Source organism: Chionomys nivalis, chromosome 5 (genome assembly GCF_950005125.1).
Source record: "Chionomys nivalis chromosome 5, mChiNiv1.1, whole genome shotgun sequence".
Classification (NCBI taxonomy): Eukaryota; Metazoa; Chordata; class Mammalia; order Rodentia; family Cricetidae; genus Chionomys; species Chionomys nivalis.
Window position 1 is genome coordinate 61,051,377 of NC_080090.1, and position 576,716 is coordinate 61,628,092.

The 576,716-nt window shown below is 43.6% G+C and overlaps 1 protein-coding gene across 4 annotated transcripts; it reads right to left on the minus strand.

The window, feature by feature from the left end:
- Positions 1-23,099: 23,099 nt before the first annotated feature.
- Positions 23,100-430,064, minus strand: Tnr (tenascin R). Of its 4 annotated transcripts, XM_057769768.1 has the most exons (23): positions 429,644-430,064; positions 219,040-219,141; positions 104,793-105,352; positions 101,916-102,392; positions 95,722-95,985; positions 92,893-93,008; positions 90,627-90,777; positions 85,840-86,109; positions 79,916-80,101; positions 68,842-68,931; positions 67,384-67,647; positions 66,531-66,800; positions 65,305-65,424; positions 64,266-64,412; positions 61,551-61,670; positions 57,785-57,928; positions 57,035-57,165; positions 56,030-56,162; positions 41,936-42,087; positions 40,134-40,230; positions 35,487-35,648; positions 31,045-31,208; positions 23,100-30,400 (listed from the first exon to the last, which is right to left on the minus strand). In XM_057769768.1, the coding sequence occupies exons 3-23, from the start codon at positions 105,289-105,291 to the stop codon at positions 30,281-30,283; spliced, it is 4,077 nt and encodes a 1,358-aa protein (XP_057625751.1). In that variant the 5' UTR covers positions 105,292-105,352; positions 219,040-219,141; positions 429,644-430,064; the 3' UTR covers positions 23,100-30,280. The 4 variants fall into 4 exon arrangements, with proteins under 4 accessions (XP_057625751.1, XP_057625754.1, XP_057625753.1 ...); XM_057769771.1 differs by lacking the exon at positions 95,722-95,985; XM_057769770.1 differs by lacking the exon at positions 65,305-65,424.
- Between the last annotated feature and the right edge of the window lie 146,652 nt (positions 430,065-576,716).

The window sequence follows — 576,716 nt, forward strand, 5'->3', positions numbered from 1 at the left end:
GCCCCTATCTCCAGATGCTGAGATTACAGGGATGCACCATCATACCTGGGTTTATGTGGTGCTAGAAGTTTACGTTTTTTAAAAATTGCTTGACACTTTCATACATTTTTGTTATTTTCAATCTATTCCGTTTCTTTCTTTCCCTTCAGAACCCTTCATCACACTGTGTTCCTCCTATTTTTGTATATTCTTTTAGTGTGCGTGATCCCCTGAGTTTGATTAGAGTTCCTTGCCAGATCATGGGTGGAAGGTTATTTTCTGGAGCAAGGGAAATATCTCAGTTGCTAGGCCATAGAGGAAGGTGACACTTCCTCCCCTAACAACCACTAATTGCCGATATTCCTCATGGAGAATGGGACCTCATGGGTCCCTCCTCCATCCATAATGAAGTGTTAATGGAGCCCAGACTTTTTGTACTAAGTTCGTGAGTGCACTGGCTGTGTCAGGTTAAGATGATGGCTTTTTGGCTCTTGCTGGTGTTGGGAAGTGAACCCAGTGCTTTCTCCATAGCAGACAAGTACTTTACTGAGTGATTCTCCAAGCCCTCACAAATGTGGTCTAAGAGTCTTCACTGAAGAAGGTGGGAGAAGAGGAGCAGGCCTAGTTGCTTTGGAAATGATAATGGCTGTAAAGACTGAAGGCAAAAATAATTGAACGCAGGCAACATATTCTAGTTAAAAATGCTTTCGCGCAAGTATAAAGTATCCATTCTGGTGCTACTGTGCTCGTACAGTAGAGCAGAGTTAGTGAATGGATGACAATGGTATAGATAGGTTTCTCAATATTAGAGTTGGACCTTACACTTAAGCAAGAAGAGGAGGATGCGGTGGTTGGTTAGGATAGGAAAAGACTGGAGCTGGAAGCATTAGGGCTGAAACTAGATCAAAATGATTGCCTATTAGGGCTCTAGAGACGGCTCGCCGCTTAAGAGGACATGTACTGCTCTTCCACAGGCCCTAAGTTCAGTTCCAAGCACCAGTGTTAGGTGGTTCACAATTGTCTACAACTTCAGATCTAGGGGATCCAACGTCTCTGTTCTCTGTGGGCACCTGCACTCATGTACATATAACCCTCTACACACACACGAGGGGTGTGCACATACATGTACACATAAAAAATTAAAAGGAAATCTTAAAAATAATTGCTGACAAGTTATTACAAATATATTTATTTCTTTGCTAGCTGAAAGAACCTAGCAGAAGTGACACCCCAGTAGCAATGAGCAAATCTTACCTTGTACTACCATTATCCCAGAGTAGCCATCAAATGCTATGGACAAATGGCTGATTCTGAGGTTGGGGTAGGAAATATGAAGAATGAGAATGAAACATCTCCTGGTCCCAGAAAGGATTCACGATGTACAAAACAGATGTCAAGTGCTCAAAAGAAAACACACACAAATTAAAACTCCTCAGGCATGTACGCAGACCAGACTGGTGTAGAGGCGAGGAAGAACTCTCAACACCCCAAAACAGCGATTTGAGAACGACAGTTAAAAATAATATTGGTTTATAACCCAAAGTACAAAATAAATGCCCACAAGCCTGTAAACATATAAATAAATTATTGGATGAATAAATAGATGAGAGATAAAGACAATTTTCTCATGCAGAAACATTTCAAATAATTTATGTGCTATTTTTCCTTCAGGGAGGTGAGTCATAAATCTCTATTGCCTACATTACTCTGCATACAGTGGCTCCCTTTCAAAGTGTGTGGTATGGATAGAGGGAGAGAAAAGGATAACCAAGTAGTGGGAAAACCTGATACACAACATTCCAACCAATTCAGGTCAGCATCAATGAATGAAAATAACGTCTTGCCTGTGTGGATTTCTGTTCCCAGACAATGGATCCAATAATTATGAGAAAAACAGCTGGTATGACTCTGAGATAATCTTGAAAAATACATGACTCTTAATCCTCAAAATTGTAAAGGTAATCAAAACCAAAGGAAACCAAGGAATCACCACAGACAGCAGGAACCAGAGAAGACATTATGGTTTAGTAGGGGAGGTTCAGTAGATGAAGCTTGGCTCTGAAGCATGGCTCTCAAGCACAAGGACTCAAGTTCACTCCCCTGAACCCTTGTTAAAAGCCAGGCAAGAACCAGGCAGGCTGTGGTGCCAGTGCAGAGGCCAGAGAGACAGAAGATCCTTCAGTTCACTGGCCAGACAACCTAGTCTACTTTGGGAATTCCAGGTAAAAGACAGACCTTGTCTCAAAATACAAGGTGACTCAGTTCCAAAAAAAACAACACTCTGGCCCATATGCAAGCACATATGTATGCACATGCATGCACATATGCAACTTGTGTGCACACAAATACACATATATGCATGCACACATGCACACATGCAGGAATGCAGGAATGCACGCATACATCCATCCCTCTCACATAGAAATATGCACGTGAATATACACTAACAGGATATTTTTGTTGAAAGATATAGACATTGTTATTAAATGTAATATGGTATTCCAGCTAGTATCTTCTTGTAGAAAAGGAAGATTGGGTGAAAACTATAAAAATATGATTTTAATAAGTAACAAGATGGATCCACATTGCTTTAATATTACAATAAATACAGAAAATTCATGTAAGATGTTAATAATAAGAGAAACTGGGTATGGAACTTGTGAGGATCTACTGTATTTGAAACTTTTCTCTAAACCTGACACTTTAAAAATGAAGTCAATTAATTTCCAAAAGAAGAAATGCTATATATGTTATATATGAGAAAAATGTAATCCACTTGAATAAAATAAAAATCCAAATATATTTTAGTTATAAAAGAAACATCTAAAATGTAAGAGCATTACAAGGATGAAATAAAAAAGTGAAAAATGATATATCAGGCAAAATCTCACCAAAATGAAACTGATACAGTTATTTTAAGATTAGAAAAGCTAACATCCTGACTGGAGACAAAGGGGTCCACTTCATAAAAATGATAAGTTCAGGAGAGAGAGGAAGAGAGAGTGAGAGAGAGAGGCACACAGAGAGATTAAAAATCCTGACTGGAGACAAAGGGGTCCACTTCATAAAAATGATAAGTTCAGGAGAGAGAGGAAGAGAGAGAGACACACAGAGAGATTAAAATTATAATACCTACCTTAATAGGAGGATTTCCAAATGGTCAAGAAAATGGAATTTTAAGGGGAAATAGACACAACCATAAATCATAGTTGGTATCTAACAACCTTCCCTATAATTTATTAACAAACTGATAAGACCAGCATTGGAATATAGAATATTTGAACAACACGATGAAAAGTTTTGACTTAATAAATATATATTATCTTGACCAGCATAGTGTATGAAGTCTTTCAAAATATATGGAATATTAACTAACGGTGGTTATGTTGTGAGCCATAAAGTAAGCCTTAACAAAATTATAGAGGACGCTTCTATTTTTTATTTTTTTTTGAGTCAGGTTCTCACAGTGTAGTCCAGGCTAGCCTTGACTTACAGAGAACCACCTGCCTACCCTTCCAGAGTGCTAGGATTCAAGATGCACCATAATGCCTGATAAACAACATTACATAGTGAGTCTTCAGAGTGCTAGTCAAATAAGCTAGACATCAACAAAAAAAGTGTGTGGGGGGGATAACCAAATGAACTGTCATCTAACTAGAATCAGAAAGTACTTCTGCATAAGCCAGGTCTTAATAGAAATTAGAAAACATTTAACTGAATTATAATAAAAATACTACAACCCAAAATGTGTGAGAATTGTGTAGCTAAACTATTTACATAATTAAAAAGAAAGGTGAATCAGAGGAATGCAAATCAAAACAACTCTGAGATTCCATCTTACACCTGTAAGAATGGCCAATATCAAAAACACTGATGACAGATTATGTTGGAGAGGATATGGGCTAAAGGGAACACTCCTGCATTGCTGGTGGGAGTGCAAACTGGTACAGCCCCTTTGGATATCAGTATGGCGATTTCTCAGAAAATTAAAAAAGAAAAACCTAACTCAAGACCCAGCAATACCACTTTTGTGTATATATCCAAAGGATGCTCAATCATACCACAAGGACATGTGCTCAACACTTGTTTAAAGCAGCATTATTTGTCATAGTCAGAACCTAGAAACAACCTAAGTGCCCCTCGACTGAAGAATGGATAAGGAAAATGTGGTACATTTACACAATGGAGTACTACACAGTGGAAAAAAATAACAACATCTTGAAATTTGTATGCAAATGGATGGATCTAGAAAACATATTGAGAGAGATAACCCAGACCCAGAAAGACAAATATCACATGTATTCACTCATAAGTGGCTTTTAGATATAAAGCAAGGAAAAGCCAGCCTACAATCCACAAATCCAGAGAACCTAGACAACAATGAGGACCCTAAGAGAGACATACATGGATCTAATTTACATGGGAAGTAGAAAAAGACAAGGTCTCCTGAGTAAATTGGGAGCATGGGGGCTATGAGGGGGGTAGAAAGGGAGTGGGGAGGGAAGAAGGGGTGTAGAGAAAAATATATAGCTCAATAAAAACAATGAAAAAGACCCTAAATAGAAAAGAAGAATGAATCAAACTTAGAAGTATAAAAGTGCTAGCACACCATGGTGGTTTTGCCACAAGAATATAGTATTTTAGTGCAGGAAATGTAATATATTTTTGCATTACTAGATATGTAGAGGGAAATTATGTAGTAATCTCAATGGGAGCAAGAAAAGACATTATTTACTTTCTGTAAATGTTTAGCAACTAACTAGTAAGGAACCTTTTTAATTTAATATGGAGAATCTTCAATAAGAAAAGGAGTAGGAAAAAATATCACTCATAATGGTCAAACATAAAGAACTTTCCCTTCAAAGTAAACAATTAGATAAGAAAATATGATGGGAAAGGGCAGTGGGAATGAATAAGAATAAAGTATAATTATGCATATTTATTGACATGTCATAATTAAACCAATTTCTGTACATGCTTATACCCCAAATTAGTGGAAAATAAAATAACCTATAAAAGATAAGAATGCTATCTCTTAGCACTTTCTAAACTTTACCCCAAAGCCTAAAGAGTTCAGTCAATGAAATAAAGCCAAATATATATAGATACGGTAGAACTAAAGCCCTAACACTGCGTTATTCAAAAATATAAATAATATAGAGAGTTCTATAGAATCTCAGGTTAAATTATTAGAATTAATGGGCTGAATAACATTGCTAAAGAGATAATTAATATAAAACATTCTATTATATTTTTGTGTGCCAGCAACAGTTAGGAAATAAAACGTTCACACACAAGATTACATGAAGTATTGTTTTAATAATTTACAATATTGTGAATCACTGTGTAAAAGGGAGTAATTTACAAGACTGTGGGAATTACTGAGTCTGTTGTCCAGTGGATGTATGAAGAATTTGAGACCCTGAGAATTCTTCCCATGGGCCACATCTTAGGGTTGTATTTTTGCAGTGAAGCCTTAGGTGAGATGCCTTCCTCTTGGAAAGGCTTCAAGTGTGTTTATTTCTTGCAATAGAACAGTTGGTTTCCCAAGATTGTTCCTCTGCTGTAAAGTAGACCCACTCTGTGAATAGCATCCACTGGCCAGACCTGGGAAAGCCAACATGCAGGCTGCTTGCTATGCCTGAGTGATAGCGCTTTCATCTCTGCAGGAGCCTCGTGTCTCCTGCCAGCATCACAGAGCAAAAACAGCCAAACGTATTAACTGGTAAGTAGTGTAAAATCAAATCTCAATCCCAAAAAGGACCCAGCAGTTAATCTAATAAAAGATGTGTAAAAATCTCTTAGAAGAAAACTATAATCCTTCATTGGGAGATGTAAAAGAAGACAGAAAAAGCTGAGATCCTCGTTGATTGGAGGATTCCCCATAGTGAGGAGGCCTGTGCTTGAGGTGATATATAGTTTCAATGCAATTCCTTTAAAAAATTCTTATGGATCTTTGGTAGATTAGATAATTAATTTAGAAATACACAGTCATGTACAGTCAAATTTATATAAAGGAAAAGAACAAGGTAAGAGATCCTGTCATGCAGATATCAGTAATTATCTTATAACCACAATAGTTACTATGGTGTGGTGTTGAGACAAGATTGGCAGGAAGGCTACATGAGAAAGGTGACATTGAAAATCATCGGGTAAGGATAGATTTTCAAGTAAATCTTAATGGGATAATGGCTCAGAATGAAGCTGGGCATTGTGTATTCTATGGCACCATATAAAATTGTATGCTTCTGTGAAGACAGACAAATAGAGGTGATATCACAGAAGCTTCTCAATAAAAAAACAAAAACACCCAGATAGATTAAAATCCCCAAATGGGACAGACAAGCCCACAAAGCTGCTGAAAGTGGAGAAGAGATTCATGTTTGAAAGCAAGACCAGCAGTCAATTATTATTTGACTGCTCTGAAACCAAGGACGTGCTTCCATTAAAGACGCTGTAAAGAAGGGAGAGAGGCAGACACAAACCACAGTGAGATCTTTGCAATGCACACAGCTGACAAGCGCTTCCTATGCAGATGTACAAAAATAACTCACGTCAACAAAGAAGCCACAAGCAACCCAGTAGAAAACGCCTTAATGAGTTACCCAGATCTTCCAGATTTGACATGTTTTATTATACAATATCAAGAAGCCACATTCCTAACATCAAGCCGATCTCCTCAGAAGGTTCTTAAGTATTAGGAAACTGTCAAGGCTACGGTGGCAGATCGATGTCTTTCAACATTCTAATTTTCTCCAGAGAGCTCGGATTTCTATCATTGGCGACAAAATCAAATACTGTTGATTATTCCCCTTGAAGTGACAGGCTCAGTTGGCTTGTCTTTGAAGAAGTGCCTGCCAAATACCCAGTCTGAAACACCGTAGTTTGCCTGTCATGCGTCCTTTCAAGTGAAAATAGTGTTTCTTTCAAAAGCCATAGCTAGCACAGCTGGTGACTCAGACAGTGGCCTAGGTTCTTTGCCTTGAGATGGTCATTCTGCTTGGGTGAGCTCTAGAAGAGCTTTACTGTTCTCTCCATTTGCTCATAGGTAAGAGATGCCCTGTGGGTTACCGTGTAACGATTTTGCTTCTTCATTAAGGTCTTTGTTGGTTTGTTGTCCGAGATAGGGTCTCTCTATTACAAAGCTCTAACTGTCCTGGAACTCACTGTGTAGCTGATACTGGCCTCGAACTTGCAAAGATCTGCCTGCCCCTGCCTCCTGAGTGCTAGGATCAAAGGCATGTACCACTATGTCAGGCTCAAGGTCATTCTTAAATAAAACTAACTTTGTATTTCCTCCAAATAAAGACTATAATCATTTTAAGTTTGTCATCATTGCCTTTATCTGTCCTAAGAGCCCTGCTGTTTGACCTGCTATACTACAAATGTTAAAACAGTGAAATAATATCTTAAATTACTGCAAACATAGTTTGTGGATTTCCTGAAAATGTGGATCTGCAGTCCTGCCTAGGTGGGTGATTCTCCCCGCCCCCCCACCCATCCACACAATATGGTGGCAAGAAAAGTCTTTGAAATCCAAATGTTCTTTGGCTCAATTTTCTGCAGTGGAATGACCTAGAATTATTCTGGCTGATCTGGTAATGTGGGCACTTTTATTTTTATTTTTTTGAGACAGGGTCTTTTTCCAGACTTGTCAGGTTTAGAACTTGCTTTAGTTTAGACCAGGTTGACCTGGAACTCACAGAGATCCACTTGCCTCAGACTCTCATACAGAGATTCTCAATCTGTGGGTTGTGACCTTTTTGGGGGTAGTGTGATTGGGCATCTCTTGGGTATATTCCCAAGAGTGGTATTGCTGGATCCTGAGGTAGGTTGATTCCCAATTTCCTGAGCAAAGACTCTTTTATGAAGATCACCCAAGATCATCAGAAAACATAGATATTTATGTTACAATTTACAACAGTATCAAAATTATGAAGTAGCAATGAAAATAATTTTATGCTTGGGGTCACCACAACGTGAGGAACTGTATTAAAGGGTTGCAGCATTAGGAAGGTTGAAAACCACTGGTTTTAAATGCTGGGATTAAAGGTATGCACCACAATGCCTGGGTAATGTGTGCCTTTTAATGGAGCTTTCTTAACATATCCTATTTGAATATATGGTAGATAGGATTTAGGGATGAATATAGTAAGGTCAAAATGGGGGGAAAACTCAGCCAGGTTTCAACTTTTCCTTACCCCCACCTTAAAATTTCCTGGCCAAAAATATGATTAACCTACTTTTTGTACTATATATTTTATAGATTAAAAATGCTTTTAGTGTTTTAAGCTAAATTTAGCCTGAGGATATTTCAGAACTTTGAGTCCTTGTATAACAAATTATATTTTAATCTAGAACATGAATGAATTGAATCCTTTAGTCAGAAGGATTCTTCAGGAAGATGGCTCAGCATCTGTCAATTCAGGCAGTGGTGATATGGGATTCCCCTCTGTATGCTATGAATACCATTGGTGAATAAAGAAACTGCCTTGGCCTGTTGATAGGGCAGAACTTAGGTAGGTGGGAAAAATTAAATTGAATGCTGGGAGAAAGGAGGCAGAGTCAGACAGAAGCCATGTAGCCCTGCTGGAACTTTAGCTGGTAAGCCACAGCCATGTGACGATACACAGATTAATAGAAATGGGTTAAATTAAGATGTAAGAGTTAGCCAATAATAATCTAGAGCTAAGGGGCCAAGCGGTGATTTAGTTAATACAGTTTCTGTGTGTTTATTTCGGGTCTGAGCTGCTGAGCAGCTGGGAACCAACAAGCGGCTCCTTACTACATGGTGTAGATTTAGTTCATCGCTGGTGGCTATCAGACCATGTTCAAATACAGCAGAGTCTGAGCACTGTGCAGCTCTTTCTGACACTGGCTTCCCGTCTTTGTCCATAAATCCTGCTGCCTGTGTTTGTAGCAAAGTTATCTGAGCCTCATCTGGTTCTGAGAGCTGCCTACTTTGTGAATTGTCCTTTATTCAAACTCTGTTAATGTATTTGAACCTCTCTCTAAAATTCCCGGGAACAGAAAACTCCACAGGAACTGGCTTTAACAAGCAAAGGACAAAAAAGGTGGGGATGTATTAAAAAATCCAGGTGAGACCTCATCTAGCCACTTAACGATGTAATCAAAGCCCAACTTCTTTGCTGTCTCCTTTGAGCCTCACGCAGTGTCTGCTTCCTTCTGAGCCTATTTTGTTTTTGTTTTTCACTGAGAGAAAATGTATGCCCTTGGTTCTACACACCAAAAATTTATAGGTAGTTAGAATATCATTTCTTGAGGCCAACCAAAAACATTTGGTGTAATAAATATTCTTGGACTGAATAGGGGTATGTGATCATTGCTGAATTGGTCCAAAATGGGATCCTGCTGATTGACTTAAGATTGGGCAACTGTGCCCCTAGGCTATACTTGTAAAGAAGGTATGGTCTTTTCTCAAGTGGATTTCTTGTTGTTGTTTTTTAAATTGTTTTATTGAGCTATACATTTTTTCCTACTCCTCTTCCTTCCTCCCCTCTCCACTCTCACCCTCTTCCTCCTCCCACCCCATCCCCCATACTTCCAATTTATTCAGGAGATCTTGTCTTTTTCTCCTTCCTAAGTGGATCCATGTATGTCTCTCTTAGGGTTCTCTTTGTTGTCTAGGTTCTCTGGGGTTGTGGACTGTAGGCTGGTTATCCTTTATGTTATATCTAAAAGCCACTTATGAACAAGTACACGTTCTTTTTGTCTTTTTTAGGTCTGGGCTACCTCACTCAATATGTTTTCTTTTCTATATCCATTCATTTGCCTGCAATTTTCAAGATGTCATTATTTTTTTTTGCCGCTGAGTAGTACTCTGTTGTGTAAATGTACCACATTTTCTTTTTCCATTCTTCAGTTGAGGGGCATCTAGGTTGTTTCCATGTTCTGGCTATTACAAATAATGTTGATATGAACATAGTTGAGCACATGTCCTTGTGGCATGATTGAGCATCCTTTGGGTGTAGACCCAAAAGTGGTATTAGTGGGTCTTGAGGTAGGTTTTTTCCCTAATTTTTTGAGAAATCACTGTACTGATGTCCAAAGTGGCTGTACCTGTTTGTACTCCCACCAGCAAGGGAGGAGTGTTCCCTTTACCCCACATTCCCTCCAGCATAAGCTGTCATCAGTGTTTTTGATCTTGGCCATTCTTACAGGTAGGTGTAAGATAGAATCTCAGAGTTCCATCTCTTGTTTTCTGTTGTTTATGCTTGCTTCTGTAGTTCTTAATTATTTACTCAGATTTTCCATTTCAAGATTTTCCTCAGTTTGTGTTTTCTTTATTGCCTCTATTTCAGCTTTGAAATCTTGAACCATTTCTTTCACCTGTTTGTTTTTTTTTTCTTGGTTTTCCTTAAGGGATTTGTTGATTTCTTCCAATTTTTTGTTTGTCTTTTCCTCCACTTTTTATTTATTTATTTGATTATTAAAGATTTCTGCCTCCTCCCCGCCACCACCTCCCATTTCCCTCCCCCTCCCCCAATCAAGTCCCCCTCCCTCATCAGCCCGAAGAGCAGTCAGGGTTCCCTGCCCTGTGGGAAGTCCAAGGACCCCCCACCTCCTTCCAGGTCTAGAAAGGTGAGCATCCAAACTGCCTAGGCTCCCACAAAGCCAGTACGTGCAGTAGGATCAAAACCCAGTGCCATTGTTTTCCTCCACTTCTTTAAGGGAATTTTTCATTTTGTCTTTAAGGGCCTCAATCATCTTCATAAAGTTATTTTTGGGGTTGTTTTCTTCTGCTTCATCTGCTTTTGGATATTTGGGTCTTGCTGTTGAAAACCCACAAGTTTCTGGTGCTTCTGTATTGCTCTTAATGTTACTGAATGTATTCTTACCCTGTTGTCTACCCATCTTTTCCTCCAATCAGGTTTTTCAGGTGGGGTCTCTTGTCCTCCAATTGGTGTAGTTGGGGGGCTATGGCTCCTCTGGACGCTCCTTCAGATGTAAGGAGGGCAGAGCCTTTGGTGATGGATCCTCCAGGTACCCCTACTGGACCAAGGCTCAGATGATGACTATTCCAGGTGAAGGTGTGGCTATGGCTCTGATGGTCACTCCTCCAGGTGCAGGCGGGGCTGAGGCTGAGGCTCTGGTGGGCAGATAATTTCTGGAGGGTCACTGTTGTCACCACAGCCCACTGTTCTGCTGAGGCGTCTTCCGTCAGCCTGACCTGCCCACCTTGCTGCTGAGGCTTTTCCTGGTGGCCTTGGATTTCTTGGTTTTAACTGGAGGGGGTTCATACTACTGGCATCTAGTTGGTAGAATCCAGGCGTAATAATGAAACACCCTACAGTTCACAGTACCACCTGCCCTGTTGTTCATAACGCCGTGTAGTAACCAGTGTATGATCACAGAGAGCTGTCTTGTTCAGAATGTCAATAATGCCAAGAATGAGAAATGCTGCCCCAGAGGAAGATGTGGAATTCAAAACAAAAATGGAGAATCCAGAAAAAAAGAAAGGAAATGGACATGGGGAGATAAGAATAAGTCTGTCCATTTCCCCAGTTCTGAGCCACTGGAAATTTCTCCGGAAACCTAACTACCATTTATCTGGTCTCAAATCCCACTTGGGAAAGCAGAAAGTATTTTTTCCTTTTCATGGAAATATGAAGGGTATTGAAATGTTGATTGCCTCTGAATAGTATAATATTATCTGAAATAGAAGTTTATACAAACTTATCTTGCATAGACACCAAAGAATTATGATTTCCCCGAATTAGTAGGTAGTGTCTCTGGTCTTCTTGCCTCCCAGCTCCCCAGCTAACTATGCAGCAAGCCAACTTCAGACTCACACCTCATTTTATTATATTACTAGGTTCTGTGGGATGAAATGCCCGAAATATTTACAGAGGTCTGCACGATGCTATCTAGACAAGTGAGAGAAGACCCAGACTGCTGCAAATATCCTTTCAATCCTTCCCATTCTCTAGGCAAAGGAAGATTTTCCATTTTGATCTCAATTCTTAGGGGAAAAAGAGGCAAGGACCTTAAAATACCCTTTCCTTTTTTATTTTTACTTTTTTTCCTCTTGAATATAAATATAGATTCTTCTCTCACCCCATAAGTATTTGAGTTTCACCCATTTTATTTAGATCCCCACATCAGGGTCTCACCTCTGCCCCAGTGGTGAGATTAGAGACCCAGGATTGGCCTTTCCCTAGCCCACAGTGAGCACTTTGCCTCCCGTCTTTCAGTAGCATTCAACACAGCTGATCTCTTTCTCTGCACTGGTTCTTCCTTTGGTTGGTTTTCAGGCCATCTCCCTCTCCTGGGCTTCTTCTCTCTTTCCTGCCTTCTCCTTTTCATGTTCTTTTCCCCTCAACGTCTTAAAGTTGGAGTACTCAAGCACTCATTCTAATCCCCAGGGTTTCCAGGAAGAAAATAACCCCAAATGCAATAATAGAAACAATAAGCCAATAAAAATGATACATTAGAAAATAATCGGCACAAAAGAAATCTGTAATGGAAGAATCAAAAAATGTAAAAGAAATCAGGTGTGGTGGTGAACAACTTTAATCTCAGTGCTTGGGAGGCAGAGGCAGGTGGATCTCTGTGAGCATAGCCTGTTCTACACAGTGAGTTTCAGGCCAGTCATGGCTATGTAGAGCTGCCCTGTCTCAAAAAAAAAAAAAAAAAAAAAAAACAAACAAACAAAAAAAACAAAAACAAAAACAAAAAATAAAAACCCGAACAAAGAGAACTGTAAAAGATAAGGTGTATAGAAATGCTCATAAGTGATTCTTACCTCATCAGTAGTTTCGTTAAATATAAAGGGATAAAACACTCAAATCAAAATTGAAGAAACATTACACAACTTTGCTGTTTAAAAAATATGTTTTAGACTCAGACAAGTAATAGGTTGAAATTTAAAATATGATCAAAGCTAGACTGTGAAAAGAATAATGAACACAGCTGGCATCAATATTAGACTTTAGGATGAGAATTGATATTTCATATCAAAATTCAGGAAAAGAAAAATGTTTTATAAGATCAAAAGGCCAATATACCAATCAAATAGAATAACTGTAAACATATATACATTCAATAATGAATATCAAAATATATGGAAACAAGCAAATACAATCATAATGAGAAATAAGTATTTCAACAATAGCAATTGTAGAACTCTATTTTCCATAATGGATAGATCAATCAGTACAAAGTCAAAAACAGAAAACTTTCATGCCTCACAGGTGATATGTCTCTAACAGACATCCATAGAGCAGTCTACTTCAAATTAGAAAAATGCTCATTCATCTCACGTGTACATGTGATATTCTCCAATAGAGAGTACACAACAGTCCCCAAACTAATCTTTATGACCTGAAACATTATTTGAGTCAGAAAGCACACTCTGTCTTCAGTGTAAATCAATAACTATAGGAAGTTGGGAAACTTGCAAACTCACGAGGATTAAAACACCCCGAAATAACAGATACTTTAAAGAAATAAGTACAAAGGAAAATAGAGAACACTTTGAATTCAGTGAAAATGGAGGCTCACCATGTCAAAACTCACGGGGTGTAGCTAAATCTGTGCTCAGAGGGAAATTTATAGCTACAAGAAGCAAAGAACTGCGAGGTCCCCTATTCAAACTGTTAATACTGTATTGAGGCCATCCAAGTCTTACTGAAGCATGTGACCCTTCTGTGATGATTAAGGTCTCAAGCCCATGCAGCTGTCCCTGCATGTGATACCCTGCCATATCTAGCCCAGGCCTCTCCTTTGGACTCCAATCCTACACATGCAGCTGCTACTCTGTCTCTTTCTGGCAGTGCTGAGTATGGACCCCTGGGCCTTATACATGCCAGGCAAGCCCTCTACCAGCGAACTATGTTCCCAGGCCCTGCTATAATGTCTCTTGCTTATGTATCTAAAGGTGTCTACAGTTGATAGTCAAAATGAGTTCTTCCCCACCTTATTCTTCCTTCTTGGCAAGGTGATCAAAATCTACCCAAGGATGCTGTTCAGAGGTCATATTCCATTCTTGCTATTTCGTTGCCTTTCAAATTCTACCTTACAACTGTACTAAAATCTGTACTTTAAAATCTACCTTACAACTGTACTAAAATCACTTGAGTTCAAGCTACCTTAATATCGATCCTGAACCATGCGAGACTTCCCTCCAGAATCTTGTTTATCCCCCACCCCACCATTTTACGGCGTCTCACGCTCTTGCTCAGAACCCCATGTGGCCTTCCACTCACTTGAAAAACAATCACAATTCATGTGTGGATAAGCAGGGTTCTATCTGAGCCGTCACTGGCCTCTTTTTCAGCTGCATCTCTGTTCCCATCCCCATCCATCATGTTCATGCTTCGCTGGCTTTCCGCTTGTATTAGCACATGGTACCAACAGACAGGGAGTGTTTCTGATGAGTGAGCAAATGACCACATGGGCTACATGGGAGGAATATCTTTCTGGGTTGGGAGAATTTAGCTCAGGCACGATGCTGCATTTGGAGGACATGGTTTTCTTTCTTGCCCTGCCAGAAGTCTTTGGCAGATGTTCTGCATGAGATAATGCTCTCTCATTTTCAGTCTGTAAATCTCAGTAGGGAGAACTGTAGTGGAGAGCCTCAGTGCTTTTGTCTCTGTTACAGTGGCTGGGAGAGAGTGAAAACAAGAGACACAGTCAGCCTCGAAGGCACCAGTGCCATCTGGTGCAAGCAGGGGTGAGGATAGGTTCTGCTGTTTTTCTTTTTTCAGTTAGCACTTAGCATGGATGAGTATCTATAGATGATGGCCAAAGATACAGATGAGAAGTGAGCCTTTCCCAAGCTGTATTTATTGCGTTTTTATAGCTGTTAGCCTTAGGCCTCTTTACAAGACCAGACAGAATGAAGAGGACTCATGGCTGGTGTGTGTGACAGTTGTTTCCCCATGCTGGCACACTGGAGCAAGGTGAGGGATAAAGGTGAGTGCCCAGCACCTGTGTCACCTACAGTGAGGGAGAAATGGGAGCAAGGTTGTAATATTCTTAAGAGGCTACGCTTCTACCAGTGGGGTATTTTGGGTGCATGGGGTGTAGAAACACATGTTTTCCCTATGTGAGCTTTCTGTGCAGACTGAGGGCAAGATTCTGCTGGGGCATGAGAAGAATCCAGAATAGCTTTGTGAATGAAGGTTCTTAAACATCTGGTTCACATTTATGCAGAAGTGGGACTAAGGCTATAAGCTCCATGGAGGGGGTTGGGCAGGATGGTACTCTCTGCCAGTTGAGCAATACAGTGCTAACTCTAGACACCCCACCAAACGCATCGGAAATCCTCACTCCTCAGAAGTCAGATGGAACCCCTTCCCTAGAAGTTCTCTTTTGTCTTTAACCAGGCAAAGATACATTTGTTTATGCTGCAGAATATTTCTTTAACTGTGTAAAGGTGTGTTACATTTATTTATGCTGCAGAATGTTTCTTTAACTGTGTAAAGGTGTGTTACAATTGCTTATGCTGCCTTTGTTTAATTATGTAAAGATGTGTTGCATTTGTTTCCTCTTGCCTGCCTAAGGTACCTGATTGGTCTAATAAAAATTGAACAGCCAATAGTTAGGCAGAGAAAGGATAGGTGGGGCTGGCAGGCAAAAAGAATAAATAGGGAGAGAAATGTAGACTCAAAAAGAAAGAAAGGAACGAGAGAAGAAGGAGGAGAGAATAAGGAACACGCCTGGGGCAAAAGCCAGGCAGCCATCAGTCAGCCAGACACTAGAAACAGAGAAAGTGAGGTAATAATCCCCAAGGAAAAAGGTAGATAAAGAGACACAGGTTAATTTAAGCTAAAAGAGCTAGCCAGAAATGAGCCTATGCTAGGCTGAGCATTCGAAACTAATAATCTCCATGTCATGATTTGGGAGCTGGTTGGTGGCCTAAAAGAAAGAGCCTGGTACAGTTCTCAGCCGTGCTGTAGAAGCATACACTTTAGTAGTTTCCTAATATTGGACACTCAGGCCTTTTCACAGGCGTAGCCTCCTGTGAATTTTCATAATCGTGCAGTCTCTGGCTGGCTCACTTCTCATCACCATCACTTCCTCCACTCTCACCCCTCTTGTTCTCAAGGAACTATCAGCTAACTACTGACAGCAAATGCTTTGCAGTTAGGTTGCTTACGGGAACTCTGTTAGTGCGGATTCAGGTTATCACGCGCTGTGACAATGTGACGGTGTTTGTGATTTAAGGCTCATTTTCTCTATTCGTGATCAAACCATGCCCCTCCCCCTCCTCCCCCTCCTCCTTCCCCCTCCTTCTCCCCCCCCCCATGAGTGTACACATGTGTAGAGGTCAGAGGGCAACTTTTAGGCATTGTCCCTTGATCTCTCTCCTTTTACCTCGTGGAGGCAGGCTCTCTTGTCACTTCTGACTGCCCCCTGCTTTTGGGAAATTCTCTTTCTTTGTCCCCATCTCAACTAGGAATGCTGGCATTACAGTGAACATCACTATATTTGGCTTTTATTTTTCAGTCTAAATAGATTGTCAGGTTGGTATGGTAAGCTCTTTTACGCATCGAGCCATCTCTCTGGCCATCATTTGGCTTTTTGTTACCGTTGTTTGTTTCTTTTGTTGTTTCTGGCTCTGCACTCACAGTTTAGCTGAGGATGACCTGGAATTCCTGGTCACATTGCCTGAAGTGGTGGCCTGTGCCATCATGGCTGGCTGTATGTGATACTGGGCCTTGCACACGCTAAGCAAGTACTTTACCAATTGTCTACAGCCCTAGGCCATGAGCTGGTTTCTGATATCTTTTTATTTCTACCAAATTATCACATCCTCAGTTATAACAAAGCCCCTTGCAAAGGCTTCCTACATATTACAATGCTTGCCAGCACGGAGTCTGTGGGCGGCCATCTTCACTCATTTTACAGAGAAGAAGACTGCATTTCAGGGAGTCAGTGAGGGAAGCCACCCTGGACATACTACCAGCAGTAGTGGTTTAGCCAGACGCCCTTTGACCTTGAGATCAAAAAGCTATCAAATGTCTTATTTTGAAGCTAAGCAATAGATTTAATTCAGTTCAAGTAGATTTTTCTGCAACTGGCAGAGTTCTAGGCTAAATATTGAGATTAGAAGTGGGAAAGTTCAAGCTCTGCCTTCATAGAGCTCATACATGAGGGAGGTTTTCTTCTCAGTGATGTCTTTCCAACCCTATCCCAATGACTCTCAGTCCTTTAGAAAGAAAAGAAACCATATCTTTTGCCAAACTGGAGGTCTTGCCTTTTCAGACTGGCTTGATCTGGGGAGAGAAAAAAATATATGCTTCTGGAAATTCGAGAATGGGCTTCAGCCAGACCCTGACAGGAGTGAGCTGCTTTGGTGGCTATCCATCTGGACCAAGATCGTATGGCAGCAAAGAGTGTGATGAGAGACAGCATGCATAGCATCAAGATGTAGACCCCCAATTTTCCATGCCTTGAGCTTGGTAGCTATTTACTCCCTAGCAGGAAGAGACACCATCATATTCTCTTGGGAGCTAGATCGGTCATCGGAACTAAGAGAAACAAATGGCCATTGCCTCTAGTCCCACTGACATATTGACTGTCTCCACTGTCTCCTATTTACGTAACACCTTCACAGCTAGTTCAGCACCACGGAGGACTGCACAGCTAGGCATAATAGAACATCCCCAGCTGTGGTAGTGGCAGGAAGATCATGAGTTCAAGATTAACTTTAGCTTTGTATATGTAGTAAATTCAAGGCTAGACTGAGACTTGTGGGACCTTGTATAAAACATAAATAAATATAAATAGATAGATAGATAGATAGATAGATAATAAATAAAAAGGAAAAGGGAAGAAAAACATGAGAGCTGCAGTGGTGATGGTTTTTTTCCCAGAGCACAGCACTGGACCCAAGCAGCCCTGAAGGCATGGCTGAGTCAATAGGAAAGAAAATATCTCAAACTCCTACAAAATCTTCAAGTAAGAATTGTGCCTCCCTCCCACCCCCGTTGCCCACAGTACTTGCTGGAAGATTGAGCTGGGGAAGAGGATCAGAGAGGAGAAAGTCTCTCTCTAAGGGCAGTGGGCTTTTTTGCACCGTCAATGACTTTATTACTGTTTTTTATTCTTCTCCACTCCTGGGACACAATGAACAGCACTTGTGGGCTGGGCAATCCTTCTCTTTCCCCTCTCATCATGGAGACATTTCTAGGAATGTTACTGAATGTGACTCCCTCTCTAGGCACGTTCCTGGGATATATTCTATCTGGAGATCAGAGGCAGGGGACACATTGTCCTTCCTGGCTCAACTGAGCAGAATCTTGGATGTAGGTCCCATTCGTAGGCAAGATTTTGAGAATTTAAAATGGAAAAACAATCTTTTCTTCTAACTTTAGAGCTGAACTTTCATTTCCTTCTTTTAAAGAAACAGTGCATAAGGGATTGTGAGGTATTTGGGGCCCTCAAACAACCTCTACCGTTTATTGTTTGTCAGATAAAGCAACCGAGCCAAAGGTCTAATCTACAAGGAACTCTTGGTTTGAAACCCAATTGACTCCAGGAGAACCATGGTAAATTGAAGGAGTCTAAGTCAAATACATTCTGTAAGCACATTCTTCCAAATTCTACCCCAACCCCAGAATCTAATCTTGGACCATAAAAATACCCAGAGAAATTCCCAAAAAGGGAAGTAAAAATAAACAAAACAAAACACAGCTATATATTTTTCAAACATTTATAAACTCTATAAAAATTTAATAGAAAAACTGTAACAATATTCCACTGGTATGCCTTTTGTGTTTGAGCTGAAGTAGACTGACTGGTGCTTCCTAACATGTTGCTTCCATAGAGTCTGGAATGAAGTTATTTTCTTTCCTCCATAAGTGCTGGAGACTAGTGTCTCTCAGTAGAGGGGTAATCTGGGCACATTTGGCCATGGCAGATTTTGTTGTTACTACTTAGTGGGATGGAGACGGCCTTACCAGAACTTGGTGAGTAGCTGCCTGGGATACTGCTAAATACCTTTTGATACAGGACAGTTCCCTACGGCAAAGAAACATATGACCAAACATCAACATCACCATCTCAGTGAATGTCAACTCTTTGATAAGCCTGGGCATTTAAAACTGAGTTAGTATTTGAATCTTTTTTTTTTTTTTTTTTTTTTTTTGTTGCTTAGGGGTGCATGAATTGCAGATACATCTACTCAAATATTTTCTATTTTAAATGGGCTGTAATGGGGTCTGGGAATGGGTCGGGGGGCAGTAACAGCTCTCTGTGGTCGTCTTTAATAACTCCTCCTGACAATAGGTCCACCAAGCTGCCTTTAAGAGCATGGATTGGCATTGTTGCCAAGACTGTCAGGGTAGCTACTCTGTGAATTTTAGTTAAGCCATAAAAAGTGAGCATGTGGGTCCCAAATCAAGCAAGGTGTTGATTGAATCTATGTAGTACCCACATTGCCTCTCCCAGTTCTCACTTTCCTTTTTTAAAATCTTAATATCTTCTGTACAGCGAACAAATTGAATTTTCATAATTGCTACAATGGTACTGGTAATGGCTATTTGTTTCCCATAAGCCTCTAAAGAGCCAATTGTCACAAAGAGCAGACCCAAAGACTTCATGCAGCTATGAAGGGACATTCAGCAGTAATCTCTGGTGACAGCATCTTTAGTTTAAAGCTTTAAAAGCCATCAACATTAACAGTGTCATCACCTTTCAGGACACCTCCTCTTTCCCCTCAGGAGGATGTGGGAGCAATCAGTCCTTTGGGAAGGTTCTGCTGGCTCTCAGAGACAAGGAGCTCCTTAATTGCCACTTTTCTTAGTGTTTGAAATGTTTGAAATGTGTCTGAGTTTAAAAAAGAAGTTTCAATATTGAAATGACAACGCTTATCCTAATTAGTTGAGATCTTTTGCTGCATGTCTCTTTCCAGTTTCTCATGAACACATAAACATAAGTTTGAAAAATTTGCTCTATTTTATTTGACAAGCTTTGAATGAGGGGGGCTTACATACGTGTGAAATATCTGCGTCAGGAAGAATGGATTTCAGGAAAAATGAGCAGAAAAGGGAAGAGGCAAAAAGAGTAAGTGTATGAACCGCAAACCAGCCTGCTCAAACTTCAGTTTGCACTATGATGTTCCCATGAGAGAGACATCTATGGGAAAGGAGCCATTCCTATGTGGTTTACTCCAGTCAGGAGTGTGATGGTTAATTTTGTGTGTCAGCTTGATCATGCCATGCAGTGCCCAGATTAAAGGTTATTTCCATGTGTGCCTGTGAGGGTGCTCCTGCAGGAGACAGGTTGGGCAGGTAGCTAGGTAAGTTTCCAGTGTGGGTGGGTATCATTTCATCAGTTGAACATAGGACTAGGACAGAAAAGCAGAGGAAGGAGGACTTTGCCTCCTGTTTCTTTGTTTGCTGATGTGAGACCTAGGCTGGTTCTTGTCTGTCTGTCTTCTGTCATCATCAATCACCACACTCTATCACATTAGTTCTGTTTCTTAGGAGAACTTTAAGATGCCGGTACCAAAGTCCCAGCAATTAATATAAACTTAATCAATCAGTATCTAGTGAGGGAATAAATGAAAGAATTTCTTTTCACTGAGAAAGGAGAAAGAGAGAGAGAGAGAGAGAGAGAGAGAGAGAGAGAGTGAGAGAAAGCATGCATACATAAATCTCTTCAAGGAGGTAGGGATGGGAGGCCTTTTGAAGTTACTAGGAAGTCTCTATCATTTAAAAACATGATTTATTTTTAAGTGTGTGTGTGTGTGTGTGTGTGTATGTGTATGTGTGTGTATGCACGCACACGCTCAAGAGTGCAGGGACCAGAAAAGGGCACTGAGTTTCCTGAGTCTGGAGTTATATAGGCGGCTGTGAGCTGCCTGATGTGGGTGCTGGATAACTCAGGAAAGACACAAGTGCTCTTAACTATTGAGGTGCCTCTCCAGCCCATGGTCCCCATCTGTTTAACTGAAGTCGGCATCGGCTTTGCTATGTAACAGGAATTCATTGAATGACAGAGATGAGATGGGTGAAGAAGAATGAGATACACATTGATGTGTTTAAGAGTGTACTGCACATTCATTTTCTAATTCCCTGCAGACTGAGGCAGTGGGGTACATTCTACTGCAGTGCTTCTCAACCTTCCTAGTGTTGCCATCCTTAAATCGGTTCCTCATGTGTGGTGACCCCTAAACCATAAAATCATAAAACTACTTCATTGTTACTTTATAACTGTAATTTTTATATTGCCATGAATCCCAGTGTAAATATCTGATATGTGATCCTCCAAAGGGGTCACCCCCAGATGATGAGAACTGCTATTCTCCTTGTTATAGGAAAGGAGAGATGCAGTCCTGGAGGCCTCTCATTCTGGGATGCTGTCTTATTGCTGACTGGCAGAAGGACCACTGCTGAAGCACAGGTCCCCAGGGCCACTCAGGGCATTATGGGAAAGAAGATGATACAGGCTAATTGCGCTGATTACTAATGCCGTGAACATTTCTCTTGCTTTAATTTTACTTTTAATTTTACCCGTGGCAGTTTGTAGTTCCCACAACACAGCAATAATTAAATCTGTGTTCAGATGGTTGTAAATGTACCCAGAGGTCTTAAGCAATGGGTGAATTATACCCATTTAAGTTAGAACATAATGCTAGCATTCAGCCCTCTCAGAGTAAATACTAATTACTGAAGTTCCCTTCAGTTCCACTAGATCCCTTTAGTTTCTACTTCTGTTTCCAGAGAGCAAGAGGGATGAGATTCAAATGGCAGGTTTTCATCTCAATATTATAGTCATCACTCCTCTGGTACAAAAGTCTGAGGCGGTTTGTTCAAAGCAGGGCAAGGAAATGTGGCTGCTTCTAAAGGCTTTCCTTCCAGAAGCTGCGGGGAGGAGGAAGGAGTAGCGTTTATGAAATGACACACAGGGAAAGGGCTGAGAAAGTGCCCCCACACCCCCATCTTGTTCATGAAGGGCTCCTGCTTCAATGGCTAACAATGGCCCAGATGTGTCAAGAAGCATGTTGGGGGGGGGGGGGGAAGCAATGAATCCTTTCTCATGGCTCCTTCTCAGTAATGTAATTCAGTCCCTTCTTTCAAACACTATTTCTCCATTTTAACAAGGGACATGAAGAAAGTTTGTTTTTCCTTAGGGGTTTGGGGATTTCACAAGGTTTGGCCTGTGGTGGTTGCCTGTGGGGAGCTAAGGCTTTTTGCGCTCTCGCGCTCTCTCTCTCTCTCTCTCTCTCTCTCTCTCTCTCTCTCTCTCTCGCGCTCTCTCTCTCTCTCTCTCTCTCTCTCTCTCTCTCTCTCTCTCTCTCTCTCTCTCTCGGTCCCAGGGACTCAGCAAACGTTTGTATTGAATCCCTTCTGGCTTGGTATCTATACACCGCCTCGGGCCCCTTGGCATTTTCCCACTTTGATAATTTGCATTATCATGGGACCTGGCCACTTTGCCCTCCCCTAACCAGGTTCCTCCAAACCCCCCTCCTATCAGTGGGGCAGAGCTCTTCTGTTTTACTGTGCTTGGTGCCATCTACTGCTCAGTTACCCTGAGACTTTCCGACCTTGTGACCTTATGCTATTGAACAAGACGAGCGTTTCTCTTGTCATCCTCTTGGGACTATTCCCCAGCTTGCCTTGTATAACCTGGGGTTAGAGTACATTAGCAGAAAGATAAAGGGAGGAGGCCTTCATGGGTGACCAAGTTGAGGAAGAGTTGACCACCAGAGCCACCATTAGAAGGGCTGGTGGCAAACTGACTGAGCTAGTTCCAAGCTGGAGGGATCAGGGCAGGGTGCAAAGGGAAGGCAGGGAGGCTTAGAAAGTTGGGTCTGTCAAATAGTCTCAGCCAACACCCATAGGTGGCACTAGAGATTTGGAGATGGGGCTGTCACAGGGCACGCCAGGGTTGAGGGTGCCAGGAGAGAAGCAGGAGTGAGGCAGATTGGACCACTGTCACAGAGTGGATCTGGGACACAGAAAAGGGAGCAGGGACACTAGGGACAAGGACAGCTCACTTAAAAGGGTGATGCAGAGGAGGCATGTGGGTAGAAGTGGGCTGGTAACTGCTGGGAAAAACCCAGAAAAACCAGGGTTAAAAAGGCACCCCACCCCATAATTCCCCCAAAGAATGGAGAAGACATATCTTTCCTTCAGGATCTTTTATTAACGTATAGAAAATGTGTTTAAAAAAGGAACTATACAGAGGCTAAAAGCAACCGGGACTAAAAATACTAGTTAACAATGGTTAACAAGCAGATTCCAGTCTTTGAGCTACAGTGCCATGAAGGGATGGGACCAGCTGGCTCTCCCTCTTCCTTCCTCTCTGGCTGTTTATTTTCGTTCATCAGAGGGTACATAACCTGAGGAGCATAGTCATACACCCCTTTTCTTCGTCTTTTTCTTCCTTTTGGCCTTTCTTTTACGTAAGAGCCTTTTCAAGTACAGTGTAGCTACAAAGTCAGTAAATTGGTCTTGGTTATTTTTTTTTTTTTCCTGAAAAGGCTATTAAAGGTTAAAACCACAAATTCAATTTCGGAGGGATTGAGGGATTTGGTGCTTAGGATTTCTCAGGATGACAAATGAGAGACCACCGGGTTGAGTTTCATCCACTTGGAGCCCCAGGTAGTAATCCCTCAGGGTCACAGTGACTTGTTTAGGGCACCTGGGAATTCCTGTAGGCTTGAGGATACTTGGGTTTGGAATTGTGTGTGTGTGTGTGTGTGTGTGTAACTATAGGGAAGAGTATGTATGTTGAGGAGCGGCAGGAGGGAATAGACTCTTACAGATTCTGACCCCTGTTTGTGAGCCCCCACAGTGGAACTAGGCCTTGAAGGGTGGTAGCGAAGAAAGGAGTCTGCATAAGATTGCTCCCCTCGAGGATGATTTTTTTGCAGGAACTGCAGTGTTTGCTGTAGCTAATGTATGTCTGAGGTGCTGCCAAGGAGCCACCACACTGAGGGGACTTGAATTCCCTCTTGGGAAATCTAGTTCTTTTAACATAAACTTTCAAGGAGAGGAAAAGTGGGTTCAGTGTTGGAGTTTTTGCCTGATGGTTGAAACCACCAAGTTTCTGATATCTTTCTAAAGTGACAAAGTTAGTCAGGGTTGAAGCACATTTTTCTGGTTCAGTGGGGTGAGGAGTGGGAGAAAGACCTGAGGGAACGAATACATAGAGCTCCTCTCCCACCTTCTTGTAGCTCGTCTTCACGGATGTCCTCAGATGTGCTCCTTCAGGGAGCCTTGAGAGTCTGGGAGGGGGTTATGAGAATTTGGCCTGCACCTGCTGATCTCAGCCTAGAAATTCATAGGATGTTTGCAATTGCTGCTATTTGTAGCTTGTTTGAACACACTTCATAACTCTTTGCAAATTCTGGGGTCAAACTGATACCCTAGGAACTTAATCCTGTGGTCCCACCTTCCTTGATCCTGGTTCTGTTTGGAGGCTGCTGTGCTGCCCCAGGACTGGGGTGGGAAACCACATTTGTGTCCTGGCCTTATCTTCAAAATTTTTAACAGAAAGAATTGCTGCAAGGCTATTTCTTACTACTTCTGACTGCTGGGGTTGAGGATCCCCTGGAGTACTTAGCAGGAGGCGGGGTTGGGGTAGAGCAAGAATTTCCATTTGTTAAAAGGAAATGGAGAGAAGGATGGAATTAGAAAGGCCTCCATGAGAATGTTACTGAGATCCAAGATGGCAGCTGTGTGGTTCACTGTGCCAGCTGCTTTACACACAGAAAAAGTCAAGGACATTTTTATCAGAGATGATGGCTCTCCTCAGAGACTGTGTGACTTCAGGCATGTTACTTAAGAATCCTGTGCTTCCATTTCCCTCATTTATAAAACTGATTCTGGATTTTGGTTAGGATTAAATAAAGTTATTGACGTGAAGCCCCTTGCACAGAATCTGATCAATAGGTGTGCAATAAGAACTATTTTTCTCAGTCTCTACTAAAGGAAAAACAAAATCTAAATAAAAAATATTGTACCAGGCCTGCCCCTAGCTCTATGCCTCATTGGCTGTGCAAACTAGGAAAGCTGCTTGTCTGTTTTGGCCTTGCTTTACTTGAGCATGAAGTGAGAGGGTCATGTTAGGTGATCTCAAGAATTTCCTTTGGCTCCAAAGGAGTGTTTTTTTAACATTTGCCTAGGAGACAGGGTTGAGCATGTTAGTTCAGAATGATGGATTGTTTAAAGGCAATAGGTTTCTCTGGGGGCCGTGAAGCCACTGACTAGAAGAAAACAGCTTCCATCCATGTATCTGTCCCCCAATGCTACCCTCTCCCAGGGTCTCTCAGTATGGTGTGCCTGCATCTCAAGGTTTCTTGTACTTTTTCCACCAGAGCAAGTAGTCATTGACCATGCTCAGGAAAGGATCCATAAGGGGGCTTTGAAAGAGTTAAATATTTCTAAATTAGAAACTGAGCATCAGCCCAGCCTCACAGCTCGGATAATAGGGTGCTGTTCTGTTAACAGAGGCCCTCTTAGGAACAAGGGCTGTGTTAAACCGATACTCTGCAGTAGCCTTCTTAAGCTGTGGAAGGAGAGAGGATTTCCTGTTTAGAAAAAAAAAAAAGTAACACTGTCCAAAGACTGTGAGGTTTGCCAAGGACATTTGGATAACCAAGCACTGCAGGTGCAATGAAGTCATGTTTCAGGAGTAGAGTGACCTTGAAAAATAAATCAGAAATGCTTCCGATGACAAACCAGGCTGTGCCAGCTTGGGAAGGAAAAGAGAGGTTGAGGCAAGATTGGTGTAGCAACAAAGAAAACCCTACTGCTTCTTGCTTCTGCACAGTACGGCTTCCGGTGACTTCCTGATGCAGGCAAAGGACTGAATCCATGGGAACCTTGTCTAGAGGCCAGAACTAGAGAAGCCAGTGCTGTCATCTTGACCATGGCCACTCGCCCGGTTTCTGTGTTTCTGTTGTGGGACCATCTCTAAGATTTGCTTCTGTTTTATGAGTCTCCATTGGCTTCTTTTATTTAACTTACACCCCCCTCCCTTCTTCCTAGCTATTTTCTCAGAGCTTGAAGAATACAAAACTGGCTTTATCTAAATCCAGCATGGATTTAGTTAGGCTGAACTAAAGTCACTCTTTCCAAAGGGACCCAGGTCTGCATCAACTCATCCCCGAAAACAGGAATGTTCCCTGATTCTCATGGCATCTCTTACTAATGGAGTTGGTTTTCCTGCTTAATTGGAGCAGTTTTCATTTGTTCTGTGAGTCCCCATTTTGCCTGGCAGGGCCAAAATACTGCAATATTATCAGGAGAGATGCTACCACATATGGGAGAGTTGGGCTGTGGAAGAAACAAAGACTAAGGGAAGCAGTTAGTCAAAGAACTTTAGAAATTTGTTCTGAGGACTCAGCGGGACAATAAAGAGAAGCCCCAAACCATGGGGCCAGGAGCCAACTAACTCTGCCCCCTTCTTCCCAGAGGGGAACCTTGACTCCTTTACTATTAGAATGAAAGCTGGCCACTCAGGGAGGATGGATGAGAGACTGAACCCCAGACCTTAAAGGTCCACCCCATCTCTGGGGCTCCTAAGCCCCTTCTTGTAGCCTAGGCAAGTTTGAGGTAAGCTAAGCATTATCCCATTTCCTCTAAGATTGGAATTGGGTTGAGTCTATCAGAGTCTTGTTATAGACATTTCAGAGTAGCTGGTAAAATGTAAATAGAGGTGGGAAATGATCTCCACTCCTCCATACAATCCTGGGGAAGTATCTCAGCTTCTGGAAATCCTGGAGGAAAAAGCAAATGCTAAGCCTCAGGAGCATTTTCAAGTGTGGTCACTGACTGCCCTCTCAGCTTGGTGCATCCGCTGTTCTCACGGGTCCCATTCACCCCCTCCCCTGAGAAAAGGACGAAGGGGAACTTACCAAACCTTTCTCAACCCATGCTTTGAAAAGATTCTCTAATGACCTCTTGTCCTGTAATCTATAGCTCTGCCCTGACGCTGGACTTTTGAAGGTAAAAATGTGTTTAGGGTAGTTTGTTTAGGCATCCAGCTCGCTGGCAAGGCAACCTGGGTACTATACATTCGCCTTTGAAATGAGTGTTCTGTCTGTGAGGAGCTGATTGGCTCCCCAGTGGAAGGCAACGAGATATTAGGGGTGAACCTCACCTCTTTAGAGATAGGGTGTTGGTAGCTGGGAGAGGGGAAGTCTAAACCCATAGACATTTGCTTCACTTTTCCCTGCTGCCATGTTGCTATTCTTTTACAAACCAATCTCCTGTTTAATGAGCTCTGGGTTCTTCGTTGGCCCGAGGTCACCTGGAACCAGAGGTTTGTCATCCCAGACGAAGAGTCTTCACAGTCAATCTCTTCCAGAGCCAGCCCTTGGAAAATGTGAATTCAATATGCTGGAAACAATCAGCAACAGGGCATGCAAAGAGGAGGAGCAGAGCCCCCTGGCTCTCTATTCTCGGTCATGAATCCGTGGCGGTCACTAGTGACTGGTTGTTATTGTTTGGGTTTTCCTGTAAGTGTGTATTCTAAAGTGTCTGCAATTACACTCATCTTCTTAACAGGGTCCACTTCAAGTCAATCCTAGTCCTTTATGGGTAAGTTGGGTGCTTAGGATGGGTGCTGAGTATTGTTGCCTGCCTCGTCAGGAACAAAACCAGGTGTGGGAAGGAGCGGATAAGATAGGAATCTTTAAGAAGCCCAGTGCAGAGGTGCAGAGGTTAAGTCAGTCAAGTTCACACGTTTTGCATCAAGCTGGCCATGGATCTTGGGAAGACAGTGGACTGCACAGTCTCTTAAAAACATAGTTTGGTGTGGGTCTCTCTCTCTCTCCTTAACAAAAGGAATCTAGAAACCCTTTTACAGAGGGTCGGATGAGCTGATCTTTGAAGTCCCTTCCTTCCTTTACAATTCCTTTAAACGATTCTAGGTGATGCTGCCAATACTATTTATAAAAAATGTTCCACAGGATAAAATAGTTCCCATGAAAGGCAGGTTTAGATTTCCATTGATGTTTCTTGATTTTTCCCTGGAACTGATGACATGCAATCTTGTTCCATTTCAGCTTCCTTGATGAGGTGGGCTGTACGGGCACACCCAGGTCCTTGGCTCTCTTGCACAGACATAATACATAATGACTTCAGCTTCTCTTGGCATTGTCCCCCCCCCCCACCGTGTGTGTGTGAGAGAGAGTTCTGAAACTGTCTCCTTCCCTTCCTTTTTTTCCTTCCCTTCCTCCATCTCCTCTGTGTGAATTCTGACTTTTCCTTAATTGTGATGGTGAACCAAGGTCAACTTGGATTTTGCGTTCCCTATCACAGATTCATATTATGGGCTGAAAACTGAAGGGGTGTTAGAAATCGTTTTGGTCTAAGCTCCGATTCAATAGGTGAGGAACCTGAGGCCCAAAGATGTGAATAAACCCATCAAGGTCTTAGAGGTGGCCCTATATCACAGCCCTCAAGTCCCTAACTGAGTGTTGTTTACCTCCAATGCTGCATGGTTGGGCTATATAGTTAAATCTCATATAACTTATAGGTTCCTCTTTATTCTTCTTTCTCTTAGCTGTTTGAAGTACATGTTGGAAATAAAAACTCTACTTGTATTGTTTGGCTGTGAGTGTGGCAATGAGTCTCCACCACAAAGATGGAGAAGGCTACAGAAAATGGCAAGCTGACTCCAACTTCACAATGCTAGGCGTGTGATTGTCCTCCAAGAGGCCTGTTGCTTCTGGTCCTAAGCTTGGTTAGATAGTGTCTGTTAGATCCTGTAACTTGGTTGGCAAAGGTACAAGATGCCCCAGATGGCAGCCATGGGCCCTGTAGCGGACACAGTGGGGCCTCGGGGAGGAGTGGGGACAGGGAGAGACCAGCTGAGAACCTTGGTGCAGTTTGGGCAGATGCTGCAGGGAAGACTGCCTGGGTTTTGATTTGAGGAGAAGCTGAGAGGTCATGGCTTCTATAGCCTCCAGTTCCCCGGGGCTTAAAAATCAAATCATGTGGGGGTGGAGAGTTCACTCCTCTCACCTTTGGAGTTCTAAATGCAATTTCCTCTGGCACTTTTCATTTTTCTTCTCAAAGCAGAATAATAAAGGGGTGAGGAAAATGTTTCTCATGATCTCACCTCTTGGAGGGGTTGGCTCTACCTACCACAGGACCAAAACAAAAGACCAGAACAACCATTCTCTCTCCTCCTAGGGCGATATATTAGTCAGCAGAATAGCTGATGCTCATACAACTTTTTTTTGATTATTGCTAAGCCACTTGCACTGAGGGTAGCCCGACTGAAGACAGAACTAGAGACCTTCATAGGACATCAGGGGAAGGAATGCATAGTAACTTTGATCAGAAATGCAAAAAAGAATCTCTAAGTAAGGTCAGTTTCCAGTGGGACTTACAGACTCCCTGATAGGTGCCCTGATTTCTACTCCTGTCCCTTCGCAATGCCTGATGTAAGCTAAAAACAAAACCCTTCTCCAAGTCTCACCACCAAAGTTATTCCATGACAGTGGCTTATGACACCTAGGGGCATGGGCAGACAGCTTTGGCAAATGGAGTTTTTTTTTTTTTTTTTTTTTTTTTGGTTTTTCGAGACAGGGTTTCTCTGTAGCTTTGGAGCCTGTCCTGGAACTAGCTCTGTAGACCAGGCTGGCCTCGAACTCACAGAGATCCGCCTGCCTCTGCCTCCCGAGTGCTGGGATTAAAAGCGTGCGCCACCACCGCCCGGCCTGGCAACAATGATTGGGTTGTTAGGTCTATAGGCTCTAAGGGATAGAACTAGGGAAGGGGTGGGGCTGGAAGAGAAGCCACTCCTCCTGCGTGTTAAGTGTCAGAATGTGAAAATCTTTATCCCATTTCAGTGAACTTGGGCTGTTGTGTTGGGGTGTGGCAGGTGTCTTCCCTCTTAAGAGGAGACTGGCCAAGCTTTCTTACTGGAGCTCCCCTGCGCTGGTGTGGTCACCTGGCCATGGTTGGCTGTGACCAGTTTACTATTATTTAGAAGAGGAAGGTGTCTCAGAAGAGAGTAGAGGAAGAAGGTGTGTGTGTGTGTGTGTGTGTGTGTGCCTGTCACCATAACAATCTGTATTTTATGGTCTGTTTTTGAATTGTGTTTTCAACTCCCCAGTTTTCCTCCTCTGTGAGAAAAGAGGGGATGATTATGGAGGAATGATTAGCAGGGAGCGTGTAGCCCGAGGGTCAGGCTCCAAGGCAGCAGAAACTATGGGTAGATGGTACCTAACTGATCCCTGCTTCCTTCAGATGCTCTGAGTATGTTGTGAAGCACGTTACTGTTGCCCCTCCCCCCTTGTCTCATATTATAAAATACAAACAAATGACAGAAAAGATCGTCTGGCTGGTAGCTGGCTGCCCAGTGCTCAGAATTTCAAGGCTCGCCGTTTCCTCCCAGCCATGAGCCGGTGGTTGTAGGGCCGCATCTTCATTTCTACAAAGGGGATGGAGAATTCATGGCCTTTCCAGTGGTACCAGTTGATCCCCTGCGTGGGAGAGAGGAACATGTCAGATCCCCCTGCCCCCACAGCTGGAGAAGAAGAGAATGGCTGGATCAAGAGAGATCCACTATGGACTTAGCTCTTCTCGGTCAACAAGCAGTTTATGGCAGGGTTCCCAGTGTGACAAAGAGAGCTGGGTCTCCTTCCAGCTTTCCCTTTTAACAGTTTGGGGCTTTATATAAGGCAAGTTGTGGGACATTTCTTATTGCCAGCAGGGGTTTCTTGCACTAGGGTGACTATGACAAGTGTCAAGATCCCAACCAGGAGGAAGCATTTTGAATAGTGTAATTGTGGACAGCTCCTTTGTGACGCAGAGACTTGGGTGGTTTCCACCTGGGGTGAGCAACCTCTGGGTTTGCCAAGAACTTTAAGGGGGCTTCCCTGAGTGTGTTCCACTGTTTATCACCTAGCCCAGACTGTAGACTTGCAGTCTTTGGGAAATAGCCTTGGTTACTTTAGGTTTCTGCTCTCTTCCTTTTGGGGCCCCCTTTTAGAGTGCCACTAAGCCTGTGATGAATTGATCTCCCACAAAATGCTCTTTGCGTGGTCTTTTCTCAGGCTCCTAGTACTTCTTTTTAAACGGGTTCTGTCCTCTGAACCACTCTGACCACAGCCAGAACATGGCCTACCTGGCTGTGCCTGGACTCCCCGTACTTCCCGTTGAGGTTGGTCCGGTGGCAGTTCTTATACCACCAAGCACCCTTGTATGACATGGCACAGTTGGTGACTGCAACATCGTTGTCTCTGTCCTCCGTGGAGAAAGGGCGTCCCTGGTGATAGCTGAGGGAGTCTCCTGCAAAAACGAAAATCAGAAGCATTTAGGAGTCCGTTTCCACATGGAACCCTGGCTTAACTCTCCTGCTCCTTCTGAGCCGCAACACGGCTAGGCTGAGCCTTCCTTCCATGTTACCTCACGGGGGGGGGGTCACTGTTTCCCTCTCTAATCCACTTCTTTGTGCTGGGAACTTTATCCATATAGCTTTATCTTAACACTACTGTCTATTTCCCCTAGGCTTTTCTGGGACTCATAACACTCAGGTCCCCATTGTGTCCTTTGGAGACAGCAGGGAGCCACGATGATTTGGACCATTCTGGATCTCCACTGTGTAAGTTATCCTGCCTTTCCCCTGTGCTTGCTGGCCCTGATCAGCCTGCACTCAGTACCCCACACCTGAGAACTTGGCTCTGCCTGTGAAGAGGAACAAGGGCACCAAGAGTTACAATCTACAACAACAAGGGTGACGGAGGCATCATAACCAATGCCAGAGAAGCAGTGGGTAGGAGCATGAGCTATGTCTTAGGGGGAAGCAGGTTTAGGTGGGGAGAAAGTACCCATGGTCACTATTGCCAAATACATGATGAGCTGTTGAAAAAGAAGAACATATAAATAAACTCTGTGGGGAAATGGGAGGGGGGATGCGCAGAGACTGCAAAGAGGAAAATTGTGGCTACATAGGAAAAGGGAAATTCCTAATACCACCAGATAGGCTGCCTAACATCGCAGTGAGATTTTCTCTCAGAGACAAATGGGGACTGAGTGTTCCCTTGTCAGTGATGTTGTGTATTGGCTTAGGTGAACTGATTATTCAAGGTGAGAATCAGACTATCATTCGCTTATAATGATTGGTAAAACCTGTGGTTGGATTTGTGGCTGGAGATGCTGGGGAGTAACTCACATTGTTTGTCGAATGAAAATTGTCTTAGATATGTTTAAGATCGCTTTCCTCTAAGAGGGGCATAGTTCTGACTCTATGGCAGCCAACGTGTGCTCCTGGCGTCCACTCAGTACTTCTGTGAACTCTGGCCACGGAGGAAAATGCTTCATACCCATCCCATCTCCATATAATTTTGAAGGATTCAGATGTTGTACTCATCCAGAGCCAACCCCACCGACTGAAACAGTTTTTCTTTCTATTCCTTCTTGATAAAGGCAGGAAATATATTTTCCTCTTCCCCTCTTAAATATCACCTTCACCTCTTTTATCCCAAGTTCTACTCAAACCCATTACCTTAAAAGTTCTGGGTTCAATTTTACCCTCCAGTGCCCCATTGCTGACATCAGTTCACTGACGGGTTTGTGTCTGCTCACGTTCATGTCATCTCACCTTGTACACGCTGGAGTAATTGCATCCTTATTCTCCCACCAGTTCTTTCTGGTTTCTACTTTGATGCTGCTGACCAATAGTTTCAGACGTGGTCCCCTTGGTCTTTGTACCCTCCCTCCTCACACATTCACCTCATATATTCAAGATGTGAGGACGTGAGCTAAGCCCTGACTTTCTCTCTTGTGCCGCTGTTCAGATTCATACCTTTCCCACGGCTCTGACATTAGCGAGGGCTCCTGTTATCTCCCATCAGGATTAATACAGCAGCCACCAGTTGGTCTCTCTGTTCTTCCCTCAGATTTCCGGTATCCTGCTTGGGGCTGTCCTAGAGATCTTTCTAAAACCCAAATCCCATTATGTCACTATGGACTTACAAGACCTCCCTCCATGTAAAGACTCAATTTCTCCTTCAGTGCCAAGACTTTCCGGAATTAATCTTTCTGTCTCCTTTCTTCTCTCTGCTCCTCTCTCCCTCCCTCCCTCTTCTCTTCCACTGCCCTCCCTTTTTTACTCTGTCTTCTTATATAGTCCAGGTTAGCCTTAGTGCTCAATCTGTCCATCTCAACCTTTGGTATGCTCTAATAGGTATGTGTCACTGCCCTCCGGTCTTGTTCCTTGCAACCATACAGCTGACCCAAGGGAGTCCATCAAGTCTTCCCCTCCACTGTTCCTAGTCTTTCTGCAACTTCTTGCTTTTTGGTCGTGATTTCAGACTAATAGGCAGATTTTAAAGATCCTTTGTGTACAATACAGACACCCTTATATGAGTATCCTTAACCTAAGAGTACCATTTATTATGCAGAAAGCTACTTTCCAGCGTTTTCTGTTTTAAACTAGGTGGTTACTCTGTAAGAGTCCCCTGAAACCAGGCAGGAAGAGTTGCTCTGCCCTTACTGATGGCACGGTTTGGAAGTCTCAGGTTGAATCTCAGTAGATAGTCTTGGAGCTTGAGGGCCATCAGAAATGCTGGAGGCCCTGGGGTGGCTGGTTGCCAGTGGAGCCAGGAGAAGTGGTAAGAGCCAGAGGAACTGGGAAGTGTTACAAATGCCAGGAAGAAGTGGGGCATGGTTTTGTATCCCAACATGAACTGTGTGCAGCTGCCTAGAAATGGTGTAGCCTAAATAAACCCAGGGTTTTATCAATTGAAGAGGATGAATCACCATTAATTTGACCAGCCAAGCTTTAGGAAGCACTGGCCTCTGACCCAGGGGAGGGGCATGCAGTCTAACAGTTCTGCCCTCTGGGGTGCAGCAGAGAAATTGGCCTGGGAGAAAGGTTTCCAGGGCTGGAACCCAAGGTAGACAGACAACAAACCAGATTGAAGAGAGAAAGATGGAGTGGAGGGATGAGGGGAGACGGAAACTGAGGTAGGCGGCTTGTTTCTCTTCCTGTAGGAGAAGCATGAAAGGCTTCTCTGTAGGTGCAATTCTAACTCTAGGGAGTGAATAGTAAATGGTTAGTTTTTGAAATGATTTAGTCTGACATCTTGTTTAATGTCCATTTCAATGGCTGTTTTATGCTCAAAGTGTGGCAAATTGGACCTTTTGTTGGGGCTCTTCAGGCTTCTCTGATTGCTCCTGTGAGTGACTCAGCTGTGAACAATAGCAAAGGGACGCGTGTTTTCTCTGTAGAGTAACAATACCTGGCTGAGAACGGAAACAATGGAGCAGATGCAGTAATTGGAGGGGTAACACCTCGAGGTTCATTTTAATTCCAAGAGTCATAGGAAAGGCCGCCAAAATCAAACACCAGCATTTAACTCTAAAATCAGAGAACTGAGATGTCCAGTAACCCCATGTACCAAACAGGAGCGTACCCAGTAGAACAGGCTTCATGAAATATGCTGTAATAGGGCACATTAGGCAACGGCTAAGGGCTAGCTCGGGCGAGGTGTTCTCATGGAACTGTGAGTACGTGGCGCTGAAACAGATGGTTGTTCTGCTTGGTAAAAATGCCATAAAAATCAACACTGGAAACCCGACCAGGTACACTTGGGAGAACAAAGGCAGCATGGCCAGTGAAACACTTGAGCAACATCCTTTGCTCCTTCATGAGGTGCTAGGGTGATTGCTGATGTTTGGGGGAGGGGGACTGTACTGGCTGGTTTTTGTGTGTCAGCTTGACCTGAGAAAGTCATCAGAGAGGACAGAGCCTCAGTTGAGGAAATGCCTCCATGAAACCCAGCTGTAAAACATTTTCTCAATTAGTGATCAATGTGGAAGGACCCAGCCCATGGTGGGTGGTGCCATCCCTGGGCTGGTGGTCCTGGTTTCTATAGAAAAGCAGGCTAAACAAGCCAGTAAGCAGTACCCCTCCATGGCCTCTGCATTAGGTTCTAGCCCTGGCTGAGTTTCTGTTCTGACCTTCTCCAGTGATGGCCAGTGATCTGGAAGTGTAAGCCAAAGAAACTCTTTTCCTCTACAACTAACTTTTTGGTCATGGTGTTTCATTGCAGCAATAGAAACCCTAAGACAGGGAGCATCTTAAAGATTGGGGAATCTGAATTGTTTCCTTAGTTCAAAGGTCATTTTCCTAGTTGCCATTGGAAGGAGATGCCTACTAAGATGAGAAATAGTTCTGCCCTCTTCAAATGGAAGCCCACACAGGATAATCTAGATAAGCAACCCTTTGCTCTCCCATGACATTCTTTCCAAGTAAACTTTACAGACATATTGCACTTACAGCCAAATTTCTGACTATTCTGTAAAATGGGACAGACATCACTACCATAATTTTCTAGATGCTATCACTATTTATTATACTTTTCCACGGGAGAAAACTAAAGCCCTAAAAAATTGATTCCTGGTCTCCTGAATGGATAGGAGGAATCAGTGTGAATGGCCCAACTGTCTCCTTCACGGCTACCAGATAGTTCACGAACTTGGTGAGTTCTGCTGCTTCTTCTGCAGCTCAGGACTGGAACACACACCCACTGCCCATGGAGTCAGGAAGGGGCCCCCAGGTACCTGCAGTGCCATTGTAGCCTCCTATGCGGAGCTTGTAGAGACTTCTGCTGTCCTCTACAGCGAACTTGTCATAGTAGGCGAAGGCTGTCTCCTGCCCATCCCTCATATCAACTCGCAGCTCGTAGCGGCCCTGGGCTGTTATCCTGTGGATGTTATCTAGCCCTGTGGGGAAAAAAAAATACTGTGTACTGCATCTTGCCCCAGCAGCTTTGGCAATGGGAGGGAAACATGCTATGGAGAAGGGCTTGGTTATCCACATCGTTCTGCCCTCCACCCTAAGGCTGGTTTCAAACAGATCCCGGCAGGCTCTAACTGTCCTCTTGTGAGGAGTCACCCCAGGTCTGTCACCGGTGACAACATTGGTTCCTACCATCTAATCTTGACCTAGTAACTGACAAGCCCCCAAACTCAAAATTCTTGGCCATGTTCCCCCAAATCTTCTATGTCAAATGATGGTAGCAAAAACTCAAGAAGTCTTGAAAAGGTGTGATCCTTTTGGTGTGTGCTGTACGAAGCAACAGGTAGAAACATGTGGTCAAGAGAATCCAAGATACCCAGACACAGAAGGGGTTCCTTGCAGCTTCAAGACTCAGGCCACACTGCATTGTGCTGCCCTTTCCCTCCTGCCCAGGATTCCTGGGGCCACAAGAGACAGGTCAGAGAAATGGAGAGTCCTGCGTTCGTGATAACTGAACTTTTGAATTTTCCATCTTATGATGGTGATAAAGCTATCTGCATTTGTTAGTTTCTGCACTTTGCATTTGGGCCTTTCTCTAGGCTAGAGATTCACCATGCTATACTGTCTCCTTAGGCTGGGCATGTGCTCCGCCGAGCACAGCTGCCAGTCAATCATGTGACCACAAGGGCAGAACACTGTGTAGCTAACCTGTGATGCTTAGTAGGTTAGTATATTAAACAACCTTTCAGCTTACCAGGAATTTTCACTGGAGATGTGCCACCCCCTATTATAAGTTGGGGAGCATCTCTGTTGCTAGTTGCCTCCTGGCTCCATTTCTTTTTTTGTGTCATCATATGCTACATGTTTATCTGCTATGGCTACTCTTCACTGGTCCTTCTAAACTCCCACTCACTTGCCCTCTCAGCATCCCAGGCCTTGGGATAGGAAACTCTTATAAGGTACAAAACTCTTTAAATCAGAGTTCAGGCAGAGCCCTGAACTGATATTTTCTCATATCCCCTTCCTCTGATTTTGACCTAGCTACCTAAACTTTGAGCCATTGGCCTTGTATTGCTGAGGACGCTGAGCCTTCCAGATTTCTATCTGCCCTGGGAAGCTGGATCCTTTTCGATTTGATGTGACGCCAGCTATCTTAGCGTGCCATGATTTAGAAATAAAAAGTGGTATAGGTACTAGGAAATTTAGACATGACTTAAACCTCCCTCTTCCTTTTGTGGGAGAGGGTTCAGAGGGTGAAGTGGGCAGCCAAGGGCCTAGGTCTTTGGTTCATTTACCTGCTTAAGATTTAAAGCTTTACCTTGATTGCAAGCAGAAGGCTTTCAAATATTGTTTGTGGAGCTGCGGACCCACAGCCTGTCCTTGACTTGTGCAGGTGCTGTTTGCTGGTGATGTTGTGCCTGGATGCTCTTTAGCATCTAGGAAGCCCGACCCTTAGCTGCTAGACAGGTGGACTGCTGTGGCTTACAGCTGCCTCTCTGAGGGTTGAGTTACTTCTTCCTTCTCCTTATACCTCAGAGCAGATTCTGGGCAGTGACTGAAGTCGGGGTACAGAAGACTAGCTTCTTTGCCCGACAATTCGTCCTCCAGAGCATCTCTTGGACTCCATATAAAGGGAGTGTATGGTTTTTCTGGATCTCTCCTTGTTTTTTCAATCCTCTTCTCAGTATCCCACTTAAATAAGAACTCACCCCAGTAAATAACTTGAACGAGAATCCCTCTTTAGGATCTGGTCCCAGAAAACCTAACTTAGAACAAAAGCTGTGGGGGTGCCTAGAGTTACTGGCCGTAGAGTATTGCTGCTCAGCTACATAGCCTCAGGTCTCTGTTAGCAAACCCTCCTATGGGGGGACATCTTCATTGTCACGTTGACTGGATTTAGAAGTGCCTTTGAACAGAAACCTCTGGATCTGTCTGAGGGACTGTCTAGATTAGACTAATTGTGGTAGGAAGAACCTCCCAGAATGCTAGCTGGATAATCAATTGGGATGGGAGCCTGGACTGAAGAAATAGGAGAAAGGGCGCTGAGTTCCAGCTCTTTTTGCAGTTTCTATTCCGGATGCCACATGACTGACTGCCTCCTTTGCCCCCATCAGGCCTGATGCCATGGTGGCCTGGATCCTCCAGCTAGGAGCCAAAATAAGACCTCCTGTCTTTAAGTTGCTTTTGTTGGTTACTTTGCTGCAGTGGTTGGGGAGAAATAACTAACACGCCTCATTTACCTTATGTCAAGGCTTCCCTTTCCAGCTTCTGGGTTCTGTAACAAGCTTCTCAGGCAGCCAACCTGACCACATTTCCTTCCTTCTCTGGCTTATTCCTTGCATCTGTTCAGAGGGTTTCCCCCCGTCCCCGATTTGCATGTGTCAGAAGGATTCCTGCTCTCCCTCTTCTACCCCTCCTCTTTCCTATTCCCTGATCTTTCCACCTCTGATCCCTGGGGCTTGTCAGTCGTCTATCAGTTAGTCTGGGGGTGAAAGGGCGTCTCTAGTGAGAGGACACACGAGTGGGAACAAAGCTCTAAGTAACCTTGAACAAACAGGGATGGTTCCACATTCCAACTCAGCTTTTCTTAAATTAAGATGGAAGCGAAACCCTAACCTTGACCCTAATCTCAACTCCCAGTCCCAGTTTATTCTAGTATTTCACGGTTGACTGAACACAGAGCCCTTTCTGATCATCATTCAACAGCAGCAGCTGCTGCAGCCGCGGCAATAGACCTGGTATTCTTGCATGTAACTGTCATTTAATCATATTAATATTGGTCTCTTCTCGTTCTTCAGTTTTAAATGATACTTTTACTTTCGAGGCATCTTTTTATTTATGGCACACAACAACTAGCTTTCCATTTTTTTAGCAGCGGATAAAGCTTCTTTAAAACAAATATTTAATTAAATAGAAAGTGATATATAGAACATTTAAGTGCTGAATAGTTCACATGTTTCACAGAAATGATAGAAACTGTGAACCGGGTGCACAGAGGCTTAGGTTTTTGTAGCCATGAGTCGTGACTACTTATGTCTACATTGATTCATGGGTATTACTGGCTCCCAAGCTATTTGAAAATGTTGTAAATCAAAGCACATTTTTCTGCTTGTTTGAATTCTCTGAGTGTTTTTATAAGGTTCTTACCAAACATTTTTATTTCCTATATTGACAAACACAGATTTGGCTATCTAACAAATACTCAATGAATTCTTATCATTAATTAATATTTACACTTGAGATACATGTATCTCCGGCAGTTTTAGGTAGTGATGTCTAAAGAGGAATTATGAGACCCTAAGACAAATACAATATAGTCTAAACTGATAAAGTAAAATAGATACCATGATTCAGGCCATATGGGAACTTGGCCAATGATCTCACAGGCAATGGAAGAAAAAAGTCAGTATGGCTTCTACGGAGGAAGAGGTACTTAACTTGGCTTTTGGATATAAGTAAGTAGATACCAAGGTGAGGAAGGGAAAATTGGCTAAAGGAATGTTTCTTGCAGAGGAAACTTCTGTGGTTGTGCAGGTTCGAAGGTGGGTGCTGGGGAAGTGGGATGGGATAAAAGAAGGTGGAAAGAAGGATCCAGAAAGAAGGAGATTAAAAGGTCTTGCACCTTGGCTGAGGAACTTGTTACCCTTCCCTCAGATTCAGGACAGGAGGAAGATCATTCTAGAGCCATGTAGGCAATGAGGTTACCCTGAGGGTAGGGAGCTCACCACCCTCGAAAGACTGTGAGGCTTGAACAAGAATGTGGCAGGAATGGGAGAGAGAAGAGTGCAAGTATCTAACACTATCATTTATTTGTTTCTCTCTGCCTCCCTTTATCAACCATTAGGAAAATCTTACAGAGAAATGTGGGCATTCACACTCTGTCTGCTTTATGAGCTGGCATCAGCACCATCAGTCTGACGTGAGTGTGTCTATCTTCCTGTACCCACCTAAACCTCCATCTAAGCTTCCTGCTGTGTCACACCTCTAGGAAACCACCTCTAATGTCACTCTCATTTCCCCCCCCCCCGTCCCCTCCCATGGCAGATAATAACAGTCTCCCAGGAACCCAGCAGACTCTCATTTCTCTCTCGACCCTGCAGGCTGGCTAGCTGGTTGTCTAGCTTCAGAGACAGGGCCAGCCTGCCCATTGCTTCCTTCCTGTGCTCCGTTCCCTACCAGGCCCATACCAGGCAGATCCTTGTCTTTGTACTTGCCTCATGTCAAGATCCATCAGCATAAAAGACTATTAATGAGGATGGGAAGAGACAGAGCAAAGAGGAAAACACCACAGTCAGATAAAAACAGATCAATAGCGGGGCCAAACGGAGCAAGAGGCACAAAAGCAATTCACATGCTGTCAACTGCTCAATGGACACACACTTCTGACAATCCCAGGCAGACACAGAAGGGATAGAGATGGACAGAACCCCAGGGCAGCCTGTGCAGAGAAAACACAAAATGGGTGTTACCTAGCCAAAACTCATCCTCCAGATTCCCAAAGCCAACGCGATAATCAGCCCATTTCCGGAAAAAATCAGTTTGGCCGTTCTGCCGCCTCTGGAACACCTATGAAGGAAAAGAGGGGAGACGCTCCATATGACTGTATCGGCTAGCATCAGGACCATTTCAGAAGTGAGCTTAATATTTCCGTGGTAGCTTTCGCAGGGGATGCTCAGAGCCCTTTTCTTGAAGTGCTGATGCCCCTGACAAATAGGCCGAGGGTGTGATATCGACATTAATTTGCACCCCTGCAATATAGAAAAGATTCAGGATACAAATCAAGCTACAAATAGTCAGGGGAAATGGGCTTGATTCTCAAATTAATCTTTTTGCACCACAGAGAGTAGCAGAAAGCATTTCTCACCAAAGGACTGGGACCAACTTCAAATCACGCAGTCACTGTCATCATCTTATTGCAGGCAAAGCAATTGCCTATCATTCACTTCCCAAGCTGTTTAAGTGCTAATTTCATTTAACCTCCAATACATCAGCCTTGGCTTCAATTTCCAATTATGCTTTAAGAAGGAGGCACAAATATGTCAGAAACATAAAAGAAAATGTCTCCCCAGAGTATTATGCATGTAGTCAACATTTAACTCTTCCAAGCCTTCCCATTGTGGAGCATTAAAGCTCCGGTGCTGTATCTAGTCAGTGCTAAGGGTGTGTATGGGGGGGAGGGGGTGTAGGGCTGCTTCTGTTCCAATCAACCCCTGTTGCTCTGCCTAGAGCCAGCTTCAGGAACTTGCTCAGTGTGTAGTGGCTAGCATCTCCAGCTGCCCTGTTTCTTCTGCTCTGCACTGGCCTATCAGGTATGAGAGAAGGTGGTGTCAGCAAGTAGTGTCTCTCCCAACCACTGTTGCTCCCTGAAGGCTATGACAGCTCTGGGGAAGAATCTGGGATCCAGAACAGGATGAAGACAAAAGCAGCTCTTGTAACTAGAGGGTCATCCACATTCTGTCCAGATCTGAGCTACCAGATGCTACCCTCTAAGATTAAGAAACTAGCTACCTCACCATGGGAGGCTAAAGTGCTTCTGTGAGGTGGCTGCCTCCTCTTGGTTTTAGCTCCAGGGCAAGCAGGATCTTTGTGCCTCACTCCTTTTCTTTTCCCAGCAGCCCCTGCATTCACTTGGTTTGCAGAAGGTGCCCAAGGCAAGGAAGGCAGCCATCTCACATCCCTTGTTTGGGATAGGCCACTGCACCCTTCGTATGTGTCCTGCTTAGTTTTTATTGTCAACTTGACCCAATACAGAGTCACCTTGGAAGAGGAAACCTTAGGTGAAGAATTGCTGCCAGTAGATTGGCAAGTAGCCATGTCTATGAAGAATTATCTTGACTGAAGTGGGAAGGGCCATCTCACTGAGTGTAGCAGCATCCTGAGGGAGGTGGGCCTGGGCTATATAAGAAATAGCTGAACATAAGCCACTGAGCCAGTAAGTAACTTTCCTCTGTGCTTTCTGCTTTAGCTTCTGTTTGTGTTCAGCTCTGACCTCCCTCAATGATGGACTAGGGACTGAAAGTGTAAGTCAAACACTTTTCTCCCCTGTGCTGCTTTTGGTCGTGGTGTTTATCATAGCAACAAAATGGAACAAACGAACAGTGGTCATTCCTTTCTCTGCTTATGAGTGGGCTCCTGAATGAGGGCCTTGAAGGCAGTGAGGAGACCAAGACCCAAGTGAAGGGGGTAGAGAAAAGGACAGTTCAAAGGATGGTAACATTGCCATCCTCAGGGAGACTAGAAGCCTGAAGATGTGCCTACAGCATGTACTTACAATCCAGCCGCCCCCATCTGTGGTCATGTCACAGTACACTTGCAGCTTGTGGCTTAGCTCTCCATTGAGGAAGATGGTGTAAACTCCACTCAGAGTATCTCCATTCATCAAGTGCTGGGCACAGTCTTGAGGATGAGAGAACAGCCGGCCCCCTGCAGAAGAAAGCAATTGAAAATTTTAGATTTATTACATGTGTGTATGCGTGCCACAGCATCCATTTGGAGTCAGAGGGCAACTTGAGGGAGCCAGTTCTTTCTTTCCACCTTGGGTCCTGGGGATGGAACTCAGATTGCTAAGCATGGGCAGCAAATGCCTTTTACCTGCTGCCCATCTTATCAGCCCCAAGGCAATTTTTAAAAAATGGTTCCTTTCTCCATTATACACAAGGGCCCTTGGGTCAGAGGATGTTTTAAAGAGTCTTATGGTTGGTACTTCATCAGGAGTAAAATTCATGATGCGTGGGTGTGAAACTTGAACGCATGCTGGCTCTGAGGACTAACGGCTGAGTCTATGGTCTGGATTCTCTTCTTCTCAGTTTGCTTGACTAAAAGCTAAAAGTCTTGAGCATCCACGTCCTCATCAGTAAAATGGGGGTAATAAAGTCTTCTCCCTTGCAGCAGGCAAGATGATGCCACTGATTGTTCAGAGACGGGCCAGTAGATCACTATCTGGACCACCTTTTCAATGAATGAACGGCATCTGAACAAAGTCTTTGTCATCCACAGGGTAGCCATTAAGGAGGGCCCAAATAAGCTCAGCATTAGCATAGAGATGGATGTCTATTCCCTGTGCAAAGCAATCTCTTGATTGTACTAAACAATCAAACAGCCATATTTTACAGTTCGGTTTAAATTTAAGGAGAGGGCAGGGGAAGTAAATTGCAGCTCATCTTTCAGAAGGAACAACCCAATCTGTAAAACAATACCTAATTAGCTGTAAGAGAATCTTAAATCCTCAAGCACTTTTCTCTGAGATAAGTTTTGTGCTTATCAGGCAAGCCGAGAGCAGTCTTCACTGGAGGACCCTGCCTAGAGGGCAAGTTAAAGGCACAGCCTGCCACAGGCGTGGTGGAGCTCTGTAAGTGTGGGCTTCTGGGCCAGTGAAGAACACGGCCACATGATACAGCTATGTTTCTATATGGAACCGAGATAGACAGGAAGAGAGTTTGAAGCCAGATAGCAGGTTCCAGCAAACACAGCGCCTCCTGGTGGTGTTACACACTACAGCTGTGACATCCTGCCACTTGGAAAGTCAGGACAGTGGATGGCTTGGGCAGGGCATGTCACACAAGGAAGATGGCACACTAAAATTCCTGAGAGTCCCCATCATAGGTTATCTGTAAAACATTCTGTGTTAGGAAGAGGCTACTGGGCTTCATCAAGTCCCCACCCCCAACCCACCTGACCCAGAGATATGTTAACTCCGAGGACCATACTCCAGATCGCTACCACAGGTTTGCCAAAGGTTGGTGGAACAGGGCACTTTCAAGAATAGTCACACCAATGATTGGTGATATGATTCTGTAAAACTCATGCTTTACGAAGAGAATTTGTTTTTCTGTTTAATTCTTGTGAGAAACTTTAGAAAAAGGCAGGTTGATAGAGATCTGACACTTACTTTAACAGAGAAGGAAAACTGCTCAGAAAGATTACAAGACTCAAAATTTCAGAACCCACATCAAGTGTACTGTAAAATCTATTAAAACCAGGAATCCATCCACGGATGGAGAAGATGACTCAGTGTTTAAGAGCTTTTGCTGCTCTTTCGGAAGACCCAAGTTTGGTTCCCAGCCCCACCTCAGGCGACTCACAACTGTCTGCAATTCCAGACCCAGGGACTCTGATAGCTTCTTCAGTCCTTGTGGGCACCTGCGTACATGCGGTGTATATACACACACAAAAATACACATATAGATACATGCATATACAAATAAAATATGAAGTCTTTAAAAAGCAAACCTTAAAAAAATATAACCTATACTCCAGTTTGTCGAGGACCTTCATCTATGTAATGAGTAAGTGATTTTTGTATTTGATGTATAGGTACAAAATACTGCAGGTACAATATATGTTCCAATTAAATGCTTCCCTTCAAAACTGATTTCAGGAGTCACAGGAGAAGAGCTATTGACTTTTTTTTTATGGCATGTCCCAGACCTTCTGAAAACTCATGTCTTACCTCTCCTTGAAGGTTAGTTTCTTTTCTGGGGACAGCCATGAATGACTTCTGTCCCCTCTCTGTATTGCTTTGGGGACACTGGCCTTGTTTCCAGCAAGCTAGGCTATCTTTGACTCTGGTCTTGAAAGCAGTTTCTTAGAGAGACAAAACTCGTTTTTTTCAGTACTCCATGGATCCCTCACGAAAATCTCTCCCCCAAACCCAGCACAACAACTCATTCAAATACACATATAAAATCAAACTCAATTTGAGACTATAGAAGTAAACAATTTTACATAAGCTCCTTCTTCATTGATAATGACTAAAATTTATGTTAAGGATACTTTGAGAGGGTATCAAGTCCATTCTTAATTATTCTAAAGTTAGACCTACTGTAGGTGCATGCAATAAATTAAGATAAAATAAAAATGGTTTGCTTTGGGGAAGGAGAATTTTAAGTATCTAAGTAGCTGTCACACACACACAAACCATTTACTTATTTTTAAAGTTGGAAGATAAGAATAAGATCAGCTGAAGGAATAAGCGTCTAAGGGATGCCAAAGATGGATGGGATAAAGGTCTCAGATGAGTCCTGGGAGAGGAAGGCCATATGCTCCTTCTTTTGAGCTCCCATAGTAAGCTGGCAGGTGGAGGCACTGTCCAAGTGTGTGGGAGGTTGATGCATGGTTGCTGGGTGCACTTGCCTTACCCTTGACAAATTACAAGGCCATCTGGTTGTTAAGAGATTCGATTTACTGTAATTTCGTCTATGGCATTAGTGGGAAAGGCAATCAAGAAGCATTTTGCTTTTATAGATGATCAGAAGCAGCAACCTGGGATTTTCGGTCCCTGGGAATTTGGAGAAGATGTGGCATGAAGCTTCCCTCCATCCTGCTCCAGCCTTGAAAGCATCCCAAGTTTGTCTCAAACCCACTAGTCCTGATCAACCTACCAGTCCCTTTACTCTGCCAAGAGAAAGCAGAGGCTTGCTGAGAGCTCTCAAGTCATGTACTTCATTATTGTTCAGATTCCGGTGTTCCATCCCCGCTCCACCACACAGTGTCAAGCAGGGAGACAGGCTCAGAGGTCAGTATCTTACCATAGTGCTTCAGATAGAGTTGCTATCTGTAGTTTACATGTTTCTCTTCTCAGAATCCAAGAGGTGGAGAGAGTAAATGCGATGGTACCTTGGAGGCTTCTAGGCCAGCCCTCCCTGCTTAGATCCAGATGACTATGTGGATAATGAAGTTTTTCTCTCCCTCCTCTCTCACACACATCTCCCTGTCTCCCCTCTTCTCTCTCTTTCTCCCTTTCCTTCTCATGTTCTTTCTGCCTCGATAACCACATTCTGGACATTCCAACTTTCAGTTTGGGTGAAGAGGAGAGGGGCTATTTCACCTTGAGGGTAAGCCTTCTGACCCAGCCTTTACCATGTCACCATGTTTCTCTGGAGGTATTGGACTTTGGCTCAGTTAGCAATTATAAAAACTCTCTCATGCTCTGATTGACCTCTTGGGTCAATGTCCACAGCGTGACCTTGTATGTTTTCGAGGATTATCGGGGCTGATCACAGGCACCCTCTGCTCCCTGGATGCCATCTCATCAGAGGCCCACCTTTAACCCTAAAACTTATCATCCTAATAATTTTTCTGACCGTGCACATAACCTAGGAGGCTTTTCTTCCTTTTGGTGCAATAATTTAAGCCTGACTGAATAAAGTAGCATTTTTCTTAAAAGCACAGACTATGGTGATTTACCAAGTTAGAAGGAAAGCAATGCCAAGTGATCAGTACGCTGAAATGTCTCCTGGTTAAGTATTTCTAGATGTAATTGTGTGATCCGCAGGCCCAGGGCATTCACCGGAAGAATTGCTCTGAAATTGGTTTGTGTTGGGCATCAAAGGCTGCACGCTGAGTGGAGAGCAGCTATCTTCACAACACACAGGGCACTCGGATGGCTCTTTGCCAGTGGGGGGTGAGCGGAAGAGCTCTCTCTGTCCCTTTCCAGCCCTCGCTTGTTTTGTGTCCTTGGGCACACACAGTCTTTAAAATGGTCAGATTTAATAGCGCTAGAGAGCCTCTGCCTGCTGTCCACTCCGATGGACTCAGCACAATAGCTCTAGAGAGCTCTACCTTCTGCTTTCTCTGATGGGCTCAGCCTAATCGTTGTAGAGAGCCTCCGCCTGCCGTCCAGCCTGATGGACTCAGCATCAGAACCAAAACTGTGACATCAGAGTGTTCCTCTGCGAGCGGCGACAGCAGGTTTCTCAGTAAATGCAGAACAATGTATATTTCTCCACAGAATCATCCACTATGTTAAAACTAACAACCCATATTTGCAAAGTAACTGACAAAACTTTGGGGTACTGCCGAAGTCTGTGGACAGAGCCTAGCTGTCAATCAGCTCATATGAGCTTACTTTTCCACTTTGACTTTCTCAGAGAATCTTCAAATTTACCACCTTGTCTTGTTATTCACTTAACAAACACATGGGAAAGTGTGTCTTGGTTTCTAAATACCAGGATAAGTGGTGGGGATATATAAGGGGAGAGAAGACATCTTTCGGTTGGCTCATGGTTTTGTGGAAGAAACAAATGAGATCTCAAGTTCTTAGTGCTCTGCGACAGAGACAGACATGGGAGGTTAGGAGGGCATCAACGTGGGTATGCTGTGAAGCTGGCAGCTGGTGAAGAGGGGCTGAGAAGTGAGGTTGGGGGATGGAGTAGAATTTGACAAGCGCTAATCAGGAAGCTTTCTTACTTTAGGAATTGACAGAGATCCCCCTTGATCTTGTGGAGAAGGGTACTCCAGCCATGTGGAAATTCACAGACCTTTGGAAAAGTAAAGATTTAGCTAACAGCAAACAAGCATTGGGTTGGAGGGATGTGATACCAGTAACCAGATCATGCTGTGTAAGGAGACAGACATTCTACTGAAGGCAAGCGATGCCCTACTGTTTATCTTTGCAGACATAGCATTGCTTAAACCAGCTAGTTTCCTTTTGTTTGTGTGGATATTTTTTTTTGGTGCCTCCATCCTTTGAGTAAAAATTTTATAAATTCTTAACCCCTCCACTGTGATACAGTCATTGTTGAACTTCCCAGACTATATCATGTAAGTCAATATAACAAATCTCCTTTTATTACTTAAAAAAAAAATCACAGGGATAGGCATCTGACATGTCAAACACGACTTTGTCCTTAGCATTCAGAACAGAGCCTGACAACAAGTACCTACCCCGTCGGTATTGATTAGATGTTTAGTGCTGTGTGAGCGCTAACACCCATCCCTATGATAACGACAGAGGACACAAAATTAGATTTTTCTGTAAACATTGGCGATGATACAATTTAAAATGGGCCAAATCAAATCCTGTGACTAGCGATATATAAGCTCGATATAAGTTCTTTCTGGAGCACTTATGAGGTCATCGTATAAGCCACAGTAAATAGTAGCACTGCTCAATGAGACCTACAACCTCCCCAAAGGGCGGCCACACGTCCCCGTTCTGCCCAGTAGCGCAACAACTCTATTTAAATAAGTTCAGCAACATGGATGACAGGGACCACTCCTCGAACACCACCGTCTACTAGAGGTCCCCCAAGGTGACATATGATAATGTATTGAGTATCGCGACTATTCTTCAAAGCTTATTTTGAAGTTAAAAATCTCAAACTACAAAGACTCTCCAGGCTCAGGTGTGGCATCATTAGTGACAGGAGACTGAGAATTTGATGATGATCAGTTTTATACAACCCTCTTCAGGAAACAGAAGAGGTAAAATCAAATAAATTTCTCAGCTTTCTCAGCAAGGACAGAATTATTCTTATTAAAATGTGCAGCAAGACCAAACAGTACTAAAAGGGACAGCACAGGTTGTAGGATACTTTTGAAATCTATTCTTCTCTATGCTGCCACAGAGAACTCATTGCCTGGCCAGTTTCATCTGCAATTGATCTTTCTTGATCACATCCACTACCAGAAGGAGGGTCTGATAACCTCGAAGGAGCACAGGCTTACGAACCCAAGTATCCATGCACTGAGGGACAAGGCTATTCTGGAAGGACGGTCACAATCAATATGACATTGATTACCTAGTTCAGTTTATCAGAACAACACTAATTAGGGAAGTTAACTTTATTTAAAGGGGTAAGAAAAAATAGCAACACCATGAGGAAAAACTAAGAAATTAAAACACAGCAGAAATATTTAATTTGGATAATAAGGTTTAAAATAATAGTGCAACAGGAAGGACTAGAAAGGGATTTAGATACAGTTAGAATATGAGCAATGGATTGGAATATATGACTGAGAACCTCAAGAAAAGAGGAAAGAATAAAGAGGAAGCAAACTAGGAGATTTGGAGTACAGCACACACAGTCTAACATTCAATTAATAGAAGTTCCAAAAAGAAAAGAAAATGCAAATAGAAGGAAATGCTTAACTAAATAATAAAGACAAATGTGAGAAGTACAGATAAAATGCTGCCAACTTAAAAGCCTCATTGAATGTCAAACTGGAGATAAAAAGATAAAAGGGCTCTAAGATGGAATGAACTATAAGACTGTCAAAAAGAGAAAAATACGGGTCTGGGGAGATGGCTTAATGGGATGGCCACACAAGCACGAGGACCTAGCGACCATGTTTTCCTACGTCCATAATCGCAGCATTGCAGAAGCAGAGACAGGCAGACCCCTGGAGATCACAGGATAGCCTTTCCAGCCACTCTGGCAAGCTCTTCAGTGAGAGACCCAGACTCAAAACATAAGCTAGAAGAGTAATCAAAGAAGATACCTGGCTGGGCGTGGTGGCGCACGCCTTTAATCCCAGGACCCTGGAGGCAGAGGCAGGCGGATCTCTCTGAGTTTGAGACCAGCCTGGTCTACAGAGTGAGTTCCAGGACAGCCAAGGCTGTTACATAGAGATACCTTGTCTCTAAAACAAACGAACAAAACAAAGCAACCCCCCACATACCAAAAGATACCTGATGTTAACTTCTGGACTCTACATGCACAGATGTGCACATACTTATGAATGCACTTGAGCACACATGGTCCCCCAGCCATATTCTAAAAGATTCCAGACAGAAAAATGCAGTCACCTACAGAACAAAGTCAACAGACATTGGGCATCAGTCTACTTGAAGGTCATACTGAATGTGGAAAGACAGTAGATGCCAAGTGTGGCGGCACACGCCTTTAATCCCAGTATTTGGGAGGCAGAATCAGGTAGAGCTCTGGGAGTTTGAGATCAGCCTGCTCTACAGAGTGAGTTCCAGGACAGTCACAAGATACACGGTGAGTCTCTGTCTCAGAAAAAAATAAATAAAAATAGGAAATACTTCCCCATGAAGTTGGTAAAACATGCTAATTTTCTTTACGATTATAGATGTAAAATGTCTAAATAGAGCTAACTAAATCTGTATGCATAAAAAACATATTCAGGTGAATTTTGTCAATGATAGTAAATCACATATTTAAAAAGCCATCAATGTAAGTCACCTCATTAGTAAGAAGAAGTATAAAAACCATGACTTATTAAACTATCATTTGATAAAATTCATCACAAAACCTAACTTAAAGTAGAAGAAAACTCTATAACTTAATGAATGTTTCATACCACCAGTCTTAGTAATATTTTTGTTTATTTGTGGCTAGCCAATTATGTATTTATTTTAGAAAGCAAGTACAGTGCTGAAGAGGGTCGGTGAATGAGGAATTAGTGAGGTTATACATCTGAAGTGTTAAATGTGCTCCTTTCAAGAATGTGAACAAGTCAAGGTTAACTCACCTCACTGTCACGGATAGCTTCAGCGGATCCAGTTAATGTGGAGTACAGAAATGAAACTTGTCTATAGATCTAGCTAACTCTGTTACTCTCCACCTTACTTTTTCTGACCCTGGAACTCCTGTATTCACCTAGACCGGCTAGCTGGGAAAAACCCTGACATTCCTTTCTCTGTCTCATTAGTGACAGGATGCAGGCTTGGGTTGTCACTCTCCAACCCTGCCAATGCCTTGGGCGCTGGGGATTGGAACTGGTCCTCATAGGGGCAGATCAAGCAACACTTTCCTTTTACTATCTCCCCAGCTTTATATTTACCTAAAATATTAATAAAAACAATAGATAATTACAATCAGTAAGAAAGTCAGCAGGGCCGCTAGATGCTGGATCAATATATAAAATCAATTGTATTTTTCTGCATCAGCAATAATCAACTAGAAAATATTTTTTTAATTAGGTACAAGTCACAAAGCAATAAAAATAATAAAAGTTCCAGAAATTAACCAAGAACACTGGAATGCTATGGGGGAAAATTTAACATTCTGAGAAACATATGGATTCTTTAAATAAATGAAGACATAGTCTATGCATTTTAGAAGGGATAACTTACCATCATAAAGATGTCTGTTCTTCTCAAATTAACTTATAAGTACGTTGCAATTCTAGTATAAATTTAATTTGGAGGACTTCATACCTAAATGGGATAATTCAGATGACATGACACCCATGGAGAATTCAATGCCATCAAATAGCCAAATAAACCTTGAAAACGGGAGCCAAGGAAACTTATCTTACCATGTGGAAATGTATTAAAATTAACTCTAGATATAAACGCACAGTGTAGGCTTTGAGAGAAAAAAAAAAACCTCAGATGAATAGAGCATGGAATAAAATAGATAATTCAAAGTTCAGAGACAGATTATGTGTATGGATGAACTTAATATACAGGAAAGCATCACAAATCAATGAACAGATGGCTTACTTAGTGCATGATGCTGGCAAAACTGGTTAACTTTATAAAGAAAAATGAAACAGTATCCCAAATGAATGCCACACATAAAATAGACTAAGTAAGATAATAAATCACAAAGTGAACTGAAGAATATCGAAAAATAGCTCTGGGGTCTATTGACAGGAAAAACCTTTTTACCATAGATGTTAGCGGCTCAAGTAATACTGGATAATATATATTACCAGGAAGCCTGATTTTAAAAAATGAGCAAATGGTATGAACAGGTAAGTTAAACATAAAAAGTCTAAGAGATACTTAAATTCAAACTTACTGTTACCAAATACAATGAATCAATCTTATTTGACTGTCAAAAATTCCAAGGCTGGACAAGGCTGGACTGTGTCAAGTCATCAGGACTGATGTGTGCTTCCAGAGAACAAGGGCATTCCTGTGTACCCAATCTGTAAGTACTTAAACGACATACCCTGTACCTGGCCATTCATTTTCTGCATGCTTCCCTGGCCCATAGGTGGATACATTGAGGATATATACTACAGCACCATTTGGGATTGTGAAAGGCTGGAGACAATGTGATGCCCGTCTTTGAGAGAGTGGAAAGGCAAATGTGATGGGCACACATCAAGTAATATTTTACAATAATTAGAAGTAAAAGACTGACGAATCTAAAAGTGCCCAAGTGCAAACATTTGTAATGAGTTATATAATACAAAACACCTTACACACCTTTAAATCATTCATAATCAAAACAATTCTGTAAGAATATGTTCTTCAAAGGCTACCCATTCGATATGTTGGGATGGCTGTATATGGATGACAGAAAAAGAGCTGGGGCAAAAGAAAATAAACGAGTGAATGCAAACAGGGACCTCGCTGAAGGCTGATATTGATAACACAATAAAGTGGGCAGTTTAAGTAATACAAGCCTTGGATCTGACATTTAGACATGCTTGGGAAGGTATATTCTTACGGTATGATTAGGTGCCAGTTCCTTCTCCACAGTCAGATCTCAGAGGAGCGTGAAGGCAGACCTCCCTCTGTGTGTGTCTGTCTGTCTGCCCTGTCTCCCTGCCCCTTTTTAAGTGGCAGAGCAGTGGGAAATCCCGCAGCTCCTGGGTGGAAGTCGGGGCAGATGATGCCCTGGTTTGCAGATAACACAGGCTTTCCTTTCCAATAGAAATTCTGGTAACCATGTGTGTTTTTCTAGAATCCACTACTCACTGTGTTGGAGTCTAGGATTTGCCAATTTTCACTCATTTTTACAACCTAAAAAACTGAGTATTATATCAAAGGAGACCCCAGAGTTTTCCTGGAGAGAGTCACAGAGCAGCCTGACCTGGAAGGGAGATAGCAGGGGGCAAAGGCAATACAAAAAGAATAAAAATACAAAAGCAAAATAAACAAAACATCAACCTCCTCATTACTCATCTCTAGCTATCTCTTCGCTTAACCTCAAGGTCAAGACAACCCTTTTATAGTGTTCACTGTCTCTGAGGATGAGCTTTACCGCAAGTCTTGTTTGCCTTTTACAGTATTAAAAGAGACAATGAAATCTGCCTCTCAGAAGATCATTTCACCAAGTCCCTGTGGCTCTGCGGGGAATAGATTTGTTTCCTCATTTAAATTCATGTCTCTAAAAGACAAGTAGACCTTGGATGAAATTTCAGGAGACAGCAAATTATAAATAATGTATCCATATTTTTTCTCTCCCATATGACTTGTATATAATTCCCCCAGAGCCTTGTGCAAACACCAGAGACAAGAGGACAGGAAGCTATTAACATGATGGAAAGATTGGAATGGGCTCATGTGTGATATGAACCTAAGAAAAGGCATCTTGATCAAAGGAGGTTTTGAGGCCAGATCTATTCTATAATAATGATGACGGGGAGGAATCGAGAGGAGTAAAGAAAGGGAAAACTATAATCAGGATATATTATGTGAGAAAAAACTATTTTCAATAAAAGGGAAAAAATTATTGATTATTATTATTAGCATCTCAACTATTTCCCAGACCATTAGATAAGCACCCGCTTGAGTGACTCCTTTATCTTGGTCACCCCAGGGCTAGATGAATGTTTGTTAGTGATGGAGGCTACTTTGAAGCCAAAAACTCTGTTGTCCATCAGAGAAGGCACAGAAAACTCACAATCAGTGCATCCTCAGAATAGGACGATGCTAAGTGGAAAATGCAGATGCTGTCAATTAAGCTGAAAGGATGGTAGCAGCATAAAGGAAATTAGCCTCTAACTCTTTCAGCCCTGGTGTACTGTCATGTGGACTTTCAGTGTCCCCCAGACTTGCTCAGCAGGATTAGCTTGTGCCCATGGGGTCTAGACAAGCAACCCCTTCAGTCTTGGATTGGTAAAGATGCTGTTTTCCACTTTGGCTACTTTCCCTTTGGCACTTTCCCCACCCCCGCCTTTAGGAAGCAAATGCACTTGTATTCTCTTCTCTGGTAAAATTTCCTCTTGGCAGGGGGCAGAGACTGTGGCAGTAAGTAAGTAATTATTAATATTAACTGGCCAATGACAGTGTAGCCCGGTGTAATGTACCCTGGAAGGCAGACAGAACCTGACATTAGAGGGGGACTTCAGCCTTCATACTCTGCAAGCTGCACACATTTGTAGCATCCTTGCATAGGGTATTAAGAATCTTAGTTCTCTTCTCTTCAGTTTTGTTTTATCACAAGACCTCACTTCTGCACTCTGAAGCTGAGATTTAACTCTTTAGTTCATCTATCATGTCTGAATATACCAGGCTTTGTCCATGGGACTTGGTCATACATTATTTCTTGCCCAAGAAATTTTCACTCAGCATCTAGGTCTCAGTGGGTTCTGATAAATCTCCAAAACAAAGCCAGCAGGTTTTGGGATGCATCTGTGACTTAAATTTCAGCTTTAAAACCACAACTCCCAAACCTGCACACTCTTTTGCTACATATTAGGGGATATTGGTGAATTCATTGCTGGTACCCTAAACTCTATATGGAATGAGTAGCTCAGTTGGTAGCTATGTTCACTGATTAGAAGCTGGGCTCTTTAGTTTTTTTCTTTTCTTTCTTTTTTTTTTTTCTGACTTGACATTGAATATGTTTAAGGAGCCCATTGTCAACTTGAGTCCTGTAAGAACAATAAACCAACCTAAATAGACACCAACAGTCACCTGAACTGCCCATCAAACCAAGTCTTTTGCCAGCTTCCTCTCCAGATTGCCAAGTAAGCTGTCAATTACCTGATTTAATCCTCCCAAGACCCTGGCTAGATCTGGAGTCCCACATCCAAACTATTGCTTCTAAGACAAGGCAGTGATGGTCACAGAAAAGTTGCACTTCTCAGTTCAGAGGGATCTGGAAAGGGGCTGTAGCTGTAGATACCACAGAAACATCAGACATTTGATACACGGCTCAGTACTGCCAACTGTGACATCCATCAGCAGGGTGAGAATGAAAAGCTCATCTAACACTGAGCATTTGGGTGACAAAATGATTCTTTTAATCCAATAAACGTGCAAACCGGGAGATCCGTGCATCTATTAGCTGTGTTCTTTTTATGCTGAAAAAATTCTTAATTCAGCAGAAAACTCCTCCCAGTGGGTCTTTAAGTGGTGGCTTCATAAAGGACCCTTTAATTACCCTATGAATGTGCAGGGCTGAGTTTGAACAAGAGGTAACACCCTAGTTCTTAATAAGGTATCTTTGAGATCGCAAAAATAAACTTCAGCCTCAGAAGAGACATCAAGCATTCTCTAAGTTCCACTTGGTAAGAATATGTCATGGATTCATGTCTTGGTTCTGTGAGCAGTTTATTTTTATTTTCCCATTAAAATATTTGCTTCTGACTAATGAACTCATTGGAGACACTGTTTAAAGTATTGAAAAGTATTAAAAACAATGGAAAGGGACTTGTTCATTATTTCACTGTCCAGGTCTTTGTTATCTAGAATGACTATAGTGAGAGAAGGGAAGTGGGGGGTGATTTCTGTTGCTTCTTATGAGATGGAGGGCAGGCTCTGGGATATGGAGGAGGACCCAGTCATCCTGGTACTCTGAAATTCAGGAAACCAAGGTTTAGGGGTGAGGGATATGCTCATAGTGGTCCCACTGATATACTCATCCCTAAAACATAAAAGTCAAAAGTCTGGGTGGAGAGTTACACATCACAGACTAAAAAGGGATGCCAGGGAGGTGGCAGAGAGCAGAATTAACAGTTCAGGTCCAGAGCTGGACTGTTTGGAGTCAAATCTCAGCTGTCTTACTTAAAAGCCATAGAATCTTGAATGAGTGCTCTCATTTCTGCTGTGCCCTACTTTCCTTGCCTGTAAAACAAATAAAGTAGAGGTAATAGTCTATAGTACAGAGGCTATTGTGAAGATGAAATTAAATACTGTTCAATATGCACATAATGTATTTAGGACAGTGCTCGCCAGAAAACCATGTAAGGTTTTGATTTCTGAAACCCTTCTCTTTTTCTTCTTTCTATAGAGCCAGGAATCAAACCTAGGACCTTGAACATATTAGGTAAAAATATTGTATTAAGTCACACTCCTATTCCTGGGCTTTTTATTTTTATCCATCCATCCATCCATCCATCCACCCATCCATCTATTCATTAATCCATCTATCTATCTATCTTTATTTTGTGGAGTTGGAGTTGAATCTGGGACCTCATGCATGCTAAGCAAATGCTCTGCCAGTGAGTTACGTGCTAACTCATATTCCTTCCCTTTAAAATGGTATTATCAGTGGTTTTAAAGATTGAGTGAGACACTGAATGCATAAAAGAACTTTGTGCTTGCAAAAGTGTGAGGGTTTGTGAAGTTCAGTACTGAAGGTTTCTGCTGTTATGCTTACTAGAAGTGCTACTGAAGACAGGCATCAAGGGAAGGACAGAGAAAGAAAGAAGACTTTTTGCAGAGAAACAGGCAGGAAATTGGAATGAGAAGCAAACTGACATCTCTACTTCGTGCCCTTAGTTGGTCCACATGGACCACCTATTTGGGCTGATGTTTCCATGATCACCTCAGTGGTGGGGATTTTCCTGGCAGGGCCTTGGGAAAAGGGAAGGAAGGAAGAGGAAGCTGAGTGTTTTTAATAGGCTCCTTCCAGGCCAGGGCTCAGCAGAGGTGCTGAGGAGGCAGGCGCCATGCAGGGAGAAAGTATCCAAGTGATGGCAAGTCCCTCACCTGTGGTGAAGACAGTAGAGGTGAGGCTGCTCCTTGTGGCTTCCTGAGCTGCCTGCAGGAGCACTGTGTAGTCTGTGTTCTCTGACAGGCCCTCCAGTCGGATCCATGTGTCCTCAGCATCCACAATCAGCTCCTGCAGAGGGCAAGAATAAAGAAAGCCGGGGGTGGGGGGACAGTAGGGAAGCTGGGTCAGCAATGCCGCCTTCTCCATCCCACAGTAAAAAGAAAACTGCCAATGGGCACGGGGGGGGGGGGGGTGGGCAGCTCCCACATGAGGTTTAGGGTTCCTATCTCACAAATGCACATGGGATAAATTTAGGTACCTGAGTTATGGAGTCAGTGGCTTCAGGCTGCATTGGGCTTACTGTGGAGGAGAAGCAGCTGAGAAAGCAGAACCCTAGACCTCTCTACCACCATCAATAGACTTGCTTTTCATCACTTGATCTCTAGATTTGACTTTATATATGACTTTCACTTTTTAAAGGATCACACCGCAAGAGAAGGTTTGCCAGCTAGTGCTCTTTTGGTGGATCGCTGAGACCGATGACACAAAACCAGAATGTATCATCTCATTATTGTAGGCTACAGAGATGGTGCTTTTATGATGTTTATCAAGGCATAAAGGACTCTGGGTTTATTATCTGCCTCATGTTTGCTTCTGATAACACAGGATTAGGAGCTTGTCATGTTTTGTCACCATGATGCCCAGAGCACCACCACACCTAATAATGATCCAGAGAGGACACCGGCACTGAGAAAGGGTTACTGCTTTACCACAGTATGGGCAGTGAGCAGTAGCAAAGCCACAGCTTGGCATTTCCTGCTTTGTAAACCTGGGCTCTCTCCTCCATCGTAGGCTGTGTATCCAGGATCTGGAACCCCATTGGTTGCCTGTGAACTGGTTCCTTCTCCATCCCTGCAGTTTCCATGGGTCATTCCACTGGTCAGTTTCCACATGGCCTCATGTGGGAAAAAAGGGTTTTCCTCTTTCCAGGTAATACTTACCTTGCGGCTACCATCGGAGGACTTGTATGTCAAGACATAGTTTTCAATATCTGCTCTGGGTGGTTGCCAGGAGATCAGTGCACTTTGCCTGGTGACTTCGCTGGCTGTCAGGTTGGCAGGAGGGTCCAGGACTGCAAGGAAGAGAAAATGCCAGGATGTCCCTATCTCTCCAGCTCTTCCTTGTTTGACTTCAGGCATGGCAATCTTGCTCACAGGGCTGCCCCTGTGCCGACTCTAGTTCTGGCTTGCATGGGAACATAAAGGGTGCTAGTATCCTTCTTTGAAATGACTCCCACCCCCACAAGCAGGATGCTGAGCTTAGGCATGGCATCTCCAATACAACTCTTTATGCTTAGGCTCCTAATCCATTAACCATGGTCTACTTGAATTGTAACCACCTTGTATCTTCTCTTGTCCTAATGTTCCGGTCATGATTTTACCCAACAGCTCCTCATTACCATATCGAGCTTTCTAATATTCAGAGTTTCCCGTACCAGATATAGTCTAGTACCAGATTTTCTTGTATGGCTCTGCTCTGGTCACCTAGATCCTGGATGTAGAGACATAAGTGCTAATTGATAGCAATACAGTATTTTTACCACATTCAATCGAATCATCTTTGGATCACCAAAAACCTATAGCTTATTACCTACTCCATTACAAGAAAGTATCTTTTTTTTTTTTTTTTTTTTTTTTGGTTCCACATAATCCTGCAGGGTTTATACCAGCCATGCAGGAGCTTGTACTCACGGGTAGAGAAGTTGGTGGCAATGGTGCCACTCACGAGAGGCCCACTGGTGGCATACATGGTGACAGTATAATGGGTGCTAGGAAGCAGATCAACAAGCTGGAATTCTTCACTGACTCCATCAACCAGGATGGTCTCTCCTGCAACTGAAATCAGATCCGTATAGATAAGGAAAGATCTACCATGTCTAAAGGCATTTCACATGGACTCAATATCTGAGAAATCTGGGAGAACTACACATAATGGAGTTACTGCTCTGTACAAGGTCCCCTTTTATCTTTATTTCTCCAGAAAGACTATTCTGTACACGGAGGCCACACTGTGTCTCTACCTTTTACTCAGGTCTCTGTAATCAGAGAGTAAGAAGAGTCCTTGTTTATTTGACTGTTTCCTTCCATCCACTTTCCCCATCAAGTGTTCCCTCTTTTATCCCATGAATAATGCCTCTCATTACATTTATATGACAACTCCAAAGTTCCTATAGTCCTGACTGCTTCTCTTTGGACAAGAAAGTTCATCAAGCTCTTTGCTGAAATGCAGATCTTGGGAGAGAACTGAGAACAAGAATCAGTGCCACTGATCAGTGGTGTGAACTGGGTCAGCCCGTTTCTGTGCCTGCTATTTGTATCACTCCGGGCTGTGAGACAGCCATGAATCATTGCCATTACAAGCTGGATTTATTATCCATCAATGACTTTGTTTATCACCACTGCCTTAGTTGATCATTTTGACCTGTGGGCTGAGTTTTGCTTGTATTTCTATCATCTTTCACCTTGGTTGAGTTTTTGGATCACAGTTTCAGTTTATTAAAACATTTTTAATGTGGATTCAATCAATCACGGTTTTGTTTTATATACAAGTTTTGTAAGCACATCTTCTCGGGGCTCACTCAAGCTGTTAATAAAACTGTTCATTAGTTCAGAGCCAAGCCCTCTGTTAGACAATTAGAATATTTCCGAATCATTCAGCATTTAACAAAGTTTATTAGGTACAGCTCCAAACTAGGTCAGACCTGAAGCTTGAAGTTTGTTGTGATTTAAAGACAAACGAAACAAGGCATATAAATATGCCTTTGAAAACAACCTGCAACTCCTTAGAAGAATGTACATCATGGCCATCTTTTTGCTATCTACTTTGTGATATCCTGCCATCCCTCAAAGCTCTACTCAACTAAACTATGGCATGTCCTACATGCTCATCTCTTTCTAAATACAGGAAGGCTGTATGTTTCCTTAGAATTCCCTCATCATTTTTCCTTTCTCTGAGATCTTGTTCCTTTCTTCCCCTTCAATATCCTGATTCTAAATTATGGTGGCCCATTGGGTGTAGCTCACGATGCTCTGTCTTGCATAGTTCATGCCACAGCTCATGCCAGGCTGTATTTACTTCCCTGCACCATCACTAGAGGTAAGTTCCATAATAATAAGAACACAAGCATTGCTTCTGAGCTTTTCTAGGCTTAGTGAGTACATAACCTATGGGAGGTTATCAAAAGCATTTGGTGAATGGAGAGGATGGATCTGTATGCCTTGTCATTGTGAGCAGGTGTGTTGACTGCCTTAGGGGAATGGGGGATACTTTGTCGGAAAAGATAGGGCTGTAGCTAAGACCTGAAAGACAGACTTACTAGGTTGACTCTTGGGGAGAGAAGTTCCTGATGAAGAAAATGGCGCATGGGCAAATGCAGAGAGACTTGAAGGCTTAGAAAGGTATGCTGATTTAAGAAGTGCTGGACCATGATGCACACCAAGGGACAGTAGGAGTTGAGAAGGGCTTGGCAAGAGCATAGAGGAGTTGGGATGTATCCATGGTATCTTTCTTTGAGAAGGACTATGCAATCAGCTATAGTTCCGATCAACTCAAACTCATGGTTTATCATGTGTTTTTTCATCTCAGTCAAAGACAAAATGATATTCAGCTTTCTAATGCTGCGCTGAAATGTAAATGTACTAATAGAGTTGCAAAACCAAAACAACTTGAAATCAACGAGGAGGCTCCGTGATCCTGAGCTGGTACATAGTACTGACTAATGCCGTTTCCGTTTTGTTCGATAGTGTGTGTTAGTTTTCATTTTCCCCAACTTTGATGACAAATTATTCTTCGCAGCTTGTAGAACTAGCTTTCTCTTTCGTCTCTGAACATCAAGTCGTCTGCCTGCCTTCTGTTCTCTGGTATCTTTGTTCCTTAGATTATTGAATATAACTCACAAATAATTCTGTTATCATATGTTTAATTTTGGACAAGAAAAAAATTTCCCTAAGCCTAGATATTTGGAATATGCTTCTGTTTTGCTTTGAGTTTCTCTAGTCAGTGAGTATGATGAAAACAGCACTGATATTCAAATTTTTGTGTTGATTTAAAGTTTTGGGCCGGATGTACAGCCAGTACAACAGAAACATTGCTTAGCAGTTCTAAATCAATTGTCACCTGTTGTGGTGGCTTTGAAATAAAATGGCCCCCTAAGAGAGTGGCACTATTAGGAGGTGTGGCCTTGTTGGAGGAAGTGTGTCACTGTGAATGCAGGCTTCAAAGTCTCATATGTGCTCAAGATACCACCCAGGGTCTCAGATCATTTCCTGTTACCTGTGAGTCAAGATGTAAGAACTCTCAGCTGGTACCGGAGAATTGTCTGTATTCTGTCAATTACATTTTGAATAAATGCTGATTGGCCAGGCAAGAAGTATAGGTGGGTCAACCAGACAGGAAGTAGAGGTGGGGTGATGAGTTCTAGGGAAGGAGGAAGCCCATTCCTCCCAGTCCTGCCCAGACCATGGAAGAAGCAAGATGTCAGCTACCAGGCTGAGAAAGGTACCGAGTCATGTGGCTAACATAGATGAGAACAATGGGTTAATATAAGCTATAAGAGCTAATAAGAAGCCTGAGCTAATGGGCCAATCAGTTTTATAACTTATGGAGATCTCTGTGTGATTTTCTTTGGGGCTTGCCAGCTGTGGGGAACCAGGCAGGACATAAACTCCAACAGCAGGCCCCTTCATGTTACACTCAGCTGCTTCTCTAGCTCCATGTCTGCCTGTGTGCCACCCTGCTTCCTGCCATGATGCTAACAGAATAAACAAACCTCTAAAAATGTAAGCCACTGCAATTAAATCTTTTTCTTTTTAAGAGTTGTCACCGTCCTGGTGCCTCTTCACAACAATAGATACGTAACTAAGACACCTGTTAGCATGTTATTTCTGCCAAGTTTGATCCTGTAACTTTTGGTTCTCAACCTTCCTAATGCTGTGATCCTTTAAAATAGTTCCTCATATTGTGGTGACCCAAAATCATAAAATTATTTTCATTGCTACTTCATAACTGTAATTTTTACTGTTGTAAATTGTAATGTAAATATCTATGTATTATGATGATCTTAGGCGATCCCTGCGAAAGGGTTGTTCCATCTCCAATGGCGTCTCAACACACAGGTTGAGAACTGCTGTTCTAGAAACTTCTTTTTATCTGTAGCCCTTTGGTGAAAATCTTAGCTCAGTTCTAAGTTTTGTCTTCTCACTGTTAGCTCCGATTTTGTGTTTGTTCTTGGTTGCTCCCCTTTTTTGAGCCTTTCAAACTGGGCTTGTGTGATTCTCATCAACTGTTTACAGGAGTTGGGGGATTTCTTGAGGACTTTATACAGCTTGGGAGCTACATAATTTCCCCAACCTGAGGCAAATTCTGATTGGACGTTCAGCTGGGAAAAATGAATTACTTCTTCACTTCCATACTGGCTTGCAGCTCCAGTCCCTACGACCCCCACCCATAGACACTCACTTGCAAAGTGTGTGAGGACAATGACATAGTTCTCCACTTCACCCATGGGTGCTTTCCACTGAAGCAGAGCTTCTGTGGGGGTGATGTTGGTAGCAGTCAGATCCGTAGGGCTATCCATGGCTGAAACAGAACAGGAGAGTGTCAGGTTAAAGAAAGAGCAACTGCAGGGTAGAAGTACCATAAGCCATCAGAATTTTCTTGTGTGGTGCCATATCTGTCACTCTTCTGGATAAAACTTCTGGAGTGCAGACTGATTCTTTTTCTAGCTGTCTGGCTCCATCCATCCCTTTCTTTCTCCCCCATTCCAGTATCCACTTCTCTCCTAATTGCCCTAAATCCTTCTTTTAAATTGGTAATTTATTTTGTGCAGAATTCTTTGACAGGTTCAATGGGAAGTAGAAAATTCAAAATACTTTCTGTTGTATTTTAGATATTTTAATGTAGATGGTGTGAAGAGCCTATTGAAAATGTTATGATTCTTTAGTTACTGGGATAATTCTGTTTTCCAGTCCACTTGTTCTTTTACATATGCAAGGGTGACCTTTATGGAAAGATCTCTGTGAAGCCCAGGAAGTGTGGAGGAAGTGCAGAGCACCCACACCAATAGCTTGGTCACAGAATCATATCCATTTCCTGAATTCTTACGTCACCATTGACAAGCTTCACTCTCGACTGTGTTCAGGGCTTCCTTTTTGGTGCATAGAGAACCTAGGGGATTCACACAAACTTAGGGGAGCCAAGAGTGCCTATCAGGGTAAGAAAGTTTGCTTGTGAATGAATTATGATTTTACTCACCTGTGCTGTAACTCTTGGATTCACTTATGTGTATCCTTTTCATAAGGTTGGAATTGATTTATAAAGTGGATGCTATTATAATAATTTAAGTGTTAATTCATTCTGAGTCATACAATTTATGTTTGGGAACCAAATTCCACTGTTAGTCTACCCATGTTCTTTACTTAAGTGAGTTGTGTTTGGTGTTTTTTTCTTTCTCTCTCCTTTTTGCTTGTTTCTCATCATAAAGTAGCAATCAAAAGCCCTTATATAATTTAATGTTTTGAATTTTATCTATAACCTGTGCTTTCAAAAACCTCTTTAAATGCTGTTCTTACTAGAGTATATTTGGGAGATTTCTGAGGTGTGGATGGTGTCTTGAAGGGGTTCTCATTTCTGAAAGATTTAAGATCATCGTGATTACTTTAAAACAATAAACCAAGATACTCGAGTATAGCACAGTTCCTTACTAACTTGGAGGGCCATGTGACTTGATGCACTGCGGAGTTTCTGCTTTTGAGATGTTTGCTGGCCAAGAATGCCAGGAGTTAGCCTTTGGGCCCAGTCACAGCCCTCTTATCATGGGAGCAAGATGCTCTAGAAAGCCATTTTATGATCCTCAATGAGAAAATATGGCAGAATTGTCAGGAGGGCATGAAAGGGGCTTTCTTGGCTCAGTGGACATTACTTCTGATCAACATTTATTAACCAGATGCTTTAATAATCACAGATAATTAGAGGATTAGTACCAGACTGAATGATAAACCATAGCTCATGCCTCTACCGTCACAGACCTGGAAGGAGGAAGGCTAGGAGATGTCAGAACACCCTGTGCTGTCCTGAGAAGGCTGCTTTATGTTTCTGAAAGACATGTTTGCCACTGTGTAAAGAGATGCCGTTACAGCAATTGTGAGAGTATCTACAAAGCAGTGAGAAATCTTAGGCACATTTCCCTCCTTCAGGAAACTCCAGGGAAATTAAGAGGTCTCGGGAAATCCAGGTGTTTGCTTAATGAGGCAGGCTGAATGTTTTCCTACATGTAAAAACTACGCTTTCACAAGAAGGTCTGTTCTCGAGGTTGAGGATGAAAACTGACGGCTGTGGCTTCCAGTGACATCTATAGGAATCTTTGCTGACTCTACCAATACAATTGCTTAAGGACCAGAGAGGAAAGATTAGGGGAGCTGCTGAAAGGGGGCCTGTTTCCAGGCTTATCCAAAGAGCTAGTTTTCTGAAGAAGGCATGGAAAGGGGGCTTCTTTTCCTACTTTCCAATATTGTAAAATGTTCTATCTCCCCCACCTTCCTTCCTCTGTAGCTTCCTCTGTGAAGGGACTTGGGGATACAGGGGACACTTGGATCTGATTAGATAGCCTATAAGAGGACAGGGACTATATAGTGTTCTTGTTGGTGACTGAGGATGTTATGTGGGGTCAACCTCACCTCACTGCCTTCATACGAGTGAAGGATTTAGAACCTTTTTCTTGGAGCATAAAGCGAAGGCACAGGGTGACTGTCTAAGATGAATAATCTCACCCCCGATTTCCTGTAACTGAAATAACAACTCTTCCCTGAGGTTCTCCCCTCCCCACCGCCAAGTCTTAAAGAGATCCTGTTATCCAAATGTCTGCTGCAGAATGTGTCTCCACCAGGCGTCTTTGAAGGGCATTCTTCACAGTGGAAATTCCATGGAAATTCCTAACCTGAAGCAGCAAGGGTCCTCGAGTGTGACTCACTGAATTCCTATAATTAGACAGTCTGGGGAGAGAAATCACAACTTGTCCCACAGGACATGGTGAGTCAGAGGAGACCAAGAAATGGTGCCTCAGGCCCTGGAGCCGATATCCGCTATGTGAAATGAAATAATTTCACCCTGCTTCCTGTGTTTGTTTCAAACCTGCTGCTCGTGTTCTGACCTGACACTCAAGGGAGCCGTGTTTACCTGTGTGCACCAGGGTACAGACGCGCTCACTCTCCTCCCTGCCCCTCACACTGTTGAGGCTTATTTCATATTCAGTAGCTGGATACAGCCTGGTGATGGTGAACTCTGTCACAGTGTTGGGCACCACGGAGCTGTCCAGCCGTCCCACTGAAGAAGAACAAAACCCATCGTTAGAAGTTCAACAGCTCTCTCACCCATGGGCCATTGGCTCAGTGTGCATTGGGACATTGGGTCATGAAGCTCAGATGGATGTGGGCTCAACATGCAATAGGGAAGGCAGATCAATAATTCATAAGATGGTAAATGGTGGAGTTTAAATAAATCTTAGATGCTGGCCTCACTCTTTCATTTTATTGGCTCCTTAGAACAAAAGTAAATGAATTATTTACTATGTCGGTTTCTACCAGACTGGTCTTTTCCGAGGTAACCATATCAAGGCAGTGTAGTGGGCAGAGCTGCAAAAAGTGCTTATGCAGTCCAGAGAAAGGTAGCCTGGAAAACTGTCCTACCCAGCGGGAAGTGGGCATGCCTTCCTCACTGTTAACAACGCCTCATGCACCAGCAAGAGCTGGCACTGTGCGTGCAAGGTGTCAGTCAACATCTCTGACTCACACATTGGCTACAACAGCAGGATTAAGATCACATCACTGTGGTCCCCTCCAGGGCTCCATCTGGATCTGCTGGGCCTCCATCCATGTCCTGAATTCTAGCCTTAGACTTTATGCTCAGGCGAGCACATGTAGCCCCAGCTCCAGGCAAAGTCTTTTAAGGTTCATTGTTTCTCATTGCACAGTTTAGCTAATGGTGTCCAGTTACTTCCACTAGTGAAGTGTCTGGCTTCCACAGTCATGTAACCAAGCCTATTTTGAGAGGAGGTGGTGAGTTCATGGTTCCCCAGAAATTCTTTACTGACACCCTCTCATTTTGAGAGAGTATGCTGCAGAGAGATGCCAGTGTCCCGTGGATGTGATAGGAGCCCCATATTACTCTCTACCCAGCTTCAGACCTCATTTGTGTTTAATTAAAATCATTTCGTTACCTTGTGTGGGTCGATATGACACACGGTAGTAATCAAAAGGTGCGACAGGAGAGCTCCAGGAAACCGTCACCGAGTCCTTAGTCACATTGCTAATTGTGATGTTTTTGGGGGGATCAATTCCTACAAAGATCAGGGAGTTGTGGGAAAAAGAAGCGTAGTTTGAAACTGGAATTTCTACTCCTAGTTTGCATTGATCCAGTAGTGTCCCATAGGCAGGCACAATCCTATATAACTAATGACACATCCCTAATTGGTTGGTTGTGTGATGTCTCACCTGAAACATTGTAGCTATGGCTGAAACCAGTTCAGAACATTCTAACAACAGGAATTAAGTTGGAAAGATCTGTGCTTCTGTGCAAAAATTACTACCTATCTAGACCAACCAGAAACTTCCTTTTAAGTTCCTGTATTATATTTCAAATAGGGAATTATACAGCTATCTTCTCTGAGGGAGACTTCTTTTGGAAAGACTCAATGCTACTACTGTCTTTTTTTTTTTTTTAACCACCTTTGGTTCAATATGGGAAAACTACCTATTAACTGTAGAGGGATTTCAGAGCACAAATCCCAAACAAATATACTTTCCTAAGTTGTATTTTATTTGTGGTGCATACTTAAATTGTGGGACTGAATCAGTTGATGACATAATATACTTTTTCAATGTGTGAGTTCTTGTCAGTACCTAGGGAACCATCTAAACACAGGTGTTCTTATGTACACTCATATCATATTTGGGATGGCATTTGCAAGCCACCAAATGGAAATGACCCAATTCATCTCAGAGTGCTGTGCAAAATCAGCCCTAGTCTCTGAGTGCCAGGTCACTTCATGATTGCTTGCTAGCTCTGTGTTGATTCTGAGGAAGAATCACTTGTTTGGCAGTCAAGAGATGGCTCTCCGGAACAGAAACACCATCTCTTCACTTAGAAGGATTCCTTTGGAGACTAGCTTTTTCCAGGGCTTCTTCCAAGGTTGGTAGATCTAGGACCAAATGCATTTATGATTTGAGCTCTCCAAGCATTGGGTCTATCCTGCTTTCCAAGTGGGGGTTTCTCATGGTAAGTCTCTTACACAGCCTTGGAAGAAGTAGCTGTTTCAGAATAACTCACAGAGGCCTGTAAGCCATAGATTCAGTTTGCTATTCCTTGATGTTTCCCTTTTATAAATTGCACTGGCTTGTCAAGGGCTACTGTGAGAACCCTCTTCACCATCTCTTTCAGCCTCACCTGTAGTGATGGAACCCACTATGGGCTCAGAAGTTACGGTCCCATGGACAGCTACAAGGTTCACTATATATTCAGTGGCTGGCTGTAGCCCCATGAGGACAGCGTGTCTCTTGGTGGCATCCAGGACGACCTCCATCGTGTCTTCCTCGTCATTCCTGGGGCTGTAGTTGAGGATAAGCCTGTCTGCTGGGGGAGATGGGTCACTCCAGGTGATGTTGACACTGGAGGAGGTCACGTGAGAAAAGTGCAGATGGGAGATAGGGCGGAAGCCTGCAAAGTAGAGAAGATTGACTGCTCTGAAGCACATGCGTGGCCGTTGGTCATGGGGCAGAAGAAACTCTTGACTTCCTTCTTTGTCATTGAGGGCTGCACTCTCACCTGCTGGCTGGCTCAAAGGGCCTACCTCCCTACACTCTGGTCCAGCCTAGCCTATTTTTCCCAAGCCATATACGGAACAGCCAGTTCTAAGAAGACTAGAAGTATTTCTGTGAAATATTTGTAACACTGATCCGAAATTTAGAAATCTCTAACTTGAAAAACAAAATGTATCATAGAGCTTTAGCATTCCCACGGATTTAATGAAGGAAGGGTGAGATGGACAAACCAACTACTGTGCCTAGGTTGTAAAAAAAAAAAAAAAATCAATCGTAAGATTTCAGACGTGTGGCATCCTCGCTCACCCCTTCCCTTTACTTCCAAACATTTCCTTTCCATGCATGTATTCGTTTTCCCTCTCATTCCCCTCCACATCTCCTTTAGTTTTCTCTTTTGGCAGACTGGGGCTTCTGGATGACCATCTCACATTGGGATCTGTTTATTGCCGAGTCTCACTGAGATGTCTGCTCCCCGGTACCTGTGAAAGCATCCACAGTGGACTCCAGGCTCTGCTGCCGACCCCTCTCAGCCGTGATAGAGATGATGTATTCTGCTCCGGGCTCTAGATCTGTCAGAGTATATGAAGTCCTGTCCCTAGGCACAGTGACTTCTGAGGAGATCCCAGAAGATGGGGTGAAAGTAATTCGGTAGTGATCAATGGGACCGCTGGCCTTGGACCAGATGAGAGAGATAGAGGTCTCTGATGAGGCTGTTACCATAAGGTCTCGGGGACTGTCAAGCTCTGTAGATTAAAATAAGCTTCGTTTATTTACTTATTTATTCATTCATTCATTCAAGATCTTATGTAGAACTAGACAGGTCTTGAACTCATTATGTATCAGAGGTTGATCCTGAACTTCTGATCCTCTTGCCTCTGCCTCCCAAGGGTAAGGTTCAGGCATGTACCACCTCAGTTGGCAGTTAGCCTATTTCACCCTGGCTCTGTAGGGCAGCCACTGGTTACTGGACTACCCTGTGTGTTTACAGGCTGTCGCTAGACCTGCTGACCATGAGCTCTAGACTGTCATGGCTGTTACTCTTCATATTTTGTTAAGCAGCTCCCCTTTGATGGCCAGAGCCAGGCAAACAGATGGACAATCTGCAGAATGAGGGTAGTAGCAGCGACATACTGGAATACATCCACCACCGGGACAGATCTAGTAGCTGACCTGCCAGCATTCTATACTTGTTTCCATTCACTGTCCCTTGGTAGGCCAAACATGCAGAGAGGAGCCCGCATCATGTGGGAGAAAAGAGTTCACAGCAACTAAGTTTCCCATCTTCTCCTCCCTGACTCGGAGGTTATTTTGGGTTGTCCTAACCTCAAGTGAACAGGTCTAAAGACTTCTGAGACTCTTGAAAGTGTGCTCCCCTAGCAAGTTCATTTATGCTAGGCTGAATCTTGGGGATGGGAATTGGTCCAAACCCCTAGCCTTGCCCAGCCCCAGATGCTTATGTTTCAGCTTACTGGAGTGACTTTGAAACTTCCCAGGCACGTGGAATGGAAGCTTCTGAATCCAGAGTATAGTAAGAATCTCAAGTGGACTTTTTCTGCTGCTCTGGAATGGTATAGGAAGCAGGCCTTCATTGTGGTGGCCTCTTTGAGTGTTCATGGAACGCAGACCAAAGACACACATTCTGCCTGCTATGAGGGGGCTTAGACAGAAATGCTGTCTCCTTTGGCATCAGCCTGGTGGGGAGTTTTCATACCTTCTCTGCACAATCCTTCAGATTGTGGGTCAAACTTGGGGTGACAGGGTGGGACTTCAGCTGTCAGGGCAGACACAGGGTAGATGCTGACACTAGGCAAGGGTTCTCAACAGGGTCTCATTCCCTGGGAGGGCTACCACATGTCTGATTCTGACAGAACTCGCCTCCATACACCCTCAGTCTTACATGCTTGCAGGCTAGCCATCTTCTTCATTCTTGTACTTACCAGTCCTGGCATTCATGGTAGCGGGAATACTTTGTTTTGAGTTCATTACCGCAGATATTCCAACTCCGTATTCTGTGCCTGGTACCAGATCTGTGTAGATGCAGAAACAAACAATATTCTGTGCTCTCTCTCTCTCTCTGGGCATGTGTGTGTGTGTGTGTGTGTGTGTGTGTGCTCGCGCGCGCATATGAACACATATCTAAACACACAAGTGTCAGTGATGAGGAAGGCTAAACAAAGAGAAGAAAATGGTCATAGATTCCTGCTTAGAGTTCATGCTTAGTCTACCTTCAGTTTGCTCCTAATTTTATCTGTTAATTTTTGCTACTTGAAAAAGCCATGTGAAGTCAGTAGGATGAACTGGCCAGCGCCAAGTAACTGCTTGTTATGGGTCTCTGAAAGGCAGTGAGGCTGCCCCCATCAGTGTCCTTGGGGAAGATGGTCGTGTCTAGGATGGGTTTTTTGGGCACATGAGTCTCATGTAGGCTAAAACAGTGAAGCGGTTTCTTGCTTAAACTGTGAGATGTGAAGAAACCGCAATCAAATAGGGACCTTGTAGACATGAGCCTTGGAGGAGTCTCTTGCGTGTGTATGAAGATTATATTACATGTTTTGCAAATAGGTCCTGAGACTATATAGGGATTTTTGGGTTGCTTCTAGAAGGCCACAATGTATAGAATTTTCCTTTGAACAAGGGACTACCAGGCTTTTAACACAGATGTGTGCAGAAGTCCAGGACTTGTGAATTCCCCAGCAAGGTCACTCACTCAGTCCAGGTAACTTAAGCTATGGATCAGTTACAGTTTACAGTGGCTTCAGGTGGACTCAGAGTTTGGAAGAAATTCAGAATTAAAGGGTGTAAGCCTCGTGGGAAATCCTTCGGGAGTTCATTACAAAGGATCACTGACAGGTTCCTGGAGCATCTGGAATTCTCTGGAGTCTTTCTCTCCACTGTTTTACATTCATTTTCAGATCAACTGGTTTGATTGATGTAATAGTTTCCTACGGCTACTGTGACAAATTACCATGATTTAGTAGCTCACAACAATACAAATTAATGATCCTCTAACTCAGGCCTGGAATCTAAGATGGCTCAGCAAGGTTGCATTCCTTCTGGTGGTCCCAAGAGAGGACCCATGTCTTTGCTTTTTCAGCTTCTAGGGGCTACGTGCATTTCTTGTCTTTTGTTTCTTAATTTCCCTTCAAAGCCTGAAGCTTAACATTATCAAGCCCCTTTGGCTCTCTTTGATCTTAACATTCCATTGTCAGAACTACTTTGACTCTGACCTCCCTGCATGTAACTTATAGCAACTGAGATCAGTAAGTTGGACCCACCTAGATAGTGCAGGACCATTTCCCTATTTAAAGATTTTTAATTGCGTGAGCAAAGTCCCTTTCACCACAGAAGGTGACATGGTCACAGATGCCAGGGATTAGGATATGGATACCTTTGGGGACCATTATTCTTCTACTATAACGAGCTTCACATTCACCCTCACTTATTAAGACTTAGATTATAGAAAATGCAGCAATCTTCCATACGTGGGGGCCTCAGTGGTCAGGCTAAATCCTTACAGCAGGCTGGAAGGAGGTCTGGCTTCCTGAGCACTGTGGATTGTAAGACACTCTTGCATTTGTGCAATGCATTTTTACAAGCATGAATGTGCTTGGAGCTTCATCACGATACTGTGAAGGTGGATGGGAAGTCTGCTATCCATCCTAATGAATTACCCGTGGCTGCTGCCGTAAACTGCTACAAACTGGTGACTTAAAACAACAACATATTCTCTCCCAGATCTGGAATCCAAATGTCAGACAACAAGGGACTATGTTCCCTCCTAAGGCTTTAAGAGGTCTTGTCTTGCCTTTTCCTGGCTTCTGGCAGCAATGCTTAGCTTTCTTTCTCTGGCTTGCAAATCCACCACTGCCCTCTCTGCCTCTTCAGTCTGAGATTCCTATGCTTCCTCATTTGGAAAGGACATTGGTCACACTGGATTTGAGTTTAAGACAAATTTATTTTAAACTGATCACATAACCACAGACCCTTTGCCAAATACTGTCATTTCTGTAGCTTCTGGGTGGACGTGGACTTTAAGGAAAACACCATTCAACCTGGTGTAACATTTATTAAAAAAAAAATGAGACATTGAGGCAATGGGAATAAATCTGTGACTGCTTTGAGAAGATTCCCAGATTTCTAGCCTCCAAGTTCAAGGCCTGTGTGCCTTCTCCCATCCTAACTGCATCTGATCCTCTGGGCTATTGTGGCTGCTCTAAGGTAACACAAATTGTTTTTATAGAGAATTCTTTGAGTAACTTCTCCTGAATCAATGGCTTGTTTTAACAAAAGGGAATGCTGTATGGAAATCAGAAGGTCCCACCCTTTAGTTCAGTTCAAACTCTATACAATTACAGCAGACTCTTAGGTAAGGGTCTTATCCAGAAGTCTCCCTTGAAAGAATGCAGTTGGGTCCTTTCTGGGCAGAATTAGAATTAGGCCCCATTTTCCTACCTCAAACCAACTTGTCCCGTCTCTAAAACCCTTACTTGGTTCTCACCTAAGAAGAGGTAAAGTTTGAAGTCTAGAAGGCTTTAGAGTCTGGTGGACATTTGTATTCAGGCCTAGCCACTTTCCACATATATTACGTTGACTACTTAATATCTTTAGGCTTCAGTTTCTGAAGAATGGGGATAATAAGCTTGGCTGTCAGTGGGTCATTGTAGGGATCCAATGAATTTTCTGTGTACTGGTTCTTCCTGTCTATGATTGTTGTCAATATTATTATTACCCAGCACAGAGAAGTATGCTAGGATTTTTTAAAAACTTTTTCTTGTAGGTGGTCTTATTATCAAAAAGTGTCCAGACAGGCACTAATTGGTTTTAGGTACATTTTTTTTTTTTCGTTTGTGGAAGCTCAGACCCTGACTCTGATGTAGATAGATGGATGGATGGATGGATGGATGGATGGATAGATAGATAGATAGATAGATAGATAGATAGATAGATAGATAGATAGATAGATAGATAGATAAATGGCTCATTGAGTCAGATGTTAGTGGGGGTGCTCCCTGGCTGGTCTTATCACCTGCCTCTAGACTGAGTGGGTGATTTTGCCATGCATACAGACCTGTTTAAAACCCACCTTCAGTGCATCAAAATAGCCCACTATCCTCAGAACAGCTTCACTGCCCTCAGTATAATCCACTATCCTCAGAACACCCCTTGTTGGAGGAATCAGGTTACCTTTGGGGGCACAAACTGCTTTTCTCAGGCAACCGTTTGAGACCTTCAATTGCCTATAATGAAGTAGAAATTTTCCAACGTATGCAAAGGGTGACAGATCAAGGGAGTAAGACAGAAATTATACGTTGCCAAACGGATCTAGCTTGTAATGTTTTCATCCCAGTTTCTTATTTATGAAGCTTAAATGAAACGTTCAATAATTTACAGCAGAATTGCCTTCTCCCAGAAAACAGCAGATGTTAAAGCTCGCGTCCCAGGCTTTCTGTCTAGGGGACAGGGAAGTGGGAGTCTCTTACAGGGCTGCGCCTGCTGCTTCCCTTTGATTTTCAGCAGCTTTCTTCCTGCGCTGCGAGTGAATTGTTGCTCTTTGCCTGCAGGTAAAGAACGGTTCTGCTGGAGAAGAAAATGTGTTTCCGAGGCAGATCTGGTGCTCTTTCCGCTCAGCACACAGGGCACTCTGAGGAATTTCTCACTTTAAAGACCCCATTGCTCTCCATCAACGCTCCCTTTATTTTTCCGTCCAACTCTTGCTAGTGAGAGCATAAAAATGGCTCTGTTCCCTTTCTTAACAAAAGCTCAGACAATTCATCCCCCAGGACGTCACTATCCTCTATCCCTTATAGAACTTCCTTTGTTTGGCTTGAGGGTTGACACTTCCCTAAACTCTTTCGCTACGTGCCCATTCTTCTCCGAATCCCCAAAGCACACAGCTCATCCGGTCCTCAAGTATTACCCAGGGTCCCCTTTGTATCAGGCACAAGGCTGTGGATATGAAGTGAGCTGATAAGACATCACCTTGTCCCTTTGAGGGTCAAAAAGCATTTGTACTGGCAAAGTAAATTAATTACTTATTGAGTATTCGTGCTATGCCAAACACTGAGCTGCAAGTAATAGGTGACCTAGAAGAATAAGAAAGATGAGGCTAAAAGAAGGATTTTGAGTGTGTATGAAGAAGACAATTCCAACTGTACCTTTTAGAGAGACTCGGGGATGCTGTTAGGTCCGTGAACAATGGGCTCAGAAAAGTTCATCCCTTGACCACAAAGCTAGTACAGGACAAATAAGGTTTAGAACTTAGTATCTTTCCCTAATTGTCATACACGTTGGCTTTGAGGACTGGTGTGAACAAACCGGAATCTGAGAGTCGTTTATGGCAATACTGTGCACTGTTAAGTAAGAGTGACTTCAGAGAATGGACTGAGCTTGGCTGTAGCAGTCAGAGAGGGGATTTGGGATAGGTCTTGAAATGCAGCTAAGATGAAGAAAGATTGTGGCAAAGAAAGTGGAGTTCTTCTTGTGAGCAGAACTGGCCATGGCCAGCACCAGCGGGTTAGTGAGGGCTGGAAGGCAGCGGGCATGCACCAGTGCTGAGCTGCAAGGATGGCCACAGTGAAGGCAGAATAACTCCCTTGTCTCTGCTAAGGAAACCTATGCTTGCAGCTACTGGTAGGGAACAATGAGTGTGGGGAGGAGGCCTAGGGAGCCGTCTCCTGCCAACAAAACCTAAGGAAGTCACCTGGCATCTGCAGGCGTGATCGGCTTCAAGTGGGCATGATTACAATGGAGCTTTTTCATCTCTAAATACCCGGTCTCTCTCCCACACACCTATGAAACTCAAGGCCACCAAACTGGGAACAAGGGTTTAGTTAGTCCTAGGCCACGGGTTGTTTTCACAGAGAGGGACAAACCATGAACCCTTTCCTTAAGGAGCTTACAGTCATTTTCTTAATTTTGACAGCATATGTCAAAATTACTTATGAAAACAAGACCAGATGCCATGTCCCAGAAAGCAAAATTCCTCGGTCATAGAATTTTGAGGCCGAGTTGTCACAGATGGAGAGAGGTCTGGAGACAGGGGACCTTCTCAGATGTCCTGAAGTCACACCTCACAATGGTCTGCTTTTCAGCCAGGTTAGCTAAATGGAGAGCCAAGCTCCCTGGCACTGCGCTCCCATCTTGGATAAGAAGGGGCTTCTCCAGGGAGTCAGCCTTTCACGGGGATTGCTCTGCCGCTGGGGAATATGGATGAGGTTAAAGCACTAAAAGAGGCAGTAACTCCATCTTGACTTTAAAGCCACATTTAAAAAGAAAGTAATATTAAACAGCTTTCTCTCCGATGGAACTATCTTGTTGCCAGTGAGATTAATGGGGAGTATGTTTCATCACCATAGCGATACCCTATTTCTGCTTTTTATTCTGTAAATAAGTGTTCCCTGTTGAAGGAACCAAAGAAGAAGCAATCATTCTGATCCCTCATCTCCTGGCTACTCTTGCCCTGGACTTCTCACACATGTGAGAGACCTGGTTCTTCAGTTCTATGAGGAGACTTGTGCTTTTGTGTTCCCTGACAGGCCACACTTTTTAAAGGGTGCCTTACCAAAGTGGCCACTTGGGGTCACTATGACCTTGCCCAAAGGAGTCTGAACTTGGTCTTGTCCAGGCCCCTAGACCCTTAGCCCATACCCCTCCCAGTCAAAGTGCCCAAGGACAAGCACTGTTGATGGTGTTTGCACCAACATGGAAGGGAAGTACAGACAAGGTGGAGTGGACACAAATGCCTTGGGCACTGTTGAGTCGACAGCTGTCCTCCCTTTGAAGTCTCAAATCCCTCCATGGGAAATCTCCCCTGAACGGTATATCTGCACATATATCCTGTAGAGCTCACTTTCCCATCTCTGGACCCACATCTGGTCCCCGAGGAAGAATGATGGGTTTGGTAGGTAAGCCTCCATCCAAAGTTCCCCGCCAATAAGAAGCCGTGAAGAAGGCTAGTCATACTGATGAGGCATGCTTGCAGATACTAGCTGTGTGTGTGTGTGCCTGCATGAGTGTGAATACAAATGTGTTAGTATTTGTGTATATAGGTACATATGTAGTATGAGTGTGTATATGGGCCTATATAGTTGTATGTAATTGTGTATGTGAAAGTCTATGAGTGCATATAGTGTATCAATGGTATGTATATATACACAAATGAGTGTGTAATTCTGTGTATTTGTGCAAGAGTATTTAAGTTTGTGTATATATTTATGAGTCAATGTTATTTCATGTGAAAATATGAAAGTGTGATTGTGTGAGTGTATATGTATGCATATAAGCATGGGTGAGTGTTCCTGCATGTGGGTATGAATGCATGGCTATGTGTATTTTTTGGTACATGTGTGGGTACTTGTGTACTTATTTGCATTTGGGTGTACATGATATGTGCGTGTGGGAGTTGAGATGGGCGGTGGCTGTAACTCTGCTCTCTCTACAACTTAGGTTATGGTACAATGTCTATGGGCTCTAGGTTTTCTTTATTGATGGATGTTCTGATTATCAGCTTGCTGATTAAGGATTGAAATACCAGTGCAGAGCATCAGCAGGCTGGCTAGGAAGGACTCGTGAGGAACTGTGGAGACCAGCTCCTTTTACTTTGTCTCCTGGCCAAAGTGTCGGAGGAAAAGAGAGGCTTGGGGAAGATGCGCAGGGGCCAAAAGCCTGTTTCTTTATGACTGAGCATGCTTTTCTGGCCTCTCTGAGAACAGAGCAGAGGAGTCACCTCAGACACAAAGACCAGAGCATGGATTATTATTATTATTAATTTTCCATAGTCTCTAGCAGGAGGGCATTTCTTTGACCTCATCCCAGTCAAGAATGCAGAATCTCCCCCCCTTCTCCTTTTTCCCTTTCCTTCTTCCTTCTTCTCCTTCCTCCACCAGGAGTGGGCTTGTGCGCTCAGTCTTTTCAGAGTGCCAGGGTCTAACCTGGAGAGGCCTTAACAAGCCTGTGAATCTGTTGTACTTTGGAATCCTGTGGAGGAGACTCTAGGCATAAAACATTGACCAAGCAGACACCGTAGAGACTCAAAGACTAAGTCTAAAAGAAACGACCTAGCATCTAAGATTCAGAAGCCACCCAAGCAAGGGAAAAGGAAAAAAAAAAAAAAAAACAAACAAAAAAAAAACACTGCAGATGCATCATATGATATTTCGAAGCAAACTTGTATCCCAGAGGGAATTATCTGGGCATTGCCTCACAGAGAGTAATGAGAGACTGTCTGGGATTCTAGACCTGAGCCTGGGTTCTGTGCTGTAATGAGCAAAGCTCGTGGAAGAGGAATGATAGGTATGGACTTGGTGTAGGCCCTTTAAATGACTCAGAACCCTCAAAGCCAAGAAGGTCCTGGGTTTTAGAGCCAAAGGGTCATGGTAACTCCAGACAAGGGCTTCTGTCAAGAACAGTAAACACAGGTACCGCTGTTTCCTGTGGTAGCAATCACCTGTGAGAATAAAGGAGGCCTAAAGTTGTGCTAGCGAAAGCTCAGACTGCGATGGGTCTAGGGCTGAACTTTGCGGAGAGGCAAACATTAAACTCCAATGGCTAATGCGCAGTCAGTGTGATCCAGGTTCCAAATGCAGCACTTAGACGCAATGGTGCTTGTGGTTTTGTGTAATACCCTTGAGAGCTCTGTGGTAGACATCAGGAAGCTGAACAACAGAAAATATCGGAAAACCTGATCAAAGATGCATGGCCATGGAGCTGTGCACCTCCAGTCTGAATAGGGTGACATCAAAAGCCATGCTCCAAAAGAGTGCTCTATTTCCTCCAATGTGTATGTGTCCATGTGTCCCCAAGCTTCCTGAGGCTCTGACATATAGACTGTGACTCAGTGGGTCAGGCAGAAAAGGCCTCTAACATTCGCTCAGTGACACCTCTGTAGCTGGGGTCAATATCCATTTAGGGCATCACCCTGATCAGGAAGTCATCCTAAATCAGCTAGCAGACCTCAGCATCTCCTTTCCCTCTCGCTATCATTTACTTTCAGTCCCCCTGTTAGCAGCGCTAACTGGAACTCATTAAATTTACGACTCTCTGTAAGAGCCAGAGGGGAAGGAGGACACCAGTGAAACAGGACCTTCTAAACCAACATGATCAAGGCTCCTGGGCCTCAGAGGGACCGAGGCAGCATGCACAGGGCCTGCACGTGTGTGCACCAGGACTCTGGGTAAGCTTTCAGTGTTCTTCTGCAGTTCCTGGTGTGCCAATGAGTGGGTCTCTTGTGCCTTCCTTCTCATGGGTTCTTTTCCTTCTCTTTGTCTCGTCCCACTCCAGTGTGATAAGTTTTGTTTATATCTTATTCTAATTTGTTATATTTTATTATTTAAAAAGAGTAAAAGCATTAAATATATGATTCTCACGATGGCTCAACGGGGTGAGTGGTGTCGCTTACACATAAAGACTAGAAGCCTTAGAAAGGGGTCAGCTGACCCAGGCTCATGGAAAGCAATGAGTCTGGGTCCCAGTCAAATAAGAGGTTTCTGAAGGCCCACACAGGGCATAGAAACTGAGAAATGCCTCTTCAGGGCCCAATTAGGGCAATGAATGAGAAGATACAGTTATTTAGAACTGGGACCAATCATTTTCCCTTCCCCCGTCTCTCCTTCCTGGGCCTGCCTTCCCCCAGATACTTCAGAAAGAGAACAATAAGCCTTGGACTTAGACGTGTACTTGGCTTCCTTATATGACTATAATCCCTCCTTAAATCATGCAGTGGTTTGCATTTATAAATTTCTCAGCAGTGAATTTCCTAAGACAATTATAGGAGATGCATATTATACATACATATACATACATACATACATATGTGTAATATATATATATTATATATATATATAAGCACTACTCAAATACAAAATATCAACCTGTTTGAGCCCATTACTCAATAATAAATCTCCCATGGCCCTACAGGCTTGCAGCACTTAAATTTGGATATTCATTTACATTTTACTTCTGCAGTGGCAGCAGCTGACAGGGAAAGAAGGCCTGTACAGTGGGTTCAGAAGCTGCTCTGAGTCACCAGGTCCCTTGTCCCTTGCTACTTTTGTAAGCTTGTACAAGCTTCCAGAATCTCTGAGCCTTGGCTTTCTCATCTAGACAATGGGAATGCTCATAGCTGCAAATCTGTGGTATGAGACAGGTACCAGTGAACACAAAGTCTTCTCTCTCCACCCCACCATAGTGGGGGTAATAACTACGCTGTGGCTGCTTCTCTATGATTTTACAGGGTAGCTTCTATCCAGACAATTAGCCATCATTTTTATAAAACTGTTACTTGACAAATCACCCTGTAGCTGTAGGCAGAGATGCCGTTTCCTCTTGTATCATTCAGTTTTTTTATTAAAGGATTTTTTTTTTTAAATAAATGCCACCAGTTCTCAGCAAGGCTCTTGTGCCAGCTTGCGGCCCCTTCTGTGCCTAATTCCCTCCTGCTAGTTTGCTTTATCAGCACATTTCCCATCTCCTTGTTGTGTTTCTAATTGTGTATCTGTTTGGAAAAGGTGTTCTTTAATATCTACTTTAACTAGCTTCATTTGGCGAGGAGATCTGGGAGTTCAGCTCAGGAAGAAGAAAGCTTTGATCATCCTGTTCCCGTTTGCTGTTCTCACTCTTGCTGAGCACTCCTGGACTAGTAAGATAGCAAATGCTTTTGTAAGCTAAGACATAAATTAGATAAAGTCTGTGGACCCATGGACAGCCTCTGGACCAAAGCATTTTGTGCAGTTCACTTGTCATATAAAAAGCACATGGCGCACTTCAAGCTCCCACCTTTTGGTGAAGTTTAGCAGGTGTGTTTTCTTAGATGGATGTGTTGTGGCATCAGGAGGAGCCATGACTGGGTCCCATTTCTTCTAAGGTCTGTCCCCAGCTCCCCAGCCCCAGTCATGCATTGTGGTGACCTAGAGTATGGCCTTATCCATATACCATCTTGCCTTCTTTGACATCATGGACAGATTCTTGCCAGTCTGTCTCAGCCTTGACCCCTGTCTGTACATACCTACTCATTGCACTGCCTTGCTTAAAATTCCTTACCCAGCTAGCATGATGCTTTTTACTTATAACTTATCACTCAGGAGGCTGAGGCAGGTGGACCATGGATTAGAGGCCAGCCTAGGCTACAAAGCAACACCCTCAGAAAGCAAGCTAGAAAATGCAAAACTACTTAAAGCCCCTCAATAGTTCCTTATTTTTTTCTACCACAGCTCAAACTCTTTATAGGATATAAAAGGAATGGCCAGGCTCTCACTTTAAGTTTTTGCAGCTTCATTCATTCACTTAGCCATTCATTTATTCAAAAAGTACTGATCTAGGATCCAGTACATGGTAGGTACTGCGCTAAACCATGATTCAACAATGAACAAAACAAATGTGGACTGACTTTTATGGAGCTTTAGGTGCAGGATCAAGGTCAAACGATCCTGCCCAAATGTACCAGAATGGTGCAGAGAGGTGACTGTTTGACCTTGTTCCTCATCAAGTAACGTGTCAATTCTGCTGCTGAAAGAAGCTGGCATGAGCTAAGCAATGATAATGCCCTGGGGCAGGAGGCACAGTGTGTTGTGTTTGCGAAAATGAAGGAAGCAGAGCCATGGGCTAGGAGCACAGAGACCACCAGAACATCAGGAGGAGGTGGCCTGGGGAAAGTAGAGAAAAGCAGGCCAGCCTCGGGGGTTGTTCATCCTGAAGGCATTGCTAGATGCCTCAGATGTATATGTAATATAATGGCATAATAAAAATGTGCTCTGAAAAATTATTCAGTGTTGCTGGGATGAAGAGTAGATTAGATAGAGTTTTTAAAAAAGTAGATTATTGCCACGGTTAAAGCAAGAGAGAACCAAGTTTAGAATGATCGATAGCAGTGCATGCAGGAATATATTTGGTAGATACGTAACATATTAAGTCAGTAGGATTTGTGGGTGGAGTAGATGTGAGATAAATCAGTTGAGGGGAGAGAGCTTTGAGGATACAGAGCCAATAAACATCCCAAGAGACAACAAACATGCTACTCACCCGTGAGGGTGGTCCTGGTAGTTGGACCAATGCCCTTGGGGACCAGCACTTCATGGTACTGCTCACCCGCTAGGGTGCTGTACACAACCTTGTACTCCTGAGCTTCTGCCTCGCTGTTATCCCACTCAAGGTCAAGGCTAGTTGCTGTGCGGGAACCCACTCTCAAATTCTTGGGAGCATCAATCTCTAAAAATAAACAAATATCACCAAATCACATGTAATTCCATACATTTATGGTACAGCTTGAATTCTAACCATCTTTGAGGTGAAAGCCACACCCCGACCCTCTGCCTCATATCTGAATAAAGTCTGAAGATGGCACTTCATCTTTTGGTTCTACCATGACAAGTCCTTGGGTAGAGTATGGGCTTTGCAGTCAGGCCTCAGTGTGAACCAGTTCTGATACCCACAGTAGTAGGACCACAGACAAATCATTCAAGCTCTGAATGACCGTCTCCTGAAAAGGGGGAAACAATCCAAGTTGCCATTTGGGTTATATTACATACTTGATGTGCACAGCATGACACCAGGTACAAAAGTTGGGTGTCTGAGTCTGGGGTAGCTTGTTATCTCTGACGAGCTTCCTGAATCCAATAGTATGGCACCTGAATGTGTCTTCTGGGCTTCCTAGAGTTCCCATGACTATGGGCATTTCCTCCCATAATCTCCAGATTTCTCTCACCCAGGGCTGACCAACTCAACAGGCTCACTACAACTTGTAGTGTAATACAAGGTTGTCTTGAAAGTCTGTCACTTAAAAAGTCCAAGATAGTTCCAGTCCTGGGGACTTGGATATAGCATGGGAATTGCCGTTGCTTGTTCTAAGTAGATTGTATCAATCTGCCACCACCAGGCAAGTAGCCTACCCTATTTGTCCCCATGGAAGAGACTGCATTCCTGTGAAATCAGAGGCTTCTGTTTTCTGATGTAAAGTGGGGTGGGGTGGGGTGGAGAGTCTTGAACACATGGATGTCTTTGCAACTTATTTTCCTGAGAAATTGGCCTTCATTCAATGTGTGCTACCATATGGGATACTATTCATTCTTGATGTCTTGTACGTTATCTCTCCGGGGGTTGGATCGATGGAGGAGCATGGGGGCAGATGCATGGGAGGCAGATCTCATACAGGAAGAAAGATCTGGCAGAGTCCAGGGCCTGAACTGAGTCTGTACTTAACTTTTCTCTTTGCTGGGGCTGACAGAATCAACTTAAGGAAGGAAGAGTTTGTTGTGGTTCACAGTTCTGGGGCGCAGTGTAGCAGACAGCTGGTCCCTTTGTATCCATCTATAACCAGCAAGCAGCAAGGGTGAAGGCTGGACACTGACTCTCAGCTTGCTTTCTCTGTCTGATGCATCCAGAACACCAGTACGAGTCCCACCTCAGTTAACCGGATGTAGAAACTCCTTCATCCACATGCCCAGAAGTGCGTCTCCTAGGTGGTTCTAAACCCTGTCAAGTTGAGTATTAACCATCGCAGAGGTAAAGATAGCTAATCAAGTAAAGGTGGGGACCTATGCCTATACTTGGAAAATATTTTCAAGATTTCCTCTTTTCATAGGGCAGAGAGAACAATCGAACGGCCATGGACCTGTACTCTATGGGAAGAGGACAGTGTTTTATCAGAAAGGAATGGGTGTTTCTGACCTCGGTAATTACAAAAGAGTTCATTGATAGAAAGAGGACTTGGACAGTGAGTCTCAAAACTTGGCTGAGATAAAAGCAATGTTCTCTGGGTCAGAGAGAAAGAACAGCTGGAGGACATCCATGTAGATGGGGACTTAGCAGGTCTCTGAAACATGTCAGCTAAGACAGATGGCTAATGGAGCCTTTCTGGAGGGCCTTGGGTCTGTGAACTCTAGCACTGGCCTGTCTAGTCTCGATAATATTAGTTAGATCAGATTTTTCTTTGTTTAAAACCTTCTCTTGCTCAATGCTAAATGCTCCTTTAATTGCAAGTGTGGGGGTCTAACTGGGTACTGAGTGAGCAGACCATTTTAAACATTTCTATTCTTTATTATTCTTGAGACACATCACCTTGCATTCCAAGGCCTTTGAACCAGCTGCTTTGATTGCCTGGAATGTTCTGTAGCTCTTACATGACTTAAGTCATGTAGTTCTTAGTGAGAATACCACTTTCTCTAAGAGGTAGACCTCATCCATTGGAGCTCTCCTTCTGCCTTATCTATTTCACCCTCTATCTCAGAACTCATGGCTGAAATGATCTCTCATGTTCCTTTTCCCTGTGCCACCCAGTTCTCCCCACTGGGGGACCATTCGTGTGAAATAGGCTCTTATCTGTCCACAGCTTTGGTGCTTAGAGCAGTGACTGTGGGCCTCGGAGATGTTAAAAAAGTACATGGTAAGTAATTGAAACATGTTTCATCCACTTTTCAATCTTTTCATTCCCTCCAAGCCTTTAGAAATGACTTGTTAAATATTTTAGCTGCGGCCTGGAGCGAGGGGGTGCAGGAAACAGAGCAGCTGTGAGACAGACAGCCTTGCAGAAGCAGGAACTCTCTGCCGTCTATAACTAGTGTCTTGACTGAAGCGCTTCCATGCTGAACTTTGAAGTAACTTGCTGGAGAATCCCAGGAGTCACCAGTGAGGAGGGAGGAGAATGAAGCTCTGGCTTGGATGTTTGTTATCCGAGGCTGCCACACATGGCGGCCCAAGCTGGGGTCTGAGTAGGAAAGCAATGTCTGGAATCTTGAGATGCAGGTGCTGGCAGGGTGGCTTCCCTCTGAGAGCTGGGAGGGAGTCTGTTACATTTCTCTCAGCATCTTGTGAGTTTCCTGGCCATCTTGGGTATCTACCGACTTATTTCTACCTTAATTTTCTTATGGCATTCTCCCGGTAATTGCCATCTCGGTCCTGCTTCCCCACTTTGGTAAGGACACAGTTGTTGGATTAGAGCCCATCCCAATGCCTTCCCCACAACTAGCCCATCAGCAAGGACCCTAGTTCCACATTCGGAAAACATACGGGGGAAGGGGGAGGAGTCAGGGCCTTAGTATCTTTTCAACCCATGAGAGCACTAAGCCTAAGTGAGGGTCATTCAGATCAGAGGCACTGGTGACTAAGGGCTCTTTGAGGACTCTGCTCAGAGTGAAGTCCTCCATTGTAAGGGAAACTGTCCCCAAAGTCTCTTTGAGGCCGCTGAAGTAGGAGGGGACTCCAGGTTTCCTAGTCTGGCTCCCTTCTAACTACCGGCCTCTGTGTGCTTCCGCCATGGTCTCTGCTTTCAGAGCAGCTCTACGACCCAGACTAACTTCCTACTCACCATGCAGGAAGCAAATCTCAGTCTTAATTGCCTGTGCAATTAGTGCACTCCTAGTGTCGAAGCCATCACCTGGAAAAACACTTTACTTAATTTGAATTTAAGCAGAATTCTGAAACGACTGAGGGCCCCACCGTGAGGTTCTGCATACCCTTTCATCATTCAACTGACATCTGCCAACTCTGGACTTGGAGAATCTGTCTGCAAAGCCCTTTGTCTCTTACCATCCCCGCTTCCCCCTCCCCTCTAGGAGCCTAAGAGAGCAGACTTGGGTCTGAGGCACAGGCTGAAGGCTGCATGGAGAAGCAGCCACCTAACAGCTGCCAATCCACCAGGCAACCTGCAGCTCCTGCTGCAGTGAACAGAAATGCAGGGGGAGCTCTCTCCAAGGAGGCAGGATGTAATTGTCTTGATTGGAATTTTCCCGGGCCGGCAGCCAGCGCTGCTCCATCTTGCCGACCTGAGCATAAAGAATTCACTTTTCATCATGCTGCCTGAGAGGCCCCTCCTCTTTTCTTGCCTCTTCAAACTCCTTATCAGAGCAGAGCACAAAGAAACCACTTTCAAATACAAACTATCTTGAAATTAAGAGAAGAATGCTGAACATACATGGCCCAGCACAAATACCACCAGCCTGAGCAAGTCATGCTGCCTGTGTGGTGTGTGTGTGTGTGCGCGCGCGCGCGTGCGTGCATGGACGTGCACACATTGGAGGTTGGCCGCAAATTTTCAGACCAAAAATGGATATTACAGGACCATCTTTCCTCATGCTCTTACATAAACATTCTTGCCTAGGTGGGGGAGAAAGGAAGAGAAACGAGAACAATTTGATTGTCTTTTCTAAGAAGTACACTTAGTCTTTGGAAATCTCAGGATAGGTTTACTAAAGCAGCCCACTGGCTATTCCCCAGGCAAGGAAGTGGAGTCTGCACCAAGGATTGACAGAAGAACTTAGAGTGGCTGGCAGACTTTAGCCTGCCTCCTGGAGCTTGCCAGAGTCCACACATTTCTAAAGGGAAATTTACCAGTGCACTTGCTTGCTTCTATAGAGGAGCCCATTGTGAGACTCTTGGATGTGCTCTCTTACTGGGGAAAGTGGGCTTAAGTGGCGAGTTGTGAAGCAAAGCCTGGGCACTGAGAGTCCACTCCCCTCTCTCGTGGTACAGGCTGCCATAGCGGTCAACTGCTCCCTATTTCTTCATAGTCTGAATTCTAACCTAAGTAGTCCAGGACGTCCCCACTGGCGGTCTAGCACAATCTTCCCCAGTAATTCAATTTGTTCACTTCTCAAATCTGTCTACCTGTAACACTGATCCATCTGCTATACTTGAGGTCATATTTTAGGGGAGCATATATCTTACTGTTGTTGATCAATAATTCAAAGTCTAGGTAGAGAAGGTGTGCTAATTGTTGCATGTTCTTGGAGTCTTTGACTCTCTCCATCTTGTAGCAGACTCTCAAGCTCCAACCCATGGTGGGACACGGAGATTCATGTTTCTTCAGAAGTCAATGGTTCTGAGATCTTCCATGTGTTAGCAGTTTTCTTTGATCCTTGGGACAACTTGGAGCTAGCAGAAGCATTCTTTGACATGTAACCTCCCCAAGGAAGAGAGCCAAGACCAAAATTCTAGATTAACAGGGACTCAGACTTTGTCCTGTGATCAGGCCCTTGCCAGGAAGCCTGACCTTGGAGTGGGGCCTGTTGTTCTTACCCACGGACTGGTCAGGCTGCGGGACTCCAAGTCAGGAAGTGAGTCACTCTGAGGCCTGGCTTCTCTGACTATTGCTAAGTTTGAGGAAGTTCTCTTGTGGGCATTATTGCAAGATTGGAAAAAAGTATAATGGGTTTAGCTCAGTTTCCTATCCATGGCTGTGTCTATGGCCTGTCTTCTACTAATTAGCCTTGTTGTTAGAGGTTACACATGGCAGCATGACTCAGGGACCTCAGTTGGAAGGTTTGCTGGTGGCTATGCAAGTTGTGCTTTGCACAAGACTGAGGTGTCTTCGATGTAATGACGTCACTTCAGGCTTAGAGAATTTCTAGTTTCCAGTAAATGGCAGTGAAGTGTCTTAAGAAAGAGATACCTTGGCCGGGCGGTGGTGGCGCACGTCTTTAATCCCAGCACTTGGGAGGCAGAGGCAGGTGGATCTCTGAGTTCGAGACCAGCCTGGTCTATAAGAGCTAGTTCCAGGATAGGCTCCAAAACCACAGAGAAACCCTGTCTTGAAAAACCAGAAAAAAAAAGAAAGAAAGAAAGAAAGAAAGAAAGAAAGAAAGAAAGAAAGAAAGAGATACCTTCTCTGAACTCTCACAGATTTGTCATTTCGGCCAATAACATGGATATTCAAATGTCTTTGGGATAAGCGTAATACTTCTGAAAGGAAGGGAGTTATATTAAGTCACAGGTCTGGCTAGCAGAGTTAGGTTGAGAACCCAGTTCTCCTTACTTGAGGGGGGAACGCTATTTTTCTTAATGTTGGAATAGCAATACCAGCAGGAGCCCCTAAGACCTCTAATTTATTTCTTGTAGCCTCTGTATAAACAGCGTTGCCTAGCACCATTTCATTTTTCTTTAATGTTCTCTGGCCTGATAGCATCATCGTGTTGCCTCCCACCCCTGCCTTCTTCCCCCCCAGTCTCACTCACCTGTTGTAAATTGGGTACTTGTGGCATCGCTTTCATTGGTTCCTCGGACTGCACTGACTGAGACCTCATAGCGAGAGCCAGGTCTAAGGGCTTGCACTGAGTACTGGCTTAGGGGAGGCTGCAGCCGGAAGGTCGTCTTCCCGCCTTCTCCACCCACTAAGCCATATTTCAAGAGAATGAAGTCGACTTTGGCTCGAGGTGGGGTCCACTCTACAAAGGCCACAGTGTCAGAGACATCTCGAACCAGGATCTGCGTGGGCCCATCAATGACTGCATGAGAAATAGAACACAATGTTGATTCAGAAGTAAGCATTCTTTGGCATCTGTTTACCCCTTTACCTAATATACTAGCTTGTTCAATGGGATGGGTTTCCTTGCCCCATTGTACTGATATGGGAGAATAGTGGGTATTTGCTCAGTCTATGATCTTGGGCTATCTGGCATGACAGAAGTAGTGTTTCTTGTCTGCCAATGTGACCTTTTATAAGGAAGGAGGGAGAGGGTCATGTTCTTCTTGGGTGGTAATGACTGAGTCAGACTGTATGTGATTGGTTCCTAGCTATCCAAGGACTATGCAACTGGATTTACCAGATCCTGTGTTCATGAGTGTATTTCCCCCTTTCATATCTTAATAAATCCTTGATACCCCTTAAACAGATTCATGTGGATTTCTCTTAATGAGTGGCACCCAACATGGGGCTCAAACCCACAACCTTGAGATTAAGAGTCTCATGCTCTATTGACTGAGCTAGCAGTGCACTTTGTTTAAGGCATATCAAGAATTTGTTAAGATATGAAAGGGGGGAATACACTCACAGAATACAGGATATGGTAAATCCAGTTGCAGAGTCTTTGGAAAGGGAGAACTGATCACCTGTTGATTCAGGCAGCCTGACTCAGTCTTCACCACCCAAGAGAGAGCAGGGCCCTCTCCCTCCTTCCTTATAAGAGAGTACTGGCAGACAAGAAGCACCACCTCTATCAGGCCAGATAGCTCAAGGTCATGGGCAGAGTGAATTACAATGTGTGTGTGTGTGTGTGTGTGTGGGGGGGGGTTATAGAAAGAAGAAGTCTCCTCCTTGAGCAAACATTTGCTGACACTGAGGACAATGATAATCAGCTTTCCCTGGGGACTTGGTCTCTTTCTCCATTCAGTGACTATAAGTTTCTAGTGCTGGCATTTCCCAATCTGGGCAGGGGAAGGTGACCTATTTCTTTCAGAGGTAATGACACAAGAGGAGAGAAGCAACTTCTGCCCGTTGCCCAGCTCTTACCTTCACTGAACCCAGAGGAAAACTCAATGAGATAATGGAGATAAATGAGACCCAGACTTGTTTGCCAAAAGTCTCATCATGAGTATTCACAAGTTATTCCTATCTAGCTTTATTCAGCCTGGCCAACCAGGCTGGCATTTGCATATGTGGACATGAAACATGGCATTCAGGAAAATGTGCTCATCTGAATACAAAGAACTCTAACTCTAGAGTGGTTATTGTAAGCCAACCCCACCCCACGCACATCCTCCCCACCTGACAAGTGCCTACATGTTACTGAGCCTGAGGATGCTGGATACAAAGGGTACCCCAGGGTACCCCAGGTTCTCTGGCAGTAGACATTGACTCTAGAGTTAGCCTGTGTAGAGTCAGGGCTGATGTGGTGATTCTCTACCACACTTATGGGTAAATAGGGAATATTTGATATAGGGGTGAGTAGTGGAGAGCTGAAGAGGGGAGTGGGGAGGAGAGGGAGGCACAGGTACATAGATAAGCAGAAATAGGTGACCATGTGAGATTATGAAAAGAGATAAAGAGTAACTCAATTTCTTACATTCCATTTTATGGTTAAAATTTTTTATGAGGCTCAGGTATGTTTCTGGTCCTGGGCTTCTAGGAAACGATTTATGTTCCTTCCAGTAAATTTTCTTTTGCTTCAGTTTAAGTAATCTTCCATAGATTCTTCTGGAATCTTCGGATAAGATTTTATTTTTAAATCAGTAGAAACTGGACACTTAAATCTGTCTATAGTGTGGTTGTCTCCATCAGGACTCCCACATGCTAACCTCGAGTTCCTCAACTTTTCAGAGCTGGAACATTTGCCGGGTCCTCCACTCTCAGCCCATTGCTGTGTCCTATTAAGCAGCTTAGGACTTTTGGTCTACTATCATCTAAAATGAAAATAACTAGTCTATTTTGGTATTACCTGGTTTGGAATTAAAATGAATTTCAACTTTTCGTACTTGAGGTAGTCATGTGTTTAAAAAGAAAATAGCCATACGGTTTCTTTGCAGCATGCCACAGCTTTAGGTACCTCAGACCGTTGTTATTTCACTTAATTTAATTACAGGGTGTCCAAATGCCGTCCTAGCTATGGCATAAGTTTGCTGTCTGGAGACACTCAATGAGTGCTGAGTGAATGAACTGAATTGATGAGCCTCTTCATCCCTGAGAACAGGGTAGAAAAGCATTTCATTGAACTGCAGCTTTTTCAGAGAAAAAAAAAATGCCATCAGAGGAAATCAGATAATCACATAAAGCTTTTGTCCTTCAACTCTTTAGATCCAAAAACCCTAATCATAATGGATTGGCCATATTAGAATGTGATTATGTAGCTCCGAGGGCGTTAGCTGCAGGAGGTCTTGTATTTGCATTCATAAAATAGCCTGCCCTGAAAAAGCCAGTCTCAGTGCAGAAGAGGGATCAGAGCTTCACAGGAGGGGGTCGGTGTAGGTCAGAGCTTAGCAGAAGGAAAGAATCAAATGATTGTTTCTTAAGAGCAGCAGACAGGGATGGGAGTCAGCCATCTTTCCTGCTGCACCTTGGATTCTGCCCTTTGCTAGTCAATTGGTCATAATGTCCTGTTCCAATCAAGGTTCTAGCAGCTTGCTTTCAATTTTAGCACTAATTTCTAAATGAATACAAGTCCTTTCAAAAAAATGGAACGCATGTATGCATGTGTTTTTTTTCTTGTTTTTCTTTTTTACTTTTTTTTTTTTAAATAATTTTGTCCATGACACTACTTCATTGAGTAGGACTTTTCTTAATTGCCTAGCATTCCCATGGTTTTCTAATTCTGAAACTTTTCATTTGAATTTTAAGGGATCTTCAAAAAGTACTTCAAATTTTATTTCAAAAGTTGGTTTGGCTATAAGACCAAGGCAGGGTTGGATTGCTTCTTTAAGTGCCCTCGATACTCTGGAAGTGAATTACTCCACTGGAATGATCTCTCTCCTCTTCAGAGCCATCTTTTCTTGCCAGCCTTTTACCTATGCTTTCTTAACGTCAGTCATAGGAATGGTCTGGAGATACTCGATATCAGAAGGGAATAATCAATGTCTGTTAGCAGAAGCCCAGTCTTCAGAATCCAGCATAACCTTGGGGAACAAACTTGTGCCTTTTGCCTTCTGGAGAGTCCTCCAGAGCTCCAAGGCTTTGCGTGCATAGAATTTCTTCTGAAGTTCACTGGATTATAACAGTGTTTTAATGAGCCTACTCCCCATAATGAAACTGGTTTGTTTGTTTTTTTTTTTGGTGGGGGGGTTGTTGTTGTCTAAATCTTAAATGGATGCACAAAATATAAAACAGGTCAAAGCAGGACTTCCCTGGCTGGCAGTAATGGAAGAGAAGAAATTAGAAGTGTGAATCTCTACCATCCCCATCCTGACATTGAGACATGGTTCTAGAATTCTGGTGCACCAATGCAAGACAAGCTAATACCAAAAAAAAAAAAGGGCGGGGGGGGGTTTGCTCAAATTTTTCTAGACTGAACCTAAGTCTCAGAATCTGATGCTATTAGTTTGGATATGAATATCTAAACCATTAATACATAAACATTGCTTTATTGCATATTGCTGTAGTTCCCTTTTCTACCCAAGTCAACCTTTTGTTTTGGACTTAAGAGTGGCTTTCTAGGATTTTGATTTCTGTTTATGAAAAAGAAAACTGTATTAGTATTCACCTGGCTCAGTTTTTGTTGCTAACAGGGAAAGTTGCTTAAACTCTACATCTCGGCTTCTTCCCCATCGATAAATGAGAGCCCCCAAATGAATACCAGACACTACTCATCAATTTTGAGCAAGTCTGAGGAGTCGCACACATGCGTATCACAGTGGCTAAATTACAGCAATCAGATTGAACATCCTTTGCCAGATAATAGTACAATAAGGCAAAATATGACATGATTAATGAACTGATCTTGAAAATATATTTCTGAGTGAGATAAACTGTGGGCACAAAATAATAACTTGAGACATTGTTTTGATCACTGGGCAACTCTGGTTTCAAGTAGTCTGCCCCGTATTGCCTTTACTTCTAGCATGTGTTGTGTGCATGTATGTATACCAAGTATTAAGCACTGATCAGTATAGTGCTAATTATGTTGTGTATTATATTTAATCTAATCCTCAACTCAATAGAGAAAGTGTTATAAAACAGATGGAGGTTTAGAAAGGTTTAAATTTCTTCAAGTCTTAAGTAGGTGAGAATGACTTGGTTCTTGCTGGTTTCAAAGTTTATGACAGTAGGAGGCTGATGAATGAGGCTTCTCAATGAGTGAGATTAGTAAAACATACTGGAACTACTAATAGAGAATTTCCTCAGTGGAACAGTTTCCCAGGTTTCTGTGCTTGCAATGATGAGCACTAAGGGAGATGATCTGCTAAGGAACTGGCAGATTATGTCCCTTTTGAAGTTGCTACATCATTTCGCTCTGCCATGAATCCTAGCATCTTTCTTAGTTGTCCATCCCTTGCAGTTCTTTGGGCAGCCATGGAAAGAGTTGGAGGCACTTACCAGTAGAGACGCTGGCGGAGGTAGGGAGGCTCCGGGCTTGTTCCTTCAGAGCCACAACATTCACAATGTACTCCTCTCCGGGCTTCAGCCCTGTCTGGTTGAAGGAGGTAACGTCGCTGGGAAGCTGAGCAATCACCCCTCCTTCATTGTTCTGGAGAGTAGGGCAAAAGAGTGATCAGAGGGGTCACTGGGAAATACATATGATGAGAAAAAGATAAAGGAGCAGGATGCTGATTCTGCACATTGAAATTAAAAGCAGATTATATCTGTTCCCTACACACTAGCGGCCAACTGCTTGGGACCAGGAACATACCTAACAGACTCAAAAGAACCAGCCTGCCCTGACTTTTCTGAGCTTGCCCACACCCCCAAACCTAGTGATTCAGATAGACTCTTGTCAAAGATTTAATATTTGATGGTCATGATCAATGTCCATAAGATTTTTTGGCACCTATTGTAATGAATACACCCTTAGCTGTTTATAATAATGCACTTGCATGGATATGTAATATTACAGTCCAAGACATGATCAGATATTTTTAAAACCCAGAAGGATTGTCTCACTCTGTTTTCTTTCTCATGGTGCCGCCTTGGTTGCCAATCTGTCACCATCATGTTTTCCCTTCACTCACACCATGTAGAAACGGGAAGGAGAGAGAAAGGAAACACATGTGGGGAAAAACGTGAAAAAGCAATTTCATGATGTTGGGTCCAGGATTTTCAATTGGAATCTACCCATCATCATGTATGCATGTATGTATGTATCTACCTACCTACCTCCATCCTTCTATCATTTATCTATCTACTTTATTTTCTAATGTGTTCTTTGGAAATAGCAGAAGCAGAGGTTCTTTTTGTAACCCTGCCATTCTTATGTGTTCTTTGTTCTCTATTTATGTCACCTGGGTGTTCCATATATAACTTATAGCCATGCTCTTATAAATCAATATGATGAATGTTCCCTTCCTGTGGCTTCAACCTATATATTACAGCATGTAGTCCATGCAGCCATGTATTTGATCTTGGCTTGCCCTGACTAGCTCATCTCTCATTCAAAGTTTTATAGATTATGTGCAGAGCAGAACATCACAGTTATTTTTTTTTTTCCTGCCTGAACAGCAGGATGACATGATTCTTCCTGCCTTGTTATAAACCCAGTTGCCTGCAATTCTTTCTTGGCCATTTAAATCAGGCAAGACATATCCTAACAGATTTGTGTAGAACATCTGTTTAGGTGTATTTAGCTTGCTGTGACTAAATCCACATAAGGGTGTGAGAGCGCTGGAGTAGAGCCTGAGATTCAGGTTTTTGTCTTAAACCTGGCAGGTGATGTCACTTAAGATCTCTGAGTTCTGGTGTCCTTTGACTAAGCAAAACTAAATGTAAAATGAAGGCTCACATTCCATTTGCTTGCAGGTCTTTTGTAGCTACAACAGTCAAAGCTCCAGGAATTCTGGAGTAAAAGAACAGTAAAACCACAGTCTTGTTAGCCAAAAATGTGTCAGTTGTCATTAGGTCTGATGAATGACTCAAAAAATGGTTTTTGATGGTGAAGGATGCAGACAGAGGAAAGGAGTGTGCTGCACTCCGTATCCATGGATGATGCTCGGGGAGAGTGTGAGCAGAGCCAGCAGAGCCTGGAAAGCGGGACAGCACCGGCGGCTTCCAGACAGTTCCCCGACTCACTAGATCAAACGCCACTCTAAAGACCGCATAGGACTCTCAGGATACTTCTAACTCTCAAGTTATAATAATGAATTTGTCTAAGGAAAAACTTGCTGAATGGATTATAAATTCATTTTGACTAATTCAGGAAAACCAAGACACGTTTTATATCTCTAATTTTCAGAGGTTGAAGGCCACAAGCTAACTTTTTAACTTTTTCTGAATTTATCTGTAGGCTGCCTGTGTGACTGGTTCCATCTGTCTGTTCTTTTGTGCAAAGTGGAGGACTCGACTCTTTGAAGGCTTGGTTTTCAGGCTCTCCAAACACTGGCGCTCCCCTCAGCAGACAGCTGGATCCTGGCACTACTTCCCACATGTCCCATCATCCAAGGCCTGGAGCTGAGCTCAGGTTGTATTTGTTAAGCAGTCCTCTGGCCTTTGTGAGGACAGTGCCCTGTAGCCCAGACACAACATTTCTCCCTGCGTCTTCAGTGGCTTTGGAAGTTACGTCAGTTAGTACCCTCCTGCCGCCCCCAAATCTAAGTTGAGGATAGGGATATACCGAATCAGGCTTGTTTAAGTGAGCTCAGAGTTGTGTTACCTTTGGAATGAAGCTGATCTCCCACCCATCGAAGGGGAATGAGAAGGGCTCCCACTGCACCTCCACGGTGGTCTCTGTGATCGTCTTGAACTGTAGCCCTTGAGGAGTGGAGACATCTGGAACACAGCAATGTGGGTGGTAATGTCATGGCCATCCCTGGCAGGGGCAGTGATCGCTTCCTGGTGCTTTGTCTTGTGACCTCGCTTGGTGTCCTGGGTGAGGAGAGGTGTGGTGGGCACTCCCAGTCCTGCTGTAGACAGAGTCTCAGTGGCAGGGTCAGCACACTGTCATGTGGCCCTGGTACTCGGTGTGTGTGAATGCATGAGCAGACTTAACACATGTAATCATTTAGTTTTGTGCTTTATATTACATAATAGAAAATGTTAATGTTAAAAATTTTTAAATCGTGTTTTCTTTTCCTTACTCATGTGGTAGATCCTGGCATTGAATAAAAATCTTTCTCGGAGGACTCATATAGAAACCATGCGGGTTTCCTGGAAGGCAAGATAGTAGCCAGTATTGGTGTTCCTATTTTATATCCAGGAAAAGGGAGACACAGGGGAGACTGGCCAGCTTCAGAATAAAACTAAATGCTTTCCATAAGTATCTGAGGTGTGTTGAAAGTATGGAGACTCAAATCACTACAGCTCGGATGGTCAGAATTTGCCACTTTGTATTTACGAGAAAAGCACAGGCATAAACAGTGTTGCTCCCATTTCCTTGTCTCTAAATTCCCTCCTCTTCTCTTGCTCACCTTTGCCTCGCTTATCTGGTTTTACTTTGCTTAGTCTTCCTCTTCTTCTCTCCGTTCCCCACCCACAACACGCACACACACACACATACATATACACAGGTTTAGTGAGGTGGAAATATGTTTGTCCTGATGGAGTGCCAGTCACCAGCCCTGAAATACAGCAGTGTGATTTTTCACAGTTCTCTAGGAAGCCTGCTCCCATGTTCGTGTTGCTCCTCAGGCTATTCCCACTGGAAAAGGACAGATTTTTGTTTCATTTTGTTTTATTTTTTTTTTTCCTGTGAAGAAGCTTCTTTTGCTCCTTGGTGGAAAGGCAGAGTCAGTTGTGAAGTCACGTGAAGGAATGGCAGGTGAGTTTACCAGAGTTAACACTTGGTAAGCTATCTCTCATCTTTTTCTATGATGAACTATGCCTATAGTTCACCTAGGAGTGAGCCTGAGGGGATGCCCTGCATTGGCACAGTAAATGCCACCAGAGGTGGAACCCATATCAGGGCATGGGTGTGGATCAGAAAGGAGCAGCTTCTGGATCCGCCAGGCACTCCAGGGGTTGACTCATCCCTCAGTACAATGGGAAAAGCAGCAGATGGTGACCTGCCTTTACACAGTCACTAAAGATATTTAAAACTAGTTCTCAGGCACCCGATTTTTTTAAGGGTCAAATATAAACAGAGATAATTATAGGCAGATTAACACACTCAACATTTATGGAGGAGCCCAATAGTATCATAAGACTTTAGTCACCTACAAGTGGGGCAAGGGGACTTTCTTAAGCCTGTGTCCCTATCTTTGCATCTTTCCAATTTCAGTCTTTGACCTCTTTGGGGTCCCCAAGACCAATGCTTTTATTTTGACATTTTCTTTTTCTGAAATTTTCTGGCATTTGTTATCCAAATGCCATTTGTCATTTGAGACCCACATAAAAATGGGCTCAAATCTTTTATTCCCTATTTGGTCATAAATTCTCTTTACAGACCCCAAGGGCTTTCTGAATTCTAAGGGTCCCTGTTTCCATGGCCACGGTCTTGTTCCAGTCTCTTCTTTCAGCCCTCATCCTTCAGATGTTCTCTGTGTAAAATGGAGTAAAGCACAGCCCCTTTTCATTGATGTCTCTATGAGGTGTCCAGATTCTGCACTGGATTTGGGGCAGTACGAATGCAGGCTGCTGCCCAACTACTGGAAATTTCTTTCGGGAGATTGCTCATCTTAGTTTCGGAAAGTTGAAAGTAATACAGACACTTCATAATTATTTAAGAATACAGAAGTATAAAGGAAAAGAAACAGTGTTTCTTTTCTCGTTCTATTTTTGGGCAGATTCAGTGTTAACACTTGGTAAGCTATCTCTTATTTCATCTTTTTCTATGATGAACTATGCATATACAGACCATAGATACAGATCTAGAGGAGGTCTTCCTTGTTCTAAAGAAACAACAAAGACTTTCCAGAGATTATGCATCCCAGAGACGGCTCAGCTTGCTTTCTGTCTGTGTCTTTACTATCACTCTCCACTGCAATTTTCTGAATTATCTTCTAGAACCTCAACTTCTATTACTAAAGTGACTATCAAGATATTTTGCTAAAATAAGAAGTTGTAAAGAAATTATGCCACTTATAGAAATAGACGTTGTCAGCTGTGACTTAAACTAATGTTATCATCGTATTTTTTCTCACTCTGTTTAGTTCTTACCACCTGTAATGTAACATTAGCCCTTGTTATACTTCATAGCTGCTAGTTTTGAGTCCCTAACTAGATTAAAAATCTGTATAAATCTCACACTTTGCTTGACTTCTATCAGAATCCAGCTTATAACAAATCCAGTGCTCAATAATTAAAGTATTGTTTGTTCTAGAATTCATGGATATTGCCTGAATTTGGAAGCTCTCATAATCAGAAGTGCCTGTTTAATGGTGGGCCTTTTGTTTTTTAAAATGGGTCACTTCTAAAGCCCTTTCCCTCAAGAGCAAACGATTGCAGGCATCCCTAACGAACTAAGAAAAGACACTACCATCATGAATGCCCATGATCTCATGAAGGAGAAAACAAAAATGAAGCAGGACGGGGAAATGGTACGTACGAGTGGCCACCTTGGCAGTGATGGGAAGGCTGAGGATGTTGCTAATGACAGCGTAGACGCTGATGTTGTAGGTGAGACCTGGCTCCAGCTCCGTGATGGTGACACCACTCCAATCTCCAGGCACCCGCTGCTGGAGCTGGAGGCCCCCCAGGGCCATCGGCTGGTAAGAGATCACATATTCCGTCACTGCCATCGGCCCGTCCCATTCCAGCTCAATGGACCTGTCGCTGATACCAGCCACTCGCAAGTCCTCTGGAGGGGCAACTACCAGGAGGCAATACACAGACAGCATGAGCTCAGAGGATTGCCTGTCCCAGTGCGGACTCGACTTTCTTGCTCGCATCTCACCCCCTAATTACACGTCTGGAGTGCTCCATGGCTCATGGCTTTATGGCTTTATGGCTCCATGGCTCCCGGCTCCATGGCTTGGTTCTCTACTGAAAGACGCCACACTCCACAAGACCATCAATGACTGTGGGGCTGGAGCCGGTCCCTTACTGCCTTGCGAAGGCTGACTGCCAAACTGCCAGGAATCCTGCCTGACTGTTCACGGGTATTGCCACTGTTAAAGATGAAATGCTATGAAACAGTAATTAAATAATTATCTTTTAGATGCAATTTGCTTAAGACCTGTCACTTTAAAGTCATTTCACTGCGTTTTACAGTTAACTATGCCTGTAAGGTGACTTTTGTGTGTTGCATCTCTGGTAGGAATACTACATCACTATGCCCCGTTGCCTATCTGTTCCCAACCCCATGTTTAATGACGTCATATGAGCTGCTTGAAACTGGCCAAGGAGGTGTTTCCCCCATGGAAATTTGCCAAAGCTATGAGTGAGAGCTTACTAGTCTGTTTTCCTTCAGAGAGTCAATGGTTAGATTTTTCACAGCACACTGTGACCAGCTAAACAGTTTGGTAGTTTAATAAATTACTTCCGTCAGACTGTCCTGACAGCCAGGGTCTGATTTAGCAAGTAGAAATAAAGACTAATTCCTGTTTTTCCTACAAATTATAAGAAGCCAAAACAACATGTCCTGTATCTCACAGCCTAATGAAGATGCCCAGAAAGTATTACAGCACCCTCCCCTTCTTTAAAACGGACAACATTTAAGCTCTGAAGCGAATGTAACTTGTTTCAAACTAATTTTCATTAGCCTTGACCTTGGAGATGATGATCAGGGAGCATTCTTGAGAGCTTTGCTTTTCTCACTTGTCCAGCTTCGCAAATGCTATGCAGAGCTGCCAAAGGTTAAACCGTATTGAGATAGCCTTTCTTGGATAGCTCCCTTGGGAAGCGAAGCTTCACCGTGGGGTGGGCATCAAATCATTGAACCTTTAAGACTAATTAGAAGGCTAACACTCGTGTCTATAATTGGACCTGCTCAAAGATTACAGCAGAGAACAGGCCAAGATTTAAGTGATTCTAATTAACTTTCATGTTTGTATGTAGTGGAGGTTCCCACTGGTCTCAGACTTGCCATTGGTTTTGAATTTTTCTGCTGGGTAACCTCACCCTTTACAAACAAGCAGGGCCAGGCCAGGTGCTTTTCACAGGAACATGGGAGCGTGAGAGGAGAGTGCCTGCCACCTTGGACTCACACCACAAACCTCAAGTTCCTGTCTAAGAGAACTGAGGAACCCTTATCTGGTCCACAGTTCATGGGAATGAATAACATCACAGGTCTGTAATACCGGCTATTTACTTTGCTTCTGCCCCCAACCAATCTCTGCATCAAACAGCTGAAAAAATACAGTTTCTTCTGACCAAAGAGGGAGGATGTTATCAGAGGCAGGAAGTCTGCACTTTCTTCTTATTTAGACAATTTATTTGTTCCCACAATGTTGCCTAGGCTATACTAAGACAGACAGTCTTCCTGCCTCGCCCCATCTCCCCGATTGCTTGGATTATAGCTCTGGACCATTATTACCATGCATGTCTTAAAATTTACTCCAAAAACTTTCAAAACTGAAGTAAGTATAAATAAAATTTAATTAAACCCTTAAATGCCCAGTTTATGGCTCTGACATTATAAACACTGAAGTGCACTGGTAGAAAACCTGCCCCTATGTGTTATGGCTTTTTTGGTGAAGATTTCTATGTCCCAGACAAAATGCTAACACTTTACCCTGGGTTATTCCCTTTCAAGCTCCCACCAGCACAGCAGGAGAGGTTTTATTATTACTCCTAATCCATGTGTAAGGAAACTGAGGCACACAGCAAGCCAAGACAGGAGCGAGGATTTGAACCTCAGGGACAATGGCTCAAGAAACTGTCAGCCAACATATAATCCTAGATTAAGCTATAAAACATCTCAATGATAAAATATGTCAGACACACCATTTAACTAATTAAAAATCCTTCTGCAGCAGCCCTGCAAGGTAGTTTAGTAAGGTGGAGTAATCTGAACGCCACAAAGGAGGTCTGAGTGGAGGGAGGTATTCAACCCCAGGGTGCTGAATTAGAAAGGGTTTTCAAACTCAGCTCTTTCGTGGAGTGCGCTATGCATTGTACCTGCTACCTTCTTTCATTTATGCCCAGCTCCTCAAAGACTGTGTAGAAGCTCCACGAGAAACAGTCCAGATGACCTACACTTGTGTTCTACTGAGTTTTCCTTGTGCCCCTTTCTGCGAATCAACACTTTTACTCTGAGACTTATTGACCGGACTCCTCCCTTCTGGCAAAAATGGTCTCTCCAAATTTCAAGTCGTGCACAACTCTTGGGACCTGTAGGACAAGTCAGGGTATTCCTTCTTCCAGAAAAATGGAGCTAAAGGTGACAGTAGTGGGTGATCTGAGCTCAAGATTTAGAATCTTAAAGCAAATAAGATGCAGATAACTTTTCACCTTGCCACCTTAGACTTGCTAATTCTCCCTTCACATCTGCCTGAGAGAACGGCACTTGCTGTCACCTGTGGTGGAAGCGCTCTGGTGAGTGTTAGGCCCATGAAGGTGTCAGAAATCACTATCAAATAAAATACTGAACTATAAAGCAACCTACAAAAGAGATGCAAGCAGTGAGTGCGTGGTGGGCGCAAAGCGTTTGCAGTAGTACTCTTTGCCGCTTGCATTTTGAGCTGCAGAAAAGCAAGGGGCTAGAAAGGAAAAGGCTGGCTGGAGGATCCAGGACTGTTTATTTCCAAAGCAGCCTAGCCATTTCACGTTGGCACTTAGTGAGCACGCAGGGAGGCAGTTCCAGTCTGAGTTTTGCACCATAGAGCAAGGGGTTCCTGGAGCCAGAGGTGGGGCAGCCTCTCTCGACAGAGCTGAGCGATGATGTTGATGGATCTACACACACCTCATTGAATTCCAGGGAACCTTGTCCTGCTCACTCTTAGGAAGCCTCCAACAACTCTTTCCCCAGCTCCTGCCCTAACACCGTCGCTGGATGGGTATGCACAAATGATTCCAGGTGCTTCTATTCAAAACAAAACAAAACACAGTTGCTGCTCTCAGCATTTATGCAGAAAGACTTCTCCTTGTGTATTTGATGTGAAAGATTTTATTTTTATTAACCGTTTGGCTTAGCATCTCAAAGAGGTTTAGGGAATGCTAGGAGTTGGTGGGTGGCCAGAATTCCCATTCTTACTCCATTTTTAATGAGCTCTTGGCTCTAGGGAAACTGGTCTCTGACTACTGCTTTTCAAATCTATAGAAGGAGAGGCCCAAAGCAGCATTTTTCTAAGGCCTCTTTTAAGTGCCCAGACTCAGGAGGTTTTGCTGTCTTCTCTCTACACGGGCAGAGCACGAGGCAGAAAGACATACCATGAGCAAAGGTCAGGGCTAGGAGTCAACTGTAATGGCCTTGCTGTCACTAGACACTTGTACTGATGCTGGGCTCTAGGGGGCCTCATAATGAAATCCGTATGGTGGGCAGCTAGCCTCCATGTCCTGCGAAAGAAAAAACGGTGACCTGCAAGGAAGTGGCTGTCCATGTTTCCCCCTTTCTGACCCTTCTCGGTCCTCTCTTTGCATTCCTTGGAGCTGTCTTGCCTGCACCTGGCCAGAAATGTCAAACAGTGAGTAAATAGGCCCCTCTCCTACATCCTCTTCACAGAGAGCTAGTAAAACAGCACTTTAGATAATGACACACATCCCTTTCTGGAAGAGACCTGTGGCATTTGGTTTTAAAGGCAGGCACTAAGAGCACCTCCTGCAATGAGAGGTGGCTCCAGGGTTGCTATAGAAACAGGAGATTATGCAACTGTCCTTGCTCATGGACTTTGAACTAGTAAAGAAAATTTATCTGGGTTTGCAGCCGTCTTCCTCAAGCAGCGCCGAGCCGACATGTCAGAAGCAGCACGCATGCTAGGCTTGGGCTTGACCCAGTTACAGCTGTGTTACCAGCTGGTGAATCTTGCCTGATGTGATCAAGGCATCGGATCTCCAGTTCAGCTGGAACATTGTATCAGATTAAAGTTTTGTTGTTGTTTGTTTTGTTTTGTGTGGAAAAGCATGTCTAGATCATAACAAGTATATGCGAGTTCACGACCATTGATTGCATTAAGAAGCATGTGCGCTGTAGTATAGCATTAAACCAGCAATGACTCAAGCTGACCCTTGGTAGCCACTGGATGGGGTCTCCAGGAACCTCATACTCTTGTTGGGAACAAGGTTCTGCTTCAGGTTTGCAGCAATTGTCCCAGAGATTCAGATTCAAAGCACTGAAGGCTAATGTCTGCTTCAGTTTCGCTTTGAAATAATTGGTGTAATGACTATACTTTTAGAGAGGAATTTCAATTCAGTAAACAAAATTGAAGGGCTAGATGAAATAATTGAATATAGAAGAAATGTAGCATAGGAAAAAAATCTACGCAGTGAGCTATTGTCCCTACTTCGTTGCCATTAATCCTTTAGAAGGGTTCACTTTGAAGCCACATATGCAGATGCTAAATGACAGAAAGCTGTGGAAGCTGGCTTCCCAGGATTTGTCCTTTAGAAATTGCTAGAATTGCTCAATTAGAAAGCTTAAAAATGTTGTTTATTTTTATTTATTTAAAAAAATCCCCAGGAGGAATTCTGAGCTCACAACGGAAAGGATCAATTACTTAACCTATACTTGTAAGAACACAGATGTATCAGCAATAGTTTCTGATTTAGTCAGAGGAGGATGAACAATAGAGAAACAATGAAAATAATATGATCTGGGGGGATAAACGTAAAATCACCACCAGCCCCTCACTGCTGGATTTAGGTTTTAGAATACCGTGGCAGGACATGAGCGTCCGATCGTTTTCTATTATGTAGGTTACATATGGAGTTGGTTCCTGTCTGTGCTATAGTCATATGGAACAGAATGAGTCATATCTGCTTAATATTCTATATTAATTGTTAAAATGTCAGCTCCTTGGTAATTTCATAAATAAAATCTCATCCTGCAATCTGTAAGCTAACCAGATAAATAAAGAACCAGAGCCATCAAACAGTGATGTAAGATGCTGAGACACAGTAATGGGTGGGGAGATGCTTTTAAGCAGGTGCAATTTGTGGACTCCCATGAGTTAAAGACCACCCTTATCTCGCATGGTCCCCTGACCTTTTGCTGCTTGCTGTGATTTTAATACTGTTTGTGTATGGCCCTCTACACTTCAGGAGCTGAAGTTTGATTCCCATTCTGAGTTATTCAAAAGAGTACAAAGTTAATCCGACAATGGTGTATAGAGATGGGGTCATTGGTAAGTAAATCAGACTAGCTGAGTCATCAGAGTGAACCCCTGTGGTCGAATTCTAGCTACTTAATAAGAGAGATGGGAGGATATACATGCATGCTCCTCCTTGTCTCTTGTCACGTGACTTCTTGTGCTACTTTGCTACTCTACCAGCAAGAAGGCGATCATTAGATGTAGCTGCGCAATCTCGAACTTCTAGAACTGAGATCCCAAGTAAACCTCGTTATAATGCATCCACATTGTTTTATGTTATTTGGCAAGAAGCTAATAAGATCAAGCTAATAAGCCAACCACCCCTACCTTAGGGACAGTAAGGCTTTGTCATCTCTATTATTGTCTTTGCTCTAGTCTCAGGACTAGAGATCTAGATCTCATCAGGATGTGACCTCACCAATTGTTATGGACTCAAAAACAGTTACCACAGAAAGCAAATGAGTACAACCAAACTGGGAATTATTTTGTTCCGTCCCCTCTGCTCGTCCTCCCCAACCAACTGGCACTAGCCCCAGAGTGTTCCCCTTCCTACCTGTTGAGCAATCGGGGCCCTGGTAGCCCTCCTCACAGACGCAGAGTCCCTCCTGGCAGTGTCCTCGCCCACTGCAGGCGTTCAGACACCGGCGCTGGCTGCAGTCTTCCCCAGCATAGCCCTCTTGGCACAGGCACGTACCGTTGGCACACTGCCCCTTCCCTGAACAGTCCTCGGGGCACCGCAGCTCCCTGCAGTCCTCGCCTGTGTAGGGCTCTTCACAGACACATTCTCCATCCACGCAGAGCCCCCGGGAGCTGCAGTCCGTTGGGCACCGCAGCTCAGAGCAGTCATCGCCACTGTATTCACTGTCGCAAATGCACTGGCCATCGACACACACCCCCCGACTGGAGCAGCCCAGTGGGCAGTAGGGCTCTGAGCAGTTCTTGCCAAACCAGCCTTCATTGCAGATGCAGCCACAGGACTCAAAGCTAAAGTTGCCATGGCCGCTGCAGTGAGGGACATAGTCCAGTTGTCCTAGAATGGCCAAGGAGAAGGTCAAAGGGCAGCAGTGGCCTCTCATAAAATCATACTGGGGAGGGTTGAGCAGAGACCTATTCTCATCTCTTGTTCACATTGGTGCTGCTGAGAGTAAACTACAACATAATTTGGTACAAATTCCACATAATAAATGTTTCCACGTAGTGCAATTGTCTATGCCTAACACCACACTGAAGGTGAAGACGGGTAAGACCTGGGCTATTGTCCTCCTTCAGATCACCTGCAGAGCATCTTAGCTTAGGTTTCCTAGAAGCTGATAAGAACACTTGTTAAAAAGTGTTCCCACGCTGGGCAGTGGTGGCACACCACTTTAATCCCAGCACTCAGGAGTCAGAGACAGGTGGATTTCTGTGAGTTTGAGGTCAGCCTGGTCTACAAGAGTGAGTTCCAGGATAGGCTCCAAAGCTACAGAGAAACCCTGTCTTGAAAAACAAAAGCAACAGCAGCAATAAAAAAGTGTTCCCAGAAGAAATTTGCCATAGCGTGTTGGATGAGGGGATCAGGAAAGAGTGTGGCTGAACCAGAACATGATTATGCAACGTCCCAGGAAGAGTGACTCAGATTCCTGCAGTATTCTAGAACCAGTGTGAGCCATACTTGCTCATGGGCTGAGGTCCTTCTCTGAGCACATGCAAGTTCTAGGGCCTTCTATGTCTCTGAGCATGTTGAGTGTTCTGCTAGGCTAGGATCATCCCTCTGACAAAGATGTTCAGGTGCCAGGTACAGGTATGGGAGGGATTGGAGGGGATGTAGGCCAAGCACTGGACCAACTGTGCAGATGGAAATTACATGTGTTACAGACCTGTCCCATCTTCTCCCTTCCTCCACTGACTACTGCACACTTAACCCCATGGCTTCTTCAAAGATTTCCTGAAGCATGCTTTCAGTTACTGTCTGCTAGGATACCTTCAGGATTTCCTGCATAGATCTTGCCCCAGCCTTTTTGTATAAAGTTTTATGGCTAAATAATAAAGTCTAAGTTCAATCTAGTAAGTTCTGTTAATGTGGTCCACATTGCCTAAAAAATATACTACACTGACTTGCTTAACATATCTTACCCTAATAGATTTTCCTAATCAGCCAATGCTCTGAGTGACAAGATGGTAGATTCTGCAAGCAGGAGAGACCATACCTATGAAAACCTATGGCTTTTTCTTGTTTTTAAACTCCACCAAAAAGACAAACCAACCTATCAGGACTCACGAAAGAACAGGAACATGGACATCTTGATTTCCTTGTCCAGTCATCACACTGCTTGTCTATAAGCTGAGGAAATTCTACAAAATGCTTCATTGGTCAGATTGGCCCCTATCTTACTATGGCTCTGGGAGAATTGGTCTCATCTCTGAAGCTATGGGCCCAGGGTTTGATAAAATTTCCCTCCACTTTCATCTTGAACTATAGGATCGTATGCAGTAAACACTTGCACCCAAGATATGATGGTTGTTCCGTGTCATCCAGGGCCACAGCTACATGAGTCTGAGGGATCCTTTGGGTGGAGAAACCTGGCCACAAGACTGACTGGGGGCGGCTAACGGTCGCCCTTACTCATGAGACGCTTACTAGGGGTCAGGCTCTCATCCGACTAGGTGAGTTAAGAGTTGATAGCTCCTTATTGCTCTAGTCTATCACAGTTTGTAGATGAAGGAAAGGCATGGGCTATGTGACTTGCTTAGATCACAAGCCAAGGGTGGCCGAGCAGATCTGAAGTCAAAGTCTGACTTTGAAGTCTTGATCACATCTTACAGTAAGGAGGCAAATGAACAAAGACAGAAGCAAATCCACTGAATGTTCGGCCTTTTGGAGAACAGGGAAAGGTTTTGTGTGTGTGTGTGTGTGTGAATGCACATGCCTATATTTAGGGAGTAGGTCAGGATAAAACTCCCATCTTGATGGAGGAGAGGGGAACAGGTCACCTGAGACCTTAATGACTTCCATTTGCTCAGAGGGGAGCAAGGCTGCGAGTGAAGGGGCAGAGCACTGCATGCCCTAGTCAGTCAGGTTAACTTGAACGGATATCAACTCAACAGCCTGTGAAAAGCAAAGATGAATGAAGGCAGACATCAAATTCTCTGCCTGCTATCAAAGTTGCTGTGCCGAGCCGATGTCCCATTACCTGACTCGTCCCTCCAAAATCAGGTTAATATATTTCAAACTAGGTAAGCAGTGTTGAGAATCTGTGAACCGAATCCCCAGGGAATGGCTGCATTTAGATCTTACAGATGACACATTAACTGAGAGCTATATACCAGACACTTTTTTCTCTTTGACCCTGTGAAGAGATGCTGGGTTTTGCTTCCTCTCATCCCACCTCCCTCTCCACTCAGCTCTCTCCTTCCCCACCAGGGACCAGGCTGCAAGTGCTTCAAACTCTACCTGTGGCCGCACTTTCCTGACAGCAGTTGGTGCTGCACTGGTCTCGCAGCAACGACACCTCCCTCTCCAGCATCTCGATCCGGCTTAGGAGCTCCTGCAGCACCTGGGTAGAACTGGCGCAGGGGCAGGCTTTTTTGGGGAGGTTGATCTTGTGGGTAAAGGTGACCTGGCTTTCGTGATCTGAGGTTTGACCTATGTATTCTGCCAGAGTATCATCTTCAGCGCTCACTTCCTGTTCAGCTGAGGCCTCCAGCCCTGAGGAGCAGAGGCTCTCCAGCGGGACATTGATGTTATACACATGGTTGAAGACCATAGGCTGTTCCTTGCTGGATGTGTTGTAGCTGGAAGCGCCTCCTTCCTCCTCCACAGTTTGTCTCTGGCCCCTTTCTGTGGTCACCTCCAGCCTACACTCAGAAGGTTTGAGCATGGATCCCAGGAGGATCAGGTTGACACCAATGAGCATGTTCTTCAAGACCACCGTTTCCCCGTCGATCCCCATCCTCTCAGCCAGGGCTTGGTTCAAGAGCTCCCGGTAGTAGCTGGCATGGAGTAATAGGAATCTGCAAGAGGAAGCAAGGGGCAAAGGCTCAGCTGGCCTCTGAAACCGGTACCTGGGCACCATGGCTCTCACTCTGTAAAGCCAGAACATATGTAGATAGAAGTTCTCTGGGGCTGTGGAGAAAATTGGGAAGAAATGGTGGCTCTAAGTCAGAAAGCTGCACCTTTGTTCTCTCAAAGACTGGATTCTTGATAATGGATAGGACCTCTACATCAGGGTATTGTTATGGCTTTATTACCAAATGGCCCCCTCTCAAAATTTGTTGACAGATGAAGGTATGTGAGAAATGTTTGGATCATAAGGGTTTTGATTTTGTCAATAGATTAATCCATTGGTGGATTTGTATATTCACAACATTTCATGTTAGAAGGAGCAGGCTGCTAGAGGCATACCTTTGAAGAGTTGTGGTGATTTAAATAACAGTCTCCATAGGCTCACATATTTGAATGACTAGTCACCAGGGAGTGACTATTTGAAAGGATTAGAAGGATTAGGAGGTGTGGCCTTGTTGGAGGTGTTTGGAACCCTGACCTCAGGGTGCCAAGCAATAGGCCCTCCCCTGGAGTTGCCTCATTCCAGACTCCACCCCTGAAAAAGCCCACCATTAGTGGCCCTTCCTCTCCTGGAGATGCCCAGGACCATGCTTACCAGCTATTTAAGACCCGGCCCATAGGTTGGCCACATGTGCTCTCGTGTTTTATCCCCTGCCTTCCTGAGGGCCACCTGGGAGTGCTCTGCTTGCTTGCCTTGTTTATTAAATCTAGATTTATTAATTCTATTTGATTTGCTTACTGCATCAGCAGCAGAGGAATCCAGCAACCAGGGATCTAATACTTAAGAGGAGGAAGTATGGGGTTGGGCTTTGAGGTTTTAAAAGCCCACTCCAAGCCCAGAGTCTTTCTCTGTCTCTGCTTGTGAATCAGGATGTAGCTCTCAGCTACTGCTCCAGCACCTGCCTGCATGGAGGCCACCATGTTCTTCACCACAATGATAATAAACTAAACCTCCGGAACTGTGAGCAAGCCCCCAACTAAATGCTTTCTTGTGTAAGAGTTTTCTTAGTCATTGTGTCTCTTCACAGAAATAGAACAGCGACTAACACAGGGGTATATTGATAGAGGAAGGTGACCAGGAGCTGGGGCGGCAGGAACACAGCCCGCAGCTCCCACTACAGTATATCTTATCCCGAGTCTTTTCTGTCTTCTCCCTGCTTCCCAGCCACCATGAGGTGAGCAACTTTGCCCTGTCACTTCTGCCACAATGGACTGAAACCTTTGAAATCACAAAACAAAAAGTCCTTCCCTGAGGTTTTTTTTTTTTTTTTTGTCTTTTGTTAAGCACTGAAATGTCAGCCTCGTGTCACCATTTAGGCACAGGATCCAATGCTCTGTCTCCACAGAGCACAAGGAACTTCTAGAACACATGGCAGGAGAGGTGGCTCTGTGAACAGCCTCTTCCAGTGAGGCGAGCTCACTTCTAAAGGAAAATTAGGATGAAGCAGACCACAGAAACTCAGGGGCGCTCCAATGTCTCCTCAGATATTTATTATGAAGGGGCCCTACTGGGCATGTCAAATAACTATTCATCAGCTCCTTTAAGCTCACCTATTCAATAAAGGTTGACTTTACAATAACCAACCAGCCAAATAATGTAGTTCCAGGCAGTTTGTGATTGTTAATTATCCTTGGGTACATTTGTGATTTATCTGGGATGATGTGAGCCAAGCTTTGTTTTAATCTTCTCATTAATATAGTCCCCGTGCTCTGTGACCACAGGGTGCCTTTCTTCTGAGGTCCTGTTTAAATAGCTAAAATAATGAATTAGCTACTCCGTTGGTTACCTAGTCACCAAGAACCATGCAGTATAATAAATTCACAGTAATAAAAATCAGTTTTACAAAAATTATATTTCCTTCCTATTCCCTGTGTAAAAGAAAAAAGGAGACTTAGACACTTCGGTTCTTAAATAAAGTCAGAGCTACTAAGAAGATTAAGGACTAAGGAACCAAGTAGCTGAAATTGTGAGCCTGAGAGGAAGGTGACAAATGTCAGTTGATAGTCACTGGCTGTGCACAGGGCACAGATGGTGCTGAGCTCTCACGCACGATCTTATCTGACCCCTAGGAGAATCTTGAGATGGTACTCATCTTACCGGAACAGTTTCCGCTTGAAATAGAAAAGCTTGCCAGGCTGATCCCAAACCTGTGTTCTTAACAGCTATGCTTCAATGCCTTTTTCAAACCTGGGGTTGGCAGCATATGTTCTCAATGCTAGTATATGAGAAGCAGAGGAGGAAGAAGATTAGAGGTTCAGGGCCAGACTCCCCCACATAGCAAGTTTAACCTGGAATACACAAGACTCTGTTTTTATCTTTTGTTTTTAAAGAAAATGTTCATTTTTTTCTTGTTATTGATGGAAACTGTACATTCTAGAACTTTCTCAGGAATACTAAAGTTAGAAAATTTGCTTGGGTGTGGTTTTTTTTTCCTTCATGAACATTCTTCTCTTACACGTCCTTCCTGTCCCCTCATGCATTCCCCAAATATAGTTGAATTGCCTGTCTCCACACTCTGCAGTGAGCATCTTTCCAGTGCTGGCCACACTAGACCATGGACTCCCTACACCTGATTTCCCCGCCTGGCTTGCTGAGTTGTTTGAGGCAGACCATGTATTATCTGCCATACATGACTGTGTGTTTATCACATGAAAGCGCTCAGTATTTGGTTGAATGAATGGGTGGGCAGATGCATGAAAGAATGAATAAATCGATGATTTAATGAGTAAATGCGCAGTGGGCAAAAGGTTGAATCATTCTCCGATTCATTTAATCTCTCTCCATTAACCCTAAGTTACTTACTGCTCGCTTCAGTTTCAACTCTGGACAATGTCTGAGACTTCATTGAATTAGGAATAACTGGTATTAGTGACTAGCATGAAATCATATCTTATTACTCAGCTCTTATAGTATATATTATATTACTTTCTGTCCCTGTTTCTAATACTGAGAGGAAGTAGGGCAGACCAGAGATGCTGAGACTGCCAGGCTGTCTGGGATCAAACCTCATCCCCATAAATGTTTATCTACGGGAAGACCACTTAACCTCTCTGTCAGCTTTGCTGTCTGTGAAGAGGAGATAAGTAATGGTGCCAACTTTATAGGGTTAGAGTGATGATTCTGCCATTATCTATATAATACTTTTTAAGTGCCTAGCGTTGATTGAAGTAAATAAATACTGTTTTCAGACCATTTGATTCTTTTTCTATTTAAAGACTACCCTGAATTTGCAGAGGCATGTAAAATGTCTTACTAGTTGGCATCAGGAAATCCCAGTTTATAGTTTATCCTTGAACAACAATAATGGAGTTCCAGAAATATTATAAGAGATGACAACTCACAGCCACATCTAGATAAGGTACATCCACCTTGGGACTAGATCGACTGACATGTCTAAGCTAAATGGACCATAGCTGTAAGCTCTTGCCACGCCCCTCCATCTGAGGCTGGACTTGGCTTCCCACTTTGAGCTGCTCCAGTCATTTCTCTCTTAGATTTCACTTCTGTGCTTCTACCACGGCAACAGCCTCGCGGTGGCTTTGGCAACAGTCCTTCATACATACACAAGACCTTGCTCTCTTTATTAAACTACCTTTGTCTACCTGCTTATAGTGATATTGCTGAATAATGTTTTCTTATGGCAGGTGTGAATTGTTACATAATACTCTAAAGCACTTAATATAGATTTTTTGACCATTTGTACATAGGAAATAAATAAAAGAATAAAGGATATTGTGAAGGAAAAGGAGGACCAGCGACAGGGCAATTATGCGGGAGAAAGATGTTAGGTTCTATGTGTATGTCTAAAACAACTACTAAAAATTAGAGAAAGGAAAAGTTAGAATTTTATATGAGAAACATGGTCAAAATTTAGTCAATAACTAACCTTATGTAAGTAACTCAACCATGTAATTTTTGTAAGCCCAGATTCTTTTTTTTTAAACTTAGGCTTTATTAATTGAAATACAGAGTGAAAAATAAACAAGGGGCCTGTCTGTCCTTACAGCTCCAACAATTGATTATTTCTGGGTTACTAGCATGCTGAAAAAATGTAAATCTCATCATATGAGGAAGAGAAGTTCAGCATTTTATTCAAAGAGGTAAGAACATGGGAGGTTCCCATGTTATTTTTCTCTCATTCATTTGAGAGATATTTATTGAGTAGAAATTACTGCCCTGTGTTTATGGAAATCACATCCATATGTATGGATTTAGAAGGGTGGGATATAAGGAAACAGAGTAAATGAATACCGAGCTTAATACCATATATACAAATAAGTTACTTGATATTTGTCATGTGGTAATATCATATGATACCTGTGTCTGTGTTATTGTCAGTTAGGGATAGATCACTGTTGTGGAGGAAAAAAAAATAAATGAACAGAGGTTTTTTTTTTTTTTCGAGTTAAGAAGGCAAGAAGAGTTCGTGGTCATCTTTATAGAGTGATACCTCAAAGGCTTGTCTGATCGGATCACAGCTGAAACCTGAGATCTTGAAAAGAATGGGATAGAGTGTCTAGCAAAAGAGACATGGTGCAACCACGAGGAATAGAAAATGCAGGGGTTCGGGATGGGGTGGGATGAGGGAGTGGACGTGGGAAGGTCCTGCAAAGCACAGACAGGACTTGGTGTCTCACTGCAGAGAATCGTCACAGTTGTCAAATGTTTCCCATGTCACCTGCTCCTATTCCTTATGCCAGTGCATGATGGTGACCATGACTGTGGAGCATGCTGGCTGTCCTGAGAGGATGGTTACAGGGCAGCTCTTTAGAGGGAAAGTGACCCAGAGAAGGTCAGGACAAAGGTTATAGGGCAGTTCTGTAGCAGGGAAAGTGACCCAGAGAACATCAGGACGCTTGCCAACAACAGAAAAGGTGCTGTTTGCCAAGTATTTCTGACTTGGCTTTCAGGCACACAGTAGGACTAGATTTTCTAACCTTCCTTTGGATATGTAAGACCATATCTCTAGTTCTGTCCAGCGAATCATGAAAGGCAACGCTGAGTGTCCCCTCCAGGCTGAGGCATCCAGGTGCTCAGAGGACACTTGTCAGAGAATTTTCCCTTCTGTGGTGGCTGGTTGTGTGTGAGATGATGGCTGTGGGGTGTCACCTGGGTCCCCAGGAGACGGCATGAAACAGAGCCCCCAGCTCCAGTCTAGTCTAGTTACAGCACATCCTTTGGTTTTTGAAACACAGCTTTTGGGACTGATTTTTCTCACACATAACTCAGTCTACCCAGAGATCACATGGGCATGGATCTTAAGAGATTCTCTAGTTTAGAAGGGAAAGGAGGAGGAGGAAAGTTGTTCAATCTAGAGCTGCACTTGCTGAAACTGATATTCAGAACATGGTTTGTTCAATGAGTGGGTTTAAAAGACTGCCTGGTGTTAATGGGTCAGACCTTCCCATGGCACAAGGGTCTGGAGAGGCAGTTTCCATGTGTAAGCAATAGCTTTCCTAGTAGGGTGAGCCATGGCAGGTAGTGAATTTCTGCTGCTCACTGGAGGTATCCAGGTACAGGCCGAAACACTCCCTTCTGAGGATGCTGAAGAAGGGTTTTCATTCATCAGGGGAGACCACACAGGACTAAAATCAATGTTAAGCATCTTCCTGGTATTTTACTAGTCCATGGTCTTAGTGGGTTTTTAGGGACACACCCACTATCACATTGTGCTGGTCTCTTAAGGGTTTCTATAAACATGCAGCTTAGAACAGCACTTCAGCACCAAGCTATCTTCAAGGTTGTCTCTTACCGGGGGCTCTGCATGGTTGTGCTCATTCCTCTTTTTGAGCTCAGGTGATGGCCTGCACACCTTGGTATTGCTTGCCTAGAAGCTGTATCAGTACAACCTGTCTGCCGGCATAGTGTGCTCTGAGTCATCTGAGATGCACACTGCTGTGCTATATGGGGGCCTCAGCCTATTCCAGCTTGACCTCCTCTTAACTAGCTATATCTGTAACAGGCTCACTTCCAAGTAGGGCCGCATTTTTGAGGTGCTGGGGGTTAGGGCTTCAACTGAGACACAATGAGAGGCCAAGACTCAACCTATAACCAATACCAACAGTAATTGGAACAAGCTATGCATCCGCCTTGTGTTACTTTGTGTATTCTTGCAGTAACACTTGTAAGCTAGAAAGATGTGATATTTAGGACATTTAAGATATTTATGGCATGAGAATGATTTGGGAAGTAACCAATCGAAATGAGACGTCTACACAATGACATGAGATATTAATCACTCTAGTTCATTATGGACAGGTGAGCTCCGATGGCGATTTTCTGTGATGGTAGGTCCTCTTTTTATTTTCTGGTTCTTAAAGATGGAGAAAATGAGCATCAGAAAAGGCCAAGTAGCTTGACCAAGACTGACGGCTAATGGATAGAGGAGCTGGGCTGGACCCAGATCTTGCTGAAGGGAGCCTGGGTCTTCTCTGCTGTTCTACAAGCAGCTCAGTTAGCGGCCACATACTGTTCTCGTGAAAAGAAAGACTCGGGGCTCTTACATTATCAACGCTTTCTTCTCCCAGGTTCAGATTTAGGGCTTTTTGACAGCCATGACTTTTAGTTTAATGTTTTCTCCACAAATCCAGGCCATTCCCCTAGAAATTGCTTCAGTCTCGCCTCCTTGGGGGAAAACCTTTTCCCATGGCTTTTGATTTATTAGTGCCCAGCCTCCACTTTGTCCCAAGCATCGGGGAAAATATCTCTACAAGTAAAGTTTGCCACTAGAGGAGGGATAGGGAGGCAGCTTGGAGACCTGCCCCTTTCCAGGAAGAGCCTGGCTCAGACAGCCATTACAGAGAGCCAGACCCTGGTTGCTTGACGCCTTCTGGCTTCCTTGCATACTCTGAGCTTCCCCTGGAGCTCCCAAGTCACAAGCCATCATGGACCAAACCATGGGTGGGGTTGCTTCTCCCTTAATCTGAGTTTTTATGACAAGGCAGAAAAGGGGGATGGGAGATAATGACTTCTAGCCAAAGTCAGCTATAGCAGGAGAGGACAGAAAGTAAGATATACAAAGTGCCTGCTCACCAAATATGTGCTTAGCTTTTGCCAAACTCATGCCAGTAAGTATTTCGAAGTGACTTTTTCTCCTGTGTCCCTGGAAACTTCCCTTCCCTGGCTCCACTCTCCTGCCCTCCTGTCCCCTACTCCTGCTGTTCCCAAGCATGCTGGCCATTGTGCAGGCAGTTGCTTTTGCCCACAGTTTTCAGTGATCACAGTGGACAGAATTTTGCAAATGTTTCTAGGAGGAGTCAGCCTGCTGCAGCATGCCTGAGAATGTTGCGCTAGTCAGTTTTGTCTCCTCTGAGATCTCGTACCTGCTCTGACAGCCGCATCCTGTCTTCAGTAGAAGCCAGATGCACGATCTCTCCTTTCTAAAGGTGGCTCATTGACTCCTACTTTCCTTATTTTTTCCTGTATATCAGAAATTGGTCAGACAAACTAGCAAGAGTCAAAAACTGGAACCCAGAGGGTCTGTTAATGATATGGACTAGTGGTAGGAGACAGGGACAGCGTGGTCTGAATGTGTGCATTTTCCTCCCTGATCCACAAATTTAATATTGAAATCCTCACTTCCAAAGTGGTGGCATTGGGAGTCATGGGACATTGCCCCCATAAGTAGGATCAGTGAGCTCATAGAAGTCCCTGGAGGGAGACCCCTCAGTCATTCCGCCATGTAAAGACATGGCTAGAAGGGGCCCCAGAAAAGCCAGGGACCAAGCTTTGCCAACACCTTGATCTCGGCTTCCTGGCCCCTCGAATGGTAGGAAATGACTTTCTGTTGTTTATAAACTACCCAGTCTGTGTTATTATTTCACTGTAGTTGCCCAGTAGGCCCAGGCAATGCAAAAGAAGGGAAACTAGAGGAGGAAGGCACAGAAAGGAAGACAGAGAAGGAATTAGGAAGGCACCTGGTTAGCAAGAGAAAAAGGTGGGAATTCTATGGGTAGGGGGAGAAAACCTAAACCCAAGGGGAAGATGATACACCTCAGCCTCAATGACATGCTAGCAGCTCTGAACAAGATAGATAGCCGATGACCCTACAAATGGGAGTGCAAAGGAGTTGTGGTAATTCGATAGATTGATACTCCAGAAATCCTGTGCGCCTATTGATTTCATTTCCTCTGCTCCAGCTTCCTTATCAATATAATTATCATGGCCAGTAGCAGAGGTGTCTCCAGGCAATTTGTAAGGGGTGGATAATGGCATGTCCTTAAGGCTGATTTAGTGCTGAGTTAATGAGGTGCGCACTTGTCTCTAGGGAGGTCTGTGGGGAGGCTGGGTTGGCCTAGCTGGGTTGAAGCCTCTTCTACTACTTAAAGTCCTTCTGACAGGGCTCTTCTTTTCCTGCCCCTCCCCCAACACCCTCCTCTGGCTTTATTTCTTCACACTGAAGAGATCTTTGAAGGTTACAGAAAATATTCTGAGTCATCAGCTTTCATAGACACAGTTAAGGAAGGGAAGAACTGGTGACAGAAGCCGGGACATGGTTGGGGACAGGAGTGGAGGAAAGACAGACAGACAGACAGACAGACAGACAGACAGACAGACAGACAGACAGACAGAGGGGAAGAGAAGCAGCCAGGAGGCAGGTGCATGGATGACAACAGACCTCTCTATAGCTCTTCCCCATGCTTCCTTCTCTTTTTCCTTGGTCAGAGATGATGGTGGGGCAGAGGGACCTCAGGGTGGAAACGGGAAGGAGTGTATAGGTTGCTGGGCAGGCATGGGCTGAGCATTCCCTTGGGGGTGGGTAGCCAGTGCTCTGCTTGAATTTTTCTAGCTTCTGCCAACATTAGTCTCCACTCAGTCCCTAGGGATGATTTATAAACCAGTAGCATATCTGTGGGAAAATGACACTTTTTGTGCTTTTTCTTGTTTCCTGTAAGTTAGAATTAGTTTAAAAATAGTCGCCTCTCTGCCATTGGGATGCTCTGTCACTCAGAGAAAGAGGGTAATTATGAAAGACGAGGGTGTAATGTGATTACAGCCGGCCCCATTGTGTCAGTGGAGGCAGTGCTGGGCTGCTGGGAGAAGGCAGGACTGGCTGTCTCCATCAGCACTGGGCCTTTATTGGGCCTGTCAGATTTCTGAAAAGAACCTGAGGGCAGAAAACTCCCAGCAGACAGGACTCTGGCTGGCCAGGAGTTGATAGACGGAGTAGGGGTTGGGTAAGATGATACACTGGGCCTAGCTGGGATGTTACCACCCACCAGGTCTGGCTTCCCAGAGCCCCCAACAATGCGCACTTTGATGTGTCCACATGTGGGAATCTGTAGGGAGAGTCTTCGGTTCAGCACCTAATGCGCCCACCTTCATTTGTTGGCACATGTCTAGAGCCCGGGATGCACCAGGCTTTGTGACAGCATGGATTACAGGTACTGCAGTGATTCGGAGGGGAATCTGGCTGCTCTTGTCCTCTGGCTCCATTTTGTACTATCTGGGAGAACTCTAATTGCCCTGACTTCCCAGAGCAGCCACTTCTTCATCTGAAAGAATGGGATCTTGAATAGCAATTATGGGAATGATAAAAAGAGGGATCGGAATCTCCAGACCGGAAGTGCAAGTGAGGGGAAGGTCATCCAGGTTTGAATCCCTGCCTCAAAAAGCATAAGTGGCAGGGCTGGACAGAAGCTAATAGTAGGGACACATTCCTTTTGGGCCATTGTGGCAGACAGAAAGTCTTGTCTGTTCATTTCAGCTTCAAAATTTTATGATGTATGATCTTGGTTTTTTTTGTGACTTTTTTTTGTAGATATCCTATTTATGTGAGAATTTATCCAAATTTGTAGACTCTGGAGATTTCTTTTGAGACTTCTTAATGTCTGTCAAGCAACTGACCATCCTATATTACACATGACCCTATCTGATCCTCACAGTGCTTGACAGAATTATTCCAGTTTTATAGGTGAAGCTTCTGTCTGGGGGGCACTTTGCATAGTTACCCACAATGAGTTAGAGCCAACCAAAATGCTGGGCCATAGCTCTGGCTCTTAATTCAGCTATGAAAAAGTAAGCAAATCTTAATTCAGTAATGCCGGTTCTTAATTCAGGTACAGTCTCCCTTCCCCAGCAGGTGCCCCCATCCTTTAGAAATAGGTGGAGCATAAATAATGGATTACTAATTAATCTTGACCATTTTGGTCAGAAGTTCTTTCAAAGAGCCTGACCTTTCTCTATCATTAATGACTATTTTCCATCTGTGTTTCTTCAGCTTGGAGAACAGCATGTCACCATTTGCTGTTCAATTATTCTTCTTGAAGGCTCACATGACCTTTCATCTTTCTCTTCCCCCCCTTTAACAAACTGCCAAGAAAGTTCTACTGCAAGAGAGATCGCCAGCCAGCGTGCAGCCCAAACTTACCATTTTCCTGCCTAAGATTTCTCTTAAAACATATCGAGCAATTGGCTTAGAATATAAGAAGTGGCCTCTGGGCACATGCAATTTTTAGTCTAGTTGAGGTGAAACGATACATATGAACCTAAAGAGCAAGATTAGGTACTCAGTTTTAGTGTATTAAACTGAAGACCACTCATGTTAAGTTTAGTAAGCCACCCACAGCAAGTAGCGATCAGTGTGGGAGGAGGCTTTCCCTATCCAGGTAGAAGGGTTGTGGGTAGGAGAGGTGAAGCAGGTGAGGCCAAATGGTAGCATGAGCAGAAAGGATTAGAGCCTGAACGCAAGGAAGTCTGGCCTCCAAAAGCATCAGCTTTGTCTTCATGAAGGCTTAAAACCCAGTGCCTATATACATGTGTAAGCCTACAGAAGAGGGGCTGGCCACGCGTTAGTGGTGTTTCCAGAGACTCTTTTGCACGGAATAGAGGGCCTTGGGGGCCAAACTGGGACCATGACTTTTAATAATTATAATATAACTAGAGGAATAAACAGCTTAATTTTTAAGACTACAAAACTCTTTAGAAAAACAAATCTTAGAAGTTACTTTTTAAAATGATACCTACTGTATCCAGAATACCACAGGAATTCATCTGCTCCAAAACTACCCAACGACAAGCTCACATATCAAGTTCACACTGTTTCCAATTATATGGCATAGCTATATTGGAGTTGATCTTTCTAGCAGGAACCAAATAATTATACTCACTTTGGCTATCCATTAATTTCTTCAGATGACTTGAATGTTGGTGGTAGCAACATTATTAAAGTTTGGCTGCAGTGGTCTATGGGTATTATTGACTTCCTTGTGTAAATTATGCCTTTCAGAGCATGAAATAGCACTATCCTGACCCAGAGAGTACAAGCAGGTGAAGTATGTCTTCTAGTGCATGAAATAACACAATCATTTTCCACTTGAAATTTGAAGAAGCTCTGAGAGTAGTGGTATTTAGAGCACAACTTGCTTAATTCAATTTAGCTACATGCTGGTTACATGCCAGGAACTGGGCTAGGATCCATTTGAGATGCCAAGGGCCAGCTCGAGAAGTGTCAGGCAGCTCCTTGTGTGTTTGGAATAAAGGTATTCGCATAGCAAGGATAAAGATCAGACCATAGTGAGTACCATGCCAGAGACAAGGACAGTTCTTCTAGGAGCTCAGCAGAAGGCAGCATCTCACTCACTATAGGATTAGCTATAGAAAGGTCAATGGGAAAGGTAACCTTTGAACTTGGGCTTGAAGACTACTAAAGATTTTGAGAAGATAGGGCAATGAAAGATAGGTAAAAACAAGAGGCATAGAGAATGAGGAAAACAATACTCATGGTTCCTGCAGTGTTGGGATACTTGGGGACTCTGTTTTCAGAGGTGAAGGGCGCTAAAATGTCTGATCACCTTGACTGGAATCTTCAGAAGATTGCCTGGAAGTTTTACTCAGTCATAAGAAGAATGAAATCGAGCTGTTTGTAGGAAAATGGACAGAAACAGAGGTCATCGCATTTAGCGGAATCGGTCAGTCCCACAGAGACAATTATTGTATGTGCGCTCTCCTATGCAGAAGATGAGAGAACAGAATGTGGCGCTAAAGGGGGCACTGATGTGGGAGTCCCCTCTGTGTGTTGCTTATATTGGTTAATGAATAAAGAAAACTGCTTTGGCTTGATAGGGCAGAACTTAGGTAGGCAGAGAAGACAGAGCTGAATGCTGGAAGAAAGCAGAGTCAGGGAGAAGCCATGGATCCTCCGCCTGAGACGGATGCTGGTTAGAATCTTTCCTGGTAAGGCATTGCCATGTGGCAATATATATATATATAAATAAATGGGTTAAATTAGCCAATAAGAAACTAGAGCTAATGGGCCAAAAAGTGTTTTAATGAATACAATTTCTCTGTGGTTATTTTGGAGCTAAGCTAGCTGGGTGGCCAGTACAAACAAGTGGCTCTCTTCCTTGCAACATGGCTCTACTGGGAACATGGAGGGAAAGGGAAAAGGGGGTGACAGGGATAAGAAAGAGTAACACTGAGTAAAAATAATCAGGTTATATGTATCTGTGGAACTTGAAATATCATAATGAAACACCTTCGTATGATTTGTATGTGCCAACAAAAATAAATTAAATTTAAAATAAGCAGTAAACAAATGAATTCTCTCTGTGTCTGTGGAACTGATGAGTCACTAGCATTTTTTTTTCTTTCTGGAGCCTGACATGTTTAAGAAATCACATGACATTTGTACTTACAATTGGCCTCAAAGATAAAGTCCAAATTGAACAAGGATTTTTTAAAATTGCAGTTATTCAATTTGTAAGGTTCAGATTAGGCTTCCTCATTATTTTAGGGAGTGGTTTTTTCAGGGCATATAATTCCTTTAATTGCTTTTCTCCCACTCTTTTTCTGATAAAAAGCATTTTGGTCTCCATTAAGGGACAGCACATCATCTTTGTTCATTATTGTTAAAAGGGGGCACCTGAGGAATTCAAATGTCGTTTCTATTAACTGGTAAATCCAGGGTACATATTGCACAGTATTGGGCTTTTAAATGCGTTCGATCAGAACAAAGACAAGAATTGACCATTTAGCTGTGAGGAACTGCTTTGCTGACAAATAAGATGGATGCCATGGAGTGATTTCTGAGTGTAGCTGTCCAGGGGGTTCAGAGTTCATGGGTGATGGAATAGGGTATAAAAACTGCTCACTACAAGGATGTGGAATGCTTCAAGGAGATTCAGGCTTTTGCCTGAAATGCCTTGATGTCCAACTATCTTCACGCAGCATCCTCCTTCCTTCCCAGCCGTTGCTGTACTCCGCTATACAGTCCTTTCTGCAGTCCTGGAGATCTTCCATTGCCCATCCATGGCTCCCCTTCACCTTTCTTCCCTTCATCCTGCCAAGAGGGATCCCTGCCCAGCAGGAGCTCAGTGAAGAGTGTGGTAAGGTCCCTGTTCCTTCTTCAGGAAGGCCTCCTAGGTAGCTCTAGGAGGCCACCTAGAGCTAGCTGTGCCCCCAAGATGAAGGGTATAGCACTTGCTTTTCTTCATGGGTCTGTCCCTCTAATTTCCTGCTCCGTCGCTTTGCCCCTTTGTGGGCTTACAGACGCTAACATTTTAGCTTCTGTGGGCCACAGACATGTGTGAAGTACCCTCAGTGACGAGCTTGTCTCTGCATATCCATGCAAGGACTTGGCTTGCTGGGAAGGGCTTTTAAATCCGGATGTTTCTTCTTAGCTAGGCTCTGCTAAAAACTCATTTTCTCCATGTTTCCTCCCTTCCTCTGGTAGTCAAATGCCAAAGTCATACCAAATGCAGTACTGGTGATAAATGAATGCCTTCTGAAAACCTATTTGGAAACAGGTAAGCCTTAAACCATAAATAACCATGACATTTTCATTGGAACTACAGCCTTCAACAAACCTAACAGTGGACATGGTTCAGCATGGCTTCCTATTATAGCAGAGAGCAAGATTCATGGGCTGTAAAAGGTCTCCACATTTTCTCTCACAGTGATCTTTCTGCCTTTTCCCCTTTGAAAACTGTTAGAATGAGGAAGAGTAGGAGAACACCTGGCATTTGTAGTGCTCATTAGAGTTTCCAAGATGTTTCCAAGTACGTCAGTCAGCGTGGTTGGTCCTTCTACCAATTTTGTGAGAAAGGCAGCGTGAGTGGATGCTCCTTATCAGAGAGGAAGGGAGGCTCATCCCAGTGAACAACAGGCCACAAAATTACTGCTGAAGAAATCCAGCTTTCTGAGGGCAGTCTCCACTATTTCCAGGAAATTCACTGTCTGACTGTCTGAAAAGAAATGGAGTCCCTGTTTTTATAAAGTTGTTTACCTCACAGGGAGACTAGAAAAATATAGTGACATTAAAATAAAGAAACCACAATCTTACTTGTTTTTATGTCTCTGTAAGAAAGTGTTTCTATATATATACACATAATACACACACACACACACACATATATATATATACATATACACACACATAAGTCTGTATATATGTATATCCATATACCTACTGGGGTATCCTACCTGTTCTCACCAGTTTGTCTTTCCTGTTTCTCAACTTTCTAACATGTACCTCTCTGCACTGATGGAGGGTGGGAAATGCTCCTGAGTGTGGGTAACCTGGGCAGATCAGAGCACATTGTCCTGATAGCCATATACATGTATATGTATTCATCTATCTATCTGTCTGTCTGTCTATCTATGTATCTATGTATCTATCTATCCATACATCCATCCATTCATCCATCCATCCATCCATCCATCCATCCATCCATATATACATATATTCATACACACACACACACACACACACAAATTTCCAACAACTTTAGACTTGGGTTTTTCCCTATCATGGCACTTAGGTGCTTAAATGAACAGCTGGATGAGGTGGAGGCGGGAAGAAGGCTCATTAACATGGACTCTAAATCCCAGAACTGATAGTGTAGTGGTGCCTGGGCAGTGAGCAAGGCATAAGCAGCTAGACCCATGTACATCTGTCAGAGCAGAGAGCAACCTTGTCCTCTCTTCTCTCTCTAAGGAATTCACTCAACAATACTCCTGCTCCAGAGTGCAGAGCTATGCCCTTCAAGGTTTGTAGATTTCCCTAGTAGCAGCTCAGAGCATGGGTCCTTCTTGGGAGTTTGCATGGGGAAAGCCATCCTTTTGGTCCTTGTTTGCCTTGTCAAGCAGGATTCCCGCTGGGAAATCATTAGAGTACTATTCCCTCTACTGAGCAAGGCATCCTCTTGATTCACTAAATGGAGAGCCCAGAGTAGGTGAGCCATTTCCCAATATGACGATGACAATTTTCCATGCGTTATTTATCAGGTGTCGTATTTGAAGATAATTATGAAATAGACAATGATAGGTCCTTAGATTATTCTGGAATATTAGACCTCCATTTGCCTATGTCTACAAATGTGTCTAGAATAATCCAAACCTTTTATTTGCAAGATACATCTACAGTATTAAGTTAGCAATAAATATTTATTGCTTTTCTCTAAAATAATAAAATCACTGGGCTTCTCCTAGAAGACCGACGCCCTCAGAATAGTCGCTAGCTTTGCATTTGATTTAGGAAGGGAAAATCCTCCTCACCTTCCCAGAAAACCAATCAGACAGAATTGCTCAACTCAGAGCCTGTGCATCCTGCCCTCCTGCAGAACCCGTGAAGAACTCTGCTCCGAGGAGCAGGGAGGGCTTTCTTTGCCAGATGCACGCTTAGTCTAGGCACATTTCAGGCTGTCCGCAAGGGTTTATGTATGTGCTCATTTAATTCTCAAAGCAACTGTGCAAACCGTTTTACTGTCCTAATTTGACATCTGGAGAAATGGGGGTACTGGGAGGTTAAGTGATTAGTCTACAAAAATCACAAAGCCCTTAGATGTGGGTGCCAAGATTTCGACACCTTACCCCAAAGTCTCTGAATCTCAAGTGGACTGGGAATCCGTCCTTTAGGAAAAAAAAATAACTGTGACAATCACTTCCTTTTCTGAACTCCAGCAGAACTTGTTCCTATACTTATCATCACAGCTATCTGTGGTTGTTTCCTCTGAAGCTCCCTAGAGGGCAGGGTTATAAATAAGGTATGTTTTATTCCAGCATCTGGCACAGAGCCTGAAAGTCGGATGTATAGTACCACCCCACACACCCCCGTCTTATATACAATGCACACAATATATTTTCAGGCAGACTTACCTACTGGGGTATTTTTTCTGTTCTCACCAGTTTGTCTTTCCTGCTTCTAAACTTTCTAACATGCACCTCTCTGCACTGATGGGAGTGAGGGCTGCTCCTGAGTGTGGGTATCCTGGGAGGACCAGGACACATTGTCCTGATAGCCGTTGGCACTGCTGAACTTTAGAGTGAGCGTGCTCTACAGACCCTGATCCAGCCTCTCTCAATGACAGCTCCAGGATTACAGGTCTCCCACCCTTCCTTTTGTTTTGATTGCTGCTGCCTGCCACATCGTGGCTTATTATTGACCTCGGTAACCGCCAGACTGTCCACATCTCGTAATTGTCTTTATCCATCAGATATCCATCTTCACTGAAAGGCTCCTTTCTCTGATTACACAACCCTGTCAGTCTTCTATGAATTTAGTTGTTTCTTCTCAGAAATTGAAGAAGTGAGCTCTGTCTTCTTTGTCCTTAGATGTGATGGAGGCTGTTGTCTATTGGGTGATTGTGATTGGTTCCCTCCAAGGGGCCACCTCAGGGAGGCTTTGGAGATGAGGAGGACACTCTGCTTTGGAGATCCTGAGTCCGTGTCTTCTATCATGTATGTTCATTGGCTTCATGAGCTTGGGCAGTCATGTAACTACTTTGAATCTTACTTTCCATACCTGTGAATGAGGAATTTCTTCTACAGGGAGTCAAACACATATGAAAGTATTTTATTACATGAACTAGGTTATAGCATGTCATTGATTGGAAGGTGAGACCAGCTGTTAACAGATAAAAATAAAAGAGCATGTGTTCTCCATTGGTTTGCACATCAGAGGTTCATCTGGGGACATCCAGCTGTGGAGTCATCGTTCCTCCTCCTTCTCTCCGCACGAGCATTTGAGACTGTGCAAGGGGGACAAGTGAGTCATCACTGTCTGCTAAATTAATCACAGTGTTGAGCAGAACTGAGATTACTTGGGTGACTTTAGGAGACAAATCTCTTGGTGGCACTTGTGGCATTGCTTCCTGACCCACAAGTAAAGGAACACTGTTTCATGCAGATGATTGACAACCCTCAGGGAACAGTCAACTTGCCTTCTAATCAGTGGGACTGGTTAGAGTGTAGATCAAGACCACAATCCCTTAGGAGTCCCAAGGATGCCTATATGATTCACTGGTTCTTGGGCTCTGTGACCTCTGAAAAGGGAAGCCATAAAGCACTGGGAGTTGAAGCTACTCACTGAGATATAGCAATTACATGTAGGGCCTCAGGGTTCAGTGCCATGAGTTTGCCCTGAGCTTGATGAGAGCTTGATCCTAGGCAGGACTGAGGGGGTGAATGTGCTTTGTTTTGAATGTGATCACTTAGAGTTCACACTTTGAAAACTTAATCCCCACATTAGCATGGAAGTAGGGCTTTGGGAGGTTTAGTATTAGATGGGGTCATGAGGGTTGGGTTCCCATGATGGCAAAGCTGGCTTTTTAACATGAGGCAGAGAGATGGCACTAACATAGTTCCTGAGACACCTGTGTAATGAGGCAATAAGAGGCTCACAGCAAATGCTGGCAGATGCCTGATCTTCGCTCTTGGACTTCCTAGCCACCATCACTGTTAGCCAAGTAAACGTTTATTCAATATAAACTTCTCATCTTGAATTTTTTTATAGCAACAGAAAATGAGAAAATAATGTAATAAATCCAAGGTGAAGCCAGGATCCATTAACGTTCAGGGAGTTGGATTAGAGCTGGAGGATCAGAACTAAAAGAAGAGGCAGCAAACCAAGAGAACCAGTGTAGGAACCCCAAAAGTCAAAGGGTTCAAGATATGTGCATGCCAAGCAAACACTGTAGGCCCTGGGCGTAAGATTTTGGCACTAATGGCATCAGTGTGTATATATTGTTAAAGTAAAAATTCTGATTAGAAAAACAATACCCTCTCTAATACCTGAGGTAGGTGGGAGAGCTGGTGCTGAGGCTGTAAGAGTGGGAGTGTTCTCCCCTGTCCCCACCAGCAGCAGCACTTTGGAGAACAGGCTCTGCACCTACCCTGGGCAGTGCAATAGAGCCAGTTCTGTTGGCAGATGTGTGGGCAAGTCAGCCCTGAAGCTGTGAGCATGAGAGAGTTGTCCTCATTACTTATTTTCATGTGGAAGCATAGGCAGGGGAGAGATGCCCCCATCAATGCCTGAAGCAGGTGAGAGAGCTGGCCCTGAGGTCAGAAGAGCTGGAGAGCTGACCCTGTCCCTTATCAGCTGCAGCACTCAGGAGAGTGGCTCCTACCCCATGTCTGGGCAACATAGTGAACTGGCCCTGATGGTACAGGTGGGAAAAACAAGCCTGAGCACATGAAAACAGGAGAATAGACCCCATCCCTTGCTCATTGGAGCAAGGGATGAACTAGTCAGGGCAATTCAGGAGAGTTCACCCTGGTGGTGAGGACAAGGGAGAACTGGCCAGCGGACCGACCCTGCAAATACCCTTGTCCGGAACCAGGGTTGTAAGTTTTGATCCATGCCAACATCCACCCCATCTGTGATCTACTGGAGTATGTGAAGGGACCTGACCTGAAGACCCAAAGCTTTAGGATCTTCATGGCACAGGGCAACAATAGGCTAACCAAGAGGAGTTCCAGTGAGGGCTCAGCATTAATCGTGTAGCAGAAACCAGAGGCCTTGAACCAGACCAGGGACTCCTTGCAATAAACACGATATGCAATAAACAAGATATGTGGATTCGCTTTTTTCTTTTCCTTTTTTATCATTCTCTTCTTTTTATTGGAGGTGAGAAACTGGAAGGGCAGAGGGTGGATATGAAGGGTTGGGAAAATGAATGGGATGGAGATGCATGTGAAAGACATGAAGAATAAACAAAAACAAAAATGAAAAACAATATATATTCATTGTAGTATAACAACAGCTATGGAAAGGTTATATTTTTAGTACTCTGGCCAAGTCAAAGTCATTGATTTGGTATATTTCTTTGTATTTTTTACTGTGTTTATTTCCATAATTGAAATTGTGCCCTTTCGGCGATTGATAGTTTAAACATTAAGTCTTTGGACTTGCTATCTTTAGGGAAGCATTGCCCAGTGACTCTAAGCTTAGGCAGGCTTGGGTTTACATCAGCAGCTAAGCTGAGCCAAGATCTTAGCAGATCACACAGAATATCGGCCTGCTCAGGCAAAGAAGAGAGCTGTACCAGTCTCTAAAAGAGAATGATCATTCCATTTTCCCTCTTTGGTAGCACATGTACATTTGTGCCAGTTGTAAAACTTTGGCATGTATCTGTAGAATTATATTTCTCATTGAGATAAATATGTATGGAATTATGCAAACCCATAGCTATGCTATATAACCCAAATACACACACACACACACACACCCCACACACATTGAACTAATGCACTAGGTGTGCTAAAGAAAGCGCTATAGAAGATAAGGCACGTTTCCCCTTAGGACTCTGTCCTTTCTGACCAACCCGGGCAGCAGTATCCTCAGGCAGGTGGACCTCAGAGTGTACAGAAGAGACATTCAGTAGCAATGGAAATACTTGCAGTCTGAGGTCAGTGGGGGTGAAGGAAGAAAGTCCTTGGGCTCACACTGTCAACCCGGGGCCATTGATTTTCACAGAGAAGGGATGATTTGAAGGGAGTTAGCAAGAGATGTGGCCATGTCTCAGTGAGACATGAACTGCCTACGAGGATGCAAGGTCTACTCAGAAAGAATCTCAAGCACTTAGAGACCAAGGAAAAATGCCATTTCAAAGACCCCTGGAGGATGAGTCAAACCAAGAGCTCTGGGAGGATGCAACTATCTTCCAAACTCCCTGTGTCCAGAACAGGATGGATCCAGATCCCCTAGAAAAATTCTGAGCACATTCTCACCCTACGTGCTACAAACACACCTCAGGGCTCAGGCTCGTTTGGGATGATTAAAGCATTTTCTAGGGCCTGATTTTAAGAATACTCATCCCACTCGGGGTGTTTCCCCATAGAGGTGATAAACTAGCAAAAATCATAATGCCAAGCATGAGAGTCCCCCCTCTGAGTTATTGTTCAAGAGAGTCCAAGAGACTCCCCAACAATATGGACTATTGCTGTTGCCTTTACTGTCTCACAGAGGATGAAAGTAAGCCTCTGTTGCTGAAGAAGCAGTTTGCTCTGGGCACAGGACTCTAAGGGTCTGAGCTGGATTTGACCTGAAGGTCTCCTCTCTGAGGACTAGTTTTCAAAGTGCCAGAAGATGCTGTTCAAGTTGCCAAAGAAGGGAAACATCCAATAGTCTTACCCACCTATGAACCACAATAACGACCACAATGTCACAATAACCCTATAGCTGCAATAGTAGCTATATGGTAGCACTCATATCTTGGTGATAGCCAGCAACTGTCGAACTGGTCTTAAGGCCTGCTCAACAGGTGGGGACTCATGCCTGGTGCTGGAAACCCAGCCAATACCTGGAGTTCGTATGGCCGTGGATCTTAGAGGAGGACCTACTAACACCAATATTTATTCTAAACGCACCAATAATTGTAGCCCTCACCCTTCCTCAAGGAAGATCATTGCAGAAAACCACAATTGGTCAAAATGCAGAGAACAAGCGATTAAGGGAAGCCCATCCACAAACAACAATCTACAATCAACAGCTGCTATCATGGAAGAGGGAAATGTCAGGGCCTCAGCCCTAGACAAGAGCTCCAAACAACTAAGGACTGCTGAGGGAGGGAGAAACATCTTCCCGGAGAGGGGCTCCCTAACTGGTTATCTAACACCGCATAATCAGCCCAGAAACCATATACATACAAATAACACTAAACTGACTGAGAAGGCTGTGTTTATATATTTAGGCACACAACACATAAATACATATAATGTAGCAAAAGCAAAGAACAAAGAACTCATGGACTTGAGAGGGAGCAAATGGGGCACATGGGAGGAGTTAGAGGGAGGAAAGAAGGGGGAAATGTAGTTATATTTTAATTTAAAATAAAAATATTTTAAAAAATTAAGAAAAAATACTTGAAGAAAGGGACAAGACACTGCCATAACGATAAGGTTTGGGGATTGTGTAGAGCTGATGTCCTCAGACTGTGCTGGCTGCCTAGATGTGTGAGAATGATGCATTTTTGAATTCTCATCTCCAACATGAAAGTAAGCATAACATTCATCCTATGAGGTTATCTGAAGCATTAATATATGATGGGAACTAAGCATTTAACAAAGGTCTTACCATAAAATATTCTCTCGTAAAATTGTTGGAGCCCATCCGACAAGGTCCTTTCAGGTGCTCTGTGGGACTCAAGGTGAATGAACATTTTTTTCTAGTCATGCTCAATACAAACTTCTCAGGTCATTTAAGAGCATGGGAACAGAATTGGCTTTTGCCAAAACCTGTGATGTTAGTTCCTGAAGAAGTGTTCTTACAAACTATGGACATGTCCCCTAGTGACAATGATGGCAGTCGGAGCAATGAGCTGTGTTTGCCTCCCTTCTCCCCATGCAGTGTCTACTGCCTCTGCACTTGGATTTGCAAGGCCGAGCATCAATCAGCATTGCATCAGCGTAGACTTGTGCTTATAAACAGAGAGCTCCACTGTTAAATGTTCCAAGGCAATGTGGAGGGCAAGTAGGTGTCATAATGCAGGCGGCTCTAATTTCTGTGGCCTGGCATCCACAGGGGAAGGTCAGGACCACTGTCTTAGATGACCTCAGTCCCTGCCCCTGTAAGGCAGAGGTTATTTAATCATGGATTAGCACAGTGCTACTGGGTCCTATGTCAGTGAGGAACAGGGCCTTCGACTCCCCAAAGGGAGCTCCTTGGGAGCCTGCTGTGATCAGTGAGACAGACACAGCCTCCTGAGAGGTACAGCTATCTCATTTTTCTAATATAATTACCTAGAGGGACAGGGAACTTGGAGCTATAAATTCATGAATTGTCTGCAGAGGTTTGTTTCCTGCTATGCAGGGATGAAGTGAAGGAAGAAAAACATCTCCATGGATAAAAGCAGCAACCCACGGTCTAATTTGCTTCTGAGATGCTCGCTGGGCAATTTGATGCTGGGATGTGGTGTTGGCTCACTGAATCATCTACCAGGGCTCCTCCTGTAGGTACTTGGCTAGTTTGGACAATGGTGCTGTAGCTGCTTTCTGAGCTGGCCTCTGTAATTTTGTGACTCATGGATGGATTAACAGATAGAAAAGAGCAGCTCTGTTGCTATTCAGTGCAACCCCAGGAGAAGCTGCATATTTTCTGTGGGCTGAACTTGAAAGCTACAGCATTAACCTGGCTTTTCTTCCCATCTCCCTAGTCGGACACAAATCATAGCCTTTTGGTTTTATGTGAGAACATACTGATCTAAGGAAGTCTTGCCTCATCACAGATAATTTAGAAAAAGGATGTTCAAACACCTTCACTCTATTGGTTGTAAAAATGCACTATCTTTGAAATATACTAACACATCTGTACTGATATGTAAATATTATACATGTGTATATACATGTATAGTTTAATTGAAACCAAAGTTTCATACAGAAAGTCTTAACCAAATGTCATAATTCAATTTCAATCTATTTATTCTGTACTTCTTTTAAAAACACAAATTGTAACCCACTAAATTGATTTTATGTTTCTTGGATATATCACACAATCTTAAATCTTATTTTAAGAGGAGTGTTGTCCAATAAACATACAGTACAAACCACTGAATGTGAGCTATACATGCAACTTTCAATTGTCTAGGAGCAACACTAAGTGGATAAAAACGAGCAGGTACAATTCATTTAAATAATATATTTTACATTGAGAAAATACTTTCTCTAGTTAGAATATCTTTTAGTATAGAGTACACATAAAAATGACCAGTATGATATTTTTCTTCTGTTGTTATCTGAAGTCTTTGAAACCTGGTGTATATCTTACTGTACTTAGAACAAGGACTTGCCATACCTTAAGAGCCCAAAAGTCCTACAGAGTTTGTGGCTGTGTTGTGAAGTAGGGTGGCTTCTAGTAGTAGCGACACTTCTAGAAGAGGAGTCAAGCATTTATTGTGCTCTTTACAGTGGGGTGAGGGATTGGCAACATATTTTTTCTTTTCTTTTATGTTATTGAAACAGTTCCCAGGCACCTCTGCCCTAGCACCAAGAAATGCATTACATGCATTACAATAGAACAGACTTTGGACTGGAGTCTATATTTACTAGTAGATGCCGTATCTGTGTGTCTGTGTGTCTGTTTGGAGAACAGTGTGGGGAAGGGTAAGAAGGAGGACATTGTTCCTTTACAAATAAACTCAAGATGGAGATGGGAGCAAAGCCTTTCAGACAGCAACTGTGTCCTAATAGAGAATCATTAAGTTGGCATCTAAGGTTTTAAAAATTATAGTGTGTGTGTGCTCTTTCCACAGCATGTTTGTGGGTGTCAGAGAGTAAGATGCAGAAGTTCTCTCCTTTAACTATGTAGATCCCAGGGATCAAACTCAGGTCTTCAGTCTTGGTGTCAAGTGCCTTTAGTCAATGACCCATCTCCCTGGCTCCCTGAAGGATTTTTGAGACTATCTTTTTCTCCCTGCCAAAAGCTTAAATTGATCAGGGTTGTCTCTCTTTTATTAGCCTTTCTTTGACCTCCTTCTGTATTGTGGAGTAGCTCATGTATCCCTGCATGGCCATGCTGGCCAGCATCCCCTATTCTCTGTTCAAGCACTGGAGACATGACTGGGAGAATTGATGGAACTAGCATGGCTGTGTTTCAAATGCTGCTAAGATCATTATTGTTGATGATGACAGGACTAGCAGCTGATATTTACACCAGTCTTTAAAATTAAAACTTGCTTACAAATACATCATCTGGTTTAATTTTCTGAGCAGCCATGGGAGTTGACATTGTTACTATCGTCTTCATTTTATATTGAGGAAACTAAGGTTCCAGGTGGTTAAGTAAATTGCTCAAGATTGTACATTTGCTTTAATTAGCAAATAGTTTTTGAACACTTATCCGGCACAACATCACATGGTGGTCATATAACTGGAGATAAATTTACTGCTGTTGTGTAAAGTTTAATTCAAATGCAGGTCTCTTCTGTCAGAATTTCAAGCCATTCCACTTGATGCATTTCATGTACTTGGAAATGCTCACTACCTTCTTAGTTTATTCTTGACTCATATAATCAATCATTAGTTATGTAGGCAACTAATTGGATATCCAAAGACAGAATGCTTGCTTTCCATATTTACCAACTTACTTTAAAGTCATTTTAGTACCTGGAAATGAACAACTCTTCTCTAGATTTTGAGCGATCGCTATTTAAACTGGTAGACATAAAACAGAAAACTGAACCTGGCCTTTGTAAGTCCCAACCTTCAGTATTCAAAGCTGAGTCCTCACTTTATTTTTCAGAATGATCTATACCTTGTGTGTCTATAGCACAGCTCTTGACTTAAACTAAGTAAACAAACAAAAATAAAAGAAGTGCCTAAAGGAGGTTCTTCGGCTCCGATAAATTTAAGAATCTATTAAGTCAGCAGAGTTCAATAGATTTCTATATAGAAATTTTCAGAGTCCCTAATATGCAAACATGATTTGTGAATCAGCAAGATCCATAAAGCTATAAATGCACATTTAGAATAGAGAGGTAGATGAAGATACAGATTATACATATAGGTAAAGAAATAGGAGGTGACCATTATTACATTGTGGTTAAGTGAGCAAATTCAAGATTTGGATTGCCATGAACTCTGACCACAACACTTGCTGGTTGGGTTACTTCTTTTGTATCAGGTTTTTCTTCTGTGAAATGGACGTACAGATGGGGTTGTATGGTGGATACAGACTTCAAATCATGGAATTAGAGAGCAGTGTTTGGGATTACCTTAGGAGGTGAAGAAACTCTTAGTCAAGGAGTTGAGAGTAACACAGTCTTATGGGCCTATGTTTACTCCCCTGCAGAATATAACCGCCCTTCTCCTGGGCGGATTGGTACTTTTCCTTTGTGTCTGAAGAACGATGTGTTTCTCATCCCCCAAATCCTTCAAATATTTTCCCTGCTTTCTTTTCATTGTCTTTGGATAAAGTTTATTTGTATCTATCACATAGTGAAGAGGACTCACTGAAACACAGTTAGAGAAAAATGAATACCAGAATAAAGGTTTCTTTCATAACTTGTCACAAAAAAATACTGTTGTTTTTTTGTTTTAAGAGAAGAGAAAATTTCACTTTAATTCTACTTAGCATTTTGCAGTCTCTCTGGGGTCCAATTTGAGAACCCTTATTTTGCAGGTATGTATCTGAGCTGGGGGAGGTGTTCGACCTCATCATCTAGCTTTTTCTCATCAGAGTGCCTATTTCAAGAGTGAAGATCCCATAAGGCCTGCATCCCGTATATGCATTTGCATGACATTTAGCATGAGCATTCTCCAAACTGCTTTTCATTTAGAGGCTGTAACAAATGGACCTTTAGGGAGAAGACGACTGAGGGAAACATCAGAATTTGAAGCTCTTCCTTGGATGCTTTTTTGCACAGATTTGTTGAAAAGATATTTAGGTTTGCATTGCAACTATGTGATTCTGAGCAATAACAGACATTTTCTTCTTTGGTTAGCAAGACTTATTAGTTGCCTAGCATGTGCAGAGAGCAATGCATTTGGTGTTAATGATAATGTAAAACAGATTTGAGCACACAATCTGCTCTACATGAGCTTAAATTCCAAGTTGCTACTGTGGACAGCACACTCTTTTTACTCCCTTCCCTTCTCTTGCTACTGTGGAGGGATGAACTAGAACTGTCCCAGCAGTATAGGTTCTAGAAAGGTCCAGAATAAGAGTCATCTCATTGGAGTGGGTATCTGTCTTGGTTAGGTTTCTGTTGTTGCAGTAAAACACCATGACCAGAAGCAACATGGGGGAAAAAAAGAGTTTATTTGGCCCTCCCACATTAATCATTAAAGAAGAAAATGCCCTAAAGGCTTGCCTACAGCTAATCTTATGGAGGCATTTTCTCAATTAAGATTTCTTCTTTCCAGATCCAGCTAGGTTTGTGTCAGCTTGACAAAAACAACCAGCACAGCATCTTTCCCTCTACACGGCCAGGAAAACACTGTCTGGTTGTAATTTCTCTTGTAGTGGTGCAAGATCCCAGGTAAAAGAGGAGGACCCAGTGCTTCTGGCAGAGTCCCACAGGGCAGTGGTGGCTCTGGTGGTGATTTTCTGTTTCCTAAAATTCAGGACACAAGGCTGGGGAACACAAATGCTTGCCTCTGCTACAGGTGATTACTCCATAGGTAAGTCATAAAGAGACCAACTACTCTAAGCTCTCCCAGGGGAGTCCACTGTCCTCTTGCTCTTTCTGCAGGACTGTGGAAGTCACTTAACTTGACAGCCCTGTCAACACTTGTGATGCACCTGACCTTATGGTAAAGATCTCTGAATATTGATCGGTGAAAGTTGATGGGCAAGGTGGCCCAGAGATAGAGGACCATGGATCCTGTCTTCTGGGTATTATAGAAGGGGCTGGAATACTTTTAATTTGTAAGGAGAAGTAGGGACTGGGAAAGCATATGGAAAAACAGAACAGAACAGGACAAAACAAACAGCCCTAGAAAAAGAAAGCAAAAATTTACCTAGCTAGCAAACATCTCTCATAAAGGAAGGAAACGCCTGGCATTTCAGGTCATCTAAAATATCTGAGTTATATTTTTCTTCCTTTGTTTTCTGTAGCTTTCTCTTTATCTCTCCATTTTGTTCTTATTCCCCGTTGTCTTTTCCACTCTCCTTTCATCCTTTCCTTCTTGGCTTCTTTCTCTTTTCCTTTTCTCTAAAGTTTTTTTATTTCCCTTCCATCTTTTTAGGCTTCACATTGCCTGTGTTTGCTGCCGTCACTGTTTTTATAGTGATATACTATATAATAGAGTTATATTATGGGCCTCGCTCATGTCCTCTGTTCCTTACCTGATTGCGGTATAATGGGAGCCAAGGCTGCAAGGCTCATTCTCATCTTTCCTTGTGCTCATTCACACATAATATTTGGGGCCATTCACTGCATGCACTATTTCTCATTAGGAGTGGCCAGATGATCAGGTAGGGGCAGTAATATGGAAGAGCATGTGAGAATGTAGGTTGCACATACATGGGGCTCACCAACTGAGATTCAGAGCCACTTTGCTATTTTGCTGTCCTTCCTGCTGCTGTTGACTGGACGTGAACATGGGGTCTGGAGATATAGGAGCCGTCTTGGACTCCCAGAGGACTTGCAAGTGGAAATTACACACCAACAAGTCTGGAGTGGAGACAGCAAGAGCCTGAGCTCACAGGAATGCTGTGTCCACAAGGCCAGCCATGGCCTGGATGTGTCTAGACTCCGTCGCATGAAAAACAAGCAAATTTCAATATTGTATAGGCCATTGCTATTTCCAATTTCTGTAGATGAATTCAGTGCCAAGTGATCCACTAACCTCATAAAAAAATACTTCACAGACTTCATTATTCCCTCTTTGTCATTTATTCTTTCATTTTTTTCTCTCAAGGAGAATGTGGAACTTTGAGGGCTGCCTGAGTGCCATCACGTGTGATTGTACATCATAAGCAATGAGGCATTTCTGACTCTTTTTTATGTTCAACATCCCCTCACCCCCAGGTTCAATGCAGAACTTTGGGGGTCTGTATAGTAGCCGAGAGCCCCAACCTGAGTCTCCCACAGATACTGTGTATGGAGAAGCAAGGCAATCTGTCTGAGCTGTCAGCTACTGGCCAGGAGTCTACGCAAGGCAACAATTTACGAGATGCCTTTGACACTGAGTGTAAGGGAAGGCTTCATCAAACAGATTTTGCTGGCTGTGTTGTATGTACATTCACAAAGTAATTTACAGTTCCCTTGGAAACACAGAAGAGTGTGGGTCTAAATTTAGAGTGTTCATTCTGAGCCAATGTAATAAGCTCAAAGAATATTCAGAATGAAGAAATGTGGGGCAATTTAATCTATAAACTTCAAGCTCATCGGTTGGGTCACCCAGACCATAGCTGCTCTATTAGGAGGCTACTAAAAGGGCAGCGGGAAGTGACCACTTCTGTGCCTGCTCTAAGACCCCCCCATCCTTGATGGATTGCTTTTTTAGTTTTCTCCTTTGTCTTTTCAGTTGTGTGAGGCCCCATGGCATTTGCCATCTGTCTTCTGCTAAATTTTCTTGCAAAGTGTCTCAGTGTGTGGTATCAAAGAACCAGCATGAGAAGCTCTCAGGATGGAGCCAGATCACATTTTCAAAAATCCATCAACATGTTGGTTTCCCAGGAAGGTTCTGGCAGCTTATGTGGTAAGGTGCATCCATTTCTGGACAACAGGTATGAGGCAGGGTACCTTCTAGAAGCAGAGGTTCCAGATAAGCTCCACCTTTTATGATGACAACATCTGAGATGACAACTGCCCCTGGAAACTCAGGTTCTTTTCTTGGACCAAGCAATCGATTATCTCTTGCCTCCAGTGAATCTTGCATCCATCAGAATATGGCTCCCGGACACCCTCCATAGGGCCGTGGAGGAGACCTGACCAGCATCAAACTCCATTCCTACTGCATGGGAGCTGCTTCCTGGCATCCTCTACTGAACTACAACACTGTAACTTCTCTGCCATTTTCCTAGAAGTTAGCACCTTTCCTACGCTTATTCTGCTTACTTCAGAATCTAAGGGCAAGTGCCTTGGCACAGCGACATTTAGAGATTTGATGGGGGAGAAGGAACTAGCCACAAAGATTGAGAAGAGGCACCTGCTTAGGAAAGAGCAGAATCAAGAGAGTAGAGCCTAATGTCAAGTAAATGATAATGCACAGAGGATGGGGAGCCTGTTTGCATTAGGAACTGTAAGCAGATCAGGTAGGGTGAACCTCAGAACTGATCACTGGGTTTGGCTGCATGGAAGTCATAAATACTGTCAGAGCAGAGGAAAATAGATGTAGAAAGGATGTTCTCTTCACTGGACTGAGGTCCTGAGTAGGCACGGGAGGGTGGACCTAGTATTCAGGTAGAAGGGTCTGCTTTCCAAGAAAAGCCAAGTCTCTGGAGTGGAGGGAGAGGTTACAGCCGTGAAAGCAAGTTGGTCAGCAGGTGAGTTATTGGAAACAGCATAATCACACTTATGATTCTTCTTGTTTCCCAAAGAGTTAGGTGACCAGCAGAGGGTGAAGGTGACTATCATTTGGATTACTTACTTTGCTTATTGCTATGACACAATATCTGACCTGATGAAGGATTTACTTTGGCTCACAGATTGAGGCAAGGAAGGCATGAGGTTAAGAGCTACAATGACGAGTGAGGCCAGTCAATGGTGCTGGCCACATTTAGTGTGGGTTCTGGTCCTGAGTTCAGTATCTCTAGAACCACCCTAGAGATATCATCAGAGGGGTGTGTGTCCTCTGCCTTCTGGGTGCTCCAAATCCTGTCAAGTTGGCAATGAATTCTCTCTCTCTCTCTCTCTCTCTCTCTCTCTCTCTCTCTCTCTCTCTCTCTCTCTCTCTCTCTCCCCCTCCCTCTTTTCAATTACTTTCTTCCTCTCCTTCCTTCTTCCCTTCCCTTTCCTTCCCTTCCTCCCTTCCTTTCTGTTTGAATGGAAGCTTCACCCCAGCCCCTGGCATCCATATAACCAAAGAGTTTATAATGTTTGGGTGGAAGCTCCATCCCAAGCCACCTCCCCTGGAGTTGCCTCAGTTCAGACTCCGCCCCTGAGAAAGTCTGCCAAATGATGACCCCTTCCCTAGAGATGCTCAAGACCATACCCACAGGGTATTTAAACTGCCCCCTCCAGAGAATAGGCACATGGTTTTTCAGTCTCTGGGGTCTAGAAAGCCTTCCAGGAGCATGGTATACATTAAACCTGGACCTTTTCTAATTCGGTTTGATTTGGTCTCATTTGGATTATTATGTCTGTGGAGAGGCTTATTGGGGTGCAGAAACTTTCCTCTTTCTTTCTTTTCTTTCTTTCTTTCTTTCTTTCTTTCTTTCTTTCTTTCTTTCTTTCTTTCTTTCGGTCTTTCATTCTTTCTGTCAGGCTCTCTATAGCCCATGTTGACTCTGAACTTGCTATGTAGCCAAGGATAATCTTGAACTTATGATCTCCTTGCCTTAGCCCCAGCCTGCTGGAGTCACAAGTACCATATGTCCCTCTGCCTGGTTTATATGGTACTAGAGTTCAGATTTAGGCTTCATGTATATACTAAAACTAGCACCCTATCAACCAAGTCACACCCCAGCGCCAAAATGAATATTAGCAATCATGTATAGTTTATTCATCTCAGTGTTATCTTTGTGTCTCTAGCAATTAGCATTGTGCCTGAAACATGGCTGGCATTAACACAGGTTGGCAAATAGGTTGAACCGAGGCTCTGAGGAGTGACTTGACATTAGGGTCATTTATCCTAGTTTATATTTTCCAGAAAATATGAGCTCCTTTTGATTTTGAACTGCTTATTAACCCTTCTAGGTCAGTCCCAGCCTCGAATGCAGGTGTAACCTCTCAGCTCTACACCATCCTTTTTCTTCTGTTCAGAAGTCACTCAGGACTTTCACTTTACCACATCTCGGGGCTAATTCTCAGTTCTTGTTAGGTTATTCAGTACATGCACACCCTACACACACACACACACACACACACGCACACAGAGCAGATGTTTGCACACCTTGTGCATAGTTTAAAGATGGTGGGAATGCAGGTCTATGGGCGATCCATGGAGGGTCTGAAGTGGCTGGTGGCAGAGGGAGCCTCCAGGTTTCCTCTCTAGCTGTTTAGGGAACGTGCCACGGCAGTCTAGTCCTAAGATTGTCTAGGTACAGCCATACTGTTCTCCCTTTCTTAGGAACTCAGCATCCACTCTCATGTAATACTCTATTGCTTAGACAAAAAATTAAAAAAGCAATTCCTAAAACCAAGGCAGTGGGGATTCACCAAGCAGAGAAGAGGAGTGTGAATTACTAAACAGAACTGTAGAGTGATGTAGCAGCATGGTACATTTTGCATTTGGAAGTCTTCCCAGCCGGAAACTGTGGTGAGGACATAATAGGCAGGGCAGGCATCTGTCAAGAGGTTTCTCTGGGCTGTGGCTTTACTCTACTGTAGCTGCAAGCTGTCTTCCGAGTTGGGGGAGTTCTATAGTAGGGCACAGGTAGACAGCATGGTAAGTCTGAGTTTGCTTCACTGACCTCTTCTTTTATATATTGTTTTCTCTTGTCTCCCACCCCATCCCCATTCACCTGTTATAGCCATTTTCAAACAATTTGTAGGCACTGCTATACATAAAAGCCAGCAGGACGCATAAAATAGCATCATAAATTAGGACAAGACCGAGAGCTCTACAAGTGATTGGAGACGTCTGCAAAGACAAGAAGACCCTGAGTTAGAATGAAGAGCCCCGGGGTCACACCTGAGGGGGTGTTCAAAGATGGATAGAGGAGAGAGGTGGTTCTAACACTTGTTCTGAGATCCGGGACTCTACTGTTACATCCAGTGGCTCACTGGATGTTGAGAGTGAGAACACGTTTTTAGGGCTGACTCAAGGGTAAAGAAGAAAGTATTCAAGAATCCTGAAACCACAACAAATGCATTTTTCCATGGAGACGGATGCACACAGAGTGCAGAGAAGGAAGTGGAGAAAGCTTTTGCTCACATCACCTTGGCTGGCCTCAGCCATTAGTCATTCTGTTTCCAAGCATTAAAATGCAATAAATATAAAAAGTCCTGTCAACTGCCCCAGACTGTATTTATTCAAATCAGTCAGAACAGGTTCCTAAAAACAAATGCCACCATATCAGAAAGATCCAAGGAGTCTGAGAACATGTCCGGAAGCAACTCCCAAACAGGTTATCATGCTTACAGCCATTTTGTCTGTCTCCAGGCACTACGGATTCACCTATGGTGGACATTGATTGCAAAGTCCCCACCCCCTTCCCAGTGCTCAGTGCTAGTTTGTTTTTCGAAGGCCAGTGAAAAGTAGGCTGTAAAGATAGTAACATATTCATCCACAAATATTTACAACACTTTCCTACGGGCAACTTGTAGCTCAATGGAACATTTACTCTGTAGTATAATTTTTCAATAATATTACATGCATTAATAAAGGTAATTTAGAAGAAGCCCCCATAAAGTCATCTGACTTTTTTTTTTTTTTGCGATTGCCAAAGCAATAAAATGGCCTTTGCATTATGCTGCCGTAGGAAAGCTGTGCCCTTTTGCTTGATTAAGTAAAGTCCCTTCAGCATTTACAACCACACATTTGTGTGGCACTTTATTGCCATCTTATTTTAATCTGAGCTATGCATTTCCTGACTCTGGATGGCTCTACCCTGAGAGTTTTGAAGAATATTGTTCTCTGCTACAGCAGAAAGATTGGGGTGTGGGCACATGGTTTTACTCTGTCAAAGGTTTGCCACATTTAACCTACCCTTAGGATGCCAGGCTAACCAGGTCCTTTTTTTAATGGTTTGAAAGTGTTTTCTGGTTATCAACTGTGTGTAAAACTTAGTGGCAGGACTGTGGGGAAATTCAAAGTCAAGGTTTGGGATAAACAGTTTTTTAAAAGTGTAGCTAAGAGGATGAGACTTCTAGTGTGTCCTTCGACTCCCCTCCATGGTGACATTTCCTTATCAGAGCTAAGGAGGGTTGTTTTATCATCAAGAAGAGGGGAGAAAAGATGGGAATGAGAAGAAGGGGGACTCATAAAAGCTGATGATAATGAAGTAGGGTGAAGGGGTTGAGAAGAAATGAATGCAGAAAGGTGCATTCTGGGGCTGATTGCTCTTTGGTTTGAGATATGATTTCCTTTGTGACTGCAAGTGTTTCAGAAAGCATTGCTGACTGTACAAGTGCTGTGTTTAGGGGTTGATCTTCTATAGCAGAGGGTCTTTGCAGAGGGCTACAGTAGCAGGCTGTGTCTCTAGAAGTACAAGTTTGAGTAGTGGTATTTCCACAGCCATAAGTCAATAGGCGATCCTGAGCTTCATCACCATGAACTTGGGAATTCGTGTCCACTAAATCTGCATCTCTTGGGACAGACAGATTCTAGCCAACTTCTGTGTTATGCCAGACTTAGAAATTCCAATGTACTTAAACCTGGCAGGAAATCCAAAACCAACATCAAAGTTAAAACCCGTGATAGAAACAGTATGCAGTGGAGCGACAGTGTGAGAGCTATGACGCTGGCTGGTTGGAAGCAGGAAGAGTCCCTCATAGTAAGGAATGTCTGGAAGGAGGTGCTTTAGTTTTTGCCCAAGCAGTCTGAGACCTTTGCAGGGAAGATGCAGGATTTAAAAGAGTTCTTAGAGGTTTGGGTCTGTTGAAGGGAATAGGTAGAAAGGTACCCAAGCCCATCCCAGGCGGTACAGCAAATGTGACTGGCTCCCCATTTGAGACCTTACCTTGTGGTCTATGAACAAAACTTCCTGTGAGCCATCTCTGCAGAATCAAGCCTACCTTCCACAAACCACAGCCAGGAAATAATAGAAAATGGAAATCATCCACGCAAGCAGCCAGTAGAGGGCAGGGAGCAGGGTTTTCATCCCTGGGATTGCCATGGTAAGTAAAGCCTCTGCCATCCTGTGCCCTGGGAGACACAGCAACCTAACATGCAGATGTACAACCAAATAGCTCTACGTGGTGATCAGTGCCCTGGGGGAGATTAACAGGATGCTGAGATGATTGTGAAGGAGGCAGAAGCTACTAAAGAAAACATATTCAGGGGAAGCCTCGCCTAGGTGATGCTTAAACCGGGACATGAAAAAAAAAACCGATAAAATTACACAGAGAGACAGTGATGGCACGGGGGTGGGGGTGGGGCAGGGGAACATGTGTAAAGGCTTTGTATTGGGAAAGAATTTGGCCCTTTTGAAGACTCTGGGCAAACAGCCTCACTGAAGCACTGTTAGGAGGGTAACAGAAAGCATGTGTCCCAGGTGCAGAGAGAGCTGGACCAGATCATTTAAGGTACTAGACACCAAAAAGAAAAAAGAGAAAAAGACCTTAGATTGTATCACAGCTATGATAGAAATCCACTAAAAGTCTGTGAGGCTAATAAACTTGTTCAAGGAATTTTTCATTTCTTGGTTTCTTTCTGCAAAGATTTTTAATAATAAATTCCTAACCCTTCACAGGCACGTGTAGGCCCCAGCCATGTATGCTGTAGATGATGGTCTGGCCGTTCAGGTTTACTCACTGCAGGTTCCCAGCAGCCAACAGATGGAGAATAGCATTTAGTTGGCGGCAGTGGCTGGTAATTACAGTGTATATTTAAAGAAGAAATAACTACATTTCCTGCTTCAAGCTCTCTCTTATGAAATGGAGAACCAATATCTCCCAAATTATATAGCGGAGATGCGATCCACAGTTCCAGGAACTGATAGAAAACTCCCCGAGGTTAATAATTCATGCATGACCTGTGATTGCGGTTGTACGTTTTATCTGTTTTCATTAGATGTTCTCTTTTATTGAGTTTTCACAGTGTACATTGGTAGCCTGGATGTGCCCCTGTTTGAAATAAGCTTTTGCTTTTGAAATGTTCTGGACTATATAATTTCATTTGAACCATTATGGGGGGCACATGGTTCCTGTGTGTCAGGCTTTTTAAATTGTTTCACACTGCTGTCTAAGACTGTGGTTTGGAGATCAATTCCAAACTTTCTAGGTCCAAGCATCAAGAGTCTCACTTTCTTATGGGTTAATCTGTACCCCTGGTTCTCAACAAAAAGCTACCTGATTCTGAGAATAGAGTTCCAAATTCAAAATATGCTGCAAGAAGGCACCACATTCTCTTCAGCATTAATTGTATCCCTGTTCTATGCACTGCAGAAGGAAAATGACATTTCAGCCATTTGGCTTGATGCTGGCCCGCAGGGAGCTATGTGCAGGATCTGGCTTGCCTCTGTCACTTTATTGCTTGGAACACCCTTCCTCTTCCATGAAATGCCTGTTAGTTTAACGTCCTAAAACTATGTAGAAATTCCTGAAGTAACGGATACCCTATAGCTGTTGATGGATCATCTGATTTATACCTATGTTCTTTCCTATCTGATTTTTAAAATGAACTCAAAATGGTATTACTAGAAATAACATACATCATTTGTGTGTATTTATGGATATATATTTGTACATATATACATGTAAAATATTAGTAGTGACTCTCTCTGAATTTTAATTATTCCTTTCGTTTATATTTTCTAACTTTTGCAATGGATCTGAATTGCTTGTCTAATGCAAAGGTGCCTAGAGCAAGGGAACTGGCAGTCATGGTAAATTGGGGGAGGAAGAGAAACAATAAACATGAAACTAGGTTGCCAAGTCTGGGAGATGGCTTAGTGGTTAGGGCGCTTGCTGTGCAAGCATAGGTATCCAAGTTCTGGTCCCTAGCACTCATATAGAGGTCCTTAGGAGGTAACATATGCCTGCAATTCCAGGGCTGGGAGTTAGAGACAGAAGGATTGTGGAGGATCACTAGCCAGCCAGTCCAGTCAACTGGTGAACTCCAGGTTCAGTGAGAGATTGTCTCAAAGGGCAGGGAGGGAAGAGATGAAGGGGAATACCTGACAACAATCTCTGACCTCCACAGGGTGCACCCCTCCCAGTCTGTAGGGGCCTTCAACTTCAAGGTAAGTAGAATGTAAGTGCCTAGGATATTCATATGTGCATATGTGCGTGTGTGCACATGTATGCATGTGTACCTTGCATATGTGCATGCCTGTTTGTGCCTGTGCATGTGTGTGTCTGTGCATGTGTGCATACATGTGCATGTGTGTGCCTGTGTGTGCCTCTGTGTGTGTGTGTGTGTGCGTGCATGTGTATTACAGAGGCACAGAACCCTCTCAGGATTCTCCCAAAGATATACACTGCAAACTAGGATGCATCATCAGGATTCCTTCACATTTAACTTGGATTCTTATCTTTTGGAAGAGATGGTGGACAGTACAGGGTACTGATAGGTGCTGAGGGTATGAGGAGAGGAGAGATCTGGTCTTCTCAGATACCAGCAGTGAGTTTAACTCCCTCTCTCTCCTTCTCATTCCTTAGCTGCTCTTCAAGTTGTCCATCTCTTCATCTGCTTCCTTATTTCATCCTTGCTTCTTTTGAGGAGGGAGGCATGGCTCTTACATCATTCATGGATTTTCCTTTGTCTCTTCTGATAGCTATGGATTAGTAACATTTGTCTCCATGATCTTACTGAGACAGTTAAAGGGAATCAGTTTTATTTTAGCTCATGGTTCCAAAGGTTCAGCCCAGAACCACTTGACTTCATTTCTGGGCTTGTGGTGAGGTAAAGTACCATGGTGGCAGGGGTATGTGGAGGAGAAACTGTTTACCTCATGGTAGACAGAAAGTAGATAGAAGGGGAGGGGCTAAGAACAGGTCCAACCTTCAAAACTGTGCTGCTTCCTGAGACTACTTCCTGACCCTGGGATCTTCCTCTTGGAGTTTTCAGAACCTTTAAAATTAGTGTTGTCATCCCAGAATCAAGTACGTGAGTCTGTGGGAGGGTATTTCATATCAAACCATCCCAGAACCAAGTACGTGAGTCTGTGGGAGGGTATTTCATATCAAACCATCCCAGAACCAAGTACGTGAGTCTAGGGGAGGGTATTTCATATCAAACCATCCCAGAACCAAGTACGTGAGTCTAGGGGAGGGTATTTCATATCAAACCATCCCAGAACCAAGTACGTGAGTCTAGGGGAGGGTATTTCATATCAAACCATCCCAGAACCAAGTACGTGAGTCTAGGGGAGGGTATTTCATATCAAACCATCCCAGAACCAAGTACGTGAGTCTAGGGGAGGGTATTTCATATCAAACCATCCCAGAACCAAGTACGTGAGTCTAGGGGAGGGTATTTCATATCAAACCATAGCAAAAGGAAACCTTTAGTCTCCTCCATTTCTTTCTCTTTAATGTTATTTTATTTTTTACAGGTATGTGAAGATCATAACCATGTGCTGCAGAATATTACTTTTGTACACTGTGAAGACATGTTGCCCTCATTGTTAATAAAAAGCTGATTAGCCTCTGGCGAGGCAGGACTTTAAGGGCAGAAAGGATGCTGGGGGAAAGAAGGATGGAGTCAGAGGAATTGCCAGCCAGCCAGAGAGGAAGCAGGACATGCAGGAGAGGCAAAAGCTATGAGCCCTGGGGCAGCACATAAATTAATAGAAATGAGTTCATTTAAGTTGTAAGAGCTAGTTAGTAGTAAGCCTTAGCAATCAGGCAAGCATTTAAGTTTAATAAGTCTCTGCGTGGTTATTTGGGGAGTGGTCCGACAGGATAGAAGAGTCCACCTACAGTCATGTATGCTGCTGCTGCAGTCCTGGCATACATCTTTGTGTGTATGGACATATGTAGTTGTGTATATGTGTGTGTGCTCATGCACCAGTAGAGGTCAGAGGTCAACTTGGGTGTCATTTCTCAGGAGCCAGCCACATTATTTTTTGAGATAAGCACTTCAGAATCATCACTTCAGCTAGGCTGGCCGGCCGGGGATCCCCAGAAATCTACTGCCCATCCCAATGGTGGATTAGAAGCATGTGCTACCATGCGAGCTTGAGGTTAAACTCAGGCCTTCACACTGGCACAGCTAGTACTCCACTCAACTCTTCCACTCCCAGCTCCCAATAAACAAGTCAAGCTTTCAGAAGTCAGAAAACATTTTCTCAAACAGCAAAACTCTTCCTGGAATCAAAGCATGAGACTTCAAGCCTATGTTGTGTGTTTTACAACACCTTTTGGGAGACCCTAGTGATCTCCCTCTCTCTCTCCTCTTACTGTTCTTATTCTCTTTTAGTTGTTATTTATTCTTGATTTTTTTTTTTTTAAAAATTCCTCTCTACTTATGGACAAAGAATAATTTCTTGGGCAAGAAAGGCTTTTGTCTCTGCGTGGTCAGGGCTGTGTGCAAGTGCTCAAAGGAAAATTCCTCAGTTAATACCACTAAATTTCATCCTAACACGTGTAATGTGGAGCCAATTATGTATCTATCTTGTAAGCTTGTTATGAGAATTTAATGAGAGAATCTAGGAGAAACACTTAACATGCAGGCCGGGCAGTAAGTGGTAAGGGCTCAGTAAATGTTGCTGATTGTAGCAGGTGTTAGTATCGCTCCTGCTACTTTGGTTTCTTGCTGTCCACTGGGAATAAAGAAGGCAGCCTCCAGAATTCAGCCACGCCCTCCTACTGGATTCAGCCACACCTCTCCTCTTGAGCAACACCCTTCTCAGCCACGCCCTCCTACTGGATTTAGCCACACCTCTCCTCTTGAACCACACCCTTCTCAGCCACGCCCTCCTACTGGATTTAGCCACACCTCTCCTCTTGAACCACGCCTTTCTCCTCAGCTACGCCCTCCTTCTAGCAGAGCTGATCAATCACGTGTCCTTCCAGGTGGGAAGCAGGTAAGATACTTCTAGGTTCAAGGTTCTTCATGTTCAGTTGGTGGCCCCTGGAAGTCTCCAGTGAACCTGTAGTGCAGAACTGAACCTGGAGCTGTTACTGTCCCTAAGGTGGGCAGAGGATCATGGGAAAGAATGGAGTGTAAGTATAAGCTAGCAGGCTTTCTACAACAAGAAAGGATTGGCCTGTCATTATGCCAACACAATAGGCAGCCTAGGAAATGCTACAATTGCTTGGACACACTTCGGCATTACTGGGTCAGGGAAGACCTGGCTCCAGGGCCTGAGGATCAGATTTTATAAGTTCCTGACTTCTGATATAATGATCAGCCTGCTGGTGTAGCTACTTGATGACATATTTAAGTGATGGCAGATAATAGGAAGTTTTGCAAAGGCTTTAAACCTTTGTGCTCAACAGTAAGGACCAAATGGGGCTTTAGAAGACACTGGAAAATGCTGCTTGACCAAGCACCTTGACCCTATTCCATTTGCAGACTTATATTGAACCAGGTAGAGAAACTTGTATTTTTCCAGGAAACTTTGCTGTCCCTTCCTCTCTTATATAGACACACACAGGCATTCACAGATATGTACAAAGGAGCACACACATGCAGATATACACACAAATATACAAACATGTATGCATGCACATTAATATACACATTTCTATGCCCCCTCATAGAAAGCTAATCCTGCAGGATGCCTTGAGGGCATCATTCTCTCCCTTTCCTTCTTTCCCTATCTCCTCTGTACATCCTGGATTCTTGAATATATTGGGTGGTTCTGCAGACCACTTAGGAGAAATTTACATTGTGTGCTTGGTCAGCATTAAATGAGCCCTGAGAGCTAGATACTCAAGGTGGCCTCACATCCCTGAAAGGATATCTGTGAAGATGAAGTTGAATCGTAGAGGAAAGCAAAATGCTGTAAGGAAAAAAATACAGCTTCATAGATGCGCCAGAAGAAGCAGGGGCTCCTGTAGAGGGAAGTTTCTGTCCTGCCCAGTCCCACAGCTGTTCAGTCCCATAGAAACACACAGAGTCTTATATTAATTATAAACTATTTGGCCTATTAGCTCAGACTTGTTGTTAACTAGCTCTTAGAAATTAACTTAACCCATAATTCTTGTATGTGGCTTGGCACCTTTTCTCAGTAAAGCATTCTCATCTTGTTTCCTCTGTGTCTTGCTGGTGACTGACTCTGCCTTTCCTCTTCCCAGAATTCTTAGTCTGGTTGCCTCATCTATACTTCCTGCTTGGCTACTGGCCAATCAATGTTTTATTAAACTGATAAGAGTGACAAATCTTTACAGCATCCAACAGCATTATCCCACAGCAGACTCCCCTCTGCTACTTAGCACATTAGATTCCCAGTAAACTGGGCTGACTTTCTGACCAGTCTCCTTTAACCTGGTCACAGGAGACAATGGGATTCTGTTACTTTGTATTTGAGATCTGCCTGTCAGGGCATCTCTGCTCCAGGCTTCCTTCTTTTTAACCCTAGAAGTGTCACATTTTCTGTTGATACAAATCAACCTCAGCCACACCCTCATAGCTCCCTGAGTTGCTTTCTTGAGTACCCACTCATCCACCCCCACAGGTTCCCTGTTACATCAATTATGTCTCCATTTTCTTCCCCTGCTCACATCCTTCTGGAGTCTATTCCCTCTTCACCAGGTGTCTCGGGATTCTGGTGAGAAAGTTATTTCTTCCACTCTCTCATTTGGCTTGAGCATCTCTGGGACAAACCTCAGTCCACCAAGGGGACCCTCTGCCTCATGTGACACCAGAGAGGAAAAGTGATTGTCTAGCCTTCTAATTTGTACCAATTTCTGCTGGGTCCTTGGCAGAGCTTCATAAGCTTTGTTTCTCTGTCCCTCCCCCATCAGATACTCCTCTCACCAAGACACTGTGGACCATCTTCTCAGAGTCTCCTGCAGCTGTGGGCTGATCTTTTAGGAATGACGTACAGAGACCTTTAGACCCTCTAAGTCAGAGCTTAGAGATCACCTCTTCCAGAGAGACCCACCTCACAGGCAAAGATACCTTTCAACTTTGGGTTAAATTCTCTGTTCTGGGATCCTATTACAGCCTGTAGCTTCTAGCATGGATCCCTGCAGAATGGCCCATTCATCCTATTTCCTTAGTTTTCTGGAAATCAAGCCCCTAAAGAATGAAGCCCATCTTTAACCTCTGTAGCTGGTGGGACTGGCACAAATAGGTGGTACTCAGCATGTTATGTTTGATGAGTGAACAACTGATGTTCATCCCCTATGGAAACATGACTCTGACTGTGTGCAGGGTATGGACAGAGCCGCGAGGGTCAGGGGTCTGCCCTGAACAATCAGGAACACCTGAAGAATCAATTGCTGCACGGGAATCTGAAAGCATGGCCAGCCGCATCCTATGACAAGAGACTGTTGCCACTCACTGGCGTTTTATGGATTTACAAATATAAATTTTAGCAGGAGGAGGACTTTTTATTCTGTTCTCTCCACTCCCCCACCCTGACTAAGAAGTGTACTCCCAGAAGTGAGCTGTTGGGAGTCAGGACCATGAAGGCCATGGAAGCTTTTCTGTCCCACTCTCTCACTCTTTGCATCCTTTAACTGAACCTGACCGCCATCTCTAAGGTTATCTAGAGCATCCTTTCCCATTAACTTACTCTTGCCTTTGCAGAAACCGAGGTCTAAAGAGCTTGAAAGTCATCTCAAGATCCCATAGGACGAAAAGGGAGTAATCTAGAAGGCATTCAGTCTCCAACCTGTCCTCTACCCTACCTTGCATGCCTCTTCCAAGGGGGATTTTTGTTGCCATGATACCACGATAGAGAACACGTTTCCTGATAGGTGATAGAGAGGACATTTCCTGATAGGCTATCCCAGCCTAAGAGTAGGCTCTGGAGCTGCTGAGCTGCTGGACATTGTACAGTGGCTGGTGTTCTCCTAGCTGTTCATGAAGCCTTCCTTGACAGGAAGGAGAGCTACCTGTTGCCAGTGTGGCAGGACTGTCACTCTTACTGAAGAAGGAGAAATCAAGCCCAGCCTGAAAAATGACATAGCATTTTGAATGTGGAGAGACACAGACTCATCTCAGAAATGATCCGTCAGCCCTGTTCTCCTGGTCTCCAGTCATTTTTCCTAGCCAGATATCACCACATCTTTTAGGCTCCATCTGAATTTCCCAACCCATAGGTTCTGTGGGAAAAATGGAATGGCTAGCATTGCATTCCCAATGTTTGGGAAGGTTCGATACCCTGATACTCAGAATGGGGCTGATACTGCATTTCTTAGGATGAACGTGAACTTTAAGTGGAAAGTGAAGGGCATTACACAACATCCTGCCTGCTTTATGGCCACAATGAACAGGAATTTCACTGTTCAAAAGAGAGTCTTACTTTCTAGCAGAAGTTGACATACTACTGACTAATGGCTAAACATAACCTGCAAACACAATAGAGTTGGAAGCAAAATACTCAAAATATCAATCAAGAAGCCCTTTAATTTTATAAGCATTTGGGACAGTGGAACTGTTCCAAGGGTGATGTTGGAAGGAGGAAATATTTAAATCATATACTCAAAGATCAGCAGTTGTCACCAGCTGGCAAAATGGAAGAGTGAGGTTGTAGGAATAAAGGGGACAATCTGAGTGTGACACAGGTGTCTGAAATAACTCATTACTCCTGCTGCAGCTCCTGCTGAGGATCTTCTAGACAGAACAGAGGACTCACAGGAGTATCTGATATTGACATTACAACATGGTGCTGTCATATACAAATGTGTTGAGACTCGCTCATAGCCATTCTTGGAGGTGTGTGTTCCACAAGCTGCCAGTTGGACAAGCATAAACCAACACAAGTCACTTAGTTGAAGTTATCCCTGTTCCAACTCCCAGGGTTCCCATCTTGCTCAAAATAAAATCCAATGTCCTAAATGTGATTCCAGAGTCAGGAGTGCATATATAATTTATCACCCAAATGGAGACACTTTGAAAGTGAGCAGGGCGCTACTGATATGACTTCCAGGAAAACAGGCTTATTGTAGGGTTGTCTTGGACATTCAAGAAGTCTGGTTACCCTGCTTGTACCAGCTCTTTGGCTCGCAGCCCCACTTTAGTCATACCTCCATCTGATTAATCTCATAGGCTCATCTGCACTCATAACCCATGATGTGTTACTGACGATTCTCTGACTTTAGCTTCTGCAGCTCTGGGTTCCTCTGCCTGGAATTCTTTGGCACTGGTGGGGCATGCAGTTTGTTCTCTCACTTCCTTATCAACCTTCACTTAGTGTTGCTCATTTGTGGGCTTGCTCTGTATACAGTGGAGTCTCCCAATGGCCTCCTCTTCCTTGATTTGGCTTTCTTTATAGAAGTACTAACTTCTTCTTTGCTCTACAACCTACTATTTATTTGGGGCCTACTTTTGCTTGCCCTTTGCCAGAGTGAAAGTTCCAGTAAGGCAAAGGCTTTGGATTGTTTCAGTTGCTTCTTTGCCCCTAAGTGCCTATAGCAGTGACTGACACAGAACATAGTCCAACACTGGATGGTTCAAGCAATTGGGTTTAAGTGTGTAGAAGAATGTTTTGCATGAGAACTTTGTTTTGTTTTGTTTGTAGCTCTTGAAAACAGCCAAGAGCCATGTCTAAAAGAAAATGGATGGCCCATGTTCAACACAGTTTGCTCTTATACACTCTCCCTTCACAGTTCTTAGAATCATAAATTATTATAGCTGGAAGAAATCAACTCTAAAATTCTATGATTCTAAGTGACAAGCTCAATTATATCTTCAAAAAATTGAGGTGATATATTTCCTGGAAAGCAAAGAAAACCGGAGGTCAAGGCAATAAGGGGAAACTGAGGATTTGTACAATTTATGAGTCAATTTCTTGGGCTGGCAGACTATTGGGATTTCTCCCGATTGCTGTGGGGGGCTATTTCAATCCTGCGGCTAGCTGCTAGAATAATACTTCTTCCATTTCTTTAACTCCCCTCGAAAGTCTACAGATTTTGGTAGATAAATTGTCAGCAGTCCTTCCCATTTCTGAGGCATTAAGCTTAAATCCTGTTAAGGTTCCTCATATATTAAAAATAAAACTTCGATTAACTTTTCCTCTGTTGGTATGATCAGAGTTAAATTAATTTTTAACACTTGTGTAGAGCAATAAGAAAGAAACATAGCCCAAGAGCTGTCAAAAGCAGGCTGCTGGGTGGTGAAGGAGGCCTGGTCTACTGATGACCTTCACAAGCGTCCACATCGGATAACTGTGTTGGGGAGACTTTGTGCTCATAGACAGTCAGAAGGATGGGAGTGGCCTTCCTGGCTTTGCCATTGCTGTGGTACAAGTGGTTTGCTGGCTAAGACTCTGCGTTATGTTGAGTGAGCTCGCTGTTAAACCAGTCTGCCTATTTTGTTGTCACAGGGTCATATGACATTCACATTCCTAGTGCTGCCCCAGAATTCACTCTCTGTGCCTAGGGACAAAGCTCACTTTTGAGTCTGCATGTACCACATGGGAGAGCATGAGCTTTACAATCGGATCTGTACTCAAACCTGTTTCCATCACATAAAAGCTAGAGACCCTTAAGCAGAAAAACAGAGAGAAAAAAGAGCTACTGCCTACTGAGCAATTTATTTTTATGTTGGTCAAAGAACACAGAGACGTGTATATGTATATACAAAATTTATAATATTACATCAGTTATGCATTTCTAATCATTATTGTGTATAAGAAAGAAGGATTTTCCTTTTAATTCTTCCCCCTGAAGTTCAGTGTCATATTTCCACTTTTCAGGTACAGATACAGAGATTCAGAGATGAGAATTGGTCTAATAGAGGCCATGTAAGTGGTAAGTGTCAGTTATTATTTAACTTATATCTGACTCTAAATCAAAAGTATAGTGGATCATGAGATTATAATACAAATTATCTCAAATCTCCAAGTGTTCCATTTTGAAGCTCATATCCACTTCATAGGCACTATGTGACTCTATATGATAATTAAAGAAGATGATGCATGTGCAGGGTTTAGCATAGTACCTGACATGGCTCAGTGATTGTGGACTGTTACAATAGTATAGTTGTAATTTACTTTCTTCTTTCTTATAAGAAAGAAGATGTTTGTGCTTATATTAGTTACTTTTGCACATGCACAGTGACCAAAGCATGTGACACAAACATTTCAGGGAGAAAAGATTTGTTTTGGCTTATATTTTCAGGGCATTATGATAAAGAAAGCATGGCAGACCAGTTCCATTCATGTAAAATAGAATGTGTAGCAGAGTCTGTTCACATTGTGGTAGACCAGAAAGCAGAACGAACAATAAGAACCAGTGATGGGTTTATTTTCAAAGACCCACTCCTAGTGACCTACTTCTTACCGCTAGGCCCTATATCCTAAATGTTGCACAGACTTCAAAATTATGGCACTACCTGGAGAATGAGCATTCAAAACGTGAGCCTGTCTTTTAGTGTAAGCATAGACATTTAGAAGAAGGTAGTTTGATGCTGCATCAATTTAGTTAAACAAAAATAAATTTCTCCCTTGAGCCTATGATTTCTCCAGAAATGAGTGATTGACCAGGCTTATAGAACCAGGCATAGATGGTGCAATGGGTATAAAATCCAGGTAGGTGGCAATTGGTTATTTCTATAACAACTGTGCCATTATTGCAGGTAAGTATTGTAGTTCATACAGTTCATAGCCAAATAAGACAGATTAAAATTGTAACAATGCTTAATCTAATTTCTCAACTATTTTAGATGACTGTGTGTCATGTATTTTAAGGAAAAACTGTAATACCACCCATCTGTTCATTGATCTATCCATCCATTCATTTGTTTAATATATATTTATTTAAAGGGTGTGAAATTGAAGAAAGATAAAGCATGTACCCTACTTTGAAGAACATTCAGATGTGGTAGGGGTGGCCAAACTCATACAAACTAAACTAAGTAATATTATTTGGTTATTGGTTATAATAACCAATGAACCGGCTTTGAACAGGGTATAACCAAGCTCAAGAGGGGTGGATCTGAGTTACAGCTGGGTTCTGAAACACACAGGATTTGGGTTTTAGGAGAGAAAATGATTGAGATACCCAGTGCTTAAGTTGAGAAAGCATTTTTACTACCTGCAGGCAGATAGTCCCTCAGAAATGGACATTTTATTGTCTAATTTCTGCTGACAGACACAAATCAGATACATTAATAGCAGAGGTTCTTTAGAGTTCTAATATGATGCAGGAGTACTGTGCCTTCGTTTTGAAGATGTATCCTATTGAAAACTTCATAAACCATCACACTCTACCATAGTACACATAAAATACAATCGTCATCACCACACATGACAGTGCTACAAGCCTTTCCCCTTGTACCTTCACCATAGTCAATGCTATCATCACTGCCCCCATCTCCTCCACCATTCCCACCACTATCATTTCTGATAACATCCCCATTATTATTTTTATCATTTCCAATGCCATCATTATTGCCTTTAACACGACTAACATCTCAAATACCACCATTACCACTACCATGTTTACAAGCTAAAACTAACTTTCAGCCTACATAATTATGAAGATCAGTGGTCTTCATTATAAGGCTCACACCAATCAAAACCGAGTGGAAGATATTCCCTTTTCTCTGTTCTGACAATGATCTCTAAAAGACTTGAGGGTTTCTTCTCTATCTTATATTTTGTTAAAATTTATGTCACCAAGAAAATACACTAAGAAGTTATTTGCCTAGCTCTGAGTCAAGGTTCTCATCTTCTCAAATGCACGTGGAAGAGAAATAGAACTATTCAAATCCAGGAGATGAAATAGGGTGCGGGTGGTGGCCATTGACAGGGGAGCATGCCTGGTCTACTCCACTCAAGCGACAGTCAGGGCTGACTTTACACCCTCACAAAGGATACTGCCGCATGAGTAATACCCGGAAGGATCCTTTAAATGGTTCCTTTCATCTTCTATTGAAATGAAAGAACAAGAGAGAGAAAGAGAGAGTAGAAATGAATTGTATTCCTGCTGCAGAGAGTACATTTGATAAATAATGCATATAGAGTTTGCAGTAGTAACTGCTCTTTTTCAATTCAGCCTGTGCCAGTGGGTTTTGACATATACTCTCCGTATTTCTAACAGACGGTTACTGACTGGTGCCTGGACTGGCATTACGAGAGGTAAGGCAGACGGTTAACATTTGCTGTAGTGCTAGAAAGGTTAACTTGGCGTTTCCCTTGAGCTGGAAGCCCGGTATTTTTGCCTTTCAGAGGAAGTATGGTGTGGAGGCAGGGGATGGAGGGAGAACTTGCTTTGCTCTGGGCTCCTAGGAATGGTTGGCAGGACAGTGTATGTTCCCAAGAAGACCAGAACTCTCTCCACAAGGACAGCATGCTGTGCTTTGAAGGCCTTGTTCTTGGTTTCTCTTCCTCAGCATCAAAACCAGTCCAAGTGGCCCTCTCAACTGAGAATAATGAGGCTGGAATTGTTATCCCATTTGATAGATATGAAAACCGAGGTTCGATAGGCCTGGCTACTTGTCCCTGCAGCAAAACAGTAAGCGGTAGAGTTTATTCAAACTGAATTCGAGTTAATTTTTTCAGGCTCTAAGCCAGTGCTTTCATTTTTATAGGTTGTCACTCTAGAGACATTCCCACAGGGCCCTGCTGCTACTTGTATAGGGGGTGAGTAAGGGCAGTGTACAGATAAATACACATGTTCCTCTAGATGCACACACGCACACACATGCACACACACACTTGCATACGTGCACACACATGAGCGTACACACATGCACACACACCCAACACATACATCTTCATGCAGATGTGTACAACTTGAACCGAGATGCATGTATGTGTCACACATAGACACTTGTACATGCATGCCGCTATACACACAAAGATGTATGTTGCCACGGTAGAAGTGAGAGGCCTCCCCGCAGGTTTCTGCTATTCAGTATGTTTTCATTTGCTTCAGTGAAAGAAATCATTCAAAGCTTCAAGAATCACTTTGTCCCTGGCCTCGATGGATGGGAGGGGCACATTGGGAGCCCCAGGAAATGATTTCCACACTGCAGGGGTCTGCAATTTTGGAGAATCGTGATACAGGGCCTCTTTTAGCTGCTGACCCCTCATTGGGGTTCATAGCAGTCAGTGGTTACAATTTGCAAGGACTAAGATTTATAGCTCTCGTTGTCCAGGAAGATGTAATTTACCTCACAGGAAGACAGCTTTTGCTCCTGGGAAAATGTTTCACTTCCCCTGACTCACCTTTAGATTCAAGGAATCGCTCTGAGAGGTGAGAGGCTGTCTAAAACTTTAAATATTAGATTCTCTTCCCTAAAGATTAGATAATGTTAATGTCAGAGCCGAATCATGTTCCTATCAGGGTCCCCACTCAAATAACCTACAAGGAACATTCCAGGAAACCGCAGAGAGTGAAGCTTCCCTATCAATCTTGCGTTTTCCTTCCGTCTCCCTCTGTCTTCTCATCATTTATTTTGATTTCTTTCCGAAACATCTCCTGGGAAATCTTACTTTTTTATGTTTTAGGATGTTTACTGCTTCTCATAATTTTCTTTTCTGTCAATTTCATTGTTTTCCTTTTCAGTTATATCCTTTCCTCCTACCCACATGAATTGTTAATGGCCTCTCTCTGATAGTCTCGTATTTCTTCCAATTATTTTGCCTTTTCTTGTGCATTGGCTCTTTTTCACCCTGTCCTTTGTATTTCCCTCTCTCTCCTTTCTAGAAAGGCGTTGCAGGCAGAGCAAGGAGTTAGGATTGAAGCATACATTAGTTGACCCTAGACTCTCACAAGTTACTAGCTGCATGACCTTGACAAGATACACCTTCAAACCTGAAACCCTATTGCAATATCAGAAATTGGAGGCTACCACAGCTGTGATGTAGAGCTGTACTAAGAATCAAATGAGATTCTGCGTGGAAGCATCTGTCCTCAGATCTGACACGTGATGGGTACCCACAGAACATCCAGTTACCCTTTTCACTCTCTCCAAAAGTGCATGCTCATTCCTGGTCCTTTACAGACTCATTCAGTTACATTGAACAGGTTATGTGAGTTGATCGGGTGTCATGGGGCAGTCAATTCCTAACTTTCTGTAGGAGGACAACCCCTAACAAGACAGCTATGATTTGATGCTGACTGAAGGAAACACAGCAGCGACTTAAACAATGAAGGAAGTGATGAGGCAAAGGGGCCAGTTGACTCGTGCTCTGTGTGAACTCTGCAAACATCTTCATAATGGGGAAGGGGGAAAAAATCAAAATGTGCTCCTTGGTTCAAATAAGCTGTCACAGCCTGGGAGATAAAGATGTACTCGTCCATGAAAGCTGGGCGCTAGACACACACCATCATTATGCACAATTTAATAATATACACAGGACTTCTCCCAGTTCTTCTTTGGCAGCAGCCGACGCTTTGAGCGCTGATCTTGCTAATTTTGTGTATTTGGATTCTGAAGTAAAACAAGCAGTCTCAATATTTGGGTTCACTGGGAACCAGTTCCAGAATTGTAATGATGATTAAATCTGAGAATGCCCTAGTTGCCTTAAAACTTAATTAAGTCACCCTGACAGGGCTAGTTGGATGATGTGCAAACCATGCCACCCCTACTGGGGACAGGAACACCCCATGACCTCTACCCCCCACCTCAAATAACAATGGCAACAATAGCTGGTCAGAGAGTGTAGGCAGTAGTTATAAGGGTGGTAGGGGAGAGATAGAAGGTTGCACTCACCCTGGTGGCTTTTTCTTAATACTTTGCCAACAAGACATCTATCTTTTCTGATGTAACAAAAGACTGTGGTTTGGAAATCACAAACCTATAGAATGTAGAATTGAGTTGTTGTAGTTTTATTTGAGAAAGAAACAGGTCAATGGTAACTTTCTAGAAGCTGGAAGCCAGGCAGAAGGGCTTCTTTCTTTGAATTGCACCATGGGCATTCTGCCTTAAAAGATTCTGTGTCTGTTTCACCTGCAGACAGCTTAATGTCTAAAGCAAGGCTCCTATCCACCTCCTTGGTGTCCCAGTGGCCTCTTTTGTTTTAATTTACAAAATGAAACATCCTCCTGGTTACACCATTATCCCTTTCAGTACACATGTTTGTCAAAGCAAAAGTGCAGACAACTCCAGCCTATCTCGCCATTCAATGCATCTCAAAGAGTAGGGTTATTTCTGTCTTCTTGCATGGACGTCCTCATTACACTGACTTTTGTTCTCATGCTGGTTTCCTCTTGATCTCAAAATAGTTGCCAGAGCTCCAGCTATCACTCTTACCTAGCAATATCAAAGTTTGTAAGTGGGGTAAGAGTGAGTTTCCATTATTTTAATATCAATTTAAAAGTAAAAATGTTCCCTAAAGCTGCCTTAAATCTCACTGAACAAATTGTGCCATGTACCTATTTCTATGGCAGTTGCCTGAAAGGGAGAACAGAGACATCATGATTAGTTTAGATGCATTAGAGTATGTTTTCATTTCCATCAGGGACAGGAGTGTGACCCAGCTTCCCAGTAAACTGTAATCAAACAATTGAACTAAACGGGATTCTATGGCAAAGAAGACATGAAGGGTGATAGATAGATCGATAGATTGATCGATCGATCGCTCAATCGATTGATAGATAGATAGATCCACAGAATGATAGATTGATAGATAACCCCAGGCTATGTGTTTTCCAGGAGAGCTGGCAGTATAAGCAGAGTACATGGGAATGGGAAGCTAAGGGATGGTGATTTTCCTTCCCTGGTCTACCTTGTCTTGAGCACCTTGAATCTGAGCCCCAACATGCTGTCAAAAAGAATATGTAGTTATAAGATGGATGTGTTACTCCCAAACAGTTGGTCCCTTGATTCAAACACTGCTAATCAATTCCCTCACAAAATCTAAGCCATCAACCTGTTCTGCTCAACACTCAGCAAAAGACATGCTTTCAAAGGGAGATTCATCAAGGAATGGAATTATTTGATAACAGGACAAACCCCAACTGCACAGAACTCAGTACTTGAGAGTGAAGGGCATATCTATTTGCCCACCAGGTTAAACAGACAGAGGTTAACCTTTGTCCTACAAGTCACAGAGCTTCAGAAATCCAATATCTAGAATTAAAGTACTGAATACAATCTGGAAACCTATGAATAAAAACTGTGGTTAGAACAGGGCTAGGAAGCACTGCTGATTCTAAGCGAGCTGGGAAAGTAAGAGATTGGAGGCAGGGAAGCAGAGGGAGCCACACTCAGCTCTCAGAGGCTGATAAGAGAAGCATCAATATTCTCCAGGCCCGTGTGCCAGGTGGCATCTGCCATCGTGTAAGGAGGAGGAGGAGTCACTCGTACTTGGGTGGAAGTCCATAATTCAGCAACACAGAGCTGCTAAAATCTCAAAACATGGCTGGAGCCAGACATGATGCTGTCTACCTCTAATCTTGGCATTCAAGAGACTGAGGCAGAAGGATCACGAGTTCAAGGCAGCCTGGGCTACACAGTGAAACTCTGTCTCAGTATCTTAAAACAAAACAAACTTCATTGTCTTGACAAAAATTTTAGCTCTATTATTTAATCATTATAAGAACTTGGACACACTCACTCACATCTTTTAGCCTCAAATTTCTCATCTATAAAATGGGGATGTTGTCACTGATGACCCTAAGTTAGGAGGATTAAGGAATAACCCCAATAATTTAGGAAAGGGTGGTCTATTACTCACACTTGGTGTGTGCCAGCTAGTATGGTGTGCCAATCAGTGGCCCAAAATGAGACTTGACGTCATATTTATTATTAAGCAGATTTTTAACATGCATTAATCAGAACACTGGTAACTGTCCATATTTATTTTCTGGATGAATCTTTTGAAAGTAAGAAGGTGTGTGCTTTACCCTTGGTGTTGTGAGGCCCACTTCCCAGTCTCTTCACCACTAAGGTTCAGCTCTGTCAGGATTTCTAGGTAGAGGCCTCCAATGGCTGTCATACAGTGCATGATTCAGAAACATAAAAGAAACTAGGAAGAAAAGAAGAGAGTAAGGGAGCTATTTCAGAGTGCCACTTTGTCCTCACCTTTACTTGCCAATGGCTCAGACTAAATTCTGGAGCTAGAATGATGCGCCAACATTCACATCAATATGACAATCTTCCACAACTGTCCACCTTCAGCACCTCAAGCTCCATGTCCCTTATAAACACTGTTTAACCCAAGGTCATGTGGGGTAGCTTGAGACAGCTAGCTCTCTCCTGAGCCTCAGGTTGGTTTGTATAGTCCAGCTCCACTTTACCAGCTGGACTCTTTGCTCTGCAATCTTGACCTCACTTTTGCATCTATTCTCTTGAACTTGCTGTGCAGAAGCAGACTTCCTGTTTTTGCATGAAATACTTCTTTGCTGATGCCCCTTTTTACTGCACATGGGTCCGGCGCTAGCTCTGTTAAGAACCTCTACTTTGAACCCATGTCAATTCTGCGAATTAAATAGTATGGATCTCATTTTATAGGCAGGGAAACCAAGGCTCAGTTCTGTATACCTGGGAATTAGGTGATGCTTTCTGGCCCCTGACTGCTTAATCTTGCCATTCTATTTCAGAGAGACAGCAACTTGTTTCTGAGTCCCTGGAAGACTTTAGGAAGATTCTCCAGCCATAAGTTTAGGTAATAAGGGCTACTTTCTCATTTGGCTCCTTAATACTCTATCAGCTGGGCAATCCTTCTCTCCTCTCCTCTCCCTGGGTGGTGCCCTGGGTGTCCTGGGCTTGGTCTTCCCATAGGCTAACATCCTGGCCCTGAATCTTTGCCAATTACTAGGCCTTTCCATCCATCTTGGTCAGCCATTGTGTCTACCAGCTATCTGATGTGAGAACTCACCTTAGATAAGTTAATTGTGTTTTTTCCCTTGAATCCCCAAGATCTGCTACTCACCTGAAGGACCACTTGATATTGTCTGATACTAGAAAGGGCTAGTTCATCTTCCAGACTCTACTCTTGGCCTTGTAACTGCATCTATACCTTCCCCTGTCCCACCTGACATGTTCCATACTAACAGACAAACTATCTTGTTCACAAGTCTGGAATCCAAGTTCCCATCTCCTTTTGGGCTCTCAGTGGTATTGCCACATCCGACAGTAGAGCCATGACATAGACCCAGACCTCCCGGGCCTCTGTTCTCTGGAGCAGAAGTAAATTGTAATAGAGGTAAGAGAAATTCAGCCATTACCTCTAAATTTTGGAAGAAGGAGGCTGGGATTCCAGGGTCTGGCAAATGATTAATAGGTCTGGCATATTAGATTCGACCCATCAGGACAACATTAAATGTGATTTATGAGTTGGTTTTAATTGAGATTTTACTGCATCACTATTCCCTGCACAGGACAGACCTAGGCCCATGCTCGTAAGTGCCCTAGGAGTCGTGTAATGGGAGATGGGCAAATATAGTCCTTTCAAGGGAAATACCTGCTTTCCCTAATACGGGACCAGAGGTGACTTCTTCCTTTCCCTGTCCTGTACCCTTTATGACGCCACCATCAATTGTCAACCTTGCAAGGGTAAGAAAGGCAGAGTAGTTCATCTTCAACTCCTTTGTTTCCTCCAATGCCTTCAAGTTCAAGTTCAAGTGACACGTTGACCTGGTCTGGAGAACAATGGACTCAGTGAGGTGTGGATGTGCATGACTTCATGGGGAGTTTCCATTCTGATAGAGCACAAAAGAACGAAGCAGCACTTGGAGGAACAACATTCCTGAGTGGTGGGGTTTTAGCCCACTGGAGAAGTGTTTGATGGGCTTATAAACAGCGAGACCGAGACAGAACAACGCGTTTTTGGAGGTGTTAGGTGAGGCCCCTTTGAACCATGAAACTGGCAATTTCAGCTGAAAAGTTGGGTACTAGTGACAGTCACACTGCTATCTGAGGGACGGTAGTGCAAAGCAGGGGCAAATAAAAGAAATCTGTGGGAATTTTCTCTCCGCCACTCAAGGCTGCTCTCTGACCCCTAAGTGGGAGAATTGGGCTTAAACAGCACTTACTGAATTTGGAACTGCACTGGGCAAAGGAAATTACTTGTTAATATATAAAACCCCACATTTCCTATAATGTGAATACCAGTGAAAAAATGGATTCGAGCCTGCCTCATAGAGAGAAGCTTGCCTTTAAAGTACTAACGTAAATGTGTCCTTGGGGAGAGCAGGAACGGCAAATTAGACAGACGTTTGCAATGAGATATGGAAGTGGAGGCAGCCTGGGCTCTGCTCCGCACTTGCACACACGCAGAGCTCAGGTAGTTTGTGTGGTTCTGGAAGGACCAGAGAGGCACAGGTTGTTCTGATTTGGGCGCATATGGGACACCTTCTCGCTCAGGATCTTCTGGAGGTGTGCAAGTAAGGGAAACAGGCGGTGTGTTGTGAGAGACTGGCATAAGCTAGAAGTGTTCATTCTGTATAAGCTTTAGTTTCCTCTGTTGTATATGAATGGAGACAAGAATACTTGTGCCATGGAGTTCTTTTGAGACTTAATACAGATAAGGCAGTTGGTGTATTCTCATATTAAATTCTTTAGTTTACTTTTATACATTCTTTCAAGAAGATATGCCTAATTAGTAGATGATAATAAAGTTCCTATTTTTTGCAGCTGCCTTCTGACTACAGGAGGACAAGGATATGATGGTAGATATTATGTTAGCAACAACAGCATTCAGGAGACACTGTGGAAACACAGAAATGAAATCATCCACTCCGAGGACACAGGAAGAACCCGAGAAGGCTGCGGGGAGAAGGAGCAACCAGTATTTAGGCTGAAGTTCAGGCAGAAGTAGCCCAGGCAGGGTGCTCTAGGAAGGCCTCTGCCTACACAAAGTCATGTAGGCATGAGAATCAGAAGGAAGAGCATCTTCCTTCTTACACATCTTATACATGTGCTGCAAGAGCTTCCGGGTGGCTGGAGGAGGAGGTGGAGTCCGGGAAAAGGAGAGGAAAGCTTGGTGGGCAGCCATCAAGGAGGGGTTATGCAAGGGATTGTAGGATGTTTTGAGTAGTGAAAGAGACTTCTGGAAGGTTTTTTTTTTCCTTCAATGACTGGTTCCTGCCAGTGGTGGTCTCTGTGGTTTTGGAGCCTGTCCTGGAACTAGCTCTTGTAGACCAGGCTGGCCTCGAACTCACAAAGATCCACCTGTCTCTGCCTCCCGAGTGCTGAGATTAAAGGCGTGCGCCACCACCGCCTGGCCATCCTGGAAGGTTTTCAGCCACAAATGTAGCCATGACACCGGCAGGATGTGTGGGTCAGCCTTGGGGAGACTGGTAGCCCTGTCCCAGGTCTAGGGAGAGATGACGAAGGAACATTGCCTTGGCGATTGGATGGAGTGGAGTGCAGAGAGTCTGTGGACATTCAGAAAGGAAAATGAGCAGAGCATAGGCCTGAGGGGGGGAGTCACAGTGAATTTTAATTTGGGAATTGCCCGCAAACTGCAATAGAGAGTTCTGGAAGAGGACCTCAGAAGGAGGAAGATGCTGAGCTTAGCTGAGGGCTTATGGAGTCTGATGAACCTCCAAAGCTGCTAGCTGAACATGCCCAGTGAGTGCTGAGTTGGATAAATGCAACTGGTTCTCTGTGGGGTGACCTCAGAGCTTCAGACCAAATGAGACTCAGTCTCTGTCCTTGAGAAGACCACTGCCTTGCCAGGAGGCCGGCATCTGAATCAAAATGGGAGGCTTCATGTGTCCAAGAACTCAACTCAAAGGGATGCTAATGGGGTGAACTTGGGTCAGCAAAGGGCCATAGCATATGAGGGTTTTGAATAGGATCACCACAAAGTGGGTAGAAATTCATCAAGCAGTGAACCAGTGGATGGGAAGATACACAAAGACCTGCAGGATTTCTATTATGCACAGGATTTGTGCAGCCTTTTGTGGCTGGACTAGGACTATTGCTTTATAACAGAGGTAGGGGATATAAGATGGCAGAACGAACATGGGCTAGAATTAAATTGTAAGAGCACTTGGAGGGCAGCTGAAGGAGCTCAGACATGATTGCAGAGGAAACAGAATCTGTCTAATGGTCTTAAAAACAAAAGGCTTAGGTCCATGAATTGAGACACATTTGTTTGGGATCAGTGTAGAGTGTGGACTGAAGTTAAGACACTTCTGGGCTAAAAGCGTAGAGACCAGCCTAGAGACTATGGTAGAGATCCAAGCACAGGGTGCTGCCTGACACGATCAGCTGCTGCAGCAGATAAAGAGAGTGTGGAAAGACTAAAGGAAGCATGCACTGACCAGTGATGGATGGACAGAGTGCAGAGGAAGCAGAAATGACTGGGAGATTTCCAACAAAAATTGTGATCCCTTTGAAAGAGAACCATGAGAAGTAATACACTTAGAGAGGCAGGAATACAAAAGGTGAGTTTGATGTAGGATGTGCTGCTGGAGAAAGCTAATGAATAAGCATCCAGCCTGTGGATCTGGAGCTGGGAAAGAGCTCAGACCTGTGAGGTAGCCACATACATGTATGGCTCAGTTCCTGGGAATGGACCAGGTCATTAAAAAAATATACAGAGTGAGAAAGAAATAAGGCAGAAGATGAAGCAGGGCTGAAGCCATCGGCACACAACGGGCCAGCAGAGGAAGGCAGAGAGAGCAAGAGTGATGGAGAGGTCAAAAGAGAATGCACACAAAGGAACTTCATGGCAGTCAGCAGAAAAAAAAATGTGCCCCACTGGATGCCCCTGGAATGCTCAGGCTTCCTTCCAACACAGGATGAGTCTGAGCTTTGTGATAGGTCATTGGCCTGTTTCTCCATTAGCTGCTGCATCTTGACGGTTGGTGACCATTGCCTCTGTGGCCTGAAAATGTTGTTCAGGGCTGGGAACAAGCTGAGACCTTAGTGATTCTGGTTAGTCACTGAATGGAAGCTCAGGCCACCAAATGCAGCCAGGTAACGCAATGAGGAATTGATTGGATATACAGAGAGTATTTGCAGTCTCAAACTTGGTGGTGGGACCACCCCAGGGTAGACTTATGCTGTCAGGGATAGGAGGCTGATCCCCTTTGGATCAGACAGCAAGGAGAGAAAGGCAATAGTTATTCCGCAGTTAGTAAAACAGAGCAACTGTCTCACAGGTCTCAGGATCAGTTAATGGATTTATTTATATCCTTCCTGCCAATCTTCATATTGTAAAAATCTTTGGGGCCTTGACAGATTTGGTGGGAGTCTCAGTTTGTGCTTGTTGTATTCATAGTTTGTGTTATGTGTTGATTTGCAATGATAGTTGGCACTTGTAGTCAGGGAGGAGTGGTACCTTCAAGGAAGCAGGAAGGAAGTGCTTTGAGGTTCACTCTAAGTCTGGTTTCTAACACTTCCCAGCACAAGTTTAGCTGATGATGAACTGGGGAGGGTGGATGACAAAAGGATGCAGAGTAGAAGTAGAGAATATAGCAGCGATGGAAAAGGCAAATGTTTTAAAATGAGCAGCAGTTCTGGACAGACCCTGTTTGGACAGGATTACCTCTTAGCACTTAAACCATACTCACTCCTCTTGAGTTGTTACATTGCAGCAGGCAGGAATCCTAGCGAGAGTTCGCTGATGGACTGTCAGAAGATAAGCCACAGCTCCGTCTCAAGCTGTACAAACCCCAGGAATGCAGCTTCTTCATCCAGCCTCTTTCCCCAGCTGCCAAGTACCTTTGCCTCTTCCTCTCAATACAATTTCTGATTTCTTGGCCACACAGAAACAAAAACATGTACACATACACACACACATACTCTCTCTCTCTGTCTCTCTCTCTGTCTCTCTCTCTCTGTCTCTGTCTCTCTCTCTCTCTCTCTCACACACACACACACACACACACACACCTCACCAGGAGACCTCCTGACTTGCCCTCAGCCATCATCCTGAATCAGTGCTAGTTTCTTTAATGGGAATAATGCTGTTTAGAGATGAGCTGTTGCTAAGATATGGCAGAACACACCTCTCTCCTGGGGAATGGAAATTCCAGGTGGGACAATCAATGTAAGAGTACACCAGCAGTGGCCTCCTGGTGATGGAGGAAGGAGGGAGTAGCCTGTAGAGTATTGGACAAAGGTGTAAAAAGCCATGGCAAAGGTCTTTGGTTGACTCCTACCCCTTGCGTGATTCTACCACCAAGCCTACTGGGTAGCCATAGTGATGTTGGAGGCATAAGGCTGAGGGAGTTTGCTTTGATTCTGCTTCCCTTTTATGTGTGAGCAGCTAACAGAGTGAGAAACTGTGCTCTTTAATGTACAGTCTACCCGGAAAGATCAATGGCAGCTTAACATGCATTTCTGTCTAATATTCACTTTGGCAGGTCTTTGTAATAAAAATGCTGGTTTTAATGAAGTGTATTAAAATGAGGAGATTCATAGCCAGCCTGTATGCCTTTATCACTATTGCCTCCCCTTGAGCTGTCGCTGTACGAGCCAGTCTGTGGAAGCAAGAAAGAAGTGTGTCATTTTTAGGAATCATAAATAAAAAAAAAAAACTCCCTATTTTTGAAAAGAGTGGTGTTACTATCGGACATGTTTCAGTTTCAATGCTTGTACAATTATGAGGGCCTTTCAGAGATGCGTCTTGGGGAGGCATTCACACTGTGAGTCAAACGGGTTCAGATAACGGGGAGATACATCGGTTAAGGATAAATTCAAACTCATTTCAAATTTATGTGAGAGTCCTCACCCTGAGGACCCAGGGATGTAGTCTTCTTTGCATATAAAGGCCAGAAAGAGGTGAGTGACTTAAGAGGGGGTGGGCATTAATACGGTGTGACTGATGTCCTTATGAGAGGGAAACATTGGAGCACCCACAGTACCAGCATTATATGCACAGAAGAAAGACATTCATCTGATCTGGCAACAAGATGGCGGCCATCTGAAAACTGTAGAAACTGGCTGCCATAGAAGCTAACCCTGGAGGCATCTTGAGCTTGAATTTAATCCTTAAAACTGTAAGAAAATGAATTTCTGTTGTTTAAGCTACCAAGTCTGTAGCCATTCATTATGGCAAGAAATTACCAAAAGATGCAAAGATTGAGGTTGGAGAGAAGGATTCTGAGTTCATTCTTTGGGAGTTAAGATGATTTGATGGCATGGAAGGACAGTCTGGAGCTAGGCTTGTCCTGAGGTAAGGTTTATGAGGATATCTGGAAACTTCTAGGAAGTAGAGAATGGGGTTGGTCACTAATTAAATTCTCTTTAAATGTCAAAAATGATGCCCCTAGTAAGAAAGAGTGTGTGTTAAACAAGGCTGTGGGAGAGAACTGTGCTCACAACCGCAGGCCAGGTGCTGCATGGGAAGAGGGTCTTCGACGCCATATGTTGAACGTATGAGTAGCTGGTAGGCAGCATAGCATAGTGGCTGGGAGCACAGCCATTGGGACCCTGGCTCTATTGCGGAGCAACCACAGATTTCTCTGGGCTTAGGTTTCTCACTGTGCAGTGGGAGGAGATGCAGTCCCTGCCCCATGGACCAATGCAAGGGTTAATTATGTGGAACAGAGCAAGATCTTCACAGTGACTCTGGAACAGAATTGAGAGTCCCCTCAAATGTTCCCAAATCCTACCTGGGATCAGAAACAGAAAATACCTACCTGCCCAACTTAGTCTTCGGTGACTAGCAAACTTAAGGAGAATCTAAGATGTAATGAGGACTTTGAACTCATCTAAAGATTAAACTAGCAATTCCTTGGGGTAGTTAGCTGCCCTTAAACCTCTATAGTCACATAATAAAATGATGTTTTGAGGAACTAGATACCTTTTTTGGGGGGGGGAAGGGAGCATCAAAGTCAAAGGTGTAAAGATATCTGATATGATATATAGACAGACAGGAGGACCAAACACACGCAAAGAAAGAATCCTGAAAATGTCCCACTAACTCAGCCCAATGGCCACAACTCTTCAATACACTTATGCCTGCTGACCTGCTGTTTAGTCCTCACTGATTCCTTCCTGAGGCTCTGGAGACAGCAATCAGTAACCCCCGATGACTATAAACTGTCTCCAACAGCCTGGAGCAGCATAGGGTGTGCATGACCACTAGATAGGGTGATCTCAGGAAAATAATCACAATTTACAGAATGGTCTTTTAAAGTCCAGCACATAATACTGCCCAGAAGGCCAGGTAGATGACGTGTGTCCAATACCTTTCTTCTTCCCAACACTCCTCCAGGATTCTGTTTTGCATTTGGGAGAAATGGCTATAGGTTGTAGGTTGCTCTGACAAGATGGCCCTCAGCCCACTTGTCTCCAACTCCTCTGAGAACCTGCCCTACAATTTCTTTCTGCTCAGGGACCTCGGATGTCTGCCTCATATGACTGCCTTAGACGGCTGCCTTTTCTTTCTTAGGTCTCTGATGTCTGAAGCAGTTCAGTCTGTATTTCCTCCTCAACTCCTCAGACCCCCCCCCCCCAAGAAAACCCTCAGCAGTCTATACTCCACAATCCTTTCTGGACTTGCTGGGAAGGGGATTAATTTACTTGCCAATTGTCTTCTGCAAACACATACCAGGCAATAACAGCTTTGTATACCACCTGTCTTCTATAAGGTAGCAGGAACATGACACATTCCATATACCCTAAATGGGGGCCTTTTGGGGAACAGGAACTCTGGAAGTTTAGGGTGGGGGTGAGGGCAACAAACTCACAACTGCTAGTCATTGGAAACCCCCAGGAACAGCAGGCGGGTATCCTCTCTAGGCCTAGGAGTAAACTGTAGCTTCTATAATAGAATAAGCGTTCATCCCCTAACTGAGTTTTAAGAAGAGGATAATGGGAAGGTAGAAAGAACTTCATGGCAAAGAAGAGCTGAAAGAATGGCTTTTAAATGTTTCTGTATTTTGGCAATACAGTAGCAAAATAAGAGTGAAAAAAATAAAAACCTGCCAGGATAAACGAGATAATAATAACCACGGATCATTCTTAGTTCCTGGGAGGAAAAGCACTGTATAGAACTGAGGTGTTATTATTATGCATATAACACATATATAGACACTGTATATTTATTCGCAGTGAAGCGCACATATGTCATTCCTACTAATAACGTTTCCTTTCCTAGCTTCTGTGTAAGAGGAGCTATGCCATTTTCATATGTTCCACACATACTCGGGGGAACCTGCTCAGAATATTTCTGCTGAGGAAATTTCCTGGGTTGGAACATTTATCTTTTTGAAGAGCTTGCTTTTCGAAACCCCACGTGGAGCGCGGTGCTTCTACCTCTCATTATGATGCCATCTACACGCAGGTTTTTGTGTCAACTGCTTATCTCGAGCATTAGCCAATTCCTTGTTATTTGTGTTGTTTGTAAAGAGCTGGACGCACATCGCATTTTGCCAGAGCACGGGGGACCCAGCTCCCTACCCTGCGGAGGCTACCCTGCCATCCAATGAAAACAGACAAGTCCAGCACACTGGAAGTCATGCAAATGGAAACCCCAGAAAGATGGTTTTGGGTTTGGGAATCAAACAAGGCCAGGTAGGGTTTAGACAGAGGATATGAAGACACAGGGAAGCGTTTGGAAGAAAATCACCTGGGAAACAGATACACACCACACTCTTGTCAGTTCTTACCCAAGTACAGGGTTGGGGTGATTTTTACACTGCCCTGCCCCCTCCCTCTCAGACTTTCTCATTCTGCCTGTAAAGCTTTCCAGTCTCTTGATTGATCATCCACAGTAAGGGAGATAGGGCCGTTTAAGTGTGGATCTTTTGCAAAGCAAGTGTTTAATCTCCAGCTGGCCTCCTCTGCCACCCAGTATGCTTCTGGGTGGCTGGCTGTCTCTGCTGGCACTTGTGGGGTGTTCAAGGAATGCAAATTTGCTTCAGTATTACCGATAGCAAAACAGCATAATAGGAGGATTAGAGGTGCGGCAGGGAGAAGGGCATGCATTTCCTCAAACTAAAAATAAACCTCTGGGAGTTATGTGTGATGGCTCCCCTGGATTTTGCGCGTCCCTGGCACTTCTCTGTAGGGTGGGTAATTGGATGCTCCCGATTTAATTTATAAACACAGACCCACACAGATTTTAGGTGAGAAAACTTGCACTCCAACTTTCAATACGTGTGCACACATTGTCCAGATGGAACCATGTTAAAAAGAAAGAAAGAGAAAAAGAGGATTGGGGGCGGGGGAGTGGAGAAGAGCCTGATGCAGGTGGAGAAATTTAGAGGAAAAGCAGTGTGCGACCTATAGAAACAGCATCCTATCCAAACACCGACGTGTGATCTCGCCTCGGGCAAATCTCTGAAGTTCTCTGTGCTTCCATTTTTCTAATTATGTGCTTTGCCCCCCAGACCTTAGCAGAAAGGTACAGCAGGTCCCTCCTGAATGGGCTCCTCCCAGCCCCAAAATAGTATTCTCAAGGAGAACCCGACTGCCGTCGCCTCTACACAGATGCTCAGGGTGCACCCCGCTTGCTCTCTGTAGTTAGAGTGGACCTCAGCTTCTGCTCCTCCCTAGGGATTTGAGTCCTAGACACTTGGTACCCAGATCTGTTTCTTAAACTCTGCACATAGGCCTCCTGGGAGACAGAGTTCTTCAGGCCTTAGGCCTCCTGCCGCCCCTGCAACCCTTGGTTCCCAGCTCAGACAGTAAAGCTCCGCCCAAGCGCTAGCTCATAGTATTTGGTTCCCCTTAAGAGCAAGTATTTCCCCTCAAGAGGAGCAGATTTCTCCGGACCTCATGCCATCGTTCTGTCTGGATGTGAGCTGAATGACCCTCCAAGCTCCATGCATGGCAGAACTGGAGTGGGGCCTGGTGGGATGTGCTTTAACCCAGGGCCACCACCTTAGAAGAAACTGCAGTCATTTCCGTAAGGCCACCCTCTATGCTTGAGTAGCACACACAGCTAAAGATTCCTTTTCTACTTCTCTAGCATGGTATAACACACCCGAGAGGCCCTCAGTGAATACTAGCATTATGCCTTTATTTTTTCTTCTCAGCCATCAGAATCAGAAGCCAAATAAACTTTTTGTTTATAAAGTTTCAGGTTTCGGTATTTTGATAGAGCAACACAAAGCGGACTGAGACATTTTCTGATTTTCTGATCTGCTTTGTGACTACAGGGTTCTTTTGAAAGCCTCCCAGCTGCTGTGAATAGATGCATTTTCCAGCTACTTCAAAGCCAAATTGTAAGACGTACTAATTTTGGAAGCTGCCTAACTGTTGATAAATATCCCTCAACCTCAACCAACGGCTAGGATTCTAGTGAGATTCTAGGTACTGTGCTGTTCTTAGCTTCAAGTTCATCAGAAGAAGGCAGCCTGGTGGTGACAGCAGCTGGGAGAGCTTGTGGGGGAAGAGCAGGAAGTCTTGGGCACTGGGACTCAGCTGCTTATGTGCACTGGAGTCCCGTAAGGCCTTTCCCTCAGCTTCCTCACAGTGGCCTCAGAACTGACGGTGACCTGTGGACTCCCCCCACCTGTGTCTGGACCAGCTCATTCTACTGTTGTTTGGACAGGAGATCAAGTGCCCTCAAGGCTGTGTCCATGGATGAAATTGAGACACCAGAGGCAGCAACTGACCCAGAAAACATAGTGAGTGGAGGGGGGTGGGCTGGACGCAGTGTTGAGTGTGGGAGCTGGATGGCCTAAATGGCCCCCATTGCTCCTGTACAGTGTGCCCCACCTCTAGGTCACCGTGTTAGACTGATACTCACCAAATGCTCACACTATGCCTACCTCCATGCTACCCATGACATCATAGAACCGAATGCTAGCCAACCCGCAGAAGATTTCAGAGAGGAGTGTGGAGAGGTCATGAGGCTCTCCTGAAGAGTTCACAATCATCCACTAATTGATGAAGAACTGGTAAGAGCCTGCAGGCTCCCAGAATAGAGGAATGATGAGAGATGGAAAGGCGAATTACCTGACCTGATCGGTATGCATCAATTGCTATGCCACCTAAAATGGGCAGTGATTACATGTTAATTAAAAATAAAACTGAACTAAATTTTAAAAAGTTCTGGTAAGTGAATCTGAACTCAGAGCTCATCCCTAAAGCACTGTCATACTGTCTTCTTCCTGATGCCCCTCTTTTCTCCTGTCTAGTGTCCCCAATTCTCCCTTTCCATTTCCTTGAGTCTCACTGAACCCTTTATGCCCTAGCATACACACAAAAATCCCTTGGACTCTTTGTATTAGTTCATTCCTACTAGTTCATTAGTTCAAACTCACACAGTTCTGTATTCGTTCACCACGAGGATGCTTCTTTCTGCTATAATAAGTCAATCTCTGCTGTAGCTCTAATGACTGCTAAGGAATATTCTTTCTTAAGCTGAAACGTCTCTGTGCTGTCCCTGTGGACTTCCTTAACTATAAGGAGAAAGGGGTTTCTTCTGTTGTGACCACTGAGAAAGAAATCTGGGATTAGGAGGAGTGAGGTATTTCTCCTTGACTCCTTTTAATCATACTCTATATGCTTTATATAGTGTTTGTTCTGAAATCCTTGCTAAAAAAAAATGGCTGGATGAACCAGTTGCTGAAAAAAAAAAATCTGTATTTAAGAATGTGGCAATACTGGCTCTGGACAGTAGGCGTCGCTGTTCTCATTTACCCCATACCTGTGGCGGGGGAGGCTAATCAAGGAAGGAAGGCTGGACCTTGGGAAATCCCGCTAGAGAAAAGGATGAACATCGGAGATGAACATCTCTCCCTCATTAACCCTATTCAGAGAGGTTTGCAAGCACAGACGAGCAGTTGCTCTCTGTGGCTTGGAGAGAAGGTTGGAGGGTTTCTTCAGGCCTTAGATGACCAGCGTAGTATAGAGAACACGCACAGCAAATGAGATACAATTCAGTGTGTCCATTAGGCAAGAGCCTGGTCAAATTTTCTACTAATGGGTGGCTCCAAGGGAGAGATTGGTGGCCGACTAGGATGGAGAGTGATTATTGGCTCTGTGTTCTTTGGCACATGTTTCAGATGGGAGCACAGCTCACTGACAGCACTCTAAGCCACCTTGGAGTTTCAAATCTTTACTTCGGTTACTCTGGCAGGAATCTGTGAGCCTAGGTTAATTCACAACACTTACTAGGAAGAAGCACACTCTTCCATCTTAAAAGTACTACCCTTGTGTTCCTGTTCGGAATGGGGCTAAGTCTGTCTCCTGTGGCATATCTTTTGTATCAGGGCCAGTTGACCTGCCTGGCATTGTCTACCTTCCAAACTGGCTCTACTCCAGGGTCTCCTGGTATGTAGGAAAGAGCCAACAACAAACATGGAGGTTTCAGCACCACGTACCAACACTGAGGGGCTTGTTGTGAGCTTTCTAGGGGCAACAACTGTCTTTCTTTTTGTCCACCAGTGAGGTCCAGTGCCTGGGAGAAGAACAGTTTCTAAGATGAACAAGGTAGAGCTACATTCAATGTCTGTAATTCCCAGATGAGGAAAGCTGTTGGAGTGAGGACAGCTTCCCTTCCACTACCTCCGTGGCCTTGGGTCTAAAGCCTGGAGGCAACGGAACCTCCATTCCTGCTGAGTATAACAAACCACACTGAGTTTTATTCCTGTTTGTTTTTGGCTCATGAATGCACAACAGGGGACCCTTAATGGCCATCCAACTTGTGCCTTATTAAATTTAAAAAGATAAAATGAATTGCACGAACCATAAGTTTATATGCTGCTGTAGGCTAATGAGGAAAACGCTGATTAAAGTTTACTCAGCAAAGAACAGCAGCACCGTACCCGGGCCTGTGAAAATAAGAGCATGCTGAGAAGATGCGGTAAGAAGGGGAGTGTCTAGGACCATGCGTCACACTCATTAGCTCAAAGTATGAATGAATGAAGTAGCTAAGAACAAGGCAATAAAGGAAGGGCTTAAGATCTCTCTGCTCCCTTCATAACTGATTATAGAGCCAAGCTCAACGAATATTGTTTAAGTTTTGATAAATGAGAGGGCTAGCATCAAGGCTGGGTACTTGCACTAAGGCACCAGAGGTACGGGCGACTAAGCCCTACCTTCCATGCCAGATTCTCCAGATCTGTTGTACAGATCCCAGTTTGCTCTCTCAAGTGAGGAGAGAAAGAGGATGAGTGCTCTGAACTGAGTTAAGGATTGCCAGCTCCTCAAGTCACTGGGGGCTCATTTCACCACCCCCAAGAATGTAGTAAACACTTTGTACAGGGAAGAGGCTATGTGCAGTAATGGCCCGCAGAGGCCTTGCAGGACACCAAAGAAGGCAGACAATTGGTGAAACAATAGTGTGCTGACTGTTGACAGAGAGCCTGCGGGGAAGGAACACTTGATCTCAGGTGAGAGGTTCCTAGGAAAGAGATTTTTAGGAGTTAAAAGAGGGGACGTGGGGCCTGGGCTCAGTCTTGGGATGAGCTCAAAGCATATGTCAAGGCTACTGAGAGTGGGGCGAGGCGGGGACAGGGGAGTGTCTCTGGAGCAAGGGGTTTACTTGTAAAGGAACAGAGGCCCATTCACAGGCCTGCACATCCATGCGGCTACCACACAGCAGGGAGGGCAGGTGATGTACCACCGGCCAAAGGGAGAAGGATGTGGGCTGGCATTTAGAGTTCATCTGGTAGGGCTTTGTGACTGATGGAGAAGGCAGATGCTATTTGGGTTTGATCCTCTGTACCAAGATGAGCAATGTCTGGATGGTGGAGTTTGAAATGGGAAAAATCTAAGGGTCAAGGAATCTAAACACGGCAGGCTGGTCTGTGTCCCTCACTGAACTCTGAAGCTATGGGCTCCTAGCCCTGTCTTTGGGCTGGCTAGTGCACCCCACCTAGAATGAACACACATGGCTGCCAGGAATTCTCCTGCAGGCTCCCAAGTTTCCTGCCATCTCAGCTCTCTTCCTGTGGGACTGACTCCCACATGCCTGGGAGTCCTAGAAGGCAGTGGCCATGCTCATCTTGTCCAAATGCACATGAAAGATGACCAACAAATAAAATATTACTCTAATGAATGATGGGTGGGCAGCTGTGTGGAGTCTCTTCCAGTCCTCAAGGCTTTGCTTACCTATTGATCAAATGAAAACACCATCAGTGCTTCCCTTTCTAGTCAGGTAACTCTCTGTACCAACTGCCTTAAACCTACACCTATCCTCCATTATGCCCCCCCCCCCCGTGGCCTTTCTATGTACTTCCTTCTCTTCGGTTTCATCCTCTCTCTGTTTCTAACCACAGAGAGCCTTTCCTGTTAGTATGTTATTACAACTCTTCTCTTCCCCTTGGGCTTTCTAGCTGGCGATTTCTCTTCCCTGACTGTCTGCTCCCTCTCCTGTTTTGGTCTTACCCCCCCCCCCCCATTGGCCTGTGTCCTGCTTCCTACCTGTCCTAGTGCGTGCCCTCCCTCTCCTCTCTAGCCCTCACACTTCCAGGTTTTCCTTCCCTTACTCTACTGCTTCTGTCTTAATGGTGTTTCCACTAACCTCATTTCCTGCTTGGCCCTTTGCTCCAGGCACTTGGTTCTAACTGACCTCCAGACTCTGTTCTCCATTTACCCGAGGACAGAACAAATTGGCGATGATAATGGCATTGGTGCTATTTCAGCAGATAAAGGCATGGAGATATAGAGGATGTCTTTGAAGGGGATGGCAGATCAGCAGGAAGGAAGGAGGGGCACCGTTTCGTTCATCAGGGAGAAGTCTCTGCTCTGTGATGAAGCTTCAGAGGGTTTGTGAGCATATGACGAGCATCTGCGACTGCTTCTTCCAGAAAAATAATATATCAGAAGGCAGAAAAATAATTACGTTTCCCTCAATGATCCCAGCAAAGATGTTTGCTCTCCTAAAGGACCTCCAGGCACTCATAAAACTAGGAAAACGAAGTTAAGTGCTTTTTATTAAACCATTAAGAGATTTTATTCAGCTAAGACAAATGTCTTCACTGAAGGATACAGAGTTTGATAGTATAGAAAATACCCAGATGAAAACTTGTCTGAATAAATTAGATGGATGCATTTGGTATTCAGGGCTCCAAGTGTCTGATTTCCTCCTTTAGTCTCAACCTGCTAACCAGAGAATATTCTCCAGAGGTGGCCTCGCTGACGTGGAGCCCAGTGGATGCAGGTGGGAGAGGTCTGGACAACACTGGAAGTTACTCCAATTATAAATGACTTTGAGACCTACATAGCAAGGGATCTGTTTCTTTCTTGGAGAGCTCCAGTCTTGCAGATCCACCTAACCTCATTTATTACAGGGGCTGAGAAGCAGGCCAAGGAGGATCCAGAGCATTGGAAAGGAGAAAGGCTTGGGGAGTTCATCAGAACAGGAGACCCCGTACCCATGTCAGGACCTGCAAACCTCTGTATTGCCGCAAGACCCCACACACCTGCTAGATCCATTTCAACCTCCCCTCCAACCACTGTGTTTCCAAGATGGAAAAGAAACTGGTTATGAGAATCATGTGTGCCCAGGGATTTAGTACAATAATGTTTATTTATAAGGAATAAAATTGAGCCAGGCAGGCACTGTGAGCTTGCAGCAGCTCAGACTTACTAATAGTAATAGCTAACATTTACTGGGTATTTACCATGTGTTGGGCACCATGCCAAGCATTTTACACATAATTTTATTACTTGGCCTTCACAAAAGTGTATGAGGGACATACTACCATGGCTATCCCTTTGATGGAACCCAGATTTAGTGAGATGATTTAACCAATTAAAAACCACTCTGAAGAAGCACTCTGATGGCCTTCCAGGCATCTCTCCCTTAGGGCACTGCCTACTTTCTTCTGCCTAGGAACTTCCCTTTCTACTTCTCTCCTCCTTACCCATATGGATATGGGTTTTGTTGTTGCTTTGTTTTGGTGTGTGTGTGTGTGTGTGTGTGTGTGTGTGTGGTGTTTGACTTTCCTCCTCAAGATAAACTAGTACTGGGGTGTAAACAGCAAGATAAGGCTAAACTTCTAATAGCAAGCTCAGACTACAGCCATAACAGGCACAAGTTGGAGACTGGTGGCAGCCATACTTAACTGTCACATGAACTGAAAGAGTGAGGACCTTACTCTCCTATGACAGAGTCTAGAAGGAGTCGCAGCTCAGGCTGCTCTGACGGGTTAAGGTCCTATTTGCTGCAGAAGCCCTATTTCTTCACTTAAATTGTTTATAATTACACATGTATTTATTTATCTATCATCTATCTATTTTTGTGGGTGTGCACATACTTGTGCTCTGGGGTGTGTGCATGCATGTATGTATGTCAGAGAACAACATTTTGGGGAGTCAGTTCTCCCACACTTTTACCATGTGGATCCTAGGGATTGAACTCAGGGCTGTTGGCAGGCACCTTTATCCACTGAGCCCTCTTTCCAGACCCGGAGGCCTAGTTTATTATTCTAGATTGCAATGGACAGTCAGGGCTGTCTAAGAAAGACTCCTCTGCTACCTCCAGGCCTTTTAAGAAAGTGACATAGTCCAGGGAATACACACACGGACTTTGCAGTCTGACTACCTAATCTTAGCCCAAACTCCAATAGTTCATGGGGTATGATATTAAGAAAGTAGCTCATTCTCCCATGCCTCAATGCTTTCTGAAAAATGGGGACAAAAATTTTACTTCCTGCCAAAAGTTTTGTGGGGGTGTTGCTCAAGTAAAGTGCATAGCATTGTGCTTACCCGTGATAAGCTTCCAAAGGAAAAAACAGCTTTCTTTCCTTTTTAAATATTTAAGTTGTTAATTTTCATTTTTCCTGGTAATAAACAGAATCACAGGATTTAGGTTACAGTTCTCTGATGGCACCCAGAACTTGGAATTTATCTTTCACATGTCTGGAAACCTTCCACCCTAGAAAGGGATGAAGGTTTGTGCAAGAGAATGGCTATATGGCTGAGAACGTGCCTCTGTGAGCCCTGGGGGAGAGCACCAAGCTTTTCCTGGCAGATTTTGGATAGTTCACAAAATAAGAGCTAATGACATCTTCAGGAGACTTCAGTGAGCAGACTGCCATTCTGTGCAAACTGTGAGGTGCAAAAAAGCAGAGAGGCAGATTGATTTTTAAAAGGCTGAACTTCCAGTCTGCTGCAAGGAGCAGCCAGCAAATGAGAGATCTATAAACCCTGGAACATGCAGTGCGTCACTGGGAACGGTGCTTGGAGATAGATTAGGCATCAAGAACGAGTACGTTGCAGAACAAAGACGTTTTTATATGATGTCAGGATCTAGAAATCCCCAGGACTATTTTTTTATGGCAAAGTTAGATGGGAAAGGAAGGCGGGGGATGAAATTAAACTTCTTAAAAGGATCGCCACCAAGGATTAAACACTGGTCGGAAGAGCGGCTAGGAAGCAGATATGATTTGGGAGTGCAGTGAGGGGCAATGGAGGGGAATAGATTCAATACAACCATGCCCAGTTTCTCTGCTGGACTGGGAAATTGATTTAAGGAGAGCTGGGCAGGGGATTCTCCGAGGCCCTGCAGTCCTTGCTGATAAGTTGTGCTGAGTTGCTATTGGGCCCAGCTTCTACTACTTCCCAGAAATCTCTCTCTCAGAAAGTCAAGTAGGTCAGAGCCCTGATTATGGATCCTCAGCTACCCCCAAAGTTCTAGCACAGCCTGGTGCACAAGTCACTCAATGAAAAGCAATAGGGTGACATCCCAAGACTCCGGCTGCCGCCCTGAAAAGCTGGTGACTCAAATGAGGGATAGAAAATGAGAAGGGACTTGTTGGCAATTCCTAGAAGGTAGATGGGGCAAATACTGTAGGGTGGGCAATTGCTGTAGTTTAGATATGAAATTGCCCCCTCTAGAGTCTACAGACTAACAAAGTTCCCACCCCATGACCCTCTTTGAAGGTAGTGGCACCTTTAGAGGGTGGTGGTTGCGGGGGCTGGTTGAAGAATGTTAGCTCATTAAGGAATACCTATGAAGGGGAAGTTAGGAACCCAGGTAACACCGCTTCCTCCTCCTCCTCCTCCTCCTCCTCCTTCCTCTCTCTCTCTCTCTCTCTCTCTCTCTCTCTCTCTCTCTCTCTCTCTCTCTCTCTCTCTCTCTCTCTCTCTCTCTCTCTCCTCCTGGTTGCCACAGACTGGGAAGCTTTCTCTGCCACATGTTTATCTCATGATATACTACTGTCTTGTCAAAAAGTTCAAAGGCCAAGCAACCATAGGCTGAAACCTTTAAAACTATTAAAATAGACCATTTCCCTCCCAGTTACTTAATCATCTCAGATATTTTGTCAAAGTAATAAAAAGCTAACTAATGCAATGAGAAAGAATAGTCATGAGTATATTTAGAAAAGGCCTAAGATAATGGAGAGTATGAAAAAAAGGAATAGAAAATTTTGCATAAAGGTATGCTTATGTTTATAGGATTGGAGACTGCAGGCAAACCAAGTGTCTGTCAGGGGGTAAGTCATGGTTAATTTATCCTAAAACTTAGAGCTGGGAGTCACTTGCTGGTAAATTTAGAATGTTAGACACCCATTTAATGCCACGAAGATAGAAAAAGGTGATCTTATTATCCCTGCCAGCTAAGTGGGCACATTGTGCTACACCTGAAAATTTTAACAGAACCCAAAACCATTGGAATTTCTTCTTTTGCCTTGTGCATGCCAGGTCTGCTTCTTGGTGAGTAATTCATGTGACCCCAGGTATTTTGCCACCTCTTGTAAAGAATAGCTCTTCTATCACCCAGATGGAGGTGACGGGTCAGAACTGGAACCTCAGCTCAGAAAAAAGCTGGCAGGGTCTGTAGTCACCTCCACAGATGGAGCAAAGACTTTGGTCATCCCATTTGTGTGCAAATCCTGACTGCTAGGTTAAGATAAGTTATATTTGGTAAGGAAGGGCTAATATGGGTAGAGATAATGTCATCCTGTGGAGATCAGGTAACTGCATCCCCTCTCTGTGATCTCATTGCCCTGCAAGACGTGACTTCACTAAGGCACAAGACATTCGTGTTTATCTCTTGATACTGAAAACATTGATGGGGAGGATGTTGGCAAGATGGAGACCTTTCATGGTTCACAATGTTTAGTTTTTAATAATACTTGCCACACAGGGTCTGACATTTTCTAAGAATTCTATCTGCAGTTGTGTTCCTTATAATTTGAAATTCGTGTGTGTGTATGTGATGTGTGTGTGTGTATGTGTGGTGTGTGTGAGTGTGTGTGTGTGTGGTGTGTAAACTTCAACTAAAATAGCTAGGCACTTTCATTCCATAGTATATATGTTTCTTATAATAAATTCAAATATTAATTTGCTTCTTCTTCCTTTCCCAGGATCCTGCTGGCATTTCACCTTTTGACTTCTTTACCTACTTGCCAGTGAGGAAGACTGAGCTATGATGATTTATTCATTTTCACACATGAGAAAACAAGAGCCCCAAAGCAGCAAAGCAATTCTCTCTCTCAGGATCACACCAGTTAGTGGGAACATCTAGACCTCTGCATTTAAATACTGCACTTCTTATCACAGCACAAGCATCTATGTAATTATGTCCAAATTCCAGGCCTAGTCTTAAAGTAAAAGCTTCTCATTGGTTGGTTACATGAATTATTAATAGGTTCTGTAATGAAAGGCCGCTCACTGAAGGCTTAGAACCTTTGGTGGAATTTATATGAGGGACCCTAAGATCCAGGCCTCCTGGAAATCATTTCCATAACCATTTTTTGTTATCCTCATTAATGTACATCAGATTTCATCTAATTTTTGAAGTTTAAAAAAAGAAAAGAAAAAATACAACATTATTCCATTTTTTTCTTCCTTCTGGAGGAAATTCATATTCCCTAAGTCTGTTGATTTTAGATGCTGTGTTTCTGTTCTTGTTTCCAGGATTGTCTGGTAGTCAGATTGTATAGGTAGTTCTGCAGCTGGGTTGAAATTGCTCATACAGCTGTGAACATCTGGCATGCAGGTGTGTTTTCTGACAGGCTGACTTGTTTACCAATTGATTTCTCTGAAAATGAGTATAGAACAGTTGCCCAGTATATGGCAGGAAGCTGTCCTTGATCTGGGTGTTAACTTCTTTCTAACATTTTTTTTTTTTTACCCCTGACAAATCTTGGAAAAGATTATATAGGATATGCACCTAAATAAATGAGTGTCCCCAAGGTTCCCCTCCTCAAAGGCAGGAGTTGGTTTGCCAACTTGAGAGAGTTTGTACTGTTAGCGCTGCAAAGTTACATTCGTGAATATTTATGAATTAAATAACATGATGGTTTGATAATGCTTATAAAAAACATAGCCAGGCATAGTGATGCAGGCATGCAATCCTACCACTCAGGAGGCTGAGGCAGGAGGATCATGAGTTCCAGGCTATCCTAGGTAGTAGAGTTAGACCTTGTTTTCAATAAATATCTTGTGTTAGTGAGTTGGGACCTTCAGAGTGAGGATGGAATGGGGGACATTCTGGACTGGAGATTTTTAGAGTGGAGTGACTATTATACTAAAATTCATTGGAAACCTTATGTAATCTTAAAACTGTCCATAATAAAACACTAAAAACAAAATCTGCTCCTACATATGGACCCCCAGAAGTATGACTGAGACTTTAAAGCCTTTGGATAATTTCAGGTACTGAGTGGTGGTTGAAGTGTGGAATGAACTCCAACAGTAGGCAGAACAAGAGGTGGGTAGGTCATCCCCAGAGCAAGGGGAGAGGGGAGAGAGAGAAGGAACATGACATATTACCTCGTATATGTAAACCTCTCCTGCCTTTTTTTCTTGTATCATGGATATCTTCCTCTCTTTCTAGTCTCCCCACAAAGTGTGAAGTTACTTGGAGACTAGAAATATAATCAGAAAAGAGGTTTGTAGCTATCACAAAGCCACATTCTGCCAGAGAGCCAAAGAATAACCAAAGACAGAGAAGAAGGTGAGGGGACACACAAGGGAGACAAAACAAACAGAGACCCAGGCATCTCTAGAGGGGTTCATCTCCTGGGGCAGAGACTTAGCGGAGCCAGCCACCTGTTACAGATAAGCATGAGCCAGAGGTGATGGGCATTTACCTTGGACCACTAAAAGACATCCTACTGTCTTCCTGGAACTACTGTGAACTGCTGACTCTGACCCATACCCCTAAGGGAGGCCATCTACCCATCTTTTAATAGCCTTGATGAAAATAGTAAGGGCTCCCTTTCCAGTCAGGGCAGCGCCTTCAGAATCCTTCCCAAATAGAAAGCATTCTAAACTAAGGCTATGAATGATCTCTCCTAATGCCTGTGGATGTCCAGGACAGGCTTCCCTCCATTCCTGCGACAGCTGCTACAGGTCCCGATAGAGCCAGAGCCTGGGCAACGAGGTGAGAACCTTAGCTGTTTTCCAGAGATTCCATATGGCAGCATGGCCACAAATAGCTGTGCCAACTTGAGCAAGACGCCCACTCCTCGGAGATGCTCTGTGAGCCTGAATCAAACACACTCCGTTCTCTCCCTCCATCTGACACCAGCCACAGAGATCCCCTCGGCTCAGGAGTCATTACACCCCTTGTCTTAGGTGTCTTCCTCCAGCCTGCTTTCCTTGGTCAGCTGACCCTCCTGCCTCTTCCTCTTGCCTTCTGGTTATGTGTTGTGTACCCTTCCCAGCTATCTGGTCTTACTCTCCTGCTGGCCACGCCCATCCTCTCTTCTCTGCTCTTCTCTCTGGACCATCCCTCTTCCCTCTACACAGCTGTGCTCTCGTGGGACAAGGCTGTTTGGGCTATAGTTCTATAGGCACAGTTGGTACTGGCAGATGCAAGTTCTTTCCATTCACGTGGGTAAACAGTCAACATCAAAATATTCATCACCAAGGTCTCCATCTGAATGTTAATCTGGAAAGGGAGCTGACTCATGGTCTCCACCACTGGCCCCTGGGCAGGGCCTGACAGTGATGATATAACTCTGCTGTTGCAGACTGGTCAGGAAAGGTCAGCCCTGAGAGGAAAGCATTGATTTTTGCATTTGCTTTGGGGGTGGGTGATACATAGTGGGGTTTTCTGGTCTGTTCGCCAGGGAGGTCATGTCTTTGGAGGAGTCACTGCATTGGTCGATGCCTGCCTGCTGGTCGAGGACAGACTGTAGAACAAGCAGACACCTGACATCAGGCTCCTGATGCCTGTTTATAGCTTTCCTTTTTATATGTCTGGCTATGAGCTGAATGCTAAAAAGTCCTCTGGCTCCTCAAACCCGAACTAGTGATCCATTTGCTCACCACACTAAGATGCATGCTCTGTTTGTACTGCTAAAACCCAAGGATCCTAGTAGAGCCTGGACAAAGCCTGAATGATACCAGAAAGCAAAACCTAAACTCTTTCCAAGGAGAGATTGTTGTGGGAAGGCTGAGCATTCTGTTCTCGAAGCCTAAAATATTTCAGCATTGGGAAACACGTGGGTTGCCTGTGAGGCTGCGTCTCTTCCTGGTGATGAGTTCAAATCTTTCATACTTCAAAGGAGTTAAAAATAAGTGAAATGTGCAAATGTGGTACCCTGGAGAAGCATCCTTGCTGGTCTTTAGTCTGCTATTAGCTCACATGCTGGCTTTGGCATATGTGTGTGAAGCATGGCTATCCACCCTCATCTGCCCCTCTTCACTCCAGTGGTCATCTGGTCACCCCTCCAGTGTCCGCAAGGCGAAGGCACCTAGCCAGCCAAGGATGAAGAGTTCTCCTTCTTACTCTCAAGACTTCACAGACCAGTGCAGAAGAGAGGAAGAAATATCACGCACCATATGAGTTTGTCAGTGCAAAAGGCTCTGGGAACCCAGGGGAAGAAGGACAGCATCTCACAGAACAGCCTAAGTTGAAAGAGTTTTCTAGGCTCCTTAAAAGCAAAGAGCCCTGTTACAATCATCTCAGTGCTGCGCAGTGCCTGGCTCCTGGCAGGGGCTCACTGGATGCTTATTGAATGAAAGAATGGAAGTGTCCTTAGGACATAAATGATAGATGTTCCTTGCTGTCCAGGTGCTGAGACTTGCAGAGGGAACAAAGTATCAATGACTGCACAAATGAGAGCAATCTGCAACAATCACTTCCTCTTCGAGATTTCCTGCACTTCCATATCCTCCCCACTCCGTCCCATACGGGGATATCCAAGCAACCGTATGAGCTTTTCCGAGCGTCTGCTCCTTGTCTGCCTCTCTGTCTGGATGATACGAGAGCTCACTGGTAATAGTCTACCAGCAGACACCCCTTCTCACATCTTCCATGAGCATTAGAGGGGTGGCTAACCAGACTCACGTATGGAGACTGTAGGTATATGTCATGGCGTCGTGGGTGATGTGGTGACCTAGGACCTACATTAAGTATTTTGCACAGATAGCCACCTCAGTCCTCACACTCACAAACTATGTCGATCATTTCTTAACTCATTCAGGGAGAGGGACAAAATTCAGAAGTCTTGTTTCATATCTAAATAATATATCATGTCACTTCCCCACATCCTGCCTCTGTGCGACACGGAGGCAGTGGCGTATATTTCGGGAGAGAGGCTTAAAACATACTGCTGGCTGGTGTTAACATCCTAGCCTCTTCAAGGCATTTTAGAATTGATGCTGGCAATCTGCGTTGTTTTTCTATATAGAGAAGTTCATGTTCTTGTGTTTTCCTGGTATTAAAATAGAAAGGCTCATCGCTCTTATTTTCTAAGTGCAGACTCTCAAAAATGGTAGCTGTGTGTCTGCTATTTCAGCTGCTCAACATCCATGCTAGGGAGGGCTGTGGGGGCCAGACTCATCTCGCTTGCTAAATACCTTTCGCCAGGTATTCCCGCCCTCCTGGTTGCTTCACCCTGCCATTCTGTGTTGATGAACTACATATGTCCCTCTAAGAACCTGGGTGGGCGCTTGGCACATGCTGGCTCCTTGTTCCTTGGAATACGTAAAAATTGAAACACTGGTTGGCACACACTCTTCTTGGTGACTTGGGGCTGCCATATGCAAGAGCTTCTTTGGCACTGTGTACTTATGTCTCTTGTTTTCTGCCTTGCTGAGATCTGGGAATACTTAAAACATTTAGCCTGAGGAAGCTCTTGGTATTGAGAGGCTGCTGCTGACTCAGTGTCAGATCCGGAGCAAGCCGTGTCCACGTTTCGACTCAACTGATCTGCCCTCTGAGGAAAACTCTGTGAGATTTAGACTAATCATCATTTTACACAAATGAGAAACTCAGGCAAGGAGTACTAATGGGCTAGCTCAAAGTCTCCTGCCTGTGAGTGAGAAATAGAGGGATTTTATTCAAACCTTTAAACTTTTTTAAATTGATGTCTGTATGGCTGTGTGTAGTAAGGAGGCCGCTTATTTGTTTCCTGGATGCCCTGACCTGAAATAATCACACAAAGACTATATTATTTGAATCACTGCTTGGCCAATAACTTGAGCATATTGCTAGCTAGCTCTTACATCTAGTATCAACCCATTTCTATTATTTTATATTTAACCATGAGACTCGTGGCCTACCAGCAAGGTTCCAGTTGGCAGCTCACATCTTTCCCCTCTGGCCAGCTCGCGTCTTTCCCCTCCCGTGGCTACATGGTGTCCCCTTGACTTCATCTTCTTTCTCCCAGCATTCAGTTTAGTTTTCCCCTCCTCGCTCTATTTTGGTATGCCACTGGCCAAAACAGCTTCTTTATTCATTAACCAATAAAAGCAATACCTATACAGAAGGACTTCCCACACCAGCTGTGCTTAGACACCACTCTATAACACTTACAAACATCAACAGTCATAGTCCTTACCACGGCCCTGTGAGGCAGCTGCTATCTTAGCAATGCTAGCTGATAAGGAAAGTTGAGGCCCAGAGGGGCTAAATAACTTGTCCTGTTCATCTAGCTGACAAATGGCAAAGCCACAGCCCTCTGGGGCAGTCCTCAGAGAGCACCTGGATTTGAAGTCACACTTGCACAGGCTAAGAGCTTTGGAGTGCAGACTCCACCTGAACGGAGCGCACCAAGAGATGACAACACGTAGCCACTTATCTTTCCCTGAATTTTTGATTGCAGTACTAATTGCACAGCTAGGCATTGTTTCTGTTCTCCTTTTAAGAGTCCTTCAGGGTGGAAATCCATACTTAAAATCTAATTTTCCAGAACACATACTTTATGATTGTCTTTTCCTTGTCTCCTAACTCTCACGGCTCGGTCTCAGGGCACACGAGCAGCAGCCACTAACTTCCAGGGACTGTATGCTCCCATATCTGCCCCATTTCCCTCTCTCTTGCCATCAATTACAGTAAATGTCATTAATTTGAAAGGCAAGGGACCAGAAAGAATGGATTTTAAATTAACTAGTTCAGATAATCTGATATTTCCACTGGAGCGTGACAGGGTATCCAGTTAGCTAGGGAACAACAATTGCTTCCAATTGCGCATCTTCTCGGATAAACCAATATCTGTGTAACAAGGTTTCACTGTAAGGGGCTATCGAGCTGGCATTTGTGTTTCAATGAGGCTCGGAGTTTGGATCCTAATGCCTAGTGCAGCTGCTTGGCACTGCTAGATCGTGCCATCTCATGAGAGGACCAGCCTTCTACTTTATGCAGGAGCACAAGCTTCTGGGACTCTCTGGGACACAGACAGGGTCCCTACCTTAGGCTCCTATCAGTCATATTAGCAAGTCCTTTGATCCCTCAGTGCTCCTGTCAGGTAGTAATCAGGAGGGCTTTCACAAAACAGATCCCACTTGGGTCTTGTAGGGTGTTTTATCACAGAGATGGAGAGCCCGCCATTAAAAACCTATGCTACATTTCCATAGTACAGACTGCTACTATATGTAACTATAGCTGCCTTGTCTTGGGCTATGTTTCCCCAGTCTCCAAGGTAGGTTCTCACCAATGGGAGTTGAGTCTAAGTGATTCGTGTTACTCCTAGGCCATGGAAGGCATGCAGCTGTGTGCCTCTATGTGTGAGAAAAAATCCCAAAGAGAAATTATCATCCTGGGCTCATAAAAGATGTGTCTACTCTGAGGCTCCTATTAGTTTCCATAGCTCATGTGTGTGTCTGCTCTGATCTCCCTGCTCACTGAATGTTTTCCCTTCTTTTGACAAGCTGAGGAGCTCTTGCCCTTAGTTTGAAGGGGAGTAGGGAGGGGATATGGTATCAGAGAACAATGCTACTAAGAAGTACTTACAGTACTAGCAGAAAGGCAGGAGGAGGGGGTTCACACCTGACTTCACGAAGGTAATACTCTGAGTAGCAACTGAAGTGAACTGCCTCTCCGGTGGGTCTAATCGCCATGCAGCTCATGGAACGATTAGTGTCGCCATCCATGAACAGTATGTGTCATGCTAACGTGGTTGTAAGTTGCATGTGATGACACCATCGAACTCTGTTTATTCGGCCTTCTCTTGCTCATTTTCAGGAAACCACACTTTAATATAACAAGGTCATCTGATCATATTAAAAAGTAAAAACAATAACAGAGGAAATATTCACCAGACAGCAAACCCCGAGAAGTCAGGTAGTCACGAAGGCCAAGGCACTCTGTCTTGGGCTCTGGTTCCTTCAGGGTTGATGTTGTGTGGTAGTTCTCCACAAGAGTTTGGCTGCTGAGCTGTGTGTGTGTGTGTGTGTGTGTGTGTGTGCGTGTGCATGTGTGTGTGTGTATATGAGTCTTGAACCCAGGGCCTTGTGCATGCTAGGCAAGCACTCTACCACTAAGCTACAGCCTCAGTCCCTTTTTTGTTTTTTTAACATTGTTTTTCCCTTTCTAAATACATAAAGAAGTAGAAAAAATATTTCTTCAGAATAGAAGCTGGCAGAGGCACTGTCCTCCCCTCCAATTAAAAAAGAACAAAGGAAAACATGCCTCATGTGTAATAATACTAATTACAGTAACAATAATTGACATTTTTGAAGATTTAATATGGGCCCAGCTTAGCACTAAAGACTTCATTTGTCAAATACGGGAAGCAAAGCTGGGCTCTCTGAGAAGGGGGGCTAGGGCTGTCCTCTCATCGCTCCTTTGTCTGCCTTTGTCTCCTTTGCTTTGCCTGCTGAACTTAGGCCTTCTGCATATTTTGTAGTTCTGCCTCCTCTATTCACCTTTCTTCATCCACTCCCTTTTTTAGTAACCTTTGATTTAACAAGTATTATGTGCCTCATTGAATGTATGTTAGGCAAATCTACGAGTCTTCTGTGTACTGGGCTCTTTGGGGGAGAAATGACTTACCAAACAAGTCATTCCCCATAGCAATGTGTTGCCCCAGCATGCTGTCAGTGTCCTGGTGTGCCCTCCAAATCCATTTAGAGTATGGTAAACTCCTGAGAAGGATGGGGGAAGAACCAACCTTCCTTTGTGGGTTTTAAAAACAGAAAGAACCTGTCCTGTCTTCTGTTTCCCTATTACATTTCCCCTGACCCTGTTTGTACAGAGCTACTGTGACCTTATTTTTAGAAGACGACTGAACTGGTTTGACAAGTACAAATTGGCGATACACAATAGAATATGTAAAAGTGAGAGTGCCCCAGAAAGTACTCTACCCACGGCCATGCCCATTACACATTCACCATCAGTCCTTCTTCCACCCCAGAAGAGTTTGACTTTACACACCACCCACTGGATGCTCCCCCTCCCCTGCCACACCACAGTGATGATCCTTACTCCATAAATCAGCCTGCAATTTTCATAAGATGCAAACAGCAGCCCTTGTGGAATTCATGGCTGTCTCCTCATAGGCATCATGAATGAGTAGGGTCTCTATATATGTATCTCTCTCTTTCCTCTCTCTGCACTTACTTGAGTTTCTCCATGTTGTATATTAAGACCAAGAAGTTGCTGGGAGATCATTGGCTTGCTAGAAGAAAAAGCTGCAAAGTGTAACTTAGACTTTACTAGGCACGTTCCTCTATTTTTTTCCTATATGGATGTAGAATGTCTAAGTAAATTTAGAGACTGGGAAGGCCTCTGAAGTCCAGCACACTGACCTTACTGCAGATCCAATAACCCCTGAGTCCTGTAAGAAGCCCAGGTACATAGAATTTACGTGTTGACTACAAAGGGTGCCGGGAGGAAGCCATGTAGACAGGCAAAAACCTGTCTACATGACTAAGCTGTGGCTGAGCGAGCGACCTTGGGGACAAGTGTGTGTTTGACTTCTGTGCTTCTGCCCTGACTTAGCCAGAGTTTTGTTTTAAAAGCAGAACCAGATGCTGTTCCTGAGCTCAGCTTTAGGGCTGAAAATAAATTAGGAAAAGAGGGCTCCATGCAGGGAGGCAGCAGGACAAGGAATGTGGCATGCCCTAGAAAAGTCTGATTAAGATCAGGTCACAGAAGAGGGAGACATCCTATTCAAAGGGGCTGGACAAAAGAAGCGTGGAACAGAAGCATGGCTAACCCTTTGCCTGGCCATTCTCCTTTTAGCAGGTCTGCTTCCAGCTGAATGTGATCTTAGTGATGAAATAGCCGACCCTAATAGATGAGGGAAAAAAAGCAGAATCAAGCTAGTTGGCAAATGGTCTTGTTCTAGGGTGTGCAGTAGATTCCACTGTGGCCCCAACCTCATGGGATACACCCCTTATATAACCCCCACCCCACCCGGAGCATGTAAGGGAACTCATGAAATGCTAAGCTACAACCCCTATGATTTTTTGCATTGTAGGTCAAGGGGATTTGGTAAATGTATTTAAGGCTCCTAATCAGTTGACTTTGAGTTAATCCAAAGAGGGATTATTTTAGAGCTCCGATTTAATCAAGTGGGCTTTTATTTATTTTTTATCATCATTCTTGGTATACTTTATTTGTTTTTGTTTTGTTTTTGTTAATTTTATTTTTATTTCTCTTCCCTGCCACCGTCTCCCATATCCCTCCCCATCCCCCAATCAACTCCTCCTCTCTCATCAGCCCTAAGAGCAGTCAGGGTTCCCTGCCCTGTGGGGAATCCAAGGACCTCCCACCTCCTTCCAGGTCTATTAAGGTGAACATCCAAACAGCCTAGGCTCCCACAAAGCCAGTATGTGCAGTAGGATCAAAACCCAGTGCCATTGTTCTTGACTTCTCAGCAGTCCTCATTGTCCACTATGTTCAGTGAGTCCGGTATTATCCCATGCTTTTTCAGACCCAGTCCAGCTGGCCTTGGTGAGTTCCCGAAAGAACATCCCCATTGTCTCAGTATGTGGGTGCACCCCTCAGGGCCCTGAGTTCCTTGCTCGTGCTCTCTCTCCTTCTGCTCCTGGTTTGGACCTTGGGGTTGTAGTCCGGTGCTCCAATGTGGGACTCTGTCTCTGTCTCCTTTCATCGCCTGATAAAGGTTAATATCCAGGAGGATGTCTATATGTTTTTCTTTGGGTTCACCTTCTTATTTAGCTTCTCTAGGATCACGAATTTCAAATGGCCAAAAGACACTTAAGGTCATGCTCAACTTCCTTAGTGATCAGGGAAATGCAAATCAAGACAACTTTAAGATACCATCTTACACCTGTCAGAATGGCTAAAATCAAAAACATCAATGATAGCCTTTGCTGGAGAGGTTGTGGAGAAAGGGGGTACACTCATCCATTGCTGGTGGGAATGCAAACTTGTACAACCACTTTGGAAAGCAGTGTGGCGGTTTCTCGGGAAATTCGGGATCAACCTACCCCTGGACCCAGCAATACCACTCTTGGGAATATACCCAAGAGATGCCCTATCATACAACAAAAGTATATGCTCAACTATGTTCATAGCAGCATTGTTTGTAATAGCCAGAACCTGGAAACAACCGAGATGCCCTTCAATGGAAGAATGGATGAAGAAAGTATGGAATATATACATATTAGAGTACTACTCAGCAGTAAAAAACAATGACTTCTTGAATTTTGCATGCAAATGGACAGAAATAGAAAACACTATCCTGAGTGAGGTAAGCCAGACCCAAAAAGAGGAACATGGGATGTACTCACTCATATTTGGTTTCTAGCCATAAATAAAGGACATTGAGCCTATAATTCAAGTGAACTTTTAAAAGGGAGCAAAGTATCAGACATACATACACTCCTGCTGGCCTAGAAGAAAGTAAATGACCAAATATATACAACAATAACAACAGGAGTAATACTAACAAAATAATCAGCCATGAAACAAATGTACAGAGGTGGCCACGTAGATAGGACCTGCGGGTAGGATCTAGAAGACCGGTCAAAAACCAGCAAGAAAACAGGGATACAGTTCTTTAGACAAGGAACTAAATCCTGTCAGCAACCTGGATGAACTTGGAAGGAGACCCCGAGCGTCAGAGCATCACCTGATCCAGCCAAGACATTAATGGAAGCTTTGTAAGACTCTGAGCAGATGACCAGAGATGCTGTGTTCAGACTTCTGGCCTATAGGAACCATTACATAGGAAATGAGGATTGTTTAAGTCATGGATGTTGTAATGGTTTGTTATAGAACAGTAGAAAACACTACTACTGATCCAGCTAAGTACTGCAAGCTGGGGACATCCCAGACCTTTCTTTCTGTCTTAAGCTTCTTTTCTTCCTTCCCTTTTGGGTCCATTCTTTCTCCTTTTGTTCTACTTCTAGGCTGTAGTGGTCTACCCATCCATGTATTTATGTTTTCAACCAGACTTTCAACATAGTGAGACACTGTGCTGAGCTGTAAGACACAATGGCCAGATCACATTCTGCTTCGAGGATCCGGATGAGATTCAGTGTGACAAACGCTATGACAAGCCATAACAGGGCAGGTGGGAGGGGCAACGCAACACAGTTTGGGGCAGTAAATGGGCTTCTCAGTGGAAGCAATTTCTCTTTTGATTCTTCAAGTTCAGGTCAGAGACTTAGGGCTTATACATTAGGACCACCAGATTCATCTTTTAGAGGTAGGGATCTAATTTAAATGGCAGGACATATGACATGGGCATTAAGATTTTAAAAGGCTCCACAGGGGATCCTAATTGCAGCAAAGCTTGGGAGCTGCTGATATAATGAAGCTGGGGTGCTTTGCCAAAAGCCCTCTTAGGGTAGACACATTGAACATCTCTTTTGAGAATATTGACAGCAAAAGGCTTTAAAACTGTGCCCTCAATAAGAATATCCTAGGCTATTGTAAGTTTTGCCTTCTCTCTATCCTGTACCAAAATACCTGACCCAGCAGCTAAACAGAGACAAGGTCTGTTTCAGCTCACGGATTCAGTGGTGTCAGTTCACAGCCAGCTGACTCCATGGCTGTGTCTGTGGTGAGGTAGAACATCAGAGTGGCAGGAGTTTGTGTCAGGGAAGACAGATCAGCTCATGGCATCCAGGAAGTGAAAAAGCCTTCGCATCCTGCAAAGATCTGAGAAGGGGAGCTCGCAACAAGAAAGTTCCTATTTGTTTTTCTTTGAGTGTTGAGTCAGTTTCTCCCATGAGTCATCTCGTCCTCACCCTGTGACACACTGGTCTCCCAAGAGTTCTTTCTCCCCAATAAATCCTTTATACACAGTTCCCTAGCTCTGAATGGGTTTCCAGGCAAGCCAGTCTAAAGCAAAAACAAGAATTAGTACAACAAAGGATGGAGTGAGAGGCTTGCAAAGAGAAGAAATAGCGCAGGTGCAAGTCTAGATGAGAGTAAGGCAGATGAGCTTCAGAGGAGTCAAGTCAGTGAACTACGCAGGTGGGGAGTAGAAAAGAGCAAAGAGCACGGAAGGCATCATCACATACCCTCTTGATGAAGCTCCCAAGGCTGCAGGGTGGATTGGATCTATGGGATCAGCCAACACTACCCTGTACATTTTTTATTTCCCCAGGAAGTCTACAGCCCTAAATATTAGAGCAGGATGTGACTGTCAGGAGAAAAGCCTTGAAACGTAGCCAGCAGGCCCATCTCACAGCTGCCACCTGCAAGAGCTAGAGAAAGCAAAATGCTCCCTGTGTAGCTTTGCATGGGTGGACATGGGCTCTTACGACTCACTCTGAGGCGTGGCTGCAGATGACAGACGGAGCTGCTGGACCACAACTGGAGGAAGGGAAGGCATTTGCCGATAGAAAGCCCAGCTGAAAGGCCCCCAAAAGACTACCCAATAGCAATAATCCCTCAGGATGAATCCCAACCAAGGACAGGGCTTACCTCTCAGTACTTGGAGTGTAAGGAACCAGCAAGCCCATGTTCTTTTTCAGTAATGGATTGTAATAGCGCTATTCATACGGAAGAAATCAACATAATTTTAAAGTATTATATTATCATATATTACCTATAAATTAGGTAATATGCATGAGAGTACTCGGGAAATGAAAAAGCTCTATGTGGGGATGTGAGGTGTAATGTCTTCTTCTCTGGTATTTACGTAAATGAGCAGATAGACACGACAAAGCTCTGGCAACTGTAAATCCCTGAACAAATAAGAAGCCATATAATTAGGTATTTTACAAGGTACTGTGAGCCCGAGGCAGGCAGGCCATGGCTTCCATTCTGCAAGGGCAGTTTCCCTGGCAGAATGAGCACTGCGTGCAGAGCAAGTGGGCTGACATCTCACGACGCTCCATTCACGGAGCCCTAGAATAACAGTATTCTAGCTGAGCAATTTGCAGAGAGCAAATTAAGGAGAATAAAACTCCTGTAATAGATCCTGGGAGGAGGGAGGAGGTGGAGAGGAAGAAGCAAATGGGCAGGGACTTTTCAGCCATGCTCATGTTCTGTGGTAATCTCTTGCACTGCACAGAAAGCCTTCCTTCGGAGAAGTGGATCCAGGCAGAGTGGTGCCCCGTGGAATACCTTTCTGGGTGGAATGTCAAGTGTCTATGTTCATGGAGGTCTCATCTTCAAAGTCCTCTAAAGGGCACCTTTAACAGAGGGCACTGTGCTGGCTGAGATGCTGGGTGTACTAAGGGGCTGATGTTTACTGACTCTTCAAATGCTGCACTGCTTTGCCCAGTGCAGAGGCTAGCTCCATGGGGAATGGGGATTTGAAGTAATTTTCATTTTTTTTAGGGTGAAGAATCTCCCTTGAGTTGAACTATTCAAGAAGTGTCTTTCTCTCTCGTGTGCCCCTATCTTGCTTCCTTTCTTTTGTCGTATCTCATGCATAGGCTGGCCTTAGTATTTAGCTCAGTATGACCTTGATCTTCTGATCCTCTTCTTCCAGAGTGCTGGGATTACAGAGATGTGCCATCACACCTGGTTTACAGGGTTCTTGGAATCAAGGCTAGGGCATCATACATGCTAGATAAGTACTCTACCAGTTGAGGTACATATCCGGCCCTAAGTAGCTTGTTTTCTCCTCCTCTGGCCATGGCTGTTGGTCTCTATGTCTGCCTGGTGCATAATTCATGCTGTAACCTGCCAGCACACGCATTTCCCCTACATACCTACTACCTGCCCAGGGCAAGAGAGCTAGGTTGCTCATTGTGGAGTCCATGCTCCCTAACAAAAGGCCAGGAATGCTCTCAACCCCTCAGAAGAGTGAGGTCAACATTGTTATGGGATAACTTGGGCCTCTCCAGGACTTCATATGTGGAAGCCCTAACTTTCAACACTCCAGAAAACAACTGTTTGAAGACAGCGTCTACTAAAGAGGCGGTTAAATTAAATGAAATCCTGGAGAGTAGGCTATAACCCAATAGGACATGTGTCTTTCTATGAGGAAATGAGGATATAGGCACACACCAGGGACAGACAATTAGAAGAGACATGGAAAGGAGGCAGCTGTCTACAAGCCAGGGAGGAAGGCTGTCTGATGCCCTTTTCTCAGAACCTCTTAGAATGAACCAATCCTGAGGTCCCCGCTGTCAGAATTGCAATATATTGCTAGTGTTTAAGTGCCTTTGGTGCTTTATCAGGATAGTTCTGGAAAGGAATGCAGAGGTTACTGCCCATTGCTCCTCCAGCCATGGTCTCCACTCTTCTTGTCTTCCCTTTTCCCCATGAGTTTGTTCCTAGCTTCCCCAGGGAGGACTCATTACTGGTTAACAAGAAAGGCAGCTGAGCAATCCCCTGTACAGAGATGGTGAAGCTAGATGGGTACTTAGTCCTCAAAGTCTGTATGTATTTCTGTCCTCTTCTCTTCTGGGGGTGATGGCTATTTCCATTCTCTGGCACCCCAGGACTGCCCTCGTCCTATCAGTGTGGGAGGACAAGCATTCCAGCAGTCCCTGATCTGAAACAGAAGCATGGTTCCTGTGGAGCTAGTTCTCATGACTAGACTACCACCTCATCCATGAAGTGTATGCTAAGGGGGAGTGCCTGTCTGGGATCCTGGCGCTGCCATTAACTAACTGTGTGACTCTAGGTGTCCTCCTTGACCTCCTGTACCCACATTCCCCCCTCTGAGGAATCACAATTCCTACTGACCACATGAGAAGTGAATGATAGATGAGATGGTAGACACCACAGTTTCTGCTAGGTGAGCTGGGATGGGAATGGGATTCTGGGAGGATTCAATGCAGGAACTCCCGGATGATGTTCTGAGTAAGTTTCACACTCTACAAAGTGCCCAGAGTTCCCCCCGGGTGAAACTGGTTTAGAGGCAAATGGCGCTCTCTCCATTTTCCTTACAAACTGCTTCTGGTCCTCCGGAGTACTTTTGTGGTTCTGTATATTAGGCAACATATACATACTTGATTGGCTTACTTGATTCTACTTATTGCTCAAAAGCCCCATTCCATTCAGATCCTGCCGTTCTAACCCCCAGTACCTCAGAATATAACAAGTTTTTGAGATAAAACCTTTAAGAAATGCTGAGTCAAATGAGACCATCAGGCCATCGTGGCTCCAATCCAGTCACTTCAGCATCCTTAGAAGAGACCAGGACACATGGAGAGAGGACACACAGACATATAGCAAAGGACACGTGAAGAGGTAGCAGGTAGATAGCCATGTATGAGCCAAAGAGGAAAATCCAGAGGAAATCAAACCTGCTAACACCTTGACCTAGGATTTCTAGCAGCCAGAGTAACGTGAGCATTAACTTCAGTTTTTTTTAAGCCACCTGGGGTACAGTAATTTGCTGTGGCAGCCAGAGAAATGGAAAACAATCCTTGACATAACAATGCGCTGGGAAATATTATCCCCCCTTTCATTTACCCACTTACTTGACAGATATTCTAGCTCCCACTCTGGCCCAGGGCTGGGTTTCTGGACTGAGGAGCTATGCCCCGTAGAGTGCTGGAGGTAGGTGGACTTGACAGACGTCAAGACAGGCAAGAAGATCATCCCAGGACAGGATGGTGGCGACTGTGTGGCCCTCAGGGCTCTGATCACCAACGGCACAGAAGCAGAATCTGAGAGAGCTCAATCAAGCCTCTGTGAGATGCACAGTCCTTGCCTGTGCTCCTTAGGTATGGAGTGGCAGGGACCTCAGCTGGCTGTGGGAAGGGCCAGCGTGTGGGGATGCGGGCCAAGGGAGATAGAGATGCAGTGGTACAAACTGGCTCAGACTGCCTGGAAATCCTGATTCGCATTATCCTCCAAGTAAGTTTGCCTGCCAGCCAAGTGGAATAAAGAGCTTCCCTCTTTCTGCCTCCTCAGATGTGGGATCCTGCAAGCCACCATCAGTTATCTTTCTCATTTAGAACCACAATGAATTATAGCTGAATGCAGCTTGTATGGCAATGTTATCCGCTACAGCATCAGCTGCCTTTGAGACACTCTGTTCCTCCAAGTAACTCCTGAAAGTGACAAGTTAGGAAATCTCAAGCTCCTTGTGCCACCCGAGGCTGTGGGCAGACTTCCCCTGCCTCCTGTCTGATCCCTTCATTCTTCCTATCACCATCTTTTGCAGCAACTTTTCCTGGGGAGACACGAACAGGTGTCAGTTCCCTCCAAGACAGGGCACCAACTCCAGACCAAAAAGTTGATTCCATCCAGGTCTAGCTTGGTGAACCAATGAATTTATTTAGGTTATGTAGAAGGATGTGGGTGAGGGGTTACTTTCAGCAAAATAGGTGTCTCAAAGACATCTGCACACTGGAAAAGCCCACCTCAGCTAGGCAGGTGCTGCCTCAGGGAGGCTGCATCCCTGGAGCTCTTGCTGCAGCTTGCAAGCAGCTCCCACCATGCCTGCCTCCTAGCAATGGTTTTTTTTTTTTTTTTTGGTTTTTCGAGACAGGGTTTCTCTGTGGTTTTGGAGCCTGTCCTGGAACTAGCTCTGTAGACCAGGCTGGTCTCGAACTCACAGAGATCCGCCTGCCTCTGCCTCCCAAGTGCTGGGATTAAAGGCGTGCGCCACCACCGCCCGGCCCTAGCAATGGTTTTATAGCTTTGGGAGAGACTGTGGATCCTGTAAGTTTCTGAGCTTCCTGCACTTGGTGAGTTTCCTTAGCTTCCTGGAGACTGATGCGGCTTCCTCCTCCTCTTCTGAAAGTGGATGTTTAAATTCGGAGGAAAGTGCTACACAACACTGTCCCTTCAACTGACACAGCCTCGGCTTTGGGTCTACACAACTGCTGCTTCCTTCTTACCCACCCCCTCCCAGCCTCTGTGATGTTCCTTAGCCTCAAACGCTGTCTGCACCCACTAAGCATACTGGGCTCCTACTCATTCTTCAATACCCACTTTTTTCTCTTTGTTTTCCTACAGCACCCGGGAAACCCTTATATTAAATGCTTACCAGAGTGTTTCACCTCCAGTGTATTCATACAACTCTATTCATGGCCAGCCTGAGTGAGAAGGACAGACTATTTAATTTACTTTCTGTCCCAGCACCTAGCACACCAGTGATGAAAAGTGAATGCTAAATAAATTTCTGTGTCATGATTTATTTTACTATTTCTATCCTTTTTTTCTTTTATAATTCTGGCTAAGGATTCCAGTATCTACACAATATATTACAATCTCACCCCTTTTGAGAAAAAAGACTATAGCTAGACACAGGAAGACTCAGAGCTATATATTTTCCCCTCTATCGGCTTCTCCATTTCTTAAAGACCAAATAATTGCTTTCCCAATCACTTATCATAGAGAGAATGGGGTTGTGTGTTCTACTCATTGTTTGACCTTCTTGTCCTCATTCCTAAAACCACTCCCCTTTCTTCACTGGTTCTCTCAAGCCAGTTCTCCCTGCTTACAAGATCCCATACACCTAACCGAGACCTTCTTAGTCCCTGTGGATCATGGCAACCTTGGCCTTCAAAGTGTGGTCCTTGCCTAGCAGTGTCAGTACTACCCAGCCGCCTGTGATAAATGCAGAGGTTCGGGATCTACTCAGTCTGATTGCATCTGAGCCCAGATTTTCACAGCCTTCCAGGGGATGTGCCTGAGTTCAAAACACGCTGCTCCAGAGCAAAGCACTGTAAAACTTTTCCTGTGAATGTTCAGCCAACAAAGACTTTAAGGGCATGCTCTTCCTCACGGCTACTAACTCTACGTCTGTAACACAAAAGCAGGTAGAGACAACATGTAGTCAGATTTGAGTGGCTGTGAGTCAAGACAGTTTTATTGACAAAAACCAGGTAGCTGGCTCCTCTGGTTGTTGTCTGCTGAGCCTGCCTTGAAGCACACAGTTTGGTTGCTGTGGTAGGGGTAGGAGAGTCCCTAAATGGTCTCACCTCTCTGCAATTACACTCTTGTGTAATTCCTTTCCCTGGAACGTGGACTGGGTTAACTAACTCCCTTCTAGTGAATAGAGTATGGCAGAGTGACTGGGTATCAGTTCCATCTATCTATCTATCTATCTATCTATCTATCTATCTATCTATCTATCTATCTATCTATCTATCTATCTCATTCTTTCCTCCCTGATGGCTAACTCTGATAGAAGCATTACTAGTCAATTGCAAAGCAGGATTTGTGGTGAGGCGAGGCACATGTAGCAGGAACTGAAGCTTTTCATATGCCTCGTAAGTGGGTACAGAGATGGAGCCTCTTCCTGCTGGATCCTGAGCTGATGATAGCCCCGTGTAACATCCTTCAAGGGACCCTGAGGTGTTTCCCGATTTCTAGCCCTCAGGAACTGTGACACAGTAGGTGACTATTGTTTAAATTCACTCACTTTAGGATACCGAATTACTTGGTAATGGAAAATTAACAGATATACACTCCAGCCAGTTGCCTGGCTGTTCTACCGCCACACTTCCACAGCACGGTATACATGACTACATAAGCAGAAAGCATTTGAGCTGTTATGCTTCTTTACTTCCCTGAGATTTAGACTGCAGATTTCTTTGAGGCTAGGCAGTATATCTTAAAAGTAAGCTGCTGGGGCTGGGGAGATGCTCAGGGAATAAATGTACTCTGTGTACAAGCATGAGGAGCTGAGTTCAAATCCCACATAAAAGTAGGTATGGTGGTGTGAACCTGTAACTCCAGCACTAGGGTCAGGGGTTAGAGACAGGAGGGTTCCAGGGACACATTGGCTAGCTAGTCTTCTACAGAAATATGGGGAAGGAATTAAACAAGAAATATTGGCAACAACCTCTAATCTCCAAATATACTGACATGGTTAAGCATGTCTGCCGTCCACACATGAGTGCAGATGCGTGCACACACCACACATACCACCTTGGACCATAAAAAACAAAACAAAAAACCTCAAACTAACCAACCAACCAATGAACCAATCAAACAACAACAAATAAAATAGGTGATATCCACATGTCTACAGAATTTGCTGATTTAACACACAAGCTTTTCTTATTTCATATTGCAAATCATGGGCCATTATTTTGTGTGTTGTTGTTTTAGTTCTCAAATGCCTACTTTTCTCTGGACCTGCCTGGGGAAGCATAATTTCCTTATTCCATCAGTCATATTTTGATTTAATAATTGTAAAAAATGCTTTTATCCAAACACATGAGCACTTTTTCAATTATTTGGTAAGATTAATAAGCTGAGCTAGTCTGGAGCTGATCTCTTCCTCTTTGTAAATCCCTACATGGTAGAAAATAGTCTCAGATGACAAAGTCTGCTCCCAGGTTACCTTTGAGAAAAGTTTAATCTGCTGTATTCTTTTGCTTTGAGGTGTTTTTCCTCTTTCATTTTTTTCCCTGCCTTCTGATTTTGCTGGCTTTTATCTCTTCTCGTTATTTCACAGTTACCTGGGCATCTGAAGAACTTCTCTCTCTTCCTCCATGCTTGTTTTCAAGAGTGCTCACAGCACTTCCAAAATGCCTCACATCTCATGATTGACCCCAGGGTGACAAAAAGCCTGATACAGACGGCGGGCTTCTAGGAAGAAATCATTTCCAGTTGACTCTGTGACTTGACTAAGCAGTAAACCAGAGCGACTAACAGTTTATGCTTCCTGATGTTGGTTCCAAAGGCAGGCAAGCACCTGAACTCGACATGATGGATGAAGAACGGATGCTTTGTACCGTGTAGAGTACTGGTTCAAGGACAGCTTTCAAGCGTATTCTACAATTTCCTTCCTTGTGCTGTGATGGAAGCTAATCTCACACATACACACACACACGCATACGCACACTTGTTTTTCCTTCCCAAGTATAGGTTATTTTGTCTATAAATTACAGCCTCATCTTTTAAGTGAACTCGATCTTAGGGTAGTGGACACTTGTGTCCAAAAGTAAAAACTAAAAGAGACACTACAAGTTATTTTCAAGATATGTGAAAGTTCAGAGTGTAGCTCAGTGGTAGAACACTTGCCTAGCATGTACAAGACTCAGAGTGTGATTCTCCAATACCTCAAAAACAAACAAACAAACTTGGAAAAGTATGTGTGTTATTTTGCTATGACTCATAACCGGACTACAACTTCTGTCCTGAGGTGACTGTGACCTTGCACGTGATGACTGCCAGCACCTTCACTATTGACTCAAGTCTTCTAAGATAGGTTTCATTGTTCCAAGATACTGAGCACATAAAGCAAGGGGTGACTGCAATCAAATACAGCTACTGTAATTATATTTCTAACACTGTTGGGAAGCTCTTGTTTAGATCTACAAATTACTCATTCAAAGTTCTATACAAAGAAAATTGGTTGATATCTATATGTTAACCAGCTGTCCATTACTATTTTTAAAGACCCAAGATAATGAGCACGTAATGATAAGAAGTCTGTTTTGTGTCATAGTCCTGGAGACTCCAGTCCATGACATGATTGACCCCACAGACTGTACGTCTGTGGCAGGGCAGCGTATCATGGCAGAGCCATGCAGCAGTGTGAAACCACACACCTCATGATCTGGGTATGAGAAAAAGAGAAATGAAGGACTAAGTTCCATCAATCTTCCAACAGAAATGTTCTAAACAACATGATGACCTCTTCATCATCCCCATTGTCTAATGGTCTCACCACTTCCTGCAGTGATACCACAGGCTAAGTACCAAGACTTTAGCACATGGACATTTGGGAAACATTCCAGACCTAACTATAGCAATTTGGAATTTCAAATCAAAGCAATATTATTTACTAATTTCAAGTTTATTTTAAAAGCTAATCATTTGTACACATCCCCTTTAAGAGTCAAGTAGTAAATTAACAAAGATATCTATGTCTCAGTTTCTCTCCAAAGGGAAAATAAAATGGCACTTATTATCTAAGATTTTGCTTTTTGAGTCAGTAACTGATAGCTAACTGAAGTCTGAAAAGATGGAGTGGAAAGTTTCAGAAACCAGAAATTTATATGTTACATTGTGCATCATCCTGAGAAGCACGAGGACATCTCTTTTTGTTCACACTCATGATAAGAATCATCCTTTTGTCCAGAGTATCCAAGCTGTAGAAGCTACCCTCCTGTTAGTTAGGTCTATAATCAGTTCGGCTGTTGTGATATCAGATCATGGTATTTGTGTTCAAGTAACCCTCACTGTCTTAATAACAACCCTAAAGCACAGGAGTAGTGATACTGGGTTGGGGTATCAAGGCATAAAGCGTGCGGCTAGACTAACTCCAGTCTTAAGTAGCAATGCTGTAGGACATACATACAGGAAAAAGCATACTGTGTATCTAGGGCTTGCTGACATCTGCAGTTTGAGACATCCATAGGAGTTCTCACAAGCCTCCCCGCCCAAACACACAAAGATACAGCACTTCTCCCTCCCACACCCACTGCTCATACATATAACAAAGAGAAGGGAACACTGATGTAATAATCTTAGAACAGGCAGATTATTTATATGGGAAGATAATGAAGGATTTTTTATAATATATGTAAGAATGTTCACTTTGCAATGTACATAACGGACATTGTGATTATTGTAGACTACTGAATGAATCAGGATTTTGATATGGCAAAATGGCATCAACATGGAGGTGAACATTTTACTCTTGCCTTGCAAAAATGGACGTAGCAGTTATTTTAAATTATTTCCTCCCAAAATGCTTCAAATTCTACTGCCAAAAGAATCGGTGTATGAGCTGGTGGGGCGCTTGGGATCAGTCCTCCCTGGACTCCTCAGTCTCTTGTTTCTTCAGAGCAATTCCCAGAGCCCAGTGCAGTAAACACAAAATAAAACAAATCCCAATGCTGTCAAAATAGAAGAACATGCACAGCAAATTAATTTAAATAAAGCATGTCAAATATTTGCTTCAGTTGAAATTTATAAGATGCCATTTCATTATACTGTGTTTTCATTTATGCCAGGCGACTGTCATGCCAAAACTTTTTTTATTATTATTGTAGAAGTCAGAAAATACATTTTAGAATAAAATATTATCCTGATAAAGATATTTGAGCCTTGTGATATTGCTTTTATAGTGGAATAAAGGATTGTAAAGTCTAAAGTCTTATTTATTACAATTAAAATAAGCATTTATGACAGTTCCATGTCCTCTCTCTGTGATTATTTAGGACAGCTACCAGCCAGCACCTTTGAAAAGCTGCCTCATTGTTCCTGTAACTCAGGCACATCTTGTAGTGAAAGGCATGGGTCTGACCAGACAGAACGGCAAGAGGAAGAAGGGAGGGCCAAATGAGAATTTTATCTGTCAGCTGCAAAGACACAGTCCTAACTCCTCGTCTAGATTTCCTTCCAGCTCTCTAGGAGTTATTTCTTCCTGGGACCCACAGTGAAGGGATGGTGGACTCTCCTTCCCCCAAACCAGAGCAATTCTGAATTTAGGGACAGTCTTTTGGCATCATTTCTTGGTAACTGCTCTCTTCTCACTGACTCATCTTGGGGGCAGGGCAATGACTCTCATTCTTTCGTGGGAAGCCACTCAAAACCAGGTATGGCAACAGCTACTGCATACAGGTATAGGATTAGTGAGATACAATCTTAAATCTGGAAGGACTTAAGATCTGGGTGGTGGACATTTATTAAAATACAACTATTCCAATACATGTAAAAATGGCATCTATTTAGCCGGGCAGTGGTGGCGCACGCCTTTAATCCCAGCACTCGGGAGGCAGAGGCAGGTGGATCTCTGTGAGTTCGAGGCCAGCCTCGTCTACAAGAGCTAGTTCCAGGACAGGAACCAAAAGCTACGGAGAAACCCTGTCTCGAAAAATCAAAAAAAAAAAAATGGCATCTATTCCTAGAAAAGATCTCCTTGTAAAAGAATTGTTTCACTTAAGGGAAAAGCACATGGTGGGTTTCTGAGCTCTCTTGAAGGAAGCGAACCCACTTAGAAGTAGAAGCACCCTTTTGATAGAAATGAACATCACTGGAGATTTTGAATAAATCGGAAAGGGTCAAGATCCACTAAAATTAGTATTCCATTGAGAGATTAAAAACGGACCAGAAGATGGTAGCAATGCCTTTATTTTTTATTTTATTGATTTTTATTGAGCTCTACATTTTTCTTTGCTTTCCTCCCTGTCTCTCCCCTCCCCTTCAACCCTCTCCCATGGTCCTCATGCTCTTAGTTTGCTCACAAGATCTTGTCTTCCCATGTAGATTAGATCCATGTATGTCTCTCTTAGAGTCCTCATTGTTGTCTAGGTTCTTTGGGATTGTGATTTGTAGGCTGGTTTTCTTTGGTTTATGTTTAACAACCACTTATGAGCAAGTACATATGATATTTGTCTTTCTGGTTCTTGGTTATCTCACTCAATATGTTTTCTAGATCCATTCATTTGCCTGCAAATTTCAAGATGTCATTTTTTTTCTGCTGTGTAGTACTCCATTGTGTAAATGTACCACATTTCCCTTACCCATTCTTTGGTCGAGGGGCATTTAGGTTCTTTCCAGGTTCTGGCTATGACAAACAATGCTGCTATGAACAAATTTGAGTACATGTCTCCTTGTGATATGATTGAGCATCCTTTGGATATGTACCTAAAAGTAGTATTGCTGGATCTTGAGGTAGGTTGTTTCCTAACTTTTTGAGAAATCACCATACTGATATCCAAAGGGGCTGTAGCAGCTTGCACTCATACCACCAATGCAGAAGTATTCCCTTTACCCTACATCCTCTCCAGCATAAGTTGTCATCAGTGTTTTTAATCTTGGTTATTGGTGCTGGCATAACTGTATATCAACATGCAGAAGAAAATAGATCTTTATCTATTTATCACCATGCACAAAACTCAAGTCCAAATGGATCAAAGACCTCAGCATAAAGCCAGTCATAAAGAAACTCATAGAAGAGAAACTGGGAAGTACACTTGAACACACTGGCACAGGAGACCACTTCCTAAATATAATCTCAGCAGCACAGACACTGAGAGAAACAATTAATAAATGGAACCTCCTGAAAAATGAAAAACTTCATGGTCAACAAGACAAAATGCCAGCCTACAGAATGGGAAAAGATCTTCACCAACCCCACATCAGACAAAGGTCTGATCTCCAAAATATACAAAGAACTCAAGAAATTAGTCATCAAAAGAACAAATAATTCAATAAAAAATTGGAGTACAGACCTAAACAGAGAACTCTCAACAGAGGAATCTAAAATGGCTGAAAGACACTTAAGGAAATGCTCAACATCCTTAGTGATCAGAGAAATGAAAATCAAAACAACTCGCCTTTTATCCCAGCACTCGGGAGGCAGAGGCAGGTAGATTTCTGTCCATTTCAGGCAGGCAAGTCTGGTCTAGAAAGGGAGTCCCAGGACAGGCTCCAAATTACATAGAGAAACCCTGGTTTAAACAAAAAAAAAAAAAGAGGAAAAAAAAGAAAAGAGAAGAAACTTGGCCTGCCAAGATGGTTCAGCAGGGAAAGATACGTGGTGGAAAACAAAAACCGATTCCCACAAGTTGTCTTCTGATGTCCACATGTGTGCTGTGGTATTAGCGCCAAAATAAATACAAAATGTAGTAACTTATTTTAATATTTTGAAATCATTTTTTGATTTTTGGTTTTTTGAACCAGGGTTTCTCTGAGTAACAGTCCTGGCTGTCCTGGAACTCACTCTGTAGACCAGGCTGGCCTCAAACTCAGAGATTTGCCTGCTTCTGCCTCCCAAATGCTGAGATTAAAGGTGTGTACCACCACTGCCTGACAGTATTTTGAAATCTTTATTCAGACACTCAAAGTCATAATTTTTGAGTGTGGACTTGGAATTCTCTGGAAAGTCACGAAACACATGGTGATTACTCTGAGAATTATCTTTCCTCAAATGGAGGGTGGAGGAAGAGAAAGACAATGTATGTCCTCACTCCCATGAAGCTCAAATGTTATTCTCATAGAAGAAAAGAAACAAAACCAGATGCCAGTAAAGGCTGAGCGGGGGAATGGGGTGGGAGGTAGAAAGGTAAGAGGTGTCAAACTACAGTCATGTAGGTAGAATAATGTCCAGTATTCCACAAATGCCAACTATAACTATTTGTTACATATTTTATTTTTTACAAAAACAAAAGAGCAGAGTTCAAAGGCCCTGATGTGACGAACTAAATGCTTAAGAGAGAAATGCCAACAGCCATTATTTGATCATTGTGCATTGTTTTTGGGCATCCAGGTATCACACTCTGCCCCATAAGTATGAATAATTGTTGTGTGTCAATTATAAACAAAATGGAGGGATAGGTTCTATCATCTCAAGCCTGTGGACCTGGTGGCTGTAGGTAATATAACTTAAGCCAGTCAGAGTCTCTGTCCTGTCTGTCCCTTCAGAACTGTTACTAAAAGAGCATTGATCTGTCAGTATGTGTGTCCGTTAGAACTCAAATGCCTTTGCCTGTGCTTAGATTCTCCTTCTTGCGCTCCACATACACACAGAACACTGGTTTAGAAGAAGCATTCTTCGTTAGGATCTTCAGTGTTAGAGCTGCAGGCAAACTCACATTACCAAACAGTTTATCAAGATTGAGTCATGCTCCCAACCTGGACCACCTGGACCATGTCCCGTCATGAACCTGTTTGTTCAGAACTCTGGCAAGGAAGAAGGATGTTATCTATGTGATTCCATAAGATAGTTCCACAACTGTGTACATGTTTTTAGGTAAGAAGACTGATAGCAGAGCCTAAGGCCTGTCCCTGCCCTCTTAGAGAAACTCAGAAACAGGACTTATTAAACGTACAGTGTACACACACACACACACACACACACCCTTCCCCTGGGATAGGGTCTGAGTTTATATCATGAACAAGCTTCTATGTGACTCTGACATTGCTGGTGGAAAGTCCACACTGGAAACACTGCTGTTAAGTAAAAGATGCTGCTCATATGTCCAGAGGCATGCAGATTATTGAGAAGCAGGAAGATGCACCCAGAAATACCCACCCCCCAAATCTTGGAATCTGCAAATGTGCTGTACTCTATGGGAAGGAAGAAATTAAGCTAGCTAACTAGCTGCTTTTATATTATTGTGATCCTGGACTAGTTGCATAGTTTTCATGTGTCATATGGTCCCTCCAAAGTAGATGGAGTCATAAGAGAGGTCAGAGTGAGACAATGGGAAAAGGATTCTATCAGCTGCTGCTGGTTTTGAACATGGGGGAAGGGGCATAACCCAAGGAACGTGGGCAACTATAGAAGCTGACTAAAGCCTGGGACAAGTCTACTCTAGAGCCTCCAGAAGGAATGCAGCCCCTTTGACAGCATGCCTTAGACCCATGTCCAAGTTCTGATCTACAGACCATAAGATAACGAATTTGCATTGTCTACAACCCCCAGATCTGCAGTCATATGTTACAATATCAAGATGAGTTAATACACAGACATTTTCTCCATGGTAGCACTGTCTCTAAACCTGATCTGCTTCAGCCAGATGAAAGGATTTATGGATAAGAGTGGGTTTGGTAAAGAGGTACAGTATTCCTTGATGATACATTCTGAAGTTTTAAATGCCAAAAACTCCCAGACTGAGAGAGCAGGACCGACTAATGCCCGAATAGGCTTGATTTTAACTTAAGTGAGCATGACGAGCACATTGTTAAAAACTCAGACCTGATTAACTCTCTGATGAAGCACAGCATGACAAATGTCTGGCGACCACAGAGCTGTGAAAGCCCAATGCAGTGTAGAGAGTTGGGGAGTTTTTCTGTGCCGCTGGGAGCCTGGGCTGCAGGACAGCAACCCAGGGTCACAGTGGGGTCAGTATTAACAGTGGTGTCCCCATTCTGGAAGGAGCCCTATTCATACTGCAGAGTCATTCATAGTCACTGAAGAGTATAAAGATAAAGATGTCCGGAGACCCACCTGTTCTGGGCTAAGTCTCCCCTAACTGAATTTCGGTTTATGCAAAGAAACTTCAGATGCATCTGCTTTGAGTTGGAGGCTGGCAGTGTGGCTCCTAGAATCATATAAATCATGGCATTGAGAGCTCTCGTTTATTCTGTCATGATTTTGTTTATTCCATCATGGGCTCGTTCATTCATCATGTATTTATTATGCATCTACCACATTCTCAGCACCATAGACGTATGGGTAAATGCTAGGCAATCTTATTCTCAAGGAGCTGTCAGTGTGTTTGGAGAGAAAGACTTATGCTCCAAGGGTTACAGCACCAAGTGTTCAGATCAGTACTGGAGCTCTGCCCCCCGGGTGCTCAGGAGTCATGGAGGAAAGTCCTAACTCAATCCAAGAATAAGGCAGAGAGAGAGAGCCAGAGAAGGGGAGGCAATGCATGAGATAACCTCAACAGATGAGAAGTGGGGTCAAGCAGGCATTCCTGCAGTGGGTAGAGCATAGTTCTGTGTGTGGGTTTGGGGGTGTGGGCAGCTACTTAGGGCCGGATGAGCCCAAGGGTGTATTCCACCCAGTGATTGCTATAATATCAAACTGGAAAGTTAAGCAGAAGCCCGATTTCAAATTGCTGTGTGGCTTGTTAGAACATGAAAGATATTGGCTATGAAGGAGATTGTAGAGAGAGAAGCAAGGTGGCATAGTTATATATATGCGGATTACAGATCCTTCACTTGGTGGATGTGAGCAGTGGCCAGGGCCAGGATACACACAGGTGGACTAGATGGGGGAAGGGAACTCAGAGTCCAAATGAGGCCGCAGACACAGAAGCTCTCTGAGAGGAAAGACCACGGGAATAAACTAACGTTTCATGTTGAAGCAAGCGATTCAAGATTTCTTCAGCTTACATGGGGAAGTGACAGAAAAAGTGTGGTGCACTGAACATTGTTGGTGGTGGCCACAATATGTTCTTACGGCTCCTAAAGAGCTTTACTCACTGAGAAGGGGGTGAATGCGAGACTGTATTTAGCATGCATTTTATATTATTGCTGTGTGTTGTGATTACAGGCCTGGCTCACACGTTTTTTATTCAGAGCCATTTATTCAGAAAATCTCTTTTCAGAATTTGAGTTCATTCTTCATTAATTCGGTGGCAGTTTTCCGTAGCCAGGTGATTGAATTACCTAAGAGCACCTGCCTGAAATGATTAACATGTGAGAAAGCCATGGGGTTGTATTTGATATAAATGATTTGTTTCCTGAAGTTGTAATTTTATTAAAGGGGGACCCGGCGAACCACCCTGACAAACAGAGGCTAGGTTCTGGTTTCCAGGAAGTACCTGGGAGGTTAATGAGCAATTAGCAGCTAACAAATGACAACGTGGCTCAGGGGAGAGGTTTTATTTCTTAAGCAATAGGTCAGCATTGTGGAGAAAATAACAAATTTTAAAAAAGGATCGTATGGTCCACATCTCATAGCAGGGGTGACAGGGAAAGAGGGAGAATGACCCTGTGTGTGAACCTATTCTCTTGAGAGACTCCCAAGTGAATCAGGTAGAACTGAACTGCTTAATCCTCAGTGGAGAAAGATGATATATTTTTGGGTTTCTTGAAGGCAAACTTGCCCCCAGTAGGACATGGAATTTTCTTCTTAAGTAACTGTGACGCTGTACTAGAACCTTCTGGTAAGCTGCGGATGTGAGGAAGAGTAGGGTTTAGAAGAACGAAGAAGAGTTAGGACATGGACCGCTGAAGATATTCTAGGGTTTCATTCAGAAATGAAAAGCACATTTTTATTTGCAATACATTGTTAAATAATGATTCTGTCCTTTGGATATTTTTGATTGAGATGTGTGTACAACCTCTGTGTCAATTAAGGACAGAAACAATTTGCACTTCCTGAAACACAAATTGAATATTGCTATGACTTTGAGATTTATGACTCTCTGAGTATCTGGAAAAGCAAGCTGGTATATCTGGAGGATGGTAAGAGAATCTTTCAAATATAGTCTGAAGCTGCCAACCCCTCCCCTTCATAATCCATATCCATCCCCATAATTAGAGGTACTTTGAATACCTATTTGGACATTTCCCCTCCTACGCCCCTGACATATGTTTCAGTTCCTCTACCGCTTCATTGTTCTATTCTGGAAAAAAAATCTGGATCCCCATGCTAACTTTTGCCATTTGGCATTCTTAATATCTTTTGCTGCTGGAAGACTGCATAAGCCAATTTTGTGATTCCTCACTGGGGCAGAAGACCCTGTATGCAGGTCGAAGGGGGTGGGGGAGGAGTAAGCAATCAGAGGATAATCAAATCCTACTGTTAGGGGGGAGTCACTCAAGAGTGAGATTTGATATATTTCCACGAAATATGCTTTCCTCACCGCTTCTCTAACCTTATAAGGAATATAGGTTAGCACAGAATTGGACCCTCCATGAGATGGGACCTTGGAGTCTGAATGCTTGTAGTATCTTTCTCAGTGGGTTTGATGCTGCTGGTTCCAGGGGCAGGAAACGTCTGGATTCCTTCCTCGGACATCTCCTCATGTAGATGATGTTAACTGGCTCTGATTCTTTCCTATGCCCTGCATCTTGGCCATGCCTCCTGGATGTCTGTTATGCACTGGGGTTCCCAGGTTATCTTCTGTAACAGTACCAGTGGTATTGGGGGTTCTTATGTATGCCAGTTCCCTAGTCCTTAGTTCCTTCCCAGAGCAGAACAGAAGATCACAAGCTGCCACAGATGCTCTTTTTCACGAAAGAACTTAGAGTCAAGCACTGAGCCCTGGAGAAATAAGCAACTGCTTTTCTACTTAGAAGGAGTATTAGTGGTGTGTGTGTGTGTGCGAGCATGTGCGAACATGTGTCTATGAGTAGATAGATGATAGGCTAACAGAAAGATACATCATAGAACAATGATTAATAGATAGTAGATAAAAAATACATACAGAAAAGGGAACAGAGAGAGAAAGAGGAAGAGGGGATAGATACAGATAACCAGTCCCCTCATTGACTCACTTTTCCAGGAACCTCACACCACTTCCAGACTTGTTTACACACCTGCTCACAGAAGCACTACATGTGAGATAGTGTGCTAATCAATCCTACGTTAATAGCAAAATTTAGACTGTGAGCCTAAATTATTGTTTTAGCTGGGTCTGCTCATCCCGGACTAGGTTTGTGTATAATACATTCCTAGCATAAGCAGGAGCGGCTGTGTAAAAAGCCTAAGGACCCACGGGGCTGTGCCTAGTCAAATCTCAGACATCTCACGAAGGTCCTTGTGCATTCACCCTCAAGCCCTGCTCCCCTTTGGTCTCTGCCACTCTCGCTCCAAATGCCATCACAAGCTCTTGATGTTCATGTAGCCATCAGTTTTTCCATTAACATCATTATCTGTTTTCCGGGGTCCATTAGAAGTCCTGGTATAATGAAAATTTGGGGCATAGCTGGTCATTATTTTCCTAGTTGTCCACGGCTGGAGCTGCAGTGATGAACGGGTTGCATTCTAGTCTCACCTGCACCACACAGCCCCTCTTATCGCCATTAAGATGATCACCTCTCCCCCCAACCCTGCCGTCATCCCCTCATTACAACTCCATTACCTTTGAGCATCATCTACATCCTAACTCCATTACCTTTCACACGGCGCCATTACCGCTCTTATCGCCCCCTCTGTGTTTCAGTTGCCCTCGCCATCTCCTTTACAGCCACCAGCTTTTCAATTACAGGTCCATTATCTTTATCATTACCTCAGTTACAGTCATAATCGCTCCCATAACAATTTTAACATCTTGATCCATCCCTCTACAATGCAAGACCCTGGCCACCTTTGATAAAGCTCCAGGCGTTCCCATTATACAGTAGACATGTACCCCAACATCTCCATTAGTGTTAGAAGTCCCTTCCTTCCCTTCATCAAATGACCCATGATAGTGTTAACTGCCACAGATCCGCCACTTTCCACAGTAATTCCACTGTTGCCACTCTTCCTCCTATTTACAGCACACTCCTTCAGGCTCAGTTCTTTTTTGGCACCAAGCAGCAGTGATCCCTATCTTCAAGACATCTCATCTGGACAGGCCTTTTTTGCAGCGGCTTGACTCAAGGAGATCAAACTGGCAATGTCTTGCTTGGGTTTTAAAAATTAGACTTCTGTAGAGGGCTAAAGGATGCATACACACATCAGGGTGGAGTCTGTTCTCTTTTTCCACCATCCAGATCTGAGGGATTGAGCTCAGATTGTCAAACTTGGTAACAAACCCCTCACTCATCTACCTTTCTGAACCTTCAGTGTCTTCCTCAAAGCAGTCAGGGCCATCTTTATTTCTGGTATTCCAGTGTGGTGTAGGGAGGGAGGGTCGATCATGATTGTCCCTGCCTTTTTTAACTCACTAAATTGCAAGCATTTGATGGACTAGCCCTCTTCTTCTTCCGGGAGCACTTAGCATGTGGCCAGACTTAGCATTCAGCAAACATAGCTAACAGAGCCTGTGTATCACCTCTCCTCCTATATCCTCACACTTACCATCAAGTTTGGTTGCACTGATCACATCCTAAGGATGAATACATCTACTCTTCCATTCCCGGGTCATTACCTTGATAATTCCCATTCTTCAGTTACAGTGGCTCTGTTGTATCCCATGTTGATCCTTGACTAAGAGGACATGGCTGCTCCATTACAGTGTTCTGTTTCCCATCCAGAACAGACTTCTTGCATGAGGAGTCAGGACCTCGTACTCACCAGATCTGCTATGACCACTCCCCTAACAGAAATTCTCATTGCACTAGTGAAAGGTACCCTCCGAGCTGACTTTGACAAGACTCAAGAGAGAAAAAGAAGCCTTCTTTCCATGTTGGTGAGTGACTATATGATTATTCAGGATGGTGTTTATGTGAAAGAGCTCAAAACTGAGACTTCCTGGGTCCAGTCCCCTGATCTGCCACCTCCTAGCTCAGGCAAGTTTTATATAAGAACTTCCAGTCCTTGGTCTTCTTAGCTGTAAAATGGAAATAGTAATAGGGTCTATTACTATTGTTTGCTTGGAGTTAAAAATGAGCGAATGATACAAAATAACCCCAACAGCACTTAGCAGAGGGAAAATATTCACATATATAACTTCTTGGGACCCTAAATTCTCCCTGAACCAAAATGGTTGTTCAAGTCCTAGACTGAAGACTCAGTGTGCCTGAAATTCTGGTCGCGGACAATCAGAGTTCTCATCATTACAATTCTTAGTCATTTTCCGACTTTAGGGCTCTCTGCTGACTCAGCAGGAGAATGCAGCAGTCCTTTGGCCCATGGCCACAGTCATTCTGCACTGGCTGAGATCTCAGAGAGTTTTCCTTCCTGGGTCTGATGAAACTGTGCTGTTTCTGGGTCTGGGTCTAACTTTGCTCCTCAAGGACTGACTCAGCCCACTGCCTGGCAAACCCACACAAATAACCCTGCTCCACTCCTCCTAGCTGTCTACTAAAGTGATGCTAAGCCTGCTTTGGTGGCCATTGAATAAGGTCAGCAGTAATGTCAGAATGAGTCATGGCTACTCAAAGAGCTTTGCTTCCTCCCTCCTCCCTTCCCCTTCTCTTCCCTCCCCTCCTCCCTTATCCTCTCTATTCTCCCTTCACTGACTGTATTTTCTATCTGGGAGCTATCCAGATCATCCACCAAGTATATCCATGTACATTGGTTGCCCTTAGCTCTGCATTTTCTGGAGGAGTACCAGGTCCTAAATTATTTTCCCCTCTTCTCCTATCGCCATTTCTCCATCTCCTCTCTCTATAATCCTCCTCCAGTGACTCTTAGACAATAGAAAAATATCAACTGAAATCATTAGTATTATAGGTATCTTGTGGGTATTCCTGCCTTGGAAGAAGAACCTGTCAGGTACCACTTTGACAAAAATGCATCCCAAATGGCATAGTTTCAGGCAACATTGTTGAACCAGTGTTACTTATTTTCTAAAGGTAATGGTGGTATTAGGGTTAATTTTCAGGGCAGGGGGATTTCACAACATCAATCACAATACACTTCAGGGAGCCATAGAACTTTTCTGAAATTTGTCTAGTATATTGTCCTTAATTTACTAATCTCTCCATTCCTTGCAAAGGTTTCCAGATCTTCAACTGACAAAGTTTGTGGAGGATCTTCTATGGAGTCTTTGTGTCCAATTGCTAGAGAATTCAGGTGTTAGTGTAGGTCTGGTTGTGTAATACATCAGACACAGGATGGGGCCACATCTCAGGTGTAGAAGCTGAAAAGTTGTTAGCATTGTAGAGAGTAGAACAGTGGTTTCCAGAGCCCACGAAATGTGTGTGGGAGGGAGACCGAGAGGATGAGGATGAGGAGAGGGGCAGTTAGGTGAGAAGAACGATTCCTAATGGTCTGTAGCATGGTAGGGCGACTATGGTTCACAAAATATTAATTACATGTTTTAAAATTGCTAGAAGAGGGATTTTGAAAACTCCCAAGACAAAGGAATGATAAATGACTAAGGTGATAGTTATACCAATTACCCTGATCACTACACAGTGAGGATGTGAGTTGACATGCTACTCTGGATTTCATAAATATGTACAATTACTACATGTCAGAAATGATGTTTTATTTCAGTGCTTAAGGTGTGAGGTTGTCAGGGCAAGAAACATTATTCTGGTGCTGACAGAGGAAATGCTTTGCTGTGTCATCACAGAGACAGAGCAGGCTCTGGGCTAGCACCAAAGGGATCACTGGAGTCATAGAGATGTTCTCTGCTCCACAGTGTTGGTCTTTGGCCGAGCTAGACCAAGGTAAATAAGCATACATGGAGACAAAGCAGCTATGTTGATCACTGTGCATCACACCCACATGCTCCTTTCCCTTCTCTGTTCCCTTCTCTTCCTTTTTTTTTGAGTCTCCCCTCAGCCCCTCTTCTAAAGCCTCAGGTGCTGGGCTCACAAGTCCTTCCTGAGAACATATGACCTGTGTCTTCAAGGCTGAGCTTGATGGTACAACCTCTGTCCTGATATTTTCTTTGGTCACCAATTCCAAGCATCCTCTGATACTTGTCCTTTTGGGGCTTCTAGTACAGAAATACAAACAGTACCGAACAGTTTCCTGAGCATGTGATGGGCTGTCTTTTGGGTTTAGAACTGCCCCCCTTGACCAAATCATAAGCTCCCCCAAACCAGGAAGCATGATCTATACCCCTTCTGTGGCCCAAAGTGCACACCTTCATATTCCATACAAAAGTACTTCAAAGACAGAGACCCACATTGGAGCACCGGACTGAAATCTCAAGGTCCAAATCAGGAGCAGAAGGAGAGAGAGCACGAGCAAGGAACTCAGGACCGCGAGGGGTGCACCCACACACTGAGACAATAGGGATGTTCTATCGGGAACTCACCAAGGCCAGCTGGCCTGGGTCTGAAAGAGCATGGGATAAAACTGGGCTCGCTGAACATAGCAGACAATGAGGACTACTGAGAACTCAAGATCAATGGCAATGGGTTTTTGATCCTACTGCACATACTGGCTTTGTGGGAGCCTAGGCAGTTTGGATGCTCACCTTACTAGACCTGGATGGAGGTGGGTGGTCCTTGGACTTCCCACAGGGCAGGGAAACCTGATTGCTCTTAGGGTTGACGAGGGAGGGGGACTTGTTTGGGGGAGGGAGGGGAAATGGGAGGTGGTGGCGGGGAGGAGGCAGAAATCTTTAATAAATAAATAAATAAATAAATGTTTTTTAAAAAGTACTTCAAAGACTTGCTAACTGCATTTTTTACCATCTTCTCTCATTTTCCTTCATCTGTCTTGCCTTTCATTTAATCCCTTTCATGCCACCACTCTTCCCTCTTCCTCTCTGCTGCCCACATGGCACAGAGCAGTGGCACTCGGGCACTGGTTACACATATTATTGTGGGCCAACCTTGGGGGAATCTCTGATTCCTGTTTCCTGGAGGAAGCCAAGGAATACATTGGAGTGACAATGTAGGTGCCACAGTAGACAAGGCTAGCTTTGGTTTGTCACATAGAGATGGAGTGATGAGAGACAACTGAGGACAGGTAGACAGGCCAACAGAGTTCACACATAAAGAAATTCAGTCATAAAATAACAAGCACCAATTAATTCCTTACAATATATCTTTGAAGCTATAGCACAGGTATTTTTTTATTTTTATTTTTTTGGAAAAATCGGTTCCTTTTATTTCAAAGGTAGTTTACTTTCATTTGGGGAAAGGCACGTAAGGCACTGTAGTATAAGACCTCAGAGCGTTTGTTGAGCAGACAGAAGGATGTAAAGGACTGAAAGTACAACCAGGTTCTGGCCAGTGGTCTAGAAAACAAGCTGGGTGTGGACCAGGATTGACTGAAGTGGATTAGAGACCACAGGGGGCTATGTCACTTTAAAGGTCTTTCTGTCCAAGGTCAGCCACCAAGACTACTAGCTGCCAGAGGCATACTGTGGGTACATCCAGGAAATAATTAGTCTGTGGGTTTTTGCTGTTACTAGTTTAAATACATATGAAAGAATAATGACTACTCAGATTTTATATTTTTAACAGTCCAATATATACTCACTTATTTGATATTTTCAATATTTTCAAGACAAAGTGGTAAAAACAATGAATCATTGGTATAGGAGGTCCTTCTGTTTATGTGTTGCTTTCATTGGTTAATGAATAAAGAATCTGCTTCAGCCTAGTTGATAGGGCAGAACTTAGGTAGGTGGAGAAAACAGAACTGAATGCTGGGAGGAAGAAGGGCAAAGTCAGGGAAGCCATGGATCCTATGCCTGAGATGGATGCCAGTTAGAATCTCCAGTAAGTCACTGCCACGTGGCTATACACAGATTAATGGAGATGGGTTAAACTAATCTGTAAGAGTTAGCCAATAAGAAGTTAGAGCTAATGGCCAAGCAGTGATTTAATTAATATAGTTTCTGTGTGGTTATTTTGGGTGTAAGCTAACCTGGCGGCTGGGACAAACAAGGGGCCCTCTCCTTACAATAAACCATCCTACATAGGATTCTTTTATTTGTGTTGGGAATAGAGAAGACTTTTTCTTTGAGCCACAGTCTGCATCAGCAATCATGCTGCCCTGACAAGCCACGTGCTCCACCCTACTACTTGCAGATAAGACAGGAATAAAACGGCCAACACCAAATTATCTGTTATGTGGGATTCCCCTCTGTATGCTGTGATTACCATTGATTAATAAAGAACTGCTTTGAGCCTACAGCAGAGCAGGGCAGAACAAAAGCAGGTGGAGAAAATTAAACTGAATGCTGGGAGAAGGAAGGCAGAGTCAGAGAGAAGCCATGTAGCACCAATAGAGCCAGACAGAGCTTTACCTGGTAAGCCATAGCCATGTAGCAATACACAGATTACTAGAAATGGGTTAAATCAAGATGTAAGAGTTAGCAAATAAGAAGCTAGAGCTAATGGAACTAACAGTGATTTAAATAAGCACAGGTATTTTAATGTGGGGCAAAGTATAGATAATTTAAGCTTGATTTGATGACATACATGCCAAAGAATAATTTTCCATGAGCTTTTTCAACATAGGTCCAAGTCCTGCTTTGAATCAATTCTCATCTGTATGTTGCAAGGCAATTTCAGTAAGTATTTAGCTTAATCAATTTGTATCTTCACTTTGACCTTCAGTACTCTGTTCATGGTTCCCAGCATGCAGTATGCACTGATTTTGTCTGTTCAGGCAATGTAGTTCTCAATGTTTGCACATAGCTTCATGCTTAGCCAATATAATCAGGTGTTCCTTCCCCTCAGCCACTTCCCTATCCTGGAGAGATTCAAACTGAGCAGTGGCTCTGCCACTGTGCGGCTTACAGAACATATTTTAAAAAATTATTTCCCTGAAACCTGGAGAGCTGCAAAGTTAGGCATTCTGGGGTAATAAAAGTAGTGGGGAAAATAAAATTTTTTTTATCAGCTTGTTTACACAATTATGTAAATGATGAACACTTATACATGGCTGATTCCTCAATTATTCATGGTTTGAAGCTCTTGAAAATTCAATTCAGCTAAACAACCTTTCTTTCAGTGCTCATAGTGAACAAGGTACTGTAATTTGGAAGTGAGGAGACGACAATACGATTCGATCAGGAGCATTACGGAAATGAACAATAAATGTAGTACAGGTTGAGTAAGCTTGGTCACAACACACACGCTGAGATTTTAGGGCAGAGGAGCCATCACCAATTCAGTTGTGTTTATGGAGAATGGAGAGGGTTAATCTGGAACCCTCATCCATGTGCAGTCTGCGCTGGATACAGGTCCCATCTCCTCCTGTCTGAACTGTTAGATCGGCTTTCTGTTTCATGTCTGTACACATTGCTACTACACTGTGATCTTTCTAAAGGGAATCTGACTGTGCTATGCCTTAGCTCTAAACCCTCCATTTCCTGCTACCATGGACAAGGAGTTCAAGTTTCACATAGTCTCTGCACCCTCAGTACACTGTCTCCTCATTGAGCCTACAGTGGCCACTACATTTCATGTCACCTGGACCCCAGGGACCTCGCTTGCTTTTCCCGTGCTGTTCCTTCTACCTAGATAGACCTGTTCTTCTTTCTTTTGCTCCTTTCCCCTCGTGTGTCTGGAGAACTCTTTTCCAACTTCCTCAGCTCTTGTCCAGAAGACACAGCCGGTGATTTTCGACTCACCTTCCCACTACACTCAGCTTACCCCAGTCCTTTATAATCTGGGGCAGAGGCTAGGCATCCTGGCTTTCCCTATAGTGTGCCCTGCTTGAGGTCTGAATCCACAGTGGTCATGGCACAGACTAGTTACTAAATTTCTTTTGTCAACTCACATTCGATTCAGTGCCTGGGAGAGTAGGCGACCCCTTCTGTCCATAGGATTAAAGATGAGTCATGTGATATCCAAATGTAGAGCCTCCTTCTAGAGTTCAAGGGAGCAAGAGAAAGCTGCTTTTATTTGTTTAAATGGGGACAAGCCTTCTTTAAGCAGAGGAAGAAAAACTTATACAAAGTAAAATGTAAATAAGAAAAGAGATATTGGAATAGAATGGTGGATGGAACAGACTTTGGAGGATCAGACTTATGTGGGCGCTGAGGGTTTAGGAGAAGAGTGAGCCTTGACAAAGAGGAAGGCTGCTTTCTCTGTATACACAAAGAGAGGTATGGAGGAGAGGATGAAAGGAATCAGAACCTTTAGTATACAGCCTAAGGCTTAGCAAGGAAGACAGCTGGCAGGCAAACACATGCACCTAATAGCACTGAGTTTTTCACAGCCATAATTGTGGAGAGAAAACGACAAATATAACACTAGCAATGTACAGTAATGAGAAGTGACCTTTCGGGCAGTATCCTCTCCATGAAAATACATCGCAATTGGGCAAACGCTTAACTTCTCAAGGTGTGGGGTTAAGCACAGGGGCTGAGACCTCTAACATTCCTTTTATAGTCCTTCACATCAAACAGCCTTTGAGCCCTTACTGACTGGAGTTTGAGATAGAATCAAACTTGATCCTGGGGCTGAACTCAACAGAGCTTCTGCGATCCCTGCAGCTAAAGCAAGCCTTGTCTATTAAACTGTGATGTCTGATTCTGGTCACAGTTTAAATGCACCTGAAACCACCTAAAGGTCTTGGAGTGGAGGCTGGAGTCAGCTGGGAACTTGTGGAGCCAGAATGGGAGGACTGGTTGGTCCCTCATACTGCCTAGGTCTCAGTTTTCTCTTCTTCTGCTAGGTGCTCCTGGGGCTCCTTGGTTGCCCTAAGGAAGTTCATTACCCCCATGCATGGGTGAGCTGAAAATTTAGTTTCCTCTGGAAAGTTGAAAGAACTAAACCTGTGGGTTTCCAAGAAAACTTAAACTCAGGGACCATCTTGAACGACCTCCTACACCCAACAGAACAAAGCATGAGTTAGGAGTTTCAAGTGTTCTGGGGATGTTAATCTGGTGTGAGACTAGACAGGAGTGGAGACAAGTCTACCAGTTTTTTGTCTGCTTGTCATGCATGTACCTCAACACTAGGGCCATTCCTTTATGTTCACTTTTTTCCTCCTCTTTTCCAATTCTGTTTTTAACCTTTTCCCTCAAATTACAGAAGAATATTAAATTGGAAAACTATCCCTCTTTATTTGATCAATGTATCTGTCTTTCCTGGAAATGAACTCACCCATGTGTTAGGGTACTAAATATACTTAAGCAACAAAAAGCCATGTGTCTCATTTTCTGTTATTCCCACCCAAACTCTGGGATTGCTGACATTAATGTTGGATTAAATCACTTAAAGTTGTAGTCGTTCAAAAAAAGGTTGTTTACTGAACTCAAAGTTCCTGGAAGAGATGGGGGTACTGAGAGGTTTGCCAGAAGGTAATCAAAATCCGGGTTCCTCATCCTCAACCTAACTTTCCTTGAAAATGCATCAAGACCATCAGCATAAAATTCTAGCCCCTTAGAGATAAAAGGGCCTTGAAAGAACCAAACAAACCCACTTTCAGGCTGCGGTCAACCAGGGGAGAAGCCAAAATGCTTCAGAACCTGTCTGCAGTCCAGAGCAGTAACAAAGCTGGGAGCTCAGTTCCCCAAATATCACATTTGTCTCAATTTGGCAAGAGGCTGAAAGCCTATCTGGGGCCATTTATGTTCTAATGTTATTAAGGGCTCATCTAATCAGCTCTTAAAATAAGCCGCTCACAAATGCATGGGGACTGCGGGCAAGAGAGAGGCAAGTTGATCCAGGTAACTCCCTCCAGCCTGGTGCATTTACCTTGGTCTGAATTGCCAGAGATCCATGGGGTAGCCTGGCTGCTTTCCTGTTTGGTAACTTCTGCGATTCTAGACCATCAGCATTTGCAAGAGATGTTTGTAAGCGTGTGGGAGAGGAAGTGAATCTACATAAGCCATGTTCTCCTGAGAGGTCCACCATGTACATGTGACAAGTCTTGGCAGGGGAAAATGAGCTAGCTTCTCTGTCTGGGGGTGGCTTTCAGAAATAACTGACTGAGAATTACCTCTGAGTCAATTTCTGCAGACTTCTGAGAAGTTTTACCCTCAGGGGACCCAGCAGACCGCCCATCCCTGTCCATGGCCCCTGACGGTTGTTTTCTATCTTTCATATGTTTCTCCCTTCCATCTTGGTTTGACTTCCTCTTGGTCCAGAAGCATCTACCAGCCCTGGACTAAGATGGGTTCTCTCCTTGGTATGGATATGGCTCTCATGAAACCTGGCTTCATCCTCTGCATCCTCTTTAAACAGCAGACTCATGAGGAGTCCACGAGAGTCCTTTGCTTCAGGCTGCACACTGGTTTCCACGGGTAAAACTGAGGCCAAGGGCCTAGATATTGGAATCGTGATGTTTCTAAATGTGGTGGTGACACTTGTCTTCAGTATTGTGTCTTTTCCTGATGCTGATCTTGGGCAAATCACTTTACAGTCTCGTTCATAAACCTGGGCCTCTCTTTTATCTGTTTAATCCCTTGAGTAGAAGCCTTAGATAGCAAGGCTGAATGGAGATGTGGGGTACTCTTACTACATTTAATTTTTTCTCATATATAAAGCAATTATTTTAAATCATTTATTCATAATCTACTTAGAGAAGGGTGATGGTACTCCGGATATTCTGCTGTCATTGATCCCTTAGAAGTCATTTTTACAAACCAAGTGTTTTTAATTGAGGAAGTCTTTTGGATGGGAGGTTTAATCTTTCCCTACTGCAAGTAGCTTGTCAACTACTCTTCTACCTGTAGAAATGTTTCCTCTGAGCAAAGTAGAGGTCAGTAAAACCACCACCATGTAAATACAGAATGCTGTTGCGACAGGCAGCCTTCACTACTGCCTAGCTGGTCCAACCCGTCCCAGCTCTGCCTGGTTGCAGAAATGTCTGTCTCACTCAACTGGTAGCCTTGAAACATCACACTTATCAATTCTCCCTGAAATATGAATGGCTGACAGCTAACTTAACATGATGAAGTCTCTTGCAACTTGGAATGTTCAAAGAATTAAGGAAAAAAAAAATAGGCCAGGGATACTCTGTAGTCCAGTGTCCCCAACTGAGACAGGATGCAGCTGAGGACATTCTGGGTGGATTTTTATGCAGAACTTCAGACAAGACTTGCATTGAGTCTGCAGAGTGCTGGGGGAGCTGGGGGAGGCAGATATTGAGTACACAGTCAGTACACAATGAGGCACAGGAAGGAAATGAGTTTTTCCTGAACAAACTTGAAAACTGTATAAACAGATAGCCAGAGAAGGCTGGTGGGCATATCATCATTGCTTTGCACAATAAAAATCAGACACACCTGTTTAAAAAGTTCTCAATTCAGTGAATAAGGTTTGAGTGCCACGGAAAGTTATGGAGGGAGTGAAATATTCATTGTGCCTGTCAACCCTGAATCCTCGGAGCCTTTCCTGCCGACCATTTTTCAGAGGCTGTTATTTCAACCCCCAAATTTTCCGACGTATATATGTGGTAGGGAAAAGGAATTAGGAAAGCTTTTAAATTAAAAGAAATAAAACGACAGGTTTTCCTCTAGCTGTATAAATAGTTATGGATAGAGATAAAGAGATGGATATTTTTTCATAATACTTTATTAGGGGTTTCGGAACTCTGAATTTTTAGAGTCAGGCTCGTGAATAATTTAGCATTGATTCATGCAGGCCCGATGTAGGAGCACAGGGCTAAGAATCAAGTCTAGCCTCTTGGAGGAACTGAGTTCAGTAAGACATTTTTATTACCAACTGCACCATGAAATGCATTTCAGTACTATTTTATGAGTGCCAGAATTTTAGTACCTGGTTTCTTGAGTGATTTCGGGACCGTGTGAAGCCCAGAGGAGCTGACGCTGTTGGCCAGCTCATATCATGGAGAGTATCCCCAAGGCTGTTGTTTCAGTGACAAAGGGTCTCAGGTCCCAGGGAATATGCAATTCCTACTGAAAGCCTTAAACTGGCCATTGGCGTGATGGATAGGGAAAGGCCCACAGCAACAGTACCTTCGTGATGTCGCCCTCTCCGGTGTTCTCTCTTGACTGTGTGCTCTATGATTCTAACTCCTGAAGAGATGGGTCCTCTGAGCAAGGAGCTGATACAGACGCCTATAACAGGAAGAAACACATAGTTTTACAATGAGAACTTCAGGTCTCTGTATTTTTTCCCTTTCAATAAATTAGAGGTGGGCCATGTAGCTCTCTGCAAGAAATGAAATTGTTGTTTATTAAGTTGTTATTCTCTCTCCAGAGTTTCATTTATTTATTTTTATTAATTTTTTGTATTGAGTTTTACAACCATGTGATAAAATGATAAATATATAATTCCAGAAACATAGTTTATATAGCAAATTCAACAACTTACATGGGGTTGTGCACATACTCAGATAATCTGATGGCTGCAAACTTTTGCCACTTCCTTGAGGAAGCCTCCCTTCCCACTGCTTCTGCAAACTGGAGTCCCCTTTATCCCCTTAATTTCTTCAGCATGTTGAGTATTCCTTCATGACAAAGGTACCATTAACCAGAGTCTCTTCATCGGTGCATCATTTTACTGCAGATTCTCAAGGACCTTCCAGACTCTCCTCAGGGTCAAAATCTTTGTCCCTCTCCTGCTTTATTTGGATCTTGTCCAAGAACATACTAACGCAGGAAAGCTCAATCACTAATCAGTAAATGGATGCAGAATACTCCTCGCTGGTTAGAAACACCACCACCCTAAAGCATGCCCATCTACTGTGAGTGGAAGCTTCTGTGTAAGCATCTTTATCAGGCTTTTTAATCAGAGCACTATGCAGAACTTGGACAGGGCTCCCCCTACACAGTTCCTTAGGCTCTGTCAATGCAGTTGGTGGCTCGATAATTGTGCCTTCAAGGGCTTCCTGCTCACAAGTGCTACTAAGCCTTCTCCAAAAGGGGCACTAAGCCTTAGGGATCTCATTTATAGATGCCTAAAGAGGATGCATTTGCAAAAATTGGTTGGAATCCAGAGGAGGAAGGAGCAGGCATTCTGCTAAGGCCTATGTTTCTTTTCTAAGTTGTCCCCGGATGAATTTGCCTTTCCCAGCAGGGCCTCTCAGAACCCCAGAGGGGTTGGAAGTGTAAAGATCATCTGCTTCTAGAAGGGCCAGATGTGTCTATCTCTGGAGAATACTCTGGCTGCCTAGAGAGTAGGACTCCAAGCGAGTTGGGCTACAAGCAGATTGGGTCTGCATCATTAGAATAGAAGTGGTTCTCGATAGGTTTGCTGGTAACAGAAGCAGAGATTACAGATCATATTCATAGCAGGTATTTTTCTCTTCCAATTAGAATCTAGCTGCTCACCCAAAGGAAGAACTGTAGGTAATTTGGGAGTGAATTTTGGATAGCAGCTATCCTAATTTTTCACCTTTGAGAAGTAGAGGGCTCTAATATTAAACAATCTCTCTTTCCATGGAATTAAAACTCACTCTCCTATGTTGCCCACCTGTTGCCCCCTTCCCATCACTACATGTATGACATAGTGACATCACACTTGGAGAGCTGGACTAGTCTTTTTTTGAACCAACTAAGTCACTGTTACTGTGTGTTGGCAAAAATCCCCTTCTCCTCAATTGACCTAACTCCACAACCTGCATCATGCTTCTTCGCTACCTGCTTCTCTACCAGGGTATAGGCACAGTCACGGATTTATTCAGCTAACATGTGTTTATCACGTTTCAAATTTCTTCACTTGGTGTTCTTGAAATTATAAGGGCGACACAATGCGTACATATCTCAATAAGAGAATCAGTACAAGGACATATGGGAAAGACATCCATTTCTTCCCATCTTCCTTCTTTGCTACACCAGCCTCTATCCTCACACTTGGCTTTCACTTCACAAGAAACAGACTTAGCTGAGACAGAAGGAAGCCGACCTGGCCAGAGGGCGCTCTGGAGCTGTCCTTTGGGGAGAAGCCAAGCCCAGAGCTTTGGACCCCACATGGATCAGTTTTTGCAGCTGAGTTGCCTCCAGGGAACAGGTGGGCACAGTTTTGGTCAAAAAAATCCTTTGTGACTGATGGGGGACTCCCGGTGTCTGCTGGGGAGTGCCCCGACTTGGTGCTTTCTCACAGTATCAGCAATGGACACACTTTCTCCTTTCTTGCTCATTTACAACTAATTATGTGCATACCACAGCTATACAGAGTGTTTTTGTTTACAGCTTTTCTGCAAGACTCAACTTGCATTGACTGTGCACACCCATCATCATTCCCTCCACCTAATTTATTTGCACACTCATACACAACTTTTAACAGAATAAACATCTGCTATTTTAACAGAATAAACATTTCAGGGCAGTCTCCTTCATTCTCTATGGCTTGGTTCTCTTACTTCTCCTTCTCCAAACAATATATCTTTAATCTCCATGTTGCTTGTGTGGAGTACATCCCCATATATTTTCTTTCATATATTTTCTTTCAGAGTTCACCTACATAAGACCTGTGTGAATGTGGGTGTGTGAGATTATTTACTTTTGTGGTCACTGGTAGGGTCTCTGAGGCATGAGACATGAAGAATAAAACACAGCTTCTGCTGTCATGGAGTTCTCACCCGTGGTACCAGGCTGTTGTAGCACAGTAAGGCAATTTCCTTTCGGAGGCTCACACCAAATAGGGGGAGCAATAATCTAGAAGGCTACAACTGATCCATTTAGGCTTCAGGAGTCTAGCACAGTGCTCTTCGCTGTTTAACCAGCTTTTAAAGCAGGTTTTAAACTGTGGGTTGAGGAAGGGTCAAATTGAATTTGAGCCAATATGTGCCAGCCAATTCTCCTGAAGTCATGACCACATTTGTTCTGTCAGAATGCAGCTCGTCATAAAGCCAGCACTCCAACTCTTGTGATTTAACACACATTACCTCACGGATGGGTCCAATTAATTTGATTGTACAGTTGTACAGCACTGGGTTATCACAAAAAGGCCTCATGTTAAGGCAGATTTTCATATCACTGGAGACATGGAGGACTGCTCTGACAGGAAGTGAGGACGGAGAATCACGACTTAAGCACGTATTCCTGTGGCAAGTCCCAGAGACTTAGCTGAGGTAAATATCACAGCAGGGCTCCTGTTATCAAATATTCCCAACCTTCCCACTTCTGGAAGATCCTGAGGAGGCGGGGGAGAGGTACCATAGACATACCCAAAGGTCAAAGGGAAGGGCTTCTGACTGGGCAACTTTAGTGAACCAGTATGTTGGTTATTTTTTTTTTTTATTTGTTTGGTTCTTTTTTTTTTGCATCCACTCACTTCTGCCATTCATCTCTACCCCGCTTGATGCCCAGCATTTTTTCTAAGGTCAACTTGTTGATCTTTGAGAAAAAGAAATCTAAGAAATATGTCAGAAAATGTGCAACATATATTCCTTCCTCATCAAATGCTGACCTTCCTGTACTGAAAGTGAGTTCAGCTTCCCAAGAGGCTCTGCTTAGTCTTTGTAGCATAGGCTCCCTGTTCCCACTGACCAGGCAGGATGTAAGCAGGGAGAACTACCCAAAAGGCCAAGCCGACTTCAGTCACAGAATTTCTCCAAGCCTGGAACGTGTCTCTCCTGTGGTTCAGGTGAAACATGGGCAGAAGAAAGACCCCTGCCATGTCAGGCACAGCAATCAAACATTGCCGAGGTTCAGACTTCACAGCAATCGTTCATGTTGGAAATCAGTATAAACTTTGAAATTGACTGCCATGGAGTTCTGTACAGCTAACTGCTGTTGGCATTCCAGTAATGGCCATTGATTCCAATGATGCTGACCAGCTCTTGACAGAATCACCCAGTACCTGAAAGCACAATCAATTCTTTTCTTTTTCTCAATTTTCCCAGCAGTTGGTGACTGAAGAATAGAAAGGGTTGCGAGTGATCAATAAATTGTGCTTAGTTATCTACTTGACAAAATGGGAATCCCAGGCAGCTATGGGTGATCTGGCTCATATCCTCTTATCTCCCAAACTCTCCTACCAGGAGGGATCTTGAGTGCCCATTTCTTCAGACTCTTTCTTTCAGACATAGAAACGCGAATGTTTCTTAGGAGAAAGTCTCTGACCCACTGACTTGCCAAACTATGATTCAGTGGGCAGCATGTAGAAGTTCGCAAATTCTCCACTTTTTAGCTACTTGTATTCAGAAAGTTAGCCTGCGATTAAAGCAACCGGCATCTATTGTCTGGCAGTGTCTGTGAGTCCATTGAGACTTCAATGGCTTATGGGGTGGTCTGCCTCAGGGTCCTCATGAGATTTTGGTGAGTCTACAGTCACCTGAAGATCCATCAGACATAGCCTATTTCCAAAATAGCTATTTTTTTTTAATTCAAGTTGTCATTTTGGTTCTAAGTTTCTTCCCAATGGGTTTCTTGAGGGTTAGTTGAATATTTTTAAAATACAATAATGGCTTACTCCAGAGTGAGCAGCCTAGGGGAGAAGACGTTGGGGGTCATGATGTCTTTTTTAACAGCTCTTTTCATCATTTCTGCATTATTCTAATATACATACTAGATTCGATTAATGTGGAAGACGCTAGTACAAGGATATAAACACCAGATTGCAAAGTTCAGCTGGAGGACACTTGAAAGCCAGCTACCACAAATGCTTTTTACTTTGTCCATAATCATGAACACATGGTATCAGCCAGTTCTGTTTCTTGAATCACCCTAGAACAATGAATGGAAAGCATGGAATTTGGCTCAAATCTTATCCCTTGCCAGGCACACACTTATAAAAGAGGAACTCGTGTAAGGCCTGTGTGACGGTTGCTCTTGATGGATTCTAGAGTCACCACGGAAATACACTTATGGGGTTGTCTATGAGGGTGCTTCCAAAAAAGTTACACTGAATAGACAAGACCCATCTTGAATGTGGGCGGCACCAAGGCATAGGTTAAGGCTCTGGGGTGGGATATAGGAAGAAAACAAGCTGAATACCAGAATTCATCTTCCTCTGCTTCCTGACTGCAGACTTAATGTTTTCCCATCCTTCCCAGCTGACAGCATGCCTTCCTGGTCAAGAGGGACTGAGTTCCCAAATGGGGAGACAAAAGAGATACTTTCTTCCTTGAGTTCTTTTTATTAGTTATTTTGCCACAATAAAGAGAAAATGAATTAATACAACCTTTAATTATCCCTTTTCTTAATCTGTGAGGTGGGCATACAATAGCCCCTTGCAGGAATGCAGCCAAGATTTGCTGAGTGTATGGAAAAGGCTTAGCTAGTATAGAGCAGAAGGTAGAAACAACTCGAACCTGCTCCCTTCTCACTCACTCATTTCCTCTCTGCTCAGGCCATTACAACTGGATGACACAGTTAAAGGAACCTCATCCACAGTGGGCCTTCTGCTCCTCCCACCCTTCGTCAGGCTGGTTAACCCAACAGGGACTCAATCTGGAATATTTATGTTTCCCTTTCCCTGATGAAGGGTTTCTGTGGCTTAATAAAGAGAGGAAGTATGCAAGACACCTCGGTTCTTTCATATCTTAATTAGCAATGAATTAAGTGGAGGTCCTGTTGCCTGGAATATCTGACAGGCAGGCTCGGTAATTATCTTTTATTATTACTAACGGAAAATGTGGTTGAGGGTTCAGATTTTCCCAGAATCTTGGGTTTAATTGGATGCCTTGGTGGAAGATAAAATGAACAGGCTGCCCTTTCCAAACATTGCTTTATTAAAAAATGTTTTGAGATGCAGTATCTTGCACTCAGGAGCTTGGCTGGCCTGTCATCTCTAGCTGTGACCTTTATCTAGGCTTAAAGGAAGTGAGGTATGCCACTTCAGAGTCACGGGGTCCCTCTAGGAAAGCACAGAGTTACATTTTGATGAATCTGCTGACAGTGTTTCATTAACCTGCCCTAGGAGAGGGCACTGCTTTAGGAACTGAGCTGGAGAAAAGCAGGAAGGTGCTGTGCAACTTGCTGTAGTGACGTCCGCCCGGGTCCCTGGTGGTCCCATCTGGGAGGACCATGAAGCCCTTGGTTGAAAGCAGTGCCCACACACCCTGGTGCTCCCCTAGGACGATGGCAAAGCAGAGCCCAGAGGCTGACTCACAGGGTTGTTGTAGGTTGGAGCCTGACATCCTCTGTGTTCTGAACTTATCTAGTGGGGTCTCTACAGATGTTAACAAGTGACTAGACAAGCCAAGAGAAGCCACTCCTGTAAGTTGACCTGGGATGACTGAACATGTGTAAAACTGCCTCCCCAGAGGAAGGCTACAGGATTATCATAGAAAAAACCGCTTTGGATGGAAGAGGAGACTGTCCCTAGCCACACATGTCGGTGTTGGTATAAACTTCCTCGTTAGTCTTCACGTTGCTGCAGGCATCCAGAACCTGATCTGAATATCTGTCAGGTCTGAGGTCGAGTTGGTTATTTTCCTTCATCAAGTGGGCACTTTCCATTACTCACAATTCACAGTTGAGGCTTGAGGGAACTTATCAGATCTAATGGGAGGCTTGAGATCAATAGGATAACTTGACTCTATCAGCGGGGCTGGAGATCGGTGAGTCATCGGAGCGCCTAAGGCACAGACCCAGCTGAGCTGTCAAGGGCAGAACCTCTTCTCCTCTGAGACTTCCAGTGACTCGTCTGTGGGGCTGAAGCAGCGTCTCTTGTGATCGGACATCACCCTGAGTACAACTCCCACACAATGATCCTCAGTGGAGCAGACTCAGGGGACGGGAAAATGGGCAGCCAGGGGTGTCAGAGCCTAACTGTGCCAGCATCAGCATCAGCTGCAGTTCTCGGGTGATGTTTTACCTTCTTTCTTCCTTGTTCTCCCCTTAAGCAGCATTTCTTAAGCTTTCTATGTTTATGTCTTTGCTTTACGAAAGGCAAAATAAATATTGCTTTAAAAGTTTAGAAATCATGGTTATATCCTGATTTATATTTTTTATCAAGTCTGATAGCAATAGGTTTTAGTTCGGAGTCTGTGAATTTAGCTGGAAAAAAATTACATCCTTATTTTTTACCAATTTCTAGAGAAAATTTAGCAGTATCTCTAATTTTGAATTAGGCGACAAGTCACAGTATTATTAACAATAGCTATAATGTCATCCATAGAAATTGTAGATTTTTTTATATCTCATTACAGTTGTAGATATGTTGAAATATTGTTTAAGCTTATTGCAACTTCAAAATTATAGCAGTTATTAGGTCTGCCAGTAGATCTTGTTATTTACTATGCTAATAAAGAAACACATATATTACTATACCACAAATTTGGTTTTTCAGCAGTTTGACAACTATATTTTAATAAAAATGCAATTTCCTCTGCAATTCCATATATATATATATATATATATATATATATATATATATAAAATATTGTTTCTGAAAAGGGATTCATAGCTTCACCAGATGCCAACTGAGTTCACATTATGAAAAAGATCAAGAGTTTCTGGCATAGGAGGGGAGAAAGGGAATTGCTTTGTTGACATTGCCACGGTCAAGGCCATGGTTTTTTTTTTTTTTTTTTTTTTTTTTTTTCGAGACAGGGTTTCTCTGTGGCTTTTGGTTCCTGTCCTGGAACTAGCTCTTGTAGACCAGGCTGGCCTCGAACTCACAGAGATCCGCCTGCCTCTGCCTCCCGAGTGCTGGGATTAAAGGCGTGCACCACCACCGCCCGGCAAGGCCATGGTTTTGTGTGCACTGTCCTGTTGAATTCCCATTAAGAGCCTGGAAGGAAGCTACCCTTGTTAGTATTACTGTTATACTGCATGTGTCACCCGAAAGCTCTTGTGATGGAAACCTAACCCCAAATTCATGTTAGTGATCTTTGGAAGTGGGCTTTGGGGAGGTAATCAGGAACAGATGAAATCACGCATGGGATTCTCATGACAGTATTGCTGGAAGAAGAAGAGGAAGAAAGACCCAACTGAGCATGCTCTATCTCACCATAATACCCTCCACCATGTTATGATGCCGTATGGAGGCCCTCATTTCAGCTGTCAGTCAGATGCCAGCACCATGTGGGATGCCAGCCTCTAGAACCATGACCTAAATATAAATAAGCTAAATAAATTGCCCAGGCTCTGGCATGTTATTATAGCAACAGAAAATGAGCTAATCAGGAAATTGAGAAACAAAGAATTAAAGCAAGTTGTTCAAGGTTATTTAGCTGTGAAGGTGCAGAACTGGGCTTAGAGCTCAGGCAGGCAGAAGTCCAGATGGCTCTTTTGTCCTTCCTTCAGCTCTGCAGATGAGTCAATATTTAATGTACTAATTCATGTGTTTCTATGTGACAAAGCTATCTACTGTTGCCTGGAAGTCTGATGGGGTGTGCTTGACCTTGGTAGTTAGAGTACAAATACTTCAAGGGCAGGATCTAGGTAGGCCTGTCTTTCTTTCTCTCTGTCTCTGTCTCTGCCTCTCTGTCTCTGTCTCTCTCTGTCTCTCTCTGTCTCTGTCTCTCTCTCTCTCTCTTTCTTTCTTTTTATGGTTTATTGCTCCAAAGACCCAAAACAGTGGAATTGAAGAATTATGCTCCAAGCTTTAAGGTGAGTGGCAAATACTGTAGAATTCTGACCTCTGAAAAGCACCTCTGTGCCCTAACTCACATTGAGAGTCTCAATCATCTTGTGTCCTGGTCCAACCAGGTTATACATGTAAAGGGGATCCACTGTCAGCCAGAATTCCATTTTCCCCTCTGCTTATAGTTTCTCTACATCTCAAGGGTGCAGAATAATCCAGGACTGAAACCTAACAGAAACAAATCCTTCATTACCAGATGCTTCCAGTGAACAAGTGTTAAAGTGACCACCAAATCTGGATTAACAACTGGAAAAGCATCCCTTGGTGAGCCTTTAATTGGGGTTGAATTGCATTTGCTAGCCATCAATCACCATGATAATTCCCTGTCTGAAGACATGTGCTTCCCTCAGAGAGAATCCATAAAAGGAAACCCAGAGAGGAAAGGAAGCTGAAAACTTTCCTCCAGTATGGGTCCTGTCTTGCCACACGAAGACCCAGGGGGATGAGTCTCCTTCCTTTAGGCTCTAGGATACCTGGCTTATCCAGTTTTGACTGACAAATATGTGACTTCAGGCTGAAGACAGAGCATTTCTTTTCCTGATGGTGACTATCTGGCCCACCTCAAAGATAGCCAGTTTCTTCTCAAAGGACCAGACTAAGGGTGAAATTAGATGGTGGGTCCGGGAGTCTTGTCTTCTCAAAACAAGCTCAATTTTAATTCACTGGATACTGCCATGTGTTTAGATCTGTAATTAAGTGAGGATCAACTGCTAACATGATAAACAATAAACTTCCTAAGTATTTGATTGAGAACTCTCCACAGAGTTCTACTGAATGAGTAGTCAAAACCCTTGCTTTCCTGCACTAATCAACATGAGGAGGGAAAACAGGACTTGAAAAAGGCATGAATAGTAGTGGGTTCCTCTCCCTCATCAGGGACAACTGCCTGTTTCCAGAGCCTATGAGCCAGCAGGGAGGAGGTGGAGTAGCCCATCGGATAGGGAGGGAATTCAACCAAGGGTAAAGTATAAAACCACCGGAGACACTACTGTCCTTGTAAGTAGGATAACTAATTCTCGGGCAAGACTTAGCAAGGTCAAAATTTGAGGAAATTGGAAAGTTAAGTCAAGATGCTGGAGAGATAGTTCAGTGTTTTAAAAGGGATTGTTGATCCTCCAGAAAATCCAAGTTTAGTTCCTAGCACCCATATGGCAGAACAAAATCAACTGTAACTCCAGTTCCAGGGAATCCAACATTCTCTTCTGGCCTCCATAGACACTAGGCACATAGATAATGTACATATAGACATGTAGACAAAATGTTTATAAACATAGAAGTTAAAGTATCATTAAGAAATTTGAGCCGCCGGGCGATGGTGGCACACGCCTTTAATCCCAGCACTAGGGAGACAGAGGCAGGCGGATCTCTGTGAGTTTGAGACCAGCCTGGTCTACAAGAGCTAGTTCCAGGACAGGCTCCAAAGCCACAGAGAAACCCTGTCTCGAAAAACCAAAAAAAAAAAAAAGAAAGAAAGAAATTTGAGCCAAGGCAAATATGGCGAGGGGAGCAAATTCATAAGCAAGGAGTTTTGTATATGTGAGCATCCCAGGAAGGTGAGTTCAAGACGAGAACAGTAGAGAGAGAGCCTACGGGACTATGACCAGCTCTGAGGTACCTGCTTTGACACTGGTTCTGTCGGATTAGAACAGAGTGTGTAGCCAGCTATCGTAAGAGTCACAAAGCCACTCACTGTCCTTTAGACTACAGAGGCTTAACTAGAGTCTTGGTCTTAACGGGACCTGTGTTCAGATCAGAAAAATCTCCTGTGTGTTTAAGGAGGGTAAAGCTGTTTCTCCTGCAACCTGCTTTTAAATGTGGAAGTGAAGTCGTTTGATTTAGCAAGAGGGGAATGGATGATAGGTTAGTGGGAAGTGGGCACTGGAAATGATACTTTGTTCGCTTTAGTCAGCATCTGGTTCGACAAAAACTAAAAAATTTGAACTGTGATTTCTTGGGTCCTGGGATGAGCCAAGGTGTCCCCTGGCTTTGTGTCTCAGAGTGCGCACTATGGCCCTTTCAAGGGCAGTTTGCCTTGACCCTCCATCCACCCTTTGCAACCTGCCCCTGGGCAAACATTTGACAACACAGCATCCCCATACATGCATCTCCAAATATCCGCACACTGAGAGAGTAAGACCACCTTTGGTTATCCCAGCTCCTCTTGTGGCCCACAGGGGTGGTAACTTATCTCCCAGATGCTGTTTTATGTGCAAGGACAGAGATCATGGCTTGGAACCCTCCGCCAAACCCAAGATTTCAGATCTGCACAGTCCCTGAGTAATGAGTTCTCAGGACAAGACCGTCTTTTTGTGCTTTTAACAGTTCCACACTCTGACACGGATGGATAAATTGATATTTTGTATTGAGATCCTTGAAGGCATTGAGTGATTTTGTATCCTTATCCTTTTATTGAGGGCCTGATTTGGGGACAGCAGAAACTTGAGAAAGGCCTGGGGTTGGTTCTGAAAACATGTTTACTTGACATTCATATTGTGAGCCTTTATTCTCACTCTCCATTAGGAAATAGAAGGTGAAAGAAAAACAGAACAAAACAAACAGTCTCTGCATTAATCACTTAATATCTGCAATAATTAAACTGCTGGAAATATAGAAATGAATGACAGCTCACTCCTACCCTAGAGGGAGAATGCCACATGGCAGGAAGAAGACACAGTCTTGCGATTGTAGGGATATTTCCATATGGCTTCTGCACCAAGGATTTCGCAGAGATATAAACAGAATTTCCTGAAAATCCATGGAGTCTGAGAAGGCTGCTAGGCAGTGCTGGGCTCCTAAATAGGTGATACCTATTCAGACTGGGCAACTAGGTAGGCTGAGACTCACCAGCTCCTGAAAATATCCCTGGGAAGGAGCTAGACCAGTCGTTCTCAACCTGTGGGTTACAACCCCAACAGGGTCACATATCAGACACCCTGCATGTTAAATATTGACATGATTCATAACAGCAGCAAAATTACAGTTTTGAAGTAGCAAAGAAATAATTTTACAGTAGTGGTCACCACAACATGAGGACCTGTATTAAGGGGTCCCAGCATTAGGAAGGTTGAACCACTGAGCTAGACTAAGCACTACCAGGGACTTTATATTTTCCTTGGGATCTGTTTCTTCAGAGTAAGGTCGAAGGGCAAATAAACCCTCTTGTGTTTGCATCCATGGAGTTCTAAAGGAACTTCACAGAATCTTCTGGGAATCTTCCAGAACCAAGAAAGAATACTAGGAGGCAAACTGATTACTTAAGAAGTTGGGGAGTCTTCACAAGACCAATGGAGGCCCTGTTTATCAAACTCACATTCCTAATATATTTATCTTTGCATTACTGCCTCTCATTCCCAGAGGATATTGGCCCTTTAAATAAAGTCACTGACCACACAGTATGAATTCATCTCATCTTTTACCATCCAGGATGTCAAGATAGGAGAGAGAATTAAGGTCTGATGTGGACAGCAAGATACTAGGAGGCCACCGAAGCAGAGAGGACAAAGTCCCACTCACACTTTGCTGTTCTAGAAAAAAGGCACAGGCTAACAAACTGACTTTAGTGTCGGGTGGAGAGGGAACCGGCACTGTTGGGTTTCTGTGTTTTGCTTTTGCTGTCAGACCACTGACTGCCATGGTGATTCCCTCATCAGCTAGCCCTTCCTTTGCTGATGATTGTGGCATCGCTGCCCTGATAACAGAGGCCTTATCTAACCTCGCGCTCAACGATCAGACTGGAGCAGCAGCAGAATCTTAGGTGGGCTGCCCCTTCCCGGAAGCAAAGGCTGTTGTCTATGGTACCGCTAAGCATGTTCCCCACCCCAAATCAATTACCAATGGAGTCATTTGGCACCAAGATTTAATTCCAGGAACCTCATGATGGTGCGGGTTTCCCATGGAAGCCAGATGTACCTGAACCTGGAGATTGTGGGGGAAAAGGAAACGTTTTCAGTTTCCTTCACTGATCAGGATCCTGTAAAGCAAAGTTCTCAGTTGACTGCAGGGAGCTGACTGCCCGCTGAGGAAAGGGCCCAGCTTCTGGGCTCCATCAGTTACAATCCTGTCCCAGCAACGGTGTTCACCCTGACCTAGATCTGAGCTTCATCAGGGTGGCAGCTCTCTTCCACTTATAGGCCTATAGCTGTGTGCTTAAATGTCTTTGGAAGCAAACAAGTACTCTACAGACCCGAGAGAAAGAGAGGGCACAGGGGATACCTGCCTGCTGCCCAGCCCATCATTCCCTTCATATAGTCCACTTCTCTTACACCAGAACTAGTTTACTAGGGGTGACAGAAGATGCAACTTCCTTTGCACCTGGCTCCGGCCAACACTCTCAGCCCACTTCCTGCCCATTCTCCATGATACTCCCACAGGGCTTTACTAAAGCTTAAATCTCTCAATGTTTCAGGTGTGCACAAGACCTGTTATATCTGGCCCTATCGTTCCCCTGTCCTCGCCTCTCCCTGCCCACTGTCCCCTGACTCCGCTCTGCACCCCGGTCACACTCAACGCGTGCATATACCCAATCTCATAATGCTCTCTTTAGTCCTCTGCATCGGTTGCTCCATCTGACCAGAAATACCTGCTGAGTGGGTGCTGACCCTCCTCGCGGAAGACTGCAGGTCCAGAGGTGAGTTATCCACCATCTCTTCTGCCTTCCCTCCGTACCCCATAAACTCTCACAAATCACTCTCTCCAAGGCGCGATACCATTGCTCGATATAAACTAGTGTATCCGAGCTCCAGGCTCTGTCTGTGCTTGACACGCAGAAGGGGGTCAATAAATCCCGAACTAGAGCACTGAACCCTCAGGGCTCCCAGGAGGCACCCATCCCTACAGCTTGGAGAACTCAATTCATGGCGCCAAGGGAAAACGTCCACATTAAACACTGCTGTGTGCTGCTAGAGACTGTGTGCCAGGGAAAAACAAATAAGTGATTAAGTAATGGCAGGCAAGTATTTCACTAAGAATCCTATCCAAATAAAATAATAGGAAAAGTGCCTTTCAGTACTGATTAACCGCAGCTGAGAATTAAAGATCATTTGTAACAAATCATTACAGTCAACTGATTAAAAAGGAATGCGCTTGTACAGAGAACCATTACAGAGAGAGAGAGACAGAGAGACAGAGAGAGATAGAGACAGAGAGACACACAGAGAGAAACAGAGAGAGAAACAGAGAGAGAGAGAGAGAGAGAGAGAGAGAGAGAGAGAGAGAGAGAGAGAGAGAGTTGTAGCACATTTGACATGAGCCTACTAGCTTGTATGTATCACAAAAGGTCCATTTACTGACACCTAATGTGGAGACAGAACATGAATCAGGTTTCAATTAGGTTAGGGCTCAAACCCCATGCCTGGCTCAGTGAGACTAAGTATCTATTTGCCAAAGAGGATAGGGAAAACAAGTGCTGACATTTGACCTCTACTGTCTGACAGAAATGGTAAGTTCAAGTTTAAATTTATCCAAATAAGACTGTTGGAGTTGATGGAAACCTGAAGATGGTTTTAAAAATACCCAGAACACCAGCAGTCCCTCCGAGCATGAAAATAGGGATGGTATAACAAAGACCAGTGTGATGCTCAGCTTGACAGGCAGGTCACTATATTTAGGATGAACCCCAGGAACTAAGAGCATAGTCGCTCATTTGTACCAATTGTTGTGTTAAAGAAATAGAAAAGGAAGAGAGAGAGCAAACAAAAGAAGTAAGAGAATTTCTTCAGTTCCAATTAATCCCTCCTTTCCCCAGTCAGTCTCCCCAGAAGACATTTGTGCCTCACCTTGCTGACAGTATTCCTGTGAACTGAGAGTGGATATCCAGGTGGCCATGCATGGGTGGATACCATGAGCCTGGTCAGACTCCTGAGGACAGTTCCCCACCCCCATATCTTGCTCCTTACTTGCCCCTGTCTGAGAAAACTTTCTAGTCGGAGCAACTGGCAGGAGTTGAGTCCTTTTCCTTCATGTTTTAGTAAATGGATGAACAAAGTAGCGAGGTTTTAACCTCCTCTGTCCTTTTGCCACTTGTCAGAGTTCTCCCAGAGGATGAGGGCATCCTGCACCCCATCCCTTCTGTACCTCTCCCTCCCAGCCATGGAGTGAACACAATCACTTCCCATTTCCTGATTAGATAGAAACAATGATGAGCAATTTCTTCATAATCACAAATGCCTCTGATAAGACAGCTTATTTGCATTAAAACACTTCTACACGGCATTGATCCAAGCATTTCACTTATCAAATAACCATGAATCAAATCATCATATACATTACCCAGGGTCTTGTACTCAGACGGAGCCCATGCTTAGGATATTATTTGCTGTTTCAAACTTTTGTTAATGTATACTTGGGTTCCCTACATTTCATTTTGAGCCATACAGAGTTAACTACTAGCCCTGATGAAGACAGAGAGGAAAAGAAACAGTGAGAAAAATTGAAACAGAGACTGAGAAAATGGCAGATGTAAGGAACTCCAGGGAAGAGTCAGAAAAAGGCATGAACTGGCCAGTGGGGGGTCATTTAGCAAAGCCAGAGGGCAGAGAAGGAAGCCTCTGAGGAGCCTTTTAAGTCGGAAAGACAGATTCTAGGAAAGGGAGGTTTGCTGAGGAATCCTGAGAGGCCAGATCTGTCAGATTCAACCCATCAGAGCTGTACAGTGCTTTGGGCGTGAAAGCAAGAAGATTTTCTTCTAGGATAAGAAGACCATGTCTCCCAGAGCCAGCCAGTAGCCAGGAAAGAAAAGTACCAACTCTGCACTTTGGCCGTTGTGCTGATGTGATGGAGTGCATTATGTCATTTGTTTGTTTATCCCTTACCTCAACAAACATTGTTTGAATATCTAATATGTACATTCTGTGTTAAATTTCGGGCAATTTCAAAGAGTCTAATGAATCAGTCTTTGCTCCGGGGAACTCATAATCTGTATGAGAAAAAGGCATATTAGAAATAATGCAATGTGATTGGTGTCGTATATTGTGGAATAGGGACAAAGTTGGGGAAGTTTTATAAAAGATGCCTCCACTGCATCTTGAATGAACAATAGAAATTCACCAAGTACAGTAAATGACAAGAGACCAGAGTAAGCAAATACTTAGGAATGAGAAAATCGTGGCTTAGTTTGCTACAGTGAACAGTCAATGCAGATGAGCAGCAGAAAAGAATGGTACAGAGACACGTGGGTTCTGGGATTTGTATGGGAAGAACCTGACTGCAGGCAAATAGGAAACCTTTTCTAGTTTCCTTGAGAAAGAAGGGGCAAGATTAAATGGAGTACTAATCTTTTGCTCCAACCAAGATAAACCCTAGTGATGAATGACTAAAACACGTTGGCCAGTTAGAGAACAACTAATTACTAAAATTCAAGCAAGGGTTAGTGTTATACTTTGGACCAAAAATGCCCTCTAAAGGCATGTGTGTTAAGGCCGAGTTCCCAGTTTAGCACCACTGGGAGGGACTTAAGAAACCTTAAGAGTGGGGACCTGGCTAGAAATCTTTAGGTTTCTGGAAACATTCATATCAAGGATATTTTGGGGTCCTACTCTTTTCCTTACTTTTTTTTTTTTACTTTCTATGATTTTGTTCCCCTGTACCCACTGACACCATGATGCTATACAAGTCTACCACATGGAATCAACTGGTCACAGACTACAACCTTCAAGACTGTGATCCAAAAGAACCCTTTTATCCTTATAACTTGATTGTCTTAGATATGTTCTATAGGGATGATAGGAAGTCGACTACTGAATAGTAAGAGAGTGGAAGGGGCACTGGAGGTCTGCATTAAAGGTATAACTGAACTATAGTTGGCACAGGGAAGCAATAAGCTAGGGAACAACAATTCTTATGTTTCTGACATAGACATTTGGGTTAATAATCTTTTCTTCAACTATACAGGAGCATGAATGAATAGGGAGACCAGAATCCAAATTAAAACTTGAGCATGTGAACTTCAGTTGAACTGATGAACATGTGCAGTAGTGTTCTGTTCTAGAGAGTTGAAGTCATAGGAATATAGGATCTTATAAACATTTAAGTCATATGTAGGATTGCCTAAAGAACATGTTTAAAAAGGCAGGATGCTCAGCACAGAGTTTAGGAAGTATTAATAGATGGAACTGATTGACTCAGTGATCAATGACTGTCATAGAATCTAAGAGTAAAGATTGAAGAGGTTGAAGAAAACCTATGAGGTGGTGTTTGTCCCTGCCATTTCCTGCCTTTTCTAGAGGAGCATTGCAAGTCTCTATCACTGCAAGTGAGAGGGATGCACTTCTTTGGTCACTTTGAAGTCAAGCTTGGGCCACAAGACTGGTGTAGCCTATGTAATGTCTACCATAGTCAAGCAGAAATTTCAGGGGCTGCTGAATAATCTCTTTCCTTCTGTTTCTCCATCTAAGGTCACGAAATAGAGAAAAAAGGAGGAGCAGAGCTCTATCTAGCCTTCAGCTGATGTGGGATTTGAGCTTGAAGGAAAACCTTGATTGTCATAAGCCACTGAGATTTGAGGATTATTGCTTAACATAACAAGAACTGAATGCTACAACCAGAAAAAAATAGCGTCTCAGCAATAAAAGAAACATTTCCAGAAAAAGCAAGTGGTCAACAGGGTCACAAGGGACAGAGAAGCAATTAGCCTTAGCAATGGGGGTCACCCGTGATCTCAGGGAGAACAATCCTAGTGGTGTGTGGGAAGCTAAAGCCAGATTACCAAGGATTGAGGCATGAATGAGAGGTGAGGAGGTGGAGATTGTTTACATAATGATGCTGATGGCAGAGAGAAGAAAACTTAGAGAAAAAGATCGAGATATAGATATAAAGACTGCTTTATTCAGAGCAGAAGGCATTTGAAACTGTAGACTGATGAAGATTAGGAAAAGATGGAAAGATCAAAGTTATAAGTATTGCGGTCTTTTACCTAAAAATCCTTACATATGATTCCATTATAATATCAGAAATAAGAACGAGTCTGGTAGCCTGTGTGCTCCCCACTGCCCTGATTCCCCTTTGTGTACTTATTTAACTTTCAAAGCAGCTCTGAAGTATTGCCATTAGGGTTTCCATTATATAGATGATTAAACTGAGGCCAGAAGATATCTGATTAACGCATTCATGCTCACACAGCTAATGACTAACAGAACCCTGGTTCTAATAGAGCCAGGGTTCAAAGTCATCCAACCGCAGATAGCAGGTCTTTAATATATCATAACCTCCACCACACACACACACACACACACACACACACACACACACACACACACACAGATTCTGAGCCTACTCATGTTCTAAGCCTGCCTGGGAAGAAGTTGGAACAGCACTGGCTTGTATATATCATGAACGAAGCCTATACTAGGGAAATACTCAGGAATGTACAAGGAGAATGTTATGCTCCTCTGAACAGTGGGATTGGAACTGGGCATGGAAACCTTTCACTTGAAGTGTCAGGTTGGTTTGCTGACAGTCCTCAGTTCCATTGAGGAGTAAGAAACAATGAAAAGAGGGGAAATGTAGAGTTAAAAAAAAAAAGACGTAAGAACCAAGGAGCCAAAGCATAGGGAAGAGGAGGCTGTGCTAACTTCTGTGGTTCACTCATTACTCCTATGTGCTAAACACTGCTCAGGAGTTCAGAGCTCAGAGCGAGAGTGAGACTCTGTTCTTTCCCAAAGGAATTCCTCTATAGTGAGAGAAAATCTTTGACACTGGGGTGACATGGTATGGTCTGCGTGACAGACCAAGGGGAATTGGGACATAGTAAGTCAGAACTTGCTGTTCATTGATGAAGAACTGTTAACAATTGCTACCTAAAAGGTTTTTATTATTTCCCCTACCTCTTTATATGAGGACATGACTCATGGGATATGGAACGTCCTTCCAACAAAGACTAAAGGTAGAGAGGCCATGGGGGCCAGAGTTACTTTAAAGAATTTATAGTTGGAGAAATCTAATACTATCCACACAGACAAATGCCCAAACGTGACATGCCTTTTAGGAGGGATTTTCAAAGCGTGTGTGGCCTTTTATCACTATTGAGTCTGTGGGACATGTTGTGAGTTGTTAGATCACCTTGTGTCGCCTGAGCATTCAGAGAATGCTCTGAACTGGAGAGGAGCTCTCTGGCCTCTTTAGACATCTAAAGACTTCCCTCTACTGTGGGTACACATGCGGAGGTTCCGGAAAACGAGTCAGTCTCCATAGACGGTGTTGACTCAAGTGTAGCTAGGGTTGTACACTCCAGCAAGTAGACAGAGCTCAGCTCCAGCCACAGTTTATTTTATTTCCAGATTATTTTCATTTGCAGCCCTGAACTTGAGCAAACAGTTGGCAGCATTGTGCAGAGTGCCTGCTGCTCTCTTTCTCTTCTTTTGTACTTTATGCTTTGAGTTCCTAGCTCACCCCAGTTCCCCATTTAAAAGATACCAATGTCCAAACAGATACAGGACAAACATTAGCAGTCTTATGGTTAGCACTTTTTTGGTCTCCCAGGTAGTTGCTGGACTCCCTAAAATTATTTAGCAGAGTGCTGATCCAGGAACACAAGGCCCAGCTCTCTCAAGCAGCTCTAACACTATCACCCCTTGCTCCAGTGCCCTGTGCACCCAACTGATATTTCCCAGTTGAGTACTGTGCAAGCATCCCTGTCGACTATTATATCGACCACACTCATCCTCCTTGGAGTCTATAGGTCTGTTACTCCTCCCTCAAAATCTGGAGTCTACATGATCTTTAATTTTTCCTTAATTAATCTCTAGCTCACTTCAGATTCCTATGTGCCTGGAGGAGGGAAAGCGCAACTGGGAGTCAGTAGTAAAGAAAGATCTTCAGAGGAAATGAGAGTAGGTGATACTTTCAGGATGAGTAGATGCTCTGTGACATTTACATAAAGAAATGGGAAGTGATTTGAGCAGAAAGATAATGTGTGCAAAGACCCCAGAGTGTGATTGTACAGAGGGACTCCAACGAGAAGCCAGGTCGGCGGTGTGGGGGGGGGGGGGGAGGCTAAGACTTTGATGGGAGGTGAAAAGAGGGAACTCCCATTCAGGCAGGACTGCAGCCAGGCACTGATTCGTGTTCATGATAGATTAAGAGGGCCACACGACAGTTCTAACAGAAGGAAGCATTTACTTAGAGATTCTCACATTTCCACAGGGAAGAATCTCATCCCCCTAACTGTGTGTTTTTCAGAGAAGAATGAATGAATAAAGCAGATTTTCTGATGAATCCAGAGACCTTCCCTAGGAATGAAAGCCAAATACGCAATAAAGCAAGGTGTGTCCTGATGCTGCCCTATCTGGGAGCAGTGAGGGGCGTCTCTCCGAATCACTTCCAGAGAGCGCATGTGCTATTGGTTTTCTGATGCTCAGCTGGCTGTAATGAGAAAGACAGCAGCATGAGAAAGATACTGAAATCAGACTGTTTTCCCCGTGCCAGTCTTCCCTCTGTGCCTGCATCCCCCTTTCTCAGTTTTCTCCCTTTCAAGACCAAATTGTGTGTGACTTTTCCTCCCCTTAGGAACACTGCCCCTGCCCCTTTTCTGGCTACCTGTCAGTGGTTCACCCATCATTTTTACTCAAAGCTGAAAAAGATTTTTTTTAAACACTAGGCTGGACAAGGAGGCCCTCTGTAAGAGCACTGAGCAGTGAAGGTTAAGAGACATGAAGCTAATGAACTAAAGAATATTGGTTACATCTCACTTGATTACACTCAGAAAACGTAAAACCATCTTTTAGTCACAACTGGCTATTTATCTGCTGGAATGCTTGGAGCAATATCCCACTGGCATTTATCTCTCGCCTTCAGGTTCCAGTCAAGGTTTCTAGAAATTAGTGATTCATCACCAAACACAACAGCTACCTCTGGGACCTGCCAAGTCAGGATAAATCGCCATGTCCCAGTACCAAGGTGTTGTCTCTCATTGGTAATATCTTCATGCACCTGGCTGATATGATAGTATATGACACTTATGCTTAACAGGAGGAGCAAATGTAACTGATCGGTGTGCCAGGACCACGGAGGGCACACAGAGTCATGCTGTTCAAGTCTGGCTTCTAGGCTCCTTGAAAGCCCACAGCTTTGGATGGAAAAATGAGTCTGCTTAGGGGTTGCCTTTGTCTCATAAGCACATAAGGCTTACTCATGTGAGTGAAAGAATAAAAAAAAAAATCTCATTTTAAAAAAACTTTTAGCAAACCAAGTTTGTCATAATGTCTAGAATACTGATTTTAACAACTGAAATGTAGCAACAGTAACAATACAATACTAACAATAATGCAGTAGCATTAGTCAGGAGAGATATGCAATTAGCCACAGTGAATCAAATAACCAGTTATCTCTGCTCCCCTCTGAAGATTGCTTCTCTGTAACAGTGCAATTCTAAGATTCCCTGAGATTTCCCCTTTTCTAATATGCATGCTATGTGTAACCTCTGAGGCTGTGGACCTGTGACTTGTCCCTGTGAGGAGGTTATGTCACATGGCACGGTTGTAGTTAATACAGGAATGTGGCCTGCATGGCCCTGTTGGACTCACAAGAATTCTTCAATAGCAGAGAGCTTTCTTTGGCTGGTTATGGGGAGTGAAGTCAGGCAGCCCTGAATCACGAGAGTGGCTTGATGTGAGAGGGTCTTTGTGGGCGAGTTTAAGTGCTCAGTATGAAGAGATTTGCCAATAGCTAGAATGGCATCGGGGGACCTTGGTTTTATAATTGTCACATAAAGAATTCTGCAGCAACTTGAAATAGCTGAGAAGTGGATCTTTCCCAGTCAAGTCTTCAGACAGGGAAGCGGCTGGTCAATCACACAATTCCAACCTGCTGATTCGTGTGCTAAGGACACAGTTGAACACACGAGACTCCTGGCTCAAAGATGGGATAACAGATTTGTGTTGTTTTACGTTGCTAGGCTTCTGTGACTTGCTGTGCCACAACAGAAAACTCATGCACGCTCCACAAGGAGGAAAAGCGTAAATGTATGAGGAGATGATTGCAAAGAGAGTGCTTGCAACGGTATTTTCCAAGGAGGGAAGCAGGTCACCTAGGTTTCCCGTTTTAAAAGAGGAGCCAGTTGCAGAAGGGGAAGCTCAAAAGCAGCGATCTGCTGCGAGAGCTGGGGAGAACTCTGGAGCCAGACACCCGTGCCTCTAGAGTGCAAATGGCACTGCCCACAGGAAGAGAGTGCAAGTCTTCAGTTTCCCCATCTTCACATCCGTGGAAGACCGGAGGTTGATTCCCTCAACATTGTGCACCAGATGGACTCTGAACTTGAGGACACCGTTTCAGCTGGTATCAGCGAATGGGGAGAACCACAGAAACAGAAGGACTGAGAAAACTTCCACAGCTGAAGGATGCTACTCTTCCTCCAGCACAGGACTTTGTCACGGGAAGAAAGCTTTTCCAGATTGTTCTCTGGAAAAATGGAGCCAGTACCACATCTCTCCACCCCTTCCCCACGCACACACAGCAGCAATCATCAGCTCTTTTATATTACTCATGGTTGAAGTGTGAAGTGTGCACACTGCACACACACACACACAGCAGCAATCAGCCCTTTTATATTACATGGTTGAAGTGTGAAGTGTGCACACTGCACACACACACAGTAGCAATCATCGGCTCTTTTATATTACTCATGGTTGAAGTGTGAAGTGTGTGCACACTGCACACGCACACACAGCAGCAATCAGCCCTTTTATATTACATGGTTGAAGTGTGAAGTGTGCACACTGCACACACACACACACACAGTAGCAATCATCGGCTCTTTTATATTACTCATGGTTGAAGTGTGAACAGAAAGCAATTAGCAGACTTTTGAGGTCTTTTGTAGAGAAAAGATAAAAATAAATAAGGAAACAAGAGTCAGAACAGAAAATTTAGGGAATAAGGGGAAACCCAAGTGAAAATAACATTTAATAGGATTTTATTTACAAAGAGAATAGTCAAAAGACAAGAAAACACTCTTGAGTACTAAAAATTAAGGTATCAGGAAAAAAACTTTAAGATTTGCAGAATGTATAAAACACAAGGGTAAAGACCCTCTTCCATAGAGACACACAAAAGATGGAAAACAGGAAAGAAAAGATGAGAAAATTGGGTGGTCCAGTCATGGAGACCCAACTTCTAACTAATGGGTGAGGGAAATAGATAAAGGGGTGAAAAGAGTTACAAAGAAAATAGAGAGCCGGGTGGTGGTGGCGCACGCCTTTAATCCCAGCACTCGGGAGGCAGAGGCAGGCGGATCTCTGAGTTCAAGGCCAGCCTGGTCTACAAGAGCTAGTTCCGGGACAGGCACCAAAGCTACAGAGAAACCCTGCCTCGAAAAACCAAAAAAAAAAAAAAAAAAAAGAGGAATGAACATATTAAAGAAATGTATAGCAGAGTGTGGTTGTCCATGCATGATTTTAAACCAAGTAATAGGGAGGGAGATGCAGACAGGGCTCTGTGAGTTCTGGATAGCTAGGGTTATATAGTGAATCCCTAAGAACAAGCAAACATACATATAAGATAATGTTTTTATACTGATACTGAAGAAGATAATGTCACATTTTAAATGAGTTTACTTAGTGCTGAGCACAAAAAAGAAACCTGAGGATCAGATCAAGGCACACTGTCATGAAATTTCAGAAGATCATGGATAAAGAAATCTAGAAATCTCTTTTAAAAGGCAGGTGATACCCAAGATGTAAGAAATCAGCCTGAGGCCATAGCTTAGTGGTGGAACGCTTGCCTCTTACACATGAGGTCTTAGTTCAGTCCTCAGCACCGCCAAAACGACAATAACAACAACCCTGAAATCAGGATGGGCTTAGATATTTCAACAGAACTTTCTCAAAATTTTGGAGCTAACAATTTTCAAGGTGAACTTTTATGTCTAGCCAAACTACCAATCAAGTACAAGGAGTCACTGCAAATTTGAATATCTAAAATCTTACTTTCTAACCACTCACCTAGAATGTAACACTTCCCAGGAAGCTAGGTAGAATGTATGCTACAAGGCAAAGGAATAGGCCAAAAGGGAAAGGATGGCTTTGGAAACAGGAAATCTAGGAAATAGAGGGTCATCCAGAGAAGGAACTGAAGTCCTGAGATGAAGGTAAAGGAGCTCCAGAAAGATGGAAGTGCTGCAGATATAGACATCAACCTTCACAGGCCAGAAGGTGGGCTTTCAGAAGAACATCTCTCAGTAGAAATTAAAAAATGAGGCATTGCTTCAGGTGTTCGGCAGTTTTCGTGTTTTATGGGTGCGTCAAAGAGTTTGTTGCTATTGTAATCAAGCACCAAGAAAATAAGCAGAGGATAAAGTGAACTCTAGGGACAGCCAAGAGTTGTATAAATGAAGAAACACGATCACTGTACTGTACACAGCTTTGTTATGGATAATAGTGATAGAGGCAAAACAGTAACAATAAGCAATATAAGTTTGTGATAACTCGATAAATTGCATTGGAAGGACAGGGAAGAAGGTATGCATGTGAGCACTGTGGGGCACAGGTGGGAAAGCAATGGTTTTAAGAGATAAAACCTTACCCCCCACAGCTGGAAATCAACATATTACAATATTATAACTCATGTAATATTATTTTAAAATAGAAACAGTCTCAAAGACAGCAGTATAAATACATTATAAATCTTTATTTAGGTAAATGTGAGAATAAATGGCAAATAGTGCTTGCTTATGAAGCTCAGCTTTTAGGATTGGGGAGGAATGAACCAGGGAACTGCTTTTTTGTTTGTTTGTTTGTTTGTTTGTTTGTTTTTGTTTTTGTAAGGAGCCCTGTAACTCTGTGACTTTCTAAATTCTGAATGAGCCATTGGGAAACCACAGAAAACATGGCACCTTGTGGTAAGAATGCTTCTCTTTTATCCCTTGCTTGGGAGGAGAGGTGGAAAAGAATTATTTCTCATAAGTAAGCCAAGCTCGCAAACATGTGCAAATGCCCATGGATCTTAGACTAACCCTGTAAAACTGCAGAAGGTGTGGTTTATCTGTGGAGTGATGAGACATCTTCTGTCTGTCAGCACTGGCCAGTTTTCAGTCTGTGCACACATGTACCTTATTTGATCTTTGGAGTGTCTATGTGCGTGAATCAGGGCAGGAAATAGTATACGAACAAGGAAACTGGAATAGAGGACTTGTAAGGCCTTCTTTGTCACACAGCCTAGACTCCTGGTTGCTATTTTATGGGCCAACTGAAGCCATGAATTTAAGGCAAGGGAAACTACTAGAAACTATCTCCTCTGCTGTACTATCCAGATGAGATACTGAGGCATTGATTTATCTTCTTCATCTTTCCACCATATAAATCCTTTCCTTTTTCTTTCTCATACCCATATTACTCCTATTCAAACTTTTTTGGGTCTCATCTCTGACTCCTGAGGCTCTCATTTTGATAACTCTAGACTTAATTCTTGATTTGAGGAATTGGAGTACTTGAAATGCTAAAACTGATTCGAGGGTCATTATTATGGCCTTGTCCGCTAGTTTAAGATGGCTATCACCATGGTCTGCTCATAGCTCTGGAGTCTGGATTGAACCTGGGAGACCTGAGATCCCCATACCATCACATACTGTCTACTCAGCTCCCACTTCATCACGGGTTTATTTCCCACAGACTCAGAGACCTAACCGCCCAGAATTGAGTCAAAAGATGGGTTCCTCATGCCCTTTTACTCCTTTGCTTTATTTGAAGCAACAAAAGAAAGGTGAACCAAACAAGATGGACAAAGGGACAGGAAGCGAAGGGAAACCCTGCATCTCCAGGCATTTGAGTTCATGTCTGTTGTGAATGCAGACGAGGGACACTGGGATTAGAGGGGGGCGTCTGAGTCACCAGCACTTTTTCCAGCCTCCAGTTTCTTGGAGAACTCTTGATCCCATTTCCTGTTTGAGGGAGACAGGATTAGAGCATCCAGTGTTACAGCTGCAGGCATAATTCCAACATCTGAGAACATTTTCCTCCCAGATATTTAATTTCCCCTTACAGCATCTTACCACTGGGGCCCTAAACACACTTCACAACTCTATCTAGCACATCATCTTAGCCTCTTTTGCAAGTCTTTTAATAACCATTGGAAAATAATGCTGCCTTTGATTCCAAGGCAAATCTCTAACACTTCTTCCCTTGTTTCTAATTAGCAATATTTCTGCAGTAATTAAGATGAGAACAACTCTTCGGTTCTGCAGCATTTTTTAAAATTTGGATAGAAGGAAAAATATAATAGCAGGAGGTGGATCTGAGAACAACTCTGCTGTCTGACTCAGTTATATTTAAATTAATCTCAGCATATCTTTAAAACAACACCCATTCATGCATTCCAATATAAATAGCACATTCATGTGTGTTTACACATGCCTTCTACACACACACATGTGCATGCGCACGTGCACACACACACAGGTATTATTGTGTGAGCACATGCTCATGTGCACAGACACAGAATAGTTACCCATTTCTTAGTTTCAAACCCCAAATAGGGTTTGAAATGCACTAATGGAAATACTACCTTTCTGTGGACTGAACAAATGAATCATTTGCAACCCCAGGCAGCCCATAGATGAACCGTCTCGGTGAGTTGAGTGCTAATGAAACATGGCCAGAGAGGAGCAGCCTTCCCTCTTTGGATGCTGAAAGTGGGCAAATTTCCTTGCTGCTCATATACCTAGGGACTTGGCATTTTCAAGATCCTTCACAGGCTTGCTATACACGTGTGCTCGGCCGACGTTAGCTTTTGCTCTTGCTTAGCATTGAGGAGATTCAGGAAGCTACATTGCCAGACAAAATGTAACACTGAAGGCTGAGTCAAGGGTCAATGGCACTACAGTTTCCGTTTGAGAGATGATGCTCTTGAACTCTATGAGTGTTCATGAGTCACAAATACGTGCTTATCTGAACCCCTAAGGGAACGACAAAGGTCTACTCTATGCCAAACAAAATAGATAACCTCTTTGCAGTTTGACTGCTTGGAAACCAGTCATATTTCAAGGCTGGATCTTATTAAGAACTTTTGCTTGTAATTTCAGGAGTGTGTTTCCAGAAGACTGACAGGTTGCATAGGGGTTTATTTAACTGGAAATTATTATTTCAGCCAAGTTGGTGGTTATTTTCCCTCTAACTAGTTACTTTGTGATTCCTACAGCAGAGTTGTTTACCAAGAGCTAGGCTTCCTTAGTGGGTAAGACTGGAGTGTGACCACAGGGAGTGCTAGCTACAGCATCCAGTTAGGCCCCATTTCTGGGCTGATAGGCCTTTGTATCCATTATGTGGTCCTTGTGAAGAGCCAAATGATCTTACAGATTTTCTTATTCAGCTCTCACAACTGAGAGATGAAGCTAAGCCTGCGTGTGTCTCAAATTACAAGTGACACAGGATAGTAACCCTAGCTACACAGTAGGCTCAAGTGGGAGGCTCATCAGTTCAAAGACCTTCTTGGGCTACAGAGGGAGTTCAAGGGTGGCCTGGATAATTTATGAAACCATGTATCAAAAAACAAAACAAAACAAACAACCCCCCCCCCCCAAAAAAAACTAGAAAGGAAAGGGGAGAGTGTGCAGATGTAGCTCAGAGATGGAGAATCTAATCTGTTATAGGTTCCGGTTCTAGGCCTATCTAACCAACTAGATGACTAACTAAATAAGTAACTAAATAAGTAAAATTACAGGGAAAAATGTAAGTCAGTGGGTAATGACTAGTAAGAGAAGAACCAGTACACCTTTCTTCTCTACATACTGATTTGATTGTCTTTAATTAAGCAACTATTAAGGAATTTCTAGCATGCATTAACTATAAGGATAGGTCAGAAAATTCAAGAGAGGCACAGAGGAGAGGAACCAGAATAAATGACAAATGAGACCATATATGGCAAGAATCTTACACAGTGCCTGGCTTTGGTCACATTTTATCTATGGATGCACAGAATAGAAGAGCTTCAGATATGAATCAGTCAAGTTCACATGGTTGCCTGAAAGAACACTGGTGGACAGTTTCTGTTACTCCTTTGAAAGCACATTTTCGATTTTTATGATAAAACCATCTAGGCCAGGCCCATGTCTGTAAGAACTCATTTGGCAGTTGCAGAATGCTTTGGCACTGTGCTATCTCTTTATTTAAGTGCGCTGGCTGGTCACAAGGCTCATCCAGCCTCTGTATGCCATACATAACTGAAGTGTATGGAAAGCTTTCTCTTTAAGTTTAACTGGGGAGACACATCCAAGATGCCAACATTATCTGGGGGCAGGGCCATTGAAGCACACTTTCAGCTGGTCATCTGGAGAAAATACTCTCAAGATCACTGGGTTTTGAGTCCAAGCTATCCTTCCCAGTTCCTGAACTTCCATTGCCAATAGACTTAACGCTCCTTATCTTTATTCTTAATTAAAGTCAGACACATAAAGCCATGAGCAATCTCTAGTATTTGCTGGTTTCTGCCTCCAATAGCAAGATTCAGATAGAAGCTTCCCTCTGTCTTTCAGATGTATGATGCTCAGGCCAATGCAGCCATCACCCCAGCTGCTTTCTAACGGTTCATGTCTAGGCCCTATTTAAAACAAAATATGTGGACTCAGACACTCTGTCCCGATCCTACTCTTTAAAGACAGTATGATGATGTTGAGAGATCTGAAATAATATGCACTTAATTGAGAAGGAGTTACGGATGGAGCTACAGATTCTGGGCTCCTTAATAACTACATCTCCCAATAATTTAAAGAAACTATATTTTTGCTGGCAATGCAAACCAAAACAGAACCATTCTGCATGTAAGATTACCAGCCGCTGAGGATACCGTCTTATGTCTTTAACCTTATTTCCATAATCTTGGGCTTCTGAGGTTGATATTTTCCTCCTTACAAGAGGGTCAACAATCTAAAATGCCAAGATGAACACACCAGTCTAGTAGGAAGGCAGCCCTGGCCCAATACAGTACAAATATAAATAATTACCACTGAAAATGAAGCATATTCTGAGGGAAAAAATGACTGGTCTACTACCTGGTAGAGAGCAAGTTTGATCTTAGCATAGATCCTTTTTTAAAAAAAATCTAAATGTACTTTATTTTTTAAACACACTGTAACAAAAGTTCCTTCTCTATATTCTGTAAAAATAAGACCATGTTTGGTAAGAGTTTTAGGCTTGGCCTGTTATCACATCAAGCAAACAAAACCCATTATCCATAGAGCCATAGCGGCTGCTCAGACTGGCTGGATGCCCCTGTGATACTCACCTTCTATGAACCCTGATTTTCTGGTTATTTAGTCTGTCAGCCTCCCTCCCTAATGCATCTCCTCTTGTTCCTTCATGGTCCACCTTGTATTCTTTGCATGGAAAGAGTGTATCTTGCTTTGTCATCTATACCATCGTACACAGGGAAGCAACTGCACTCTTACTTCTTCAACACAGTCTCCTTTCCATGGAAGACAGACTGAAAAATCACCTGAAAATAGGACTCTGCTATCTTTCAAACACATGCCACTCATCAATGTGTGAAAATGACAATAGAGAATACAGACCTAAGTCACCCTTTGAGACAGCGTTCCCTGCTCCAGAACCTTGGACAGCTCACCATTCAGTCTCAACAGGACCTCATATAACTTACTGAGTATCCACTCTCTCTACAGAGCAGTGGTCCTCAACCTTCCTAATGTCCCTTTAATACAGTTCCTCGCGTTGCAGTAACCCTCAACCACAAAATTATTTTCATTGCTACTTTAGTAACTGTAATTTTGCTACTGTCATGAATCATAATGTAAATATCTGATATTCAGATCATCTTGTGAAAGGGTCATTTGACCCCCAAACTGGTCGTGGCCCACAGGTTGAAAATAATTGGTATATACATTAACATATGTTTGCTAAATACATACTTTTTTCTCTTCCTAAAATCTATTATTCTTCTTTGAAATTGTTTCTTACAATGGTACTATTAGCTTTGTATTATTAGTATCTATTTCACAAATATGAGGAAAAGAAAGCTCAGAGGAATTAAGCAACTTCCCCCAAAGGAATACACATCAGACAGACTGCCTCAACCAACTCTGTCTAGCTCAAAATCACACTCTGAGCTACTTTGATATACTGCACCAATCTTCTTAGGAACCCTCCCCCCCTTACATCAAACCAAACTCTTTTTCTTCATATTCATTCATCAATCCCCTGGGAGCTTTACAGGATAGAAATTGAATTCCTCTTCCATGGGATAAGTTTTAAAATGTTTAAAGATGGTTATTATGTATCCTCTGTTCTTATAACTTTTTAAAAGCACCTTCTTAAAAACCCATTATGGAAATGCATGGATAGGCAAAGCACAGGAATTTTAGGGTAATGAACCTACTCTGCACACTATAATGGCGAATGTATGTCGTTGTACACTTGTCTAAATGGGTAAAGTGTCTGCCATCCATATGTATAGATACAGGTTTGTCAACATGTAATAATTGCTCCATTCTGGTTGTGGGAGAGGCTATCTGAGGTTATTCTGCTAATGGGGAGGTCATTTGTGAGTGGAGCTGAGGTGTGTATGGGAAATCTTTATGTATTCCACTTAGCTTTTCTGTACACCTAAAATTTTGTCAATAAACAAAATGTATTTATAAAACATTATCTTTGCATAAACAAAAGTCTTTGATAGCAGATTGGTTGAAACTGATTAATGTTTAGGTGACTTTTATTTTGTGATAGTACCATGTTGGAATTGGGTAAAGATGGCGGCTATAACACATTGTGAACTATTAAATCCTACCAAATGACTCACTTTAAAATGGCCAATTCTGGGCGATATGAATGTCACTTCAGCATATCGCCCAGAGTGTTGCCAAGTATTTTAGTTATTTTAAACATAAAATATTTGTTACAGAATGACATAATTCATATACCCAACATCCTAGCTTTAAAAATTAAGTATGAGTAAATAATAGAAGTTAGGTCTTGTGTGTCATTCTTATATTGCCTTATCTTTTCCACTGAGAAGCAGCTTCTGGCCTGGACTTGATATTTCCCACTCCCATCAATTTATTATTATTGTACTTAATACATATGCACCATTGAACAATAAATAGCATTCTGGTATGTGGATTTCTTGATTACATAAATGTTCTCATACTGAAAATATTCCCATCTAACCTCTTTTTTCTACAATAATGATTATGAGAATCATGAATATATCCCAATTTTCTTCAGCCATTCTCTTGCCGATGGACATTTGGGTTATTTCTTCTTATAGACATGACAATGAATGTTGCTAGGAGCATTCTTTATGTGTCTCCTTGTGTATGGCTGTGAGAACTTTTCTATGTTATACAGCTTTGAGTATCTCTAGTTTTGCCAGCTATTGTTCAGGTACACTCATAATGAAGCTTTAGGATGCCCTGCCAGTGTGTTTGACTCCCCTGAAGAAACTTGTACTTATTAAGAACCAGAAAAAACAAAAAACAACAACAACAACAAAAAAACAAAAACCAACAAGTTTCATGCTTTTCTGGAAAGAATCCTTCTTCCAGTACTTTAGTGGCCATATTCACTATAATTTTCTACTGGTAGTCTAATCAAACAGTAACCCACAAACATTTTTATATGAATTGATGATTCTTTTACATGTAAGTGCAAAGTCTTAATTTTTATCTGTATTAAACTTTGATAGTTTCAGCCATTCCTGTATACTAAAGATGCCTTGAGTCCTGGCCCTGCTATCCACTTGTAAACCTGCTGAGCATGCTTTCAAACATGAAGATTCAGAAATCTTTCCCTAAATTATTAATATGGATGAAAAAGCAAAGCATGAGATCCTCCAATATAGTTCAGGATGTTCTCACATCATTGACATGACCAACCGTCTGGCCAATGCTGCCAGTAGCCATAATACTGTCTAATAGTGTTTTGCAGCCTCCAATTTTCCACTCCATCCACAAAAATATCAAGTCTGATTTTGTGAAGGAGGTTGCCTTATCTACAGTACTTGACTGATTTATGTCTAGAAATCTGGTACAAATGGAATTTCACTGTATGCCATGTTTTCACTGAACCCTTGCTAGCCTCTAGTGATCACTTAGTCCCTCCAAAACTCCATAGTCTGTTGCAATAATAATTCATTTCACACTTTCTATAATGATCAGTATCAAATTCACTAGGCTGTACAATCTACAATCTCCTCTTTCCACACCAAAAAATATGCTCAAACAGGTTTTTATTACCTCTAGTCTTCTGGTTTCTTTCTCTTAGTTATTTCTAGTTTGTTTCTTTAAAAACCCAGCACAAAAAAAATTGTTGGGTTTGGAATTTTTCACCATTTAAGTTAACTGTTTACATTTTGTTTACCCAGATTGAATATCAAAATGAATTCAACCACACTGATTCTACTGTCTTCTGCAGAAGATCCTGATTGTTTGTAAATAAATGAAATATTTGATTAACTCTGCTCTATCATCTCAGCTGTAGTCTTGCACCTGCTCCCATGACTTCTCCTAATTCTGAACAAAGTTACTGAAAGCTTTTGTGTCATCTCTGACTTTTTCCCACAGCCTCTGCTCATCAGGGCTTCTCTCCTGGCACTATCTTACAGGCTGAAGATACTTTTTTCTATCTGTCCTTGGCTTGAATGCTTTCCTTTCTTATCTTCTGTGCTTGACTTTGAAATATGTGAGGTCATTGTCATGTTTTTGGCATTATTTCAGGGTGCTATCTCCTTCTCTCCTCACCTCCTCAAAATAATGGGGTGTTGTCTTCTTTTGTCCATTACCATGTCAGCCCCATCCTCTATCTTCTCTCTTAGCCTCTCTCACACACAGTAGCAAAAGCTATCATAATCAGAAGAAAACCTGATTAACTCGTGGATGTAAGGGGATTTTCAGCCTCCTTAAACTCTCGGCTCCCTGATTGGTGGGTGGGATCTTGTCGTATTCAAAGTGCTCACTGAATCCCATTCTCTTTAGCTTAAGCTTGAATCAGAACCTGTTGTTCAAAGGAGAAATCTGTAGAAGTCATTAAAATGCTGCATTTAGACCTAAAAGTCAATAAAACCTGGGCTGCAAACTGTGGAGGGTTTATCTATGGAAGGAAACCAACTGGAACAATCCATTATTCATGTCTTCCCACATTAAAAATAAGACTTCTCCACAATGGCTCACTATGCATAATGCTGTAGCACTGAATCCCTTGTTTGGCGATTTCTAAGCTCTTGGTCCCTCGGTGTGTTTTCTATGTTTTGGTGGCTATAATTCATTGGCAAAGATATTAGAATTGAGTAGGCAAGCTTGGGACCCCTCCCAGCACATCGTAGCACTTCCATATTCCTAGGACACATTCCCATCCCTAAAGAAAGAAAATAATTATGACTTCTTAACATCATGGGCAAGGAGAAGGCTAACAACCTAATAATTATAAATTTCCTTGACAAAGGAGAACAAAGGGCCACTTTCTATTTCAATGTATCTAATGTGGTAATATCACAATGTGCTACCTGCTCATCCCTTACAGACTACATAGGTATATCTATTTTTTCATGTTAAAATAATTTTTCTGGTCCATTTTCTTCCCTAACTAATCAAGCCTGGTTGAGGTTTTATAAATCCAGTGTCTCCCACATTCTCTACCCAAATCTGCCACCTCTACTATTATTAAGAAATGCCCAATTCAGATACATTTACACTCCCCAGCTCTTCTCACAGCCAATGATCCTAAGTGCTCAACAGATTTGTCCTGGACTTGGAGTCTGAGTCTGTGGAGCGAAACTCAGAAAATTTAAGTGCCTCTTCTAACAGAAGGCAACTGGAATTCAATAGAGATAAATGTAAAATATTGAACGAGGGAGCTGAACCATCAGCGGGGCAGGATTCAAAATGGAAAGATGATGGCCGAATGACTAAGCAGAGGAGAACACACAACACACCCAAGGAATTTGTGCAGAGACACAAATTCTGGGTAGACCCTGCAGAAAACAGGAGCTAGGATGCTGCAATGCCACGGCCAAAAGAGAATGATTGGGATTCAGTGTAAACAGGTTGCTAGAAGCCCTGTCCGACTGAGACCGAGGGATTTGGATGGCTATGAAGAACTGCCAGCTTTTAGCAGTTGTCATGAGGAGTCAATTTTGCTTTTTCTCTGCCAAGCCCCTAACACCAAAAGTAGAACATCCAATGATAACCTGAGGCATTGGCTATGTCTACTAGGAACAAAACAAAAGTAAAACACAGCAGCCAACATGCAGGCTGGTTAATTCAATCAAATGACTGGCCTCGTTCCATGAAGAGATCAATTCAATCAGCTGCCTGACCAAATAGTCAGGCCCAATCAGAAAGCATGATCGATTCCATTGCCCCATATAGAACCAGCCAAGCAAGCCGGTACAGTAGGGAGCCAAAGAATCTCCTGGATGCTCTGAAGCATCCACAGCAGCAGCAACGGCCTCAGTTACATCCCACAGGGCTTTCCATTTCCCTGCCTTTAAAATGTACTTTCACAGAATTAACTAAAGGACAGGGATCTGCCTTCTCTATGACTAAATACACAAACACACATGAGAAATAGAGACAGAGAGAGAGAGAAATGTTAAAAAGGCAAGAGAATGATTTTACACTACGATTAAACAAGTGTTCAAGTGGTCAAATTATTTCTTGGACACAAAAAATACACTTGTGTTGTTTTCTAGACGAAATCTTTCAGTGCTTCAGAAGGTGGTAATCCCCTAAAGAACACACTGCAAAACCAGTCTTTCTACTTACTGCTCCTCAGTAACCTTCCAAGGGGTATTAAAATACACACTAGTTATGGGGCTTCAGAAGCCCTCTCAAAACCCCTAGTCCACAATGAAGAGATGGCATTCATCAATTAAAAGAAGACAGACTCGCAAAGCTCTCCACCGTGTTGACAGACATACTAAGCTCTTTTGGCCCACACTCCAGGTTCATTGCTGTTTTGGCACGGAACAACACAGAGACTTCAGCTGGGAAATGCATTGCTATTTGAATGCATAAGGAAGGAGAGCTGTGAGTGTTTGGTAGTATCTGTGAGAGTCCTCTATTGTCTGTTATTTTCTAATCAACCAGGAGCAAGGCCTTTCTCACACTTTGGCAGGATAGTAAAGGTCTCCTTCTGCATCCCTGTGTCTTAGCAAAGCGTTTTCTCTGCAGCTTGATTCCCAAGCTCATAAAACCCTGGGAGAGAAGTGGTTTTCTTTGCTTTCTGCTGTCACTTCAGAGGGGGTTATGTGCCACATCCTCCCTCTTTCGACAAGCCTCACAACAAGCATTTCTTATCAGAGAACCAGTTGTCAAATTCAACTGATATTGGTAAAAGTACACTGTTGAAAGTGCTCTCAATTAGACTTACAAACATCAACACGGCAAACAGGAGAAACCTAACTTCCTTTTGCAGCACCCAGTCCCTTATGCAAGGTAAAAGGGACCAGTTTCTTCCCTAGTCCTTGTCCTCCTTCCTCCACCTGCCCTGGCTCCCTGGCCACCACTTCCTTTCCCGTGTGAGAGGATGATCAGGATGTAAGCAGAGGAGTTGAGACCCCCATGGGCAGCAGATGTTCCATCTTAGCCTGTAGCTGGAACGCTTTCTTGGGGCTTGTGATGTTCTCAATAGTAGAGAAACTTCTCATCAAGAGCTCTAGAAAACTCTCATGAGTAGTGGTTCTTTATTAAGCCACTTAATCAGTAAATTACATGATTAATAAATCAAATGGTATCCTGAGGGCCAGAATATGTAGAAGGAATTTTTTCATGGTTGCGTAGCTGGTGCCCACTTTATGTATTCTTGACAACAGTTCTAGAATTTTCATGTAGGAATGCTTAGGGGGTGTAAGCCGTGAGAGGGCCTTAGGAATATGCTTTGGTCAAATGTTAATGGGGGTGGTTTTGAGGCACAGAAGACTGAATGGAAATTGGGCCACACCTGAATGCTCTCAGCCACTGAATACCTGATCGCTTCTAAATCTGAGGACCCAGAAGGCTAGGTGACTTTGGTAAGTCACTCACCCTTTCACCTCTTCTCCTTCCACCCCCTTCTCATCCATTCCCTGGTTAGTCCCCCCCCCATGTCTGTTTTTTCCCCTCTGCATTCTTGCCCTCTCTCCCCTTTAACACTAACTTTGTCTCCAGATCTGGCTTCTGTTGATCTCAATCTAATAGAGATTTGCTGCAAGGCAGGAGAACCCAGTGGACTACTGTGAAACCAGAACTAGGGCACGACACCCAAGGCGAAAAGCTGAGGGCTCTTTCCAGTTTGAGAGAAATGCCAGATCTTTTGTTTGTTTGGGCTTTGTTTTTTGTTTTATCGACACAGGGTTTCTTTATATAGCTTTGGAGTCTGTCCTGGAACTCATTCTGTAGACTCGGCTGGTTCAAACTCACAGAGATCCGCCTGCCTCTGCCTCCTGAGTGCCGGGATTAAAGGTGTGCGCCACTGCCACCCAGTGGAATTCTGGATCTTAAGAGAATCGTGAGTATTTTGTTTTTTTCCTTCTTTTTACAAATGAGAACAAATAAAATGGCCCCACCAAGCTGTTGTTTTGTTTCTGAAATACCATCTATAACAGAACAATCCAGAAGATACTTGTTCTTTCTATAGCTCTTGTTTCTTCAGTCCCCTCCCAAGTCCTCCATTTTATCACCACCAGAGGTGATATTGCTGAGTGGATATGGTAAGTCCACAAATGATGTCAGGAAAGCCAGTAAAGAATGAAGACAACAGGCTAACCTTTAAGAATATACAGTATTTATTTATGAAAGTGCTCTTGGAAGCAAGAGGCTGAGTGATAATGACACCACCATGAACAACGCACCATCCCAGAGTTTGTTTCTTACTGGTATCCAAGTCTGGGAAGTTCCTTCCAGGGAACCACTAAGAGAGAGAGAGAGGGAGGGAGAGAAAGAGGGAGGGATGGAGGGAGAGAGAACACTAGGAATAAAGAACTCTCATAAACAAATTCTCATATATTGTTGTCACGATATTTTTGAAGTGTATTGTGAGAACATTTATCAAAACCCTTAAAACACACATCTACTTTGACTCAGTGTTTCTCTCTAGGACTCTCAAGAAATGTATAAGGATGGCCACTAAAGTACTGCTAGCGATGCTGAAAATGACTCTCATCCAAGTGTTCAGTCCTAAGAGTCTGGTTACATAAATTTTGGTATAAGAGTCAATGCAATACTATGAAGCTACTACAAAGTGAGCTGTTTGTTGACCTGCTCGCAATATGTTATTCATAAGGTATTGTGGGATGGGGCTGGAAAGAAGGAAGGATGTGAATATAATAAATTAGACTCACACCTGGCCCACAGAAACTTGTCTTTCCATAGATGACAGACAACAGATAGAATCTTGAAAAGGCTTTTAAAGAAGACAATTAGACCATGATCAGTTGTTTTGTTTTGTTTCCACACACACAAAAAAAACCTTGTTGTTTTATACAAGTTCCAAATTACTCAGCCTCAAGCAGAGCAGGAAGAAAATAAAGAGGACTACATTAGGTTAGGAACAGATCCCTGAATAATCGAGAGCTCATTATGGACTCTTAGTACATCAAAATCCAATTAATTCATTAGCTGTGCACTTGCATTTTCATTCTTTCCCCCTGGCTGCCAGCCTTTACCCTATGATGTGGTTTAGTAGCAACCCCAATATGGGGCGAGCAGGGGCAAAAACAAGGAGATAAAATCCAAATGAATTGATTTTGCTACTTGTTAACAACAACAGACTGGGGAGGTGGTGAAGGCCAAGAGAGGTGTGTGTGTGTGTGTGTGTGTGTGTGATAGAACTCTGCAGTCACAGAAGAGCACATCTAACACACAAACAGCCTACAGTGACAGCCCCTTCATAGATATCAAATGACTCAACTTACTCCTAACCTTAGAGCCATAAGTCTCCAAACCATCTGACCCCTTCCCCAGATTTCCCTGGATTTCTGGTAACTTAGAATTCAGGCAGAAAGGGGTTGTTATAATTTAGGTGTGGTCAGAGTGCATTCCACATAAGTCTGCAGGCTGAAGTGTGGGCCCTAGAGTAGCAGTGTTAGGTCTTTCGTGTGGTAGGACCTTGAGGGTGTAGATATAGTGAGGGCCTCAGGATAGATGTGTTCAGGTATTGAGGAATAGACTGTTTAAGTAAGGTCAGTCAGTCTGCTCCTAGTTCCTGTCATTTTCTGTGCCCTTGTGTGATCCCTTCTTCCTGTGCCTTTTTCTTTTCTGCTTCTGTCATGCTGTGACATAGTTAATGGAGTCCTTCAAAGAGGCCAAACTGATAAAGAAAATCCAATCTTTGGCCCAGGTTCCAGAATAGTATACACCTCTGATAAGTAGTAAGCCTCAGACATTTTATCATAACAACAGAAAATGAACTACTATGCATTAGCATCTTCTGACTCTCTACTCCTGAGGTCTCTTCAGAAACCTGAAGTAATGATAAAACTCCCCATGAGTGACTGCATTAAATAGCAGGTGAATGAGGTGTGATGGTATACCTGGCCCCCTACTAAAACTCCCCACGAGTGTCCTGCATCAGACAGCAGGTGAATGAGGTATGTTTATATACCTAGCTCCCCCCCCCCCCCCCGCATCAGCCAACAGCACAGTCATCACGCTGATGTGGTCCATGCCTTTCCTCCATCGCCTTCTAATCTCCTGGATATCATATATCTACATGTGTTTGTTCTCAAGGAGAAATCAGCTCTGATAACCTTGGTCCCTAAACTGCTATTTTTCAAAGTATTCTTCAGGGGCTGAAAATAGCATGCCTCAAATCATGTTTTCAGCGACTGCCCTGCTGAAACACAGCACATCTGTTTGCCATCAGTCCCAGTGGTCTTATATTCTTTCCTACAAAAGCCATTGCTTAAGTTTTTATTTTCCGTCCTGTTTCCCATAGCTAAACTCACGTTGCTTTATGATCTCTGAAGAGCTTTAAGATGCTTGCAGACATTAGCCTCTCATTACTCTTCATGGTCAAGCAATAGCATGAACAATTTAGGATCTTGGAGCTCTTTGAATCATCTGTGTATGTAATTATGTTTAATTATGTTTGGAACAATATTTAAGTGCAAATTCCCTAAGGAAAAAAGAGAGAGAGACATGGATGTGTGGACTACAAATCATGCTGGGTAATCTTTGCTTGTCAATTTGATGAGACTAATAAATACCTAGGCTAGTAAGGAAGCATACCTGAAGGGAGGCCAGAGAGTTTTCCCAGAGTGGACCAACTGAGTGTGGGCAGGTGCTCACCTATGGTCCCAGACTGAAGAAAGGGAGGAAAAAGAAAAGAGCCAATCACACTCTAGCTTTCCTCTTTCTCTGACTCTTGATCCACCAAGATGGGGCAAGCAGCTTCACGTTCCACCTGCCACCGTGCCTTCCCCACCAGGGTGGATTGTATTTCCTCAAACTTTGAGCCAAAGTGTCTTCTTCTCCTTCAGGCTGCTTTTTACAGATGTTGCTGATAGCAGGGAACAAGGCTGGGCTGTGGTACAGAAAATGGAAGGGTACCCCACATCACACATTTCCACTGAGCTGTTTACCTTCATATAAACGGAGTTCATAACATCATAGATGGACAGGCTAGGGTGTTTAGAATGAGACCTCACCCTGGATAAAAACCGTCCTCCAGAATTCTTCCCACACTGACTTACAGGGGAGCCTAGAGCCACTTTCCTAAGAAGCCAAGGAATGTGGATGATTAGAAAATGCCTCAGAGCCGCAGCAAGGAGCCAACAGTGGTTGACACATCCATAAATTGATTTGGTCTCTCAAAGACAACTCTAGAGGAAGCATGGATCGATTAAGATCTCTTATGTCAGGGGCTGGAGACATGGTTCAGCGGTTAAGACCACCAGCTGCTCTTCTAGAGGCCCTGGATTCAATGTGCAGCACCCGCATGGCAAGTCACAACCAGTGCCAGGGGATCCATTGCAGGGTATCATGGGATACCAGACACACATGTGGTGCACAGACATACATGCAGGCAAAACACCTACATACATAAGACAACTTGTGTCTAAGGAGTGAAAAGTGTGGTCCAGTGTGTGTGTGTGTGGGAGAGAGAGAGAGAGACAGAGAGAGAGAGAGAGAGAGAGAGAGAGAGAGAGAGAGAGAGAGAGAGAGAGAGAGAGAGAGAGGGCAAGGCTCTCAGACTTGAGCCACTGTGTGATGTGGAGAAGCCTCTGCCATCCCTGGAGTTCATCAACCTCTATTGTAAAATTATCACAAAACTGGAGGCTCCTAAGACCCTTCCCAGCTGATCATTCTAGAATCCTCTGCTGCTTCTTTTAAATGAAGAGGTGTGCAAAGTCTCAGTTGATTTCCTCCAGTCTCAAAATTCCTATAATATGAAAAAAAAAGCAAAAAACTAACAACAACAAAAAACCAAAGTTGTGGGAACGAGTAGCTGAAGAAAATAATGATTATGGTATAATTTGAGCATTCCCAATTTCAATTATTCCCTTTGCTCACATGATTCACAAACAGGGGGTGATAAAAATTAGCACACATATTTACAATAATGAAAGCTTGCCAAAAACAGCTCTGAGGTTTCTTGTGTGACTTTATTGAAGGATATAGCACCTGCAGCTGACACACCTTCTCATTGCCAGGCTCCTGGGGTCTTAGAGAAAGTGACCCCTCAAGTGTAGCTGTGGACAGGCACCCCCCTAAGGACTGTTTGACAACCTCCTTCTCATGTGCCATTTAGTAAATATTTATTTAGCCGTCTGAAATATGATGATGAATCACTCCAGTTTTCTCTTTAAACAAACAAGCCTGACCTCTGGGCTTTCTTTTCCTTGCTAATAGCTAGATCTTACCTGCTTCATGTAATTGTTTAAACAGCTTTGGGTCCACGGAACAGGCTCGGTGGGCATGCTCAGCAATCAATAGCTTCTCTTAATAGCTTATTCGTCCCACAGAGGCAATCCGCCGCATCACAAGCTGGGCTCAGGTTTGAAATGGTCCCTGTCTCTCTCTCTCTCCATCCATCAGTCTCAGTGGTATCCTTTAGTTCTGCCTGTTTGTACCATCGAAAGTGCTCTTGCTTCCCAATGTCCCTCAGCGTTCACTGCTCTACCTAAGCATCTGGAGCCAGTGTTCTACGTATCCAGGTCTCTACTTTCCATTCAGGCCCGGATCAATTGCTGGAAGCCTGGCAAGTCACTGTAGGTCCTTTGACAAATCGTGCTGTGCTGCACAATGTGGAGAGCAACGCTGGGCTCTGAAGTTCATGGAAACTCTTCTTAGGGACATGAGACGCACAAAGGAAGCAAAGGGGTTTCCTGTAGATGCCATGGAAGTTGGGGCAATTTCATTTTTCTTGTGCAGGCCTCACAGAGAAGAAGGGGTGTACCTTTGTTTTAATGCTGAGATTCAGCAACAATTTACTGTAATATCTTCCTCAATCCTGCTCTGCCTATTCCACTAGCTTACTTGTTCTGTTTTATATTTTCTTTCTTTCATCATCTTTTTTTGTAGGAGATTTTCTCCCAGTTATTTTTTTCTACTTCCTGACCAGGGACTGCTAAGAAAGACTTCTTTGCTGGTCAGGAAGGAAAAGCAACACAGGAGTAACATGTAGGATGGGAGAAAACACAGCAAGCTAATTAACTCTCTTTCAGTAGAAGCAAACACACACCCACCAGCCAGCCCCACCTCTCACCTGCTGTGGACACTGCAATTTTTTTTTTATCTTTTACTTAATTAAGGAGGCAAAATGTGTTGAACACATGAGATGAAAGTTTCTGTAGACACGCCGGCAAGGGTTCCTTCTCACTAAGCCTCCTATTTGCCTACGTTCCAGCCCACTCCCAGATGGCTGCTAGCACAGGCGCCGCTCACAACGGCCCCGATTCTGTCCATGAAGGAGCTGAAGACTCAATCCTCAAATATTCATCATGACCCACTTCTGTGCCTAACTGATCCCAGACAAGCTATTTGACCTGATCTTTGCTTTCAAGCGTCCCACGGGGCAATTACACAGACAAGACAGAGACAAATGCGAACACAGAAAACTAGTAGGAAGCTATATATTACCCTGTGGTGAAATGTGTGGCTTTTGCCGTTTTGTTTTGACCAGTACTCACAGTATTGTCACAATAGACAAAATGCTTGCTAGTGATGCCAACATGGCATACCATGGCAGAACTCCATTTCTTCATTCGTTCAACAAGCACTCAACGAGCATTGTCTCTAATGATATTGTGCACTTACAAGGAACTTTACAGTTTGAAAAACACTTTCTCAAACACTGACTACTTGATTCTTATGGAACAGGCAGGTCTGCGGTAGATGAGTAAGAGGCTCCAAAGGGACTAGGCGCTTTTCCTGCTTGGGGGTTACTAACAATGCCCAGGCCCCAAGGCTGCAGCTTCTGCTAGTCACTCATATGCCCACAACACTTAGCAGAAACAATGTGTAAACTTGGAGTCACTGTGCTTAGCCTGTGGAGTGCATTGTGATTCTGGCCTTCAACATCTCCTCACTTTCCTACCCACCTAAACTCTGCTTCTTTCAATTGTGATCCTCTGTGTGTGGAAGAAAAAACTGAGTCGTGATCATTGTGAACACCTCTGGAGGGCCAGGATGAACTTTACAAACTTACCCAATTCCAGACTGAGTGTTGTGGCTGCCTGCACTGCTTTTCTATTCTTCTCACTCCTTAAACCCTCATTAACATGATGGCTGGAGGTAATAGAGGCAGAGAGCTGAATTTCCTTCGGGGCTCTGGGAAGGAGTAGCCTCACCAAGAGGAAGAGGAGAAGAGATGTGTGTTGTAAGGTGTAGAGTGGACACAATGTATGGATGGATTTTATGACTTTATGTCATGGCCTACCACACTCAAAAGAATTAGGATACTGATTCTGATTCTAAAAAATCTGACCCCATGGGCTCATGTGTTTGAATACTTGCTTTCTAGCTGGTGGTGCTGTTTAGCGAGGTTGTGAAATCTCAGGAAGGGGAAGACCAGCTAGAGGAAGTGGTGCACAGGGGAAGAGTCCTTGAGGCTATAGCTTAGCTCCACATCCGATTATCCCTCTGATTCCTGTTCTGTGAAGATGTGAGGAGGTGAGCTCTCTAGCTGCATACTCGCGCACGCTGGTGTCATCTGCTAATACGCTTTCCCTACCACAATGTCATGTATTCCCTCAAAACATGAGCCAAAATAAATCCCTCTCCCTTTAATTTACTCTCATCAGGCATACTATCTGATAAAAGTAACCAATTCAGAAAAGTGGTACCAAGTGGGGGTAGGGGGTCATTGTTATGATAAACCCAATCACATGGTTCATAGGCCTTGGGAATGGTTTCTTACTAGAGGAGACGTGGAGAGGTAGGAGTGGAGCTGGGTGGGTCATCCTGGTAAGGGTTCAGAGGACAAGGATGCTGGTAGAAATGTGGACAGTGAAGGCAGGCTCCTAAGCTTTCAGATGAGAACGGGTCTCTACTGGGAATCAGACCAGCAGTCTTTCATGTCATACTTTGGCACAAACAAAATAAGACTAACCGTACATGTCCTAAATGTGCGACTAATGCTGAATTTAAAAAATAACCAACTAATTTGTTTAATAGGGGGTGTTTCAAGACAGCATAGCATCCAGACTGTAGCATGGCTATTGCTCCCTGTTCTTCAATTTATAATGAAAGAAAGTAGAGAGATGTAGAAATGTGAAGGAAAGGAATACAAATGAAGGTAAATTTGTGGACTGGGTGGATGCCAACAAAGCAGGATTACCAGTTAAAGGGACTAAATTCACAATAAAACTGAAATGTCAAGCTTTGCACTGAGAAAAAAAAATAGTGAAAGTGTTCCAAAGTCAAGGCCACACCCATCAACATATCCAGGGTATAACAATGCAAATCCATAAAAAAAAAAAAAAAACTCCCTTGATAAAGGAGTGTTTGAACAAATAAATCCCTCTCAAGGGTATCTTGCTTGGTCAGGACCCCAAGGAAAAAGTTTCCCATGGTCAGCCAGTCACGCACTCAGTGGCCACTGTAGCTTGTTCAAGGAGATGAGACTATTGCAACCTAGCAAAAGAATTTTGTATCATCCTTACGGTGCTGGTTTTTCAGAAATGTAAGATGCAAGCATGAAGGGGTTTCAGAGTTTGGAACCAAGGTTTCTGAAAGCCACTAAAGACAGGTAACATCCACCAGTATTGTATGTGACCCTATTTCCTGCATGGAACGCCTTGCGTGCGCTGTGCATGAGGCTGTGAAGGTGAAGCCTAAACTGCAGTGTAAACCCTAGGATATTGTAGCTACTACAAAAGTGAGGCCTCTGCAGAGGGAAACTTTAGGCACCAAGTGGAGCCAGCCCAAGAGAAAGACTATATGTGTTGCGGGCCATAGACATGTAGAAGCCGTGCTGTTTAATTCTCTCTGAGCACAGATGATACCGTGTGCTCCGGATGCTGAAGGTGATGATGCAAGTTTTGGTATTTGCCCTTGTGGTTTCAGTTTTACCCTGATCTAGTGTTCCCTTGCTATGTCCCATTCTTCCCTTTTGGACTGAAGATGTTTATTCTATGCCACTGTATAGTGAAGGTACATTACTTGGATTTTGTTTTTGTTTTTTAGTAGGCACTTATAGCTAAGGGATTGTCTTAATACAAGATTGTTTTAACATTGTACTTTTGAACAGTGTTGGTATGGTTAAGACTCTAGGAATCTTTGGGGTTGGACTGAATTCATTTTCCATTATGAGGTGAGAATAATGGGCCTGTGGAGTCCATGGGCAGGATGTTATGGCTTCAATGTGACCCTATTTCTCCTCTGGTGGTACTGTTTGGGGTGCTTGTCCTTAATGGGCTGCATCTCCCTAAAAGTCTGATCTAAAATACGTCTTTCTCCTTTAAGGGGCTTTTATCAGGCCACAGTGACAGCAAAGCACCTAATATAGGGTCCTCCGTGGGCCTCAGTCAGAACCTTTCCAGTCACCAAATTTGAACTCACCTCTTCCATATTTACCTTCGACTCCCCTCTCTTTTCCTTCCCTTCTTTGGTTTTTTGCTTTTCTTCTCTGATCTCTTCCTTCCAGTCCCATTTCTTTCTTTCTCTTCCTCGACTCTAATTACCCCCCTTTCACAAGTCTGTGTGAAGTCATTGCAATCAGCTGTGTCATAAGGCACAAACTGGATCTCCAAACTCATCTAGCTCTTTGAATTTTTCAGCTGCTGTTCCTTCCCAAAACTGAAACATCACTTTCCTCATATGGTATCAGAATCTTCCAGGTTCTTCTCCCGGAAGCCCTTCTACTTCCTCTATCCAGAGAGAACAAAGATGGTGCTAATGTCCCTTGAGGTGCATGTGGCTGCCTTGTTCTTGTAGATGCCTTTGACTATTTCCAGATCTGCCCATGTGAAATTTTTGCACATTTTTTTCTTGGTTTTTTGAGACAGGTTTTCTTTGTAGCTTTAGAGCCTGTCCTGGAACTAGCTCTTGTAGACTAGGCTGGCCTAGAACTCACAGAGATCTGCCTGCCTCTGCCTTCAAAGTACAGTTCTTTATTCAGACCTGTGTGCCATCTTCGATGGCTCTAATGACCACGTAGATGACTGAGCCACGTAATCACATACAAACCTTTATTCAAAACCCACTCTAGAGTCTGTGACTGTAACTCCATTGAGGATGCTGTCCTCTCGGTTGACTTTATCTTGAGAACCTTCATCTTGACCTGTCACCTTCTGAGCGCATGCTCATCTCCTTCTTGAAGGCCCATCACCCTCTCAGTCTTTGGGAAGCACTGGGCCTACAACGGATCTTGCTGGATGAACGCTTCTGCACTCAGCCCTGTGAGTGTATTCCATGATAACTCAGTAATATGACTGCTGTTACCATCTCTTACTTCACGATGAAGAAGATGCAGCTCAGAGATGTCTAGTCATCTCCTTAAGGTCACAGGACAAATGTGTCAAAAAGCTACAATCACTTCCTGAGTTTTTGCTGTTAACTTGTATGCTCTCTTTTTTGCCAAGCCATCCAACATTCTAAATCTTTTGCCTGATAACATCTCACCAAACCCTAGACTTGGATCAATCCGACCATCTGCAGGTTTTAGTCCAGTCTTCACAGTAAGAGACCCCAGTTCATACTGTGGTCAAAGCCTAATATCAACACATCCTTAGTTGACTCAGAGGACAAGCACAGAGCAGAAGGACCAGAGTTCAAGAAGTATAGGGAAATGTATGCCTTCTGTTGATCAATGCCTAGCTTTCTTAAAGGAAAGCCACTCTGAGGAACCATCCCATGAGTGTGACATCAGTGTACAAACTGCCCTTACTGGCCACAAGTAGGCTTTGGTGTGCCATCATCATCAACAGCCTAGCTGTAAAACAACCAGCACCACAGGTCATGGTCATTCCTCAGCTTAGAGTCTATAAATCACTCCAAGGTCAGCAGAATGACATCAGTCTTAGTTTATTGCCTCACTTGGCTCAGAGAGCAACTGCCTCCACTTCATTCTTTTATTCAAATATTTCTTGGGCACCTTCAATTATGCATGAAAACACCATAAGGAATATGATATCCAACCTGGAAAATACTTAGGCTCTACAGTGACTGGGGCTTCTTTCCTGTGTGTTTCAGGAAACCACATATGAATCCCACAGGGTTCCAATGCCTTGAAAGATAATGGTCCCAAAGAAAATAAATGACCACATAATCTATATTCTGATATTTTCTTGATACTGTTGGGAAGATGTACTGGAGAGGATCTGCCCTTGATGTAACTCCAATTAGTCAATCATAATGAACATTATCATTTATGGGTGACTTTGTGTTTATTTTAAGTACAAAAAATGTGTTTATTGTAGAAAACTTTAAAAACAAAAATAAAAAGTTTGTTTCATGTCTACCATGATGCTGTAATATACTATACTATACTATATACATTCCTATGTATACTAGGATACATACATCTACAGCTATATCCATATATCCCAGTGTATTCTACTTCTATACGATTTCAATTCAAATCAATTTGCTTTACCTAACCTCCCTCTCTATGATTTATAATTTCCCAAGTGACCTTTTCTTTTGCCTAGGGAAACATACCTTAAGATAAGAAATCTTTATTTTTAATAGCTTAAGTTAAAAGTGTTGACTGTAAAATACTCCAAAATTCATCCTGGAGCCAAATGCATTTATAATATCATTTTGGATGTACTTGTTGGCAGTGTTCAGTGACCTCAATTGACCCTTTGGCTAGCTTGCTTATGTCAGGCTTGGCTATAGCAGTACTTCACACTCCTTAAAAATATGGACAATGTGTCCTTACAACTTTCGGTGGTCCTCTACCCACCTCCTTCATGACTTTAAATAGGGGCAAGAAAGATGTGTCCTCTGGAATCTGCCCTCTCTTTTATATTCAGAAAGCACCCTGGCCTTGCCAAGGTCATCAGCCTACCTTCCTTTAGGTATTCTACCATCTTCTTGGGTAGTTTGCTAGTTAGCCGCGGAGAGGTCACTGAGACAGCCATGTGGTAGAACAAACCAGAGCTAGATAATAGAGATCCTTGCTGCTCTTTTCTGGAGGGAGAAGGCTTGGCTCACCAAGCAAAGACAGAAAGAAGTAAACGCAGAGTTGCTTGTCACACCCGCCCAGGCTGACAGCCCGACAGGTGAGTTAGCAAATGCTACACTGTAAGGAATTGCAAGCTATTTTCTGCAAAGTGGGCAAAGACTCGGGGATTAACGGGCTGTACCGTGTGATAGGCGTTGCTAAAGAAAGCCATAAATTACCAGCCATAAACCTGGCAAAGCTTATCCGATTGCATGATTCAGTCTGAGGCCCTGGCAAATTCCCAGCGCTGGCGGGGGGCTGTGGAGTAAGGGCGAGGTTTGATGCAGGGGCTGGCAGTGCATATCACTGGCCATAGGGCACAGATGGTGAGCTTGGCAGACATCCAGTGCTGGAGGCCATGAAGGCAATAATGCTGCTGGCCTGGCTTTGCCTTCCCTGATGTGTTGTCCTCAATCAGAATTGCGAGGGAAGCCCGAGCTAAGCCTTGGGCATAACTGGAGGTAGTCCTCAGTCTCATTCCATTTTCCTTAGCTGTGGGACATTTAACCAAAGGGATCTTCCCTGGACATGAGTTTCAGGACCAAACTTTTGTTTTCAGAGATATCAAAATTAGTCAAATGTACTAAAACGTGGGTGGGATTCTCTTCTGTATGTTGTGATTACCATTAATGAATAAAGAAACTGCTTTGGATCTATAGCAGGGCAGAACTTAGCTAGGAGGGGAAAACTAAACTGAATGCTGGGAGGAAGAAGGCAGAGTTTAGGGAGAAGCCATGTAGCCCCACTGGAGACAGAGGCTGGAAACTTTACCTGGTAAGCCACAGCCACGTGACAACATACAGATTACTAGAAATGGGTTAAATTAAGATGTAAGAGTTATCCAATAAGAAACTAGAGCTAATTGGTTAACCAGTGATTTAAATGATATAATTTTTGTGTGATTATTTCAGGTCTAAGCTGCTGGGCAGCCAGGAAATAAACAAACGGTCCCCTACAACAAACATGATCATAGAAAAACAAACAAACAACAAACTTCATACCAGAACCCTGGTTGTTAAGATGACCATTACTAACCAAACTCTAGGCCTGTTCCCATAGTCCCCAAACCTTCCTTCTTTTTTCCCAACTTCTCCTGTCCATATTTCTTATCTGCTACTATGCTTTGGAGAAAAGGGTTGAGACAATCAAAATAGAAAAATAAGAAGAAAAGAGAGGTAAAAGAGGACCAAATAGAGAAAAAGATGAGTAGGAATGGGTCATAGGGGAGCAGACAAGCCTCTAGAGGAAGAACAGTGCCTCAATTTCCCAGGCTCTTTTCTCCAATTCCCGTGAACAGATATCACATCTAATATGACACTGATAAACTAGAAGTGGGAAATATGCATCCATGAAGTACAGAGTTGCCTTCTGTTTGCCTGTCTTCCATTATTTCTTGCACACACACAGACATACACACTTTTTATACACATATCTTTCAGAGTGTCTGTGTATTCACAGGAAACAGACTTCACAGATGGTGGAAGCCTCCTTGCTTCTCCTATGGTGTTTAAAGGATATGCCTGAGTAGCATTAACCCTGTGTCTGAGGATCACAGAGCACTAAGGGCAAGCTTCTTTCTCCCATGGATGATGCTCTACAAGGGCAGAAAAACAGATCAAAGTCTAACGAAGCACACAAGCTGTGCCCCATGTGAGGACAATTAGCACAAAGCTGGTTATCTGCGTTGGTTTCTATTGACTATCATGTATCAAGTACTGACCCAGTATTAATGATTCAGCAGTAAACAAAATGGATGTAGCATAGTCTCTTCGGAATTTGGTAATAAAGCACTTGAGGATTGGTACTCTTAAGTCTTTTGAGCGCTCTGCCTTCAGGAAATGTGGTGGAATTATACTTTCTGGCCAGCTCTTGTTTGGTGGAGCCATGTGGTTTTGTAGTACTTTCAGCACACAACCTTCCCAAGCAATACAAACTGAGTCTACAATTGATCAAAATAAGCAGAAACTACTGGTTTGTGAAAAGAATATGCAGCATGACAAAGAAAAAAAAACTATTTTAAGCCATGAGACTTTGGGGACATTTGTTACCAAAGCATATCTTAGCCTATCCTGACTGATAATCCTCCTATCCGGAGACAACAGCCTTATTTAGAATCTGTTCTGCTGAAGGCCTTAGTCTATAGAATGTATAATGTCCACTGCGAGTGGATGTCAACACACTGGGCGCTAGTCTCTCTCATAGCCTGTCATAGTCTAGCTGAAGAGATAAAACTTTCACATCAGGGGAAGCCAACCATCCTTTTAAGCACACAGCTTCTCAGAAAATGTGTTGGTTGCTTATATGAGTGTATCAATCAGGAGAAGTGGAACAGAGGTAAAAGATGAAGAGAACTCAAAGGGAGAGAGTGTCATGGGCTGGGTCATGAGAAAAGACTGGAAGTTTGGGAGTTGAGTTGAGCCCACATGAGCTTAATGAAGTAGATATTGCTGCATAGAATGGTTTCGGTGCGAGTCAGACTGAGTCACAAAGCAAGATGGGCAGTGTCCAACGCACTTAGGGGGTAGTCCATATGCAGAGCGACCTTCTCTCAAGCATCAGGAAGGCTGAGGAGGCAGGGATACTCTGTTGAGAAGATCTGGAGCCTGTAGATGCTGGCCATTCTCAGAGAAGCTAGTGGAGAGGAAGGGGGGCACATGGTGGTGGGGGCGGGAGAAGCAGGTGAGCCAGGCAGGCCTGTTGCAGGCTGCTGCTGAAGCTCATTTGGGGAACTATGTCTCCAGCCTGCAGCCGTTTCTCCCCTCATTCCCTGCAGAAGGTAATAACCTGTCACCAGAGCAAATAAAGTCTGATTTACATGAAATTTAATGCTAAGCATTTTCCTTTATTCCCCCAGCGCCTCGGTGGCAAGATGGCAGTACCTGCACAGCTGGGCATGCTTTGTGTGATGGCTGGATTTCACTGGATAGAAGTTTAACAAGAAATTACTTTTGTGTGGCAGGCTCTATTGCTCCGGGCAGGGTGCCTCAGTCAGCTTGGTGATATGCAACCTGTTTTATTCTAAAGAGATACAAAGTCAGATTGCGGGGGTCTGGGAAACTGGAAAGAGAGGGGAAAGTACAGTCAGAAATGTCCTCTGCTTCAGGGGCGCTGCTCCTTGCCACTCAGCCTCACAGTGACTATGGTGGGTCTCAGAAAGTAGCATCTACATCCCCATGGTACTTCCTGTCAGTACATCACACACAACTACATGTTTTCTGAGGACCAACCATGGTTGTGCCCACCCCAGTGGCTACGAAGACACAGCCGCTCCATCTGTAGAACTTATCCTTCCTGAAATCAGGTTCTCACATGAAACAATGTCTTTCCTCCTCCTCTGTCAACACCCCCAGTTCATCACTCCAAGCTTGGATCTGCTTCTTGAGAGTCCCTATACATTGTAAAAAAAAAAAAAAAAAAAAAAAAAAAAAAAAACCTTTCACTTAGAATGTCTGCTTAAATCTTCTCCATTTTACAAGATCCAACATAAACACCGCCTGTTACATGAAGCCTTCTTCAGCTATTATACCAGGATAATACCTCTCCCTTGTCCCCTTCAGTGCTCCCAGTCAATGCTGACCTCACCCTAGATGTGCTCTTAACTCTCCACTGCCCTGCTCTATGTAAGGAACTGAGCTTTGCTAACCTCGGGCCTACATAAAGCCTCTAAGGCTCAGAATAAAACTGCAGTAATTAGGAAAGAAAGCAAGGCCCCCTCAGGGTTTCAATTCATTTCCTTATGCTGTATGGATCATGACTAGGGGCCTCCTGTTGCCACAATCTCTTAGGGAAAGAACGTCCATGCACAGAGTTAAGCATGTATTCTGTACAGCAGGTGGGATGCAAGGGGAGGAGCATGCACTCTGAGGAGGGAGCTCACATCCAACTCTTCAGGATGGGGAAAGAACTCGGAATGCTGCCTTCCGGGAACTCACTAGCCTCCCCCATATCTTGCTAGCCTCCATTTTTCTCTTGCTTTTCTCTGTCCTTCTGATCCTTGTTTAGCCCACCAAGCTGGGAAGAGAAGGTTTGATTGTCCAAATGGCCCAATGACCCATTTGTTCTCTCTGAAATCTCTTTTCTGTTGAACACATGGGAGGGAGGCTTGCCTTAGTTTCTGATCCTGATGCTGTGGGAAAATACCCTGACAAGGGAGAAAGGGTTTATTTTAGGTCACAGGTGAAAGGTACAGTCCTAATGGTGAGGAAGTCAGGGCTGCGGGAGCTTGAGGAAGATGATCATATCAAATCAACAATCAGGAACAGAGAGCAATGGATGTATGCCAGTGTTCAACTTGCTGTCTCTGTTTTGTGTAGTCCTGGGTCCCAGTCACAATAAAGATGGGTATTCCCACACCAATTAATGCAAGTGAGATAATCCCCCACCTGCATGCCCAGGGGCCCATCTCCCAGGTGAGTCTAGATTCTGGCAAGGTGGCAATTAACACTAATTAACACTAACAATCACTGGGGTTACTCAATGATACAGTACTTTCCCCTGATACAGCCACGCTGCCTCCCTGCCAGCTTCCACGGAAGGCAACATTAGGATTCCATGCTTTCAGAACCCGTGGCGGCACTGACACCGTTCCACACACTAGCTTTTCCTGCCCCCTGTTTGACTATCAGGGGAACAGAGCATCACCAAGAGGGAAATCTACTGTCCCCGAGGCTCTATTCCCAAGCCTATTAGAAACAGATTCTACATTTTTCTGCAGGCGAAGATTACCACTGGCACTGCTCATGCAGATAACTAGGAGTGGCTGTCAATACTGGACTTATTAACTGTGTGACCTTCAGCTGCTTACTTCACCTCCCTGAGCCTCCACTCCTCCTCTGGAACAACGGAGGAAATTGCTTAGAAAAGTTGTAGCAAACAGGAAATGAAGACCCAGCTCAGGGTCCAGGATGAGCAGGATGCCCAACACCTATCAGCCCCTGCTATTGGTAGCAAATGGACCGGACCTCTTGCCTACAGCAGTAGGTATCTGACCGACAAGGTTTTGCCTCCAAGGGAGTTGAACAGGGGTCACTGTTCAAGAGCAGGAAGTAGGGGGTAAGGGTAGAAGAGGAGGGCTCTAAGTAGATCCAAGTGTAAGCTAAGGACAGAGCCAGAAGGCAATTTAACTATGTGGATAACTAGATAATTGCAAGATGAAAGGGCTGATAGAGAAGGTAAACAAGATTGATAAGAGAGATTAAAAGGGAACGGGAGGCTTGGCATTGCAAGGGAATATAAATAGACCAGAATATCAGCAGGATAGATGCTGTAGATGGAAAGGGCCCATAAAACAGAATAGACAGAAAATATAAACAGTGCAACGGGTAGGAGGTGAAGATGACAGGGGCAGAAAGATAGGCACATTACCCAGATGGATGCTCTGTAGCAGCAGGGAGAGAAGAGATGGATGGACCCCAGCAGGACCCCAGATGAACGAGAGAGGGGCACCAGGAGTGGGGCACCACTATCAGCCCTCCCTCCAGTGTGCTGCCTCCGGCTCTGTACCCCAAAGGCAACTAGGATGTGGCATAATGAGGCGATCCCAGAGCTAAGCTAGAACAAAAGACATGGAAATCCTGTCTGGACTTTGCCACTTTTCCTACCCTTGTCAACAAGAGGCATCTGAATGGGAGCTAGTCTGGAGATGTTGCCCCACCCTGTGGCTGGCAGAGGGGAGAACAGCTTCTGTAGTCTTGGATGCTGGTGCCAGGGGGTAGGCGCTCCACACCCTTAGTGGAGTTGGGCTCTCTCTGGGCAGAAAGCCCTCTTCTCTCCTGCCAAGAGCTGCTGTCATCACCCCAGTCCCTACCCACAGTAGTGCCACTAAGCGTCAAGAAGTACCTCTTTTGGTAGCGTTTGATGGGAGTAAAGGGAAGGGAGAAATGTAGTTATATGATAATCTCAAAAATTAAAAAAAAAACACTCAGTGTTTTATCCAGATAGTTGTCTCAACTGAGAAAATAATTAATGGTAACTCATTATGATCCCTGTTTATCCTGGGCCAGAAGATAAAGGTAATCTCCTCGGCTTCCTGTTTCTTCTCCCTCCCTCCCTCCCTTTCTTTCTTTCCTCCTTCCTTCCTCTCTTTTTGCCTCCCTTCCTATCCTATTGCCATTAAGATTCAATAATTGTGGCTACCGTATAACACAAGGCACTTTATGAGGACTAGGGAGCGCTACGGACAGTGGGGATGGTGAGAAACCGAGGGGAGGAGTCAAGGTCTGCAGGAAGCTGGTGAGTGGGTGGGTTCTGCAGGTGGAGAGGAGCACAGTCTAGGCAGGTGAAAAGGCTGGACCAAGAAAGCAATATATTTAGGCCACTACAAGTTTCCGGGAGTTCCTCACCGGGGGAGCAGGAGAGTTGTATGGATAAGGAGGAGCTGAGGCTGGGAACTTGAACATGGCCTGCATCCATGGTAACCCACAGAGAGTCCTGAGAAATAGGATGAAGTCAGAGCTCTGTGTGGTGATTCATAAAATGACCAGGAACACATGGGGCAGGAGGCTGAGAGGCCAGGGTGGGTTTCCAGAACATTGGAGCAGATAGGAGAGGACTACACTACCCCAAAGCCCTTAGTTCCTACATTTGCTCCTTCCTCCTTGGGAAATGAACTTTGATTCTTGTCTCTGGTAGGTTCTGGCTTTTATCCCTCCAATCACTTTCTTCCCCTTTCAGGGTCAGCTCCTGTTTTTAAGGATGCTATCGGTCCCTATGGCAACCTAGATACATCAGAGAACTTTTTGAAAGGTGCTCAAGACCAGACAACCTAAGAAAGAGAAAGCAAAGCCAAAGAGGGGAACCCTACTATCCAGGCATTCTCCCATAGAGTGGACCCCAAGAACTGTCTGACACTGAGACACTGATTCAGACAGGCAGATGTAGGGAGTGGAAAAATGAGATGGTTCTGGTAGTTGATGCAAGACAGCTTGACACTCTTTTTTTGAAGTGCGGTGAATTATTTTGACAATTCTGTCTTGCCAAGTCAGTTGGTGTTTTGTGCTTTACCAACCAAACCCCTCCCAGAAGGTAGCAGGGTCAGAAGAACAGGGCCACGTTTGTGCATGTCCCATAGCACTTGATATAGTGGGGCACACTGGGAAAGAGCTCAGAAATACCATTTGAATAAATGAACGAAGCCAGACAGTATACCTGGGGGGTATCTGTTTGCATATGAAATGTGATTAACTTTTTACGGGGATCCAAGGGAAAGCTGTCATTCAAAGTAATGCCTTGGCTGATTCTCCCACTGCTCGACATATCCTTTGAACTTCTCTTGGAATTATCTTTAAGGCTAGTTAATGAGCCACACAAGAATAGCAGTCTTGCTACATTATAATCACAGAGGGCCCATGGAATATGCTGTCTTCCTTCTGCAACTCTCAGACTAAGGAAGCTTATGGGACTCTTTACCCACTTTCAAAGAGGCCTCTTCGTGAATTTCATTTTGTAGGCGCAAAATGTCCATAATATTTTACTTACGCTTATGTGTAATAGGAGAGGGAGGAGGGAAAGGGGGAGTAGATTTTTGTATTTGAGGGTCAAAACAAGGAGAGCTTATGTTTTTCCGATCCCCATCATCTCATGACGCATGGATTTATTTGAATTCACAGTACTGTCTTTCCATTGTGAGGATGGGGAGAGTCTGGGTAGTTTCATAAGAAAAATAAAGGGTTTCTTATCCTCAGGAAGTCTTTGAAAACAAACACTGAGCAGAAAGGTGCCCAGTTCTGACTGACTATAGGTCCTTCCAGGTTTCCAGATGGGAACCCTGCCAGGCAGCCATCAAATCTGAAAGCTCAGTAGAACAAGCATGACAGCTGCCTTTTAAAACCCACAGAAACTCCTGCACGCTGTGAGGATGGACCAGGCACAGCTGAGGCCATTGATGCAACAGTGGCATCCCGAGAATCGCAATCAGGGACCCCATCCTAACCTTCTGTCTGCCAGGGTTTTCTCCTTCAGGGCAAGGGCTGTCCGAGTGTGCACTGCTGGAAGAAAAGTCTCCTGAGTAATCCCCACAACCTCAGATGGGGGCCCATCAGAGCAGGAAGCTGATCCTTCCTTGGCATGCCGCTGAAGTCTTTTGGCAAAGAAGTAGGTCCCAGCTCGTCAGAAATTCTATCTTCGGCAGCCATGAGCAGATGGATTGGGGTTTCTTGGGGTCAAGCATTTGCACTTGTCCGGCTCCTCCTTCCAAAATGGATATTTATAGTTGAGAAACAATCTGTCGATCGGGACGTGCAAGGAATCCTCTCCTTGGGAGGGGATGAAGGGAAGAACCATGATGGGTGTTCTGATGTCTACACAAAACAAGGCCTTGACTTGTCTCCAGTACAGTGAAGCTTTGGCAACTTGAGAGCAAATTTTCTCACTTTTCTTGGGTTACAGTTTTATAGATTTAAAATGCTTAAGGACCTGATAGGATGGTTTGATTTATGATGCTGGTGGCACTGAGTGATGTGGTTCCCAGTTACTAGAATAGTTAATTCAGGGGTAAGTTACTCGTCATGCTATGCTATAGTCATGGGCTAACTCATACCCATCCATGCACATCTGTACCTAGGGGGACTAACATCACACATGGATCAGAACTAGAGATATTTTCAGGTCCTGAAACCAGACAACCTTATAGGCCAGGACTCATTCAAAAGGCTCTTCTACCAACTAGAACCACAAACCCTGGGAGGTACCTAGAAAGGACCCTCATTCTCATGGCAAAATCTTTTAGAGAACACAAAAGTAGAGCAAAATTGTGAATATCACTTCATGAGTTTTTCTTCATGTATAATTCTTTTTTAACCTTATAAATCTTTCACTTTTGATGTGCTGTTAGACACCTCTGAGGTCAGTCACGTGATAATTCTTGGCCATCTTATGGTAGAGAAAGGAGGCCCTCATCAGTTTCCAGTGCCTTGATCTCGGCCAGCTTGGACTTCAGAAGAGTGAGAAACTGATTTCTACTCCTTATAAATTGGACCAACCTAAGGTTTTCTGTTATGGCTGCAGAAACAATCCAAGACACCCGGACAGGACAGTGTGGATAGAATGAGGGCCTGGGACAAGAGTCCTGCTTCACTCCCCACACTCCTCTGGACTTAGCTAGATTACAAGGGGCCTGAAGGAGATTCACAAACCTGACTCCAGCCCAGAAGAAGGCTGCAAGTTCACCGGCAAGGGGGCCCTGTCAGAGCAGTCACAAGCAGCTGGGAGTTGAACTGATTCTGGAACCTAATGGTCAAAGCCCTGTGAGAGCTGAGACAGGGGAATACCTGGGAGCAGTAGAGGGACAGTCAGCTACACAGATGGAAAGGGAAGAGGCAGACAAATCTGCCATTTTTAAAAATATCAAACTCACTCTGCTACAATGAATTCAGTACCATGACACTGATTTGCATATTCATAATGGCAGAGAACTGGGCACCAATCACCTCTAAACAAGTGCCATCTTCCAATGTTATTTACAGTGGCAATTACATTTCAACATGAAATTTAGAGGGGACAAATCCAGGAAAAGGAAGGGATAGTTCCACTTGGGAAAGTCCTTGCAATCATCAATTCTACATTGCTTAACCAGATTCCTGGAAGTGACACCATCGTGAAGCGGCAGACCGACTAATACCATAAGAGGTTCCTGCTTGAGAGCTGACATGCGCTTGTCACCTCAGCACTCCGAACTGAGGAACCAGTAGACCACAGACTTGAGACCACCCTGTACCACAGCAAGGTCCTAACTAAAAAAACCTAAAACAGAGCAAAAATACTGTCTACATAACTGTAACTCCATATTCTAAGACACACTAAAAGAATAAAAGTCTGGGGCTTGATGAGATGGCTCAATTGGGAAAGGCACTTGCTGCCAAGCCTGACAACCTGAGTTCTCTCTTGGGGGACCACACCATGAAGGATGAGAACTGACACACTATGTCTCCAAAACAGAAGGGATTTCTCCAGGTGACAGCTGTGGAACCTGAAGGCACTAATTCGAATTCCTCACCAGGCAAGCAAATGACTACACAGATCTCGAAGGGCGTGATTGCTATTGGTGCTGGAAGTTAAACTGTCCCCCCAGAAAGGTGCAGAGCAGCTCTACCCCAGTTCTCTAGAGTATGACCATACTTAGAAGTAGAGAGCCGTGGGCGTCATCACGTGAAGTAAGTGAGGTGGACTTTAATCCTATATAACTGTCTTCCCTTTAAGAAGGAATGCAGAGACAGGCACAGAGGAAAGAACACAGGAAGCCAGGGAGGAGACAGTCACATGACAGGAGTGACATATTTAAAATCTGAACGATGCCAGAAATCATGGCCAAAGCAAGATGCTGAAGCCAGGAAGAAGTCTCCCCCGGAATCGTTAAAGAGCACGGGCCTGCTCACACCCGGCCTTGCACTCTCGGAGTCGGGACCTGGAGGACACACACTGCTGTTTGGAAGCAACCCATTTTAGTTGTTACAGCAGGCTTAGGAAATCCCTACAAACTCAGACTGCACGATGTTTGAAAATTGCCAGGCACATAGAAGATTCTGACAAACAGAAGTTTGCACTAGGAAATGCTTGCTATATCAGGCTCACATCGCATCATGTCTAGACACAAGGGCTGAGGGTCTTCTCTTCACAGACCACCTTGCCTAGTGTCAAGAATTTCAGTCTTATAATAACGAGAACAACAATGAAAAGAAGTTGTCAACATTATTGCTAGTCTACAGCCTCATTTTATAAAAAACGGACTGACTTAATTTATTTTTAGCCTTTGGGGCTGATAAGTAATTAGTACGGCTGAATATATATTAACTGCAAATGAACGTGGCTCTAGCTCCTCCCAGCTCTGTGAAGGGTGCCTGGGCACTTCATCCACAGGCACAAGGAAGCAGCCTGGGCTGGAATGTGCCTGCAGGGTGTCATTTCACCAGCTCCCTTTAGCTGCTTCCTGCTCCGTGACGTTGATATTAACAGAAGCAAGTTCCCAAGATCTGCACGTGTACTCTGAGAACTTTCCACGTATCAAATTCTTTAGCCCTTTTCGCAAAACCAGATAAGTGGGTGCAGTTACACCTTAAAGGAAAACAAAAGACCCAAACCAATGCCAAAGACAAAGGTCTGGGGATGCAGAGAAGATGAGATAATTTCCCTAAAGTTGTATCAGTCATAAATATAGAACTAGGAATTGAACTCAAGTACTCAAACTTAAGCACGAAGCCTGTTAGCTGTCATTTTCTGTAAAAGTGGTCGAGGAAGAGGTTGTGGAACAAACTCACAGGGTAGGGAAAATGTGTTTCCTACATGTCAAGAATATTGAGAAAGCAGTATCTCGTTAATTTTCGAAATGGCCTAAAAACAAACTATACCATTCCCATTTTATGAATGAGGAGGCTGCAGAGTGATAAAATAGCATGAGAAATGGCTCCCAGCCATTTCCTCAGACTGGGCACTCTAAAGGCATGCCTTTCTGATTCCATGGTGGAGGGAGTAGGCAGGGTTTACCTATGGTGCATTAAACCAACCTGTCAGACAAGACAGGAGCTGCCCGTAGAACAACCACATAATACAACAAACAAAAACCACAGTCCAGCATTCCAGTTTCTGCCTCAGCAACCTGTTTTCCATCTTTCTCTTCTCTGTCTCCTTCCCTCCTTTTCCTTGCGCTTCCCCCTCCCTCTGCTCTTATCCTTCTTTCCTGTCACTCATTGAGGTGGGTCTAGAACTGTGTTTCCTGACTCTGTGTTTAGAATAAAGAGATGTTTGGCCTCACACTGGAACAGACAGCTGAGGTTGCTTAACTTAAGCCCACAGTTCTGCAAAACTGCAACTTACTTGGAGGCTACAGTTCTGTATAGTTGTCCTGGAGAGAGTGGGCAGATATAAAACAGAGTCCACCCAGCCATGTGCACCCTATAATGTGATGAACACAGGACTGGGAAAATATGAGGGACAGTGACCCAGTCTTAGGTGATCAGAGAAGCCCATGAGAAAAAAGGGCTTTCCACAATGACCTCTGAAGGGAAGGTCATGACAGCCCAGAAGTGATGAGCATTGTGCAGGAGATGGTTTACAGTCATGGGGATCCAGGCTAGGGACACTAAGTGTTCTATGTACATCTGTCTTGCCTTTTTAGTTCTGTTTTGAGTTTGTTCCTCTGTCCCTTTCTTTTGTCTCAACCTATTACCTCATCATTTATTCCTGCCTGGTGCCTTCAGCAGACAGGTAGCTTGACCCATGTAATGTGAAAAAGTGGCCGGTTTTACTAGACGGTATTCTAGCAGTGCACTGAGAGTCTCAGACCCACCGGATACTAGTCATGACAGTTAAGGGCTGAGGGTCACCTCCTTGGGATGGTCTTTAAATAATGAGACAAATCTTGTGTCTGACACAACATGAGACTCTTCTGCCATCCCCCTGGCAAGATTACAGTTCTCTGTCTGCATTGAGATGGCAGGCATACCGTGCTCCATCCTTATATAGCAAATTTACTCCAAGTAATGAAACACATGCAGCAATAGTTGCTTGGTATTCTACAGCTCCGTGGGAAGTAATTTCATATACAGCTCTTTATTTTCTCAAACATTTTATTCTGACATTTATTTTACAACCAAATATCAAAGACTTATTTCTCTACAAAGCCTGTATTACATCGACATGATTTTTCCTTCAAGAAAATGTACCTATAAACAAATCATTGAATGAAAACAGACAATGTTCAGTGTCCCTGATTCAGCTTAGAAGATTACCACAAAGCTTCAGCTCACACAGGCATGGACTTAGGCACGTCTAACAGAAGGTAGGTCCTACCTCTTGGCAGTCACTGAATTAAGGAAAGCACAGTGGTATGAAAGAAACATGGGCTGTGAGCTCAAGACAGACATCCTTGGGTTATGGTACCAATGACTGAATCTAGGTCCCCCGATGCTAAGAAACCACTGACCTACACCCCCAGCTAGAACTGCTCAGCTGGTTATCTGAGTGACCTCGTGTGAATTACACCACTATCTTAGCCAAAGTTTACTCCTTCCTAAAACGAAGGGGAAACATCTGACTCACAGATGATGATTAGGCAGAAGAGTAAACTTAGTGTTCAGCTCATACTTATGAATGATAGCTTGTCCTTTTCTTTGTCATTCTAATCTGCCAACCAAGATTTCAATGTTTTAATGAGTCACTGGCTAATTGTAGCAAGAACTGAGGACCTGGTATCAAAGAAGGGGCTTTTAATTCTGGTCTTGTAAAATAATTAATTGCACTTTTTAAATTTTTTTTGAGCTGGGCTCCTCTGTGTAGCTTTGGCTGTCCTGGAACTCACTCTGTAGGCTAGACTGGCCTTGAACTTGCAGAGATCCACCTGCCTCTGCTTCACAAGTACTGGGATTAAAGGCGTGCACATCCACCATGCCTAGTTTACACTAGATTTTGGTGGTCTCTCCTCACTCATTGGTGACAGCAGCATAATTGTCATTTTGGAGGGTAAAAATGTTGGACAAAATTAAAGAATAAAAAAGAATCTACCTTCCTGTTTCATGGGCTTAAGTGAATATGCCCTTCAGAATGCTGAAGCACCCTTGGCATCCCTAAGGATGTAGTAAAAGATCAGAGGCTCATCCCAGAGTGTGAATGGAGAGGTTATTCAAAATATCTTAAACCAGAGTTTCAGACTTTAAAAATCAAAACAGAACAAAACTATTTTCATTAATATAAGCAAACACCCTTGAGGAATGTACTAATTGATCAGAGTGTGGCAGCTCTCCCTGGGACAGATGGCTCTCTCTTCCTCAAGCATCTAGCATTGGTGCCTGAGACTACTGCTAATAACATAACAGACTCTGGCTCAAAGCCAAGCTTCTCTTTTCTCGGCCCAGTACCTTTCCAGCTAGCCCCCAGTAAGGCCTACCTGAAGAATAGAATAGCTCTCAGCATGGTGCCACGTTGGTTCTTGACCATTTATCTATGGCAATACAGATGTGTCGAAAGTCCAAGAACGCATTTTAGTGGAGGCTGATGACCTCCGCTGGGAGTGCCTGTTCTATGTTTTGGGTGGGGGGCGGTCTCCAAGAACAGATTTCTTTTTCAATGATACCAGTGACCAAGGCCTTCTGTAAGGCTACTAGCCAGGGTTAGATCAGGCAAGGGTGGCATTCTGCCACCAAGCAGCTGTTCTACACAGATGAGCTGTGTCTCAAATTCTAGAGCCCTGACTTTGTGTTCCAATGCCCTGAGAAAAACATACTTGGCTGTCTCAATTTAGGGGCAGCGTTTTGCTTTTCTTCTACTTTTCCAAACTTAAAGAGTTTAGGCAGAGAAGGAAACTGAGGAGTGGGTAAAGAAACTTGAGCAATTATAAAGCTTTGTAGAGAAGCTCTGGAAAATGGAGACTGGGGTGGTAAAGACTTTCCAACCGTTCACCAAAGCTCTCTCACACTCACTCACTTCTAACTCATCGGGTGTTCACCTGGCTCCTACCACATTCTAGGCACTGTTTTGCATTTATTTGTATGTGTGTTGTCTGAATGTATACACGATTATGAGTGTAGATTTATGCAGATAGCTGAGCACGTGTGATAGCTGTGTGTGCACACACACATGTGTGCATGTGGAGGTCAGAGGTTGATAAGTTTCTCTCAGTCTTTATCTTACTTTTTGAGATGGGGTCTCTTACTGCACCTTTGATTCAGCAAGATTAGCTGGCTAGCAAGTTCCAGGGACGCCCTGCTCCTTGACTCCCCAGAGATAAGGGAACCTGACCTTTTACAAAGGTACTGGAGGATCCAAACTCAGATCCTCATGCGTGTGCAAGCTCGTCACTGACTGTGTTGTTTCCTTGACTCTGGGTGCTATATTATAAAGCAAAAGTTAATTTAAAAGTATGCATAGAGTACTGCAAATATCCAAGATGAGCAAAATTTCAAACGATTAATTAATTAATTAATAATAAAGAGGGACCCATATTTGTTGGTGGTATTCAGAACTGAACCGAGGGGTTCACACATGCAAGGCAAGCTCTCTACCAACTGAGGTGTATCCCCAACCAGAATGTGTTTCTGATTTTTTTGTTGTTGTTGTTTGGGGAATCACTGTCCTTGATTCCATTTTTACTTAAAAATATGAAGATATTCATTAATAGTATTTGTATTCTGTGTTGAAATTTTGTAAGGAGTGTAGATTTTAGATGCTCATATAATACGTTCACATACACATACAACATAGATAGGGAGAGAGATGAGAGTGTTTATTTACTTATCTACAGCAATCAGTGAGCTTTTTGCATTTCTAATCTGCTGTGTAGTTTAAGATTGAAAAGGGAAACAAAATGTTGATATTTTGTGTAAAATGGGTTTTACAATAATTTTTATTATTTTAAAGAAAGCACTGCATTTCATAGTATTTCTTTAGATTACTAAGACTGCATGTGTGTTTCTGTTACATTTTGAGTCTGTTTAGGCATCGGTAAAGGGAGAAGGCACAAAATATAAAAATGATGTTGCTCCTGTTCCCAAGGAGTTCTCAGTAGAGTGGGAAACAGGTACACAACTGATTGAAATGCAACTATTCCTGTACTAAAACTATGCAAGGGACAGTGTTGGCACAAGGAGGGAGGCGACTCGAGATATTTGGTTGGCAAAGTGGAAAGCAAGGGTGTTCTAGACTAAAGAAAAGGATGTTCAAGGCCAACAGAAATCATGGGTTGAATCAAGAGGAACCTGCCAGGAGTGTGGCCTGTCACTCTGGCCTTGGGCAGTACATGGTGAAAGACCAAGCAAGTCCTGGCAGCCGATGTCCTCTGTGAAGTGGGCAAGTACCAGGGGCTGCAAATGCTGACATTTCATACTTTACTGTGTGTCACGCTCTGAGCATGCCTACCAAGCATCAGTCATAGTCTGTGCTCTTAGGAACTCTTCATATTGAGAGAAGACAGAGTTTCATACAGACAAGGAGTAAAATCTAACAAAGGGACAAAGCATGAGAGGACAACAGCCTCCAGGACGATAAGGACAATCATTGTGGACTTCTGAGGGACAACACAGAGAAGGTGGCTGGCACTAAGGAAGTCAGTAAAGATCCAAGACTCGGTATCTTCCTGCCCCTCCTGGCTTGATGCATGTCTCAGTGCACGCGTCACCGTGGCTAAATAGCCTCCATTCACTCCTCCTTATGAATGCGACCTAGGAACCAGCTGAGAAGGAAGCGTCCTCTGCGGACATAGCTTGGATAGCAGCCAGGCCTCTGTGTCCCCGGAACATAATCCCAGCTGACTTGCCTTGCGGGATGAGCCCAGCAAAGGATAAAAATAACAGCAGCAATGAGCCCCTCCCAGGACTGCTGTGGGATTAATAAACCCCAGAGACCCTAGCACTTCAAACCCCGCAGAAACTGCTACTTCAATTGCTATTAAGATCAGGCTCCCAGCCACGGCTCTTTCAGCCCATGCTGCTAGATAATCTTTCCCCAACTATTGCTGGAAGCCATCAATCACCTGGTGCCTGTCTTCTAACCCAGAGCCTGAGATGGAAAGAGAAGCTGCAAGAATAGTGTGAGACAGAATGTGAAGGGGACAAGAGATTGCTAGATGACTGATTTCCTATATCAGTATAGAGTGAGGCGAGCACGCAGACACTAGAGTCAATCAAACAATGTGAGCTTAAGACTCGGTTTCCCCTCTTACTGGTTCTGTGAAGCTAGGTGTTTTAAGAAAGGACTATTGACAGACAGACTTCCATTCTCCAGCTGGGCATGAGGAAGAATGTGCTTATCTGTCCCCTTTGGAGTTGGTGCAGTGTGTATCTTGCTATGGCCAGGCACTATGAGGAATAAAAGAATTGGGAATAAGAGCTTTAAAGATGAGTGCAAGATTCCTTCCCTCCCTTGAAGGGACAAGGTGCAAGCATCTATAGATTGTGACTTAGCCTGAGATTTGAAGTGAGTAGGATTAAGCACAGACCCCTGCTAGACTGTTTCCAATATGATGAGAAACCCATACTGCTTGAAGATCCTGAGATTTGTTGTGTGGTCCTTAATGGGCAAGTTTAAGTGACACAATCTCTCAGTTTTCTCATTTGCCATATGGGGAAAATAATACCCACCATACAGAATTGTGTGGGATTTGTGAGGGGGTAATGTGTGCTAACTAATTAGCATATATTCAGTCCAAATATCTGTTCGGTAATTGCTAATTTTAGCAGTGCTTATCTTTATTGTCACATCAGGATTGTATTTATTTATTGTCCCATCTCATGTTATACACCTAGTATCCATAGCTCTGTTCCACGCCACCTGTAAGTGCTTATCGCCCATGTTAGGCTGAACCATATGCTAGACTCTGAGGCCAGTTCCGGCTGAAGTTGGTAGGATGGAAGTTATCTTTCAACAGGTAGGATTAAGTTATCCAATGGTTTAGTGGCACAGAACTGGCTTTTCTGTGCCTCGGTTCTAGTGGTTTCATCTCTGTCAACTGCCTGGGGTTGACATGCCCCAAATTCTCATGACATTTCCAATGATTCCAGTGATAATTGTCATAGCAACTCTAGTTCACAATTGGTTGTCACATATCTGGGGCTTTGACCCTGTCCCTGAATTGTGCTGGGTCCTTAATTTCTGATCTGTTTCCCCTAGTGGAAACTGTCTGCCTATAGAGGTCTTATGTCCTGCTCTGGACACTGGACTGTTGCATATCTGTCTGCCTCGCCTAGCAGCTTTCCCTCAGAAGCTGATGCTGTCTTTCACCTGATCCTCAGTGGCAAGAATGATTATTAATTATATTAATAATAATATTAGTGATATTAAGAATGATAATAAGAATGATATTATTGTCTTTTTCAGATTGAAAAACTTGAAGCAGCCGGGCGGTGGTGGCGCACGCCTTTAATCCCAGCACTTGGGAGGCAGAGGCAGGCGGATCTCTGTGAGTTCGAGACCAGCCTGGTCTACAAGAGCTAGTTCCAGGACAGGCTCCAAAACCACAGAGAAACCCTGTCTCGAAAAACCAAAAAAAAAAAAAGAAAAACTTGAAGCATAGAGTCACAAAGTCTCCTTAAATTTAGAGCCAGTAAACAGTGTACTGACTGACTGCATTTGTAGACTAGCCCAGCTCAAAGAAAACAAAGAGAATATTCACTTTCATGCCAGAGTGACACAAAATCCGTAATCCACTGAGAAGATTCTGCATAAAGTCTTTTCACTTTTTAAAACAAAACCATAACCAGAAAAGAAGGCAGTATGACAAAGGAGGAAATTGTATTCTCTTGTTTATTCTTTATTATGTCAATGTATTAAAGTATACAAGGGAGAAATATTCTTGGGTAAACACAACAGCTATGGAGTAGGTGAAGAAGAAAATGCACCCTAATTTTCTTCTTTTCCCTAGAGCTACAAGGGGCAAGAAGGACAAGGCTGTAGCTGTAGAGAGTCACAGCTCAGCCCTGCCTGTTTCTGGTCTTATCAAGGCCTCCCTCTCCATCAGCCCGCAGAGAAGCCACATCTGTTCCAGATGCTTCACCAGTTGTGTGCCTCTCCTGGGCCTAGTCTACCTCCCTTTCTTGAGCAGCCAGCATTTCCCTTCATGGGTTCATAGCCATGGGTTCAGGAGACGTTCTAATCGCCTGGGCTGAGCATTGTTAATGTTAAGACACCATTTGGTTCTTCTAAGTAACTCATGCCTCTGGCTGGAGGAGCCTGTGACCGTTCTACTTTCTGTTAGAGCTAAGTGAAGGACGTCTTTGCCTTGACTCCATCTTCGCACCGTGCATCTGGTCATGCATTTCTGAGTGCCAACCACTTTAGTCTTTGATAGTACTCTTATTTCCTATCGTGTGAGCTGTGAATGGAGTAAGTTTAGCTCCAGAGAAACACTATTCAAGCTCACACAGACCAGAGCTGAATCTCAGTGCTCATGCCAGTGTGTAGTCTCCTCCAAAGGAGTATCATTCTCTCCTAAGTTTCAGATTGCTCGGTGATTCTTTTTGTATGTTTGTTGTTGTTGTTGTTCTATTTTTGGACACAAGTTTGCTTGGAACGTAACTTCCCACCTCGGCTCCAGAGTGCAGGAGGTTAGGGTGTGTGACCTCATGCCTGGCTTGTAGGAGTGCCATGCAGACCTGTTGTTTAAACGGTAATTACTTACAGTGCTAGAAGATATACCCATTTTGTCCTTCGTTATGAGGGAAGGGGCATTTCTCTATTGTATCTCTCTAACTGAGAGTTCTTCCTACCACCTGTTGAATCTCTCTTTTAAAAAATAGAAAAACTACAATAGTAGAAATGCTATGAGGGAAGAGACTGAAGGTGGCTATCTGGTTGCAAGGCAGAGAGAGGTCTTAGAGACTCTTCTTGCAACTGACTCTAAAGAAAAAGAAAGTTTCCTACTTTTACCTAGTGTGTAAATGACCTCAGCCAATTAACTATGGTTGTGGGGCAAAGTATTAAAGGTTATACGACAGCTAAAACCAACCCTGCATCCTCCAACTTCATCCTTCACATTCGCTGAACCATCTAAACCAAGGCCCACAGTGATTCAATTAGTGGAGAACTAGTGAGGGTATAGGCCAGTCCAAGTCAAGAGTTTGCACCATCAGAGGAAGTGACAAAATAGAAAACGCCCTTGTATGGGGTTGAACACTACCAAGTGGCCTGGACAAATAATCTCTGCAAAAACTAAATGGGGTGCTGGGGAAATGTTTTAATCAGCTAAGCACTCTTGTCATGAAAACATGAGGACCTGAATTTAAAGACCCAGAACCCACATAAAAAGCTGATTGTTGGTGGCATACCTCTATAGCCCCAGTGCTGAGACAAGATGATCCCTGAAGCCCGTTGGCAGATAAGGCTAGCCTAATCAATTACTTTTGATTACAGTGATAAACCCCATCATAAAGTGTAAGGTGGAGACACATCTAGAAGCAGCCTGCTGCTGATCTCTCGCTTAAGCACACATTTATACATGTGTATGCACACATATGCATATGCACACATATGCATATGCACACATATGCAATGAATATACCCCACACAAAAACATGTACATAACACACACACAAATATTTAAAGGACACACACAGGGCAGAAAAAGCACCTCTGTCAGTGTGTTTTAGCTGACAAAGTTTAGGAACTCACACAGTTCCTAAATTGATAGCTTTTCAATCCTCCCTTCACCATCAACATCTCTTTAAAATCAATAAAATTACACTTCAAAGACCGCTTGCCTTACAGATCCTGTCTGTGGCCAGCCCAGAGTCCTCTCCAGCATCTGTTCTCTGTTCTTTGTCTGAGCAGAGGAAATGCAGGTGGGTGTCTTCTGCATGACAAGTAGGGCCTGCGATCATTTGTTTTCTCTATGATAGGGAAACATTCTGAGTTCTCATCCATAGCACCAGTGTCCTCCCAGACAGATGAGGCATGGGCAGAATATTTCATACTGATGGTTCAGAGCTTGGAGGTGGCAATAGTGCTGATGTCTTTCTATATGACTTTATTTCTGTAGTAATTATTCATCCTTAAAGCCCACCTAGGAGATCTCAGGAGGGCCAACAAGAGAGGGGCCATTCTGTAAATTCTGTTATCTTCCCTGAGTTCCTTCTAACGGACTTTCTAGAGAAACAGAAGTTGATCACACCAGCTAGATAATGTAATTATCTGGGGCTTTCCTGGTAGCGATCAGAAATATTATTCGGGAGCCAAGAGAAATTCTACCTCTTTGATCACTTTTCCCCTGCTTCTGTAAATCTGCCTATCCATTTACATAAAGGCAAAAGTCTTCCTGGGGGCTTTTAAATCCTTCCCACCTTTTAGCTTTTGCTCTTGCTATTTCTTCATCAGGAAAACTTTGCCCTTCGCCTCTGCTTTTCTGGCTGTCACCTGTGAGTCAACCTTCCCCTTATCACTGATTTACACTTCCTGTTCTAGCTCCTGCACCCCTTTTCTGAATCCCTTTTCTTTGTATTTAATCATATGTTACATTGTATTGCAGTTTTATCTGTTTCAAGTTTATAATATTAGTCTTCCCAAGGAGCTAAAAACTCTCTTAGGACAAAGAATCATTACTGAGAATAGATATTTGGTGACTGCCTCTTAGTGGTAGGGAATAAGTCACTTGGAGAAGATATAAAGAAACGTCAGAGTCATAGAAAATTAAAGCTAGAAGGAGCTTGAAGGTTGTCTAGGGTATTTCCCTTTACAGATGAGAAGTGCAGGCCAACACAAGAACCTTTCACATGTCAACGACCAAGCACATGATTAAAATGAAAGCTACAGTGAGCCCCGAGTCAGCACTTCTTTCAGTATCCTATGCTTGGCCTCTGCAGGAGCACAGCATCAAAGACCGCTTCCTAAAAACAGGGTTTCAGCTGGGTTTTGCATGGACTTAGCTGCCTTTGCAGTTATTTCCCCGCTCCATTCTCTAGGAAAGTAGCCTCTGGCTAGCCTCTGCTGTTTCCCCCTTAAATCTACAGCAGTTCTTCCTTATTCTGGGTTTCACTTTTCAGTTTCAGTTATCTGAGGTCAATCCAGGTAAAAGCAACAGTAGCAAATAAATAAATAAAAGTTCCAAAAACAAAATAATAATTTATAAGTAGAAGTTTACAATACTTTGAATAACTACGATGAAATCTTGAATTCTCTCTGCATATTATATATATGTGTGTGTATTTGAAATTAAAACAATGATATCATTTTACCACTTTCCTTTCCTCCCTTCAACCTTTACCATTTACTTTCTCTTGCTTGCTCTCAAGTTCATGGCCTCTATTTCTTTCATTGTTGTTATGTGTGTGTGGGGGGGGTGTGGGTGTGAGTGTGTGTGTACAAATACAACTTGCTTGGTTTGTTCACTGTTACTTGTTTGTATATAATTTCAGTGCTGACCACTTGGTATTGGGTAGTCAACTTGGGGCCTCTTTCATGAGAAAGAATATTTCCTCTGCTCTTAGCATTTCTAAGTCATCTGTAGTTCTTTGTCTAGAGCTGCTATCCTGTGAGAAGAGTCAAAGAAAAGGGCATTTACTGTGAGATTGTCTCCTAGAAATGTCAGAGAAGCTACAGCCATGAAGTCTTATCGACATGACTGGCTCAACAAGATCTGAACAAGGACAATAGCGGTAGAGCAGTAGACATGCTCACATGGAAGAGAGCAATCTCATTCTTAGAGCCCAAATCATCCCTTTATCCAGTGTGTGTGTGTGTGTGTGTGTGTGTGTGTGTGTATGTGTGTGTGTGCAGGTCTAACACCTGCTGGTCATTTAGAAGCCATTTCAGTTATCAGAGCCTCAACCATATTCTTACCATGTTTAATAGAAGACATAAAACTCATGATTAATGATGCTGGCATCTAGCTATAACACTAGAAATTGTAAAATTATAAAACATGTCCTTTAAGTGAAAAGGACATGTTTTATAATATATATAATATATATACAGTTTGCTATATTCTACAGTGTAACAACATACAATATGTACAGGGTTTTGTACTATCTGTGGTTTCAAGCATCCGTTGGAGGTCTTGGGATATATGCTTCACAGATAAGAGGAGACTAGCATATAATATCCTTCAAAAATTATCAGAAAGGATTGGGTTGAAGTGAATTGGGCAAGGGAGACAGTATATAAAAAACCAAAAATGGCAGTGGTCTTTTTTTTCTCAGTCCATGGTCCAGATAACTAATGACGGATAAGATTTGGTGAGTACCCACGAGATGCCGGAATTCTAGCCCTCTAAACATATTCTCATTCATTACTCACAGCCTCCATAGGAGGGCATGCAGTGGGCGTGCTCATTATGCTAATTTTATGAAGGAGGAGGCTGAAGCAGAGAGATTAAGCAACTTGTGGTGGAAGATGGTGAAAGTAATAACTGAGAAAAAGGAGCTGTCAGATTTCTGTGACTCTCTTACTATTCTAAGACTCCAGTTTTATTGTAAAATTCACTTGAACTTGGAACCACCTTTGAAGCAGTAGCCCAGGGGGTAAATATTTGGTGTGACTACAAAATATTTCAAGAAAGAAAAATAAAATGAATTTATGAATATTATTTATAGTTGGGTGATGGTATAAGAATTATTGATTTTTTTGGGTTTCCTTTGGAAGACTGGGAGAAATCCTGGACCTGGACTCTTCTTCATGGCAAGAGCAAGCAGGAGCTGAGGGTGGTGGATTCTTGGCAGACTCTGGGGTTCCCCACAACCCTCACTTCCTGCCACTCCTAACATAGAAGCCAAGCTCATCTGCCACAATGCCTGGTGCCCAGAACCATTTCAGTTTGAGACACCTCAACAGGGACACTTCTGCTCCTTGGGGACTGAGTTTATAAATGGAACAGGAACTCCAAGAGTCTTCTGAAAAACGACAATCTTTCTAAATCGGGAGGATGGAAATAGTCAAAAATAACAAACTTTTTTTTTTGGTGTGTGTGTGTGTGTGTGTGTATGGGAAAGTCGTCAGAAAAAAATTCTCAAGAAAGAAACAATTTGGTGATATGGAAAAATCAGTCTGTGTTCCGCAACCTTTGAATGGTGACTTCAAATGTTCAAACCTTGGCAAGCCAATTTTCCCCTTTCAGATTCAATGCTGCTCCATTTATCTCAGTGGGGGCTAAAGACCAGCAGAATTTGAAGTCATAAAGCTGAGCCTCTTTGTATGATTTTGGTCAAAACAGCTCCTTTGTCAGCAGGCAAAGTGTGCTCACTTAATGTTCTTCCTTCTCGAAAGACACTAACGAGACATTTCTAAAATTTTTCCAAAAACATTTCACCTCCGAGCCGATTATAAAAGTGGCGAATTTCATTTGGAAAACAGAGGCATATTTCAGAGCCTTATCAGCTCTAGGGAAGAGGAGATTATAATGGAATCAAGGTTCCCCTCCTTGCTTTAACTAGAGTGAATGCTTCTGTGATCGCTGCAATAATGATGCTTTGCATTTATATAGCGCCATTCATTCTTCAGAGGCCCTCAGAATGATTTACAAACTTCATCTCATTAAAGCCTCTCAGACATCCCAGTAAAGCAAATAACCTCAGGAGAGATTATCTCTAGGTACAAGGCTCCCTCCAGCAGGACAGAAGTGAGATGAGCTGCCCATAATCCCAGTCCAGGTACCCCTGTGACTGGAAACAGAGGCTGCATCTGTACAGTGCCAGATGGAGCCTTGTGTAAGGATCAGTATCTCCTAGCTGATGTGAGACTAGACTTTGTTCCCCATGTGCCCATATGCAGCTTCCAGAGGCTTGTGCGACAGGAAACCATGCCTGGGTCTTCCCATCTGGAAACTGCATTTGGATCCCGTGGATAGAGGGGGTATTCACCGGTTCTTGCTGAATGCCTGAATGCTAGTTTAGTCTTAAGATGTCCAGCTGCACTTGATTAGTCTAAAGCTCAAATTGTACCCGAGAGATGAATTTCCCCATGTTTTCCTTTGCTTTGGAGACACTGGACTCCATTCATAAATTTCTAAGCCTGATGATGATTTCAAGTGAAGAAAGAAGTCTATTTCTTTGGGATACAGAGGCAAAGCTCTTGTTGAAGTATACTAGGAGTGTGTGCATGGAGGCAGGAGAGGGCAGTTAGCTAGACCAGTCATGTAAATGAACATTGATGCACTGACCTACAGGACAAAGGACTGAGCTAGAAAGATCAGTAGATAGCATTATGAGAAGAATAAATAGATTTCAAAAGAAATGGCAACCATTGATTCTTCTAGAGTCACATTATGCTAAGTTCACACTGTATCTTTGACATAGAACAGGGAGAGTCATCCTTGGTCAGAAAAGCTTCTTTTTGCAGTGGGCAGCAGCTGTTGAGGAGATGCAGAGCCAGTCAATGTGTCTAGAATAAGAAACTCTGTGCTCGGTACTGAATGAGATATTCTCTATCAGCTCTCCCCAATACCAACAAGGTTCAGGAATGTCACAGGAGAGGGGACAGAAAAAAGGCAAGAGCTGAAGGATGCAGAGGACTGCTATAAAATACAATCTTCCAGATAGGATGTAACTGTCACATCCAAGAGCTCAACAGTAGCTAGGATGCCTTTTCTAAAATGTGCATAAGATCAAGCTGGTCAAACTTATGGCATAGATGGGGTAGATAATGGTTGTGGATTAATCTTTTTATACGGTGTGGAGATGTGTCATTCTGATTGCTTTAATAAAAAGCTGACCAGCCAATAGCTAGGCAGGATCTTCAGGCACACAAGATGCTGGGAAGAAGAAGAAGGGAATTGCTAATCAGATGGAAAGGAAGCAGCAGGAGCAGTACAGAGCAAAGGAAATAAAGCCACAAGACCAAAAGTAGATTGATAAAGATGGGTTAATTTAAGTTGTAAGAGCTAGTTAGTATAAGCCTAAGCTATTGGCCAAGCTCTTATAATTAATAAGTCTCTGTGTCATGATTTGGGAGCTGGTAGGCAGGACAGAGAAGCATGACAACAATAATCTTCAGTTCTCACCCTTTCCTGAGATCTATTTGAAGTTGATAGTTTCTAGAGTGGGAGACTCATTTTTGAGAATGTGACTATTGGTAAAATTCCTGTGTTCCAGTCAATGGTCCCACACTCATGCATATATGGGCACCAAAGACTGGATTTAGTGGTTATTAAAAAAAAGAAGAAGAAGTCATGGAGTTGGGATGGGTCTGTGTTGGGGAAGAAATGAGTAATAAAACATTAATCAATTCTACTCTCCAGTAAACCTTCTTGAAGTAGATGTAACAGACTTACATGTTACTTAAATATCTGTTGCATAGACTTCAGGAAGGCATTCAATAGCATCTAGGGGAAAGGACTTTGAGAAACAATGAGGTTCTACAGATACCCAGAGAAATTATAAGAATACTAGAAAATGCCTATAAAGATATGTTTGCTTCAGTCAAAGTCTGTGAAGAACTAAGTGATCAGTTTAGGCCTACTATAGGAGTGTTGCAGGGATGCGTCCTCTCACCACTACTCTTTAATGTATTTCTGGAATTAATAATAGCAACAGCCAGCTGGGCGGTGGTGGCGCACAATTTTAACCCCAGCACTCGGGAGGCAGAGGCAGGCAGATCTCTGTGAGTTCGAGGCCAGCCTGGTCTACAAGAGCTAGTTCCAGGACAGGAACCAAAAGCTACGGAGAAACCTTGTCTTGAAAATTCAAATAATAATAATAATAATAATAGCAACAGCCCTGGAGGATGAGGAGATAGGCATGCAGATAGGCGGTATGTGAATGCTGGAAGTCCAAATGAGCTGCAGGCCATGGTAAATACAGTGGTGGAAGTAAGGGAAAACCTTGGTATGAAGGTAAACATCAAGAAGACTGAGATACAACACTTGGGAAGGGCACACGGGGTTTTAACATTGTGATAAAGAATCAGAACCTAAAGCAAACAGTCAACTTTGTCTATCTTGGAGGAAACCTCAGTTCAAAGGAGGGAATTATTACAGATGTCAAGAGGTGGATAGGGGTAGCGAGGGCTGTATTCCAGGCACTAGGAAGGTTTGGTCAGCAACAACAAAATTGCAAATATAATTACAAAACACTTGTCTTATGCTGCCTTCTTTACAATTCTGAAACCTGGACAATGAAACACTTCTCAGAACAGCAGCTGAATGTATTTGAGATGGCATGTGCCAGGAGGATTCTAGGCATCACATACGGAGATAGTCTGCACAATGATGACATTAAGAAACATCTCCATCTATAGGAGGAAGTAAACTACAGGATACGGCAATGGCACTTGAGATACTTCAGCCATGTTATGAGAATGAAGGATGGCAGATGCCCGAAGATAGCACTGCTTGGAGGAGTGCATGGGATAAGGTGAAGAGGAAGATCTAAGAAACGATTAATAGACGGCATAAAGGAAGATTGTGGAGCCTTGCATACGACAGCAACACAAGCGTCTAGGACGCCCAGGACAGGAACACCTGGAGAACTGCAATAAACGGGAAGGCATTGTCGGGGCATAAATGATGTCTTCTCGTGTAGCACTTCTGTGATGCATACCAAACATCTATCTAAGTCATGTATGCCCCATAGTACGGGTCTCTTATTAACTGAGTCTGGTTCTAAGTTATGTATGCTATGTATGCCCCATAGTACGGGTCACTTATTAACTAAGCCTACTTCTTTAGGCTGAAGAGCCATCCCTGACTCAGAAACCTTTATGAATGGAGACCTTTATTTTGTGGTCCTGAGACTCTGTCTCAAGCCTCCATGTGTGTGCAGCTGGCATTAGGAATGACAATTGCTCTGTCTCCATAACTCTTTTGAACCTCTCCTCGTTCTCCTTCCCCCAAATAATTACCAAACACATGGTGCTACTTTCCATGGGATGTAGAGTATGTATTAAATACCATATTAATTTATGCTGATATAATACTGTTATAGTTTTAGGAGGCATGATTTCTAGGACCTAAAAATGGGCACAGAGTATATGTGTATGAAATATACAGATGGCTAAGAAAATGGGGAGCATAGGTGAAACAGGGCATAATAATGAGTAAAATCACAATCTGGAAAGATGAGGATCTAACATCATAGAAATATATATATATATATATATATATATATATATATATATATACACACACACACACACACACATACATATACACACACAATAAGGAATATATATGTATGTAAGTATGGGCCTTACAGTTTTCAGAAGGGCATAATATGGGTCTAATGGTGGCCCAGAAATTTTAGTGAAATGTGTGTGTGTATGTGTGTGTGTGTCTGTCTGTGTGTCTGTGTCTGACCCTAAAGAGGAAAAAAACAAGAACCCCAAGCCAGGCAGTCTCCATTAATTCAGACACCCAGCTGCTTCAAATGTGAATCACTCAGTTGCTCTATAAAATAGCTTGAGACTCCTAAGTCTTCACATTTCCTGGAATGCTCTTGAAAAGTAAGCTCCATGAGAGAGGGAGTCAGCTGTATTTGCAGCGCTTCTTTCACTGGTGGGACCTTATCAAAGTCTCTCTTAGTTCTCTAGTGCTGAAAGCCTCCCTAAGGTCACGTGGTCAGCGCTGGAAAGGCAGGATGGAGAGGTGGTTCCAGACCCTCTCATACCCAATCTATCCCATGAAGGGAGCCCTGATGAACTGGATTCCTGCAGACCCAGGAGATACTATAGGGCTGAAGAAGAATGAGGTGGAGAAAGGAGGACCAGAGGCAAAGGAAGTTGAGTCCTTTGTCAGCTCGCGGGGCAATGAGTGGCAGAAGGAGTCTCAGCCTGCCCAACTTGAGTCCTTTTCAGGCCATTGCTACTCCTTTTGGATGCTCAGGGGGTCAGCCCATCAGGAACACCCTGTCAGATAATACAAACTGCCAACAGGACGACGGCTCTCAGAGGCAAATATGCCTCTCAACCTCAGGTACTTAAAGTACCAGGTAGAGTTGTATTTGTGTTGCCATGGTGATAGATGCAGACCATTGGAGCCTTACAACAAAATCAGGAATACTTTGAGGTCTTGAGGATCTCAGCAGCCCAGTGTGAGGAGTAATTCCCATATCCACAGAAGGATTAATGGGGTCTCTGCCAACGAGGCCCTGTAAGTTCTGAGCATTCATGGTCGCTGAGCAGAGCCACCAGTGTGCTGGCAGGAGCAGCAACATCCTAATAAGTACAGGCCAAACTGACAAAGACCCGAGGTTGGCAGCTCCATCAGGGGCCAGAGGAGGACACACAAGTTGGGACGGGATCTACAGACCCAGCACACATCCTGGCAGCCCACATTCCTTGACACCAAACACAGTACTCAGAACTATTTCCCCCCTCTTTCAACAATCAAAGCATGTTTCCCAAATAACAAGGGAGATTTTTCATGGCAAAACGATGCAATAACGTAGGCAGTAGGAAACCCAGTGGCTTGGAGAAGTTGAAATAGATTGGTTCTCTAGGAGGGAGAAGTGATGGGTCAGATGAACTGTCATCCCCTTGGGCTAACCTCTGACTACATAGCTACCTAGACAGGCATCCTCTCTTTCCAGTGTCTTACATAGGCTCAGAGTGGCTAGTTAGCATAGATTCAGAATGGACTATGGGGTTGGAATCCCAGCTTGACTATGTATTAACTGTGACCCAAGTAGGTTACTTAATACTTCTGTTCCAGAGAAGTCCTGCATTACTATAGTAGGAATTTTGACAGCTACCTTAGAGACAAAATAAGGATAACACTGGTTACCACATGTGGTATCTATAGCAATGCCTGGCATATGGTAGGCTCTCTAGTAAAGGTAGCATCATTAATCCATCCAGACTTGATTGATAAGGAAGCTTGTAAGAGGTATGAAAGAAGTGATCTTTTTTATTACAGTATCTTTGATAGGTCTGCATGCTTAGTCTCCTATGCTACTCTTGATTCCCAAAACTTAGTATGATGCGAACGTGATTCAGCTTAACAGAAGGTATGTCTTGCATTAGATGATCCATACTACCAGATGTTGGCCGTGTTGATTCAAAAAGCCTCACAGTTATGGTGCACATATGGTTCACGTGCAAATGACAGTGGAGTTGGTGCATCTGGTGTAACGGTGCCTGGTGGAGAGGTGAGAGACGTAAATTCAGTCCATGCTCCACTTCCCAAGCTGTGCTTGCTGGTGTGGGGTTATGTCTGCCCCCAGGAAAGACCTGTCCTTTCATGATTTCCATTATGGCATCCTTGCCACCCTCAGCAGCATTTAGGTTTTGGGGGGCTACAAGCAAATGTGGGGGGCAGGGGATTCAAGACATTTAACACAAAAAAATTCTGGATTGAAACTTAGGCAACAAAGGAAGCCTGGGTCTGTGTTTGTAGTTTTGAACAAAACAATTCCTTGCTTGTTCTCAGTCACACAATTTGCTGTCCTTTTTCTTCTTCCCTTATGTAGTCTTTGTTTAGGTTAATTCTGCTAGATCAAATCATTGGCTCATAACAGAAATAGCATGTGGTTTCAACATATTTACCCGTCTATTTTTTTCTGTATGCAGAAATATGTTTGCTAATGTAGAAAGTAGAGAAAGCAAAAATGTCTTTAATCTGTCCTCGGTTTATGTCAGGCTGATTTTGACAGCCTAGCAGCAATGTTTGTCAGAGGCATTTGGTAAAACCTCATGTTCCCAATGGCACTGCAGAGAGGAGACTGTTAGTAACAGCTCTAAAGTCGTCCTTACTCAGAGGACCAGTTGGTGTGAATGATACCTATGGGTGCCAAAAAAGTTGAAGCCTGGGCCTTTGTTTCCTTATGTTGATCCCATTAGCTACCACTAAAATCTCCACAGAAGCTGACCATTCAAGCTGCTATGTGTGTCTTTGGAATCTCTATGTGAGGCTTGTATGACATTAACCCCTTCAGCAGAGGAGAAAATGGGCCCAAAGCTTAGAGCTTTGGGTCTAGCTCTAGTTTTATATGGTTAGAAGCTGCATGCCTTTGTAAACATCCACCTAGGCAAACTTGATTTTCCAGCTCCAAAAATGGAGCTAAGGCTGAGGATGGTGGCTAAATCTGTAGCCCCTGAACCTAGGAGACTAACACAGAGAGATTGCTATGGGTTTGAGGCTATCCAGAGCTCCATAGGAAGCTACAGAGTGATGCCTTGCTTCAAAAGAAAAAAAAAGAGTAAAAGAAAAGGAATAGAAATAGAAATAAAGATATTTGCTAACATGGAGATTAAAACCTGTAAGGCATGTTCCATGTTTTGTCACTTGCAGACCGCAAACGATTCGCCAAGCACCTGCTTATGCACCAGGTGCTAAGATCTGCTACCCACAGAGGGAAATTGCTCCTGTGTGGGCCTGGCTGATGATGTGCAATGAGGAGGTTGTATTCCTTTATTACTATGGTCCTTTCCAGCTTTAGGGCTCTTTTTCATTCTGTTCATATCTACGGGAATAATAGAATCTGAGACGGAAGAACTGTAGGGGAGACAGAAGAAATACGCATGCAAAACACATATGAACAAAAAAAGTCACTAGGAGACAGGCCTATTGCAGGAGGAGTATCTCAGGGGAAATATTTGGTTTCTTCAATGGCCTACACCAGCACCTCTCTGCACTGAGCAGGGATCTCAGAGAATCCTCAGACACTCGGCAGAAGGGGGAACATGCCCACCAGACTTCTGTCTAATAAGGTTTGAAAGTTTATAGGCCTATTTTAAATTAGTAAGATAAGTATTTGCTTTCCAGGCTTTTGCCAAGAGAATATATCCCCAGACTGCCTGCTGTCCAACTCTAATTAAAGACTTAGAGGGAAAAATTAGTGCTTGAGTAATTGTCAGAAGGACATGCAATCCACTCATTCCTCTCTATATCACCAGTCCTCAAGTGATATCTGGTCTTGTTAAAACATAGATTACTGGCCCCACCTGTGACGTTTCTGATTCAGTAGGCCTGTTCAATGAGAAAAAATTGCGTTTCTAATAAGTTCCCAAGAGTTACTGATGTTGCAAGTTTGGGGTAATGTGTGAGAACAACCAAGAACATCAGTTGTATTAGCAGGTCAAATCTAAAATGAAGAGATGCACCCTTTGAGCACTTGGTTTCGATCCCCAATCGTTAAGGATCTCCTATTGAATTCCCTGCTGACACTATGTCCTTCTCTGACACTGAACAATAACACAAGTCACAGTCTTAAGAAATTCCTGACATCCCCACACTTTGAAATTGTTGAGTGTCAGCTCCTACATTTCCTGACATCCTTTGATTAGAATACTGAGAATGAAATCTTTGTCAGTTCTTAGAGCAGAAAAAAAAGGCTTTTTTTTTCTTTTTCACAGAACAATATGGATATTTGCTCCTTTCAGGTTCTATGACTTCATTTAGCAACTGAAATTCTAAGACCTGCAAGTAGCCTGTTTTTAATAAATAGCACAAACCTCATGGCATGTAGTTTAGGTTTATCCTGTAATTTGTTTTTATTCAGTCTTTTCCTTCTGTAAACTTTCTCAAATCATTCCTGGACTAAGAGGGGAATAAATACACACAAAAATAATAGAACAAATAATGGTGAAGGTTATGTGCACAGTTCCAGGGAGGCAAGAAATAAATAATTGAGAAATAGAAGTTAGTGTCCATAAATGCATGGTTCTGTCTGTTTTGGAATGGCAGGTGACAAAGGCGGTTTACCCAGGATCCACCAGATACGTGCTGCAGGCCTGACATTGCGGAATACATCTTCCTGCTCCAGGGAGGGAGCCCTTCCAGCTGGTCTTTCCCGCTTCCCATGAATAAAGTGCTGAGATAACTGGACCCCTGTGTTGGTGTGAGGTATCAGGTTATGCAACCTGAGGAATCCATAAAATGAGCTTGCTTCAAGCCTACTCACTCCTTCTCCCAAAGGGAAGGGCAGGGGTTCAGCACGAATGTGTAAAAATGTGGTGAGGTGGCCCGAGTCATTAATAAAGAATGTTTTCAAGTCGAGAGGGAGGATGAGAATTCCTCCTCCTCCTCAGAGTACATTCTAGCCATAATTAAATGGACATCAGCAGGGCAAGCACAGTGAGATTTTTATAGAATCCAAAACAAGATGCCTTGGTGAATTCGGGGTGGAGACCACAGGGCCTGGAGAGTGGTTGAGTGCGAAGCCTGGCTTACAGGCTCCATGTTTCAGGACCTAAATGTGGAGGGCAGGAGAAGGCTGGCTGTGTGTCAGATTCAGTGGCTGGGTAGCATGCTCTTTCAGGGACAGATCTTCAGAGAAAATTCCAGCTCTGTCAGCACCCGAGAGAATGTGTCTCATTATTTTAGGTTAGATAGAATACATTGCAAAGCTTTTAACCCTTTCTGTGCAGGTTCAATGTTGATTATCACTGAGTCCCACAATGAGGGTCCACCAAGTCTTCAATCAACCCTGACCTTGCTGGGTGGAAGAAGTAAACCGGGGTGGGCTAGAGGTGGGGAAGTGAGGACAGTGGCAACTCTCCTGTCTTGAAAGTGTTCTCCTAATGAATTCTTCAAGCGGCACCCTGAGAAGGAGATGGGCTGAGGCGGGCCCACCCTCTAACCGGCTGCATTAATCACACTGCATCCCTCCAGCCCAGCCGAGATGGATGGCCCTTCAGTAGCCCGTGCTCAGGTGCCTTCTAATAAGAAGCTAAATTCAGCAATTCTCGACTCACACACCTGCTTTCTCCATTCACGGTGAAGATTAGCCCCAGAAACAGCATTTACACCAAAGGCCTCAAAAGGCATAAGGTGGGTTCATGGGGGAGTCTGGGCTGGGAAGAGATCACCCAAGGTCACAGTGGTAAGGCCGGATAGTGGCGAATAAAAGCTCAAGTCATTGCCCGATGTTATCTGGCTGCCCAGAGAGGAAAGGGGATTAGAGACAGACAGGCTGACTCCACTATGCTCCAGTTTTTCCAGAACCTGTGTCTGGGCCCTCCACTTCTTTGTTGGAGTCCCATTTATCCTCAGTGAGCTGGGGTTCTTGTAGACCTCGGAGGGGTTGAGGCTGCTCTCGGTGGAACTTTCAAGAGAGACTCCTGTGTGCCTCCTGCCTGTGTGCCTTAGACCCTAGGGATACTGGAACCATCTTTCTGTCTCTCTATGTTATAGCAACAAAGGATGTCATCACTGCCAAATCATGTGTGACCCTGGGGAAGGAATAATCAGAACTACACAAAATGTGGAGTTTGACCCAAGGAGCTGAAGGCAGCGGGGAGGAGACAGCATACATAAATGGAGAACCCAGAGCTATGTTGAATGGACTGGCTTGGATTTACTCTTTTTCCTTTCTCCAGAGTACCAAGTGGAGGGGGTTAGGGCAAAGGGTGAGATAGTGACATGGCAGGCGGTAGGCAGACCTCATATCATAAAGAGTTGTCTGGAAACAAGTAGCCAACCCAAGAAAAGCCTAGACTTTGGAGCCAGAGGGACTTTGAATTCCAGAACTTTGAATTTGTCTGACTTCTGGGAAGTTATTTCACCTTCCTGATTCTTAATTTTCTCTTCTGTACAATGGTTCTAATAATATCTATCTCCCTGTTGAGAGATTTGTTTACTGGAAGGAGGTCAAGTGTCTAGCACTGTGTTTGGGTCAATACCAACGCTTTCAAGACTACCAGTAAACTGATGCGTTTAGTTGTCCACTTGATAAACACAAAGCCAGCACCTACTGTGTGTCACACGCTGTACTCGACCTAGCATGCACCAGGTATGAAGGAAGAAGACGGAATCTTCTTCCACATGGACATGGCATTGTGGTCAGGGGAAAATGGAACTGGTGATTCAGATTCATTCCATTACATGCAAGGGATGAGAGAAATACGGCCTGAGCTGTGGGAGGGCAAAGAAGATATTTCCATTTCATTCTTAAGAGTTCTTTTCCCTGGCACTGTTTTGTTTGTCTAAGGAATTGCCCATCATCCCATCTTTCCAAACAACAAGCAGAATAACAGTCTCATCTTTCAGGTGATACTCCCTGCCTGGGTGTCCATTTATTTCTTCAAAAAGCCTAACTTAACCCCTTCATGGCTCCGTGTCATCTCACCTAGCTATCTATGACAGAGTTGGCAGCAGGGATTTAGTGCAGGGAATGGTTTAGGCAAAGCTGCAGACCAAGAATCCCGTTTCAAGCCACAGGATGCAAGAGAGAGGCAGATGGTTCGCTCTTCATGCCATCCACTCCTTTGTTCTTAAACAGACAATAATTTATTTGATGTGTACCGAGATTTATTTCATGACTTACAGGACTGGAAATTTGGGGGCAATAAAGATCTGTCAGGCCATTCAGACCTGTCATCTTCTGAGTGGCTTCTCCAGGCGCCAAGGTTTCCTTAACTGCCCAGATAAGTCTTCCAGATGACTGCCGGGCCCTCTGTCAAGTGAAGCAGCCTGCTTTCCACTACAGAGGCTCGGCGGATGGCTATGGCAGGCAAGAATGGTGCTGGGCTTCAGAGAAGCCAGAATCTGGACACAGAAGGCCACCAATGGAATATAAAGCATGAAAAAAGAACCATGACCTATGAAGCTAGTATCATCTCCATGCCCTGAGGGGCATGGTCAGGGCAGGGGAAGGAAGTAACAAGAAACAGATGGAAGAGACATAGAACTTGAAAGAATTTTTCTGTCATAAATTATTTGGGACAAGTATCTTAACTTCTCCGTGCCTCTACTTTCTGATCTGTAAACCGAATACCCAGGGCGAGCTCTAGGCTGACAGGCTTCCTGGATTGGATTTATGGTGAGGTGCAGACCCAGCAACACTGACTGGCGTCTGTGAGGTACTTACTGTTCCAGGTCAGGCTGAGAGCCAGACTTTACCTGAAGTGTCACAATTGCTTCTCTTTGTCCCTCTCCCTGCCTTGCTTCACTCCCTCCCCAGGTAGCTTTGTCCTGGACACTTTGCCAGGCATCCTTATGCTGGGATCTGCTTCAGGGAGGCCAACCTATGATACCTAGAAAATCTGTTAAGTTCCCAGGGTCTGTTAATAGAAGACCCATCCATGCCCTTTCTTTCTACATCTCCAGAATTTACAAGTTTCTATCCTGTATTCTTGCAGATGGTAGAAAATTACTGACTCTGAGTGGCTTGAGATCATAGGTCATATGCCGGACTTGTAACTTGTCCAAGTGACCAAACGATTTCGTGTCAGATGGTGGCTACGTCCTTCAGTTCCCGTAAGACTAAAAGAAATCCCTGGTATAAAGGGATCCCATGCAATTTGATGGTCCACACTTAAGTTCAAAAAGCACTTGGAAGGGTAATAAATGAACAATTTTTGAGGAAAAGTAAAGACTGTAAAACTTTCTCCAGGATCAGACCAAGGGGCAGAACTCAGCCCTTCCCTAAGGTGACTCATCTTCCCTACCCCTCACTCCGATTGTTTGTTGTCCTCTGCAATATTGTATGATCCTTAAGGAGATGCCACTCATCTGATTACTCCTTTCTACATAGTGCAATGTTTTTCAGTAGTCTAAGATAATGTCTAGAAGAATTAAGGTAGGTGTCACATGATGTAATGTAAAGAAAGGTGTATCACATGGATGGCTCATCAGTTGTGAAGTTGCACACACTAGGTTCAGGCACACACTAGTTCTGCCTGATGTGTAGGCAAGCTGGTAGAGTTTATCTTACTGCCAGGTACCTCAACTTCTACATTTTAAAATTGTATTTATTTATTTTATGAATATCTATAATGCATGTGTGAATATTTGCATGTTTGTGTACACATGTATGCATGTATCTACACAGGTATGTGGAGATCAGTCATTGGCTTGGGTGACTGATCAATCTCTCTCATCATCGTCATCATCATTATTATTAATTTTAAAGTCTCTCACTGAACCTGAAGTTCACTGACTCAGACTGGCTGGCCAATTGAGGATTCATTCACTTCTCTCTGCCTCCCCTGTGCTTAGATTACAGGTGTGTACTGCCACGTCCCAGCTTTTTAAATGCATTTTGGGGATTTGACCTCCTTTCCTCATATTTTCAAGGCAAGAATTTTATCAAGTAAGCCGTTCCCCAGTCCTCATTGGTAAAATCGAGATGGTACTGAATGTTACAGAAGTTTCCCTAAGGGTTAATGGGGCCAGGTTCTTAAAGGAATCATTAATCTTTCCATCACAGACCCTTAACTGATATGTCAATTGCTATTGAGCTTGGTCAGAGAGCACAGAGGATGCTCTGGGTTGAAAGCTACTGTGGCTCACTGGGAAGACCCAAGGGACTTTGGTATGTGCACAAATGCTGCCTTCGATTGCAGTTCACCCTGGAGATGCCGCAGGGTTTTAGAGGCCTCTATCAGACCAATTGCCATTGTCTAACAAGTGAATCCAATCATTAGTTTCCTGATAATTCCCTGTGCTTTAGAGTTTAGCATAAGATAAAGATGGCAGTGCAAACCAACAGGGACAGACAAATGGCCTAGAGGATGGCATTGAGAAAATAGCAGATTTTGGGCACTTCCCCGGCTTCTGTGTTTGCTGAGGCTAGCTTTGAAAAAGAAAAGAAGAGAAAGAGAACCCGGTTCCTTCAGATGACGTCATGACCATGGTCAGATCAAAGAAATAAATCAATCCAGTGGCTCATAGAAGGCTAATAGAGAAAATAGGATGATAAATTTTTGACCTTGGGATCAGGGATACGTTCTTAAACAAAACCTCAAAAACATAATAGATTAGGCAAGAAGTCTGAACATGACTAATTGGAGATTAAACACTGGCAGATAATGACAGGAGAAAAATTTCATTTTAATGTCTAAAACAGGCAAGAGACTAATATGTAGAATAAGCAGTTACTATAAATCAGCAAGCAAAGACAGTAAGGTTTACAGAAACAGTGGATAAAAAGTAAGACTAGGAGATAAAGAGAAGATTCAAACCCAAAGCCTTTAAAGCCCAAGGAGAGCAAATTCCTTGGCAACCACAATGTGGAAACCAAAGCAATAAGACCCCAATTTAAGCTTGGGGAGTAGCAACAGCAAGAAATCTGGAAGATGCCCCATGTTGGGAGGGATGTGATGCATAGGCACCCGCAGGCCTGCAGTGAGGGATGTCCTGCTCAGTAGAGCCATTCCAAATAGTAGTGCAGTATCAACCCCAGTGCCAAGAAATGAGACCCAACAACCCTGCCCCTGTACCCAAGAAACATTCTCATAGTTTGCAAGAGCACCTAAGGGGCTGTTTCTATAAGCACCGTATATTGGGAAGCTTGGTGAACATTCTGAGTGTCTCTAGGGAATGCACGGGCCTAACATGACCCAGACACCTCCAAACTGGGAGTGGTAGATAACGGGTATACCTAAAGAACACAGACAGAATTTGCAAACATGCTCAAAGCAGAAACAGGAAGAACTTGAATGATGAGACTCACATCAATAGAACACACAAATTGGTAACATGCATATGCATGTATGTATGTATGCATGTATGTATGTACATTTATGTCTATAAAACATATCAGTACCTTTGGCTATGGAGATAAGGGAAGGGGTGTGAGGATAAACAGCAATAATTGAACAAAAAGAAAGAAAATAGAGACATTAGGAGTAGGGTTCATATTTTCTCAGTTTGCTGAGGCTGCTGAGGTGAACATCACTTGGAAGGTACTCTTGTGACAATCTTTGGTAGAAGGGATAAAGATTTCATAAAACAGCAGCAGAATACATTAGTGGTATAATCTAGGGTATCACTTCCAGGAAGTACCTTGTAGGAGTCCCTAAACTAATGAACTTGACCTACTCTTTGCAGGCTTAGAGACAAGCTTCCACCAAAGGTCAGGAGCAGAGGGTCTCGGGACTGACCTGTGTTAACTGAGGCACAGGTGAAACGGGATGCCAGAGGACCATCTGATCAAGATACAATAAGAAGGAATTATCATGCAACCAGAACACTAAAAGCTGTCTGATTAGTGCATTCTTTCCCTGTAGTCAAACTACACAGGAAGCCAAATCATAATCAGAAGGCTTTTTTGATGGGGACAGAGATGAAGCAAAAGGAATTTAAATGATCTTAAAAGCAGTTGATTCCCTGGGAGCGATTGATGGATTGTCCCAGGATAGTCTTGCTGACGGATCATAATGGTAGGATGATATACCTGCCGTAATGTGGACACATATCTATAACAGCAAATTAAATTCAGTTGGGTAAAAAAAGAATAGGCTGACGAGTGGGGCCTGCACAATTCTAAACACAAGCAGGAGCCCGATTTCAGACAAATAATATAACCAGCCACCTCAGGAAAAACAGATCTCAGAACAAACCTGTCCAGGTCCCTGCAGGCTGTCAGGAATAAATGGGTAAATACTGTAAGAAAAGCTTCTCACACCTGGCAAGGTTGAATTTTACCAGAACCCCGTGAGCCTGGAAAGCAGCCAAGGTTAAGAAATCCACTCAACCTTTTGTATTTCGGAAAATGGCTGACTACAGAGACCAGTGGTCCTCCTGTGACGACTAACTCACAAAGGCACCCTTTGTTTACCTACCCAAGGCCACAGGAACCCTCCAAGGTCACGTGATCTGTGCAGACAAAACTCTCAGTGACTAAACCTGAGTTAAGGGTCCCTTCCCGGTGTCCTGAACCGTGCTCAGTGTCCGCCCTTCCCTTTGAAAGCCCCTCCTGAGTGTAAACCGGCCCCAGGGTCCACACTCTCCCACCTTCTGTTCCAACACAGCAGCTTCCATCCACTTATTCAGCTCTCCCTCCTCCCTGTAATGTCAGGCACTACAATGTCGTCTTTTTATTCCCCTCCCTGTGACCTCTGTGCTCTCTGTTGGCCTGGACCCTGACTTTCTGAATTCTCTTGCCTGCTGTTAAATGGGCCCTCTTGCTGCTTCAGGGAAGAATCCTTCCTTTCCTTTCCCCCTTTCTGTTGATTAACTTAACCTATTCCTTCCCCCAGGAAGAAAGTCCCCTATTTTGATGGCCCAGGCCTATGACTGTCTGGGGGATGGTTCTTGGTCATTCAGTGTGGCATGGTGTTCCCAGAGGCCCTCTCTAATGTGTGCTTTCTTGCTCTTCCAGATACTTGTCCTGGTATCTATGTTCTTCATTCCGGTTTTCCTTGGCCCCCTTTCTCTTCTTGCCCTCATTCTGACCCTTCCAGAAGTTAATTAATTGGTTCGCTGACTACACAAGCTTGCATAGAGCAGTGTCTGAATGCTGGGGATTTTTCCAGGCTCTGGGAACCCACAGATACAACGTCTCTGTCATCGAGAAGCACTCAGGAAGCAGGGGAGACAGACATATTAAGTAATAGAGCACAACATGATCAATCTGGTAATAGAGATATGAAAGAAAAATGCTGCGCTGTGGATTGAATTTAAATCGATAGAGGAGGGGAACAAAGGACGCACAAGTCCCAATTGAAAATGTGTCATGTTTTATATCAAATACTCCATCTCCCTCAGGGCTCTTTAAATGAGATATTCTTTGGAAGTCATAAACTGGATAATATGGTTCTTAATCTTCAGTCACCTGTTTCTGAATCTTCCTAGGAAGGAGTTTGACAAACACAACCTTGATTTTGGAAAAGCAGCCAGTAAGTAGGGTTTGGGGGAGGGAACATTGGCCTGGACTCCTTCACAGTCTTCTCATGAAATCTTCTAGGTTCCAGAGATATAAGTGACCGAGGCTGACCTTTGTATTCTACCCCTTGGAATAGACTCCAGGAACAGGGAAAGGTGGCCCCTGAGACTTTGGATAACCCACGTGGTGCTGCTCAGATCTGTCTTTTTTTTTTTTTTTTTTCCATATCTGGTGACGGTTATAGGGACTCATCTGGATTGCTGAGGAAATGCAAGTTGTGGGCAAGGGCCTTCTCTTTCAGAAGTGTCCTGCAGGCACAGGCACCAGTCATTGGGTTAGGCCTCTGCTCTGTCCACAGGCACTAGATTTTTCCATTTCTCTCAACATCCTACTACTGGCACCCATAGATTTTCATTTCCAATTAGAAAAAAAAAATTTCTCTTACGGTATAAAAAGTATCAAATGACTTAACAGTTTACACATGAAATGCAGACCTTTCAACCTTGATAAATGTACCGTTAATTTTTCTGTAAGACCTTTATACTCCCAAACTACTGATGGGATGAGAGGCATGCTAGAAAAGAGATGACAATCAGGCAGTAAGGAAATATAAACACTCCCGCACCCCCTGAAAATATGCTGTCTTTCAATTTTAACTGTTATTTGTGAATTTGATTCCTGTCACTTTATCAATGAACACACAAATTTTACGCTAGGTGCTGAGGTGCTCTTACAACCCTTTCCTTCTCTACGAGAGGAACCAACAGGATGCTTGGAACTTTGATCTTTTAAAATGCAGCGTTGTTCCTTATCTCCTAGCCAGAAGGCTTCACTCTTACCTTGGGTGCCACAGTGGGCTGATGTCTCATTGTTCTATTAAACTATTGTCCCTGTCCCGGGCTCAGTCAGTTCAGCCAGGCCAGGTAGGCTGGTTCTCAGTCAGATCTTTTGCAAACCCCACCTAAACAAAATCTTTATATGCTTGCCCATTCTAAAGATAATTATGACATTGTCTCTGTTTGAGTTAACTTAATATACTTTATATTCCCACTGCCTTCCTTGTAAAGTTTATACAGTATTCTGAGAAGATATACGCTTTAGGAAAACATGAAGCCAGTTAGATTCTTGCCCTGGCATTCACTAGCTGTCTGGTTTCAGGCACCCTCTTAAGCCTTGGTTTCCTGATCTGTAAATGGGGGGCTGCTGCTGTTATTGTGGATAATGTACAACTTTAGCATTGAAATATCGCTTCTTTGTAATTTGTATTCTTAAACTACTGAGTATACTCCATCAAACTCCTATTGTTGTCAAATTGGAGTGTGATAGAAAGAGAGAGGAATATAGAATACAAAATAAAATCCCTGTGGATACTAGGGAAAGAGGCTAGAAGGATGCCAGAGCTGATGCTACCACAATGCTGGCTGTGGGAAGCTAGGCACTCTAGCCAGCACAGAGAGTGTTCTTTTTCTTCCAACTCTGTCTTCTCTGCCTCATGACTTATTCCTTGCTTGCCTCCTTTATCCTTTCCAGATCTCATCACCATCTCAGGGTGGTTTAAACTGCCTAAGCACTTGAAGACTTTTCTACTGTCCCTTCCTACAGTTCCAAGTCCTGACGGTCCTGACCCACACAGGGTGCTCACTTAAGACAGACATGGGTAGCTCCTTTGGTGGGCACGCTGTCACCAAGAACTTCCCATGCCAATTCCTTTCCCAAATATTCCTCTTTTGTATCTGCTGCCCCCAACAAAGGGGGGACCTTGTCATAGGGTCCCTCGAGATGACCCTGGCTTTCTTTTTCTATCCACTTCATGAACACACCAAGGCCATTCAGTATTTGAATCAGTACAGTGGCAATATGCTCACAGGGCAGATGACTGGTAGAACTATAGCCATGGGTGTGAGACAATACTAAATGAATGGCAATACTAAAGCTGGAGTCACAGGTCTCCCTCTGCTTGCCTCAGCCTGCAGGGTCACTGCCATGGGGTCATCTAGGCTCATCAAAGTGACCTACCCCCCCTTAAAAGAAAGGCTCCCTTCCTGGAGCAAAAAAGACAAAAGGGAAATATCTTAATTACATTTTAAAGGTTTTATTTATTTGCTTTTTATTTATTTAGTTAGTTACTTACTTATGTATAAATAGTAGCAGGCCATGGGGACCAAGACTGCTAACAGAATTGTAGAATTGTTAACATTTCGTCTTTGGAAGTCTCTGGTACGATACGATACGAGTCTAAACAGACTGCTAACAAATTCTACTTTCATCTGGTTTGTGTTTCCCAGCTGGAAAGAAGACCCTCTAGTACCTTCTTCCAGTCCATGAGTTTGTTCTATGAACTTCCCCAGAAACAGATATGGAACACTAAGTACAGATTTCAGACTTTGGCAGATGATAGCACAGTAGCTGTAAAGTTTGAGCTGGGACAGGAAAGGTAGATCTAGAGACCTCAGTGACATTTAGGATTCCAAGACTACCCTAAGCAAAGGCAAGAGTCCCACACCTGGAGAGGTCAGGATCTGAGGTTCATTTCAAGGGCTTACCTGAAATCCAAAGTTACATGTCCCTGGGCTTTCTAGATGTGGCTAGAACGAGGATGTGTGAATTCTGTATTCAGGACCGGGCTTGAGGTATAGCTTAGTAGTATAGCATGGGCTTAAGCTGCCCTAGCTTAGCAAGGTCCTAGCTTTGATTCCGAGCAATAAAACACAAGGAAACCGAAACCTAACCTAGGATAGCCTCATCACTGAGCTGCTAAGTCTCCTGACCATTCTGGACTTAAGCATCTCCCAGTGCATACAGGAGCTGGCAATGAACAATAGCATGAAGCGTAGGTTTCCCTGCAACAGCATATGGTACTAAATGGAGACATAAAACAAAGCTGGAAGCTTAAACACTGATTTACAGCCTCTGTTACAAACATAGTACCACAGCACCCTTCAACTGGGCTTCTAAAATATCGTTGTTCGTGTATATTTAGATTTTATCTTACATGCTAGTTAGATCTCTCCCCAAAGTCTTTGCTTAAAGGATAGTTAACCTATTTCTATTTTCAGTGTTTGAAGTTTCAAAAGCCGTGCTGTAGCACAGCTAAGTACCAATTTCTTCACCTGAGACTGAATATGGTAACTTTTAGAAGGATTTGAAGAATGATATGTGGCTAGACTCTGCTTTTGTTCTAAGAGCCTGCTAGACTTCCGACATGGCTTAATTGACTTCCAGGTTAGTTATCTCTCCACACAGAACCCTGAGATATATTTTGGGCTTCCCTAGGTTCTGTTCCATAGTGCTGTCTGAGAGAGGCAGGTTTCTCAAGTTCACAGTTCCTTCTCCCCGACCTGCCCCTGTGTTTGCTGCTGCCAAAGCATCTCTCTTGCAGCCTGGTCCTGTCCATGAGGTCCCCACCTGCCTTTGCAAGTCTGGATCACCTAGGAGTCACTTCACTGTGTGCTTCTTTGGAAAAGTGTCTCTGTCCCTTAGCCCTCTCCAAGTACCTGCACCTGCTGTTTGCTGGCAAGTGACACTTGGCATGCTAGGGAAGTCAAGCCATGGAAAAGGGCCACCTCTCTGAATTTGACCTTTGAAGATTTGGAGTTCTATGTAGATTTCTTCGTAGCATAAGAAGGAGCAGAAGGAACAAAAATTGCTTCTCTTGGAATTCAAATAGGTGGTGTTGAAAGCCAAAGGAATAAGCAGCTCAGCAGAGTCAAGGAGAGGTGAGCTCCTCTGTGGCTCCCAGGTGACCCCAGCAGCTGGACATCTGCTCTGTGCATGTGCCCCTGTGGAAGGACACTTTGGAAAGCAGTTCCCTCATAGTGAGGAGCAAGGAAAACAAGACAGTGTTGAGCACCAGGAAAAGAGCCATCTAGTTCCTTTCATTTCTCCATAACCACAGAAAAGCTACCTCGTCTCAGCTTTTGGAGGCCTAGGAAAGGTTGGGAACGGTGACGTCAAACCTGCCATCCTTTTATTCCACTTTTGTTGTTTTTCTTTTCTCTTCTTAACTGCCTGTCACTAACATGTGAAGGAAGCAATGCCTGCCTGCTCTTCCCACTACCTCAAAAACTCGTTTCTTCTTTTCTTCCTTCCTTCCTTCTCTGAAGTACCAGAACCCTGCCATGGCTTGGGCACCTGCAAATTCTGAAGCTGTGGAAGCCGACTTGGAGCCCCTGTCGTTTCTTTTGCCAAGAGTTATCTCACTCAGATCACCTCCCGTGGAGATTGACTCTATTCATATTGGGCCGGAAATTCAGGGCCTGAACACAGCAGGTGCCTTCGTGCAGCTATCTACCCAGACAACGCTCACCTGTCAGTCATCTAAAATGGAGGAAGAGGTAACTGAGACTCCTGCTAGACTTGTTGGGGTGACGTGGTGACTCTGTGCCCATTACATTGTATGATCTGCCACTCTCCACAGCTGACCCTGTAAGTCACTGACCTAAGGCCTAGGCGCTTGTTGGAAAAGCAGACTCTAAGGCTCCACTCCAGACCGACTGACTCCTTATCTGAAACCGTGGATGAGTTATTCACACACCAAGACTTTAGAACTCTTAGTTAAAGGTATTGAAACCATCATAATTTCATGTTCTTTCCCAATCAAAGGACATTTTACACCCTGGGAATAATTGAAATGGTAACCAGACAACGATTTAAATGTCACCGAGGTTTTTACAAATATGAATTTCTAATCTTTAATTTTTCCAGGTAGTTTTTATTATTTCATCCACTTAATTAACTCTTTATGATTGTTATTAATATATTCTGTAGTCCCTGGGACCTAACCCAGGGCCTTGCACATGCTAGGCAAGTTCATTGCCACTGATTGAGCTATACTCTGAGCCCTATTTTTTTCCATTTTAAGTTAGGAGATTGACACCCAGAAAGATTTAGTGTTTGAGCAAGATCATATAACCAGTAAATAAGAGGGAACCTGAACTCAAGTTTCCAGGCTGAAAAATCTTGACTTTGTAATAATATATCGAAATTTCCCCTTAAAACCATTTAGTTATTTAATCTGGATATTACTGAAGCTCAACCAACATTCCTTATGATAAAATTATTGGGGCTGATTCTTTGGAGTCATTCAGTCTGTGCGCGCTCCTCCACTTAGGCCGAGTAAATCTTATGGAACTAGATCTGGACCCTGTTTGTGAATGTTTATTGCCCACTAATCAGAAGTGAGTTGCAATTAGACCAGAGTTAGGAAGTAATGGCATAGTAGTTACCACATAATTAAGGAGTAATGGCATACGATTATATCTCTGGCCTTTCAATTTAAAATGATACCATTACAGACCACCTCCTACTAACAGAAGCCAGGAATATGGATGCAATACCAATGCAGACATTACAAATCAACTGGTCATAACTGGTTATTTTTGCCCTTCATCCACTGGTTTTTTAAAGATCCTGGCCTTGACTTGAATGCACACTGGCAGTCATTTAGCTTTTTGGTCTGTGCCATTAAACTGCAGTTCTGTTTCACACAGGGAATCTCTGTCCCAACTGCCTAAGAGGGAAACAGTCGCTTGCTTCTTTCTGCCCAGCTAGAAGGCACCCTCTCTTGCCCAGGAGTTTGGTGCTCTGCTTTGTTTAGGAGAACTCTGTAGAAGACCAGAGTACCACTGCTGACCTCAGAAAGTAGAAGCCTCGGCCTAGTTGGCCAGAATACACTAGCTTTGTTACCTGCTGAGGCTCCCAAACCCTGTCTGTCCCCTCAAGGGACACGTGCCCTGGAAAAAGGCTGACACAGGTGCAAGGGCCTATTTGAGGCTATATTTAAGGCAATGTCATTGACATAACGCTGCCCTTGCTTTTTGCCCAGGAGTGCCTGGCACATATATTGTGGTTCATTTTAGAAAGTTGGAAATTTGATTGGTCATGAACCAAATTTGCCTGTTTGGTTTTCCATCTGGCTCTTTATTAGTGTTCAGCTATGCTTCGATGGCCTCATTGTCCAGCTGGGATAAGGCTGGGATAAAGGCTGACAGGAAGAATTTTATAACTAAGAAGTGAGTGGTCTCTATTTAAAAAAATAAAAAAGGCTGGGCAGTAGTGGTGCATGCTTTTAATCCCAGCACTCAGGATGAAGAGGTAGGCAGATCTCCGTGGGTTCGAGGCCAGCCTGGTCCACAAGAGCTAGTTTCAGGACATGCTCCAAAGGTACAGAGAAACCCTGCCTCAAATAAATAAATAAATAAATAAATAAATAAATAAATAAATAAATAAGACAGGCTGTTGCTCTGGGATGCTAATATAGTCCCTGTTAGTGGCAAATGTCCCATTCCTCCATTTTTTATATCATAACTTATGCTTAACCATCTCAACTTGTCCAGCTTTGTCACAGAATATAGATGCATCTTGAACATGAGAATACTATCCAGTTCTAGTCAAAGGGCCACAGGGAATATCCAACATTTACAGAGATTCTGTAATCCAGCAAAGAAATGGCCCCAGGTCTTTGGCCTAGACAATCATGTATATGCTACAGAACTCTTTCACTTTTTGTTTCAGTTTTAAGAGACTAGAAAATTCACACAAATAGCCCAACTGGTGGATTAGTTAGAACCCAGCTGAGCAGGTTCCTCACTTCATCAAATACTCACTTAACTGTGGGAAGACAAGTGTCTCCACAGCTATCTTTGGAGCAGGAAAGAGAGTGCACTCACGTTAGTCATGGAAGCACAGACTTTAGAATGTGGTTCTCGGAACATTGTCTGATCTGAACTCATCATATAATATATAAGGAAATAGAGCCCGGGGTGCTGCAACACCGGCTCCTAAATCTAACACTAGTTAGGGCTGAGCCAGAGGTATAAATGTTGTGATACTCTTGGAATCAGTAGAAACACACCCATTTTCCTGTCCTTCCTCTGGAGGACAAATGTAACAATAAAACAGACCATGCCTGAGAGCGGTGCACACAGAGAGCTTGTGTGTGGGCATGGAAACATTGGCTTCAGAATAAGAAAACATTCACTCCAACTCCTTTCCACCCTAAGTAGACAGGGCTCTTGTAGAAGGACCTGAACCTTACCTATTCAGAAAAAGGGAAAAACAAAAACTACCTCGTTGAAATGGGAAGCAAGAACAAAGGGAGAAGCAGCATTGTGCCACTGTGCAAATGTGAAACCTCAGAGTCAGAGTCCTGTCTGCTAAGAACTCTAGTTAGCGGAATGGCAAGGGAATCTGAGAAATGACTTTAGGGGTTCAGGGGTAAATTCTAGCATAGGATCTCTCTTTGGTTTGTAAGACAATGGTAAGCAGTGTAAAGAACGTGTCTACGGAGCTCAGAGCCATGAGGGTGTACTTCTAACTTCTAATGTAATGAACATAAGATACAGAGCAGGTCCCTTGCTTATCTCTCTACATCTGTCTATAGTCTAGCCTGCATTTTGCTGCCAGATTCCTCTTCCTGATTAAAGCCTTCCAATTTCTCCCCATTGGTATTAATTCCAAACACATAGCTTGAATCCCATTCATTATCATCTAAACCCATCCAATATTTCCTGCTTCCCTTTATCTGTGGTCCCTGCCAAACTCAGCTTCCCAGGGCCCCCAGACACACCCCTACTGTGGCTTCAGTGCTGCTTTCGCTCTTTGGCTGTTACCCTCTTCCCCAGACACACTTATCTACATTATACCCTGCTTTCCTAACCTACTAAGTGTATTAAAAACAGCAACTCTCTTACAGGGTTGTATAAAACATCAGCATGAGGTCTGCTGGGTAAATTGCTGGTTAATATCTCTCAATTCCAATCTCTATGTCTAGCTCTCCCTTCCCATCTAGTGATTTTCTGCTCCTCCCTTGCTCCCCCTCGTATCCAGCATATCTTATTTCTGCTCCAAGCATTTAGTAACAGTCAACACACTTGAGTTGCGGTTGTCCCAACCCTCCTGCAATAATTTCCATTATTGATGTGGGATTCCCCTCTGTATGCTGTGAATACCATTGGTGAATAAAGAAAGTACCTTGGCCTGTTGATAGGGCAGAACTTAGGTAGGTGGGGAAAACTAAACTAAATGCTGGGAGAAAGAAGGCAGAGTCAGGGAGAAGCCATGTAGCCCTGCTGGACACAGGTGCCGGAACTTTACCCAGTAAGTCACAGCCACATGGGGATGCACAGATTACTAGAAACAGGTTAAACTGATATGTAAGAGTTAGCCAATAAGAAGCTAGAGCTAATGGGCCAAGCAGTGATTTAATTAATACAGTTTCGGTGTGATTATTTCTGGGCTAAGTGGCCAGGAACAACCAAGTGGCCTTCCTACTACATTATGATGGTTATTGTTGTTTCTTTTCAAATAACCCATAGCTGTTGAAGACAGCAGGGTGACTTTTCTGCCTACTCAGATTGCAAAACCACACTTCCAAGGTGCCAGAGAAAGTGAATGCCATGGATGCTGGAAAAGAGCAGAAATGAAGTTGGGCCCTATTGGAGAGAGCCTGTGAGTATGCATGAAAGGACCCGAGCAGCCCAGCTCAGAGGCAAAGGCACAGGGTAATCCCTCACACTGACTCTCAGGACTCTGGGGAAAAGGCTTGCTTGGCTTGAAGGCTGCCCCTGCTCCTTAGGGAACTAGTATAGTGGAATCCCCAGAGACCCCAGTGCTAGATTTACTCAGCCAGGCCCAAATACTCTGCTGTTGCTGCAGAAGTGGGTTCAACTCTGAGCACAGCCTCCCCATGGGATTTACACCACGTTCTTTCTCACTCAGCCTGTTTCTGTTGCTATGAAAGGCACCCACTCCTTCCAGCCATCATCCCACCCCAGACTGCGAGCATTTCCCCACAAGAGGAAACTCTATGAAACCAAACAGAGACAGGCTGTGTCTGTGAAGTTGAAGCTTGTAGAAGCATCTCAGCACCTCCAACTTCCTTTCTGACATGACCTTCATATTAACTTTGCTTCCTCTCTTCCCCTCCTAATGGGAATCATCCATTGCATTCTGTCCTGCTCATACTGTCCAGGACTGAACATATCTACTCCAAAAGAACCCTTAATTCTCACTCATAATCAGCCCAATGGCAGCCCTCAGCCCTGGGGAAGAAAACACCTGATAGGCAGATGAACGTAAAGGAAGTATGTGTGCTGATTATGTGTTTTGTGGCATTGAATCTAGGTTCTTGTGCCAATGGGATGATACCACACACACACAGGAGGGCATTTTCCTCCTCAGTCCACCTCTCCTTGAATGTTCTCACAGCCATGCCCAGGAATGTGTCTCCAAGATGGCTCTATATCAAGCTGGCAATCAAGATGAACCACCACACTTGTAAAATGGATTCTCTCATGATGTCATACATGTATAAAATATGTTTTAATCATATACACCCTCTCTGTGACCTCCCTTCCACTTCTTGAGAATTCCCTTCTTCCAGACGAGTCTCACTCAAACTTTTGTTAATGATCACAGTCAGTTTATATTTCCTTCCACAGCAGTGGAAACCATCTCTGTGTGGGGAAGGGCGTGATATGAATCTGAGCAGGATGTGCTCAGAGTTATGTGCACTGCAGCAACAGAAGGGTATGCAGGTCTAGTTCAACCAATGTGGCACTGGGGCCTCTGGGGACAGACTAAGATACTAGGAACCTCTTACAGTTGGCTGAATGGGGGCCCCCTAAAATCTATGTTTATGCTCTGACCCCTGAGACATGTGAAGACCTCCTTTCAAAAACGGGGGTCATTGCTGATCTATCCTAAGCTAAAGATCCCAAAATAAAATCAACATGTGTTATTCAGATGAACCTAAGGTGATGAGAGACAGAAAATGAGTTGGAGCCAAGTGAAGATAGAAGAGATTAGGGGACACAGCCAAAGGCCAGGGGATGCCTAGAGCCATCAAGAACTGGAAGAGAAGGGAGGGACTCTCCCCTGGAGCCCTTTCTGGGAGCCTCAGCCTGGCCCTCCTATCATTTTGATTTTGGACTTTTGACGGTCAGACATGCAAGAAAATTTAAAAATTAAAACAAAACCAAAAAACGTGATGTTTTAAGTCACAATGTCCTGGTAATTTGGTGTGGCAACTCTAGGAAAGCCAGATGTAGTGGAATGCATGTGCGATGCAGGCACTTCTACAGAGAGACATGAGACAGAGATGGAATGGCCCCGAAGCCTGTGGGCCAGCTAGGATGGAGTACTCATCATAAGGGCAAACGATAAGAGAGACTGTATTCAGTAAGATAGCAGGCGAGAACTATCTCCGGAGAGTTGTCTTCTGACCTCCACACATATATAGCTGCGTGCATGTGTGTGCACATGCACACACACACACAGAGCTTTAAAATTGTTCTTCAAAGCTCTTGCCTCTTATAAAAGAAGCCACACGAGTAGAAAAAGGTTTATAAAGAAACTGTCATTGCTGTGGCTCCAGAAATACCCACTAGTACATGGAGTCAGAACCACTGGGTAGAAACACCTCCAAGTCTACAAACAGTGTCTGTCAAAGTATGTTTTAGCATCTCCTGCCAGGCATAGTAGAGGCTACTTACTTGAAAGCCATGACAGAGACTTTGCTTCAAACTTTGGGCAGGAAATTAAGATATGTCACCAGCTTCCCAGGTAATTCTGACTTGGCACATTTGTACTCATAGCCTAAGAAACACTGCTATAAACCAGCAAGGTAGCAATTATTTTGCTGAAGGCCATGTAGAAGGGAGGTAACATTATCGTACCGTTATTAACCTTTCAGCTCAAAAGAAGTGGGTTCAAGTTGGGGGCTACAAACACTCAGGGACACTGGCACTCGGAAGCTGAACCACAGAGGAGTTACCTCAGGATGGAGGGATGCTAGGGACAATATTCCCCTCAGTACTTTGCAATTCATCGGGGGCCATCTTGAAGAGAGCCGAAAAGAGGAGCCTGTTGTCCCCAGTAGTGGCACCAGCAGAAGAGGAAAGGAACCACCCGACTCATTCAATTAGCCTCTAAGTTGCCCTGGGTCTGCAGAGGGGCTTTCTGTGGCCATCAAGGTCAACTTGTGAAGCACACTTATCTATGGGACTTGGTAGAAGACAAAAGAAATCTCATTTTCTCTCAAATTTAATTTTACCCTGTGTTCTGAGAGCATGATCCTATCAGGCCTGGAGTGTAATAGTCCAGTTGGAGTGGATCAGATAGGATTTTTGATAGTGCCTGTGAGCTCTCAAATGGAAGGCACATGCGCCCCAGCTGTCCGCTAAGCCACAAGACCTTCAAGAGGTGCCTTCTTTCCATCCCCAGCCGCGTAGCTTGTCAGTTCTTTGCTTTAGCATATGGTCAGAAGGACCAAGGGATGGGAAATGTCTTACCAGTCCAGGCTAAGATGTTTCTATTACAAGTTCTCAGGGGAACTGGGATGCTTTCAAATATCCTAGCCATTGAAATGGAGCAGGCCAAGGTGGCACACACAGGGAAGGACTTCTGATGAATACGCCGTAATTCAAGGGATGTTGAGACAGAGAGAGTAGGGCGTCAGAGGCTAGTGACGGGAAACTAATGAAATAAGTGGTCAACAAATGGACTTTTCCTGCTGCAGAGAGCTGTGGGTGAGAAAGGGTGGGATGGGATGGACTGGCATAGCCAAGACCCTGCCTTCCACAGGCTGGAGCCAATCACTGCTACAACAGGGCTATAAGAGCCAGAGTGCCTTCAAGACCTTAACCCTTCAAGGCTCTGAAGAGCAATGCCTTCCCCTCAGGCAAAAGGCCACTGTTGAGATTTAAAACAAACAAACTTCATATGTTAGAAATAAAGTTAAGTTAAAGGCAGGAGGCAAATGATTGAGGGGGAAATACCTTGGAGAGTCTGAAACTTGCCTTGATCCTTAAAAAGCACCAGTGTTGCTGGATGGTAGTAGCACATGCACACCTTTAATCCTAGTGCTCGGGAGGCAGAGATAGGTGGATCTCTGTGAGTTCGAATCCAGCTTTATCTACAGAGTAAATTTCTAGAACAGGATCCAAAGCTACACAGAGAAACTCTGTTACAAAATACCAAACCAAACAAAAGCAAAAATCAAAAAAGAGCCAGTGTGGGATAGATGTGTGCTCTGAGGAAAGAGATGCCCATATATAACACTTAGATAACACACATATATAACTCATACATTCATAACACATACATAACACATACAGCAGGCTCTAGTAGCTGAGGCATGGCCACCAGCATTTGAAGAAGATAGATACAACTAGCTCAACCTCTGCCTCTGAATGAACCACAGGGAGGGGATTTCTGGCATGGTGTCTTCCCAGGTTACCCCTGAGGGCTACATGTTTCTCCAGCACCTGGAGGTGTCCTTGGCACGGCTGCTGCTCTGTGAGGCTCTCAGTCTGGGAGCTTGGAAGTCTCTAGAGACTTTATACCTCAAAACATATCCAGAGCAAAAAAAAAAAAAAAAGGCTGCTTTGATGCCCTGGAGTCTAAGGACAGATCTGAGGAGTAGGAAGTTGCTGTTCTACTGTAGAGAGCATGGCCTTTTCTTCTGGCCTACAGGAAAGAGGGACTCTGGTTCTGTCCCTAGAAACTGCATACCCATAAAGCCTTTTGATGGGAAACTTTCTGAAACTGTAGAGAACTGAAAAAGTGTCTAAGACACGCTGAAAACGATGATATTGTTCGTTATCTGACAAGCGCCACAGCAACCACCACTTATTAAAGAGTCTCACAGAGAATTTGCGAGGTTGGCATTGTACATACTTGGTAACAAGCCGCGTAACTAAGCTCCGTGGCCTTCATAACTAACCCTGCAATGAATGGTTCAGGATGAGATCGACTCTTATTCTCCCATTTCCTCCCTCCCTCGCTCTCTCTTTGATGTGTAGCAAACAGCAGAGTTTAGAAGATTAGGAGGGTTTTGGCCTCTGTTTCAAATGTGCTTCCGCAGGTGTTTAGGGGAATACCTTTCTACCACAGTACTTAACTTCACTGTCAGCCTTGCTTTTAATGAATAAAACACGACCCTTAGAGCTGCCGGGGCTATTTCACACTAAATTTACCCGTGCTTTTTAAACAACTCAAGAACTCAGCCGAGCTCTGCTGGCAAAACAAGGTAAGCAGAACAGCCTGTGCTTACTGGGGAGAGCTCACAAAGCAGAGGGGCCAGGCAAGCCTGGTCCTCCGCAGGGCCCACTGGCACCCAGACCAAGGTCATCTGGCTACAGGAAAGGAAATGGGTTCACTTAGTGGAGCTCAGGTTCAGGAGATCCATCAAACCACAAAGACCGACTCTATACAGGACCAGAGAGAATGCTGGGTTTGGGGTGTACTATCATCAATAAGACAAGATGCACGGATGTGGCAAGCAGACCCTTATTACAAGACTTTCAGACAGAAATGTATATGTGTGCAGACAGATTTATTGGAAGGTCTATAAAATATATATGAGTGTTTTTATTCTGGTAAAAACTAGAGACAATGGACATTTTCAGCACTCAGAAAATAGCTAGCTAAATTCTGATACATCTTTATAATTGAACACTGTGTGCTGATTTCATAATACATGTCTAGAGATCTGTGGCTGGGATGGAGTAGGACAGGGGACAAAATGTAGGGCAATATGCAGTGAATAATATCACATAGTAAATCCAACAGGAAACATGTATGTGATGTATAAATGCTGGTGTATATGAATGTGGAAATGAAAGCATTGTGTGTATGGGAATGTGGATGGATGCGAATATGTAACTGTGAACAATCTAAATTCAATGAGACTGCAGGTGTCATAGCGCTATTAGCTCTTTCTGTATATCTCCCTGCATTGCTTTATATATTATTTAAAATATAATGGCAAATCATGTTCGAGTGTATTTAGAAGCCATCTAGAAGACATGCGTGGTCTGCAGTCTTCACTGCTACCGTGAGCACTGTGATGCCTCATTAATACAATTTGCATTAGGGGAGATGGGGTGAGCTGAGGTCAGTATCACAGGGTACCCGAGGAGACTCTGTGGGAAGCGTTCCTAGCTCCCTGGAGGACTTCACCCTGGGCCCAGGGACAATGCTCCAGCTCATGCAGAGTGGTCTGTTTAATGAGCACATTGTGAACTGCACTGTCAACAGCCACTTCACTTTGTGGAAACTTCACAAACAAGAATTCTTTTGTTCAAAGCTAAAGCTGCTTTGGCAAATGTGCTTAGCAAGTCTGCTAACTGGAGATGGTATGAATAGAGCTGGCTTCTGGGGTTTCCAAAGCTCACCAGGTTACTGTTGCCAGGAGGAGAGGAGACACTGGCATCGGTGTGTGATGAAGCAGGATGCCCACATGACTGCTGAGGTCACCCTTGCCCTTATTTCAGCATCGGCTCATTTAGGTTTCCTTGAAAAATGGGGTTAGCCAAGGTTCAACGAAACTGAAATCTAAGAATGCTCCCAGGTTTGGGTAATTCTTTATACCTTTAAAACACTCAGCAGTTTATAAGAAGTTTTAAGATTAGAAATAAAACCAATACTGACATTAAATCTATTAAATACATATTTAACACACTGAATTTCTGAGCTCAGTTAGTCACAAGGATGGCTCTGGAGGTCTTATTGTATCTATTCTACAGGTAGTGAAAGTAAGGTCCCCTGGGAATTTATGAGCTCTGTATGGCCATGGCACAGAGCATCTGGCATCTTCCCGATGAAATCAGGTGCTGTATTAGGGCTTCTTGTGGTATCATGCTACCTTCCCATATGAGGCTATGACCCTTGTCCTATGAAGAACAAATAAAAAGTCATCACTCTGTTTCTTGGCCGAGCACGTATCTTCAGGCCTTTACACAGCCAGTCTTACTTTAAGGATGCTCACCTCCTCTGCTGTATAAAATCAGTGCCCATCTCTAGACATTCAGCTCAGCAAACCAGGTTAGAGATACCCTCCCATGCTACAAAACCTAACTTGAGCTATAATTTTATATAAACCCCACTTGTTTTTGAGGGGTTTATGTAAGAACAAAATCCTGTACACACCTAGAAGCCATGATGCCCGGCAGCCCAAATCTGTTTAAACTTACAATTGTAGAAGAGCTGAATGAATAAATGAAACACTACCACATGAATAACCAACCACTCAGTTTCCCCTCAGAAGGAAATTAGAATTTCTTCTCATGTATAGACTTAAGATCCTGAAAACAATGGGAAGTGAGAAAATCCTAAATGTCCAGAGCAGATTCAGAGCCCAGCCTGGAGATGAGCCTCTTGCTGGCCAAGAAATCAAGAGAGCAACAGAAGTCAGCCAAGGCCCTCCAGTGGGGGGAACGGCAGAGGGGCAGAGGAACTCCTAGGCACTGTCCCTCCTGTGATCTAAGCCTCGAGGCAGGGGCCTGCCTCGTTCAGAGAAAGACAAAAGCAGGGGGCTCAGAGCTGACAGAGGGTGTCTGCAGCTCACCATATGTGTTAGCCTCTTTCGCACTGCTGTGACTAAAATACCAGACAACAGCTTACAGCAGGAAAGGTCTGCTCTGGCTGATGACTTCAGACGTTTTCATCCCTCATGGTGGGGAAGCTATGGCAGAGTTCACAGAGGTGGGAGCATAAGATAGCAGCTTTTCCCACTGAAGAGCCACGCAAGAAGCCAAGAGAGGCAGGCCAGGACCAGGTTCTCTTGTAATCTTCAAAGGCTCGCTCACGGATACCAACTTTTACCCGTGAGGTCCTACCTCCTTTATAGCTCTACAGCCTTCAAATAGTGCTATGCTAAGAGCTAGAGACTAACCACTCAAGCACGAGCAGGTAAGGGCCTTTCCGAGTTCAGATCATATTACAATAATGGCAGCTGGCCCTGCCTTTCACACCTGGAGAGCAAGTGGGAGAGCACAGAGAAAACCAGGCAATTTTCATGGATCTGAATAAGATGCTTTAGTGACCCTTATTGGCTCCCGGTAGTGTTTAAAACTTCTCTGGAGAGCATAAGTGAATAAGCAAATGAAGAAGATTCACACAAATCACCTTTGGTAGATTTAAATCTGTTCCTCCCGGGAAATTGCTCTTAATTTTCTTTGTCAATACAGTTGCTAGACACATCTCTAACCTGACGCAAACCCACATCCATCCTCTTCAGTCCACTGCACCCATAATTATTATCTGTAGGACACTTTGTACTACTCACATCTCAATGTGTTTATGGATAGTATCCTCAGTTGGGCCACTGCATCTTATAGGCCCAAACTTTTCTCTATTCTTACCCACTACTCGCACACAGAGCTAACAGATGCCGGCATTCTCCCACAGCCCATGCTTCAAAATACAAGAGAAGAAAGGCGCAAAGATTCGAAAAGGAGAAAAATGATAGAGGAGAAAAGGAAAGAAAGGTTTGGATGGCAACAACAAAGGGAATTTTAGACAATCCAGCTGAAATGAAAATAGAAATGGTTTTCAAGATGGCACATGTAATTACAATTAATTAAATAGTCTGTTGCCTAAATTATTTAATTACTAAACTTCTCACAGCCTGTGAGTTGATTTAATCAAAAATGCCATAAAAATTAGAGATGCGGTGGACGGATGGTCTTTGAGTGCTATAAATGGAACCCTCAGCCAGAGGAGGGGGAGGCAGGGAGAGGCAACAGTGAAGCAAAGCTTTCTTCTGTCCCAGTCAGCAGGGATCTTTGGCTCAGAATTGGGGAAGAGGGGAAGAGGATGGAAGGCCCCAGGGACTACACCATGGTGATATTCCAGAGCACAGACGTGGCCCTGATGGCAGCTGTGGGCACAGGAGTCAGACAAACCCAAGCTCAGCTCAGCACCGACTGCTAACTAAGCGGACCTTTCTGGCTTTGTTTTTCTCATCCATAAAGCTAGATCATAATAACAGTGATTTAAAAAAAATAAGGCCAATCTCCTGAGGTCACTATGCAGGTGAAGGAAGTTAATATATGTAAACCACTTGACCCCATGAAAGGCCCCTGGCACGCTCAGTGATTGTCAATTCCAGGCTTTGATTTTGGACACTGCTTACTGTTGATACTGGGGACAGAGCTACGTGTCCTTGCGTTTTAGTTCCTCTGAGTGATGGTCTGTGTGTGCGATATGATGCCGCTGCTGATGAGACACAAGCTCTGCTTGTTGCCAGCTCTGCTTCCTTCCTCCATCCCATCCATCGAGCTCCGCAATAATGCTTATCCTGTTTCCCTATCAGCTGGCCTCTGTCTCACCTGCGAGTCTTTCTGCCTCCAGTGGAAAGCCATTTGTTCTGCTGATGGCTTTTTACCTTCCTGCACATTTTGTGTTTTTGGCTAAATGATTGTCTGACTGTCTTGGGTAGGTGGTTTATCTCCATAACCCAAGTATGTATCTGGAAAATGGAATGCGTGGAGAGAGAATGTGAGACAGTCAGTGGAATAAAAGGCAGGTATTGGCTGGGACATTTTATGGGGCACAGGAGAGAACACGCACACTGGAATATTCCAGTAGGAAGAACCACGACATGTGCCCTCGTCCTCCCTCCATCGCTACCATCCTAAGTCATGGAAGCTGGGGCATAGAAATGAAAAATGACTTCCTCACCTATAGTACCAGAAATCAGTCCCAAATTTCCTGTTCCCAGCTGATATCCTTTTTATGATAAACTTTTATTTTCATTTTTTTTGGTTTTTTTTTTTGCTTTTTTTTTCATCAAGGTACTTTTATTTTTTTAAATTTATTTATTTATTAAAGATTTCTGCCTCCTCCCCGCCACCGCCTCCCATTGCCCTCCACCAATCAAGTCCCCCTCCCTCATCAGCCCGAAGAGCAATCAGGATTCCCTGCCCTGTGGGAAGTCCAAGTTCATTTTTCATAAATTTCTATGGTGTTGCTTTTGTCAACTCCCCCCCCCCCTTAGAACAAACAGAAACTTAAAAGAGGTTGCCAATGCCAGTCTGGGCTTCCTCTGCCTTCCCCAATGACAAATGTCCCTTTAGCAATATCCTACTGATTTTGCTACCAGAGACCTCCTTTGACTTTTGTAGGAGCTGGGAAGGCTGGTGATGGGCATTAAGGACAGGTGTTTAGACAGCGAACAGACTATCCTACAGACAACAAGAGGTCTGAGCCCTGCTTACACATCCTGAGGTTAATGGTTTGTTGGCTTGTCATACTACAATTAATTCAACATGTTGATCTGACTCAGAAGGTATCTCTGACTTGGAAGCCTTCAGTAGGCCTGGACATAAAAAGAAAACTGTTCCAAGAAGTTCTGAGCAGCCAAGGAAATCCCCATCTTGACTATGTTCACCAACTGTTAGAAAAACGGAAGGGTCTCTAATTTTCTTTTCAAATTTTCTCCCAGGGCAACTGACAGGTCTCTGGAAGTTTGGCAATTCTCTCTTCAAGATGTGTCCTGGTTTTAAAATTTGTCTGCAAGTCAGTCAGATAATCCCAATATTCAGAGTCAGTCTTCTTATCATGACTTCACATCTACGTTTGTAGAACACATTTTATCAAGTACTTGGCAGGAGATATGGAGTGGCGAAGAGGTAATTCTCTTGTATTGCACTGACTTCAGAATTTTTAATAAAACTCCCCAAATCCAGTTGCACGCCAATGTAGATAGAATTGGAAATGTGTGCTTCCGACAAAATTAACCTTATAGGGTCTGGATTTAATTACAGGAGTTCCTGGCCGTCCATGCCCCAGCATGGTGCTATGCTTCCTCTTACTACAGAGACATTCAATCAAATTATAGATCAAATTCATTTTCAACTCCTACAGTCCACAGAGGCCCATAGATTACTGAGAAGAGAGTTAGCATTATCCACTTTTGAATTCCTGAGTGTTTGTTTTAGAAATACATAAAATCAATTCCAATCCAAGAGGATTTATGTGGCCTCCCAAAGAAATCATGCATGCCTGATTTGGTCTAGCTGCTCCAGAGTTATCTGTTTAAACTACGCCCAGGCCACACAACACAGACTAGCCCCACCTCCTTTCCCCTCCTAACAAGTTCCCAAACAGAACCTGCTGGTTCCTCTGCTTCATGGATCGTTTAGTCTAAATCTTAGATTAATCCAGAAATAAGAAAAATATCCACAACATTTGGAGCAATTGTGGATCATCTTACAGAACCGAGATCCAGTGTCCACTATCAACCACTGACTCTTCTGTCGCAGATTCAGGACCTGCATCCCCAGGATATTGGCATAAGTAGTAATAGTGATGATAATAACAGCTACCACTTACAGGCAGCTAACTATGCTTTAAGTAGCTAAGTGTTCAACATGCAATCTTGTCTACTAACACATGTGTCAAGATCCTTCCCCCTGCTGCTTTCCCAGATGCCATGTCTCAGGACTTTTCCTCTGATTCTTGTTTGGATGCCTAATTCTCTTGTTCTTCCTTATTTCTCTTCTAGGACCAAAGAACTGGCCCTGAACTCTGTTTTGAGGGTTAAGACAAGTCACTCAGGGGCAGAACTTCCAAATAATGACTGTACCCTATTCTGTTTGATTTCCAAAATCTTCTCATTACCCAGCAATACCTCTCTTGGGTATACCCAAAGGATGCACGCTCATACCACAAAGATATTTGCCCAACCGTGTTCATAACAGCATTATTTGTAATAGCCAGAACGTGGAAACAACTTAGGTGCTCCTCAACTGAAGAATGATTTTTTAAAAAGTGATAGATGTACACAATGGAGTAATACTCAGTGGTTAAAAAAAAACAATAATATCTTGAAATTTTCATGCAAAAGGATGGAACTAGAAAAAAAAAACATCCTGAGTGTGGTAACTCAGACCCAGATAGACAAATATGGTATGTACTCACTCATAACTGGATATTAGACATAAAGCAAAGGATAACCAGCCTATAGTCCACCATCCCACCCTGAGAAGCTAGGAAACGAAGACAACCCTAAGAGAGACAGACATGGATCCCCCTGGGAAGGGGAACAGACAAAACCTCCTGAGAAAATTAGGAGGGTGAGAGAAGGGAGGGAGGAGGAGAACGTGATGGAATAGGATGCTCAAGAAGGGGAAAGGACAGAGAGGGAAAGAAAGGAAAGCGATATCTTGATTGAGGGAGCCATTAAAGGGCTATCAAAAAACATAGCATTATGAAAATTTCCAGGAATCCTCAAGGATGACCCCAGCTAAGACCCTAAGCAACAATGGAGAGGACACCTAAATTGGCCTTCTCCTGTAATCAGACTGATGACTACCTTAATTGTCATCATAGAACCTTTAACCAGCAACTGATGGAAGCAGATACCGATCTCTACAACGAAACACTGAACTGAGCTATCTGAGACCAGCCCAAAAGAAGGGGGAGTGATAATATGAGCAAAGGGGTGAAGAGCGCAATGGTGATTCCGAGAGAAACAGCTGAACTGAGCTAGTGAGAGCTCATGGACTCTGGACTGATAGCGGAAGAACCTTCATAGGACCAAATTAGGCCCATTGAATGTGGGGGACAGTTGCAAGGCTTAAACAGTCTGTGGGGCCACTGGCAGTGAGACCAGGATTTATCCCTAGTGCTTGAACTGGATCTAGGAACACATTCTTTTTGCAGGGACACCTTGCTCAGCCTACATATAGAGAGGAGGGCCTTGGTCTTGCCTCAAAGTGAAGTGTCAATCGTTGTTGCCTCCCCAATGGGAAGCCTTACCCTTTCTGAGGAGCCAATGAGGAGGTGGGGTGGTAGAAAGAGGGATGAAGCAGGAAGAGGGAAGAGGGGAGGGAGTGGGAATGGTGATAGCTATGTAAAATGAGAAAAGATTGTATTATAAAAAAACTTTATAAAAAGAAGAAAAAGAAAAACCCAAAATCTCCCTATTTTGACTTCTTGCAGGGTCTAGTTCTCTGCTTTTAGAATCCTAGTACTCTGTGCATCTTTGACTGAAGTGACCTCTCTTGACACTGAGCCCCTATCACCCCAGACTAGGTCTCATGCCATTTGGTTCCCTGATGCCATAGGCTAAAGCTTTTAAATGAGAGGGAGGGAGGGAGGGAGGGAGGGAGGGAGGGAGGGAGGGAGGGAGGGAGGGAGGGAGGGAGGGAGGAAGGAAGAGTAAAAAGTTGCAAGTTGTCAGACTGTCCAGCACAGAGTTCCTTGTGTTTCTCCACAGCTAATATGCATTTGGGTATGATTTTAAATCTGCTCAGTTTATATCAGCTTTGAAGGGGGTGACTGTAGTTCCAAGTGAATCTTACAGATGTGATTCTAAAAATTCATCAGACAGAATAGAGTTAGTGTGTGTGAGTCTGCTATTTAAGAAAGTATGGGATAATGGAAGGTGAGCAGGAATTCCTGGCAGTCTCAGCTTATTTGTGTTGCCCTACATACCTCGAGTGCTAGTGGTCGCTGATAAACAGCATGCTAGAGTCTGCAACGGAGCAGATGCGACCTGTCATTACATGGTGCGGTTGTCACCTGTGTAACCATTATTGCCATCATTCAGGGGTCTATAATGATGGAAGTCATGATAACATGGATAATTAAAATCGAAAGAGATTCAGCATGATTTTTAAACCATCAATTTTTCCCACACCTAACCTTATTTTCTGTCTCACAAATAAACAAATTAGTGGTTTTTTTTCCCTGCTTCTACCTACTATGGAAATAGAAAAGACTGATTTACAAAACTCATCTGAAATGGAAAAGTAGCAAAAGAGAAACGAATAGAGACCTGGGTAATCCACAGCCTGATGGGTCATGCCTTAGATGACAATGAAGGAGGCATAATATATTTCTATTTTCATGGTAGGTTTGACAAAAATAATCCAGGTATCAGCTAATCAGTGTGTGAATAATTAAGTGTTGGATGAACTCTGCAGCTCTGAGCAGAAATCTTTCACTGAGGAGAAAATGTCAAGTCTAATGTCACCTGGGCTTCTTTTCCTTGTCTAAAGCTTGTCTCGCCTGTGACTTTAGATTAAATCTCTTTGCCCAGACTTCTTATCAGTACATGTGGCCTCATGATCACCATCAGACAGTGCTCTGCAGAGAAGTCGGGCTGAGTATAATGAGGGGAAGAGGAGTATCAGTCCCAGAGGTAATACGCACCTCTCCACACACCCACCTCTAGTGAAACTTAGAAGTGACTCGTTCCTTTAACAGACTCCTCCATGACTTTTCAGGCAGCATGTGAGCATCTAATTGGCCTTTTCTACAGAAGAATAGCTTGCAAAGTTGGACACTGTGAGCCAGGTTCTTTGGGAGGAGGGAGTATTGACCTTCTGGTCACATCTCTAGTCCCCAATGCTGAGATATTCTCTGGACAAAGAAGAAACAATGAGAACAAATTTTCCTCCATGCAAAATCCTGCTGAAGGAGATTCCTCACAAATCTGCTCTGGTCCAGGTGGTTAGGAGACCAGGTTTCTTGCTCATTAACATTACTCATTACAGAGCTCTTGGACAGAGTATAAGATGTCCCAATACATGGCAAAGGATGCCCTATTTCTGCATTAAGCTTTCTTTCTCTTTCATATATTAAGACCCCAAACCCACTTGGAATGGCTCTTATTTAGATAGCTGCCTGGTGAACAGGCTCTTTGGCATATGGCATCTACTCAAATAGCATCATCAAATATACAAGCAAATGCTGCTTTGGACTTCAGTGGTAGAACTGGGAAAGGAGTTAAAACTGATATGGTTTATGGGGTTACCAGTCACAGGGGTCCACATGGGCTAGGGAAAGAGAAAGCCAGAACCAAAGCTCAGAGCTGATATTAGAATGTCACCAATCCTTTCTGCCATTTTAGCAAGATCCCTCTGTCAATTAACTGAGTGACTGTAAAAAACACCTAGTCATCAAGTTTAAATCCCAATGGATCACCCATCCATAGCCTCAGTTATGCTCTATGGCATAATTAAGGCGAAAAATACCTGCTTGTGTCTAGAATATCTCTTTGTTCCAAATGAAAGTATTCAAAGTATAAAAACAACCTCTTTATTTTGTTTGCCTTTAAACTCTTATTCATTCTTAGGAGAACACAGATTTATTCTTGTGGTTTAGAACAAAAATTGTGAAATCATTCTTGACTTCTTTCCTGCAGCACTAACCATTTAACTCCAGCAAATTCTAAACTGCCTTCAAAATATATCCAGGATGCGTCTCTCCCCTACTGCACATGTCCTGGTCCAGGTCGCTGGCATCTTTCTTGAAAAATTTGTCCCACTGTAATTTATTTTTTATATAACAGCAAGAGAGACGTTTTTATTTGTTTGTTCTTTTTTTATTAACCACTACATACTGGCTGACTTGGAACTTATGTAGGCTAGGCTGACCTTGATCCCTCAGTGACCCTCCTGTCTCTCCCTCCAGAGTGCTGGAATTAAAGGTACGAGCCAAGACGTCCATCCAGGGTGGGTCTTTTAAATTCCAAGTCAGATCATGTCACTCCTCTTCCATGACTTTCTAGTTCCCACAAAGTAACAGGCAAGGCTCTCGTAACAGCCTGTAAGACCTTCTATGATCTTGTCTAAGCTAACATTACAGCCTACCTCAAGATCTCTGGTGTATCCCCGACAGGTCTTCAGGTCCACTTGAGAATGTTGAACTTACTCTTCCTTCGGTGTGGATTCCAGTTCTGAATATTGTTCCCTTTTCACTTCATTTTGCTCTCTCCTCAGAAGTCTTTTATTGGTTCTGTCTGTATTATTTAATTACCTGATCCCTTAGTCTTGATCATTTTTCTCTATATAACAGTAAATATGTAGTTAACTAAGTGCAAGGACTTTTTGTATTTTTTGCTTTCTAGTTAGCAAAGTCAACAATGAGTTTTGTTATAACATTTTTGTGTGTATATATCATTGTACTTTGATCATGATCACCTTCCCTTACCCTCCTTCCCGCCCTGTCCATCCCTTCCCACTGGTCTTCTTACTACATCAACATAATCTTCCATCTATATCTATATCAATCTCAATCTCATATATAGATGTATATACACAGATAAAATCTGCATAGGGGAGAAAAGACACATGGTATCTGTCTTTCAGAGCCTAACTTATTCCAGGTAAAATGATGGTCTCCAGTTTCATGTGTTTTTCTAAAAATTATAATTTCGTTCATCTCCATAGCTGAATTATAGCTCACTGTGCTTGGATACTACACTTACTTCATTAATTCATCCATTGTTGGGCATCTGTATATTTAGTTGAGAATAGTGCTGTAATGATCTTGCATGTTCCAGTATCTCTGTAGTATGCTGACTTAGATTTCTTTGAGCATATATTCAAGAATGGTATAGCTAGAGCATATGGTAGGTCTATTTTTAGTTTATGGAGGAATGGCCATACTGGTTTCCAGAGAGGCTGCACAAGTCTATATCCCCACCAGCAGTGGCTGAGGGTTTCCTCCCTCCTACAGCCTCACTAGTATTCATTACAATTTACTTTCCTCTGATAGTGGTTAAGAGGGCATCTCAATATATTTTTAATGTACATTTCCCTGATAGCTAAGAATGTTGGACATCTTTTCAAGTATTTATTGCCATTTATGTTTCTTTTTTGAGAAGTACATATTCAATCATTTGTCCATCTATTTATTCATTAGGTGATTTTTTTGGTGCTTACTTTAATTTTTTACATATTCTAAATATTAAACTCCTTCCTAGTGTGGCAAAGATTTTCTCATATTCTATAATCTGCCTCTTAACTTTGGTGATTATTCCTGTTCAGAGTCTTCCAACTTTAATTCAGTCATCTTAGTCAGTTCTTAAAATTATTTTTTGAGCTATTTAGAATCTTGTACAGAAATTTTCACAATGGCAATACAGCTTATTTTATGTCTATGTCCCTTGTTGCTAGAACAGTGCTTGGAGCGTAGCATACACTCAACAAATACTCATTGACTACATGATTAAAATCAGTTAGATAAAGCTCCCTGCATTATGAGGTGGTGTGAATAAGTAGGTCACTCCAAAGAGAATTTCCTTTTATGGAAGACAAAAAAAATTTATCTCTGTGTGCCTAACTTCAGATTATCTCAGATTAGCTCATTAAAAGTGGGGGCTGTGGAATAACAGTCCCATGGTCCTCAAGTTTCACACTTCCTTTTCCTACACAAGGCCTGTGTCTGCCAGCAAACTATGCAATATCATTATGAAACAATCTCTATAAGGGAATGACACAGTAAAATATGTGGACATCCTCCTTGGAGGGAGAATTTATGGGGACCTGGTTGTGAAGCCAGGAGCTGGCACCATTATTCCTAGTGCCAATATGAATCAGAGAGTTGGCATATGACTGATCTAAAGCTTGCCCATCCATCTAATTGAGAACTCTCATTATGAAAGCTTGCTTTCTCTTGCCTTCTTCAGAAGTCATTAATTAAGAGCCCCATCTTTATGGTTCTTCACTGTGTGGAAGGACTCATTTTCAGGTTTCTGTAGCCTACTTCGATTCCCCTTGGGTTGCAGGGGATCTACAGTTAAACACATGTTCTCTCCTTTGCATGATAAAACTCTTGGTCATCATTTGATGGTTCAAGGCTAGATATTCATCATTTCACAGTATCACTTGATCAACACGGTATTACAGCTGGTAAATAAATGTATTATATATATATATATTCATTATAATATGCATTGTGTGTGTGTGTGTCTGTGTGCGTGTGTGTCAGGGAGTGGTAAGGGTCAAAATTACCAAATAGTCCAAGAAACAAAACATAAGCTAGTTTTCTCCAAATAAAAGAAGTTCTCCAATACCTTACCAAGTACAATATAGACCAATGCCTATAATTTGTCTAATTCGGATTGAAAAAATAATGAAGGCCTAATTTAGTATACAAATCCACATTGTGTGTATTGTTTGTCTAACTTTAAATACATATTTTCTGGCTTATATTCATGAATTGTTGTCTTATTCTGACAGTAAAGAACTCAATAAAGCTGGTAGGGGATGTTCCATAAAGCAAAATAGAACTCCGCAAAAATTTTTGGAATTGGTCAAAAATATTTCTGGAGACAACTGATAGAATTCATCCTTTGGGACCCCACATATAGCAAGTTTCAAAACTTAAATTAATTTCAATCTTCCTAGAAGCCAATGAGAGATGGGAAAAGAAGAGAAGAGGATATCATTTTTTAGCTTGCATTGTATGTAAGATAAAAATAAATAAGTTGTCCACACGAATACCGTGCGATGCCTCTAAGTGTCTTCATCGTGAAGACACAGTCATGCAAGGATTAATGTGTGCAGAAGCATCCTCCATCACTCACAATGGTATAGAATGTCATAAGGATCAAGGAGTTTCCCTGTGGGTAGGATAAGGGCATGATCAGCTGTGCCGAGACTCCTTATATGCTTTTTTGTCTTTCAGCTACAATTTAAAAGATAAAAAAAATCTTTCCTAAGTCTGACACTGAAATAAAAAACTACTTTTCACTAATGTAGCCCTTTGTTCATGAGGCTGGGTTACAAATGGTTCGCTGTAGGCACTGGGGTTGTGCTGAGAATCCTTTCTATTAAACCCAGAGGGGAGATGTGTGAGTCAGTTATTGACTTCCAGAGCCTCATAGCTCAGGTTAAAGAAATGAGCTATCCAAGGTGCTGGAGTCCATCACAGCAGAAAGGAAATGGAATTTTCATGCTCAATTCACTCCAGTTCCAGACGTTTATTGAGAACTAATATGTACTAGGTACTGTTAAGCTGACGTGATGAAGATGAATAAAACCTTGTCTCTGCTACCAAGTAGGTCATAATCAGGAAACAGAGAGCCAGGTCAGATAACAGCAATCTCAGGTCATGTCAACCCTAAAAGATACTTGGAAAACAAAGGGAAGAAGTGAACATTCTAGTTCAAGGGGGTAAAAAGTGCAACTCCAATGAGAAAACCTATGAACTAAATGTTTGAGAACACTCCCACTACTATTTTGTCACCAATCCCCAAAACAGAGCCAGATATTTAGAAAGTACATGGGCACTGTGCTCACATACACACCTGTATTTGTGTTTGTAGTTGAGAGTAGAGGGGGATACTGTGGTAAGCTTATAAAACCATATATGCAAAAATCAAGAAAATATGATACTGCAAGGAATTTTGTATACTAGTGAAACTTAGTATTAGAGGCAGAGAGTCACAGAGGAGAAATAGCCAGAGGCTAGGTCATGAGAGGAATTTGGACATTCTGCAAGCAGTCAAGTCACTAAAGGAGTTTGAAATGAAGAAGTGATGTGGTTTCATCCCTGAGCTAATCTACAGCACTGTAGTGCTATAGGCAAAGAATTGAAGTTGGCACTCAAAGTGAGCTGGAGAAGAATGAAGAGTCAGAGACTGGCTAGAATGTTGGAGCTGAGCCAGGGATGATGAGCATAAGCTTATAATACCAGTACACTAGAGGAAAATGCAAAAATGTCATGAGTACAAGAGGAGTTTGGAAAAAATTTACAGAGAGAGTAGGCAGAGTCAGGGAGAAGCCATGTAGCTGCCGCTAAAGACAGATGCTCTACTGGAGCCTGCCGACACTTTGCCAGTAGGCCACAATCTTGTGGTAATATACAGATTAAAGGAGATGGGTTAGTTTAGGATATAAGAGTTAGCTAATGATATGGTTAAACTATTGGCCAAACAGTATTGCAAAATAATATAGCTTCTGAGTGATTATTTATGGTGTAAATGGCTGGGAATGAACGAGAAGCCTCCCCCTTCACAGAGGTAAGGTTCTAGTGTTGTCATCCTAGGAGAGGAAAGCAAAACAAAAGCCACGGGGAAAGGATCTAGAAATAGAAAGGCCGTTCTTCAAATTCCAGAGAACTCTTTAATCATTCCTCTCCTTTTCAGTAGGCAATGAAAAATCTATAGAAATATGACCACAGAAGTAATGCCAAATTCAACACTCATAGTATCTATTCAATATTCAGCAATACACATGTGGTGTTGCAGATGGTTGTGGGATGTGATGGTCTAATTCCAACAGATTCAAAGGGGAAAACAGAATGTTATAAGACAACAGCCAGTCATTTGGTGCATCCTGATTGTTTAAGTGATGCGAGAGTCAGCAATCATGTGCAAATTAAAATATAATTATGCACACAGAGCATCCAGGATTAAGTCACATTTCAGGGATGTGTGTTCAAATACTACACACCCTTTGAAATACATTGTGACCATGATTTGCTATTTACCCAAGAATATTATTACTTAAACAAAATACACAGGTAGGGATTGCTTAATGCATTAGTGTGCATGATAAATTGGGAGGTGTGTAAGCTACTAAGCATTCATGCTACCCCAAAGGGTCAGTAAACAGTTTAGGTAAGTGTGCATCAACAAACACACTGTGCATCATGTCATTACTCTCTTGGCAGTACATGCTGCTTCGCTCTGAGGCTCAGTTTATTGACGGTCTGATCAGGGCCACTCCACACCATAATCCCAAGCTGGAAGCTGTGTATTGACATAGCTCTGATGTGAGCTGGGCTATGCCTTAGTCTGGCCAAATCTGTGGTTATAGGCAGGAACATAGTGGTGGTAGACATGGTAAAAAGTGAAGAGAGACTGAGCTTGTGATGTAATGTAGGCAAGTGATTGACTATTGTTACCATTCTTTACACCCCTGGCCTAGCTGGGCAGCTGTAAGTGAGGGAGCCTTAATGGTAACACCCTGGGAACAGTTTATACATTATGGCCTTGAGATCTGTTTTCATTTCTCTGCAGACCTCTGAACCAGACAAACCTCCATTGCCCCTGTCTTTTCATGACAAAGGGAAAGTTTGGGGTTCAGCTTGCTTTTTATAGGAAATCCTAAAAAGAAGTGTGTTCTTTTCTCTTTGAAGCACTCCTGAATCTTAATAATTCCTCCCAGCATCCAGGCCTTCATTGAGTAAGTCCCACCTTTGCTCTCTGTGTCAGATGTCTGATTCATGACTCATTTCTAAGTACTCTTTCTCTCACTTCATATTTATGAATCAACTTTCATTCTCCACATAATTTAAGCTCTGCCCCATCCCAGTGCCTTGAGAGTGGGTTATTAGTCAATACCAAAGTGAACAAATTAGCAAGTACTTATTGAATGTTAATCGGGTGTGGAACTCACAGAAAGTACAATTGAAAGTTTTTTTTTTAAATTACAATTCCAGCTGAGAAGATTTAAAGAGTGATAAATATTGAAAACAATAGTAAAATGGCTTGTTTTAAATAGTCACGAGACAATTAATTTATATGCTGTTTACTTCCAAAATTACCCTAACAAACATAAATAAATCACATGTATACAGAAAACTAACTGACAAACGACAGGTCAAGACCAGGAAAATGAGGTAGAGATATAATTTTGCTCCAAAGTTAGGATCATCTGATGTTAACATAGCATGAGGACAGGCTTTAATATTCCCAGTAGCCAAGGGAAAAAAAAGAAAATGAGCATCCAGAGGTCTACAACTTTCATGTGGACTAAGAGGAAGTATTCTGCTTTGCCAGGAGAAGCAAAGACGTCTACAGGAATTTACGTGGATCATCATGTCAGAAATGTTGGACAACATAGTGATAGATATCTTCCACAATAATTTTTAGACAAACTGTGGAAATGGTATTTATTGGGTTGCTTCTTAAAATGGACTCGATAAAAGTCACAGGCATTATAGCCAACATAACTCAGTGAAGATATTTCTGCTGAGAATGAAGTTAATGTGACCCAGGAATATAGCTTTCTATGTAGCCAGCAAGGATTTAATAAGCATAAAGCAGTAGATGATTGGTATATACTTTGATCCAACTCAACACTTATTGGTTGCCACAACTGCCCCCCTATCTGAAACTAAGAGTCAGTTGCTTTAGTGTTGAATACTGAAAATACAACAATACTAAAGGAAAAGTCATGTGTTTTAGAAATCAGTCCTGAACACATGGCCAACAGGTGTTTTGTTATGATATCTGGAACACTGAAGCTATTTTCCTGGGGACCCTAAGGAAGGCTTAAGACAGGAACATGTCTTTTCCTAGTGCACATATACCAAGACAGAAAGATGAGTTTTTGGTTAGAGTATTAAAGGGTGTTTGTGTAGATTTTAACAAAACACCTGAGCTTACAAAGAGGAAAGGTGTATATGTGTTGGCTTGTGACTTTGGTGGTGTCAGTCTATGACCAGCGTGTCCTGTTTAGAGCTGAGAAGCCAGCATGTGGAGGCGAAAGCACATGGTACAGCAAAGCTGCTTGTCCCATAGCCAGAAAGCAAAGAGAGAAATAGCAAAGGGCCAAGGTCCCCAAACACACCCTGAGGCATACACCCAATAACCTAAGAACTCCCATGCTAGCCAGCTTCCAACAGTCTCACCCCTCCCAGCAGCATTGCCCTACAGATCCAGCCTTTCCCACGAGCCTTTCGCACACTCAACACTCAAATTAGTGCAGGTGTGTTCAGACAGGAAGCGGGAATAATGGCATCCCAGCTGCAGGTGGTCCAACAGTTCTTCACTCACGATTCAGGCCTCCACAAACTTCCTATCCCAAGGCTACTCACAGGCTTCTCATCTGCCTAAGTAGGAATATATTATAGCGTTGCTCAGGACACACGATGAGTGTTGTGGCTAGATTTTGGTTGACCTGACTGGAACACTTTTTATTAGAAACAAAGCCCTGGAAATAAAGGCCTTTCATATGGCAGAGCACTAAGCTGCCAGGATTTCACTGTCTGATTCTGATAGGCCAGCAGGGGCAGAGTCAGCTAGAATCCTTCCTGTAAATAACCTTCAAGATGGCCTATGAAAACTGCCAGCTCTACCCCGGGGACTCACTCTTTGAACTTCCTGTCTTTAAGAGTTTACTCTCAAAAAAAAAACCTTCCAGAAAGGAGAACAAAGGATCTATTCCTATAGTCAGAAGGATCATCCATTTCAGAGATGCCAAACTTGTTGCCTGCAAACTGAAGTTAGACCGATAGATTGATTGACAGCACAAAATTTTCATGTAAAATTCAAACTTCTATAGCTCTGATGGAGGAAGGTCATTGGCTAATAAAGAAACTGCCTTGGCCCATTTGATTGGCCAGCCTTTAGGTGGGTGGAGTAAACAGAACAGAATGCTGGGAGGAAGAGGAAGTGAGCTCAGATGCAGGGCAGCTCCTCTCAGAGCCAGATGCGATGAAGCAAGCCACCAGGTCAGACATGCTGAATCTTTCCTGGTAAGACTGGTGCTACACAGATTATTAGAGATAGGTTGATCGGGATATGAGAATTAGCCAGTAAGGGCTAGAGCTAATGGGCCAAGAAGTGTTCAAAAGAATACAGTTTGTGTGTCGTTATTTTGGGGCATAAGCTAGCCAGGCGACCAGGAGCTGGGGCGGCAGGAACACAGCCCGCAGCTCCCACTACAGAGCTCTTTTGCAAGTCTGGCATCAGTGGGCCTGTATTAGCTTATGGGTTTTTGTTTGTTCAGTTTGGTGGGAAATTTTTAGAAAGGGCTATAGCTTAGGCTGGCCTGGAATAGCTGAGGATAGCCTTAATCTTCCTATTTTTGCCTCCACACCCCGAGTGCTGGGATTGCAGGTATATGCCAACATATCCAGTTTATGCAGTGTTAGGGAGTGTCTCAGGGTTCCGAGCATGCTAAACAAGCACTCTACCAACTGAGTTGTGTCCCTAGCCTGGCAGTAGTTTATACATCAATCAGCTGGAGCACGAAGACCCCTGCCCACCAGTCACAGCAGGGTTCCTGGGTTTTGCCCTAGACCTGGTATGCTCCACAATCTTCTGCTGGACTCAGTTTCTCCACATCCTCTGTGCATTTGAGTTTTAATCCTTGAACATTCTTATCTTGAGGGGATGAGATCTTGATCAAAGTCATATATCAAATTCCTGACAAAGCCAAGAATTAACACTGCCTTCCCAAGTCTCCCAGATCTCTGTGCCACAAATTGAAACCCTGAGCAGACTGAATAGGGCCGAGCCATCTCATGACCAGGAAAGAACTCAGGAACATGCCAGAGACAAGCTCTAAACCATTCACAGAAATTTGCTCCAGGCTGGCTCTGCTTGCTATAATATCTGACAGCATCCTCCAGAAAAATCAATTTGTTTAAAACAGTAACTGAATTTACCCAGGGTGAAAATGTTTGGCACATGCAAAGAAGGAGGCCTCACATTTCCTTTAAAACCCTTTCTAACCTATGAACGAACTGAATTATTTACCATATATACATGCCCAGCAAAACTGTTGAAGTCTATTTTCTTGGGGGAGGGACATTTAAAATTTAAGAGCATGAGAATTTAGTTCTCTAAGAGCATTTCTGCCAGCACACAATGTCTTTCTTTGTTATAACATTTGAAAGTATGTTTGTCACTATTTTGTGCTGTAAAAGAGGAGGAGGTGGTGGGGGAGAGAAAGAAAAGCTCATGATCCAGGGCTCTCATTTAAAGCAAAGCAAAATGAAGGGAGGAGGGGAAGCTGGAAGGAATGGCTCTGCCTAGATGAAGAAATCACAGGCAGAACGCTTCCAAGCTGCTAAACACCAGAAGGAGATAGCAGGCAGCGTGTGAAATGCCAATTATGACGGGACTATAATGGAAAGAGTCCTAACAGCAGTCCACGCTGCGCTTTGGAAAGCCTCGAGTGCCAGGCACTGAATCCTCCCGCGTCGGTGCTTGACGCTGGGACTTTCCTTACCTGGGAGCTCTGTGGTTCCAGGGCCTCGGTCAGGTGGGAAGCCCTAAAGCAGCTCTCTGGCAAAGACGCCATCACTCCCCCTCTGCCATGCTAAATCAATTGGCTTCTTCGCTGGGGCACACCCCGGTTCCCCACTTTTCCCAGGGCAGTCTTTTAATGAGTCCTCCCCACTGTGTTCACTGCACATGGCTGGAACCTTTGCTCCTCCTTCCTGCTTCTATCTTTCACCTCCAAGCAAGACTCCAGCCTTCTCTTCAGTTCTCTCCTCCATGAAACCTGGCCCAAGGAACTTCAGTCAATCGGACTTCCATTTTCCTTCTCCATGCTGCTACTCCTTCCTGGCACTGACAATATTCCGACTCACTGTGCAGCTCTGGTTCAGCTGTCACTATACTAACTAGATTGTGAGTTTCTTGAGACAGGAACAATGGCTCGGTTGTTTATGCCTCCCAAATCTTCAGGGTTTTGTTGCTGTTTTGATTTTCTGTCTATAACCATTTGATAAATGTTTAATGGAAATAGGAGTCTAGTTTTTTTTTTTTTAAGTGTACCATGTGGCTGGAATGAGAAGGACCATGTGATGCCAGGAAGAAAGTATACTACTTCATCATGAGACACAGCCTTAGGTCACTTGGTCAGCTTAACACAGCTCAAAGTGGGCTTCCCTGCCCCATGCCATTTCATTGCCCCATCCCCAATAGCAGCATATGTCCTGGCACCTGTGTGAGAGATATAAATGGACCAGTTTGTAGTGATATTTCATTTGTTTTTTAATAAATAAAGCTTGCCTGAAAATCAGAGGGTAAAACTACCCCACTGGTCAGCCTCACAGACCAGGCAGTGGTGGCTCACACCCTTAATCCCAGTAGCCACACTAGTTAGCCATAGCAACCTGGTGGAAGTGGTGCACACCTTTAATCCCAGCCCTAGAGAGAAACATAAGATGGGAGGAGACAGCTCTTAGGCTTGATTTGAGTGCAGCTAGCTCAGTTAATAGAGCATGGGACTCTTACTCTCAGGGCCATGGGTTCATGCCCCACATTGGGTGCCACCAGTTTTAGTCCTTGACATTTCAGTGTCCTTTTCTCTGTGTGTGGAGGGGGTCCTTCTGAGGCCTCACTACCCTGTCATCCATCCTGGCCTCCTCTCAGATCACACTATCAACTGTCCTTTCTCGTACTTGCCTGGCCTCCTTCTAGAAAAAAAAGATTTAATTTTCTCCTGTTGCGCTAAAGCAGAAATACCCTTCCTTTAAGTCTTCTTTCTCCTCAGGCCCAGCCAAGTTCTCCTGCTGACCCATAGCCTCCGCCTCTGTAATGACTGAACTTTTCATCCCAAGAAATGAATCATCTTCACCAATGGACTCTTGGCCTCTCACAAAGCCATGCCTCAGCATTTCTCCATGATCCCTTCACTCCTGCAACCCTTGTGCTGTCTGAACTAGCAACATTCAGTAACATAGGGAGTTCTGAAAATGGCTGTTTCCTTCTCCAGACATACAGTTCCCAAGGTTCAATCCTATGCCATCTCAACAGCATCTACCCACCATTCCTGCTGCCCTCTGACCCCAAGGGCCTTAATGACTCCCAAAGGCAAGAGGGATTGAACAACAGGACAAGCCAGGTTACTGGATGTCAGAAGCGCCCCCCAGGTTTGCACCATTCCAAATTGAATTCAAGGCCTTCCTTGAATTCAATGCCAGCCCATCTCTCTTCCAGACTTGCATCCTCCAGCTGCTCTAGCCTTCTGACTTTTGCTTTGGTACTCTAAGCTCTCTTCCTGTGGTTGATTTGCCATATCTCCTTCCCAAATTCTTCCCCAGACACTGTCCTCCATAGTTCAAGCCTCAGCTCAATAGTCCTCTCTATAGAGCTCTTCCCTTCACTTCCTGTTTAAAGGACACACTGACTGCCACCTGCTGTCTGTCTTAATTACACAGTCTGCTGTTTGCTTCTCAATATTCAACACTGGCTTGGAGGTATCTGAAGCTATGATGTCATTGTGCTAATTGTGCGAAGCCCATTCCCCTACCATTCTGCCATGACCACGGCAGACATCACCTTTGCTTTTTGACTTTACCTCAGAACTGAGTGCTGGGCCTTGCACAGGGGATGGGTCCTCCTCCTTACAGCTGGCGGGTGGCTCCTCTTCTCTCCACAGTGTTCCACATATCCACCACATGTCTGTCTGCACAGCAGGCCTGTTCACTCTGGCCGCACTTTCCTAGAAACTTCTCTTGTTTGCTTTCCCTCACGCTCACTCATGTCCTCTCTGTGAGTACTGTTTCCACTGCCTGGAAGACGTGGCTCTCATTTTTCCTAAACTGGTAAAATATTATGACTTCCCCCTGTTAATATGTGTTAAAATGATTAAGGATTAATATTAAAAACAAATAGAGCAAAGCATGATGTCAAGTAGAGCCTCTCAAACTGGAATCAACAGAGCCCTGGGGAACTTTTACATTTTATGCTTTCATGTTGATATTAATCTTTTAAAAGTAGTACTTGGTAACAGCGTATCTTTCTTTATCAAGTCAGCCACCTCATAACCAAGTTCTCTGCATTGCCTGCACTGTATTACTTTCACAACCTTAGCAGCAAGGTCTCCACTTATATGATAAGCTAAGGAGAAGCCTGTCACCAGAAAGCAGAGACCTCCTCCCCTACCTCCTCTATGTCCTTCCCTATCACTGCTCCATCCTTACCCTATTGCTACCCCTCCCCCACCTCATTCTCCCCCTCTTCTCTCATTAAGACCTCTGCTCCACCTTATCACAATCACAATTCTAAAAGGTGAGGAGGCCCTGAGGATTGAAGGACTCCATCATTGGAAAAGGGTTTTCATCCAGGCAGAGGGTTCACAAGCCCTCTGAGGGGAAGGGAAGAATGAGGGGAAGATGGGAGAAACAGATTCTGAGAGGAGTAAGAGAATATTTGCCATAAGGAGAGAAATCCAAGTCAACACTTTTTTTAAAAAAAAAGCATATATGTGAGAGAGAATTAAGATGTTTCAATAAAATTGAAAACATTATATGGAATGGATAACTTTTAAAATAAGTGTATGTGTGTGTATGTATGGTGTGTGTGTGCTTGCACGGGTGTGTGTGGTATATATGTGTAATATGTGTATGTGGTGTGTGTGTATGTATGTATGTGTTGTATGTGTGCTTGTGTGGTGTATGTGTAGTGTTAGTGTAAGTGCAGTGTGGTATTTGTGTGCGTGTTTGTGTGTGGTGTGTGTATGTGTGTGTGGTACGTGTGTATGTACATGTGTGTGTCTGTGGTGTGTGTATTTGTGTGGTGTGTGTGTGTGGTGTATGTGTTTGTATGTATGTGGGTATGTTTGTGTGTGGTATGTGTGTGTTTGTGTGTGTGTGAGATATAGGCAAGCGTGTGTGTGTGGTATGTGTGTGGTATATGTGTGTGTGGTGTGTGTGTGTGTTCCAGCTACTAAAAGGTAACTGGGCCCTTCAGTCTTAGACCCAATCATTTACAAAGGTGAATGTTCAAGTTATAAACAATGCCTGCATTTTACAAGTTGTTCTGGAAAACAGAGAAAGGGAGAAAGTCAATTCATTTCAGAAAGTTGATACCATTGTGGGCCTAAGATTGAGTAAGGACAATTATAGGGACAAAAACAAAACAGATTTGTTACATTTAATACATATGGAAACAAAACTCCTAGAAGAAACAGTGACTATTGGAATACAATAACGAATTGAAGAACTACCACCAAGAGTTAACAAAGAAAGTATTTAAACAGAGAGATTGATCTGCTTCAAATCACTAATTGTGGATGAAAAAAATTGTACTAACATTTTAATATAGTCAAAGTATTTGCTGAAGCATAAATCTACCTATTTAAAAATGACTTGAAAAATAAGAACAGAACTTCCTCAGGCTGATAAAGTTGAATACTAAAGACATTTTGTGCCTTAAGCAAATAGATTACTTTATATTTCTGAATGAAAGCATTTTTATCAGTGAGTCAGAAAAAGAATTTTTGAGCAAAATTTGAGTGGGACAAGGAACAAGATGAAAAATTAATACATTTAATCACATCAAAATTAAAAATCTCTCCTCACTGGTGGCCATGAAGAGTAAAATCCACAAAGAGGTCATGAACATGAAAATGAATTTTTCAATTTAGAAAACCAGGAAGAAGTGAACATCTGCATTATTAAATAACTCCTCCCAATTAACAGAAAGGAAACCTAGGAGAAAGGTGGGAAAACCCTATGGGTAGAGAATTCACTGCAGGAGGAAACAAATAGGTTAACATGTGTTTCTAAAGATAGCAAACCCCTCCATTGATTTTTAAATGCTAATTAAAACAGTGAACTAATACCTCACACCTATCAAGTTAGCAAACATTTTAAAGTCAGACACTAGGCACTGTTGGTAAGAAGTGAAAGGGGACACATGTAATGCCACGCTCCTTGCTGCTGAGAGTGTAAGTGAGCACCATGGCTGCGGAGAACACAGCTGCATTGAATGCTACAGGCAGCTTATTTGAGGACCACCAGGCCAGTTCTGGCGGCACACTCCAGGAAAACACTCATCTCGACCTGTAAGGACAGTGGCAGAACTCTATTTGTGGTAGCCAGCAACTGGAGGGCACCTAGGTGTACCATGATGTATCTTCACCAGTGGCCTCTTGGCCTCTCACAACGCCATGCCTCAGCATGTCTCCACGATCCCTTCACTCCTGCAACCCTCGTGCTGTCTGAACTAGCAACATTCAGTAGCGCAGGGAGTTCTGAAAACGGCAGTCCATGAGAAAAATGAGACAGGATGACTCTATCCATCACTCAATATATACACCAACTAAAACCGAACTGCAAAACACTATCTATATTTATTTGGCAATAAAAGTTTAGAAGATGTCCAAGGACATGCAGTTAGGGTATGTGGGGATGGGAGGGTGCTGGGACAGTAGAGACCAGGGAGCAGAGGGGAAAATTTACAAAGAATAGCACAGGAGAGTCATTTGCTATGGACAAGTTGGGATAGTTTGCTATGATTTGAGAAAGGTAATTAATTCAAATTTTCTAGCTTGAGTTTGCAGAAAAGGACACATGTGCTACAAACACTGAGGCCCCCACACAACAGACGTGGCTCTCTGGAAGGGGGAAGAACTGGCGTGAGGCTACCCAGTAGCCAGCCTTGCCGTTCACTTTGCAAACAGATATTTATTCTTAGAGTGGTAAGTACAAATCAAATTCAACTGATGTGATTAACTTGAAGGTGCATTTTCTTTTAGTTTTGATTTAATTGATAGATTTGCTTGTTGTTTTATAATTATACCAGCACTGGGGATGTATGCCTGGTTTTCTGTTCATAAAAACTTAAGCATCCTTGATCACAAGTATAATATAAATTTTGAGTTACTGAGAATATATTTCCATGGGGATTTTTTTTTTCTTGTTACTTTGTGTCAAATGCTGCTTTTGAAGCTGACGTTTTGTGGTCCCCGGGATCTGAGTGTTATCTTCTGGCAAGCTGGTTTGATGCCCCAAATGTGCAGAAATGCCTTTTGTTCTTTCCATACTTGAGAGTATTTCTGCAAATTCTCCCAAATCCTTCTTGCTTATTGCCTTTCATGGCTCAGACACCCAATTTGGTGTGTACATGTAAACTTTTATTTTTTTTTTCCAAAATGGAAATGTTCAAGAGCAGAAACTCGGAGATATTTGAAAAACATCTAAAAGTAACTTAGTACTGGGCAAACAGAATGCATAGGTGAAGAGACAAAGTAATTTTCTTGAGTGGTCTTCCTAGGGAAGGTGGGCACTATATGGCCTCTCTAAATCACAATATAATATTGTCTTTTTTAGTTACTCATGGAGAAACACTACTGCCTCCCATGGAGTCTCTTGACTTTGTGGGGCTACTCAATTTACATATTGTTGCAAGAGGATCATCAGCACATGATTACATGTTACACAGCCCCAACGTCCAGTGAAGGTGAATTCCACACTCACTTCCTACAGGTTCATCCCTCCTTGGGAATGCTCCCCCCTCCTCCTCCTTTCTTTATAGCTTCTATCTGTCAAATGGCTTTTAACTTCTTCAAACATCACCACAACAGCATTCTTTCTTCCACCAAGCATGTGAGACTTCCTCGTTTCTCTCCTCTGCCTGTTTGACATTGATGACTGGCTTAGGGTAACAGTATGCTGGTATTGCATAAGTGCTATTGCGTGTTGGTATGATAATGGCTTATTATTGTCCCGGCCCATGCACTCACGCACATGAAACTCATTATAGGCAGCAAATATGCCATAAATGGTCCATGAAAAAAAATAAATACCCAATTCTGTCTCTTTTAAACTGTAAAATCTTGCCCCTTCTCCTGGAATATTAATTCCTTACTGAGGTTCCATATGTTTTCCCATTCATTCATTCCATGTCCAACTCAACAACAACAAAAACAACAACAAAAACATTTAATTTTTGTCAGAACATCATTAGCATTATCCTCATTTTGCAAATAACCTAAGGCTCAGAAAGGCTATATTCTGTTATTCAGCAAATCATTGGCAAAACTGAGACTCAAACCCAGCTCTGCCAGGTTCTTCCTTTAGTTCTATCACAACACTAGATAAAACAGAATGATGCTGGTCATTGTTGAGGGAGTCTTCAAGGTCATGGTCCCCTCAAAGAGGATGGGGCACGTGTGATAATACTTGGAATATCGTGACAGGCTATTATCCATGTAACTGTTATAATGGTTGTAATTACTACTGCATCTCCCATTACCATTAGCAAAGACCCAGCATGACCTTACTTGATAAGTTGTACTAGCCCTTCTCGGAGCAGGGGCCAATACCCTGGCCTGCAGATAAAGAAAAGTGGGCAGAGAGATCTCAGAGGTTGGCCATCCTAATGAGGAAATTCATCAGGGTTAGGTAGGGAGTTGGGATGGGGATGCCTCTCTTGGGCAGCCTTGTGTGATTATGCTAGCTGTTCTACCATAGGTTTAGGCACCAGGGTCAAGTTCTGGAATCACCCAGGGTTCTGTTACCAAGCCTTTGTGCCTGTACAGGAGGGTATGTCAAAGAGGAAAGAGCAGAGTGACATTCATATACCAAACCATGGGTCCATCCGCCCAGACTAAGCACCTTAAAAAAAAATCTGTCCTCACAGGGAGAGAGCAGGGGAAAGACTAATTTTCTGCCAGTCCCCATCAGCACACAAAGCTCTCTGTCAGCCCTGGATAAACCCTGAGGTGAGCACAGACCCAAAGTGGCCTTTCCTGTATGGTAAGGCAAGCAGAAAAACTCCTGCCAGCTAACACAGGGCAGTCATCAGCTGTCAGACAAAAATATTTGTCAGTTCCTGCTGACTGGAGATGGGTCGGAACCAGTGACCACTCCATACAAACCCCCTGACTCCAAAGCAGCCAGCATGGCACAGCCTAGCTCCTGATGCTTGTTTAGACCTGAAGCTGCTGTCACTGGTGCCTGGGGCTCGGACATAAACCTGGATGGGCTTGGACCTTCCACTGATCCATATGACCATTTGGTGCTCTTCTGTTTCAATTAGCCTGGTCTGGGGGTGAGGGTGTTACCAGATGAAATGAAAGCAGTACCAATGGGGTGACATCTCAGCACAATAGAGCTTCGGGTCATACCAGCCCTGTCCTGGGAGCCGGCAGAGGTGAGATGAGGACGGTTAGATACAAGGCATTTTCCAAGGTGTGGGACATGTTTCGAGCGAGGCTGCATGTGGCTGTGTTTATGTTGTGAATTATTGGCAGTATGTGTACTTCACATTGTGTGTGCACTATAGGTACATATGGCTGTGTACACCGGGAAGTGGGCATGCTTATGCATGTCTATGCTTTAGAGTCGGTAGATGTGTCTGTGTGGGTTTGTTCTAGGAAGCTAGGTGGGAGGGTGAGGCAGAGAGGCAGGACACGTGAAGAAGGCAGAAATAGGCCGGCATAAGGAGGAGGAAAGACAGACACTGATGAGGAGTTGGAATGATAATGGAAAGGGGAGATAATTACCCTAACGGAGTGGATGGGTCTTAGAAGTAGAAGAAGACTGGAACATTTTGAAGGATGCTGTGAGGGCACCATTGCTGACCCAGGTTAGTGAATGGGAGGAAAGCAGCAGCTGAAGCGGAGTACTACCTCACATAGGTAGCCTCCATGCACTACACAGTGCCATTCAGAAAGCATGGGTTGTGACAGATGACAAGTCCCTAGGGCACTCAGTTTAGACCCTGGAGCCCACGGTCCACTCTCCAAAGCCCCAGCTCAGGGTTTGGAACCACACCTGCTGCATCCTCACCCTTGTTAAGTTAGCAGCCCCTCAGGTAAGCAGGACTCAGTTCCCACCAGCCTGGAACTCTGAGGCATCAGTGTGAGCATCTGCGCCATCCAGTATGGGACAGGGAGGAGGCACTGCCTCCTTCTGCCTTCACAGGGAGCAGAACTGAGATGGGAAGCTGATACCAGGGTCTACTCACTCCATATATTATCCTGAGGACGTGAGGGGACTGAATGAAAAACATGAAGACTCAGGAGGTGAGCCAGCCTTACAGATTGGCAAGTCGGTCTCTGCGCTGTACAGAATGCTGAGAAGGCCCAGTAGCCTGCTTGAGGACAAAGTACTACCCTATCCCTGCCACCACCTGTGGTCCTGGGCATGGAAGTTCTTCCTGAAAGCTTTGTAGACCATCTTTCAAATAAGAATATTGTTCTCAGGTGGTTCTAGGAGTTAGGGTTTTTAGCCAATGATTGAGAGCTAGCAATGCCTCTTCCCTTCCACTCCCTTCAGTCATTCACATCACTCAAACCTTTGACTGGGTCACGCGCACTTCGTGATAAACACATCCCCATTGATTCCTTGAAAGCAGAGGTTCGCAGACAGGGAATTTTCTTCTCTCCAAAATCAATATGAAAGATAGAATTTCTCTTTCACTCCCTCGCCCATCCCCAGAGTCCATTTTGAGGACATGAACTAGAGTGGAGAAGGAAAGAGAACACCAACAAATTCAAAGTGTAAACTAGACACACAATTTCTGGGTTTCACATACATTTTTTAAAGAAACTCTGAGCTGAGTTAGACTATAGGAAGTAGGTACCAAATGCCTGGTGAGAGGTTCAAACAATCCACACTGTTCAGGTGGAGAGAGAGGGAAAGGAGGAGGATGGGTATAAAAGTCTATAAGAGTGCTAATAATTCCAGGCAATCAGAAACCCTAACCAGTGGCTTAGGCCTCTGCTGGGTAGGGCTGGGCAGGTAGAGTAATGTGGCAAAGAATCAGCTTGCCAGGAAGCCTGGAACGGCAGATACTCATATTGGAAAGGAATAAGGGTCTAGACTAAAAAGGATGAATCCTAAGCTTACTGGAAAAGGCCTCTTTTAACCTAGTACAGATGGAAGAAAAGGCCAAGGAGTTTGTTGAGGATGAGTGTTAGCCGGAAGCCAACTGCTCCAGAGGTCCTGCATCCCGAGTGCTGCGAAAATGAAGAGAAGTGACAGAGAGGCCCACAGACTCCACTTCTCTCTTAATTGGGCATGTTGACTCACCAAGCACCTCCCTTCAAAACCCTCAGAACAAACCCTTTAGAGGAAACCAGGACAGCCAGAATAGAATCCTCACGGCAGAAGCTTCAGGAGTAGGATGCAAAAAACAAAAGGGCAAGGAGCTAAGTTGAGCACCGTTTCCTTCATCCCTCCCCCCCCCATCAGGTGGAAGATGCTCTCTGTTATACTCTTTTGCCACAGCCATTTCGAGGGACAGGGGACTGAAGTGGATAGACTCACAATGCCTACTCCTGCAGAAGGCTTTCCTTTGACCACAGAGACCTGGGTGCCCCACAGAGACCACAGCTACAGAAAGCAGTGTTGTGTACCTGAAAACTGGCAATATTCCAGTAAGGAGAGGGTGGGACAGGTGGTGGGTTGCTAGGAAAACACAGATGCTTGAGCAATAGGGTAATTTTGATGGCTTTATCTTTCCTTCATTATTCATCTTAACTTTTGTCATGGTGATTTTTTTCTGTAGATAAATTTCAGAGATGAATCTTGGATGAATACCAGAAAATGAAGGACCACTGGCCCAGACACTCTTTGTGTACTAGAGGCCTGGGTTCTCTTCCCACTGCTAACGCCCCTAGTGACTTCCAGAAATGCATACTAATCTCTCCCAATTCAGTTTCCACACATTTACAATGAGGGCATTGAACTGGCCTAAAGTAATGATGAAGCCTGTGTGAGAAATGATTCAGAAGCCCTGGACAACTTGGGTGGTGAGGCAGGACTAAGTACAGACAGAGTAGACCAGCATTTGTCATTGAGCTGTTTCTTTGATTCCTGCAAGACTCCGGCCAGCATTGGGACTGAACACAGTGGCAGAGATAGTTCCTTGAATCCCATGGAAAGGTGACCATCCAACCAGCAGAAAGAGAACTGTAGAAGGAACTGTAGATTTCCTGATTGTCATTGACCAGTCAAATCTCTTCACATTTCTGTATGCCTCTGTCTATCAGTAAGATACCTTGTACAGCCGCTCTCCATGAGCACCAAGTGAGGTTACCAAAGGCCTTTATGAAGCATAGACCTTCTTCAGTGTTTGTGCATTGTATTTACGGAAATCATCGAAACATGTCCAGTATAGACGCTGGAAAGGAAGGAAAGGGGAAGGCCACAGTTCCTCAGAGTATGGAGCTCCTGTTAGATTTACCTGATAGGAATGGGTTTAGCAATTAAAGAGATGAACAATGGAACATGGGTGGCGTGGAAGCAGAAGGGAGCAGCAAGATTTGGTAAGGGAAGGAGAATGGCAGCAGCTGGCATATAAGAACAAAGTATGGCGTATATAATAACATGGTTGAGGATGGCATGTGGTATTATTTTCAAAAGAAAGCAGAAACAGTAGGATAGCTCCGTGGGTAAAGGCACTTCTATTGAGCCTGATGACCTGAATCTGACTCCAGGAACCCACATGGTGGAAGGCGGGAACTAACCTCTGCAAGTTGTCCTGCGAACTCTACCTTCACACCATGATAGGTGAACACGCACATGCCACATGCATAGGTACAGACAAACAGATATGTACATATGTAGGTAGATATGTACATAGGTAGATATGATAGATAGATGATAGATAGATAGATAGATAGGGAGAGAGAGAGAGAGAGAGAGAGAGAGAGAGAGATTAAAACTATAAAGAGATGTAAAGTAAAGTGACTAAGAGAAGAAACATTGAGTGTTCTGAGTCATTAAAGGCTTCCCAGAAATGGAAAAAGGCTGGTACCTCTTCTGCTGACCAGGCTAAGGCTTCTAGAGAAGTAGAACCAGGATTTGGACACTAATATAGGAAAGAAGCACCAAATAGTTTGGGTCTTTGAGGGTGAGGGGCACGATGTTGGTCATACCAGCTTGTCGCCACGGCACTCAGCCAGAGAATCAAGAAGTTTTTGAACATTATCTTTAGCAGTGCCTCCAACTATGTGTTCATTCCACCATCACCAGCATCCTCTCATAGAGCCCTGCTCTCCACCAGCTTCGAGGAGTACAAATGACTCCAGTCAGCAGTAAGACTGGAGACTTTGGAGCCATTGTGGAAGGAGTCTCCTTGCAGAGATGCTAGATCTGCAATAGTGAAGCAAATCTGAGTCACACCAGCTCCAACCGACCTGATAAGTAGCAGATGTGAGCCAGCCAACTGACCATATCTGAATTTCTGGTCCTTAGACTTTTGAGAAATGACAAAGTAGAGGTTGCTTTTAGCAGCTCCCTGGTGGTATAAATAAACAATGACACATGAAGTCAGATCAGGGGTGGGGCATCCAAGTGACACTTCATTTCAGGGACGTTGAGGAAGGCTTTGCAGAGCTAGAATTCCTCCTTACCCTGTTCTACACTGTGCCTCCTGCTCCTTCCAAGGACAGCCCTGTAGTCTTTAACATCACAGTGGGAGTAAAACTAATGTCTTCCCTTACCAAAGGATTGGCTGAAAATCCCCGATCAATGAAGGAAAATTTAAAGATATTAGGGTTGCTGCCATGATGTACATGCTTCTCCCCCTTCAAGAACATTCTCTCTCCTGAGTTTGTTTTGATCTTCCTATTCTCTTCGTCTTCTTCATATATTATCTTTATCCCCCCCCCCACTATTTCCCTCCCTCCCTGTCTCCTTGCAAGCTCTTTTTCCAAACTTAGAATTCCATTCCTACCCTTTGTTTGCTTTCCTCCCATCTGATTCTAGGCATCTCTGCTTTCCAGAGCAGATACAATGTCTGCCATAGCCACTCTCTGGCTCAGAGAGGATGGTGCATTCAATGTTTATAAACTCAGGAGCAAGCAAAGCTAGTCTCTGCACTAGGGGAAATTATAATTCCTGTTCTCAGATTGACACCACTCCATCCAAAGGTGAGCGTTTGGAGGGACTGGAAGAAGGAATCAGAGTTAGAACATTGAGGTTATAAACAGAAACCACAGATGAGCAAGTAGAGGAGGCAGATTTGGGTCTCGAATATTTAGAGTAGTGGTAGGCACTCAGGGTTTGAGTGAGAATGACCAAGACAATGTCATGCTACTTAATAACGTCTTGTGTTTACCACACAACTCTCTGAGTTTCAAAGTACTCCCCTATGTGCCCTACTTTATTCTTCCGTTATGATCTCTCATTCTGTAACATATCTTGCTTACCCACCAGACACTCCATAACTCCTATGTCTTTCATCAAGCCTATGGATGCTCCTTGCTCTGAGTACCCACATCTCATGATTTGGCTCCATGGTTTACTGTACCATCTTCTAGACTTGTCTCCTTGTCTTACAGCATCATCATCAGTATCAGACATGCCTAGTGCTTCTTCTGTACTCTTCAGAGCCTGGCTTGGTGTGGGCACCTGCAAACCAGGCATTCAAGCATTCAAGAGGCTGAGTAGAAGCTGATGATGTTGCTCATGTGTTCAAGGTCAGACTGAGATATATAATGTGATTCTGTCTTAATGAAACAGAAGAAAAGGAAGATGATAGAAGAAGAAAAAGGGAAAGAGGAGGAAGGGGAGGGAAAAGAAGAGTAGGAAGAGAAAAATAGGAGGAGGAAGAGGAAGTGATACAGACTCTGTGTAACTCCAGACCTATGGAATCACCAAGTTACATGCTTAATGGGATCTCCGAGTGATATCTATGCCCATTCTTTCCATTTGAAAAGCACTGGTCTAATCAATGCATTTCATCCAGTTTTAACAGTAGCAGATTCTGAGTTCTCCACTGTAGGAATGTGGATTGGATGTACCACTGCATACATGTATCCAAGAAATCTGTATGAGTGACATTACTGATAAAACATCTTGTCTGAGAAAAGAAGCCAGGATGAGAGCTCCAGAGTAAGGAAATAGACATCCTATGTCCTTCAGTGGACCTCTGTTTAAGTGGTCATGTGATTTTATGGTAGTTGTTGGGGAGAAATGTCTTGTTATAGACATGTCAGTGCTGTTCTTTGACAGCTATTGAGGTTCCTTTAATGCTACCCCCATATGCAGTATAGTATCTCCACAATAGGGAGGTGATGTTTTTTAATCGTGGGTGATCTTAGACTCTGGGTCCCAGGATACAACCCATGCAGGCAGGAGATAGAGTAGCTTAGCTGCCCAACAGTAGGAAGAAGGGGAGCAAACCATGCTGGCAGTGACCTGGCATCTCAAAGAAGTCAGAGGCTGGCCTTGAACACTACTGTAATAGGCATAAGAATTGCTATTTAGTAACACCTTCCATGATTAGCACCATGCAAATAGAACATATATCCTCTCTAATGATCTCAACAACTCTATAAGACAGCAACATGGCCTCCCCTTTAAGAATGAACAAGCTGAAAGAAGCAAATGACTTCTGTGAGTTCCACTGAATGGTGAGAGCTGTACTCTGATCTACTTACCTCCAGTCTGTGGTCTCCTATGCCTCTGTGTCTCCTTGCCTAGAAGCATACAGATGCTCTGGGATGGCAGTCCCAGGCCTCTGCAATGGAGAAGGCTCCAGGGCTGAGTTAGATCCACACTGGGAATGACTGCCTGCCAGGATCGTGCCAGATTTATTAGATGCCCTCCCCATCAAAAGCCTGAGCATCTGTTTCTGCCTTGGTTTCCCCATATTTTCCCAGCAGGCAGTGAGAAGTGATAATGAATTATCTCACTAGGGGCTGAGAGTGATGAAGAGATAATGAGAGTGAAGCAGATGAAAGATAAAATGAAGCAACCACTATAATTACAGTTTCTGCGGAGGCCCCGGCCTTCTCAGTAACAGAGAGCGGAAAGAATTCCCCAGAAGCCCATCACCAAAACATGGAGCCTGGCTGTCCATGTGGTATGTGACAGTCAATGAATGGAACCCCCAAAGTCTATCCAATGCCCTGCCTAGGTCTCCTCAGAACCATATCCCATGGCCCACGTGCAACAGGTCAACTGTGCAATCAGCAACCATGTGAGGTGACTTTACACCCCCTCCCCCTGAATACAGTATACTGTTTAGGAATAAACTACATTTTAGTAAATTTGTACATGCTTCAGTCAAGAGCATGCAATTACCCAAATGGATGTTTTTCCAGTAGAAACTTGAATTAAATGGTTTATTTTTTTAAAATAGTCCTTAAACAAGTACAGATATCAGCAACCACCAGCCAAGCTAGGGTCTCTGGTGACTGACCAGTAAGGTTGAAGAAGAAAACTATAAACCGTCGGATGTGAGGTTGTAGAGCTGGCTGTGGGGAGGACTCTTGGTAGTGAATAAGAAGAAAAGCAGAAGGAGTGCTTCCCTTAAACACAACAAGGCAAGACATCCTCTTTCCATTCTCAGAAACCACTCTGGCTTCTGAACATCCTCAGGCCAGAGCGGAAAAGCTACCAACTGCCTGACTTTGTAGAAGGTCTGTGTCAGAGCAGGACAGGGCCCTCCTCGCCCCTGTGACTTGCAGCCTGACAGTTCTCTCTGCCTCGTCTCCTTATCCCCTCTTCTCTTCGTTTCGGTCAGCCAACAGTTAATGGTCTACTCAAGTTTGCAAAGTGTAGGAAATGTCCACACAGGCACCAGATTGGGGTCATGAAATTCACTTCACTCTTACTGTGACCTCTGCCTCTGCAGTATTTCCTGCCACCTGGGTCAGGAGGCTGGTTCCTTCATTAACCCCGAAGGACTGCCAAAGCTCATTTGAGGATTTCAGCAACACAAGAATCTAGTCGTTTGAGGTCTGGGAGTTCAGATGGACATAGGGAACAGAGCCAGCTGAGAGAAAGCTGGTGAGTTTGGCTATTCTTGCCTCCTGCACCAGAGCCTGAGAAGAGAAACTGGGTAGCACTTTAGCAACCGAGGGAAGAGGAGCATTTTTCCTGAGTTGGCCCTTGGTAAAGAACTGAGCTTTTAGCCTTTCCTGGTAGTTCCTTACCCAGTAAATTCTTCAGCTACCATTTATTGCACATCTTAGCACATGCTAGACCTAGTGCTATACAGGAATAAGAAGTTACATGCAGGATTACAAAGCTAAGGGTCAGAGACCGGCATATGCCAGGGTGAAGGGGCGACATGGAGTCATAGCTAGGAATCCTTGGATCCAGGGACATCATCATGGAAAGAGGAGAATTACACTCCAGTTTAAAAGCTACATTAGTGAAGAAAAAATATGGCATATTCGGGAAGACACATGGTTTCAGATAAATAGGAAAGGGATTGGAGTTACACTTAATCACAGGCCTGTATACAAGGCTCAGAATTTTAAATGCTATTCTGGAATCCACAAGATGCGAGGAGGCAAGACAATATGAGCACAGTCAAATTAAGAATCAGGTTTATGTCTTGGGATGTTTATCCTGATAATTCTCCATGAAGGTTGATTAGAAGGAAAATGAATTCAAGACTACTAACATAATTCAGGGGAAGAACAATGACGGTTGTAACTCAGACTGTGGATGGAGAAGAAGAGAATAGGATGGGAGCTGAGAGGGAAGAAGAGGGTAGGTACCCAATATCTGTACAGAGTCATAGAAGAGAGAATAAGTGACCAAAGTTTGTAGATAGGGTATAGATATCTGGGAGAGTGCAAGTTTGGAGAACACTGAGGGGTCCACTATGGACATGCTGGCTTTGAGTTTTGAGCATCACGTCTTCAACCAGGAGGTGTCATACATGGAACTCTTCCTTTGTACCTAGTCATCAGAAAGAAGTAAGAACAGCCCACCCTGAAGCAGAAATTGCACAGCAGATCGACATGTAATGTAATGTCAGCTGCTTTGTGGAAAGCTAGCCATGCGAAGAGTGAAGGTGTGGGGTCCAGCCTCATTCATCACAGGAAGTAGCTAGCTAACATCCCAGGAACTTCTATCGCAGTGGCAGGACAACTGATTGGGTACAGACACCTATACCACACCCAACAAGAAAAGTCTGCCAAATAAAATACTGGACATCCAATTAACTTTCATCTCATACAGTCAATGTGTTTTAGTCTATGTCCCAGTATTGAACAGGATAAACATATACTGAAAGCTTAATAACTAAATCTAGTAACCCAAGAGGCTATACAGTAAGGTCCATCTTTAGGTTCTGATTGTACTAGGCCGAGAAAACAGTAGTAGCTAGTAAAAATGTTTCCTTGAGTAACTAACTGAATGTGTGGGCTCTGTATACCTGCTTGTCCAAAGGAGCCTTGTGCATTAGGGCTTTCTGTATGCACTGGTAGAGAGGGGAACAAGGAATGTTGCCCTTCCTCTCATGAAGGGGCAGGATGATTCTTGCAGAGGTGCCGGCTCGTTGTAGATACCCAACAAATGTTTGAATAGAAAAACGGAGTGAGGTAGATTCTGTTCGTACTTTCTCGTGAGTAAAAAGGAGACAATGAAACCTTCTTTTGCAGACATATTATAAAGACCAAATGAAATACTTTTGGTAAAATGCCAAATGCAGGCACTCCAAGTTAATGAATGCCTTGCCTGCATTAACTGCTCTGGTCAGTGAGCTCGCATTTCTAACCTTATCCGCCTGTGGCCAAAATGGATGCATGGAGACTTTCACAGACATGGCATTTCGGTTTTAGAATGTTGTTGGGACAACCTAGGGACTTATTCTCAATAGGAAAAGAGATGACATTAACAGTGTTGTTTATTTTTGGCTTTGTAGTTGTTTTGTTTTTGAAAGAGTCTCCTGTAGCTCAGGCAGACCTTGGACTTCTTTTGTAGCCAATGCTGGCCTTGAACTCCTGATTCTGTTGTCTCTGCCTCTTAAGCGCTAGGCTTACAGGCATGGGTCACAAAACCCAGTTAGTAATTTTATTTCATTTTCTAAATGTAGTGAGTAGAAGGTGGGGCAATCCTAAATGTCACTCTTCTGTCAAACCGACTTTGTCACTTGAAATCCACTCAGTGACAGCCATCACTCTCTATTGAGACAGACTCTGAATGCTAGCATAGCCAAGAACCCCAGTGCACAGCCCACAAACCTGTGTGTCCTAGAGGGTCTGAGGTGACTTCTAACCAGGCTAGAGGACACCCCAGGGCTCCTTTTCTCAGTGACTGAGAAACTTCCAAGCTGTTCTCCTTGCCCAGCATCCCTGGGTTCCCAGCACACTCTGAGCTTGCTGCGGAGGAAGCCGTGCATCCCGCAGGTTTCTGTCTGATTTATCATTGTCATCAGCCTGCTTTCACAATCTCCTTTCAATTCGGAAATGTCTCCTGAAAAGCTGCTTCCTGCTAGGCTATAGTCATCACCCTTTTCGCTTAATCTGCATACTTACTGCTCATTCCCAGTCTGCATAGCTCATGCGCCTTCCTCTGCCTGGAAATACCACTGCTGCTTTGGACTAGCAACTTTTCCTAGGTCTTGCTTAGCTTGCTAGGCATCCTCTAGTTCCTGGGACCACAGGTCCTTCCTTATCTCTAAATTCCCAAGAAAGGTACCTTGTCATTATCTTTCACTAGGAACCCTCAAATTGAAAAACAAAAACAGAAAAGCTATTTAATTACAGCTAATTATGTGTATGTGTGTCACAGTGCACATATGAAGGTTGGAACACAGCTTGCAGGCATCCGCTCCCTCCCTCGGACATGTGAGTCCCATGAATTGAACTCAAGCTGTCATGCTTGGTGTCAGGAGCCTTTACCTACTGAGCCATCTATCTCTCTGGCCCTCTACCCTGATTTGGGTACTTAATTTCTTCTGAATGTTCTATCTCCTAATCTGACCATAAATTTAGGGGGGGAAAGGCAGAATGCGCTAGCTCCTTCCTGCTGGCCATGGAGCAAGCACTGACTGGAAGACTAGAGAGTAGAGATGTGAATGAAGGGACACAGCAAGGACAATAATGTGTCCAGAGAACTAGCATGGCTTCAAACCTTGGGAGAAGACAGACAGGAATCTTGCCCTTTGGGATTTGATAAGTCAAGAAACCCAAGATGACTCTGGCAGAGAATGCAGAAGCATTTCAACCAATCAACAGGTTCTAGACACGCAGTGAAATGCTTGCTCTGTGTGGAAGCAAAGAAGCAAGCACACTTGAAGGCCAGAAAAAATTAAAAACAAAAAACAGCAGAGTCTTGCTTATGAGCTCATTCCTTGAGTCACTCAGCAAATGCTCTGAAAGTGTCTCCTATGAGTTCTGCCTAGTGCCCTGGGCAGAGGCTGGACCAACCAATGAGTCATGTTTCCTGTCCCTCAGGACCTTACAACCCAAACAAATAAACAACTTCCCCTTGGCCAGATAGATCCAGGCAGTCTTCACTGAAAGGCTGAATTTTAAGATGTATCCATACAGACAGTAGAGCACAATAAAATAAAAAGTGAAGGCTATTTTGGCATTCCAATCATAATAGAACACAATTATTGAATATTTGTTGCTATTTCCAGATCTTCAAAAGAGATAGCCAAAGAACAAGAAACTCCAAAGAACACATGGGGCTCAAACTGGCAAAGCTCAAGTAGGATCAAACCAAGGAGGTAAGGAGACTTTTTCTGTGGTCACGGTGTACCTGGCGCTGAGGCCCAGGCTTCCTTTTGTTGTGAGGAGCGGCAGGCTGTGTCCTGCCACCTGGCTAACTTTCCCCAAAATAATTACATGGAAACTGTATTCTTTTAAACAATGCTTGGCCCATTAGTTTCAGCCTCTTATTGGCTAGCTCTTACATATTGATCTAACCCATTTCTAATATTCTGTGTAGCACCGCGAGCTGGCTTACCAGGAAAGATCTTAACCTGCGTCTGTCTGGAGTGGGGGAATCATGGCGACTCACTGATTTGGCTTCTTTCTCCCAGCATTCTGTTCTGTCTACCCCACCTATCTAAGCTGCTATCCTATCAAAAGGGCCAAGGCAGTTTCTTTATTAACCAATGACCTTCCTCCATCATCCTTTTGCCCCCTCCTTCAGGGCAACCAGCACCATGGGGCACTGCAGCAGTGATGTGGGGAACTAGAGATTTGAGGCTCATGGCTCAGTTAACAAGGCTGAAAGATGCCCGGCCTGGCCAGAAAAGAGACGGAATGGACAGAACCCCATAAGAGCTCAGAACTTATGGGAAGGAAGGCTGAGACTCAGAAGTGAGTGCTCATTTTCTTTTCCTTGTACCACGAGATATCTCCTGTCCAGTGCGAGAAGCTGAATAAAAGGGCAGCTCTGACTAGACCAGTTATTTCTGAAGAGCTCGGTGTATGAAAACCACAATCCATCACCTCCACATTCTATTCTATGTGCTTACATGAAGAAGAAGAGGGAGAAGGAGGGAAGGGAGAGGAGAGAAGAGGGAGGGGAGAAGAGATGAGGGAGCAGGGAAGAAGAGGAAGACAGAAAGAAGAAGGAGAAGGAAGAGAGGGAGAAGGACAAGGATGGTGAAGACCAAACCCTCCCACCAACTTTAAGCTGCCAATCTGGCCCTTCTTCATCTCTGTCTACTCCAGTCCTCCCCGTGTGCATATGTACACACAGGCATACGCGTGTATACATCATACTGAGCTCATGCCCTCTCTCCACAGGGAGGGGATACTGGGATGTTACAAACTAGAGTGGACAACTACCTCCTACGTTAAGTAGACAGAGCTGAGCAATGATAGTCTGACTCTCCAGGTACTAAGGGCACTTAGGCAGTAACGTCCCAGCAGAGGCCTGGTAACCTCCCTGTAGCAGCTTTCTCTGGCTCTCCTGGGTCTTATTCCTTTTCTCTGGTCTCATACATGAAGAATATTGTGTTCCCCAGCCTCATTCTGCTGGGCTTCAGGGAAACCTGTCCTGCTGTGATGGATTTTTTAATTGGATTGTGACAAACATTTAATACCTAATAGAGCTCTTACCAGCACAGTTAATTAAGAATGTGACTAATTTGATTCAGTGGGAGCTCAGAAAGAGAAAGAGGAGAGAAGGGAGCAGGATCTGGGGAGCGACAGGGGTGGCTAGTGTTGCAAAATGACTGTTGAGTTTCTTTTTATTGTTGTTTGGGGCAGGGGATTCCACACACAGAATGCAGACAGACTACATTGACTTTGCAAGACAGAAGCAAAATGCTGGCCAGTGTAAAGGGACCTCTCTTCTCAGATTCTTGCTGGGCCCCATTGTGTGCACTGGCTTGTCGCCTCTGGCTCCTTAGCAATGCCTGAGCAAACGGGGCTTTGTGGATTGCAGAAATCTGTATAGATAAGGGCCGAGTGTTATGAGACTCATTACTGAACCTGGCTCACAGAGAGTAGCACACGTTGGCACTGCCCACCCGGAGCAAATGGGCCTCTCACCCCCTCATGGCCCCTTGTTGTTAAAGAGGATTGCAGTTTGAACACAAATACCTTATTTGTAACTCCTCTTTATAATACAGTGCACGCACACATAACTATGTCATGTGAGCTTGCAGCATACAAATGCTCACATGTGTGTGCTGTGCAGCGTCTGTCTGTGGTACCGTTCAACAGAAATGCCTTCCTATATGCATGAGAGAGACACAGAGATGGGATTGATGACACAAAAAGGCAGATGTCACACATCAGCGAACACCCACTCTAGTGCAAAGCCCACTCAGGTACCTGGCCCACATGTGAGGAGCCTCCCATCTAGAGGTTTGCTCTGGTCCAACCTTGCTGTTACCTGAGTTAGTCCATCCCATCACCTTCCTTGAAGCCTATCATTGGGATGGGACTGTTGTGTGTGATTTTCATCCTGGTAGATGTTCCCCTTCTTGTCCACCACCAGGAATGGGAAAGGGTAGGGAGATGCCAGGCAAGCATGTGTGAACTATGGATAAGTAAAACTCCCCGGAAGCTGTGGGTGGGATAGCATCTCACCTGGCAGAGGAAGCAGGCAACAAAGAGGGCTCAGTGTCAGGCTGGCTTTGCGGGGGAATATTAGTCCCTAATATGCATGGTGCCATAGTAACTGCTGGGGAGGGAGAACTATTTTGAGTCTCTGTTTCAGCACAATGACAGGCACTGAGCTTTACAAATGTGTGCCTTTTATAGTGTGATCTTCAATGGCAGGTGTTAAGATTAGGGATAGAAAGCTGGGATTTAGCATCCCCAGGCCCTTGATAGCTCAGAGGAGCTCAGCCACCCATTGTCTGAACTAATCCCCAGGGCAAGTCTGCTAGGAAGGCTGGTTGGGCTCAGCTGCCTGCTGTCTTAGAAGAAAAAGTGAGCTTCTTGGACATTCTCTTGTGGAGGACAAGATGCTCTTTGGGCAGAGAACCTCACCACCTCCATGCTCAACTCAGTCAAACCAGGGCCTCACAGCCATGCTATCTGGTCACTGGGGAGAAATAGGGCCTCTCATTGCTATTCAAGTGAGGGTTAAGACAAGCTAAGGGCAGGACTATACAGACCTGACTGTGCCAAGGTTGGGACACTTGGCAAGGCTGTTTTCTATGAGATTGAAACAAAGGACAGGTCTCCTGGTGGCACTGAAAAAAGATAGATGGTAGTGACACATTATCACACTATTCCAGGTAGTTTTTTTTTGTTTATTGTTTTTGTTTTTGTTTTGTTTTGCCAACTTGACACAAGCTATGAGTCATTTGGGGAGAGATAACTTATAGGTAATGGCCTGTGAATAAGCCTATGGTGCAATTTCTTAATTAGTGATTAATTTAGAAGGGCCCAGTCCACTGTGGGCAGTGCTACCCTGAACAGATGGCCCTGGGATGTATAAGAAGGCAGGTTGAGCAATCCTTGGAGAGAAAGCCAGTACCATGGCTTCTTCTTCAATTCCTGCCTCCAGGTTCCTGCTTTGGTTCCTGCCCTGACTTCCTTCAATGATGGACTATGTTGTGAGAGTGTAATCTGAAATAAACCCTCTTCTCTTCAAGTTGCTTTTCATTGTGGTGTTTTGTCACAGCAGTAGAAGCCCTAAGATAGACCCATAGCTGGAGAGGACAAAAGACACGACCGCAGAAAACAATACGGCAAAACAGCCGGGAAGTGAAAAGACCTCATGTCAATCTTTTGTCTTCACCTGTCTCTTCTTAATATATGATTGCAACTGCCCACCACCCAACAAAGGGAAAATACGTCCTCAGGCAAATTTCAATGATGGGCTATTTTGTCATTATGGAACCATTCTTAATCTTACACTTAGAATAAGATGTGTCTGACATTACGAGGAAATGCCATCTGATAGGAGGTACATGTCAGGTCCATCATTGGTGGGAAAGTCACAAAGTGGTTCTTGTAATGCTCTGTCCTGTCCCTTTAAGAGACAAGCCCTGCCCACTCCCCTCCTCTTCCACTGAAGCAAGTGGATCTTCCTTCTGCTTCCAGCCTGCAAGCTGTCTCTGCCCCTGTCTCTCTTAGGAAGAGGTGGCTACTGCCATGGCTCCTCTCCCAACCCCCTCCCCCCCTCTTTCTCTCTCTGCCTCTCTCTCCTCGTCCCCCTTCTCCATCCCTCTCCCCTTTCCCTTTCCCTTTCATAGCCCATTAAATAAATATCCACTTCCTCTGCATGGCGTGCCTATTTGTCTCTGTCTCTCACCCACATGATTCCTCTTGGGACTGGCTGACCTGCCAAGGTCTCTCTTTCACCACATGGCTCCCTGCCTGGGACCTGCTGCCTCTCGTAGTCCACTGCCCGCTGCCTGCTAGCCCTAGGGGAACAGCACTCTTTTATTTTTACCATTACATTGGTGTGTGACTCCCTCTCCCCTTTCCCTTTCTCTTCCAGAACCCACTAAATAAATGTTCACTTTCTCTGCATGATGTGTCTATTCATTTCTGTCTCTCACCTGCCACACAGCTCCCTGCTGCCCCTCATGGCCCGCTGCCCACTGCTGCCCCTTGGAGAACAGCTTTGTTTTATTTTTACCTTTATAGTATTTAACTGTATTCCTTACACTGGTGTGGACATTCTCCATTCTCTGAAGCTCTCACATGGGTAGAATTGTTGAATGCTGATGCCGTAAAGCACATGGAGCTAGTTAGAGCTAGAAATAAAAAGAAAACCTAGATCTTCCAGACTGGCCTTCTTCCATTGCTTCAGTACTCTGAAGCAATGAAGAATGGAACCCCTAAGAATGGAACTTCTCCAGGAATGCCATGCTGAGGGGAGAAATGGGGAACTTGCATCCAGGAGGAGACTGTACACACTTCTGGTAATTTATCAGACCATCTTGCAGGAGATCCTTTGGCTGAAACAATAATGACTCAATGATAGATGACCAGGACTATTCAATTACGAATATCTCTTACTCTGTTTAACCCGAGGTTTGCATCAGTAGCCAGAGGTAGACATGGCATCGATCACTAGACTCTTTATTTGTTCCTATTCCCAAGTGTGACCACACTGAGTAAAACTTCATTGTCCACCATCTCTTATTGTCTTTAAATGACATTTGGGAAGAGGTGGTTGGGCCTAACCTTTTAGGACTGTGAGGAAGCAGATTTTTACCCTAAATACATTTTGAATCTCACAAGAGTTCCACTACCCAAGAGCTCAGAAAACTCTCCCACAGCACTGAAAGCCATCTTTGTCCCCATTTACAGATGAGAGGATGCAGGCTCAGAGGGTAGACGACCAGTGACATCAAAGGAGAGACGCTAGTGTAGTTCACAGTTGAGCTAGGACTCTGGTTAGGTGTAAGAATTCCTAGCAGAATACGTCCTCTCCTTCCTTCTCTTTATTAGCAAAGAGGAGTGTGAGGGGAACACAGAAATCACAAACCCTAGGGAGGAGCACACACACTCTGCCCTCCTGTAACTGCCAGCCAGCGTTTGTTCCACCGTGAAGCTGGGAAGAGTGGCACAGTCCTACATTGGGCAGACCACCCTCTGGGGTGCTGCCTGGGTGTGTTTCTGCCCCTTGTTTGCCTTCCTGCTCTTTGCTTCTGGCATTCCCCATCCTTGCCTTACTGTTTCTGCTCCCTGGCACCACCGACTTTTTGGTTGAGCCAGGCAAAGTGAGTCTCTTTATTGTGGTTTTGATTTCCAGCAGCAGCTGCAGGGAGTAGGGAAACATGTTCCCACAGGGGGACCAAGTGTTAGAGCATACCTGTCCCTCCCCTGACTGAGCCACCAAGGTGGAGGCCCTTTAGTGTAACATCACAGGCCTTTCGCTGCAGCAGAAAGCCTTTAACAAGGGTTTGTCTGACAACTTAATCCCAGGAGAAAAGTGGAAGCAGGCAGGGATGGGAAGAATTGTTAGAGAAAAGAACCGAGCGATGGGCAAGACTCAAGTAAGGAGAACAAAGCCCATGTTCACTACTTCCAGTAAGCTGACCTTGTCCAAGTCATTAAACACGTTTGAACTTCATCTATTAACTGAAATTTTAAAGATCTTTGCATGCCTAACTGGTTCCTTGTTGTGAAGATATCATCTGTAGGAAAACAGTTTGGAGACTGCAAAGGGCTTCAGTGATGAAAGGTGTTTTTATTAAGTAGAAAGAGGAAGATCAAGAATGACGCGAGAGAGACAGAGAGGAGGGAGAAGCCAGAGGGCCAGGAGTAAGTGCCAGAGGAAATGAATGCTTCCCCACTGAGAAATGCATTAGCACTTTCAAATGTTCCTTCTTTTTCTAGAAGATCATAAAGGAAAAGCTATTCCTAATGGGCATCAATTATAAGACTTAAGAGTCAGACGTGGCACCTGTGATGGGAAGCTATCACAGCAATCCTTTCAATTATTTCCCTGGTCCCAGCTTGGTACACAACACTTCCTGTTTCCTATCCTCTGCCATTCTGGAAAGGGCAATGCTAGGAGTGAGCGGGAAGGAAGGAGTGGGCCGGGATGGAATGGAGTAATTCTGGCTTAGGGAAAGGGCAGTGCATATTAAACACAGATTTCCCTTGCCCTATCTCCAGCCTACCAATTTCAAACCTCAAGACTGGAGCCTGGGCTCTCACAGGTCCTAGGGTATGCTTATGCATGAAAATCTCTTCACCTTCCAATCACACAAGTCTGCCTTCCTGCCAGCTCCCAGTACACAAGTGTGATTACTGTTGAAGAACACAGTCCTGGAACTTTGTTTTCCTGCCCCGCCCAACTCTCCTCCCTGCACCCTCACACCTAACTTAAACCAGAGATGGTCCTGGGAGATGCAATTGAGATAAAGACTGGTTGCAAAGCATTGTCAAAGCAGACCTCAAAGACCAAGTCTAGAGGTAAAGGAGGCACCGATAATGAAAGAAACAAAGCCAGTGGGCCTAAAGCTAAAGGGTGAGGGGGAGACAGGAAGACCAAGTTGCAGGACACAAGGGTTTAGAAGGAGCGATAAGAAAATCTTTGGAGGCCTATTGCCTAGACCTTCTAGGGTCTAGATATTAGGAGAGATTCAAAAATGATCACCTGTCACATCAGAGCACAGGTGGAACATTGTGGTTTGGGCAGCAGTCTATGGCCCTTCCTAGATCTGGACACTGAACTCGCTGTTCTTCAGCTTTGGCTGTCTGGACTCCACAGATGACTCAGATATCTATGGCATATTGTCTATGGTCATTGGCCATCACTGCCTGATGTGGGAAAAACAGATTTCCAAAGCAGTTCTCAGAGGAACTTAAAGAGAATTCTCCAGCTAATTCTTTATGTTCTACTATTGACACAGTTTGCCTCGAGGGTCCAAGTGAAATAAAGGGTAGCTTTTGGACAGTGTTTCCTGAATTGCACAAAAGCCTCAGTTTCCATGGCTGGGATCTGGGAGGAGGACTCTGTGCCACTAAGGCTAGGCGTTCTCTCTCAGAAGCCTACCAGGCGTCCTGTCCCCTCCCTTTGCTGGGGAACAGCTCCAGAAGCACTGAGGGGTTCACAGTGTGAGCAAGTACAGGTGCTGTGAAGCTAGCAGACTCCCTGTTGGAGGAAAAAGACAGCATAGAAGATGAGGTCTGTGCCTTCAAAATCTCCACAGTTCTGTGGGCTGTCAGAATGTCTACTGAATGGCCACTATCTTGTGAAGTTCACTAACATCACCAACCCCTACCCCAAAGTATAAACTACAGACGAAGGGCTGTGTGAACAATGTTCATAGATAGACTGAGAGCTAAGAGAGTCAAAGACCTTAGGGGAGAGGCCAGGCTCAAGAAACCTAAGTGAGAATGTTTCCTATGCTAGGCCATTCACACAAAGGCCACCGTAAGAAACTGTGTGGTTCTCAATAATCACAGCACGTGGCAGAAGACTCTGTGGAAGAGTGGGGAGACGGCAGACAGAAGAAAGCCCCATTCTGCTTCCAGCCTGAATCTCCTCATTGCTGTGGCTTCCGTGTTCCATCTGTGATGACACAGATATCTATGGCATATTGTCTATGCTCATTAGCCACCACACCACACGTGCCTGTCTCTGTTGAGTGCCCTAAGGAGAGAGAGGGCTACTTCATGGATGTGTAACCCCAGCCAGGCCTTGGCTTTGAGGGGGTGCTGACTGAGAACTATGCAGGCCTCTAACCAATTCCATCCACCAGACAGCTGGTCCATCTGGATTCATGGCACCCTTCAGCCCCAGGATTCATCAATAAAGCAAGAGAAGTCATTTTTGTCCCCAAAGACCAAGATATCTCTTAAACTACAGAGATGTTCTTTCTTTGCCTTCTATGGTTCCTGACTTCATTGTTCCTCTTTGGTGAGAAACAGGGCTTGGATTGAACATGGTTCCCATCTGCAGTGGAGAGGCACAGAGAAGGGAAAGGGAGTGGGGTAGGGAGGCACAGAAATGCACAGCCACGCTCTTGGCTGCACTCTGACAATAAATGAGGCCAATGAATGAACAAGAGAAGGAACCAAAGGGAAGCATGGAAGAGAAGGGACAGGAAGGGTGGGAGGCCGTGGAGATGGGCATGGGGAAGACAGAAAGACTTACAGAGACAGGGAAGACGTGCTAGCAGGATGACAACTGGAAACAGAGAGCAGTGGAACCAGGGGATGGGTAGAAGAGAGAGGAAAACACAGAGGCAGTCAGCTTGAAGAGAGAGAGGCTGAGGCTAATCATGAAAGGGACAGAGATAGCCAAAAGTAGTAAGCAAGCATGTTGAGGTGGGAGAGAAGTGCCAAAAAGGGATGGTGAGGAAGGGGACCAGGGACCACACAGAGAGGCTAAGCAGGGATACAGGGGCCCTGTGATCACGTGGAGTCTCAGTTTCAGGAGTAAGTACCAACAAACGTGTCAAAAAAAAAGTGCAGCACTGATTTGTATTGTGACCTTAATTGAAGAAACCACTTTATGCTATAAGCAGGGTAGGGACCATGAACCAAGACTGTCTAGGTAAAACCTGGGACTACCCACGCCCATCAGTGTGACGCTAATATGAGCATCAGTTTTCCTTCCATGAAAATGGGGAAAACATTAGTGCTAGCTCCAGGGTTGTCTTGAAGATTAGACAGTTTCATAGATACTATGGAAGCATCTAGAACAGCAGAATAGTGCTTGACATATTAAAAAGGCATTCAGAGGGCTCTCTGATGCAGACACAGATCAAAGGTACAGAAAGGCTGGAAGCAGAGACAACAGGCCAAGGGTGAGTTCGCCTTTAACCTACAGACCCGCTTCTTTTAGCAGACAGACTTTTTGTCATGAACCATGGAGCTGAGGAGAGAAGAAAAGCTGTCAGCCATGCACCAGGGCAACAGGGCAGCTGAGGAAGTCAAAAAGATGAGAGAAAAGGAGGCTCAGATCTATGTCCAAATAGAATCTCTAGAAGTGAGAGCAGCACCGACTTGCTGGAGATGCCGAGAGGACCCAGAGAGCATGATGCCAAAGAGTCAAGCCAGAGCGCACTGCACAGAGGACGAGGATGGGCACGGGGCTAAAGAGGAGGTCAGATTCCATAGGGAAATGTAAGGAGATGTAGGACCAGTCCCATAAATTCTGTTTGCGGTGCTTCTCTGCCCTGCTTTCTATGGTATGTGTTGGGAGGTTTCCTTCCTAAACAGATGTGACACTTTAGAAATGAGTCCCTTTGTGTCCACTGGTGGAAGGATTTCACACAGCTCTCAAGCCCTGGGAGGGGAGAGGTGGAGAGGGAGAGAGGTAGGAATGGGAGCAGAGAGCAGAGCTGGGATACAGGGGAAAGATGGGAAGGGAGCAGAAGCTTGTTCTGTTATAGCGCCATCCCCCTGCTTAAAGTCGTGGAGCATGTCTCCAGCATAGGGACATCCAAGCAGGGGAAGAATCTCAACCTCAACACCCCCTCTATTATATATATATACACACACCCTCCTGAGAGATAGCAGAGACACCTGCATATAATATATAATGTGTGATACTCAATGAATGGCACTTTGTCGTCTGACATGATTCCAGAACCCAGTGAAACACCCACCCCGCACGCGCACATTTCTCCTGAGAAAATACAATCATCCAGTATTTTAAGTCCCTATATCTGCTAAAGCCAGCGAGTTTGTGGTGCTGGAACTGAGCCTGAACCAACACGCATAAGAACACAGAAGAAAAAGTTTAAATGTATTAATTACTAGCTGCCAGCACTCATTTGTGGTTATGAATATTTCAATCATGGCTATCACTTACTGCAAACCTCCCAGGGTGCAGGTACTTATATTCATAAGCTCCCAAATCCTCTCAAGGACCCCACGGAGCAGGGAGGCAAGTTCCTGTGCTCTGGACAAGGATGCGACTCTCAGAGGGAGGAAACTGTTTCTCCAATCAGAGTGGCCGCAGAGACTCCACTCTCCAAAGCTAAATTTACCTCCCATTCTCTCAAGGAACATGGGCTTTCTTTTGTTTCCAATTCGGATCTCTAGATGGCAATTCCCATTCCAGATTCTTGCTGCCATTCACCGCAGCGCTGGGATGTGCCAAGACCATGCTTTAGAATCACATCCCCTCCTCAAAAATTCTAGAAATTCCAGCCTCTGCCTGAAGCTGTACGACATTTCACCCTGTGCCCACCTCCTTCATGTACAGCTTGAATTTCTGGGGAAACAGGACACACAGATGCCAGAAAACTCCTTCTCAACTCTTGGGGTAGTAAGAGCTGTTTGGGGGTCCTCCACCCTAAGGTCTCCACAGTGTATGTAGCTGATAACTAATATTCTTTCTTTTTGTTGACTGATCTGATTTCACTGCTCCTTATGTAACCAGAGATAGCTACACAGAAAGTCCACAAAATAGTGGGACTCCATTTCTTTACAACAGGATCAAATTATTCTAGACCACTGTTCTGGAAACAATGGTGGAGTTTGGGACCAGAGTTGTCACAATCACATGGGTCTGTGGTTCTCTGCCTTGAATGTCTGCTTACCATAATCAAAGCATTTCACAGAATATTTTTTTGAATTCCAGATAATTCTCTTACTGTATATACACACATACACACACAGATATGCATACACACATGTATACCACAGATAGACACAGACACAATAGACACAGACACACACACACATACATACACACCCCACAGAGACACAGATACACAGATATAAACACAGACCTCTTTCTCTGTCTCTGTCTCTCTGTCTCTCTCTCTCTCACACACACACACACACACACTGACATGGAAAAGCTTATTTCCTTGAGAGATTAGACTCCAGAGAAGTTTAATCAAAGATGATAATAAAATTTTGTCTCAGAAAATAAGGTTAATTCCCAGCTTCTTCCATGCATCAGGGGCATGATACCAATACTACGTTCTCATCACTATTGGAACTCAATCTGGGAGTGACCCATCCCCAAGTCTTTCTATCAGAGTTTCACTGAGAGGCAGTGAGTGTTTCCCTTGGGGATGATTCTCTACTACACTAGAATCTGCTCTGGGTCCACCATGTGCTTTAGACAAGAGTGAGTCCAGCACATGTGACTTCTCAGCCTCCTTGTCAGCCTGTTCCTTTTCATGAGAGGTGGGTGGACACACCCTACTCTGTCCCCATCCCTAACCAGACAGTCACACTGATATCTGTTGGGTCTTCATGCCAGCACCTGGCTGGTCATCTCCCATCTCAGGCTAAACACGTGTCCCAGAGGAGGAAAAATGGGGCAGGGCAAGGACAAGAGAGGAGAAGGGGACATGTGGGAGAGAGCATGTGAGGAAACCCCAGGAGATCAGCTTCCAACAGTGATTAATTTAGAGATAGAAAATAGCTTCTCACTGCCAGCCACCTAGACTGCGGCAGCTGACAATGCAGCGGTGAGCTCGACTGTCAGGCAGCCTTGTCCTGTGAGAATGCAATTCCCGAGCTTCATGTTCGTGCACCCATAGGATGGTGACAGGCATCAGTTCTCACCATGCTCAACAAGAAAACACCCTGACCACAGACAAGATCATAACCCCTCAGCCTAATGCCTCCAGCTTAAGAGAGACACTGAAACTCAGAAAGGAGGGGTTCCCATGCACACTCGTGCCTGACCTGTACTGTCCCTGAGAGGGTCCAGTGGCACCAGGGGTCCAGAGGGACCAACTGACTCAGGCACTGGGACAAGGCTGAGACCTCTTGTGTCAACAGCTCATCTGCCTTTCTAAAAGACAAGGTGTACCAGCTTGTCAAATATGAAGCCTTCCATTCATTCATTCATTCATTCATTCATTCATTCATTCATATCAGATGCAAGTCATGAATGCTGGTGCATGACTACAATAGCAACTCCTGTAAGGAGAAGGCAGGAGGATCGCGGAGTAAGGCCAGCCTTACCTATATAGCTGGTTCAAGGCCTGCATGATACCCTGCCTAAAGGAAGGAAGGAAGGAAGCAAGGAAGGATGCAAAGAAGGAAGGAAGGACCAACATAGATACAGATTAGGCCCTTGTAGAACACATAGAAATGAAGAGAAAATGTCTCTGATGAATGGGTTTAACTATCCATCCCATAGTGTTTCCAGTATCTAAAGAGAGCAAATAAGAACTAAGAAACCTAAAAGATCAGAATTGTCTACCCCACCATTTTTCACAAGTGAGGAAATTGAAGTCCAGGGTGGTGGAGGAACTCATCCAAAGTCATAGTGGTAACAGACAGTATAGATAGCACTGTAGAGCCCCATCCCCTATGCTGTGGGACAATGGTCTTTGCCCTGTCACTTGTATTATTTTTAATAAAATGCCAATTGGCCAATAGCCAGGCAGGAAGTACAGGCAGGGTGACCAGGCAGGAAGTAGAGGTGGGACAATGAGAACAGGAGAATCTGGGAAGTGGGAAGCTCAATCTCCAGTCATGACCCAGCCACAGAGGAAGCAAGATGTGACTGCCTCACCAAAAAAGTACCAAGCCACATGGATAACATAGACAAGAATTATAAGCTATAAGAGTTAATAAGAAGCCTGAGATACTGGGTCATTCAGTTTATAATTTATGTAGACCTCTGTGTGTTCCTTTGGAACTGAATGATCGCAGGACCGGGCAGGACAGAAACCTCACATAACACCCCTAAAGCCCTTCCATTTTTTTTTTTTAAGACAGGCTTTCTCTGTGTAGCCCTAACTGTCCTGAAACTTGCTCTGTAGACCAGGCTGGTCTCTAACTCAGAAAGATCCGCCTCCCGAGTGCTGGGATTAAAGGCGTGTGTCACCACCTCATGTCCCTTTATCCCTCTAATACTTGTCGTGCTGTAATAGGCCACCACGGCCCAAGAGGGTACAAAATGTATGGAGCATATACAATACTTCTACAATATATTCTAGGAATATCCATCTCTGTCAAATGGCCAAAGAGGAAAAAAGAAAATACACGTTCTGCAGTCAGCTAAGTCTGTAACTGTCAGATGTCTGTCTTCCATAGTGAAGCTCAGATCTGTGGAAATAACTCCCCTTGTCATGTTCAACTCCATGTTTCTCACACTTTGGCCACACCTTTACATGACAAACCTCAGCAGCACATACTCTATACCTCAGAATGCTGGAACACCCCCAGTCAATAAAACTCACCAACGCAGACAAGTAGTTTCCCCTTTCTGGCTTCTTCCTGCTCCCATTCTGAACCCCACATCTTCCTCAGCAGGATTCTTGGTTCCCTCTTCTCAAATGGGTCTGATTCTTCATTCTCTCCAGTACTCTGCATGTCTCTGGGTCCTCCATTTTCCTGGCATCTGGTCTCCCTAGCCTCTTGACGTCTCTTCATTCTGCTCTCTCTGAATCACTTCTGAGGACTTTCAATCTTTCTGGCGTTCAGTTATTATCTTCCATTTTCTTCAAAGGTATCAATGAAAAAACCGAAGTGGTAGCAACCATAGTCTTAGGATAAACTGCAGATCAGTGCTTGACCTCTGACCTCTCTCCACTATGAAGAGTACCTCTAGAGAGTTCATTCATGCAGTGAATCAAAGAGTATTTCTTCAGTGCTGGTGGACAGGCCACACCGGAGGCAACTTCCCACCTTCTCTGGTTAGTCTGTCCCACCCACTGAAGAAATAGGGAGGCAAAGTTAAGCTCATGGTTTTGACGTTTGCTGGAGTCTAAATTTCATTCTACTTCTGACCTTGAACCTTGGTAAACATCTGTTCACAGGGGTGTCTTTGGGCATTAGCAGAGCAGTGTATCCTCCCTCTGAAGAAAACAACAAACAAAACAAAACAGCACCCACAGGAAGTCTGCACATTGGAATCAAAGCCACTTCTCCATTGGTGTGCAATTCAGAGGACATCAGCTTTCCCTACGCTAGCCTCTCTGCCGGTCACCCCAAACACCATCACCCTCGACCGAATCGCAATCATTTTACTAGGAAATAGTTAATGGGAACCTTTCATTTTCTTAACTCAAAGAAAGCTAGTCTTCTGTTGCTGTCTGCCTTCTTCCTTTTCCTCTAACAGTATGGTTCATTTGTACTGCTCGAAGACCTTTCCATTTGGTCCTGAATAACTCAGAGAAAGAAAGGCTTTAAAGAATGCTAAAGGATTATCTGAGCTGAGGCCCTTTTCCCAAGAACCTGGCCACCGCCAAGTGTGGGACTGAATCTCAGTGTTGCTGATGCACAGACTTGTGTGCAGTCACACACAGCTTCTTAGAGAAAAAAAAATGCTAAAGTCGATTTTTTCCTATTCACCTAAGTGTTCAGGGAACGCCTTGGGGAATCATTTATACAGAATGCTGCTTATTATTCCTGTTTTCCAACAACACCTGGGAATATATAAAATATAAGGCAAACAACACTCTCAACAGAGAGTCATTAAGAAGTGTTATAAAAAAAATCAGTGCCCTCCACACTAAACATTAATTTAAAGACCATACACTGCTCAGGTCATTTCTGGCTGATCTTCTTATATACAACATTTCCTCCATTTATCACCAGAGATTCTGAATCTTCCCTCCAAGTTCCCCTCCTTCTGCATATGCACATGTGTATACACACACACACACACAGAGACAGAGAGAGAGAGAGAGAGAGAGAGAGAGAGAGAGAGAGAGAGAGAGAGAGAGAGAGAGGCAATAGAGAGATCTTGCAGCATGGTTTTTTCTGTTCAGCCCCGGGTGCTATATCTGGGAGCTGAAACTTGCCCTTGTGGATTCAACTGTACCTACCCTGGTTTGTTTCTGTTCTGTCCCCTGGCCACAGTGCCACCTCCTTCTCCTGAACCCCAGTAGGGGAAGATAAGAACATCACATTCTACTGTCAAAAATAATCTCACTTGCCCAGCAGTGGTAGTGCACGTCTTTAATCCCAGCACTCTGGAGGCACAGACAGGCAGATCTCTGTGAGTTCAAGGCTAGCCTGGTCTACAGAGCAAGTTCCCGGACAGCCAAGGCTGTCACACAGAGAAACCCTCTCTTGAAAAACAAACACAACAAAACAACAACAAAAACAAAACAAAAAACAAACAAACCATCGCACTTTTTTTCCTCAGAGCCCAATTCATGCCCTGTGCATTTCTCAAGGACCAACCCACCCACTTTGTCCACTACTCACCTTCAGCCCTGCATTAGTCTTATAAATGCTTATTCTCCCAAAAGCGTGGACTGCATCAGTCCCATCAACTTGTTACAGGCACAGAAAAGAAGCATGTTCTAATAGAAAGAACACAGCTTGAAAACCAAACAACATGCCCCTCCTCCTTCATGTTACTTTCTGTCTCCGACAACTGTCAGCTTGCTTATTCTCCAAACCTTCCTAAATTCTACAGACCACAGTTAACTCCGAAATAAACAAGAGATGTGATGTGCTGAGATCCCCAGGCCCAGTCTTCTCTTCCGTGTTCCTTCCTTTCTTCTAAAGAGATGAGAGCTCCCTTGCACAGAAAAACAGGAGCTGCAGACATTGTGAGGCAGATGCTCCTGTCAGGAGTCCATGCCTCAAGCGAGACACATCCCATATGGCTGATGGCTGAAGTTGGTTTGGTCCTTCCCATTGCTTGCTGTCAGTACCCCCTATCACACAATGTCCCCTCCCCTATAGCAAACTTCCAACAAGCCAAGCGTGAATACACCAACCATCTCAGACACCCAGGGATTGGGTAAAGTGTTAAGAAGGAATGTAAACAATACATACTAATTGCTGTTGTGACATAAGTTATAAATTAAGTCTGATAAGCCAGAATTCTGAACTTCCAATCCTCAGCTTCTACCGTTAAGAAGACAAGAGCACCATTGTCTCAGAGAGAGGAAACCAACTTCTGATGAGCGCCTTTTGCTATTTCTGCAACTAAGCCACTAGTTCCCTTGTGACATACTAGCTCTGAACTCTTCTGGGTCCTGAGGTTCCAGAGCTTTCTGTGCTGGGGACAAAAAGGACCTTCACTGGAAGGGTGCACTGTGGTGGACAAACCTGCCTACAGTTCCTGGCTCCAGCAGAGTATCAGAAATCAAGAAGGTGTCTGTCAGAACCACTCCTGTCTGTAATATGAGGCCAAGAGGAAAAGTAGAATTGCCAAGTCATTATCATGAGGTTTGCTGTTTCCTTGTGTTGGAAGGACCTAGAAGTCCTCTGTGTCCAGTGGACCTTAGTTGAGTAAATGAATGAATAAGTTAAAGCGTGCACTTGTTGAAGACCCCAAATACCTTTGGTTTTTACAAGCCAGACTTGCCTGGTTTTCCTCAAGGTAGCACAGCAGGCAGAGGGGATATCATTGATTAGAGGGAAAGCAATAGCACTGTGCTTGATTGAGCCTGCCAGAAGCAATCCTTAAAGACAGCTAGGTTTAGCAGAACGCAGAGCAGCTTGCAAGGGTTACTGGTATTTGGTGATTGTGGAGTGGCATGAGGCCAGGCCACTTTTTCCTTTGCTTTTTTCACATAGTCTCTACCCACCCCAATGCCTGATCTCTGAGTCACCTTCTTGCTCCTCTCAGAGAGGCTGCTCATCTTTTTCCATACCACATAGACAAGGCCACAAGGTTTATGACAGATGCCAGAGACTTGTTATCAAAGCCTGTTCACTTACTTAGCAAACGTGGTGGACTGTGTTTGTAATCCGAGCTGCTAGGGAGGCTGAGACAGGAGGCAAGTTCGGAGACAGCCAGGGCAATTTATCAAGTTTCTGTCTCAAAATGAAACAATGAAAAGAGGAAGAGCCTGGGGATGTAACTCACTGAGAGAGAGTGCATCCCTGGCATGCGCAAGACCCTGGGTGAGTTCAGTCTCCTGCACCCACAAACACACAGAAAGAAACAAATGTGATGAAGTGGCCTCTGCATCCTTGGCACTCTGCCAGGCTCTGGGACACCAAAATGAATAAAGCACAATGGCTTCCAAGAGGATATGGTCTAGAGGGGAGCTATCACGAGGTCATCACAGTGGTATACCCTGCAGGCTCAGGACTCTGGCATCATGTCGATAGGGATTATGAGGAAGCTCAGAGTCTGCTGATGGGGAGGGTAAAACCACACACTGAAGTCTTCCCCTGTAGCAACCTTGTCACTCGGGGTTTTCTAAGGGAACCCCCAGTGCCCGTGTAGCCTCCACACCATCTCTCTTGACTGGAAAAAAAAGTTACAAAGCAGTCAGGTTTCCACAGACACACCTGTATAGTGACCAAATGCTGAGACCTACCTTGCATTTTCTTCCATTATTTTCATCAGTATAAATCCAAGATTCCAAATGCCTCTTAGATTGCAGGCCTGTGAGCTTTGGGCAGGGGCGGGGGGGGGGGGGCGGGGGGAGTGCTGGGAGCAGGGCCATTTGCATGCTTTCATTAACACAAGTTGTGGTAGACCAGGCTGCCAGCTCCCTGAATGCATGTCTTCCTGCGGTGATAGAGAATCAATTGGCTTGATGCAACTTCTGGATTCTTGCTACGGCCCTGGCTCAGGGCCCATTGAGGCCCTCAGACAGACATCAATAACCTTGTTTCTCATTGCCTTTATTGGCCTCGATGCTGGTCCCATTAGAATGCACCAATATTTATGCACATTTTAACAGCACTGCCAGCAGCAGCATTATAGCATGGTAGCCAGCCCGGGCAGTAAGGGAAGACGTCAGGCTGGGTTCCCCATCCCCTACTCTGCTTTATTTTCACTCTAGGGGGAAAGGGCTTCTTTAATTCCTTCTCACCAATACCTGAAGCCTTACTTTTCATTGCTACCCAAAGGTTTGATATTAATAACAACGAATATTAGTTGTTGGAGACCCAAGATAGAGAAGAAAGCAAGGTTATTTATCATGCAACTATTGTTTCATGTAATTATCACAAATTCATCAAGGTAAGTGGTATTGTTATTTAACAGATGAATAAATCAAGGCTCAGAATGGTCACATGGCTATCACTATGGTCACTGGCAGGACAATAAAGTCACATAGCAATAACCATGGTTTTAGCTGAGATCTGGACCCAACTTTATATGCTTTTACATGATTACATTGCCTTGGGTTCTTGCAAGTCAATACATGCAATAAATATTTATTGAACATCTACTTTGTGTGAGGTAGTCTTATGAGAGATGGGCATATTGAAACAATTAAAACCAATAACTTATCTGTTTAGTGTCTGGACATCATAACACACAAAAAATATATAAAATAAGTAACTAGCTGGTGGTAAAAATATGCAGAGAATACAATGCAGTGAAACTGGGTGACTAGGTGGCTTCTGATAGACAGAGTCAATGGGAAAGACCTCTAGAAAAGGTAGCATTCACCTGGCTTATAGGTCCAGAGAAGCAGCCTGGTTGCAGACTCCCAGGGCACAGACTTGTTGGCTAGGGGAATGCGTGAGTTGGTTGAGTTCTGGATTAAACCAGCAGTCCCAGCAGTAGAGAAATGATAGGTAGGAAAGGAGGCAGGAGAAGCAAGCAGAGTCTCTGCTCCTGACTTCTCTGCTCGGAGGAAAGCCAATTGAATTTAATTTTGTTTGTGATAAGAAGTCACTGGCCTTGATCTGATATAATTAGTGGAAGTTCCCTCTGGCTTTTCGGGGAGAAGCGCTGGAGTGCAGCCCTGGAGAGCCAGGTGGTCAATTAGGAGGCCACAGCAGTGGTAGTAGCCAAGGGAGGGTGGTAGTCATTGAAGGGAGGTTGGAAACATGCTACGTATTCAGGAGTGGGGTAAATCAGACCGACCGGTGGGCTGGATATGATGGGAGAGAAACAAGAAAGTCTCCAGCCCCGTTTGGAACTGAGCATCTTGGCGGATCATGGTCTCTACCATTCGTCAAAGTGGGGAGTATTGCATGATAAATTTATGGGGAAGCTGGTTAGGATAGGGAGCCAGAGATGTGGTTAGGTCATTTAAAACCTCAGATGTTAATTAAATACTCATATCGATATTATAATTAAACTCACTAGGCCACACACATAAAAAAAAAAAGACATGAAAGCAGAAGCCTGGCCCATTGAGGGAACCCCATAGGGAAAGGTAAGGGGATGTGGAAAGGAAGTTGGGGTGATCAATGACTAAAATTCATTAAATAAACGTGTGAAAATGAAACAATGAAAATTAAGAATATCTAAATTTTGAAAAGCATGTATAGAGTAAATTGTCTATTCCCGTATGGACCCCACTCAAGGTGTCACCCAAATCTCATCTCTGGATGAAGAAAGACATCCAGGTCTACTCTGGTCACATGGAGACACACACAGGCAGAGAAGGGGGACAAAGGGAAGGCTGAGGAACAGAAGACAAAAATCACAAGAGATCTTGGAGAACAGGATGCCATGATGATAAGAGACCAAGCAAAGTCTTCAGTATAGTAACAATCAAAATCGGGTAGAGGGTGGTCCCAGAGACAGCAGGAAAAGCTGACGATGTGTCAGGCTCAGCACTAAGCAGCTTGTACACATACGCTTATTTAATGCCCACACCAGCCTAAGGAGACACATTAATCTCTCTACATTGTAGCTGAGGTAACCGAGATGCGAATTGGCCATTGAGAATCCAAACCATCTTCCTGCCCCTTATACTCATTAGGGACGATGCAATGTCTGCTTCCTTGCGTGGCCCACAAATCAACTGCTGAGCCTCAAACAGGTACTGACTGAGTTCTCGGGAGGTCCTGTCCTTTTCAGCCCCGAACTTGGTTTATTAGTCTCTTTGTCTCTTTCAATGCTCAGATCAGGGGGAACTTGGCTAGCTTACCTGACAGACAGCAGGCTTACAGCAAGGGAGAGAGAGCAATCGTGTTTTTATTCTTCTCTCTCCTGCCTCACCCTTTCCTCAGCTATCATCCCCCATCGTGTGAAATTTGGGCTGTCTACACCACCCCGACATTGTCTCACATCCTTTCTCAAGAGGCACCCAAAAATCTCACCTCCTCTGACAGTGCTAAACACATTCATCTCTGTAATCCCTCAAAAATTATTTCATATATAATTAATTTTCATACTTAATAAGATTCGATTTTTGTACTGAGTATTGGCAAAGTGGTTGAGTTCCCATGACACACTTAAGTTGGAAACACTATTACCAGAGGTGACAACGACAGCGAAGGTAGAAAAATGTAGTCCTGGATGCTGGAGAGGGGACTAGCACAGGAAAACTGCAATTAGGTATCATTGAACCTTGGTGCAGAGGCCCAGAGGAGCAAGGAACATGGGAGAGAGGCAGCTACATCAAGGCTGAGTCAAGGTAGCCAGGTCTGGTAAGGGCCAGGCTTTCTGCCTTCTTCCCTGCAGCCACCCCCTTGTTAGCTGCATTTCCTGTACTGCTTGTGTGTTCTGTACAGAGAAGGAGCGTGGTCTAATGTGACAGTTAGCCCTCCTAGTTTGGCACAGACCATCCGCAACAAAGATCCTCCTGCGAGAGAATCTGTCCATCTGTTCTGGGACTTAGAACACTATTTCCACACTCACACCCCCATCACATGTGAGAAAGGCTACCCTGGGGAGCCTGAAATAACCCCAGGGATGACAGAAAAGGAATTCTCACTCCTCGTTTGATTTCCCTTTCTCTCCCCTTAGGTCTTCTAGGAACCCACTTCTGCTCCACCCCTCCCAGCAAACCCCCTCTTTTGGGTCACACTTTAGACAGAGACGAGTGGCAGTGAGGTTTCTTTGTGAAACACTGGTGACTCTTAAAAAGTCTGTCCTACAAAAGAACTAGAAGTTTCTTAATTTTCTCTAATTATTACCACTCATCCAAGCACACATACACATAGGCACACGCAAACACACACAGTCATAAAAGGTAAAGTCAGTGTCGTTCTATATGTCTAACACCAGGGGACCTGTATACGGAAACATTTACACAACAAAAGCATGGCCCACACTGCTTTTATTATTCATATAAACAATATGAATAATATATATGTGAGAGCTACCTATTTCATTTCTGAGGTCTTTCAGAAATTATTTAAGATACTAATTTTCAAACTTAATTAGCTTCAATTTTGCACCTGGTATTTACAAAGAACTTGGGTTCCCACGGCATACTTCATAAGCACTATTACCAGAAGTGGAAATAACAACGACAGGGAAAATACTATGAGGTAACAATAAGCCTTGGAGTAGATCCTGTAGGAGAAGGAGATGTTGAGAGCCAAAAGGCCAAGGATGGGTCAGGACATTATTGTGTGTGTGTGTATGTATATATATGTAATGTCTGTGTGCATCTATGTGCATATATATTTACCCTCATGATTACATTATTTCAATTGTTACAGGTTGCTCTAAGAATAAATAGCACAGTACCTATAAACTACTATATAGATATATATTTATATTTATATATAATATCCAATTCTGCACTTCTATAAAGATCTAGTTAAATAATTTTTTACATTCAATGCATGCCAAAAATAAGAATAAACAAAGCTTAAAACCCAGTATTTGTATGCACCAGAGTTGAGAATTTCTTTTCTTATTCATATATATCTGTCATGTCTCACCCATGACCTCTCTTCAAAGACTGCCTCTCTGCCAATGCTTGCTAACTTATATTTGAAATCCAAATTTTTCATGTCAGTTTTAAAATGAGGCACTATGCAATATTGCAAAGACTATCTCTTCGGGTTGGTAACCAAATTCTTCAACACTGCACACACAACACAAACTCCCACCACCTCTAAAGCCAGACCATGTCCGTTGCTCTTTATGGCAACAGTAACCATACCATCATCTGGGGGCAAATGCCCAAGCGTTCATACTGCCTGATCTTATTCCTGTCTTCACAGTCGATCTACTCAAAGTCCAGCACTTCTACTGCTGAATACCTCTTGAAACTATTGACTGCTTTTATCCCTAATGTCACCTCTGTGCTATCAATAACATCTTTCTTACTACTATGAAGGTGTCTAGTTAACCTACTTATTTCTCCCTAATCAGATCCCTGTAAAATAACCAGGGGGATTCTTAAATACATATTTGATATTGTCAGGCTATGTTTAAGTTGCCTCATTTTCTTGTATTTAAGAACAAATACCAAATTCATGATACTATAAACTTACAGTCCCCAAAATTCATATGTTGTAATCCTACCCCCTACATATCCAGCACCTAAAAGTGTAACAGAAAAATAAATGGATATTTACTTTTACAGTGGTAATTAAGGTAAAAACACGGGTTCGGGGTGACCCTAATCTGGCAGAACTGATGTTCATGTGAGAAAAGATCAGGACACAGACAGGCAATGGGACGATGATATATACAGAAGGCATAAAGGAGAGAAACTGCACAAGTTAACCCTGTCACCATCTTGTTCTCAGACTCTAGAAGTATGAGTAAACTTTCTACCACTTATAACTTCTGACCTGTGTTTCTTTGTTATAGAAACCTAGTAAGCTAGAGTCTTAGATAGCTGGTGTGGTGGCTTTTAAATATGCCCACAAATGTTCTGCTACCTCATTCTTCAAAGCCCTAAGACTCCTCACACTGAGTATTACAATGTTTATATGCTTGCTTCTAAAACAAAACAAAAACCAAAAAAAAAAAAAGAACAACAACAACAAAAAAAAAAAAAAACAGAACACAGAATAAGTGATAATTTGTGATTCACAAGATTGAGATAGAGGCAAGCAGCATGGTAACTTCATCTCAGGTCTTGTACTTGGGGTAAAGCCAGCTGCCACTTTGTGAGAATTACCAAGAGACTCCCTAGAAAGAACCAAGAAGTACTGAGGCTTCCTGCCCAAGACAAAGATGTGAGTGGGACCGCAGTGCCCACGAGCCTTCAGATTACCTCAGCTCTTGCCAATATCTTAACTACAACTTTAGAGAGACCTTGGCTCAGAATATATCAGTTTACTGTGCCTCAGTTCCTGACCAACAGAATTGGGTTTGTTTCAAGTCCTTAGTTCTGGAGTGTTTTGCTATTCAGTAATAGACATACAGCAAAGTTAACTCTTTGTGCCTTCCCCATTTCCACTTTCTAAACTCTAGCCACATTGGTTTTTGTAACAGAAATTCAAATTTTAAATGCCCTCAAACACCTTTTTCTCACATGCGCCCCTACATTTTCCCTTGAATTCTTCTTGTTCTTTCAATCCCATTTCCGGCATTATTTTCTCAGGGAATTCTCTCTTGACCCTAAATATAGTAATATGCTCTCATTAGATAATGTTCCTTTTCTTCAATTCTTTATTTGCTCATTAGGACAATAATTAGACTGATGAATGGCTTCCTCACTAGCCTAAAGTTCGCCTGAGTCCAGGGATCTTGCTGTTTGACTCACTGTTCTGTGACAATCCAATAAAATCAGCTAAGACAGGGTTGTTGGGTGGATGGATGGATGGATGGATGGATGGATGGATGGATGGATGGGTGGGAGGATCGGAGGGATGGGTTGGAAAACAGGAGAATGGATGGGAGGATGGGTGGTAGGATGGATGGGAGGATTGGAGGGATGATGGGAGAACAGGAGAATGGATGAGAGGATGGGTGGGAGGATGGATGGGAGGAAGGATGAGAGGATTGGAGGGATGGGGGAGAACAGGAGAATGGATGGGAGGATGGGTGGGAGGATGAGTGAGAGGATGAGTGGGAGGATGGGTGGGAGGACAGGAGGATGGGTGGGAGGATGGGTGGGAGGACAGGAGAATGGATGGGAGGATGGGTGGGAGGACAAGAAGATGGGTAGTGGGAGAATGGATGGATGTTCAACACTATCCATAGACTTTTTATGAGTCATGAGAGGAAAGAGATTATCTCCCTAATCTAGAACAGATTAAAAGGGAAAGCCTTGTTGGTAGGTAGGTAGACCATCTGGGATTGTGAGTCTTCTTCTTTGAAGACATATTGACAGAGGTTGACTATAGGAGAGATTCTGCAAGATGAGTTCCTCTAGCCATAGAGATATGGCAGTTGGGCAGATGTCATACCACAAACACAAGAGCCTTAACTGATGAGTCTCAAGAAAGCAAGCCAGCTAGAGATGCTGGGCAGGAGTTGGTTCATCCTTCCTTGCACAGAAAATAACACTGCTGGTTCAATACCTACGTGAAGTGGTGATGTCATGTGAAAGAGGCTCCAAGCCATTTTTTAAAATAAACAACATAATTTGAAACAAAAACAAGTGACTTTTAAATAAAATCTTTATTAAGTCAAGCTATCTGGGTGCACTTGGCCTGATCTGCCCTAGTTTAAGTGTATGTTCTTTGGAAGAATGGTTTATGAATGGCTTGTCTTAAAAGGAAGAAAAGAAACATCTAGAGCACTTTACCCGGAGCCTCTTTATCTCTGCTGTTTTGTATGTAGATGTATGTACATATATCTGTAATTTCTCCCAAGGACCAGAAAAGCCAGGCTGTAGAAGAGCCTTTGTTCATTATTTAATCAAGGAAAAAGCTTGAGCTCAAACAAGAGCAGGAAAGGGAGGAGGTGGAGGGGGTGGGGCGGAGGCGAGCAGCCAGGGCAGAATGAAAGCCTGCGTAAAAGAGAACATTTTTATAAACAGACTCTTGAGATAAAAACCCAAACAAAGAGCAACAAACAGCTCCTTTCCATACCTTTCCCCCCATTCTTTCTTGAAGCCCATGACAGACTTGGTTCCCTTCCTGCATAATAGCCTCTCATTTCTTTCTGGAGGAGCATTGGTGCTCTGAACCCAGAATATATCCCTGCTGCCCTTCTTGTTGTTGTTGCTGCTTCCTCTGGCACAGACAGGGGTGGGAAATCCAGATCTGTCCAGCCAAATGGGCCTCTTATCTCCACCCAACTGTTTGCATTCTCCACCACAGCTGGTTTAAAAGCCCACAGCCATCTTTATCCTAAAGACTTTGACCCTTACCTGAGACGGTTGTCCACAAACTGATTGATTTTTCATGATGGTTGGTATGTAGCCTGAGATGAACCAGTCCATCTCGCTATTGGACCCCATTTAGGCCCCGTGAGTCCTATGGTCATCCCTCACATGTGGGGCTACATGCTGGCACACTGTCCTGTAAGTCTCACCATAATCCAGAAGGCAGGCAGGTTACTGCCATATTTACTTTACAAGTATGGAGACCAGAGCTCAGAGAAATAGCTTCACACCACGGAAATGTCCCTGGCTTTGGGTGTCAGCCCTGGCTTTCCATGTTGAGCTCTCTGACTCTAAATCAGTCTTTGCTTTTCCCAGAATCACATACTCTTGTGAGACTATGTCTCTCTGGTGTCTTTTCTCTTGGTAGGAATGCATTCTTTCCTTTAACTCTATTTAAGTCAACTCATTACTGCACACCTCCTTGTAAAACAGAAGCTGCCATGGTGGGTTTGTGGATGGTGCTTACTGAGATCCTAGTTTAGGAAGACAGAACAACCATACAAATGGGTCATGTGTCAGGCAGCAGTCAGATGTGGTGGCATATGCATTTAATCCTAGCTCTAGGGAAGCAGAGGCAGAGGTTAACCTAATCTACAAAGAGTTTCAGGCCAGTCAGGACTATAATGTGAGGCCCTGTCTTTCAAAAGGGTAAGAAAAGACAGCAGGATGTGGTAAGCATGGGGAGTGGTCCTGGAGAAAAGTCTTGCTCTTCAATGTTGGGGGCCAAAGAGGCTGAATCAAGATGGTGGCCTTGAAGTAGAGCTGAGGGACTAGGGAATCCATCACTTGGTGGGGGGAGCAAGCACAAAGGTGCCAAGGGTCCTGCTGTGTCTAAGAAACAGTACTGGCATGGTAGCCACAGTCTAGGAAGAAGGATTGGCAAAAGAGATCAGGATGGGGTAGAGAAAGGCAAGCAGCCATTGTGAGAGGTTAGATCAGCCACAAAGGATGGCTGAGCACGAAGATGAAGGTTTCCTTTGGCAACAACTAAGTGAGATAGAAGGATTTGGAGAATGATCAGCACAGGAATAACCGGATCCTTTTGCTTGCTATGTTAAGGTTATCCTAGGGCACTGGGGCTCTAGTTCTGTGGTAGGGCACTCGTGTAACAAAAGCATGTACAAAGTCCTAGGTGTGATCCTCCGTGCCGCAAGGAAACAAAGAGCTTCCCCTCTAACGCAGGAAGGTCACCTGGGACACTCCAGGCACAAGTTAGTAGAAAGATGGGATGTGATGAAAAATGCTTAGATGTTAGAGCTCTTTAGAAGGTGGAAATACCAGGGTTTCCTAGCAACTTGGATGTATGGAGAGAAAGAGGGAGAGGGGTGAAATGTGAATGGCTCCATGGTCTGAGTGGAAAATAGAGAAGACCGTGAAAGAGGAAGAATCATGCGATCATGGAGGGTAAGGGCAGGTTCAAAAAGAGAGACAGAGAGAGAGAGAGACAGACAGAGAGAGACAGAGAGAGAGAGAGACAGAGACAGAGAGAGAGAGAGAGAGAGAGAGAGAGAGAGAGAGAGAGAGAGAGAGAAACTAGAAAATAACCACAGAGGAAAAAAAAGAGTGATAGCCTACGAACACAGTCTACTGCCTCGAAAGACTCCAGTCTCTGCTTGTGAATTTTAAATGACATTATAAGTGAACATTTTATGTATTTGTTCATTCTGGGTTTGTTTTTATCTTTTTTGTTATTTTTATTGAGCTATATATTTGTCTCCATTATAAGTTGCATATGAGCAAGTCTGGACTGGCTAGACAAGGCAGGGAAGGAAAGATTTTACATACACCGGAAGGAAGCTAAATACAAACAATAGATTGTAACAGGGCAAGGAAGGGGTGAGGCGGAGAGGGTGAAGGGAAGGAACGTCTTAGCTGGTAATGAATGGGTATGCATTTTGGTAAGGTAAAAGAATTGCTTGGTTGGGCAATGACAGAAGAAGGGATCTGGAAGGACAGAAGGTGGTGGGTGGCCAGAGAATGGCAAGTCTCAAAATAGAGTTTTGATGGAATCTAAAAATCAGTAGTTCAATGCTCAAAGAATGGCAGTAGATGGCTTCTAGAATCATCTTCCCAGACATCTCCTTCTTGGGTTCAATTCTTTTTCATCTATGTGTTTCTAAGACTCGATTTCTGCCATTCCACTGTTCATTATCCTTAGCTGATACAATTTAGCTCATGTCCTCTGTCCTAGCTGGGTTAGTTTGGTACCTCATAAAAGATGGATTGAGCACACAAGACTTGTCATTAGGGGGACTATTAGTGTGGAAGGCAATAGGTAGAGAGCTGGCAGAAGCTCTAACCCAGCTTTCATAAACCACACAAGTCTATTCAACCCTAGGCAAAGCAGAATGGGAAATTATACAGCCCAAGGAAGGCATGTCTCTTGAGTCCTCCAGCGGAAGGTACCTTAGAGGATTCCCCTCCCAGAAATGAGCTCCCTTTTCCTCCTGATACAGGTATTTCTAGGCTGGGCACAGCCTATGGGGAGTGGGGAGTGGAGCTAATACAACAGCAGGGTCCTGAACCCAGCAGAAGGAGACCCTTAGTCTATTTTGCTAACTATCCTTGGGGAACATCCTTCCATAGATAGCATACTGCTCCAGTGCAGGACCATGTTTAGAGGTGAGGCCATCACTCTTAGCTCACTGTTGTCAGATAGCCCTTTGATGAGATCTGGATACCGAGAACCTCCCCCAAGAGAAGCCTGCCATGATCCCCTTACACAAAGTGGCAGCTTCCACACTGATCACATTTTGGGAAGTTTATGTAACAGACAAGAGCACTGTGCGCATGTTGCCTGCTAAGCTAACGTCCCCTTCCACAGTGGAAGCGAGCATGAATCCCAGATTTGTCAGAACTGGGCTCAGAGGGGACTGTAAGGTGGCGCATACCCAAGCTGCCCATGGAGGCAGAACCAGAGACATCTGGGGTTCTATTTGTCACTCTTCTGTGTACAGTAGCGGGCTCCATGTCTGCTGCTTTCCCCTGTCTGTTTTATATTCTTTGTATCCTGCCAGATTCTTGGGCCCATTATTTTCTCTTTTTGACACCTAAAAACTCAATCCTCACAAAACTGTACTTAAAGACTTTGTCCTTCCCTCTTGGTCCAATTTCCAAGGCCTGGCACCCAAATAAAGAGGCATCTTCAGTCCCCAGGCATTTTGCCTCCTCACAAAATGCACCTTTGATCTGTCCTTCCCCCTGGAAATCCTTCTCCTGCACATTTGCTGACAGTGCCTGGTCTGTAATTCCTGCAGTGATCTTCAAGTTATCCCTGCCCTTTCACGCCTACTGCCAAACATGGCGTATTCTCTAGTTATTCCTCTCAGCACAATGTATGGCTTCCTGCATGGCCGGTCCTTTGCATCCTTTCCCTCCTTCGCTCCACCCCTGCCTCTCCTGACTTCTCTCTTCAACATCAAATTGGGTCTCACTGATCGAGGCGACCTACTCACTCTCTCTTCTCACCCTGAACTCAAATAATCATGATCCCTAGAACTACTTTCCCCAACAAAAAACAATCAAATAGAATAAAACCCCTTCAGAGATAGTGCGGATTGCAGAAAAGCCACTATTCCACAGGTCCTGCCTGAACTCGCTCACAAGGAGGATTGTAGGGAATGAGGCGGATAAAAGTAAGAATGGCCGCTGCAGGTGGGCTCCCACTGTTCCACACTAAGGAGTAGGGAAGCTGGAACTCAGGTGTGTGGCACTCAATCTGATGTCACTTTAACAAATTATCTAACAATGCCATTGTCAATGAAGCAGAAGAAGCAGAGTTCAGCCGTGGTGTGAATGTGGCTTTCAACACCAGAATCCTGTGGGAATGCTGACCAGAAGGGCAGAACCTTGGCCTCCCTAGGCTGACTGAGCCACAGTCTGCATCTCCAGTGGGATCCCCAGCTGATTGGTAGACCCAACACATTCAGAAGCCAAATACAGATAGCCTTCAGCCACACTTCCAACCACACCTCCACCTCTCACGGAGAGTCTCCAGACCCAGGGAAATGGCCAGCAGTCCGTAGTCTAGAGCCAATTTCATTTACTGCCAAATTCACTCAGCAGTCCAGCCCCTTAATTATTTTTGTCTTCTACAAAGTGATGGATCAAGGTATTCATTCTCCAGGGATTCTTCCCAAAAGTAGGTATTCTAAGGGTTAATCCAATGTGTACTTTGTAGTTTGGGTACTTTCCATGGGTGTTAAGAGGCCGTGCACACCGGAGTCGAGGGACATGCACTCAGTGAAAAGGGCCCCAGTGAATCAAGGCAAATGCAGAGAATGCACTCCTCGTCTCTGCGCACCTTCACAAATGCACAGTGCCCCAAGCTATTCTTAGACTGACATGCTGCCTCTGGGTTCTCACCTGTCACTAGTCTCTCTAATCTAAAGAAAACAAATGTTAGAAATATCACAGCTTCTGACGCATGAGCAACTTCCAAGCTCTAGATTTCTGGGTAGGAAGAAAGCCCTGTTGTAGATCGTTGAGGCAGCTTGGGTTCTACCTTGGTAAATGAGGAAAGGAAAATTAATCTGGAGAGGGTGCAAGATTTGGATATTCCAGGCTGAAATGAGGCAGAGTTAGAAATGCTCTCAAGAGGTCCTGCTTCCAGACAGAAGTGTGTGTGTGTTGTGTGTGTGTGTGTTGTGTGTGTGTATGTGTGTGTGTGTGTTGTGTGTGTATGTGTGTGTGTGTGTGTGAGAGAGAGAGAGAGAGAGAGAGAGAGAGAGAGAGAGAGAGAGAGAGAGAGAGAGGAGAGGGAGAGGGAGAGGGAGAGGAGAGAGAGAGAGAGAGAGAGAGAGAGAGAGAGAGAGAGTGCTCATGTTGAGCACATTCTAAACCATAACCACAAAAGATCTTCCAGAAGAAACCATTTCTCTCTGAATGGCAAGCACTGTACTATGATTTAAAAATATTTGGGGTTTGGTATGGGTGCACCTGTCCAATATACACAGAAAAACATCTGGAGCCATTAAGTGTTCTTTCTGTATTCCAGGACTGTTCTGGATCAATACCAAATGAGGAGGTGGATTTTTTCTTCCTGCTCAGTGTGAAAATGCTCGTGAAACACCTCAAGCCCTCTGGCTCTGCCTTCATTTAAAAAGTACCAAAATTCCTAAAATGTTCAGTCTGCTAGCACAGACAGCATCCTGCTCCAATATGGTAATCTAAAATATCCATCCATAATCTCCAGCATCTGCTCTGTACCAAGCATCATATTTTGACATTCCAAGAAAAATTCTTTACAGTATTTTTTGTTATTTTTTTAAGGAAAGAAAAAGGTAATAAAAGGAAGGACTCAGAAAACCAAAATAAATATCTTCTAAGGATAATTGCTCCTCTCGAAACGGTAATAATACATAAGCTTTAAAAACATTTATGTTGGCAGATTGAGACTTGCCATATTTTTAGTAGATGCCTGTTGGCAACCACAGTTGGAAACAATTAGTAACACATTCATTACATATCAATTTACTGTAAAGGTTAATAACACTTTGTTTTATATAAGATCTTCACCAGCCTTTCTGTAATCTGTAATGTTTCTTTACACTTTTTCCAAACCCTAATAGTCTTTTTATATCTTGCACAGTGCTTGGTTCAGAGGCATCGTTCAATTAAAAAATTGCTCACTAAGTGAATGAATCAATGTTTATGTTTCTTTGGAAATTTCCTGAACGAATGTCTATAAAAGTGTTTGAATTTCATAAACCCTGCATTTACAGCTAGGGTGGGATCTAGCCTCAGTTTATACCCAGCTGTTCCTGTCATGAAGGTATAGATATTGATCTGTCATCAGAGAAGTTTTCTTAAACAGCAAATCAATGAACTACCTAATAGAAAGATTTTAAAAAGATACAAAATGAAGAATACAAATAAACATAACTAGCCATCAGGAAAAGGCAAATTAAAAGTCCAAGGATACATTGTGTCTAATCTACCAGGTGGATAACAAACAAAAAACAATGTGAAGTGTGGAGGGATATGGGCTCTACCAAAAAGGCGAGAAGTTAATGACATCAGAGGATAACTTGGTGAGCAAACTGAGCCAAATCAGCTATGGCACATTATCTTTTGTATGTGGGGGAAAGAAGAAAAGGAAAAGAGAAGGAAACATGATCTGGAATGAGAAGAGTGGTTTCTAAAAACTGGGTAGGGTGCCAGATGTGAGCACAGATGTGCAAAGATAGAAGACAGGCAGGTGGAGATCACCAATGCCTACTGCAGGCATTCTATGCAGAAATACCAATGAATCTTAGTAGGTTGTACAATTAATATATACATACATGAATGGAGGAAGGAAGGAAAGAATGAAGAGGAACGGCGGGAAGAAGGAAGAGAAGAAGGAAGGGAGTCTGAGTCAAACCCCAGCCCTTCCACTGGCCAATGTGTGCTCCAGGACAATATATTCAATCTGTAAGTACTCCATAATGGGATAATATCAACATCTGTCTCATTAAATGATTTTAATATATAAAGCACCCATAACTGTGCTCAGCATAAGGCAACCCTTTGAAATGTAGGAAGCACAACTTTTCTGGAACTGTTGCTCAAATATAAATTAATCTTTCCACTCCAGAAGGCATCCAGTATCTTCTGTTTAAAGTAAGAATGTCCACATCCCACCAGCTTGGGATGTTTGGAGGATCTGCTCCCCAGAAACATGTTTCTTTGTTTCATTTTCAGAGTCCTTGCAGCAATATGTGTCATGAGAAACATCTGGAAAACACTTAACTGAGGAATGGTCAACTACACTAATAGTGAGTATATACTATATAACACTTGAAATAACAATGTTGTCTCTGTGGTGTTATACGCTTGCCTCTAACATGTTTTAATAAAAATAGCAGGCATCCATACAACTTGTGATAGTGTTTGAACCAAACCATATATAGATATATGTGATGGTCAAGGCTTGTCAACTTGATAGCAACCATAATCAGCCAAGAGACAAACCTCTGATCATATCTGTAAGGGATTATCTGCTTTGTATTAGCCTCTGAGCTTGCCTGGGGGATAACTTAGATTAACTGAGGTGGGAGGCGCCATCTTCCTTGTGGGTACCATCTCATGATCTGGAATCTTAAACTGAATGAGAAGGAGAAAACGAGCTGAGCACCAGTGTTCACCCCTCTCTGCCCCCTGACTGTGGGTACAAGGTGACCAAACTACCTCATGCTCTCACAGCCGTGACTTCCTTCCTTTGGTGGACTGTAATCCCTGGAACTGTGAACTGAAATAAACTCTTCCTAAGTGGCTCTTATCAGATATTTTGCCAAGTCAATGAGAAAAGTAGCTAATACAAACTATATACACTAAATAAGCCTAAAGTTTCTATGTGTGTATAGCCTACATACATGTTCAGTCAGTATCTGGGGTAGCAGCCAAATAGAATTTTAGGTCACTCATATCATTCTTTAAAATAAAGCATCCTTCTATTACCATAATTAAAGGTTAGTGCCAAGGAAATGGGAAATCAGTGGATAGTGAGCTTCTGTTTGAAATGATGAAAACATTCTAGAGATAGGCAGATGGTGATCATTGCCACACAACAATATGCATGTCCTACCAGGTAACACACATTAAATTGTACACTTAGAAATGGGGAAATGCCAAAGTTTCTTATATGCATTTTACCATAATAAAAAAAACTAAGGTAATAACAATAGCCCCAGACTGTAACACATTACAAAAGATTAGGCAGGTCTTGGTCTCTGACATTGGTCAAATTCCTTTAAAGAAATCGAGGTGGGTGAGGGAGACTTCATGGGCAGAGCACAGGATGAGAAATGACAAGAGAGTACTATGGGGAGAGGCAAGTGTGGTTTAAAGTCCAGCGGTACCCACGGATGGAACACAGTCTTTGTCGGCAGGAGAGAGAGGAGAGAATTCCCTTCATTCCTCTTTTCCCAAAGATCCATAGAAACACCCTCACAGATGGGGAGGAGCTGGGGCAGGAAAGAAATGGGTCATAAATATTAGCATTACATAATGGCTGTCTTTCCATGTCTTCTCCTTCAGAGAGCCTTTGAGCACCTGGAGGAAGCTTGATTTCCTTCGGAGAATATGCCTTTCAAGTAGATTCAAAACCATGTTCATGAGTTGCAGTTGTTTACATATAAACCTGTCTTTCAGGTGATGTGTGCCTTCACAGATATCCACAGAGGCCTAGCGACAGCTCCCCTCATTCCTCTTAGGTTTCTATGTGAGAGTCTGGATAGCAAAGAGGAGAAAGGGCATGGACAGAGGGTGTTTTATATTCTGAATAGGAAACAAAAGCACAAAGAGGATAATGGGAGTGGGGCTAGGGCAAAAGAATAGTGTCTCCTTCCGCTGGCAAGGAAGTTTCAGAAGTTGACCACCACAAGCCAAGCTCATCCTTGAGGCAGGCTGGGCTCACTCTGGATTACAGACATAGCAAAGTCCTTGTCACCCATAGGAAACCTGCACTCACTCTTCAGAACCCTAATGCTAACTGCACTCAAGGACCAAGGAAGGATTCAACACAGAGGACACACTGGCTTTAGAAAAGCTGGACAGTATAAAGAGTCCTGAATTTAGCCATTGCAAGTTTCTCTTTTTGTCCTTTATTTTTGAGATTATAATTTAATTACATTTTTTGCCTTCCCTTTCCCTTGACCAAACCCTCCCACATATCTCTACCCACTTTATTTCAAATCTGTGGCTTCTCTTTTCACTAATTGCTATTGTATGTATACATATGCATATATACACATGTACATAGATCTACATCCCTGTGGTGGTTTTAAAGAAAATTGCACCGTTGACATGTGGCCTTGTGGGAGTGAGGTGTGTCTTGTTGGGGGAAGGCTGTCACTGTGGAGGTGGGTTTTGAAGTCTCATATATGCTCAGGCCATACCTGTAAGTCAGTCTACTTCCTGTTGCCTGTATATTAAGATATGAAACTCTCAGCTCCTTCTCCAGAATCGTGTCTGCCTGCACTCTGCCATGTTCCTCTATGATGATAATGGACTGAAACTCTGAAATTGTAATCTACCCCATTAAATATTTTCTTTTATAAGAGGTACCGTGGTTGTGGTATCTCTTCACAGGAATAGAAACTCTGAGACAATCTCTAAATATAACCTGTTCCGTCCATATAATGTTACTTGTATATATATATTTGTATCTCCTAGTAATACCAGAAGCTATACCCATAACATCTTACCGAATTGACCACCCAAGTGGGAGATGAGCAAAAATGACACTAATGAACAGCCATTATGTAATGCTACCGGATGATGCCATGAGACCTTGACTCTACACAAGAATTAAAGGCAACTGGGGAAAACTAGAAGTGAGCAAGGCAGTTTTCCCAGGGCACACCACTTAGCTGTCTGGGACCAAATGCTCAGCCCTGAAAACATGCTCTGCAAATCTTAAATCCTTTATACTGACAAATAAAAATAAATGTAAAAACATTCTCCACAATGAACATTGGTCTTCATTCTACAGCGATGAAGACATGGATGGGAGACCTTTGGAAAGAAAAGGTTAAGCCAGTGTCAGGGGAAGAGACAGACAGATGGAGCAGAAGAGGTGACTGTATTTGTTTGAAGTCATTAGATTGATCCTAGACAAACGTCACATTATAACATGGTCATACCAAATGACATGGGAATAACGTATTTTGATCCCTCTCCCACAAGTGTTGGCAATTGAACCTGGGGCCTTAGGCCTGCTAGACAAGGACTCTACTACTTACTAAGTTATATCCCAACCCTAATACAGTGAGTTTTGACTCCAACGGGACCTGTTAAATGCTGTCTCATGGATATTAAAAAATTTAGGCTGACTGAACAGTGTTACTCAGAGATTATGAATTGTCTGAATCTAGCTGAGCTAGATATCCATGACCGTCTTCTCCACAGCCTGTGACTGTGTTACTCAGAGGGTGATTTTAAGAGATGTTTTCTGAGAACAGCCAAAGCCCAGCCTGACATAGATAAAAGAGACGCATTTATGAAGCCAGGGAGACTCAAGGGGGTGGAAAACATATAGGGCCCAGATTGCAGAATCAGCCTTCCAAATGACCACTCTGCCCTGCTAATCTCAGCAACATCATAGTTAAAATCAATGAGGTAAAATATAACAATGTAAAGTTTGATTTTTAAAAATCTATCCTATAAGGTGAATCTATCAGCACCTCAGAGAAGGAAGTTATTGGAATTTAATCAACTTTAAACACAACCACAGAGATCGGAATGGCATATGTCAACCTTGGATACAAGGAAGATTTAATACAGAGTTGGGTTTATTAATCAAATGCAGAATCCTTCTGAACATCCTGCCTTGAATCTGGAATACCATGCCTAGTATCAGACCCTGAGAAGAACAAGAATATTCAAGGATTGGGTTTATTAATCAAATGCAGAATTCTTCTGAACATCCTGCCCTGAATCTGGAATACCATGCCTAGTATCAGACCCCGAGAAGAACAAGAATATCCAAGGACAAGAGAGAGGATGACTGTGAGACGCTGTAAAGGCAGTGGTAAGGACCACGGACCCTGGGTATTCTTCCCCTCCATCCTCCTCTCCCAGCTCTCTCACAGCCTCTGTGCCTTGTGGATGCCCATCCTGGCTTGCACTGGATAGGAAGACACCAACTCCCAAGGTAATATTTCCTTGATGGGTCTGTTAGAAATCCTTCCTTACTTGAGTAGGAAACTCATTCTCCATGACCAGTCTAGGTTCTAGCACTCTGGGGTTCACAAATCAATTTTTTTTTTTAGACAAGGACTCATTATGCAGCCCATTGGCTTAGAACTTGCTGTGTGCACTAGATTGGCCTTGAACTCTCAGAGATACACTTGCCTGAGTGCTGGGGTTAAAAATGTGTGCCATCACACCTGGCTCACAAATCAATTTTAATATCTCTTCTTTGTAAACAGCTCTTTCAACAAAAAGGGAAGATAAGGTCACCTCTTCCACCCTACTCCCTGCCAATTAACTAATTAATTAATTTAATTAAGTAGAAACTTTTCAAATTAAGCAAGGATATATTTAAAGATGAAGCCTCAAGCTTCTCTTTTGGCTTATTGCCTTTCCGGGTTAGAGGCTGCCTGTCTCAGAGATGAAGGCCTGGCTCAGACTTTTCTCCTTGCAGTTCAGAGGCAAACACCGGTTGAGACACCTGTCTGGGCTGGAACTCCCTAGCCAAGCCCCTGACCCCCTCATTTGAAGCCCAAGGATACTTTTGAAGAAGTGAGGCTGTGACTCCTAAGTGCGATTTTTTTTTTCTGATAATTTCCAGTACTTCTGCTTCCCGTAGAATTCTCAGACCATTCTTTTAGTTTGCTCTAACTTCAAACCTAAATGTGTTTCTTTCTGAACAAAAATCAACATGCCTGTCTATAATCTGAAACAAAAGCTGAAATCACTGGCTCGTTGGGCTGTTCTTCTATTTCTAAACTACTCTAACTACCTTGCGTTTTCCTAACACCTTCCTAATGTGTTGGTTCCTGGCCTCTATCTAATGACCATGTGGGCTTTAAAGGCTTCCCTGGCGAATCCCACCTGTTTGGGATTTGATATCATTTCTGAGTATCTGACATACGTATGGGACTTTGAGGCATGTAAGAAACTCAAGCAGAACCACAAACAGTGATGGCTTTCTTTATAATTTATAAAGAAACATTGAGCTACAGACCACCCCAAAAACAATTCACATGTCTCGCCTTCAAGGATGACAGCATTGGGGTTCATCCCCATTCATGTCGCAGGTCTGCAAGAGACCAGGAGATATTGCCATGGGTCGTCTTCCTCGCCAACATCTTTCTCACCTCTTTTAAAAACCTTGCTTGTTCTTAGTAAATAGAATGTTGCTTGTATAAGTAATTAATCAAGAATTACATGGACAGTTTATTAGGAGGCCCATAATGAGCTATCTCCTGGTGCACTCAGCAAGCTTTCTCTCAGTAAATAATTTAAGTTAAAATTATTTGTGAAATTAAGTCATTCCTTTTGTGATATCTCTGAGAGTTCAAGTAATTGGTTGAGTTCACGTTAGTTTGCTGTTTTATAAAGGGAAAAACAGGGCTACATAATGAGTCAACTACGCAATTAACTATAAATTTAACACTTCAAAAACACATTTTTAATGACTAAGGACAGGTACAAAAAAATCAGAATGTGTTTTCTCTTTCCTTTAACAAAAAAAAAAGAATCAAACAAAAACCCACCTTAATATTATTTTTCATCATGTTTAGTGGAGCAAGCCTGGGTGAGTGTTAACACAGTAACGCTTAGAAGTGCCCCCTCCCCTCAAGACTCAGAGGTACCCAAAAGCCTGAGTCAGGCAGAGCTCTGGCCACAGAGTCCAGTGACAGTCACCTTTGCCTCAATTCAGGGCTTTCTCCTTCCCTTCTCTTCAGCTTCCATCAGTCTGTGCTGGAGGACGCTTTCCTGAGTACCATCACTGGATGGAGGATGGGGGATAATGACCCAGCCCAGACATCCTTCCCCTGACTATTCCATTACTTCTTAGGAGGTAATGAAAAGCAATGTGCGGGTGAACTAGAAGCTTAATTAACTGGGTTTTTTTTCCCCACTGCTGTTGCTGTGTTCTTAATGTTTAGAAGTCATATGCAAATTGGTTTGTGTGGTTTGATTTTTTTTAAAGCAAGAAAGATTGTGAATTATTTCCATGAACAGCTTGCAAAGGTATATTCTGTCACTTCATGTTTCCCCATACGCTTTGGGGTTCATATTTCATGTAACCAAAAGAGAGTATATTATCACGTGTTAACACTGGGCTGCCAGGTCTTCTAAGCATGTTAACGCGAGTGATCCTCAGAGCAACCCATGCTGTTAATGTGCCAAGTGTTAGCTTGCTGGGAGAAGAGAGAGGTCCTTTTCCTATCCTACGCTCCCTTTTTGCACCACAGTCATAGCAGAACGCCTCCCTTGCCAACACACACACACAAATATCACAGAGAATTTATTTCAGAATTTGGGGCCAGGGAACTGGATCAGAGGGTAAAAGCACTTGCGCCAACAACCTGATAATCTGACTTCAGTCCCCAGAAATTATGTAAAAAGCTGGATGTGATGATATGCATTTGTATCCCTAGACTTCCTAGGAGATGGGAGGTGGAGACAAGAGGACCAACTGTAAACTCTTGAGTCAGCTGACCTGGAACGAGGCAGCAGAAACAAAAGACACTGCATCAGTGTGGTGGGAAGTCAGAACTGGCTCCTGAAAGTTGTGCTCTGACTTACACACACAATAATTTCATGTTCTGGCTTTGTGGGAGCCTAGACAGTTTGTATGTTCACCTTCCTAGACCTGGATGGAGTGGGGAGGACCTTGGACTTTCCACAGGGCAGGGAACCCTAACTGTTCTTGGGGCTGGAGAGGGAGGAGAAGAGGAGTGGGGGGAGGGGGAGAGGAGCGGGAGGATGGGGAGAGAAATGGGAGGCAGGGAGGAGGCGGAAAATTTTTTTTCAATAAAAAAATAAAAAAAAATAAAAAGTATTTGGACTTAAAAAAAATACATACACACCATATCCAAAATTTATTCAAAACCCGTCTAAGGCATTCTTTACTTTTGCTTCAAGCATAGATTATAAAAGACCATAAGAGCCTAGAAATATCTCCCATTTATTAATTAGTTAATTCCTAAAGATAGTTGCTTCATACGATTTCTAAAGAAAAATAAACACATATTTTGCTAAGAATAAATAATTTTGCCAGCAAAAGTTGACACTGAGAGATTTGGCTTTTCATCCTCAGTAGAAACATTCCTCAGCTCATTCTCTTACTATGTAGTAATCAGAGTCTCGCTCATTCCATGTTATCTCTTTTTAGTAAGAACTACTCTACCATGCCTATGACATTGGTCTTTTTTCCCTCCTCATACCAATTACCATGGGTTCTGCTCAGTCTCCCTGGTATCGTTGCTGCCCTTTTATCTTACCAAAAACCACCGCTCCACTCCGCACATCCTAGCCCTCTCCATGTCCCAAACATTCTGCTTGGTATTCGCACATGGCCCTCCCATCAGAATGTTCAAGGGTCATTAGGTGACACCAGTGCCTGAGCAAATGCTCTAATGTAGAGTGACGTCAAGCCACATGGAGATTGAGACTGCGTGGTAGAGCAGTGAAGGCATAGCAAGGATTTCGTGGATTGCTGCCAGGATGATGAGAATCTGCGGGTGAGTTTTCGTGGAGAAAATGTACAATGAAGCTTGCACTTTTTCAGATACTTTGATGACGTTAAAAAGGAGTAGTTTAAGGCTGGGGAAGTGCCTCAGTGGGTACAGAACTTGCCACAAAAACATGAGTACCTAAGTTTGAATCCCCAGAACCCACGTAGAAGCTGGGCACAGTAGCATGCATCTGTAGACCCAGTGTACCTGTGGTGAGATGGGGCAGAGATGGGAAGGGTCCTGGAAGCTGAAGGGCCTCGGCAAACATGAGACTATGCCTCATACGTGGGAGAAGGTGAAGATGAGCACATGTGGTGGTAGTCTGCCCTCTACAGAGGCCCATACTCACATTGAGTACACACACACACACACACATGCACGTGCACACATGCACACACACAGAGGTTTTTAAATGAATAAATTCCACAACATTACAGTGAACTGACTGGAGAATTGGAAGATTTGAACCAGATGACTACGTAGGAGGCTTCTGTAACTGTCTAGGAAGAAAGGGAGGACTGCCAGTCCTTTAGTCAAGGCAGATGAGAGGAGTAAATGGATGGCTACAGAAAGCATAGTGGGTAGGGTTTCCTGAGTGAATGGAGAAGGTGGGAGAGTGAGGGCAGGAACGAACTGGTCTCACGAGTCCTCCTCTTTCATTTCTGTGTGCTTTTCTAGCAATCACCACACTAATTTTCCTAAAGTTTGATTCTTTTCGTTTTTGCTTCCTCCAAAAACCTTCACTGTCACCCCAGTTCCTGTCTAATAAAACACAGTCACTCAGCCTGGGAGGTGACCCCATAGCTGACATGCCATGCCTGCTGTCCTCTATTCTGTTCTCCTTTGAAGGTGACAGGTGTGACCTTGATTTAAGTCACTTACCTTCCTCTTCCACACTTTCATCTCTTACGACTCATGGAGGACACCTAAAAGGCTCAACTGTGCAAAGTGAAAGGTGTGGCTCTGCCTTTAGGGACAGAGTCCTACTCTTGGACATGGGTTTCCTTCACTCTGTGACCACCACTGCTTTGATGCCAATGGACAAGTGAACTATTGACTTGGGGAGATGCCAAATGGAGCACACTGAGACCTTAACAAGCCAGTTGAGAACCATCCATCCTAGAAAAATAAAGCATTGGTCCATTTTAGAAGAACTTTATGGAAGGAAATTCTACTTGTATCTTTAATTGTTCAACTTATTAGTGTCCAATAATACACACACACACACACACACACACACAACCCTTGAAGAGAAATGAAACTTACAATCCCTCACGAACCAAGATGTTGGAACAAACGCCCCAGTGCTCGCAAAGAGAGCCTCTGTGGTTAGAGTAGAGGGCTGACAGGTAGTTTGAGTGCCGGAAGACTCAGCCGACAGGAATGTTGACATCTACTACGCCCTCAGTACCATTCTAGACAATGAACAAAGCAATGCGCAAAGCAACAAAACCAATGTGCTCATGAGAGCTGGAGTCAGGAGACAGAGAAGAGCATAGTCAATGAATCATTCATACACTCTATCAGAATGAGCAAGTGTCACAAGGAAAATACCGAGCCAAGGTCGCCTGCCAAGGTAGGCCGGGGATTGCAATTTAATATAAAATCTATTTTACAAAGAAGCTCCGAGATACAGAATATTGCCCTTACAGTTGTTTCTTCTTATTTGGGGGGGGGGGACATGTTTCAAGACCTTGAAACTGCAGAGAGTATCAAATCCTTGTTTTTCTCTTATGCAGATTTAGCTATGATGATATTTAATTCATAAAATAAGCATAGTTAGATAGTAACAAAAGTAACTCATAGCAAAATGGTCAATTACAAAAGTATACTGTCATAATAGTGTCAGCATAGCTACTTCTGCATCGGGGTGCCATTGGTAAGAAAAGTAAGGGTTGTCTGAGCATTGTGATTCTATGACAGATGATCTGATAACCAAGGTAGCTACTGAGCGACTGATGGGTAAGTAGCATACACATTGTGGATACACCGGACAAAGGTATGGTTTACACGGTAGAAAAGAATGGAATGGTGCGAGATTGGGTTGCACCACTCAGGATGCCATGTAATTAAAAGCTTAGACATGATTCCAGTTAGTCTTTTGAACCACAATTGAAATTGTGAACACTGTGGGAAATGAAACCATGGGTAAAGAAGGGACTATGACTCTAAAAAGGCATCCATTCATCCAAACCTTGACTGAAGGGAGGGATGGTGCACTGGTTAGTTCAGGAGATGTTTCAGCCCTGTGTACAGCCAGGGCAGGAGTTCTAGACAGATGATAGCTAAACCTGCCCATGGAACAAGAAGCAAGACAGTATGTCTACAGTTCGAGTGACAAAGGCAGTGGGAGACAGGAAAGCAGAGTGGTAGGGTAGGAAGGTACAGAGTACTGGAATGACCCCACTTTGCTGTCAAATGGACTATGATGTGAAGACAATGACTCCTGAAGAGGTCAGAGCAGATATAGGGGTGGGACAAAGGCTGCCATGGAGACGCTGGCAGGTGACAGTGACAGGGTTGAGGGAGCAGCAGGTGCCAGAGAGCTAGCAAGAAGACTTGAGTTCTGGGTAAACTTCACAGATATAGAAAGGAGAATTTGTGGGTAAATTTGATGTTGAATCCATGGAAGAATGAGAGCAGTCAAGGTGTTAGAGACTCCCCATAAAAAGGGACCTTTATTCATTCTGTTGGAAAAACTAAGTGGACACATTTGGGAGAGAGAATATAAAGAGATCAATTCTGAACTTGGTGGGTTTCTGATGACTGTTCACCATGCAAAAGAAAATGCTGTGTGACAGGGTGTGTGTGTGTGTGTGTGTGTGAGAGAGAGAGAGAGAGAGAGAGAGAGAGAGAGAGAGAGAGAGAGAGAGAGAGAGAGAGAGAGAGATCGATCTGGAGTTCTAGAGAAATGTGGAAGCTGGAGATGTAAATTCTTGGTGGAATCAGGAAGATTTTTTTTCTGTGATAACAACATAGCCAACTTCTCTGCCTCTTGCCATCAACACCTTCATCCACTTCTGACAGGTTCTATACGCCAGGCACCGCTCACAACAACCCCACCAAGTGGGCACTGCGGTACCAGATGCTCACTCTTAGGTGGAAAAAACAACCTAGCTCACATATCTGGAGAGAACCTGGCCCTGCAGCCGTGGGGAGCTATTAAAATTTGAGAATACCATTGTCCAATGTTTGTTGTGGATAAACTACACTGAAGCCAGCACAGCAGCCAGAACAGGGAAGGGTGGTGCGAGGCCAACGAGATGACCATCGCAGTAAGCAACAGACACTGTAGAGTATATCAGATGGTGGCAACAGGAAGATGAAAACAAGACCCGAGATCTGCCAGGTAGTTCAAGACTTGGGGGACTGTGGAATTGGGGGCCTTGAAGGAACACCTGCTACCTGTGCGGGCTTCGTGTGAGGAAACTGACTCAAGGGTGGTACCAAAAACCAGCGCAGGAGATACAGAAAAATGGCCAGGAACTAGACCCCAAAGGAACTGGGAAACTGGAGAAGCAATGAGAGATGCCAGGCAAGAAGCTGGGGTGGATGGAGGCTGACCCATCTTGTGATGTTTGGAAGCTGACTTTGCTTGCAGGAAAACATATCCTTGAGATCCAAACCAAATAAAGCCTGTATACATGAGAATCAAGCCTTGCTGTCCATTAGCTCCGTGAGGACAGGATCTTGGTCTCCTGTGTGCAAGGCCCAGGCAGGCATCTGTTCACAGCAGTTACTCAACGCAATAAGCTGCACTCTCTCTTTAACCCCCTTTTGTACCATTTACTGTGTGTACACACAGGGTTTGTGTGTGTGAGTGTGTGTGTATGTATGTGTGTGCATTCTGATGCAAACACACGGTGCACTTGGGTTGAATACGCTGAATAAATGCATTCAAGATTTCTATGGAATTTCTTTTTGATTCCAACTTATAACAAGTAAGAGCCCACTTACTTCCCCGCCATTCACTTCTCCCTTCAGCCCCCATTGTCTGCCCTGCCTAGGATAATGGGTAATTGTGTTTGGACATGCATTACACTAAAACGCTTCCTTTTGCCCAGCTTCAGTCATTATCAAACCCAGATCCCAATCTAACTTCCTCGTCATTAGGCAGCCAAACCAGCTGCAGCCCTGAAAACAGGCAAGCAAAGGAGAAGGCTGAGGGGAAAGAACAGAATGCCTGCACTTCTGTCAGAAACAAAAGAATTCATCTCCGATCAAGTGACCCAGCGTGAGCTAAGAAAGAGCGAGTGCCAGAGCTGACGAAAATAAAATTGCCGGTTAGGCTCTCTTTTCATCAGCTTTTCTTTCACGCTTCCCATTAGCTCAGTGAAAGGAAGATGAATTAAGAGTTAAATGCACCAAAATAACTTAGGCAATTTTTAAAACTTAAATGTACCATTCCCCGCAAACCGCCTTCCTGATTCACCCATTTTCTTCTCTCGTGGAGTTTCTGCTCCACTCCTCCGGTCCCTGTCTGTTCTTTCTGTTGCTTTCCAGTCTCTCGCTGCATCCAGAGTGTCATCTCTTCTCTACACTTTCTTCTCTACAGACACCTTCTGCCTCCAGCACCGACCAACCTTCAAAGCCTCCATCCTCTCTGAGCTTTTCCCTCCCAGTGCCCTCTTCTCTTTTTCAGTCCCTCTCCTTCTGCAACCTTCTCCTTCCCGGCATGCCCACACTTTCGCGGGTGTCTGGCCCCAGAAGCTAAATTTCTCGTGCAGGGAAAGCCCATGCGGCCTGATGGAGGCAGATAATATAAACGAGGCAATTGCTTCAATACACAATTAAAATAAGCTAAATGAAGCAGCAAAACAAGACAGATTCATGGTTCGGAGCTCTCGGGGTGAAACCTCTGCAGAAGACGGGCCTCCATCCCCCACTCCAGCTGCCACCGTGCCCCAGAAACATATTGATTAGCCGATCAATTCTCAGATTCCAGAGAGATGGGCCAAAGATAAATGGTCCCCCCATACCCCCTCAGTGGCTGCCAGACCCAGCAAATGCATACTAGACCATCCCCCGTGTTGAAATACCTCCCTCAGATTGTTTCTCTCCCTCCCTCCCCACTTCTGTTTCCAGCTACAGGGAACTCCTAAGTAGAAAATCAATAGGCACTTTAATTACTGGCCCCCAATTCATCAGGGCCTCAACTGTAATTACTCTGCCTGAGCCAAGAGCCGCGGGACCCAATAAGCAGAGACAGCTAGGCACTGGGCAATGTGCAAGATGATGGGGGTGACTCTGGTTCAGACTTCGGGGACCCGTCTAAGACCACCTGCCCACCTTCCTGTTCTTCGCTTCCTGATCTCCATTCCCTGGTCAGAAGACGAAAGAGATAGTCCACAAAAGATTCTCAGAACAGAACTAGTGGGGGCTTTGGATAGGCGCAAAGCCGTTCCTTCAGCCTTCTCCCTGTCTCTTGACTCAGGCTCCTTGCAGCACAAAGCCCACTCGAGACGAGGCATTTCAGTGTCCTGTGGGATGGAAACAGTGACACGGACACTAAACCAGATTCTGCATTTAACACAAGCCCCACACTACAAGCCTAGGAAGCACTGCTTTAAAATGCACCATGTCCTTCACTTCACTAGGACTGATAGAAAGCTGTGTTCCATCCCAGTTCCATGGTCAGTCAACATCCATGCCATCAAGAAAGATTGCTTGTCATTTTCGGAATGAGGGCACTCATCGGTTCTAAAATGTACTTTCTCCGTGGCATCGCTATTCTTTTCTCTCCATTTCTGCGGTTTCTTCCAAAGGCAGGTAAACTATGGGGCTGAAGACTAGTCATCAACAATGAACCTTGTGCTCTGTCCTCTGAAACAGAGCCCAGATAGATGCCTAGATAGATGGTCTTATTCCCAACCACATACTACTGTTAAAGTTCAGCTTCCCTTCCTCACGGCCCTCCTCAGCTCTTAGGACCCTCAAAGAATGAGTCACTGAGAAATCTCCAGGATTCTGCTTAAGCTAATTTGGTCCAATGACATGAGGTCAGGGCATCCCAATAATGCTCTGATGGGATTCCGTTAAGACAATGCTGGTGGAATTTTCCTCTTGCAGGCCAGGATTCATCTTGGGGCTCATTGAAAATAAAGGACTTCATTGCGATGGGTGGCTCCATAACCTGTGTGTGTTAGACATTCATTCCCCATCCAAGGGAGTGGCAAAACCAGCTTGATTTTTCTGCAAAAAGCCTGAGCTGGCTGTTTCTGGCTAGGAAAAACTAGGCTGTATCCACCCCAGTTTCTGCACACACATCAGCCAGAGTTACGTGTCTGAGCACGGAGCTATTGACTCAGCTGATCAATGGACCAGTTGCTGGCAGCCAGACCCGTGAAAAATGACTCTGTTGCCCATAACCCGCCTCTCCAGACATTGGTCTTGGCTCATGCAAATGAAAAGACTCTCCATTATAAATAGTTTCTAAGCTTCTTAGTGTCCTTCTGCCTCCTAAACACGGGCACTACTGTCTGAATCCTTCATTCTTCCTCCTCTATCTTTGGGTGTGAATCTTGTTATTCAACTCCTACATCTATCAGAAAAGAGCCTTCAAAATTCTCCCTTACCTATTCCACACCCAAGCTTTTAACTCAAGTGGCTTGCTGGGAATTTACACAGGATGGTACCATAATTACAACCCTTCATCATCACAGTTTGAATATTCCATAGATTCTCAGTTCTATGGGCACTGCCTTTCACAGAACTTAGCCATCACATCCGAAATATTGCCCTCTTTATCCAGCTCCTGCTTGACATGGCTACTGCCCTGCTATCCTCCTGTCCCAGTCTTTCTTCTTTGCCAGCTGGTCTCAACTCAAGCTACAACAGAATCACTTGGGGAACTTTTTATAAAGTATCAAGGACAAGATCAATGTCTAGAACCAGCTAAACCAGGAAAACTAGCAAAGCTCAGAAGTGTTGATAATTTTAAAGGCAGCTCGGGTGGTGCCACACTGGCAGCCTGACGACCACTACTGAGACCAAGGCTGACTGTTTATTGTGTGCAAGCACTTCTGTTTTCCCCCTCTGCCTAAGACAACCGCCTCTTCTCTCCACCAGGGAAAATCCTGCCTACTCTCCCAAGCTGAGTCCGAACGTCACTGTCTATGGACATTTCCGGATCCCCAGAATTTGGGTAGCCCTTACTCATAATATCTCATAGTACATGTGCTGTTCTTTGTATTATGGTCTGTGGTCTCATCACATCCACTCTATCTAAACACCATGTCCTTGAAATATTAAATTACTTCTTGGAGCATCAAAGTTTGAATCGGAGTGCCTATGGTTTTCACCCTGATACCTCACAAATAAAACCTTGGTTATGAGATATCGAGTGGGTTATTTTAAAAAAAATCTTAATTTCCTGTTCTGTAGAATGGGAATCACGATTTCTATCTCTTTCATAAAAATAATTATTACTATAGTCTAATAAGAATTTTTGTCCATTGTGTTGCTTAACAGTGACTTAGAGAAATTAAGTACTTACTAAATGGAGATTGGATAAAGGAACAAATATATTTGGGTTTATCACAGACTTTTTCTCCTCTGGAAAATGATCTCATATTAGAAAATCAGATGTGCTAAAGAATGACATCAAGGTCATAGACCCTGTACCTTCTACAGTAGTCAGGTACACAGGCATCTGCTTTCCTAAATACCTTTGTCATTAGTCCTTAGAATCACATTTAAATTATGGTCTTTTTGTCACATGGAAAAAACAAAGGCATGAATGCCACTACTTTTCTTTATATATAGGCTGGACTCATGTTTTAGCACTTGCCCCTATATACAAATGCACAGACACATATCCATGTACATACAGAGAAAGGCAGACATGTGTATACAACCTATGGGAACCCCCACCACTGAGAAAGCCAGGTTCTGCAGAAAGCAATTCATAAACAGCACCCTACATAAAGACTTAAGCTGAAAGAGATCATGACTTACATCTATCTATAACCCACAGCAAAGTGTTCTACCCTGCATGTACCATACATTTCCACTGTTAGTTTGCTGCAGTTTGTCCCTTCTGCTACAATAGCAAGTAAGCCAATAAAATTTATTTTGCAAGAGAGGGGTGTAAGCCTGCAACAGGAAAGCCAGTGCCGTAGAAGGCCAGCATTATGAGTCAAACAAAATTCATGAGGAGTGGAGGGAATCCATCAAGCAGCTTCCAGAGTGCTACCTGATGTGGTAAATGCCTCTGTATGCTCTGAATATGTTTTATTACCATTGGTTAATAAAGAAGCTTCTTTGACCTATGGCAGAACAGAAGAGAGCTAGGTGGGAAAACTAAAGTGAATGCAGGGAGAAAGAAGGCAGAGTGAGGGAGATGCCATGTAGCCACTGAAGAAGCAAGAGGTAATAGGCCATGAGCCTCATGGTAAAACATAAAATATTAGAGATGGTTTGATTTAAGATGTAAGAGCTAGCTAGAAATATGCCTGAGCCATTGGTCAAGCAACAATGTAATTAATACGGTTTCTGTGTGATTATTTGGTTCTGGGTGGCCAGAAAACGAAAAAACAGTCTCCATTTACAGCTATCCACACTTCTCAGACACCCTAGCCAAGCTTGGTTCAGACTGTCTGTTTCTGTCTTTGCTCTCATTTAAATACTCATTTGTATTTATACATAAATAATATCCCAAAGCAACTAAATTAAGAGTCCTTTCAACTGGCTCCCTCATTCACACCAGTGGTGTGGGAAATTCTTCTGTCTATGTGTTGCTTTTATTGTAGTGAATAAATCTGTTTTGGCCAGTGGCTTAACAGAATAGGGCAGGGAGGGGGGAGTTCCAAGCAAAAAAAGGAGGAGAGAGTAGGCAGAGTTAGTGAGAAGCCATGGAGCCACCAGAGGAGACATGAGAGCCTTGTGGTAAAATATAAAATAATAGAAATGGGTTAATTAAAAATATAAGAGTTAGCCAAAAATACGCTTAAGCTCTTAGCCAAACAATATTGCAATTAAAATAGATTTCTGAGTGATTATTTTGTGGTCTGGGCTGCTGAGAATGAACAAGTGGTCTCCATCAACACACCATGAGTGCTAGGTATTTAAAACATATCTTGCCCATCTTTATAAAACCAGAGGAAAGAGACAGAGACATCTGCAAAGTAGAGGATCTGGAAACCTGGGCTGGGTCATGAGGTGGCCAGTGTTTTAGGCAAAGAAAAGCAAGAGGTGAGCAGGCAGAAGTCACAATGTGTCACCTGTTCAGAGCTTCAAAATACGGAAGGCTAAGGGGCAGGTTCATTGGGGAGCATAATGAAGTCACAGGAACTCTCACGCTCTCCTTATGAATCTATTAAAGCTCATATTAAATCCTAAATAAACTTATGAGTTGAGGCTCTGTAGTATGAGGGCCAAACCCAGGATACTGTGTAAGCTGCAAGGACCTCGGAGATTTCATATGGCCATGGCATCTAAACAACATAGGGGATATTACACAATTTGCATAAGGGTGTCCAGGTTCACGACCAAGGTGGAGATAAGTAGAGTCCATGTCTCTTGGCTCCATCCGGTCCCTCTTCAAGATGGATGGTGGCACCCATGATGTGGTCTATGATATCCAATTCCATCTCCATCTTATAGGCTGGACAAGGTAAACGCTCCTCTGAACTCTGTGAGCATAGACGTCTGCTTCCTCCTCCTTTCCTTGCCTGTGACATGCCCAATTACCAGAGGTCATGTAGGACCTTATACTCCTCCGATCTCCTCCTTCTAATGTCTCTATTTTGTCTGGCTCCAATCCCAGGCTTGACTGAGGAAAATCCCGATTCACAGGAAAAGTAACAGACAAGACACAACCCTCCTGTCTACTTTATCAAGCTCCAGAAGGATTAGCTGTGCCCACCTGGGCTCATCTTCTGACTGTATGTGGGGTTGTCACTGAAAGTGACAACTGAATGGTCTAAGAAGCCTCAGCACTGTATCCACACAGTATGAAAGGTCTACAGGACAGGGAGGTCACCATCATGGGTAGCACCCTTTAGTGACTAGAAGCTCAACACATGAGGTTCACTTGTGCCACCACTAGTTGTGAAGATACAGGCATTTCTTCATCTCCCTTAGTTTCCCATCAACACAAGGCAAGCGATGGGAGGATACAGTGATGAACATGAAACAGCACAGGCTTGGATGAGGAGCGTCGCAAAGGGCATTCATTTACATTGCTGCTATTCCTGCTTGCTCGCCTGCCCCACATCTGCTCACATGGATAACTACAGGATGGTCAAAATGAGCTTCCTTGGCTAGGTTCTTTGGGAGCTGGGCCAAACTCTCTACAATTTCCCTCCTGGTTTTTTCCCCCTAACTGCTTTTCAGTAGCCCTCTCTAAGCCCTGAACCTACATCTTGAAGAACCCATAGCGGTCAAGTGTGTGTTCCTCCTATGCATACTCTCAGCCAGCAAGTCATTTCCTTATTGTTTTTCCAGGGCTATCCCACTGGGCAGCACATTTCTGCCCATAGAGAGAAATTCAGAGTGTTTCTAGCACTTTCTCATTCATGTCTTTGCCTGTTCCTGTGAACTGCCTGCCCCAACTCTCAACTCTCCACCAAATTATGTAGCAAAAAAAACAAAAAACAAAACAACAACAACAACAATGTGACTATTTCGGTTATAAGAAGTAATTAGGATCCAGAGAGGTCTTACGGGTAGAGTCTAGTCAGGTGATACTCATTCACACTCTCATAGGCAGTAGGAGCATAAAAGAGCGAAGATTAGACAACACCCAGTCTCCAGTGTGAGGACGGTGTGAGAAGGCCATACTCCCTAGCTACTGGTCTCAGTGACATCACTGGTATTTGGGTCTCTCTTTAGATCCAGCTCAAATCCAGCCTTTCCCCAGAGGGTTAAGACTCTGTATCACACTGAACAGATCCTAACCATCACCTCCTCTAACCTTCCCATTCCACAGATAAGGGCTAGACAAGGGCAGGCATAGATTTAGGATCCTTTCTGGTCCATGTTTTTCTTCATGGCCCTGCATCCTGCTGACCTCTGTTCTTTGTACTACCCCAGCATAAGGTTGGCTGGCTCCTCATCACTCTACAGAGCTCAACTTGAAGGATGCGTCCTAAGCACGGAGTAGTGGCCCAAGCCTATGATGCCAGCACCTAAGAGGCTGGTCAGAAGGATGCTATGATTTCTAGGCCAGGCTAGGCTAACTAATAAAACTATTTCAAACACAAAACAAAAACATCCTCAGAGGAGTCTTTCTGGACTATCCAGAGAAACCACATAATCTTGAACACAGTTCCCCATTCCAAAGGCTTCACACCTCCTTTAGCATTTGAAATAACTTGCTTTTGTCCCTCCTTGCTCCCTCCAGCTCCCTCTCTTGGGGGTCAAGACTGGGGCCCAGTGAATGCTGAGACAGTTCTAGGCCCTTCTGGGAGCCAAAAGCATTTGGTTGTTTGTGTCGCCCATTTGAAGCTGGACAGATAAGCCCGCACTCCACCTGGCTTTCTCCACGCTGATTCCCCTGAAGAATGTGAGCTCTAGTCCTGTTCTAGAGGACTCCTTGGCTGTCTCTCTCCATTGGCTCCTGCACTGAGCAGTTCCTGGTCTCTAGTATTGAACCCCCTCAGTACATTGTCCTTACAAGGGGATCTTTTTCACTTTAACATAGCCCAAGTCTCTCACTGATGTTGACAGAGGAACTAAACCTCTCCACACCCCTTGTTTCCCTCATATTCCGTCTTCATATACCCAAACACAATTGGGGCAAAGTTCATCACATTACAGAGTGACCTCCTCCTGCCCTTCCTCTCTAGGCCACACCCAGCTTCATGAGTCCTGTGTGCCCACACCCCAGACCAGGCTGCCAGCCGAGCAGGTGTGTTTCTCCTCTTGCAGTCACAGGGCAACAATGAGCGTGGCACCAGGATTTATTTTTAGACTCAATCATGAGCTGTCCAGCGGCTTACTCCAGGTGTAACCATGTCTCTGACTTAGGGATACTCATTTTAGACACCAACCACCCTCTCTGCCAGGTGTTCTCAGTTCAGCTGTCACATGACCAGCAGGCCTTTCTGCCTCTGCCAGTCTGGTTTAGTCCCCTGTGAGGCCACTCCCTCTGCCACCTCTGCTGCCTAGGCCCCTTCCTGGCCCAGGAGAGCTTTATTTTCTTGTTCATTTCCTGGTCATTCTCCTCCTCCTTCCCCTTGCCTGGTTTGAACTGTGAATAATTCATGTGTTTCCATGATCCTGCCACAATTTTCCTCCCTCATGAATCAAACTCCCGAGACACAGTTTATTTTCTCCCCATCTCCTTGTCTGGGTTGCTGACAGGGACAGGGTTTATTCCTGTAGGTCACGAATAGAGGCCAATACTTATGCCTGCATATGAGACAGTTACCATTTTCCTCACCCTCTTCTTTCATATGCTCCATTTTTAGTCTACTTCGGTAGATGTGCGTTTGTATAATATTACACAGTTGGCTGGGCAGATAGATAAATAAATGAGTGGTTAGATTCATAAATAGATGCACAAATAGGTAGACAGACATATCCCTTCTCCACATAGCTGTCGCAGCCACCTTTTTTTTCTTTTTTTTTTTAATTTTTCGAGACAGGGTCCACCTTTCTTATTTAAAGTTGCTGGAAAGAAGGTGGCAGGTGATTCTGAATGTGTTTCTTGTATGCAACAGATACCCCAACTCTCTGTTTGCAGCACCCTCCTGACAAGGGCTTCACAGTGGGACTCTCGTAATAGGCCAGCCTTTATCTAGAGTCAATATGGGAGTTATTTCTGTTCATCTCCAAATAGTTATTGCAAATTCGAAATGTTCTAGGGTTAGGCAAGACCATGGAGATACAAAGGTGAGCAGAAGAGGCATGAGCCCTTTTCGATCAATGAAAGATATATATCAAACACAGAGTGTTAAGTGTTTATTACTGATATATGTGTTTCTAAACTATTTAAACACATATATTTGACATGGATATGGAATTTGATATTTTTTGTATTTTGATGAAAATTTATAAATTGACATTAGATATATAAATTACACATGTCTAAGCTGACAAGTACTACATTCTCAAAAGTAAGAAAATTCATGCCAGTGAAATCAAGAAGGCTGTTGTCTGGAGAAATAGAGGGACTTGAGGTCAGAAGAGGAACCCAGGGGTGTCACCAAGTCATTGTTATCATATTGCTTGACCTGAAGGGTAGTACAGGGAACCTGATTTATTATTATAAATTTCATTTATGTTTGGGCTGTATTTATTGTGTTGCATGTTACAATGGAATAATTTGAGGTTATAAAGAAAAACTGAGAAGGTTCTATGAACATATGGCTAGATCTGGGGAGTCAGAGACTGACTTCCTGAGAAAAAGGGGCATCCAAGCTGAGACCTACATGTTCAGATGAGTTAGGCAGAGAGAGGAAGGAATGGAGAGGACAAGGAGGAAGGGGAAACTACTAGGAAGAACCAAACAGATGCCAGGGAGCTGTATGACACCAAGCCCAACACTGCTGCAGCACAGAGTCGGGAGGGGGTAAAAGTTTGAAAGGCTGGGCAAACCTCTTCAAGGATCTGTGTGTGTCATAAGGTTGATTGGAAGTGCTTAACAAGCCGGAGAGATAGCTCAGTGGTTAAAAGCACTGACTGCTCTTCCAGAGGTCCTGAGTTCAATTCCCAGCGACCACATGGTGGCTTACAAACATCTGTAATGAGGTCTGGTGTTCTCTTCTGACTGGCAGGCATATACACAGACAGAATATTGTATAATAAATAAATAAATGTTTTAAAAAAAGGAAAGTGCTTAATGAGTTTAAACAGGAGAGTGGCAAATTCAGATATCCATACTAACATGGTCTTTCCTAGAAGCATAGAGAATGGACTAGAACGGGGAGCAGTCCCCCTTTTCACCACATGAAGACACAAGAGAAGATAATATGCCTAAAAACCAAAAGCAATCCTTCACCAGTCACCAAATCTTCTGGCAGCTTGATCTGAAACTCCATAACCTCTTGGCTAGAATATCCAGCCAGTGCCTTCGAGCTACACAAGTGGCTCTACCAACCACAGTGAAACGTCCCCCAAAACTTTATTCTTCTTAGCCTCAAGTTCCCACAGTGCTAATCACAGCACACCTACAGTGAAACATTAGGGAGCTAGAGAAATATGACTTCCACCCTACACTTTATACTCCAAATATGCATTCTACAATGTCTATTATGGCCACAATGCACGAGGGTTCAAATAGCGTCTGTTTCCTCATTGATAGCAATGATAACAAACTAACCATTCTAGAAAAATAAAGGATGAAAATTTGAAAAAGGAAGAAGAGGAGATGTAGGAAAAGGAGAAAGAAAAGAAATTGTCCCACACCCAGTCAGGTGTACTACATATGCTCACAGAACCTTGTAAGTTTTTCTTTATAACCTCAATTTTTGTAGAGTAACATGACACATAAATACAGCAAAAAGTATAATTCATGATAATGGAGAATAAAGCCAGTTTGAATAACATGTCAGAGAGTTAGAGATGGAGAGATGCACAAATATGAGAAGAACTGAAAAGGTAAAATAAAGAAGGTGATAGGTATATTCCATGGCTTCTGAGTAATGTTTGTGAGCTGAGAGATTTTGTCTCTGAAGGAAATTCACAAGTTAGAGTAGTGCCTGGGACCTCGGTTTCTCTGACGTAAGGCCTCAGGGTCTGAGATGGATTTCTACATTCAAGGATATGTCATGGAAATGAAAGTCAGGAGAGGAAACTGAAGAGACAAACACATTTCTAAAATGCACAGTGAGGCCAAGGAATTCACAGTGTTTCAGAGCCACCCCGAGGATTCCAACACTTCCTTCATGAAATAAGCAAACAAATGAAGCAGAAAATGGATTATTTAAATGATAACAAGCCTGATCAAAGAAAAACACATAAAGCTATTAGTGCTGTTTGAGTATGCTAAAACACTCATCAAGAACATCTCAAAGATTTCCCAAACAAGAATAAAAGACCAAAGTAAGGCCTACTGACTAGTCTCTACTGAAGATCTATTTTGTGAAGGCTTGCAGGAAGACAAAGAATGAAGAAAGACTGTACAAATGCACGGTTCTTTGGATACAGAATGACGTCCAAGTTATTGCTGATGCTGATGGCTTACAATGATTGTTAACATTAACAGGGTCTAAAGCAATCTAAGAGCCAAATCCTTGGGTAAGTCTGTGAGGGAGCTTCTTGTTTAGGCTAGTTAAGGTGGGAAGATCTGCCCTAAATGTGACCCATGAGATGGAGTCCTGAACTAACTAAAAGTAGAAATGAACCCAGCACCAACATTTATCCCTCTGTGTTTCCTAACTACAGATGCAATGTGACCAGTTGCACATTGTTCCTACTACTGCATCTACCCAGCATGATGGGCCATACCCTCAAACTCTAAGCCAAAATAAACCAAAATTATCCCAAAGTCACTTTTGTTATTTTATTATAGCAAAAAGAAAACTAAATGTCTTAGTTACTGTTCTATGGCCGTGATAAAACACCGTGACCAAGGCAGCTTACAGAAGAAAGGGTTTGTTTGGGCTGTGGTTACAGGGGGGTTAAGAGTCCAACCTGGTAAGAAAGCATAGCAGCAGGCAGCAGTTATGCCTCCAGAACAGGAAGCTGAGAGTTCATGTCCTTAGCCACAAGCATGATGCTGGGAGTAGGTGAGGCTTTTTCATCCCAAAGCCCCCCTACCCCACAGTGATAGACTTCCTCCAGCAAAGCCAAACCTTCCAACCCTCTCCAAACACCATCGCCAACTAGAGACCAAGGACTCAAATATCTGAGCCTATGGGGGCATTTTCACTCAAACCTCTACAGTAAGTAACACAGGGATTAATCTTTTCTAAGTTAAATATTTGATTGGAGAGATTCTTCAGTCTGTGTCTAAGTCCTGATATACGAGAAAATTCAGTCCAAATACCCGCATCTTCTAAATTTCGTATTACTAAATAAGAGTCAGTGCATATTGTTGAGAGCAGGGGGTACCTGTGCAAACACCATGACTGACATCTCTACTAAGGTAAAGGGCTCTGTCACTCATAACTAATGAACTATGCAAAAGGCAGAGATCACCCAGGAAGCTAGAATAGAATGAGTACCAAATCAATGACTCCTTTAAAAATCTTTTCTTCTGTCCTTTGTGTCTGAAAGAAGTGCATATATATGCATTTGTTTATATGTACAAACATATAAATATACATATATAATTAAAGAAGGCATTCCACTTAATATTTGATAATTAAAAATTGATTTGAATCATTCCCTGAAAACAACAGGGCGTATAAAAAGCTACTGGACATTTTCCTCTGGCCATATCAGAGGCGGAATTAGACTGTCATAAATTTCACATCTTTTCTTCGTGCAGAGAAGGAGAAAATGAATTAAAAGATGGCAGAAGCCACTTAAGTACAGTCAAGCCCTGTTCAGGTTCAGAAAAAAACTCACATCTAGGTGATTGACATGAGAAGCTTCTCCAGGCAAAATTTTAGGTAGCAATAAGTCTCGCTTCTTAGGAGACCTGTTAAGGCTCAAAAGTCTCTCCCTGCAGCCTCAAAGCCTATGTCCTGGCACTCTGTGATCTGTTCCAGTGCGGGTCTGTCAGTCCAAGGCCAGCACCCAGCTGATAAACAAGGAAGAAAATCCAGAGTCTTGATTTACTGTGAAATAACTCTTCCCCTGGCTTTGATCTCTTTGTCTACAAAAGGAAGGAAGTGGATGGGCTATTTCTAATATTTCTGCTAATTCTAGAATCTTCATCATCAACTTGATTGGATTTGGAATCACCTAGGAGACCTAGCTGTGGGTGTACCTCTGAGAGATTCCTGGAGAGACTTAACTAAGGAAGGAAAGATCACCTTAAATGTGGGCAGCACCAACCCATGGGTTGGAATCCTAGAATAAATAGGAGGAAGTGAGTAGAGAAATCATCTTAAAAAGGAATTGTGGGGGAATCATGGCAGCAAGAGCTGAAGACAGCTCATCTTCATACAGTTAGGAAGCACAGAGAAATGAATACGGATGTTTACCTTACTTCCTCTTTTATCCTGTGCAGGGCCCCAAACCAAGGATTGGAGCTGCCCAAAAGCAAGTGAGTCTTTCTACCTCAAGAGACCTAATCTAGATAATTTCTCAGAGGCATGCCCAGGGAATGAAGTTGACAGTCAATATTAACCAACACATAGAGATTCAACTTTTCAGAGACTGAAGACAGATGAGAACCTAGCAAGTCAGTTGGCATTCATGACAGAAGGAAACCTAAGAAGTTCATGACACAAAGTCAATAGGTTTGAAGATAGTAATAATTGCCCCATGATGCAAAGGGTTGGTCTCTCTCTCTCTCTCTCTCTCTCTCTCTCTCTCTCTCTCTCTCTCTCTCACACACACACACACACACACACACACAATCACATCACACAGGTGGGGGGATCATAAGAACTGGGAGCATGAAGGTTCTGGAAACTTTGATGATGTGTGGAGTGTCTTTGGAAGGGTAGCTATAGACAACTCATGAAGTGAAAAGAGCATGGAGTAGAATTCGGACCAGCCACATTTTCAGTGAGTTCTGCTGTGAATGTGCAATTGAGACAGTGGAGACAAGAAGTGAAATCAAGGAAAACCTCACTTTTCCAGAGGAGATTATCACAGTGCGTTCATCTCTTTCCTCGGAATATGAAATAGTGAAGGAGGGAAAAGGTGATGACTACAGAAGTCAATTCTTTGGGGATCATGGAAAATCAGGGTGATGACACTTATAAATGAAGAGGGTGAACCAAGAGGCTGGACCCGAAGAAGAGTCTGAAAGGAAAGGAAGACATGGGAAGGCCTACCAGTAAAGTGCAAGGTAGAGGAGATTTAACAGAATGGGCAGGCTGTCCTTGCAAAAAAGATATACAATTGGGAGACTGGAGTTAACTCACTAGAACAGCGCAGAGAGATTGCCATGGAGTTTCTAGTGCTCATTTGGGAGCTGTGGTCTTCACTGTGATAAGAGGGATCAGGACACTCCTTTTTCCTCATGGTGTGTGTAGTTGTTTGGATATAAGCATGAGAGTGGATGGAGAGGTAGTGGCTGGATTTAACCAGGCAGGAATTTTGCAAGGTGAGTATAGGAAAAAAGGTCCAGAAAGGTTTTGCAAGGGACTGATCAATGATCTTCATCAGTGGTAGCATCTAAACCTGGTAAAACAAGCTACTAGAGAGCAATGGATGCTGAGAGGCAAAGTCAAGGGCTGGAGGACTAAAGTCAGAAGGGGAAAAAAAAGTGTGTAGCCATCATAGGAGGCTAGATTCAGCACTGCACAGAAGGGCAGTAAGTGTCATATTCAGGGTTAAGGATAAGGCCATGGGGCCATGACACGTAGCCCTATGCTGACCCCACTTTCTGCTTTCCTGACCTTGTGTATCATCTGTCCTTTTGGAGACCTAAGAGCTGGCTTTCTAATGGGCATGATTTAAGGGAGTCTGCAGCAGACCTGTCACTGAAAATGTCCCCTCAGAGGCCTATATCTGGTTTTTGACATTTGCTATTAAAGCTTCTTTCTCCTCTTGCCTGCTGCTTTCCATAAGTGCTACCACCTAACCTATTAATTCCTTATCAATCATTTATGCATAGGTGTGATTTAGTGCTCAGAGCCTTTCAAGTAAGACAGCGGCTGGCTGCAATCAGCATTTAATAGGCTACAGGGCAGGACTTGAGAGGAACGACCCGCACGTGGGATCTTGTGAAGAAGGTTACAGGATAAGAAAGGCTATTTTCTGAGCACCTACTATGTGTCCATGAGCTTTGGATGGGTGGTTCATTGGCAATGCCATTTTTCTCTCCTATTTATAATAGGCAAGTTTGGAAAGAAATACTTGTTATTGACCCAAGTTGGGTACTAATTAGAGGGGAAGCCAGGGTCTAGAACAGAGCTATTGAGCCTGGCAGAGTTGACACTGGAGGAGAAAACATCCAAACACCAAGGCCATCTTGAAGGCAGTCACAATCCTAAGCCTCCCGCTCCCTACCTGCTGCTCTTGTTTTAGAGGAATGCCTGACTGCATTCTGCTTAGGAGTGTCCTCCTCGATGGTGGTTTTGCCTTCCTTTTTTCTTTTTTAAATAATAATTTAAATTTTTATTAGGTGTTCAATCACAGGGTAAACACCATGATTTGAGTTACTGTCACTCAGATCAATAGGGAAACATTTTCCTAGAGTGGGGCCCCTGGCAGGGGAGCCTCCAGCCTTATCATCTTTCCAGAAGAGAAGGGGTTGGGTAAACAAAATGGACAAATTTCTTCAAAAACCCACAGTTAAAAGAAACAGAATGGGTATCCAAGGACTCTGGTGTGCCCCCCCCCCCCACACACACACACTCCCGCTTTATGCTCACCAAGCAGTCTTGCTTTGGCCTATGTGCTGCCATTTCTGAGGGCACTAGAAGAATCAGCACTGATGGCTGAAAACTGGCCTCCTGTTGGTAGAGTGGGAAGAGACTTCCAGCAAATGTAGGGCCTTGGGGCTCTGCAGGGCTCTCTTACCCACCCCAAGTCCCTCATCTCTGAATTAGAAACAATGCAGAAAAGATGCAGCTAATATACAGGAATATGTCATGGTCGGGAGACTGGGTAAGCCACGCCTCTTGTTCTGATGAAAGAGGGGACAGGCTTTCATGGAAAACATAGTTTCAGATTTCTCAGCTAAAGCTCTCCAAGCTGTTGGAATTTCCCTCCATTCATATCCTGAGAGTAAAGTTAAATTCTAGTCTCTTTCATCAGCCTAACCTCCTATCATCCTCGCTAGCACCCCAACCATGACCCAGTACTGCTACTTGAGTTACACCACCTTGGTAGTTACCCTCGCAATGCTGCAGACCGTTAACATGAATAGTCCACTGTCACCCTTGGTCGAGCTTAAGGGAATACTCTAAGCAAAGTGAGTCTTTCTCCCTCCTACCCACCCTAAGTCTCCCTCCTGCAATACATACAGTTGTTTCCCGACACTAGCCCTTCATGCAGTGATGATGCTGCAAATACAAATGCATATATATATATGTGTATATATATATATATATAAACGTATATATATTTGCAGCATCCTCACTGTGTAAATGGCTAATACATATATGTACATATATATATACCTATACATACATACATTTCTCTCTACTTTATTCAAACAAAATTTCCTTCAAAGACAAAGTACCAACTCAAAATCCAGCCATCGACAGAATGACTGACTCCGAGCCAGGCTTTAGCAACCACTTGCTGGAACAGAGGTTCCTAGATGAAGACTCAGTCTTCTGTGGCTCATGGACAGTTGAGGGCAGGAAATGCAATTGTAAGACAGATAAAGTCCAGGTCTTAAAGTAAGAGGCCTTACAGGCCTTACAGAGGAACCAGACAATAAGAAAAGTTACAAAAGGATGTGCTGTGCTGGCTGGTGCTAAATGTGCTGAAGAAAAGTAAAATAAAAGAGCACATGGAGAGGCGTTATGGGACCAGGCTTCTCTGTGGGGTGACACCTGCGGCTGCTGGCCTGCTGGCCCAAGATCTGGTGCTGGGGTGAGGGACACTTGATTCTTGTGGCAGTGCTGCAGTAGCTGGAGGATCAAGACAGCCTATCCTATTCAGCCACAGGAGACGATCTCATTGCAGAAATTCAGCACTAATTTGTCAAGGAGCTCCCTCGGAAAATACTGGGAATAAAAGAATGGGTGCCAAAGCCTCCAGTGATGCCCCAGCCCTCTCTGTAATAATGCAGACTCCTAAAGGAGTCAGTTCTGTCCTCCAGGTGCAGACAGGGATCTTTTGACCATTGCAATTTTGCTGGCCAGCTCAATCCCAGCACAAGAAAGGAGTTTATACATAATTAAAAGGAAAGGTACAAGGTCAGGCGGCTGATCTCAGTTCTGTAACATATTGCCTGTACTACTTTGGACACTTCACTGTAACATCACAGAAATAGAAGTAATTAAGTGGTCACATTGTTGAACTTAGCAAAGGCACACACACACATGTATGTCTATGTGTCTGTATGGTGCGTGACCACATGTATGCACAAGTGTACCTGTCCACTCGCTCAGAATCCAGAAGGTGATCTTGATTTATCACTGTCCACCTCGTTCCCTTGAGACAATGCCTCTCCCTGAGCCTGATTGCCATCTAACTGGTTGCCATTTAGCCCTGACAATCCTCCTGTCTCTGCAGCCCCCATGGTCCCGGGGTTACAAATGAGTGCAGTCATGCCTTGTTTTCTGTGCTTGTGCTGGGGATAGGAACTCAGGTCCCCACACCTCTACAGCAAGTGTTCTTACACGCTGAGCCATCTGCTAAGGCCCTCAGACGTGAAATTTTAATAGGACTATGGAAAGGAAGAACTGAAGGAAGTAACCCTGGGAGATAATGTATGTTTCCTTGTTCGACTGCTACAAAATCTTCACCATTACGTCATTTATCCCAGGCTTGAAATCAGGAACCGGAGGTCCAGAGAGGTTAAGTGGCCCCACTCAAGGGGCACAGCTAGGCAGAGGCAAGAACTATGTTCAAGTTTGTAGTCTCTCCCCAAGTCTTCATCCTCCTGCATGCAGGTAGTTATTCCAACCCTGGGATGGATTCCGTTCGCTAATCTTCTCACCTTAACTTGTGATAAGTCCCTCCCTAAAAGTTCCCACTCAGCACCTGATATAAAAACTAAACACTAGCCTCAGGTCAGTCCTGCCCTCAAACATGTCTACTCTGGCATGAATCTGCCTGTTGGCTCCATCTCCACCATGTCTGACACATGGTCGGTGCCTAGGAAGCATGGTACAATCTGCCTCCCTCTTTTTCCTACTCCCAGCTGCTGTCTCTCTCCTAGCTGCAGGGTAGGGACACAGCTGAGCTGCCATTAAGCAGCACTCTGCACCCCCAGACAGCACTACCTGTCTCCCCCTTAACCTTCTGGGGGCCCTGGATGCCCCTGGTGCTCAGTTAATAACCTCAAAAGGAGCAGACTGAGCAAAGTGACATCTGTCATCCTCCTCATCCTGCCCCCACAATACAAGTGAACCAATCATTTGGGAACACACTGGGAGAATCTCATCTTGCACAATATCAGTTCAGAGTCAAAAGGAAGCGTCCTACACATAAAGGGCTAGTTATAACAGTAGCCAGATGATCCCCTGAGTAGCTAAGCCACATGGTGAGTGAAGCTGCTTTTCACTGGGTAAGAACCGCATGAAGGAAAGAAAAGGGGTTTAAGAAAACTTCCCTGCCTTGGACCTGGATTCTTTCCTCATCTCGAAGGAGCTACGAGGTGCTTTGTTAAAAAATACAACAAAATGAATGACTCTCCAAAGGGCAGGGAATAGAAATGACTGCCCAGAGCCCCAGAGAGAAAGCACAGCTGCTGTGATCTTCCTTTCAACTAACCTTTTGCAAGGGCCAATTCTCCAGCTTCCTGTGTAACTCAAGAACAGGGAAGCCAGAACATTCCTGAGTGAAGCTGAGAGAGTATGGTCAATAAAACCAACTGGCCTGGGTTCAAATACAGATTCTTCTTTCTGTGTGATCTTTAGGAAAATCAGAAACTGTGCTTTAGTATTTTCTCCTATAAAACAGGAAGGACAATAGCACCGCGCTCAAAGGCAATTGTGCAGACCGGTTAGTATTCATGCAAGTATTGGAGCCATTGCCTGGCGGGAATTCATGTTAGCAATGACTGTGCTCCTGAAGAGTAAGCAAAGGAGCACCTGGGGATTCAGCTGGTGATTTAGGAATCCAGGGCACCCTAAACAACTCCCACAAACATAGTTGCCACTCCGTGGGCATCCTATCTTGTCACTGGCAGGGCCTTCATAGGCTGGCAGCCTGACCTGACTCCAGAGGGAGATGTCAAACTTCAAACGTGAGAAAGATCCTTCTCTGATGGGGAATCCCTTTAGCACTTTCTGACCTTAAGAACTCAGAGAGAAGAGGGCAGCGCAGTTCAAGACACATGAGCCAAATGTCATCTCTTCCCAATAATCACATAGCCCCCAGATATCAGTGACCTTCCAGGACACCCGCATTACAGAGTTTGAAGATGTCAGGTGGGCTTCTATGGCCTCTCTGTCTAATGTGGTCCCCAGAAGCCCACAGGACCCTCCTGGGAAATCAAAGAAGCAATGTGAAAGTGAACGTGCAGACAGAGGTCACCTGCCCAATGTCTCCTGGGCCTCTAGCCACAGAGAAGGCTGATGCTGGGAATTCCAACAAGGCCTGGCAACTCTGTCCAGGGTATCTGTTCCTTCCCTCTGGGTTCCTAAGGAGAGCAGCTGCCTTCCATTCTCACTACATTAAACTGATAAAATACGAATTAAAAAGGGAATGACAAGGATGGGGAGAAGGGGACAGCGCAGTCTTACTTTGCATGTTAATCATTCAGGCACTGTGCCTGAGACCATTTTTAATAAGTGATGGATTGATAGTGTTTTCTGTCTCAGCCCCTACAGTTTCTAGCAGGCTCTATCAACAGCACCTGGTCCTTCTTCCAGAATGTTCCACTTTGCCCCTCCCTTAGATAGAGGGTGACCCAGGAAGAAATCCATGCCCTGGCTGTACTTTCCTAACTTCTTATAAGTCAGATTCAGAAGAACATCTTCAACTGCACCAAGACACATACTCTGAGGGATATGGTGTCCCCGGGATCTGTGTATCTTGCCTCTGTCTTTTCAATGAGTCATTTAGAAGGACACCAATAGGTTCTCAACATGAGGGTGTCCCCTATTCACACCCTGGCCAAATGAAGATACATACTTTTGGGGAGGTCAGGGAACTTCCCATGAAGCTTCTGCCTCAGTTGTCAGCCCAGACTCCTTTGAAGCACCCCGAGAACAAGCTCAGTAAGAGGGTGGGCGGTTGGGGCTGGAGAAGACAGCTTAATGTCCTTGTAGAGGACCTGAGTTCTGTTCCTAGCACCCATCAGGTACTGTAACTCCAGTCCTGGGGGATCTGACACCCTCCTCTGGCCACCATGAGCACCTGCTGCTTTAGTCTCTATGCAGAAACTAGCATCTTCTTGAACATAGTCAACAGTTCAGAGAGGCAGCAACTCTCCGCCACATGAGAGGAAACGGAAGCTCAGAGAGATGAAGTGATTTTCCCCAGGCTACTCCATGACTAGGGGGCAAAGCCAGGAGGCTACTTCTGCTGGGCAGGGCTTCAGAGAGTTGCCACATGCTCAACACGCATGGCAGAAGATGTGGAGCCAGAGGAGAAACTCAGAGCACAGGGACTGGTGAGCCAGGCTTTGCAGTTGTACCTCATCTGGAGCTCGCAAGGAACAGAAACTGGCAGCATCCAAAGCAGATGAAAAGCAAACCTTCCTCAAATTGTTTTATTGAAAGCCAGACTCCTGACTGTTTGAAGCTGCTTGATTTTTGGCAACGCTTCTACCTTTTCATGTTCTCCATTGCTGTTTATAAACAACCCTGTCTGATAAGGGAAGCATGCCTTTGTTTGCTCAAAGGGACCTCCATCTCCCCTGCCCTGCTGGTGACTCCAGAGCCCTAAAGGCTGGAGCTTGAAAGAGTGAAGGGTGTGCACCCTCAGCTGGAAGCAGGCAAAGGGTTCTGTGCTGATCTGCACCTAAAGTAGATACAGATGAAGTCTTTTGCTTTTATAGTGAGTTTCACCAGCATTAAACTTCATTTATATCTCTATAAATATATATGGCTTTGAACGGGAGGCTTGATGGCTGACTTTATAAGTTCCATCTCTCTGTGGTGCAACCTGGGATACTGTGAGGAGAAATCCCCTTGGTCCATGGCACTGGCCTCTACATTTTTCAACACACAGTCATTTGCAAGGCTATTCAGGACCCTACCCCTCTGCCCAGCTGGACACCCACACCTTCCAGCACAGGACAAACATTAACTCTTTGGCTTTGGGGCTGCCAGCTTCTCAGCCTGTCTGCGCTTTCACCCTTGTTCTCAGCTGGCCAGCTGTCAGAGGAGGGGCTGGTGCTGTCAGCTGACTCCCCCCCCCACAGACCCCTTGGCCAGTCACCACTGCTGACCTCGACCCTGACGAATCCATGGGGGACTAGGGAGACACTTGTGCAGGACAGGCAGGCAAACCCTGGCTTATTAAAGTGTATGTTCTACAGAAATCTGTTTAGATAAATAGTCCATCCACACCATCGCTGGTGCTCAGCAGCTACGTGGTTCACATTCCTCCATCAGACAGGCGGCGGCTTCTCTCCCGATGCACTTGAGGAGATAAATTCACGGTAATCTATATAAACCCAAGGCTTTGAAATTGCACACCGTCAAAAAAATTCAAACAATTACTCGAGCCCAGCCAGGAGATGGCCGCTAGATGTTCTTCTTATGGAAAACATAATTATAAAGGAAGGAAAATGTTTCATAAATAAAACTCAGAATGGTAGACAAACCTGGAGGGAGGGGTAAAGGAAGAAGAAAGAAAGCCAAACGTTTGGCGACTTCAGTGGAAGGGGGCACAGTCCCCAAGTGTCTCCTTAAGGTTCGCATTAATTTCACTCTGGTACAATTTCTACATAATTGTCAAAAGGCATCTCTCAGATATTTTTAAAATATCAACCTATCAGGTTTCTTTGATGCTAAAGGTTAGGGGAAAAAACAGCCCAACGCATACTCCTAAAATTAAGGTAATATAAACCAAGGGTGGCCCAACCCATTAGCACTTGAGGAGGATATAAAATCCGGGTCAGCCAAGATAATTGTTCACTTGTTAAGATGCCAAGTACCCAGGACCTGCACCCAGTCTGTGAGCTACGTTAAATTCCAAGTGACTCCATGGTTCTTAAGGGACATGTTCCATATCAGCACTGTCCTAGTCACTGGGACTTGTTCCTTAATTCACATGAGAACTCCTTATAGATAACATGATGTTGTCTGTAGTTTTGGGAGGCTGAAGGAGGTGAGGAAGTTGGTAAAGAATGTCAGACTATAATAGATTCAGTAATTACCCAAGGTCAGTATATAGTAGGGCAGTAACTTAGTCAAGATCTTGAATTTCTTGTTGCTTTATGTGCCTGTGTGTTTACACATGTATACAGCTGTTCACATCTGCATGTATGTGCATGTGTGTGTGAAATCCAGAGGTTGAAAAGGAATGTTTTTCTCAATTGCTCCCCACCTTTTTTTTTGGAGACAAAGTCTCTCTCACTGGGCTGAAGCTTGCTTATTAGGGTGGAATGACTTGTGAGCCCCAGAGATCCTCCTGCTTTACTCCCCGGGGTTGGAATCAAACATGTCATGGGGTAAACATGTCACTGTGCCCTACTTTTTACATGGATGCTTCGGAATGAATTCATGTTCTTATTTTTACACAGAGTGACCCCTCTCTCCAGCTCCTGAAAGGTATAGTCCAGGCTGGACTCCAACTTATGATCCCCCTGCCTCTACCTCGCCAGCATTTACCTCTTAGTGTATGTCCCCATAGGCTTTTTCTGTTGGTTCTGCACATGTGTAACCCATGGTGAAAGAAAGTAGAGGTAAGACAAGCTAGAGAAGAATATGAGCTTCATTCATGGTTCGAGCCAGCCCTGTGCCCACTAGCCACATGGCCTCGGGCAAGGCTAACCTCTTTGACCCTCTCAGCTCTGTGCATTTCGTCCATGCATTCTCTTTCATGATCACCATAAGGATTTGTTTGGGGTCCCCTCCCCCTTTTCACTTGGCTGGTAAAGGTTTTCCCTCCTGCTCTGACTCCAGGGTTGCAAGGATTTAAATGAGAGAATTATCATGCAACAATATCACAGCGAGCCTCCCAGAGCAACTTCAGCCTGAGAGTGGATGAACTTAAAACTGTGAGAACCAAGAGAGATAGCACACTGCAGGGCCTGGGCCAGAGCCAAGCGAACCATGACTACTCCATAAATCATGGCTGTTATTACTAAAAAGGGGAACACACGTGGAAGCTCTTGTGCTTAAGCTGAACAAGTCATCTGAGGCCACAATGCCTCAATTTCCCCACCAGCAAAGTGGGAATAAAAATATCTATCATCACGCTTAGCCACTAAATAATACAAAGTATTAAAGGTATTTACTAATGATAATAATACAAACATCTATTACGGGCATTCTCTGTGCCAAGTACTTGGCTAATATTCATAGTTAATACTCAATGACTGTTGGCTAGCATTATAATTAGCCAATAGAAAGATCCAAGCAGCTAGGGTCTAGACATGAAAATTTGTTAGTTAAGTTTGAATCACAGGCCAAATTCCAGCTCAGAAGTTTTGCTAAGATGCCATCAGGCACCAGACATCCTGGTTGCTACTGTCCTGGAATCAATGTCCCAGGGGTCTTCTGTCTCTTTTGCACCACACAGCATGATGGGCCACATCAACATTAAGAGCTCCATGCCCACCTCCTGGGTCTGGATAATGGTCTTTTACTGAATCATCTATAGTCAATCCATGAACTGCTATTAAGCCAAGTAAGCTTGGAGGTGTCCTTCCCAAAAGAGGCCCTGAGTGATCAGGGTAGAGCCCTTCAGAATACTGTGGTGAGTCTGTGGACTCATCTGTGTCAGACCTCAGAAACCCTTCTGTCATTAGGACCTTTGTCTTAAACATCACAGCCCAAAGACAGCCTCACTGAGGCTGGGGATTACACCTCTTCCTGCCCCCTAGGACCTTCCTGTGATATAGTTGGGGCACTTCATGGGGAATAGAGATTTAGGATTCCAGTTCACTTAAGACTGTCTTTGTTGTATATATCAAGAATGAATGAAAGTTTAAGCATGGGACAGACCTGGGTCATTTATATGCACTGACTTTATGTAGTCTTTTCAATTTGCTTCAATGGAAGCACCTGTTTAGACTTATGAGGAAGAATGATTTTAACTCATATCCACATTTTGACCAGGAAGTTGCCCTACCCATTATCTGGAAGATTAAGACAGAGGCAACTGGCAAAAACAACCTTAGTGTTCATACGCAGATAAATGGTGGTTTGTATATGGAGCTGAATATTTCTCTGTTGTAAAAGGAAGGAAAATCTGATGCCTGCTGTAAAATGAATGGATTTTTAATGTATCATGCAGGAAGGCCAGAGATATGGCTCAGTGAGTAAAAGTACTCAGCCTAGTGACCTGAGTTTGATTCCTGGAACTCATATTGAAAAACTGGATGGGGTGATATGTATCTGCAATCACAAAATTCCTTGACAAAATGGGAGGTAGAGATAAGAGAACCACTCAGAAGGCCTGAGGCCAGCTAGCTATCCCAGAGTATGCAATATGACAGAAACAGAGAGACCCTGCCTCAAAAACAAGGTAGGAGAAGAGAACTTAATCATAATATTTGTCCTCTGGCCTCCATATATGCACTACAAAATGTGTGTTCAAGCATGTGTGTCCACGCATGCACACATACACATATACCATATACACATGATAATTTGCAACAGTGGGATACAAAAGGATAAAGCTGAATGATTCTGTGTGCTAGGTCAGATTTACAGAGACGGAAAGCAGAGTGATGGTTGGCAGAGGCTGGGAAAGGAGGAGATGGAAGTTATTATTGGAGTTTCAGTTTGGGGTGATGAGATGGTGTGGATGTGGAAGGTGGTTACACACTGTGTGAGAGCTCTTTATCCCACTAAATTGGAGACACCAAAAAGACAAAAGGAATACCAAATTGGGGGAAATAAAAAGAAAAAGAACATGGCTTTTGAGGTCTGCTTGCCAACTAATGTACTCATTATTCCTTTTGGTCAAGATGTATCAACACAGTTCTAGCCAAAAATAGCATTCAAGGCAAAGCTTTAATGAATTTTGCATGTGGTTGGAAATAGATTAGAAATAACTATATCACAATCTCTCTTGCCTTGCTCTTAGGAAGCAATACTACTACATCTTTATCAGTGAAAATCAAGACTAAGATGAAGCAATGAAGATTTCTGCCAAGTCATCCACTTCAATTGGCTTTTGAAATTTTGGAATAGTCTTCTCTTTAGATGTTAGGAAGTCTACCCTTTGTCCATCTTTTAGTTTGCCATGACTGTGTAGCTTAGCAACTTATACTTCCCATTGTATAACTTATACTATCTCATCTAGGAGAGATGACCCAGGTCCCTTCCTGTAGAAGATCTGGCTTGACCCATCTTCTGAGGAAGAAGAATACAGAGGACAATATCCCGAAAGAGGGCACTGTAGGAAACTCTCCAAATGGAGGGAAGCAGAGGACATGCCTATCCACTGGCCATGGAAATGGATTTGTGATCCACACAAATTTTGAGGACTTTTGTTTGTTGTTTCATCGGGCAGATAATTCTGTTTTAGTTGAAGACCACAGGCTCAATTGGGTACAATACCTCAATCTAGGGGTTGTCAGAGTAGAGATAGGGTAAAAGAGAATTGGCAAGATGTCTTGATACCACACATAAAAACACACAAAAATGCTAGGCGGTGATGGCACATGCCTTTAACCCCAGCACTAAGGGAGGCAGAGGCAGGTTGATCTCTGTGAGTTCAAGGCCACAGAGTGAGTTCCAGGAGAGTCAGAGATACACAGAGAAATCCTGTCTCAGAAAAAAAGAAAAAGAAAAAACCCACAAGCACACAAATGTATTCAACAAAGCCACCAAAAACCTTCTGATTACTCCACTACTTCTTAATGATAAATAAGAAACTGTACATATTACTGGAGCATGCAGCTTAGAGATGGAAGCAAATTGAATGGAGGGTCCTTGGGTAATGCTATGGTGATACATAAAGTCACCATACAGGTCCTGGTTTTGAAGTTACTCATAAATAAAGAGGCTAAGTATATACCTCCCCCACCCCAGGCCACTGTGGATGCAACAGGATTTTAGGGTATAAAGACTGTCACTGTGAACTAGCTCTCTTTTTTTCTTTCTCTGCTAAGGTCATGTGGGCTAGTCTTTCCTCAGCTCACTCTTTAGACCAGATGGAGTAACTCATGGCCAGGCACCTGAAACTTAATTCCATATTTCTAATAACTATTTCAGCATCATATTCATGAGTTGAATCATCAAATAAACTCAGATCAACTCAAAGGCAGGAACCTGCAAGGTCTTCTGAGGAGACTTAATTGTTGCCTTCCACACACACAATTGGAATGACCATTTTCTACTATTATTACAAAAAGGGACTATACCCCATGCATCCCTCACCTTTCCTGCCATACATCTAGAATCAGTCACCTTAGAACCTGAGATGTTCACATAACACATCTAGCAGGGAATGCAATCATATTTCTACTGCATGGTACAGAAGTTTCAGCTATGATGTTAGTAGTCAACAGGCAAAGGGGCTATGGAAAAGAAGGTTGATTCGGAAGAAGCATGCAGGAATATATTTTGTCTGGGGTGGAGATCAAGTGTTCATTTTGACACAGCTGTCAAAACTTACCTTGTTTTGACAAAAATCCAAATAGTTACCTTTTGTCTATTTCATTATGTGCAAATTATCTTTCAATTTTTAAAAGTTAGGGTTACCTATTTGGGGGAAAGATGGTCACTTACAGTGAGGGAGAAGAAAGCAGGATGCTTACTTTATCCTTCCTCCCATCTTTTTCTGGCATGTTTTATCTCTCTAGATCTTAGAGGCAGCCTAGCAAAATTTCTTCTGTTCAATGAGGGAGAGACAGATGTGAAAATACAGTAGCTTTCTCTCCAGAATCCTAGCAGGGATGAGAGTAGGGGCATCTAGAGAGGTAGAGGCTTGGTACATGCAATGGGTCTGTGCATTCCCTCCTCCTTTAGGTGCTAGAAGTTCAACCATTTCCTGGTTGTTGGTCATCTCCCTTATATCCTAAACCACAAAGGATTCTATGAAGATGGCCTTGTGAAAATTCGCATTACAGAGGAAGTGAACATTTCAAGCCCAGACATCTATGACAATGAGCTCTGGGAAAAGCCTGGGATTCTGGGTTAAGGGGAATGTGGCCATCAGGCATATGACTTCAGTTCAGCCTGGAGGCCATCAGCCTAGGGGACTCTTCACTATCAGCACAGAGTGCTCTTCACCTGGCTTCTGGGCAACAGCAACACCTTGAGCTGTCTGGTTGATTCTCATCCCTTCCCAGAAAGGCCCACTGCTTCTCAATGAATCTGCTAACAAGCTTTGCTTGCACAGTGTCTGCAGGGTGGCAATCCTCTCTCACTCTTCCATACATGAGCACTTCTGCACCTACAGGTGATGAGAGTAGAAGCTCTGTTTCTGCTTTTGCCACTCTCTGGCCCTATGCTTTAAAAACAACCAACCAATAATATCACTGAAGACTTTTTCCAGAGAGAATTTAAGAACATTAATCAGATAATGGTGACATCAGTAACAAACACAGCTTTAAGATAAGGTCCACTGCAAGGGCATGATTTTTTGTTTTGTTTTTGCTTTAAGCATCCAGGGATGTGTCGGGCAGAAATCCATCCACTTACTGATCCAAACTAGGGGCCTGTGAAGGCAAGGGTGGAGTACGAATGAGTCAGTGCTGGTTTCTGATTCTCTCAGTTTGTCTGTTTCAATCCTTTTTCTACCGTTAACCTCTGATATCACTGCCCTCCCCCCTTTACAATCTGCTCGCTGTCATTCATTCTAAAGACACACTGAAATTTCTAGATCTGATGCTAATAATTGTGGGGAGGGGGGAGTGGTACCATTTCTCTCAGAACTCTCTCTCATCTAGAAGGTTCCCACAACCCAAAACAGAGAGCATTTTCCTCATCTTGGAGGAAAGCCCGGGATTTGGATTAAAAGCCAACAGAAGGCATCACAAGAAGAAGGTTCATATGCAACTCCACCTGCCCACTCCTCCCCCACCTCAGCATGAATAAAGGTGACCAGAACCTCTAAGAGTTACAGGCCAACCAAGTATAGACTTTGTCTTACAAGAAGCTGCCCATCCCTTGTGGGATATTGACTCCTTGGGAACTTTGGTGACTAAAGCAAACCTCCAGTGCCACTTGTTGAGTTGTTTCGTGCAGTAGGTTTGGGTAGAACTGGAGGACATGGGGGCAGGCAAGTAGTATCTCCAAAGAAAAGGCAAGTAGAAGAGAGGGGGGGTGAGAATGGGAGGAAGAAGGAGAGACAGGCAAAGAAGAGAAAGAGGAAGACATGGGGGGGGGAGAATGAATGAAAGGCAATAGAACATAGTAATGGCAAGTTCCCAGCTGTGGAGGCCCTGAGTGGGAGTTGGAGGAGAGACTCCCACTTTTGAGCCAGTCAGTGTTTGCTCCTGACTTTCTAGATGAGTGGAGATAGAGCCTTTTCCCTGTGTTGTGTTTCATTGACAGATTCCTCAGAAAACAGAGGAGAGCAGACTTTTTTCCTCTTTTCAACCAAGGATGACAGAGAAGTGGATGGTACCTCCTGCCTGCTTGCAAAAATAGTACAATCCACACCAGCCAGCCCCTGCCGGGCTGAGCATTTTCCTAGAAGCATGAAATTGGAGACCTCAGCCCCAAATTACCCCCAGGCTGGGGCTAACCTGTTGCACCTGCCCACCCATGAATCCACACCGGGAAAGGAAGGAAAGGTCAGGTTAGGCTCTCGCCACAGCAAGAACCCAGGTAATCCTGGGGGAAACAACATTTTAAAATACCACCGTCTCTCCAAGCTCCCTCCCAGGAGCACAACTTTTAACTCTGCTTCCACTCCTACCCTCCCCCCACCCCCAGGCTAGCTCTGTAACACTTTCCCACCACCTGCAACTGGTTAGGAAAGAGTTAATTAAGGAAGATCCACGACTCATTTTCCCCAAACCCTCCCTCTCGTCTACATATAAAAAAGGACAGGCTCACACGGAGACTAACACAATTACAAGCCTGCTAGCTCCGACCTCACCTGTCTTATGCAACAGTGCACACACATACATTTGCTCAGGCTCACTCCCAAGGCCAAGGTCCACATCCCCCCTCTAATTCGGCAGACAGTTTTGCGCCTTTCTCCTTTCTTTTTTTCCCCCCATGCAGAATCCAGCTTTACAGACAGCCGAAAGAGATGTAACCTTACTGCCAATTGCCTTGCAAGAACACAGAACAGAAATGCAGCTAGTCGCTCTCCGTGGTGCTGAAATCTCGCTAGCCAGGAACCCGAGAAGGAGCGCAGTGCTCTGGACTTACCCAGCTTGGGGGGGTGGGGAGCTGGGTAGCCGGAGACCGAAAGGAGCTTCCTGGGCAGAGAGAATTCTTGTCTGTTCGGGCTGGAGCCAGCTGATGCGCTCACTTAGAGCGTCCACCTCTCTCCCTCTCTTCCCTTCCTCTTTTTTTGAGAGGGAGAGAGAAGGCTTCACGAAAAGAAATACAACCCAACTGGTAGGTCTACCGGTGGGAGGAGAGAAGAGGCAACCAAATAAGATCAAAAAGTCTGATGGCTTTACTCCACTAGTGGTAATTCCTTGGGTCAGGGAGGACCCCGTCTTCTTTCCCAGTCTGAGGCTGCTTCTGCGTGTTGAGCCCACAGCCTTAGCACAGTCGGTCGGTTCCTGCCTCTGACGTGAACGAGATGAGGAAGCCTGGGACCGTTCTGCTGTCTTTCGCAAGCTCTCTCTTTTCCCCTCTTACTGAAATTTCAGCAGCATATTTTTAAGCTGCTTTTCCCAGCCTTCTCCAAGTAGCCCCCTAGTGGACAGAACAGCAATGTGTCTTTGGTCCTCTTGAGCAATCTGGCACCCACAAACAAACTCTCTTGGAGGCTTTTCTACACAGTCAAACAGCCAGGGTCATGATGAAGGCAGAGACTTCCCTCTGATGAGCTCGGTCAGGAAGACAGAGGGAGAATGAGGACTTTTGCGGATCCTTTGCCTGTGGCTGCAGTAGTAAGGCATGGCATGGGACGATGCGGGTGCCTTTGGGGACAAAATATTTTGGAACAGTTTTAGTTGTATCTCAAGTGGTTTAAAGGCTTCGATGCATTCTCTAAAAACTCAATTGACAGCCGAGTAAGGACTGGGTATACCCAGCACAACTCAAGAATGGGAGGAGTGCCTATCTAAAGAGGAGGTTACGTAGAAAAGGAAGGAGACATCAACTCACCTACCACTCAGCCACTTTTTGGAAAGTTAGCAAGGAAAACAGGCAGGAAGACATAATCTGAAATTATATCAGGCATGGAGACAGGAGTGGCCTTGTTCCTATACCTGGAGAAGCTCCCAGGAAAGGGCTAAGGAGGTTTGCATTCACAGCCTCTAAGAGCCAGCTCATCTCACTTTTAACTGCTCAGTCACCCAGCCACCTGGAAAGTGCTTTGGTGCTTATGCCTGCAAAGTCAGTCTTAGTTTTCGGCCGCCACTGGAGCACTGTATATTTTGCTTCTCTGTGGCTCAATTCCACTGTTTGTAAGATGTGGATAATGCTGCCCCCTCCCTACTGAACAGGAATGTTGAAGGATCAGAGTAATATAGAAACATGGGACCCTCTCAGCAGGCAGGAAATTTAAATTCAATCTTATCCAAACACTCTTCTTATATTTGACTTACCTTCGACAAATAATAATAGCTAACATTTATAGAGCGTTTCTACTAGGTGCTAAGCATTGCTATTAATCCTTACAGGTATTATCTCATTTAACTCATACATTAATCCTATAATGCAAATGCTCTGGCTGCATCTTTTAAACTGGGAACCTGGGCACAAAGGAATGAAATTACTTGTCCAAGATAACAAAGTTAGTACAAATCAGAAGGTTGGGCCATTGGCCGTCAATCCTGGAGCTTCCTCTACTAACTCTTATGTCACTTTAGAAGTGACAACGTTCAAAGTAAATATAATACCTACAAGGGATCATTGTTGTTATTCTGAATAGCATGCCTAGGTTGTCACCGTAATAATGAATTTGCATGTGGCTGAGCTTTTAAAATAAAATATTTACAGTTGTATGTGTCAAACAAACCAGGGATTGCTATTGCTTTTGGAAATCCTCTAAGAAAATACATTCTCTTAATTCAGTTAGTATCACAGACACAAAGCCAGTTGTGAATCTTATGAAATTGAAAAGTACTGGGTATTAGTGACAATTGAGAGGGCACATTACTTAATTTCTACACTCAAAGCAGATCACTTCCCAGACCCCAACACAGTACTAAGATGGAGCCAGCAATTCAGTAGGCTGAATTCCTGCAATGCCAGATAATAGTTACTGAGTTAAGATTTGCCCATTTTATTTAGAATTTCAGTTATGAATTCCTTAACACGGCTTGCTTTAAAAATGCTAGGATTAAAAGGAATAAGGAAGGGTAAAAATAGGTTTTGATGTTTTGCAAATCATAGTCCCCATTTTTTATGGAGTTTACAGTTTCTCAAAGTGGGGAGAAAGGGCACAGACCAGACAGTTCAGAGGCTGATGCCGAGACATGGGCAGAGGCAGTGTAATAAATGAGAACTTAGAAAACTAATTTGACTGGAGGGCCACAGGTTTGCCAAGGAGCACATCATCTAAGCTGAGGCTGGAAGAGTGAGAAGTTATCTCAGGAAGGGCAGATAAGAAACTGAAGCAGAAGGCATGGTAAACTCAAGAAAGTGAAGAGAGTACTGTGGACCTTCTAAGGTAAGTATTACCCTACCATCGACAAAGGAGAAGGGTGGAGCTCACACAAGCTAAATGGCTTGCAGGTCACCAGCATTCTCCCTGCCAAGCCCTTCTTTGTGTTGTTAGTCTCCACCCATGCATCTAGATCAAATCACACTTAGCTACCTCAGGAGATTCTGGAGCCATAAAATAGTTTGTCATCATGGTTTACCTTTCTAAGAAAAAGCTATACCATAGTCAACATTCCAGAAGGTTTAGGATCTACCCTTTTGGAACTTAAGGGTAGACACAAGGACGTAAATGATACAAGATATGATGTTTTCGTAGGAATAGGGAAAACTAAAATGGGGTTCTACTTTGGAGCATGGTGAATCCAGAGTAGGTAAGGGAAACTCTTAGTTCCGAGGTTAATTAAGGCCACCATCATACCACTGTCCCAGTGAGCTAGAAGAAAGCAACGTGTTATAAATGAGACAAGGGGACAAAAAAGTTTGGCTTTGCAAAAGAAAGAGAAATAGGAAAGAAAAGATGAACAGGCTATGTGATCACCACCCAAGACTATCTTATTATGGGAGGACTCTGAGAACAAGCTTCCTCTTTCCCAATCCTGTGTCTTTTCCCGATTCTTATGTTTACATGGCCAAGTAATAAAGGATTATAAATAATTGCCCTTTTCTCCTATGAGGACACAAAGTTCTTGGGGACCAGGACTATGTTGGACTTCAGGGTGTATTTGAAGTACTGTGGGGTTCTGTGGGCATACAGAGAATGTCAGGAAAGAGAAAATGAGGAAGGAAATAAAGGTAGGATAGGGTGGTAATTCTTTCTTTTGTCTTTGTTGCTCCACAACCTTTTCCCACAGCAATGGTCAGGATCCTGCATCCCTCATGCAGTCTTAGAGTGGTTCTCTCCATCACTCAGAAGAAGAGCTCTATTATATCTGCACCTTCCAAACTGATTACAGCAAACCGGTCACCCATTCCCACATTCTGCAGATAGAAGGCCCAGGGTGACATTATATAGATAAGGGGCTCAATATCCAGGAAATAGGCACTTCCTCTAAGGCAACGAAGCAACCTGTTTTGGATCAGGAGAGACAAGAATGTGCAAGGCTATAATCTCTGATATCTTATGCATACATAGTCCCAGGCCATAGTCCCTGACTGTGACCACACATGGATAAGTGGTTCATCTACAATGACTGGGAGCTCATGGCTTCTCAGTATCAACTTTATGGATAATCAGAAGTCACACAATCAGATCATGCTGTAGAAGCTGCCCTGGGACTCAGAACTGTAACGTAGGGAACATTCATTTTGCTCTTGTGGCCTCTGACTAAAGAGAAGAATTGAAAGGAAAGCTGCCAACATGAAGAGTTGTCCAGTAACGAAGACTTAAGCATAGCCAAACTCAAGACGCCACTTGTAGGACACTAGAGATGTTCAAACATTAGAGTCAAGGGCTCACTCATTCTTTTTCAACTCAGATGGCATGAGTTACATTGGCCTAATGACTCTAAGTTGTATTTAGAACAAACCATTTCAGGATATAGGAGGTAGAAAGAGGAAATCTTTTTGTTTGTTTGGTATTTTTTTTTTTGAGACAGGGTTTCTCTGTGTAACAGCCTTGGCTGTCCTGAAACTAGTTCTTGTAGACCAGGCTGGCCTCAAACTCACAAAAATCTCTCCAATTCTAGCACTTGGGAGGCAGAAACAAAGATGCGCATCACCACCACCTGGCCCACGGAAGAAATTCTTGAAGCCTGCCATAAAAACAGTGTGGCTCAAATGCTCACCCCCACAAGGAGGCAGAGAAGGCCCTGCCTGCATCCTAAGACTATACTTGTATTCTGGCCCAGACTGACTCAGCAGGACTTGGTGACCTCATTGTATGATGAGGACAATATCTGAAGAACTCTAAAGGAACAGCTGCCGGCCATGGCGACAGGAAGGCTGGAGCTACCAGCAGACATTGGCTAGGAGAGGAACTATAGAAAATAAATGCCTTGAGTGTTTTAAAACACCCAATTGAGAGAACCTAGGAGAGTGAGCGCGTGCGTGGAGGCTTGACAGAACCAGAAGGCTGTTGGACAGCTCCAAACTCTGCCAATCTGCTGAAAAAGCAGGATATGCCATGGTGTTGAGGCAGTAGATGAAAAAGATCCCTTGCCCCAAAATATTCACTTAATTAGATACAAGAAGGCGAAGCCCATTGCAATAGAGATTGTGGGCCTATTACTTTGCCCGTGAAGTACATCTTCCCAAGCTGATTTCTTTTCCTAAAATCAGAACCTGGCTATTCATAATCTCAAGTATTCTCCTGGACACATGACCTAGACTTGATCACAGATGTTTGCCTTTCCTTCCAATTCACTAAAAGGGTTCAAGAGTGAGCATGTACCCCAAGCACAACCAACCAGAATCTTAAAAGTTGAATAAATTGTTCTCTAAGAGCTTACCAAACAGGAACCTTGTGAGCCTAGAGTTGACCATAGTCATCTTCCTGATTTTATGAAATGATCCCATCGATAATTACAAATAATGCTGTCAGTTCTCAGCAGATTGTAGAGCCAAGGGCGGGAAGAAAGTGCTGGACAATGTTATCTGAGATGCTAACTCCAGTGCGCTCTGAATCCCAGGGAAGTGAGTAATGTACGCTCTTTTGCTTAAACTAATTTGCAGTGGTCTTTGTTTCTTTAACTACTTTATCCCCTTTTCTTTCAGCACAGTATCCCTCTTTGTAGCTCAGACTGTTCACCCAACCATGACCCTCTTCCTTCAGCTTCCCAAGTGTTGGGATTATATATATATACCACCATACCCAGCTATGACTTTTAAATCCTGCAAGGTTCCTGGAGGAACTGAGGAATGCTCAGACAGCAGCCTCAGAACTGTCATTTAAAACATGAGTTCAGAGCATCAGTGGGGAATGAGTTAAGCGTTCAAGGCAGAAAGCTAAACATTTCATTGGGAAGTAGAGAAAACAGTCCAGCAGGAAGATAGGCAGCCACTGCTGTGTCCGTGGGAGAAGTTTGGAGGGGACTGTCTCAGAGTCCATATTAGTTATGGAATTTGTTTGACCTTTGGTTTTCAGATGGAAGACACTGCTCAGGACCTGGCATAGGAGCCTCCAAGCCCCATTGTGGAGTGCTCACCTATAAGAAGACAGCAATCCCAGAGTCCCTAATTCATGTGTGACAAACCTTTCCATTCAGGCTTCTAGCTTGCCCAGACTGGAACACCTCCTCTCTCTCAGCTCATCTGGTTCCTCTGAGGGCAGAGCTGGCTCAGACGATTCTGAGAAGAGTCTGTTCTGGGAACTGCAGCCCTGTGTTTGTGCAAGCAAGTATGCACTATCTCCCTGAATCAGGAACCCTGCCCTTCCCCCCTGGCACCTCTGGCTTCTGTGCATAGGGCCTGGCCAGCTGCAGCCTGATGGGGGTGGGAGGACTGCTGGGTGATGGAATGCTAGCCAAGGAGGGATGCAGCTGAGCTCCTGGCTCCCCAGCCTGCCTGCCTGCCAGCTAGGAATTGTTATCTATACCCAAGAGCAAGCCAGGCTTCCTACACTAAATTAGCCAGAGCAAAGCAGATGTCTGCCTTCAATGCAGCAGAGGATTAGATCGGCCGGTCTCCTCCTGCTGCCGACAAGGGCAATGGGGGGAACCCAGAATAGGTGGCATTCCTGCGGCAGGACTGCCCCACAGCTAGGCAACCCGTCAGCACGTCTACACCCACTCCTCACTGTCTACTCCAGGCAGGGTTTCCTCCCCCCACCACCATGCAAGCTTCTTATGTACATTGTGTTTTTAGAGTTTTAGCTTTCATTTGCTGTGGCCCCTGAATAAGAAATAGAAGCCCAATTTTAGGTGCTGCCTTCTGCATTAACCACTTTAGAGACTTTAAGTCCTCACTCCACTTTACTCTCAGACAGTCTCCCAGGGGATACACCAGACCCTCTCCCTTCTTGGCTGTTCTTTGCTTAATAGGCATAGCTGCTGGAGCACAAAGATTTGGTGTGGCTTAAAGTTCCAGGTCCCTTTCATCACTGAAATAAGACACTTAGTTCCTGTTCCCCACACAAGATGAAAAGGTGAACCCTTTGGTTACAAATCGTCACCCCTAAACAAGGCAGGAATATGACTTGGTACCTAAGAAAAGGACTTGAAGGAAGTAGCTAAGCCCCTTAAAGATTCCATCACTTCTGCCCCAGGGACAACCATGTGCCATCCGAGAGAGACCAAGATCTTCATCAGACACTGGACCCATGGCAGCGTGCCCTTGAATGTGCCTCCAGAACGGAGAGAAACACACTTCTATCACAAGTGCGCATCATTCGGTGGCAGGGCTACGTTCTGAGAAATGCATAACTGGGCAGTTTCATCACTGTGTGAAGACTGTGGAGTGTACTTATGAAAGCTAAGACAGCAGCAGTGTCACTGGGCAACATCAGCGGAGAGAATCGTTGGCCTCTATTGATCCATCATTGACATTTTACAGCCCATGTCTATATTTATAAATTATATCCAGTCTGTGGGAGTTTGAGTGGGAAAATGCTGTCCCTTCCACATAGGATCATTTATTTAAATACTAAATCCCCAGTGGAATGACTGTGTGGGGAGGTCGTTGGACTTTTAAGATGTGGAAAAAGCACTTCCAGGAGTTTCTAGCTTTATCTAACTTCTAATTTTCCTTGTTTCCTTTGTGTTGATAAAAGATGGGGTCAGTCTGCTTCCTGCTCTGACCACCCACTGCCATGCCGTTACAGATACTCCCTCTGAAACCACAAGCCAAGTAAACTCTTCCATCTATAGGTTGCTTTGGTCATGGTATTTTATCACAGCAACCAAAAAGCAACTCAAACAGTCTCGTGTACTTTTTGTTACATCAGTATGAGGCAAGGGCTCGTTGTGGATGTTGTAATTGTTCCATGACTCCCCTGGTTCCCAGGCTCCCCTGCTTCTCAGCCTGAGTTCTGGCATCTGAATCTTTCCCTGGTGATGGCCAGGTTCTCAATTCCTTCAGCTTTCACTACACATGAGCAAAAATACTGGGAAAAGGATGGCTTCCCACACGGGGATAATAGGGCGTAGATCCTGGGCCTTTGTGGGTCCTGGGTCTTGTAGGTGTTAGGCAAGTGTTCTACCAAGTAACTACATCCCCAGATGGATATTTACTCCAGAAATTCTATTCTGTAAGTCTGGAAAAGGTTGTTTTCAGTTCCCTCATGTGTCCAATAGCAACCCCGACGATTCCATCCTCATCACAGGACATTTGTGCAGATTCATTCTCAGAGCATTAGAAGGCAGTTGCCCTGGTTCTTATCTAGGCTTGGTCTTGACATTTTAAGTAAACATCCTTTGCAGATTTAGCTGCTTTTCTCTTGCCTAGTTATGACTTTAGCTTTAGGGAATCTTGTCAGATTCTACCCAAGGCAGTTATTGGGGCAAAATAGGAGCCTAGGTCTGGGTGAGTGGCCCTGGGTTTAAGCTTCTATGAAGTCACTGATGAGCTATGCAGTTCTGCCCACTCACACCTCTCTCCACATCCAATCCTTCATCAAAAAAAAAAAAATCATCCTGATGCCATCTGCCCCTCACGGTGTGCACTGATCAGCTGAGGTACTGGATGAGAGCTTGAGAGAGCATCAAAGACACAGGGGAAACTCAACAGATGTGTAAACAGTATAAACATCTGCCTACATAAGCCTGATCTTGATCTTGCTCCCTCAGTGCCGGGACACCATTCCTCAGCCAGGTTTTCATAACATTCAGCAATGCCACTAACTTCCCAAGACCTCCTCCAAGCCATATTTTCCTTGATAGCCCCTGGCACCAGCTGGTATTTTATAGCCCCATCTTTCGGTTTATTCATTGTCCAGTCTTCCACCACATTTCCTCTCCCAAAGGGCAGGGCCTTGGCCTGAGTTGGATCCTCCAAGCCTAGAACAGGACCTGCTTCCCACAAACATGCTTCATAAATATTGCCACCCGAGAGCATATTTTATATCCTAGTCATTTTTAGTTCCCTCATAGCATGTTTTATAGCAAGTAGCAAGGTTTCGAATCTGACAGAACAGAATTTAAACCTTCTCTTTTTTACCTTAAGAAATGCACCCTGAGCTCCCGTGTTTTCTGCTATAAAATAGAGAAAATATAGCATGAGCATATTGTGAAGATCAATGGCGAGAAAGGTGCTCCACAATGACCGACACCCAGAATCAGCTCATTATGTCCCAGGTGCGTGGGTAAATGAAGGAAAGACTGAGTAAATCTATCCATCCGATCTCTCACCTTAGAGTCCTCTTACTTTCTCTGCCCTTCCTTCCTCTCCTGGAGGCAAGCACACTGGAAATCCTGCTAATCCTTCAGCCACAGGGCATCTGTCTAGCCGAGTCCCTGCTGGCAACAGCAATCTGGATCAGCGTTAGAAGTTATTACCCTTTGAAGCAAGGGTCGGCCACTATTTTAGCTCAAGTGCCACAAATATGGAACAAATTTTGCCAGAGGCACCAGAATGGCCAAAGGAACATTTTTCCAATTTTCACGACGGCATCACCAACACCCACTGGCATTTTGACTCCACATTGGGCTTTTCTATAAGATCTTTAATATTTATATCTTTTTTCATCTTTTTTTAACCTATCTTTCTTTAGGAGAAAACTTCTCCTTTTCTCCTATTTTTTATGCCCGCCCCCACCTTTGGCCCCAATCTTCTTTCCTCAAAAGGCAAGCCCTTCCTGTTATTCTCAGCGCTGTTCATTTCAACATCGACTTAGTTAGGGATTTTATTACTGTGGGGAGGAAAAGGTTTATTTGGCTTACACTTCCAGATCATGGTCCATCATTGGAGGAAGTCAGAATAGGAACTCAAGAAGAGCTGGAATCTGAAGGCAGGAACTGATGCAGGAGAGCTACTTACTGGCTTGCTTCCTCTGGCTTGCTCAGCCTGCTTTCTTTTAGAACCCAGGACCACCAGCCCAGGATGGCACCAACTACAAGGGCTGAGTCCTCTCCCATTGATCACTAATTGAAAAAATGCCTTACAGCTGCATATCGTGGACGCATTCCCTCAGCTGAGGTTTCTTCTGATGACTCTAGTTTGTGTCAAGTTAAACAAAAACCAGTCAGTCCAGCTGACCCCTTGTCAACTTGACACACGAACACATCACCCATTAAGCCACAACCCTCCCTTTCTTATTCATCCCCAAGATCTCACATCAAAATCATAAATACTTTTAAAAGTCCCACAGTCTTTACAAATTAAAATATTTTAAAATATCCAATCTCTTTTATAAGTTCAAGTCTTTCAACTGTGGAAACCTTTTTAAAAAATCAAATTAAATACCTTCTTCAAGAAGGAAGAACCAGGGCACCATCACAATCTGAACCAAACAAAACCATAACCATTTCCAACAGTATAAATAACTCAATGTCCAATATCTGGGATTCACTTACAATCTTCTGGGATCCTCCAAAGGGCTTAGGTCTGTTATCTTGACTCCGCCCTCTGCAGCACACACAGCTTGTCTTCTAGTCTCCGGCGGGCTCCACTCCACTGCTGCTGCTGTTCTTGGTGGTCACCCCACGGTACTACCACCTCTAAAATGCTGGTGTCTTCTGTCACAACTGGGCTGTACCTTCACCAAAAGCCTCTCATAGGCTCTCTTCATGGTGCCAAGCCTCAACTTCTTCACATATCTCCTTCAGTACTGGGCCTTCAACTGCTACTGAGACTGCACCTTCTCCAAGGGCCTCTCCTGACCTCTCACAGTGCCCAGCCTCAGCTGCTCTCCGAGACCCCTTCATGCCTTCAGAACCAGTACCACCTGGGCGACATGTACACTTTACCAACTCCAGCTGCCAACTCAAGGTACAAGCCGTGGCCGCCTGGAGCATCGCTTCTCTGTGTTCTCAGGAAACACTTCCCAGGTTTCACCTCAACAATGCTGGTCTCTTCTTACCCACCAGGAATTTCTCAGCTCCCGCCAACCAGCATCAAGTACCCCAGCAAAGCAAAATTTTGCTTTAGTGGTTCTCGTATCCTCTTAATCACAGCTGCGTCTTCAGCCTCAATTAACCAGAACCACAGGCTCTTAAGTCAAAATAACAAACAGCAGTGAGTCTTTAAACTTCTCTCTGAAATTTCACAAGCCAGGTCTCCATCTTCTACACTGCCCATAACATTCTTATCTTCCAAGCTCCTACAGAACATCCCACAGAGCTCTCAATTCTTGCTGGTTCATCTAGACCCAAATTCAAAAGTCCTTCCACAACCCTCCTCAAAACATGCTCAGGTCTGTCCCAGCGATACCCCACTATGCTGGTAGCAACTTCTGTCCTAGTTAGCGTTTCTACTGCTGTGACAAAACACCATGACCAGAAAACAAGCTGGAGAGGAAAGGTTTATTTGGCTCACACTTTCAGATCATAGTCCATCATTGGAGGAAGCCAGAACAGGAACTCAAGCAGGACTGGAACCTGAAGGCAGGAGCTGAAGCAGGAGAGCATCTTACTGGCTTGCTTCCTCTGGCTTGCTCAGCGTGCTTTCTTTTAGAACCCATGACCACCTGCCCAGGGATGGCACCACCCACCATGGGCTGGCCCTATTGATCACTAATTGAGAAAATGCCTTACAGCTGCATATCATGGAGGCATTTCCTCAGCTGAGACCCCTTCCTCTCTGATGACTCTAGCTTGTGTCAAATTGACACACGAAACTAACCAGTACAAACTTATTCCCTCCTTCTCCAAGGTTAAGAAGGGTGGTGAGACTCTATCGATATGGGATGAGGTAGAAGGCTCAGTTCTGTGAGATTCATCTTAGAAGGTCCTTTTCTCTCCACTCAAGCTCTTGAAGTGAAAGCACAGGACTAATCCTCCTGTGGAATTTCCTATATTATTCTGTGAGCACGCAGAAAGCCTTACAACAAATTTATGTTGTGTACTTTTCTTATTATTGTGGCTAAATGCCTGACATAGGCATCTTAAGGTAAGATTGATTTATTACCGCTCAAAGTTTGAGGGTATAGTCCATTATGGTGGCAAGAGCATAAGGGCACTGGTCACATTGCATTCGAAATCAGAGAGAGATGAATGCTAGTGTTCCCCTTGTTTTTTGTCTTTGTATTCCGTCCAGAACCCTAAGCCACCGACATTTAGGGTAGGTCTTCCATGCTCAGTTAAACCTTTCTGGAGATCCCTTCAGAGATCTATCCAATGGTACACTTCCATACCAGCAAGCTGACACTGACTATCAATCATCACAAGATGCCAAGACTATGTGCTTCCTGTGGGCATCTGAAATAGGGGAAGGGAGCTTCTGGGTTGAGGCTAGTTTGATCCTAACTTTTCCAGGTTACCCGAAGCATCCCTATGACCTCTACAAACATGCTCAGCAATTCACAGAGCACAGATTCTAATCTTGGTCAATAGGAACTGCCGCTGTCCTCAAGGCTGCTTTCCTTGCCTTTATCATTCATTTATAGCCTCTTGCATTTCTGAAAATTGAGAACAAGAATCTCTTTTCTTAGGTCTAAACCCCCGAGAGTGTGCTCTGAGGGTGCAAGCATGAGGAAGTAGTCTCACAAAGGGTTGACAAGAGCATTATGATTTCCCTGCCAGTCATACAGATCAGTGGGCATCGACACCACATTTTCTAGCCACATGAGGAGTGTTCAGAACTGGAGGTACAAGCTCACTTGAGGTAGGGTTGTTTTTTCTCATAAGGAATGGCACTGTTGGAAGGTGTCAGCTCAACAGCTCAGGATCAGATTCTGATCCAACGAAGATCCCTTCTTTAGCAACAGCCCAACATCACAAACCATTGGAACTGAGCTGCACAATCCTACGACCTTTTGTGCAGCAATCTGAAGGCAAAAGCTTGGTCTTGTGAGAACTTGATTAGGTACTGAGCAATTTCTAGTGCCTGGGACCCACAGTGCAGTTAACCTGAATATATGAGTTGCTGCAGTAGCCACAATAAACCTTTTCTTGCAAAGAACCAAGTCTTTTAAGTGACCCAGAAATTTAGACTAGAGAAAAAAAATAAAGAAGTATTAGGAAACTATATACATGCACATATGTATGAGTACATTATTATGAGTCAGACATTGTGCTAAGCGCTTTACATACCAGATTTCATTTATTTTGATGCTTAAGAAGATAAATAGAGAAAAGTTTTCTAAGTAGCTGAGAGCATACATTTATCCTGAACCAGACAATGAAGATGAATGAAAAAGCCTGGTAAGAAAGTAGGTAAAGTGATCCTTCACGGAGACCATTTTTAGTCTGGGCTGCTAGCCAGGGGTATCTAGAAGAAAGGAAATAATGAACTTGTAGAATGTCGAGGCTGAAAAGGGCCCTGGAATACATGTTGTCCAGCCACAGTCAGCTTCTTCTCACAGATGAGGGCCAAGAAAGGAAGTGGCACAGCAAGACACAGCTAGTGTCCACTTCCTGCCCACTCATCTTTCAGAAGAATCCAGTTGTCCCCATTCACCCATCAACCAGACTTTTGATTCATCATGTTTCATGGACAAAAGAGTAATATTTCCTGGTACCATACAGAGCTTTCTTATCCATCCATTAACCTGAATATGGGGAAATCTCCACTGTCATCCATGGCATTGAGACGGCTTGCTGCTGGTGATGAAGCTTACTGGTCCAGGGCTCATGATGAAAGTACTTTCCTTGGCATCCATGGGCATCTGCTTTGGAGACCAATCAGCTTCCTGGAGTGTGGCTCCAATGCCATCACTGAGATCTAGACACAGGTCCAGAAAGACAGATGTGGCATCTGACATTGGATTGGGAACTTAGATTCTCAGAACTTCTTTATTGATAGAGCCTCCCTGGCATCTGGCTCAAATAGACCGATTATAGAGCAGTTAGCTGACTTACCCAAAGCGACAAAGCCACTAAAAAGTTTTGATGCCAGCCAGCATCTCTCCTGACTTCTTAAATAAAAGGACTGGTGGTACTCACAATCATTTGCTATTACAAAAGTAGGGGTGCAGCACACTGCACACAAAGCTCAGTGAGGCTGCCAGGAGCACCCCATCTGGCATTCACAAGGGACTTAGGAATCACTTTACACTGTACAACCCATTCACACCTCATTTGACCTTTATGAAGGACACGGGACAGCAATTCTTAATGCTGTTCCCAGTGAGGTTGCACAGGTTCAAAAACAACAAATAAATGATAATAAACAACACTATGACCAAAAGGAAGGCTTAATATGATAAATAATAATGACCTAGTATGAGATAATTTATTATAGCAAATATTACAAAACCCAAGGTCCTATGTTTCTAGGATGTGTTTCTATGCAAATACTTATGTTGATAGACATATTATTTTAGTATTAATATTCACCCACACCATCATTATAAGCTTGTATACATACATATGATATATATGCATATATGAGTGTGAATGTATATATGCACACAAATACATAGTACATGTCTTCTGCTCATTCATTTTTCATAAAAGCCTTTGAAGTAGGTAGGTGCCCATTTCATGGATGAGGATACTGAAGGACAGGCGGGTTAAAAACAAAGCTCAAAGCCATATTCAAGTAGCAATACCTTGTTTAGGGCTTCAATTCCTGGAGTATGTGTGCAGCTCTGTGTTCCCGTGCTGTCAAATATGGAACTTTTCTTCTCTCACCATTTTCCAAGCAACCAAACACATACTTTTTTCATTCAAAAAGGAATTAAGTCAAACCCCTGAAGAAGTGTCATGAAACCTTTGTCATTTCCCTGGGTCACCACGGTTCTGTTGTTTTAAGCTTAAAAAACAAGCAGAGTGAAAATTCCACTGGCAAAAGTCAGCAATAGGAACCTCTTTTCAATGTGAGTCAGGGAGGGTTGGGATGTGAGCCTTTATTGTTTTTGTGACCCTCTGAGCATCCAGTCCAGGGGACTCAATAAAAGCCTTGGCAGAAAGGGCCAATAGCGCCTCTTGAGGCCAAGGAGGGAAGGACAGGTCCATGGCAGCGTGAGCAAGATGGGGGACTGCATTTAAACAACACTGATATTCAAAAGGACTTTGTAATCCAGAAGGCAACAAACTGACACCTTTAAATTCTTCTAATATCCTACAATCAAAAACGAAATGATCTTGTATCAAGAGCAATCAAGTACATCATAAGTATAGGCAAGGAAGAGGTGGGCGGTGCAGCAAGTGAGAGACCGTGGGGTAGAAAGAATGTGTCAGTCACAGGTGGGAAAGACAGAACAGGATCCACAGAGGGTTTGCAGGCAGCCCGGGAGAGAAGACAAGATGTGTGAACAGAGCCAGGCCTTAGGTGGGGGAAGGGGTGATGTTGCTTCCTGAGAACAATTTTGTCCTGGACCAACTTGACACAGCCAGCCAGCTCCAGCAGGGATTTGCCCAGCCTTCAGGAGGGCAGATAGTACTCTCAGGGGATCCAAACTGGGGACAGCTTCCTCTAGACAAGCAAGCTGCAGGCCCATATGTTCTGGGGTCTGTAACATGAGTGGGGGTACTACCCCTGAGGAGGGGCTAGAAACAGAAATTAGGATTTAAAAAGAAAATAACAATGGGGGAAAAAAATCTTCATTTCTATGCATTCCCAGGTCACTAAGTCCAATAATAAGATCACGCGCTTCTCAACCATGCTCTACCTTGGGCATCTGCTCAGTTCATATGTTTGCAGAGTGGGAGGAATATGTGACCTGAATAAACTTCAAAATGACAGCAGCTTTTAGAGTATCCTACTCTAAAGAGCCCTCACTCTAAATCTGCCACTAACTGTTTCTGTTTTGTGAGAGAGCCCACATGGTAAGAGTTGTTGTGTGTCAGAGGCGATGGGAGATAGCACAGCGTGCACTACAGTCGGAATCCCAAGCCAAGAGCTTGTGACCATGTGATCCTTAGTCAAGTGAGCCAAGAGCCTCTGAGCATTACAGAGCAGGGGTGCTGCTGCTGTTACTGGTGGTGGCAGCAGTGGTGTGTGTGTGTGTGTGTGTGTGTGTGTGTGACATGTGTGCTTGTCTTTCTCTACCTCTATCCCCAGCAAATTATAACCCCTTGGCAGCAGAAACAGTGTCTGTCTTCTTGGTAGCCTCTCCATCTTTCAAGCACAGGACTTGTTTTACTCAATAAATATTTGTTGAATTCAACTGAACAAATCTAAAGTGAGTTGTGGAGAACACATTGTGCCAACAGTTCTTAGGACTTGGAAAGTGAGAAGCCAGGAGATTGATTAAAGCATGAGCAAGGCCAGGAAAGGAGAAACTCTCCCAAAGTTCTCATGAGGACTACATCTGGGCCAGCTATGTAGGTATCACCTATTTAGTTTGGCCTTCACATTACCTTTCCAAGGGTCCCACTGTCCCCAGTAAGGATGTCTGTCTGATTCTCTGTGCATCATCAGAAATGTTGGCCTTTCTATTTATGTAGAATTCTTCATGATCCCTGCTCTATTACTACATGATGGTTGTAGCTCTTAAGACTCTTAAAAGTCACTATGGGTAACAACAGAAAGGCAAAGGTGCTGTCACCAACATAGAGTCCTCAACTTTGCCGAATCTGGACTTCTATGAGCAAGTAGAACAGCCATGGCCAAACCACAGCACCAAGGTACTGGCACTATCCCTGCATGGCTTCTAAGGGCCAGCACCACCGCCAAATTTACAAGTCCTGTTAACAGAGCTTTGCCAAGGCTGGGGTCTCTATGGGTCTCTGGGTAGGCCAAAGGGGGACAGGTCTGGAAAGAATGTGAAGTCATCATCTCCCTTGTCAAACAGGGTTCATTCCTGTGCTACATATTCCATGGGTTTGGACAAATGCATAGTGTGTCCACCATTCCAGTAGAATCATTATATAGTTTCACCATACAGAAATTCTATCTACTCATTATTTCAAATTATAATTGAATCAGCAAAAATAAAGTAGAAAACCAGGGGAGTGTTCATGCAAAACACATCTCTCACCTCAAAGCAAATAAAAGATGAACCCAAAATGAGTGGCCATGGCCAGAAACATGGGCTTGGACCGTCCCAAAATAATATATTCCAATGAAGGAGCTTTCATGGAGTTGTTATAGTTGCAGAACAAAATAAAGTTGCAAATCAAGGCATTTTCTAAGTACACATGGTGAGAAATATCAGGTAGGTGTGTTACAATGAAGTGGAAAAATCTCTGGAATAGGTTTCACATGCTATCTGATGACATTTTTAGCTTGTGGGTTGGTGAAAGCCAGTGGCCTGCTCAGATAATACATTCCAAAGGTTTTATCTGATAGTTGCAAGGATGTTAGGTCGATATGAAAGTTGGATGCTAAACGGCTATTTAGAGAACAAAAAATAGTCCAAGACAATCATGCTTTCTTGACCTGATGCATCTGTACTCTTCACAGTCACAAAACTCCAGGCAATCAACCCTGTAAGACTGTTGATATAGAGAAGGCTTCTCTTTGTTTCTGTGAACTTCAGTTTGTACGAGGTATCTTCATTTCCTACTTTTCATACATTCATTTTGAATAAGTCCTCAGGAAGTAGGCTACAAAGAATTTACTTTAGTGCCCTATACAAATTAAAACAATCAGCAAGTCAGGCCTTCCTCACTGAAGGTACAATATTACTTAAGTAGATAATGTCTTGTGGTAGGTTGAATTATGGCCCCTAAAGTTATTTTCAAATCCAACCCCACTTACCTGTTACGATGACCTTGTTTGGAAGTAGAGAATCTGCAGATATAATTCAGTTAAAATGAAGTTATATAGAATTAGGTGGACCCTAATTTGATGACATGAATTCTTTCTTACCAGATAAGGGAAATTTACAAATGACACTAAAGACAGAAATAGAGGAATATGTTCATAAGACAAGAAACTGCCAGCAATCCTTTTAACCATCAGAATCTAAGAAGAAAGTATTCTCTCTTACAGGGCTCAGGGCTCAGAGGCAGCATAACCCTGCATACCTTGAGTTTGACCTTCTAGCCTCTAGACCTGTGACAGAACACAGACTGAAACATTATATATTCCCCAACTTCTTCTCCTTGATCCCTGTTCACCTCAGGTACACACACACACACACACACACACACACACACACTAGTGTGGTGAAATTTCTGGAAACAGGAAGCTGTTTTAGACTTGGAGCTGTTTGTGATTTGTGCAGGACTAGGTCCCAGGAAGAAGTAACATTGAACCAGTGGTGGTGGAGGAGGAGGAGAAGGAGGAGGAGGAGGAGGAGGAGGAGGAGGAGGAGGAGGAGGAGGAGGAGGAGGAGAGGAAGGAGGAGGAGGAGGAGGAGAGGAAGGAAAGGAGGAGGAGAAGGAGAAGGAGAAGGAGAAGGAGAAGGAGAAGGAGAAGGAGAAGGAGAAGGAGAAGAAGAAGAAGAAGAAGAAGAAGAAGAAGAAGAAGAAGAAGAAGAAGAAGAAGAAGAAGAAGAAGAAGAAGAAGAAGAAGAAGAAGAAGAAGAAGAAGAAGAAAGAAGGAGACACCCCAGTGGTAAATGAGAGACTAACAACTAAGATGGTGTTGAGCAAAAGGGTCACAAGAGAAAAATAGCTGCTGAAGGCAGATGCCAGTTATTTGCTCCAACCAGGACTGCCATAGAGGGCCTCCTAGGCCATTCCTTGCCTTTGGTTTGAAGAACCCATAGCACCACCAATGCAAAGCCAGGTCAGACAGCCTTGAAGGGAATGTGACTAGGGGGAGCCATTAGGGACCTCCCCAGCTTCCACTGCAGTTTTAAATTGGCAGCTGAGGCCCTCAGTACTCCCCCGTGAGTCTATCCGTACCACCTCGTAAAATCACAGAGTCGGTAGAATTAAGAAATTCTTAGAGCACAAAATCCTCTGCAGGCAAAGCCCGGCCACCTGCAAACTTGATGGGACCCAGAGGCTTGGTTTCATTGCCCTTGTGGAATTTATTTATATCTCTCTCTCTCTCAAAGTAATTGGCATGCTTATAAGTACTGGCCCACTTTTTAATTCTCTAAGCCACAGCGAGAAGCCAAGGAGTGCTGTGCCCAGCTCGAGCTCTTCTAAGACAGAGGTGCCTCCCTCCTCGGTCACTCCTTACAATGCCATGCTCCGTGAATGCTGCTGGGCAAATTTTATGAGCTGAATGGGATGAGGCAATGAATACACACAAGAAGGAATTATGCAGGCCCAGGGTATCTGTTTGTTAACCTTCCCAGGGCAAATAGATTTGGATTTTGTTGAGAAATCCATCTTGGCAAAATGACAGAGTCAGAAGGAAGGTGACAGAGCCCAACGTCTTCATTTTGCAGTCCAGGGAAGTGACCCGTAAGGCCAAGACTCTTTATGACAGAACTGGGATTCAAACCTAGTTTTCCAAACTTTAGTGCTCTTTTAGGGGCTGTGATAAGAGAAAGGAAGGCAATGGGTAGCCCCTGAGCTCTGAGGCACACTCCAGAGCATCTCCTTGAAAGGGCGGGGCAGTAATCACCATCATTTCTCACTAGGTCATTCCGAAGTTGCCAACTCAAATGGGTCTCCATTGTTGGCATCCCTGATTGTCTAATATGTAAGTTTTTGTCAGTGTGGCAAATAACCCATGGGAAACAGCTTGAAAGGAACACTTAATTTGGGCTCATTGCTAGATCCACTGTGCCTGGGCTGTGGTAAGGAGAACCATCACGGTGGCGGTGTAGGGGAAAGCTAGGATGCTCCCTTCATCCAGCCAAGAAACAAAGAAAAGGGAACAGGAGGGCCAAGGTTTGGCTACAATAGAAAGCACGCCCGCCCCTCAGAGACCCTCTTCCTCCAGGCAGGCTCCACTCCCCACAGGGCTGCTGATTCCCAGTGGTCTATTCAGCTTCTACACCCATCAGTGGAATCGAGTAAAGCACTGGCTATGTCTGAATCCTGAGGAGCTAATCATCTTTACAAACACCCCGCAGACACATTCAGAGTTGTGTTTTGCTAATGTCCTAGTCATTTCTCAATTTAAACAGGTTAACAAAACTATCCATACCGAAAAAGAGAAACTTGGCTTGAGGGATGCACCTTTAAATACAGAGAGGACCACTCATCTTTGCTTAATGTCACAATGACCAAAGTGGGAAAAGATCTCACTTTCACTGTGTGTTTATCACTAAAGAATCTAGGCATTCAGGACCCTCCACAGCCTGACCTCGACCTCCCTTATTGACTTTGCCAGTCCTGGGAGCAGAAATGTGCTAATTGTTTTCCTATCTGGCTTCCATCCCTTTTCCTAATAGCATCCTGTAGTCAAGTTAATGCTTGCTAGAAACACATAAACCTCAAAGTTACAATGGCATTATGTAATAAATGAACCTTTTTTTTTTTTCACCTGATAGTCCAAGAAAGCACCTCTCCTCCAGGATGTAATTCAAAAGTCTAAGCTTCATTCATTTTGCAGGTCAGACATCTTCAACAGATGGCTCTCAAGATGAGTCTGGGTGAGCATCTTGAAGGCAGCCAGGGGAAAGGAACACAGGATGGTATCCTTGGAAGCATGCATAGAAACAGCATCTTTCTGCTCATTCATTGGTCAGGACCCTACCAGGGATTTGGGGAAGCATTATCTAGGTTTGTGCCCAGAAAGAAAAGAGCTTCATTAATCAGCTAGCGGTTTTGGCTACATGTCCAAAATTACTTATGTAATAATACTTAGCACTTCTCCTAGTTTGTGAAAAGAAAATAATCAAGGCAAGGTCTTGCTTTGCAGTCCAGGCTGATCTTGAACTCATAATTCTCTTGTTTCAACTTCTTGAGTGTTGGGATTATAAACACATACCACCATGCCCTCCTCCTCTACATTTTCCTCTCCCTCTCACTGGCCGTCTCTCACTACGGAAAGGAAGGGTTCTGGAAATGAGTGCACAGTCAGGGACCAGAGTATGATATACGTTCAGCGAACCACACGTTTTTGATCTGGACTTTTGAATACTAAACAAAAGATCCAAATGATGCTTCCAAAGACAGAGAGGAGCTGCTGATTGTTTTCATGACACAGTTGTAGTTACGGGAGCGGCACTCAGCTGCCCAGGGCCTGGGTGGTTAATAATATAGGCTGATATCCCCACTTCTGTCTCATGAATCATTGCCGTGGTCATTTATTTATTTATTTATTTATTTATTTATTTATTTATTTAATTATTAAAGATTTCTGCCTCTTCCCCGCCACCACCTCCCATTTCCCCCCTCTCCCCCAATCAAGTCTTCCTCCCTCCTCAGCCCAAAGAGCAATCAGGTTTCCCTGCCCTGTGGGAGGTCCAAGGACCACCCACCTCCATCCAGGTCTATTTTATTTTATTTATTTATTTTTAAATTTATTTATTTATTAATTAATTAATTTAATTCCGTGGTCATTTTTATAGTACTTCTCCTTTTCATCCCAATAGTCTTACCTTGCTTTGCATGGGAAAAAAGCTGAGAACTTTCTGGGTGTCAAGCAGCATCCCTTAGAAATTATGCAATGCCCTCAGTGCCCACTCTCACTAGTGGATGAAAAGATTCAGATCTCACCTTAATACAAATACCTTCATTTCTGAATCAGAGAAAAGGCAGAGGCAACGAGACTAAAGATGCCAAAGCCTAGAGAACAACGGGCTGAGCAGGCCTATTGATGACCCACTCCACTGCCTACCCCACTTCCCTTTCCTAGAAGCATGTTCCAAATGGCTTCCTGGCCACTGGCTTGTAGCGATGAAGTGTGGGAGCTCAAAGATATTCTCTCCATCTCCACAAGCTCCTAGAATTTCCTCACTGGTAAAAGACTAACAAGTCTGAAGAGGCCAAGTCAAGTGAGTATTTGCATAAGAAGAAAATTCCAGGAACTTCTCTGCTCTTATTCATGGTAGGCATTGGAAATGCAAAATACAAACAAGGCAATTTGCCCTCCATCTCCATTGGGTGTTGACTGAGGGTTTTCTGTCCTGCCTGGTTCCCGCAACTGTTAAGTCCCAAAGAAATCACACAGCATTCTACATTAGTTATAAACTGATTGGCCCATTATCTCAGACTTCTTATTAACTCTTGTGACTTATATTAGCCCATTATTCTTGTCTATGTTAGCCACGTGGCTCGGTACCTTATTCAGCAAGGCAGTCACATCTTGCCTCTTCTGTGGCTGGATCACAACTGCAGAACAAGCTTTCCTCTTCCCAGAATTCTCCTGTTCTTGTCACCCTGCCTCTACTTCCTGCCTGGTTGTCCTGCCTATACTTCCTGCCTGGCTACTGGCCAATCAGTGTTTATTAAAATACAATTGTCCCACAGCAATTGGGGACACACTTCTGAACAAAGTGAAGGTCACTGGCCTGTGGCAATCTGTCCCAGTCCCAAGAGGAGAATCCTTCCTGCAGTAATTTGGTTACCACTTTCTAGGAGAAGTTATAGAGAAGGTATCAGATCAGGGTGTGGAGCAGGGAAGATTTGACTCAGGAGAGTCACAGAGATTGATGGGATGCTACCTCAAGGACTATTTAATCCAGAAGTTTCCAGACTTTTCAAACAGCTAATCCCTTATGTGGAATTCCTTTGTAACAGGTCAAAGTAGAGTGCTCTAACTGAAGTAGACATAGACGGTCTAGAGCCGTGGCCACCCAGCTCCTGCTTCATCCCATTGGTGAGCCCAGAGAACTGAGTACCAGGTAGTATGGTTTGAAATTCATGGATGTTACCCAACTAGCTGTTGATTTGCTGGAGGTTCAACAAGTTTACCCCTGTGAATGGCCCTAGCCCAGGTGTTCTGATCTCCAATTCTCTTCAACAAATTGTGCTATTTTATGATTTCATTTCTTCATTTTTAAAAGGATGATAGGATCATAATATTGCCTACCTCCCAAGAGCTCCCTGGAGATTGGGGGCATATGAAAAACACAGTGAAAAACCTTAACTTCTTCTTATTGCTTTGACGGGGGGGGGGGAGGGAGTCAAGTTCGGTGATGCTTTTTCAACATTCCTTGATGCTTCTTCGTCTTCATGTGTGCAAAACTTGGTTTCTGGTGTAAAACCTGAGTAAGTCCCTTCCCCACATCAACAGTGACCAACTCAACACAGAAGGCAGATTATTGCCCTAAGAGTATCCTCAAAGAAATTATAATGTCTAAGAAGTGCCCTCCTAGCTGTGAGAATGTCTTCATGCTATTTAAAAGGAGTTTTAGGTTTCTCTAGAAACCCTCAGAAGTCCCATTTCCTTACAGTTTTAGTGGTGAGGAGCTGCTTTAAGTACCTCGGGGCTGTTGACTTTGAGCCCAGCTGCCTCCACAGCTTTACCGTTGCATCCCCTGTCTCCGCCCAGAGAAGAGAAGCAGTACTTGACTTGCCCAGAGCTTCAATTAACACACGACAGGAACCGGCCACCTCCATTCCTGGGGGTGAAGATGAGGCAAAGCTCTGCTTTGAACGCACTGCCCATAGTTTCCAGCTCTAGAAACTCAATCCCCCTGGAAGAGGCGAAGTCACCAGGGCTCGTTCCCCCTGAGCACATTAAGGTGATTATCGCAGCAATGGGATATTATTCCTGAGAATGGGTTCCTGAGAAGGTGAGTCTGGCCTCTTTTCTCTCATACACATGTACACACTCTCTTTTCTTGTCCTGCCTCACAGCAACAGACCACACACAGGCAAGGTCTTCCCCAGATGTGGGCCCCTTGACCTTGAGCATCTCATCCTCCAGAACCATAAAAAATGAGTCTCTTCTTTACAGTTTCCCCAGTCTTGGGTGATCTATGAAGACCATGCAATGTGAAGCTCCCTAAAATGGGTGGGGGGAGGATGAGTTCAGAATATTGTGGTGCCATTCATGGACAGAAAGTGATGTCATTTCCTATTCTCTCCCCTGCCTTCAGATGATGACTGTCTGGGGGATCCAGGTGTTTTATCTGACTGTCTCAAGTTTTAGAATGGCAAAGAGTGTATCTTTTAGGGAAAGGGACCAGAAATGGTCAAATCTTGCCGATTGTTCCAGAAACTCAAGCATGTGAGTCACCCTACAAGCACATTTTCAGATGCAGCAATTCTAGTAAGATCTACGCGGTGAACGTACTATTAGCACCACTGACAGATGAGTACACAGAGGCCCACAAGGATAAGGGTCGTGACTGTCTCAGACACGGGGACTTCGGCAGGTGTCCACATACTGGAGTTTCTGCACCCCACTTTAGTAGTGCTTTTCATCTGACTGAAAGTAGTTCCCTCTTGTCTGTGAGGGAGTTCAGGGACACGCTCATGTGAGATAGCCAATGGCTCTCCTGAAAACCTAACAAAGGGAATATCAAGACTGGCAAAAGAGTCCAGGGCTCCCGAAAGCCTTAACCCAAGACTATTCTACCAGCTACACTAAGCACCTTCTGTTTGAGTGACAGCAGATCTGAGGCGAACAAAGAACCCAACAGAGAGACCAGAGTTCCTCTCAAGGCCTTCACTCTAGTCTGTCCCCAGCCCTATGAAGAGGCAATGGAGGGTGAGGGAATGTGTTTCTACTGTGGTGAGAGCTTTAGGTTAGCCAAATGACACAATCTCAGTGCCAGGAAATCTGCTTCGTACTGTTTAATGAAATGACATCCAAATCTCCCAAGGCTGATGGCCTCTCTCAAAGACTCTGATAGCTTTTCCTCTCTTTTTTTCTGACAGGTCCACATGATCATTCCGGAGTCTACCTGGAGCTTCTGACTGTCAAGCCATTCTCAGAGCAGGAAGAGGCGTCTATCTTGTACTCTGCTTTGTATTTCTTCTCCTCAACCTTACCTCAACCCCCTCCTTCCTCTAGAAGCTCTTACCTAATCCTCAAAGCTCACTCCAGGTAGTTCTATCTCTAGATAGCCTCCCACAGCTGCAGTGGGTCCAGAGCCTTTGCTGCAGGCTCGCATGGCACCATCTCATGTCATCTACAGTCTGTGTTCATCCCCATCTGACAGGCATCTTTGGCCTGCAGGAAATGGCATGGGAAGGGTTAATAAATTCTGGTCTCCTAGTCTGGGATCATCTGAGATTACAGGATGAATTGACCCACCTCTCAAGGGTCTCCAGGTACCAGGGTTCAGCAGAATCGTATGTTGAAACATATATGATAGGGTTCTCTTGTGCGGATCTCTAAACCCAACAGAGAATCTTCAAGAATACTCAAAAAACTACAGGAACAGCAGACACACATACACATTCAAAACCTCATTGTTGGTCACAATAACAGTCTGACTGAAAACAGTATTTTCTTTCAAAGGAAAAATGGTATCTTTTTGTGGGAGCGAATGGGGTACCTCCCTCACTAGAACTCGAATTCTCAGAGAATAAATCAGTGCATGGATGCGTGTTCACATCTGTTGTCATTTATTAATAGAGTCCCTACTCTGGTGACATTGCTCTTCTGGAAGGTCACAAGGAGCTCCTGGCCTCCCTTCTTCCCGCACTACCCCTGGCTCTGTGGTTCAGACAGTTATTGTCTACTGGGAGCTTCCCTGGGGCTCCATTTGTGTAGTCTGCACAGGAGTGTACAGGTGGATATAGAGTCGTGCATTCAAGATCTTATTCTTTGCTTTCTGATCAGCTTACAGAAGCTCTTGTTCTGTGTTTAGTGGAGCGTAACTAATTTCCTTGGGAGAAAAAGACTGAAGGGCCAGAACCCTAGCAACCCGGCAGCTGCTCCAGCTTCCGCCCTGCACGTGGCCCTCACGGACTCTTGCTCACTACGCACCAGGCAGGATGACCCACTCCTGCCTCCAGAGAGGTATGAGAAAAAGAGCCCTCCAAGGTCACAGCTGAGAGGCTTCTCTGCCCCAGCCACAATGGGGGCTCACTCTCCTCAAGAGCCTAGATGTACTTTTAGGGTAGAATATCATGGTTTGGGTTTGCTCGGTAAAAAGGCAGAGGATTAAATTTAGCAGCCTGTCTGGAATGTGTTCCCAAGGGTGTCTCTAGCCTTTAGAGAAAACTCAAGAGAAATGTCTCCCTAAGCAAGCATAGTCCACCCACAGGGTTGTGGGGATCCCTCTTTATTCCTTCTTCTCTCAGACAGAAGCTCTCAGTGGGCATGGGGCTTCAGCAGCGAAGATGGAAACTGCACCCCACTCCCCCATCACAATCCTGCAATGATTCCCCACTGTCTGTAGTATGCAGGCTCACCTGTTTAAAGCAAGCATCAAGGGATTCCAGCATACGACTCCTACTGATAAACATTCGTTCAATAAACAGTGACTATCTGTCTCGTGATGACTTGGCACTGGTCCCCGTGAATGCACAGATGGAAACCCTGAGATGGAATCATAGCTCTGCCCATGAGGAGCTCTTAGGTTGTTGGGCATGGCGGTCAGTCTGCTGTGTCAACATAGGCAAGCTGCATCTCCCAGGTACTCACCCAATGCCAGCCTTGGTGTTTCTGTGGAACTGGTTTGCAGATGTGATCACGGATTGAAATCAGTCAACTATAAGAGAGGACACTTAATCTAGATAAGCTAGATGGGTCTAAGTCAGAGGACAGGTTTCATGAACAGATAGCAACCCGTGTTTGAGGATTTCAGCTACCCTTCTACCCTTCCCATGGCTAGCCCTGTACGTGTAAGACTTGTCAGGTAGTCTCCACAACTGACTTTGCGATAAATTACATAATGTATATCTCTACCTGGTTCTGTTTATCTAATTGAGCCTGACTATTATCAGAGTAAGCAGGCAATGAGGAAACATAGCCTTTCATTGCCGAACCATGATCCTGATCCAAATATGTTATGGACTGGCACTGGGCTGGACACTCACATGTATTGTATAGTTATTCCTTTCAGTTTTGTGGATAAATAGGATCTCAGTTAGGGTTATTATTGCTGTGATAAATCACCATGACCAAAGCAGCTTGGGGAGGAAAGGATTTAGTTGGCTTATCCTTACACATCACTATTCATCATCAAGAAAATCAGGACAGGAACTCAAATGGAATGGAAACCTGGAGGCAGGAGCTAACAGAGGCCACAGAGGAGTGCTGCTTACTTGCTTGCTCCCCATGTCTTTCTCAGCATGCTTTATTATAGAAGCCAGGACCACCAGCCCAGGGATGGCAATACCCATAATGGATTGGACCCTCCCCTATCAATCACTAATTAATAAATTCCTTATAGATTTGCCCACAACCTGACTTTATGGAGGCATTTTGTCAGTTGAGGTTCCCTCCTTCTGAATTACTCCAGCTTGTGTGTGGTTGACATAAAACTAGCCAGGGCAAGCAGGAACCATAGAGAAACAAACCAAGGCTCAGAAAGATCAAGTAGTTTACATGACATCAAACTAAATTGCAGAGTAGAGATTCAAATTAATTCTATCTGATCCCAAATCTGTGCATATCTTGTTCACTATGTAGCCTGAAAATCTCTACTTGTATCTAATTGTGTAAGTTTTAACTTCTATTTTTATGAAAAGAAGACAACCCTACATCTAATCAGAAGGTAGCAAAGTGGTGTCCATGGTGTCCCAATAGCTGAAAGTCAAATATCTTTTCAAAGAAGGCAACTGTTGAGCATACACATTAGTGAGCACCTGGGATAGAGATGAGGCCCTTCCTCCCACATTCTGTAAATCACATGACACCTAACATCTTGCAGAGGATTTTTGACCTATCATGAACTATGAGATTAAAGGCTTATTCAAAGAAAGGTTATACAGCCATGAGGCCCAGAAGCCCCAGGCTAACAGCTGCCTAACATGAGTGAGTTGTGATCATCCCAAGGAGAGCCTGCAGAGCCATCCAGAGCCAGTGCTCTCACCCTTGGGGGGGGGGGGGGGGAAGGGCTCATGGTAATGGCATCTTGCCTTTGTATGAGATTTGCCCTTGTATGAGATTTGTGATCTTTAACAGTTTTTGTTTGTATGTTTTTTTGTCTCTTCAGGGACAATATGTGAACTTTTCAGGTAGGCCATATTCACTCTGTTACTCTCATAAGCACAAGATCTCATGGCTTTGGGGGTTTTTTGTTTTTGTTTCTTTGTGGACCTCAAAATTCCCAATGCAAGCCTTGCATATGGTCATTGAGGAATCCTGTCTATTTTTTTTCTTTTTTTTAAGTACCAGATTTTTTAAAAAATTTTTTTTTTATTTATTTATTTTTAAATATCATTTTCCATTCCAACCACATTTCCCCCTCTCACCCTCCTCAGCTCCCCTTAACCCTGTTCATTTATTTCTATCTTGGGTTTTTTAAGAGAAGAATTAGAAACCGTGCTCGTAGCTAAAGACAGTCCTCCTAAGTAGTTATTGGAACCTGAACCAAGAGAGCCCAGCCTTGTGACCTGTAGCCTTGGCTCAGCAAGGTCAGAAGACATTTGACTGTGGCTGGGACCGAGTCCCTACTAGTGCTGCCCTTGGGATTCCCTTACTCACCCAGGAAGGCAAAGGGACTTGAGGAAATTTCTGACACAGGAAGCTGGGACCCTCCCCATCCTGCAGCTGATAAGATTCCTGCATTCCCAAACGTTACAGGATGAATAAGCCCAATATGAGAAAGAAGAGCTAGCCTCCAGTGGTCACTATATGAAGTCACACTCCAACCTGCAAGTCCTTCCTGACCTTCAAGAGCCCTGGCCTCAGAGTTCACAGTGCCGTGGTAGCCTGAGCTCCTGTATTCCCCCTACACAGGTCACCTATCTCCGTCACATACCATTTCTCTCTCATAGGAAATAAAAGGAACCAGGACTGCTTACTTTTGTCACTCTGGCTGTGTGTCTGTATAAACTATCCCTGGACTGCTATTTTTTTAATAATTGCAACTATGTGATAAACTGATTAGATCAAGAGAACACAACTGTGAGGCCAGAGAGAGAGAGAGAAATAGCAGAGGGCTCAGGTAGGCAGCACTAGTCACACACACACACACACACATACACAAACAACAGCGACTTCCCTCTCTGTACCTCCATGATGCACTTTCTCAACTGCAAGAGTTCAGATGACAGCGTCCCCCAATCAATGATCCTGTTCTAGTTGTGTAGCTTCTTCTGATTACTGAGAGCCTGATTACTGAGGCATAGGACACTGGATCTCACTGACAAGCCCCACTGAATCTGTCCGTAGGTGATAGGAGGGGAAAGGGTGGAAGGAAGTTCACAAAGAACAAATTACAGGCCCACTTGGTCCCAGGAACACACTGATCTACGTTTACCTGAAATGGCAGCCGTGGTGATTGGAACAGTTAAGCTTCCTTTCTCCAGACACAGTTACTGATAAGTTTTAAACTATATGAAGGTCCGGGCATGCAGTCAGAAAAATGATTGCTTTATCATCACGGGAGCCTGAGTTCAATCTTCCAGAACCCACATTTTAAATAGCTTGCCATGAGGTCACACTTGTAATCCCTGTGAAGCAGAGCCCCAGTGTTCACTGACCAGCAAGCCCACCATACTTCCTAAGCTCTAAGCCAGTTAGAGAGAGACTCTGCCTCAAAGCCCAAGGTATACAGTTCCTGAAGTGCAACAGCCAAGGTTGTCCTCTAACTTACACACACACACCCTGACACAGACACACACAGGCACACACACACACACGTGTGCACACATGCACGCAGGCACACACATGCACTTGCACCTGCACATATGGACATTAATAACTACATGGAGAATCTTTTGATTATATAAGGAGCAGCTTTTTCTCAAGCCCCTAGTGATCTTAAAGGGTCATTTCCTTAGCTCTGTGTGAGCAGACTGAGAATAAACAATTAACTCCGCCACTTAAAAAAGTTGCTCACAAGCCACCTGAGCTCCATTCACCCACAGAGTTACAGCATTCCCCCTGAAGGAGGACAGACACATCTCTTCTCTCCACAATTAGTACCTTTTACTAATCCACACTGGTTCTCTATAGCTCTCGGTGCACATTACCTGGACATTACTGAATTGCTCATCTTCTGCCTCATCCCTTCATTTTCCAAATTCAAAAGCCTTCATCATTACTGCCTTGGCAGTTCTCTGGCTCCGCCCAAAGAAGGCTGCATCAGTCCCCACCTGGCTGCTATATTATTTTTCTAGTGAGAGCTATTTCAGATTGTGTCTGAAGTCATTGTCCACCTTTGGGCTGCTCTGCCCACCATCTGTGTCTCTGAGTTCCTTTCTCCATCTATCTCTATTCTCTCTTTCAATTCCTGCCTCTGTGCCTATCTTTACTTTTCTCCCATACTGTTCTGTCCAGTTTGCCTCCTGACCCAGACTGGTCATCTGACCCTTCCTCTTAGTTCCTCTGTGGCTCACCTCCTCTTGATTTTGCTTACTCAATTTGTAGTTCCTGGACCAAGAGCTCTTAGTACAGAATCTCAGGTCCCACCCAGACGTATCACATCAGAATAGGTATGTAAAAACCCCCACCTCCAGGTGACTAGTGAGCACATTAAAGACTCTGGAGATTTGAATAAGAATGGCCCCCAGAGGCTCATAGATTTGAATGCCTGGTCACCAGGGAGTGGCATTATTTGATAGGATTGTGAAGTGTGGCCTTATCGTAGTAGGTGTGGCCTTGTTGGAGGAAGTACATCACTAGAGGTGGGCGTTTGGGCTTTGAGATTTCTGAATCCCATGCCAAGTCCAGGGTCTCTCTCTTTCTGCTGTCTGCAGATCTGGACGTAGAACTCTCAACTTTTCCAGCACCATGTCTGCCCACATGTGGCCATGCTCCGCCACCATGATGACAATGGATTACATCTCTGACATTGTAGGCTAGCCCCAATTACATGCTTTCCTTTATATGAGCTGTCACGGTCACACTGTCTCTTCACCGCAATAGAACACTGAGTAAGGCAGGCTCGTGAGATGAGCTCTGCCCTAAATTACAGGATGGATTCATGAAGGCTATCACCACGATCAGTTTGCTCCACTGTATCTCAGCACCGGCCATTGTGTCTAGCAAACAGTAGGTACTAAACAGTAACCGAACAGGCAGGTTTACAGGCTTTCTCTGCAAACTTCATATATCATGGACACTAACTTACTTCTACTATTCTACCTCATGGTTTGCCGTACTCTTCCTACCTTCCCTTTCCACCTCTTCCTCTTTATAAAGAATAAGACTGGCTAAAGTGTGGAGGTGGCAGTAGATGCAATCAAGTTCCTGTGCACTTCTGAGAGGAGCCAGGCATAGAACAAGGATGTGCCTGTTCCCAGGCTCATCTTCTTCGCTCATCAGCTCTTGATCCTCAGGTATAAAAAGGCCCAGGGGGTTACTAAAGTTTGATCACCTTTTAGAGACGCAAACTTCTGATTTTAAACAACACTAGAACCGAGCGCTCAGATTTGCTCCAGCCTCCACACCTCTGTTAATTAAACGTGCATATATGAAATGCCAGTAACACCAAAGAGAAGGAAGAAAATATAGAAAGCAATAAGAAATAAATTATGCCCTCGGGGAACTTGTGGATGCCCAGGCAATAAACCTGGAAGCACAGAACCTAAAGATACCTCAGTCCCCTGTAACACTTTCTTTGATCATTGAAGAAATGCCAATGGGTGGTTAAAGCAGAGGGAGGCCAGCGTGGTTCCTGCCTGAAATCTCAGCACTGCGAAAGCTGGGGCCAAAGGATTGCTGTGAATTTGCAGGCTTTGACTTCATAGTGTTGGCTTCATACAGAGTTTCAGGCCAGTTTGGGCAATCTCAAATGTGAGATCTTGCCTCAACCCTTCCTTCCTCCAAAAAAAATTGGAGAGAAGAAAAAATTTAGGAATGGAAGTTGATCACATTGACTACAGGGAGGAAGAAATGTAGCCATAAGGGAAGTAGGGATCATGACCGAGAACTGGGGTGAAATTATGGTATTAGCAATCATAAAATCTTTGCACTCTAAATCTTGAGCATATCTAATCTATTTAAAACCTGCTACCCCACAGCTACTTAGTAAGCAGGTGAGAAACTTCAGGCTGCGAGCTCATACACTGTTCAGAGCCACCTAAATGTCAAGGATGGCCAGCTCTGACCCAATCTATTCCCAGGGGTTGTAGTGCCCTTGCTCGGCACTGCATAGTCTCCAGGGCTTTGTCTGGTGCCATTTAAAACATCTCAGGCAAGAGCCTGAGCTCTGCAGAGATGTGCCAGCCAGACAGCCAGATCGCAGACAGCGGGACCCAGCCCCCAGGCTGGCTCCAGTCCACACGCAGGGTGAAAAGAATGTGGACAGAATTCAGATACTCCTACCCCCAACCAATGTGCAGAGCCAAGATGGACGAAATCTAGCCAGTCTATCCTCCTCTGAGGAAACTTCGGAGACCAGTTACCCTAGAGGGGCAGCTGCAAAAGAGGGCACCTTATTTGGCCTGGCTCCAAGGGGAGCGTGCCAAGCGGGGCAATGGAGGTGCTGTGATTAGCACATATATTGGTAACACTCTGATAGAAGGCACAGAGCCAAAGATCAAGTGACTTTTGCCAGTTGCCAGTGTGAATAATCACTGAGGAAACGTTGATTGCTTAATTGCAAGGTGGAATGTAAACAGAGAAACAGAGGAAGCAACAGGGTTGGAAAGTGGGAAGCTAACGGCTGTTGGCTCTCGTGCCATCGTCTTGGGCATTTGCTTACGGGCCCACAGCTGTCACACACTGAATACATGACTGACTTGCCCACCACTGCTCTTTCTCTACCAGATGGGAGCCTTGACATTTGTGAGCTGAGCTGTCTAGGTTTACACCACAGAAACGGAAGAATCTCTAGGGTGACATGGTTAGGGTTGCTGTCACTTCGTCGGACACCACCTTTGAAATGAGGCGGAAACGTCTGTGCCACAAAACCATTGGTGGAATAAGCTGAGCTCGAGTAGCATGCTATTAATACCTGGAACAGAGTGAGCAATGATGAATACCTGGTACTAATTTTCTGTTTGGCAATTATTTTAAGCTGAAGCACCCATTATCTCAAATGAACAGACATATATAATTCTTACATAAAAAAATAATTAGACTCGAGTGACAATTTTTTTCCTTGCCACTTGAGTGATCTTTCTCAAACTTCAGTGAGCGTAAAAATCACTCGTTATGTCTGTTAAAAAAAAAAAATCAGAATCCTCAGTTACCTTAATCCAATCAACCCATGCAGAACCATCTGATTCCATCACTCTAAGGTTTTTGCCTCAGTCAACAGAAATGATTTTTTTGTGTGCCTATCTATGAGTCTCTGAAGGGAGGAAGGTATATCTTGTTTATCTGTGTCCCCACTTTTAGCCTAAACCCTAGAGTACTGGATGTACCTAATAACACTGTTGGAATATTCCAAGTGCCCACTTGCCCTTAAGAATAGCATCTGGGGAAATCTTGACAGGGAACTCCTGTTTATTTAGATCTTAATATCACATCTCAGCCAGTGCTTGGGAGCTGAGCACAGCCCCATGAAATACATAGTGCCTTCCGATGGCCTTATCCAAGTTAAGATGCAGGGAGCTGGTTTGCATATTCCTGGGGTCAATGCTTAAAGACAATGCACTAAGTCCTAGGAAGGAAACAAAGGAGTGGTTTTCCTGATGCAAGGATGGAAGACTATCCAGAAAAACATGGAAACGTTTTTCCCTTTTACTCCTGGCTTCTGGTTTTCACTGCTTTTCATCAAGGTATGGAGCCACTGCTGCTCTCCATCCAGCTCTGCCACCACCGACCTTTGTTCTGTATATGAAGAGCAGTAGCATCATCTCAACCGCGAGGAATAAATACCAGTAAGCGTGGCAGTGCCAAGGGGTGTGCTGAAGGAATAGGTGAAGAGAAGAGCAGGAAAATAGTGCTAGACTGCAACCTAAATACAGGGAAGAATGAGAACTCCAGTCCTTAGGGAAATGAAAAGCAGAGGGCAGGGTGGCTCTGACATAATCATCCCACATGGCTGTTGCAGAATTTATTATTATGGAATATTATTTTAACTATGTAAAGATGTCTTAAATTTGTTTATGCTGCAGAACATTACTTTAACTCTATGAAGGTGTGTTGCATTTGCTTATGTTGCCTTTGTTTAATGATGTAAGTGTGTGTTATATTTGTTTTTGCTGCATTTATTTAATTGTGAAAAGATGGGTTGCTGTTTTACCTTACCTGCTTATGGCACCTGATTAGACTAATAAAGAGCTGAGCAGGCAATAGCTAGGCAGAAGAGGGCAAGGCGAGGTTGGCGGACAGAGAGGATAAAGAGGAGGAGAAATCTGGGCTTGAGAAAGAAGGCAAAGAGAATGAGGAGAAAGCAGAGGACATGCCTGGGGCCAGAAATCGGGCAGCCACAAGCCAGACAGACACTGGAGGAAGCAGGAAGGTAACACACACAGAAATAAAAGATAAAACGTCCCAAGGCAAAAGATAGATAAAAAGAAACAGGTTAATTTAAGTTAAAAGAGCTGGCCAGAAATGAGGTAAGCTAGTCCTACCATTCATAGCTAATATTAAGTCTCCATGTCATAATTTGGGAGCTGGTTGGTGGCCTAAAAGAAAAAGTCTGGTACATATGGCCCAGGATCTACTAGACTTCTAAGTATACTCACCTTCAAAACACATACATAGGACAGAAATTCTTCACACACACACACACACTTGAAAATAGCTGGTTGGTGTGCGAGTAAAATTCTCCACTGTAAAACTAAGGCTAAACCTTCTGAAACCCTTCTGGAGTTGGCACCAGGACCAAGGAAAGGGCAAGGTCCTGTCAGTGAAGCCCCTAGGGGTAGGTGTTAGTAGCTCCCAATCTCCCCTGTACTGCCTACCCACGCAGATGCTGGCAGCTTTGATGGGCTTGAGGTAGAATAGTGATCGAATATTGTCTGCATGACCTAAGTTTTTCAGAGTGTTGGTGCTGGTATCTGGAAGTGGGAGTGTGCATGGCTCTGTTCATTGAAAATAACACAGGTCACAAAGTTGCACCTAACAGCTGACTTTCAACAAACTATCAGTAAATGGCACCATTTGTTTCTTCCATGGAATCTTAAAAAGGCTACTTAGAATCCGAAATGTCTCTTTTAACATTTGTTTGTTTGACCTTCTGCTATCCCCTTCTATATTTTGAGTTGTGAGAACTTAATGTAAACGTTGCTAATGGCTGGTCTCTGCTAGTGTAGACAAGGACCCATGAAATTATGTAAGCCATGGCTTATGGGTGAAGAGGCAATGCATGGCTACTGCATGCACTTCTGAATTTCCTCAGTGCCCACTGAACAATCATTACCCGTTTGTTTAACTGTTAGGGTTACCTATTGGGATTCAGTCAAGAGTGAAGGAGAAAAATATGCAAAGCAGTGATTAGCATAGTGTTTAGCTTATATTACTGTTCAGTGGTCACTGTTTTTCATGATGACATTGATACAAAGGAAGAGAAGGAAGGGGAAAAGGATTGGTAGAAATCATCTTGTATCCCAAAGCAAATAGTCTACCCATCTTCATTGAATAGGGCAGGATGCTGAGTGAGGTCAACAATGTAACAACTTCAAAATTCAGACGTAGTCAGTTCACCTGTAGAGTTGCCAGGGCAGCTGGACCGATCCACTAATATGAGACTCTTAGGGTCCACTTGTGAGTGCCAATTGGTAACGGTCAACAACATGAAAACTCTTGATACAGCATATATGAAGTTGTTTTTCTATCGATAACTACTTTTAAACTCTCAAGGAATGGGAGAGCACTTTCATGTTCTGCTTAAAATCTCTTAACCTCTCACCTTGGCCTTCAGAAAACAGTTCACAAGGTCACCTCCTTTGCAAGCAGGTCTTGGTCTGTCTCTCCACCCTGTTTGCCCTTCTTCCCAACGCACGCTGTTAGCTTCTTCTATGAAGAACTCTTGTGATTCTGTGAATTCCCTTTTGCAATTTCTTCAGTGTTCTCACTTTCCTCCAAAAACTTCATATCCTTTAACTGTAGCTTGTACATCAGCTCTTCCAGAAAGCCCTCCTTAAGGCTTAGCCACATTCAGTTCTTCTGCACTGAGGTGAGGTGGTTTCCCTATCTCTATTTATTATAGGATCTGTTGTCTTCTCCTGTTTCTGTTTGCACAATTATTTCCCTGTGAGGTTATAGGAATTATCTTTTTCAGTTGGGTGTGGTTGCATATGCCTTTAATCTCAGCCCTCAGGAGGCAGAAGCAGAGGTAGAAGCAGAGGCAGGTGGCTCTCTCTGTGTTTGAGGCCAGCCTGGTTTACAAGTGAATCCCAGGACAGCCAGAGCTACAGAGAGAAACCCTGTCTTGAAATAACAACCAAAACAAAGACAAAAAAAGAAAACAACTATCTTTTTCTTCATCTCTAAAATCCCATCATTTGCCAAAATACCCGGTACATTATAGATGCTCAATGGGTACTCTAATTAATGAGATGATGAATTGGAGGGGGTAAGCTTGCTGGGAACTGGGGGGTCAGAGACAAGATTGAAGATATACAAAGGTTCAAGGATATCATTTTTTGCACATTTAATTCATGGGCAAAGAGTAAATAAGCTAAATACTCAAGTGTAGTAGAAATATTTTAATATATCTCAAACACAGATCATTCTTATTTTGTTACCTCAGTAAGAAAGTAAGTAGAGAAGGGAGATAGAGTCTCTTCCACAGAGTTGGTTTAGAACAGAAATGAGTGATTTTCTATAGTTACTAGGCAAAGTCAACGTCAAGCAATAATGTAGCAGAAGAACATCTCCATTCAGAAAACTCCTTAAGCCCAGCCCATTTGATATCTGAGATGAGCGCTGTGCTCTGTCTTCTTCAGAGAAGATTTTTATTGCAGCAGGAAGTGGTTAATGAAGAAACCATTATTGGCCTAAGTGAGGTTGGAAATTCATCCCTTAGTGATACATAAGCATCACCTTTCCCAAGGCTCAGGGAACATCCTGAAAGAGAAGGTGAAAAGAATGTGGGAACCAGAGACTAGGAGACGCATAGCATGAGGACCTCTTCTGGACCTGGGATAGTCAATCCAGCTGTGGTTATCTATTCAAGACTAGGCCTGTCAACATTTCATACAGATGGAAGAGGAACCCGGAAGCCCCACCCCTCCCTGAGGGACTACTGGCATGTAATGATCACACAGGGAGAGGTAGCATTTTTCAGCGATGTAGTAACTGAGAAGTTTCCCTTTATTCCAATGAATAACCTGCTACCAATGTCCACATAACCAACTCTAATTTTACTCAGCGATTCACACATAAAAGAAGACACTAAAGTAGAGGGGACTTTTTGGAGAAAGAGGGGTTTCAGTGGGAAAGCAGGGCATGAACAGGACTAAAACTTACTATGATAAATGAAACTTTCCAAGAATGAAAAAAATGGGGAACAATTAAAGATTACTAAAAAGCTCCCTGATGAGTTACTTTTGGTCCAATGACTCTGACTGGAGGCTAACACCAAGAGTTCTCGAATCGTAGGTGCAAGTGGTCCCCAGAAAATGCAAAAAAGAATGGCTCTGTAGGGTTGGAAACCCTTGAATGTCATTGAGGAAAACTGCCTCAGATGCTGAAAGTCATCCTTGTTTCTCTTGTGTAGTTTCTTGTATGTAAATTAACTCAAGAGAACAGAGTTATTGAAGAAAGCATAAATGCCTTGAATCTGTGCTTCACACATAACCTAACCCAAAGCTGAATAACTACACAGGCTTGGCTAAATCAGGTATGAATAAGTAATCTCAGATTCCCTTGAGCTCAGGCTCTTTAAGAAACATAGGCCTAGGCCTGTGCTAAAGCTTGCCATGTCTGAGTTCATGTCACCCACACAATTAGCCTATGAGGCTGCGATATTACTATCCTCTTTCATTGAGGATGGCGGTAAAACTCAAAGACATTAAGAAATTTGCCCAGAGAGTATGATGCAGAGCTGGGATCCAAATCAGGTATTCAGGTCCCAGTGTCCTCCTCATTACCCACTGCTTCATGATGAAGAGGTCAAGCTGACCACAAGTCTGTCTCTGCAACCACCAGGTCACCATCATGTGGGATACAGAGCTGGACACATGTATGAAATAAGCAAAGTTACTTATACCCTTCTTCCTCTGCCCCATTGCCACCTAATCTACCTTCTAAGCTCCTGTGCCCCAGCGCTCATCCTCTGTCCCCCACTAACAGGTCTGCAAGTGTGGTGTTGGTACCCTCAGCAACCTTTCCTCCAACCCTCATCACCAACCAATGGAAGTTAACATTACCAATGATACAACATCTACCTACTGTTTTAGGGATTCTATGTAGAGGCTTATGTGTAAGCTTAGAACACTGGCCACCATTCGGGATGCTATTTTATCAAGGTTATGTAAGTCTTTTCTGTTCCACACTTGGTAACTGCTCAAGGTGGGAGATGAGCTTTGATCTTTCTGCCCACAAAGACCTTATGTCGGAAGGTGACAATCAGCTCAGGAGATGAACCAACATGGCATATTACCCATGGTTTCTCACCTCCATCACTGAATTGAGCCATGGGATTTTCTTTTCAGTCTTATGCACTTAAGGAGAAAAGGAAAAAGTATGCGAATTGTGAAAATAGTTTTTTCATCTAAAAGTCATGCTCACAGCCCCAGGATGCCACACTCTATGAGTGCTGCAGACTGTGATAGTCTGAGGGATAGCTGATGGGCTGATGGTAGCTATTTCCAGCAGCTGTGTGCTTTCCTATGTAGCTTTATGCCTAATTTCTTAAAAGACAGACAGAGAAAAGGTGCAAATTGTTAATAATGACCCAAGGCACACAGTGGGTTCTTGTCATTTGCTATGCTGAGATGCTACTGAATCAAAGTGAGGAAGGGCTGGCGTGAGCCCCAGAGCTGTCCACATCCTGTTTAAAAATCCAACAGACAAGATTCCTCCTTTGTGACCCAGCAATACCACTATTGGGAATATACCCAAGAGATGCCCAAACATACAACAAAAGTATATGCTCAACTATGTTCATAGCAGCATTGTTTGTAATTGCCAGAACCTGGAAACAACCTAGATGTCCTTCAATGGAAGAATGGATGAAGAAAGTATGGAATATATACATATTAGAGTACTACTCAGCAGTAAAAAACAATGACTTCTTGAATTTTGCATACAAATGGACGGAAATTGAAAACACTATCCTGAGTGAGGTAAGCCAGACCCAAAAAGAGGAACATGGGATGTACTCACTCATATTTGGTTTCTAGCCATAAATAAAGGACATTGAGACTATAATTCGTGACTCTAGAGAAGCTAAATAAGAAGGTGAACCCAAAGAAAAACATATAAGCATCCCCCTGAATATTAACCTTCATCAGGCGATGAAAGAAGACAGAGACAGAGACCAACATTGGAGCACTGGACTGAAGTCTCACGATCCAAAGGAGGAGCAGAAGGAGAGTGAGCACGAGCAAGGAACTCAGGACGGCGAGGGGTGCACCCACACACTGAGGCAATGGGGATGATCTATCGGGAACTCACCAAGGCCAGCTGGCCGGGGACTGAAAAAGCATGGGACAAAACCGGTCTCGCTGAACATAATGGACAATGAGGACTACTGAGAACTGAAGAACAATGGCAATGGGTTCTTGATCCTATTGCATGTAATGGCTTTGTGGGAGCCCAGGTAGTTTGGATGCTCACCTTAATAGACCTGGATGGAGGTGGGTGGTCCTTGGACCTCCCACAGGGCAGAGAAACCTGCTTGCTCTTTGGGCTGAGGAGGAAGGAAGACTTGATTGGGGGAGGGGGAGGGAACGGGAGGTGGTGGCGGGGAAGAGGCAGAAATCTTTAATAATTAAATTAATTAATTAATAAAAAAAATCAGCAAGAAAAAAAAATAAAATAGAAAAAGAAAAAAAAAGATTCCTCCTTTGTCCATGCTCCCAGCTCACATCTTAGACCTACTGATTAAGTACTCAACAGAAATAGCTGTGTAAATGCTGGGATGGGACCAGAATTTTAAGAAGCCATTAGAATAAACAGAGCCCATGACATCATTGCTGACTCAAGATGACTGGGAGAACTGAAGTGACCCATCAAGAAACTAGGAGTCATGCCACAAAGACAACAATAACAAATGAGGCCAGAGTGTACAAGACTACAGAGTAACACTAGTCTGGAAAAAAGGGTCCTAGCCTTTCCTCCAAACCCCAACTCTTCATCACACCTCAGATGCCTCTCTGTTTAAGAGAGGCTAGGACCTAGTTCATCCCACTACCAGCCCTTTGCTATACATCAAAAGTCCTCCAGTGATGTGGGATTTACCTCTGTATGCTGTGAATTGTATGCTTTATTACCATTGGCTAATGAATAAAGATGTCTCAGCCAATGGCTTAGCAGAGTAAACACAGGTGGGAAATCAAAACAGAGAGAGAGAGAGAGAGAGAGAGAGAGAGAGGGAGAGAGAGAGAGAGAGAGAGAGAAGGCAGAACTGAAGAGACACCATGTAGCTGCCAAAGGAGGACAGGCCAGAACTTTACCAGGTGAGCCACAACCTTGTGGCAATACACAAACTAATAAAAACGGCTTAATTTAAGATGCAAGAGCTAGCGAGGAATACACTAGAGTCCTTGACCAAACAGTGTTATAATTAATATAGTTTTGTGTCATTATTCGGGTCTGGGCGGCTGGGAAATGAACGAGAAGCCTCAGCCTATACTCCAGGATGAGAACCAATGCAGCAAACCTTCTGTGTCACTTTAGGTACTAGGTAGACTCTCTGGAAGTGAACCATGCATGATCCATTTGAACTAGAGCACTTCCTCAACCAGAGCCTCCCAGGGAATCACCCTGACCCAGTCCCTGCATCATCTACCAGTCCAGTCTCCCCTTCCAGTATGACTGGTTCTCGGAGTTCACTTATTTTCTTTCATATAGAAAACAGCCAAATCACTGAGTTAAAACGTTTAGCCCAGCTCTCCCTCAGTTCCTAATATGGGTATCACAGTCATAGCCTCCATGCTTCAAGTCTCCCATGCTGTACCGAGATGAAGCTTTCACAGGGCTGCCTTTGACCTTCCTCTTCAAGCTATCCAGTCTCATCCGCCATCCCCAACACAAGTCCATTCACGTTCTTTTCTTCTACTTAAAGCTCTTTAGTGGCACAAACCCTAATGAATGAAGACCATGCTTTTTCTTGAGCATGTGAAACCCTCCAAGAGGAGCCAGCCTTCCATAGCTCCCTGCAGTCTTGCTTCTAGTTAGGCTCTCCTTTTAGTATATGCTCAGCTCTGTGGAGTCCCTCCCCCATTCCCAGCCCACTGTCAATGCATCATGGTCCTCCTATCCCCTCTGCCTTTGTTCAGGTTCTCCAAGTTGTCCAAACACAGACACACTCTCTCTCTCCCCTCCATCTACCTCCCTCTTCCCTGTTCCCCCTCCCTTTCCTTCTCTCTCCTTTTCTCCTCCCCACCCCCTCTCAAACGTCTGAGTATTTCACAAACCCAGACGGCCCTGTTTCATAAGCATCTTTCTTGTCTATGCATAGATGATTATAACCTTCATCCTGTCTTCAACCTGTCTTAACTCCACTCCCACCAGCCCATTCTCACTACCTTTTCTCCAGGCATCTTTCCAAAGCAATAATCTCACTTTGTTCCTTCTCTCCCCCCATCTTCCAGTCCCCTCTCCCTGCCCACCCTTAGTGCACATCCTCTATGTGCCATTTTTCCAGCCTTCCTTTCTCTATTTCTCACTAGAAGCTACTGCAGTCAACATGCTTTTACAATTCTGGGTGTTATTTCTGCTGGCAGAGCCACCTTTTCTGCCAGCAAAACTCATTTCATCCTTAAAAATTAAACTGCAGCTCATTGCTCCTATAAAATCCACTTAGAAACTCCAACCCAAGCCCTTACCATATTATATGGTAACGACTTCCTTGCAGGCCTGTGTCTTCTATTTCCACGCAAGCTGCCTGAGGGTAGAACTTATTTCTCACTCAGCTGTCTGTGTCCAAGAGCTGGGACTGTGTTTTATGGCATGAATAACACAAACAGGAAGGTGGCCATTGTGTTGTATCATTGCCTCACCTAGTTGACAAAGCCCCTGATTTCAGAGGTTACTTTTCATCCTCTGATCATCTAAAGAGCAGCCTTTGACAAGGCAGAGAAAAATCCCCACACATGCTCCACTCTGTTGGCCATCCTGCCGTAGACCTATGAGAAGCATCAAGGGCTCTAAAGGCAAAACAGATCACAAACTACAGAGGGATATGTGAGCAAACAGGAGAAGGCAGAACTCCCTTCTTGTGGTATGGAGAGCGAGGTCATGGCTGAGCATGTGACCTTTCAACTGCCTTGCTAAGGAAGAGCAAAGAGACAGTGGAAGTTCCCCTGACACCCAGTCCTGCTGTGATTTGCCTGAAACTTGCAGACTGGAGTGCGGTTCTTGCACCATGTCCAATTCACTTGCGTCTTTGCTTTGCAAACCTTCCATCAGCTACTGGCATTTCAGCTGCCCAGAAATGGTCATTTTTAAATCTGAAAACTCTGGAATGCCACAGACCCCATTGGTTCATGCTCTTTCACATGACTCTATCTGCAACAAATAATTAAATTGCTGCCTGGAAAATAAAAACATAGGTGGTGTTCTAATTCACCCAAGTTTTTTGACTGTTTTTTGATCTGAGACAGGTGTGTCAGTTTGTGCCATAGAAATGCTCCAAAAGAATTCAGTCCATTAAGATTCCAGGACCCACAGTGAGTCTTTCTTACTGTCTTTCGGGGAAATTCACCTCCTGGGAGACAGAGGCTCCCAGTTCATTACCAAGAATACCAGCACATCGGGCATCAGAGGCAGGAAGCCTACTGCTACAGCCTTTGGTCAGTGAACCCAGGTGATCTGTGCCTAGGGAAGCAAGCCCACTCTCCTAGCATGCTTGCATCAGGAGAGTGCTGGCCTTGAGAGCAGCCCAGGTTCATAAGGCCAAGTTCCTAGATGGATACAGACATTTTGAACTTACAAAAAACTAGCCCGATTGATGGCCACAAGGAAAACAGAGAACAGCAACTCTTAGTGCCACTGAGTCACTTAGAATCAGCCGGGCCAAAAGATCAGAAATAAGACAGTAAGAAAGAAACCAGGAGGAGTGGCATTTACCCCAGCCTTAGAAAAGAGCTGCTAAGTAGGAGGAGCATGGGGGATTAGCCCCATGCTAAGGGTGTGATCACTATGGAAAAACAGTCCTGCTGGCCCCTGGGGGAGGTGGATAAAATGTGGTGCTGTGGGCATCCTTCTCTTCCACCTTCTGTCTGGCTCATGCATAAGTAGAGCATTCAGAAACTGGGTGCCAGTCCAGAGTGAGGGGGTAAGAATGAATGCCACACAATCAAAGAGCCCTCAAAAAAGCCTCAAGGCAGTGAGCCAAGGGTAATGCAGAATAGAAATATCAGCTCTTGATTTTGAAGCTGTGAGATTGTTACACTGTAAATAACCACCTTCACATCCATCCCTGTCCTGCACTGATAGCAAAATCAGCTTTATACTCCAAGATCATGAATCAGAGAAAATAGATAAGTTTCCTTCTGGGTCAATATGGGACCGAAGAGAAGCGTCTGATGCCAAGGGACCGTGTGACAATCCATATAATGTGCTCATTCTGTAGAAGTGGGGTTTCAGAACCCAAGCAATGATGAGAACCTGTGCATCCCCAGAGCTGAGAAAGACCTTTATATAAGCATTGCAATTCCATGGGGTGCGCACTGGCAACTGGATGAAATCTAATCCAAATGTTATGCGCTAGAATATTGTTCAGGCATCAGGACAGGAAATCAGAAGTTAGGCAAGGTCCTAGACAAAGAGGGGCCCATGTAGGGAGAGAAGGGAGGGTGGGAGAAGAGACTTGATCAGATGGGGAGGTCATAAAAGGAGTCTAAGATCAAAGACTTACAGCTGAGGCCACACAAGTAGGCCCAGCTCCCAGAGCTAACCTAATGAACATGCCACATCAAGGGGGATGATGTGAACCAGCTCACAACTTCCTGTGCCTCTCTAGTAGAGGGTGCCCAATAGGAACAGCTCTCTAAAATAGAGACCTGGGCAACAAGATAGAGGAGAGAGGATGGTAGTCATGGAAAGATTAGGGTGCTGGTTGGAGAAAGAACACGTGTGTGCCAGGAGACCCTAGCCAGGGATCAGCAGGAGCAGCCAATGAGGAGATTTGGTGCAAAGGGAGGCACTGGCTGGCTTCTGTGGTCCTTAGATAAGAATCACAACTACCCAAATGGCCAAGATGACTGTGTTGATGGTGGAAAAGAAAAGAAATCCCATGAGGTTCCAAAATATATATATATATATATATATATATATATATATATATATATATATATGGAGCTGAGAAGAGAGAAACCAACAAATACAGGCTGGACTGATAGGGAAACCTGAGAAAGATAGACATAATGAAGACGGACACAGTTTCCAAGGAGACAGGCTCATCTCCTGAGTGCTGAGTCTGAGGTGACAGTCAGACAGCCAAGTGAAGTGTCTAATCAGACCATTAAAATGATGGGATAGAATTTGCAGCCAGGGCTTTGTATTGTCTTTGTGAATCATATACCTAAAAGTAAATTAAATTGCAAGAGAAAGCATGTGATGAAAAATTGAAGAAGTCTGGATTTACAAAAGTGGAAAGAACCCAGTGACCAGGGAAGAATGGGGTGTAGTTAGAGAAGAATGGGGCGTAGCTAGAGAAGGAGAGAGAAGAGGGCAGAGAGCAGAGGTTATAGGTCTGCCTTCAACCCTCACTCTAAGCACCTTGTGGATCCTCTGAGAAAGCAGACTGGTCCAAAGTCCCTCAAAGTCTTCTTTGAGAGATGTCTGTAGGAAGGCTACAACTCATGGTAAAAACCTGACAGAAGCAGCCCCTATTACCTCAATAAATGCAACAAGAGAAAAAATCCAAGAATATACAAGCTCTGAAGGGGTGCCATTCTCTTCCCTAAAGACACAAGCTGTAGAGGCAGTCAGCTGGGGAGAAGGTTTCCAGCAAATCAAGAAAAAGGAATTCAGGTCCCTGCAGAGATGGAAAGGGGCATGACTGGAGATGGATTAGCCCCAGAGATGGAAAATGTCTGTCAGCTAGCTACTGCTGCATAACAAATCACCCATAGTTCATTAGCTAAAAACACTACTCTGTTAATCAAGCTTTTTAGAGAAATAAAACCAATAAAGGGAGTGGTAGGGAGCAAAGGAGAGGGAGGATGTTTTAAGGAATTTGTTCATAATATTGTACACGAGGAAGCTCCAAAATTATAAGAATAGACTCATAGTTGGAACTCCTGGAGATGATGGGGGCAGGGGTCTTTAGCTGACCATATGAGACTTACCTACATTATGAAGGATAATTTGCTCTACTTAGTCTAACAATTTAAATGTTAATTATATATGAAAATAGCATCTTGAAACACTCAGATATGTTTAGATAATACCTAGGAGCCATGACCTAGACAGCTGACAAAATAAACTATGGAAACTTCCATTCCTTTTTATCCTGAGTATCAGTGTAGATTGGGAAGTTCTACTTCCTAGACCAGGCTTGACTGAGGTCATCTCCATTTCTTCATACATCTGTGGCCAGCTGCTGAGTCAGGACCTTGGCTGGGCTCCAGTGGCCTCTGCTACTACAGCTCAGCTCCCCTCTCTATTGGCTATCATCTTCCAGACTGTGTGCCAGGATTGTTCTTGTGGGCCACTAACCAGTTCCCAAATTATGACACAGAGCCTTATTAGTTTTGAATGCGCAGCCAAGCTTTGGCATGTTTCTGACTAGCTCTTTTAATCTGTTTCTCTTTATCTACCTTTTGCCTCTGGGATTATTACCTTTCTTACTTCTGTATATCTTACTTTCATTGCTTCTCTACATCTGGCTGGCATCTGCCTGGCTTCTTGCCCTGGGTATGTCCCTCACTCTCTCCTCCTACTTCTCTGAGTCTAGATTTCTCCACCTATTTATTCTATTTGCATGCCTGCCCTGCCTATTCTTCTCCTGCCTCGCTATTGACCATTAAGCTTTTTATTAGACCAATCAGGTGCCTTAGGCAGGCCAAGTGGGTCAGATGCAACACATCTTATAATAATTGTGTAATTATATATAGATATATTACTTAATAATCTATATAATTGAATACACATACATTGTTAAACAAATGCAGCATAAACAAATGTAACACATTTCTACCCTGTTAAAATAATGTTCTACAACAAACCTGGGTTTGTTGTCATGGCCAAGGAGATTCTCTTGTTACAGTTAGCTGACAGGGGTCCCTTTGATCTGTCTGAATGGAATTAATGAGCTGATGAGAAGCATCTCCCCTACAATAGTAGACGAGTTAGGCTTGGGCCTCATTTCCTTAGCCTGGAGACTGTAGTAGTGAAACCAAAAGCTTATAGCTACAAGCTCTGTGAACTTCAACTTGAGCAGGCACTGTCTGCTGCTGCTTGCTTCTTGAGTGACTGGTGATGGTTAACGTCCCAATTAATAGATCTAGCCTAGAGCCAAAGGTCAAAGTCCTGGAGCAACGGAGTGCTGGTGTTGGAGATGCCCAATGAGGCTCACATTTGGGACTCTAGACCTTGACACTGGTTAAAGTGGATCTGAAGGTCTTGGCAAGTTCCCTTGAACTCTTCTAGTTGTGGGGATGGTGGACGGGGCACGGTGTCTCACTGCAGGCTCTTCACAGTCTTCTTTCTCTAATGTTGACACTGCCACCTTTGCTTCTAGTCATTTCTGCCCCTGTCACTCTTTGGGACTCTTCTGCCACCCTGTCTTCACTATTAATGCTCTTCCTGTTTCACCCACCCACCTATGCTACTGTTGCTGCCATCAAGACCGTGGCTGCTACCCTCTACCACTGCTTCCGTGGTCTTCTCTTTGTGTTTCTTTCTCAGCCCACTCTGTTAATAATAAAAACCAGAAGTAGGCAAGAAAAGACCACTTAAGGGAAGTCTCCACCCACACTCGTGCACACGCACTGGACCCAATGTTACAGCACCGGGAAGCAGCACAGGAGGGCATCTCCAAATGAGTCAATAGTCTTCTCACATAGCCAGGAAAGGGTATACAAGGGTGTCTGCACACAGCATAGCAGTATGTCACACACATAAAGGACCAAGTTTGCATCAATCATAGTCCTCCTATGGATATACCTTATCCCACCTAGCTGAAAATGGATACTGGAGTTCACCTAAGGCTTGTTACAATGAAGGTCCATGAAAGTTGTCTTAAGCAGTTGTAGCTGAGATAGTGTCTTCTGGTACTGAAGTTATGCTTTGGAAGTAAGCAACATGGTTGTCTTGCAGCTTCCTGAAGACATCCGTTGGGTGTTCAAAGCAGCCAGGCTTCCACAAAGGTAATCCAACCAGATATCAAATCCTCTTCTCAAGACAGCCCAGCACAAGGGGATAATCTAACAACAATCATGGAGTCAGATCAGCATGCACCCAAGGGCTTAGCATGTTGGCGGGAATAAATGAGTGTTAAAGGGTGCTTCCAACAAAAGCTCATTATTAGCAGTGCTTAATGGTGCTCTCATAAGGTTTAACTCCAGCCACACTGTCCCAGGGACAAGCATTCTGATCCATGTAATTTTGAGAAAAGCAGAAGCCATTTAGCGGTATCAAGGCTGAGACTCAAATCAGACACACTGGCATTTCTGTGTTCCGAACTTAAGCAAGTCACAGAGACAAGGCTGTTTTGGATCCAGAGATGTGGAGAGTCTCCCTCTTGATTGAGGGTATGCTTTAAGGGGCACAGAGACACAGGCAATAAATAGCCTGAGGCAATTTGCAGTCACTAGTCCAGTCACCTTGTGTCTGCGCGTGGAGGAGAAATCTATAGAGATAAAGAAGGTCAGAGCAAAGCCCTGACTTGCTAAAGCAAACAGAAGCTCAAGAATGCAGAAATAATAGACCTGGATCTTAAGAAGAAGAAAAAATAGCAATGCTATTTAGAATTGTATACAAGAGAGTTGTCACACAAAAGAAGGGACAGCCAAGTCATGTCATGAGAACCCAACAGAAAGCAAGGGTAGGGATATGCAACAGCCAGGGTGACCTCATGCCTTGCGGTGAAAACATGCACAGCCAGTTGGCAGAGAGGAATGATGCAGGCTGGAAGAGCAGCAATCGGAAGCAGTTGGAGTCGTCGGTTCCCTGGGAGGACCTACTTCTTAGCAATGCACTGGCAGCCTGGGGACATGTGCTCCTTTGGGCAGCAATATCAGCTTCCTTCAGGGAGAAACCCTGGCCCTTGATGGTCTAGAAGTGTTCCCAATGTTGACAGAATGCTGCATGAGGAGTCTCAAATGTAAAAAAAAAAAGAGTAACTAAATGAGTGGCTGTAGCACTGAAGGGCAATGAAATCAATGAATGGAAAATGTTGATTTTTTTCCCATTGATTTTTCCACTGCATATTGAGGACATGGCTGTACACGGTCATAAAACTAATCAGGAAATGCTTTAACCCTCTTAAAACTGAGTTTTAGGGCCTGAGGGGTAGCTTAATAGTTTATCTCTTGTCCAGCGTGTGAAAGAATTCCACCTTGCCCCTCGCCCTGAAAAAATGACTGAATCCTGTGTAGACGATTCTCGAATTATTTTTAGTGAGTCTTATTCCTCCCCAAATGGGTTTTCAGGGGTTGCACACTATGATGGAACAGCCAGATCAAAGGCTTTTATTTGTTTGCTTGCTTATTTGGTTGGTTGGTTGGTTTGGTTGGGTTTGGTTTTGATTTTGGTAGTGCTACTGTAGACAAATTAATTTGCTAGACAAGTGGCCTACCCCTGAGCTACATCACCAGCCCAGCCCAAAGGCTTTTCATATCATGACCGAGCTTCAGGCTGCTCTCCCCTGGGCCCTCCTTTGTGAAGCTCCACCTCCATCCCATCCTGGCTTTCTTTTAAGGACACTGACCCATCCTCTAGCTTTCCTTCTCCAGTTTCTTTGATGCTCTTCTACCCTCTCCATTACCCACCAATCAAGCTCTCAGCCTCCATGGCTACCAATCTCTCTATGTCCCTGCACAGGGGGCAAGGGTCCTTCTCCACCTAGTAACATTGGTTCACTATGAGAAAGCTCCTCACCACAGGGAGACATGGATTAAAATCTGGAGCTATTACTTAGAAGCTGAATCCCGGCTGATTCTAATATTTCTCCCTCCCTTAGGCTCTTTGGAGAATTTTTGTTCTTATCTATCCCTTATTCTAGAATCCCAGATGTCGGCTACTTGGCTTGCTTCCCTCTGCTGGATGCCTCAGCAGTTTTAGGTGAGGCAACTCAGTGAAGTGATCATTTACAAAGGGGCCTGGAGTTTTGTTTGGTCTCTGTTTTGAGCCTGATCTGTCTGGCTCTAGAATGGATCTGGTGTGCCGATCATTTGTAAAACGCCTTTCTCTTGGAAGTAGTAGATAAGAAGGAAGTCAGTAGCTGCTCACACCTAAAAAGTGTGCTTCTGCTTAAGAGGTATACCAGCAAGGAACAGGCATGGGGGCAGGAGCAAGATGCTGAGAGAGTGCATCTTCAAACACAAGCACAAACTAGAGGGGACAACCTGGAACAGCCATTAGGCTTTTAATATCAAAATCCATCCCCAGTAACATACTTCCTCAAGCAGGACAGTACCTCTAGAAAAAGTGTCACCAACTGGGGCCCAAGTGTTCAAATGCCCAAGACTGTAGGGAACATTTCTTATTCAATCAGTCATCTCTCATGCAATCCGATATTAAATGAAATTAAAAGTCAAAATACCTAGTTTATGATTTTGTTGCTTGCCCTCCATAGTCAGTGGCACATAGGGATGCCCCTGCCTGTTTTGATGACATAAAGCTTATCAGCTCAGCCAAACCTAAGACGCTAGCATCTTCTTCACACTACCAGCTTCTCCTTTTCTCCTTCTCCCGGGTTCTTCCCAGCTACTGAATTCATGTCTGTTTCTGAGATATCCTGTCCTGTGGCCTCTCCCCGTTTGCTCCCCTTTCCCTATTTGAGTAAGGTCACCCAAGCCTCTGTGAATGAACGCAACGCTAAACTTGAACTCTCTCGCTTTGGCTACAGCTCTACTGCCAGGTTGCTTAAGTATCGTGTTCCCAAAGTCACCCCTGGACCCTCAATCCTTAAGGACTGTCTGCTAACAATTCCTGACAAATGTCTTAGTTTGATGTCTACTTTAGAAGCCTCTGTACCAGGCCCAGCTCTTGTTCTCATTGAGGGTTAGTTGTTCTCAAGGTGCGTCCATCTGCCCCAGCTGAGCATTGACACCTCTCGCTGTCCCCAAACATGGTGGTCTCATGTGGTGCCCATGCCACTGCTTTATGCCTGGGAATGTCTTCTCTCTTCTTCTCTGCCTTTCTGAACCCCACCCACCCTCCCTAGCTTGGTTCACATCTCCAGCTCCATGGATTCTCTACAGGTCCCTAGGATGGGAAGAAGGGGAAATAGCATTTCTCGCTGTCCTCTGCGTTCCACTTCAGTTCCTTCCCCATCACTCCTCTGAACTAACAGTTCACTCCAGTACTAAGCCTTTCTACATCTCTCACGCAAGCTCCTTATTATTCTAGGTTTCTGATACATCATGAATGGCAGGCATTGCTTCTCTAGAGCTTATAGGATACTTCATATGATCTCTCTACCCCTCCTACTCAGTGTGTGTGTGTGTGTGTGTGCGTGTGCATGCACGCGTGCATGTGTGCAGGCATGTGTGCAAATGAAGATGGTAGATAAGTACAGGTGAGTGCAGATGTCCACAGAGGCCACATCCCCTGGAGTTGGAGCTACAGGCAACTGAAACGTGCCTAACTTTGGTGCTGTGAACTTAATTTCCTTCCTCTGCAAAAGTAGTATGTGCTCTAAACCTACGAACCATCTCTCCAGCTCCAGGATGTTATTTTATTCTTAAAACGCCGTACAGGGGGAATTATTTACCATTTAAGAACATTGAGATGGTTTGGAGAAGACTACATATGGAACAACAGGGCTTAAAAACTATTTAGTAGTAAAGAGGAACAGAGCAGAATGTTTCTAAGTTCTCTGGGCCTCCCAGCAGCTAAGCGCTGGGGCCAGAGACAGAATGAGAGCGTTGTCTGGCTTTGATAATGTGGACATCCTAACACTGGTTGAGTAGGGAGAGAGGGCTAAGCAATTCTGGTGCTGACTTCCTTTACTCCTGTGATTTGGTGAGTTCCTTCTAGAAGTTTGGAAAATTGCAACTCAGATTCAAGGCACAGCATACAGTATGAAATATAGACCCATTAACATAAAAGAAAATTAATTATTATATCCATAAAAACTATCTGAAAATAAATCAAGAAAAAATTCTATTTATGATAGTATAAAAACATCTAGAAGTAAATTTCACCTCAGAAGTGAAAGAATTATATACTAAAAATTATAAAACATTGATGAAAATATTAAAGACATAAAAATAAATAGAACAATATGTCTACAGACTGGATTAGAATGTTCATATTACAAAAAATAATATACAGATTCTATATGATTGAAATCAAAATTCCAATGGCATTTTCAGAGAAATATAAAAATGACTCCTAACATTAAACACAAAAGACTCAAACATTGATTTCCCCTCCAAAAAAAATCTGGAAAAGATAAACACAGTTCCTATAATTCTTTATTTCAAATTATATTACCTGAGAACCAGAACATTATGGTACTAGAATAAAAGTAGATGCTGATGGCAAGAATAGAGTGAGCAGAAATAGACTCATATATGTGGTCAGCTAGGTTTCAACAATATTGTTTATAATATACAGTGTGGAAAGGATTATCATGCTCTTTAAAAATTGTATTGGAGAAACCGCACGTCTAGAAACAGGAGAATTAAACTAGACCCTTATCTTATACCATGCACAGAGATCAACTCAAAATGATTTAAAACTTTCACTATAAAACCTCTAGAAGAAAACACATAGAGAAAGCTTCTAGGTTTTTGTTCTTAATGTCGAGCTTTTATATATGGCATCAAAACCATAAACAACAAAAGCAAAAACACACTAATAGAATTCACCAAGCTGACATTCTTCAGAGCAAAAGAAGGAGCAACAGAGTGAGAATCAACAGGTTAGGAAAAAATACGTGTGAACTAAGGTATCAGGTAAGAGTTAATATCCAATATATAGAAACCCAAACAATTCGATATCAAATAAACAAACAATTAAATATGAGAACGGAAGTTGAGTAGACACTTCTCTAAAGACATAAAAGTAACCACTGGGTATAAATATACTGATGTGCTCGGTATCACAGACCACTGTGAGGTAGCATGTGGATTGCAGTGGCTATTATTTTAAAAAGTAAGGGCTAAGGTAGCTCACCTGGTAGAGTGCTTTCCTAACATTCAAAGCCCCGGTTCAATCGCACCACCACATCAAATGGAGCATGGTGGCATATACCCATAATCCCAGTTCTCAGGAGGTGACAGCAAGAGGATCAGGGGTTCACAAGGTCATCCATTCTCAGGTATATAGTGAGTCTAAAGCCAGCACAGGCTACTTGAGACTATTTTTTATTTTTTTTGAAAGTTAAGTATTGGCAAAGGAAAGAGGGGTTACCGCCATGGAGAAAGACTTATCCATCTATTAAGTTGTCTAAACAAAGTAACCTAAAGCTATATCTCAGATTTCTTAGTCCACTTATTCTTTCTGGAAACAGATGTTTTCTGTCTCAGGCATATAACGGAAACACAGCAATATATAAAGCAGAGCCCTGACCTCACAGGACTCACTTTCCAGTGAGGACTGTCCAGTGCTCACAGACACAACAGCAGCAGCTGCCACCACCTCGTGTGTAAAGTATCAGGTGACACAAAGTGCTAAAGGGAAAAATGAAGCCAGCAGGGACCAAAGAGAGGCTCTGGACGTAGAGAGCCCCCATCACCTTCAACACGCACACACAGCATCGTCACTGTGGTGTAGAGAGGTGATGGGGCTGACCTGGGAGAAGTTAGGACTGGACTTACAGTCACATCCTGCACCTGCACACCCAGGCTGGAAGCAGAGCAGCTCTGCACACTGCCCCACGAGGAATTCTTGAAGGTCTTTGGCTGACCTCCAACCAAGTCAACTGAAGGAGCACAGGGCTCTCTTTGCACTCTTTCTTCTATTTTCCTTCTCCCTGGATATCAAGCAAGTTTAAAAATTGGACCCCCCCCCTTTGTCTGAACTCAATCAGAGTCCCTCTCTGCATCTTCCTTAGACCCAGAACATGGGACTGACAGAAGAGGACCCATGAGAGACAGAAGCACAGCACAGACAGAACGGACCCGCTGTGTTTGGTGTAAGCACCAGGGTTGGCATCACCTGGTTTGACATCTCTAAACCCCAGACAGTGCTCCCCTAGGCAAAGCTAAGCAAGAGGAAGGAAAACTCAGTCAACCATTTGACGAGAATCACTTCAGCAATAAAGATGCAAGCGAGTTGGATCTGACAGGTTTAGGATACCCTCCAGCAAAATGTTCTATCAACAGTTCAGGATTTACACCCTTCCTCCATCCTAAATACTCATTTTCCCATCCACTTTCATTCCGTTCAACCTGCCAGGGTCTATGGTAACAATCCAAAGAAAATTATAGGTGCTTTTCAGTTTAACTCCGTCTTTCCCTTCTTTCATTTTTTTTTATTCCTTTCTCTTTTTTTCTCATTCACTCTGACTCATAAAAAATAAATCAATCTCTTGTGTTTCTAGGTCAGAACATGTATATTCAAATCTGAGTGTAGAAATATGGGTAATAAGAAGGAAGGCAGATGTAAGAAAAAGGAACTAGCAGGAGCTTAGATCAGGAGAAGCCACAGTAGTGGATGGAAAGACCCGAAATAAAGCAGTCACTGACAGTGTGTTTCCAGACCTATAACTATGAGCACACACATACCATGGGTTACCCTCTTAGAGTTGCCATAACAAAGTACCACTGACTTAAAGAAAATTTCCTCCTCTCAGTCCTGAGGCTGGAAGTTCAAGATCCACGTGTAAACAGGGTTAATTTCTTCTTACACTGCCCATACATGTTCTGTATACACCTCCATCCAAATGTCCCCTTCTTATGAAGATGCCAATCACATCATCTTAGAGCCCACACTAACAACCTCACTATAAGTTGTTGATCTCTTTAAGGACCCTACCATTAAATGCAATCAAGCTTCCTGGTACTGGGCTTGAGAATGATGTCAGCCAACAATCTATTAGCTGAGAACCGGGTATTTTTCCATCTTCCTTCCTCTGCCCTGAGCTATTTGTCCCATCATCAAGGACAATGGATGTACTTGTGTAATAAAATAGATATAAATATTGTAACTGTAATTTTAGCTTAAAACCTGGTTTGTTAGATGTAATTTTACTATGTTAAAGTTAAAACCTTCCTTTTTGTTAGACAAAAAAGGGGAGATGGTGTGAAATTCCCTTCTGTATGCTATAAATATGTTTTATTAGCATTGACTATTAAAGAAGCCAATGGCTTAGTAGAGTAAATCCAGGCAGGAAATCCGAACAGAACAGAAATAAAAAGAGAAAGTAGGTGGAGTCAAGGAGACTCCATGTAGTTGCTGAAGGACACAGATGCCTGAGAACCTTGCCGGTAAACCCTGAGCCTCGTGGTGATTAATAGAAATGGGTTAAGATGTAAGAGCTAACTAGAAATATGTCTAAGCTATTGGCCAATAACAACACGTATTACAAATGGTATTGTAATTAATATAGTTTCTTTGCTATTATTCGGTTTTTGGTAGCTGGGAAATGAACGAGCAGTCTCTGCCTACACTTGTGAAGCCAGTAGTAACAGAGATGCCATCTCTACATCAACTCCTAAATGCTTGCTAGAAGTAACACCTACTCAGAGCAAGCCCCAAATAACAGGTACCAGGTGACACCCTGCCTCAGCCCCAGTAGGAAAGTTGCCCATGACCCCTGAAAGCAGAGACTGGAGTCTCTTTCTAATGCCAGACACAGAGAGATGGCTTTTTTCAGTAGTGGATCTTGGGGGGAAAGCAAGTTTCCTCTTTCCCCAGGCAGTAGTCCTCATTCTGTGTCTAGCTCTTACCTAAGCACACACATTTTCCTAGGCTCCCTAGGGCTGAACAATCTGACTTCCCCTTTTCTCCATATTTTTTATAAATAACACAGCCTTACCATTTCCTTTGCTTTCCCAATTTCTGTATCTTGTTCATGAGTTTTGGAAATTAGATAAAAAGAGACAGAATAGAGGAAGAAAGCAACAAAGAGAAGAAAATGAAGGAAAACAAAGGATGAAAAAGAAGGGAAAAAAGAACAGAAGAAAGGAAGGGAAGGAGGGAGAATACTACACAGAGAAAACAGGAGTCTTGGGTCCTCAAAAGCAAGGACAAATTATTGGTTTCATCAATCATCAATGACTCCTTAACTTGAACTTCTCTGAAATTCTCAAACCCATTTCTAAGACCCCCATCTCTTTCCTGGATTCCTACCCATAGTTCATTGTAGTTACGATGATCTCCAAATGTCAAACACTTGCTTACCCTCTTCTCGTCCCCCACAACTGAATATTGTCCTAGAGTCAAGGGCAAAACTAAGACCTGTTCCACCTTCATTTCTTTTACTCAATCAGCTTTTAAAGAGGAGCCAGGCTTGCTCAGCAGCCCCATGTCTGAACAGCAGTTCTCATACACTATTCTCCTTGGACAATGGGAAGGTCAGCCTAGTTTGTAGTGTACAGCACTCTGGTGATGAGATGGATTCTGAGTGCACAGTGCAGACTTGTTATGGCATGGAAGAGCTGTAATGACTATGCAGACATGGCCCCTCAGGCAGTCCATCCATTCAATGTCACAGCTAAGGTTGTTGACACCGGCTGGAGAGTGGGAGAGTCTCTGTTTTATTCTTTCACCTCCTCTCATACATGTTTCCCAAAAACTAAGGAGAGAAATGTTAACTGTCCTGTATAACCTATCAGATAAACAGATCAAAGGAGCAAAGCTGAGTATTGAGCTTGCAGCTGCAAAGAACACTATCTTGTCGGAGTCTGAACAGCATTTCAAAGAAGCTTGGTTATACTGTTTGGGTGATCTGGGCTCAAAAGGATTAAGGTGAGTCTTTTTAATTGATGACCTAATTGGAATTAAGTTCCTACCGTAATAAAGTTTAGTGGACACCATCAAGTGTACTGATATGTCTTGATATGCAGACTCTTGCTCTGTAATCAAATTTCCCATTTAAGTAAGCGAATTACTGATAAGGGAGATGTCTGTCCATGGGAGAAAACTGCATGCTTGAATCAACTGGTATGCAAACAATGACATTACAGGTCTCTGTGTGTGTGTGTCTCTCTGTCTCTGTCTCTGTCTCTGTCTCTCTCTCTCTCTCTCTCACACACACACACACACCCCATATTCACTTCTCAGCATGAGTTGGAGAATAAAGAATGGTTTCACCAGCAGTGGTTATATTTTAGTCTTGTGATCATCCAGATCTATAATGATATTTGAGCAAACAGGTTTGTGTACCAGGTTCTAAATATAACTGGTCCTACCTCTATTAATGTAATGTTTTCTGTTTGTAGTAGGAAGAACAATGGACCTTCAAGGTGTTTATATCTTGACCCATGGCACCAGCAAATAAGCTACATTACATGGTAAGGGGGTCTTTGTGTGTACGAAGCTACAGACTTAACAGAGTTATAGACTTCTATTATCTGGTGATGTGATCTAAGCACGAGGACACTAAAAAGCTGGAAACTTCCTCTGAGATGGAAGGTGAAAAGGTAAGGCAGGATGAGAAGTCAGAAAGATGCTAAATTTGAGAAGGATTTGATGTACCTTCTGTGGTGCAAAGATGTAGGAAAACTCCAGGTAAGGACCAAAAAGAAACCATTGGGAAGGAAGAGTTGTCCTCATATGATAGCCAGCAAGGAAAAGGAAACCTTCAACTACACAGCTGAAAAGAAAATTGGACTTTGGCAACAACCTGAATGTGCTTGGAGTCTTCATGTAGGAAAGTTTCCAGTTAAGAACCAAGGTGATTCTAGATGTTTGGAAATTCTAGAGCAGGCAAACCAGCTCTGGCTTCTCCCTATCACACTGCACTACAACAAAGTTGTTTCATCTTAATCCATTAGGTGGTGGTAAAATCCATGGCAGTGATCATAAACTGATACTGCTGCTATCGTCAGCTCATCGTGCATTGGTTATAGTGATGGAACGAACCGCAGTACACCAGGGTTTGACCTCTGGGACGTGACAGATGTCAGAAGGATCAGAGATGATAGCCCATTGCTAGATAACAAGCCAAGCACATTCAAATGAACACTTGTAAAAACACATATAGAAGTAATACATTAGTTAAATTTTTTATTAATTTCTCATATCTTTAGAAATTTAAATGTAATATTCTCTCTTTCTCTCTTTCTCTCTCTCTCTCTCTCTCTCTCACACACACACACACACATACACACACAAGATAGCACACAGTTTCCCTTAAAAGGGCAACATTCACATCTAGAGCTCTGTTGCAGATCATCTGCCTGGATTCATAAATTGCTGAAGTCATTTTTATTTCATACGCCTTGAGTAGCAGTTCTCAGATTAAAGGAGCCAGTTATCAATGTGATACAGGTATGTGGGAGAAGCTTTCTAAAGGCTGTCAGAACTCTCATCATGGACCTCCAGCCAGGACCATGATCCAATGTTACCTGAAGCCTCAGGAGTCCTTGAGAGACAGGGATCCAAGAATCAACGCCTTAGAGTTTTACTACAGTGCTAGGTTTCTCTTAGCAGAGCCTGACACCATTGCACTAGAGTTTGAAGTCTGTCCTTCTCTGATGTCTTTTCCAGAAAAACCACAATTCCAGAGTTTGGGTCATATAAGTGTTGCTTAAGAGAATATTAGAGAAAGTGTTTCATGTATGTTCATGACAAAACTGAATGCAATACACGATCCCCCAAAATATAAAGGAACAGCGCCTAGGATGAGAAATATTATTTCTAGACAAATGAGCCAGCATTTAAAAAGAGCGTGAGTGAAATCTGAGGAGAGTTTACCTCAGTGATATCAAAACCAATGTGCAATCTCCACCCAAAGCACCACCATTCTTCACAGGAAATAGAAAAAAAAATGATAAAGTTCATATTTAAGCACAAAAGGCTCCAAATATCCAGAACAATCTGAAACAAAGAAAACAACACAGGAGATATCACTATAACTGAATCCAAATTATACAAAACCTACAGTAACAAAAACAGTCATGTAGACCAATAAACTAAATAGAGGGCCTAGCCATAAGCCCATGAGGCTATAACATCTGATTTTGACAAAGGCACCAAAACCACAAATGGCGCTGGAAAAACTGAACATCCACATATAGAAGACTGACTAGATCTCTTCCGCTCAGCCTGTGTAAAAATGAATTCAAAATGGATCAAAGACCTAAGACCTTAAACTTCGAAAATACTGAGGAAAGCAGGAAAATCATTTCAAGATATAAGACTAGGCAACGACTAGCAGCGACTGGTTTGGGTGTTGGTCCTGCGCTGTGCTCCTTTCCTGAAATTGTTGTTGATCAGATCTTATGGTTTGTGGTTGAATCTTTGGGGTCGCTTAAGTAGACAGTCATATCGCTTGCACACTGTAGTGGCTCGAGTTCATTCTTTCTTGTTTGTTCACCTCAGTGAACATTTTCTCTCTCTTCTTTTTATGTTTTTTTGAGAGTATCATACAGCAACTAGTCCAATAACCCAGGAAATAACCATAAGAACTGGCAGATGGCATTACATAAAATTCAAAAGCATCTGTACTGCAAAGGGAACGAGAGGAAGGAGACAGCACACAGACTGGAGACATTTTCTTCATCAGCAAAAGATTATCAATCAGAATATCTAAACAGCAGAGAAAAATTAAACACCCAAAGAATAAATAAGTCAATCAATAAATTGGCAAATTAACAGGACAGGAAAGAAGAAGTACAGATGGTAAATAAATACCTGAACAGATGATCAGCACCCACAGGCATCATGAAAAGGCAAATCAAATCTATACTGAGCCTCCATCCCATCTTAAGCAGAATGACTATGATAAAAAATAAAAAATAAAGAAAATAATGAAGAAAAGCTGGAGCGTACGCAGAGGGAAAGGACCTCTCCACGGTTTTGGTGGGGATATACATTTATGCCTCTGCTCTGGGAATCAGTACATGTGTTACTCAAAAAACTAAAAACAGCATGGTAAGTTTGAACTATATAATTTTTGATTCTATACCTGAAGGAATCTAAGACAGTATATTATAGAAATACTTGCACATCCATTTTATTGTGGCACAAATCACAGCAGCCAAATTATGGATGAGCTGTCTATCAATGGATGGGCAAATTAGGAAAATGTGGTGTATTTACAATGAAATATTATTCAGACAAAGACTAAAACTATGTCATTTGTGGAAAAATAGAAGGGATTGAAGATCACCCTGTTAAGTGAAATAAACCAGCTTCAGAAAGACAATTACTTCATAATTTTCTCATCTTTGAACTCAAGATTTTAAAAAAGAAAAACATAAGTAGAAAAGAGGAAGGGGTGAGGCCAATGGAGGGAGCGAAGGGATAAGAAAGGCTAAAGGGGAGCACGTGGTTCATATACATTGTTAATGTGTATAAGCATGTCATCATAGAAGCCATTCTTTTGTACTAAAAAATGCGTTATCTTTTTTTTTTAACCTTAGCCTAGTGCCGGTAATCTCAATGGAGCTGCTTCCCTTCTCCAGTATTTACACGCATTTCCAATTTCCTGTTTCTGAAAGCCAAAGTCACATCTGGGTCAGGATGTGTTTTCCCACAATTCGCTTTGGGAATAGAATCTGACGACTCTTCAGTATCTGGAGCGATTGCGCTGCAATCCTGTTTTCCTATAGGGTCTGGAATCTCTAAGGACAGTCTTGAGCTGTCTTACAATCTGTCCTTCTCAGCTGAGGTTTTGCAGCTGAAGTATCAGAAGTTCCAAGACTACTAATAAGCTTAGCGTGAGTCGAGAAAGAGGCTCAGCAAAGCAGTCACATGACATTTGCTGTGTTCTACAGTGAAGAGATACAGAATGAAGTTGGTGAAAGGGAGATGGGCTTGGAATGAATCCAATGGAGCCACACAGGGTGACTTGAGTCTTCCCGGCACCGCTGTAGACAACCTGACAGATGGCATATGGGGAAGCTCCCCAACAGCTTAGACTCACGTCTGAACTCTAGGAAATACTGAACGAAGCATTTACATTTAGCCTGACATGACACTGAAAACAGACATTGAGATTTTACCCTGTACGGAAAGGGTTAACTTTAAAATGTAATTGGGCTTGGGGGAGGAAGAACCTCCTTTATCTTGGGCAAAGGCCTTTGTAAACATTAAGGTTAAAAAAAAAAAAAAAAAAGCACTTTCTCCTAACCTCCCCCCCACCTTTCTTTGACCCCCATTGCTGTCAGGTGATCAGGAGCAGCTCCCACCTCCTGTGGCAATGCCGTTCTCTTTACAGAGTAGCTATAGGAGTGCTCCAGGGAGGACGGGTGTGTTTGAGATAATGTCATAAGTAGATGCCACACCGGAAAAAGCAAGCAATGCGCTGCCTAGCATGCACTAAATGGGCATTTATTGATTACATAAGATTTTTATAGCGATGTGTTTTTACAGAAGTGCCAATTTCCTTTCGTGAGGCTGACTAGTTCATAAAGGCGATCCAAGAATGCTCGGGTGCCTTTTATGTCTTTCTACTGTGGTTCTGTATGTCTCTATTCATTGGTAATAGCAAAGAGGAGAAATCCTGGCACGTTTTATCATTATGCAAATAAAATGTACGAGGTTTTCAATAACTTTCTTAAGATAAATTGCTAATTTCCATTAAAAAAGAGCCAGAAGTCTTTTATTGAATGACCTTGGTCCCAAGCTGTTTTGCAAAAACAAGTCATTTCTATAGCCCATTTCTAGAGCTTACATTTTTTGACAAGCACTTAAAAGGCAGTACAAAGTGTTCTCATGCACACACACAAGACAAATAAATAGTTCGCTAAGGCTGCTATAAAACATCCACAGCTGTCTTCCTACCATTGGTGCTAAATCCACGGGGGCTATGGCATTGTTTTCCATTTAGTTCCTCCTTGCGGTTGTGGTCTTCAGTAGAGATTCCCATAGATCATTTGACTCTACAGAAGCCTGCAGCACCTGTTGTCATCTGCCTGTTCCCTTATCATCACTTGAAATTGAATATCTCAGCAACATGGCTCCAGGCTGCTCTTGTGTCTCTTCCAATATTCCTCTTGATGAGACTGAAGGATGGTTTCTTGGTACCAAGAAGGGTTAAGGTACAAGATAAATCACAGCTGAACAAATCCTTTCTAAATTCCCACAGATCAGTGCAACGCACACTAACTCAACAGTGAGACTACCTATCACTCAGCTGAAAAGCTCAGAAAACAGCTCCTTCTACTACCACCTTGGCCGAGCAAGGATGTTTGTAAGTACATGCCTATAACATTCTTCCAATAAAACCTTCAACTTATATTCTCAATTTTCATGAAAAAAAAATTGACCAAAGATTCCAAGAGCCTTCTAAAACAACCACCCTTGGATGAATCAGAACATGAATGCCACCATTGCTTCCTTATGTCTGTTACACCTTCCCATCCTTCATGGAAAACACAGAGCAATCGCTTCTTAGGTCCCTAAAGCCCCTGCCCATTAAGACAACACTCCTTGGTGAACAACTTTCTTTGTTTTTCCAGTAAAGACCTGGTTATAAAATGGCAAAGTTGGCAGAGCATGCTTGGCTGGCAAGAAGACTATTAAGTCCTCTTGGAGATTATTCTGAGCCATGGGTAACTACCAGGATTCTGTCTGCCCCATTATTCACGGCAATCACTATTCCAGAAACACCTGTTTGGAAGATGTGCTTATGTGGCCTTTTTGACTTCTTTCTTTTTGTTTTTTGGGGTGTTTTTTTTTGGGGGGGGACAGGATTTCTCTGTGTAACAGCCTTGGTAGTTCAGGCTGGCCTTGAATTCACAGGGATCCACTTTCCTCTGTCTCCCAAGTGCTGGAATTAAATGCATGTGCCACCATCACCTGGCTCTCTTTTTGATTTGTTGTCTTTTTATTTTGTTATTGTTGGTTTTTTGTTGTTTTTTTGTTTTTGTTTTTGTTTTTGTTTTGTTTGGTTTGGTTGTTTGAGACAGGGTTTCTCCACAGATTTGAAGCCTGTCCTGAAACTTGCTCTGTAGACCAAGGCTGACCTCAAACTCACAGATTCACCTGTCTGTACCTCCCAAGTGCTACCACTGCCAGCTTTTTTTAAAAATGATCTTTATATTTGAAAGGTTTGGAAATTACTCGAATAAATCAAATTCAAACAATTCACAAGAGGTGACAGGAAGATCATAGCGTATTCCCAAGATGGCGTGATCCAGTAGAGAAAGCGAAACAAAATAAAAAGTGTTGAAACAGAGAGAGGGAAAATCCAAAGTATGGCTCTTGGAACCGTGGTGATTAGATAGAAAGAGAAAGGAAGACTATTCCAGTAGAAAGCCGGTGTCCACACGTACCAAAGAAGCATCTGTAGTTGTTTTGTTTGCTTGTTTTGTTTTTTTCCCAAAGCAAGAAAACACGAGGTTGACAGCCCCTGTTAGAAATATGAGGCTGAGGAAGGCCACAGGGAACAGCAGCAGGCCAGGCCACGCCTGGAGAGTGGAATCCAGAGTCGGGCTGGACAGGCAGAAGAATGGCACTGTGGTGGGGTGTGGCTGAGGAGGTCTGGGCTGGAAGCAGCAGAAGGGAAGCTGCTGTGCTTTTCTGTGCACCTAGACTCAGATCTACCTGAAGATCTTCTAGGATACACTCCGCACCTTAGAGTGAGGGACAGGGGCACAGGCAAGGCTCCATGTAAGCCTGGCTGAGGATAAACAAATTTTAATCCAAAATGCTACGGGAGGCATGTGGCTAAGTTAGTGCCTCCTGGAGTGATCAAAGAGAAACACCACTTTCAGCTCAGTTAGGAAAAATGGTAATTAATAGGTGTGTGTGTGTGTGTGTGTGTGTGTGTGTGTGTGTGTGTGTGTGTGTGTGAAATAAAGTTCCAATGCCTCTCCTCTGCCTCTTCAAGTTAGAAATCCATCTCTGATTTCGGGGTGGCCTCTCTACGTCAGCTCCTTCAGCTCTAAAATGAGGATGGCAAGGATTGTGCCCACTGAATAGGGTGTCCAGAATTACATGTGTAAGAAAACGCGGCGTTGTCCGTGTTCTGTACAGACAGATGAGGAGGAATCAGTAAATCAGGAATCAATAAGTTACCTAATGTCTAGTGCATTTTGAACGACTTCTTCAAAGCAGGAAGGGCGTGTGATGAGCCTGGGGCTGTCTTTGAGTACCCTTTCTACCTTGAGAGCTGCACGGTAGACAGGCCTTCCTGAAGAAGGAAGTAGCCTACATAGACTTACACACAGTCTCCATCTACCGTCCTGAAGGTGCGTGGATCTTGCTTTAGATCTCACAAATGTAGATTCAAGTTCTCAGATAATTTTCAAAACTTTAATAAGACTTAATACAACATCCAGTGTGTCCCATGCTTAATTTACACATCGAATAAAACCAATCCATGGTCAAATTTGTGCTTACTGCTTTGCTATCTTTTCGGGATCAAAGCTCGGAGAAGCGTCTACTGCCAGGTCGTGAGCATATGTGGAAGTTTTACTGTGATGAGTGTAGTTCTGCACAGGTCTTTCTCAAATTCACATGCACAAGTATAAATCCAAAGTGAGGTAAAGTGTGGATGTAACCCAATATTAAAAATCTACCAGGTGGGGTCGGTTCATTCATCTCTAATTCATTCGCTCAACAAACCTCTATTTTATACCTAAAAGATGGTAGATGGTAGGATCTCTTCTAAATATTTATAGAGAGTCAAGATCAAAGCTCAGACATGTCATTTAGTACACACCAAACTATGGTTAACATGTAATATCAATCAAATTCATAACACTTTTTGTTGAGTCATAAAACTGATAGACTTAGCATTTATTATAAGTATGGAACCCTTATTGCCTGACTAATGTTCATGAGGAGGAAGTGAGCTAGTTGTTGGCTATTGTTCTCAATTCCACTTCAAAACTGAAAAGTCCTGCAAATCCTATTTATAATGTTTTTGGATCAGTTTGATTGAAGAAAATCTTGAGATTCCAAGGTAAGCTACTTATCTGTCTGAATCAAGATTTTTGTAATGCTGTATATTCAAGAAAAGATTACAGAATTCAATTGAATAGAGAGTTGTGTTGAGAATACAAGCATCAACCACATTCACGATTTTCAATTTTTATGTTCATTGAAATAGACAGGTCTCCTCTCTCTCCTCTCTCTCTCTCTCTCTCTCTCTCTCTCTCTCTCTCTCTCTCTCTCTCACACACACACACACACACACACACGTGTGTGTGTGTGTGCATGCCTGATCCCTCCTGTTCCCACCCCATCTGCCCACCCCACCCACCTGCCCCACCTTCCCACAGTCCACAAGAGAAATATATTGTTTTCCTTTTCCAGGGAGATCCTTGCACCACCACCCACCCACACAAGCCCCTTAAGCCTTCTTTGTTATTTAGCCTCTCTAAGTCTGTGGATTATAGCATGATTATCTTTTATTTTACAGCTAATATCCCCTTATAAGTGAGTACATACCATGTTTGTCTTTCTGGGTTTGGGTTACCCCACTCAGGATGATATTTTTCTAGTTCTATCTATTTTGGGGCAAATTTCATTATGCTATTTTTAAAGCTGAATAATATTCCATTGTGCAAATGTACCACATTTTCTTTATCCGTTCTTCAGTCTAGAGACATCTAGGTTGTTACCAGGTTCTGGCTATTATGAATAAAGCTGCTATAAACATAGTTGAGCACATGCCCTTGTGGTAGGATGGAGTGTCCTTTGGCTATATGCTCAGGAGTGGTATAGCTGGGACTTGAGGTAGATCGATTCCCAATTTTTTGAAAAACCTTCATATTGGTTTTCAAAGAGACTGTACAAGTTTGCACTCCCATGTAAAGTGAAGGAATGTTCTCTTGCTCCACATCCTCTCCTGCATGAGCTGTCACTTGTGTTTTTGATCTTAGCCATTCTGACAGGTGTAAGATGGAATCTCAAAGTCATTTTGAATTTCACTTTTTCTGATGGATAAGGATTTTGAACACTTCCTTAAGTGTTTCTCAGCCAGTTGAGATTCCTTTGTCTAGATCTGTTTAGAAGTATTTGTCTAGAATTCTATGTTTAGATCTGTACCCAATTTTTAAATTGGATTTTTGGTTTGCTGATGTCTAGTTTCTTGAGCTTTTAAATATATATATTTGATATTAGTCCTCTGTCAAATACGGAATTGGTGAAAATATTTTCCCATTCTGTGAGCTGCTTTTTTTGCCCTACTGAGAGAGTTCTTTGCCTTACAGAAGCTTTTCAGTTCCATAAGATCCCATTTATTAATTGTTGATATTAGTGCCTGTGCTATTGGAATTCTGTTTAGGAAGTTGACTTTTGTGCCAATGCATTCAAGGCTATGCCCTACTTTCTCTTCTATCAGGTTCTGTATATCTAGTTTTATGTTGAGGTCTTTAATCCATTGGATTTGAGGTTTTTGCAGGGTCATAGATATGTATCTATTTGCATTTTTCTACATACTGACATCCAGAAAAACCAGAACCATTTATTGAGGATGCTTTCTTTTTTCCATTGTATATTTCTGGCTTCTTTATCAAATAGGTATGTGAATTTATATCTGGGTATGCAAATTTATGTCTGGGTTTTTACTTCAATTCCATAGATCAATGTGTCTGTTTTTAATCAAATACCATGCTGTTTTAATTACTGCAACACTACAGTAATTGTAGCTTGAAATCAGGGATGTTGGTAACTCCAGTTTGTCGTTGTTGTTGTATAGGATTGTTTTAGCTATCCTGGAACTTTTGGTTTTCCACATGAAGTTGAGTATTGTTATTTCAAGGTCTGTAAAGAATTGTTCTGGAATTTTGATGGGAAATGAGTTGAATCTGCTCTATATTGAATAGATATGGAGAGAGTGGACAGCCTTGACTTGTTCTTGATTCTAGTGGAATTACTTTGTGTTTCTCTCCATTTAATTTGATGTTGGCTATCAGCTTGCTATAAATTGTCTTTATTGTGTTTAGGTATGTTTTTTGTATCCCTGGTCTCTCCAAGACTTTTATCAGGAAGGGGTGTTGGATTTTGTCAAAGGCTTTTTCAGCATTTAATGAGATGATCACGTATTTTTTTTCTTTACATTTGTTTTAATGGTGTATTGCATTCACTGATTTTCTCATGTAGAATGATCTGTGCATCTCTGGAATGAAGCCTAATTGATCATGGGAATGATCTTTTTGATGTGTTCTTGTATTTTTGCAAGTATTTTATAATGTATTCTTGCATCAATGTTCATGATGGAGGTTGGTGTGGAATTTTTCTTCTTTGTTGAATCTTTGTATGGTTTAGGTATCAATGTGATTGTGACCTCATAAAAAGAATTTGGCAATGTTTCTTCTGTTTCTATTGTGTGAAATTGTTTGAGGAGTGTTGGAAATAGCTCTTCTTTGAAAGACTGGTAGAATTCTTCTCTAAAGCTGTCTGGCCCTGGGCTTGCTCTTTCTTTCTTTCTTTCTTTCTTTCTTTCTTTCTTTCTTTCTTTCTTTCTTCTTCTTTCTTTCTTTCTTTCTTTCTTCTTTCTTTCTTTCTCTCTCTCTCTCTCTCTCTCTCTCTCTCTCTCTCTCTCTCTCTCTTTCTTTCTTTCTTTCTTTCTTTCCTTTTTTTTGGGGGGGGGTACTTTTACTCACTTCTTCTTCCTTAGGAGCTACTACAGGTCTATTTAAATTGCTTATCTGATCTTGATTTGATTTAATTTCGGTAAGTGGTATCTACCAAGAAATTTGTTAATTTCTTTTATATTTTCCAATTTTGTGGAATACAGGTTTTTGAAGTATGACCTAATGATTCTCTGGATTTCTTTGGAGTCTGTTGTTATGTCCCCCTTTTCGCTTCTGATTTTGTTAATTTGGTTATTCTCTGCCTTTCAGTTAGTTTGCATAAGGATTTGTCTATCTTGTTGATTTTGTCAATGAACCAACTCTTTGTTTCATTGATTCTTTGTCTTGTTTTCTTTGTTTCTGTTTTATTGATGTCAGCCCTCAGTTTGATTTTTTTCCTGCATCTACTCCTCTTGGGTGAGTTTGCTTCTTTGTATCCTCGAGCTTGTGGATGCACTGTTGAGTTGCCAGCATGAGATCTCTCCAGTTTCTTTCTGGAGGCACTGAGTGCTGTGAACTTTCCTCTCAGCACTGCCTTTCATTGTGTCCCATAAGTCTGGGTGTGTTGAGCACTCATTGTCGTCATTGAATTCTAGGAAGTCTTTATTTCTGCCCCGATGCAGTAGTTGTTCAGTAAATGGGGAGTTGTTCAGTTTCCATGAGTTTGTAGGTTTTCTGTTGTTGTTGAAATTAAAAAAAGAATCCAGCTTTAATCCATGGTGATTTGATAGAATACAGGGGGCTATTTCAGTTGTCTTGTATCTGTTGAGATTTGCTTTGTGGCCAAGTATATGGTCAGTTTTGGAGAAGTTCTGTGAAGTGCTGAGAAGAAGATATATTCTTTTGTGTTTGGGTGAAATGTTCTGTAGGTATCAGTTAGGTCCATTTGATTCATAATGTCTGTTAGCTCCATTATTTTCTATTTATTTCTGTCTAGATGATCTGTCCATTATTGAGAGTGCGGTATTGCAGTCTCCCACTATTAATGAGGCTTGATATGTGATTTAAGCTTTAGTAATATTTCTTTTACAAATGTGGGTACTTTTGTGTTTGAGACATAGATGTTGAGAATTAAAACATCATCTTGGTGTATTTTTCCTTTGATGAGTGTGAAATGTCCTTCTCTACTTTGATTAATTTTTGTTTTGAAGTCTATTTTGTTAGATATTAGAATACCTACACCAACTTTCTTTTTGGGTCTACTTGCTAGAAAAATTTTTTACAACCCTTTACTCTGAGGTAATGTCTATCTTTGATGTTGAGGTATGTTTCCTGTATGCAGCAGAGGAATGGATCCTGTTTTATTCTGTTAGGCTGTGTCTTTTGACTAGGAAATTGAATCCACTGATATTAAGAGATATTACTGACCAATAAGTGTTAATTTCTGTTATTTTGTTAGTTAGCATAATGGGTGTGTGTATGTGTGCATGTGTTTCATTTCTTTGAGTTTGACTGGTGTGAGATTATTTATTGCTTGTGTTTTATGGGCATAATTAACCTCTTTGGGTTGGAATTTTCCTTCTGTTACCTTCTGTGGGACTGGATTTGTGCATAGATATTGTTTAAATTTGACTTGATTTGGTATGATTTGACTTTGTCATAAAATATCTTGTTTTCTTCATCTATGGTGACCTAACATTTTACTGGGTACAGTAGTCTACGCAGGCATCTGTGGTCTCTTAGAAGCCTGCAAGACATAAACTGGACCCTCTGACTTTTAGAGTCACTGTTGAGAAGTGAGGTGTAATTTCAATAGGTCTACCTTTATAAGTTACTTGGTATTTTTCCCATTGAGCTTTTAATACTCTTTTTTTGTTCTGTATGTTTAATATTTTGATTATGTGTAGGGACTTTTTTTTCTGGTCCAATCTATTTGATGTTCTCTAAACTTCTTGTGCCTTCATAGGCATGTCCTTCTTTAAGTTAGGAAAATTTCCTTCTATTGTTTTGTTAAAAATATTATTCTTGCCGGGCGGTGGTGGCGCATGCCTTTAATCCCAGCACTTGGGAGGCAGAGGCAGGTGGATCTCTGTGAGTTCGAGACCAGCCTGGTCTACAAGAGCTAGCTCCAGGACCGGCTCCAAAACCATAGAGAAACCCTGTCTCGAAAAACCAAAAAAAAAAAGAAAAAAAAATATTCTTCTTGATTTTTGAGCTCATTATAGGAATAGAAGCTCCATCCTTTTTTCCCTATTATTCCTAGATTTGGTGTTTTCATAGTGTCCCTGGTTTCCTGGATGTTCTGTGTCAGGAGGCTTTTAGATTTAACATTTTCTTTATCTGATAAATTATTTCCTCTATCATAACTTCATAGTCTGAGATTATGTCTTGCATTTCTTGCATGCTGTTGGTGATGCTTGCATCTGTATTTCCTGTTTGCTTACCTAGATTTCTCATTTCCAGAATTCCCTCAGTATGTGTTTTCTTTGTTGCTTCTATTTCCATCTTCAGGTCTTGAACAGTTTCCTTCAACTGTTTATTTTTTCTTGGCTTCCTTGGCAATTCTTAAAGGGATTTATTGATTTCCACTAAATTTTTTGTTTGCCTTTTCCTTGAGTTCTTTAAGGAAGTTTTTCATTTCCTCTTTAAGGATCTCTATCATTTTTATAAAGTTTGCTTAAAGGTCATTTTCTGATATTTCAGCTATGTTGGAATATTTAGGTCTTGCTGTTGTAGGAGAGCTGGGCTCTGATGGTGCCATGTTGCCCTGGCTGTTATTGTGTTCTTACAATGGCATTTAGACATCTAGGATTGGTATGATTATAGGTCTAGGTGCTGATTTCTTAGTTTGTCTTTGTTAGATGAGTGTTTTGTTCCTTAGTTTCTGTTTTCTCTTTGGTCTTCTTTTCTTTGTGACCTGGATTTCTGGTGGCTGGAGTGACCTGTGATTCAATATGGAGTCTCTGCCCACATTGGGGGCTGGCATTTTGGTGGTTAGCTTGCCTTTGGTGCAGCAGAGGGTCTCTGACCAAGCTGGGGGTGGGATACAGTGGTAAGAAGGTGATTGGGTATTGGGGGCACTGAGCGAGTAGAAGTCTGCTGGTGGGTGGCCTATCCATGGTTCCGGTGGCCAGTGTTATCTCTGGTCCAGCAGGAAGTCTCTGCTTGAGTTTGGCTATTTGTTTTTCTGGCTTGATTGGTCTGTTCCTGTTCCTCAAAGTGTCATGACCTGCACAAAGTACATATGTGGGCTCCTGACTGCTGTGGCCTGCTCCTATGCAATGGAAGTCCTCTTAAGTTGGAGACAGGAGCATGGCGGGGGGGGGGAGCAGTGGATTGGAGACCTAATGTAAGGAGTAGACAGTTACACAGGTAGGAGAGCCACTTAACTGTTCTTCTGCCTAGTGTGGCCTACACTGGAGCAATGGAGGTTTGCCCAAATTGGAGTCAGGGGCCTGGCAGCATAGTGGGAAGCGGGGAGGTAGTGGAATGGATCTTTGGGAACTGAACCTAGGATCCAGGGAATGGGGGAGGTCCTCGGGCAGGCGGGTCACTTAACAGTTCTTCTGACTAGAAAAATGGAATTTCTTATAAGAATACTTAGGTGATTACAGAACTTTTCTAATTTTCACAAGTTTCGTACCTTTGCTTAAGTGTTGACAGCAGAAACCTTAAAGGAAACTTAAAAAAACTGAACTAGAACCCATTGTATTGGTTATTTTCTGTGATTGCGAAACACCTTTACCAAAGGCAAGCTAAGAAAGGAAGAGTTTATCTGAGCTTATATTTCCAGGGTGAGAGCTCACATTGGCAGGAGATGGCACGACAGCAAGTGCCCAGCGCAGGAAGCTGTGCGGTCACATCTCCATCCACAGGCAGGAGACTAAGAGAGCAAACTGCAAGTGGAGGAGAGCAATAAATGCTCGAAGCCTTGCTCCAGTGATGCACTTCCTCCAGCAAGGCCATGGCTCCCAGCGGTCCCCTAACCTCCCCAGACAGCACCAAAGAACAAGCATTCAAATATCTGAACTCATCAAAAAGCATCCCACCCATAAAGAAAAAGGAAGGATTCCATGGGTTGAATCCCAGCCCAACACTTGGTGGCTGTACTTCCACGAGTTAATGAACCTGCCAACAGCCCTAGTTCCCGATCTGTACAATAAGGTAATGATGATACCTCCCTCACAGAATGGTTAATTGTGTGGGAGATGGGGATCTGAGGAGGTGGTGTATGGTATGTGCTCAATAAACACTAACTGGATACCTAATGTTGCCCCCATAGTCACTAAAATGACAAAAAAAAAAAGGCTTTGAGCTGGTACTACAATGGGGTGAATCTAGGGGAACTTTGGAGAGGGGTTTCTGAATGTGCTCTGTGTGCTATAACAAAACACCACAGATTTGGTAGCGGATAGAGAAAAGAAACTGAGCAATCTGAGATGAAGACCACACAGAAGACCTTAATTCTGTAACAGCTCAGGATGGAAGGGAAGAAAACATGAGAGCGGGGAAAGGGGCAACATCTAACCAGCCCACTCTGGTATAATTAATCTGCTCCCACAATACAGGCACTAATCCACTCATGCAGGCAGGGTCTTCATAATCTAATAGTCTCTTGCTACATTCTGCTTCCCATTGCCTTTGAATTGGGGAACCCTAGTGAAGCACACACACACACACACACACACACATATACATATATATTCGTAGGTTGATCATATAGTCTAAAATATATCTATAGATAATTGAAAATTCTTTATTTTGAAAGAAGTATTCCCTCCCTGGATTGTAGGCTGGACATAGTGACACATATGTAATTAATATAATAAAAAGAGAGAGGACAATGTAACATCAGAGGAGGTCATAAACATACTATGCCTTCAGCCTTTCTCGTCCTTATATATAAAATTCGTTTTTGGAGGACATCTAAACCATCTATGCAGAGACCCTTGAGGCAGTCTATGAGAACTGGGATGAACTGAGGCTACCCACCAATGGTGATGTGAACGAGGCATCCTGGGGGCAGGTCCCTGAGCCCAACTCAGCCTCCAGATAGCTGCTGCCCCTGTGTATCCTTACTGCAACCATGTGAGAAAAACACTGTTTTTGTAATTGTGTGTGCATGTGCGCACGTGTGTATGTGTGTGTATACGTGCGTGCAGCACACATACCATTGCATGTATGTGGAAGTCAGATGATAATTACTGCTTGCATGTGGGATCCAGGGGTGGGATTCAGGCCTGTTCCCAAGCCTTTACTCACTGAGCCATCTCAGAGGCACAAACAACTCAAATTCTTGACCAGATAAACTGAGAGTCAATCCTCCTTATACTAACCCTCTGAGTTCTGGGGCCACTCTTACATAGTAATAGGGAATAATGCAAGAAAATATTATATACAGTAAAAGCATCATGTGGAAATACTATAAAAAACTTCATACCAGTAAATTTAAATGTGTAAATGAAATAAACAAAATCCTTCAAAATTACAACTTATCAAACATTTTCCAGAAACCCCCAGGCAACCAAAATAACTTTATATCTATTAAGGAAATCAAATATATAATGAAAAAATTACAATGAAGAAAACTGTCAAGTCAAATTGTTTTACTGATTAATTCTAGCAAATATTTAAGGGACTGACAATTATAATGTCACTCAATCAGTTTCAAAATGTAAGAGAAAGGAGACTATTTCTGAACAAGTTAAATTGGGCCAGGATTATTCTCATTCCCAAACCTGATAAGAAATGCTGAGGAAAGAAAATATCAAGAAAGTAAAATTCCATAATAAAATATCACCAAATCAAATTGAGCAACGTGCAGGAAGAAAAGACAAGAAACTGAGGTCATCAGAGGATGTTTTAGTTAGGTTTTATTGCTGTGAAGAGACACCATGACCATGGCAACTCTTATAAAGAAAACATTGAACTGGAATGGCTCACTTACAGTTTCAGAGCTTCGGTCCATTGTTATCATGGCAGGGAGCGTGGTGGCATGCAGGATGACTGGGTGCTGGAGCTGAGAGGGCTATATCTTGCAGGCAACAGGAAATTGACTGTCACACTGAGTGAAACTTGAACAAGAGACCTCAGAGCCCACCTCTACAGTGACACATTTCCTCCAGCAAGGCCACACCTCCTAATAGTGCCACTCCCTTTGGGGGCCATTTTCTCTCAAACTACCACAGAGGAATTCAAAGATTTGCTAATTAAGAAATCAATCAGTGAGTTGAAGAGAGTCAGCCAACAAGTCCAATACTATGCTTTGATGAGGAATACTGTGATTTTGTTTTATTTGAGGCAGGAAGATCCTCTTCTAATCTGAATCCTTGAGGTGGGAAGACAGGCCTCCAGCCTGGGCCATACCTTCTGCTGGAAGCTTATATATGGACATGGAAGAAGGAAGCTTTTGTTCTTTGCCTGCTTGCTTTCCCCTTGCTTATAAAACCATTCCTTCACTGGCATTAGGGCCTACTTCTTCAGGATTCTACAATATACTGAAGACCAGCTGAACTATCCAACCCTATGGACAGAACAATTACAGAGTTCTTGGACCTCCCATTCATGGGCATCCACTGGATTGGCTGGACCACAGCCTGTAAGTCATTTTAATAAATTCCACTTCTATATATAGATAGATTCATTTGATAAGTTCTGTTACTCTAGAGATCCCTGATTCATACTGATATATTCTGATGGCTCATGGCACAGCAGAGGAAGCAGAATTGGCAATAACATATTGTGCATCACAAAAGAGCCAGAGGTATATTCATCATAAAAGTAACACATAAGGTAATACATATGCTAATGAGTGGATTTTTACTCAATATATCATGAATTAAAACATAGCCATGTACTTTACAAATATATACAAATACTAAAGTAAGTTTTAAAATCAACCTATACAATTTATACTACAAAATGTTTGAAAATATGGTCAGCTCAATCAAGGCAGGAAACTCCTTTGACAACACTTAACAGACACTGTTTTTTTAAGCCTCTCCTCAAAACAGTGATGGAGCTGACAGCACTGCCAAGGATAGGGGTCCACACTGCACTGTCTTTCTTGATTCCAGGAAATCCCTCGCACAATGTAGGGAGACTCTGAAGTCATATAAATGACAAAGGAAGATGCCCTCAAATGTCTTGAAGCTGGAACCCACTTGGATGGTACAAACCTTGCTCTCTCAATGAAGGAAGTATGTTTGATATCGCTAGCCAGCAGGGGAAATCAAATTAAAACCATAATGAGATGCTAATGGCTACAATCAACAAGGCTTGCAGCATCCAATGCTGGCGACAATATGAACAAGCCAATTTTCATATATGTTTGTGCTCATCAAAGTTGTCTAGGGGCCAGTGAGCAGCCTCAATGGGTAAAGGCATTTGCTGCCAAGCCTAAACACTGAGTTCCATTCCCAGGAACCACACACAGTAGAGGGAAAGAATCAGCTGCTCCGTGTTGGCCTCTGGCTTCATGTGGGCCCACACATGCATACACAAACATGAAATAAATTTTGAAAAATTTAAACCTGTTTTTAACCATATTGAACCATGCATAATGATTCATGACTGTCGTCTCTACTCTAGGGAGGCTGAGGTAGTAGAGCCACAGGTTTGAGGACAGCCTGGGCTAAAGAGTAGGTTTGAGAACAGTCTATCTAGTGAGTGCTGACCTTAAAATTCTTTTCTACAGATTTAGAAATTGTTGATTTCTAATAACATGTAATTTAAACTTAGCCTATATTTTATCAATTCCATCCAAGAGAAATAAAATGTATATAAAAATGTTTGCATAGTAATTCTAAAATTTATTCATAATTAATAAGAATGAACCAACCAAACATGGTTTAGGAAGAGAATGGAAAACTTATGGCTCCTGGTAGCCATGAAATATTGTACAACCACGGCAATAAAGAAACCACCACATGTAACAGCACATAAATGAATCTCACAAAGCAGGGTGAGCAAAAGATGTCTATCTCATATGTGAAATCTCATATAGGAGAAACCCAAGAACAGACTAATTTCTCATAAAGCAGTAGAAACAAGACAGTAGTGGTAAGGGGGAGGGTGGAGCCTGACCGTAATGTGGCATGAGCGAATGTTCTCTCTCTTCTGTCACTGCAGACAGTTGCTAAGACCTGCTAAATTGTGCTCTGAAGATCTCATCTCACTGTAGCTGCATTCTACCTGAGCTAAGGAAATGTAGAAAGGAATAGAAAATTAAATATAATGTTTCTTAATTAATGCAAACCATCCAAATTAAATTAATATAAGCATAGGAACTATGAGATCAAAGATGGCGAGATAAATTTTAAGCAGAAGGAAATAATTAAGTTAATTGAAAATGATTAATTATTTAAAATGGACTGAAAAACCTTAAAAGATCTTTTGATATATATAAAAAGAAACATAAAGGAGGGGGAACACGTGACTTTAACTGTGTAGGGAATTTAAAGAATTATAAAATCATATCAGTGCAGTATTTGCCATTAAATTTGAGGGTCTAGATCCAAAAAAATATTTTCAGGAAAAACATAAACTACAAATTTTTTTAAAGGATGTTAGCCCAGGTTAGATCAATAGCCACAGAGAAAAATGAACATATTTGAAAAACAACTACCTACTTTCCCAAAGAGCCTATAGGGTGAGTTTTAACAATGATCAATTCTACAGGGCAAGATATGGCTCAGTCAGTATAGTCTTTGCCATGCCAGCATGAGGCAAGTTGAATCCCAACACCCATACTTAAAAAAAAAAAAAAAAGATTGAACACTGTGGCATACCCCTGCCATCTCCGTCCTGGGAGAGCAAAGACAGGAGAATCCCCTGTCTAGCCAAATTGGCAAGCTTTAGTTTTGTTGAGAGATCCTGCCTTCAAAACTAAGGTGGAAAATGATTGAGAAAAACTCTCAGCATTGCCCTTTGGTGTCCACACTCATGTGCGTGTATGCACACACACTCTCTCTCACAAACACACACACACACACACGAACACCTACACACACATATGCGCAGAAATAGAGATGACTTATATAAAATTTGCATAGACAATTTCTCTGTTATTTTAACCTTTTGAGAGCATTTGAAAGACGTAGTATCTTTCTACAAATATCATAAAACAGGTATATTTATAACACCAACAATAGATATAAGTACCAGAAAAACAACCTCAAATCACATCCCGATAACTTTCAATGAAATAAACAACAGCAGATTTAATCCAGCAAGCTCATTCCCCATGCTCCTTCTGGCTCCATCGGGTTCATACAGGAAATAGAGCTGACTAAAATGAGCAAACTGGTCACATAAAACATTGAGTTAGCAGGACAAGCAGAATCTATTCAAATCATTTTAATAGATGGTAAAAAAAAAAGCTGCTGAGAAAATCCCACAAACTTTGATAAGTACTCTTAGAAAGGTGAAGTGTAAAATGTCTTATTACCTAAAGCACACCTGCTGGACCTCTACAAGAAGCCTCCTGCTTAAGGTGAAACGCTTAAAGCTCCCACACAATAAACAAGGAGTAAAATAAGGTACACATCCCTATTGCTTTATCCAATACTGTTCTCATGTCCTTGTCAATGCAGTATGACAAGAAAACAGGTCCAGTGTAAATAACGGTCAACCGGATACTCAATCTGATTATTTGTACAAAATGATTCTTTATCCAAAAAACTCAAAGACATTAACTAATTTTACTGCAACTAAAATATATCAAGTTGACCTGATAAACTTTGATACAAAAACCCTGAATGACCATTAATCAGATACCTTTATCTCCATCACACCTCCAAACTTACTGGAACTGTATTCAACTTCAGGGGTTTTTCCTCTCTTCAACTTTATAATATACGGCAAACCTTTTCAAACAGTTGTATTCCTGTACGTTTCCATTTGCATTGTGAGGAGATTTTCATTCCTCCAAATCCTGCCAATACGTGGTATTTTCAGTATGCTTCATTTTAGCCATTTTAGTGTGTTTATCACATAGCATAGCTCATCCTGGCTTTAATCTGCAATTCCTTTAAGATAAACTGGTTTTAAGCACCCACTCACATCAACTGAGCCATTTAGCTGTCCCCTTTTATGAAGTGTCTTTTCAAAGTATTTGCTCATTTTTATTGGACTCTTTTTTTCTTACTAATGTGTCCCTTTTTATATACACTAAATATGAGGTTTTTTATTGGACATAAGCATTATAAATATTCTCTCTCACTCTGTAGACTGCCTTTTCATCTGTTAATAGTATCTGTTGATAAATAGAGGCTCATTATTTTAATACAGTTCAATTTTTAGTGTTTTCACTAGGTTTAGAGAATTTTATGCTCATTTAAGAATTATCTTCCTACATCAAGATTGTGGAGATAAAATCTTCTATAGTTCCCCCAAAAGCTTATTTCTTAAACTACTATATTATCTATGATAGAGACTTGAAATTGGCACATAGGAATCCAAAATTAATTTTAAATGCATTTACAACTGCCACAGTATAATCTATTGAAAAGGATTCTTTTTCCTGCTCAAAATTGTCATAGCTCTTCTCACTTAGCCCAGCACAATGTCACATCTCTTCTTTCGATTTCCTGAGACCTTTAACAGTCTGCTAAGCTTCCTAAACATGCTGTGCAATGGCTATTTTTCTACTTTACCTTTCCTAGTTTAAGTCTGTCATTTAGCACTCTAGCCTTAAATACTCCTTGTCCCTGTCTCCCAGTACATCCTTTCCTCTTGTTAGGCTTTTTATTCCTTTTCCACTCCTTGTCCTTGGCGTCTTCCCCACGACACCCCTCAAGACACCTTCTCCAGTCCTCTTTGTCTCTCTTCAGGCTTCACGTCTTGCTAAGCTGTCCTGTCCAGATCTGTATACCTTTCATCTCCCTGACTCACAGACAACTCTCCAGTGCTACTCCCTGGCAGATGCAGATAGGGAAAGCTCCAGAAAGCTCCAGAACCAAGTGACCGATTCCATCCAAGAGAAGCCCAGGAAAGTAGCCAGGGAAAACACGTGCCAAAGAAAGCACAAATGTTTTCATTCCTGCCTGCTCACCACATCTACAGGCATCTTAAAACTCCTCACCACATCTTCCTTCCTCTGTAATCTCCAAACTAAAAACTCACTGCTCTGTGCTACACAGCCTTATCCTGAAACCCTGAAGCTCTCTTCAGTCACTTCGGTGTCACACTGACCCCAGGTTCTGGTTACCTGACCTACTTGGCACCTTTTCCAACCATGCCCCACTCCCTCACGCCCAACTGCTGATCGCCTGTGCTCAATAGTTCTCTTTCATGTGACTTGTCTAACAGTCTTTTGCTTTCAGCTACTTAGGCATCGTTTCATAAACAATGTTTCTGTTCAAATATCTCCTAATAGGTAACGACTTTCCTCCTTCCTACAGACCAAGAGTCAGCTCTTCTGATCAAGTTACATCTGATATGTAGATGTCCCATAAAAGAAAGCAACAGTGTGACAAACACGTCCCTCACCATGTATTAGATGGTGGTGGGCTTGCAGCAAAACAAGGGACTTGAACTACTCTTGGCTCAAAAAGGGCAGACATCACAAAAGGGAAAACTTCCAGGGACATCGATATTTGGCCAGCAGCTACCCCCAGTTAGATTTGAATTTCTTTTTTTAAAAAAATTATTTATTTATTAAAGATTTCTGCCTCCTCCCCGCCACTGCCTCCCATTTCCCTCCCCCTCCCCCAATCAAGTCCCCCTGCCTTGTCAGCCCTAAGAGCAGTCAGGGTTCCCTGCCCTGTGGGAAGTCCAAGGATCTCCCACCTCCATCCAGGTCTAGCAAGGTGAGCATCCAAACTGAGATTTGAGTATCTTACGCACATGTTGTGACCCACCAGAGCTCTGATGTAGTAAACCATCACTCTAAGAAACAAACAGCAACTCTTTAGCATCTCCTAACACCCACAGAGATTTTTGTCATGCGGAAATCTGTGATTATCAGAGACACAACTCTACAGTCACATGTGCCATGAGGATCCTGTGTGGACTGCTAAACAGCAAAGACCTGAGGCTTTGAGTCACACTTCCAGGAGCAAACACTGAGAGTCAAGGCTTAGGATTAACCGGAAGCTCTGGACATAGACCAAAGGAGACAGGAGTACTTGACATTCTGGGAGCTTAAGGTAGGGAGGGGGGAGTGAATGTTAAATAGAGAAGAGGAGGAATTGTTGTCTGTTAGTTCCTGAAAGAAATGGACACACAATTGCCCTTCTCGAAGCAAGTTTACGAAACAAAAGGGCCTCAGTTGCTTTATCAGGCCTTGAGGTGGGAGAGCATTGGGAAGGGACTATGTGGGACTTCAGAACTACCTCAGTGAAGAACACTAGTTGTTCTCCCAGAGGTCCTGGGTTACTTGGTGGCTCACACCATCTGTAACTCCAGTCCCAGAGGACCTGATGTCTTCTTCTGGCCTTCAAGAGCATCAGGCACACACTTCATACACAGATATACACAGGTGCAAAACACTCATACAAATTAGATAAATGAATTTTTTAAAAGATATGGTACAATATATTAGAAATGTCATAGCAGAGAAAGAAGAAAATCCTCTGTAAAATCTGAAGGGGAGCTTCATTGAGAGGGATGCCTTAAAGACAAAGTAAAGGAAGCTGTCATGTCTGGGGAGGCCCCAAGAAAAGAGCCTTCAGAAGAAAAAAATCCCCTGAACAAAGAAAAATATCTAACTTCCCTGTTTCGGGGATAGTGGGTTGTTCTATATCATAAGTATAGTGTAAGATGGATAGCGGGGGAGGGGGAATAGAGGAGCTAGGAACAGGCAGGAATTGGTAGGACCACAGCACAAAACAGCTTTCTAACTCTGTTTCAGGGAGTGAGGCAGAGGGGGGAAGAGAAGAGAGAACATGGCTTCATTTCTTCAGGAGGTGGGATCTGGCCTCTAGAAGTGATCTGTACCTTTGAGGGGCCGGTCTGTGAAACTGGGATGGTGTGCCCTCTCATAATGACTCCTAGGACCACCAGTGATCCAAAGACCCAGGGGTACAGCTAGGTTCCTGGGATTTCTGACAAAGAACAAAGAGATTAGGCTGATCTGGTTCTGAGATGGAGACACAGACCTGGGCCGGGGCAGGACCTTGCTGCATTGTAGGACAAAGACTCTGCAGTTCTGAAATGGGCCAACTCACAGAGGAAAACCAGAGTCCTTTTTCATCTGAAACTCATGAATTCCTTCTATTCTCAACAGAGCAACCGGGAGCACAGTGGGACAGCCTCCATCACTGGGAGCACAGTGGGGCAGCCACCACCACTGGGAGCACAGTGGGGCAGTCGCCATCACTGGGAGCACAGTGGGGCAGTCACTATCACTAGAAAAGGGATACATATAAGAAACAAGGAGGGGTGTCCCCAAATCCCAGGAATCCTTTCCCAAAGGACACCCTTCAAGAATTGAGTCTCATCTGGGCAAATGTGTCAACTCTGAGTTCTGTTCATGTGACTTTATCTGCCTCATCTTGTACAAAAGAGTGTCTGGACAACTCTGTCCAGAGAATAATAAGTCAGTCTTGTCTTAGGGGATTCTGCACCTTTGGGGGATACATTATCCTGAAAATCAAATTAAACTCCCAGCACATTGAGCTCATCTCCCAGGGCTTGGTACTGCAGCTATGGGAGAAAATGTCACTAAGGCAGGGCCTTATAAGGTAATGCCTTTTAATGCCTAGCTTAGTTTGAGTGCTTGGAAACTATCCATCTTTAAAAGGAAATGAAATCAGATGATCTGTTACTTTGCCCATCTGAAGGCAACGAGACATTTCTCTGCATCAGAAAATAGGCTCATGACCCCAAAGGACCCCTGCATTCTCTGTACGAGCAACAGAAGTGAGCATGCAGGAAAATGGGCTTCCTTAATGTGCACAGCAAAGGATGGATCATGTGAGCCATTAGCAGGGTCAAAGATATAGGGAGTCCCAAACAGCAGTTAATTTTAATTTTTTAATTGGCCCTGGTATACCCTGGATGACTTCTTGTGCAAATCTATCCTCCTAATTATTAGCTTGATTAACCTAATTATCAGTTGGGTTAATATTGAAATTAGTTGGTGTGAGTCACTCACAGTGCAAAAGGGACGTAAGTGTACAGCGCCAGGAGAAGAGGGTTGCAGCCACACTGATGGGTAAGTGGGAACAAAGAGTCTCCCCACCTGAAACACCAGCCACACTACCAACCAGCCTGCCATAAAACAGTTAAGGAGGTTTGGAGCCAGTGGGGCCCCCAAATCTCCAACCAGTCTTTAGGGAGTTTCTCACTGATGCTGGCACTACTGAGGTAGTGAAGTAGCTCTATGTTACCATATTGGTGACTACCTCCATGTCTCTATATCTCCCGTCTGAAGCACATTTAACCTTAAACATCACTGCACCCCTTCCTCCCCAAATCTGATGACTCAGCTCAGTGATCCCTCCTGCTGGCTACCTCTCAAGGGACTTCCTAATCATAGTCCATACGTCAATAATAGCCAGAGCATTGACTGGTGGAAGGGAGGGCACTCAATAGATGCTTGATGAGGAAATAAATCAATCACCCTGGACTTAGCACTTCTCATATTCCTACTAATTGCCTGCTTTCTTATTAATCACTCTCGGTACTATGAGACCCTTGTAAACAAGAAGCTGATTTTATGTATTTGTGTGTCCCTGCTCTCGGGAACTCACAGATATAAAACACTTAATAAATGGAGCCCACCTGCTCCTACTTTGTGACGCTAATTTTAGTATAAATCTTTCTGGCTGACAGAGGGCTTTCACATGTGTTATCATTCCTTATACTCATGGGAACCAAGGATGGAAAAGGGCAAGGAGGGGACTGTGTGTTGGAAGCATCTGTTATTCTCACTATGCAGCCAGAAGGAAGAAAGTTTGTAAGGTTATAATGGCTTGCCCGTGATCACATGACTCTAGCTGACTGTCTAACAATGAATTTATATTCAGTTATTTTCTAATCGACTGCCATCATTCATTCCCATCTCTGACCTACAAATCCCATCTCCCAAAAGAATCCTCCTCCCAAAAGGCTATTACCTAATTCTATTCAGGAGTTAGCCCACAGCAGATTGGAGGTTAAGGAAAGCAGATGCAGGTACAGAGAAACTTGTTTTTGAAGATGATGTTTATGAAAATTGATGTCAAGAAGACAATGACTTTCAAGTATAAGACTCTCAGACTCCAGGCAGGTGAGGAGAAAGCGTTGCATAATTATAGGAACCTGGGAGACCCAGACCAGTCAATTGTGATGTCTGTTTTACAAAGAAACAATGTTTATTCTTAATTGCTGCATATCAAATCCTCCCAAACCTGGAAGCATCCAACAACAGTAAGTATTTACTACTGCACATAATTGTTCGAGCTTTGGGATTCCCTGGAGCAGCTTAGCTGAGTGGCCCTCTCCCAAGCTCTCTTGTGAAGCCTAGGCAAGCTATCAAGGTTTCAGTCTGAAGGCTGAGGATGAAGTTTTCTGGATGGTGCACTCGATACTCAATACTAGATACTCGATACTCAATACTGTCGAGTATTGGTAAGAGGCCTCAGATCCACCCATTTGGAGCATTCCCATGGGCTACTCGAGAGTCATCAGGACATGGTAGCTAGCTTTGCTCAGACTCAATGAGCCAAGAGATAGTACACATTTAAGATGTGCTCCATAAAATGTAATGTCTCATTTGAGAAAGCAGAAGTAAGAAAGTCTCTCTGATGTTTCTTCTGATATAGACTTGGAAAATCCTCTGGTCTTGTGTTAGGTATGACTCTGAAATGTCTACCCAAAGGCTTGTGTTTTGAATGTGTGTTCCTGATCTGGGGGTGCTGTGGTGGGAGGTTGTGGAACCTTGAGAAGGTGGGGCCTCTGTGGTCAATGTGGGTCACTGTGAATGAGCCAATGGAGGTTATAGCCAGCCTCTGGTTCCTATTATACTCTTTCTGCTTTCTGGTCCCCTCTGGTCATCCTCTTCCACACTCACCTCTTTGATCTTACCTGCTCTGTTGTGCCCTTCCTGCTGTGTTGGACAGAAACTCTATGAGTCTGTGAACCAAGATAAATCTTTTCTCCTGCAATTTCTTTCCGTCACGGATTTTGTGCCGGTGGTGCAAGAGGGTGACCAGTACAGCTTCCTCTTGGAGACCTTCATCCCACAGATACCCTCTCTATACATGCTCATCCTGAAAGACCTAGAAAGGCCAGGAAGGGTCAAACCTGCTTAAGGTCCCCTAGGTTATTACCGTTCCTGCATAACCTATGGCTTCTTTCTAATCATTTGGCTCCACAGGGGCCAACTTCTTCATTTATGGGCCATCATTTGCCCAGGTTGGATGTCTTCACTTTCTGTGCCACATAAAGCTTATGTAAAACAAGTATGGGAACTTCTCTCTAATTAGTTGGCCTTTGATTACGGGTGTCTCGGCTCTGCCTCTAAGATGCTTCTAGCTTTAGCACTTTCCCCTCAGGACACTAAAGCCACAGTTGTTAGTCTCTCACACTGTCCTTTGAGTAAGGAGGAGGGAGAAGGAAGGGAAATGAGAAGATCAAGTTCTGAGGCTCACATTGGCACTCTCTGTGCTATCCTAAACTAAGAAAAAAAACATTAAATGAGGGAAAACTGTAGCCTTTTTTTTTAAACTTATACATAAGAAATCATCACATTTCTTGCTCTATGGAGTCCTAGGTCTCAGCTCCCTGGTCCTCTAGTCCTTCCCTTCCCAAGTAGGGAAAGAGCATGACAGTATTCCTTGCTTCTGGTTCCCAGAATGGCTGGCTGAGGGAAGGGCTTCTATTCCAAGCATCTGTAATTTTGTCAAGAAAAAAAAAACAAAAAACAAAAACCCAAGAGATAAGAAAATCTTTTAAATCATTCCCAGCCTGAATATTTGACAAAATTGGGGTTTGATTCTTTTTTTAAATAAGGCATCTGTGGCTTTTTTTTTAAGTAACAAAGAGACTGCTTTATGCAAATTTCCCCTCAGGGCTTTCATTAAGATGTTAACATCTTCCTTGTCAAAATATCTACTTTATTATAATGAGTCGTCTTATTTCTCTTTTCTCTGGCTGAGACATCTTTGTAAGATAAACCCTCTAAGCTGAGAACAAGGTCTATCTTCTCTCTCTCTCTCTCTCTCTCTCTCTCTCTGAAAACCTTTTTGAGAGTTCCAAAGAAAGAGGTAGGAGACAGGAGATTAAAAGAAAGATGGTGACCTAGTTGAGGGAAAGCATGTTTGCCTCACTGCTAGGCCTTGGTCTGATCTCTAGAAAAGTAGAGAAGTAAACAGTCCAGTGAGTCAGCAGATGGACACTTGCTGTGTGGTGGTGGTGGTGGTGAATTCAACTTCTCTGGAGTCACTAGCACCCTTCTGTCCCCACTATCAGGACAACCACTAAGCCCTTTGAAGGCAGCCTTCATTGATCCATTGAAGCCACAGGTTACAAAGTGCCTATATAGTCATAAATGCATAAATGTTTCCTCTGCAAAAACCCATTCCATGGCCCAGGAATGGAAAAGATGGTCTCTGAGAAACAAATACCAGTGATAACCATGAATATGAAAATGAGAACTGCTCTCCATGACCTTTTCATGCTTTCAAAACTGGTACCATCTAGGAGACTCTTATATATTAGTTGACAAGTTCTGCTGCCAACTAGCTATATAACCTTGGCCCCCAACTGGGCCACCGTTACTTTGTGTTCAACTTAAAGATATACTTTCCAAAAGATTTCAACTCAATGGTGCTAGCCTTTTATTAATCACAGGTGTTTTGTTCAGTCCCAGCTAATTAATTGATTTGACCTGAAAAGCACATTGGATTTTTTTGTTGTTGTTGTTGTTTTAATTGAGACAGGTTCTCACTATGTAACTCTGGCTAGCTGAAACCCTTTAGGTAGACCAAGTTGGTCTCAAATTCAAGGAGATTGTGATCGTTTGAATGAAAATGGTCCCCATAGGCTTATTTGAACACCTTAACCCCCCCCCCCCCACACACACACTGGTGGAACTGTTTGGGAAGGGTTAGAAAGTGTGGCCTTGTTGGAAGAAGTGTGTCACTGGGCACTGACTGTGAAGTTTCAAACACCCACACCATTGCCAGTTAGCTAGGTTGAGATTCTCTCTTCCTGGGTGACCCTAGTATGTGTCAAGTTGACAAAAAAATAAATAAATAAATAACCGGCATGGACCACATAGCTCCTGCCATAAATACTTAACTAAGCTGTTCCTTAGAAAGAAAACTGGCAGTTGGCTATGCCTCAACAGACTACATTTATGGACACAGAAGTATGAATTTCACAAAGGTATTTCTCCCCCCTCCGTCCCGATCTTTCTTTTTAACCATTAAAAATTTTAAACAGCCATAGCTCTTGTGCATCCTATAGAAACAAGAGAGAGAACATGGCTTTTGTTCTCGGGCTCTGAGGGCAAACGCTTTCCCCCAGCAGCACTTTGGACTTGGCCTAGAACAGCTTGAGGTGCACACACGCAGCTCCCCAAAGGCCAGCGGTTGGCTGCTAATCACTCCAGAGGCATTCCCTCCTAGCCCAGACTTCTCCTGCCACATGACCCCAAGTGCAGTATCCCAGCATAAAAACCCCACCTAGAAATGCCTAGAAGTGCTTCTATTCTGAATGTTTGAATGTGATTAAAATGAGTGGGAGGCAAGGCAGGGAGGCAAAAGCCCTTCAAGGAGACATTTGGCTCAGCCAGAGAGCCTGATGTCAAAATAATGGGTTTAGAATCATTTTAAGGTATATTTAAGGTGCTAAATATTCATCGGGAAAGGAAGGAGGTGTGAGAGAAACGAGTGGGTTAGAAGAGAACAGCATGGGGCTCAATCTCTCCGAAGTGGCCTCACTGGAAAAGGCTGTCCCAGGAAAACACACACATAATCCCATGGTGTGCGAGTGGACCCCTCCTGTTAATATCACAGGAGGGAGAAGAAGTTACTCTACCTAGACAGGACCTTAAGAGCCGTGGAGACAGGAAAGAGCCTTGGTGTAGTACGCATTCCTAAAACTGGGGTAGAGCTATTTTACCCTAAAGTGGGGTGCAGCCAGCATCTACAGGCCTCCTTTCAGCTTCCCAATATGAGTCACCTCAGGGCCTACTCTAAAAAGACACTCATAGAATAAATGGATGGCAGATCTCAAGAATAACTGGAACCCCAGAATTTGAGTCCCTTTCCCGGCCTGCACACTTAACCGTGTGCATCAATGTCCTTACCAGTTAGCGCCTATTTCCCATGCTACAGAGGGGCCTAAATGAGACAATCTCATGAAGAGGACTTCATTGCACACAGCATGATAAAGACAAAGGTTTGACGAAAACTGGGTTTTGTTCTAGACTTCCGTAATTTTCCACAAGACACGTAGGTCACAGTTAGTTGTATGAAGTCAGTGAGATGGCTCAGCTTGTTAAATCACTCGCCGGCAGGCCTGATGGTGTGAGTTTAGTTCCCGGAATCCACGTGGAAAAGAGAACCAACACCCAAAAGTTGACCTCCAATCCCCACTCATGCACATCATATACACATAATAACTGATACATTTTTAAGGCCAGGCTGTGGTGACGCTCACCTTTAATCCCAGCACTCAGGAGGCAGAGGCAGGTGGATCTCTGTGAGTTTGAGGCCAGTCTAGTCTATAAGAGTTAGTTCTGGGCCAGTAGGACTGTTACACAGAGAAATCTTGTCTCTAAAAAAATAAACAAAAAAATTTTAAAGTTAGTTATGTAGGCTAGAGAGCTGGCTCTGTGGTTAAGATCACACTGACTGTTCTTTTAGGGGACCAGGGTTTAATTGCCGGCTCTCATATGGTGGCAGACAACCTTTTGTAATTCCAGTCCCATAGGATCTACCCTCTTCTGGCTGCTCCAAGAACCAGGCATGCACATGATGCATGGATAAAGACATTCAGACAAAACACCACACACAAAAAAATAGTTAGTTATGTTCCATGGATCTTGTGCTGCGTTTGTTTTGGTTTGATTTTTAACATTGGCTCTCACAGTGGAACCTAAGCTGTCCTCAAACTCACAATTCCCCTGCCTCAACCTCCCTGGTACTAGGATCACAGGTATGAGTCATTATACCCAAATTTAACATATTGTGTGTACTTTTTCTGTGTATCCAACTTTCCACTTGTGATTGTTAACACTATGAGTCTTAGAACTCATAAAGAAGTTGAAGTTACGAAATGAACAAGCTCCACATGCTTGACAATTAGGTCCTCACAGCTGCCAGCAATGCTCCTGTGTATTCTGCTTGGTATGCAGGGATTTCCTTCGTTTTTCTCAAAAGGAAGAAGGTTCTGCATAGCTTCCCCCCAGAAAGCTGATAAAGACACCAGTGTCAAAGAGTCCTCACCTAGGGAAAAGGGGACAGCACTGGGTCCCGTTACTTTGCCTTGTTCTCGCTGCCAGACACTCAACACGGACTAGTTGTTTTATCTTTGTCTCCCTTCCTTCTTTCTTTGATTACTAACAAGGCGATTTTCTTCCTCGCTAACCTTCCTGTTGTGTCTATGGGCCGTTCGCCCTCTGTAGCCACAAGTTCAATAGATGTGTGAGTTTTGTCTCTTAGAGATGCTTTTGAGCTCTTTGTACATTCTGAACTCAGACTTGTTATATTAAAGATGTGCATGTCCCACTCATTCGAGTTTTCTCTGTCTGATGGCATTTTAAATCTCTGTGGATATTAGCCTGCCATTCTTATTACTGAAAATATTCATTCAAGCAATGAAGAAATGAACTCCCCTCCAAGTTCTGTAAGAGTTTTTTTTTTCTTCTTTTTATTCTTTAATAACGCCACCTCTAATCCACCGACACACATTAAGCTGTACCTTCTACGTTCGAAGTCTGGGGTGATTTCCATATTGCTTTTCCTGATCCCAGGAAAGCACAGTATCCATCTTTCCTGTTGACTGAACTTATACTTGTGCGTTAAAAAATATTTTTACTTTAGAGTCTATGGAAACGTTATTACTTCCCAATGACCTATATGTTATGATTAAGCCAGTTCTGTGGCATCTTAAAAATTATCATTATGAAACAAAGCAATACTTGTTAGAATCAATTGCTAGAAAAGAGCCCAGTGCCTGGCACTGAGTAGACACCCCTCAGAATTCTCAGAATGAATAACCAGACTGTGCTCTCTGATTCTTCTCGTCCCAAGTCTTATAACTTACAACAGCTTCTCTTTCATTCTGTGCTGTGCTTTTGCTGCTGGTTTAATAGGATCCCATCTCTGAGAGAGCTGGCAGCACACCATCACCCACAGTACCAGCCTTGTCACTGGGGAGTACATGTTCCTTTTCTTTTATTGGAACTCCGAAGTGTAAATACACGACATTGCAAGCTCATAAGCTTCATTCTAATCCCCTTTGCTCTACAGTTTAGGTTGTAAGGTCTCAGCTGTTTAAACTCATGTCTCTCTTCTTTTTATTTACATGCCATATCCCTTGTCTTTAAATCTTTACAGCACCATTTCCACTGGTAGCTAATCCTGAAAGAAGCGTCTATACAAATTAAAATCCTTACGAAATAAAAAAAAACCTGACTGGAAAACTTTCTACTGTCATGACTTTGTTGACAGTTTTTAAACTGTTTTCTATGTGTCCATAGACAAGATCTTTTTGGTTAGGTCTCCTTTTTCTTACTACTTCTTCCTCTCATACATATTTCTTTAACCCTTCTTTGTTCTTTGTTCTTAAACCCTTCTTGTTTAATCTGTCTGCTCCCTGTAAGTAGCAGCAAAGAGCTGTTTCACTATTGGCTCATTTGCTCCAATACTGTTCATTTTTTCCTCCATGCCAGACCGTGATGCAGCTGCAGTCTCAACCTGTTTGTGTGTTGTGTTGCTAATCCTTACCTCCATTTCATTATTCTTTCCCTGGCATGTTTTCTCTACATCCGGGAACCTGACTGGTGTGCATTCCGGTTACATTTGTCACTATTCACATTTTCCTGGAGTTTTTTACAGATGTTCGCCCCCACCCCAGACATCTGTACTACTACATTCAGGCTATAAGAAGGAGGGGTTCCATGGCTTCAAGCAATGCTGCATTGTGTCATTGCCTGGGAGGGGACGGTCCAGGCAGTCAGTCACAGGTGACCTGAGGAGGAGAGGGCAAACTGACCTGGAAATGCAGATCTGTCCTAGAGCGAGTGGGAAGGGAAAGGAATCAACTCCCATGTTTTGTTTCTGCGGTCGAAAGAAAGGCCTCTTCCTACACACCTGCCAGTCAAACACAGGAAAGCAAACTGGCTTCCCAGAAAGGGACAGGAAGTGGAGAAGAGTCTGGAGGACTGATGAGCGAGTTTCTGGTGCTAGGTAAACATGAGAGCTTAATGGGAAGTGTTTAGTAAGAGGTCATGACCTCATACTCCTTTACAGCCAATTAAGTGTTTGCCTCTGAGTTGGTACAGGAGGTAATTAGGCTGTCTGCACAGGTTTTAGGAATAGGACAAGGGTGCAGATCACTGGGGCTAACTCTTCATCCTCGTGTCGGAGGGAAGGAACAAGACATGACCAACAACAAACAAGGTTATGGTGGGTCACCATGGGTGTCAAGAAGAGCAGGATATGGATGATAAGGGAAAGTGGGTCTAAACTCAATGTTTAGACAGTCAAGTCCTCTCAGTGTCTTTCCGAGGTTCACTCTTTGATGACAGCCCTTGTGAGATGTGGTCCACCCTGCCTGCACAGCCCCACTGATGGACAGTTACAAACACAGGTGCTTACATCCTTCTCGTGAGCATATTTTACTTCTAGGATGAGAATCCATTATCCACCAGAGCTTTCCAAGCTTCCCTGTATTTTGTTTGTTTTATCTTTGGGACTTCCTAGAGTAGAACTGTTAAGGGACAGAATCTATCAGGGGCAAGTTTAAATAAAATTCTGGAAAGAAGGCTTCCGAGACCAAGGTGTCCAGCCACAGGAAAGGGGAATTTCCTCAAATCCAGGTACTTAAACATTCTTGGTTGGGAGGCTAGAGAGGAAATAGTAACATGATGTTAGATGGGAGTGTCTTTAAGAAAATTTCCAAGCTGAGATTCCGTGAGATCAGGTAAGAGATAACTTCAGGAGCTCTTTCCACAGGGCAAGTGAGCTGCGTCAAAGTGATGGATGGAACTCTCAGGAGGAAGTCAGAGAGAGAGGTCACACTTTGATTCTGCCAAGTCTCAAAATGACCTAACATGGATTCTTTAACCATCTGTAGACTATAGGAAAAAGGGATTTACAATCATTGTAACCCCAAACTCTAAGTGTCACTATCTGTCCTTGTAAAATCTGCTCCCTCTCTACCTGCTGCTCCATCCTCTCCTGAAGCCCCATTATTCTCAGACAGACTATGGCAAGAACATCCAAACGAGTTCACAAGAGTCCTATATTTTTAAATGCTCATCTTAGCCTGCCGACTCACCTTGTATTGGTTTCCTAAATAATCCCAAGCCAATAAGTTCAATATATACTATTCACAAACAAGATAGTTTTCAAAAAGGCTCCAGACTCTGATGGAATTTGAAAACAAAAAAAAAAACCCTGCTTCAGGATGCCCTGTGCAGACAAAGGTCACAACCACAGCAAGAAGCGATTAATAGCTTCCTCCTGCCTGGGGCTCCTCACCCTCTCCATTCTCCCAGAAACTGAGAGCTGGCGCCTTCCTTAAGAGAGGAAAATCAGAACAGGGTGACCAAGCCATATTCCTCCTACACTTGGTCCATGAGAGAGGGTTCATGTCTGAAGCTGGGGTCTGCGAGGAAGCCTGCGTACACCTAAGAGCGGCTGGCGAGTGAAAAGAGGGAGGGACAGAAGGGAGGAAAGGGAAAGGGAGAAGGGAGAGAAGAACATAGCTGGTAATTTATTGGGAGGCAGAAAAAGTGCTGAATTTGACACTAGCACAGGAGAAGATGTCAGCTCGACAGCTGTTTCTGACACTTCAGCAACTCATTATTTCTCAGTGCGCAGTGGTGGGCTGCGTGAGGGAGCCCCAGGCAGGCCGAGCCTGTCAATAAACCTGAGTTTGATTGGCAAAGGAAATAAGTAAATACATAAACACAGGCCATAGCCACTGCTAACGACTGAGAATAACCCAGTCTTGCTAACTCCCCAAGACTTGGTGAAACTCCGGTGAGGAGCAGGAAGAGAGAAGCAGCCTAGAAGAATCCAACCTCTATAGGCCCCGCTCTCAGGGTCTCTGCCTTCATGCAGTTTGGGGGTGCACAAAGCCACCAATGTGGGGGTCTCTTGGTCCATAACTCCTGAAAACTACACATTTATTTCCCTGTGCTTACGGCTTCTTCTGTGGGCACCAGAAAGTTATTGCTCTCCACGCTCTTTTTTGAGTCAATGACTCTCAATGAGCCTAGAGTCTAGTTTCTTCTGGGCAAACTGGCCAGAGAGCCTTGGGATTTGCCTATCATCTTCACCCTCCTGTGGGCGGGTTACATGAGAGTCCTACCACCCCTGAACTCAAATCTTCATGCTTTCACAGCAAGCCCTATAACCTATATAACCTATATCCCCACCTCAAAAAAAAAAATCTAAGCCTAGGAATTTTTCACACAGCATCTTTTACTGGGTTTAAGTGCAGTTGACTCACAAGCTTCATTAGGAAGACTTTCTGCAACCCTTCCTTCTTACAGCACCCAAATCCCCCCCTTCCAACCCTTTACCCGCCTGGGTCTCTAGCAAGGAAAGACAACTTAGCAAGTTCCTCAAATACTCTATCCACTTAAACACTCAGAGCGGGTTCTCTTATCTATTTTTCCAGCAGGACAACCAACTTTTCTGAAGGAGAATGGATGATGGGTAAATGGATGGATGAATGAGTGATTCTAACAGGAATGAATGATACTAGTTAATATGACAACCCTCTAGGATCCCAGGAAAAGAGATAGTACATTAAAAATGCTGATTAGGACAGGAAATGCAGTCTATATACGCATCCTAGGAACTGTCAACCCAAGGTGTGATGGTTTGAATGAGACTGGCTGCCACAGGCTCACGTGTCTGAAAGCTGGTCCCTAGTTGGCAGAGCTATTTTTGGAAGGGATTGGTAAGTGTGGAGGTCTTTTGGTGGTCACCCCACTAGGGTGGCTGGGAGGTTTCAAAAGCCCATGCCAGGTCCAGTAAACTCACTCTGCCTGTGATTTGCATATCAGATACGAACTAATGTTCCATCCCCATCCATGCCTGCCTGCCTGCCAACATGTTCCTGCCGTGATATTAGTGGACTAACTCTCTGAAGCTATAAACAGACCCCCAATTTAATGCTTTCTAAGTTGCTTTGGTCAAGATTGCTCTTTACAGCAACAGAGCAGTGTCTTAGACATGAGGTAAAGTCAACCATCTAATATACAGAAAGGAGAGACAATGACCTACAGCGTGGTTAAGACGCTGTGGTACAACATGATCATATTGGTCACTATTATATGCTCTAGTGTGAATTGAAATTCCGGGGGGGTGGGGAGGTCTGTGTGCATCCATGTTCAAGATTATATAAGGCAACTGGTTCAAACTTCCGTGACTGTAACATGCTGGGATATTTTATGAGTCTAAAACCAAATTATCTTGGGATGTCTTTAGCCCCATTAATAGTCAGTCATTCACTACTCACCTCTGAATTTGAGCTACAATTCAGACTGTGACTCTTTGGTAAACATTTTTAGTGAATATAGATACCTACTTTTTACCAAGCTAAAGGCATCATCAGGCAGCATTTGAGGCCTAGAACAGAGATGACCCACTGCCTGATGAAGCCACCAATTTACTTTAAAAGCACCTTGAAGGGGCTGGAGAAGTGGATCAGTGGGTTAAGAATATTCACTGTTCTTGCAGAGGACCAGAATTCAATCCCTGGCACCCACATCAGGTGACTCAAAACTGCCTGTAACTCCAGCTCTGGGAGATTGGACACCCTTTCTGCCCTCTGTAGGCACCTGAATATATGTGCAAATGCACACAAGTACACATAAATAAAAATAAGTATGGAAATAAAAGTGACTTGACTTATCACACTTTTTCACTGTTACTATAAAAGCTTCATGAAACTGTTACTACTTTTGGAATATGGTATTTGGGGCAAATTGAATCAATGTTCCTGGCTTATGGCCACACCTACTTTGCTCCAGAATAGGCTCTCTTCTTATTCCCTCTCAGATCAGAGCTGTGTTTTTGCATCAGCTCAACTCAACGAGTTGGAAGAAAAGGCACAGAGCACTGTGGGTATAGCCTCCAATCAACCTTGTGATAGGTCCTGTCCCAAGTCCTTTCAACCCTATGAGACTTGTTTTTTTTTTAAGAGAATGGGCAAAGAGAGTCTCCCTTGGAAGCTGACTGTCCAATAGGAACGTGGCGTCTTCTCCATTCCTATTCAGGGGTCTTTCTGAGACACACATTCCACCATGTTGCTTCTGCTGAGAGCTGTTTTGTTATTCCCCACCCCTACCCCATCACATAAAAAGAAGCCCAAGCTCCCCAATATGGCTTACAGGTCTCTACCCTATCCCTCTTCCCAGCTTCACTTTACCCCTTGCTTTTACCCAGGCACACAATCCTCTTATAAAGCTTCAAATTTGACCTGCTACAACAAGAAGCCTATTTATTTATGTCCTTGGATTTTTCTGCCCCAGCATCTTCACCTATGCTTGTGTTCAGCCTTCAGATCTCAGTGCCAAGAAACCTTCTCGGGAAAGTTTTGTGACCTTCTGACAAGGTTAAATCATCTTTCTCTGATGGATGGCCAAAGCCCACCAGCTTGCCCCCCTTCCCTCACGACCAGCCCAGCCCAAGGTCGATCATTTCTCCTTTGGAGCTCCTGGAGCCGCCTCCTGCAGTCTCAGGAACCTTCCCCACCCACACAGCAGTCTGCCTCCACAGGCATCTCTGATACCTTCAGCTTCAGACCCTTTACATATGCTGCTTCCTCAACTTGGGACTGTTTTCCCCTCAAATCTTTGCTAAACAGTCTCAGCAATTCTCATTCTCCACCAAAGGTCATCCCTGCTGAGGGGCTGTCTCGCTTAATCTCTAAACACACACGCACACACAACACATAAACACACACACTGCTCAGAGCTTTGTGTCACAGTGTGTATTACTATCCAAAAAGCCTGCATAGGCTTATTTTGACGTATTTATTCACGTTTCATATGGGCAGGTTTTGCTGTTTGGTGTTTCGCCCTCAACTTCTAGCATCTGCCACTTGGAATGTATCTTCAGAGTAGCACGAGCTCTGTGACCTTCCTGAGACAAAAGCAGCTCTCAACAAACTCTGAATAAGTGCACATGTAATAGAATGAATGGATGGAAATAGAAAATTACAATGCACACACAAACGCAAGGTGTTATTATGAAGATGCTCAATCACTGCTCACCCATGTCACTACCGGGGGGCAGCAGTGTGGATAATTTAAAGTCCACCCTCTTCAGGTTCAGTTCTCCCTACCACCTTCCTCAAGGATTTGAGAGGGATGGCCACATGCCTAACTTGGACTTTACTTTTAGTGCAAACCTACAAACTCACCTGTTCACTTTTCCAAGTTGTTTCCAGAACAATTAACTATTTCCCCAAGTTCAGCTTTCAGAATAACTTCCACAAACATTTCTGTTTTCCACATTGTCAGCACGGAAGAATTTCCAGCTCACTTGCAGGCAGCTTCCGATCTCAACTCATGACAAACACTACTCCTACCTCATGTCCCAATTCCATAGAAAGGCTGAAAAGATGACAGAGAGAAGCCATGTTTAAGTACAGGTTGACGGCATGCAATGCCATCAACCTCACTGACATACATTTCCAAAGACAGAAATAAGTTACTGGCCTCTCCGCTACTCTGAGGAAGCACAGCCATTCCCAATTCAAAGTTATAAAGCTTTACAGCGCCCAGCTCTCTCGGAGCGTAGTAACTCACGTTCTAAGCAAATCCATCAAAACCCAACCACGGTTTATCTCATAGCAGCGTTTAGTGTGGTGATTCAGATTACTATAAACCTTCTGGATTTAGTCGAGGGCCCAAAGAAGTGAGGGAATAGTCACCTAAACAGACAACCACAACACTGACTGTCAAAGCTCTGACCTCATTTCCTTTCCTGTTAAAACCTAGGTCAATTTTAGTCCCTTTCAATTCACCCAAGGGCATTCTCTAGGAAATCATAGAACACGCTGGTGGGAAACGATGGAGGGTGTGACGTCTTCCTAACATTGTATCGTAAGGTCTTAAAACCCACCCAATATTGCTCGACCTTCATTCTCAACATTTCCCAGTTTAACTCACCAGCGCTGACCCATGGGTTTATGAAAACAGTGTGGGGTTAGAAGCTCTATTTATTAATCATGTGATATAGGGCAAGGTACTTAATCATTCTGGCCTCAATTTCCTTCCCTACAAAGTCAAGATGATAAATTCTGCCTCGTGAAACTGTACTGAGAATTAAGTGAGGTCACCTGGATGGCTCGTAGGAGCTGGGCTATAAGCAGTGCTTCCTTTGTGGGACACGGTCCCGGCTCACTGCTTTGCTCGTACAGGCCTCCATCTGCTTGGCTGGTACCGTTGCTCGTGTCCGGTAAACTCCCTTCCATCTTTCTGCCTAGATTAAAAACTCTTTGGGCACAGGCAATGCCTCATGATTTCACATCTCTGTTGGCCTGTGTGTCTGACAGATCCAGAGCCTTCTGGACGGAGGGGATTTACAAATGCCACGCATGGTGACATTTCCAGCCAAAGTGTTTTTCTGGGGCTGCGAGAGCTGAAGGGCTGAACTTCATCTGGAAAAAAAGAAAGAAAGGTCCTGCTCCAGAAAAGGAATTCTCAATCCTTGGAAAACAACAGTTGTCCTTAATTGATGTTGTTATTTCCTTAAAACACCTTTAATGGTCAGCTTTTTAGCTTCTTTTGCTTTGCTTTGCTTTGCTGTCGCTGTGATATAATCAAAACTTCAACATGGACCCAAATCTCTCCAAGTTCTGGATTTAGAGTTCTAGATTCAGCAAATAAAAATGCAGAATATCAGGACTTGGAAGATGGTTTGGTAGGGAAAGTGCTTACTGTGCAAGCCTGAAGACCTGAGTTTGGACCTGCAGCACCCACTGAAAGCAAGGCTCAGCAGTGCACATCTGCAATCCTAGCTCAGGCATTGGGCAGTGAGGTAATGGGAGGCAGAAGGCTCCCCAGGGCTCAGGGTTCAGGCAGTTGAGTCAAATTGGTGAGCTTCAAGTTCACTGAGAAACCCCATCTCAAAGCCTAAGGTATGTCCTGATCGAAGAAGACAATGATACCAACATCTGGCTACCACATGCCCACACACAGGAGAATATACCCATCTACACGTGTGTATGTGTGCGCACACACACACACAAACAAACACATGGGCATGTGTGTATGCACACACAAATGCACAATATTATTAAACTTGAATTACAGATGAACAGCAAACTATTTTATAGTATAAGAATGTCTCATTCAATATTTGAGACACACCTGTGCTAAAATCTTATAGCTAAGTTGAAATTCAAATTTAGAGATACTATGTACTTTCTCGGGCAGCACTAGTCAGTAAGGGGATCAAACATGCAGTGAGATAAAGGGGAAAGACAAAGAAACAAAAGCTTCCCCCACAATGACCCTTCAAATCAAAATTCTAACTTATATGAAGAAAATAAGAGCTGATATAGACAGCATATCACTTAATATATTCAGTTATATGACAGTTGGACAGACTTTTAAGCATATTGCTTTTGGTACGTCTTTAGAAAGAGTGAAGTCACAATTTCCATATTAAACAGAATAAGAAGTTATTTAATCAGACATTAATAAAGTATAGATAACAAGATAAGAAACTGAACCTATTAGACATCCTAGAAATTTTTTAAAATATCATTGAATTTTATATATTTAATATTTAATAAAAATTTGAGATTGAAACGCTTTTATAGACCATATGACTACAAGGCAAGGGTTCTACAATGAGCTAACTACACTTATGACCTTGAGAAAGCAGACTGTTACAGAGGGATTTCATAATCTGAAAAATGAAATTAGGGAAATTACAGAGAGAGAGAGAGAGAGAAAGAGAGACTTAAGAGACAAGAAAAAAATCTAATGCTTTAACATTTATTAAATTCCAGAAAAACTGGGATTTAAAAAAATGGCAGAGAATCAATATTTAACAAAAAAATGGCTGAACTTTTCTAAATTAAGGTAAAGGCATGAATATCTTTAAATAAAATGTGCTCCAAGTGCTTATCAAGATAAATAAAAACAAATCCATTCACACTCACATTAAAGAATGACCCTTCAAGATGGTAGAAGCAACAGACTCTCATCTACAAATAATAAAAGACAAGAACACATCACCTTTAGCTGTGAAAGAAAAACACCCAGAGTTTGTGCTTAGTATAAGGGTCCTAAAGACAGAGACTAAGACGAGACAGAGGAGTCACTCTCCTATAACCAGTGATGTTCTGGAATATTCCTTTACACGGTGTGAAGATGTGTCACTGTGATTGGTTCAATAAAAAAAAACCAAACGTCCAATATCTAGGCAGGAGGGATAGGTGGGAATTTTAGACAGAGAAAGCTGGGAAGACGAAAGGCCAAGTCAGTAGCCAGACACAGAGGAAGCAGAACGGCAGTACAGAGTAAGGGTAACTGAGCCACATAAAAGAATGTAGATTAAATGATATAGGTTAATGTAAGTTATAAGAACTAATTAGAAACAAGCCTAAGGTAAGGCTGAGATTTCATAATTAATATTAAGTCTCTGTGTTAAGATTTTTGTGAGTTGGCGGCCCAAGGAAAAAATCCACCACACAGTGGTTTAGAAGAGATAGGTCAAGACTTCTGTGGAACATCCCAACTGAGAACCAACCCTCTCCATTCTATCCTCCTTTCCTCAGCATGTAGCTCCTCTGAAAAAGTCCACATTCAAGGAAAGGAGGAAAGGACAAAAGTGGGACTCCGTTAGCCGAGTCGCCATCCTGCCTTGAGTGCTCCCATTGATCTGGAAGGTTTGCTTGCATCTCCTTCCAGTCAGAGAGTCCTCTTGGCTGGAAAATGTAGAATTTTTGCTGAACACGAGACTTCCTCAACAAAATAAGAATTCTAATTCTGGCCGGGTAGTGGTGGCACACGCCTTTAATCCCAGCACTCGGGAGGCAGAGGCAGGCGGATCTCTGTGAATTCAAAGCCAGCCTGGTCTACAAGAGCTAGTTCCAGGACAGGCTCCAAAACCACAGAGAAACCCTGTCTCAACAAAAAGAAAAAGAATTCTAATTCTGCTTCTAAGAACAAGGACATGAGTATAGGCAGTTAGCTCTCTGTTAGAGCTATTACTTTTTAGTTATTAAAAAATATTAATAGATAATTTCACATCTACACACCTTCAGTAAAAGAATTACCAAGAATCCAAGCACTGAAAAGGAAGAGGAATGGGAATCTCAGTTTGAGTTCAGTCTGTTCTACATAGTGAGTTCCTGTCCAACCAGGTCTACATAGTAAGCTGGGAAGTAGAAGAGGACAAGGAAGAGGAGGAAGAGAAGGAAGAAGAAGAAGAGGAGGGGAAGGGAACGGAGAAAGGGAAGAGGAGGAGGAGAAAGAAAGAAAGTGATGGAGGGAGAGGAAGGAAAAATATACTTCATTTAGAAGAAAATAAAACCAATAGGAAGTTGTAGACCACAAGAAGCAATAATGAACACACTCATTAATAAACTCTTGGTTAATACAATTGAAGCTTACCATCAAAACCTTTTTTGATTAGCTTGTAAGTGGATAAAAAAAAACCTCTTTAAAATCGTAAGATCAGCACTCGGGAGGCAGAGGCAGGCGGATCTAGCTGGGCGGTGGTGGTGCACGCCTTTAATCCCAGCACTTGGGAGGCAGAGGCAGGTGGATCTCTGTGAGTTCGAGACCAGCCTGGTCTACAAGAGCTAGTTCCAGGACAGGAACCAAAACCACAGAGAAACCCTGTCTCGAAAAACCATAAATAAATAAATAAATAAATAAAACCGTAAGATGGTGGAAGCAATTAGATATGACAACATGTTAAAGTTATAAAGCTGGTGGTGAGATTATAAAGATTTTATATTGCTCTTTATATTTGTCTAAATATCTAGAACGTTGCTGTCTTAGTTATTTTAAAACTATGATAATTCATCATAACTAAGGCAAGTTACAGAAGAAAGAGTTTATTTGGGGCTTGCATTTCCAGAGGGTTAGAGTCGCAAGGAACATGGCGACAAACAGGCAAGCATGGTGCTGGAGCAGTAACTGAGAGCTTATATTCTTATCAGCAAGTAGAAGACAGAGAGAAAGAACTAACTGGCAATGGTGTGGGTTTTGAAACCTCAACACCCACCCTCAGTAATATACTGCCTCCAGTGAGTCTATACCTCCTAATCCTTACTAAGCAGTTCCACCAACAGGGTGGGGATGAGGACAAGTATACAAATAGATGAGCCTGTGGGGATCATTTTCATACAAGCCACCACAACTGCATAACTCAAAAATTAGAGAGGACGCTTCTATGAAAATTCTAAGCTTCAATAAATCAAAAGATATCAGAAATAAAATTGAGACAAAATAGAAAGACTAAGGAGAAACTTCTACAACACAATGCAATGGAAAAATTAACATCTAGACAAGAACATTTCTAAACATCTAAACATCAATAGATAAAAGCCAAAAACTTAACAGATGAAGCAAAATAGAATATGAATGAGACTTCACAGGAAAAGGACCACAAATAAATAATGACTTTTTAAAAATATGCTCAATCATGTAATCAGGGAAACTCAATTTAAAACAAGTATAGAATTTCATCTTCTGGCCCACTATGAAAATGAAATGAATTGAGAATGTGAAACACTGGCAAAACAGTTAGACATGGCAACTCTTGAATCCTGTTGTTAGACATATTAGTTGGCAACCCTTGATTAGCATATCATTCTTAAAATACTTAAATATCCAGGACAACAGACTGATAGTTATACATCCAGAAGACCATTCTATGAAAACAATTGCACATTAAACGATATGAGAATAATCATTGTAGCATTTACTATGTAATCCATTTGTAAAAAGAGAAACTGAAATGAGATTGTTTCTGTATGGGTTTCCTGCTTAAAACCAACCAGCTAGAGAAGTGTTTTCTCAGGTTCAGCTATTAAGATGTTGACACAGGTCACTACAGCTCTGGTGCAGAATGGCAGACTCTATCTCAAACCGGCAACAAAATTTGACAGCCATTGTCCACGCGTGTTGGCTTATTCTACAATGTAGAATAGCATAATACCATTTTAAAAACAGAACTCTAGAGAGTAACATATTACAAAACACATAAGGTAAACATTGACTGAAATACAATCATATAAAAATTGTTCAGTATGCTCTGTGCTTCCAAAGAAGATAGGAAGAATATACAAAAATTATTGAGCAGTTGGTGCCTAGGAAGAGTGAGAAAAAAGTTACTCATTATTCTTCTGTACTGTCTGATTATTTAAAGGAGGATATTTATGCCTAATGATCTCATATGTGAAATACAAAATAATTGAACTTATACAAGTAGAGAGTAGAATGTTTTTCAGTGTTCTTAACCACAGAAAACTGGTAAATGTGTGAGGTGGTAAATGTGAAATTTCCTTGATTTAGCAGTGTATAAATTTCCTCTGATATTAAAACCCTCCATCCTGAAGGGAAACTTTTTTTTATTTTTATTTTTTTATTTTCGAGACAGGGTTTCCCCGTAGCCTTTTGGTTCCTGTCCTGGAACTAGCTCTTCTAGACCAGGCTGGCCTCGAACTCACAGAGATCCTCCTGCCTCTGCCTTGCAAGAGCTGGGATTAAAGGCACCACCTCCCGGCTTGAAACTCTTTAAGTAGAAAGTTAAACAACCTGAATAGCTCCAGGAAGTCCTTGAAACTGATGAGATCCCACTAAGCCTCTCTCTGCAAGAGTAAACAACCCAGCTACAGCTATAAAAACAACAACAACAACAACAACAGCTCTGATCTGACCATGCCAAATGCCTGGAAGAAACAGAAACCAGCAAGCAGCCTGGAAGAGGGATACCAATGGGAAGGAGCTCTCCAAATGGTTGAGCTGCCTGCAGGCTGTGCAGAGTCCACCAGGTTCCCAGCTTTTGAGAACTATCATACATGCTTTCATGATGCAGCTGTCTTTGAGTCATCTCTGGTCCTGTGAGTAACCTCACATCATATTCCTGTAAGTACTCCCAGTAAAACTCGTAGTTCAGCTAGCTGGTATTTAGTGAGAACCACACTTTGGTCAGTCATGGATTCCCTATCTGGGGTGAGTAGATGCATATGCTGTGTCTCCCCAGGAAAACTTTGGACACACAAGATTGAGCCAGCCCACAGTGTTTGCACATGTCAAGATAACATGCTGCACACCGTGTATGTGTACAATTTTTAATTAAAAATAAAATTTAAATGCTGTTTTCTAAGCAAAGGGAGGCAACAAGACTCTCTGGCAGGCACTCAGAGACTTCTCACACGGTGGAGATGCTGGGCACCTAGCCTTGTTCTGTCCCTGGTAATCATTAAGACATGGATTTAAATGACCACACTGAATAGAAAGTGAGGCCTGTTTGGAAAGAGAGAGATTGCGCACCACAATGATGGGTTATCGTCGAGCAGGTGAGCCATGTGTTTTATGAAGGAGATTGATGTTCTAATTATCCTGATGATCAAAACCAATGTTTAGAAGTAGAAGAGCCAATGACTGAACCAAAAGAATCCTGTTTCCATGCTTCTCTAGACCCACAATCTGGCTTCATTTGGGAAGCAGAACTCTAGTGGCTGAGAGCCCTGAGGCTCTACTCCCCTTGGGTCTGTCACCCTGGGCAAGAGAATAAAATGCTTTCAGTGGCTTTTTTGTTTTGTTTTGTTTTTGGTTGGGTTTTTTGTTTTTGGTTTGTTGGTTTGTTTTCATTTTGTTTTCATTTTGTTTTTTTAATATGCATACAATAGCATTCTCCTTTGCATCACTGAAGACTTTGAAGTGTCACTGTTTGTGGGGCGTTACCCCAGTGCCCAGCACAGGGAGTGGTATTTGAGGGTTGGCTATTGTAATCATGGCTTGTTTCAATCAACTGGTTGATCTGTAGTTGGTTCCCACACATCAGGATCCTCTGTGTTTAGATCAAGAGAAGAGTGAGGAGCTCAGTGTGAACCTCTGGTCTCCTTTCATAATTTTTCATATAAAAGGAAAACAATTTAACACATTCTGAGCCCTCAGTTCTTGAGAATATGCCGTTACTTCCTCCCTGCAAGCCTGGTAATTAAAATCTCCTGAGGGTAAGAATGCTTGCTATGTAGACATGAGAAAGTGAGTTCAAATCTCCAGAACTCATTTAAAAAAAATACAGGTGTCACACATGGTAATAACTAGAAGGCCAGGAGAGGAAGACTGCAGGATCTGTGAGGCTTGCTGACCACCAACCTAACCAAGTTCTGTGAGAGATTCTTTCTTAAGAGAATATGGCAGAGAGTGATAAAGCAGAACAATTAATATTTTCCTTTGGTTTCTACATGCACTTAGGCAATCTCTCTCTCTCTCTCTCTCTCTCTCTCTCTCTCTCTCTCTCTCTCTCTCTCTCTCTCTCTCTCTCTCTCTCTCTCCCCCTGAAGAAGTCAGATGGTCCCTCCTGTGCTTCTGATGACCATCTCAGCTCTCTTGGGCCATCTTCTTTCACTCCTGTCTGGATGAGTGTTCTTGAGTCCGTCCTGACCAAAAGACCAGGATTTCTATTTCCCAGATAGTAATAGATAAGAAGATGCTAAAGACCAACTAATCCTTTCAAAGGTATTATAAAGACATTGGTCTTTTTCATTTTTTGTTTTTGTTTTTAGTTTTGTTTTTGTTTTTCCATTTTAGTATATATATATATATACATACATACATACATACACATATACATGTGTGTGTGTGTGTGTGTGTGTATCTTGACTGCAGTATGTCTGAACACCACATATATTCAGAGCCCAAGGAGGCCAGAAGAAGACATCAAATCCTCTGGGAACAGAGCTATGGATGGGTGTGAGAGCCCATGTGGGCTCTAGAACTCCAGCCATGGTGCTCTAGAAGAGCAGCCAGTGCTCCTAATCTCTGAGCTATCCCTCCAGCCACATGAAGACATGTTTGTAAGTTGCCTGTCTTCCCAGGACCTGGACCATCTGATTTTCTCTCTGGCACATGTGTTCTGGATGCAGGGGCCGGCTGATAGGCTCACATTGATGTGGCAGGCTTAGTCATCCCAATGCCAGCCCCTCATGCACTCCCAAGAAGTTTACATGAATGTACAGTTCCAATTGGCAAAGGAAGTTGAATAGGAGCCAGGAAGACAAGAGAAGGGCAGGGAAATCAAAGAAGGAAGCAGCTCCAGGTGTAGGGCAGCTGTTAGATACTGGGGCACAGTTGGGGCAGCCTCTCTTCCTTTGTTCTGGGTGTTTGTCCTGAGACTCAGAGCTCCAAACCCAGCTCATGCCATTGATCAGATGGCTTTAGGAAACACTGAAAAGCAGAAAGGTCAAAGGTGAAGAAGTGGGAGAGATGATTTGAAAAAGCAGCAAGATAAAAGAGGCCCCAGGGAAAGGCAGCTCCTGGAGGCAGCAAGACACTTTGATCTTCTGGCAAAATCCCACTAGCTGGGTCTGGGGACTGTAGATCAGTAGGACAGCACTTACCTAGCAAGTGTGAGGGCCAAGGTTCAATCCCCACCAAGAGGCATACACAATCTGATTTCTTAATATATCTTTGTAACCAAAGAGCACATTGGGAACAGGAGGGAAAGTCAGCGATCTCTGTCTGTGGTGTGATTGTAGCCTCGTATTTTTCTAAAGGGGTCATTTTGGGCAAATTTGTTGACATTTCTGGGCTCATTTTCTACTTTGAAAGACAGATTAATTATCACACCTGCATAAGATTAGTTGCATTGGCTTAAACATGGGAGACATTTATTATCTTTACATGTAAAGAAAAAATCTACGCAGGCCATTCCAAGCTTTTGTGACAACTTCTTAGTCACTAGAGACTCGAAGCTCTATTTTTATCATACCATCCTGACGACGTGGCTTCCTGCTTCAAAAAAAGCTTATAGGTCAAGATATCTGCTAGAGGGCTGGAGAGATGGCTCAGCAGTTAAGAGCATTGCCTGCTCTTCCAAAGGTCCTGAGTTCAATTCCCAACAACCAGATGGTGGCTCACAACCATCTGTAAAGAGGTCTAGTGCCCTCTTCTGGCCTGCAGGCATAGACATAGAAAGAATATTGAATACATAATAAATAAATAAATATTTTTTTTTTTAAAAAGATATCTGCTAGAGGACCAACCACCATGTCTGAATTCTGGATAGAAATTAGAAAGCAAAGATAAACAAAAGAAAATACTGATGACTGAGCCGGCATCCTTAGGAACTTATCCTGGGACTCTCTTCCACCCTCAACAATACTTGCTTATGTCACGCTGACCTCCCAAGCTGTCTCAACTTTGCACATTGTCACTTGGACTCTGGCAAAAGAAAAGCAGCAGGGGACAGATAATGGACAGGTGAGGTCTGTGGCGAACCCTCTGAGGTTGTTAAAGAATTACAGAAAATAATGCATGTGGGGGAAAACAACTTGCAAACTCAACTGAGCTTTGTAGATGTTCTCATTCCCCCAGCAACAGCCCTGTGAAATGGAAACAGAAGGACAGACAGCTTTTGTAGCACTGACGGACTGCTGAAACTGGCATCCCAGTTGACATCTGCCCTGGATTCTGATAAGACCCTAAAAGTGAGAGACTCTCTAAGATCTACTGGGAGTCTGTTGAGGGGACATAGGCCCCAGCAGTCCAGCAGGCCTATGGCTACCTCCCCAGTTTCTGAAGCTGCAGCTCTGGGGTATGAGCCTCTCAGGAGCTTACAAGTCCTAAGCTGTCCCTGGGGTGGGAGCCTAGGCAACCTCTCCTAGTTACTCTCAGCCTCATGAGTTGTGGTCAGGCTGTCCTCTTTGAGATTATAGATGCTTTTAATTTTCCCTTTTACCAAGGGCCTTGGGACCTGAGGCCTTCAGGCATGAGTGCCTACAAATTGCATCTTATTACATTATTAATTACCGTGGTATCTGGAGTCAAATAACTAACACCTTAGCAGGCAAGGTTGGGAAACAGAAATCTCCCTTTCTCCTCTTCCCTGCTGTGCTCCAGACTAGAGAAAAGATATAGGGCTCCTTCATCCCAATATATTTTGAACTCTTTAAGGAAGACTCCCCGAATGTGATAAGCTCAGATGCACAGAGGCGAGAGTTACTCACTGCAAACCAATAACGGAAAGACGGGAACAGATAGCCTGCATCTGAATCCCTCGAGTGTGGAAGGGAAGCCCAGCCATGCCATGGAAGGGATAAATGTTAGTGTTGAGGAGGTGAAGTGCTGAAGAATTGTCACTCTAACAGACACCTGAAGTAGCCGACTGTGAAGAGGAAAGTTTCCTTGGACCTGTGGGTTTTATAGACATCTCCCTGCATCTATGTCTTAAGTATAATTCATCCCCACACTTGCCATATAGATCAGAGAACATTTGGAGCAGGGCACAGTAACTCATGCCTGTAGTTTCTATACTCAGGCTGAGGCAGAAGGATCACTTCCAGTTTTGGACCAGCCTGGGCTACATAGCATGACCCTGTCTTTGAAAAGAAAGAAAAGGAAGACTGGGGATACGCTACAGTGGCTGCTGCGAAGCTGAGGAAGATTACTACATCTGTGACTCAGCTCAGCCACTCCCTTATGTATTGTAAATTAGGCCCCGGGTAAGTGTGAGCAACAGGTCCAGTTGACAGCATTGAGAGTCTGTGAGCTGCCCCTGACCAGCTCCTGGGACACACAGGGAAGAGGCAAACATGTCTGATGTTCCTGCTGAGCACTGCAGCCATCCATGGGTTTGGAAAAGTCTAGTGACATACAGAGTTGCTAGGCCACCCTGACATCAGTCCGCTCTTTGGCATGTACAACTGGACGTCGCTGGCAAGCGGCTAAACTTTGTCATTTTTCTGCAAGTTAGGACTCAATCAACTACAGAAGAGCTGCTGTCCCAGAAACCCATCCCAATCAGACCAGGATGGTGGTGGTCAGAGAGACTCACAGAGTCCACAACTCATGGTCCCCACCAGGATCTTCAACTAAAGAACTCCTCTGGAAAAAGTCAGCCTGGGCCTGCTGAACATTCCTGTCCCTAAATGGATGAGAATGCAGGAAAACAGCCATGATGTTCTCGCCATAGCCCTAAGACACGGCGTACGTTAGGCAGGACCTTGCTTTTTTTGCATAAAGAAAGAGACAGGACACTCAGGCCACAGAAAAATGGACAGACAGAGGCCATAGGTCTCAAGAGAACAAGGACGTAGGTGTCCCACAGTCAAGGCCCTGGACACACCTAAGTTTATGCTGTCCCTTGTTCAAACTTTCTCTGTTATATATGGATGAAGCACCCAGGAATTCCAACATAGATGCCACTTAGAGCAGAATGAACACATGCTCTAAACTGGCTGAAACCTGACACTGTGGCACATGTTTATGAATCCAGAGCTCAGAAGGCTGGAGCAGGAGGAGAAATGCAAGTTCAAAGCCAGCTAGATTAGATACGTATGTATGTGTGTGTGCATACACATAATAAGTAAATAGATAAATAAACAAACAACTAAATAAAAAATAAATAAAACCTGAGTTAAACATGTACTTGAAGTTGAGAAAAAGTAGCTCCCTGTTGTGTGGGGACCAAGATCTGAATCTGTCCTGCATTTAACAAAGGATGAAATCTCTACCTACTAAATGGCTGTAAGGATCAAATCACATCCAAGAAAAGCTCTGCACAGAGCCTGGCACAGCTTGACAGATGCCAGCTACATGTTGCTGCCTTTGAAGCCCTCCAAGAACCACACACACAACCATGCAGATTGTGCACCTCCTAGCTCCCGAAGTCATCACCCGTTGTGATGTCTACCACCCCTGGATTTGAGTAGTACACATCCTATACCACTATCCACCAAAGTCTTGATGAGTCCTCCTGCTTACAGTGGTCACGAACCACTGCAGGGGATCCCCTCTGAGTTTGGCTTTCAGATGACCTTCTGCGTTAGTCATGGCTTTCTAGAGGACCAGAATCAACAGGATGAATACACACACACACACACACACACACACTAAGTTAGCTTTAAAATGTATTAACATAGCTTTAAAATAGTAACAACAGCTAAATCACATCCAAGAAGCTAAGAACCTTTTGGTGACTCATTAGAGTCCCACAGCAGCTGTCTCTCACTAGGGACTGGCAATCGCCGGTGCTCAGCACACAAAGCAGGCTGTCCCAGTAGACCCAGTTTGATGCCAAAAGTCCTAAAAATTCGCCAAAAGCCACTGGTCCCTAATCTACTATGAAAGCTTGATGCTGTTATAAGTGAAGGCAACAGCAGGGCAGATCAGTTCTCTTACAAGAGGAAGGCCAAGTGAACAGAACCCAAGAGAATCTTGTTTCTGAAATCCCTTTTTATTCGACTGCTACCAGAAGGTGCCATTCACCATTGGGGCAGGCCTGCCCGCATGAGTTACGGTAACCAGGTCAGTTAGTTCTACAGGCAAGACCTCCTCACGTTTCTAATTTATGGCAAGTTGATGTTAAAACCAACCACAATGTCTTCCAATTCTTCTAATTGCTTTCTCCAGCCTCAAGTCACCCCACTGGTAGAAGCAGTTGTGGTGCAGACAAAGCTTTGGACTGTGCTTTTAATTTTCTGTCAATCTCAAAATTCATTTAAAGTTTGGTTCCTCTACTGTTCAGAGCCAGTGGTAAATTTTTTTATTTATTTATTTACTTACTTATTTTTGTAAAAGCATGCTACCTGTTTTGTCTGGTCCCTTCTCCTTGGCTCTCCAGCCTGTTTTTTTGTGACTTTCTTGGGCTTATATGCCCCTGTCTCAGATAGAGCTTCTGTTGCTATGAAGAGACATCATGACCACAGCAACTCTTACACGGGAAAACATTAATTGGGGCAACTTTCAGGCTCAGAGGTTTGATTCATTATCATCGTGGTGGGAAGCATGGAGATTCACAGGCTGACGTGGTGATGGACAAGGAGCTGGAAGTTCCACATCTGGATCGGCAGACAGCAGGAAGAGAGAGACCTTTGGCCTGAGTTGAGCATTTGAAACCTTAAAGCCCACCCCCAGTCACATACTTCCTCCAATAAGCCCAAACCTACTCCAACAAGGCCAGTACTAACAGTGCCACTCCCTGGTGACCAAGAATTCAAATCTATGAGGCTATAAGGGTGACGGGGGGAGGGGGGAGTTGGGGGTCAGCTTGACACAAACTAGAGTCATCAGAGGAAGGAGCCTATGCTGAGGAAATACCTCCTTAAAATCCAGTTGTAAGGCATTTTCTCATAGTGATCAATGGGGGACGGCCCAGCCCATCATGAGTTGTGCCATCCCTGGGCAGTTGGTCCTGGGTTCTATAAGAATGTGACCTGAACAGGCCAGGGAAAGCAAGTCAGTAAGCAACACCCCTCCATGGCCTCCGCATCAGCTCCTGCCTCCAGGTTCCTACCCAGTTTGAGTTCCTGTCCTGACTTCCTTCAGTGATGAAGAGCAATGCAGAAGTGTGAGCCTAATTAACCCTTTCCTCCCCAACTTGCTTTTTGGTCATGGTGTTTCACTGCAACAACAGAAACCCTAAGACAGGGGGACATTTCTATTCCAACCACCACAGTTTGCTAGATAGAAAAAAGGGCTTTGGGGTTATTGATGGACTTTTATTCTTAGATAAGCTTGAGCAAGAAACCTTGAAGACTGCTGTTGCTGTTGCTGCTATTTTGATGTAAGTGTTATTGAGTTGCAATCCCCTGGTCATTTACTAGGTGAGCCCACAAGCCAGGGACAGAGCCTGGCTTTCAAGGCCGCTCCAGTTCCCAGAGTGCTAATGATACTTCACAGACACCGAGTCCTTGCCGTTTCCAAACAAAACCTTGTTGCACCAGTCCCAGGACTCCGGGGAAACACTCCATCATTACCCGGGCTTTGCTCAGCTGGTCCTCATTGACTGCCAGCAATCCTCAGCTGAGAGTTCTCTGCCTTAGGACTCTCTGCCACCTTCCCCACTCCTCGCCTACTTTCCCACAGCGGGCACCCCAGTTTCCCACAGATTTAGCTCTCAATGCCCTTTGCAAAGGCAGCCAGTGAAATGGCCCCTGAACTGTGCTAATTAGGGTAACATGGCAAGCTTAGTTAGGCCCTTCTCCGATTGCTCATACTGTGCCAGAGGCCAATGGGCTTGAGCTGTGCAAGTCCCTTGTGTTAACCTCACAACTCCTGAACTGAACTCTCCATGTTATCTGCCAAAGAACAAAAGAGGGTAGCTCCTTTCTCAGAACACCTTGATACAGAACCCAAGATGGAATAGGCTAGCGGCCTCATTTGAATCCTGTTACTTTCTCTTTCTTACACTAAAGTTTTTGCTTTGTTCTTAGATTGAATTATTATTATTTTGTTAATTATGACATGAGTTTGACTTAATTTAAGAGGAATAATAAAACAACACAATGGGGAGAGCTCAACAGGAAAATGTTTGTCATGCAACCACATGGACCTGAGTTTGGGTTGCTAGTACCCATGTGGCACCAGACATGGCTGTAGCCCCAGCTCTGGGTGAGAGACTGGTAGAACCCTGGTCACCAGACTCGCCAATCAATGAATTCTAGGCTCTGTGAGAGACCCTGTCTGAAAACATAAGGTGGAAAGCTAGATAAAGATGCCCACTGTCAACCTCTGGCCTACACACGCGCATGCGCGCGCACACACACACACACACACACACACACACATTTACGCATAGATCAATGCTGTAATTTTAAAAAAAAAAAACTACCAGCATAAATCCAGTCTCATTCACTCCCCTCCTGCCCCAGTTGTAAGCACCAAAATTAATTTGATCTGTTTGTTTGCTTTTACTATGTCAATTCACCTCTTGCAGCCATCTGAGAGAATCACACTGCATGTACACTCATCTTCATTAACCTAAATCCATCACAGTTTTGTTAATATATGTAATCCTAGTTTATTTATTTGTGCTGTCCTTTTATGCACAACCCAAAGTGTATTCATCTATTCTGTTGTGTGAACTTTTCCTGGGGAAATAGAAGCAAATGTCTATTGACCCAGATAGGGCACCAGTGACAGATGAAAGAGACAATGTCACTCCAAGTCTAACTTAGCAAACCAATGTGTGTTACCAAACTTGCTTACAGAAGTTTAGGCATCTTACCAGCAGTTACACTAACAAAGAAAATGTCTAACTGTAAGCAGAGACAGCTCTTTCATTTCCTAGCAGCTAGGATGCAAATAGTCACACCGAAACTATATTAATTACAATGCTGTTTAGCCAATCAATAGCTTAGACATATTTCTAGCTAACTCTTTTATCTTAAATTAACCCATTTCTATTAACCTGTGTATCATCACTAGGCTGTGGCCTACTGGTAAGGGTCTAGCTGGTAGCTGGTGTCTTTCTCCTTCTGCAGCTACATGGCATCTCTTTGACTCGACCTACTCTCTCTCTTTATCTCTGTTTAGATTTCCCACCCGACTTTACTAAGCCATTGGCTGGAACAGCTTCTTTAATAACCAATGGTAATAAACCATATTCATAGCATACAGATGGGAATCCACATCATCTCCCCTTTTTTATCTAAATAAAAAGGAAGGTTTTAACTTTAACATAGTAAAATTACATATAACAAAACAGATATCAAGCAAGAATTACAGTTATAATATTTATATCTACTTTATCTTTTATAATAACTAAAGAAAACTATAAATTATAACTATCTATTCTTCAACTCCATCAAAGACTCCAGAAGAATATAATATTACCTAAGTTAACAGGCAATACATTGTAAGCAACTTCCAAAACTCTAGAATTGACAGAGACATCTCACTGCCCAAAACACTTCTGTCACCCAAAGTTCTTCTGTAACATTGGGGCATCCATCTTCAGCCCACAGGCCCATAGTATGCAGCAGACTTTCCCATGAACCTGGATATTTGAAAGAATGTTTTGCCTCTATTGGTAGTTTGTCAGTCACTTTCTTCTGTATCCTTCAGAATGTCAGGAATGTCTGGAAGACTCTTTCATGAAGCAGGAACCCTGAAGTACTGTCTCACCTTTAGGAAAGTTCAGCAGTAATTTTTCTGTGAGTCCTACCTGTCCAGTTTATACAGCATTCCATCAAGCATTCCAGGAAAGAGTGGCTTCTTGCCCAAATGGCTAGCCTTTAATGAATAAAGAAGCTACTTGGGCCTATAGCATGGCAGAATAGAGCAAGGTAGAAATGCCAAGCAGAGATAGAAGAAAAGAGAAGGAGGAATCAGAGAGATGCCATGTAGCTGCCAAAGAAGAAAGATGTTGCCTTCAAAACCTTTCCAGTAGACCAACCAAGGTAGGCGCTTTGTTTACGAACTACCCAACCTGCATGGAGATCTGATCTCGGCACCAGGAGAGACAGCAGTGCGGTAGGAGCTTTGTTTACAAACTACCCAACCTGCACGGAGATCTGATCTCGGCACCAGGAGAGACACCAGTGCGGTGAGTTTGTGACCAGCGGAGGCGGAAGCAGCCCTGGACAGGGAACTCTGAAGTTCCTCATCCCCCTCCCTATACTCCCCGGGCTCCCTGCAGGGGCTCTACCCCCCCATACTGCCTCTCTCTTCTTGTCCCACCCAGCTTGCATCCAGAACCCTTCTTCCTTCTGTCCCCTTTCCTCTTTGGGCACATAACACCATCCAGCTCAGTCTGTCTGGCGCTGGGGGCAAATCCTCAGGGCAAGTAGGCAGGCGAGACCTCCTTTGTCTCACTGGCCCGCCTGCACCAACCAAGGTAGGCGCTTTGTTTACGAACTACCCAACCTGCATGGAGATCTGATCTCGGCACCAGGAGAGACAGCAGTGCGGTGAGTTTGTGACCAGCGGCAGCGGAAGCAGCCCTGGAAAGGGAACTCTGAAGTTCCTCATCCCCCTCCCTATACTTCCTGGGCTCCCTGCAGGGGCTCTATACCCCCCATACTGCCTCTCTCTTCTTGTCCCACCCAGCTTGCATCCAGAACCCTTCTTCCTTCTGCCCCCTTTCCTCTTTGGGCACATAACACCATCCAGCTCAGTCTGTCTGGCGCTGGGGGCAAATCCTCAAGGCAAGTAGGCAGGCGAGACTTCCTTTGTTTCACTGGCCTGTCTGCAACAAGCAAGGAGAGACATCACTAGAACAACAGGAGAGCTAGCACTGCAGAGAGCCATCACTGGGAAGGTACATCAGTAGGCAAGGAGACCTGATCCGGTAAAAGAACATCCAGAGGGGAGCATTCGGAGAAAGAGATGGGCAGGCGCCAATGCAAGAATTCACCTAACAATCTGAAAAACTATATGAAACCACCAGAACCCAGCGACCTCCCAACAGGTGGACATGAACACCTTAATCATGAAGAAGTAGATAAAATTGACTTTATGAAAGTGATTGACGCCATTAAACAACATGTAAAAAATGCCCTTATAGAAATGGATGAGAAGTATAACAGAAAGTTTGAAGAATTGAGTAAATCAGTGAATGATACCCTAGGAAACCAAGGAAAAACAATCAAACAGATAATGGAAACAGTTCAAGACTTAAAAACTGAAATGGAGGCAAAGAAGAAAACACAAACAGAAGGCCAGCTGGGCAGGGAAAATCTAGGTAAACGAATAGAGACTACAGAAGCAAGCATAACCAACAGAATACAAGAGATAGAAGAAAGAATCTCAGATTCTGAAGATACCATAGAGAAAATAAACACGCTGATCAAAGAAAACAGCAAGGCCAACAAATTCTCATCACAAAACATTCAGGAAATATGGGACACAATAAAAAGACCAAACCTAAGAATAATAGGAATAGAAGAAGGAGAAGAAGCGCAGCTCAACGGTCCAGAAAATATATTTAATAAAATTATAGAAGAAAACTTTCCCAACCTAAAGAAAGATATACCTATGAAGGTTCAAGAAGCATACAGAACACCGAATAGGCTGGATCAAAAAAAAACATCCTCTCGCCATATAATAATCAAAACACAAAGCATACAGAATAAAGAAAGAATACTAAGAGCAGCAAAGGAAAAAGGCCAAGTTACTTATAAAGGTAAACCTATCAGACTTACACCTGACTTCTCTATGGAAACCATGAAAGCCAGAAGGTCCTGGATAGATGTACTGCAGAAACTAAGAGACCATGGATGCAAGCCCAGACTACTATACCCAGCCAAGCTTTTGTTCACTATAAATGGAGAAAACAAAATTTTCCAGGATAAAAACAAATTTAAACAATACGTAGCCACAAATCCAGCCTTACAGAAAGTAATAGAAGGAAAATCACTAACCAAGGAGTCCAACAATGACCACAATATCTCAGACAACTAGAGACCCTTCACCAGCGCAACACAAAGAAGGGGAACACACAAAATTTACAACTTAAAAAGTGACCGGAGTTAACAACCACTGGTCATTAATATCACTTAATGTCAATGGACTCAACTCTCCTATAAAAAGGCACAGACTAAGAGATTGGATACGAAAACAGGATCCAACATTCTGCTGTTTACAAGAAACACACCTCAACCACAAAGACAGGCACTTACTCAGAGTAAAGGGTTGGGATAAGGCTTTTCAAGTAAATGGACCTAAGAAACAAGCAGGGGTGGCCATACTAATTTCTAACAAAGTTGACTTCAAACTTAAATCAATCAGGAGAGATGGAGAGGGACATTTTTTACTCATAACAGGAACAATTCATCAGGATGAAGTCTCAATCCTGAATATCTATGCCCCTAATATAAAAGCACCCACGTACGTAAAAGAAACATTGTTAAAACTCAAGGCAGCCATCAAACCGCACACATTAATAGTAGGAGACTTTAATACTCCTCTCTCACCAATGGACAGGTCAAGTAGACAGAAACCTAACAGAGAAATAAGAGAATTAATGGAGGTAATGAATCAAATGGACTTAACAGACATCTATAGAATATTCCACCCAAATAGGAAAGAATATACCTTCTTCTCTGCAGCTCATGGAACCTTCTCAAAAATCGACCACATACTCGGTAACAAAGCAAACATCCACAGTTACAAAAAAATATTAATAACCACCTGTATCTTATCAGATCACCATGGATTAAAGCTAGAATTCAGCAACAATGCTACCCCCAGAAAGCCTACAAACTCATGGAAACTGAATAGTCAACTACTGAACCATACCTGGATTAAGGAAGAAATAAAGAAAGAAATTAAACTCTTCCTTGAAGACAATGAAAATAAAGAAACAACATACTCAAACCTATGGGACACTATGAAAGCAGTTCTGAGAGGAAAGTTCATAGCACTAACTGCCCACTTAAAGAAAACAGAGAAAGCACACATTGGAGACTTAACAGCCCACCTGAAAGCTCTAGAAAAAAAAGAAGCAGACTCACCTAGAAGGGGTAGAAGAGTGGAAATAATCAAACTGAGGGCTGAAATCAACAAAATAGAAACACAGAAAACAATTGAAAGAATCAATGAATCAAAAAGCTGGTTCCTGGAGAAAATCAACAAGATTGATAAACCCCTATCCAAACTAATCAAACGGCAGAGAGAGAATTTGCAAATTAATAAGATCAGAAATGAAAAGGGAGACATAACCACAGACACAGAGGAAATTCAGAGAATCATTAGATCTTACTACAAAGGCCTGTATGCCACAAAACTGGAAAATGTAAAAGAAATGGACGCTTTTTTAGATAAATACCATTTACCAAAGTTAAACCAGGACCAGGTGAACAACCTAAATAGACCTGTTAGTCGTGAAGAATTAGAAGCTGTTATCAAAAACCTCCCTTCCAAAAAAAGTCCAGGACCAGATGGTTTCAATGCGGAATTCTACCAGAACTTCCAAGAAGACCTAATACCTATTCTCCTTAATGTATTTCACAATATAGAAACAGAAGAGTCATTGCCAAATTCCTTTTATGAAGCTACAGTAACTCTGATACCAAAACCACACAAAGACCCAACCAAGAAAGAGAATTACAGGCCAATCTCACTCATGAACATCGACGCAAAAATCCTCAACAAAATTCTGGCAAACCGAATCCAAGAACACATTAGAAAAATTATCCATTATGATCAAGTAGGCTTCATACCAGAGATGCAGGGCTGGTTTAACATACGCAAATCTATCAATGTAATCCATCATATAAATAAACTGAAAGAAAAAAACCATATGATCGTTTCATTAGATGCTGAAAAAGCATTTGACAAAATTCAACATCCCTTTATGATAAAAGTCTTGGAGAGATTAGGGATACAAGGGTCATACCTAAATATAATTAAAGCAATATACAGCAAGCCGACAGCTAATATCAAATTAAATGGAGAGAAACTTAAAGCCATTCCACTAAAATCAGGAACACGCCAAGGCTGTCCACTCTCTCCATACCTCTTCAATATAGTTCTCGAAGTTTTAGCAATAGCAATAAGACAACATAAGGGGATAAAGGGGATTCAAATTGGAAAGGAAGAAGTTAAACTTGCATTATTTGCAGATGATATGATAGTGTACATGAGCGACCCCAAAAACTCCTCCAAAGAACTCCTACAGCTGATAAACGCCTTTAGTAATGTGGCAGGATACAAGATCAACTCCAAAAAATCAGTCGCCCTCTTATACACAAAGGATCTGGAAGCAGAGAGAGAAATAAGAGAATCATCACCTTTCACGATAGCCACAAACAGCATAAAATATCTTGGGGTAACTCTAACCAAGGAAGTGAAAGATCTATTTGACAAAAACTTTAAGGCATTGAAGAAAGAAATTGAAGAGGATACCAGAAAATGGAAGGATCTCCCTTGCTCTTGGATTGGGAGAATCAACATAGTAAAAATGGCAATTCTACCAAGGGCAATTTATAGATTCAATGCAATCCCCATTAAAATCCCATCAAAATTCTTCACAGATCTTGAAAGGACAATAATCAACTTTATATGGAGAAACAAAAAACCCAGGATAGCCAAAACAATCTTATACAATAAAGGAACTTCTGGAGGCATTACCATCCCTGACTTCAAACTCTATTACAGAGCTACAGTAATGAAAACAGCGTGGTACTGGCATAAAAACAGAGAAGTCGACCAATGGAATCGTATAGAAGACCCGGATTTTAACCCACAAACCTATGAACAACTGATTTTTGATAAAGGAGCTAAAAGTATACAATGGAAGAAAGAAAGCATCTTCAACAAATGGTGCTGGCACAATTGGATGTCAACCTGTAGAAGAATGAAAATAGACCCATATCTATCACCATGCACAAAACTCAAGTCCAAATGGATCAAAGACCTCAATATCAATCTGAACACACTGAACCTGATAGAAGAGAAAATGGGAAGTACCCTACAACATATGGGCACTGGAGATTGCTTCCTATGTATAACCCCAGCAGCACAGACATTAAGGGCAACATTGAATAAATGGGACCTCCTGAAACTGAGAAGCTTCTGTAAAGCAAAGGACACTGTCATTAAGACAAAAAGGCAGCCTACTGACTGGGAGAAGATCTTCACCAACCCCGCAACAGACAAAGGTCTGATCTCCAAAATATATAAAGAACTCAAGAAACTAGACTTTAAAAGGATAATTAACCCAATTAAAAAATGGGGCACTGAACTGAACAGAGAATTCTCAACAGAAGAAGTTAAAATGGCCAAAAGATACTTAAGGTCATGCTCAACCTCCTTAGCGATCAGAGAAATGCAAATCAAAACAACTTTGAGATATCATCTTACACCTGTCAGAATGGCTAAAATCAAAAACACCAAGGATAGCCTTTGCTGGAGAGGTTGTGGAGAAAGGGGTACCCTCATCCATTGCTGGTGGGACTGCAAACTTGTGCAACCACTTTGGAAATCAGTGTGGCGGTTTCTCAGAAAAATTGGGATCAACCTACCCCTGGACCCAGCAATACCACTCTTGGGAATATACCCAAGAGATGCCCTATCATATGACAAAAGCATTTGTCCAACTATGTTCATAGCAGCATTATTTGTAATAGCCAGAACCTGGAAGCAACCTAGACGCCCTTCAATGGAAGAATGGATGAAGAAAGTGTGGAATATATACACATTAGAGTACTACTCTGCGGTAAAAAACAATGACTTCTCGAATTTTGCATGCAAATGGATGGAAATAGAAAATACGATCCTTAGTGAGGTAACCCAGACCCAAAAAGAAGAACATGGGATGTACTCACTCATAATTGGTTTCTAGCCATGGATAGGGGCCACTGAGTCTATAATTTGTGATCCTAAAGAAGCTAAACAAGAGGGTAAACCCAAGGAAAAACATATAGATATCCTCCCAGCTATGGGAAATAGACATGACTGATGGGCAAAAAATTGGAATCTTGGGGGTGGGGTGGGATGGGGATGAGGGGTGATGGGGAGAGAAAAGTGTGAAGGAGAGGATGAGGGGAACTGGGGGAATTGGGGTGATTGGGGATAAAGGAAGGTTGGATAGGGGAGCAGGGAAACTCATACCTTAGGTAAGGGAGCCACCTAAGGGGTGGCAAGAGACTTGAACTTGGAATGGCTACCAGATGCCCAGGGCAATGTCCCCAGTTAGTTCATTGGGGCACCTGAGGATAGGGAACCTGAAATGAACCTATCCTATAATCATACTGATGAATATCTTGCATATCGCCATAGAACCTTCATCTAGCGATGGATGGAGATAGAGCCAGAGACCCACACTGGAGCACCGGTCTGAGCTCCCAAGGTTATAATGAGGAGCAGAAGGAGAGAGAACATGAACAAGGAAGTCAGGACCATGAGGGGTGCACCCAACCACTGAGACAGTGGGGCCGATCTATTGGGAGCTCACCAAGGTCAGCTGGACTGCTACTGAAAAAAAACATGGGATAAAACCGGACTCTCGGAATGTGGCGGACAATGAGAGCTGACGAGAGGCCAAGGAGAATGGCACAGGAACTTTCAACTGGCGATAGATCGAGAGAGAGACAGAGACCCAAATTGGAGCAACGGTCTGAGCTCTTAAGGTCCAAATGAGGAGCAAAAGGAGGGAGAACATGAGCAAGGAAATCAGGACCACGAGGCGTGCACCCACCCACTGTGACAGTGGAACTGATCTATTGGGAGCTCTTCAAGGCCAGCTGGACTGGGACTGAATAAGCATGGGTTGAAACTGGACTCTCTGAACATGGCGGACAATGAAGGCTGATGAGAAGCCAAGGACAATGGCACTAGGTTTCGATCCTAATACATGAACTGGCTTTGTGGGAGCTTAGCCTGTTTTGATGCTCACCTTCCTGGGCCTGGATGGAAGTGGGAGGACCCTGGTCTTCCTGTAGGGCAGGGAATTTGGACTGCTCTTCAGGGAGGGGGAATGGACTGGGGGGAGGAGAAGAGGAGTGGGGATGGGGGAGGGGAGTGGGGGGAGGGGGCAATGTGTGGGAGGAGGGGAGGGAAATGGGAAACGGGGAGCAGTTGGAAATTTTAATTAAAAAAGAATAAAAAAAAAAAACCTTTCCAGTAAGCCACAGCCTCATGGTGATATAAAGATTAATCGAAATGGGTCAGTTTAAGATGTAAGAGTTAGTTAATAAGAAACCTGAGATAATATATTGAACAGTGTTGTAATTAATATAGTTTCTGTGTGATGATTCGGGTCTGAGTGACTGGGAAACAAATGTGTGTTTTCCACCTATACAATGGCATGCCAACATAGACAAACTACATCTACATAAAACCTGAGAAAGCTTGGGAAAGAATTTTAGACACACACACACAAAAAAAAAAAACAGAGTTAAACATGGCTTAATGGTAGCAGCATTTTCTCACATGGGCTGTGTTTGCTAGAAGCAAGCAGAGGCATGATTCCTTTAAGATAAGGCTTTCTGACTCAGCAGTAGCAACAAAACCTGTATGGCTCCTTTAAGAAGGTTTTCTAATTTGTGCTAGTTGCATGAAAAACCCTGGATTTTTCAGGAGGCCAAACACTTGAATGAGGTTTGTAGGAAGCATGCTGCAAGTTACTTGGTGGCAACATGGGCCAACTGCTTTCCAGAGTTGAGATAGTGAGCACAATTCCCACCTTACAGTCCCAGAGCTGACAGTAAAGGTACCTCCACCATATTAAAAGGCTGAAAGAAGCAGAGCCAGCATCCAGGGCCACTGCAACCACACTGCTTACTGTTTTAACATGCTCCTTGACATAAAAGGATTTAAGATATGAAATAGGACAGATTCACACATAAAAGATCTCTAAACAATACACAGTGTGTTTAAAAATGTACATAGGCTTGAGAGAAGAAAAAAAGAGTATAGACAGTCATAAAAAGAAATAAACTGTTTTAAAGACTAAAACAAAGTCTTTAAAGCGACAGAGTACAGACAGTCATAGATTGAACAAGTGAAGAAAATAAGCTGTGTAAAGATGGAAAATATACAAAGGATCTGGATTATGTATATTATGTTTTCTTTAAATTTTTTGAGTGTGAATGAGCTAAGTACAGAAAGACAATTCATTGTCTGGGCTACTAAAGCTAAACCAACATATATATTTTAAAGGTATCTTGACTTCAAAATTTGGGTCTAAGGATATGTTGTTTTGGAAAAGAGGTTCTGCTTTTGTTTCCACAAAGGATAGAAAGCTGTGGATTCCTTGCCAGCTAATATGGTTTGATCAAATAAGACCCCCTGAAGCAATGGCAGAGATGGTTCAACATCCATGACAGCTTCAGGACTGTTGGTTTAGGTGGACCTGCCACACAGGATACCCCATGACAGACCTGATTAATAGTGCCCCCAATCAGCAGAAAGGAAGAAATCCTGGTGCCACTGCCAGTGGCCCCACAGTCTGCCCCAGCCATACAACTGTCACCCACATTCAGACGGTCTTGTTTGGTCCTATGCTGGTTCCTTACCTGTTCAACTGGAGTTGATAAGCTCCCATTAGTTCAAGTAAACTATCTTAGTGGGTGGCCCCATCATGGTCTTGACCCCTTTGCTTATATTCTCACTCTTTCCACTCTTCAACTGGATTTTGGGAGTTCAATTCAGTGCTCTGCTATGGGTCTCTGCCTCTGATTACATCGGTTGCTGCATGAAGGTTCTATGGTGACATTTAAGATATTCATCAATCTGCCTACAGGGTAAGACCAGTTTAGGCACCCTCTATTGCTTAGGGTCTTAGCTGGAGTCATCTTTGTGGGTTCCTGGGAGTTTCTCTAGTGCCAGGTTTCTTGCTAGCCCCATAACAACACATTATAATTCTGAATCTGGAAGGCATAAAATCTTTACAAGGTGATGAACTTTGTAGGCAAGGATGTAGTATACCTTCATGGTTGTAGAGAGGGAAAACTTGTCTAAAAGATGATACTTAGTTCTGCCTTCAATATTGCATTAGTAGAGTCAACTTCTTTTAGCTCAACTTTGTCATCTATAAGATGGGAATTTCAATAATAACATTTATGGAAATTAAATGAAAACTATTAAAACATGCATTAAATAAGTACCAAGTACATTTATAAATTAGTACTTGTAGTTAAATATTCATTTTTGCCAAATGAAACAACTAAACCATACACTGAATCTTTCATGGACATTGGATTGTGAACAACTTCCCCTGAGCCTGTCTCTCTAGGCTGTCTTATCTTCTGCTTGCATACAAAGTTCAGAAAATATTTGGAGTACACAGAGCCAGGGTAATGATGTTGATACTGGGTCTGATCTTTTTGTGAGCTGGAGCTTATTAGCCTTTTACAGACCATTTACAGATGAGGAAACTGAGGCTCAGATGTAAAGTAGCTAGCCCAGGACCTGGAAAGAGCTGGAATCATGTTGCCTTTCATCTGGATGCCTTCCCCAATGATGACACCAAGCTCCTTCTGGAAGGTCTTGATTGCCGACTTGGTGGCCAGGTCCAAGTGTGGCCCAGAGTTTAAGTTCAGTCCCATGCCAACAGATTCTTTCTGGTATCTATCACCTCTGAGAACCTCTTCTCCATCCTTAGAGACCCTCCTTTACACACTCACTTTGGAAGGACTGGGTCTATAGTGAGTGAACCTCTCTCTCACAGAAACCTTTGGCCAGGAAGAAAGGGGAAGGCAGCAGCAAGTCCCACATCTGGAGGAGAAGAGCTTCCAAATACAGTGCTGGACTGCTGGGCTGAGCAGCACCTTGGGGTGACATAACAAGTCTTAAATGTGTGTGTCCCAGGGCAGAAGGATTTTGTTCTGTTGTGTTTGGATTTTGATTGTTTTTCTTTTAGCTTGGAATGAGGAGAGTGAGGGAAGCAAGGGAGGCTGCAGGAAAGGAGCAGCTGTACAGAAAGTGACTGGGAAAAGAAGGAAGGGAACTCAGCCATATCCTGCCTCTGTAAAGCTGGTCAGGAGAGGTTGCCCTGGATGCTCTCCAGCATGCTCTTTAGCAGCAGGCATTTCCAATCCTGCAGAAAGGCATGTCCTTGGGAGAGACTAATCCCAGAATGGAAGGTGGGGGAGGTTGGAAGAATGGAGAGGGAAGGCAGAGGACATCACATTACCCTTAAGGGACCAGGCTGTGAGTCCTTCCTGGCTCTGAGGGACTTTAGCCTGGCCTCACAGGTCCATCCCTCCAGCTCAGGACGATGCTGACAATAAGAACTTAGTCTCCAGAGCTCAGTGGCCGAGGAAGCAGAAAAGCTCTTGGGGAGAGTTGTCATCCTATGTCTTGGCGAAGTGCTGCCTAAGACCCTCTGCAGACCCGGGTCCCAGGCATCAGTCACCTGGGAGCAGAAGATCTGAGGCTGAGGTCCAAACAAGACATCAAATAACTCCTGAATACTGTGGGTAGCTGGGAAAGCCCCGAGGAGTTGGAGCCACTAAACCTACACGGGTCTCCCAGTGAGAAAAAAATAAAAGCCGTGTTCAAGGCTATAAAGTTTAAAAAGCTAGAGAGCACAGGCCCAAGGCTGAGGGGAGCTGCCAGGACTGCAGGGGACTCACCAACCCCACACCTTTCCCTCCTCTCCCCACTGCCTTTCTCCAGCAGAGTCTGGAGCCATTATTCACAGGGCATGCAAGTCACCCATTTAAAGTGCACGATTCTGAAGGTTTGGGTCTACTACATTATTAATTCTTTAAACTGTGGAAAATAGATGCAATATAAGATTTGTCATTTTAACCATATTTAGGTATACATTTCAGCAGCACTAATGACAAGTGCAGACTGGACATCCACATTCTCGTCATCCCCAAACAGACCCTGTCCCACCGTAAGCCATAACCTCCCGACCCTCCATCCCCCAGCCTTGGTAGCCTCTAATAATTTTTTAAAACCTGTCTCTGTGAATTTGCATGTTTTAGATATTTATCCTGGCAGAATCATACAGTACTGTTTTTTGTTTTGTTCTTTTGGGGCTTCAGTCTAGCTTGCAACATTTAGCATGCTGTCACTGTTCATCCGAGTCACAGCATGTGTCAGAGCTCATCTCGTCCAGTGACTGTACTCGCTTGTGTTGAATAAGATGCATTTCAGATTCCCTTGTCTGCATTTGGAAATCTCACCATCTCCACTGATAGGCCTGAAAGATGAGTAGTCTTCATATCTCTCTTCTACGGATGGGGCGCAGAACCAGACAGTGGGGCAGCCAGGACTGTAGCCCAAGCAGAAGCCAGGCCCCTTCAGGCTGGTCTTCACACCCTTCTCCTCTAGGTGCCTCACCCACTCCTCCCCTTGCCCCTTGTGCCCACAGCATGCACTTACCAGCTCTGGATTCCCTGCATGGGACCCTGAAGCTCAGAGACTCTGGACCTTTCTCCTTTCCAGGCTGTGCTCCCCACCTGTGGTCACCTAGGACACAGGGTCAATGGATCTGGAGTGCCTAGCTGTCCTTGTGTTCTGTTGTGCATGTTTGGGAACCCCTCAGAAAAGTCAGCCTTGTCACAGCCCATAGGCCAGGGAGGCATGATGTAGACACAGCTACTGTGAGCCGTATGTCCTATGTGGCCAGTCCTGGGTCCGACTGCATCTTCTATAATACGAGCCTGTTTTCTTTGCAAAGGGAAAGCAGTAGACAGTCTTCTTCCCCATACAGTTTCTGATAGACTTCTTACCCCTAAACTGAACGTATTCCAGGCCTGCACTCAGTTCAAGCCCTCCTCACTCCCAGATCCAATCAGTATCTCACCCCTCCACACCTGTACCTCTGCCCCTGTACCAATCCCTCACGCTGGGTGTTCTTGCTTGTTACAGGCCCATGAGCCTTCACCCAAGCCTGTGGGCCCTGGTGTGCTTTTCCCCTCTGTGTGTCCTGCCCCACTGTGTCTGGGCAGACTCCCTGCCATCAGGCACATTGATGCCTCTGCAGTGCAAGGCATGAATATTCACGCCAAGCAGGATAAATAAAACACTATAGATAGCCAGAGCTCAGGGCAGGTTTGGCCTCCGAATGAGTTATGTAAAGACTCTGCTTACTGGTTGTGTTCCAGATAGGAGAGGCTGGGCCTGACTCAGTGATTCTTGGTTTCATCTAATTCCCCCACTTACCCCTCCTGGTTGCCACCTCTCCGCCAGTCTATACCCATGCCCTCTGTTACCCAGTGGTTAGCTGCAGCACAATCCATTGCCCCAAGACCTTAAAGACTGCCCTTAAGAGTCCCAAGTCCCCTACACCATGTACCAGAATATACAGTCTCACTGCCTCCTCCCCCTTATTTGACAGGATCCTCCAGCCTCTCTGTCATTAAAGAGTTTACACAGACGGTGGAGTAGAGACATGTGATATAGACAAGAATCAGCTGAGAAGGAAAAATCCCTAAGAGACTGAGGAAGATGCTTTGCTTGGGAGTAGAGAAGTCAGGATGTGATCCAGTCTCAAAATCCTTCCTGACCTTTGCCTGCTTGGCAGCTGAGTGCGTGACTTTCACCCTCAGTGTGAGGCCTAAAGGTGGGCTCTGAAAACAATGTCTTTCTGGGAGCCCCAAGTCACCAGAGGACAGGGAAGGACACTTTGGGAGCCAAAATACAAGTCAGAATATTGACAAGGACAGAGTCAAGCTTTTTTGGTGGTTGTAGTTTCAAAAGATTCTATTTACTTATTTTTATGTGTATGAATGTTTACTGTTATGTATATATGTGTACACGTATGTGTGCCCGGTGCCTGTGGAGGTCATAAAAGGGTACTGAGTCTCCTGGAACTGGAGTTCCAGAGGGTTGTGAGTTACCATGTGGGTGCTGAGAACTCACCCAGGTCCTATGAAAGACCAGGAGGTGTTATTAACCACGGAGCCATCTCTCCAGCCTCAGCATGACCAATGAAGACTATAGAAAACTTTCCCTTCCAAGCTTGGTAATGCAGACTATTATCTCAGCTATTCAGCAGGCTGAAGCAGGAGGAGCACAAGTTCAAGGCCTGCTTGGCAACTTAGTGAGACGATGTTTCAAAATAAAAAGTTTACAAAAAGAGAAAGGGATATGGCTTGGTTGTGTAGCATTTATCCAGTATCGTCGAAGTTCCAGCACTGAAGAGGAAAAAGGCTCACCCTCCAAGTAGGTGCAAACAAGGTGGCAGGGAAATCTAGCCTCCGATGAATCTTGGAGCAGTCAGCATCTGGGATCTTGGAGTACTGATGGTAAGACTCCCCAGAAGCAAGGGCGCATCTTTTGATGAGAACTGACCTTTAATTTTATGTATACGAGGGTCAACCTTCATTCCTAAACACTGAATTGTCACCTCCTTACTGCCTGGGACTGGGAGACCTGGGTGTTTAAACATCCCTTGAGACCTTTGGAAGTTAGCTGCAATCTTCAGCCCCATTGCCCTGCAAAAGTAAAACCCAATTGCTGCTATTGGAAGGGAGGTTATCATCAATGCTAGAGCAGGTGGAGGAATGAGGGTGGCCTCATCTGATAGACCTCAAGGGCAACCCCTCATCTCCAGGCTCCTGCAGTGTCACTTCCCCTGCCCGGGACCCAGGCCCACCAGAGAAGCATGATGCACACAGGACCAGAAGGGACGAGAGGTGGAGATGGTTAAGCCTTAAAAGATGACAAATAAAGACAAATGGAGAGGAATAAGCCAGGAGAATGTCTGGCTTCAGCTTCCTCCTCTCCCCACTTCCCCTAGAAGATCAAATTATGACCTAAAATCACTGGATACATATTTTATTATGTGGATAATTTAAAGGATTAGAGTGAGACAAAGAATTCATAAGCTGTAGTCACATTAGAAGACAAATTGTTTCCATTAATCTCAGAAGAAGGGAGGGAGGGAGGGAAATGGGAGAAATGCACGTGAGCAATAGAGCAGCAGGCTAGGAGTGCATGCTTGGGAAAGGGGGCACGGACAAGGATGCTTTCTTCCCTTCCTGCCTTAAGCAGTGCCCCCAGCCCTACTCTGGCCTGCTTGCTCCAAATAAGGCTGATCTGCAATGCAGATTTATCTCAGCTGCTTTTTGCTTCTGTTGCCAACCAGGGATGGTTTAAATAACATGTATTGTTCTGTGTGATTCCTTATGCAAATGCTTCTGGCCTGTTTGTTATTCCTGAATAATTTCCAAAGCCTGCTGTCTGGGCAGAAGAAATGGCTTATTCTCCCAGCTGTGCTAGGAGTTACCTGCCGGAGCCAAAAGACAAGAGAACAGGCCCACTGTGGAAGAGCCAGGTCTACAAGCCCCAGCCCTCTAACAGGGTTCTAGACTGGAGAACATCATGTTGGTAAAGAAATCCAAGTATCTAATGTAACAATGGGATTGATACAGCAGAGGAAATGGAAGCCCAGAAAGGGAAGTAACCAGCATGCTTGCTTCACCATGACAAGCAGGAAGCCTTGTATAAGGGCAGACTGTGGGATCAAGATTTGCCCTACCGTAAATGAATGGACAAAAGAATAAAATGATTGACCTTGGACTAGATGAGTTGACTGTGTAGGCATTCGCTGGGTTCCCGCTCTTTGCTAGAATGGTCTTAGTCTGTGCAAGCACAAAGTAGGCCTTCTTCTCAAGAGCCCAGTGCTCTGAATGGAGCAGAGGCCCCAGACGCATGGCCTTCCTCATATTTACATCCCTCCCGCTTCCATTCTCCCCAAGGTTTTGTGTATCCCATGATTTTCTCACACTTTATAGGTAGTGAAGGCTAGCCTTGAATTCCTGGTCTTCCTGCATACTCCTCCTGAGTGCTAGGATTACAGAATGCACCACCATGCAGGGTTTATGTGGTGCTGGGGACCAAACCACAAGCTTTGTGCATGGCTACATGAGCAACCCACCAACTGAGTTCTGCCCGCAGTGCTGTGTCATGGCTATGTCTTTAATGCATCGGAGCATCACCTCCCGCCCACTGAATGAGGGCTGGCATAGAGCCAGCCATTCAGATGGGACTTACATAACAGTAGAGGGCAATATTCTATGTCATGTCTTGATGTGGGATGTCCTTTTGTATGTGTTGCCTTTATTGGCTAATGAATAAAGCTATACTTAGCAGAGTAAAGTTATTGACCTAAACAGCATTATTCATTAGCCAATAAAAGCAGCACATACAAAAGGACATCCCACATCAGTGTCTTTTGCTCATTAGCCCCATATATTCGATAAGCAAACCTGAGTCGTCCCCCAGCGATCACTAGTAAATGGTGCAGAGCTGAAATAGACAAGCTACAGCAGAATTGTGTCTGCACCTGTACTCTGTAAGTTGTGAGGAAGCTCTCACACCCCGTACCTCGTTTTCTCACCTGACAAGCGAGGCAAGGCTGACCCAAGATCAAGTCAGGCGATACAAGCAAAACTCTTAGCACAGAACCTAGCATGTGAACCCTGTTCAAAAATGTTATGTGTGTGTTTATATGTATTCTAGTATTTTTAAGTTTATATTTTTATTTACTTATTTGTGTGCATAATAGTGTATGTGTCTAAGTGTATGATCTCAGCACTCAGGAGGTAGAAGCCGGAAGATCAGGAATTCAAGACTAACTTTGGCTATACAAGCAAGTTTGAGACAACTCTGGAATACAGGATACCCCAGGTTGGAGGGAAATGTGAATTCATAATAGCATGGTGTGCTTCAGGGAGCTGAAGAAATCCTAGAACCTCGAGACAGTGGAAGTGCCTGGTGCCCCAGCCTCCATTCTAGAGGACTGACCTCTAGAGAGGGAGGCCTGCCTTGTATTCTCACAGTCTAAGCCTGTTCTGGCAAGGAGCAGGGCCTCATACACCTGCAGGGTTCAGCCATCTGGTCTTGTGTGCCTATGACACAATGCATGTGTTGAGGTCAGAGAACAACCTCCAGCTCTTTCTCTTCTTTCAACTTTTGAACCCTGAGAGCCAGACATGGGTGTCAGAGTTAGCAGAAACACCCTTACCCATGAGCCGTCTGGTCACTCTCCAAAGTTGTATTTTATAAAGAAAAAATAAACTCAGTTGTACACTGGGAGTACACCAATCTCTATCTACCATTCTCTCTGCTCAAGCTTACCTCTGAAATAGAGCTTGGATACATGTATAACATGCTCTGGGGTGCACAGGATGGCATCTGCAAGAGGCCAAAAGAGCAAAATCTAGAGGAAGAGGGCCATGTGTGCAGGCAGACTGAAAGGAAGGACACTAGGTGATGTTCAGAGGGGTAGATCAGTGGTGGCTCCTTCCAAAACCATGGGCTGGTTGGTGTGGACCAAGCGGTGTTTCCCAAAGTGTGTTTTCTAGTTCACAGATTTACCTAACTTGGTTCATCCAAATATGCCCTTTCCTCTATCTCCACCTTTACCTCTCACCCCCTTAAACTGGAAAGGACCCCCACCTGCCCAGCCATCCTCCCTCTATCCCACAGGGCTGTACAGACAGTTAGGTGACAAGATTTCACTCCTAGGCCTGGGAATGTCTATGATGTGCACAAAGAAGTAGACATAATTAACACAGAAGTTGTTTTTCCAAACAATTAATGGTACTTTTTTTAAGTATGACTTAATTTAAAATATGTTAAGTAAATAACTGTGAGGTAGAGCTCAAAGACAGCAAAATCACAGTCAGGAGGACTGCAAACAGGAAGCCCACACAGAACACATGAGTGGGGCCATGAACGATGGCTGGAAAGGCAGAACAACAAAGACCAGTTTGCTTCCAGCCAAGACTCAAGAACTTGATTTGATTTCACTGGTAGAGCCTCCCTTGAATCCACCACATAAATTGAAGGTTCCTCCTGTCTTACCTGCTTTTCTCTTATCTGTAACAAAACACCTGATGTAGCAGCTACTTGAGGTGGGAAGGATGCGTGGGCTTCTGGTTTCTAGGGATTTCAATCCATGGTGGTGGGCAAGGGGTTGCAATAGAGCAGGTGCTGAAATGCAAGATCATGGCTCGGCCAGGAAGCCGAGAAGGGACCAGCAGTGGGACCATGTTATAACTGCTAAAGGTTCCAAAACAGTGCCCCAAGCTGATGACCACATGCTAAACACATGAGCCTATAGAAGACATGTCACTTTCAAACCAGAGCACTTTCTGTAGAGGTTGGCACACCACAGACTGACAGACAGATGGAGATCTATGGTGATGTTGACCTTACAGTGTTGTGTAGGGTGTGCTCCTCGGAGCAGACTGATGGGCCCTTTTGGACTTCTCTGCAGCCTCTACTGTCAGTGGACACATGGAATCCAGATGAATCAGAGGAGTTGGATCACTAAATGGACATCTCATTGGTGCACTGGACGGGTGGGCTATAACCCTCAGATGTTCCATGTATGATTCCCGGGCTTGCTGATTCAGCACTTGCTCAGAAATGCCATTTCCGTGGTCCTTCAACTTCCCAAACCAGCATCAGAGGAAAAAACTGGAATCTTCCAATCCTACCACGGCCCCTTAAATATGTTACAGCTGTCCATATTCCTCAGATTCTTCACCTGGACCATGCAGAAATGAGTCTGACTTGCTGGAGTAGGAATGAGGACTAAAGGGCTGTGTACCCAGAGAGCTCTGACCACCATCTTTGGTGGGGTGAGTCATGCCGTGTGAGTTCCTGTCGTTAGGGTCCTCCCATGAACTCGCCTTTCATAAACACCCCAGCCAAGTTTGGGAACCACTGCTTCCAGTTGTTAGGTTCTGTGAATCCCTTCCCCAAGTCCCCCCTTTTCCTTACTCCTCCAGGGTCGGACTTCATTCCTGCAGTCAGGCTTTAGCCCTAATAGGTTCCTTTGGGAATACAAGACATTTGAATGGTTGAATCTACCTCAAGTTTTGTTGAATCATACGGAATACCACTGGGCTCTCTCCTGCCACCTGTTTTGGGCTTCAGATTTTACAATATATACATTCATGTGTACACACTCACATACACATATGCACACACACACACATGAGGCAGACCTAGTGTTGACATTGAAAGAAAGGGCAAAAAATAAACGTCAACAAAGGCAAACGGAGTTGACCGTTCAATCTTCCTAATGTCAAGTTTGGTCCTGATCCTGTACCTGTTCAGCTCACTCTCTCAAGCAGAAAGGACAGGGATGTGGAGAGAGTTGAGAGCCCCCAGCGAGGATGAGCCAAGACCCCTGAATGACTGGGGGGGGGCTGTAAAATCAGAAGCTGCTTCCATAACTGTTATGGTATTAATAACCACCACAATAATGATGTCACTGTGCCCGGCACAGTTCTTTTATGATAGTCTCCCCATCCTCCCTGAGGAGTGGGTAGAGGCAAGAGTCATTCTTCCTTTACTAAATACTAAATTGATACCAGATCTTGATTATCCCTGAGTTCTGGAAGGGATGTGGGAAAGGCCATAATCTTCCAGAGTTCCTAAAGCACCTTCTCTGTTTATCAACACATACTCCTGAATGCCTTGCTCAAGGGGTGGGTAGCCAGGGTGGCAGGGGCCAAAGACCTGATCAACCTGTCAGGGACCACACAATCTCCCGAAGTCTGCTATAGTCACACATGGAAAGGAAGAGAAGAGTGCGGTGAGAGGGAGGGATGTGAAGCTAGCGCCACCAGAACAGCTGTATCTTGTTCCTTAATCCTGTTTTCACATTCATAGCGCAGGACAGTAACTCCCTCACCGTGTTGCTCTGAGGACTCATTGTTATGCATCCCCAAGCCTAGAATTACAATATAGTACCAAGCCCAAATATGCAGTACTGTTTTCCCTATACATGCACAATGCAATTCCTTCCCCATCTTCCATCTTAACTAAGCGCTCTTCATGCACCGTGACCGAAACTTCCAGCATTTTGAGGTGTTATAGAAAACTAGCAAGCATTTCTCTTTCCTTCTTCACGGCTTCACAGATCGAGCATTTGTTCTTACTGTAAATCTTAGCAACCTCAGCATGCGATTTTTCTCTCCTTGTTAAGTGGCGAACGTTCACCTTCGTAGCACCTTACAGCATCCCTTCTGCAGGTCTCCACTGCCAGCTACACAATCCTTGTGCTCTGCACCTTTTACCAAGTGAAATAAAGGCCACAACCACACACACACAATATGCAAGCACAGTGACACCAGCACCCTGAAGGCCCATCTGATACCAAGACGGCTACCAGGTGACTTATGGTGGGTCCCTTATATCAAGTGGCAATGCCGGACAAAGGAATGAGTGGCCCCATCTGGATGGAGTCCAAAGCAAGATTCTCTCGGGCCACCCAGAATGATAGGCAGTGTAAACTTCTCAGTTGTGTATTTCTAGAATGTTCCATCTAGTAAATATTTTCAGCTAGTCGTTGGCTGCAATAGACAATGCAAACCAGGGTAAGGGGGACTCCTGTGCCGCCCCAGTGAGGCCTTGTTCTCCTCTCAACTCTCACATCTCTCCCCCACTTCTCTCCCACACCTGCTCCTCTCTGGAAGCCAAGACGCCACCTGCCAAGGCTGCCTGACCCTTGGGTAGCTATGCAAGCTCTTCATTTAGATCACAGCCTGAGGTAAAAAACAGATCTCCGCAATTCTGCTCAGACCTCACCTAATGCAGAGCCTCTGGTAACAGATGTAATCCATTAGCACGGGAGGGTGATTAAAAACAAAACACTACTGCGTGTTTCTTAGTTTGGACTTGACCTTAGTGAGACCTGATAATTATCCAGAGTAATGGAGACTATTCCAGAGTTCTGTGAGCAAGTGCTAAAATAATGTCATTGACACCTCTGTGATGTCAATGTCCCAGTACAATCTGAACAGTCCCATTTGCTGCCGCCCCTTGAAAACAGAGGCCTCATTTCATGCTATGTGAGGAAACCACTGGCAACTCCATCTCTCCCACCTCTAGTCTACAGGGACTCAGAGAGGGCATGTTGCGGGGGGAGGCAAAAGGTTAGGAGACAATGTTGAGGTTTCCGTGCCCTGTGTGGAAAAGGGCAAGGCCTAAGGTGCATAATTTTCTTTTCAGATCTGAAGGCCATAGAAGAGCAATTCAGAGGGCAGGGCACACTGGAGGACAGCTACCAGGGGCATGTTTCTTCTCAAAGAAGGAAGGGAATTTTGAATACTTAGAGCTACCTCGTCAAGAAATAGGCTGTTCCAAAAGTGAAGACGCGCACAGAGATGACTCAGTGAGACTGAGAGAGAGAAAAACCTGTGAACAGAGTCAGAAGTGGGAACATATGTGCTAAGGTTCACGGACTCTGTCGTTACCAAATGTGTAGAGCATGTGAGCTGGCAGGAGGAGAAAGGGGGCATGCGGAGTTCTCTGGAAGGAGGAGGCCTCAGGGATCAATCAAACTGAACTTAGCAGAAAGGGTACACCGCAAGTCACAGTTCCACTAGTCATGGCCCGGTCCTGCCACCCTGGCCTCCTGGTCCTGTCTTTCCAGGAAAGTACTCGGACCTGCTCACCAGCACATGGAGGACCATTACCAGGACTTGAGGTAGCTCCCAGCAGCTCTTATCGCTAAAGTTCATGTTCACACACCACATCAAGGAGTTGGGTGCTGGGGAAAGCAAGGGCTCTGAGTTGGTTGTGGCTTGACTGAGCTGGGTTACCTTAATCATCTGATCCCATTATCCTATGTTATTGGCAGCTAGATTGAAATGGGGGGGGGGAGGCGAGAAACATGCACACAAGCCACTGCTGGGCCAATCATGGCATCAAGATGCTGCTGAGCCAGGTGTGGATCCAGGCCAGCCCCACCCTACAGCCCCACCCTACAGCCCCACCCTACAGCCCCACAGCTGCAGTCTCAACTGAGCCCCTAGAGAGAGTGGGGCATGCAGTCAGTTCCTTAACTTCTCCAAGCTCCAGATTCCCTTATCTGCGAACAGGAAAGGAAATTCTTATCTCTTAAGGTTGCCATGATGATGAGATGAAACAGAAATAATGTGTCTATCTCATGAGATAAGATTAAGACAGTGTCTCCCACAGGGTAAGCGCTTAGCAAATAACCATCTACTCATTTTCTTTCCTCATTCAGCCAAAGTGATAGACAGTCGCGGGGTAGACATGATACTAAGAAGGTAGCTGGTGTAGGGAGAATATCTGTCAGCCCCTCAAAGCTGTGCCCAGCCAGGCTGAGCTGCAGCCCTGGAAGGACTGCTCTACTTTCAGAACAAGTGATGAAAGAAACAGGCAGACAGTAGTGACTTTAACCCAATACCTAAGGGCATAGTGACTGTCCTTGTGGGAGTTTCGATGGCTGTGAAGAGACACCATGACCACAACAATTCTTATAAAGGAAACCATCTGGTGGCTTGCTTACAGTTCGCAGAGGTTCAGTCCATTATCATGATGGTGGGACATGGCAGCATGCAGGCAGACATGGTACCGGAAAGGTAGCTGAGAGTTCTATATCTTATAGGCAACAGAAAGTGAACTGTCTCACTGGGTGTGGCTTGAGCATATATGAAACCTCAGTGCCTGCCTCCTTAGTGACACACTTCCTCCAACAAGGTCACACCTCCTGATAGTGCCACTCACTTTGGGGATCATTTTCTTTCAAATCATCTCAGGGACACCAAATGTGTTTCTAGCTAGCCTGTTAGGCCAAGTTGGGTAATATTATCTCTAGTACCCCAACTTTGAACTAACTTGGGTAATTCTGAGCCTTGATGGCTGCATCCCAAGTGTCATGATGCCTGTCGCAGAGATGGCACGAGGACTTGCTACAGAATGCTGAAGTCTCTCAACACAAGGTTGAGGCAAGCGGATTTACAGTAACATTAATCACCAACCCCCTTCTTCTACCTGCTGCTTATTCCAGCATCTGGCTGGGCCGTCACAGAGATGCTGGATACCCTGAGCAAGTGTTCCTGGTACTAGGGCTGTTACCCAAACTAAGACCAGTGGCAGGCCAAAGTGGGATGGGAAGGAAGAAGACAAAGAATGCTGAGAAAGTGGCCAGTGTTTATTAGGAAAAAAATTCTTGGTTAATTTAAATGGAATTAGTGTACCTTGTCTCATACCAGATGCCACGCTGGTCTATCTTTAGAAATTCTAACCCAAGAAAGGTTCTGGGGATGCAAGCATCTCCGCTCTCAAGGTTGGCTCTATAAATACCCTTCTACCCGGCCTCAGCAGCTCTCCTCTGATCCAGAAATAGCCCCTCCTCTCTTCTCTGTGGCTCTCTCTGTTCTCCGGCAGTGGCTCCCAAAAGCTCCAGCTCAGAGCTCCAAGCAAGGAGATGTGAAGTCTCCTCCCCTGCCCTCCTTTCTCCACCTCTGTATCCCCAAAGGCCAGGCTGGGCTTTACCAGTTTGCTGTGGAGCTGGGAACAGGGAGCAGAAAGGTTACAGAGAAAAGATGAAAATGCTGAAGATGAGCGTGGTGAAATAATGACAGGGGACAGGAGAGAGGCAAGTGGACAGGACCTGATGGGAAGAACGAGGCAATATTCACGCTTCTGGCAGCCATGTTCACAGCTCCTGCTCCTAGCACTGAGGACAGTGGTGAGGAGAGATGTAGCCTCAGCGGGGCGGGGGAGGGGGTTCTACTAAGCTTACGAAGAAGTAAAACAGGTAAGTCTTGTACAATGAAGCTCAGAAATGTGAATGCCAAATTATTTGGGGGGAAAAAGCTGAAAACCCGAAGAGAAAGGGGGAGACCAAGAAGGACCGCATTTCCTCAGTTCTCTTGTGTGTAGATGCTGCTTAGTTTGAGTGGTCTCTGAAACTGGGGTGTGAAGTCTGTTGTCTGAATGACATTACTTGAGTGCACTAGAAGGACTATGTATTTAAGGTGACCTGAGCAGAAGTTATCTGTCATGAAGCTTAATATGCCCTCCTACATCAAACAATGACATATACACCACACACACACACACACACACCACCACCACCACCACTACACTGTACAATACATACAATACCACACATACATACCACCCACAGACTACCACAAACATGTACACCATGTCACACACACACACACACACACACATATATGCCTCACATACATATACATCACACAATCACCACACCCCAGACTACCTATATATCACATACACACACACTACCACCACTCTTCACAAATACCATACCACACACATACGTGCCATACCCCATGCACAAACTATACACATACAACACACACACATACCATACATATACACAATACACCAGACCACACCTGGAGAGGCACAGTTCATGTCCTGAAAAGGCTCCCAGGCTCCTGTCATCTCACACTAAGTTGTCTCTGCCCCAGTAAGCTTGCACTGGTGGGGAGGAGGTGTCTAGTGACCTCAACCTATGAGAATCCCCTCCCCATTCCTTCCAACTGTGGTAAATAAATAGTAGGGAGAGAAAGAAAGCAAGGCGGGAGGCGGGGTGATGTAGGAATAAAGTGACGTGAGGACAATAAGGACTCAAGGGGGACAGAAAATCATCAGTTCTAGGTGTGGTGACATATGCCTGTAATTCCAGTACTCAGGAGGTTAAGGCTACTTTGAGTTTGAGGCCAACTGAGGATACAGAGTGAGTCCCAGGGCGTCCCAGGAGACAAAGGGAAAACCTGTAGCAAGTTAAAAAGAAAAAAACAAACATAAATTTTAAAAAGTAAAAGAAGAGATGGCAAAGAAATAGTTTTCAATTTTCCTCTTCTGCCCCATGTCTTCAGCGCTCGCTCTCTCTCTCTCTTTTCACCCTGCTAGAACCCAGATCCCCTACCTTTCTGCACATATCTCGTAGCCCAACCCCCATGATCCACATACTAGAACTAAGCTCCACCCCATGGTTGTAATAAACAGTACACAGGCCACTCCTTGCTCCCCTGGCCACACTCAGAGAACTGCAGTTGCTCTTGGACGGCTGTGCAGCTCTGCAGCCTTGGCAAATCCTGGCCCTCCCTGTGCCTCAGGCTAATGCTGAGTCACATATTTTAGGGTCATAGCACAAGTGTAGCTCAAGGGTGGTGGGGAGTCACTGTAGCACTGTTCTGAAGATAAGGGTATCCTACTGCCACAGTCAAAGGCACTGTTGTTCTCTGGGAAAGGCAACGATCTGGTTCCTGATTGGACAAAGAGCTATGAGTGAGATCCTAACACAGGTGGGGACTGTGGCCCCTGCCCTCACCCCTGGGATATCCTCTAGGACTCTCTTGTCTGAGCCCTGTAACCTGGGGGACTTGTGATTTGACATCAACAACCCACCAGTTATTTTGGGGTACAGAGACCTGACTTTGCAGCCCAGCATTGAAGAAATCACAGGCTCACTCCTGAACTTCTGCAGGGGGAATGAAATAGTCAGCAAGAGTACAGGGTTAAAAGCCGAGAGAGCAATTTAAATAAATAAATAAATAAAAGAACTCAACTCATTCTGTAATATTTCCTATTTACATTGAAGAAATGTCAATTCTTGGCTTTAAGCCTCGCAAGAGACCAAGGATTTAAAGATACTTAAGAGACAGATATAAATCTTTGATAAGACAATAACCGCAAAGAGAGACATGCTGCAAATGTTAAGCTGGTTAGATTTGTCACAGCACTTCCTTTCTTCCTGACTTGACTTTATAAGCATCTCGATGCTCCACTTGCTGCTAGGAAGTGGCCTCTCTCATCTTCCAGGCTGGCTTCTTCCTGTGACACCAGCACCATGTGCATGTGCCTTTTTTCACAACAGGAAAGAGGATAAGAAATGCCCTTCTGTTTGTACTCAAGCCCCCAAAGTGAAACATACAGGAGCTTACCTTGGTGCCTGGTGAGACGCCAGTGGTTCCCAGGGCCATTGGCAGTCCCCTGGCAATCTACCATCCCGTTAGGGAAAGTAAACGTGAGGTCATATTGCCTGCCAGGATCTCAGATATAACTTGAAAGTCAGCATAGGTGATAGAGCCAAGGGGAGATTCTGGGTATTCTGTCACTTTTCTCAAATGCTCTGTTAGACTTCAGATTAGATAAGGGTTAACAAGGAGAAAGTCCAGCCAGAAAGACACTTCGGAGCAAAGCATGGTTCTGGGCCAGCTTGAACAAAAGAGAGGAAGTGTATAAGAATGGAGAGGTGACAAGGCAGGCAAAAAGCTGGGTAGAGGCAGGAAGGCCTTCTGGTCTACCTCATAAGAGTCTGCATACTTAAGTGGCATCAGGGATAACTGGTATCGATGATCAGTCATGAAGTTCAAGCACCTTTGTAATTTCCTAGTGACCATTAAAGGCTGAGATTGAAGTACAACCTAAAAAGAAAACAACTAACCAGTTAACGTATTTGCCTGCAGCAGCGGTGGATACTTTTCTCCTTACTGTGACATAATCCACGAGGAAAGCAACTTAGTGAAGAAAGGATTTGCCTTGGCTCAGCTTGAGGGTAGAGTCCAGTGTGATGGTGAAGGCATGGTAACAGGACCATGGAGGACTAGATCATATTTGGTCCACACTGAGAAAGCAGAGAGCAATGAATGTTGGTGCTCATCTCCCTTTCTCATTTAAAAAGATTTATTTATTTTTATTTGATGTATATTAATGTTTTGTGTTTCTGTATTTACAAAAATATGTACTGCATGAGTGTCTGATGTCTTCCAAGGCCAGGAAAGGGGGCCAGACCCCCTGGACTGGAGTTATAGATTGTTGTAAGCCACTACATTGGTTCGGGGAACAAAACCTGGGTCTTCTGAAAGAGCTTAACCACTGATCAATCTTTCCAGTTCTTGCTTTCTCCTTTTTATTCAGCCCAGTACTCCAGTCCACGGAATGGTGTCACATTTTGGGTGGGTCTTTCCACCTCAGCTAACCCAATCTAGAAATTCTCTTAGAGACTTGCCCAAAAGTTTGTCTGCTAGATGATTCTAGTTCTTTCTAATTGGCAACTGATATTAGTCATCACAGGAATGAACAAAAGAAATCATAAATGTGTTTCTTCCCTGGAATCAGGCTGCTTTCAGTCATTAAGTGAAGAGAGGTCTAACATTAGCTGCTCTCTGGGCTTCACTCTAGCCTGTGTCCCAGTGGAGCCCATCCCTTGTGCTCACTTGGGATTTGCTGGCTCAGATTCCACCTGTGATTGCAACAGCATTGATCCTCTTTTTCCTAAAGTCTTACCCACATGTATCTGCAGGCCCTGAAGGTTCTTGTGAGCTGGCACAGAGTGTCGCCTCTTTATCCACTCTAACCTCTATTGCCAATGAATTGTAGCCTAGCTTTGTACTCAGCAACTTCCATGGGGGAGATACCTTCATCTTTGAGGATGCTGTTCTATAGTAGCAGGCGGCTTGTTGGTTCCTGGCCGCCTGGGTAGTTTAGACCTGAAATAATCACACAGAATCTGTATTAATTAAATCACTGGTTGGCCCATTAGTTCTAGCTTCTTAATGTCTAACTCTTATATTAATTTAACCCATTTCTATTAATCTGTATATCACCATGTGGCTGTGGCTTACTGGGTAAAATTCCCAGTGTCTGTCTCCTGCAGCTCCATGGCCTCTCTCTGACTCTGCCCTTCTTTCTCCAAGCATACAGCCTAGCTTTCCCTGCCTAGTTCTGTTCCTTCCTGCCATAGGCTCAAATAGTTCTTTATTCATTAACCAATAAGAGTAACACATAGACAGAAGGACCTCCCACACCATTGTCCCCTCAGAGGAATCCTCTGGAAATGGGAACTTCTGCTATAGCTGCTTGCTTTCCCTCGTGTGTCAGGCAAAGTCAGAGGAACACTATGTGGTCTTTCCTCTTCATTCCAGGTACCAAGAAGTCTTCTAGCATCTCACTCACCCAGAGGGCTGAGTCTCGATGAGCCTACTCCACCTTCTCATCAGCCCCTAAGCCTGCTTTCTTTGGACACGATGCTAAAAGTCAGAAGGAAAACCCTATCTCTCCCCCAAGCTGAAGTCTGGCAAGATCAAAAGGGTCAAAGTCAAACTGTCTGTAGCCACAGGAAAGAAATATACCGTGTTGCTCATCTTCAGGGACCAAAGACACACTAACATCCTTGAAGCTCACCCAGTTCCTCCAAACACAGACAAGTGCTCCTTGAAGGGCACCAAGGTCAATACCTTGAAGTAGTTTTCAAGGAACAGGTGCCATATTAGGCAAGCTATGAAGAACTCACCATGGAGACCCCCCTCGCTGGGGCCTGGTGTAGTTGCCTTGTGTCAGTTGGTAGTAATGTAAACAGTAATGTGAACAAGGTCAGGACTCTACACACAGGCACAGTAGTGCATGCTTGTAACCCCAGCACATGCGAGGCTGAAGCAGAAAGACTGCAAGTTCTGGGCCAGCCTGGGCAACATAATAAGCCCCTCTCTCGAAAAACAAAAGTCCACAATTTCTAATCAAGTATGGCAGGCTAGTTCTAAATAGAACACACATTTCTAATAGCCAGGAAAAAAAAATAACCCCAGTTTACATTGAAACTAAGGTTCTTGCAACCATTTAAACATTGAAATAATGGCATCAAATCTCCTCAAAATAGAAGTTAAGGGTTAATGTCAGATGGGCCCTGCCTGCCTCCCCAGCCTTGCTGTCCTATCCTGTGCGTACTCTGGTTCAGCCAATCCATTTCCACACCTGCCCATTGTTTTGACCTTCCTTTGGTCTTGGACTCTCCACTGGGTACTGAGTTAAGACTCAAAAGAACACAGTGGAAGAGTTCAAGCCTTGACCTCAGCCTCGCTGTGTCTTTCACATAGCATTTTCTGGGAAAGAGTCTATGCTGCAGGTTTACATTGCCCTCAGTCACCTAGCACCTCCCTCTTTCAGTTAAAAAGGTAAGGTCCATCCAGGAAAGAGAAGTGGTAAGCCAGGCATAGAACCACAGAGTAGGGAGTGCAGCTAAGTGACACTGGGGCTTCTCTGCCTCCTAAGTAAGATTCACGTCACCACTTCCTTCTGCTCTCCAGGAAGGCCTTGGACAGAACCACCAGCTTCACCATTTACTGGCTCACACAGCTGATGGTTTTCTACAGGGTGTTCCTGTTGTGCTTGACCTGACTTTCCTAGCCCTGCAGCTGCCATACAGGAAGGGGATAGGAGGATGGCAACCCTCATTATTTTTCACTAGGGGCCCCCTCATATAGCCACCCTCTGGCCCTCAGCCCAGTAGCGAGCTCATGATTCCGGGCTGGCGGATGTCCTGAAGGGCTGTTCCGGGTGCTCCAGCCAAGTGCACCTGGACCATTGTAGCACAAGCGCCCTCCCCTGGTAGAAGTGGTCTTCAAAGGGAGATGGAGATTCACCTCACTGGCCTGTGTGGAAGCAGACGTCACACACTCAGGTGTCCCCAGCTTCCCAGCTTCACTGTCACACCCAGGATTCCTGACAGAGAGGACACATGCCAATGGGTCCTCTACCTTTTGGAAAACCCTTAATGTTCCATTTTTGACTCCCCTTTTGGGGGTGACTATAGCTTTGTTATCATGTTCTGGGATGTCCCTCACCACCCAGGCCAATGGGATCAGACTCTAAGGAGCCTCCGTGTTCCAGAAATGGCATGGGGCATGCTCACTGCCACTGGAAGTCAATAGGGGGAGAGGATGTAGTCAGAGGGCAGGTACTTTCCACAGTTCCAATGAACGCCAGGAGCACCTCCACTCCCATCGGTACAGAGAAGGGGTAGACCAGATCCTGATACTTTAGTCATACTGGCTGATCTTAAAATCTCATAAAGTCTATGGCTCACATATACTATTTTGCCTATAGTTTAGGGTTGTTGCCAAAACTTGGTCCCTGTGCACCCAGACCCGTAAGGCTGGCGGTTTGGTCCCTTTTATCCACACATTTCCATGTTTGGGCTGTGTAGTGCAAATAAGTGGTCCACATTTGTGGAATATTACTTTAACTGTGTGAAGGTGTGTTAAATTTGTTTATGCTGTGGAATATTATTTTAACTGTGTAAAGGTGTGTTACATTTGTTTATGCTGCAGAACATTACTTTAACTGTATAAAGGTGTGTTACATTTGTTTATGCTGTGGAATATTACCTTAACTGTATAAAGGTGTGTTACATTTGTTTATGCTGTGGAATATTACTTTAACTGTATAAAGGTGTGTTGCATTTGTTTATGCTGCGGAATATTTAACTGTGTAAAGGTGTGTTACATTTGTTTATGCTGCGGAATATTACTTTAACAGTGTAAAGGTGTGTTACATTTGTTTATGCTGTGGAATATTACTTTAACTGTATAAAGGTGTGTTACATTTGTTTATGCTGCGGAATATTTAACTGTGTAAAGGTGTGTTACATTTGTTTATGCTGTGGAATATTACTTTAACCGTGTAAAGGTGTGTTACATTTGTTTATGCTGCGGAATATTACTTTAACCATGTAAAGGTGTGTTACATTTGTTTATGCTGCGGAATATTACTTTAACCGTGTAAAGGTGTGTTACATTTGTTTGTGCTGCATTTGTTTAACATTGTAAAGATGTGTTGCTTTGCTTGCTTACGACACTGATTGGCCAATAAAAAAGCTGAATGGCCAATAACTAGGCAGTAGAAGGATATGTAGGGCTGGTGGGCAGAGAGAATAAGTAGAAAAGAAAGAGGGGAAGAAAACAAGGGAAAAAGAGAAGGAGACGCCAAGGACTGGCAAGTCAGGCAGCCACCAGACAGACAGACAAAGAAGCAGCAGGAAAGCAGAACATACAGTATGAAAGAAAGGTTTAAAAAAAAATCTAGGCAAAATGTAGATGATCAAGTTATAAGAGCTAATAGGACAAGCAGAAGATACGGCCGAGCATTCATTAGTAATTATACGTCTGTGTCATGATTTGGGGCTTGTTGGTGACCCAAAAGAAAGCCCACTACACACGTACTTCCTTCCTCTTCACTCAACACCTAGTACACAGGGTTCCAAGGTCCCTGAGCCCAACCACAACACACTGAGTCTCCTTCAGACTGTTCCAGCTCTCAGGGGATATGGATGGGTGAGGGAGGCTTTGTGGCGCTCGCTTCCTATCTTGATGAAAAATCTGCTATTTTTGCTCTGCTGCGGAAGAAAAATAGAAGCATGACTTCTACACCCGTTGTGTTGCTGCAGCCGTGTACTTTCACTCGTCTGTCTTGTTTCCCACAATTAAAAATATATCCCTTCCCCTAGGAGTCTGCGCGTGCAGGGCCAGCCCTCCCCACAGTACAGAGAACCGAGGGGGTAGGACTGCAGTCAGGGAGGAGGGGCTCTGATCGTCAATAGCAAAGTCCTCATCTGTGATCCTTGGTGGCCTGGGGCTTATTAGACTCTCCCTGACCGTCAATTAGCCATGATTACTGCTCCCTCGCTGGGAGCTCCAAGGGCAGCTACCATTTGGTCAGGGAATTATAATGATTGTTTGTCTATTAAATGGAAAGGAATGCCCTGAAACAAGGGTGAATTTGAGCCCGCGCCTGGTCCTGAGATGCTTCCCCTGGTTCGGTCTCTCCTGTCTAGAATCCCATACTGATGGATCCACCAGGGGCCGAGAGGCAGTGGTTCTCAGCCTTCCTAAGGCTGCCACCCTTATGTGCAGTCCCTCATGTTGTGCTGATCCCCAACCATAAGATTTTCATTGCTACTTCATTACCGTGATTTTGCTATTGATGTGGAATTGTAACGCAAATCTCTGATATGCAGGATATCTGATATGTGACCCCTGTGAAAGGGTCATTGACCCCAAAGGGGTCACGATCCATGGGTTGAGAACCACTGGTATAGGACCTGCTGGAATTTTCCTGTCAGGAGTACACGGTGACTTTAATTCGTTCCTTAACCGGTGTCTGGGGTATGTGGATGCCCCTGGAGAGACTCCAGGCACAGGCTAATGTGACAAAGGGGACAGAGCAGGTGATCCCCAGGCATGGTGAACTCTAGGAAGGCACTGGCCAGAGGCCACTAGCTGTGGGCTCCAACAGCTGTCCAGTGCCAAGGCTGTCCGGGCTCAGGTAGTCCGGGTGAAAGCCACACCTCATCTTTCTCTCTCTGCTCCTATCCTCCAGAGGAAATCTCCCCTTAGCAGGAATGCTAGTGCCACACTGACACAGGTTCAAATCCATACTCTGCCGCCTAACAGTTGCAAGTTCTTGGCAAACTCCCCCGCACCTCAGTTGACTCTCCTGTGAACTTGGGTCATAAAGCAGAAATGGCACCTAAGAAGGTGAATATGTAAAACAGGCCTGTGCTCATCAGGACAGCAACACAAACTGGTCACATTGATGTGTGAGAGTCTCTCCCTTGCCCGACCCAGGGATTGAGACTCTCCTGCCCTCAGAGCTGGTCACCTGTCCCTCACTATTGAATGGCCATTGTCTACAGTCCTTTTCCAGAAGGCTAGGGGGAGGCCCCAAGCCCTAGTTCTTCCTGTTTGCTCTCCTTCAAGACAAACAACACGCCTTTGCTTTAAAACGCCGATTATCATCGCTAATAGGACCCAGAAAAGTACAACCAAATTCGGTTTCAGGCATAGCTACACAGATCTGAAATCGTAGTAGTCAGAAAGGTCTGAGGCCATCCGAGGCTAACAATAGTGAAATATTGATACAAAAATCAAATAGAGAAAATGTCATTCATCAGGCTGCAGTGAGACCTTCCATGCCGCACTGGCTGTCACAGCGCCCCGATTTTACTGTCAGGTAAAGGGGCTCCTGAGCCAGCTCTGAGGGGTCCTCTCACACTGTAAAGACTACTCTTCTGCGGAAACAAGGGAAATGCCCCGCAGCATCTTCATTGAAGCCTCTCTGGCCATGCACTTCTTGCAGTGCCTGCTGTGTGGCCAGGTGTTTCTTTTACAAGTAAGTGCCCCTCCCTGCGCCTTGGCCAGTCTAATTTGCAATTGTTTTCTGGGTGATCCCTCGGGTTCAGGTGACTGCAGAGCCTCCACTCTCGTGAATCTCGGGCTCCACAGTGTACCAGGGAGCTCCAGAAGCAGTCTGTCCTTGGGGGTATTGCCATCCATGTTCTCCTCCTTCGCTCATGCAGTCACGGTCTGGGTTACCTTAGGCTCGGGTAAGCAATTGTTACAGGCGACCCTGATCGTTACCTTCCCACAGTCCAGTAGATGAAGATCCTGGTAGATGCAGAGCAGAATGCCACATTGGTTTCATTACAGGATCGAACAGTGCCCTCTGGCGGAGACAGAAGCAATGACAGAACCACGCAAGGGCTCTTACAGCTTCCATTAGGACCTGGGTCAGTCACTTGGTCATTTACAAGCCCATTTAATTGGCTACACAAGTGGTGTTGCCAATGGAAGAGGAGGTGTGATCTTTCCCTGAGGAAAACACCACATAAGCCATCGTAAAGCCTAATTTCTGATGTTCTCTACTCTGCCTCTTCTTTTTACTGTGAAAGGATGATAGCCCCGAGGAGTAAGTGATTCATCTCAGGGCGCACAGCAAACGAACGGAAGAGAAGAGGCTAGATGAGTCCAAGGGCATTGAGGACCCTCCAGTTCACATTCAGGAGCATAACTAGGAGCTGGAGATTTGGACTGTGCCCTGCGCCATAATTATAGGCAAATGAACTCTACCCTGAGTTCTGACTTCCCTTTCTGAAATACCTGATCTTTGAGGAAAGTAGGAGAGTCATGATCAGTCTCCTCCCTCTCTCTCTCTCTCTCTCTCTCCCTCCTTTCCTCCTCCTCCTCCTCCTCCTCCTCCTCCTCTTCCTCCTCCTCCTCCTCTTCCTCCTCTTCCTCCTCCTCCTTCTTCTTCTTCTTCTTCCTTCTTCTCTCTCTCTCTCTCTCTCTCTCTCTCTCTCCTCCTCTCTCTCTCTCTCTCTCTCTCTCTCTCTCTCTCTCTCTCTCTCCCAGATGGCCCCTTCACTCCATGCTCTTCAAGCCCATTTCCTTGTTTTCCAAGAAACCGAAAGAAATGGAAATTCCTTTGGGGGTTGCCTCAAAATGCAAAGATTCGTCTGTGGCTTCATTTCCATCTCTGCCCACAGAACTCAGGGTGATCTGAGCCTCATTGCAGTGTCTTTGCTACTCATCACACAGGGGAGAAGATCAAAGCCAGGGCAAACTCTCCCCCCTCTTCCCATCAACCCCCTGACCCAGGAGCACTCCCACAAGGGCAGGCACTCTGTTCCCAGAGACCCCTGGAATGAGAAAATGTCCCTGGTCACCCACATGCCCAGTCTCAGTTGGACCGCAGACACACTCAGTCTCCAAGGAGACCTGGCTGTGGGGCCACCATGAAAGTGGAGAGTACCTTGCTGGCTTTAGGTTGCTTGTGCTGGAAATGGGGAAGTATGGTTTTTGTGCTAAAGATACGGGATCAAACAACAGCCTGAGTTTTCACCATAGCCTCCCCTAGTAGGACTTGGGGATGTGGGGAGCCCAATTTGCCTCTTCATTCATTCAACAAACATTTTCTAAAAGTCACCTATGTTTTGGATAGTGTTTGGAAACTCAAAGATAGGGTAAAAAGTCCTAAACATTATGGGATATGGAAGATGGGGGAGTAAGATTAAATAAGGTATACAATGTATTAGAAATACTAATATCTCTGAAAGAACTAAATGAAGCTGAGGAAAAGGAGAGGAAGTCCTGAGGCAGGAGAGTGGTAAAAAAAGGCAAAGATTATTACTCAATAGTCATCTGGTAGGAACAATTCAGAAAAGGTGAGGAGAGTGTGAAGAGGTCCTAGAGCCAGTGTGCTACCATGTTAGGGGCAGCACGGAGCCTGTGGCTGAGAGAAAAGAGTCTATCAGTAGGAACCAGGTCAGAAGAAGGACAGCCAGATACCATGGGCCTGCGCCCATTGTCATAATTTCATCTTCTCCTTGGTGTGATGGAGGTCACTGTGTTGTTGAGGTGGTTTATGTCCAGGTATATAGTGGGAAAGGGTCGCTCTGACTTTTGAGTGTTGTGACTAACCAGGGCCCAGGTTAGGAGTGGGGAGACCAGCAGAAGGCCATGGGGGCACCAGAGTTGGGGAGGGTGTCTGTTCAGAAAGTAGGTACCAATAAGATTTTGCAGGTTGGGTATCTACTTTGAGCAGAATTGGAGTGTCCAGTGTCCACTTACAAAGCTTTCCCATTGGCTTCTCCCCTTGCCTTACCATGGTGCATCTGTGTGACAGCAGGATCAGGAAAGTCCCATGAGCTTCCTAAAGTCATTCATAGCTGGAAGTCAACAGAGCCGGAAAACAGCCTGTCTTCCAGGAGTCAGTGAAATGCAACTTCAGTTGTCTGACCAGTCATTTTGCTCACCTCTAAACCGGAAGTGATCACCCGAAGTATTGTTATCTCTGAAAGGTCAAATGAGACAAAGGTCTGAACAAAACTACCCACCTCAGCATCTCTCTGCTCCTGTAACCCTGACTTTCTTCAGACCCACCTTTCATGGAAGGTGCTCCTTAATTACCATTCCTTACACTCACCCCCCATAACTCCATCCCCTGAGGGCTATATTTGGTTGGAATTAGTTTGCAGATAGAGTTTCACGTATCCTGGGCTGACTTCAAACTCCTTATGTAGCCAGGGATGACCGTGAATTCCCAGTCCCCCTTCCTCGACTGCAAGGGTCACAGTGGTGGGCAGGCATGCCTAGCTTAGGACAGCGGTACTGTTGATGACTTTCTTCCAGATGTGCATTAAGATGCTCAGTGTTACCTATCTCTATGTGACAGTGCACCCCACAAACAAGCATCTCTACTTCCCCTGTATAGTTATCTCTATAGGTTCTAGAATAGTCTTTGGACTTCAGTTGAAGAGCAGGTGAATTCAAGAACCTTCCTGGTCTCGTATTCCTCACTTCTCCCCAACCCCTTGTTCTTGCCCTGTGAATGGAGGTGATGCCCTACAGAGTCCTTTCGTTCCTCAGGAAATCATCACGGGGAACACTTTACCTTCAGCCAATCAGCTGCCTGGGCTCTGGAGGGTCTGAGCAATGCTGCACAATGAAAATGCAACATGCGCCATGCTGCATCTCACCTGAAAGTTTACAATAAATAAAAACAATTATAGCAGATCATAGTAAGTTTAGTAATATTTTTATTTAATCTGATATATCCTAAATACATCTTAAACTTGTATTTAGAATGCAAAAATTACAAAAGGGACACTCTGTCCCTCTTGTTTGAACTGGGTCATCTGGATCTGGTGTGCATTGTATTTATACTTACAATACCAATACCAATGAGGAAAGCCACACAGGGTGCTCACAGGGTTAATTATACCCTACCCTACCCCAGAAGAATCAGTCAGAGTGAGGCAGAGCTCACCTTGCCTGCCTGGTTGCTCTCCAGATGACCAGGTCCTTAATTCTTTTATTTTCTTTTCCTATGGGGAGGGAGTTTGTGTGTGGAGGTCAGAGACAAACTTGTGAGAGTTGGTTTTCTCCTTCCACCATTTGGGCTCTGGGAATTGAACTCAGGATGTGCCCACAAAAGCCCTTATCCCCAGAGCCATCTCTCCAGCTCCTGGTTCTCAATTCTTGAGCTTACTTTTTGTCCATGTCCTCAGTCAAGAGACAACCCCCAAATACTTCTCTCCCTAAGTCCCGCTTTGCCTTTTTCTTTTAGGTCGGGCTGTCATGTATCCCAGAATAACCTCAAACTCACTGGTAGCCAAGGATGACTTTGATCCTCCTACCTCAACCTCCCAAGTGCTGGGATTACAGGTCTGTGAGGCTACACCCTCTTCATGTGGTGCTGGAGAATAAAGCCCAGGCTTCATGTGCTAAGAAAGCTCTGTATAAGGCCAGATGCATCTCTGTGCCCCTCTTTAAGACTCTCCGTTTCCTTCCTGAGACATGCTCTGCCCCTAGCCAGTCGGCAGGTGACATCAGTTCCTGGGTGACTGTGGGACTGGAGTGTTGCATGTAGGGAGAATAGAACAGACACATCCAGTCCTGAGAGTGACACTGGAGGGGGCGGGTCTTACACTGGCCCAGGTCCAGGTCATCTTCTTCTTGGGACACACCCACTTTCCTTATGTAAAAGAAGCATTGCAAATCCCTCCTGGGCTTGACTTGTGAAAATGACTCCTTCTTGACCTTGTCTTTAAGGGTGTGTCTAGGATCCAAACAGAACAGGAAGAGAAAGCACTCTCTAGCCATATGCCATTCATTTTTCTTTCCACTGACCATTGAGGCTTTCCTTGGGGCTGTTCCTGACCTTCTAGGTCAAGTTCATCTCAAGCAAACGTGATCTTAAGCTCTGTAAAGTCAGGGACATCTCAGGCCTGGAATCTCCTGCAAACTATCAGGAGAAGCTATTTCCCTCCTCAGACAGCCTTCGGACTCTCCTTCCAGACATCCCCCGCGCATGTCTAGAGATCCCACAAGCATGAAACTCAATTCTTCATCTTTGCTTTGGTAGGCCTTCCCTGTGCCCTCCTAAAGATCTCCCTCCTATTCCCTCTGCTTCTCTCCCCTGGATCCCATGTACAACTGGAAAATGATGAAGATGATGACAATAATAATATTAATAATAATAATAATAATTTCTGTGAGAGCAAATGTGAAGATTTGGGGGATGTTGCTTGACATGCTAGCTTTAAGACCCTTATAAAAACTTCGTAAGGTAGGCACCCCTTCCCCATGCTGAGAGCAGTTATGGCTCACCCAGATTTACCGTTCACAAGTACAGAGTCAAGACCGAAGTCTGGGACCTCTCTGTGTAACTTCAGAGCTCCTTGTATCCTGTTAAGCAGCTTAGGGAAAGTGAAATGAATGGCCCATACCCACAG

Bases quoted from the DNA above. Each gene is read 5' to 3' on its own strand.
- Tnr (XM_057769768.1), bottom strand. From the start codon at position 105,291: ATGGGGATCGACGGGGAAACGGTGGTCTTGAAGAACATGCTCATTGGT. The intron at 80,102-85,839 runs GTGAGTGAGACT...GTTTATTTTTAG, and splicing joins AAGTACCCAATTTACAACAG to AGATTGATGCTCCCAAGAAT. The intron at 65,425-66,530 runs GTGAGGCTGAAA...TGATCTTTGTAG, and splicing joins AGTGGGTTCCATCACTACAG to GAATTGATCCCCCCAAAAAC.